The sequence below is a fragment of the Podarcis muralis genome, chromosome 3 (assembly GCF_964188315.1).
Source record: "Podarcis muralis chromosome 3, rPodMur119.hap1.1, whole genome shotgun sequence".
NCBI classification, from domain to species: domain Eukaryota; kingdom Metazoa; phylum Chordata; class Lepidosauria; order Squamata; family Lacertidae; genus Podarcis; species Podarcis muralis.
The window spans coordinates 91,570,950-92,126,881 of NC_135657.1; the positions used below are offsets into that span (position 1 = coordinate 91,570,950).

General features: G+C 43.5%; 10 protein-coding genes and 1 long non-coding RNA gene across 39 annotated transcripts; 5 read left to right on the forward strand and 6 right to left on the reverse strand.

Annotated features, from left to right (window-relative positions):
* Positions 1 to 613: 613 nt before the first annotated feature.
* Positions 614 to 94,918, reverse strand: LPIN1 (lipin 1). 3 transcript variants are annotated; one of them, XM_028722560.2, is made up of 22 exons: positions 94,710 to 94,918; positions 60,983 to 61,039; positions 37,120 to 37,320; positions 35,497 to 35,592; positions 33,964 to 34,289; positions 33,307 to 33,414; positions 31,749 to 31,856; positions 25,266 to 25,395; positions 23,808 to 24,132; positions 21,905 to 21,998; positions 19,948 to 20,138; positions 18,679 to 18,772; positions 17,715 to 17,784; positions 15,143 to 15,235; positions 12,747 to 12,802; positions 11,708 to 11,849; positions 11,004 to 11,152; positions 9,650 to 9,736; positions 8,570 to 8,722; positions 7,496 to 7,610; positions 6,936 to 7,039; positions 614 to 6,428 (listed from the first exon to the last, which is right to left on the reverse strand). In XM_028722560.2, exons 1-22 carry the CDS (start codon positions 94,767 to 94,769, stop codon positions 6,269 to 6,271), a joined length of 2,919 nt encoding a protein of 972 aa, XP_028578393.2. In that variant the 5' UTR covers positions 94,770 to 94,918; the 3' UTR covers positions 614 to 6,268. The 3 variants fall into 3 exon arrangements, with proteins under 3 accessions (XP_028578393.2, XP_028578394.2, XP_028578395.2); XM_028722561.2 differs by lacking the exon at positions 31,749 to 31,856 and having other exon boundaries at positions 94,710 to 94,916; XM_028722562.2 differs by lacking the exons at positions 60,983 to 61,039; positions 94,710 to 94,918 and adding an exon at positions 46,144 to 46,326.
* Positions 94,919 to 98,068: 3,150 nt separating this feature from the next.
* On the reverse strand, positions 98,069 to 187,775 carry GREB1 (growth regulating estrogen receptor binding 1). 15 transcript variants are annotated; one of them, XM_077926331.1, is made up of 35 exons: positions 187,656 to 187,751; positions 176,859 to 177,013; positions 175,428 to 175,553; positions 154,783 to 154,978; positions 150,269 to 150,397; positions 147,251 to 147,427; positions 135,689 to 135,871; positions 134,207 to 134,377; positions 133,357 to 133,470; positions 129,275 to 129,397; positions 128,849 to 129,001; positions 128,516 to 128,701; positions 126,826 to 127,176; positions 124,829 to 124,957; positions 124,308 to 124,433; positions 123,254 to 123,451; positions 122,984 to 123,164; positions 122,173 to 122,365; positions 120,850 to 120,986; positions 119,648 to 119,987; positions 117,768 to 117,883; positions 117,103 to 117,305; positions 116,767 to 116,856; positions 115,760 to 116,325; positions 115,442 to 115,544; positions 114,993 to 115,157; positions 113,215 to 113,357; positions 112,097 to 112,258; positions 110,127 to 110,331; positions 109,141 to 109,315; positions 108,837 to 109,055; positions 107,178 to 107,313; positions 104,822 to 105,022; positions 103,804 to 103,942; positions 98,069 to 101,666 (listed from the first exon to the last, which is right to left on the reverse strand). In XM_077926331.1, the coding sequence occupies exons 4-35, from the start codon at positions 154,937 to 154,939 to the stop codon at positions 101,503 to 101,505; spliced, it is 5,835 nt and encodes a 1,944-aa protein (XP_077782457.1). In that variant the 5' UTR covers positions 154,940 to 154,978; positions 175,428 to 175,553; positions 176,859 to 177,013; positions 187,656 to 187,751; the 3' UTR covers positions 98,069 to 101,502. The 15 variants fall into 15 exon arrangements, with proteins under 15 accessions (XP_077782457.1, XP_077782456.1, XP_077782464.1 ...); XM_077926330.1 differs by having other exon boundaries at positions 176,853 to 177,013; XM_077926338.1 differs by lacking the exon at positions 176,859 to 177,013 and having other exon boundaries at positions 150,269 to 150,394; positions 187,656 to 187,775.
* A 9,293-nt stretch (positions 187,776 to 197,068) lies between these two features.
* Positions 197,069 to 202,840, forward strand: E2F6 (E2F transcription factor 6). The gene is made up of 7 exons (XM_028722558.2): positions 197,069 to 197,233; positions 198,597 to 198,678; positions 199,664 to 199,880; positions 200,613 to 200,771; positions 200,903 to 201,017; positions 201,793 to 201,940; positions 202,483 to 202,840. Exons 1-7 carry the CDS (start codon positions 197,156 to 197,158, stop codon positions 202,512 to 202,514), a joined length of 831 nt encoding a protein of 276 aa, XP_028578391.2. The 5' UTR covers positions 197,069 to 197,155; the 3' UTR covers positions 202,515 to 202,840.
* Positions 202,841 to 219,747: 16,907 nt separating this feature from the next.
* Positions 219,748 to 291,778, forward strand: ROCK2 (Rho associated coiled-coil containing protein kinase 2). 7 transcript variants are annotated; one of them, XM_028722538.2, is made up of 35 exons: positions 219,748 to 220,873; positions 240,307 to 240,388; positions 241,825 to 241,925; positions 247,111 to 247,248; positions 249,352 to 249,612; positions 255,864 to 256,008; positions 257,156 to 257,294; positions 261,404 to 261,495; positions 262,361 to 262,520; positions 262,996 to 263,083; positions 263,416 to 263,427; positions 264,318 to 264,406; positions 265,427 to 265,475; positions 266,771 to 266,906; positions 267,026 to 267,117; positions 267,303 to 267,549; positions 267,821 to 267,927; positions 268,723 to 268,882; positions 270,460 to 270,620; positions 271,902 to 272,086; positions 274,231 to 274,300; positions 274,877 to 274,980; positions 275,097 to 275,283; positions 276,659 to 276,752; positions 276,854 to 276,948; positions 277,348 to 277,527; positions 277,938 to 278,088; positions 278,375 to 278,551; positions 281,525 to 281,595; positions 283,563 to 283,651; positions 284,578 to 284,656; positions 285,388 to 285,649; positions 286,527 to 286,764; positions 287,687 to 287,830; positions 289,486 to 291,778. In XM_028722538.2, the coding sequence occupies exons 1-35, from the start codon at positions 220,730 to 220,732 to the stop codon at positions 289,487 to 289,489; spliced, it is 4,533 nt and encodes a 1,510-aa protein (XP_028578371.2). In that variant the 5' UTR covers positions 219,748 to 220,729; the 3' UTR covers positions 289,490 to 291,778. The 7 variants fall into 7 exon arrangements, with proteins under 7 accessions (XP_028578371.2, XP_077782474.1, XP_077782469.1 ...); XM_077926343.1 differs by lacking the exon at positions 219,748 to 220,873 and adding an exon at positions 224,529 to 224,550; XM_077926345.1 differs by lacking the exons at positions 219,748 to 220,873; positions 287,687 to 287,830 and adding exons at positions 224,529 to 224,550; positions 288,290 to 288,361.
* A 2,287-nt stretch (positions 291,779 to 294,065) lies between these two features.
* SLC66A3 (solute carrier family 66 member 3) lies at positions 294,066 to 302,256 on the reverse strand. 2 transcript variants are annotated; one of them, XM_028722534.2, is made up of 7 exons: positions 302,018 to 302,256; positions 300,726 to 300,808; positions 300,571 to 300,640; positions 299,666 to 299,723; positions 297,584 to 297,704; positions 296,628 to 296,669; positions 294,066 to 295,311 (listed from the first exon to the last, which is right to left on the reverse strand). In XM_028722534.2, exons 1-7 carry the CDS (start codon positions 302,164 to 302,166, stop codon positions 295,220 to 295,222), a joined length of 615 nt encoding a protein of 204 aa, XP_028578367.1. In that variant the 5' UTR covers positions 302,167 to 302,256; the 3' UTR covers positions 294,066 to 295,219. The 2 variants fall into 2 exon arrangements, with proteins under 2 accessions (XP_028578367.1, XP_028578368.1); XM_028722535.2 differs by lacking the exons at positions 294,066 to 295,311; positions 296,628 to 296,669; positions 297,584 to 297,704 and having other exon boundaries at positions 299,717 to 299,855; positions 302,018 to 302,191.
* Positions 302,257 to 302,267: 11 nt separating this feature from the next.
* Positions 302,268 to 454,663, forward strand: PDIA6 (protein disulfide isomerase family A member 6). Of its 2 annotated transcripts, XM_077926349.1 has the most exons (15): positions 302,268 to 302,352; positions 303,212 to 303,298; positions 425,164 to 425,295; positions 439,101 to 439,242; positions 440,764 to 440,821; positions 442,284 to 442,410; positions 443,068 to 443,174; positions 448,413 to 448,549; positions 449,535 to 449,649; positions 449,956 to 450,096; positions 450,341 to 450,425; positions 450,541 to 450,613; positions 451,156 to 451,314; positions 451,738 to 451,834; positions 454,161 to 454,663. In XM_077926349.1, exons 1-15 carry the CDS (start codon positions 302,283 to 302,285, stop codon positions 454,233 to 454,235), a joined length of 1,605 nt encoding a protein of 534 aa, XP_077782475.1. In that variant the 5' UTR covers positions 302,268 to 302,282; the 3' UTR covers positions 454,236 to 454,663. The 2 variants fall into 2 exon arrangements, with proteins under 2 accessions (XP_077782475.1, XP_028578361.2); XM_028722528.2 differs by lacking the exons at positions 302,268 to 302,352; positions 303,212 to 303,298; positions 425,164 to 425,295 and adding an exon at positions 436,006 to 436,175.
* Positions 308,197 to 319,782, reverse strand: CIMIP5 (ciliary microtubule inner protein 5). Of its 3 annotated transcripts, none has more exons than XR_003705786.2 (4): positions 315,423 to 316,202; positions 312,496 to 312,535; positions 309,619 to 311,376; positions 308,197 to 308,311 (listed from the first exon to the last, which is right to left on the reverse strand). XR_003705786.2 is itself a non-coding variant. In XM_028722537.2 (4 exons), exons 1-4 carry the CDS (start codon positions 319,651 to 319,653, stop codon positions 311,185 to 311,187), a joined length of 459 nt encoding a protein of 152 aa, XP_028578370.2. In that variant the 5' UTR covers positions 319,654 to 319,782; the 3' UTR covers positions 308,197 to 311,184. The 3 variants fall into 3 exon arrangements, 2 of the variants coding, with proteins under 2 accessions (XP_028578370.2, XP_028578369.2); XM_028722537.2 differs by adding an exon at positions 319,592 to 319,782 and having other exon boundaries at positions 308,197 to 311,376; positions 315,423 to 315,587; XM_028722536.2 differs by having other exon boundaries at positions 308,197 to 311,376.
* KCNF1 (potassium voltage-gated channel modifier subfamily F member 1) lies at positions 397,389 to 400,583 on the reverse strand. Its single transcript, XM_028722533.2, has one exon. The coding sequence runs from the start codon at positions 399,722 to 399,724 to the stop codon at positions 398,261 to 398,263; it is 1,464 nt and encodes a 487-aa protein (XP_028578366.2). The 5' UTR covers positions 399,725 to 400,583; the 3' UTR covers positions 397,389 to 398,260.
* Positions 454,664 to 455,418: 755 nt separating the features above from the next.
* ATP6V1C2 (ATPase H+ transporting V1 subunit C2) lies at positions 455,419 to 478,477 on the reverse strand. Of its 3 annotated transcripts, XM_028722531.2 has the most exons (15): positions 477,864 to 478,477; positions 476,095 to 476,233; positions 475,782 to 475,954; positions 474,182 to 474,249; positions 470,610 to 470,695; positions 468,607 to 468,636; positions 465,392 to 465,486; positions 464,640 to 464,731; positions 463,070 to 463,168; positions 461,808 to 461,876; positions 460,324 to 460,416; positions 458,397 to 458,490; positions 457,061 to 457,158; positions 456,344 to 456,473; positions 455,419 to 456,149 (listed from the first exon to the last, which is right to left on the reverse strand). In XM_028722531.2, exons 3-15 carry the CDS (start codon positions 475,908 to 475,910, stop codon positions 456,054 to 456,056), a joined length of 1,179 nt encoding a protein of 392 aa, XP_028578364.2. In that variant the 5' UTR covers positions 475,911 to 475,954; positions 476,095 to 476,233; positions 477,864 to 478,477; the 3' UTR covers positions 455,419 to 456,053. The 3 variants fall into 3 exon arrangements, with proteins under 3 accessions (XP_028578364.2, XP_028578363.2, XP_028578365.2); XM_028722530.2 differs by lacking the exon at positions 476,095 to 476,233; XM_028722532.2 differs by lacking the exons at positions 468,607 to 468,636; positions 476,095 to 476,233 and having other exon boundaries at positions 477,864 to 478,474.
* Positions 478,478 to 482,891: 4,414 nt separating this feature from the next.
* Positions 482,892 to 524,759, forward strand: NOL10 (nucleolar protein 10). The gene is made up of 21 exons (XM_028722527.2): positions 482,892 to 483,018; positions 485,282 to 485,327; positions 485,898 to 485,996; positions 488,148 to 488,225; positions 489,733 to 489,770; positions 490,568 to 490,704; positions 491,639 to 491,704; positions 492,281 to 492,341; positions 493,794 to 493,879; positions 494,053 to 494,131; positions 495,915 to 496,064; positions 500,419 to 500,485; positions 502,869 to 502,921; positions 512,899 to 513,025; positions 513,691 to 513,770; positions 513,857 to 513,955; positions 514,874 to 514,960; positions 517,353 to 517,526; positions 519,179 to 519,426; positions 523,137 to 523,239; positions 524,395 to 524,759. Exons 1-21 carry the CDS (start codon positions 482,953 to 482,955, stop codon positions 524,512 to 524,514), a joined length of 2,064 nt encoding a protein of 687 aa, XP_028578360.2. The 5' UTR covers positions 482,892 to 482,952; the 3' UTR covers positions 524,515 to 524,759.
* A 6,374-nt stretch (positions 524,760 to 531,133) lies between these two features.
* Positions 531,134 to 534,381, forward strand: LOC144327301 (uncharacterized). The gene is made up of 2 exons (XR_013392354.1): positions 531,134 to 532,941; positions 533,193 to 534,381. It is a non-coding gene; the product is annotated as an uncharacterized LOC144327301 (long non-coding RNA).
* The last annotated feature ends 21,551 nt before the right edge of the window (positions 534,382 to 555,932 follow it).

Genomic DNA, 555,932 nt, shown 5'->3' on the forward strand with positions numbered 1-555,932 from the left:
CAGAGGCAAAAATGGGCAAAGCACCAAATGTGACATTTACCTCTGTAGACTAATTTCTACACACACTCGGGGCTTATCCACCTTACCTTTCCTCCACACTTTCCAGGCACGGGCAACAACTTTAAAGATCTGTGCCTGACCACTTTCTCTCTCTCACTCTTCTTATTTCTTTGGCTCCAGAGGTTTCCCTGCAAAAACCTGCTCTTTAAAGCTGAATCGGAACAAACAACAATCCATGGAAAACCCGAATGGGGCACTTCAGCTTTAAAAAGCAGAGTTGTGGGAGGAACACTGCGGAGCAAAGATATCATTATCTGAGCTCAATGACACATTCCAATCACACACAAATATTCAAGGAGGGTGCAACGCATGGCTGGTGAGATGTGGCCAATGTAGGGGAGTCTCAAAGGTCAGGCAGAAGGTTGCATTTGACACACACCACGGGCCTGAGGAAAGATGCTGAGGACCACAGAGTTTACTTTCTGACAATTTCAAGGGGTTTAAGTATTTGCCTAAAATCTTCCCTGCTGAACTCAAGACTGTGAAGTGATTAACTTGGGCTGAATCCTGTCTGGTATGCATTAAAAAAAAAAAGCAACTTGCACCCAGCAGCTGGATTTTCAAAACATTTTAATTGGATTGCATTTATTACAATATATATATACTTTGCATTCAGTTCATCACCAAAATGAGATGTTACCTTATTTTCTATAATTTATTGCACTGATGCATACATATACAGAGGAAATAGTTTCCAGAAACATTAAGTCCTAAAATATATATTTTTAAAAAATAAAATAAAAAATCATTCCTCTGACCCTCAAATTACATCAAGCATTGTTGTAATTTTCAACACACTGATATTCTTCATTGCATGTAGCACTTGTGGAGCTAAATGGCCATTTAAATGTATGAAAATAAACAAGGATACACTTCTGGCATATTCTAGTTTAGAAGGTGGGGAAACATACAAACAGAGCATATACTGGATTTGCATTTTTGCATTTAGAGTGCATTAGAAAAGGTACGCTTTTCTGTAACAGAAAACCACCAGTACACTGAAAGCAAAGTGAACAGTTTTCTTTTTCTTTCACAGAAAGAATATGAAGTAATTCAGCTATTCCAGGTTTATTTTGTTCTTTGGGAATTGAACAACGCAGTTTGAAATGTGTGCATAAGAACAGCTCAGCCAAAGTGAAACTATTTAGAAACTGTGTACCTGTTGCTGTTTTTGTCTTTAAATTAGAACAAAGCTTTTAAAAAAGTCTTACATCTATTATTCCCAATGACCATCAAAAATAGTTGAGGGAAATGTCCTTGCAATTGCATTCAACAAGGTATATGCAGAGTGATCTTCAAATATGCTTTAAAAAGGAACTTGAAACAAAATGTGTAACAGGGCTTAGTAACAGCTTTATTCTCTGCAAATAGTTTCACATGAACCTGGAGAAAACCCACAGCTTCAATTAGGTGACAACCCCAATGCTGTTAGAGGAGATAATTTATTATCACTTACAACCATGGCAGACCCAAGCAGCTCCAGGTCAGCTGGAAGGCAACTGGGGTCCTCAAAAAATGAACGTTTTGTGGCATGTGAGAGTGTCTATAAATAAGGTCAAGGGTTAAGTGACTACAAAACTCAAAATCTCCTCCTTAAATAGCTAGGATATACACACACACACAGTGTCCACGTTAAGTGCTGCTGAGCTGAACTCATCTGTGATAGTCAAGAAACTCGCCCGTTAAAGGCAATGTGGTACAGAATTGCTCAACTCTGGTTGGGTTACACACCCAGTTTGTTCTAAACCACTGGGAAAACAAATATTGGCAAGTCCATTTTTACAGTTCAGCATGTAATGGGTCCATCTGCAACAGGAGAAATGTCTCTCTAAAGCTGATACCTCTTATCCTTGCAGATGGTCTCTCTATGGCTTTTTTGGTTCCCAAGCTGAAGTTTTCTGCTTATGAAACATCGCCGGAGATTTGGAAGCTAAAAATTGTATACCGTGTTGCTTAATTGGTAAATTTGACAGTCTAAATTTCCACTATTTATCAGATCAATGCCTGGACTTCTCTATGCAGCACTGCCAAGCTTTTGTCGCCGTGCACATGCACCCAATTATTCTCCAAATTCACTTCTGTGGGAATCAGTGCATCTTCACGAATGACGGAGAAAACGCTTGAGCCAGTTCCCACAGCTCGGGGAAAGATGCACAAAGTAGCAGGCTTGCGTGCATGTACCTCACCATTAAAGGGAGGGGACCCCATGTGCAAACAAGGCCTGTGTATGCACAACCCCTCTTCAGCTTGGACTCCAGTGACAAGAGTATTTTATTTTCTCATGCTACAGTTCTGCTGGTTTGGAAAGGTGTCCTAGCCAGCCCCACTTCTCCTTCCCAGTCAAACAGCCGATCAGTGGGATTTTGTGGCTGTTTTAGCTCAGAGTGTTGTGCCCCTTTGGCTCATGGAGGACCAGTAAACTTAATAAAGGCAAGCACACTCCTTTGGAAGCACTTAGCATCCTGCCCCAACAAAGGAAGACTCTGTGTCTACTTTAAGTCCAGTCTTGTAAGCAGAGACCAGACTCTGTAAATACAGGTGGATACCATTTTGCATTTGTCCAATTGACACAGGACTGCCAGCACATGGGTCCTTTTGGACCAAGAAGAGGGGAGAACAGGGGCAAGGCGAACTTACGGGTGCTTCGCCAACACAGACAGTGGCCAGGAACAGAACTTTCATGCAAAATGGTCACCATCTGTATATATACATACAACTGCATACACCTTAATCATAGGGCTATTCTAAAACTAGATGTGGGCTACATGCCTTACAGAATTAAGGCTACAACCCTATACACTTACTTTGCGGGGGTGGTGGTACTGGAGCTTACTTCGGATAAGACATGTATAGAACTGCACTGCAGCCTGCAATCTGATACAGACACCTGGAAGTAAGCCTCATTGAACACAGTGGGACTTACGTCCAAGTAAATATGCATAAGGTTGTGCTGTAAACATAGAAGGATAATTGTTTGGCAGGACCTGGGACCACTGAAGCCAAAGTGAAGTCACTCCACTGAGTTTCTAGTGGGAATTGTGAAAGAGCAGTTTCACAGTGCTAATTTCTCTCTGGTGCCAATGTCATTTTCACTATCAATGGCAAAAGTACCGCTGATATGAAGAAGAGAGACTAGGGCCGCAATCCAGTACAGAGTAAGGCATATTTATTTATATATACAGTCATACCTCAGGTTACAGACGCTTCAGGTTGCGTTTTTTCAGGTTATGGACCGCCGAAACCCGCAAGTACCAGAACGGGTTACTTCCAGATTTCGGCGGTCGTGCATGCACAGAAGCACTAAATCGTGCTTTGCGCATGCACAGAAACGCCGAATCGCAACCCGCGCAGACGTGACGCTGCAGGTTGCGGATGCTGCAGGTTGCGAACGTGCATCCCGCACGGATCACGTTCACAACCCGAGCGTCCACTGTATTTATATGTATTTAACTGTGTGCTGGATTGCAGCATTTGGAGCCAATTCCAGCTAAAGTCAGCTGGAACAAACAGCACAACCATATACAAATCTACACAGAAGTAAGCCCCACAGGCTTCAGGGAACCTATTCCCAGGGTAGAGGGTACAGAATTGCAGCCTAAGTCACTGAATCCAGCAGAACAGGTTACCCATCCTGGTGAACTTAAGTTCCATTGAAAGTTGGCATTTGACTGCCTCGAGAGGGAGACCATGGTGTGCCTCTCCAGGGGTGAAGTCAAATTGTTACATTAGCAGCACCAAAGTGACTTCTAAGCCTGGGCAGTGAGTAAGGAGGTCCTGGGCTGCCAGGACCCCCCCCCCCTTTCTACCTCACTGGTGTGGTCCAAAGGAAAGCAGAGCAATCTTAGGGACTCCACTCCAGATTTGTGTAGGGTATATTCCTTAGCCTGTATTCACAAGCAGGGGAAGCCCCAAACTCACCAGTGGTACTACTGGTACCATACCCCCCTATAACGCAGGACACATAAAAAGGGCACATGCTAAAGGAAGAAAGTAATGTGACTTAATCATTATGACTCAACGGAAACCATTTTCTTTACTGTTGACCTATTAAAACTGTAATCATGAAATACATTTTTTTTTTTAAAACGGCAGAATACAGATATGACAATTTTAGGCTCTTTGTACATATTATTGCCTTACAACCTGTCCGAATGAATGGAGAACCTGCTGAATTAAAAAGAAACTGCGGGTGGGGTGCATCTGAAGGTGGGTTCCAAAATGGCTCCTTCCCAGTTGCTTTTCTCCTGGTGGCGGCAGTAGGTTACAGTACATCTGCTCTCCAAGAACAGGAGAAGAAAAATGGCTGGGGGAAACCAGCTTCAGAGGGGAAGCACGATTGGGGGAAGAATTCAGCAATGCTCTTTTGCCCACAATTTCATTTTAAATCGCCCCCCAAACCCTGAATTTAAAGAGATCTGAGAGCAACCCACAGATCTGGCATCATCACGCCTGGCCTATCAGATAATACCCCCTAAGGACGCAAGAAGAGCCCGCTGAATCAGGCCAATGACCTGATTAAATAAATATCATTTAAAACAATGCAACTGTAAAAAAAAACATTCTTTTTTGTTGTTTTGCTTTAGTATTATTTGGCATATGGCAAGTGGAAGCCTGTGTTTTTAACGAAGGCTGGCAACTTATAAAAAGCAGCGTCTCTGAAAAATAAAATATAAATTACCTGGAACATTCACTTGTAATGCATACCATTAAATCTCAAGGCAGTCAAATGCCATCAGCTACGCCCCCCCAAAAAATTAGGACCAACCAAGACCTACTGCAATCATGCAGAGAAGAAAAAAACATAAGATGAAACATAAAAAGAAAACTCCCGGTGACAGCTGGTAATATTATATGGCACTCAAATTATATTAAAGTTGTGGGGAGAGAACCATAGCAAGAGAAATCCTTCTCCTTCCCCATTCAACAAAGGAGTGCACATCAATCACAGCTACAGATAGTGCAAATGGGGGGGGGGGGAAGTGTTGGCCCAGCAACACAGCTCCCTTGAAGTTTATAAAGCAAATAAAGGCCACTTCTGAAAATGTTTTTTTCTTTTTCGCAGTTATGGACGGAAACCAATGTACCGTGTACCTGCCGAGAATGGTACATATGCATTTCAATGGAACCCGTTTTCGTGGCGAACACACACAGAAGGAGCAACCTGGAAAGACCTCCGTATATTTTGCTGGGAAACACACTGATTGGCAAACAGCAAAGTCATGACTAACCTCTAAGACCATTGATTTCAATGGGTCTACTCTCGGTTTTACAGGCACGTATGTCATGCCCAGCTGGCTCAAGGGTGCATAAGGTATCTGAGCAATTGTATCGTATGAAATGGCCTGAAGGGTATTGTGATGCAAAAGAACCAGCATGTCCAATTACTCCTTAATTCAGGCACAATTTGATGTGAAATAAGAACAGCAGCTCCAGTCCCAAACCTTTTCTTACTTTAAATTATAGCCTTGATCCAGATTAGTCAACATGCACACACGTCAGGCAGCACTCAGTGCTGCTTAACCCCCTTCTTTTGTTCATTTTAAGGGAGCTGCACCGCAATGTTTCTTATGCAAACACACAAGACCTTTTTTAAAAACAAAAAGCAACAACCCTCAAGTTTAAAATCCAGTTTGGCATTATAGAACTGGGAGCCACACACTCAGCCAGTTCAAGCTAGTACAGCAATAGTGACAATAGCTGTGTGCTATATAGACTAGCTGTAGACCAATTGACTTTAGTTCAATAAATCGAATCATACTTTGTGGATCAAAAGGTGGCGGTTCTAGTAAAAGCAGGCATTTCCGCTCAGAGGTTTCAAGTTCTGTCTTCCTTCTCTACCTGAAAACTAGGGGCCGGAAGACCCCAAGTGATGCCTCAGACTGGAACCACACCCCACAAAAAAAGCAGGCATGGGGAAAATGAAGACACATCTAGAAATCCCATCATTATCATCAAGGCACTCAGAAATGCCCTTCTGTAATAAGACTATATGGCATGTATCTTGAGCCTGCTGTTGCAGGAGATCTGGGAGCGTGACATTCAGAAATGTTACTTTACAGGACAAAAAGAAAAAAAGAAATTTCTGAACTGCACATTTAAACAAAATGTTCACTACATCCCAAACTCCAGGTGAACTGCAAATGGCAAAATCCAGGTGCATCACCGAAGAGTGTTCAAACTGCTGCCGAGAAGGTTCAGAAGCCGATTATTATGGCACATGAGGATGCATCTCCTGGTTTTCAAAAGGTGGCAGCGGATCCCTCCAATATGTGAACTGACTGTAGGTGTCAGAACAGGGGAAGTCTGAAGAATGGCTTCTTTTCAACAGGGGAAATACGTGATCTACCACTTCGCAGAGCCTCACGTACCTGGACAAAAAGAAAAAGTTTATTATTACCACTGCCTAATAAATTGGATATGGTGATATCACGGGCTGCATTAATACAGCTATTTTATCCACATTTTAAGACAGACTAATTAAGGAAATTACAACAGACCCACAGAGTCATATATCCCGTTTCTGAATCTGATGTGTGACAGTACGATTTGCTGAAGCGCTGCTGAGCTAACATAGGATTGCCTTGGAGCTTAAATGCAACGGCACAGCTGCAAATGTGCTGAAAAACAAGCTTTTTTGTTCAAATAAAGAAAACTGGGAATTTCTCATTTTTAACTACTGAATCACAGAGTGATTACCTAGCACGTAACTGAAATAAATCTTGATAATATCACAACCTGAACTAGATGACCCTCTTAACTCTGCCATTCTGTGATTTCAAGGCGGTCCAGTTAATTTCTACTGTAACGCCCAGCATCAAAGGGCTTAGAGAAAGAGAACTCCACCCCACATTAGGAGCAAGTGGACTGATACTCACGATGAGATGTTGGTCTTTGCATGCTCTTGAATTAGCTCCCCTTTAGGATTAACAGTGAATATTCTGTTTAGTGAAACTCCCACTTGCTTGTATGAATATACATCCTAGGGGGGAAAACAACAAACACAAAAGGTAGGTTTCCCCTCAGTATAAATGGAAAACAGTTTACCTTTCTAAAATGCTTATGTGTTTTACTTCACAGGGTTGTTGTGGGGATGAAACAGAAAAGGGTCAAGTCATGGGCTTGCTAAATCCCCATGTGCATGAATGTGATGCGAATTGGTGGGAGTATCAATTTGATGACTGAGGATAACCTGGAAAGTCAAGACCCACCAAACTGCAAGACATTTCTGCCAATCCCATAAGACGTTTGTGCAGGTCTCCACGTTCCTCTCCACTTGACCAATTGATATGGATTGAAGAAATGTTTCACAAAACCACAGAGAAGTAACATGCTGTTGCAAGTAGCTTGAAACTACAGCATGAACCCCAAACATTATCTACAGAAGCTCCTCTTTGGACGAGTCCTCATAAAATAATAGTATCACAAAGGTACTTACAGCGGGCCTATTGCCAAAAGCAGCATAAAACGGTTCTGTGTTGGGATGAAACAAGTTTTTGATGTCCGTTAGGCACTGAACTTTAAACTTCTCTGGCTTCTTCTCTATTACTTCCCTGAAATAAACCATCACACACAAAAACAGAAGTGTTTTAGAAGTGCTTTATCAATGCAACACGGTCATTTTTCTTAGGCTAAACACAACATTTTAAATGACTGAACTTCAGATTCCCCCAAAAAGAATTGTAAAGATACTCATGGTTCCTTGTTTTAAAAAATGGAAGCTTCCAAACCTAAGTGGCATGGTTAAAGATGAGGCACAAATAATATGTTCACCTCTTTAGTCTGATTGATTTAACTTTAAAAGAGTTAGGGAAAGGTAAAGGGACCCCTGACCATTAGGTCCAGTCATGATCGACTCTGGAGTTGCGGCGCTCATCTCGCTTTATTGGCCAAGGGAGCCAGCGTACAGCTTCCAGGTCATGTGGCCAGCATGACTAAGCCGCTTCTGGCGAACCAGAGCAGCACACGGAAACACCGTTTACCTTCCCGCCGGACCGGTACCTATTTATCTACTTGTACTTTGATGGGCTTTCGAACTGCTAGGTTGGCAGGAGCAGGGACCGAACAACAGGAGCTCATCCCATCGTGGGGATTCGAACCACTAACCTTCTGATCAGCAAGTCCTAGGCTCTGTGGTTTAACCCACAGCGCCACCTAATTTACCCACTAACATTAAGGGATTTAATTGTACTCTGTTGGACTGTGATCGAGGACCAAAAATAAACTAATGTCACATGTGTAAACCACTTTTGTGCATTTTATGCAAGCCTCTGCATTCTAACGAAATAGCATCACTGATGCAACCACAAAATCCATTTTGAGCACACCCTTATAAATAACTAGCAGATATGGTTTGGCCCACTCAAGTCTCATTTTGCAATAAAGATGTGGGATCCTTACAGCTGAAGCTCAGAAAATATTTCGGACAAATAAGCAACCCCAACAACTAGCAAGCCAGGCAACCCTCAACCCAGTGAAATTTCTAGCATGGCAAGTTTCCGTGTTCTCTTACCTGTGGAAAGCTGAGAACAAGCTGCTGGGACTCAGTAATACAGGCCCTTGAGGGAGCACCGTTCCTCGTTCGTTAACCCAGTGCAAGTATCCTCGGGTCATATCTGCCATTCCTATCGCACGTGCAGAACAGTATAGGAACTTATACCCATTTCTGTTTCAAAAAGAGAGAATAGTTGCCATCATCAGAAATACACTATCCAAAATCAGCTTTAAGCATGTAAGCTGATATTGCCTTTTAATATCTCCCATGTATTTGATAAATCGTATTATGGAATATAGCATTTCCTTCCATTACACCGGTCCAGCCATAAGATATAAGCATTCAGAGCCACTAAGGCTGCAGTTCCATGTTCCAATATGAAGGTGTTTAGCACAACTGATTTCCATAAAAACTCTGCATGGAACAAGGGGACAGAGATGGCTCTGTCATTGGGCCGGGTGAACAACTGCCTCAAGCAGCAGGTTTTAGGGGTCCGTTCATTGGCAGCAAATTGCCTTGTGAGGAGGTGCAGATACAGGGGGAGGATAGGGCACGGGAAGCCAAAGCAAGGCTCAATGCATGTCATGTGTCTGAGGGAGAAAATGACTCTGAAAGTCAAAGGATGACAGGATGTTGCCGCAGACTAGACCTACGAACCAACACCGAAGAGGGAACTGACAGAAAGTCAAGTGAGGAATTGACTGATCTGATAAGCAGAGTGAAAATCAGCTCCCTGAATACAAGAACAGAAAAGGGAGGGATTCTGTAAGGGGCAGATGAACACCCCCGCCCCTCGCATACACACTCACACTGTTTCATTTTAGACACCTACTGAAAACCTTTATGTTTCAGCAAGCCTTTCCAGACACATGATTCAGTCACCTATATTTGTTCTTTAAAGTTTTATAGATGTTATCTTCGGTTTTAATTATGATGGCTTTATGCACGGCTATTTTCATTTCATTTATGGTTTTTAGCAGTGTTTTCTATTCATACTCTGCTTTGGGCAGCTTTTTGATGATGCTGTTTATATAAATTCTAGATTTAAAAAACCGCAATGTGAAGCAAGGTATGACTGTACAACCCAATAATACTCACTGGCTCACTTTATGGTACAATTTGGCAATCCCTTGATGTGTCCAATCTTTGCCAAGAGTGGGCAAAATATGACCTAAAGTATCTGACCTGGAAAAAGAGAGGATTGATTGATTTAATAGACTAGAAGAAATTATTATCTGTTACTTATTAACACTGTTTCAGCCTTGCCTTTGGCGTAAATTCTTCTGTGAACTTTTTCAAAGAACTCTTAAAAGAGAAAACCATTTTATCCCTCTTTGACTTTAGAGTAGCATTGGAATCAACACAAACACTTTATTAATTATTATTATTATTATCATCATCATTATTTCATTTCTGTTCCATGTTTACTCCAAGGAGCTCCATGTAGGATATATACATCTCCCCCTCCCCCATTTTATTGTCACAACAATCTTGTGAGACAGATTAGGCTCAGAAACAGTCGCTAGCCCAAGGTCACCCAGTGAGCTTCATGGATGAATGGGGATTTGCACCCTCATCTCCCAGGTCCAACTAATCCAACACACTAACCACTATACTGAAATGGCTCTCCTATGGATCAGCTTGCATCACCAGCATTATTACTGATTCTTGGCTACAGAAATCTGTGTGTCTTAAAATCAGATGAGATGGACATAAGATTAACTTGATAAGAAAACAAAAGCAGAACATTCTTAAATGAATGTTAAACAGTTAAAAACAAGCAAAGCAAAATGAGAGAATGGAGAAGCAATAAGCAACAAAGGAAACTGCTACCTAGGGCTCACTGCAATGTGCAGTCTATACAAGTCTCCATATCTCCCATGGTTCACAAACGCCAACCAGAAACACAAGAAAGCATAAAGGTTTATGCCTCTCTATCGGATTGGCATTATGACTTTTGAGTGTTGCTGTTGCGTCATGTGATGGAAGCAGATAGGAGATTGGTCCAGTCATCAGCTTGGCTTGGCATATCAGCTTGGACTGGGCCACCAAGAATGGGCAAGAGTCCTGGAATTGGAAGGGACCCTGAGAGTCATTGCTTAGTCCCACCCTAAGCAATGCAGGAATCTCAACTAAAGCATCCATGATAGATGGCCATCCAACCTCTGCTTATAAACCTCCAACCAAAGAGAGTCTGCTGCTCTCCAGGGGAGTTAGTTCCACTGTCGAGCAGCTCTTATTGCCAGAAAGTTCTTTCTCCTGTTTAGCTGAACTCTCCTTTCGGGCAACTTGAATTCAACAGTTTTAAAAAATGGCCCCAGTGCATAGAGAGGATTGCAAGTGTCTCCCATTATTTTCCACGCTGCTATTTCGAACTTTCTGATGAAGCAGGCAAAACAGTTTTCCCTGAAGGGGAACTCTTGGCATACTGTGTGCCTTGCAAAGCGCTTACCTCGTAATTGTGCCATCAATGTCAGAAATAATGACCTTGTCATCCCAGTTCCACAAGTAGATGGTGCCTTCACAGCGGCACGTCCCTTGGTACTGTGTTGTAACACTGAAAATCACATCGTTGGGGCCATTCTTAAGATTCAGGCTTTTCTGTCGAAAAAAAGCACAAACAAAACCAAAACCCGGATTTCAAGATTTGCGCGTCGACAAACCAGATGGCTCGGAATATTATTAAAGCACAGTTCTTAAAGGTCTGGCAGTAAATCGCTTTAGTCACACACATTTAAGTCCCTTCTCTTGCATTACTGAGCAAGGAAGCAGAATTACAGTCAGGGTAATAAGGAATTCTGCTGTATAGCCAATGGCCTGGAATGTGCAAAGCAGGTAAAACAAGAAAATAAAAAACCAGGCTCAACAACAGCAAGCTGCTATGTAAACCACTTAGAGGTTTTCACAATTAAGCAGTATGAAAATTTTGTTTTTTAAAAAATAAAAATACCAATCTTCTTATTAATTTTAAACATCAGTCAATATACTGGTTGGGTTACACCTTCCTGGGCTTTTATGGTACCCCTTGTTCTCTTATATCAACCACTTCATTAAGGGAAACTTTCTTTAACAACACTCAAAAACAGATTCATTGTCCTTCACCCAGTGTCTTAATTTCTATAGGTGGGGTGAAAAGTTGATGTGAACGTAACTTACAAGCTGTTCTGAACTGAGTCGAAGGGTCTTTTTGTAACCCACTCCAGACAATAATGGAAGATGACCAGGGTTTGCTGATGATGCAAAGGGTTGACTTGAAGCTCTAGGGTCTTCATCACTTGAAGAAGACTCATCTTTGATTCTGAAACATCATACACAGGGACATTATTTGTGTGTGTGTGTGTGTGTGTGTGTGTGTGTGTATAAACATTTATTACTTTTTATTTTGTTTATTACAATTGTACACCTCCCTCCCTCCAAAGAGTTCAGGGCAACATTCAGGGTTATTATTCTCCTCCTCTCTGTTTTATCTTCACAACAACCCTGTGGGGTAGACTAGGCAGAGAGCGAGAGAGAAAGAGAGGGAGAGGGAGAGGCCTGAGGCCCCCCAGTGTTGAGCAGGGATTTAAAATCAGGTCTCTCCAGTCACCCTACCCCAGTGGCACGCCATCATATTCATAATATTGACTTGAGGAGGGTTCCTTAAATAAAAGAATTGTCACACATCCTGCCAATCATGCACACAAATAAACACACACACACAGTTGTACCTACACATTCAGAATAACAGTGTGATATGTTGGAAGCTAATGTCTCTCCCATGAAGAAAAACTCCAAAGAAAGAAAGAAAGAAAGAAAGAAAGAAAGAAAGAAAGAAAGAAAGAAAGCACACTGGGGTCAGAAATTCTAGCCCTGACCCCTCTTCCTGGTGCAATTTTCCTTCACATTCACACCTGCAATCTGAAGTGGTACAGTTAAAACAGAAGTAAGGTATCATGTTTATTATTATTATTCGGAATCTGCACATCAGCTCTTATTGGTCATTTCTCACACACACACACAAACATGGGAGAACTAGACCCACATCCCAACTCAGCTTCGAAATTCATAAGGCCTAACTTACCTCACAGGACTGTCTGAGCAAATGCATATAGGCCATATAAATGTAGTAAGTTGCTGCTGTTAATGAGAAGGCAAATGAAGCAAAACTTCTAAAGCACTACATAAGTTGAAAAGCAGGACAGAAATGATTTGATACCTGTCTTGAATGTTCAACTCTTCTTTTCCACTCAGACCTGGCACAGGCTTCGTTTCCTGTAGGCGAAACGTTAAGAAGGTGAAGAACAGAGCCGGCTCTGAAAATTACACACGCAGTTACGGTAGAACCACCCAGGTGCATGGAAGAGGGGAAACTGCAGCTCACCACCTCCCTGACTTCCAAGCAGATGGGAGGAACATCAAGGGTGAGCCAACAGCAAGGCCTACTCTTATCGCTGAGCCTGCTCTGTTCTATCTATCCTGCTGATCTCAGTGAATTGCATGTTTGCGGTACTCAAAACGCAGGAGCAGACAGCATGGCGGGTTGGGTCGTGGCATTGCTCCCTGACAGCAGCAGCATCACCACTGCTTACCAAGATGAGGCAGGAACAAGGTTGGAGGTGCAGAGGCACACCAGCAGGGCCAATCCAGCGCCACAAGAGTTTGGCTGTGCAGTCCCAACCTCACTCTGCCCTGTCCTGGTAAGTGCGCAAAACAACAACAAATCTCTGGTGACGTGAAACATATTCAATAAACACACAAGACGTAACCGGCTGTACATTTGAAAAAATAATATATACTATTCATTGTATTGAATTGTAGATTTCAACAGAAGTAGCTCATAAAGTTCAACGAAAAAGGTAGAAGACCTTTCCCAGTGGATCAGTTCATTCTCTAATCAGTTTATGCATAAGGTCCATATATGTGAAAGTGTCTAATTCCACCTGTGTGTTCGTAGACTAAGACAGCTACTACTATGCTATAAGAGGCAGCTACTACTACTAAAGGGGGCGCGGGTGGCGCTGTGGGTAAAACCTCAGTGCCTAGGACTTGCCGATCGTATGGTCAGCGGTTCGAATCCCCGCGGCGGGGTGAGCTCCCGTCTTTCGGTCCCAGCTCCTGCCCACCTAGCAGTTCGAAAGCACCCTTAAGTGCAAGTAGATAAATAGGTACCGCTTTATAGCGGGAAGGTAAACAGTGTTTCCGTGTGCTGCGCTGGTGCCAGCTCGCCAGAGCAGCTTCGTCACGCTGGCCACGTGACCCGGAAGTGTCTCCGGACAGCGCTGACCCCCGGCCTCTTAAGTGAGATGGGCGCACAACCCTAGAGTCGGACATGACTGGCCCGTACGGGCAGGGGTACCTTTACCTTTACTACTACTAAGGCAGCTACTACTGTGCTATAAGATCCACTGTCCTGTGATATCATATATGTTTGTACTACTGATGAAGCCCAGGACAGCGAAACAAGGCTAATATTCAGGAAATCTTTGTCTTAGACTCTGTGAAAGGATTCTGTGGAACTGTAACAACCTTTCGTGTGGATTGTTGGACTCTATGAACAGACAGGTGGAATAGACACTTTCACATATATGGACCTTATGCATAAATCGATTAGAGAATGAACTGATCCACTGGGTCTTCTACTTTTTTTGTTGAACTTCATGAACTACTTCTGTTGAAATCTACAATTCAATACAATGAAGTGTATATATTATTTTTTCAAACGTACAGCTGGTTACATCTTGTGTGTTTACAAGTGGCAACACCACCACCGTTGGGAGGGCGGCAGCTGGCTGCTCCTGCTCCTAGAGGAAGCACCAGTTGTTATGGTTAATAGCTACAGGCAGACCACAGCTCTTAGACACTTGATGGAGGATAGGTCCACCCATGGTCATCAGATAAGGCGGGCAAATGTTCAAGTAGCAATCGTGTTCAATCTGCCATATAGGGTAGGTACGAAGAAGGGGTGCCCATCACCAGCATGGCTTGCCTGAAAGCTTCCTGACAGAATCAGGCTGAACACTCTCAGAGACATAATGCTCAGCTCCATGGGCCTTTCCCCCCAAACAGCAGGGCAATCCTTAGGTTCTTAGATAGTGGCTTGAGAACACTACTTGAGCGCATATATATGCAGGGCTGTGCGCATGCTGTGCTGATGCGGGGGGGGGGGACCACCAAGTGTAATATCGGGCGCAGAATTCAGCATCCTGAAAACCTCCACTTTTGTTTTTAAAACAAGTTTCGAGCCCTTATTGTTGCAAGAATGTAATTAAACATCTGCAGGCAACATCGGATGAAATGCCCTCAGCTATGTCTGAAGGTTTCAATGTTTAAGGTCTCAGTGCTCTGCATCGTTACTTAACCCCTCCTCATATGAGCAGCAAAATAAATTAAGCAAAATGTCAAAAAGGGTTAGATAATTTTATCGAAAACGCCCCACAAATTCTTCACGAAGTTTGCAGGTTACAGAATTCAACTCTTCTTTCTGCTAAATTTGGGTTGCTTAGGAACAAAGTCAAAAATACAAACTTTTGGTTATCAGCCATTACACACAGCTCCATATATATGGTTTTCTAACCTGGGGGGAAATTCGGTCCATCTAGTTTCCGAACTTACCTCTTTGATAGAGCTATTCCTCCCTCGCCATGAAAACCACCATCTTCCACCTTTTTTTGGCATCTTATCCCTCATTATAGAATCCACAGTGGCCTGTGATAAATGGATGGTAACATAAATAATGGAACAGAACAAAAAGTAATCTAACTCATGCAAACGAAAATATATATTTTATATAGAAAAAAACGACAAACCACACGCAATTTAAAACTCAAGCAAAGAGAGTAAAAGGAAACATACTATCTGTGGACCACAAATCTTGTCAAAGCAAAACCTAATGGTATCCAGAACTGTACGGAAGTAACTTAAACAAGAACACTTACAAAATTTAAAAAAAGAAGAAGAGAAAATGGGAACGAAACAAAACGAAACAAAACCATAATAAGCCGTTAGTATAATGTTTAGGAGAGTGGGGAGAAAGAAGTCTCTACTTCACAGCTGTTTAGTAAAAATCATAAAGGGTTTCTACTGGTAAGAAACACGGATAGGCAAGATGGTTAGCTGTCCCCAGTAAATAATAATGAAACTAAGCAGGATGGTTGGTTTAGTGTCTCTTGAAAGCTATTCAGGAGAGTACAGGCTAAGAGGTATAATATAATAAAACATTCAGCACCAAAATAGCCACTAGTTGCTTCTTGATGAGGGTGAGGAAGTTTATTTCTTTAACATGTTGGACAGCAAAAAAATTCCTAATTTGTTTTATCCTACAAACAAATATGCAAGTTCAGTGCATATTCTCTCCATGTGGCCTTATGTCAGGATTGACAGCAATTAAAGCAAGCCCAACCTATTCAAATTCACTTGGGTAAATTCTGAAAAAAAGAATATCTGTGCTGATCCACACAGGAGCATTTGCTACCTGGTGATTGCAACCATAAACAATGATATGCATGCACAACTGGGCCATTACAGATAAAGCAAGCGGCGGTGGGGAGAACTTTCAGGTTCCCTTAAAGGTAAAGGGACCCCTGACCATTAGGTCCAGTCGTGGCTGACTCTGGGGTTGCAGCACTCATCTCGCTTTATTGGCCGAGGGAGCCGGTGTACAGCTTCCGGGTCATGTGGCCAGCATGACTAAGCCACTTCTGGCAAACCAGAGCAGCTCATGGAAACGCCGTTTACCTTCCCGCAGGAGCGGTACCTATTTATCTACTTGCACTTTGATGTGCTTTCGAACTGCTAGGTGGGCAGGAGCAGGGACCGAGCAATAGGAGCTCACCCCGTCGCGGGGATTCGAACTGCCGACCTTCTGACCTTCTGCCACCCGCATCCCCTTACATTGCCTCAAATGCTAATGCCTTCCAAGAGAGTATTTTCATATTCTGATGCCAAAGTTGATGCCAAAAATGCCGCAAAGTTGGGTTATTTACATGCATGTGTGAACTGGACCTGTGTGAGCAATGGCGCAGGAGAGAATGTGGCAAAAAGAATGCTCCAAAAAGAATGCTCCAAAATGTGATTCAGACATGGTTCCAAATAATCCTAAATCAGCACTGGTGACAGCAGGTAGCTATATATAGTTCCAGCCAATGGTCTCTGATTTCTTTAAGACCTGTTTTGGCTACAGCACTGTGGCACCCTGAACCCTTTGCTAGAATTGATCGATTTGAATTTTATTGCTCTATCTGCGGATATCTCTAAAAAGTGTGTCTCTGTCATCCCTCGAGAGGCAAGAGAGATGTGTGTCACTGAGTCCCATCAGTTCATCAAATGCTAAACAGATCAAGAGTTGTTTGGGCCTAGCTGCAGGTTAATATCAAACTGCAACAGCGCTGGTTCGGCTGTCAACAAGCAGAGAGGTCCGTAGCCGAATATAAATGTATCCAGCATTGCACTTTCAAGTTGGAGTTACTCTTTAATAGCTATTTTACACGAGAGATGCTATACTCTAATCTTTCTGTCCTCCAGCAGAGGACACTGGGATCAAAGGAAGGCTTACAGCCCAACTCTCAAAGTTCAGCCTTAGCACACAGTTCTCAAGAGCCACTGAAATCAATACAACAAATGAGCATTAATCAAGCTTGCCTGCTTGCAAAAAGCAGTTCAATTGTTGAGATGAACTGTTCGTTCCTAAAGGTTTGCAGTTTGAATACAAGTCAGATTCATGAAGTCACAAGCGCATCCTCAGCCAAAGTCTAGAAAATGTTGGTTCGTAGCCCCAAAAGTGACCAAGGCAATATAACCACTGATATGCATGAAGCTGAGGACCATTTTAGACCACATGAGCTGGGGGGAGTTGGCACACATCACTGAAATTACAACTCTCTTTGCAAGGGTTCTTAATTGTTGACCTGGCCAGTGTCTCAAGCAGAACATACACAGCTTAGGACAGAAACTCTTCTCCCATCCCAGTCCCAGGAGTAGGAAGACTAGGGGAAAAAGAAAGAAGCAAGGCCATATGCCCCAAAGTGTGTTGAGGCTTGGGAAGCACAGAAACGTAAAAGCATGATTCATGGATGGTAGCCAGCACTGCTCAAGTGCCTATGGGCTCCTCCCTCTGATTTTTTGCTCTATCCTTGGGCATAGTGGCCTGTATTTCTTTCCCCCAAAAGGCTTCCAGGGTCAATCTCACCTTTGGCAAAGGTTTCTGGAATGCTTGCATCGCCAGCAGAAGAGGAGCTGCTGTAGTCCAGTTGTAGTACCTAGGTCAAAAACAATTTGATACACCATTATTGAAACTATCTGCCAAATATCAACACATGTGAAATATACTCGGAGTCAAGAGTGGATTTCATGCTCTTTATTCAGCTCATAGTAGTGAGGAGGAATGGAAGTTCCCCCAGAATGTCTGCTTTATATACATTATTTACACAATGGGCCCCATGTGATTGGCTAATTCCGGGATTTACCTGTAGGCCAATCAGGTTGCGGATTCACTTCCACCTGGAGCTGGATTGGGTGGCTCCTGTGGACCAATCAGACTGCTGCATTCTGGACCCTATTGTTCTAGGACCAATCAGACTGCTGCCTTCCAGATCCTATTCAACTCAGTACATAACAACATGCCTCAAGGCACAACTTCTCAGATGTCAAGGAGCTAAGTAACTATACAGCTTTTAGAATACGTCTGAAGGCAGCCCTTTACAGGGAAGTTTTTTTCATAATGTTGAATGTTTTATTGTGTTATTATATATGTTAGAAGCCACCCAGAGTGGCTGGGGAAACCCAGTCAGATAAGTAGGGTACAAACATCATCATCACCATCATGCCATCAGGTTAGTGCAGTGGCACTGAGTTACATCTGCACTGGGACTGATCTGTAAGAGCATGAGAGCAAGATGGGTAATGTACTGATTCACTGCTCTGGAGAAGCTCCTGTATGGCTACAGCTCAGTTGGGTAGAACATGACACTGATAACGCCAAGGTTGCAGGTTCAATCCCCCTATGGGACAGCTGCAATACAGGGGGCTGGATCAGGTGATCCTTGGGATCCCTTCCAAAACTCTACGATTTTATGAGCTATGGAAATAGCTTCAAATACTCTCATCTGTTGTTTTAATTCGTTATTTCTATAACTCTGCTGAGTTATACTTACTTGCTTCCAATCTTCACCACAAGGTTAGGGTCGTCGATAATAGCAGGATTGTCCACAAACTGCTGATAACTTACTTCTTGTTCTAAGAACTTTTCTGTCAGGAGAGGAGGGAGGGGGAGGAAAGAATTCATGAGACGCGGGTAGTGATGGGATATATGGCAGAGCTGGCCCCGTCACTACTGCTTGAATAGCAGGCAATAAGGGGACCAAAGAAGGATAACTGCACCCCTTAAGACAGGTCCACCCAACCAGCAACATCCAGCACTGAGGGACTTCTGGCGATTCCCTCACGGCGAGAAGCAAAGCTACAGGGAACCAGGCAGAGGGCCTTCTCGGTAGTGGCACCCGCCCTGTGGAACGCCCTCCCATCAGATAAGGACTGCTGCCATTTAGGTAAAAGGTAAAGGGACCCGTGATCATTAGGTCCAGTTGTGACCGACTCTAGGGTTGCGGCGCTCATCTCGCTTTATTGGCCGAGGGAGCAGGCGTAGAGCTTCCGGGTCATGTGGCCAGCATGACTAAGCCACTTCTGGCGAACCAGAGCAGCGCACGGAAACACTGTTTACCTTCCCGCCTATTTATCTACTTGCACTTTGACATGCTTTTGAACTGCTAGGTTGGCAGGAGAAGGGACCGAGCAACGGGAGCTTACCCCATCATGGGGATTCGAACCGACGACCTTCTGATCGGCAAGTCCTAGGCTCTGTGGTTTAACCCACAGCGCCACCCGCGTCCCTGCACCACCCGCATCCCTTTAGGGTAGACCAGCTTTTCCCAAACTTGGGTCTCCAGCCGCTTTTTTGGACTACAGTTCCCATCATCCATGACCACTGGTCATACTAGCTAGGGATGATGGGAGTTGTAGTCCAAAAACAGCTGGAGACCCAAGTTTGGAAAACGCTGATGTAGACAATGGCCTGACTCAGCGCAAGGCAAGTTTCTGTGTTCCTAACTGCGGAACAAATATTCATTGTGATGTGGTGGCTGTGTACACCTTCAAAGAGCATCCTTTCCCTCAAAGAATTCTGGGCATTGTAGTTTGCTAAGGGTTTCTGGGAACAGTGTGAGGGTCAAACAACAATGCCCAGAATTCTTTGAAGGGGGGGATCTGTGTTGATTTGAAGTTCAGTGGGTTCGCAGCCAAAAGTTCCATCATGCCTTGCTGTACGACACCCACAAGAGGTCACTGTTTAGTTTTCCAGAAGAGGAGCCGAGTACTAAAACGAAGAGGTAGTATAAAAAATAGAAGCACAGATGCTCTCTGCATACCTTTAGATATTTCTTTGTTCTCACTAAGTCCGCCGCAAAGTGAGATAGCAATGGACGGCAGGTCCCTTATTCCATCTGAGGTGCTCTCAATGCCGCTATCGATACCTGAGCTTCCGACTGTCTGAGGGGACTGGTTCGCTGAGCGGGGTGCATTTTCACTCGCAACCTTCGACTGGGCGGCAGGTTCATCACTGAGAAGAGAAGACTGGCTTAGCTGTCTCCAGCACCCATACAAGCTCTTACATGCCCAATCTTGAATTGTACTCCCTTGGTGCTGGCACTGCATCGGCCTGTGCACTAAGTTATCTCTCACAGCCAGGATGGGACACCTGTGGCCTGAAGACATTTGTTGGTCTGCAGCTTCCCTAAGCCACAGACAGCATGGCCTAATGGTCAGGGAGTAATGGGAGCTGGAGCCCAACAGGCTCCCCAAACTCGCCGGATGCTTAAAGCTTCCGAGCACAGGAACTTCATAAAAATGTACTTGACTGACAGAATTGTGGTTGGTTTTTTTTTACATTGCTTCCAGGCTTGTTCTCACTTATCAGGACTCAGACACGAGCTGTCTCCTGCACCCCTGAGACTCTTACTGTGGACCATCAGCTATCAGCACTCTTTAAAAAAAAACACAACCAAACTACATTTCTAGCCTTGATGGCTGGAGAGGTTAATTTGAAGGTGTGATAAGTATGTTTATTTATGCACAGACAGCTGTCTTCATGATTACTACTTCTATTTATATTTCAGTTACTTCTGTTCGCTGTTTTTAAAAGGTATTAACAATTAAAAACAGAAACATGGGGCAGCTGGATATATATATATGTATCTACTCAGAAGTAAGTCCCATTGAGATAAATGGAGCTTTCTCTCCCAGATAAGAGGATTTAGGATTTTAAGCAAAGTTGGTATCAAGCGTACCAAACTCTGTGAAAGCTCTGCTCAAGCGCGGAATTTTGCATGCGGATATCCTGAAAACCTCAGCTTTCATTTTAAGTGTGTTGGCGGCAGAAGGCACCGGTTAGGCTTAAAGGTGTGTGGATAATTGCTTGGTGAAATCTCAAAAGGCTGAGGGTTTAGAAGAATTTGCAGTGGTCAGGGTAGGGACTCAGTGGCATGTGTAAATTCTTTCCACCCCTCAAGACTACCAAAATTCAAAACAAAGCAAACACAAAAGTTGCCCAAATTGAACGATTTATCTTTTTGCCTGTACAGTGTTCATGGGAATAAAGGTGCATCATCACATTCCATCATTTTAAGGAACGCCAAGGCCTTTTTTTAAAAAAATGCATGGCAGAATCCTCACTCCACCTTTTGCCACCACTACCCTTTGACCGTCCCCAAAGTTCTCACTCCTTCCTCATGAAGGTGAGAAGGCATGTTCAGGTCTGTCCTAATTGTGTCATCTGAACCCTAAACTGTGGGGAATCTTAGGTACGGTTAGTTTAAAACACACCAGCTTCATAAACTATGCCTTGAAGGCGGCTTGTTTCAACAAACTATAGTTTACCACATTTTGTCTAGCTTGGGCCATCATAATAAGCTGTGCTCAATCTAATATGAAAGCAAAAGCTTCTGAATTCCTCCACATCAGAGGAGGAGGGGAGAGCATGTGAGCCCAAGGCAGGGTTTAGTATGTTCTTTCTCAGCCTGGTGCCCTCCATACATTTAGTATTATAATTTCCATCTGCTTCAGAAAGAATGGCCAATGACCAGGGACAATGGAAGTCACAGTCCAATACTTCCAGTGGGCACAAATTATCCGGCAGAATCTGATTTCCTAAACAACCCCTGAAGAATACTGTGGGGAAAGTGAATGAATAATTCACCATTACTGGAGAATATAAGCTCCACTAACATTGCTGCAACCATTAGGAAACTGCTTCTTGATCCATGCACACCATTGTGGTCTGTTGAATCAGACGGATGCATTGTAAGTGCTAATTAATACCATGCGTACTTTTTAGGAAAATAGAGTGCAGCAACCTCTGGCTCCATATCTGTGATGTCATCTAAATAAACACCGTCAGCACCAAGATGTCGGCTACGCTTATCTGTGAAAGGCAAAAAAAAACCACGGTATTAATAGAAAGCACTCGATTTGAACACTCATTTCTCTCCTCCAGAGGAAGCCACAGATTCTGCTTGCCTGGTGTGTGTGTGTGTGTGTGTGTTTGTTTGTTTGTTTGTTTGAGGATGTACAGTCGGTCCACTGGCAAAATATCTAATTCTCATGGTAGCAACTAATGACCCTCATCTCCATCAAAGCTGCCTTGGCCATAGGGTTTTGTCTTGGTTTAGGAAGGAGCACGTGAGTTACCCCTTCCTGATAGAACATAATATAGAATGAGAGGGCAATGCTGCAGGGGAAAGACAACAAAAGCAGGTGCAAAATTTGTAATTTCAAACAAAGAGCACTAAACCCCAGCCTTTGCTTTGCATCCGCACCCATTTGGTCATTTGCACAGTCACAGCTTGGCTTGGATTGACATGCAAACTGGTTCAGAATGCTCTTAGAATTAACGTGAGGGCTGTTGTTCTCTGGTCCCATGTGAGGCCATCCCATAAGCACCTATGTTTGGCCACTGGAGAACAGGATGCCAGCCTTTGGTCTGATCCAGAAGGGCTCTTTATTATGTTCTTGAAGTCGGGGGGGGGATGCAGCTATGGAGTGGGGAAGTGTGCCCCATTGACATAAAAGCTAAATAGCTTCCAGTATTGGGGGGACCCACCCAGAACATTAGAGAGCAAGCAATCATAATTATTTCTGCTTGAAGAGAGAGGAGAACCCTAGAGAGAATAGGAAACCTCCCACTGATTTCCAGGGAGGCTGGGATTCTAGCTATCCCGCTTGCGAGCAGCACAAAAAACCCACAACCCAAATGCTTAAAAAGAGGAAACTTGTCTGTATCCTGTTGCATGCCTGTGAGAAGGAGAGATCTTTCGCTTTCAGTCAGCTGTAAACAAATGAACTTACGCAAGACACACAACTACGTAAGAGCCTGAGAAAGCTGTCTGGAAGGTGAAATGCTTCGAGTTCCCACAACAAGCTAAACAAGGGATCTCCAAGCATTTCTTCCGCCAAGATTTCTTCCGCTGAGTCTCTTCACTTCCCCCTTTTGAGGTACAGAGCCTGACTTTCCACCAACGGACTCCTCCTCTAGCACCTGATACTTAAGTGATGGAAACTTACTGGAACATTCCCGCAACCAAAGCTTGCCCTTCTTCCATTTTTGGAACTTCCGCTGAATTTCGCCCAAAGTGAAATTCAGAGGTCAGTTTTGGGAAGCAAGGTAGAAAGGGGCTGGTGACCCCAGGACCACCTTCAAACTGGCCTCCAACTCTGCTTGTCGGGGAGCAAGCCCTGGTAAATTTAACAAGGCTTGCTTCTGACTGACTGCACATAGTTAACAACTACTCTGGAACCTGTGACAAAACCTTTGACAAAATCTCCAAAGAAGCTCAAGGGAATATGACAGTTTCTCGGGACATTTTGTGCATCTTCCGCTGCAACAGCCAATTCAGCCAGTGTGTTTCGGGGCGCTGGGAGGAATTCAGAAAGAAGTTTTCCTCCCTTCCACCCCCCTCTCCTTGCTCCCTATCCCCTCTAGGCTTGCAAATTTGGATCCATCTAAGGAAGACATTTCCCTTTCTTCCTCGGTCTCTCAGTCAAACACCTCTTTGCAAATTAAGTTCCACTGCTGCTTATACAAAAGGCAAACTTCTTTCTTCCTTTCATTCCCACTATCTCGTTTTTTAAAAAAACAACAACCAGGCACAATTAGTTTTTCTCTTAAGAAACTGCTTAAACTTTTCCAGTGCCTGGGTTCAAAACCAGAAGCAATCGTACAAGCAGCTTTTACCTTTTTTCCTGGAGGGAGAATCGGTTTTGCCGCTTATTGGCTGTGCCAAACAAGCCATAGCCTGCTTGACGTCTTCATTTGCAGGGAGTGGAGGTGCAGCTGCCCCTAACATGTCTACATTTGGCTCATTTATCTCAGGTATTCCTTCTTGAAGCTCAGGTTCTTCCAGAGTCAGCACAACATCCGCCTGTTCAACGGCAGGTAAGGGAGTACTACTCTGAAGATCCTCCAGAACGTCGTTTTGAATGACTCGAAAGTGAGTGCTTTCAGAAGGATTCACATTCACCGCAGAGCTGGATTCTTTTAGCCTGAGTGGAATAGCAGACTGAAAAGAGGATACACACCTGTTTAACAACGCTTCCTTGATTAAGAAGAAACAAGATGCTGCGAAATGCAAGCACTGCATTCACACCAAAACCTAAGTAATTGTCCTGCCATGTAATAATAAATACCAGCAGCAACCCTGGGTTTGCAGCCGAGCACATGCTCAAAAAAAGGAGAAGCAGCCAATCTTTACTTTCTGATCAGGGTACCAGTCTGAAAGTTGTGTCTATGGAAACCACTTTCCCAGGGCACAGTCACAAAGTCACAGAACTGTAGAGTTAGAAAGGACCGCGAGGGTCATCTAGGCCAACCCTCTGCAATGCAGGAGTCTTTTTTTGCCCTGTGTGAGGTTCGAACCCATGAACCCTGAGATAAAGAATCTCATGCTCTACGAACTGAGCTATCCCATACAGTCGGAGGGCACATGATGCAGCCATCTTGCTGAAGCTAAGATGGCATGAACCTGGGCAGTGCCTGGATGGAAGACCACCTGGGAGTTCCACACACACACACACACACACACACACACACACACACACATCCCATAGAACACCTTGGTTGGTTGGCTGTCCCTTGAGTTGGAGAGACTTTTCTCACAACAAGAAACCAAGCCCATGGAATGAGCTGTTCAGCAGGCACCTTCTGTTTTAACATTTAAACGCCTGTTTAAATGTTAAAACAAACCTATGCCAAGAAGCACCTGCTGGCCATTAAGAGATTATCCTTCTGTAAAAGTTAGATGATCTCCAATTTTAAACTTAAACATGGTTTTTAATGTGTGGTTTTATATATTATTGCTGTGATCCGCTCTGATGTCTGGTTTTTTTTAATGAACAGCGGTACATTTTTTATTTTTGCAAATGAATAAAATATAAATCGGATGCAATGACAAACTAAAGTTAGTTTAAAACTTTTTGAAGCCACACCAGAGGAGAACAGGGAATCATCCTATCTCAATGATTGTGCACATAGCAATAAGTTTTGTTTTGGTGTTATGACTTCACCCTCCTTTAAAATATATTTGTTAGTTAGTTCTCTGTTACCTTAAGACAGTCAGCTCCAAAAACAGAAGAAGATTGAAGCTATTTTATCATAGGCATTTGAAAATATTCCGGAGGATGTTTCCCCTCATACCTTTGTGGCTTGAGGTAGTTCGCCCCAGTCCCAATGCATTTGTGGATTATTCTTCTGGACGCCCCTTTCCAAAGATTTATTGACTAACTCGGAATCACTTTTAGGCGTTGGGGGCCGTGAACCTGAAGGACTGCAGAAAGAAGTGGGGAGGAAATGAGAGAAGACATGCATTAAACAACAATAAACGTAAGCACAACCTCAGGGCAATTTGAGATCCTTTATTGTTAGTGGCAATCTGAACTGAAACATGCTGAATGCATTTCAGACTTAAAATGCAGTATGAGCCCAGTTCAATAAGCAGCCGAAAGCACAAGGTTTTAAAGTTACATGCAAAGTAATTTGTGAGACTCAAAACCCTAGCAATATAAAAGCTGCTTGCAAAGTACTTAGTGGGTCTATGAATGCAAAATAAATATTCAAGCAACCCTAAGCACATTTATTGCAGGGGGAAGGGGTTGAATCCCACTAGCTTCCAATGGGATGTATACTCCCAAGAAAGTTTATTTAGGGTTTAAAGCTTAGTAACATAAATCAGTAGTTTGCCAGCACACAAATACACTCCCATAGCTTTCTTTTGCAGAGAAAAGTCAATAAATGTTAATCTATGTTAGTATTCTGAAACCCCAGGAAAGCCACGTTTTGTGAACAGGTAATGTGCAAATGTGGCTGGCCATACACAAGGGTTCCGATACCATGAAAAAAAGGCAACAGGAGATGTTGGTGGTGGTGATGATGATGATGATGATTGGCAGATGAAGGTGATTGACTACATGGGCCTAGCAGAGATGACGAGCAGAATCCGAAACCAGGGAAGAGAAGCAGCGGAAGAAGAATGGAAAAAATTTAAGGACTATTTAAAGAAATATTGCAAAATTACTGAAGGTTAAAATGATGTTGGATTAGTGAAATAAATGGTTGCTAGCGGTAATGGTTAAGATAAGGAGAATAAATAAGATTAAACTAAATTAAAATATGAGAAGATTTGCTGAATAATGGATTAGAAATTGGAATGCAGAAAGGGGAAGCATGAGGAAGTCGGGAAAGTAAGGTATAAGAAAATAAGATTGGAAATTATACTCGTTATTTTATGTTTGTTTGTTATGTTTACTGTATTGTTATGCTTTGTTTTTGTTGTTATAAGAAAAAACCTTTAATAAAAATTTTATATATATATAAAAAAAAAAGATGATGATGATGATGATGACAATGGTTGACAACCCACCCTTGACCCTAAGGTCCCCAGGGTGGGATACACAACATTAAAACACAATATTAAAAAGAGTTTAGAGCAACTTATAATGCCAAAAACAAGGTGATTCCTAGAATTCTAGACCTCAGGTGTCCAAAGTAAAAGGGTACCCAAGGATATCCTGGGACAGAATGAGTTAGCCCCTATAGCATGAATTCACTCAGTGCATTCTCTTCCATGGGGAGACACAGAATAGCCCTGCGACATGGAAATGCCTGAATCAGCCCTAAATGGACAGGTCACATGAACCACTAATCTGATTGTGGACAAAACGGTTGCCTTGGAAAACAAAGGATGGAATAAAAATCCATTTATGCAAGTAACGTTTTAATGCATAGCGGCAGCACTGACAAACTGATGGGAAGGAAGGAAGGGGGAAGGAACTGGTGCATTGATTCAGTTCTCCCTCAAGCACACATTCACACACACACACACACACACACACACACACCAGGTATGCAGTGTCAAATCTGTGTAGGCTGTTACACAGGCAGCCTTTGACCCATGGCCCCACCTCCCTGCACAAACATTTTTGTGCAAACATGTCCTGATCCAGAAAAATAGTATGCTGATCCCAAAGGATCAGGATGTAAATATTTGAAACTTGAATCTATGGATGTGCTTACACAAAACAAGAGGAACGATCTGTTTTCTTACTTAATGGGGGGAGGGGGATACAATAGCTCAGCTAGTGAAGAACTTTAGGATACAACAAACTAGTTTGTCCAAACAACTACATATATAAAAATGATACATGAGGCTGAAAAAATCCCAGGTTCTTGGTCCCCCTGGTACCCAAAAGCATTCTGATGTTGCCCAATTCTGACTTAATGCACCCACCTAATATTGAGCAAACTAAACTTGAGTTCACACCACCAACACACTAAATGTAAGACGTGCGTCATAAGTCATCAAGAAGACATGAATAATTCGGTTCTGGGACTATTAAGGAGAAGTTCTACAAAACTGCCTTTTTAAGCTAGGAAACTGCAACCCTTTTTGGTCTTGTGGACACATTTGCAATCTGGAGCAACCGGTGGGCACCACACACAGAGATACAAATGCCACAACCTATTCTGTTCATTGCAGCAGAATGCTCCTTCCAGCCTAATTTTGGGAAATAGTGGGGGGGGGGGGAGGTCCCCGTGGGCATCTGGAAAGCCTACTGCAGGTGGGTCTGGACTACGTTGCCAATCCCTTTCTAAAGCCAAAGCCCAGATGAACTGTTATCGTGTTAAAAGAGAAATGGCATCTCTTGGATTACTAGAACAGGAACTATTTTTAAAAAAATAATTAATAGCCTTAAGCGTTTAACTGAGCACTTAACTCTCTGTACTAATACACTTCTACATTATGGACAGGGTGAAAAAGAAAATGCATTATGCCAGGTGAAAACGCATTAGATCATAATTTGTGCTGTACTGTATTAGCAATCCCCTAGAAAAACATCATACCTTTCTTAAAAGTTGTCCTGCAACGAATAACGCTTCAAAGAGCTTACAATTTGAGTTTGACAGAAAGCAGGTTCCCCAGGCGGGAAAAAACCAAACACATTTAGACTGTGTGGAGAAGGACAGCACCAGGACTCCCACTAGTTCTGTGTGATCTTAGATTACGTTTTCATTGGAACTGCAGAAATCTGGAAGCATCGGGGTGTGGAGGGCTTATGAGCCAGCAAACTGGATGCTGGCAGTCTGTTCTTCTCTAATGTATTTTGGCATCCAGCTGAGCAGACCCAAAATAAGCCTTAAAGGCTGGAACTGTTCCTCAAACTAAGCTCCTCGACACACCTTGACAATGCACCTCCCGGCTCACCACACCCATTCCAGCTTCAGGATTCAATTCACAATGACTCTGGTATTCCCAAGTAAATGTGTGTGAAATGCACAGGAGTAGTAGTTCAGGCCGTGGTGACTTCAAGACTGGGTTACTGCAATGCACTCCATGTGGAGCTTCCCTTGCTCTTAGTATGGAAACTACGGTTAGTGCTGAATGCTGTTTCATGGATGCTGACAGGAGTGAAACCCTGTCAGCATATGTCTGCTCAGAAACCTGCACTGGTTATGCATTAACTACTGCGTCAAGTTCAAGGTATCACTATTAATATAAAGCTCCTAATAGCTTGGAACCTGTTTATTTGAGGGATCGATTTACCCCAAATACACCCACTCAACTTCAGACAGGAACTTTCACTGCGCTCTTCTTGGTTCCTGCTAAGTTCAGGCAAGGTTATCCAGGAATGTAGCAGCCATTGTGTGTTTTAATCTCTTTTTAGCTTATTATAAATTTTATTATTTTTTCAAAAAATATTTCACTGACAATTTTAATGTCTCTGTTTTGCTTGTAGAGGTTGCAATTACAAGCAAGCAACATGTATGTACATATTGTTAAATAAAAACATCTTTAGACGATGGTAAATGATAGACAGATGATAGATAGATAGATGATAGAGATAGATAGGGAAAATTTATATCCAGAATGTATACATTGCCAACAGGCACTGCTTAAATGTCACCTTCTCTAAAAGGGTGGCTGTATTTTCTGCAGACTTTCTGGCAAATTTAAAGGATCTCAGGCTACGCCTGGCAATTTTGCAACATCACATAAACAGGAAATACAGTGTTATCTTCTAAACAAGAGACAGTGAAAAAGGAAAAACAAGCAAAACAGACTGTCCAGATAGGACATTATGAACCTATAAATGCTAAAGGACCCACCAAGTCAAAGGGGAAGCCCAATAATTAATGGAATTTCATTCAGAGTTGACTATAGATTTCCCTCAGTTCAAAAAGCATATAGGTCAGTTGCTAGCAATATGTGAGGACAACTTTCAAGAGGGAATGAAAGATGGAGGGGCAAGCCTTGCTCCCCCCCCACTGCCCCCCCCAAAGTAGACTGCCAGCAACGAAGTGGAGAGAAGCATTTTCTTCTGCTTCATTTGTCCATATCCACAAAAATCTTATTACAGAGGTTCATCAGGAACGACAAACATGGATGCCAGCTGAAAACGCTGTGCCGTGAATAATAATAATAATAATTTATTATTTACACCCCGCCCATCTGGCTGGGTTTCCCCAGCCACTCTGGGCGGCTTCCAACAAAACACTAAAATACAATAACCTATTAAACGTTAAAAGCTTCCCTAAACAGGGCTGCCTTCAGATGTCTTCTAAAAGTTATTTGTCTCTTTGACATCTGGTAGGAGGGCATGGCAAGCTTTGTTTACTGAATGCGAGTCAAATAAACATGCAAAATTAGATCGACTCACTAGGGGATCAGAACATTTGTCAATGCAAATCACCCTGTGCAACTCACCCTAATTCAAAACCTTCCCAAAAACCCACGTCACCTGGTTGCCAGCAAGTCCTGTTGCCTGTTGTAACCACACCCTCTGCATACATCTCTTGCTTCAAAAGATTACTGAGGAAACAGGGCTGGCATTGCTCAAGAGCCTCTAGTTCGGGGGAGGGGGCTGGGGAAGCTGTGTGCCCCCGGATGTTGTTGAAATTCAGCTCCCATCAGTCCCAGACACCAAGGATGATGGGAGGTCTAATCCTCAATATCTGGAGGGCCGCACGTTCCCTCACTCCTGTCCTAGTTGCTAATTCCTAGCATATATAGAAACATGGGTCCTGCACCCAGTCATACGTCCTGTTCTTCTCCTTTACTTAGAAAGTACTAGAAGATGCTAAATGCTGCTGATTTTCCCTCAGTACATGAAAGCATGGTAAAAATATATATGCAGGCGCTTCCTCCGCTAGCACTGTGAAAGGAAGAGTGACCAGCGGGTTGCCATCATCACTGTGTCTTCCACCAACATAATTCTCCCCTTGTTTGTTTCTTTTAAACTATAACAACATTTTGTATCGCAGTGCATCCTTTGGGGATTTCGCTTCAGTCTTCCCCAGCGCAAACACGAACCACTTTGAAACACAACTTGCTTTGAAAAGAAAGCACAGTTGTTCTATAACTCAAGAGCCTGCTCTCTCTTTTTTCAGCAAACGATATATTTATTCACCGCAATTTGTCTGTGGGAACAAATATATATTTCAACATATTAACTTTCGACAGGAAGTACGAACGTGGATTTTTTAAACAAACAAGCAAACCATCGGGCTATTTTAAAATGCCCAAACTCCCTGCTGTTTAAGAGAGATTTGAAATTAGGTGTCCCTAAAAACGTCTTTAATAGATTTGAAATTAGGTGTCCCTAAAAATGTAGGGATGCAGGTGGCGCTGTGGGTTAAACCACAGAGCCTAGGACTTGCCGATCAGAAGGTCAGCGGTTTGAATCCCCGCGACGGGGTGAGCTCCCGTTGTTCGGTCCCTGCTCCTGCCAACCTAGCAGCTCGAAAGAACGTCAAAGTGCAAGTAGATAAATAGGTACCGCTCCAGCGGGAAGGTAAACGGCGTTTCCGTGCGCTGCTCTGGTTCGCCAGAAGCGGCTTAGTCATGCTGGCCACATGACCCGGAAGCTGTACGCCGGCTCCCTTGGCCAATAAAGCAAGATGAGCGCCACAACCCCAGAGTCAGTCACGACTGGACCTAATGGTCAAGGGTCCCTTTACCTATAAACATCTATCTCATATTCTGGTTCTTGCAACTTTCTTGCCCTGATCGAGAGGACAACATGTGCTTAGTCGGCAATGGATGGTTCTGTGCTCATATCACCTGCATATGTGGAGCTTTCCCCTCTCACTGAAGTAATGAGGAAGCTCTTGTGGTCAAGGGAGCTCCAAAGGTGCATCAGAGCCCCTGTGCCTACAAAAGAGCATTGGCAATGTACACCTGTGTTGTACCATGAGGAAACTACCTGCCTTCGAGCTGGGTTGACCAAAGGGGACCTAGTGTTGGATAAGACAGTAGCCTAAGGGCTTGGCAGTGAAGGACCCTGAGGAAATGCAGGCAGCTCAACAAAAATAAGGGAAAAGGAAGTGGAAGAGGAGGAGAAATGTACAGGAGCTGGAGAAATAACAAAGGACTGAACTGCAGATGATAACCAGCCCAATTTTTGGCCAGAGGTCTGCAGTTTCTGCGTCATTAATACAGTGGCAACATAAAGTGAAACGAAAACCCTAATTGCTAACCCCAGTTTCCTGCCAAGCAACTGTGTTAGTAATAAGGAGTAGTTTGGTAAGTCTGAGGAAGGCTGCAAAACTGTTTAAAAGGGTTAAAAGGGTTAATCAGCATTCCAACAAACCAAAGGAGAGCTTTGCGGAGAGTTGCTGTTCTACCTGTCTGTAGCAGGATAGTGAGAAGACTGCTGAGGGCAAGAACTAGATAAGCCTCCATCTGCTGGAACAGTAAGATGAGAGGACTTCCCTGGGCAAGTTCTGGGCTTACTGGACAGTGTGAAGTGTAGTAAAAGGAAGGGAAAAAACAGGCATCGTTATTCCACAATACGCTGCAATCAACACATGCTGATGGGACACACAGTGACATCCCCGCCCGCTTGAAAACAAGGAACTCAGCTTAAAGAGACCTGAGTTTCTAAGCGACAAGATCCGGAATCACTATAAGCAAATGTACAGTAAGTCAGTGTACCGTTCAGAGAGACACCAGACTACAGCACACAAAAGGTTGCAATCATTTGCAAATATGACAGCCACCATTATAATAACATATGCAAAACAGTGATCCACCCTGGCCTCTTCTGGTGCAACAAGTGCGAATTTGAGGGAGAAGAGTACAAACTGATCTCATCAGAGGAAACAGGCAGAAATGTTATCTAAAATATGTGTGTTGCACAGACATACTCCACTGCCGTTTAACCTTTCTCTAGCAACTGGATTAAGCATGAGATCACTAAAAGGTGTTTTTAGTTATAAGAACATTATTTTGAAATGGACAAAGAAAGTATAATACCTTTCCATGCTTTTTAAAAAACAACCCTACATCTGTATGATTTTGCCCCCAAATCAGAGTGGTCCGCAAGAAACACGACCTAACTATCCCCGTAAAAGGATCCTATATTATGACTAAGGACCCTTCCACATATAATGCGATCAAAAATCAGAAGTATCACATGTACCCGGTGCTTATGGAAGGCAGACCTCTGTAATCATGTGAGGTTCTTTACTCTTCCATTACCAGCAACAGAGATGTTCCACTTGCATTCATGTAGCTGCCTCATTGAATCGTAAAACCAGTATGTAGGAGTTAAACTAATTTTGTTCCCATCAACATGATCCTATCAGGACTACTGCTGTGCCGCAGAATGTTCAGTCGCAACTAATAATGGATAATTAAGATCAACAAGTTTTCCGAAGGTTCAGCCTCACACTAAACATCACATACCCTGAAACTCTACTCCAAATCTACTCCTCTTCCTGTGCTTTGAAATGAAGAAGTGGTTTACACACACTCACGTGTAACAGGTAGCTGAGCACTCAATGAGTTGGCTTGCACATAGTACCAAGCTCAACTCTGGCTAAAGGCAGTTCAAGATGACATACCAAGCCAAACCAAGGATGAATGAAGTTACGGCAGCAGGAGGACCAGGAAAGGAAGACAGTGTTCTCTCTAGGAACCCTCACATTCATGCTAAGCCATGGTTTGGCTTAGTGTTATGGGCACAAACCAGCTCAACGTCTGGATGAAACCTGGAATGCTTGATTATCCTAATTATGGGTGTGCATATGCGGAGCCCAGAAATATACAATCATTTCATGAATGTTACAAGTGTGGGAGGAGCTCAACTCCCTTCAACTGCTGCACAGTGTCTGAACTTGCTGGACGAAGGCACTTAGCACAGAAGACTACCTGAGGTACTCCAGTTAACATATACCGTACCTTGGTGAAGGGGACCATTCTCCATCCGAATGGTGGTGAGGGAGCACACTGATTGAAGTTGTATTTATCTCAAGCACTTCATCTCTACAAAGATCAGAGGCAGATGTTCTGAGTATAAACGAACAAAGAGAGGAAAAGAGGTTTAGTTTTGTTTTTGTGTGTGTGTGTGTTTTTTTAAAAAAAACCAACAACCTCTCGTTCAGAGCTAGAATAGCATTGCAACACTGGCAAGGAGAAAACTACTTCCCTTCTCTAAGAACTGTTATGCTCAAACGTCATCTCAAAATGACTGGAAATCCAGATGCTTCTGATAAGAAGCGCAAGTTGGAAAACAAAACAAAAAACACAACTCTAGCGGTCAGAAATTAGCGGTTCCTTAAATTTCCTTAACCCCCTGGGCCAGGAACTCATGATGAAAACTTTTTCTACTTCCTAAAGTGAATTCAGTTCTCTTTTAAATCCGCTGACTCTTTGGAGCAAGTATGCATATAGGAACTTTGTGCAATATGAGAAAACTTTGTCCAGAATAAAATCCATATGTATCCAATCATTCTCATGCTGCAGGAAATCCACACGACGTCTTTTCATAGGTATTTGCCTAAAGAACATTAATGCCTCTGAATAAATCGCTTCTCCGAGTTTAAGCAGGATCAATACCTTGTATTGTCTAAAAGCTCATTTTCTTCGTCGGAACTGATTTCTATAGGGAACATGTTTTCATCTTCAGTGGTATCGTCATTTTCATCTCTTTTTGAAGTGTCTATTTTGTGGGCAGATCTCCTTCTACGTTTCCTCCTTTTCTTCACAGAACAACTAGAAGTGGGCTCAACAGCGGATGAAGAAACAGAGTTTGGTAGCTGTGAACTGCTTCCAGTGTCCATGTTTCTTATCCTGTCCACAGAGTTTCTCTTCAGCTGTAACTCCATGAGGGCTGTTCCCTCCGTAAGAATGGGAGATGTAGCCAAGTGGTACGGAATTGCTTCCTAGAAAAAAGAGGGAGGAGACAAAACAGCGTCTTATTCCCCTTGATATTCTTTATTTCATTTCCATTGACATTTGTGAAGATTAATCTATCCCTTCATCACACACACACATATGCCCCAAAATGTACCTCAAGCTTCACATAAGTTAAGCTTTTGTAAATACCTTGCAGCTCTTTCAAATTTTACAAAGCATAAGGCTTCATTTAGGCTATTTGGGTGGATCTACATGTAGGGGGTGGGAAACGCTATAAAAAAGTTAGAAATTAAATTGTTGTAACAAAAGGGGGGGAAACCTATGTAAAAACACTATTGAAAAGTTTTGTGCTCTCTGGTGCCAACTGGTGCTGCATTTTTATAACACATTCAAATCATTGGGTTTTTTTGTTCGTTTTTTTCTAATGTAGCTGAATCCTTTCTCACAATGCTTTTATGGAAGTGCTTCCCTTTGGACTAAATAAGTATATATAAGATAGCAACATCAATCATGAAATCAATGCAAGATACGTGCTATGGAACTGTCAAGAGCTGTCCCACGTGCCAGAATGGGCTCCCCTTCCTGGAACTGGTTCCTTCCTCTGTGCAGAGGGACTAAGCTATATACTCTTGCACTGACTAGTTCTGCAGCAGGAACATGGAAGCCCTGCTTGATTTTTTATTTTATTTTTTCCTTTTGGGGAAAGCATGCTCAGAGGCACAGATCAGGAAAGTAATGGAAATCCAATCACCTTGGCTTTAGGCAAATCAGCTAAGCCAATGAATGCCTTGCTACCAAAAACAGCCAGTTCACACAAACAGGTAACCATCAATTATACAGCCAGCAGTCTCACAATATCCAAGTTTTCCTCTGCCAATGAATACTGCCAGCAGGTGAGGAAGAAACAATCAGATGGGGAAACGTTCCATTTAATGACAGCTACATGCAAACAGCAACAAATGGAATCACTACAGAAATAATGGGGTCATGTGAAGTGGCCTTTAGGTTTTGCCATCCACCCTCTTCCTCCATCTGTCACTGTGTGTAAATCAAGTCTTGAAAGGTGCAAGAAATAGAGATCTGCAAATGAAATCAGGTCTAGCAGCCTTCTCCCTATAATGGATCTCTTAAAGGCATAGCAGTCTTGGGGTCTGACGATCCACTACAGATGTTGCGCTGTAACCATAATTTATCAGAAACGAAAGATGTTTGGGAAGTGGAGCTTCATCTTACCTGGTCATCACCAGTTTCCTCTACAAAAAATGCTTCTCCGTTGTCCCCTAATTTCATATGCAAATCCACAGATTCTCCATTGATTTCTATGTCAACCTAGGGAGGGCAAAAGACTTTTGAACAAACGTATAATTTCACTGCAGAGCACTGAAGAGTTAGCGTGTGAATGAACATTCTCTTATATCTGTGAAAAGGGCTAATTCACATCATCCTAGTTAACATTTATATAAGGTTTTTCAAGTGATGAAAGTACTTCACATTATCTCGCAACCCTTTACAGCAGCCCTGTAAGGGACATCAGTACTATTATCCCCATATTTCATGGTTTTTGGGGGGGGCAGGTGCTGAGAGGGAGAAAATAGAGGTTTGTCAAAGGACATCTATCTAGCAAGTTCATAGCTAGGGTACAATTTGAAGCAGGGAACTTCTCAGGTGATCTTCATATGCAACACCTCACAGTGGCGTGTGCCTGATCTAACGAAAGTTAAGCATCAACCAGCTTCCTGGTCCCAGGAGCCACTGAACTCCGAATAAGCAATTTTAAGTGACATTTTCAACAGCGAAAGAGATAAGCTTAAGCCCACCGAATCCCTATTAAAAATATAAAAGTGCTTAAGGTGATATGTTGTCCATTGATAGGCTCAGTATTGTAAATAAACAGTGGCCTTACCAGTGATAAAACAAAAAACAAAAACCCAATCTGTGAGCAAACAATCCATCTGACACACAATAATTACCACCTCCCTGGGTTTTGTTGTTTGGTGAAAGTGCTGAGGACACAAAATTCTAGTTCCCATAGTTCTTTTCTGGGGAGTCCAGAACATGCATCACAGATCTGCCCAGAGGGCCAAAGCAGATGATACATTAACTTGCACAATGACATTTGCCTGTGCTTTCCTTTTTACCATGGCAGCTGGGGGTGGAAATTTGAGACTGGGACTGCAGTGTGAGGAAGATTGGGGAGGAGGATCTAACACTTCTTGATGGAAATGTCCCCCACCCCGGTCAAAGCGACCATTTGCCCAGAAAGGAAGCTGCTATCCCAGTCTGGAACAGGGACCCCACAGCTACAGATATATGCACTGCACTGTCTCTGCACCTACATCTTAGTGTCTCCATGAGAAGGACTCAAACTCAGATGACTCACAAGTCACCATACTGAGCACCACCTTCTACATTACCCCAGCCTAAGGGCATGGCTCTTCCATCATGCCTCAACTCTGGTGGTGACTCTCCTACAGCTTCTCCTGATCCACAGTCCTGCAGGAGTATGTTATATGTGCCCTTGAAGGGCTTCAGCCAACCCTCCTGGTGGGCTGGGGGAAGCCACTGGAAGAGAAGACCTTGACTGGCCTTCTTAAGTTTTCAAATGACTCTGGGCCTTTGCTGAGACAACATCTTCCAGCGCTCAGCCAGCAAGGCCCACTGGGAGCTGTCATGGGGCCTGAGCTGAAGTGGTTCTAGTAACCACTAACACACATCACTGTGCATGCAATGTATCATCAGGTGTGGTCCTGAAAGTGCATAGGATGAAAACATCCCTGCCCCCAGCACAATATATTGTGTGAAGAAGGAGCTACTGACAAAACAAAAAGGATGTCAAGACATCTTCTGTCCCCCTACCACTTTTTCCTTCGAACGCAGAACTCCCATCTTTCCAAAGCGCACGTGGAAAGGCGAACAGTGGAGGTTCCCATCAGGCTGGCGGACAACGATGACATCTATGCACCCAGACAGCGTGGCGGGATTTAATCCTTTATAGAGCTCCTTCACAGTCACAAAGACTTGGCCTGCTAACTGCCCAACGTAATTCATGGTTTGTGCCTGGAGAGGAAAACAGGACAGAGGGAAGCATCAGAATCTGGATGGACACATTAAGACCATTTGGCAACTGCAGAAAATAAGAGACCAAAAATATTCTATAAAACAACCTAAGGTGACTCTGGAAGGCTCTTGGGCCAAATCCTACACACACACACCCCCATGAGGAGTACTGGTTAGCTTACTGGCTTCCCACAGGAGTGTGGAGTTTCCCTGCCCAAAGTTTTCTGGTGAGCCACTGGATTTCTCACAAGATCTCTTGGAGAATGGCATCAGAGATAAAGGCTTACGGTTTCATCTCTCACCCCCAGATCTGCCCCAATGGACAGAGGAAGAAAACCCAATTGCCACAGATGACACTTCTTTGGCACTCCTCCTCTCTTGTCTCTGCGCTGGTTGAAAGCGCTGACTTCTGTGGCAATCAGATTTCCTCCTGTTTTCCTGAGCCACACCTCTCACCACCCTAGGCCTCACACCCTCCTTTAATTAATTTTATAATGAATGTTTTTAGAATGTCGGATTATTTTGATTGTTGTTAGCCGCCCTGAGCCCAGCTTCGGCTGGGGAGGGCGGGATATAAATAAAATTTATTATTATTATTATTATTATTATTATTATTATTATTATTATTAAGTGTTTTCGCATGCCTCGAATGTGTCCTGAAACTCCAGTCATGCCTCTTGTTTGCAGGCTAGAGTGTGTTGGGTGGAACTAGCCTACAAACAGGTAAGATTCAGTACTTGCTCTGTTCGCTTTCGTCGGTAACCTCACCTGCTCCTGGTCAGGTGGCCCCTAAAAAGTTGACCAGAAAATAATGTGGCCCTTGGGTTGTAGTCTACAACGTAACTTACTCCTAGGGAAGTGTGTACAGGATTTCAGCTTAAGACGGGCTCACAGCTGATAGCACTGCTCTTAAAATCAATCCAAGTCTACTGAACGGCCTTGACATTTCAGCATGTTAAGATATTTGGCAACGTAATAAGCAATGGAAAGTTAAAAAGACAACATCCACATTCCTCAAGAGCTGCCCAGAAATGCCCCAGCATAGCATGAAGCTTCAAGCAGAGGAACGTGAGCCAGTTAGTCCCAGATTCACATCTCACCACAACCATTAACTCACTTAGGTCTCTGGTTGAAACATTTAGGTAGCTCTAAGTAAATCCATGAGATTAGAGCGCAAGTCTTGAGAGACCTGGATCCAAATTTCTGCTCAGTTACAAAGATCGCTGCAAGATCTCTGAGCAGTCTTTAAATCCTAAAATAATCTACCTCACAGTGATGTTGTGAGGGAAACAAATATGAATACCGTCCAGTGTACAGGGCTCCTTTCTGGAAGAAAGGACCGCTCAGCCTTTCGCCTCCCCATCTGCAGAGTGAGGGTCACTGTAGTGGCCCACCTGTTAGGTTGAGATGATTTTGTTATTAACTAAAAATATTTCTAACCCAAGCTTCATCGCAGTGCGATACCAGGGTAGGATAGAACACAATATAAATTGAAACCAACAAACGTCATCATAAAACAGAATAGAAGGGAGCACATGAAAAAACAATGGAAACAGCAGTCATGATAATTATCAAAATCTGGCTGGGAACCCTACCCCCACCACACAAACACACAAAAAGCACAGCTCTGCCAATACACACAACACAGCAGGTTGGAATAGCAGAAATGTTTTGCTATTTGCTTTTAAAAAGAGAGAGACTAACAAGAGTCATTTACAAAATTAGCTTTCTCCTAATGGTTATAATAGATCCACGAGAATCCCAGCCAAAGCTTAATTCTGTATCTTTGTTTCACATACCAGAGTGGCATACAACAAATATGAATAAAATCAACAAAAGTATCCATGAAAACTTCATAAGAAACATCAATAAAACACCAGTGAAATATTGATTGGTTAAAGAGAGAATGTTCATAAATCGAAGGCCTGTTGAAACAACCTAAGTTTTCAAAAGTTGCCTCAAAGAAGGGAGGAGCGGTTCCTGCCAAACCTCTACTGGCAAGGAGTTCCACAGAGCACACAAAGGCTGCCACACTAAAGGCTCAATCCATGGTAAATGCCAATCAAGCGTCAGGGGTGCTGGGAACAGAGAATGTGAGTGCTAAAACTGCATTTGCAACTTGCTGAAGTAAGCATTAGCTCTCGGTGAAATATTCAAGTCCCCAGGAACGTTCCCCAATTCCTAAGGAGACTGTATGTGGTCTACATGACACATTTTGTTCTGTTTGATCCTAGAAAGCCTGCCTGCTGGTACCTCAAGAGCAGGAGTGCTAATAATAAACCAAACCAACTCAGTAAAATATAGTGCTACTTGCATTCTGTCAGCCTGCAACCTACATTTCTATCTAGGGTTTCTCTTTAAATTTCCAATTGAAAGAAAGTACTTCTTCACACAATGCGTAAGCTACGGAATTTGCTCTGTAAAATCAGGGAGGGATGTTTCGGCCATCACCTGAAAGAAGTTGTGCATGGAAAAGCTTCTTGCAACTTGAGGACTTTCCTCACACGTGGTCGTTTGCCACGAAAACAGCACTCAACAAGAAGCCACAAGCAGTTCAGGCTCCCAAATGAATGTTTGCAAAGACAAGTTGGTCCCTGTTTCTCGTTCACATTTTTTCATATTTCATATTTTCAGTACTTGGGGAGAGGGGATGAGAATCAGTCCTTAACAGTAGCATCTTCTCCCTGTATTCCAATGAGCCAGTGACCTGTAATACATTCCTAGGATCCCTTCCACACACCTGTGAACATATATGTTTTTGAACAAAGTGCATGGGGAGATTATACCTCCTTGGTTGTTTATTGAACATTCATTCTCTGGTTTGTTTGCAGGGAAGTTGTATGGTATTGTTGCACCAAGCAATTGGTTTCCAGCTCATTTTCCGGTCACTTTCCTTACTACAGAAATGGGGTGGAGGGGAAGGGGGTTTGTTGTGAAAGGATGCCAACTCTGCTTCAGTTGTGCAACCTGAATAGCAACGGTCTGGAAGTGACATACCGTATTTTCACATGTACAGGATGCCCCCAATTTTTTTTCACCCAAAATTAAGAAATTAAGTTGTTTAGCTTTGGGGGGGGGGGAGGTCACTTCCGCCAATTGCTCACCCGCCTGCCCGCCACTGCCGATCGCTTGCCACAGCCACTGCCGATCACACACCTTGCCGCAGCCGCCAATTGTCTGCCCAATTGCCGCAGCCACAGCCAATCGCCAGCAGGCCTTGTCGCAGTCACCAATCACCCACCCAATCACCGCAGCCAATCTCCTGCTTGCTGCTGCCATTAATTGCACGTCCCCCCTCTGCATTCACTATCTGTGTATAAGACGACACCCAGTTTTTGCCTTTCTTTTTTTCTTTTCTTTTTTTTTTTAGCAAAAGGCATCGTCTTATACATGGAAAAATACGGTAGATTAGCCTGTCCTTATCTCTTGCACTGAAAAGGCGTCGTGGCACAATAGATCATCACATGCTTTCTTTCTATGCAGATTGAAGCCCTGGGCTCCATCCCCAGGAGCAAGAGCAAGAAAGACCACTGGTCTGATTTAGTTATAAAAACAGCTTCACACTTTAGCAGATAAAATGTGAAAGTTCTAATGTGTTACAGAAGGCCAGCAATAAGTCTGTGCACCTTCAGCATAAAAATGGATACTCAGAAATTCTGTAGAATAAGTTTATTTGAGAATGTTTATAGAATCAAATGCGACCCACAAACCATGTATTGCAACCAGGGAGCAGCTGGAAAACCCTAATTCCGCAGCCACTGTTTGGTAAATTATGGAGCTTATAAAAACTCGTGGTGGCCTGCCGTATATTGCTTGGCAGATCACAACAGAGCTTTTGTGGGGAGAGGAATATTATTATTTTGTTAATAAGAACAGCAAGCAAGAGCAGACATGAGGGAGAAGGGCTATAGTTCAAAATAAGATGTTTAAAAAACAGATACAACATGGGACAAAAACTAATCAGGAAGGAAAGAGTTCTCCAGTCATTAATATGTGGATCACAAGTTGTGCAGACCTCCTCTCAAAGGACCTGCCAACCCACTTTTGCTTGGTACTTTTGACAGCATGCCTACAACCTTGGCTCCCTTAACAGTCTCCCTTTCACTGTGTGGCTGAGGCACACAGAATTCTCCTAAATGTAAGGGCAGTCACATCAATGGTTACAGCTGCCCCAACATACATAGCAAAACCCAGTCAGAATGAAAGAGCAAGATAATAATATCCTTAACTCTGTGCTAGTCTGTGACCACCACTCTCTCTTTCTTGGGTTTTCTTTCCACAAAATCAATGTTGCTTGCATTATTAAACACAAACTCCTCTACAAGTCTTCTGAATTGTGTTTATCCTATATGCTTTTCTTTGCCAATAAAGCTGATTAAGCATAAATCTATCCACAATTCAGAAAGCCATGCAGAAGGGAAGGAAATGTTTCATTCTGAACATTCCCTGGGTGAGTATTTTCAAAATTATGATTAAATGCTGCATGCCTTGACAGTATCCACCATAATAGCTGCTTCGTTCAAACTCACAGCGTTCACAAAGTATGTTTAGAAAAGGTTTAGACCCGAAATACAACAATGTAAATTTGTGAGCATTGTTATCAAAAGTGATGAACAAGATAATGCACATAGCTTGATACATTTTAGAGCAGCGGTCTCCAGTGAAAAAATGGGACCCCACTGAAAGAACCATACTGTTCTCTTCCTCTTTTTGTAATTTATAAAATGACACAATATGGTTTTTGAGATCTTCTCAATGGTTTGTTCTGCCCTCTTCACTCAGGCTTTAGGATAAAAATCACCAGATAACAAGACCGACCTACAGAAATTAACTGACATTGTTTTACTTACTATTTACAAGATCATTTGGGGTCTGCCTTTTAGCCTCCCCAAAACAGCTTAAATCATCAGCCTAAAACATCATAACTAAAACTACAAGATGAACAACGAACTAAAAAAAATATCTCGAGCCACCTAAAATACAGTTCCACAAAGGGGACCAGAAAAGCTTTAGAGAATCCAAAACAGGAACTTTGCAAAGCAGAAAAATATTTACCAGACGCCGAAAAGCCAAAAAGGAGGGGGCCAACCAGGCTTCCTGGGTAAAGGAGTTCTGTAATCTGGGTGCCACAACCAAAAAGATTCTGTCATGCATTATCATCCAGTTGAACCTCTGATGGCAGTGGGAAACAGATCAAGGCTTTTGAGGAATAGTGCAGTGGGCGGGCAAGCTCATGTCATGAGAAGGCAGTCCTTCGAAGACGTCATCCAATGATCTTCTATACTATGCTGGCTGGTTACATGGGACATGGGGAACTGCATTACGTCTGGCCAGGCTATTTGTCCATGTTTTCTGACTGGAACTGGCTCTCCAGAGCTTCAGGCAGCTGTCTTTCCCACTATTTGCTAACCTGATCCTTTTAACTGGAGATGGCAGGAATAAAATCTGGCACTTTCTGCATCCGAAATATGTGCTCTGTGACTGAGATACATGCCTCCCCCTAAATACACACACAACATGACAGTGCTGTGTAAAGCATCTTTCCACACCATTACATGGTAAGAAAACTGATTTTATTACATGGGTTCGGTTCAGGTGGAGAGCTGAACCATGGTTTGTCGATAAGCCACAGCCACTCTTCTCACACATTCTGATTTAAATTAGTCCTGTTTGGTACAAACCATAGTTTGCCATTACAAATGATCCAGGAAACCATGGTTTGCAGCCCTGGCTTGGCTAGTAAATTTACAAGCCAGATTCAGATGTCAGAATAAACACAATTTGTGTGAAAGATGAAGCAACTAATTGAAGCATAGCATGGAAGTGCTTTTACTATTCCGACATGCAGAAATACCGAGGACAGGCAGAAAAGCAGAAGATCTGGGAATCGTTTTCCTAAAGCTGCTTTTGTTTCCTAAAGCAAACTGGATGCTCTTCAATTTACAAGAAAGGGTAAGAAATCTTGAAATTGCCACTGTCTCCTCACTTTGAATAAACAGTTTCCGTTTTCAGAGAGAGCTGACAGCTCCATGGGGGAACAATAGCACTTCTTAAAAGAAAGATATTTTTTTTCAATGAGACATTATTAGTCTGTTTATTTTCCAGCGGTTAAATAAGGGGTGTGTCTGGAATTTAGAAATACAATCATAGATAATGTGACAGATAAAAAGCACTTTGCTTTCAGTCGCCCTTTCCATAGAACAAAACAGAATAGAAAGAGCATACCTAAACAAGTGGAGAACTTGAATAATTCATAGGACCCACCAGTATGCAGGACCCCACCCCTCATAGCCTGGCCCCATTTTCCTGCCCAATTCATCCTCACAAATGGCATACACTTTCTTAACTGTGGGAGGGAGTGTTTCATTCTGATGGCTTAAGAAGAGAGAGACAAAAGTCAATGCCAAAGGAAAAAGATACTTTTCCAGCAAAGGATGTTCCCCAGGAGGAAAGCTCAGGACCCGCAATCACAAATTATTCACGCCTGAAATTAATTTCTATCTTATTTCTAAGCATGCCTTTGCCCTGTTTATGATGATGTGCCACAAGCCTTAACACTGCTGATAAAGGAAGACCAGTTATGCACCTGAAAGAACTTTGTAAAGATCCCAGATGACTTCTGCACAGTTCCATTTCTAACGCCAAAACATGTATCAAGCAAGAATGCCGTTGTCCAAATATTTGCCTTTGTTTACCAATGTGATAAAACAACCTTTAAAGCATGTATGGGCATGGTTGAAATTACTAACATTTTCAAAATCCCCTAACGGTCCCAAGTGCTTCCAAAAGAGCTCTTTGTGCGTTGTTTAGTCATATTTGAGTGCACAAAGAAGGCCACTCCAAACCCACAAAAAAATGGTTAAATAAATACATTTGGAATGGAAAACAGGAGCACAGTCCATCAAAGACAGTTCCCCAATTCTTTTCTTTAAATGGCTTTTGTAGTAGTGATTCTTTCTGAATTCTGCCCTGCTGGATCTCCCATGAGAAACTCTATTTACGGTAAAAATCAAAGCACGAGATTCAAAAACCAGAGTTCACGGCATTCCAGATTGACCAATAGAATTCTTCTGATGTCAACAACTCTCTCAGCTGTGTCAGTTTGCAGGACAGGACAGTACTGTAACTAACAATCCAGTAAACTTTGAACCTTATCTCCCCCAGTCTAACCACAGACTCTCAACAGGATATGACAGTTGCCATTAACTTGCCCCATTGGTTCCAGTGGAACTTGTCTCTAAAATACAGAAAAAGCATCCCTATTTCAATTTTCATTATGAAAAAGGGGGCCAGTCTAATGATGATAATTTATTATATATGTACCATCCAATTAATGTGGTTTAATTTATTTCAATATAAACAAATGAATTAAAACATAGAATCTGAAAAGGGTATCTTATCCCTGTTTTTCTTTTTCCTCAGTGAGAAGCAAATGATTTATTCAGGAAACGGTAATGTTTTTCAAATTAAATTATCTCCAAGTTCTACATGAATTTTCCCAAAAGGAAAAAAGGGGATTTCCAATCAAAGGTAAGCACTTAAAAACAAAAAGTTCCACTGATTTCAACAGTTAAATTAAGTGTGTTCCAAATGAAGTCAATGGGACAACTTTAGGGGGACCATGCCGAAATATTTTAGTTGACTTTATACTAGAACTGTTGGCAACAATCCCTCACCTAAGGGCTAAAGAGGCTTTGATTACGTACATCCCTTTTTATAATACTGATAAACAAGTATGTGCATGTATGTGTATGTGTGTGAAACACGAAGTCTCTCTTGTTTGAAGCCAAACAAAAGGTATTTAAAAGCAGTGCTTTTTTTCTAAAAAAAAAAACTGTTTAGGGGTACTCTCATTTTCCTACTCATTTTGAAATACTGCCCCTCAATGAGGCCAAACTTAGAGTCACAAAATGTTTCTGGGTATGCGTACCCCAGGACAAAAAGCACTGTTTAAAAGTAAATGGGAGTGAATATATAGCTCGGAGGTTCAAAACCCACAAATAACATTGGGTTTAGCAACACTGTCTAAGCACATCTGTATCAGACAATTGTGCAATAAAACAGAATATGCACTAGCAAAGATAAAGAGGAGACAAAAAAAAGTGGCAGTACAACACATTCTTTTAGCCGGGTTTCACAGATCAACAACAACTGCTACAAAACCTGATTTTAAACTTCAAAATGGTCACACAACTCTCCATTCCCGAGGCCAAAAGAGCCTGTCTTTTTACACAAGACAGCAATTTAGCAAACAGGAAGACAAGAGACAGAGTGTCTGAATTCACATTTAACCCTTTTCTTCTCGCCAACGAGGCTCCAGAGAGGCCTAAAATCTATGCCAGGCCTTGCAATTTTTTTTGCCACTTGCCACCATAGGCATGCTCAAAAGGATACTCACATCTTTCTTCCCACCCCCCACTGCCTTGCATCAGAGCCTTTGCCGCCACATACCCCTCAATAAGTCATTGTAAGTCATCAACCCAGAGAACCAGGGGAAAGGCCACTTCACCCACTGCGGCTATTTTAGGACGCGAGCTCTTGCTAAAATGCAGATTAATATCCAATACATATGTGGCGGAGAGATTTGGTGGACAAACGTGTACTTTTCCAGAAGGACTCAGTTTAGGCAAAAAACAAGACAGCATGAGACAAAGGGGCGCTTGTCCCCAAGCTTAAACATTGCAACTATCTTAAGCAAAACATTGTGCAGGTAAAAATCCAGCGGCCTACAGAATTGCCACAATAGTACTATTTCCCCCAATACTTAACCCATCTCCTTAACTTGCCCCCGCCTGCCCCCCAAATCCTTCATCGGCTTTATACCTGTCCTTGCACCGTCTGTCAACCGTGAGAAACATCAGCAACTTTCCCCAAGGGAGGCAGAGAGATAGCTGCCTTGCCACTGCTCTTCTCCTCCGCAGCAATGAAGGGCTTCGGATGAGGCTAGCTAGGCAGTGGCAGGTCAAGCACCGGCCAGAGCCTTGCTTTGTATGCAAACAGGCTGCTGCAGCAATGTCAATTCATCCCACATAGGCAGCCTGGTAACCGCCTTGTGGGAGGGACCTCGAGAAGGGAGGCAGGAAGGGGGACCAAGGAGGAATCAGGACATCCATCGCAACAGCTATGGTTATGGTGACCCAAGGCTAGATCTACCGGAAGCATCTTCCTATATTTGCCCCACTTCTGACCCCACTCCAGCCAAATCTTGCAGGTGTAGATAGGAGTTTGCTGCAAGCCATAGACCACAATAGGCAGGCCCAAACTAGCACGGTAAATTCATGGGGATTTTTGAGAGGCAAGCATTGAAAACAGTGGCAAAACCGTCTGTCGCTTGCGAAATCGCACCAAAATGCAGGTGGGTTGTTACCCTAATAAAATAGACACAGAAAGCTTTGCAAGAGTTAAAATCAGAGGTTCTGGGTTGCAATCTGAAAGAGCAAGCAGGGTTTTGGTCATTAAACGAAATGGCGAGTGTGTTACGTCTGTCACGGCGGTTTCGGATCCTGTAAGAGCGGTCGTTTGCGGATTTTTTTATTTTTATTTTTCAATTCGTACAAACTGAAATAGAGCCGAGAGAGAGAGAGAGAGAGAGAGAGAGAGAGAGAGAGAGAGAGAGAGAGAGATGGGTCTCATCCACATAAGGATCACTATGTCTCAAGTTGCCTTTCTCAGGGTTAAATCTTCCGGCTTAAATTGCCGGAAGCACTCTTGTGAATTTGACACTTGCAGTTTGCCATGTGTCAGATTCACAAAATACAGTTCAGCGTGCACAAATGTTAAGGGGCATGTCATCTTCAACTCTTTAAAATGCTTGGGCGCTTTTTTAAAAAGCACATTTGGTCAGCAGACTGGAGAGAAGGGGAAGAGCAGTTCTTACGGGAAATTACCAGCAGACGGTCCAATTAGAACTCTTCCATGTTGTCTCTAGTCTACAGTCCTAATTAGATGGCACCAGTATAGAAAAGAAAAGAAGGCCATTCTAACTGAATGCCACCATCCAAAAAAATGGAGGATTCAGGGGTTGGGGAGGGGTGAGAATTCAGGGCCTTTGAAAGATGGGCCCGGGCAGAAAAAGGATGTATGCAGTACAAAGTTTTATTGAGATGTGACTTCGAGAAATTGATTGGCTTGCCTTCTGTGAAGTGGGTTAGAACAGAACACTGTGGGTTCAGACAAAGTGGCATTTTTACTGCCTTTTACTAAGGCAGACATTACTGTTTTGACCTCTTGTTGTGGTCGTATATACTGTGAGTGTTCTGGCAACGGCAGCCATTTTTTTACTATCTATGCACACACACCCCGCAACGTGCCAGCCATTTTGTGATGGCACCCACATATCACTTTCCTAAAGTTCTAAAATTAATATCCATGTGTGAAATTTAGAGGCATAAAATTATTTGCATACTGCTTCTGATAACAATTTTTATTTAAAGGATTGTATGGGGGGGGAGAGCTTATTACCTGGTTTCTGCTCCTCAGGGTTTCAGACAGGGAGTTAATGACCTAGGAATTTTATTTTTTTTACTCTGTGTGTGTGCACACATGCACACAAGCATTGGCCCTTTCCTGTAGCTATTTGTGAAAATTTAAAGCAACAAGGGATCCAGTCCTAATTTCCACCATCTTATTTAGTGAGGCCCTTTCATCATGGATGGGTATCTTGTGACTACAACTCCCATCATCCTTCACCATTAGCCATGCTGATGGGAGTTGGAGTCTTGAGTCCAGCAGGATCATAGAGAACCACATGTTCACCACACATATTTTACATTGGTGGCTTGGGCTGGATCGATTATTATGACTTGGGTATCTGATGACTTGCTGGCAGCCTTGAAACTCCCTAATAACCGGGAAACTGTTTCTAAAGCATCAGAAGTGAACGAGGGAGGGTATCAGTTTCTGATTCCATCGCACCTAGGCCTAGGAGTATGGAGGGCATCCCTACAGACGTGTCTGGCAAATAGCAATTTCTTGGTCACATTTCCTTGACCTGTAAAATGGGAATAACATCAGAGGGCTGGTATGAGAGCATGTACATAAGATGAAGGAATTTAAAAGTCCTTCGTGCCAGAAACTAATCTGTTGTGGCCAGTAATAACATGTTTGGGATGATCATCAGAGAATATATGGCGGATGACTGGACTGATCAGGTTCTTGGCATATGAAAACACTGTTGTAATTTGTTTAAGAGCCTGGGCCTACGTGCAAATAGTCCTCATGATGGACACTGCTGGAAATGTGGGTGTCCAGAACCCAGAGTAGCTTAAATGTTTGATGTGCAAGTACGTATCTCTTTAAGAAAGCACTCTAGCTATCACAAGGGGGGGTGTTTTGTTTTAGATCTTCATTTGAGTATAATATGTCAACACACCTGAACATATATAACATATACTTGTCATGTTTTCAGTTCACTTCAGTCACCTCATGATTAAGCAGACTGTTGCTTAATGCAACAATAAACCAATGTAGCATTTACAAGTGACACAAATAACAGGGCTGGCTTCCGCATCTTGCATCTTTAGGTAGCTATCGGGTTATCAACTGAAGTGCTAAATTTACCTTCCCAACCACCTCTTTTTTTCCTCTTATATTGGACTCTGAACAGCATCAGACTGGCTAAATCTAGTCGTTCGTAATTTCCCACAATGCCCCCAAACTTGTGTCACTCGGGGACATTGTGCAAATTTTAAATCTTTTCCCAGGCCTTTGGCTAATCTACAGCCTTTTAAATTTTGGAGGGAGGGTTACTGTTATTGTTTTGTTTAGTATAGCATGTATTTTTGTGGTTTTATATTGTAAAGCACCCTGTGATTCTCGGATGAAGGGCGGTATACACATTAATAATAATAATAATAATAATAATAAAAAAAAATAAACCCAACCGCCCACACTGCCATCACAGCCAAGTAATATTGCATGACTCACTGCCAAGTAATTTCCCCAGAGCCTTCTCTAGTCTGGTGCCAGCCCTAAATAACAATATGTTTTAGTCCAGAATAGAGGTAGCCACCATGGTGCCCTCCAGATGTTGTTGACTACAACTCCCATCATGCATAACCATTGCTCTTTCTGGCTGGAGATGACGGGAGTTGTCGTCCAAAACACTGGTGGGCTCTATATTAAGTAGCCTTGATATAGAATGTGTGATTAATGAATGTGGTTGATGAGATGAGATATTTTGAAATCAAATATACATTATTAGTTATTGCCATTCATATATTCAAATTACAGATGCAAGGACAGCATAGATGCAATTAAAAGTAAGCACCATTTGCGCATAGATTGCATATCACAAGGGATGCAATCCAGTTTAAATAGTGCTGCTCCTTCACTTTGGTTTATACTTACTTAATTGTATTTCTCTTCTCGTTTGTTATATGTCAATCTCCCATGTTTTATATTGTGATGACTTCCGGGTTATAAGCAATAAAACTGCATCACTTATGAAAATGGTTTTATGACCAAGGTGACAGCATTTTTTGACTTGTTTAAACAAGTGATTTGTTTAAACAAAAATTGCTCCGTAATCCAGAATATCAAAGCATTGCCTATATATATATATATATATACTGTATATATATATATATATATATATATTCCTGATTTCAGAATATCACCCCACTGGGAGTAAAGCTATACATTAATCCTATTTACTGGGTTGTTTTTCTTCTACCTAAACATAACATATTTTTCCCCACAAGAGCATTTACAGTACAGTAAAATATTTTAATTTCAAAATGGAGTCGCTTTCCTGGAATCACCTGCACATCCCAGAAGCCACAGAGAACTGCAAATTTCTGGAGTCGTTTCATGTCTAAAACCTTCCTGATAAGCTACACCTGCCAAAATCCTCTCCTATGCACATCAGTCAAAACCCTACCCTCCTTTGCACAGTCTCACACAACCCATACTCCGGGTGTGTACAGTCTTGCAACTGCTACTCGAAGAAGTGAAGAAGACGTACTCTGCACATGCTCAGATCGAAGTTCTAGCAGTTTCCCAAACTTGGGTTTCCAGCTGTTTTTTTTAGGACTACAAATCCCATCATCCCTGACCACAGGTCCTGCTAGCTAGGGATGATGGGAGTTATAGTCCCAAACAACTGTTCTAAGGAGACACAGCCCTAACAAAAAAGACCAAGTAAAAAAAGGGGTGTTATGGATTTGTGCTTGGGCTAGCCGTGGCGAGCTTATCGTCGGACTGCTCCTTCAGCCTATCAAGGCGAAATATGATGAATGGTTGCTGGACGTCTGTCTGACTGCAGTTGGCTGTCGGGATCTCCCCTTGGCAGGGCCCTTCCCGTAGAACCTTGAGCGCCTTTTTGCTTGGCTGCTGTGCTGTGACTCAGCGCGGGGAGGAGGGGATCTGAGGCGATTCCCGCGGCCTATCGGGGAGCGGCGTGTCCTCAGCCGAACGCGGATGCCGGGGGGGGGGGGGGGAGAGGGAGGCGGATCCGTGCGCTGCTGGCAGAACGCAAGGGGGCGGGGCCTCGGAATGTTGTTTGCATGAGTTTCCCAGGCACGTGTCGCGTAAACACCATTGTCCCCAGGCTGGTATTAAATTCGAAAGGGGAATTTAACCAATCTGAAGCATGGGCGTAGCCAGGATTTTTTTTTGGGGGGGGGGCTTTTGTTAGGGGAGCAGAATCTCAGATTGCTATGTATTTTTATTGGCTTTTAGTTATTGGGGGGGGGGGGAGCCGCCTCTCCTCTTCGCTACGCCCATGATCTGGAAACGGAATAGTTCTCAGGGTACATACCCAAAACAGGGATATTTATTTCAAAAGGATGGGTTTTGAATGGGGCTTGGCTTATAAGGAAGATGGTGGCTTTCTCACGTTCATATTTATCCCTTAACCTGCCCCCCCCCAAAAAAACCCAGTGGGGGGGGGGAGGAAGAGACTTATGAGCACTTTGCGTTTCTGCAACTGACATCTCTTCAAAGTGCTCAGAAGTCCGTTGAGGTTTTTTTAACCTTGACACGTGAAAGCACGGTCGTGGGTATACGATCCTGTTTGCGTTTCTGCAACTGACGCCTCTTCCAACAGGATCGTACGTATACCTACGATCGTGCTTTCACGTGTCTGGGTGAAAAGAAAAGGCGGAGAGACGAGGAGTCGCGATCAATGGCAAATTCATTATAATAAATGAGAGTTCCGGAAGCTTGACAGCCGACCCTTTAAAGCATTTCCCTGCAGCTTCCGTTGCTGTGAGTGTCTCCCTTTCACGTGCTGGCTTCGCGTTTGAGCAATCGCTTCTCCCTTGCCTGGTGTAAAAGGGAAGCAAAAACAAGGCCCGGGCGGTATGAGAGGCGATGCACGTTCCTAGCTACCGCAGCCAATCTTGGAAGGAAAGGAGAGGAGGGATGTCCTCTCATCCAAGCTCACAGGAATGTGTGTGGGCAGGGGCGCTTGTTTAAAGCAGAGGAACAAAAGGCAGGGAGGAGCTGCATGCACGCATCGAAAAAATAAAAATAACAAAACAAGGATGGGACAGCACAGTGTTTTTTAAAACAACAACAATATCCGTGCAGTAATCAGCAATGCAACTTTTCCGTGCCAACTTTTGAGGGCAGAAGTTGAAGACAACTTTTGTCAAGAAGGAGGCAAGCAAGCTTCCATAAATTTTGTCCCTAGGTAAATAATCAACTTTAATAAATCACATTTATGGTTCAGGAGAGGGCCACATAGCTCAATGGTACAGCATTATGTTTGGCAAGCAGTAGAGTCTACCTAGTATCAAGGTCTGGCATCAGCGGTCAAAAATAGACCAGACAGGCAAGATTCTCTGCCTGAGACCCTGGATAACTGCTGCCGGCCAGAGTAGTAGACAAAACTGAGCTAAATAGACAGCTTCCTGTACTTCTAATTCTTTTTTGTTTTGTTTTAGTTTGCCTATTTTATAGAGATGTCCTTTGCAATGTGCTCAGGCACATTCAGGTAAAAGGTCTTGCAACACTTCACAACAGGAAAAGCTTTAATGAACCAGTAGAAACCAGATTATGTACCAAGAACCAGCCTGTTTTTATACCCGCATCTTCCAGGGTAGGTAATGCCTGTGTTATTCATGATAATTGGTTGCAATCTATTTAAGGACAACTATGACAAATGTTGGACAGAAGTAAAGAAAGATCTAGAAATATGGTCAAGATTGAGACTTTCCTTGTTAGGCCGAATTGCTGTCATTAAGATGAATGTATTGCCTAGAATGCTGTTTTTATTTCAGACACTCGAGATCTTGGATAAGATGGACTGCTTCAAGAAGTGGCAGAAAGACATATCCAAATTTGTCTGGCAGGGCAAAAAGCCCAGAATAAAATTTAAGATTTTAACTGACGCAAAAGATAGAGGGGGGTTTGCCCTGCCGGACTTGAGACTCTACTATGAATCGGCAGCTTTCTGCTGGCTGAAACAATGGCTACTTCTTGAGAATACAGACATTTTGGATCTGGAAGGGTACGATAATAGATTTGGTTGGCATGCATATATATGGTATGACAAGGTAAAATCGCATAAAGGCTTTAAAAACCATATTGTTAGGAAAGCATTATACAATGTTTGGATAAGATACAAAGACCTATTGGAAAGTAAAACTCCCAGGTGGTTATCACCAATGGAAGCTAAAGAGACTAAAAAACTTAATATGGAGTCTAAATGGCCAAAATACTGTGAAATATTAGAACAAGATGGTGAAAGAGTCTAAATTACAGAGTTATGAGAAATTAAAGTCTAAGGTAAGAGATTGGTTGCATTACCTTCAGATAAACGAGGTATTTAAACAGGACAGGAAAATAGGTTTCCAGATGGAGAGGTCAAAATTAGAAACAGAACTGTTAGAACCCAATACTAAGAACTTGTCAAGAATGTATAATTTGCTGTTGAAATGGAATACACAGGATGAAACGGTGAAATCAGCTATGATTAAATGGGCACAAGACATTGGGCATAACATTATGTTTGCTGACTGGGAACAGTTATGGAATACTGGTCTTAAGTTTACGGCATGCAATGCTTTAAGAGAAAACATTATGAAAATGATTTACAGGTGGTATATGACCCCAGTCAAGCTTGCAAAAATTTACCATTTGCCCAATAACAAATGCTGGAAATGTAATGAGACTGAAGGTACCTTTTACCACCTTTGGTGGACCTGCCCGAAGATTAAAGCCTTTTGGGAAATGATCTATAATGAAATTAAGAAGGTTCTTAAATGGACCTTCCCTAAAAAACCTGAGGCTTTTCTCCTGGGCATGGTTGGCCAATTGGTGACAAAGAAGGATAGGACGTTTTTTATGTATGCTACTACAGCAGCAAGAATTCTTCTGGCAAAGTATTGGAAGACACAAGAGCTACCCACTCTGGAAGAATGGCAAGCGAAGGTGATTGACTACATGGGACTGGCAGAGATGACCGGCAGAATCCGTGACCAGGGGAAAGAGACAGTGGAAGAAGACTGGAAGAAATTTAAAATTTACCTTAAAAATTGTTGTAAAATTGAAGTGTAATGAGATGTTAAGGTGTTAAGAAATAGAGAATTGCAGCTGTAAACAATAAGTTAAGGAAATTAGAATGAAAGTGAATTAATTAATCAGTTGGAGGGTTGCTGAAGAAAGGCAAAAACAAGGATGCAGAAAAGGGGAGGTATGGGGAAGTCCGGGAAGCAAGGTGTAGGAAGATAAGATTACGAAAGTATACATGTTTATATGTTTGTATGTTTTGTTTGTTTTGTTTGATTGTTTGTTTTTATTATATGCTTGGAAAATTAATAAAAATTATTTTTTTTAAAAAAAAAGATAATTGGTTGCAATCCTGCACCACTCAAATGAATGGGAGATTTGCTATTAACTTTGACAGGAGCAAAATTGCTGGCCTGTTTCTTTAAAAACTAGGGGAGACGCACCTTATACAAAGTGACATCGTGGCATTATTTTTAAATTAGCTTCCATAAAGCAGGTGAATTGCTGAATTCGGTTCTGGTAAGATTTGTAAGGGAACAAAATATGATTCTGTAATTCAGCAAGTAATCTTTTTTTTTTTTTTAGGACTTCTTTTTTAGGGGTGGGTGTAGAGCTGCCATTTCAGATGGATGGGAAGAAGAATGAACACAGGAAGGTTTTATGGCCCAGTAAATTGAAAATTAGTGTGCTTTAAGAGCATTTGTTGCAATAATTTTCTCTTCATATCTTACTTTAGCTGACTACTATGGCAATATTATCAACGCAGGGCAGCCTGGATTTGTTCATAACAACTGGGGTGAGCCAAAAAGGTTAGGAGTATATCTACGGTAGCTAGAAACCTTAAGCCCCGTAATAACAATAGCTTTGGAACAATAAAGTGGGAAAATTAGATTGATGAGATACTGAATGAAGATGGAACCTTGGTCTGATCCAGCAAGGCATTTGTTCTATTCTTACATTATGGTTTTTATGATCTGAAATTCAGGAAGGGTCCCTGCCCCCACTGTCCTGCTCCCCCCTCCCCAAATATAAAGATACTGGTGGAGCAAAATTCCTCTGTTATCAAATAAAACGCTCAGACTGTATGGAATGATGCTTTCTGGGACAGCTAGAATCCCAGGAATTGTGTCTGTATCCCCACAGAGCAACGCTTCAAGATTCTTTTTGCTGACTCTTTATCATTTTCCTAGCAATCATTCATACACAAGGATATTCATTTACAGAGGGAAGGCAAAGGTTTGTATTCATCAGACATTTCTGGCAATAGGTTCAGCCTCACAAGCCAAAAGCCTCTTTTTGACAGACAAGTTTTCTCTAGCTGAATTTCTGATCAATAACTGCCGGCGTTCTCTGTTCTAAAAACCCTGCCATTTCCACAATGACCGAGTATTTCCATGTAACACTGCTTTTACAAAGTCACGATTTCCCCTGTCTAGCCCACTGATGTCTGTTTTGACTGGTGGCCAAGTCTCCAAGGCTGTTTCTCAGTTCTGCCGAGATATCTTTTAGCTGGAGATGTCGGGGAGTGCAGCTTTGAACTTCTGCTTCCTGCACATGTACTTTTCCCATACTTTCCCTTTCATTCACTAATCAGCTCCATAGCTTAAGAGTTGCCTCTAATAGGCCCTGTACACAAAACTCACAAATCGGAGTAATTGCTGTAGGATCTCACCAACATTGACATACTCACCATAATGTCTAAATGGTGTGTAAATTTTGCCATGCATCTGAATGCACACATGGTAAGCACACAATTTAGGCATCATTCTAAACATATGGAAGCAGGTGGAGCTGGGAGCTTACAATTAGCTCCATGCCCAACCTGCCTAAAGTGTGCTAAATTTTCTACATACGTGCAGTAGACCTTCTGAAAAATTGACTGCCACACATTAGAATTTCGCTCCAACCAAGTGAGATTTACTTCTCAGCTAACATAACCCAGCAGCGCTGGCCCAGATGCATAGATAACTCAAGCATAAGCAGACAGGTCAAATAAATTCTGCATTTGCCCTCAACCACACTTTCTGCATTTCTGCTGTTGTGCTAGGTCAGCCATGGAGGTTACAATATGATTTCTTGAACTGGTTAGTCTAGTTGCTCAAAGACAACCTCGGTACAGGAAACAGGGTGAGAGGCACAGACACCTAGTGCCAGAATGAAATCTGGACAGATGGACAGAAGCGGTAAACAAGTGGGAAGAAGGAAGATCATCAGAAACAAATATTGGTGTCACAAGGAGACCTTGAGGTTCTCAAGCATTTGCTTTTAGGAACCTGTTAGCAATTCTAGTTCTCTATGGCATGCAAAAGAACATACTGCATTTATACGGTGGTTTTTTTCCCAACCTTCACATGTATAACACATATCTAACAAAGGTTGTTCTGCTCTGGACATACCTAAATACATGCAGAAAAAGAGGGGAAGAACTCCAGGTACTAGAAATGGGCTTTATTCCACACCTGACACATTTTCAGGGGGAAATCCTTCATTGGAAGGAGGGGCATTTTTTTAGCAGAAATTCTCAAATGCAAGCAACACCAGAGCAGGAGGTGACTATATTTACTTCTGTGCCCTTTCAGAATGTGTCTGTCGTCCAAATTTGCACTTCACTTTTGTTTCACATTACCAAGAACGAGGGTTGGGTTCCCCATCACCCCAAAAGAAACTGGCAAACCTGATTGTCTTAAAAGCAACAAAAGAAATATATGTATCTCATTTTATACCATTTCAAACAGTATTCTCACCTTGGTCTAGTTCATCAGATCTGCCTGTAATTGATAATGACTGGGAGACTTGACATGCTGGATGGACTTGTCTGTACCTGGATTCTTGAGGGTGGAGAACTGGGGGTGTCTTAAGTTCTTTGGGGCTCTCCATTTGAATTAGCCTAGTGTAGGCTTCCCAATTTGTGTGGTGGCCATCTTTTCTTTTCCAGGCTCTTATTCTTTCTCCATCCTTCCACCACGCCCCCTTTTCCCCTTAAATCCTTCAAGCCTGGCCTCCACCCTTCCCAAGCTGCCCCTGTCTTAGGAAAACCTCTATTGTTAAAAGCTTTCATTGTGGCATCATCCACAGGAAGACAATGATGTTTTCAGAAGTACTTCAAATGAGAGTGATGAGAGGAAAGGAAGATATGGAAGGAAAATGAGAGAATCAATGGGATTTTAACTCCTGGTCCAGTTAAAGATTGCAGGTAAAGGTAAAGGGACCCCTGACCATTAGGTCCAGTCGAACTGCTAGGTTGGCAGGAGCAGGGACCGAGCAACGGGAGCTCACCCCGTCACGGGGATTCGAACTGGTGACCTTCTGATCGGCAAATCCTAGGCTCTGTGGTTTAACCCACAGCGCCACCCGTGGATTACAAGTACGTCCTGCTAAATTAGCATTAGCTGTGGTAGCAGAATAAGATTCTTAATTATGTTCTCCTTTGTAATATGTTACTTTCCTTTTATACAACCCACTCCCAGTTTATTTTTCCTAACAGACATTTATATACATTATTTCTATACCGACTTCGATGTATTATGTTAGTTTTCTTTTGAACAAGACCTCACTGAAGACTTAATAGAGACATTTAGCATTCGCTTTATCAACAAATATAGAAGCTGGAGACAGGAAACCTGTCTGTCACAGCGCAGCACACCTCAGGCTGCTGCTGCATCCCGGTTTTAGCTGGCTCCACCTAAAACTCTTCAGTCTCTCCACCTCTCCCAATTCAAACTGCAAAACTGGTTCCAGCCCACAGTGCTTCTCTGCCTTTCCCTTTAGCCCAAAGGCAGGGGTAAGATTCCAAACCGTCAAGCAACACTCTTGCATTGGCACACTCCTTAGACCTGTTGGAATACGGTAATTTATACTGCAGCATGTCCTCTCAAAAGTAAGTGGGGCTCACTCCCAGCTAAGTGTATATAGATTTTGCAGCCCTTGTCTGATAAAAGAGAGTAGTGAGCCAGAAATGGAGGACCTGTGGCACTCCAGAAGATGCTGAACTCCCATCAGCTTCAGCCAGCATAGACAGTGATTCGGTATGATGCGAGTAGTAGTCAAACCACATCTGGGGTACCATAGGCCCCACATCTCTGGTACAGGCAGTAGTTGCAGTTGACACCCTTCAGATACCTCGCACGTATACACCAAGAAGATCGTTCCCTGACTTGCGACTCCACTACAGCTTGCCACCACAACTTCTTAAGGTTGAGAACGCATGCGCCTTTCTGTAGCCCAGTCTAGAAAACTGAAAAAAAGAACCACTGACATCCAGCAGTAAGAAAACACATCAACACTAGCACCAGCGTTGCTATGCAACAGCTCAGCACTTCCTTTTCCTGTTGGAACTCTGCCCTGATTGGCCGCCATCTTTGGCAGCTGCGATAATGAGGATTCCAAGAAATCCCACCTGCATGCAGTGGAGATGGGAGAATAAGCAATGTTTGCTGGAAATAAGACTAAGGGATATCTGTGTGCTTATGACACATGCCATGACCAAAGTGAGGAGCCATTGGAACTTCATGTTCCAGGTCTCCCGTTAAAAAACAAAAACACAAAAAAACTAGGAGGGTTGGCTAAGGGGACCAGGATATCTAAAACAAAATGGGACCAGGATACCAAAAAGATTGCCTCACCAACTGCTTACTGGGTTCTGCAAGAGAGATATTCCTGCAGATACCATCTCATAGTAATAGTAATAATAATAATAATAATAATAATAATAATAATAATAATAATATATTATTTGTACCCCGCCCATTCTGGCTGGGCTTCCCCAGCCACTCTGGGCAGCTTCCAAAAAAAATATTAAAATACTAATCAGCAGGTCTGTTCTGCACAGAGCGCAAATTGGGATTTTTAGTGTGGCAGTAGCTATGCTTTGGAGCTCTGTCTCATTACATATCAGGCAGGCGCTATCTCTATTTAAGTGGTGATGATGGTTTTAAAAATCCCTGATCCTCTGGAGAAGCTGGTGCCTCTGTTGATTAGATATCCCACTTCCAGTGACCTGACCCTAGTTACACCCACCCAAAAGTGGGGAAAGTAACAATACTCAACATGTATGTGGGAGCTGAAATGCTAACCCGTGTTTCAGAACCGTGCATAAAACAGAAGCACTGTTGAAAGCTCTAACACTGAGGGATTGAGGGGTTAGGGTGGCTTCCTTCCACTTCAGACAAGTGCCATCAGTCTATTATTTGCACGGCACTCCCAAGCCTGCACTTTTTGTTTTAAATAAAATACTTTCTGACAACATCAAAGAGGGGGTGAAGAAACTAGGAGACCTTGAGTGCATTCCAGACAAAGACTTCTTCGTGCATTTTAAAGCAAAGCCTTTGTTTTCCCAGGGAATATTTTCCCATGGCAAGGATAAGAAAATATTTCCTGATGCTGCTAATCCTGCTTAAGAGCACCAAAGCTATTACTTAGATATCAGAGTACCATAGAACAACCACAAAAGAAATATACAGTGCCTGTTTACTCAGAAGTTTTCCACGGTCTCTAGCATGGCTGACTCCCAAATAAAGGGTGCCTAAGATTCCAAGCCAAAACTTGCACTATCCCACAAGCTAAGAATACCACCCTTTTCCACATGGACTTGGACAGAGAGTGGCTGTGTGTGCCAAATATAATATTTTCCTGCATCTGATGAAGTAGACTGCAGTCCACAAAAGCTTACACCGTAATAAATGTGCATGTTTTTAAAGTCCCACAGAACCCTTTGTTGCAACAGACTAAGGGCTTATCCACACTTATATTTGCTCTGTTCTGTCCAGGCAGAGATCCATGCCTTAACGCTCTGTGTCAGAGTGTTGTTGTTTTTTGCCCCAAGCTTTTTTTTGTGAAAATCCGCTCTTTAAAGCTGAATCGGAGCCAACGTCAATTTGGGTTTCCCCCCGCAGATTGACATTTGCTCTGATTGAGCTTTGAAGAGCAGGTTTTCATGGGGAGAGCTCTGGAACAAAACACACAAGGGGGATCGGACAGAGCTTTAAATTGTGGACTGTGCTCAGAAAGAGTGCAGGAAAGGTAATTGTGGACCTAACACAGGTCTCACCCAGGCTTCCTTTTGTGCCACATTTCCAGGCCCAGGTCTGTGCTTTAAAATGCTGTGTCCAATCACTTTCTTTTTGCTCCGGTGATTTACCTCCGAAAACCTGTTCTTTACTGCTGAATCAGAGCCAATGGTTATCCACAGAAAACCCAAATTGCCATTTGTTCTGAGCCAGTGTTAAAGAGCAAGTTTTCCTGGGGAAAGTAGAGGGACAAAAACAGTGGAGTAGTGGGGGGGGGGCCAAAAGGGTGGTTCTTTATTTCTCTCTTTTTCTACTCCTTTCTCCCATCTTTATTTCTTTATGTTTTTATTATACTGTACAGTGAACCCTCCAGATACGAATTAAATTCATTCCGGGGGTCCGTCCACAACCCAAAAAGTCTGTAGGCAGAGGCGCTGCTTCTGTGCACACGCACAGAGCGCTTCTGCACATGCGCGCAGGGCGAAACCCAGAAGTATACACTTCCAGGTTTGCCACGTTCACAACCCGAAAGTTACGTATCCAGAGCAGTATTTAACTAGAGGGTCCACTGTGGTTAGATCAAGGACTTGGTTCAAATAAAAAGGGGGAAAGATATTTGATATTAAGCTTCCTATTTTTCTCTATAAACCCTAATAAAACTTATTTAAAAGAAAAAGAGAAACAGGAAACTGAAAGAAACTGAAACTGACTTATAATCAACCTTCGAAGCAGGTCCATATTTGCTGATATGTAGTAGCAGCTTTTCCCCTCCCAGTGTATGTGGCTTTTTTCCAGCTGTGCTTTATAACCTGAGAACATCTGTTTCTACTGTTTCTTCTCTGATAGGCTTCCCTCCTGGCATGTGACACAGTGGCTGTGGTTGGCTATAAGTTAATCAGCCCATACAAAGAACCATATGAGGTGGCACAGATGACTCATTTTGAAAACAACTTAAGTATGGAGGGTTGCAATAAGTTTAGCTTGCGGCTTTCTCATGCCTGTTTTGCAGATTCTAATCTCTGTTGTTTGTGAATGTGAGTTGATTGCCACTGAGGGGAAAACCCCATAATGTTTTATGTGGAATCTAATAATTCTTGATCTGCTGAGCATGGTACAACTCACCTGCTTAACCACAGAACCCAACGCTTACAAATCTTAGATCAGCCAATGAAATCAATGCAAATAGAATAAAAATAACTCACATTCAGGTTGCAAGTCCAGACATTTCGGATCCAGCCAGGATCTTTCATCAGAGGAATCTGAAACCAAAAAAGAAAGAGTCATTCAGCTAAGTGTAATCCATTGTTAGTACACCCATCTGCAAACCCCTTGTAGTGATTTCTGGCTCTTCTTACTCAGAAGTACTTTTTCTACGACATTTGTTGTAAATCTTTGCTGCAAAGTGGTTGCTCAGGTGTTCACTGCAGCTGTAAAAGCCCTGTTGGCCACATATGTTTGAAAACACTGGGTTCCTTGTGTGCCGGAGTGGTCTTGGGTTAGCAGAAGGTACGGTAGTTCTGCACTGTGGACCCCTCCCCCAAGCTGCCCCCTCCCAGCTGCACCTGAAGATTGAGGAACCCTCCAGAACAGTATAGAATATGGCACAAAAAGTGGCAGTTGTTGCAGGGAATGGGCAGAAATAGACATGCCACCTTGCCCCATGACAGTGGGTGTCGAGGGCATGCACGTGTCACATCGGCAAGTGCGCATGCACATCACATTGGCACACCCTGTGGGGTGCAGATGTCACTCACACACATCACAGGGGCATATCCTCCTTTACCTCACACCCTATACCATATTGTTCAGGCAGGTCCTTTGACCTCAATATAGGCTTTATTGAAGTTGCTTCAGGGGAGTTGGAGACAAGGGAACTTTCCTTGCATAAATGTTAAGTCCACTTAGGATCCAAGTCAGTGTCTGCAAAGGGCCTCTCCATTCTCTATATATGTTGAGAACATAATACAGCGGTACCTCGAGTTACAAACGCTTTGGGTTACAAACGCTTCAGGTTACAGACTCCTCTAACCCGGAAGTAGTACCTCAGGTTAAGAACTTTACCTCATGATGAGAACAGAAATCGCTCAGCAGCAGCAGGAGGCCCCATTAGCTAAAGTGGTACCTCAGGTTAAGAACAGTTTCAGGTTAAGAACGGACCTCCGGAATGAATTAAGTTCTTAACCAGAGGTACCACTGTAACTTCCCAGGTGAATTGGACTGTAAAGGTCTGTCTGTTTCAAACAGCGGCAGCTGATTGCCTCTCAGAAGTTTACAAGCAGGGCTTGTCTGTCTCACATCTGGTTCTCAGCTAATGAACAAAGATGTCTAATCCTGTTTTGTTTCTTTCAAGAGCACTCGGCAATGTGCTAAATACTTTTCAGGCACAGCCTTCGATTGCAATCTAATTTCAGAGTGCATCGGCAAACAAATACTGGAACAATCACACTGAAATTAGATTGTGGGTAACAAAAAGCAGGGCTTTGTGGAGGCCACATAGCTAAGGGAGATAAGTAGGGTAATTAGACAGGTTCTGACATTAACTGCGGAGAACGTGGGTTGCTGCATCCAGATGCAGTCATAATTGGAGCAAATACAGTGGTACCTCTAGATACGAATGGGATTCGTTCCGGAGCCCCGTTCGCATCTAGAGGTAAACGTATCTAGCGATGGCACGTCTGCGCATGCGCGCATCACTTTTCGCCGCTTCTGCACATGCACGTGATTTTGAGCGTATGCACATGCGCAAGCGGCAAAACCCGGAAGTAACGTGCTCCGTTACTTCCGGGTTGCCACGGAGCGCAACTCGAACGTGCTCAACTTGAAGCAAATTTAACCCGAGGTATGACTGTACATTGATTTAATCTAGAACCAACCTATTAGGTGTTCTGGGGCAAGGATAGATAACCTGCAGCCTTACAGATGTTGGGGACACCACCTCCCATCATCCTGGCCATTGGCTTGCTAGGGCTGATGGGAGTTGGGAGGAAAATAGAGACTTTTTTCAGTCTCCTCGACTGACCCTCTTCAACCCCCCATTTTTTGGTCACCTCCCAACAAAGCATTTCCTGTCAGAAGATGGGCAAGTGCTACCACTGCTCCACCAACGGGACAGAGCACACACGCCCTCCATCATCCTGAGGAAACCCCTTAATCCCAGTTTGATTTGATTTGACTCTTTGGTAGATCTACAAAAAGGAAAACACATACCAATAAATAAATTTTAGAAAGGGGCAAGATTAAACATGGGCACACAAAGCATTAAAAAAACACCAAAAGACTCCTTGCAACCCACTCTGCTCCCACTTTCTTCCCTGCCCTCTAACTGCCCCTCAGAGTTGACACATCACACAGGGTTGAACTTTGATGGCGGCAGCCTCTCCAGCAGCCACAAAGAGCTGCCCGAGGGAGGAAGAGGCTGTTGGCCATGGAGAGCCAACAGGAGGCTCCCTCGTTACCACCACTGCTTGAGAAAAGTGCCAGCTCATCTTCCACCCTGAGCTTCATGGTGGCAGCACTGGCAGGGGAAATAGGGACGTTCCAGAATCAAATCAGAAGAGCCGGGATGGCTTTTCTAATTCTGGGACTGTCCCCAGAAAATAGGGACACCTGGAGGGTTATACCTAGGTTACCTCTTTCTGCTGTTGTGTCTCAACCTGCCAAGTAGCCTTTCGATGGGTCACTGAAGCCTAGTAAAGGATCATTTGCCATCAGCCAATCACAACACAAATTTCTGCAGAGGTGTACAACTGCAGATGCTGTTCTTTAAATAAATAAAAAAATCAGTGTAATGAGCTTTACAACACTTGGCCAGAGGTGGCCATTGACCTTGTATTGCAGCTAAGGAGACTGAGGAAACTATGATATTAAATAGCTTGCTCAATATTGTAAAGAAAATAATTAGACCCGAGCGCCTTCCAATTAACAGCCCTCTGCTTTCATCATGTGTTTATACAAAGTCATCATACTGCCTTGAGGTAGCAGTGGAACCACCGGGCGGAAGTACTAATACTGACTCTGATGAAACAATTTCAAGTTATCATTTGGTTGCTTTGCTAACAACTTGCGGAGGCTGAAATGCCAATGGGTCAATAGATGGTCTGAGTAAAATCCAGGCAAACTGAGAGCTTCTCAGTCCCATTGATTTCAAGAGGAGAGGTTAAATGCTTGTGCATAATTCTCTCCTGATTAATGGGGCTTAAAAGTGCTTAATTTTAGGGTGGGATAATGCCCGTTATTTAGTTGAAACAAAAGTAAAACGTAAAGTTGTCAGTTAGAGTATGATAATGCCAAGGTTGCAGGTTCGATCCCCGTATAGGATAACTGTGTATTCCTGCATTGCAGGGGGGTTGGACTAGATGACCCTCCGACTGTACGATTCTATGATGTGAGATTGACCAGGCTAGGCAGAAGAGTAAACGTGTTGCATTTGTATGCACACCAGCACTGAAATCAGTATGGCCTTATTTCTGCATGTGAGTTGTGCTTTATTCAAAATATTTATAGAAAATCTCTATAATGTCTCTCGCACATACACTAATTTTATCTTGTGGGCTTCCCACAGGCTTCTGGTTGGCTACTGTAAGAACAGGATGTTTGACAAGATGGCAATTGGCCTAATCCAGTCTTCTTCCTGAATAACTTTCTTAACACTGGTAGTGGGATAGGAGAGTTGTGGGGGGGGGGGAGTCACATCTGGCAACCAATGTGCCCCTTTGGTTTGGGTAAACGAGTCTAAAAAGCCTGGGACACAAATTTTCACGGCCCTCTAGCGGCTATGGTGGCTCATTTACCAAAAGTAATGTATTTAGTGTTAACTCTGGAAGTGAAAACTCGATTCTGACCACACTAAGTCCCTTAGAGCAAAATATACACCAGGAAAGCAGTATTCTCATGGCAGTTCGTTCGTTTCCCCTCAACATTTCCATAACTGTTCATTTTGGTTCATTATATTTGAACTTTCACACAATATAAAATGGACTCCTAGAAATATACTGGGATCTAGCACAAGTTTAGTGCTTAAAAGGTAAAGGTACCCCTGCCCATACGGGCCAGTCTTGACAGACTCTGGGGTTGTGCGCCCATCTCACTTAAGAGGCCAGGGGCCAGCGCTGTCCGGAGACACTTCCGGGTCACGTGGCCAGTGTGACAAGCTGCATCTGGCGAGCCAGCGCAGCACACGGAAACGCCGTTTACCTTCCCGCTAGTAAGCGGTCCCTATTTATCTACTTGCACCTGGGGGTGCTTTCGAACTGTTAGGTTGGCAGGCGCTGGGACCGAGCAACGGGAGCGCACCCCGCCGCGGGGATTCGAACCACCGACCTTTCGATCGGCAAGCCCTAGGCACTGAGGCTTTTAGAAGAAGAAGAAGAGTTTGGATTTGATATCCCGCCTTTCACTCCCTTTAAGGAGTCTCAAAGCGGCTAACATTCTCCTTTCCCTTCCTCCCCCACAACAAACACTCTGTGAGGTGAGTGGGGCTGAGAGACTTCAGAGAAGTGTGACTGGCCCAAGGTCACCCAGCAGCTGCAAGTGGAGGAGCGGAGACGCGAACCCGGTTCCCCAGATTAGCAGACTACCGCTCTTAACCACTACACCACACTGGCTTTTACCCACAGCGCCACCCGCGGTTCATTATATTTGAACTTTCACACAATATAAAATGGACTCCTAGAAATATACTGGGATCTAGCACAAGTTTAGTGCTTATTTCCATGTTATTTGCTTCCAGGGAGGGAGGGAATTAGTTTGCAATATACATGGAAATGACTGCTGAATATTCAGAGGTAAGCTCCATTCCAGTTGGCGTACTTTTTCAGGAACTGGGAATAAGGTCGGTTTGCGTTGAAAGGGGAAGTGAACCACATTGCTCTTCCATCAATATGCTGGGCCTGTGCGCATCCATTCAAATGTACTTCTCAAGCTCAGGCGCTGGGCCTAGGAGTCTGTTTGGGTCTGGCAGCTGAGCAGCGTGTCACAATACGTGACGCAATCGCGCAGCCTTTGGAAGCAGACTGACGATGGCAATTCTTTGAAAACAACACTGTATGCTCAGTCTCAAAAACAACTTTCTTCATGTAGTGATATAACCAGCCCGTGACAAGCTGGGCACCTTGCCAAGGGCACTGTTGAACGCCACTTGACACTCCTCTGCAATGCAAAGTTATAAATAACATCCAGATAGCACAACACTCAGATACCACACAGTCGCATTTGAATCCGGAATGTTGCAGAGAACACAGGATTTCAGGTTGTGACCAAGTACCAATTCTCATTTATTTTTTTAAAAATGAGTTATTTTATGTCTCACAAACACTGGTGCAAACACATCCGTGTTCAGTAGATATAATTACAGGATCTAAGAAAATAGATTCAAAGGCAACATCAGACCCTCCAAGAGTCCCTGTTTTACCAGGGACAGTCCCGGATTTACAGAAGCTGTTCTGTTTTTTTATTTGATCCCGGAATGTCCGGTTTTCCATTAGGACATCCCTATTTTCATTGGAGAAATTTTGGAGGGTATGGAGTTATACGACTTTCGAGCCAAGGAGATAAGTAACTATACAACCGTTAGAAGACATCCTAAGGCAGCCCTGTATAGTTTTATTATGTTTTTATATATGCTGCAAGCCTCCCAGAGTGTCCGGGGCAACCCAGTCAGATGGGTGGGGTATAAATAAAATGATGATGATGGAATAGAATGCCCCTATTTTCATCGGAGAAACGTTGGAGGGTATGCAACATGGAACACCTGTCTGCAGCAATGGGCAACACAAAGTAACCCAAGCAATCAAAAGTTTGACTAGGAAAGAACTGAAAGGGAATGAGAATCAGAAACTGCAAAGGGAGCCTTGTGTCTCCAAGAGAGACCTGGGTACAAGGGCAGAGCTCAGCATCTTGTTGCTACACGACAGATCCATATGCGGATGTGGCCCAACCTGCTTTGTAAACTGAAGAGCAGCTTGTCTCCTGGACAGTAGTCACATGTTGCTTGTGTGTATTGGCACTCGTGGGATGACGCAGCAACGGGAGTAGGGCTGCACTCCTGGCCCCACTCCTGACATCACATCCCAGGGCTAGCCCCACCCCCCTGAAATCCATGACGATAATCACAACACACAGGCATTCATGGCTGGGTTTGGTCCAGGGATGCAACATGGGGGTGGGGCTGACACAGACGCCCCCCCCCCCACTCTTGCTTCAACACAAATGCCTTCTCCAAGAATAGCACATGGATAGTACTAGTAGCAGACCTGAGTAGAGGGACATCTCTGCCCAATTCACACACACACACACATGCCAGCCCAGCACAAAGAAGGTTTAGATTTCAGCCCAGGAAAGGGGAGAGAGTGAGACGCAGAGGGCCAAAGCACAGAGACTTGATGGCATAATAATTCTTTGAATTATTGATTTCTGACGCAGCTGTTTTATTTGAGCATGAGGTAGGGACCACATGATGTCATATAGCCATTGAGAAATCCATTTGTTTTGTTACAGCGGTTGCGTTATGAGGAAACTGATCTCTCCCAGTTTATTAAAAACATTCCTTTGCCAAATTCTACTGTCAAACCTTGCCAGCTATAAAGTTAAATATTCCTCTGAAGATGTTTCATTGAATATCCTCTCCTTGCGTAGGCCAGTAAGTGAATAAATATTGGCATAGTAGTTATCTAACATTTTATTAGTTTATCAGAAAACAATTAATGAAACTCCAGCTGAATCAGTTTAGATGCAGAATGATATGAATTATATTAATGATACTGGCTATTAGTGTTAATGTTTCATTCTGAGAGGAACAAAAGTAAAACATTCCTAGAGTTTCAGAAATGTCCCAGAGTGAGTGAGGTAACTGATCTGATTATCAGGCTGACAATAATTTACTTATACAGTATTGTTGTGAATTTTGTTAGCAATATGTTTTTGAAGCATGTGGATAATGGGGGGGCGGGGGCGGATCCAACAAAGTAGGCATGGATTAATAGTCCTTTTAAAAAACCAGAAAAAAACAAGGTTGAATGATGTACTGAAGTACAGAGTTAAGATCCATAAAGCTTTTAGGATGAGCAATAAACTAAACAGAAAATTGCTTCTCTAATACAATATATAGCTCCATTAAATAGAAGTTATGGATCCTTTGGGGTGCTGTTATTGAAATTAAAAGATGATGAAGACTCATTTAATTATCAGGTAGTAATATCTATTAGGGACGTGGGTGGCGCTGTGGGTTAAACCACAGAGCCTAGGACTTGCCAATCAGAAGGTTGGCGGTTCAAATCCCCGCGACGGGGTGAGCTCCCATTGCTCGGTCCCTGCTCCTGCCAACCTAGCAGTTCGAAAGCACGTCAAAGTGCAAGTAGATAAATAGGTACTGCTCTGGCGGGAAGGTAAACAGCATTTCCGTGAGCTGCTCTGGTTTGCCAGAAGTGGCTTAGTCATGCTGGCCACATGACTCGGAAGCTGTATGTCGGCTCCCTTGGCCAATAAAGCGAGATGAGCGCCGCAACCCCAGAGATGGTCACGACTAGACCTAATGATCAGGGGTCACCTTTACCTTTAATATCTATAAGTGCACTAAACATTGAAAACCTCAGAATGCCAGACTATTTTGTTTCTTGATGTGGTTAAAATAAACAAACATGGGTTCATGGTTTCTAGAATCACTGAGTCTAGTCTTATCCAGATGTTCAAACGGCATACAGAGAGCACACATATGAGAAGGGTGGGGAAGCAGTGGCAACATCCTCAAATGTCCTGCCTTTAGTGTATTCTCTGCCCAGAGCCTGTGAATATACAAAATGTATAGCCTTGGTTTCTTTGGCTGCAACAGACTAACATGGCTACCCCACAAGAAAATGTATTCATGTAAACATGCACATGCTCAGCGACTCTGCTTTGGGGGCATACTTTGGTAGAGGGGAAATATGGGTGGGCAACTGTCATGAGCCCCTTGGCAGCCCCAGATGGACCAGGAGGAAGAGGAGGAAAAAGGGAGTGGAAGAGATAAGGGGCTGGAAGACTGATCCTCCCCTTGTGACCCTAGATGTCAAAGAGGGGAAAGTAGTTCTGATGGCTTTCTCCACTGCCCTCCAGTGGAGCACACAGCCTCACCAGGGAGAGAAGCGGACCGAGACCAGCCAGAGGGAAGGACAGAACAAGAGAAGATGGCAGCAGAAGATGTCATGAAGAACAAGGCACTGCCTTCATAAGTGGTATCAGACACATCAGACCAAATGGAGCGTGCATGTGTGCACGCAGCAAACTCTTGGGTCAGCTCACCCTGCCTCATCTTTAACAGCTTGGCAGGAGGGCAGTGTGAAATGTTGGGACAGCTTCGTATCTTCTGTTACGTTATGAACCTCTTGCTTAGGTCATGTTCCTTGGAATCTTCTGGAACTTGCGCTCGCTGTGAAACTTTCATCACTATCAGCCTGAATGGAAATCTCTTCCTTGCTTTCAAGTGAGAGTCCTTGTTGTGTTTTGGAATGGGAACCTGGCAGCATCCACCCCAATACACAAGCCAGTGGTGGTCAGGACCAATAGCAAAAGGGGTTGTAAATTCCACTTTTGTATAGTAGTCTAGTTTTTTCTACATCCTACACATTCCTCCCACGCTACTCTTTATCCTCCATTCATGCAAGCAAGAAGCATGATCAGGGTTCAAGGACACATTCCAGCCAGGCAAAAACCCTTGGAATGCAAAACAGGACCAGAGAGGGGTGTGGCCTGGGTAAGGGGTGTGGCCTAGAGGACCACATTCAGCTTGTGGGCCTGAGGTTCCCAACCCCTCACCTATGCTTTGATATAGATGGACTGCAGGATCTTTCTTCCTGTTTCACATGCTTTTACTCAGGCTAAACCTGTTCCTATCTCTTTTTAAGATTCCACACTAAGAGGAACATGTATCATCCGACTTTGGCACATACATTGTGGCCAGGCAAGCCTGACAGCTGAGCTCACCTCAGGTCAATGCTCATGTTTACAAGCTCTGAAGAATGGGTTTGAGATGTGAAAACACAGTCACCGGATCTCAGGGCAACGCACCAAGGAGAACGCGAAACAAAAAGCATTCATCACTCAAATGTCAATACTCAGCTTGTACTGTTCTTGGAACAAGCACAGTGAGCCGTTTGTTTCTGCCCATGTGCACTTGATAGTAAATATGGCCATGAGCAGAGCACGAAAGCCTTGCGGAAGCTTATGGCTGGGAGAGATGTTTGTCTAGATCAGGCATGTCCAAAGTCTGCCTCTGGGGCCTAATCCGGCCCATCGGATGGTTTAATCCACCCCTGTGGCAGTATATTTACTGGGGTAAGATCCTAAATAAACCTCAACAACTTCAGTCCTAAAAAAAGCTCAATAACTTAGGTTGGCCCTTTGGTTGGCCCTCAGGGCCCTTCACTTCATCAAATCTGGCCCTCTTTGAAAAAAGTTTGGACACCACTGGTCCAGTTTTCTTGTAAACGTTTCTTTGCGATTGTCTCAGGCAAAGAATGCATCATGGAAATAAACTGGCAAGGAAGAAAAGCAGGGTGGGAGAGGAAGGTGGATCTGAGGCTGAAAACCTGAACAAGTCTTCAGACCGTAACAGTATTTTCTTCAATGCCTCTCAGCCCCTATTAAAACATTTGTAAAACATCACAGAAGTAAGAGCATTGCCCCACCCATTGCTTGAGCTCTGGACAGATGGAGATGGCCATCCTCTAGGCAAATTGTCTGAGCACAACTTAGCCTTAAGTTACTTGACAGTGACTCTCAAAGGTCCAGTAAAGGACCACAAGAGCAGTGCTAGAGTCCCCTGTGGATGATGAGTTGGTTACAGCCATCAGATCTATTGCAGCTGAGGGAGGACTGAAGCACCAGAGACAAAGGGAACCTAGGCTCAGTTCCCAGGTGTGGGGAACTATTGGCCCCTCCAGATATGCTCCACACTTACTGGGGTGTGAGGAACTATTGGGAGGAGCACAGAGAAGGTTCACCACACTTACCCTGAAGGGGTAAAGCTGCAAATTATAGTTTTAGTATTTTGAACCTGAGATCACATTGTGTGAATTTGGAGTTCCCCTTACCAGCCTAAACCAGTTTTTTGAGTCTGGTCACCACCTTCAGCAGCTTGCATAACTTGCTAGCAAACTTTGACCCTACCACTCCCACCAATAGAGATTAAATGTCGTTTTCTTATAATCTGTGGATGACTCTCTTGACTGGTCCATGATGCCTTTGACATATTTTCTCTCTCTTGCACCCAGCATTTCATCATCATAGATGCAATATTAGTTCCGCCTATAGTTCCTGTACAGAGTTACTTTCGTGTTGGAGTGCTATCCTATGAAATTGTTTTGAGGTTTTAGCCGCCTTTTCTGGGTATTTGAGGAAATGAGTTAAATCTCAGAATAAAGAGCTAGAACCAAAGATGGAAAGTTCTTTTCCACTAAGGCCCATCTCACTTTCTTCTATGTTCTGTGTCTAAACCAGTCTCTCTCTTTTTTTCAGTCATATTCTTCTAATCATTTACTCTATTAGCAACAATAATTTGGATGTTAAGTGCTGAGAAATGTGATTTCCACAAAACTGAAGCTTTTTTGCGAGCAAGACATTGGGGTCCTCTGGAAAAAATACTTCGTGTTCTGTTTATTTCATATTAAGATATTTATTATCATTTCAACACCAAATATTACATCCATAACATTCAATTCACACATTTAAATAAATTAAAACCAAATCTCTCTCACTCTCTCGTACACACACAGTGTCTCTCTCGATCTATGTAATTTGCTAAGATGATCATTTGAAAAGGCAGGTTTCCAGTGAAATCTCCTATTCAGGTACCATGGGTCTTAAATACAACTTTGAATTTCTTCCCCCAGATAGAACGCAGTGCATTGGATTGCCATATATCTGCCAAATTATGCACAAAAGTCATCCAAGCCTCTTATGCTCCCTTTTGGACCACCCAAGCCCTTCACTTCTCTCATAGACCTTCCAAGGAACTCTGACAATCTTGTTCCCACAAGAGCGTCATCAAGCCTCAAACTCAATGACCTAAGTCTGGCTTTACTTTCATCAGAGTCTCTGACAGAGACAGACATGCACGCACCTATATTACACATAGGAAATGTAACCTACAGTATTGCCTAGCGTATTGCAAAATCCTTTTATGTCTAAGGAAACAGTCGGGAGAACCTGAAGGAAAGGACAAATATAGTTACTCAGCTGAGAAGCTGCCCAAGGAGCCAAATGTCACAACTTTTGATGCATCTCAAGTAATGAAGACCTTGGATTTATGAGTCATTGAAAAGATGGTGTCTGTGGCCTGCAGCAGCGCTACAGAACTGCCAGTGCAATAAAGCCCAGGTGGAAAAATTGTTGAATGACTCAGCCCTTTTGCCAGCCCTTTCTTAGATGCCTCATATTGATCCTTGACTTGCAGTAGATGCATTGTGACAGAAATATGACTTCAGGGCAAGGAAACCCTGGAGAGCTGCTTCCAGATGGCACAGAATACACAATGGTGAGCAGATGGGCTAGTGATATAAGGCAGCTTTCTGAAACTGGGAGAACAGGAAGTAGGAGCAGAAATAAAGAGTCAATGGTGTATTGGATATCTGCAATTGATCTTCCTTGCTGCCTGTTATGTACTGAGTTGAATAGGATCCAAAATGCAGCAGTCTGATTGGTCCTAGGACAATAGGATCCAAAATGCAGCAGTCTGATTGGTCCTAGAACAATAGGATTCAGAATGCAGCTGTCTGATTGGTCCTAGAGCAATGCAGCAGTATGATTGGTCTGCAGGCGCCACCCAATCCAGCTCCAGATGGAAGTGAATCCACAACCTGATTGGCCTACAGGAGAATTCTGGAATTAGCCAATCACGTGCAGCCCATTGTGTAAATAATGTATATAAAGCAGATACTTTGGGGGAACATTCATTCCTCCTCACCACTATGAGCTGAATAAAGAGCATGAAATCCACTCTCGACTCCAAGTATATTTCACTGCCCTTTTTGCATCTAAGGGTTCGTCCACACTTCCCCTTGTCCCGTGCCTAAAAAGAATGGGTTTGAGCAGTTTTGCATTTGCTCAGCAGCTTTCCCTGGAAAACATGTTGTTTCATTGGTGCTTTTCACGCAACAACTCTCAATTCCATAGAAGGAATGCATAGATTAGAATTGCATTGAACTGACCAAACGAGCCAATCCGTGGCAGCCCTGGTGGGGGCACGGCCATTTACTTAGCCCAGCCAACCACTCTGCACAGCATCCAGTCGGCCGAGAGCATCACCCACCCTTCCCCTCCTTTCATTGATTACTGCTCTAACCGTTTCTTTTCAGCTAGCCGGGCTTTGCTGTGGTCTTCTGACAGTTGCCGTATTCGGAGCCGGGAAGGGATTTCCCCCTCTCTGCAGGTTTTGTCTTCCCATAGCACTAGTCACAACTTTGGCGACTTAGGCCTTAGACAGAATCCTATCGTTTTTCATCCCTGCAGCGGTGTTAACAGGGTACCCTGTCAGAGGAGTCTGGAGGGAAGTCTCTGTCCAAAGAGCCAAGTCTGGAGGGAAGTCTCTGTCCAAAGAGCCTCAGCGTTTGGGGGCCAACCGCGTAAACCTGCGTTTTGCGATGGATCCACCACCAAATAGACCCTGTCATGGCTCAGTCCTCCTGCAGGGTGCCTGAGAGGAATACCCAACCAATGCCTATGCCAAAGCTTCCTACATCTGAAAGCTGTGGCTGTTTAAATCCCAGACAGTTGTTATGTCCATTCATTTTTACCACTCAGCAGTTAGACACACCAGGAGTGGGGCGGGACTCTGCGGCTGGGCACTCTATCAGCATCACCTGAAATCACCCTTAGCTTTTCTTCTTCCTCAACCCTCTGTGCAATTAGCTTGCAGCTGTTAATCAATATCCCGGGGGGGGGGGCATTCATTTATTGCATTCGTTTAGCATAGTTATTATCCACACTTCACCAAAGGCCCAGCGCAGTGTGAGTTGCAACGCGCCAAGAAGCAATAAGACAGAATAGACAGTAAACGGTTAAAATAGCAACCAACTGATAAATTCGTATGCAGAAAGTAAACAAGCTTTGCACATTCCTCCAAGGCCTGGATTAAAAGAGACACCATGAAAATGAGCTGCAGTGGTGATGAAAAGAAAAGAAAAGGGTTTATTTAATAGCGTTTGAAACTACAGCGGGTGCAATCCTACTGCGGAAGTTGACAAAAAACAACTCATTGAATTAAAAGAAGCAGTGCTGCAGTCAAAGAAAAGGGCTTTGTAGTTGTATCACACAAGTGTTTGTGTGTGTGTTTGCCAGGTTTTAAGATGTGAAAGGAATCTTAGGCACTTTGTCCTTTAGCTATTGATTCCTCAAGCAGAAAGAGAATTCCAAGTTTACGACCAAGTACATCCTGCATTTCTTTCCACGTATCTACAGTCTGTTCCGAACGGCTTCTGAGAAGTGGGAGGTGGCTCATCCGAGCCAATCAAAGCACACCACAACTTTGCTGGCTTGTTTAAAACAAAATAACACAACCCACTGAGTGGCCTCTGCCAACTGCAGTTACATACTTCATTCTTCCATGTCCCCTTACACAGATATGCTGACTGGCTGCCTTGCCTCTCTGGTGTAAATAGGTTTTCAAAACCACTTCAGGCCAGGAGAAAGTTAATACATAACAATCCAAGCAGAGAGGCAAACTGTGTTAAGGAAAGCAAACATCAGAAGGCAAGATAAAGGAACTTTTCAGGCTGCACCCCTGTTGAACTCAGTTCCACTGAACTCAGTGGGTTCCACTGAACTCGGCAGGCCTTTTTCTCCTGGTCAGCACATAGAATAGAAAAATAGAATTGTTGAGTTCGAAGGGACCATAAGGGTCATCAAGTCCAGCCCCCTGCAATGCAGGAATCACAACTAAAGCATCCTTGGCAGAGGGCTGTCCAACCTCTGCTTTAAAATCTCCAAGGAAGGAGAGTCCACCACCTTACGAGGGAGCCCATTCCACTGTCAAACCTTACCATCAGAAAGTTCTTCCTCACGTTAAGTTGAAATCTCCTTTCTTGTAATCTGAAGCCATTGGTTCGGGCTTCAGAGAAGGAGAAAACATTGGTTTGGGCTTCAGAGGAGGAGAAAACAAGCTTGCTTCATCTTCCTTGTACAAGGTGGACGTCAGTCATCTTTTGTAATATCGTGCCCCCCAAATGAGTCTTCTAAATTATGGGTCTTCTCAATTTTACACCCCCTAGACTCGGTGCCCTATGGAGGGGAACAACCCACACCACCCTAAATCTGCCGCTGCCCTGTGTCAACCCTTTAGATATTTGAAGGTGGCTATCGTATTTCCTCTCAGTCTCCTCTTTTCCATAAAGATGGCCCTGAATTTCCCTGGCAAACCACTCAGTCATCTATAATTGCTCCATAGCTAATATGTTCACATTTCTTGTTGGAAGATGTAGTCCGGATATTATGTTGTCATTGACAGGGGCCCCACTCAAGCACCTTCAAACTTACATGACATGCATGGTTCTCTTCCTGCTTTTAATTGTCTGGGTTTGATCCTGTTTTTATAGTTTGGTTTTGAAACGTGTATCTCAGGGCACATGGACTTTTTGTGTGTGTGTGTGTGTGAGAGAGAGAGAGAGAGAGAGAGAGAGAGAGAGAGAGAGAGAATTTCAGTCAGAACTTGAATAGAACATTACTGAACACTGTTCCAGACAAAATACTGAAAGAGCAGCACCTAGTGACAGAACGTGGGGTTTACAAATGGGAGCATTGGCCTTCTGAAGTGAGAAAGACTGACAACAACTACTGGACCACCACCCCTCCTAAGACTATAGCTGACATCCCAAGCCAGGAGTGGGGAACCTGCGGCCCACCAAATGTTGAATTCCAACTCTCATCTGCCCCAGCCAGCATGGTCCATGATCAGAGCAGAAAGGAGATGGGTATGTTTAGCCTGGGAAAGAGTCAACACATATTGACAGTCTCAACCTCCTTCTAAATTGCCAAGTCAACACATATTGCCAACCTCAACTCATTCTAAATTGCCATCAACCCACACCTATTCTTACTCAATGAGATCCAGAGGGAGGGGGAGGGGATGGTCATCTGCCATCATGTTACAACTAACAACTAACAACAAAAGTAGCAAGTGTCAACAAAAGTAGCAAAGGGATATCACGTCAGGAGTGAGCTTCCTGGCTGCACTCAACTCATTCTTCAGATTAAAGATACAGTGGTACCTCGGGTTACATACGCTTCAGGTTACAGACTCTGCTAACCCAGAAATAGTACCTCTTAAGAACTTTGCTTCAGGATGAGAACAGAAATTGTGCTCTGGCGGCCTGGCGGCAGTGGGAGGCCCCATTAGCTAAAGTGGTGCTTCAGGTTAAGAACAGTTTCAGGTTAAGAACGGACCTCCAGAACGAATTAAGTACTTAACCCGAGGTACCACTGTAACTGCAAGATCTACATCAGAAGGCTTAGTTTGGTCAGAAGTGAATACACATTTCTTGAGTTAATACAAAATACAGTGGTACCTCGGGTTGCATACGCTTCAGGCTACGCTGCGGTGCGGCAGCAGCGGGAGGTCCCATTAGCTAAAGTGGTACCTCAGGTTAAGAACAGTTTCAGGTTAAGAACAGACCTCCGGAACTAATTAAGTACTTAACCCGAGGTACCACTGTACATTACTTCTGGTAGATGAGCCTGCCATAGTTGCTAGATGTTCGTGATCATTTGCTTCCCAGGCTTTTTAGACTCGTCTACGTATGTACTATCTGGAACCAAAGGGGTGCGTTGGTTGCCAGATGTGAAATAAACGTATTGGCATTGTTTTCAACAAGGCCAAGGGGGAATCTGCCCTTAAGAGAGCCGCTTTAAGATTGGGAAATCTTAATCAGCAGTTTTACTAGCCAACTGCAGAGCTCTCTAAGGCACGAAGGGGAGTCATCCATGCATGTAACATGACACCTGAGAGTCGTAAAGCAATTACACTGAGAAGTCCACTTGATCCTGAGCGATAATGCCTTAAATGTACAGTTAGTCCCCTTGCAATGAGTCAGAGAAGCAGTCAGGTGACATACTGGCATCGGGTAGGTCTGGTTACAAGGAGAGTGAACTAATTTTTTTTTCTTTCCTAAGGTCAAATCCTTTTTTTAAAAAGCACTCGGGTGTTATCAAGCATTTACAATTGTTTTTGCTCAGTAGCTAAAAATAGACAAAATCTCTTCAGGGAGACAAAATGACCCACTGATGCGTCAACATTTATCAGAAGAAACAGGGCCAGCCCAGCCTAATAGGCAGCTCTGGTGGTTGTCTGAGGCGTCAGAATTTAAGAGCTGCTGATTTTTCTGGGGGAAACATGAACGGAGGGTGTGCCCACACACTGCTCCAGAATCTTGGGACAAAAGGGGAAGGATTGTCTACACACATATACATACATATATACACATACACAATTCCCAACTAGAGCCACCTTCCATGATCTAGACACTTACAAAGCAAAGGCTGCACTCAATAACATCTTTAGTGAGGTGCATATTTAGCATATCTTTGCATATTTGGGTTTGTGAGTATACTATGTTCCCTCACTAAAGCTGTTCCTGACTGCAACACCTTTAGTGAGGGGACACAGTACACTCACAACCCCGTACAAAGTACGAAGAGAGCAGCAAAATACATTTTCACCATATATTTTGAGCCAGGGATTCCCAACACCATGCCTGTGGACCCACATGAATCCACAGAGGCCTTCCCTGGCAACCAGGGTAGTGCCCTGCTGAAATTAGGCTTTTTGTCAATAAAAGAAATTGCAGGATGTGTGTGGTGCCAACAACAGTTTATTTCATTTTCAAATGTGCCCACAGGCCAAAAGAGGTTGGGAACCCCTGAGGTAACCCTGAACAGAAGTCCTCTTAAGTCAGGCCTACACAAGTTATGACCCACACTGGCTTGATGCCTGTATTGGGCCAGATGTGATCTTGGCAACCTCTTTGTTTTTTGAAGTCCAACTCAGGCAACGAAAACAAGCAAGTTTGTCAATGGTGGATTTCCACAGACAGCTGGCACTGGGTTGCTTTCAGTTGGGTGGAGCATGCATGATGCAGGCCCCTCTTAAGTGAATTTCAGTTCACCAGTCTTCCATTAGCAACATATTATCTGAGCCTGGAAGATAAAATTAGACTTCCCAGTGGTAAATACTTGGGACCAGGCACAAGCCCAATTTTGGCAAGGGCAGGTGGCACTCACCACGGGGCCTGCAGCACGCCCAAGCCACGCATCTCTGGCACCCACAGGCTCGGAGAGCCAGTATGGTGTAGTGGTTAAGAGCGGTAGTCTCGTTATCTGGGGAACCGGGTTCGCGTCTCCGCTCCTCCACATGCAGCTGCTGGGTGACCTTGGGCCAGTCACACTTCTCTGAAGTCTCTCAGCCCCACTCACCTCACAGAGTGTTTGTTGTGGGGGAGGAAGGGAAAGGAGAATGTTAGCCGCTTTGAGACTCCTTAAAGGGAGTGAAAGGCGGGATATCAAATCCAAACTCTTCTTCTTCTTCTTCTTCTTCTCCCCGCTGTAGGGCGGCTGAGGCCCCATGGCGTGTCCCGTCCCTATGGGCGCCATGCGCCCTGTCCCATCCCTATGGATGCCACGCACCCTGTCCCATCCCTCCCTATGGGCACCATGCGCTCCATCCCTATGGGCACCACACACCCATGCTGTCCCTATGGGCGCCGTGCACCCTGTCCCTGTGGACACACCGCATGGGTGGTTCGCCCTGCCCCTATGGGTGGTTCACCCCAGGTGCCCGAGAAGCTTCCTCCACCGCTGGGCAAGGGGCATATGTGAAGCATTATGGGTGCATTCCCTCCTGGGTGGTTCCTGAGAGCAAAGCCTTTAAAGCAGTGATGGCCAAACTTGGCCCTCCAACTGTTTTGGGACTACAATTCCCATCATCCCTGACCATTGGTCCTGTTAGCTAGGGGTGATGGGAGTTGTAGTCTCCAAACAGCTGGAGGGCCAAGTTTGGCCACCACTGCTTTAAAGGAACCATAAGAACCAACTAAAGAATGAAATTAGTGGTGTTAATGCACATGACCATTAACTCCTGCAGGGACAGCACTGGAGACATCCATGCATACTTCTTAGGGCTTTGACTTCGGTGCCAACATTTTGTATACTCTACACAAAAGATTAAGAGAATGATCATGTGCACCTTTACTTGGAAATGAGTTCCACTGGACTCCATGGGACTTACTTCTGAATAGACATGCATAGGATTGCACTATAATATTACAGTTTTGTGCACCTTTACCCAGGGTGCACAATCAAGGGGGATTAAACCTCATGTTCTATTACTAACACTCTTACCTATGTGCCTCCACCTTAGATTTTTCCTGATGAGCTCACTCATTTCCACCTATTACTGATTTCTCGTTGATCTTCCCGTTTTCTTGGAATTAAGGCACACTGAACTCAGTGAGAATTACTTCTGAGTAAACATGCATAGAATAGGGCTGCAAGACTATTATTTTGCTTGGAATTGTTGAGTGATGTGAAATATCTAAGATAAATAGTTCACCCCACACCCCACCCCTTCTGACCTATTACCCATTGAGCATGCATCATTGGTGTCAGGGTTGCTTCAAGATCCTAGCTCACAGAGGATCACGCTAGCCAACGGTCATTAAGTAAAAGTCTTTATTGAGTTACAGTTTCCATTCTCAAGCTGCTGCGTGCAACCCTACGTCTAGTAGCTAGATCGGCGAAGCTCCGTCTGAATCTCCGCCCCTCGTACACCAACTTAATATCCTAGCCCTGCTCCACCTTTTCCGCCTGACTGTTCTTCTCTGGGTCCCTCTGCCCCCCTGGGTCTCTTCCTTCCGGGATTCTTCGGACGCTGACCCCCCGGACTCTCCTGTCTCCTTGCGCCGGGCTTTAGGACCCGGCTCTCTTTCCGGGCTGCCTACTGCGCCTCCTTCCTGTGCATTTGAACTTGGCGCGCGCGCCCAACCTTCCACCTTCCGTCTAACCGTTTCTTCGCTCCCAGATGGAGGTGTGGCCACCCCTGACTCGTGCCCTCCCTCCTGCTGTGAGCTGCCAGCGCTTGCCCCCTGGCTCCTTTCCTCTTCCCTGCTCTCTGGCGGTGACGCTGGACCCGATCTCCAACTGCTCTCCTCTGATTCCCCTCTGGCTCTATCTCCCTGGGGTGCCCCCCTAAACTCCCCCCTTGCCTTGGCCACTGGTGCTCCTTTCTGTGAATCCTCCGACTCACTGGAGAGACTCGGAGATCTCGGGTCGTCGTCATCGCTCATCCTTTCTTCTGCCTCCTCCCCTTCGCTCTCTGTTTCCTCCCTTGCCCTTGCCTCTGCTCCTGAACCCCTGACATCCATCCCCCCCTCGAAGCCCCCCACTCCCCCTTCCCCTCCTTCCGGTGCTGGAGCTGGGTGCTGCTGCGTCAAGGAGACGAATGTCGGGTACCGTTCGGTTCCCGTAGCGGGCCTCCCTCCGAAGTCTTCCGGTTCTTCCTCCCTTCTCTCGTCGACGACGGTCACCTCTGCTTCCATCTCTGTGCCGCCGTGCTCGAAACCTGGATCGTCCCCGAAAATGTCCATGTCCGTCTCTCCCTCGCTTCCTCCAGGCGGCGTTGCTCGGCCTGGACCTTCTTGCCACTTCCTGCGCCACTGTTCCTCTGGTTTGTCGTCCCACCAATACGAGGGTTCTGAGGCAGATCCCGAGGGCGACCCCTCCGGGGAACGGACGTCTCGTATCGGGTCCTCGTCAGAGTCGAACCCCCGGAACGTGCTGCCCGAAAGCGTGGGTGTGAAAAGCCAGTCGTCGAAAAAGTCTGCTGGCATCGGTCTATGTGGGAAGAGGGCATGAAACTCGTCTTTGAGCAGAGGTTCGTCCAAGGCGTAGTCCGGCACCCAACTGTTCGCACTGGCCGGGGTGCCCTCCCTGGCGAGAAGGTATTCTACCCCTTCTTCCCCCCATCTGGAATCCAAAATCTCTGTGACTTCGTTGATGCGCTCCTTCTGTGCCACTCCTGCGTGCCCTGTTCTGTCTCTGGCCGGACTCTGCGCCGTTCCGGGTTCCTGAAACCTGTGCGGTGCCTTGTAGGGCGTGAGCACCGATCTGTGGAATACCGGATGCATTCTGGAACCCTCCGGAAGCGCCAGCCTGAAGGCCACCGGGTTGACCTGCTCTTCGACTTGATAGGGCCCCAGTTGCTTATGCCCTAGTTTCTTCTTGGCCAACGACCTGGCCGGCACTGCGTGGGCTGCTAACCAGACCCAGTCCCCCACGTGTAGCTCTTCGCCAACCCTTCTGCGTTTGTCCGCTTGTACCTTGTATGCGTGCTTGGCCAGCTCCAGGTGGCGCCTCAGCTGATCGTGGACTTCCTGCAGTTCCGACGCGAACGCATCTGCCGTCTGCGGCTCCCCTTCCCCCAGCCTTTCCAGTCCCGGGAAGGTTCTGGGGTGCCTCCCGTTGTTGGCGAAGAACGGTGTGACCCCCGTGGACACGTGCTTCGTGTTGTTGTAAGCGAACTCGGCGAGCGGCAGGTAATCCACCCACGTCGCAGGCTGTTGATTTGCATAGCACCTCAAGTACTGCTGCATGATGGCATTGACCCGTTCTGCTTGCCCGTTGGTTTGCGGGTGTCTCGCCGACGCCAGGTTGATCTTGACGTTCAGGAAGCCCATCAGCCGCTGCCAGAAATTTGATATGAACTGCCGCCCCCGGTCGGACAGAATAGACCGTGGCAGACCGTGAACCTTGAACACGTGGTCTATGAACAGTTTGGCGGTTTGTTCCGCCGTGGCCACCTTCGCACACGGAATGAAATGTGCCATCTTGGAGAACAAGTCCACCACCACCAGCACTGCCGTCTTGCCCCTCGAGCTGGGCAGATCCGTGACAAAGTCCAGGGCCACCCTCTCCCAAGGTTCGGCCGGAGTTTGCAGCGGTTCCAACAGTCCGGCCGGCGGTCTAAGCACTGGCTTCGCCCTCTGGCAGGTGTCACACCTCGCCACGTAGTCCGCGACCTCCCTTCTCATTCCAGGCCACCAGAAATCCCTGGCTACTAGTTCCACCGTCTTCTCCTTGCCGAAGTGCCCTGCAGTGGGCGCGTCGTGCAGCTGCTGCAGCACCTTGGCGCGAAGTTCGTCTCCCGGCACATAGATGGCCCCTTTACGGATGAGCAATCCATCTCTTAGCTGGAAACCGTCGGCCGCTGCTTTGCCCCTTTGCACCTCTGAGATCTTTGCTTGCGCGAAGGAGTCCCCTTGCAACGCTCGTCGCACCGCCTCCAGATCCACGGTTGCCGCGGCGCACGCCCACACTGTTGGTGCGAAGATGTGCATGGCGGCCGCTGGCGTTGCTTCCTCCAGATACTGTGGCTTGCGGGAGAGAGCGTCCGCCATGATGTTGGTGTCCCCCGGGACATACTCTATTCGGAAGTCGAAGTTCGCAAAGAACTCAGCCCAACGTATCTGCCTCTGGTTCAGGAACTGTGCCGTGCGCCAGTGCTCTAGGTTCTTGTGGTCCGTGCAAACCTGCACCGTGTGCTTGGCGCCGATCAGAAAGTGCCTCCACGCCTTGAACGCTGCATGAATGGCCAGCAACTCCCTGTCCCATATGGTGTAGTTCTGCTCGGACTTGCTGAGCTTCCTGGAGTAAAACGCTCCCGGTCGCCACACCCCCTGCGGGTCTTTCTGCAGCAGGACCGCCCCCACGGCTCTGTCCGAGGCGTCAGTCTCCACCCTCATCGGCTTGCTGGGGTTGACATGAAGCAGCTGCTCTTCCGACGCGAAGAGACGCTTGAGTGCCTGAAAGGACTGTTCCGCCTGCTCTGTCCAAATGAACTTCTTTTTCTTGGAGCTAAGCGTGTCAGTGATGGCCGCCGTCTGCATAGCGAAGCCCTTGATAAACTTGCGATAGAAGTTCGCAAAGCCGACAAACCGTTGGACCTCCTTCCGGTTGCGCGGGCTCTTCCAATCCAACACCGCTCGAACCTTGGCGCTGTCCATGGCGAGCCCCTTGTCAGACAGCTTGTAGCCCAGAAAATCCACCTCCGTCACGTCAAATTGGCACTTCTCCAGCTTGGCGTAGAGCCTATGGTGCTTCAGCCTGTTCAGTACTTCCTTGACGTGTTTGTCATGCTCCTGTTGCGACTCCGAAAAGATCAGGATGTCATCTAAGAAACAGACGCACGTCTTGTAGAGAAGTCCCGCCAACACGTGATGCATGAATGCTTGAAAAACGTGGGAGCCATTTTGCAATCCAAAAGGCATAACTCTATATTCGTAGGTCCCCAGTGGCGTGAACATGGCTGTTTTCCACTCGTCTCCCTCCCGCATGCGAATGAGGTTGTACGCACCTCGCAGATCCAATTTGGTGAACACTCTGCCCTTCCGCACCTTTGCGAGGAGGTCGTCAATTCGGGGCATGGGGAAGTCCGACGGCTTAGTCACACTGTTCAAGGTCCTGTAATCCACTACGAGCCTCTTTTGGGGCGTATCCCGCTTCTTAACGAAGAACACCGGGCTGCCTCCCACCGCCTTGGACTCTCGGATGAAACCGCGCTCCAAATTATGATCTATGAACTCCTTGAGTTCTTGCAGCTCGTCCTCTGACATGGAATACAGTCTCCCCTTAGGCAGCGCCGCCCCTGGCAGCAGGTCAATCTTGCAGTCATATGGCCTGTGAGGGGGTAGCCTGTCTGCCTCCTTCTCGCAGAAAACTTCCAAAAATTCTGCGTACTTGTGGGGAATCGCTTGCAGCGTGCCTAGCAGTAGCTGTGACTCTTCTTCCTCTCCTTCCTGCCTGGGCACGATGCAGTGTTCAGCACAAAAGGAAGAGCCGAAGGTCAGCTGCCTCTGGTACCAAGCCAGCGTTGGGCTGTGTTTGTCCAGCCAACTCATGCCCAACACAATGGGCGTGTCCGACAATTGAGTGACGTTGAAGCTGATGACTTCTTGGTGATTCCCAAGTCGCATCACCATCGGTGGCGTCTGCTGCACCACTTGCCCTCCTAGCAGCTCCCTGCCATCCACCGTGACCACCTGCAGGGGCAGTGTGGCCGGCAGCAACTGTATAGCATGCTGGTTGACGAAGTCCTGCCCCATAAAGTCCGCATTGCTGCCTGAGTCAATGGTGATTGGCACGTCCATGGTGATGCCATTGGGCAGCTGGAGCGACGCGGTGAGCCTCACCACTGGTTTGGGCGGGAGGGGGTTCACGGGCTGTAAAATCTCTGGGGACTGCATCATTAATACGTCTGGCTGGGCCCCAGTGCCTCTTCCTCCAGCCAGACAGCGTCGTTTCCCTGCTGTGGTTCTCCTTGCTGCGTTGCTGCAGTCGCCATTGCTGAGGCTGCAGTGAGCTTGTGGAGCCTCTGGGGACACTCTTTCGCCATATGCCCTGGCTCCTCACAGACGTAACACTTCCTGTTCCCTCTAGGAGGCTTCGCTTTCACTGCTGCTGGTGCTAGGGCTCTGGTTGCTGACTGAGCCCTGGCACCTCCAACCTCCATCGGTTCAGCTCCTCCCCCTGGCGGAGGCGTGGATTGCGTACGTGCTGCTTCTCTGGGAAAGAAGGAGGAGCCCCTGGCTGGTTCGCGCCCTCCACGCCCTTCGTCCCTGCTCCACGGACGTCCTTCCAGCCGTACCCCCACTGCCAGCGCCCTCTGCACGACCTCCTGGGTGGTCCGGGGTCTCTCCCCCCTCGCAATCTCATCTTTTACAGAGCTGTTTAGTCCCTCCCAGAAAAGGTCTCTTACAGGGGTCGCATCTCTGTCCCATTCTAGGGCACTGGCCAAGGCGAAAAAGCGGGCATGGTACTGCCGTACGCTGGCCCTTCCCTGCTTCAGTCCATGAATCTGTTGCCGAGCAAGATCCACGTCAATGCTTGATAAAAAACACGCATCCATCGCTTTAATAAAGGCATTCGCATTTTGGAGCGCCGGATCGTTATCCCTCCATAAATTGCGCAGCCATGCTCTGGCATCCCCATGCAAATAAGACATGATGAACCCCACTTTCTCTTGCTCATCTCTAAAATCTTTACTCAGCAGTTGCAGTGCACACAGTACGTCTGCTTTAAAATTGGGATACTGTTGCAGGTTCCCATCGAAGTGAGAGACCAGACCGCCTGTGCGTCTCCCCAACCCAATCCCCTCTGGTTTGGGTGTCTGTTGCCCTTGCTTCGTAAGCACTTCCAACCTGACCTGGAGATCCCTGTAGGCGGCAGCTGCGTCCTCCTCTCTCTTCCTGGATGCGAGAGCCTCGGCATTCAGCTGTGACACTGCTTCTCTGAGTTCCGCTATCTGCTGTTCAGCCGTCATGTCGGCTGCCGTTCGTGAGCTCACTAGTAGGCACCTGCTTCTCTCCTCTCCTCGAGGCTGTAGATGCCCACAATACAGCAGACGGAGCTTACTGTCAGGGTTGCTTCAAGATCCTAGCTCACAGAGGATCACGCTAGCCAACGGTCATTAAGTAAAAGTCTTTATTGAGTTACAGTTTCCATTCTCAAGCTGCTGCGTGCAACCCTACGTCTAGTAGCTAGATCGGCGAAGCTCCGTCTGAATCTCCGCCCCTCGTACACCAACTTAATATCCTAGCCCTGCTCCACCTTTTCCGCCTGACTGTTCTTCTCTGGGTCCCTCTGCCCCCCTGGGTCTCTTCCTTCCGGGATTCTTCGGACGCTGACCCCCCGGACTCTCCTGTCTCCTTGCGCCGGGCTTTAGGACCCGGCTCTCTTTCCGGGCTGCCTACTGCGCCTCCTTCCTGTGCATTTGAACTTGGCGCGCGCGCCCAACCTTCCACCTTCCGTCTAACCGTTTCTTCGCTCCCAGATGGAGGTGTGGCCACCCCTGACTCGTGCCCTCCCTCCTGCTGTGAGCTGCCAGCGCTTGCCCCCTGGCTCCTTTCCTCTTCCCTGCTCTCTGGCGGTGACGCTGGACCCGATCTCCAACTGCTCTCCTCTGATTCCCCTCTGGCTCTATCTCCCTGGGGTGCCCCCCTAAACTCCCCCCTTGCCTTGGCCACTGGTGCTCCTTTCTGTGAATCCTCCGACTCACTGGAGAGACTCGGAGATCTCGGGTCGTCGTCATCGCTCATCCTTTCTTCTGCCTCCTCCCCTTCGCTCTCTGTTTCCTCCCTTGCCCTTGCCTCTGCTCCTGAACCCCTGACAATTGGAATTGAACAAGAAACTTGATCCGGCATCGCTTCTGCAGCCTCATGAAATATTGGTACAGCATGTCTGCCAAACATCTATTAATAAACAGCTTTTTTGCCTCTTCCACGGGGCAACGCCACAGCCATTCTCACTTCCATTCAAGCCCTCCTACCGCCTCCTTTGATACTTGGTGGAATTTCAGGGAATTGATCACAGCGATATACCTGGTGATTTATGAAACGTATGGCGTTATGGATGGCCCCTGGTTCAGGTTCTGGCCTTATTTGCACCTACTTTGAAATGCATACTATGGGGATCAATGGAACTTAGGACAACATGACTCTCAATCTGTGGCTTTGCGTATATGCAGAGGGCCCCAGTATCCATGCAGCTGTGAGGTTGCTTTTCAGTGGCGCATTGCCTTAAGTATATAGCCAGCATTAACATCCCTCCATGGACTGCAAGAAGATCAAACGTATCCATTCTTAAGGAAATCAGCCCTGAGTGCTCACTGGAAGGACAGATCGTGAAGCTGAGGCTCCAATACTTTGACCACCTCATGAGAAGAGAAGACTCCCTGGAAAAGACCCTGATGTTGGGAAAGATTGAGGGCACAAGAAGAAGGGGACGACAGAGGACGAGATGGTTGGACAGCATTCTTGAAGCTACAAACATGAGTCTGACCAAACTGCGGGAGGCAGTGGAAGACAGAAGTGCCTGGCGTGCTCTGGTCTATGGGGTCACGAAGAGCTGGACACGACTAAACAACAACAACATCCCTCCAATGTGCATGGTGAGAAGTACCATCTATTTTAAAGAAAAAAAATCTTGCAAGCTTTGGTGGTGCTTCTCACCATGCAGATTGGAGGGCTGGCTTGGGTGTCCAAATGGCACTCTTCACTGTAAGTTTTCTGATACACTCCTTCTCACTGAAGCTGCACAAGTTTGCTTCGATGCATCAGTGTGGTGGCAGTTTCCCACCCTTTCCTAAAGGATAGGTGCAAGCAGGGCTTTCCCTGCCCCCAGCCAGAACTCCGTTCCAGAACCTCTCAGGTGGGCGTCATTGCCATTCTAAGAGAACAAGGGAGAGGTGTTCATGGTGAGTTCTGGCACCTCTTTGTTTTTTAGGAAAATAGCAAGTGTTGATCCAACCCAACCATCCTTATTTTCCTGCATCTCTATAAAGAGTACAACAATTCGCTGAAGCCTTGGACCAAGTATCTGCAATCTCAATAAATGGCTTAGCATTCCACCCACACTCAGCACAGCAATATTCTGAGAGAGAAATAATTTATGATTTGAATCTAAATCAGGTCACAACAAGCCAGCTTACCGGCATTTTTTTTTGAGAAACAGAGATCACTGGAGAATGCCTCGTGGTGCCATCTCAGAGTCTGAAGAGATCAGGCTGTTCTCTTCTAAGATGGTTGGGTGCCTTCTAGGCAGAACAAACCAAACTAAAGCTCCATCTTAAGGTGTCTGAGATGTCCCCCTTCAAAGCCTTAGCCCAGATTATTCCAATGCCCATTGTCTCACCGAAGCTTCCAACCACAGCTTCAAACACAAAATGAACTCCAGGGCAATTACACTTGCAAACAAACAGGACACCACGTGGCTCGCATGAAATGTGGACTGCTTGCAGACATGGCATAAAAAGCATATCTTCAGGCTTTGTAACATCAAAGCTGGACTTCAGCCACAACACAAGCTGAGAATCCCTGGAAGCCCTATGAGGGAAAGGATGAGAGCTTTCAAAACTAGTTAACCCTCCTCTCTCTCATCCAGTGTCCTTTCGCTCATTTATTTTTGCTTGCAGTGTTTTGTTCTGTTCTGTGGACCGGAGCTTGTGTCTGTATCGGCCTTTCGACCTATACCATTTCTGTTTGTGTTAGGCACTTTGGGCACAACAAAAGAAAGAGGCAATGAATGGATTAAAATTACAAGAAAGGAGATTCCAACTAAACATCAGGAAGAGCTGTTTGACAATGGAACGGGCTCCCTCAGGAGATGGTACACTCTCATTTCCTTGGAGTTTTGAAAGCAGAGGTTGGCTGGCCATCTGTCACGTATGATCTTGTTGAGATTCCTGCATCGCAGGTGGTTGGGCTAGACAACCCTCGGGGTCTTTCCAACCCTACATCCAATTCAACATGCATAAACATTACTAAATCATAAAACATTACTAGATAGTTTGGACAGCTGTAAACATTCAGACTCCTGTGTGTGTGTTGTAATCATCTGCAGTTGTTGTGATACCACATAGCCCGGTCAAGTGTGGCAAAGGCAGCATGGACCATTCATGGGAGGATGTCATGATCTTCTCAGCCTACTTCAGGATGCATTGTAGTTTGTGACTGAGATTCTAAGGAGCATACACAAACACACCTTGTTCACTCGACTGCTTACCTCACAGTCCCACCACAAATGCTTTCACCATGTTTGTGTCTGCAAGACTTACTTTCAAAGGCTTTAGAGTCTGAGTGCTTGAGTATCTTGGGCTGTCTCCTCCAACATTAATCTCCCAGTATGCTGAGATTAACACCCAAGGTTCTTCTTCAGGTATCGCCAGCATTTGGGCGGGGGGGGGGGGGAGAGGATGGCTAAAGTGATGGCTTTTGCAGCTATGGCACCTCAGCTATGGAGTGCTCTCCCTAGAGAGATTTGTCTGTACTCACTTTGATGTCATGTTCATGCCAAATATGGGTGAGGAAATTCATGCATTTTGGTTTCTCTCAGTTTTGTATTTTCCAAGTGTTAGGCTCATTTCTCTACATGTCCACATCAGTTTGTGATTCCTTTCATGCGCGCCCCTTCCCCCAAAAAAGTCCTCAAGAAAATCCATCAGGACTTTGGTGCAAATTTCTCCTAATACACACATTTTTGCATGCAATTTCCCCTAATATACACCCTTTTGCAAAGTAGGTTTCCCTAATATAAAGAATTTTTCCATGTCTTTTTCAGCGATCTATGCATTTATATGGACAATCGAGCCAAGTGTATGCATTTTTGTACAAATTCCCTGACTGGGGAACTGCATTGCAAAATTCAGAGAAGTGCAAATTTCAAAGGATTCAGTTCTCTTCTTGTTTTGGAAAGGGCTAATCAGGAAAGTTGATTTATAAATGCTTCACAATACCACTACATACTGTTATGACCTGTGCTCTAGGGCACTGTGGGAAATTTAAAAGAATAGGTGGCATCCCAGACCCCACTGCTCCTATCAGATAAACCCATGGGCAGTGTCAGTGCCAGGCCCTGCTAAGGCTTCGCAGTCCTAGCCATTGCCTGCAGTTTCAAGATGTTGACAACAGCTCTCCATTGTAGGATATCTGCTAACATTCTGACCAACAAATCAAGGCAGACACAGACAAGAGGCTGGATTCGTAAGGAAGCATTTCTGCTACGTAACACCCTGTGTAAAACTAGTATGTCCACGAAAACAGCGGATTCTGCACAGCCAAATACAGAACGAAACGCAACTACAGATTCACTTGAAGCAGATTGGAGAATATGGCAAAGTGAGCTATGTCATCAGTGTGGTGTAGTGGTTAAGAGCAGTAGACTTGTAATCTGGTGAACATGGGTTCGCGTCTCCGCTCCTCCACATGCAGCTGCTGAGTGACTTTGGGCTTCTTTGAAGTCTCTCAGCCCCACACACATACTTCTTTGAAGTCTCTCAGCCCCACTCACCTCACAGGGTGTTTGTTGTGGGGGAGGAAGGGAAGAAAAATGCAACACAGAAGACAATGCATCAACAAGCAAGGTATGTGGGAAGTGGCTTCCTAAACCTAACCTCTAGCAATCTCAAAGCCTTTAGCTCACCTAATGTCAGTCTCTAAAAATACAAGTTCTCTGTAGGTAGTGATAAATCATGACGGAAAAAATAAGTCGGGAAGGACAGCTGTATGCCCTCCCACTTTTCCTCTTCTTCCATTTGGTATTTATATTCTTAGGATCATATTCAACTTCTCACATTTTTTCCCCCTACAGTTGCCGTAGGTAGCAAAGCAAATCTGGGAGTGGAGGGAATTCTATCCTAACCAGCATGCTTTAGGGAGACCCATGTGCAGAGAAGAGCGGTCTGTGTTTCAGGCCACATATAATTATTCCTGAAGAAATCTGATAGTCAGGTCCATTCACTGAATGGCTATTGTTGAACAATTTGGAAAATTCTCACTGATCAAATGCAAATCATTCAGAGATCTACCAGTGGATTCCCAATCTGCCTTCTACCAGATCTAGAACGTCTGTGTGTGTGTGGTATTTTCAGTTCAGAGAAATGGGTTTTCTCTTCCACTTTTATACAATGACTGCTCTGCCTTTAAATATGTCTCTCCCCCCCCCCCCCCCCCGATTTACAATGCTGTGGGTAAATAAGAGAACCTGCTACCACAAATTCCTAGTAGAGGATTTACTGATCCATCAGAACAGTTACGTTTGTCACAGTTGAAGCAACAGGACCTCAATACCGCATCACCTGTTATGGAGTCAACTGATGGGACCTATGCTGAAGACTCTCAAGCAATTGCTTGGTTCCTGGAGGAGCAAGTTAAATTTCGAAAGCATGTCATCATGTTAACAAAAGAAGAACATATCTCTTCCAGAAGACAGAACATGATATTTTAGCTGGGTTGGTTTACTGTACTCTTCAGTGCCAACTTCCCGAATTGTGTCTTATAGAAGCACTTTTTACCCTTATCCGTAAACTGCAAATGTTGTTGTTTTCTTTTATGCAATCATTTTTCAAAAATGTGGGATTAGATCCAAACTTAGCTGTGAGCAGAAGAGCTCCTTCGGACCACAGAAGGCTTTTGATCCAGTGGAGTGATACAACTGTCAAAATGGGGAAGAGGTTATTTTCACTGGATCTCCCTAACACTGTAGCCCCCTCCCTGCCCTGTTTTGGAGGTTTCCTCTATTCTCCAGAGCAGATTTTCAGAAGGGGGGAAAGGAATCCATAAATATCACCTGTCCAGCACCCCCACCCCAACTTCTGTTGGAGGTAGCATGGTCTAGAGATCTAAGCCATGGAAAATCAAATCTTACAATGACAATGATTTGAGAATGTGTCAGCCATGCAAAAATTCACACTGAAATAAGGCTGAGGCCGACAGGTGTCACAGTGATCACTACTCCTAAGTGTGGGGGCAGTCATTTACAACAAACAGTGAACAGAAGCCCATACTTCCTACTGTGTGGGTTGGATCAGCACAACGGATCTATTATAAATAACCTTTCCGCTCTCAGCTGTCCTATTCCCAAGAACTGCAAAGGCTATCTTTTGGAATGAAGAACTCTTTGCCATAGTTTAGGGTTGCCATATTTCAAGAACTGAAAATCCAGACCAAAAAAAATTGTTGGGTGGTTTTTTTGTTCGCATTTTTTGCAAAATCTAAAAAAAAAATATATGAAGTTTTTGAGCTACTTTTAAGGAAATTTGCCAAAATCTACACTTCTAACATGGATTGCCATACGTCCAGATTTTCCCGGACATTCAGCGATTTCCACCTGGACACTGTTTCCGACAGCCTAATCCCTGTTATGTCAGGGAAATTCCGGGTGTATGTCAACCCTCCCGTAGCTCCAATGTAGGGAAGTCTGTTCCGTGGCAGAGGCAGAGTTAGGGGAGCACCAATGGTTCAGCCACACTGGGGGCAAAGCCTCAGGGGCACCTCAGAGGATGCCACAACTATTATTTAGAATGGAGCAGGAGAGGCAGCGGGGCGCCGAATTTTGGTGTCGCGCAGGATGCCACTGAAATTTCAGTCCCCAACGTTCATCACTGGTCACAGGTTACAATTAAAGGGCAGCAAGTGCATAGAGCATCTGCTCTGCAGTCTGAAAGTCCCAGGTTCATTTCTATGCATCTCAAGGTAGAGCGGGGAATGGCCTCAGCCCCAAACCCTGGAGTCAGTATGGGCAATGCTGAGCTAGATAGACCAGTGGTCTGACTTGGTTCCCAACTGCTCTGTTACATCTAAAGCAGTATCATACGACTTCCGTAACAGCCATAGCTTCCCACAAAGAATCCTGTCAACTGTTAAGGGTGCTGAGCATTGTTAGGAGACCCTTGTTCCCCTCATGAAACCACGCTGGGAACTGTGAGGAGAGCAGAGGTCGCCTAACAATGCTCAGCACCCTTAACAAACTGTGGCCCCCAGATACTTTGGGGGGAAGCCATGAATGTTTAAAGTGGTAAAGGGACCCCTGACCATTGGGTCCAGTCATGACCGACTCTGGGGTTGCGGCGCTCATCTCGCTTTATTGGCCGAGGGAGCCGGCGCACAGCTTCCGGGTCATGTGGCCAGCATAACTAAGTCACTTCTGGCAAACCAGAGTAGTGCACGGAAACGCTGTTTACCTTCCTGCCAGAGCAGTACCTATTTATCTACTTGCACTTTGACATGCTTTTGAACTGCTAGGTTGGCAGGAGCAGGGACCGAGCAACGGGAGCTCACCCCATCACAGGGATTCGAACCGCCGACCTTCCGATCGGCAAGTCCTAGGCTCTGTGGTTTAACCCACAGCACCACCCGCATCCCTGTTTAAAGTGGTACAATAGTGCTTAAATGCAAAGTCTAGATGGGGCCTTGGTTTAAAAGCTTGTGTTCTGTTGTTGTTGTTGTTGTTGTTATATTTTTAGAAATAGTGGAAATGTCAGTTGGATTTTATCTCACACACACCCTTCACCCCACTGCCACTACATTCACTAAAATGGGTCATCTCTAATCGGGATTCAGTATTTCTGTGTTATGCAGAGCAGCCTTCCCCAGGCTGGTGCCCTCCAGATGTTGTTCAGACTCCAACTCCCATTTGCCCCAGCCAGCACAACCAACAGTCAGGGGGGGGGGATAATCCAACAACAGCTGGAGGGTGCAGGGTTGGCAAAGACTGATACAGAGGGACAGAGGACCGGGTCTCTGTGTGTGAATTCTGTTAGGGTGGAGGAGAGAGAGAGAGGGAGGGAGAGGGGGAGGGAGAGGAGAGAGCGCATGTTTTAGGGTCTAAAGACATGTTAAACCTAGAACATGAATCAGCCCAAGTCCACGGTGCCCTTTAACTGAACCTTGATATTATATGACCAACCCAAATGCCTTTGCTGTTTTCCTGAGCCAGAATGGAAATGAAGAAACCAAGTGAGAGGCACAGGTGCTTAAACTGAGCTATGTTATTGTACATCGGTCATTCCAAAGAAAAGCCCCATAGAAGTGAGATTAGTAAGCCAAACGCACAAGCTTCTGACTCCGCTGCTATTCTTTTCAGTTTCGCCATAAGCATCTGTACAATTGGACGTCACAGCTGTGCTTAAAAAGCTGGGCATGTCACTTTGTCATATGGGTGAAAATCCACTTGAATTGTTGGTGTGTTGCTAAATATGACAGAACAGTCAAAGTGTGGTCATACGCAACCTGCTATTCAAGTTTCTGGTGTGTAAATCGTTCTATTTATATATCTCTAATAGGGAAAAGATTATTTGTTTAAATACCATCACAAATCAAGCAGTTCTTCCCTAGGTGCACTATAAATCCAAACAATATAAAAAAAATGTCATTTTAAAATCTCCTTCTTTCCCTAAACTTAGACAAGTTTGGACAGGTGGTGTTTTGTTTTGTTTTTTAAGGGGTGTAAAACTGCGAAATGTAATTCAGTATCAGAGCTGAGCTCAGGAGCTCATTACCAAAGTAGTTAAGTTCCTAAAGGATCAGAACACAAGGAGTCCAACCACAGGTAAAAGAGGACTATAGCTCTGGGCAAAGTCAAACTTCTGAGTCTGGTATTTCTGGGGATCTCTCAAAAAAGGTGAGGCAATTCAACAGATTGAACTTAATTCATTCCCAAATCCTAAACACTAATTTTTCTGTTAACTTGACCCTTAAGTAGCCCGTTATGTAAGCTAACACACTGTCTGCACAGAGGAGGAATGATCAGGGACGTTGCTGCCTTCCCCTTCTCCTTCCCCTGACCTGACCTTTATATCCCCTCCACCTGTGAGTGGCAGGGAGTCTGGTTTGGTGCTATGCGCCTCCCTCTCCGAAATGAAATGTGGCTTTCCCACCTAAGAAAGAAGGCTGGCTGCAGGACTGTATACATTCCTTTGACTGTTTTATAAATGGTACGTAGATAGAGAGGATCACACTTCTCTGAGATGGAGAACGTCAACACATATGATTACCTAGGAGCAGTCCTTTCTTCTTCATCATCATCATTTATATGTCGCCCATCAGGTTGGGTTGCCCCAGCCACTCTGGGTGGCTTCCAACAAATTATAAAACCACAGTAAAACATCAAACGTTTAAAAACTTTCAATGCACAACCAACCACTCTCCGAAGAGTTCTTCTGTGTGAATGGTTCACATCTTCTATGAGCAAAGAGAGCTGCAATGTTAACTTCCCAAATTAAGAGTACAAATATCACGAGGAAAGGCCTTGCTAACCTTTAAATTTGTGATTCGGTCTAAAGCCTAATCAATGCAGCATGTCTCTTACAGCGATGTCCTACTACAATCTACCCCACATAAAATTTGGGGAAGGGCCATTTCAACAGCTGGGCTTGCCCCGAAGAATGGCATCACAAACAAAACCAAGAGGAAACCTTAAAAAACAAAACAACTATACCCAACTATATTAGCCTATCTTTACTCAGGGGGGGGGGGGGAGACAACCAAGTAAACAATCAGATTTTTTAAAAAAAAAACTGGCTGAGGGGAATCGAACTTTCTCCCACTTCAGCATGCTATTCCTGAAACTCTAGATTAAAGACCTTACCCAAGACCAAGGTGACTCAGTGTCTTCAGACGGCATCTTGAGATGGTCTCTTTCTTCCATTACCAGAGAAATATTCTGCCCAGGGGCTGTTAAAGCTTCTGTTGGAATTAAAAAATGCTGCCTTTAAGTAATGCGTTGTTGACAACAAAGATCCAGAGAAAGTAATTTCCCTGTGATCATGTTTGCTTGCGAATTTAGCCTGCTCAAGTTCTTGGAACCTCAGCCAGAACAAGAAACATGAGCTCCGTAAGCTGGTGCACACTCACTTCGCAACTGACGCCTCAAGTAGCCTTGTTAAGTCATAAGCCTCCCTGAAAAACGGAGGTGTTTATCTTCTTCTTCTTTCTACATGCAGGGGGAAGAGCTTCCAGTAAGATGCGCCTCAGTTAGACTGTTCAGATAGTGACACTTCAACTAGGGGTGAGGAAGGGGTGCAAGCTTGCATCATCCAGTTGGTGGCTTCTGTGGAGTGGCAGAAAACACTTCTGCTAGCATCAGGCAATGCATCTGGGTTCCCACACACAAAAATCCAGATCCCGCTGCCCACACTGCATCCTTCAGCACTGTGTCCCAAACTGTCCTGGAGTCTCCATACTCAGGAGCAGCTTTTTAGGGACTGCACTGGGTAGGGTTAGCAAAAAATAAAAAATCGGCTGACCACCTTTCACAAACAGAAATGCTTTCAGTTAGCCTAGATTCACATACCAATGGGCCATGAGGTCCATTCAGGTGGTCTGTAGAAAGATTGACCCTTCACTTTATTATTATTATTATTATTATTATTATTATTATTATTCTAACAGAGATCAAGACCGTTTTAGCCAGGGCCAGATGATCATGCAGGCTAACAGAGCTCTGATATGGAGCCCATGATTTTCATAATACAGCATTTTGGCAGCCTTCTCATTCCCCCTTTTTTGCTTCTCAGCAGGCTGATTTAGGGCCCATGATTTTCATAATTCCTTTTGACAGGAATATTAGGGATAGTGAAGAAATTATTATTATTATTTGCTACTGGGAAGAAATTGATAATTTGGGTCTCCATAATTCTCAGGTGGTAGGGCACTTGTATCCAGATCATTTTCATTTGCTAGAAGAATCACATTTCTCTCCAGGCAGCCAAGTTCCTGTGAGATATTTTTTCCCTAAGCACATCTGGATATTTTTAGGCATAATCAGCATGATCTTGTAAGTTAAGCACTTCTCAAGCCTCCTGGTTTCATTGGTGTACACTGTGAAGCAGCCCTAACCCTACTTTTGTCCCTTTCTGTTGAGCTTTCCCCTTCCATTTTTTGCTGAAATGATGTAAGCAGGATTAGCAAAAGGATTCACAGGGACTCAGTTTTCTGTTGAACCTGTTTCGGAACAACTTTCCCCTCACAACTCCCAACACACACAATGGTGCCCAAAAACACGAAATAACATCCCATCATGTTCTGAAGCTGATCCTGCCTGCATGTCTCCCTTCTTACCAGGAACAACACAGAAAAAAATAAGAAGTCCCCCCTAAAAAAAAAAAGGAAAAAAAGATAATGATGGCGTACACACCCAGCACCAATATGGCAGATGAACCTGAGGCAAAGGGCCTTAGGTCTCTGACGGGCCTGTTCACAGGTGCATAAATCCCTCAAAATCCCATTTGCTCCAATTCCTCCCACAGGCCCACAGTAATTGTAGAGATAACTAAACACCATAAATAGTTGTCTAAATGCCTGTGGCAGTTTATAAATGTCAATTATCCAGGCACAATCCTGTAAACTATGAGAGGGGGGCAGTGCCACTCATAATATTAATGTGTGCTGTTAGCTAGGGTTGCCATATTCCCAAAAGTGAAAATCTGGACCAAGTTGTTGAGCTTTTGTTGGGGAACATCTCTCCCCTTGCCTCAGCAAAAAAATAATAATAATAGTCCTACTTGTCTGGGCTTTCCCCAGACATTTTGCCAATTCAGCAAAAATCAGCCCAGACGCCATTTTGCTGCTCAATTCCCAGACGTGTTCACTGAACTGAGAGGATGCACACCCTCCATATTCAAGTCTCCAGTGCTCTAAGTTGTAAGGTGGAAGCTTCCCTCAAATTTTTTAATTATTATTCTTCATTAACACAAAATCAAAAATAAAAATGAGCAATAAAAACAGAAACCCCATAATCAAAGTTACAAAACATAGGAGCAATACAGACCGTGCCTATTTTTCAAATGAAGAAAGCAGATAATGTAGAAAAATAAAAGTGGTGAAATGTATCATGAAAGACAGACAGACAGACACACACACACACACACACACACACACACACACACACACACACACACACTTTAGAATCCAGGCTGATAAGAAGCAAGCAATGGGTCCTTCAGCTTAGCTACTAATTTCAGGAAGCCAAAGGCTGACCCTGTGAGATACACTCTGCTACTAGAGTTCCCTTGGAGCTCAAGGGCAGCATGTATGCAGACACTGCATTGGCCTCTCTTGGTTTGGGAGAAGGCAGGAGCTCGTTCCAACCTCTCAATTTTTTCAAGAAGAGCCTAGCATGTGCAGAATACTTCACTAACAGAGTGAATAATGTCACAATTGATTTGAGATCTGCCTTTGGAAGTATGCTTTGCATCCTTAAAAACTGCAATGATTTCTCGCTGGGTCAAAGCTCTCGCTGCTGAAATGCCCACATTGTGATTCTGTTTTGCACCAATTCTGGTTAAATGTCCCAGTCCGTTCTGTCCTGATGCATCTCTTAAGTCAATCAAGTCAGCTCCATAATTATAACTCATGGAAACGAAATGCAGACTGGTGCACTAATCTTTATTGATACATCTGTTGTTCCATGTGTAAAGGATGTGAAATCTTTCCACCAGGTTATATAACTACTGTTACTATTTATAGTGAGCTGTTACAAGCTGATTCCCAGAGTCAGTGCTGAATAAATAATGGTGACTGTATACATTTTGTGGAGTTCAGTATTTGACCACAATGCCCAAACAAGTTCAGCTTGATTTTGCTTTAAAAAAACAACAACCATGTTATCCTAATTTGGCAATTACTCCACTAGTGGTGCAATCAAATTGGTTAGGGGTGAGTGGGAGAAATATTCAGAAGTACCTATTTTTGTGTGCACAGAGACTTAACATTATTGACTTCAAATTCAAGAGTAATCAAGATTTGGGAGTAGAGATGGGAAGACCTGGAAAAAACCCAGAAAAAATGGGGGGGGGGGCGACCAGGTTTTTTTCCTTTTTTTCCCAAAGCCTTTGGGGGGAAATGGGAGGAAACCTGGGGTTTCCCCCCAATTTTTCTGGTTTCTTTTGAAAGGCTTCCCATCACTATTTGCGAGTCAAGGTTAAAGAAGCATTCAACTTCAAAAGCCAAAACTGAAAATATTTATTAACTGAGTAACCAAACCAGACAAAAGACAAATCACATTACATAAGCTGATCAGGATGGGATCGAAAACAGCTTGCTGGATAGAGTAGCTACCACATGGACATAGTTTTGGTCCTTCCTCCCATGAGTTGGTGCATTGTGAGGTATGCCCTGTTACCCCAGGGTATTCCTACTTCCATCTGCGGCACGGTGGCAGGCTCATTGTTCCAAGTCTAAGCCTCAAATGAAAGCAAGTCATTAGACTTCCACATGACCATTTTTATAAGGTGGAAGAGTCACCACCCATAACATTTCACCCGAGCAGGCAAAACCTAAAGCTGTCAATGTTCACTGACTTATAGTGAGCTTTGGGGGAGACCCTTCATTTCCCCCCTTGGGCTAGATGCTGCCAAGTAAGAAACTCCAATTTTGTTGGACCAAGCCTACTGCACCAGCTCTGAGAATTTACAACATGAAATAGGTGTCAGAACCATGCAATGACTGTGAAGGCTCTTTCATATGTGACAATAGGATCAATGGTACTTGTCTAGATGGTCCTAACCACCCCCAGCACCCTTAATAAATACATTAGGAAGGAACAGGGATTTCTTTTCTTTATTGTTACGCCAATATCCTGAACCATGTAAGAGCAGTAAGAGCAGATCTGAAACATGGGATCTGAGATGGGGAGTTACATTACTCCTTTGGGGGGGGAGTTCCTACAGAAAAGATTTGACCATGTAGGAAAAACCCAAACTTTGGCTATAATCTATAACAACAGTGGCTGCCAGGGTGGCGAAGAGACACACAGTCAAACTGAAAGAGCATTTTAAAAATATCTACAGGTTTATGTAAAATCAAGGCATGTTGCCTCAGCCCTCTTCCTCCTCTCAGGAACCAAAGGAGGATGCAAAAGTTGAGGATCCAAGTCACTGCAATGATGGAAAGCCCTCTACAAGTGGAACAGATATTTGGACAATGTTGGACAGCCATAAACAGTGCAGGAGTTTCAATACAGAGGTTAAGCAGCAGGTGCATGTCTTTTGACCTACAGAGGATCCTACTTACAATTTCACAATTGCAATTTGTGTGCTTTAAGGCCAGCCCAAAATTAAAAAGGTAAAGGTAAAGGGACCCCTGACCATTAGGTCCAGTTGTGGCCAACTCTGGGGTTGCAGCACTCATCTCGCTTTATTGGCCAAGGGAGCCGGCGTACAGCTTCTGGGTCATGTGGCCAGCATGACTAAGCCACTTCTGGTGAACCAGAGCAGCGCACGGAAATGCCATTTACCTTCCCGCTGGAGTGGTACCTATTTATCTACTTGCACTTTGACATGCTTTCGAACTGCTAGGTTGGCAGGAGCGGGGACCAAGCAACGGGAGCTCACCCCGTTGCGGGGATTCGAAATTAGCCCAAAATTAGTTTCCCGCTAATTTCCCTCTTACTTGTGCTCTTTGCCTTACAAAGGATCTGCACAATTATGGCACATGTGGTAGAGTGGAACTGCCCTCCCAATACTGGCATTGCTGCTGCTTAACTAAGGTGGTGAGGGGGGCATGTTCAGGAATGCCCCTACTGCTGCACTCACATGCCCCCAACCGTGCCACCTTCCAACCCCTCCCCAACCAGGTAAGCAGTGACAGTACCAGTGTCAAGAAGGTGGTTCTGCAGCTCTGCCCCACTGCATGGTCCCTTACTGGCTCTATGTGTTCCACTCAGTGAAAGAGGCAGATCTGAACCACTGCTAACTTCTACAATTTCAGGGATGGGACAGCCATTGCCTCTTTGTCTCAGTACCTCTTGGTTCAATCTGCAACCCGTTTTGCATCCAGCACTATCTAATCAAATCAAGGCTGCTTTTCTTTTTATGGGGCATGGTATCATGATCAAAACACCTTTCCCCTGTTTGCTTCCCCTCCCCACAAGCTCAGAAACTCCCCCCCTTTTTTTTTAGTATAGTGAAAAGATAGCAGATGCAGTAGGTTTGGGGCTGGTATAGATAGCTCCAGCCATTTCCTTCTCTATGGCCCTTCTATCCTCTTGAAGAATCAACTTTCATCGTTCCGTTTCCAATAGCATTTTTTCTAATCCATTTCTTTTCTAAAGTTGGGGAGGGAATCATGACCAGGAGTCAAGTGAGTGGGGAGATGGTATTTAACCCTTAGGGCTTCCTCCCTCCCAAATCCCTCCTCCCAATTTTGGGGAAGGCGAAAAGGGGACAACCCACTTGTTTTGTTTAACATCCAGCTGAAAAAAGCTCTGAGATACTTGAAAGCTTGAGAAATATTTTGTGATGCTTTGGTTGGTCATACTCAAAATTAAGGTATTACCTCACTATTATTTTTGAAAAGTTTTACTGATGGACTGATTTCTATGTATTCCTACAAAAGAAACCTCAAACCCCAAACAAGAAACCACTTAATGAGGGGCGCTGTTAAATATCAGAGAACTATTAAATGCACCCTAGGTGTTGTTTTTATTTGCACAGCAAACCTGAGATGTCTTAGGATGGGCAGTGCAACAAACCATCTGTTTTTAAAAAACAATTTGATATTAACACTTCCTTTAACTAATCACCAGTTCATTCAGACGCCTTCCTACCTACTAAAACATTCAGACTTTTAAAAGCAACTCCAACCGTCCGCTTTCAATATTCTCAATAAATCAGAAAAGGTCACTATAATACATTTCTACATATTACAAAAAGTCTGCCTCTTAAAAATTATGCAAAGCAGCCAGCAGTCCTGAGGTTAGGATGGAAAGCAAGCTTTCATTATAATAAGTATATAAGGCACTCTCCACTGGGATGTTCTCCTATGTATACCTGTCACGAAATGAATGCTCTTGAGCACATTCCATTCATTTCCATGGGGTATGCACTGGGGAACATCCCAGTTAATTTTGCCTTTAGCACTCTACATAGAGCAGATCAGCAATGCTATATTTGCTAATCAGTAGCAATTTTCTAAGAATGAAACTTCCTCTCTTTTTTTACTACGCTGGCACCCTAGGTTTACAAAAACACAGAGGAGAGAATCTACATCTACATCTCACAATTTTGAAGCTGTGCCACAAGTGTCTGGTACCGAAACAGTTTGTAAAATATATACAGCAAAAACAAAAAAGGGGGAAACAACAGAAATATTACGCAGTAGCTCCATCCTCAATATAACGGGAGTCACTTTCTCAAGTTCATTAAATTACAAAAAGGTTACGAACAAAATTTTGGAATTATAAACATAAATTGGTCAAATAAAATATAACTTTAATACAAATATTTCAAAATCGCCTAACTTTTGTTCCTACGAAGCAGCTTCTTTTGCAAACATCGTGTAAACAGCTCAGTTCTCCTTCCCCCCTCCCTCTTTTCTTTCATGCAACTCATTTTATTTGGTCAGAGAAAAGCCAGCTTCTTATGCCGCGTGATCATTTCCCATCAAATGTGCCGTCCCGTCAGAAAGAAGAGGGGCTTGTCTTCTTTGGCGTTGGCTGTCTGGAACTCGTCTCTCAGTCGGAATTGCCATTCGTCTTCGAGTTCCAGTCGGACGACTGTTTGGCGCAGCGAGTTCCTGTCTTGGCATATGACACATAAAGTGGCACCTGTGGAAATTATCATTATTATAGGTTGTTGGTTGTTGTTGTTTTTGTCATGTGTGCATCACTTTCTATATTTCCTGCTTTAAAAAAAACTGGCTGCAAAGGCCTCCTGGAATGGCGTTTTATTGCAGGTATATTCTGCAAGAGTTAATAGCACATCAACAGTGGATTTATTCTGCTTTATTAGTCCTGTGATGCTTCCCCAGGGCTACCACATTACTGCAACCAAAGTGAGACAAAAGAAAAACCCAGAACACGGTGAACAGCATGGATATGCACTGCACACAGGATATGCACTGACTAGAAATGAGCGGTATAACCGCTCCCAAACGTTTTCAGGCACAAATAGTAATGAAAATGAGATCTTGTTTTTGGCCTCCCTGATAGCATCATGGGCACAAATACCGTATTTTTCGCTCTAGGAGACACACTTTTTCCCTCCTAAAAAGTAAGGGGAAATGTGTGTGTGTCTTATGGAGTGAATGCAGGCTGTGCGGCTAAGCCAGAAGCCAGAACAGCAAGAGGGATTGCTGCGCAGCGCTCCCTCTCGCTGTTCTAGCTTCTGGCTTAGCCGTGCGTAGCCTCTTCATGGGAGTGGGGAGCCTTCATCCCGCTGCCCTGAAGAGGCTGCACGGCTATCCCAGAAGCCAGAAGGTGCGCACCGATCCCTCTTGCTCTTCTGGCTTCAGTGAAAGCAACGCAAAGCCTCTTGAGCGCAGCAGGAGCACTCCTGCCTCTTTGCTCAAGAGGCTTTGTGTTGCTTTCTTGTTTTCCTCCTCTAAAAACTAGGTGCGTCTTATGGTTGGGCGCGTCTTATAGAGCAAAAAATACGGTAATCATGAGTGGGTGATGAAAATGACATTTGGAGAGGCCCCAAGTGGCTTACAATCATAGAGCGCATAACTGCAAATAAAATTGAGTTGCAGCCAGGATAGCTGAGTTGGTGAGAGCGTGGTGCTGATAACACCAAGGTTGCAGGTTCAATCCCCTTATGGGACACAGTTGCCTATTCCTGCATTGCAGGGGGGTTGGACTAGATGATCCTCAGGGTCCTTTCCAACTCTACAATTCTATGCTTCCATGCAACAATAAGGTCAGTATAGATAGCAACATAGGCCTATAATCTAATCTCTCAATTAAATAACAATTTAAAACAACAAGTGCCATTCAAAGGGGGAAAGCAGTCTTAAAGGGGATAGACTGCCCAGGGTTTTTTGCTTACAACTTCCAGGGGTTCCACTGGAAACTGGCTAATGTGCCCCTCCTTCTGCCCACATCTGGCATAGGATTGGAATCACACTTTCCCCCATTTGCAAAGTAATTACTCCTATTAAATCTTCCTCCCTTTGTTGAGCAAGGCATTATGAAATTATCTTTGGAGCACTCAGAGCTCTTGCTGACAACTGGAGTGAATACTTGGCCTTGTGCCATGCCCTGGCTCCTGCTAAGCATTTTCCTTCTCCCCAGGCAATATCTATCCCAGCACTTTTCCCAGCCCCTTTTCCCAGGAGCTCCTCTTTCTCATAAGCGTTATGTTATTATGCACAGAGGATGCAAATCTGAATTCCTAATGTTTGCTGGATTTTGAATGCCAGAAAAATGTTTATGTTCAGTCACTGGTATTTCCACTTCAAAAGGTGGGGAGGTAGGTGATGGGAAAGACTTTGGCTTCAGACCTTGGAAAACAGCTGCTAGAATAGGCATTGGGCTAGATCAGGGTTTCCCAAACTTGGGTCTCCAGCTGTTTTTGGATTACAGCTCCCATCATCCCTAGCTAGCAGGAGCAGTGGTCACGGATGATGGCAATTGTAGTCCAAAACCAGCTGGAGACCCAAAGATTGGGGAACCTTGGGCTAGATAGTTTGACCTGGTAGAAGACAGCTTTTTTATGGATCACACATACAAGTCTTCCCAACCGCAGCAAGATTGTGAATGGGAGCGATGGTGGCACCAAATTCTGACCTGTTCATTTTATGACATCAAAATATTTTAAATAACTAAAACAAAAACAAAACTGGCATCAATATATCTACAAATGTTAGTTAGGCTTGGATCAGAATGTCCCCTCCGCCCTCTTTCTCACAGCAAAGATGTCAGAAACAAGTCATAGCTTGGTGTGTCGGCAATACTTGGTTCTTACCTTTCAGAAAGTGGAATTTCTTCAAGAAGCTTGCTACCACAAAGGAATCACAGAGGTACAGCAGTAGTCCACTGAATATCATATCAGAGCAAGTCACATTCAGAGAATGAGGTCGGGAGCTGACATAGCAAACTGCAATCTGATTGTAAGGGGAACAAAGACAGGTATTATGGTCCCCTTAGTCTAAAGCACAGCTAATTTTAGCATGATCAAACTACTGCACCCAAAGAAACATCTGCAACCATTCAGAATAAGAACATTTTGAAACACTGTGTGACTCTTTCGTAGCAAATGTATGCCATTTGGGGGTTGTCGTGGTGAATAAAATTTGTTTTATTTTTTTTAAATCATTTATGTATTTTTACGACATATACACTGGGAAAACCCAGCCAGATGGGTGGGGTATAAGTAATAAATCATCATCATCATCATCATCATTCAATATCCATATATTATCCCTTTTCCTAGGACTTCCCAGTCCATCTCTCCATGGCATTCTAAGAGTGGCTGGGGAAACTCAGCCAGATGGGTGGGGTATAAATAATAAATTATTATTATATAAATCTGGGAACCAAAGGGGGTATTGGGTTGCTCCCAACTTTGGTTTCTTCTGGGTTTTTCTTTTTGGTTGGGCAGGGGGTTCTGAACATCTGCTGGTGGGGGGAAGAGGAAGGGAGTATGGCAGAAAAAAATAAAATTTGTTTTGCGCCATCACAACTGTAAGTGATGGCCTTTCCCAATGCCACATGGCACTGAAGCTGCAGCTCACAGCATGTGCATGAGGTTCCTCAGAGCAGCATGAAGGAACAGCTCATCCTCCTTGCACCTGCGCTGGAACCTGATCACTTTGACACATGTGCTTTTCCACTTAAATATGTGTTGGCAGGAGAACGTCCTACAGGCGAGAGTTTTAACTGCTGAAGCACATGCTTTCACTTGGACCACTTAAGAATCATGCACAGGGAGACAAAGAAAGCTGTTTATCATACTCAACAAACAAACAAGCAAAATGCATTACCTGGGGTCCCAAATTAAGGTAGCAATCCACAGATAGCACCGGATGGCTGTAGTTCTTCAGTGAGAGAGGAAAGAAGCGATGGCTGTGATACTGGAGGTATTTTTCAAGCAGCAGCTGAGCAGGAGCAGCCAAGAAGGTGTGCTTGCTGTCGGGAGCGCATATGTACTGAGCTGGGGCGATCGAAACGGGGTTATCCGACACCTAAAATGGACGCGCGATACAGGGGGAGTGTGACATTTAGATTAAAAACGCAAGGGAAAGCTCCCTACAGGTTAATACAATTAACACCAGTGACAACACTGGCCACATATGGGCGGACAGCTTATTGACCACAGACATTCTTTGGATAAATACAATGATATTTGGAGTGAGTTTACACAGAATTTATTAGGCTGCTGACAATTATATGTGGATTAGGATAATGATGATATACACATCTGTATATTCATGTATGATAATGTAACAGTATTCCCCCCCCCCTTCATTCTCATTCTTTCTTTCTTTTCTCACTCTATATCTTTTTTATAAATGAAATTCTTCTAATAAAAAACAACCAAATATATGGTCCTGTTCAGGTCTTCAAGAAGAAGAAGAAGAAGAAGAAGAAGAAGAAGAAGAAGAAGAAGAAGAGTAGGAGGAGTTTGGATTTGATATCCTGCTTTATCACTACCCAAAGGAGTCTCAAAGCGGCTAACAATCTCCTTTCCCTTCCTCCCCCACAACAAACACTCTGTGAGGTGAGTGGGGCTGAGAGACTTCAGAGAAGCGTGACTAGCCCAAGGTCACCCAGCAGCTGCATGTGGAGGAGCGGAGACGCGAACCCGGTTCACCAGATTACGAGTCTACCACTCTTAACCACTACACCACACTGGCTCAAGACCTCTTTCGATTAGTATAGCAAAGAGGGGAGAGCGAAGAAGACATGACTAGCTGGCCTATAGAATCATAGAACTGCAGAGCTAGAAGGTACACCATGGGTTATCTAGTCCAACCCCCTGCTAAATCATCCATGCCCTCCACCACTTCCCTGCCACCTGGCCACAATGCTCTCCATGTATTAAGGGTGTGGGGTGTGGTGAAGCTATGCAGTGGGGAGCCTCCACTCAGGGACAGCTTTCCCCACGTGACTTAGAACCTCATACGATCTGGCTTCCCATCATTTGGACGCATGTGCCCTTCTAATTAAGCATGTGTCAGCAGGAGAACGTCCTACCGATGAGAGTTTTGACTTCAACAGCACAGGCCCTTACTTGTGTCACTACCACTTATGAGCCATTCATAGGGAGACACAGGAAGCGGACTTGTTCTGAGTCAGACCGTGCATCTGTCCAGCTCAGTACTGTCCACACTCACGGGCTGGAGCTCTCCAGGATTTCAGACTGGGCCTACCTGGAGGTGCTGAGGACTGAACCTGGCAGCTTCTGCAAGCAGTGCTGGTGCACTAGCATGAAGCTACCAGCCTCCCCTCTAAGAATCACTCAGGCTTTCTTTTTTTTGGGGGGGGGGGGGGAACCAGCCTCTTCCTGGAATGGTACAGTGGTACCTCGGGTTACATACGCTTCAGGTTACAGACTCCGCTAGCACAGAAATAATGCTTCAGGTTAAGAACTTTGCTTCAGGATAAAAACAGAAATCGGGCTCTGGCGGCGCAGCAGCAGCAGGAGGGCCCATCAGCTAAAGTGGTGCTTCAGGTTAAGAACAGTTTCAGGTTAAGAACGGACCTCCGAAATGAATTAAGTACTTAACCCAAGGTACCACTGTATACACTTACAAAAACAAGAACAACTTCTCAAATAATAAGCTTCTTATCAATTGCTACAGAGCATGCAACAAAGAAAAACAACGATAAAATAATGCTTATCATTCTTCTTCTTGGCTGTGACCTACATAATCTGGATTCTAAATAAATACAAAGGCTCTCCCCACAGCAGACTATCATCCTCTAAAACAGCAGTTCTCAACCTGTGGGTCCCCAGATGTTGTTGGACTACAACTCCCATCATCCCTGAGCTCTGGCCTTGCTAGCTAGAGGTGATGGGAGTTGTAGTTCAACAACATCTGGGGACCCACAGGTTGAGAAAGGCTGCTCTGAAACATAGAGGGCAGCATGGCAGGTGAGGAGGATGAAACAGAGCAGATAAGAGTTTGCATTCTTCCCTCATCAGGGGAGGTTTGGAAAGGCTGAACAGGATCTGTCTCACATATTCCCAATGAAAATTGAAAACAAGCCTATATGCACATTTGAGTAACTTTGCCCGTCGCACCAATGTCTTTCCTCCCCCCCCCCAACCGCCCCACTGTATTATAAGAATGAAACAAAAAGTGGGAGATTTCGCAGAAGTTTCCGAATTCTGACCTTTGACTTAATATGAAAGGACCTTTGCCCGCCAACGGCAATTTGCTTCTTCATGACGCTGAATCGGTTGAACCGACAGATCAGGAGGCCAGCGCTGTGTGCACGCAGGTTGAAGTCCACATCGTCACACACAAACCTGTCAGGCGGAGGGGACGCAGAATGCAAGAAGCAATTGGCCTTCATTAGCTGAAGTGTTTCAAATTGCACAGAAATCACAATGGTGGATACAGTTTTAAAAGGAAGAGTGTAAACCAAGACATCAAGGAAACTGGTTCAAGCATGACATTTGACAGAAAAGGGGAATCAGTGCTCTGGCGGGCAGTGCCGCTGTGAGATTAAGGACCAAGCCCCACATAGATAAGCTGTTTATATATATATATTCTAAATTAACTAAGCCAGGTGTGATATGGAAAACTTTTGCACATGATGCCAGTGAGGGATTAAAGAAGCTATTTTCATCAGGACTACAGCAGGAGAGGAAAAGTAAAAACTTCCTCCTCGCCACCTGCCAAGATCCTGGTAATTGTCACCTCCCCTAAGAACTGCCATTTGCATTTGTTTTAACATGCAAGTTAAATGCAAAGACACATTAATCATCACATCTAGTTTGTTTATTTCATTTCATTAGTTATGTGTCTCCGTTGCATCGTGCAACAAGCCTGTAGGCGATGTGCAAAGGAAGAATTGACGGCACATCAAAAGAAGAATTAGCAATATGTCAAAATACAAACTTACGATATCAATCAAGCGAAGCAACAGAAATAAATGAATATTGACACCAACACAATCATATAAAAATTAAAAGACACCCCCCCACACACACACCAGTTAAAACTGTTCACTGTCAACTGAATACAGACTAAAAGCAAGATATTGAGAAGATGTCAGAAGCCCCCGAAGGACAGGTGATTATGTACCTGGTGCTGAAAAGACATTAATGGTAGGTGCTAGACAGGCATCTCTAGGGAAAACATTCCACAAATGTGGGGTATCATTGCAAATACCTTCTCTCTACTTCACAATGAGGGAGCACATACAGAAGGGCCTCTGTAGATGATCTGGGGTATGTGTGGGTACTTCTAAGACATTCCATTAAGTACTGGGGTCCCAAGCCATTTAGGGCTTGGGGGTCAAAACCATCACGTTTGACCTACAAACAGGGCCTAGAAAAGCATTAGAAGTCAGTGAAACTCTAAAACAACAGAGGGAGGTTATAGCTCCTTAAGGTAAAGGTAAAGGGACCCCTGACCATTAGGTCCAGTCGTGACCGACTCTGGGGTTGCGGCGCTCATCTCGCTTCATTAGCCGAGGGAGCCGGCGTCCAACTTCCGGGTCATGTGGCCAGCATGACTAAGCCACTTCTGGCAAACTAGAACAGGGCACGGAAACGCCGTTTACCTTCCTGTTGGAGCAGTACCTATTTATCTACTTGCACTTTGACGTGCTTTCGAAATGCTAGGTTGGCAAGAGCAGGGACCGAGCAACGGGAGCTCACCCAGTCGCGGGGATTCAAACCACCGACCTTCTGATCGGCAAGTCCTAGGCTCTGTGGTTTAACCCACAGCGCCACCCGCATCCCTATAGCTCCTTAGGGACTATCAAATATAGTGTGGCTTATGCTATCAGAGACAAAAATCTACTTCATCAGCCTTGCCTCACCTGTTCTGGTTATACTGAACGTTCTGCGTTAGGTCCACGTTCAGCATGATAAAATCGTGAACATGGCAGCAAGAGAACGGCTCCTTGATCTCTCTGCTCTTGGTTTTACTTGACCACTTCCTCATCCCAATCAAGGCATAGTGGGTGACATCCGGAGTTGATTCAATATGCTGAAGAATTTGCTTCAAGGAAATGTTCCTTTCAGTCCATGTGTATTCACTGCAAGTGGCCAGAGAAACAGTTCAAAATCTGATCGTTCGAGGAAGCCCAGTCAATATGCCATCCCAAAGAAACTGCGCTTTACCTTTTTCTGTCACCTGAGCAATCCATTTCTACAGCATTCCACATGACACAGGAGTCGTCAGAGATGATGATGAAAGGCCAGACGTCTTGGGGCTTAATGCCTAGCTCCTCCTGCCGATTTCGCTCAAGCTCCAGATTGTGGTAGGACAGTTCCTTTATTAGGAAGTGAGCAGCGCCTAAAACCAATCGCCAGAAAAGAGAGAAGCAAACCACACACTGTAACGTGAGAACTGAAATCAACATTTTATCTAGAAATCTTTTGCTGTATCTCTCACCCACACACTCGACTTTGCTTTATTCTAAGGCTGACAGCAAATTCAAGTATTTTTAGACTGAAACCTGGAAGTAAGTCCTACTAAATGTAATGGGCTTACTTCTGAGTAGCCATGTAAATGATGGCATTGCTTAGTGATTAAGCACCTGCCTTTTAGTTGATTCATTACTTGATTAAATTTGAATATGTGTATGTCATTTTGACATATTGAAGGGCGAGGTTAGATTATCTTCCTCTCTGTTTTGTGCTTTGCTGGCATCTGAATAAATTTTTATTTAAATAAGCTTTTGATTCTGATGTTGCTGGTTTTAATCTATTGCGTGTTACTTTCGACTCTTTGCGTTCCTGCACTTTGATGCTGTTTTAGCCTGGTGATTGTGTTTCAGTGGTGGACTATTGTTTTATCCATGCTTGTTTTGATATTTCACAATCCACTTTGATACCCTGTTTGAAAATTTCGCATAGGCAGCTGGTTAGCCACTGTGAGAACAGAATACTGAACTAGGTGAGCCACTGGTCTGATCCAGCAGCCAGTCTCTTAATTCGTTCTTACGTTCCCCTCCAAAAAGGTGCCAGGAAGCTATTGTTTTGGTTCCATCCCACCAGGCAAGCCACTCCTATAACCAACCAAGGCTTTATTTAATTATGCAAAAAATTATTGCCATTTAGACCTCACTGCATTCACGCAGCCAAGAATTTCACCATATACATACCCACTCCAGCACTGTTGAAAATACTTGGCAGAACAAGCATGATGTGATTGGGCCAGTATTTTTTATATATTGCCATTTCGTACTCTTTGACGACTAGGATGTGCAAATGGCTGGCCCCATCCATTGCATGGTAAAGGTTAAAAAGTCCATGTTCGTGACGTCCAGTTGTGGGAGTAAAAGTAGGGGTCTTTATATAATCTTGGCTCTACAAAGTTAGGAATCTGTGTTATTATGGTGGTTAATATAAGCAACAACAACAAAAAAGCTAGAGAGAGAGAGGAGGGTCAACAACTATATATACTGACATTGTTTCATTGTAATCAACAGGTTTCCACCAATTTACACATAGCTGAACAGCTTACCTGCTAGCCAAAAATGTCAATACGTTCATGAGAAACCAAATGAAATGAAATGAAATACAGTGGTACTTCTGGATGCGAACGGGATCCATTCTGGAGCCCCGTTCGCATCCAGAAGCGAACGCAACCCGTGTCCGCACGTCTGTGCGTGCGCGGGTCGCGATTTGCCGCTTCCACGCATGCGGGAGCAGCGAAACCCGGAAGTAACACACTCCGTTACTTCCGGGTCGCCGCGGAGCACAACTCAAAAATATTCATCCCAAAGCTACTTAAACCCGAGGTATGACTATAAATGCCTGGATCACTTCACTTATTGCATTCATTGTTGGATGAGCATTTCAGGAATTTTGTACTGAACACCCCACTTTTGTGTCATGGAAGCCTCTGCTGGATCGAAGAGGCGCAATTTGATACAACCCCAGGTTGAGACAAATGAACTGAGGTCTCAGAGCCCTCTGAAGAGCATTTGGTTCCCCAGCTGCCAACCCAAAGGCCAGAGAGGTGTGTGAAGGAAGCAGGGGTGGTTTGCCTTAAAGCATTCCTTGGGAGAACTGAGTGTGGCAATGGTTCCACCATCCTCTATCCTCCTTCAAGAGATAGGGACTGTACAGTTAACTATGTCATGACACCGAGCAGAGTGAAGTAATAAATTCTGAAGTGCTCTTCATAACGAAGCCCTTAAACCCTTTTAGAATTATACAACGAAACTGAACTTTGACCAATCCAGACACTATTGCTTCAATACCAAACTTCCCCCCCCCCCCCGTCTCCTGAACTCCCGCTTTGCTTAATTTTCAGCCTGATGAAATATTATGGTAGACTCAAAAGTTTCCTGTTTTCAGTGACATTGCAGGTGGTCATAATAAACGGTCTTCATAATTTCCCCCCAAAAGAAGTGGTGGTACAATGCTTAGCCATGCATGTTAATGTAATATTCCATATGCTTAGCTTATGGATGGGTGTCTCTCCAATAAAAAGCCTATTTATTTGGCAGGCAGAGGACTGGCAAACTGTACCTGAGGAGGAGGAAGTCGTCATCCCTGCTGTGAAATAAGGGGTGCCACTTTGTCCCTGCCCATCACTCCTTCTCTCCTCTACTACACCATTGCCTTCAAGGTAGATATCTCATAGAAGGGACCCTGGAGGGTCATCCTAGTCCAACCCCCTGCAATGCAGGAATATGCAGCTGTCCCATACGGAGATCAAACCTGCAACCTTGGCGTTGTCAGCACCATGCTGTAACCAACCGAGCTATCCAGCTAAAGTCAGTATAAAAAAAGAGCTTCTCTTCTTAAGACCATTGGCAAGCAGTTCTCCTGGCAGTAACATTTTACAACTTTGCATATTTTAATGATGCACATCTGAAAATATATGGGGAGCTTTGTCTCTTTGGTGATCCTAAGACGTGCTCCAAAGAGCTCTGCAGCTCTGCTAAAGGCCTATTTCAATACTGGACAGTTTGCATGCTGTCTTCCTGCGCAGCAGAGATATTATACAGAAAGAAAAGCAGGGTATTTTTACCATTATCCAGAAGCAGAGCCAACCCAGGGAAGGCAATTTATATCATGGCCCCGTACAAATGCAAAATGGCTCACACTGATATTTACCTACCTCATCAGTGACAAGAGGCAATCTCATACTCTCCAGCTGTCTTCCCGGATGACTAAAGACAAAATGGTGCTCCTTGGACTTAGGGATGATGAAGTGAAGCTGAATTTCCTCTCCAAGCATGGAATAGGAAAAGGCAAAAGCGTGCAGGGTAGATTCATAAAGCTGAGGAGGGAGAAGGACAGAAGCATAATTCACCTCGCCAGCTATGGCACTGGTGCACATGTAGTAGCAAATTAAATCTTAACAGGGTCAGGGAGTGCCATTTATGTAGAGATCAGTGGCCATTTATGATGATGTATTTGGAATGCAGACTCTGAAGGAATAGCGTCTGGCATTTGTGTACTAGATACTTTTGGGTTTTACTAATTCTACCACAGTTCTACTGCATCCTTTAAAAAATTACTAGATTATATACACAGATGCTCTAGCTCGAGGGTCAAAGGTTGGACTTTGGTTAGTTTGTCATGGTGATGAAGACAATCTATGTTTCTAACATGTTGTTGTAGTTGTTTAGTCGTTTAGTCGTGTCCGACTCTTCGTGACCCCGTGGACCAGAGCACGCCAGGCACTCCTGTCTTCCACTGCCTCCCGCAGTTTGGTCAAAGTTTCTAACATATATCAGGTTAAAAGATATAGTACTTATATAAACTAAGGACAGGAACAAACGAACATACAACTAAATTAACAAAATCTCTTTAGGGGTCTTTGCAGCAGACAAGAAAAATCTAGCAGCTCTTTCCGTTAATATTTTGTTCAGGTTAGCCAATAAGCAGTCAGCCAAATGCCATTCAATTGTCCTTCCTGCATATCTTAAGAAGATGGGAGTAAAATAAGGCACTTTGATCATCTTACAGAGTTATATTCCAAAAAAAGTTAATGTTTCTATTGCTCCATTCCCACAATGGCAGAGCCATTCGTTATAGGGAGTAGCTTAAAAGCATCCGTCAAGTACAGCAGAAATTAAATCTAGCCCTAAAACAGGGCAGCCAATATTTGAGATCATCCAAATAGTTGGCCTGACCCTTAGAAAAATCAGAAGACAAACCAAGATGAATGGGAGAGCAGTTGACAGAGAATAATGTACAAAAACAAAACTAAAAGGGCTCTGTCAGTCTTACCTGGTACCTGGGGTTAAAGCCCATATACTGATGACACTGCTCACAGTGATGGTAAGTGTTGTAAGCAGCGTATTTGGATAATCTCATCCGTGTTGTCTGACGACGCATATACAAGTCCTCTTGTTTTCTGCTTGCTGTACTATCTGTACAAATATATTTTAATGGTGTCAGTTAAGTGAACACTGGCCAGCACAAAGGAATTGCCCCATCCTTGAGTATCTTCTGAATGCAAAATTATACTGGTTGCAATCAAAAAGGAATCTTAAAAAAAAGTTGCTATTCTCATGGGAGTGTTGACGTGTTTACTGTAAACATTGTTCTCAATCTATCCGTCTGTCTATATGTAAATAATTTCTGTAGCCACCAACATCTTTGAAAAACATTTCTCATGCTGTTTGACATAAACCACTGCCATATGTCACTGTAACTGACATATTTGTTTCCATTTCAGTTCAGCTTTAAAGTTAACAAACGAGGAAGTAAACGTAATGTGCTCTGAATGCTCTACGGTGCTACGTGTGCTAAGATTATTATAAATATTAATATTATTTGGAAATCACAAATTTTCCTGTAGGGCAGGCATAGGCAAACTCGGCCCTCCAGATGTCTTGGGACTACAACTCCCATGATCCCTAGCTAACAGGACCAGTGGTCAGGGATGGTGGGAATTGTAGTCCCAAAACGTCTGGAGGTCCAAGTTTGCTTATGCCCACTGTAGGGGGTTGAACTAGATTTCCCTTCCAATTCTATGATACTATGAACTTGTTCACTAGCACCCTCTAGTGGCATTGCTAAGTCCTCCTCAGAGTGTGCTTCTTACTGCTTTATGCTGTAACCTCCCTATCAACTTCAGATGAAAGGATGCATATAAATAGAATAAATATGTGCATGATATATGCATTTGTGTGTGTGTGTGTGTGTGTGTGTGTGTGTGTGTGTGTGTGTGTACAAACACACAGACACACACAAAATAAGTCACAGCATTGTTGTAGTTTTAGCAAGATTATGGTCACATCCTGCCCCACACATTTAAAGTGCTCTTATACCAATGTAACAGACATGGCTCCCCCCACAAAGACTCCTGGGAAACATAGGGTGATGATGAAAGTTGTAAGGAGACCCTTAACAAACTACATTTCCCGTGAAACCTTTGGGAGAATCCATGACTCTAATAGAGCGCTTTACATTGATGGCAACACCAGTGCCCGAATTACAGCACATCCGTCTCAACAGTTCACCAACCATACTTTGTGACAGTTTAAGAAAGAGACTTCCCATTGCTCCCTTCTTCTTCTTCTTTTCAATTTCTGCCATATGCTGGGGGCTTGAGGAATCAAAAGGCAAATACTGGGAAAAGGTGGCTGTGGCCAGGGTGTACCCCTTTACACCCCTCCAGACATTATTAGACTCCAGCTCCCAATCTTTGCTGGCCATGGGTCATGCTGGTTGGGGCTGATGGGAGTTGAAATCCAAAAAATGGCTGGAGGGACTCAGCTTCCCCATCCCTGTCGTATGAGTTTTAGGACTACAGCAATCAAGGCCAGATTAGAAAGCAGAACTAGCTAGAGATTAGTAGTCTCACTGAAGTCCATAATTACTTAATTCAGAATTGTACTGAATGCCCATAATCCAAACTGAGTGCCATTCCCCACACTTCTCATCAATGGAATGCAAAAAAAAACAACCAGATTCTGATCAATACATTCTAACTGGACCGTTTTATGGCATGAAAGATCGTTACCAAACAGGTGTCTGGTCAGAATAACTGAATAACTAACCCTGACCTTCGCTGCTTGTTTTCTGGACCCTTGAACAGATGAGACTTGCATCTTCATATTTTGGATCATGGATCGTGTAGTCGAAAGGCATTTTCTTGAAAGTTTCCAGATCGGGCCACGCATCCCCTGACTGGTGATAGCACGGCTCTGATTCTTCTTTAAGATCTACAATCACAGGAAAACAAACTCATGCTATGCACACTGTTATACCCTTTTCATCATTCAAAAATGCAAACTCAAAAATAATTAACTATTCAATATTGAAGGAAGGAAGGGCGATTCTTATTGTCTTTGCCTGACTGCCAGCCTTTGGTAATGGCTGCGTTAACTGAAGACTGAAATAAATGAACATTGGGGGAGGGGAGAGATTAAGAGCACAGCAATAAAACACTCAACTTCTCATTAACAATTACAAATTATTCATCCAAGGTTTGACATGTAGGACATACCAGCATTGATCTCCTCTTCGTCATAAACGTCTACTTCCGTCAACCGAATCAGCATTCTAGATAAAATACTGAGGAATTGCAGATAGGCACCTGTCTTTCCTATCTGTGAAGATATACATCAGAAACTTATAGAAGTAGCTTATGAAATCTAAGCACATTAAATTATCATATTTCAGGTGCCTGAAAAGTCAGGTGACCAGTGCAGCTTGATTCAAAGCCCAGGTATGATGACATTCCTCCTACATGAAACGGAGAGGCAAAATTCACAATGATATAATAATAATAATAATAAACGGTGTCCCTGTTCTTGTTACCTACCTGTGGTGGTCCACTCAGTAGCAGCCTCCTTGGATGAAAGGTATCCATCCTGCCTTCATTCCTGTTGTTATAGTCCATATGGATCGGTTTGGGGACGGTCCACTGGCGATAATATAGAGACTGCTCGGTGCAGGTCATCATCTTGCTCATGAGCGGGCGAAAAGAACTGGCCCACATGACCGAATGGTAAGGCAAGAGGGACGATGACTTGGGAAGTCCTGTGCTGTCTGCAGAAGTAACCATGTCATGCACCAGTTTGGGCAAGTAAACGATGGGGGGCTGCTGGGATGCTTTGGTCATGGAGCACTGAGAGGCCTGCAGGACGAAAGAGCTGTGGGCAGGTGCTGAAGAGGCGGAGGGAGATGAGAAAGGGGGTGGAGGCGACGAAGCGATGGAGGCCTGAGCAGCTTTGGCTTCCAGCTTTGAGTCTCTGTCTGCTTTCAGTCTCTGCTTTTCGGAGTTATTCACGCTCTCTTCGGTGCTGCTGCTGAGTACCGGATGGGGAGACTTTCCCACCTCCCCTGCGGTTACCAAAGGAGGAGATGTTTCGCTGCAGAAAGCTGTGCCTATGGACAAAATCCATAACTTAATAAGAGTGCTCTGTTAAATCATTAGTGGCAACTGAAGGCTGCGATATCCCCCTGACCCAATATATAACCCCAGAGATAATTATTTATCAGTGATAAATACAAGTGGAAAGGTAGACTGTATAGTGCACCGCTCCACTTGAGCCCAGAGAGTGGCTTTTCCCTTATTGAATCACAGTGAGTCTTCCTTCAGTACACAAAAGCTAAGGCGCAATTCACACAACCATGTCAAATGCAGTGAAGTGGAGATTTCTCAGGGAGAGGTGAGCGTTGCCTTTATCATGTCTGTCTGCCTGGCCCCTATTTTTTGTATTAGTGATGGCAAAAGCCAAGCATCCACAGCATTAGCAACACGGGTTAAATCATTAGGATTTCGGTCCCCAATGTACATATTGTAAAGGAGTCATGCTGATGTCTTACTTGATGCTTTAGAAGAGACAGAGGAAGCTGCAGAATCGTGTGAGCCAGACCTTTCTCTTTTGATGGGGCTTCTCTTTTCCGAAGAGGAGCCTAGTCCACAATTGTGAAGAAATGGAAGTTGTGTTTACATTTGCTGGACATGATCCATCTAACTTAAAAATGCAAAAGACTAGAGAAGCAGAGTAGGGGCGAATAGCCTATATCCTCCTCCAGATGTTGCTGGACTCCCAGCTCCCATCAGTCTTGGCCAGCATGGCTAACAGTCAGGGGTGATGGAAGCTCACAAATGTCTCCCGCCCCCTTTTCAAGTCAATGGTCCTATGGATATCCCTTTACCTTCTGTTACTGTTTCTTCATCTTCGTTATCAGTACTGCTTAGCTTCTCTGGGTCACTCTCCAGGACATCATTTGTGCCTACTGCTTTTTCCACGGGGACTTCAGAACTTACAAAATAGGCTGCCAAGCCCAGTTCTTGCTCCAGGGCTGTTCTCACCAAGCAGGAGGAATTTATCAGACGTAGGTCACAGTACCTCAAGGACCTTGGTGGGACAGACAGGAAGAGAGACAGACTGAAAGACCAGGTGAATTCTACAATATTACTGAGATAATAACTGAAAGTGCTTATCTGTTGTCATTTCCTGTCCATCTGGGACGTTTAGATAAAGCAGCGTGACAAAATCCTGTTGCATATCAATAACACCTTGACTGCTTCAATTTAGGGCTCATCCACACTTTATTTTGAACCCTATTTTATGTGTACTGCTTAATTCCCCTGGGTCCAAGAGATTTCCTTGTTCCATGGTTGTTTCTTGCAAAAATCCAGTCTTTTCCACTGAATCTGATCTTATCTGGAAATCTTAACCAAGCTTCAATTCAGTGGGCAAGGATGGAATTTTGCAAGGCACAGCTGTGGAACAAGAAGAAAGCCCTCTCCTGAGGGACATGTGTATATTTCATATAACTATTTTTCAGTTCATACGTGTGTGAGAGAGAGAGATTACCTTGGGAGTGACTCTCCTTGGGGATCCATTCCACTAAAAATCAATATGCAAGGCAGTCCCTCCAGTTCCAAATAAGTCTGAGGCCTCCATTCGGCATCTTCAATCTTCTGCCAAATCTGCCAAAACATTTGAAACACACTGTTTTATAGTTCACTCTAGAGAAAGAGCTGCTGTACATGTGAGCTGCCATAATGTGGAGTCGTGATTAAAAACTGTGAACCATCAAGTCCCTGGTTCAAACCTCAGCTGAGCCAAGAACAAGCTGAGTGGCCCTTCATTTACTCTCCACTCCCATTCAAGAGTACGGTTAAGAGAGTAACATTTATTTATTTTTCTCTTTATTGACGGTACTTATAATCCATCTTTTGACAAAGTCCTCCACAAAGCGGCTTACATGTTTAAAATGCAAATCCGCAGATAACCTTAAAAAATATACAGTCAACAATAATAACAAGATTCCCATGGAAGAGCATGCAGCGGGAGGAGAGGCGGAGCGAGTTGTTACATTTGGCAAACTGAAAAGCTTGTGCTGCTGGAACAATCAGAAGACAGCGATGTTGAAATCCTCCTATAGAATTTACTTCCAAGTAAACAGGAGAGATAATGAAGAGTCAGAAGGCAACAAGCCAGCCGCTGGAGTACATCCCTTCTTGGATGCTGATATCAGAATATGTATCAGAAATTGTGGGTTGCCATCTGATTGATTCTGATATTAATCTGATTTTAAACTGTATTTCAGTCGATTGCTGGATTTTATGTTTTAATGTATTCTAGATTTTGATGTTAGCCGCCCTGAGCCCGGTTTGGCTGGGGAGGGTGGGATATAAATAAATTATTATTGTTACTACTACTACTACTACTACTACTACTACTACTACTACTATTAGAGGCACTGGGCAACCCTAGACATGTCTACTCTGAAATAAGCCCCATCGAATGACTTTTATTTTCTCTGGTGTGGAACACATTTTGTCAATGGACATTGCTAACCAGCAGCTGTCATGGAGTGGTTGGATGCAGAGGAATGGTGGAAGGAGCCAGCTGGGGAACCACCAAGGGAAGAAGGTCAGAATCCAGGGAGTGGTGGTAGGACAACAATGAGTGGTCAGAGGGAAAAGATGGGGGAAACTGGGAGGAGAAGGTGTCAGAAGCTGAAGAGGTAACGGGGCTTAGTGAGCTGGGAGAATCTGTGGCAGAGAGAAGTCCAGAATCAGAGGCAGAAGCTAAAGCAGATGAGTGGAAGGAGGGAGGCCAAGAGGCAAAGATGTGTCAGGCTGGTGAAGAGTCATGCATGTCTCCCCCTCTTGCTGTGACAAGTTCCCCTCCTCCCTTGTCTCCCAGAACTAGAAGAGGCATGAAAAGAGCAGAGGAGACGTTGGCTGTACACAGCGTAGTCTCCTATTGCTTGAGGAAAGCCCTGGCAAGAAGGGGACTTAGATGGCTTTGAGGAGGCAGGGACTTTCAGTTTCGGCAACTGGTTTTCATGACCACTGGGAATGACCTGCTTTGCTCATTAGGCCTGACACTCAACCAAGTCTGTGGAGATCATATTTTTGCTAATGAAGAGTTAGCTCCAACTTTGAGCTGTGTTGTTAATGACCTGCAGGCTCCTGTGACAGCAGCAGTGGTGGCTAGTCCATTAGAGAAAATGGAACATGGACACACCAGCCTCAATCTGCCCTCAGCCAGCCCACACCCGCCTGCCTTCTGACTTGCCACTGGTCCACGATGTGACCCTGCCTGCACTGGCTCTGGCTCCGCCTACTGCTGGTCTCCTTGCCTTCCACTCCACCAGTCCCAATGGGCACCAGCCACCACGGGCATAATCTGCACAGCTGAGGTTGGAACTCCAGTTTGAGCAGAGCTGTTCTGTTTATTACCTTCAGCTGCTCTACGAAGTGCTTTCCTATGGTGATCCCAGAGTTGGGATTGCCCAGGATGATTTCGAAATGGTCTTCGAGGGCTAGCCTTTCCCTCACGTGGTTGAGGCGCTCATAAGCGACTGCTGCCAAAGGTATGCACGGAATCCTTAGGACTACCATCAGCCCGTGTCCGTTGGGGCACTGGCGCGAAGAATTGATGAGGTTCTGAGCGATCTCTAGAGTTTCCACGGTGGTGTAGTTTTTCATCTGGGACAAGCCGCACACCGCCATCATGGCAGCGGAGTAGTGCTGAACAAGCACAAAGGTCCTTATCACGGCGCTGTGCAGCCTAGGAAACCTGAAACAAAACAGAAAGCAGTGAGAGCCTGTGTGGATGCTTTGCTTGCAAAAAGTGATGGACCCATTGAGCAGCATTGTGGTGTGCATAAAGGTAAAGGTAAAGGGACCCCTGACAGTTAAGTCCAGTCGCAAATGACTCTAGGGTTGCGGTGCTCATCTTGCTTTGCAGGCTGAGGGAGCCGGCGCTTGTCTGCTCCACAGTTTTTCTGGGTCATGTGGCCAGCATGACTAAGCCGCTTCTGGCACAACGGAACACTGACACCAGAGCAGCACACGTAAACATTGTTTACCTTCCCGCCAGAGCATTATCTATTAATCTACTTGCACTTTTGGCGTGCTTTCGAACTGCTAGGTGGGCAACAGGAGCTCACCCTGTCACGGGGATTCGAACCACCGACCTTTTGATCGGCAAGCCCAAGGCTGATCATAGGACACTGTTATTCCCTCTGGTGGCAAACTTGAATGACTGAATGCTTATTGGTTGGGAAGTGAAATGGATCCACCCAAAAAGAAGGCTGTGGCTTCTATATACTTGGGGGACCCCCTCCATATGCAGAAATATGGGGGAATGCTCAAGAAAACAAGAGCACTCAGCCAAGGAGCTTTAAAGGGCAGGCCATGCCTGGAGAGCATGGAAAAAAGGTAAGTGTGAATAGGCCCTAAATTACTTTTTGATAATCTGCCTGACACAATCCAGCCACTTAGCAGAACTGTGATGGCAATGCATGTATATATCAATATATATCAGGGGCATATCTAAAGGAACAAAGAATGCCATCAGCCATTCAAACCTACAGTCTACCTACCAAACTATATTGCTTTTTTAAAATTTTAACCACACTGCAAGGCAAACACGGTACCTTTTCCCCAAAGCCATGACCATTGCTTCAAAAGAGCTGTCGTAACGAAGCAAGGGAAGGCTGTGTCCGGAAAGAGTGGATTCGATAAACTCAGACAATCCGTAGTACTTCTTGTTTTCATGGTACAAGTCCACACCCTTGAAAGAAATGACAGTGACTATTAACAGGGTGGTCCGTGATGATGATTTAAGAGTTCACCAATCCGGTTATTGCAAATATACACAGGGCTATGAATAAGACCTTGTCCCTTCTCTGTGGCCAATCCTACTTACCTCCTCCACCATGATCCTCACCAGTACCCACTCAGGGACGGATCAACTGTGCAAGCAGTTTAGGCAGCACAATGCACAGAGTGCCGGCTGTGCCAGACACGGCGGGGATGTTGGGGTGGAATTCAACACTGCACTATTACAATTGTTCCATCAGTGCAAGTGTTTCTGTTTGCCAGGCAGAACGATCTCCCCTCTCCTCCCACCTGGAAGTTGTTCTGACCCCCAACCAGCCAATTCGGGGGGGGGGGGGCTGGGATGGAGAAGAGGGTGGAGAAGCTAGAGAAACTGTTTAATTGAATCCTGACCCAAGCTTTTCTGCCTTTTGCTCCTAATGCAATCAGCATCCTCACTTACTAGAGCAGAGCTTTCCAAACTTTTCATATCAGCGACACACTTTTTAGACATGTTATCATTTTGTAACACAGTAATTCATTTTTACTAGCAAACCAGAGATTAAACTGACCCCCCTTTCCAGGCTTGGGAGGAGCGCGGGTTCATTCACGCGACACACCTACACACTGCAGCCGACACACTAACGTGTTGCGACACAAGCTCTGCACTACAGAATCTGTTCTGGGATACCTCAGTCAGCAGAGCATGAAACTCTTAACCTCAGTGTTGTGGGTTTGAGTTCCACATTTGGGGGCGGGGGGAAATACTGCATTGCAGGGCGTTGGACTAGATTACCCCCATGGTCCCTTCTAACTCTGCAATTCTGTTAACCTTTATACCCCAGCATTTTGGGGGCGCTGCAGATGTACTAGAGCACAGATAATATTACGTGTTGTTTTGAATCAACAGATCCCAAATCGCGCCTTCAATAAGGTTCTGTTTTGGTAGGAATAAAAGTAGAGGGGAGAGAATCAGGGGGTAAAGGAAATTCAGAAGAGCCAAGAGAAGTGACCGGAGATCAGCAAACACGGATGGGAGCCCCATCATTTTGCATAACAGCTTTGCTTTGGAACATAATGCCGTGGTCGTTAACAGCCAGACCAGGCATTAAAGGGAAAAAAGAAAAAGCTCCCATAGATCCTAAGAGTTAACTTCTTACATTGTTGTATAATGACGGCCAGTGGATTTCATTATAAGGGCTGATGCGTGTGTGTTGCGTCTGCAGGGCATAGGGGAAAGAAGTCACGTGAAGCGTCACGATATTTGGAGCGTCTTTCACCTCTCTGCAGTTGAGCAGCCTGTCCACGAGCCCCATGGCTGGATCAGACTGAGGATAAAGGCTGTGAACTGCACTGTAGAAAACAAGCAAATGAGAGTGCACAATGTTACTATATGACCAGTGCTCTTTTTCTAGAAAAGGAGGTGCCGGAACTCACCATGAACGCCTCCCTCTTTCTCTTAGAATGGCAACGGAACCCACTTGAGAGAGGCCAGAACTGAGTTCTGGCGAGTTCCCCCTGGGGAAAAAGCCCTGTAAATGGCAACCCCAACCTTCTCTGACCATTGGCCATGCTGGCTGGAGGTGATGGGAGACAGAATTCAACCTCTGGAGGGCCACAGGTTCCCCATCCCTGACACAGGGTAAAATTGATACATATGCATCAATTAAAAACAACAACTATCAAAAGAGTGATCTTTGGGTCACCTTTAATGAAATTATTATTATTATTATTATTAAAAAAGCACTTTACTACTCAGACACCGAGGATGCATTTTTGACAATGACTGTAATATAAAGAACTGAAGTTGTATTAAGGAAAATTATTTATAATGTAGCTGTGGCATCACACAGCCAGTGTCAAAAGAAGCAGGTTTGTCTTTGGAAATGATTGTACAGTGCAATATAATTGTCTATTGCAACCGGTGTCTCACTGCTAACATCATAATCTGGGAAGTGAACTCTTTCTTACCTTACAAGGTCCCAGTGAGCGTGGTCATGGATCAGCACAAAGAGCGTGTGCGGATTCTGCATCGAGTTTTGTAAGAAGGCTTTAAACTTAGTCTGGGCTTCTGCATCGAGTTTGACCACATATTGCTCCACCCTCTGCTTGGTAAGGTGCTCCTTCTCCAAACCAAGTTCCAACAAGACACCTAAAGGAAGACAACGAATGACTATCGGACAGTCGAAAAGCAAGCGCTGCCAACTGTGATTTTTGTACGCGTTTTTCGGCAACCAGTACCTGAATGCCAGAGGTGGAAGAGCGTCTGCTGATAAGTCACTTCCGAAGGAGGGACGCAGATCAGAAAATCGACTTTCTCAAAGGAACCCAAGTCAAGGTTTTGAGTGCTGGAGTCTGCGATGGAGCAAACATGGGAAAGCAATTTCTGAGCCACTGCAAGCTGGAAGGGGCGGATTTGATGGTGCTCAAGGTTATAACCTAGAGGGGGAGAGAGAAAAGAATGGTGAAAGAGAAAGAGAGTCAGACCTTAACTTTATTTATAGCATGAATGTTATAGATAGCCATGTGAGATAATGGAGCAGCACACTTAAGTTTGCTTCAGCTCTCTGCTCTAGAACATCATGATCTGATCACGTGACTCCACAAGGGGAGATATGCATGGAGGATCTTGCCTTGGAGCAAGGAGCTGGGGACGCATGGAGGGTTGTCAAAGAGCTGTAAGGTATGTCCAAGAAAAATAAAAGACCCAGTTACATAGGGGAAAGCATGGGTCCTCTATTCGCCATGCATTTTGCAGTCTGCCCTTTTGTCAGAGTTGCTTCATTCTTGCCTTTTTCTAAAGAAGGCCTGTTGGCAGAATTCTCTCTGAATATTCCCTACCATTTTGTGTGTGTGTAGCGGCCCCTGTTTCCCCTGTCCAAAGCTCCAGAATAACACCAGATTTGTGACATTGTGGAAGATCCAAAATAGTGGGCAGGGCGTAAACATGGTTGTTGTTGCCACTGCCACTTCCATCACCATTAGTTGAATAAATCTTTTACGGGGAAAAGCTGTGCTCTCGCCACAACTAATGGCAGGCCCTTCTTCCAAGAAACTCTTGGCGACCCGCTCCCCACCACCAAGAGGTTTGGTGAAATGACCCCAATTTCTCCGCCCACTGCTTCCCAAACAAAGGGTGGGAGCACCCTGGACGTGGAGCAAATGTGAGTGTGCACACAGACAGGGTCTTTGCGAGGCGAACGTTCCACTCCAAATGCCTTGGAGGAAAGGAGTGAGAGGGACACAATTCTGAAAAGGCAAACGTCCTCATATGTTACATGCACAAACCACTTACTCGCGCAAACAGCTGTTCCAGCTGCATCCCCCGCTGCTGGTTTGTTCACTAAACCAGAGAGCGACGATGAAATGTGGGACCTGTTTTCTTGATGAAATTTGTCCAGCAACACATCGACATCACCATCTGGAGGAATGAAAGGGGGAAGAAACGGCCCCCATTTTTTGTGTTATGGAAACCATTTAAATCTTAGCATCTCCCAAGCCGTGTAACCTGTGCAAAGCAGCATGACAGCCAACAAAAAGGCTAGGTCCCTGTTCCTTACACAGAAAGGGAAATATTTAAAGACTGTGGACGGGCTCTGGCATGAAATCCTGCAAGTACAGGATGTGAAACCCGGGGTGAATATTCTAACGTGGCACTTGGTCGGATTTTTGATAACTGAATCCTGAGTCTGTGCAAGCTGCGGCAACTGCTTAACGACTGGATTTTAAAACCTTGTCTATACATAAACACATATGGTCTAAGTTCTCAGAAAGTCTTTCAGACAAATGCCTCTTTATAGATGTCCCATTATGTACCTGGGCAGAGAGTACTGAAGAAGGCCCCCAGAGCCTCTACTTTCCCCGTAGCGAGTTCATAACTAACTTCTTTCTGGTATTCCGCTGGACTGAGCATGCTTTCAGATAGTATTCTTGCTTGGTACTTCCCTAAGAGACATAAAAAAGGGGGGAAGATGTTCACATGCAACTGAGACACTTATACATCTAAACCAGAGTTTTCAATCAGTGTGCTGGGGCAGCCTGGGGTGCCTTCAATGATGGTAAGGGGTGCTACAGGCAACATTGGCCTCTGTCCCTTCTTCCTTCCCTCCCTTCCTCTGATGCTCTCTCATGTCTCTGCCTTCCAAAGGCTTACATGGCTGTTTATTGCAGCAGCCCTGGCTATAAGCTCCACAGATGAATGGTGCCTTTGGGGTGGCTGCGGGGGCAGCTCAGAGACGAGGGGAGGCAGCAGTAGCTGCCCGGAGGACTCCCAAGGAGAGGGGAGAGGAGAGGAGGCTGAGGGAACACTCCACAAGGGAAAGTGTTCAAAAAAGTGTGAGAAACTGCCAGCTCTGTAGTCAAAGTGTGACATAACTGGGCTCCTGAGCCCCACAGGGGTACCGCAGATAGAATGTAGTTGGTCAAAGGAGCCGTGGCCTCAGAAAGGTTGAAAACCTCTGATCTAAACACCTAAAGGCACATGATACAGTTATCTTCCTGGAGCTAGGCCAATCTGGGTCTGGTTGGTTTCTGGATGGGAGATTATATCAGCTACCAAGTTCCTTGGAAGAAAGGTGGGGAGGGTGAAATTTTCTCACTAACATCTGCAATATCATATACTACGGCCACACAGATTTTGTAAGAGACTCAAAGAAAATTAAGGAAAGCAATGGCCAAACACAATCTTTAGGATCACAATTTAATTTAGGTACACAATTAGGTCCCCCCCCCCCCACAAATGTGTCATCCAGCCAAGCTAAAGTTGGATGAAGGGGGTAGTAAAGGCAGTCTATGGTGTAGTGGTTAGAGAGCTGGACTAGGACTTAGGAGATCAGGGTTCAAATCCCTACTCAGTCATGAAGCTCACTGGGTGACCTGGGGCCAGTTACTGTATTACTGCTGAACAGGGTTGCTATGAGAATAAAACCGACAGAGGGAGAACCATATACACCACCCACAGAGGAAAAGTGATATATAAATGTAAAATTAAGGGCTCATCCAGATTTCCTTTACCACTGAATCAGAGCAAATAGCAATCCTCTGAAAAGCCGAATTGACCTTTGTTCCGATTCAGTGATAAAGAGTGGGTTTTTCCTAGGGAAAGCGGCAGGGCAATAAAAAAAAGTGCCCAGGCGTGTAGTTTTAGAGTGCAGACCTATGCGTGGCACAAAAAGAAGCCTGGATGAGCCCTTTGTCGAATGCAAACCTAAAGAAAAGACTGAAGACCCAAATATGCGTGCAGTGCAAAGACAGAATATGCTTGCTATATAAAATCATTGGATCCAACTGCCTGTTTTCCAAGGACAGTCCCAGATTTACAGAAGCTAGCCCGGTTTCTGATTTGATCCTGGAATGTCCCGCTTTTCCTTCGGATGTCCCTATTTTCATTGAAAATTGAAGGAGATAAGTAACCTCATACAAAGAGATAAGTAACCTGTACAAACTTTGGTAGGCATCTGAAGGCAGCCCTATATAAGGAAGTTGTTTTTTAATGTCCAATTTTTCATTATGTTTTATATATTCTGTAAGCCACCCAGAGTGGCAGGGGGAACTCAGTCAGATGTGTGGGGTATAAATTAAAAAATATATGATGATGGTGGTGGTGGTGGTGATTGAATAGGACACCCCTATTTTCATCAGAGAAATGTTGGAAGGTATGCAAATGTGCTCTCGTACATCACCAGGTAAATGAAATTCTACTTTGTACATGCCAACAGTTAAAGCCTTTTGCCCATTAGCCTGCTAACAGCTGGGGCAAAAGCCACTCTATAACAAGAATGCTAGAAGGTCCACATATTGCTTTAGCAGCTCACCTGTTACAGCAATGCAAGAGTCAATAGTTCTGTTTCTACAAGCGCATATGATCACCACATAGTTGGTCTTCACTAGCTTTCCCTCAACGAGCATCTTAAACATTTCTGAGAGCCCCTCCGCTAAAGAATAGTTGCACTCAATGATGTGGACACTGTCATTACATGAGCTGGCTGCCAGTCCCGCCAGCCAGGGAAGCTGAGCTGATGTCACTGGGGCAATTGGGCCAGGAACCTGAGGGAAAGCTTGTGGGATGGCCTGTTGGTATTGACGAATTTCAGAAAGATGAGACTCCCGCCATGAACGCATGAAGATCTGTTCCAAGTCCTCAATCAAAGGCACCTGGTCTGAAGCTATGGAAACATCAACATGGCATCAAAAGCAGGCAAATGTTAGGACTTAAATCTACTACCAAAACTAGGTCTCCCCTTGCCGTGCTCTGAGCATAATTAAAGGACTAATGGTTTTGGGTTCACGCATGTCATGCCACAGACTTTCCTAAACTACGGCAAAAATGATCTGTTGCTTTTGCACCAGCCAAGACAAATTCTGCAGCATGAGAAAACCACCCGCAGATCTTGTGCTCTCTATGTCCTTTGTAAGCACAATATGCAATCCCCAGGTAACTCAAATTGAACTCCACAGTGTTCAATTTGCATCTTATTGTAAGTGATAATTCTAGTCCACATGGCAATGGATAATATCAGGAGATCATAATGCTTGGTAAAATATGGAGATACATTTAGAAATTATTATTATTATTGCTTCGAGAAAGTTTGCATCTTTCTCATTAGAGGTTCCACTATTACTATTTCTAATTTCAATGCAGTTACTACCAGAATTTTGACAGATACAATCAGACTTGTTCATATTGCCCTCATTTTTAAATCTGCACTGGTGCCAAGACATATTTAAGTTGCTGGTGCTTATCTATAAGTTTCAAGATACAAATACCTGAAGAAGTGCCTATTAGGTGAGTCAACTCTGGCTTGGGTGGTGGTAAGGCACTGGGTGAACCCAGATCTTTGGTGGAGAGGAGGTTTGGGATCCTGTTAAAAGGATCCAGGAGGAGTGGCTCTGTCTGATGCCCAGGCTAGGGCATACCATTCCCTGCGGGGGGGTACCCCTAATTGATGTACCAGTAAGTCATAGGGCTCCACCCCTGGTTTTGGTTTACCCTTAGACGCACTCCCAGCAGACAGGCTGGAGTGGAATAGGAACTGCTTACCCAATGCCTACACCAAACCAATCTCTACTGTAACCAATAAAGCTGTGGCCATATTCAAGCCAAAAACCAAAAATGCTGTTGTCCTGAGTGTGGTTATTCATCCCTCTAGGGAACTGTGGGATCACGGGGTCTTGGCACGCAAATGCCTATTCGCTAAGGGACTTTAACTTAGTGCAACACTGAATTTCAAGTAGTGGGCAGGATCCACTGTTGACAGAAGCCTTGTGCAAGGACTTGTGCAACAGGGTGATCCCCTCTCCTGGGAACTGGCTCAGGGAGGGTTCAGGAGAATCCCCAGAAAAGCACATGTTTGGGAGGAAAAGGGGATTGTTCCATTTCGCAAGCTTGCACATCTGAAAGGACTCTACTTTGAGTGCCCCCCTCAATGTCTTTTTCAATTACCATTTGTAGATCTGCCTATTCATATCAAAATATTTGCTCTCGTTTGATGGAAGAAAACTCACCAAGTTGAACGAGGTAATAGACTGTGAGTAAGAGCTGCATCTCCTCTGAAATTGGCTGCATTGTGGAGGCACCGTATTGTTCATAAGCCCTAGAGAGAGACTGCGCGTTCTTGTAACACGTATACAAAAGAGGACTCACTACGACATCACTAAGGTTCCCGCAAAGGTAAGGAAAATTTCCATGCCCTGTGAAACAAAGGACAACTTATTAGATGCCAGGTATCCAAGGCAAGATAACTGAATGTCTTAATAGTTTAGGGTTTTTTAAAAAAGAAAAAAAGTAGGCCACACTTGTTTTGAAGTGCTTATCGTATACAGTATGTGACATGTTACCTTTAAATATGACGGGCTTTGCTTTAAATATTTTAAGCAAGTTATCAGGAACTGAAACTGGCTCTCCAGAGGCCACCATTGGAGAAGAGACTGGTCCTGCCACGGCAGTGTGAGGTAAGCAGGACAGCCCTCCACCTCCTCCTCCTCCTCCATCTATGAATCAATTTAGAGAGTTTAACCAGAAATAAATGACTGCAGCATAGATACTTGTTAAAATGTGCTGGATGAAGGGGGAAGGACAACAACCCACTTCCACTTTCAAACCTGGTCACAGCACCGATTGCTCCTGTCAATGCTATCCTTCCCAACCCAACAACTTAATATATCAGCTGTCAGAGCTCTTAGGTCTGCTAATTTACAAGCAGGCATGCGCCCAGAGGCATTTAAATCATCATCTCCATCATCATCATCCTCATCCTCACTTACCATTTTTGCTTCTACTTGTGAGTGGTGGATTGGGCTGCAAATTCCAGGCTTCATTGGATGATGGAGACTCAGGTGACCATCCTTTGTGGCGTTTTTTAGGAGGCCCTGGGTTTGCTAAAGTGCCTAAATAACATAAACAATCCAGAAACTACTATTTTAAAAGGACCCACATCTTTCAGGGAAAGCACATGCCTGAACACAGAAATAGTTTCTCTCTCTCTCTCTCTCTCTCTCTATATATATATATATATATTGCTCTGCCTCTGCACAGGCCCAAGGCAGTATGCAAAAACTAAACACATACAAAAAATAAAACCCCAGCCAATATCAATAGTACTCAATCTATGTTCGTTCAACAAACCAGGAAGCAGATTTTCAAAAGTTAGAAATGGCACATTGCATCACCAGCAAATAACAGCAGAGAAGAGCATAGGTCCACAGCAACTCCTAGAGAAGTACTAGAAGATACAAACTAATAGAGGATGGAGATGCTTACCTGACCTCCCAACAGGTGAGTCCCTGCTGCTTATTGGGAGGGAGGAGGAGAGGAAGGCGGCGGCAGGGTGGTTAGCTTGGTGCAAACTCATCAGCCAAGACAATCTGTTGCTCCTGCCAGTGCATTTTCACCACACCACCCTCCCTGCCACCTCACTCCTCTTCTTCCCAGGAAAACAGCAGCAACTCCCCTGCCAGGAGGTCAGGTAAACACCTCCCCCCCCTCCACACTGCCTGCTACTGGTTACAAAGAATGCACAACGATATTAAACAGTATCATAGACAATATGAAGGAGAACAAGACCTGGATCTACCATTTTCACTGGCAGACCTCCATTGTTTATACTGTCCGTTTCTGCCTTCAAAGTGAGGACAGTAGCATTTGAAAAAGAAACACAGTACACCAAATGCTGCACCAGATAGCAACACCATTATTTTAAGATCAGGTGTCTGCTGCACACTCATATGACCTGCCTTACCTCTTGGACAAGGGAATGGCTTACATTGTGAATATTCAACCTTATTTGATGGCTATTTGAGTAAAGCATGGCTTAGGTCCAAGCTGTCTGAAAGACCATATTCCCTCATACAAATCTGCCTGGGTTTTGAGATCTTTGAAGGAGGCCCCTTTCTCACCAACCTCACACACATTTGATGGGGAAGTGGAAGAGGGCCTTCTCGGTGGCTGCTCCCAGACTCTGGAACTCCCTCCCTAGAGAAGCTAAAGTGGCTCCCTCCTGGTAGTCCTTCCACTGACAGGCAAAGACAGTCCTGTTTCAACAGGCCTTTGGGAACTGGCTGCTTTTAATTAAAGGGCTGGCACCGTGCTGTTTCTATTATAATTATTGGAATATATTAAGCATATATATGTATAAATGTTTAATGTTTAATTGCATTTTAATGACTGACTTACTATGTTTTAGCAGTTCTTATCTGTAAGATGCCTTGAGTCCCCTCAGAGAAAAAGGTGAAATGTAAATAAATATATCATAATAATTATGATATACCAGAATACTTTCTGAAATAACTCCTCCTTCAGCCGCCACAACAGCATGATGCTACTTTTTTGCAAATAAAGTATAATGTGCTATCACTGGGTATTGAGTTTCCCTGTTCCCATTGCATTGCAGGTAACTGTTATGTCCTCCCCGGACTATCCTCAAGGCAGGGGACTACAGTGGTGCCTCGGATTAAGAACTTAATTCGTTCTGGAGGTCCGTTCTTAACCTGAAACTGTTCTTAACCTGAGGTACCACTTTAGCTAATGGGGTCTCCTGCTGCTGCCACGCCACCGCCACATGATTTCTGTTCTCATCCTGAAGCAAAGTTCTTAACCCGAGGTACTATTTCTGGGTTAGCGGAGTCTGTAACCTGAAGCGTCTGTAACCTGAGGTACCGCTGTATTTAGATTGCAGAAGTGGTGAAACACCTGTTCTCCAATCTTCAAAGAAGTCACATGGAGCTGTTAAAACTCCAGCAAAACCAAAAAATCTTCCATGACTAGTTTGGCCTTTAACGAATGCAGGTTTAGAACCTTATGCTAAACTTTTTTGGGGGCGGCTCTTTTATTTATATTAAAATTCTACCACACGATGGCAGCACGAACACTTTCAGCCATTCATTTATCTTTCTCTAGCAAACCCACGGGGAAAAACCCCAGGGTCAATCAAACACGAGTACTGTAAATCCCCTGTCAGGGTCTCTAGTTGATGTATGTAAGCAAATTTGATAGCTATCTTCTTTTTAAAAAGGACTGAAATCAATTACCCAAATGAGCAAGTGATTTGGTTCTGTCCACAAAGCAAAGTTAACCCCTGGCTAAGCAGATGAAGAAATGAAGCAGCTTGCCAGAGCTGTCTAGAAAAGATTGCACTAATGTTTATTGTCCTGTACTTGTTCTATGAATAGGAGACTTTGATTCCTGGCACTGTGTACTATGTTCATGGAACAGTTACAGCACAAGAAGTGTTGCTCTTCACCGAAAGTGGTAGATTTAATTCCGGCAGCCCAGAACATTAAATTGTGTCCTTGTTAAGTTTGTTCAGAACTGGCACATGTACTGATTTAAAATAATTCTCAGTGCAGGGAGGGCAATCCATTTCAGAAAGATTCAGCTGACCTTAAAGCCATCTATTTAGAAATTAAGTCTCATCTGTTTCAATGGGGCTGCCGTACAAATAATGGTTGCAAAATATACCTATTATTTCAGGAGGCATTATAACAGTAGGGACAGTGGCTGAAATCCCCACTGTGATATTTCTTGCTGAATTAATGCACATCATGAAATCAAAGAACTGCATTTTATTTTTAAGGACTCATACACCACCCTTCAGCAGTATTTCCAGAGCATGTCACAATAAAAGAGCAAAACTTTCTTATTGCTAGAGCTGGGTTTCCCAAACTTGGACTCCAGGTGGTGTTTGTTTGTTTGTTTGTTTGTTACTACAACTCCCATAATCCCTCGCTAGCACGACCAGTGATCAAGGATGATGGGAATTGTAGTCCAAAAACAGCTGGAGAACCAAGTTTGGGAAACCCTGTGCTAGAGGTTCAATGAACACCCACCAACCAAATAAGCTAGAAATACTTAGGAAAAACTGAATGTAACGGCAATGTTAAAGAATAGAGAACAATATGAAGAAGGTAAATGAAGTTTATTAACCAGCTATGTAATGAAGAAATTAGGAATATCTGGTGGCCAAGTGGCATAGTTGCTTTTCCTGATGCCTAGAAGAAATTGTACATTATTTTTAAAATAAGTTTCGTATACACTTAGTCCTCGAATCAACTGATAGTGAGAGAATGTCTATCTTCGTGCGCTTTCTAAGACTTTTACAACAAAACAAACAATAAAAGAGGAAAATATGCAATAAAAGTACAAAATACATCAAACAATAAAATGATAGCTGCAAGTGAAAGGTGCTGAAAAGGCATCAAAATAGGGGCTAAGCAAGTCTCCCAAAGGCCAGCTTTCCAACAGAGGGGAATATCCATTGCTCTGGTCTCTGGTCCCACCCAGAGAATATGGCCCCTGAAGATTGCCCAGAAAGAAATTTGGCCCTTAGGAATGTGCCACACCACAAATGCCATGGGGCCGGGCAGTAGTCTTCAAGAAGCACCTTCTGGAATCAGTTCTCCAAGTTAACACTGCCCAACCACAAACTATATCCCTGCATATATTACAAAGAGGTTCAAGACCAAGCTCAGATGAGGCTCATATGTGCAGTGTAAAAGGCCACCCATAGCGCCATAGGCATAGGCCATGCAGGTGTTTTACCTGCTGTTAAGGTACAAAGCAATTCTATGGACAAATCAGTACCAGGGACAGGGCCGTTGCAGTGTTGCCGTGTTTCTCCCTTGAGAACAAACACCACCTTGCCTTTAAGTAGTTCCCAAAGATTCGTTTTACACCACCAAGTTTTGAAATTGATCTTATCTATTGTTGGGCCCTGTATGTGTTTTAAATCTCACATTTTATTATATTTATTCAACCATTTTGTTTTTAACATGTTTATTGTTAAACTGCCTTGTGAGGGCTTGCCCTAAAGGGTGGGATGGGAATATATTAAATGCATAAGCAAAGGTACCTAATACTGTTGGTCTCGTCATGGAAGAGACATTGCTTTTCATCGAGTGTTGCTGGGGAGAGTCTTTGCCATTGTAAACTGGGAGGCTTGCTGTTGTTGGCAGGTGGTCAGGCGCTAGGTCAATGAGAAAGAGTGATTTTAGAGGGGCTTTCTTCATCCGGGTAAAAATGCATGGCTTTCAATAATCCAACAGAGCAAGCCCTTACTTGCCTTAACAGTTCTGTGCTGGAAAAGAATGCCGAGGACTGAACACTGACAAGCATCCTGCAATCTTGCATTTGTCTACTCAGAAGTAAATCCCGTTGGATTCAAGTGATTTGCTCCCAAGTAATCATGCACAGGAATGCCGTCTTGAAATGCTAATTCGGTTTTTAAAAAACCTAATGGATATTATCCAGAAAAGGTCTTCATGCTCTCGTCAACAGAAATGGCTCCAGCGACAAGAGGAACTTCAGTTGCTTTCTAACATAGCCAAAAAGGCAGTCGCAAGCCACCAGCCTGTCCTGCATCATCTCAGAGTGAGTATATTTTAGGGCTTGCCCACACAGAAAGAGTCTTTCTCAAGGGCTGCATATGTACCACATATAACTGAACTCCACCATGCTGCTTATGCTCACACATAGAATGGCAGCTGATTGCAATCCACAAAGACATCTTGTTGTATCTCTACCAGCAGCTATCCAAGCCAGTCTTCCCCAAACTGGTGCCCACCAGATGTTCTGGGCTACAACTCCCTTCAGCCTTCTAAAATATCTGGAGGGCACCAAGCTGGGACCGACCAATCCAACTGGTTCTTGCATGCATGGAAAGAAAATGGGAGACTGCGACATGCTAGAGAAGATTCAGTTACCCATCTGTTGCATCCCTGCTTGAACTATGGGATGTGCGGCTATAAGTGGCTCATTCATGACAAGTGCTGAGGAGCCTGTATTCTCTGGAGGTTGGAACAACAGGTTGGAAAAAGTGCTGGATGAGGGCTGCCGGCTTCTGAACTCTATCAAAGCAAAAAACAAACAAGATGCTGCTTATTCAGTGAGAACTGCTCACTTTAAATCTGCAAACCTTCTACAAAAGTTGAACTTCTGTTGTTTTAGCACAAGGCAGATTCACATATATTAGTTCAAAGTGGGGGGGGGCAATTTTTGTTCATGTCTCATAATTGGTATTTACATCAATCTGGTCGTTTGTAAGTATTTCACTTTTGCCCAAAGAGTTCAAAGCAACATTTTAGCTCCATGACAATTCAGTGAGGTAGGTTAGATGAAGGAAAGTTAGGCTTTGCCTAAGACTAGCCAACAAAGGTCAATTCATATTTCTTACGTATAAACATCTGGGTTGTATCTAACAAGGTTTTACTCAGAATGAACCCACTAAAATAAATGGATCTAAGTTTGTCATGCCCGTTAATTTTAATAGGCTAACGCCGAGTAGAACAATTGTTGGATACTGCTTGCAGTTGTAAACTCTATGAAGCATAAAATAAGTATGCACATCTAGAAATTGACAGCAGGTGTGTACCATGGTGCCATAGCTGCCCCTTGATGTGCTTGTACAACATGTCCCTATGGGTTGCCGCACATGCATCTCTGTCTCATTCCCTGCAATGTTTGCCAATGTAAGCATGAATCTACAGCATATTTCAAGAAGTTGTTTGTTCACTCTGCCTTTGGACATCTGTTAATATTCTAACCAAATGCTGCACAATAGTTCTTAAGGTCAGGGAGCAGACTTTTTCGTTTATGCTTGGATAAAATTGAACACCATTTTGAATCAAGATGGCAGACTGCACCTTTCGAAACTAGACTGAATTTTCAGTTTCTTAGAATTCCTGAGCAATGCCAGGCACAAGGCAGCTAGTAAATATACAAACAGCAGATTTGCTCACCCCAAAAAGTGCAAATTGGGACATGAGATTTGCAGCAGCACAAACACTGGAACCTGCACTGCCAACATCAAAATCCAACCACAGTGACCTGATTTAGGCATTTACCTAAGTGCCTACGTGAGTGGACTTGTCAGTCTGATTTGCCCAATCCTTCCTTCTCAAAAATAAAAGGAAGGAAGATTGAAAAACTCATGCGTGTATATGGACACATTCCACTGCAGGCATACGGAAGCACAATTGCTTCCACTCCCTGCCCCATCTACCAAGAGTTAGGTTTATCAGGCTAGTTGGTTCAGAGTAAATGCATACATTTCTTTTAAGTATTTTTATTGGGATTTTAAAGAATTTTCATTGATTCCCTCAATTTCAGATTTATTTCCAAGGAGTCGCATATCTAAACCTCTGGAGGAATTCCAGAGCTCCAACGGGACAGGTTCATTATCTCACCTGCCCCCTTCCAGCAGATTGCAGATCCTTTGGTAAGAGTTCCCTGTGCATTCCTCACCAGATAATACTTTAAGTGTTTCTGTTTCTTGGGCTGAGTGGTCAGCTTAAGATTGATGTGAATGGAAAACTCAGTAAAGTAGCAGAAGCCTTTCTTGCCGCAGCCGATACAATTGCCAGAGAAACCTGATGAAATAAACATACACAAAGATGGGAGAGAGATAAGCGACATAGTACAGATAATGCACTTCCAAGTTGTTTGGCGTGGCTGTTGGGAATTTATTTATTTTTTCCTCGCGCGTGCACACACACAAAATGACACATAAATGTTGCACGGGTGTCAACTGTTTCTAAATAAATGCCTGCATTTAATAACTCCCCCATCTCTTTAATTTGTAGTTTTAATGACATCTTGGAGAGGGATGGAAATCCCATTTCTCTTTGTTAAGAATGCCAGACAGACCAATCAATAGAGTGGTGGAAATGGGAAAGAATGACAAATTGATGTCATGGGATGGCTAAAAAACTTGGTTACACATTTTAGTTTTTAACAGTAGTGACCAGAACAATTAAAGACCTATTCACAGGACCCTTTTAGCATGTGAGTAACTTGGGGAAAATTTGTTCTTACGTTGATTTCTAGCCGCTTCAACTTTCAGGGTGCTTGCCCTGTGCTTCCACTAGGATTAGGCTTTGGACACACCAGTAAATATTGCTTTTCAGACATCTGCAGCCATATTTCAAATTCCAAACATTGCCTCTGTTTTGTAGGCATCTTATTCAGGACTGAGTCAAAGTCAGGTAGGGAAGCACATTTCATGAAAAACATCACCCTAATGAAACACACATACCCTCCTTAGTTTGGCAATTGTCTGGGGAGGCCTGCATTCAAAGTAAGAGCAGGAAACACAACATAGAATTTGATTGGGTTTTGTGACATCACCCTATAGCCAAATCTGATTGACTACATAGTATAGTCAGGAAACCTATTCGGAGTGAGCGTCATGCTTTCTCTCCTCACTCGGATTTGGCATAATGTGATGTCATTGTGTTGCTGACTATCAATGGCTATCAATCATGATAGCAATTTAATGTTGTGAATTTTATGTTGTGAGCCTGAGATCTATGGATGAAGAGTGGTATATACGTATAATAATAATAATAATAATAATAATAATAATAATAATAATAATAATAGGATTGTCTGACGTAGAAACCTCTGGTTTTCAAATAAACTAGCACTGAATCTGTATATCAGGGGGTAACAAGCAGTGAACAGTATGTGAAAGCAGGGGGTTGTGGAACACACCCTTTCACCTTCAAATATTTTCATGGGTGAGTTTGGGGCAGCCTTACTATACTATGATATTACAGCAAGCACAGGGGTCAAAACACAACACTAATCTTACCAGCAACTCAATAAATGGGATGCTCATTGTACGTAATGCCTCGGTTATACACAAACATCTGGACCTAGCACATAATAGGAGAGGGCTGCTCATTCTGTAAGCAAGCTAAATAAAGCAGATTTTTCCATATACATTGTAGATATGGCAAAGGTCAGGAGAGCTGAGCTATCCAGTATGTGTTCCAATTTATCTATGTCACAAGGCTGAGCCTGCAAGATGGCTAGAGATCAATATTTGTAGTCTGACAGATAAAGCCCTTTCACCTCTAGGTCATCAGTTCAAAACCAGCCTGCATCAAGAGTGACCGAAGGCTGTTACAATCTGATGAGTGTTCAGTGGTCTATGTTAATTACATTTGGCTGACTCCACCAGACCTCATCTGAGAGACTAGCGTCCCTCTTGGGTGCTGTGACATTTGGAGGAGGGAGGCCAAGGGCAGGTGGGGGCAGGGAGAACTACGGAGAGGGAGAACAACTGAGATCTCTATATTACATCTGGTCCCTCTGTGTCAGCTTCCAATGTTCCATTTCCCTGTTCAGGCTCTACAAACGTCTGAAGATATAATGCCAGAATGTGGTAATGACCATCAACCTACACAACAACAAGACAAATTCGTGGAGGATAAGACTATCAATGCCTACCAGTCACAATGGCTATATGTTGGCACCAGGATCAGACAGAGCATGTACTAGTTGCTGGGAAATAACAGCAGGAGAGGGCAGTTGCCCTCATCTCCTACTTATAGGATTTTTAAAGGTAAAGGGACCCCTGACCATTAGGTCCAGTCGTGGCCGACTCTGGGGTTGCGGCGCTCATCTCGCTTTATTGGCCGAGGGAACCGGCGTTCAGCTTCCGGGTCATGTGGCCAGCATGACTAAGCCGCTGCTGGCGAACCAGAGCAGTGCATGGAAACGCCGTTTACCTTCCCGCTAGAGCGGTACCTATTTATCTACTTGCATTTTGATGTGCTTTCAAACTGCTAGGTTGGCAGGAGCAGGGACTGAGCAACGGGAGCTCACCCCGTCGCGGGGAATCGAACCGCCGACCTACTGATCGGCAAGTCCTAGGCTCTGTGGTTTAACCCACAGCGCCACCCGCGAACCCACAGCACCACCCGCGAATAGGGGCATCTGTTTTTAGTCACTATGGGGCGAAATACCGCTGGACTCTATAGGCCTTTGGTTTGATCTAGCAGGGTTCCTCTTATATTCTTAATGGCCATACACATTCAAAATGGAAGGACCACATTTCATAGTTGACCCTGACTTCTGGACATTACAAAGATGTGTGTGATTTTAGCCGTTTTCTGGATATTGAATCTTAACATGGCAGACCCTCCAAGTGTCCCTATTTTCCAGGGACAGTCCCGGATTTACAGAAGCCTTCCCGGTTTCTGATTTGATCCTAGAATGCCCCTAGAATGCCCTTTTCCTTAGGATGTGCCTATTTTCATCAGAGAAGTGCTGGGGGTGGGTATGGAGTTATGGGACCCCCGTGCCAAGGAGATAAGTAAATTACAACTTTTAGAAGACATCTGAAGGCAGCCTTGTACAGTATAGGGAAGTTTTAAAATGTTTAATGTTTTATTGTGCTTTTATATATATTGGAAGCTGCTCGGAATAGCTGTGGCAACCTAGTTAGGTGGACGGTGTATTATTATTATTATTTATTACATATATAATATATATAATATATAATATATAATATAATATATATAATATATATAATATGGGATGGTCATTCCAGTTGCTGTACCTGTAATGGGGATTTGATCTGTAGCCCCTGGAGCAAAGAAGACAAACAGAACAGCCTTGCAGATGCCGCCCCCCCTCTCTTGAGTTCAATCAAGAAGCAGGGTAGGGAAAATTGAGGATTCTCTTTTCCCGCCAAAAGAGTGTTATAAGTTTTCAGCCTGCCGGGCAGAAACAAGTACTATCCCATATTCCCTAGGGATGGGGAAGATGAAGAGCGACACCATGCATCGCCAAGTTTCAGCAAGAGGGGGGTTCTTCTGGCAGCTACAGAAGTGGTGAGGTGGCAGGGGGCAGAAGAGGGGGAGGCACATTCCTGTTTCTCCTCAGATGGCGTGTTGGGGCACCCTTGGAATAATAGGATAGTGCTTGGTTCTGCATGGCAGGCAAAAAGCCTCTAATGATCTTCTAGCAGGAAAAGAGAATGAATCCTTGATATTTTCCCACCCTGGTTCTTCATTTCCCCCCGGAGAATTTTACCAAGCCTTCCTACAAGTGAGCATGGAGATAAACCGTGCAAACGCAGCTCTCTGGCAAAAGGGAGGAAGATGATAAGAGACAAGAACTGCGCTGTTTATACATCAGGACTTTCCTCAAGAGAGTAGAAGTAAAAAAAAGGGGGGGGAAATAAGGAGGCCTTCTGGGGGAGAAGGGCAGGGAAACAATGGCAGGAGGAGGGTGCCCGGTTTATAGAGCGCCGTCCCTGGAGAAACAACAAGAAGCAGTCTTATGGCACCTTAAAGACGAAGAAGTTTACTACAGCATAAACCTTTGTGAATGGGCGCTCACTTCATCAGATACATAAAATGTAATCCTCAGGTGGCAGCTATGATCTTTAAATTGCCACAGGACGCTGCAACCGACTCCACAGAATATCCTCTCAGCAAGATAGGGATGTACCCACTAGGTTAAAAAACCACTGTTTTCATCAAGACTTTTCATTATTCTAATACAGAGTGGCAAACCCATGATCCTCCGGGATGCCGTTGGACTACAACTCCCACCATCCCTGACCATTGGTGGAATCCTGGATGGAAGGTGGAATCCAACAACATCTGGAGGGCCACAGGTTACCCATCCCTGTTTTAATTTCTAATTTTGATCAGCCATTACTGAAAAATATTATCCCTTGTTGACCCTCGCCTTTCTTTCATTCTAAAGAACTGTATTAATAGGTTTGCAAGATTTAGAAGTTTGTGAATGTTATTGTTGCAAAAAGCTTGGGAGGCTGTTATGTGGAGGCAACAAAACAAACAGGAAAGGGGTCTCAGCGCCCCATGCAGAGAGCGGCAATATTTTCTGTCTTAATGTATGGCACTGATTTAGAGCAGTGTTTCCCAACCTTGTGCCTCCAGCTGTTTTTGAACTACAACTCCCATCATCCCTGACTAGCAAGACCAGTGGCAAGGGATGATGGGAATTGTAGTCCAAAAACAGCTGGAGGCACAAGGTTGGGAAACACTGATTTAGAGATACATAGGACGTGTGTTTCCTAAAAGTACCGTGAAAAGCTTCGGAGAGGAAGTTCTCTCACATTGATGAACAAAGATTACTTAATAGCTAGAATACTTGCACCTCGCAGGGAGGGGGTGCCAATATTTTGCATAAGAAGGCTAGACAGAATGGCGTTTTTTAAAAGAAGAAGAAGAAGAAACCTCCAATATGACCAACTCAAGTAAGTCATGGAGGCAAGCAAGCTGGAACCACCAAAGCAACCTTCTAAACAAAATCAATAAACGGACTTGATTTATGCCCCACAGGCATTTCACTAGCTTGTCATGAATATGAAACAGAAGTCAAAGAGGCTACTCAGGAAATTACTAAATGCACAGATATGTTTCCTTCCGAGCCTATATATGCCCTGTGGGCATCTCCACAGACAGTGGTGGAGCCAGCTCAGAAATGCTCAGGAAACCATTTAAGACACTTTTGGATGGGGTGCCTTTTGTGAACAGTTTCCTTCAAGGTTATCAAACGAGATTAAGGAAGAAACAGGGTCCCCTTCTTTATGAAAACAAATGGATGGAGAGAGAGAGAGAGAGAGAGAGGAAGAGAGCCATACCAAAGTAGATAAATAAAATTTGATTCCATCAATTTAAAAATATTGAGCTTATTTGCAGGCAGGGCTTGATCTGAAGCCAAGCTTACCAAGCCTATTCCAGCTGGAGGATGTCTTAAAGAAAATCCTGATAACTTCTGAGTTGGCTCAGCAGTACCTGTCAGGGTCTATATAGGAGTCAATGAGCTCAGTTGTTCCACTGCAAGAACTCTGCCCTGAGATTTATAAATGGTTGTGTGTGTTTTTAAGAGCATCTCTGAATATCTGCAGAACTTATTTCCTCACCCATTTATTGATTTGATTACATTTATCTCCCACTTCACTGAATTCCAGGGGGTCACAACTAGATGACCCTTTGGGTCCCTTCCAGCTCTACGGTTCTATGGTTCTATTATCTATGACTATCACCAAAGCGCAGGGGTGGAATGACTGGACATTCAAGTCGGGTCTGATACTTGTCATTTCCTCCTTTCAAAAATGATGGCTAGGAAGTATCAGATGTTTTGGCTTCCACAAGAAAATGCTTTTCACTTAGAATTTGAATTTTTGAAATCTCCATTCCAATTCCAAATCATTCCTGGATTGGGCAGAATTCATTGTCTCTCGGTCTCAATTATGTAAAATGGGGATATAATGACGGTCTTCCTCAAAGAGGTGGCCGTGAGAACAAAGGATGTATGCAACAGTTTGCCACCTACCATCTTCCTTCAGGTGCCTCAAATACAGGTGCATCTATGCAAAATTCAGCAGCATTTTTTATTGTTATCAGTACTCTGGGTGCTTCCAGGTAGATGTTTATTGTGGGATCAGTGCTGCTCTTGCATGCAAGTTTCTTTGCAGAGTCTGCACAATGTCCTCGGCATTAAAATGTCACTATCCCCACCCCGATTTAATCAAGATTTAACCTCCCTAAATAAAAATCAATAAGTTAATAACTCTATCTGTTTGCAGTAGCTAAAAAAACTATTTTCAATATGAAGCACCCATCTGGAAGCATATTATAGTCTGCCCTAATCTATAGGCCAGGATTGGGAAAATTCTGGTCTGAGGGCGTAATCAGGCCTGGGATAAGTCCCAATATGACCCGTGAGGCCAGATCCCCCAAGCTACAAACACCTGGTGTCATCTGTAACATCAGGTGGCAGACAGGTAAAGACGCAGCTACCAATGCACAATAGGGGGCCTTGAAGGGCACTCTCGACTATGTATTGACAAGGGAGGCTCGCTGTCACTGCCAATCAGCTAACTGGTAGTGAGGCAAGCCAGCTGGGATTGGCTATGCTATGGAGTTTCGCCCGGGGTACTCCACAGCACAGGCAATCCCAACCCCACCTGGCTGAGATTGGATTCTTCTTTTTAGTGCAGCTTGTGGTGCTACAAAGGGGAAACGGGTCATCTGCCATCGTAGTGATGTCAGGCAATTGAGAGGTGGGCAGACCAAAGCCCACCAGTCAAAATGGCCGAATGAGAGTAGGGAAACAAGGATCCCACCCAACAACCAGATTCTGTTCCTCTACTCTACTCTAAAGCAGCATGGCCCAGTTTATTAATCCACTTTCACTTATTCCACACTGCTTTAGCAGGCTAGATGGACTGTGAAATGAATTCCTACCATCCAGATCAAAGGCGGATCTAGGGGAGTGCAACCAATTCAGTTGCACTGGGCGTGGGGCTTCTGGGGTGCTGCAGAAGGTGCCAAAACCATGACATCCAACGGAAGGCAAAATTCACCACTGGATTATGGCATCACACAGGGCGCCACTGAAATCTGAGACGCCAAGGTCCGCCACTGTCCAGATTCCCGAGCAACACAATCAGAGAGTGACAGAGACCAAAGCACACCATGCTATGAATCACCGATTTCAATAATACGGACATTTCTTGTTGTGCAAGCAATTTGAGATGTGGGTCAGTTCACACACACAAGCATACATCCCTCGAGGCAGGCATTATTATATCCCATGTGACCATCCTTGTGTAGTGCATGTCACTGTGGTCTGCAGCAACAAGAGGAAGCAAGAGAAATTAGGAATCCTTGAAGCTGTTGAGCTTTGAAAATTCAGTCACAAGTTGCTGAGATCTAAACTCCCCAGAAAGATATGTGGGCTGAAACTTCGTCATCCGCCAGCTTTTGCTCTCCCTAAATTTTTCAATAAGGTTATTAGATCAAATACAGTGGTGCCTCGCAAGACGAAATTAATTCGTTCCGCAAGTTTTTTCTTCTTGCGAGTTTTTCGTCTTGCGATGCACGGTTTCCCATAGGAATGCATTGAAAATCAATTAATGCGTTCCTAGGGAAACCGACTTCAGACCAGGTCCGGGGACAGTCTGTCCCCCGACCTCTTCTGAAGGCTGGGGGGGGGACAAGGGCTTTTCTTCCCACCCCCAGCATTTTAAAAAAAACCCGGGACAGCGGAGGGCTTCTCCGCTGTCTGGGGCGATCTTAAAATGCTGGCGGGCGGCATTTTAAAATCGCCCCGGGACAGCGGAGGACTTCTCCGCTGTCCGGGGCGATTTAAAAGCCCCTGGGAAGGCAGGCAGGGGGGACAAAGACTTTTGCCCCCCGCCAGCCTTCAGAAGAGGTCCTGGACCTCTTCTGAAGGCTGGCGGGGGGGGGCGAAAGTCTTTGTCCCCCCTGCCTGCCTTTAAAAGCCCTCCCGGGAGAGCGGAGAAACGCAGCGCGTTTCTCCGCTCTCCCGGGAAGGCAGGCAGGGGGGACAAAGACATTTGCCCCCCGCCCTCCTTCAGAAGAGGTCCAGGACCTCTTCTGAAGGCTGGCGGGGGCGAAAGTCTTTGCTCCCCCCCCCCCGCCTGCCTTCAAAAGCTGTCCGGCCAAGGCTTCGCGGACCTCTCCGCAAGCAGCGGCAGCGCTGCCGCTGCTCGCGGAGAGTTGCCGGCATGCCGAAGCCTGCGCGCGCTCAGATCAGCGCGCCCAGGCTTCGCGGACCTCTCCTGCCTTCAAAAGCCGTCCGTGATAGCGGGAAGCGCTTCCCTGCTATCCCGGACTGCTTTTAAAATGCTGGCGGTGGGGAGCAAAGCCTTTCGGCCCCCGCCAGCCTTCCTGGACCTCTTCTGAAGGCCAGAGGGGGGGGAAAGGCTTTGCTCCCCACCGCTAGCATTTAAAAGAGGTCCCCGGAGATTTCCCTATGGGCTTTCGTCTTGCGAAGCAAGCCCATAGGGAAATTCGTTTTGCAAAGCGCCTCCAAAACGGAAAACCCTTTCGTCTAGCGGGTTTTCCGTCTTGCGAGGCGTTCGTCTTGCGGGGTACCACTGTACATGAAAATTCTTCCAGAAATCAAATATTTTGGGGGGACATACAGGAATTGGAGGTGTAAATGCGAATTTTCATTGTGATTACTTTTAATTGCATGTTAATGCAGAAATAAGATGGAACAGAGTTATGGATGAGCACATGTGAAAATGTCACAGATGGAAATAGACTGACTGTTCCATCCCTGCTGCTATGCATCTGATATGGTATTGTTCTCTTGTGTGCGGTCAGACTGCCACAAGGAAATGCTTGTGTCATCATAACATCATTGCTTGGTCCCCTAAGGACAACTGAAATATCCTAGCCACAAATATTACAACTGCACCTTGATGAAGAAGGTACGCATTATCAAGGAAACATGTAAAGATGCAGCTTCAGATGTTTTATACAGAACTGACTTTGAAGATTTGCTACTAGACAGAATCATGCATTTTAAAAGCAGAAAGCAAAGCACAAGAAACTTGCCACCAGAAATTCTGCCAGCACAAGGGGAACCTCTGCTTCAGTTGGTGCTGAAACATAATTTTAAATGTTTAGAAATGAACACAGAAATAACTTGAAGGGCAATAATCCAACGTGTTAGCTGCACACAAAAGCATTGCAAATAACTGCTAAACCTGATCCTTTTGTGTATTGACCTAGAAGACACACCACTGCGTTCAACGGAGCTTACTCCCAAGTGAGTGTGCACAGGATTGTAGCCTTAGCGTTATTATTACCAAATGTTTCTTACTACTTTTTCCCCCTCTTCTGGTTTAGCGTGCAATTAACACATATACTACTTCCTCTGTGTTAACAGCCTTAGGAACCTTAGGCTGTTAATAGCGCTAGCCATGAATGGGCTGAGTGGTTCAACATTACTGCTTGTATCTTTAAAATGACAACGCACCACAAATTTACAGCCCTTTTAATTCCTTTACGGTCGCAGGCCAATTGTACTGTGACCCATCAAAGTCAGCAAGATCTCATGGCAAGACACATTATTGCCAGATGAAGTTATATACTCCACCGCTTCTCACAAAGCTGGTTGTAAACTCAGATCCCAAATTTATTTATACTGGGCTCACATTGCATCCTTTTGATTTTTATTGGCATCGCTTTGTAGCTCCTTGTTGCCTGGCAATATTGTTAGGAGCAACCCTAACAGCAAATGCATTTACCCTCAAATACATAAGAATTCAATATGGTGCGGAACACCATATGTGAAGCTTTCAAGAACTGTGTGTGACAGAGCACCAAGTAATTAGAGTTTCTTCAAAGTTAAACACCAGGCCTAACTAGTAGCTCGGGAAAATGTTATTTAATTGCCTTGTTTAGTGCTCATCACACTTTTTTTCCTCCCTAGAGTTTGTTTTGTACCAAGATCCTAACCCACTCACACTAATTCTAGCACAGTAGACAATCATCTTTCCATCCATCACATGTGTATCTCACTTTTCCTTCCAGTTGCTTAGAGCAGCCTATGTAAGATTAACACTGTCTCTTCTCCTCACAGATCAGTAAAGTACGCTGGGTAAAAGAGAGTGAGAGGCTGACCCAAAGTCACCCTTCACAACTAGTTCAAGTCCAAGAGCAAGGCTGCATACACACCACACATTTTAAGGCATATATTCTGCCCCCAAAGAAGGCTGGAAACTGTAGCTTATGCCTCAGAGAGCTACGATTTCCAGCACACTTAACAAACCAGTTCCCATAACTCTTTCTCTTGTGAGGGGATGTGCTTTAAATTTAGGGCATGCACACAGCCCTAGATTCAATCTACGCCACAAAGGCCCTAAACAGGTCTGCCATATTTCCAAGGTACTATAATTAGAATTGCAGTTATGGGGCATGAGTGTTGGTGCAGCTAGGACTGGACCTCAGGGAGCCACAGCTCAGAGGCTCGCTCCCAGTAGAACTACTCAGGGAGAGGGTGAGTGGGAATTTGAACCCGAGTTTCCCTGGTCCTAACCCATACTGTAACCACTACATCCCGCCAGATAGGGGTTTCAGATAAACCACAGAGCCTAGGACTTGCCGATCAGAAGGTTAGCGGTTCGAATCCCCGGAACGGGGTGAGCTCCCGTTGCTCAGTCCCTCCTCCTGCCAACCTAGCAGTTCGAAAGCATGTCAAAGTGCAAGTAGATAAATAGGTACTGCTCTGGCAGGAAGGTAAACGGCGTTTCCGTGCACTGCTCTGGTTCGCCAGAAGCTGGCCACATGACCCGGAAGCTGTACGCTGGCTCCCTTGGCCAATAAAGCGAGATGAGCGCCGCAACCCGAGTCGGCCACGACTGGACCTAATGGTCAGGGGTCCCCTTTACCTATATATATATATCTCATAAAGAAGGTGATGAGACTGAGAAAGCAGTAGGGAGTAGTGTTGCTATATGTCCAGAATTTCCCAGGCATATCCTGGATTTGTCCGTGAAAAACAGTGTCCGGACAGAATTTCCAAGGATCGGTTAAAATGTTCAGGGAAACCTAGGCATATGGAAACCCATGTCAGAAAAAAAAAAAATTGTGTCCAGATTTTCACTTTTAGAAATATGACAACCCTAGGGAGCCTCTGTTTCTGTGCAGCCAGCTTCACTAATGGGTTGCTATCACAAACCACATCTCAAAAGAGAAGAGGAACAGGTTGTATATCAACACAAGATGAGATCAAAGACAGCTGGCATTGGAAATGTCCATAAATGGCCTAGTAATTCAAGGTGTCGCCTGAGCAACTGTAAATGCAAACTGATCTGACAATTAGTGTAACCTTGGACTGGATTAAAGGTAACGCAGCATCTGCAAAATAGAGGTTCACTCCGTACCTTTCCTTAAGCTCAGCCACCTGCACAGAAGGTTAAATCGTTCCAAAACAAGGACGAATACCAGGAATCAAAATGAGATGGGGATAATCTTGTCATTTCTCCCTGACAACAGAAACTGGAAACCTTGGCCCTCCATAAATGGTTTATCTCCAACTCCCATCAGTTCCAGTCAACATGGCAGTAGTCAAGGATGATGGCAGTCAATAATCCCACAAAATCTTAGAGGGCCACAGGGTCCTTGACTTACAGCAATGCTGTGATCACAGCCGCCACTTACCTAGCAAGGCATTGCGCCCCTGGTCATCAGGCAGAAATCTCTTATCTACGGCACACACTAAAAGGTGATCCGGTAAGCTTGGTGACTTGGCGCCAACCAGTAGAAACCCTGAAGGCACTTCAATTGGGTCGTTTGAAACCGATGCTAATCTCAAATCTTTACCAGCCTGGCAGAAACCTGGAGGAGGAAAAACAACAGCACTATTTTAATCAAATCATATACCGTAGGTTATGTATGAACTGGTGGAATAAATTATACTCTTAAGAAAAGACAAGACAAGACAAGACAAGACAAGACAAGACAAGACAAGACAAGACAAGACAAGACAAGACAAGACAATAGCCAAGGTGTTTTAAAGAAATAAATTCCTCTCGGAACTGTGGGTCCAGGATAAAATTAATAAATCCCCACTGAATATGCACGGTTGCATCTACATATCTCTCATTACAGTCATACCTCGGGTTGAAGTAGCTTCGGGATGAATATTTTCAGGTTGCGCTCTGTGGCGACCCAGAAGTAACAGAGAGCATTACTTCTGGGTTTCGCCGCTCACACATGCGCAGACGCTCAAAATGACGTCACAAGCATGCGCGGAAACAGCGAAACACGACCCGCATACGCGCAGTCGCATCTTACATTCACTTCAGGATGCGAACGGGGCTCCGGAACGGATCCCGTTCGCATCCAGAGGTACCACTGTATTTTGATTCAAATGTGTAAAGGGGTGAGGGATTGATGCAGAAGTACGGGCAGCAAAACTGCCTAAGCTGTACAAGTTCAGAAACAATCCCATTCTTTCCTTACAATGTAACACAGCGGAATAAATTAACAAACGAGAGGGGAATATTTGCATATGCATTTTTAAAGGAAAATGGCTCCAATAATGAAGTGTGTGTGATGTGGGAATAGAAACCCAGACAGATGGGTGGGGTATTATTATTATTATTATTATTATTATTATTATTATTATTATTATTATTGACTCTGGTCACCCAGAGAGACGGGTGGACAGTCGCTACGAGGGAAATTCTGGATCATATTGTCTGAAGATTTGTGCATCACCTTTTGCAAAACAGTAAGCAGGAAGTGGTAATCCGGTTAATATAAGCAAATTCAGCATTCCAAAGCGGGTAAAAAGCTGCAGTGGTGAAAGCACATGGGAAGGACAATGGCAAGGATGAGGGACACACTGAGCGGCATTTGTCCAAACATATGCAAGGGCCATCACAGGAAAGTTAGTACCCAGTTAATGAGGTCCTAAATTTCACACAGAGAAACCAGGAAATGGAGCAACAACCGAGAGACAATAATTGGCGAGACATTGGAATGAGGCAGAGGCCAAACCAACGGCATGTGCTCTTTTCGGCGCCAGATTGCACAAAAAAGGAGCTGCTACAGACATGCCCTGAAGCACATCCTTTTTAAAAAAAAAAAAAGAAAAGAAATTAGTACACATGGATACTAGATTTCTCAATAAATAGCAAAGTGCAAGTGACAACATAAACATGGGACTTCAGTAGGGTAGCCAGTCTCAGGACTCAGTCTAAGGTGGCAATGTATCCTATTTTACAGTCCTCTTAGCTGAAGAGCTGTCAGGTCTAATTCCAGTTTAAAGATGAAGAACCATAAGAAGAGAGAACCAGGAATTGCCCATCAAAAGGGAGCCCCTGGGCAGCAAACCAATCAGGCACATAGATTACCTGCTCAGTCTTCTTCACTGTGGTGAGATGTATTGTATTTCTATTTAAATTGTTTAAAGTAATTATTTCTAAATTTGCATCTGTGCGTATAAATTAACATGTGCAATTTTATATGCAACTCAGGGCTTCTACTTTTTGCAGTGTACATGTGGCATCCCGTCCAGAAGGAGCCAAGTAATTTTCAAGTCAAAAAGGTGGACACTGAATTAATTGAAAATAAAGACTACTCTTTTACTTTATAGAAAACAACTCTGGTATGCAAATACTCATTAAAAACGAATATCTGAGCTTACCATTCAAGATACCCTAAATTTCTCTGTACATCATCCATAGATGTTCTGGAATGTGCCATTCTGAGTCATGTTTTGCTAACAATTATACAATAGTATCTCCATTCTCAAACTGTAAAAATCTCTGTTCGGATGAATACTTTCTTTAGAAGTTGTAATAATACCAAACGTTTTAAAACAAGCTGACCCAAACAGATTAAAAGCAATCCACAATTATTATCATTTCCCCCAAAATCTTATTATCCTAAAGGTAATTTTTCATGCAAAATTCAATCTGCAAAGTTCATTGTGACAGCCTATTTTTCACTGAGGAATTCTGAGCAGGACCATTTCAGACTTCAGGTGGGGGCTAACATAATGAAATGTTCCTTCATAAATAAAACTCTAAGTGCTACTCTGTTAAGTGAAAATCAGGGTGTAAATAGAAGACAAATGTGATAATCTCGGGGAGAAGATTAGACTAGAACCACTCTCTCTGACTTTGCTATGTGGAGAAATAAATGCACAGCAAGACATTCAATCATGGGGGCTTCCACTTGCAGTCCCAAATAGCACAGCCTAAACATCAACTAGGCCTCAGAATTAAGCATGGATCCCAGTGAAAGCAGCAGAAATGACGCAGTCCTGATTAGTTTAAGTCCACGACTGAATGTAGCCATGCCTAAGGCTTGCTGGATTGAACTCTCGGGTTTCATTCTGTGTGAAAGGATCAACTCTTAGTCAGGCGTGCCAACTCTGTGGGGCTGAAGCCTCTACAGCCCTCCGCCATGTCCACTGGAAGAGGGGCTCAGCATCCCCAATCTTGAGGGAGCAGAGAAGGCCTGAGGGAATGTCACCCGGATGTGGTGTGGCCTGGCGGGATGTCGGCCCGGGCGCAACCTGGCTGGCCTCTCCTGATGCAACAGTCGTCATGTGCACACGCAATGCTGGGTGCAACTCGGCGCATGTGCTCTCAGTCATCGGTGTGAAGAAGCCGCTTCATCTGCGTGCACCTCTAAACGTGCCACCCGGCTGTATGAATTTCTTACCGTCAGTAGTGCAACCACCTTCAGGAGGCGGCTTCATCTGATAAGTGATAGGGGGGCTGCTTGATTCTGAACTTTCCTCCTCTTCCTCTTCTTCCTCCTCATCTTCCTCATTATCCACTCTGTTGCCTGCTAAAAGGTATCGTGAGCACAGTCACCAGAGGTCAGGTAAATGGTGCATTCAGATGAGAGGAAATAACGTTTCTCCCCCTTTATCAGCGAGAGCTGTTTCGCAATTTCAGCCGCAGGTACCAAGCTTCAAATACGGCAGCGAGGACTGCGCTGAGTTAATGAGCTAAACAGTAGCTTCCGACTTTACAGAAAAGCAGGTAAATAAAGGGAACAGGTGTGAATTTGGTGTAAGAGAAGAAAAGCACCCACAGCACTTTCCGGAATAATAAGTCACTCAACTCACAACAAATAACATGTGAACTGCCTCCATCAAGAGACACAGCATGTTCAGGTGACATGAAAGTGGCCTGTGACTTTTGAACCATGATGACTGTCTCACAGACACAAGGAATCAAGTCAAGCTGCAGTTGTGGAGTGACAAACGTGCTTGTGTGAACTCACAAGCATCCCAAGGGGGGGGGGATATAGGTCCACTATATCTTGTCCTATACGATTTACCTGATCTAGTGGAGCAGGACTAAGAAACACAGAGTCCAACAGAACCCTGCTTCCCTCATCCCCACACCAGTGCAAGATCATAGGTACATGCGCGGGCAGAATGAGGGGGTGCCAAAAGGAATGGGAGATCTTGGGCGTGTTTCCCATATCCTCTTCCAGCCCTGTCCTCCATTTGCCACGCAAGTTGCTTGTGCAATAATTCCATGCCACTAAGAGAGGAGGACTGTCTGGGGATATTATTTTATTATTTATTTCATAAAAGTGACACACAACCTTCTAGCGGTTTAGGGGGGAAAGCTAAAACAAGAAACTCAAGAAAAATTTACAACAGTCCTTTAAAACATGCAAAAGTTAAAATGCTAAATCAGATTAAAAAACATCTCAACTTCCCAAGCATGCTAGTTAAAGTAAAGGTAAAGGGACCCCTGACCATTAGGGCCGGTCGTGACCGACTCTGGGGTTGCGGCGCTCATCTCGCTTTATTGGCCAAGGGAGCTGGCGTACAGCTTCTGGGTCATGTGGCCAGCATGACTAAGCCGCTTCTGGCGAACCAGAGCAGCGTACAGAAATGCCGTTTACCTTCCCGCCGGAGCGGTACCTATTTATCTACTTGCACTCTGATAAGCTTTCAAACTGCTAGGTTGGCAGGAGCAGGGACCAAGCAATGGGAGCTCACCCCATCGCGGGGATTCCAACTGCCGACCTTCTGATCGGCAAGTCCTAGGCTCTGTGGTTTAACCCACAGCGCCACCTGCGTCCCTTTAAGCATGCTAGTTAGGCTTGTCTAAACTTTAATGTTTTTAGCAGGCACTGATAAGAGTGCAGTGAAGGTGCCTGCTTGATATCAATAGGCAGGGAGTTCCAAAAGTCTAGGTGCTGCAACATTAAATGATTGTGAAGTTCCCATTCACTATAATGAACGCTTGCACTGCTTACACTCACATTGGGGGATATGAGGGATGAGGACAATTGCACGGCACTGGATCAAGGCCCTCAAATACTCAATATGTATGCAAACTATGATTTTGAGATGCCTTTGGTGTGTTCATAGTGCCAGCTTAAACCAATATTTGTAGATCAGCTCTTCAAAACTTCAATATACATACACAACCCTTTAAAAGGCAGTCATTATAAAAGCATGATTATTTTTGTCCAGAGCTGCATTAAGCTCTACATGCTTTGAGGCACTGAGCAAACTGGACCAGATTCAGATGACAAATAAAACCTTGCTTAATATATTCAGTTAGGTTACAGCTATTGATGTGTTAAGTGTTTGAATTAAACATAGGGCATACATTGAGCATGAATAAAGCACAGGTTCGATATAAGCCACAGAGAATTTAGTTAACTTGGTACGAAGCAGTCACATAAATTTTGATTACATGCCGAAAGGAAAATGGCAGGAAAATCTATGAAAACAACACAGCTGTCCAGCAAAGACATCTCTGAACATCAGTTGTTTTGCTGAGCAGCGTAAAGCAAAAGAAAGACATTGCCTGCGGTCTGAAGTCTGGGAGTGCCCTTTTGTTCCAACGGTTTTGCCTGAAAAGGCTCAGAAGCAGACTTCATGGCAAACAACGATGACAAGCACTAGTCTATTTTATTATTGTACTTTCAGCCTGCGATCATATAAATAAAAGAGGCAGACTACAGAGGAAATTGTTGGGAGAATATAAACAAATACTGCCTCTCCGTTAACTGCGCAATTTTTAATTTATTGTGTCTGTTTTCAAGAGGGCAAGAACACATCCCCTCTCGGCCAATGAAATAAATGGTTAGCTAATGAGAATAAAATCGGTCCAGAAATTGATTTTTGTGTTAGGCTGCGTATACAGGCACACCAAAAATCACCTGGCTACAGCGTGGACCTCTCAAAAGCACCAGAATCCAACAGTAGAGTTGGAAGGGACCTTGAGGATCATCTAGTCCAACCCCCTGGGCTATGGAGCTGTTCCCTATGGGGACTGAACCTGCAACCTTGGCGTTATCGGCACCATGCTCTAACCAACTGAGCTATCACACCCAGCTATCTGCTTTTTAAAAATGTTGGATATGCCCAAACTCCGTTCGTGAAACTCTTCTGTGATTGCCCCTAGACTCTGCCCATCTACCAGAAGTTTTCATTTCAAGAATTGGCAGTATTTTAAGTCCAACTGATTTCAATAAGAATTAAACATGTGCTTAAATCCTTTCCAATGAAATCAATGGTTTTCTAAATTACTTTTATGGCTGGGTTGTTCTCATTATTATTTTTGCTCAACGTTGAGCACTCCTAGCTACAAACGTTAACTGTCTTCTGGCCCTTTAATAACGAGAAGATGATAAGGTGGGACTAGGAAGACCACTACGCTATTCCGCATAGCGGTGCCCTGGCATTTTGTGGACATTTTATTTTATAATTTTAAAAACTATTTGTGAAGTATGAACACTTCCTTCCCCCCTCTCATGGAAGGGCACATTTTGCAACCCCCTTGTTATTTTTGTAAAAGATATGGCAAACAGCCTACCCCTTGGAAGCAAGGCTATTCCCATATTGCACCTCAATAGGCTATCGTTCTCCAGCCACACAATAGCAATTAGGCAGTATTAAAGCCAATGGGCAATTTATACACATTTTAAATGAAATAATTAAATATTTTTTCTGCCCTGTCGGCGTGCATGCTTTTTAAAATAATAAAATAGTAGTAGTAATCATCATCATCATCATCATCTGGATAAACGCACTTAGTTCTTGCTAATTATATATATATATATAAACACACACACACACAAAGAACACCAGGATTAGGACCCCGTGATTTGTTAAATCCATTAACAAGTGTGAAAAGAGTTCTTTTGTTTTAAAACAAAGACCATGTTCTGGCAGCATCTTCTCCCAGTTGATGTCATAACCCACTTTTGTGACATCAGACTTTGTTGAAATCTAAGGTTCATGAAATCTAAGGTTTTCCGTGTGGGGAGCAAGCAGTGGGAGCAGATGGACACTTAAAGAATGGTGATGTTTTTTTTTTCATGCAAATGAAAAAGTCCTTGTTCAGCTTGGAAGAAAGGAAGGAGAGAGGGAAATATGTGTGCAATGGCCACAGATTTGTTCCTAAATAGGATTTTTCCATAGGTGGTGAGTAGCTATATCGTTCAAAACTATTTGAGTAATATTTCAATTATGTTTCAATCCAATTGCCTAAAGACCCCGCCATATTGCATTGATAATGATTCTTTCCACGCCGTAATTAGACTGCTTTGAAAGGAAGTGTGCTCATGAAAAGAAGATACAAAGGAAATGCCCTTCAAGCCAATAAAGAGAGACCAGCAATTAACAGGAGGAAATAGTTGCACCAGAAGAATAATGATGCCTGCATACTGTCAGATCCACAGAGGTTCCTGAAGTTTAGCAGTAAAACAAGTTGGCTTGGTGGGTGGTGAAGTGATTCCAGTGACTTTGCTTGGGGGATCGGAATATCATGTTTGAACACTTATTTATTCATCATTTAATCAACTTTCTGTTCCACCCTTCCTCCCAAAGCAGCCAAGGACAGCAAACAATAAAACAGCAACCACCGCAACAAATAATAATTAAAAAAATTACAAACCATCAAATATCATTTCAAGGTTGCCAGAAACAGTTATTTTCCAGCCATCAAATGCCTAGGTGAACAGGAATGTTTTTTATTTAAAATTCCAGTGTTAATAACGAGGGAGAAAGATGCCCCTAACCAAGGAGGACATACCATAAATGGGAAGCCACCCCCAACGAGGCTCTGTTGCAGGTCAACACCAACCAGGCAGTGTTGGTTGTGGACTGAATATTCAGGATGATCTCTTGATCATTAAAAACAAAACAGGCTCAATTTCTACTTGAATAAAAATGTCAAATCAACATTTCTTACCTTCTAGAGAGGAAAGGTGCTGTTCGGCTTCTAAATACAGCTGTGAAAAAACCGGCCTAGGAACTAAATTATTGGACCGGAGAGAAGCCTCGATGGAATTATGCAGCACTTCTTCAAAGCGTGTGGTCTTGAGCTGCCCAGCATAAGAATTCCCCATCTTCTTTGCAGTTTGAGGAGGGCTTGTTTTATTTATTTACTATTCCACATGAAACAAGAAAGAGAAAGAGAAGAGAGGAAAATCAAGTTTTGTCCTCACAAACTAAGGAAACCACTCAGAATGCCAAAGAGGCATCTATCCATCAGTTTGACATTGTTCTTGACAGGGCAAAGATGATGGGCAGTTGGCAGCACTCACTGAGCAGATCCTGCAGGTAAATGACAGGAAGTTACATAACTTATAGCTTACATAAAAATAAGAAGCACAACATCATTAAAAAAAAATACTAATGGAAGATGTAAATGTAATTACTCTGACAGGCTCAATCTGAAACAGATTTGTAAAAGGACTTTTGTCTGGTGCCAAAAAGATATCAACGCATGCACCGGACCAGGTAAATTTCCCTAGGAAAGCAATGCCAAAGAAAGGAGGCTACCACAAATAATGCCCTCTCTCTGATCACCTCCTGCCTTACCTCAGAGGGTGAGAGTACCCGTAGAAGTATCTCAGAAAAAAATGCAGGCTGATGTCGGAGTCAGCTCCACTGAATTCAGCGGGTATTTAATTCTGGGTGAATCCAGATGCCAGATTTAACCTCCCGTTGCTTAAAGCTGTGTTTCCCAAACTTGGGTCTCCAGCTGCTTTTGGACGACATCATCCCTAGCTAGCAGGACCAGTGGTCAGGGATGATGGGAGCTGCAGTTTGGAAACAGCTGGAGATCCAAGTTGGGGAAACACTGGCTTAAAGTCAGACTTCAGCGGAGTTCCCATGTGCAGAGGCATCATTTAATTGTGTCCAGTTTCTTTGTGGACTATATATCCCACCTCTCTCAAGGCATCGTCTGATGACAGCCATATATCAAGGGATGACTCACATCTCTGAAGGAGCCATTCCAATATTGAACCCCACAGGCAAGACTTGTCATGCTGCCTCACATCAGCTCAAAACATAAGGCTTGCCAATGAAACTGGCCCACCCATTCATACACAGAGTTCACAGGTGATGAATGATTGAGCGATGAGCAATTGGCTGGCGTGCACATATGTTTGTGCAGAGCACCCTGAGACAGATTAGTGCCTGCTGGCTTTAATTTCCTGTTGCACTTTCTTCAGGCTTAGGGGGTTCCTAACAATAAAAACAAAATATAGTACACCCAAGCATCTGATTATCTGACATATTATTTTGCTGTTTGGAAAATTGAGCAGGGCACTGGCACAGCAAAATAAAAAACAAAAAAAATCCCTATTTCTAACCATACGAGATGGTTGCTTGCATTTATACTGTGGAAGCTAAGGTCTCGAAAGCCCTTGCAAATCTCTTGTCACCAGTATTGGGTGACAGCTACAAGCTGGTGACCCTGAATGTGCTAAGCGAGTAATAAAATGGCCAACAGGAAGCTTGACGTGCTGGGCCTCGTTTTCTTGTGCTATTGAACTCGTCTAGATCTGCTGCTGCGCAGACTGATGCCTTTCAGTCGCTTACAAACACAAGGGGGTGGCACAGGTTTCAAATGTCTGTGAAATTCCAAACAATGATCAGAAAAAATACTGGCAGGCTCTGTTCAAGAGGCTCCATGTTAACAGGAAGTGGAGAAGGGAGGGTGGTCAGCTCTGCAACCCAACGTCTGATGACAGAACCCTATCATGATGCTATTTGCTGCATTTTTTAAAAAAGAATTCTACAAAGGGAAGTAAGAGAGAGCTTGAAGAGCAATTTAATTTGATTCCTGCATTGCATGAGGTTGGGCTAGATGACCCTTGGGTTCCCTTCCAGTTCTACAATTCTATGACTTAGTGAAGGGGATAGGAAACGAAAACCGCCCTGGAGCTCATCAGCAACTCAAAGAATAAATCTACCCTTCAAAAAAGCAGTTTAGGATAATACACCAGAGATCACACAATATTATTTTGCAGGCATGAAAGTAACTGGCAGAGTAAGTGAAGAACGAGATTTTGCAAGGCGAAGAAAGGGGTTTTGAACTGAAGTTCAAATCAGATTTTGAACGGAAGTCTCTATGCTGTTCCTAGCAGGCATGGAAGCCAAATTCAAGTTCATTCATCACCAAGTTTGGTCACCCCCTTATCCACATTCTTAAAGGCAAATTGGATTGCCGCTTTGGGCCGCCTCCTCAAGCAATGACTTTCCCCGAAGAACCCTGGGAACTGTAGTTTATTAAGGGCGCTGTGAATTGTAGGTCTGTGGTGGATTAACTACAGTTCCCTGGATTCTTTGGTGGAAATCACATCCTTTCAGTGTATGGCATATTTGCAGCCTTACAGTGCAGTTGTAACATACGTAATGCTAAAAGCCAGAGTTCACAGATTAGAATCTCAGACTGAAGGAACATTCTGGTCATATGTAATGTCCTTAATTAGGGGACACGTCTCCTTGCGTTTCTGATAAATGTCCCTTGAAATACAAAGTATGTTTTGTCAAATTATACCAGGAAGCCTAAATAACAGAAAATACCTCCTCTTATGCACACAAACACACACCAAAATAGCAGCAATGCTTCAAAAGCACCCAGCATCAGACACCGTGAATTTTCAAAGTGGAAGCGTTACTAATGCAGAGTGAGCCATCTTTTGCCTTGAAGTGAGGACTGTCAGTTCCCAGACACCCAGCCATTGTGTTTACTCTTTATTTTGTCCCTTGAGTCGTGGAGAACAGCTCCCTAATCAATTGGCTGCAAGTCTGGAACAGAAACAACACTGCAGGCTAATGCCTAATATATGATATGGCAATAAATACATTAGGCAACCGAGCTGCATCCTGTAAGTGTCTTTTTCTTCCTCTCCTACAGGAAACACTGTATTCTAATGCAGATTTCTTCTGCTTCTTAACAGGATCTCATAAACGCTGCAGGTGTTACTTTGGAAATGAAATAACTCTGTTAAGTGTCTCTAGCTTGCAGTTCTCCAGGCAGTGTCTTTTAATGCCTAGCTCAGATCCCAGAGTTTGGCTGCCATGCTGGAGCTTGTTTCTGCCGCCCCGCCCCCCGCCCCCAATCCCCTTGCTTTGTCTGCATATTTTGGAAGAACTTTGTGCCTCTGAGTTAACAGACCACAATCAAGTTGCGTTTGAAGGAATGGCAAACTTTAAATAAGTGGAGTTTGTTAGGCAGGAGGGGAAAGCGAAGGAGGCGGTGTTAGCAAATAAAAATAAGGAGGGAATCACTGCAGTTATAGTCCCGAGGAGAAGAGGACTCACTTCCTCAGGGATCTCCTGTGTATACTAGCTTTGGGACTCCAATTTCCCAGAGCTTGGGTCCGAGGCAGTTTTCCTAAATTGGTTTTGGCATTCCCCGCATCTGCGAGGTGAATGTAAAATGAGCATTAGCTGGAAAACGTGTGCTCAGGTTAATATCTCTCCCCCACACACACACACTATTTATAACCTCCAGTTGCACACTATCAAGCTTGATTGCAAGGTGTGGGTTTTATTACACCACTTGCAAAAATGCCCCATCGGCACTGGAGAACATGGGTCACACTCCGTGGGCAGGGTGACATTTTCACATCCCACAGGTTTTAACCGTGCATTGAACCCAACTGGATTTAAGTGTGATTGGCTCTGGGCGAATGGTGACCACTAGCTCTTTATATTTAACTTTCACTGTCACGGTGCCTCTTCATGACCTTAAGACTATATAATGCTAAAATGGACTAGTAAGCCTGGACTCAATACGGTACAACTTACTACTAATTAAACGTACTTTGGATCCCGCTACGTCTTGATATTGTGATGCTGAGGATCTTTAACTCCAGTGTTACCTATCCAAGGAGCCTGTTATTTTTCCAACCCACACAAAGGCACAGTTCCTCTGCCTCTGGAAACAGCATCCCAGGTTCCTGGGTGTTACGCTTCTTCACTGGGCAGTTGGTATAGCAACTTCAGTGCAGAGTGTTTGCTTATGCAGGCTTAAAACATAAGGTCAAATTTCATCTAGGCTTTAACAGTGGCTTCTGGAAAGTCGCCCTCGGTCTAGACGCCTTTAAAAAAGGACGAGGGAATAACGATGACCTGCCTCAGAGCACGAAGCCCCACAGAGATGTGATCCACACTGAGATAAAACACAGGCTCAAGAGGCAGTGGGAAAGTGAGCTGGGAAGTCCCATTGAACTCAGCAGGGCTTACTTCTGAGTAGAAAGCTATACAGGGTTGCATTCTCAGTCAACTACAAGGTAGCAACTGGGAATGCATGAGTTTGGGGGGGGACCTGAAATATTAATCATGTGTTTATAAGCTCTTAAGGCACATAATAATAACTTTAGACCTTTCCTCTAGCAGTGTAGACTAGACTTTTAATAAAGGTCTGGAGGCAGGAGGAGAGAGAGACTCTGAAAATTAGCATTGTGGCAGGCAGGTCTTTATGGGGTGGGGGGGGGGAAACAGAGCATAATCTACACCTGTTAAAAACAAATACATCTTCCTTAAGGAGCACTGAATTGTCTGCCTTTCTGCCTTCCTTCTGTTCTTAGTTTTCTATTAATAACTTGCATACAAATTCAAGATGAGGACCATGCTGATACTAGCTCGATTTAAACACATCACTCCCATAATTTCTAGCACTTACCTTATGACTGCGTATGCTTTTAGCGGCAGCCGGTGTACTGAAATCCAAGTAATCCTACTTCTAAGCAAAGCAAAGGTGACCTTGAGGTATTAGTTCCTCCGACAAGCACCTTCCACATCCACAAGGTACATTGATACTGTAAGGATTCCTGTTTGAAACTGATTTAGCCATTTCAAACTCCACCCCTATACACACCTCCAATAATCCTGGGAACTGTTTCACTGAGAGAGTGTAGAGATTTCTAGGCTAAGAGGTCCCCAACCCCCTGACAAGACTCCCATTGGCAGGGATGGGAAACAGCAACTAAAGTAGTTTGCTTCTGCAGTTTAGACATAGAATCATAGAATTATAGAATCACAGAATTGTAGAATTGGGAGGGCCATCTTCTCAAAGTATCAGGACCAAGAAGTAGATGGTCACACCTTCCCTAAAAATAAAGTTTTTAAAGCAGCAAAAAATACCCAGGTTTTTGAAACTGGGAAAACATTCCTTTTATAGAGCCAATTGCTCTTGGAAACCCGAAACCAAAATTGTACAAGGACAAAGTTGGGGCTTAGAAACAATTTCCTCTATGTCAGCTTTCATCTCGTCTCATACAAATCTAACTCTAGAAAATTGTTGGTGCAAAAGGAGGGAGCTTATAAAAAGTAAATAAAATCCAATCAAGGCATTACTTTCTGAACATGTGTATCGTGAAATGAATATTCCCCTCATGCATTCTGTCCTTTGAAAAGCCTGTGTTTCTTTCCTATGACATGAAGCAGAGCTAGAAAGCAAGTAATAATTCTGCGAGCAATGGTTAAAGAGATGTTATAGGAAAGCATATTTGAAACAATGTTTCTTATGCCATTATAACAAGGCAGAAGCGTGAGAATAATCGTAATTCTGGGGGGGAAAGATGATGGCATTATGAACTTCAATAGCCCATGTAATTAAGTTAAGGATGGGCAGAGGTATCCGCAGGTAGACTATAGGACATTTCCTCAGTAGGCTACCTAAAGCTTGCTGGTAGCTGGGATTCCTGAAAATAATGTAGAACTACATAGTCCTTGGTTTAAGTGACAAGCACTTATATTCTCAAGAGTGCCCATTCAGGACCACTTAAAATAAAGCAGTTATGTTCAACCACTGAGAAATACCAATTAGGCACTCTCTTACTTTGTGATTTTAGAACACACTGTTGGACCACAGGGATCCAAGTAAAGGGAAAAAGAGAGGCCATAGAAGATTGGAAGTCAGCCCACACCAGGGCTAGATAACGTAGCTCTTCACAATAAATCTCACCTGAGGGGGAAAAATCTCAGTGACACAAGAGGAAGAAATAAGCAAATGTTCCCAACATAACAAAAAAAACAACACACACTATACCTTACACAGCTGAGGTGTTCAGGCTCCCAAAATTATGTCCCTAAGTCAGCCTCGTGATTTGAATCATCGTGAACTGAGCACTGCCAGAGCACTTGCAAAGGTGGCTGATAGCTGCCAACTCCAGCTCTGCTGGAGTTTGCCTCCCTTTGATTCAGAAGAGAGAGCCTGTCAGCCTGACTGAGTAACCCTCTGGAAACAGTGCAGTGTGTGTGCAACTGAACACTTGGTCAGGTCATCATGACACGAACATTCTTCTGTGACAGCAGAACAGAGGAAGGATTCAAAGCTATCTCTGTTATGTTCTGTGGCCACGGCGGAAACAAAATAAGGGCTACACCATAACCCAGCAAGCTGTTCCAGAATCTTGTGGGTCCGATGGGCTAGATGATAAATGGAAGCATCCAACCCCCCTAATGTCTTATTAACACTGAAGTGTTTTGCTAGGTCATGTTGCTCCCAGTCAAGTACTTACCAGTCTGTCAGTCTGAGGTACTATTAACGTCAACAGCTCCCCCCCCCCCACACTGCCCTCCCCAACACAGCCGCTATTCCCTTTTGGAAGGCAGAGGGCTGGACTTTGCACTGTACGGTTTCAAAAAGCTAAAACTTCATTGATGCGAGTGTTTGTTTAAAGTGCTCTCTTCTTATAACATGGAAGGAAAGGGCTCTCGAGCCAGCTGACGTGTGGATCTGATATATGAACCCAAGGTGAGTATCTGGTGTGACAGAACCTAGGAAGCTTTCTTACACCAAATCAGACCTCTATGTTTTCTCAGCCTTACCTGGGAATGTGCACATGGAAGAACCAGACCTGACACTCACATAAAAGAAAAACCTAATTTGCTTTATTAAATTTGTGTACCACCCTTCATCCGAGGATCACAGGGCGGTTTCCAGTATAAAAAGCACAAAAATGCACAGCGTGCAAAACAAACAAAATAGTAAGACAAAAACACACACAGAGACACACACCCCAGTTTAAAAGGCCAGTTTGATTTACCAAAGGCCTGGGAGAAGAGGGGTGTTTTTACCTGGCACCCAAAGGTATGCAATGAAGGTGCCAGGCGAGCCTCCCTGGGGAGAGCATTCCACACACAGGGAGCCACCACAGAAAAGGCTTGTTCTCGTGTTGCCACCCTCCTGGCCTCTTGTGGAGGGGCAAACACAAAGAAGGGCCTCAGATGATGATAGCAGGCTCCAGGTCAGTTCATATGAGGAGAGGTCTCCTTGAGGGATTGCGGTCCTGAGCCGTTTATGGCTTTACAGATCAAAACCAGGCCTTTGAATTGGGCCCAGAAACTAATTAGCAGCCAGTGCAGCTGGGCCAGGTTTGGTGTTATGTGCTCAAACATCTTGTCCCATTGAACAAGCAGGCTGCTGATTTCTGCACCAGCTACAGTTTTCAAATCATCTTCAGAGGCAGCCCCACATATAACATTTTGCAGTAATCTAACCTAGAGGTTACCAAGGAAACCGTTACTCCCTACAGAAATGTCATAACTTTTCATACCACAAATGCTTTCTGTAACTGCTCTCTTCCTGAACTAAGCTGAGCTCATAGTCTGAGTGAAGCGGCCAACCCACACACGAGAATGTTCCTAGAGGCGGCTACACCTTCTGTTCGTAATTACAGGGATTTTAATGAACTGGATATTAAGCACTGTAAGGAAAAGTATATTTTAAACACTATGAAGGGACTTTGTCGCTCTGCTGTTCCAATGGATTTTATTTTTGCTACCAATTTTATTGTTTTAATTATTATTTGCATTCTTTGTTGCTTTTGTAAGCCACCTGGGGTAAGCATTTATAAAGGCTGTATATCAATGTGTTGCTTAAACAAATAAAATAATCTTAGTTACTGATTTGGAATTTTGATTGGTAATTATAAGCATTTTTCATAACGGTAGTAGTAGTAGTAATGAATTGTTTTAAAAAATAGTGTACCCCCCCCCCCCTGTAACGGATGTGGCTGGTAGTTTGGGACAAAATTCAACTCCAGGTGCACCTTTCATTGCAGAATTTACACACAAGTTGAACTATTAACATAGTCCTTCTGGGACATTGCCACCTGTGCAATAATAAACAATGTCCTCCAATTTCAGCCACTTTTTATTTATCGTTTTCTTTCTATCATATAAGCGAAACTGCTTGGACACAAAATATCCCAAAATTTTTGCTACTGAAGTGCTTTTTTGTCACAACCAATGGAAAGTATTGAGGTAAAAAAAAAAGTCTGATGGAGTTTTTCAAACAAAACTAATCCAAAGAGACAGTTTTAGAGTCCTTCTGACATCACATGCATGAATTTGCTTTGGGATATTTTACTACTCTGACATACATTGGAATTTGGCTTGGGGTAGTCTATTGTCTAAAAATATATATGCAAGTTTCTTCGTGCTGTTTCTAGTTATGTAGGTTTTCCAGAAAATATTCTTATGCAAATTACAGTACTTTGCAGCCTTAACAGGATTGAAATGTTGTGTTATTTAGACATTTTTACTGGGCTACTTGTAGAAAATTAAAGACGATGTTGTTGTTGCTGCTGCTGCTGCTGCTGCTGCTGCTGCTGTTATTGTTATTTAAATTTGTATACCACCCTCCATCCGTAGATCTCAGGGCAGTTCACAACACAAAAATCAAAAGATAAAAAACACGCAAAATACACAAATTTCAACTTTGAGACTGTCAGGTTTGCCTAATATTGTATATGCAATTGGCATCCATTCATTGCTAGTCATAAGATTGTCCAATGGTTAGGGATTAAAATGCATACATTAACTAGGCAAATTTTACAACAACCCTGTAAAGTAAGCCAGTAGTTCCCAATTAGCTACTGCGAACCCCGTTTTTCAATAGCCAAACCATGGAACACATACTTTTGAAAATGTTGCAATTGGGAACCACTGTGGTAGACCTATATCATCCCACTATAGAGGACTGGGGAGGGGGAGGGGAATGAGAAATAATGGGTTACTTAAGGTTGCCATACTGTACACATTTACCTGGGAGTAAGTCCCAGGTGTTTGTTTCTTAATAGAACATGTACAGGATTTCACTGGAGTTGGTAGGAGTTGGAATCCAGAAACATCTGCAGGGCCACAGGTTCCTGCCTCCTGCTCTAAGAGTGACACGGGTAAAAGTAAAGGGACCCATGACCATTAGGTCCAGTCATGGACGACTCTGGCTTTATCTGACTCATCTCGCTTTATTGGCCGAGGGAGCCGGCGTACAGCTTCCGGGTCATGTGACCAGCATGACTAAGCCGCTTCTCGTGAGCCAGAGCAGTGCATGGAAACGGTGTTTACCTTCCCGCTGGAGCGGTACTTATTTATCTACTTGCACTTTGACATGCTTTCGAACTGCTAGGTTGGCAGGAGCAGGGACCGAGCAACAGGAGCTCACCCCATCGCAAGGATTCAAACCGCCGACCTTCTGATCGGCAAGCCGTAGGCTCTGTGGTTTAATCCACAGCGCCACCCGCGTCCCATGTAAGAGTGACATAAATGCTAATAATTATTACTATGAATCGTAGCCCCCACTTTGCACCCCACTCATAAATGATGGGAAATTTCAGTGAGCAATCAAAATGTGAGTTGGACTTGCAATTGCGTCACCTATCAAACTTAGTTGTACAAAAATTTCTGTTCTGGCACCATGGCAAACAGAAATGTGGAAGAAAACAAGACAGGCCATTAGTGCCTCCAGCAAATGAATTAGGTGTGTCTCTGTTGCTAAACTTATTTTCAAAACCCTAAAGCAAAGCATACAAGCACTGAAAAAAACCTATAAAAATAAGGTCGTTTTGACCGGGGAAGCAAGAAAAAAACCCTTATAATTATTGTAACAGACGGTGATGAATCATGCCTAAGCAAATCCTCCCATTCCTTTTCAATAGAATGCATTATTAAACAGACAGATTATTTTACAAATGATGCAGCCTTTGCCAAGAAAGTAGAGCTTGTTTTCATATTGAGACATATGATTGGCATCTGGTGAACTAGAGTATAGCAGGAAAAGCCTATACCCATACAATTTGCATGCTCTGCTCAGAAGTTCTAATGACCACAGGAAGTTGGGAGTGAGGCTAGTGGATAATAATAATAATAATAATAATAATAATAATAATAATAATACCCCACCCATTTGGCTGGGTTGCCCCATGCATTCTTTTACAAACCACATCAACTGATTTGGGACTGGAAACTTTCCAAAGAGCATCAATAACGCTGTCTAATACACAAGTAATTTTAAACCATCACTAGCATTAGGATGATCACCTTCCACCAAGTCACATGTACCAAGTATTGAGCAAAGTCTTTCTGAGCAATGAAAAATGCCTGATTAATTAACACAGCCCATAATATGGTTACAGCCTGGATTAGCTCTGCTGAGAAAGATTCCAGATTCATTTCACCCTTTCTACCCAGTTCCAAACCCTCTCCTTGTGCTAGCAACTGCTGGGAGCTGCCTAGAACCTGAGTCCAGCATCACTTCTGGTGGTGGACATGGAGCTGACAGGTGGGTTCTGGCAACTTCAGGACGGCCAGGATTTTTCTAGGTTTTGGTTTTCTCCTGGGATGGCGAACTGCCTTAATGCTGTTTTGGGATCAGTCCAGGTTTTGAAGCTTCTACCTTTCCCAGCCCCACAGTTAGGAGAAGAATAATCAGCATCAGTACTAGAGGACCTGCTTCATAGAAGGTCCCATGTCCTGCCTCTGATATCACAAGATAAAAAGATATCGTAGCTAGGGTGGGAAAGGAAGAAAGAAAGAAAGAAAAATATCCTCAAAGCAGCTTTTGGTTAAGATGGTTCTTTATGCTTCTCCAGAAAATATGAAGACCCAGTGTGAAGTAGATTTGCATAAAAATGCATCTGCTGATTTCTACATATGTGGACAAAACAGTGCCATAATTTAAATAGAAATACAATGCACTCTAATGGGGGAAGATTGTGATCAGGGGCCATGTCTTCCTGCTCAGTTTGCTGCCCATGTACTTAACAATAGATAGGCAGCTTCAAGGTCCCTTGAATGTATGCTTGCCCCTCCCCACATTCAAATAAGTGATGATGAATAAATTATATAGCTTGGATAATTCAACAAAATTTGGCTGATTGGTTCATACATACAGCACAGAATTCTGTGCGAAATCACAACCCTAACCCCAAAGTGGGAAAAGAAGTATATTCAAAACTACTTTTATTTGCAATTCAAGCAAACACTGAATCATAACTATGTAGTCATGAAGTTGTGGACCTTGTACTGACAAGCTTTTCCATGGTTGCTGGCACTGTGATCTGCTGTATTAATATATTAAGGCTGCATGCTAGCACATTTATGGGAAGCCAACAGAAATTAGTTCCAAATGAATGTCTAGGGTCAGGTCAGAATAAATTTTGATCAGGCACATAATGTTAAGCTACAGCATGTTATCAGCATGTTATCAAGTATCAAATATAACAAGCCACTTTATTTGTCTCCAGTCTGTTGTTTCAAACCAAAGGTCTTCCGGGCAATTGAATGTTTGTTTATTGTTCAAATGTGCCAAGTGCACTGTTTTATGGGGCTGGGTGGGATGCAATCAGAAACAGCGACAAAAACAACTTTGGAACACTTGTACAAGAACTCCAATTTCCCTTGGACAATTTTCAGGCAACAAAGAAGGAAACATATGATGCAGTGCCCTGCTGACTTTTTGTCAGGTTCAACTCTGGAAATACTGCATAAACGCCTTACATTTAAAGCATATTCCCTGCTCCCATAGAATCCTGGGAACTGTAGTTTTCTAAGAGTATGGGAAATTGTAGCTCCATGGGGGGTGAAGCACAGTTCCCAGGATTCTTGGGAGCAGGGTGCTTTAAATGTATGAGTTTGCAGTCCTGAGGGTTACCATGTCAGAGGAGCACAAATGTTCCAGAAATATACTATTTGTACTGCGGGTTAAAAAGGGACGCGGGTGGCGCTGTGGGTAAAACCTCAGCGACTAGGACTTGCCGATCGCATGGTCGGCGGTTCGAATCCCCGCGGCGGGGTGCGCTCCCGTTGCTCGGTCCCAGCGCCTGCCAACCTAGCAGTTTGAAAGCACCCCCAGGTGCAAGTAGATAAATAGGGACCGCTTACTAGCAGGAAGGTAAACGGCGTTTCCGTGTGCTGCGCTGGCTCGCCAGAGCAGCTTCATCACACTGGCCACGTGACCCGGAAGTGTCTTCGGACAGCGCTGGCTCCCGGCCTCTAGAGTGAGATGAGCGCACAACCCTAGAGTCTGTCAAGACTGGCCCGTACCGGCAGGGGTACCTTTACCTTTTTACTGCGGGTTAAACCACAGAGCCTCGGACTTGCTGATTAGAAGGTTGGCGGTTCGAATCCCCGTGACAGGGTGAGCTCCCGTTTCCTGGTCCCTGCTCCTGCCAACTTAGCAGTTCGAAAGCACGTCAAAGTGCAAGTAGATAAATAGGTACCGCTCCGGCGGGAAGGTAAACGGCGTTTCCGTGCACTGCTCTAGTTCGCCAGAAGCGGCTTAGTCATGCTGGCCACATGACCTGGAAGCTGTACGCCTTCTCCCTCGGCCAATAAAGCGAGATGAGCGTCGCAACCCCAGAGTCAGTCACGACCGGATCTAATGGTCAGGGGTCCCTTTACGTTTAACATATGCATTATCAATTAAATATCTGGCATGTGGCCCCTTTAAGAGAAATGCCACCCATAGAAATGCCAAAGATAAAAAAGACTTAGAAGAGCAGGTGTACATGCTATTGAAAGACCTCAACGCAATCACAAACTGGAAGAAACTAGGCACAAAACAGAGAGAGGCAGGATATTGTCTGCCTTAAAGAAACCATAAGTGTGGGGTGGTCTACTGTATTTCTGGAATGATAAGATAGAGCTAACAGTAGAAAATGGTCTGATTCTGAAAGGGGAAAGGATTGTGACCTCAAAGGCAATGTGTCCAGAGATACGGGAACATGAAGAAGACCTTGAGATGGTATTGTGAAAATGAAGGCCAAGGCACACCTTCTACTGACCTAATGTACAAAGGGAGGAGATGGTTGGAACCTGTAACACTTGTGCAAAACATCAAAAACACAAAAAAGAACACATGATAACTAGGGAGGTACCCAGCAGAGCCTGGCAGCAACTGGTTACAGATTTATTTGAACTGGAAGGAAAACGTAACGAACTTAAAGTCAATTTGAAGTAACAGAATTTAAAAACACCTCATCCGGAGCTATAATAACCCACCCAAAGATAGTACTGTCAAGGCATGGCATTTGTGATGAATTAATATCTGACAATGGATCCCAATATACATCTGAATAAGCCCGTAAATTTGCAAAAAGGTGGGATGTAGCTCCCATTACCCACCAATCAATAGTCTAACATATTTCAGTGGACATACATTCCAATTATCTGACACATTCATTTTTTCCATACCCAACACCTGTGCAAAAGGGTGCAAAAAAAATTAAAATGCAAATTTTCTCTACCACGGACCTATGCCCTTCCCTGTTTACAATGACTAACAAATTGCCCTCGGGGCCAAAGGAAACATGACGTTAATTGCATGACTGTAATTAATGTGTGTGTGTGGTTTACCCCCAGGGAAGCCTGAGCATCTAGAAGACTGGCTGGGGAATTTGTGCTCTCCTTGCCATACAGTGGTACCTCGGGTTAAGTACTTAATTCGTTCCAGAGGTCCGTTCTTAACCTGAAACTGTTCTTAACCTGAAGACCACTTTAGCTAATGGGGCCTCCTGCTGCGCCGCCGCCGCTACACGATTTCTGTTCTCATCCTGAAGCAAAGTTCTTAACCCGAGGTACTATTTCTGGGTTAGCGGAGTCTGTAACCTGAATCATATGTAACCTGAAGCGTATGTAACCCGAGGTACCACTGTATTCCCCTTCCAAACCTGTGAAGCTGCTGTTTGCATTTCAAGGGAAACCCTCATTGGTGACTGATCCAGTCTGGGCCTTAGTTACTTCTGTTCCTTCCCTAGTTTTTCCCTGCTTCCCCACCCCCACCCCCTGCAACACACACATTTCTTTTTCTTTGTCAATGTATGAGGGGAGGTTAGATGACACTGCACTGAAGCAAGAATTACCCCACACTTTACAATGCATTTTCCCCATTGCTTTTAAAAAAAATCACTAAAAGTTAAGCCTTTAGTGTCATAATTTCAAATCAACACAACACCATAAGAAGGTAAAAGTCTGCTGGGTCAATCCGGCATTCCGTTCTCACAGTGGGCAGTGAGGAAGTTGAATTTTATCTCACAACTTTAGCCAGTTGGCCATGGGAAGCCCACATGCGGGACATGAGTCCAATAGCACCGACAATTCCCAACCGTGTAGGAAGAACACAACCACTGATAGACTTATCCTTCGTGAATCTGTTTAATTCTCTTATAAGAAGAACCACCAAGCAAGCAGGCCCAACGCTCAGTCGTTTTGCTTTCCAAGCGTGACACATAGTGCATCGGCTTAAATGCCGGCTTCTCTGATGTACATAACGTACAAGCAAGTTTGGTATCTGTTGTAGCTAGTGGCCCTGGACCCCAACTGTGGAACAAGATGGGACTAGACGTTCATTTCTCCAGAACTACACCCTTCCGTAGTCATGAGAGGTCGCTGAGATTCTCTCCCTCTCTGGGTTGGGATGTGTGTGTGTGTGTGTGGCTTTGTGGTAGAAAGTTAGCACTTGCGTGGCATTCTTGGTCATGCCACAACAGGATACAGGGGGAGAGACCATCTTCTAGGGAGGTAGGGCATAAACAGCTAGAGCTGTAGAGCCTAGCGCCCCAGGATACTACATAAAGCCCAAGTGGTTGAGAGGCCTCGTGATTCATTCTCCACCCTGAATCATCCCCCTCCCCCCCCCAAAAAAAAAGAACAGAAAGAAATAAGATTTAAATTTGGGGTGGGGAGGGAGAAAACACCAACCAACAACCCCACAGGATAAATATATTTTTGTAAAAATGGTAAAGGACATACCGTTCTGTTTGTGGAAAGGACTTCTTGACCTGTAATGGCTTAGAAAACTGGCTGTGGGTTTTGAGGTATGCCTGAGGTTGCCAACCTATTTATTAAAACTTCTGATGAATACGCACACAAAAATCATCCAAGGCATAAAAACCAAAACTGTTAACTCACAAAATGCCTCATCCCTAAATAATACCCTGGGGTGGGACATAAAAGTTCTATATCAATGCTGTGTTTCACCTAGATAGCAATCTTTATAACGACCCTGGAAAATTAGCTTGACTCTTGCCACAAGGGTAAATTGTGTGATAGTTAGGCAGAGCGGGAAGCTGCAGGTTACTGGCTAGCCTAAGGCCACCCACCAAGTGTGAGACTGAGCTAAGGGCAAATTTAGACATGACAGCAGCTGATCTGCCCAAATCACATATAAAGCACAGTGGGGTTTTTTTCCAGCCGGAACACACCAGAAAGTTCTGGCACCTCTTAGGTGGGCACCATTGCCATTATAAGAGAACAAGGGAGGTGTTCATGGTGAGATCCAAACACCTCTTTTTATAGAAAAATAGCACTGGGTATAACCTAATTTTAGAGCCAAAAGGGCACACAGATGGGGTTCACTAAATCTCCCCCTGCCTGTGGCTACCCTACTTGCAGTCTGCTCTCACTGAGTCCCTTTTCTCCTCAGAAGTAAGACTGGCTGCAGAGAATAACTTGAGGGGAGAGGTTAAGAGGGTAGTTTAGGAAGGACTGGACTCTCTCACCAGCATGTGCCAAAGGCTCTAAAAGTGAGACCACAGCCCTTATTTTATGCATGATCATGGCAGACCGTACTGCATGTTATTCTGCCCCTGTACTTGGAACCAACGTTCCCAAACTCCCCCCACCTCCACAAAGACCACTTCAAAATAATTTATTTTATTTATTAGATTTATATGCCTACCTTCATCGTAAGATCTCTGGGCAGTTCACAGACTAAAATACAGGTGGGTGGGGTTGCAAAAAAAATTAAGAGCTTTTGGGAACTTATACACAATGAATTAAAAAAAACCTGTTCAAAATAAAGTTTAATAAAAAAAACCTGAAGCCTTCCTATTAGGTATAATGGCATCAAACATCCCAAGGGAGAAAAGAAGGATCTTTTTGTATGCAACAACAGCAGCGAGGATGCTGATTGCCAGGGGATGGAAAGGAGATAAAACTCCACCAAAAGAGGAATGGCAAGGGAAAATGCTTGAATACATGGAACTAGCATATATGATGGAAAAGATCACAGATCGTTCAACCCAAAAGTTCAAAAGGGAATGGGAAAGCTATAGAAAATATTTAAAAGAACAGTGTCCCCATATAAAAACTTTAGAATGCTTCGAATAACTCTCGGAACTGATTAAGGTATAATGAAGTCAAACAAGATTGAATAAGGATAAAGTTTATTGAAAAAGAGAGGCAAGTAATTAAGAAAACAAAGAACCCATATCAAGGAAGTCGGAAGTTGATGGAACATTTTTGTAAATTTGTGATGTATTGTTCTATTGGGTTTTTTTGTTTGTAAGAGATGTATTGTGTTTCTTTGGTTTCTTTTCTTTTTTTCTTTTTTCAAGCTTTTGTTGTGTAAGTTTCGATTTTAAAGCAATAAATTAATTTTTTTAAAAAAAAAAGTAAATAAGTAGACACATTTAAAAGGCATTGAACAAACGGGGGGCCACCACAGAGAAGGCTCATGCACGTGTTGGCACCCTCTGGGCTTCACAAGGAGGGGACACATGAAGCAGGGCCTCAGATGATTACAGCACTGGATAGCTCAGTTGGTTAGATCATGTTGCTGAGAACACCAAGGCTGCAGGTTCAATCCCCATATGGGACAGCTGCATATTCCTGCATTGCAGGGGGTCGATGATCCTCAGGGTCCCTTGCAACTCTATGCTTCTATGATGAACGCAGAGTATGGGATGGTTTACACCGGCGAAGGCAGGTATTGTGGTCTTGAGCTGTTTAAGGCTTTATATGTCAAAACCAGCACTTTGAATTGGGTCCGGAAGCTAATTGACAGAGGGTCTTGATGGACCCCCTTAATGACTTTCCTGCCTGTTGCAGCAATTATAATTCCACAGAATCCAACTGGCAGAACACAACATAAGAAAGAAAAGAAGCAGCAAGAATAGAATTAACAATAGGTACAATATTTAATGTGACCAGTGTGCCATCTCTCACCTTCAGCGTCAAATCCACAGACATGTTGTGGATCACATAAATGAAGCTTACACACTACTGGTGGTCGATGGACAACTGTTTGGGAACCCCTGTAATAGGATATGCAGTTTCTTAACTAAGGCTGAAAGAGAATCTGCAATTTGCCCAAAGCCAGAAAGCAGCCCAAGACTGAGATTTGATACCAATTCTCCTGCATCCAAGGCTCCTATATCTCTCCACTGGACAAAACCACCCCCCACTCCAACAGGCACTCCTAGCAATTACATTCAATGTGAATATTAAGGTTTTGAAGCTGCAGCAGCAGGCAGCAACATGCTAATTTTAATTAATTGAAGCGCCAACATGTCCATTTTAATTTATGTGCAGCATCTCTTCTAAACAAAACAGAGATGGAAATTTTACAGCACAATTGTATGTGTGCTTACTCAGAAGTAGGTCCCACTGCATTCAGTGGATCTTACTCCTAGGTAAGTGCATGTTGGATTATAGCCTTAGCATTTATCTTTTCAAAAGGAAAGGATGGCTTGCTTGTGTTGTGAAAGCAAAAGAAAGCATGATGTTTTCTTCTGAGCTATTGTTTTCACTCACAAACACAATTGGCTAATTTAATTAGATCCACATGGTTAATGAATTGAGACAGTGGCGGGAAACCCAGGGCCTTGCAGATGTTGCTGGACTGTAATTCCCATTGTCCCTGACAACCATCCTTGCTGGATGAGGCTGATGGGAGTTGGAGTGCATAGTTCTCTCGCCAGTCACCAGTGAACCAGAAGTACTTCAGCTGGGTGACAGCCCTGCTTTAAAGGTCTGAGGTGACTGTGATGGTTTAACATGCCACATGTACCGCTAAGAGGTTAGCCAGCTTTTGTATAGCGTGGCAGCCATGGGTGAAAATGTGTGAACAGCACAGCGCGTTGAATGAATTACGCGCAGTCTGGCAAGGGACTGAGACTAACTACTTGAATTGTACGCTCCCAGCCGACTGGATGCTGGGCTCAGAAGCCGGCTAGGCTAAAAAGATGGAGGGAGGGCCTGCTGCCCTCAGGTCGGCTTGTCATGCCTCCCCCTCCCCCCCCCCCCGGCCGCCATGGATTGGCCAATTTGAATGGATGGGTTGGCGAGGGGGGCCGAGGGGGATGGGGAACAAGCAAAGATGGCACAGCACATCCGGGAGGGAAAGGAGGCACCTCATGGGGCCAGACTGCCACTCACCAGGAAGGACGGTAAGCAGCCATTGTGTTCCCTGAGCCCTAAGCAACATGCTGGAGGTTGCTTTTTCTTTTTGTTCTGCCTACCAAAGGTGCCTATTGTCTTCGGCCACATATGATCATAGAGCTGGAAAGGACCCCAAGGGTCACCTAGTCCAACCCCCTGCAACGCAGGAATCTCAGCTAAAGCAACCATGGCAGATGGCCATCCAACCTCTGCTTAAAAACCTGCAAGGAAGGAGAGTCCACAACCTCCTGAGGCAGACTGTTCCACTGTCAAAGAGCTCTTACTGTCAGAAAGTTTTTCCTGATATTTAGTCAGAATCTCCTTTCTCGTAACTTGAAGCCTATGGTTCAAGTCTTATCCTCGAGAGCAGGAGAAAACATCCACACCATGCATTTTAAGCACTGATACTACTTTAAACGCGGGTGGCGCTGTGGGTAAAAGCCTCAGCGCCTAGGGCTTGCCGATCAAAAGGTCGGCGGTTCGAATCCCTGTGGCTGGGTGCGCTCCCGTTTTTCGGTCCCAGCGCCTGCCAACCTAGCAGTTCGAAAGCACTCTCGGGTGCAAGTAGATAAATAGGGACCGCTTACTAGCGGGAAGGTAAACAGCGTTTCCGTGTGCGGCTCTGGCTCGCCAGAGCAGCGATGTCACGCTGGCCACGTGACCCGGAAGTGTCTCCGGACAGCGCTGGCCCCCAGCCTCTTAAGTGAGATGGGCGCACAACCCTAGAGTCTGTCAAGACTGGCCCGTACGGGCAGGGGTACCTTTACCTTTACCTTTTTACTACTTTAAACAGTCATGACTTTCTCCCCAAAGAATTATGGGAGCTGCAGTAGTAGTAGTAATAGTAATAGTAGTAGTAATAGTAATAGTAATAGTAATAGTAATAGTAATAGTGATAACACAGTGGTACCTCGGGTTAAGAACTTAATTCGTTCCGGAGGTCTGTTCTTAACCTGAAACTGTTCTTAACCTGAAGCACCACTTTAGCTAATGGGGCCTCCTTCTGCCGCCACACCGCCGGAGCACAATTTCTGTTCTCATCCTGAAGCAAAGTTCTTAACCTGAAGCACTATTTCTGGGTTAGCGGAGTCCGTAACCTGAAGCGTATGTAACCTGAAGCGTATGTAACCTGAGGTACCACTGTAATAATAATACTAATACTTTTATTATTTATGCCCTACTCATCTGGCTGGGTTTCCGCAGCTACTCTGGGTGGCTTACAGCATATATAAAAAATTGTAAAACATCCGACATTAAAAATTTCCCGATACAGGAATGCCACTATGGGTGCTGAGAGTTGTTAGGAGACACACACCCCCTCCATTCCCCTCATACAGCTCCCATTCCCAAAGTTCCCTGTGATAAGGGATTTCTAAATCACTCTGAGAATTGTAGTTCTAGGAGGGGAATAGGGGTTTCCAGAATGTTCTGGGGGAAGCTGTGACTTTTGAAAGTGGTGCCATAGTGATTAAAATGCATGGTGTTAAATGTAACCTTAGTTACGTTCTTGGGTTCTGAAAATAACCAGAGGCCCCAAGGCCAGAACCTCTCTTCATTAATTAAGCAAAAAATCCACTATAAGTGCTCCAAATTCACTGCTGCTTCCTAGGGAAGCCTTTTTAGCAACCGAGAGACATGTTAGGGAAGAACAGCCTCATGGGTATAAGAAATGAGCTTTAAACTGGGGAAGAGAGAGAGAGAGAATGAAAGAGAGAGGACAAAAATTACATAAACAGAGGAAAGAACGAAACAGCATTCTGGAGAGACAGCATGTACAGCACAACTTGTTGCCTCACAGACCACAGCTCAGCACCTTGTGTTGTCCATTAGCAGCAGAACTGGCCAGAGAGTTCTAGTACCAAACACAGCAAGAAAATACAGTCTGAAGGGGGTGATTACAGAGCAGGCGCCAAAAGAAAATCATTCCATGAATCAGTGCCGACCTGCTATAGTTTGAGCCTGCGTTAAAGATTAAGTGCCTTACGTTTATCTTTAATGATTAACTATTCATTCATGGTGAATGAACTGCAGTTTTACACTGCCGGTTTTTTGTGCCAAGTACAATATTTCAAGTCCATCACATATAATGAAAGGCAACAAAGATGAAATCATCATCAGAATACCAAAGTTAGCAAGTTTTCATACCTGAACATGGAATTGAGGCACAGTTCCTTATAGATCCTCATTTTTACAAGGGACTCCATCAAATCCACCACAAAATCATCTGTCCACAGATATGTTCTGCAATTTGTTGATGCTTTTGTTGTTATCCTATGTAAAAAAACAAAAAAAAACCATGAGGATCTATGAGGATCTGTACCTTGGGTTAATGCTTTCATGGTGCTGGCAAGTACCAGATCCACTGTGCAGTCTATCAATGTAAGCTTGAATTAGATGGTGGTTTGGGGAGACCCAATAGCAAAATCAATAGGATGAATTAATTTTGCTGGATCTGACTTTTACTCACTTCCCACAGAAAAGAAGAGCATGCAGGTGTTTGTGTGTGTACTGGCATGTGTGCACATGCTGTGAATCTTTCTATCTGCCTTGCAGAGTGTGGATGAGGTCAGGGTGTCCCAGGGGAGGGAAGCTGGGGTGGTGCTCATGGCTCTCTTTCAAGTTCCTGAATGTGCCTATGGGCCCCCCAAAGCTTGGCAACACCTGGGGCAATACCTCACAAAGCTGAGAGATGAGCCATCTCTTGGACAGAAGATGGTGAAACACACACACACACCCCATCATTTTTACACTACTGACAACACTAGCATAACATTGCGTTTTTGCAGTGCCATGCTGCCAGCAAACAGTGCAACTCATGATAATCACATTGCCAAAAGTAACTGTGCTTGAGGCAACAACTTGAAAGATCTATCAGAGGATTCCCAGGCCAAAACCAACTTTAATATCACTGGATCAGAGCAGCACCATCTGTATCTGTGACCTGAAAGAGGCATTTTTGGCCTCAGGGAAGGGAGTAGAGTATGAGGAAATGCAGCTTGCAATAGCTGTTAGCTCTTGAGCGAGAGCCAAACTACCTTCAGATCAGTCCCGTAATTCCTGACTAGTTTAAAATAAATACATATTTGAAATGCAAAGTGTGGGGTGGTGTGGGATATAGCTGTGTGGTGCCTTCTCAGCATACCACCTTCGCTGGAGTGGTGCAGACCTCTGCTAAACCATTTACAAATGGAGAACCTTTGCTTTTTCTGAAAACTCTGGTCACTGAATGCCACAAAAGCTATACGCTGTTCCCCCAGCTCCTATTTTCACAAATGCAGAGGTAGTTTTGCTGGCTGATACAAATGTTCTTTATCTGTTCTTTCTCCAGCACACAATACTTTCACAGCCTTCCCCACCATTGTTTCTTCTCCCACCACCCCCACCCTGGCCAATTACATGGCGGGGGGGCGGCAAAGGATGGAGCTAGATAACAGCGTTTCCCCGTTGCTTTGATGTCCACAGGCATCATCCTCAGCGACTGACCAATGAAAACAAAAGAGGACTCTCTGGGCTGCTGCAACTCCCAGCTATTCTTCTCAGCACCTTTTGATATCCCAAAGGGTCCCGTACCCTGACCTTTGCTCTCCCTCACAAAGATCTCATTGGAAGAGCTGTCAGCCGTGTCAAAAATTCTTTCCAAATTCAGCTATTCAGCAAATGGTTTCTTTACTTTTCCCATCATGCCATTCTCTTTTAATGTACTCCTCAAGACTCAAAATGCACCTTCCTTCCTACAAGGGAGAGAACCTGTTTTGGACACGCAGTAAACCATTATGGGATGCTTGATTTAAGAGTTTCTAATTTATGCAGGATTTCTTTCTCACTGACACATGCATTCATTACGTCTTTCTTCTCTGCGAGAGACCACCATCGCCATACTCACATTATGCATTCTTAACTTCCTGGGATACATTTCTCAATTGCTCCATACATCTGCTTTAATTCACCCGTGGGGGGGTCCTCAAAGATGAGAATAATATCTGCAGCTGTTGTGTAATCCCCAGAGGATAAATTACCAGAGCGATAGCCTTGGGGAGGAAGGCATGCTGACCCATGAGGTGGGGGCTGAAAGGAGTTCCAGTCATTTGTCCCGAAAACATTGTTGCGGTTTCCCATCTGTGACAACTGACCACTCCTCTTTATAAATCTGAGGTTGGGGTGGGGGCCACAGCTAGTCTGGAGAAGAGACTTAGGTGACGAGGAACTGGACTATGGCTCTTCAAGACACTCCCTGAAGGATGTCTTGGGGAGACAAAAGGAGAGGAAGATCCAATTAAACTTGACTCTGAGAGGCAGTGTGGTATGCTGGGGCGTGTGTTTGAACTTGGAGCAGAGAGACCTGAGTTCAAATCTCCCCTTGGCTCCTCTGCTGACCTTGGACTAGGCGCTAAAATGCAGCCTGAGCTATTTCACATGGTTGTTGCATAGTTAAAAAGGTATCAGCTCATGCAAGCTGCTTTGAGCTTCTTGTCGAAATCAGGGATGTTGCTAGACTACAGCTCTCATCATTCCTGGCAATGCTGGCTGGGGGTGATGGGAGTTGCGAGTCCAGCAACATCCGGAAGGCTGCAGATTCCCTGGCCCTGCTATAAAAAAAACAAAAAAACAGTCTGCCATCCCTTCCACCCAAGTTACCAGAATCTGGAGAGACTGAGATTCAAGAAAACAGCAGCTGCGGTCTAGGGAGAGATGCTCAGTAAGGAAAATAGCACATATGGAAATGGTTAGCCAATAAAATAGTCCTGATCTGAATCCTGATCTTGTAGTTGGTATACATATTTTTTTCAAAAAACAAAAACATGAGATCCTGTTCATTGGTCTAATATGGTTTTAGGGGACAATAAGGACAAGAGTTACTCAATTCCTCGTTTATTCCATTTTATGGCTTTATGCTTTAACTCTGCAGTTCAGAAAGTTTGCATCTCCAAAGTTCTTCTTTTTTTTTAAAGTGTTAAATACCAGCAACTCGTAGCAGGCTGCCTTCTCCCGTGCAGACTAAGATGAGTTTCAATAAATTCCAAGGAAGCCCTGCTGGTGGTTTATCAACCAGTGACTTGTAGCTTAGTTACAACAGGGAAGAAGCCTTTTTCAGTGATAACACCCACCTCCTGGAATGCCCTCCCTTCCTAGGGTAATGTGTAAGGCAGAGACAGTAATGACCTCTAAAAGCCTCTTAGAAATGCATATATTTGCCCAAGTTTTCTTGGATTCTTAATTTTACATTTCTTTTGGTTTTGTATACTGGTGAGTTTTATTTGTGACACACAATTGTTTGGTTGTTAATTTGTTATATTTGGGGGGAGGGTTATGTAAACTGTGTGGAGATTTTTTTATTATACTGTAGCATTTTTAATAAATAAATAAATCCCCACATACACACACTTTAGATTTCAGCATGGTAAAGTCATCACAATTGAATCTCTTCTCCTGGTTCAGTGATAATTTAATCAAATGCACCCCCATGTGGTAACATCTGAGATTTATTATTATTATTATCATTATTAATTAAACTTCTATACCGCCCTTCATCTGAAGGTCTACGGGTGGCTTACAATATAAACAGTACACAAAAATAAATGACATAATAACAAACAAAAACAAGTCTGGAGTTCTAAAATACTGGGAGATGTTCTGCTTATTTTAGCAAAGGACATGAAGTAACTGTAAGAAACAGAATGGTTTTGATAAATTACAACAGGCTGGTCCATTTCCATTCCTAGAACTAGATTAAGGAGTTGTGGGTAATATAGCAATTCTGAAACATTTTCCATAGAGATTAAAGACCCCGGAAAGAAAGTCAAGGTCATGAGTTTATAACAGCTCTCCAGTGGTTCAAGTAGAAGTCTCTCTAAGCTCTACTACTTGAAATTTTTTAACTGGAGAGAGTGGGTTGACCAGTGTGGTGTAGTGGTTAAGAGTGGTAGACTCGTAATTTGGTGAACTGGGTTCGGGTCTTCACTCTTCCACATGCAGCTGCTGGGTGACCTTGGGCTAGTCACACTTCTCTGAAGTCTCTCAGCCCCACTCACTTCACAGAGTGTTTGTTGTGGGGGAGGAAGGGAAAGGAGAATGTTAGCCGCTTTGAGACTCCTTCAGGTAGTGATAAAGCAGGATATCAAATCCAAACTCCTCTTGGATTACTATGCATGGAAAGCAGATAAGCTACCATTGAGTCATTCCTATAATTTCTCACTGGGCCACCTGAAGTCTGCTGGGCTCAGCAATACCTCTCACCCTGGGCTTTTTTCTCACCCAAGTATCCGATTTTTATAAAATATTAAAAACTGGACCTCTGCTGCAGAATCTGCAATCTGCAGCGCATGGATCAGACCCTCTCTAACCACCTCCCCACAACTTGGTGCTCCACCAGATGCCTTTCTGGCAGCCCTGGGGAACACCCAAGTTGTGTCCTTTAGATATCATCATCATCATTACCACCACCGAGACACCTAAAATACAAAGGTTTGCATTCAACAATGTGCTTAAGAGATTGTTCCATCAGCACAAGCATTTGTGTTTGCCCAACAGAACGATCTCCTCTCTCTGCCTGTGTGCTGTTCTGGGAGTTATCCTGACCTACTGGCACAGATCTGAGGAGGGCGCTAGCGGAAATTTTTGTGCTGCCTCCCACTAGTACAATGAGTTCGTTGAATACAGCCCAAAATCAACAGAAACACAGAAACTTTGTTAAACAGACAAAGCAAAAAAAGTATATGCTATTTTGATATTGGGATCTTATTTCAGTTTACATTTCAATAATACCGAACTCTTAATAATTTATATTGTTGATTTCATCCTGTACCTTGTTGTTCCAATACAAAATGATGACTGAACACTTTTCAATAAAGCTTTTGTTCTCCTTCTCTGATTCTAATATTTGTGAGTTTTAGCATGTATGCTACAGCTGCATCTCAAATCTTTATCATCAAATCCCTCAATGATGGAGGAACCTTCTATTTCCATTTTTGGTTAACCACCATTCTGGCCACTTTTAGCAGGTGGATAATTATTCCCCTCTCTCTCTTCAAACACTCTGGTCTAGACGTTGCCAAATAAAATAACTATACTGTCCAACTAAGGTAAAAGTAAGGTAAAGATCCAGTCAAAGGTGACTATGGGGTGCGGTGCTCATCTCGCTTTTCACGCCAAGGGAGCCAGTGTTTGTCCACAGACAGCTTTCCAGGTCATGTGGTCAGCATGACTAAATATGGTGCAATGGGACACCATGACGAGTGCCAGAGCACATGGAAACGCCATTTACCTTCCCACCGCAGTGGTACCTATTTATCTACTTGCGCTGGTATGCTTTTGAACTGTTAGGTTGACAGGAGCTGTGACAGAGCAACATGAGCTCACCACCATTGCGTGGATTTGAACTACCGACCTACTGATCAGCAAGCCCAAGAGACTCAGTGGTTTAGACCACAGCACCACCCACATCCCTACTGTCAAACTATATTCAACTAAATGGTACTGTCCAGCTATATCCTGCCATCTCCCAATAGGCTTTAATATTCACACAAACCCTCTCAAATATCTGCTCTTGCAGCTCCACACTCCTAACACGTCTTCTACTTTTGGATATACTGTATGTGACTTAATCCCTGAGGTCTTTAAAGGTAAAGGTACCCCTGCCCGTACGGGCTAGTCTTGCCAGACTCTAGGGTTGTGCGCTCATCTCACTCTAGAGGCCGGGAGCCAGCGCTGTCCGCAGACACTTCCGCGTCACGTGGCCAGCGTGACATCACTGCTCTGGCGAGCCAGAGCCGCACACGGAAACGCCGTTTACCTTCCCGCTAGTAAGCGGTCCCTATTTATCTACTTGCACCCGGGGGTGCTTTCGAACTGCTAGGTTGGCAGGCGCTGGGACCGAGCAACGGGAGCGCACCCCGCTGCGGGGATTCGAACCGCCGACCTTTCGATCGGCAAGCCCTAGGTGCTGAGGCTTTTACCCACAGCGCCACCCGCGTCCCACTGAGGTCTTTAATACCAGCTAAATTTAGGCTTATCAAAACTGTTTTTAAAATATAAGCATTTTCCCCACAAGGAACTGCCTCCCTACATCCAGTTCCAAGAAGCTTCTGGCCTCTCACCATCTAAACTCCCTCTCCCGTTGTTTATTTATATGCCTGTGAAAATGACAGTGTGAAGTAGCAATCCCATCCTGATATCCTGCCCTGCAGGCAGTGGTTATAACACTCCAGAGCTTATAGGGGATTGTGCAAACAAAACAAAACTGCAGTTGGGGGAGCTCTTTGTAGGGCTGTGTGGACAAGCCATTACACTACGTCTGCAAATTCAGGACTTCATTCTCGTTCAAAGCAGTGCTACAATCTGTGAACTTTTCTCCAGATTCCCAGATCTTGGAACCATGCAGACTAGATTTCCCCCTAGTCAGTTTTAAACTGGCTGCATTGCTTCCCATGAGTTTAACTTAAATCACCTTCTGTCTTAGCAAGTGGGCAATTTTGAGTTTGCGTACACATAAATAAAGTTAGAATACGCAATCACCAATGGTCATAAGGTATTGCCGCCATTCAGCCATTTTCTGGCATTGAGAATAGACAGCCACTCTGTGCAGATGGTTACTTCATTCCTGGGTATTCCTCCAATGATCTGGCATTACTTTAAGCTGACTATTTACTGAATGCCAGCCTGTACAAATAATACTGGCCAACCACAGTCCTGTGCTTGAAAGAATGCTCTTCCAGGTCAAAAGGAAAGGGGGCATATTTTAGAGCTTCTCTGTGGTTTAGAAGCCTTCGGACTAAATCACTTCACATCTTTGGGCTGACAAAGATTTAGAGTTTCTTGAAGACAATGGCTTCAATCCATTGCAAAGTTATGCACCCTTAAGCCCCAAGGATTAAGTACATATTACTGAGCCCTGGGTTCCTGCCTGTTTCCTTCCCAAGCTATGAAGACAGCTCTTTTAACCCCTTTGTTGTAGCCCCAATCACTGTTTTTGCTCATCTCACCAACACTGCTTGTTGGGAAGTATTTCTGTACTTTGGGTACACTAAATTCTTGAAGAGCAATCACTTTAATCCGCTGCAGCAAACCCAACAAATAAAGGCTTGTGGCATCTTGAAGACAAATGCGCATATGAAGAAACAAGTCATCAGAGGGGTTCCACTGTTGCAGAACGAAAGAAGCAAAGAATCTTGTGGCACCTTCAGAACAAAGAAAATTACTGTGGCATAAGCTTTTGCGACCTCATAGTCCAGTTCAACCAATGCAACAGGCCCTTTCGCTTAAAAAAAAAAAAAGGCTTGCTACAATAAATATGCTAGTCTTTAAAGTGTCACAAGTCTCCTGATTTGTTGGGTTGTAACACCACCACACTTTTTTTTTTAAAGGAACCTTGTGTAAGATAAGGACCAGGGGATGAAATTCTAAACACAATGACCTGGAAGGAAGCCCCACTGAAACCAGTAGGCTTTATGTCAGGGGTAGGCAACCTAAGGCCCGTGGGCCGGATGCGGCCCAATCGCCTTCTCAATCCAGCCCACGGACGGTCCGGGAATCAGCGTGTTTTTACATGAGTAGAATGTGTGCTTTTATTTAAAATGTATCTCTGGGTTATTTGTGGAGCATAGGACTTCGTTCATTTCCCCCCCAAAATATAGTCCTGCTCACCACATGGTCTGAGGGACGGTGGACCGGCCCACGGCTAAAAAAGGTTGCTGACCCCTGCTTTACGTCTTAGCAACACACTGTTAATATGTTTCATTTTGCTCCGATTGCACTTTGACTGTTTATTGTGTTGTGTTTGAGTGTTTTGCTTTCTTTTATACGACGCTGATAGTGGATACTGAATATCAACTACCAGACTATAGCAGGCTCACTCCAGTGGTGGAGGAACACTGGTGAAATTACAAGTCATTTCACTTTATTAGTTGTTCGGCAATGCTTCCACAAAGTTACCTCATTATTGCCATCTAGAGGGGCACTCCTGCACCATAGTGCAGTAAAAGAAGGACCAAAAAACAAACCAGAACATTTGTGGTATAAAAGGTTATAGGATTTCAGTAGGAAGTTACAGGGCATGTACTAAATAATAATAATATTTTTTACATTTATATCCCGCCCATCTGGCTGAGTTTTCCCATCCACTCTGGGTGGCTTACAACATATAAAACACAACAAAACATCGAACATTAAAAAAACAAGATATCTCATACAAGCAACAAATAAACCAATAAATCAATAAAAACCAGTAACAATAACAACAATAATTGGGCAGTTATGCCCAAATTAAAGTAACCTTCAACCCCAACTAAAGATTTAGCCAGCACCAATCCAACAAAAATGAAACAGAGTGACCAAAATTAGAACATTTTAAAAACACTATAAGTCCACTCCAAAAATCTGGAGGCACAAAGCGTTTTGAAAAGATCATAAAACCATGAGCACAAATAATCATAAATGCCCAATAGAAAGGATGTCTGAAGGGGCCTGTAATCTCAAGGAAGAAACTAGGAACACACTAGTGGGAAAGGGCATACAATTAATTCTACACTACCATTCAAAAAGCATGTTTTCAAAATAATGTTCCTTAATGAAAAGATGGAATAGCCAATCATATGCTAAGGAGAAAACTGATCAGCTGATCAAAAATGAAGGGAAAGATCCACTCAGAGTTTCTCTTATGCAAGCCCTACTGAAATGGACTGAAGAATAACACCTTGTGTAGGTTTCATTCACACTATGGGGATTGCACAGAGAAACGTCCTGGTGAATTGGGCTCCCAGATTCAAAGGTATTTTGTCTGTTTTAGAAGCACAACTTTTGAAATGTAACAATACTGGACATTAATTTTCCTTGCCTCTTGAAGCCATTGACTGGATAACAGCATGGCAGCAAGTGGTTTCTTAGTTTAGGAATAATGAAAACCATCAGAATTTCCAAGTTCTCTCAATAAGTCAAGTGGTTTGAGAAATCAGTTTAAAATGGGTGACATGGGCCATATCATTCCACATCTGAGCCTTGTGTACTTTCTGGCTGTTAGCCTGTGAGCCTAATTCAAGGTGACGGTTAATATCTTTTATGGTGTAGTCATCTGCTACTAAGTTCCACTGACTTAAAAGGACACACCTGCAGATAAGTGTGCACAGAATTGCAGTATAGCCCCTGCAGGGCCGGCCCATAACATTTTGGCACCTGAGGTGAACCACAAAATGGCGTCTCCTCTCCAACCAGGGAGGTAGGTGTGAGTGAAGACCTACACCAGGAACAAGAGAGAAATAAAGATCTACATCAGGATCTGCTGCCCCGTGCATCCTGCCGCCTGAGGCAGTAGCCTCACCTTGCCTCACAAGTGAGCCGGCCCTAAACCCCTACATAACACAGAAAGGTCTTAAGTCATGTGAATACAACCTTGCTCTATGCACCCCTTTTTTAGTGAGCCGGCCCTAAGCCCCTACATAACATAGAAAGGTCTTAAGATATGTGAATACAACCTTGCTCTATGCACCCCTTTTTATTTATGTATATTAGATTAGGGTGCAGTGCAGATTCAGATGGGTGGACCTGTCCATTTTGTTTTTCTCTGTTTCTCATTTTCTAATCTTAGATTCAGTTCTCCACATTTCTACATCAATCTGCAACTTCTTTTAAGGTCCTCATGAAAATTCATCAGTATTTTGCTGTGAATTTCTCCTAATATCTGGATGTTTGACTAATATACACATTTTTGCAAAGCATTTCCCTCCAATATAACGCAACTTTGTATGCTATTTTCACTAGTATATGCCAATTTATGTACATTTTATCCTGGCATGTACCTTACTTAGCTAGAGAACTGCATTGCAAAATTCAGAGATTTGCAAATTTCAAAGGATGGCTATGTTTCACACGTGTTGCTTCAGAAAGTGCAAATTAGGTAGACTCACCTTTAATTGCGAAATGAATCAAATGTCACCCCATCCCTAGATACAAAGTAGGACATTTCCTTCTGCTACACCTACATTATAGAAGCCATGACTAGGGAAATGTTTCTCTGCTAGCTCTTCTTTCCATCAGGAGAATATATTTTCCCTTCAGAGAGTTTTTAATCACTAAAAAGTGGCTCAGTCAGGTTCTATTCTTGTTTGCTTTTATAATTTTAGATGGTATTTTTTCTTAAAGTGCATCTGTCTTCATTTTAGAACAAGGTACTGCTGTTTGAATGCCACTTAATGCATAATTGCACAAAAGCAAAGAACATGTAGTATCACAAACACTAATAGGGTAGAAATGGTCCTTATTGTAAAAAATATAATAAGGAAAAGTATTTTAAAGTATCAAGTGGACTGCAGATGCTTTATTTTTAAGCCTGTATGTCTAAATACAGAATCACATAATAAAACAAAAATAAGAGCTTATAGGAAACCAACAACAGTGAATTGTGCCCATCTGATGCAAGAATGCTAGACTCAAATGTGAATACAGCCTTAAGTTGGAGTGTTTGGATTTAAACAATAGTGATAAAATGTCCAATCTAAATGCACTTCCAATGTGAGCCAAAGTAGTTTACTATCAGTTTTGGGCTGGACATATCTAAATCTAAATCTCTGTTTAGTCATAATACTCAGCTTCAATCTGTCAGCATCTCTTAGCCCAAGTTCCCTTATAAAACAAGGCTTATACCATCACGTGTAATAAATAATTACAAGCAGGCACCTTGAAACAATAGGGCAATGGCAATAAGACTGAGGATTCAGCCTTCATTAATGGAGCTCCCTTTATAGCTGACCTGACTGCAAGGCAGTATTACAACTGAACGACTGTACAAACCAGGTTACTCTCAATGTGAGCTTTTTCTGTGTCTGTGTTCATGGAACACTCTGTATGAAAGCAGAAAAGTAACAGAAAACCGCATTGTTAACTGTTGAAGAATATCTTAAATTATTCCATTCTCTGTTTCTCACTCTGTTTTATTATTAAAACAATATGCATGATTCTAAGTAAAGCAAGTTAGAATGGGAGTCAGCAAAATAAATCAGGATTCTGAGAATGCCCTTGAATTTCTTGCACTGATTACAAAGCTCAAGCCAGGGGAGGGTGTCAGAGAAACTCCCACACACACACACACACACACCTCTATTAACTCTGAGTAAACAAAGAGTAAGAGTGCCTTGCCTTAGTTGTAAGATAGAGGATTTGCTCTTGCCCCACATGCATTCAAAACTCCCATTGGTTTCAGCAAAATGAGGGGGGCGCAAAAGTCCAAAGGGGTAGTGCAGTTACACACTGCAGTTAATATTAATGCAATCAAGAAATGTAAAAGTCTGGGTGTGTGAGTGTGGACTTGTCACAAATTAAGTGGTTTCCCTATTCTAGGAATGTTCAGATGAATGGAAAGGAGTGACAGTGAAATAGACCAACATCCAATCTGACACTAATTACACACACGCATTAACAGCAGTTGCTGTGGATTTCCTTCTCCTTTATAACAAAAAAACACAAAAGTGGGGGGTGGAGTGGAAAGAATCAGCCCCTTTATCTACACCCAGAGCTACTCAGCGCAGGGTCTCCAGCAATCTGCTCCCTAAAACTCAGCAGCCGTTTACCACTTTACTGCGCTCAATTACCTTGGAAGGTTTGATTTCCCCACCATTTCCTTAAAGTTTTGTTTCAGGAGGGGGATGGGGGCAGGTTGGAATCTGGGCTGAGAGAGGAGAACTCAGTTCATTCAAAGAAAAAGAAAAACACTACAAAAGGGAACATAGCTTTATGTTCCAGGTTCCCAAGATTACGCACTTCAATTTCATCAATAAAACTGCAAGGACCACTTTGTAAGACAAGAAAGGTTCATCTAGTTCATTTTACAATCTCTCCCCCCACCCCTTATTCTTTCTACGTTGCAGAGTATAAGATCTACACACACACACAAACACACACACACAATAAATGTGCACAGGCATCCAGAAACACTGGCTCTCTGCCCCAAAGAGCTTACACTGAATATATGGCAACACAACATGAGCAAACAAAACCCATTGTAAAAGTCAAGGTTCTACCATACAGCTAAGATACTCATTTTCCTTCTGTGGGTCCGAAATCACTGGATAGCAATAGTCTTTTCTTTCTCTCTCTGGAGCAGTGCTTCAGATGCTAACCCTACCCTCTTTTGATGCTGGTTTCTGACCTGGACGCCCCCCTCCCTTCTTACATGGCTTCTGCTCATGTCTCTATCTCCCTCCCCCTGCCCAACCACCCCCAGTTCTGTTCAAGGGACTGGAATTCATCCTTCTCTCCTTCCTGGGTATTCTGAGTGGTTCCTACCTTCCACTTAGTGACTCTTGCTTTTCCTTTCCTTCCTTAAGATTCGCAAAGTGGGAAAGAATTCTGAAAGGGGAGAAGGTGGGAGGGGAGAAAAAGAAATCTTACCTCTGAGGCTCCCTTTGTTGCTTGGAAGCAGGCAGGAATGACAATTAGGGAAGCATTCACCTCCTTTTACTGCTAGCAGCGTGCTCTAAAGAAAAGGATAGGGATGCTGCTCTGTGTCTCCTCCCTCTCCTCCCTGTCCCACCCTCCTCCTCCTCCTCCTCCTCCTCCTCCTCTCATGCTCCCTCCCATCCATAGCCTGAAAGACAGCTCTCGTTGACCTCCTGCTTCAAGTCACTTTTCACCATTGACCTCCTGCATCAAAGTCTCCTTCCCTCTCCTCTCTTGCCTGTTGAAGTTGCAGCTCCTAGCTCGCTCACTTTCTTTCTCCCTATATTATACAGCACAGGACAAGAGGCAGATCTGGAGCTACTGGGAGATTTCTGTGCGAGGCGCAGTAGACAGGCACAGTTTCTTACTCTCAATAATTAGGCTACTGGGAAATAGAGCAAGAGGAGGGGGACAGAAGTGGATTTTGTGTGCAGAAGCCCTTGTGATACCTGGTTCTGATACTGATCAGAAATTCCTGGGTGCAGCATGTGCTCAGAGGCACCCTGTTCCTTCATTCTTAGCGTATTATCTCCCCAGCAGCGCTGCTATCTTGCAGCTGGCTCTGGTTGGCAAACCTAGTAAAATAACAAAGTAGTTTTAATAAAAAATAACAAAGTAGATCCCACAAGCCTAAAGCCTGCCCACGCCTCTTCTGCACCACCACTGGAAGGGCAACGCACACCACAATCTAAGCATGCCTATCCTGGGTTGTTTATTCACATAACCACTTTTAGATCTTACACCAGTGTGTGCAATCCTTTATTGACTGATGGATTCTTTTCTAACCCACCACTCACCTTGTGCAAACTGACTGCTCCTGTTCCAATACAGCCATGGGCATTCACCACCAGATACATGCGCCATGAGATGAAACTCATTCTGTTCATTCAGCGGACACCAGCTGGATCTCACTCCATTTGCCTATACAATCCATATGGATAAAGTCAGCTTGGCTTGAAACAGATGAACAGCTTGGTTCTGTGAATCTATTCCATTCCCCAGTAGGTTCATGTCTTGTTTTCTGGCTACGGCTCCAACTTAACTGTCAGAGACTGGCTGGACACTGGGGAGTAGTGGTTAGATTCCGAAGAGTGGGCACTGGGAGAAGAGGAGAGGGATGGAGACTGACTTGAAGGGATCTGTGCTCTGGGGGAGCCTGTAACAGGTAGGAGATGAGTGTCAGAGGCAGGAGGAGCTGAAGGATAAGAGAATGAAGAACAGGTACAGGAGGACAGAGAGGTAAGTCAGACTGGCGTAGAGTCAAGGGCTTCCACACCTCCTCCTGCTCCTACCTCTCCTGCTCCACTCTCTCCCAGGACCAAAAGAGGATTGGAGGGGAGGAGCTGAAGCAAGCTACACACAGATGCAGTCTTTGCCTGCTCAGGTGGGGGAGATACATAAGCTAAGGGCGGGGACAAACCTTCTCTGTCGAGGCAACTGTCTCATCGGATACACACCTAGCAGTAGCTGAGAGACACAGGACTGATGGACGTGCCTTTCCCTAACTTGGAAGTGAACTTTTGACAATATAGATTTAATTCCTCACACTGGACATTCCTTGCCTGACAGCACCATGGCACAAACTAGTTTGTGTGGCTGAATCAACTGAGAGCTCATCCAGACAACTGAGAGCTCATCCTATTTGTGGACCAACAGGGGATTGGGCTGAGAAGATAAGAGCTCTGTTCTGGATGGGGTTGCATTCCCCGCCCCTTCCCCCAGACTTCCTTAAGGATCAGGTTTGCAGTATGGTACTCACTTTGGACCATGCAAATGGTATCGGTGGTATAAACCATTTCTCATTAGCTTAGGCTGGTACACCAACTGCAACCCCTCCTGAACAGAAATGAATGCCCTAGTAACATAACAGAGGCACTACCCTGGAAGACTTCTTAGAAATATCAAGTGGGCTTTTGGAAACTTGGGTTATATGGATGATATCTCACTGATGTTGAAATAGTTCCACTGGCTTCCCATGTGTTTCCAAGTACCATTTCAGGCGCCATTGAGCTACAAAAATCCTATATAGTTGGGGACCAGTATACCTCAAGGAACATCTAACTCAACAGAAACCTGCATGGGCTTCAAGCTCTGTTCATGGTGACATGAGAGGAATGGATCTGTTCTGGAGTGGCTTTTTTGTCCCTGGAATGCCTTCCTGGCTTCAGCACATCCAGTAACTACATTGCTGAATTTCTGGCACTAGGTAAAAACACTTGCTTGTTTACCCAGGTTATGAGTTGGACTGCTGCTGATCTTGACATTTGCCTTCAGCTGAAATCGTAGTTGGTTTTAATCTGCTGGACTCTTACATACTGCAGGGTTGTTTTAAAGCTATATTTTAAAATATGTTATTCTATCTGCTGCAGTACTGCTGTTAGCTAGTTCAGTTTCTTGGATTTTTATTTCACAATCCCCATGCAGTGCTTGGGAAGTTCATTTTAAAACTGAACTAATTATAGTTCAAGACACCCTGTCCAAAAAGGATCTAGCTCCAGTTCCAGTTTGTCATCTTACAAAATAAAGTAGTCCAGCTCACATTCATCCAAATGAACATTTTAGTTCATAAAAAGTTCATCCACACATTTGCTGTGCAACACCGCTTTCAGTATTGTGTTACTGAATTTAGCCTGCTTCAATACTGTGTTGTGACTTGGAACTATCTGCACCTTATGGAGTACAGTGGTTATGTACTTAATTCGTTCCGGAGGTCCGTTCTTAACCTGAAACTGTTCTTAACCTGAAGCACCACTTTAGCTAATGGGGCCTCCCGCTGCTGCCCTGCCGCCGGAGCACGATTTCTGTTCTCATCCTGAAGCAAAGTTCTTAACCCGAGGTACTATTTCTGGGTTAGCGGAGTCTGTAACCTGAAGCATATGTAACCTGAAGCGTATGTAACCCGAGGTACCACTGTATATGAATATATGAACCCGCCTTACATTGCAGATTGGTCATCCTAGCATAAATGCTGTCTATACCAAATGGCAGCAGTGCTCCCAACAGTTGAAGAAGAGGTATTTCTTGGCCTTAGGAGCATAGGAAGCTGCCTTATACAGAATCAGGCCATCAGGATCAGTATCGTTCAAATTGACCTCCAACCGGCCTTCAGGGTTTGAGACTGGAGACATTCTCAGTCCTAAATGGAGATGCAAGGGATTGGACCAGGGACTTCCTGCTAAGACCCTTTCAATGTCAATGGGTGGCGCAGATATTATAATTTACTGTTTATTTAAAGTACTAATGAATTGCCTTTGCCTGCAATGTTATGTATAGTAATATGCAATAATTAAAAACAACACACACATACACAAAGTAGAAACATCATTACAGCAGAGCAAGAGAGTGGAATTCACAATTTCACAAAGCCAAACAAAACAGCTTTTGCAGCCTGTCCAAAACTAGGCAAAGATGGGGGTCAACCTTTAGTTCCCTAGGAGGAAAATATACCACTCCCACTACCCCTAGCCAACATGGCTAGTAGTGAAGGGTGAGCAGTGGATGGTTAGGGTGGGGTAGTGGTCTCACCTGACCTCCAGTCAGTTGCATCACTGCTGCTAACTTAGAGGGGGAAGGGTGAGGTGGTGGTGAGGTTGGGGTAGTGAAAGTTTACCAGTGGGAGCTCTGGAATGGCTCCACCAGGGCATTTGCTATGCAGTGACTGCAGCCGTGCCTCCTCTATCTCCTAGTAAGCACCAGGCAGAAGGTCAGCTGAGTGCCACCACTCCATCTGCTACTGGATGGGAGTTGCAATCCAGCAATATATAGAGTGCCCCGCATTTGCTATCCTTGCAATAGGAGTTGCACCATATATTTAAAGCTAGTAGTAGCAGTAGTAGTAGTAGTAATTTCCTGCCCTAAGGTCCCAGGGCAAGTTACAACCACTAAAACACATTGTTCTGAAGAGCTTCAAACAAATAAGGTGGGGCCTAAAAATTATACATCTCAGGTGTCAAAAACCAGGGTAAAGAGGTGTATCTTCTTCTGCATTCACTGAAAGCTGTCTAATGCAGATGCCAGACATGCCTCTGTGGTCATGTCTACATCACATATTTAAAGCACCTCCAAAGCCAAAGAATCCTGGGAACTGTGGTTTAACCCTTGCAGGGTTATAATTCTCAGCACCTTTAACAAACTACTCAAGATACACAAACTCAGGATTGGATGAATCTTAAGGGGAAGAGAATTCTGAGGATCAATACATACGTCTTGTTGTAAATGGCATCAAAAGGAAGGATAACAGATACACGAAAGAAAGAAAATAAGAAAGAAAGAAAGAAAGAAAGAAAGAAAGAAAGAAAGAAAGAAAGAAAGAAAGAAAGAAAGAAACCGCTCCTGTGAGAAGTTATTTTTCACCTACCAAGCTTCCATGCCAGATGCCTTTCTAAGAGCTGTTTTACATCCTGACAACTCTGTTTAAAAGGATTCCACCAGCCCCCACCAGGTTGCAGCACGTGGTTACTCTCCTCAGAAACATTGTGCAGGGAGATGAATTATATGAATTTCTCCACAAGCATGACAAGAGGTTGGAAATTAAGATAGTGAAATCAGATGCACACATCTGTTAATGAACTTTTCTTTTTTATCACTGGAGTGTAACTGTCCTTAAGGCGGCTCTCATTCCAATCAGTCTGTGTGTACATGAATGTACATCTAGAGCAGGCGTCAGCAACCTTTTTCAGTCGTGGGCTGGTCCACCTTCCCTCAGACCATGTGGTGGGCTGGACTATATTTTGAAAACAAATAAATAAACAAATTCCTATGCCCCACAAATAACCCAGAAATGTGTTTTAAATAAAAGCACACATTCAACTCATGTAAAAATACCAGGCAGGCCCCACAAATAACCCAGAGATGCGTTTTAAATAAAAGGACACATTCTACTCATGTAAAAACACGCTGATTCATGGACCGTCCGCGGGCCAGACTGAGAAGGCGATTGGGCCCCATCCAGCCCCCGGGCCTTAGGTTGCCTACCCCGATCTAGAGTGATTAAAAAAGGAACTTGTGTGTGTATTTGTATGGCTTTTAATCGGCAAATCCTGAAACTTAGACATTGCCATGGATTCTCTAGTATTCGCCTGGGCTCCCTGAGCTTTACATACAGTCTCTCAGAAATTACTTCCAAGAACCGTGTAAGGTCAGCCAGGACTATTTCTCCATCTTACAGGCAGGCAGGGCTGAGTGCCAGGAGCTTGCTGATAGTCTCTCAGCAAATCTGTAGCAGCCGCAACATTTTAATCATCAGGAACTTTCTGAATCACAGTTCAGTCTATGCAACATCTGCTTTCAAACTGCTATGGTTTTCTATTTCGGGGATGGGGTGAGTATTTTGCTCAGTTCCTTTATCATCTGACATGGTGCAATAAGAAATACTGTATTCTTTACCCATTCCTAAATCAATATTTATTTTGCATTATTGATGGTAAGCAGTCGGCCCTGAAGCCTTTTGTGTGCTTTCCAATTCATAGATAATTGCCACAAATATCTAACAGTTTGCAATAACTCAGAAAGCAAATTGTGTGTCGTTTTAACGTGGCAGAAGAAATGTTAGCAATCATGTGTTTCTGCAGAATGTATGGCTTATTTATCTATCATGTTTATATTCCACTTTCCCATCCAGTGCTAGAAACACACTGGGTTAGAGTGAAACATTTAAAAAATCACAAATGGTTGGTCAGATGCAATGAAGCATTGCAGAAAGCTGTATAACAAGTAATAGAGAGTGATTATAGTTAAGCGCTTAGGAAAAGTAACCATTAAGCAACTGGGAAGGATCAAGTTGCCAGCTATTCACCCAGTCTTGAAATGCGTGTCAGTATGCTATAAGCCCTTTTCATATGTAATCCTGTCAAGGGATAAAAGGAACATCATAAGCAGGCCTTTTCTCAGGGGGAACTCACAGGGACTATTGCTCAGTGGGCACCATTGCCATTCTGAGAAAACAAGGGAGGTGTTCATTCTGGCACCTCTTTTTCTAGAAAAATAGCACTGGTTGTAAGTTTTGGTTGAGCAAAATTGAGGAGGGGGAAAAGCTTCTAATGGACAATCCCACTTCAAAATAAAGGGGTGGCGGGGCATATGCTTCTTCCTGGAAATGCATCTATGAATGTGTCCCCAACCAAAAATATCACTACGCATAGAAAACTAGCATTGGGAAGAGTTCAGCTTTAAAGGTGAAATAAACTCATGGAATGTGAATCAAAATTCTTAAAACAGAAATAGTAGCTATTACATATTAGGATTTTTATTTTAGCAAATTGAGTTTTTCATAAATTCACTATTGGCAAATTATTATTTTTATAGGGAGTATGTATTTTAATTATCTTTCTTTTCCTTAAACTCTTTGTTAACTGCCTTGAGTTAACACCTCTCACACACCCACACATACCTTCTAAATAACATGTGTTTTTCCTAAACATAGGATGTGAAAGCACACGTTCCAGCAAGGCCCTATGCCAGTGGTTTTCAACCAGTGTGCCATGGCACCCTGGGGTGCCTTGAATGATAGTCAGGGGTGTGGCGGGCAACACTGGCCTCTGCCCCTCTTTCCTTCCCTCCCTCCTATGATGCTCTCGTGTGTCTCTGCCTCCCAAAGGCTTACACAGCTGTTTGTTGCAACAGCTCTGGCTACAAGCTCCCCGGGTGAATGGTGCCTCTGAGGCTGGCCCGAGGGTGCTTCCCAGGCCCCTGTGGGACAGTGTGAGGAGGCATCTCTCTTTGAGGAGGGGGAGGGGGCAGCTCAGACCAGGGACAGTAGCTGCAGCTGCCCAAGGAGAGGGGGCTGAGGGAACACTCCACAAGTGAGTGTGTTCGCAAAGGGGTGAGGGGTTGCCAGTTCTGCAGGCAAGGGGTGACATAACTGGGCTCCTGAGCCCCACAGGGGTGCCACAGAAATAATGTAGTTGGTCAAGGGAGCCGTGGACCCAAAAAAGTTGAAAACCTCCTGTGAACACAGTCCCACTGAACTACCAGCGCAGCACACGGAACACCGTTTACCTTCCCGCTAGTAAGTGGTCCCTATTTATCTACTTGCACCCAGAGGTGCTTTCGAACTGCTAGGTTGGCAGGCGCTGGGACCGAACGACGGGAGCGCACCCCATCGCGAGGATTCGAACCACCGACCATGCGATCGGCAAGTCCTAGGCGCTGAGGTTTCACCCACAGCGCCACCCGCATCCCAAATGGGATATACTTCTGAATAAGTATACATAGTATAGGGATACATTTGTGTTTGGAAGTGTACTAAAGCTGCAGTTCTATATAGGCTTACTTGGAGCAAGACCCATTAAGTTCAGACTTACATCTGAGTAAACACACAAAGATTGTACTGGGAATGGGGTTCATGACTGGGGTAGCCAAAGAAGAATAAAATGCACAGTATTTTTCAGGAGTGAAATTACCGCCATCTGGTGGAAAAGGAAGCAAATTATTTGAACTAAAGTGACGTGACCCATCGTTTGATGCAGGATGACCTGCTCCATTATGTATTTTGTATTTTTTGTGTGCTGTGGACCACTCTGCAAATCTAATTTATTAAAACCAAATCTAATTTATTAAAACCAAAGCATGCTATTTGCTGGTTCTAGGCCCATTGCTAGGAATAGTCTCCTGTCTTTTAAGATGAGTCATACTGAATCAGACTAAAGGAACAGCTATCTCAGCATCCTGCTCTCAGGTTCGCTTCCCGCTTTTGATTTCCAGCACTGGCTATTCAGAGGAATACTACTTCTGACACTAGTTGTCATTGGAAGTCCTGTCATGAATTTTCCTGATCCTCTTTTCAAGCCACTCTAGCTAGCTGCCATTACATCTTGTGGGTACATATTCCTTAGCAATTGTGTGCTGTGTGAAGAACTACTTTATTTGCCTGAAGTGACAAAGGCTTCATACTGCTGTTTAGATGGGCAGGTGGGTATCAGAGAATTCTAATTTATAGAAACAGAATCTGTTGGGGAAGTGGCCCCATCCCCCTCTGCTGGCACCAATACCATACAGAGGCTGTTATACTGCTTTAATGTCAAAAGTAGCACTTGGGAGAAGAGGGCAAACTACACGGAAAATAATCCAGTTGGAAAATCAACATTCATGTGCGATTGGTGGTTATAAGCGGCGTTTCTAAAATATGCCATGAGGTGCATGGGGTACATGATGATATGGGGGGGGGGGGAGTGCTTGGAGGGTTTGTTTGTTTTCACAATCAAGCGGTATATGGAATCGTAGAAACTGTAGAGCTGGAAGGGATCTCCAAGGGTCATCAGGCCAACCCCCTTGTAATGCAGGAAACACCCTGAAAGATGACCATCCAATCTCTGCTTTTTAAAACTTCCAAGGAAGGAGAGTCCACCACCCAGTTCCGATGTTGAACAACTCTTAACTGTCAGCTATACAGTCATTTATACAGCTATACAGGGACGCGGGTGGCGCTGTGGGTAAAAGCCTCAGCGCCTAGGACTTGCCGATCGAAAGGTCGGCGGTTCGAATCCCCGCGGCGGAGTGCGCTCCCGTTGTTCGGTCCCAGCGCCTGCCAACCTAGCAGTTCGAAAGCACCCCCAGGTGCAAGTAGATAAATAAGGACCGCTTACTAGCGGGAAGGTAAACAGCGTTTCCGTGTGCTGCGCTGGCTCGCCAGATGCAGCTTGTCCCGCTGGCCACGTGACCCGGAAGTGTCTCCGGACAGCGCTGGCCCCCGGCCTCTAGAGTGAGATGGGCGCACAACCCCAGAGTCTGTCAAGACTGGCCCGTACGGGCAGGGGTACCTTTACCTTTACCTTTTATACAGCCATTTTAAGCGTGTTTTAAGTGCTATATACACCAGAGGGCGATGGTGAGCCTTATGGGAAATTCAATGTACAATACTGTACAGTATTTTTTTAATTGAAAAATACTTTTTTAAAAAGGACTGTGTGTGTGTGTGTAGATTCCACCTCAGAAACTTCCCCCTGAACGTTTATTCGGAAACCTCCTTTCTCGTCACTTGAAGCCATGGGTTCGAGTCCTGCACCTCCAGACCGGGGGGTGGGGTGGGGACAAGCAAGCGCCGCTCCCTGCATTTTGGCGGCGAACCTCTTCTCTGGTACGCACCTTGTCCTATTAAGTGGGCCAATTCTTGCCATCCCTTTCAATGTATCCTCTTACGACCGGGGGTGGGGGGTGGATATAAGGATAACAGTTCGTGAGGCACCGGTGAATGGAAACGGCCATTGTGGGCTTTAATGGGGCGGCGCAACCCCACAAGGGTGGCTCTTTTAGGGGAGGGTTTGGGGGGGTCGCCTTTCCCAGGGAGCGGCCCCCGTGAGGCGGTCGGGAGGCTGTGAGGGCGGGCCTGTTCGGCAGAGGCGCCGGGGAAAGGCCGGCCCTTCCGCTTTCCTCACCGCAAGGCCGCCCGGCGGTTTCTCCCTCCGCCCCTCAGGCCCCGCCGGAGACTCCGCCTCTGGGGAGAGAGGGCGCCCAAGATGGCCGCTCCCGCTGTGGGGCACAGCCCCGAGCAGCCGTCGGTGCTGCTCCCGCAGCTCTCCATGGACCTGCTGCAAGTGAGTGAAGGCGGGGGAGCGGAGCGGGCGGCTTCGGGCGCCGCTTTCTCCAGGCCCGGCTCCGTCGGCTGCTTGCCAGCTCGGGAAACGGGGCTCTCGGGTCCTTGCGGCGGGGGAAGGCGAGAGAAGGGGGTCCTGAGGCCGGAGGAGCCCCGGCGGGTAATCCTCGTCGTCGTCCCCTCACCTCAGCTCGGGGCAGCGATCGCGGGCTGACGTTGGGACTCCAGGTCGGGGAGCGGGCGGGTTGGCCTGTGCTGCGAAGGGGCCTGGGGTCGCTGTTTTTGTGGGGAAGGGGACGGGATGGGATTGTGTGAAAGAACAAGTTCGAGAGAAAGAAAGAAAAAAGGAATAGGTTTAGGACCTTTCATGGAGTAGAATGGTGGACGTGTTTCCCTCGCTCACATTTACACAAACACACGCATACACGTGTCTTCTTCCCTCAAGTTAAAACCATGCTGCTGCTGCTGCTGCTGCTGCTGCTGCTGCTGCTACTTTACTACTTGGTCTGTGGCTGCATCTTGAACCCCAGCCGTACCATTACTAAGCCGAACCTTTTTCGGTCCTCTTTTTTTCCTTTTTGTGATTTTTCAAGATAATGTTGGGTGTCTCGCGCATTCTTCTGTGTTGAGGCGTGCACGTTTTTTGCTTCGGTTGCTTGTTTCGTGGGTCATTCGTGTCCACGCGTTTTTGTATTTTGAACCGCCGTGTGGTCCTTGGGTGAAGGGTGGAACGCAAAGTTAATAAATATGTAAAATATATAAAAATAGTGTTTCGTGAGATGGTGCTGAATGAAGCATTTGCCCATTGCGCCATTTCTCATATCCCTATGCAAATTGTGTTTTTTATATTTAATGATAAAGTAATAATAATAATATTTATTGAATTTCTGTTCTGCCATTCATCCAAGGATCACAGGGCAATCTTTCTTTCTTTCTATACCTCCCTATACCTGAAGGTCTTAGGGCAGTTCACATAAAATATCAAATACATAAATTCAAAACAAAAACAACAGCCCAATTTTAAAAACCCAAAAAAGAGCTTACAATATAAAAACTCATAAATGCATAACATAGTGACAAACAAAAACAATGCAGCAACATTCCCCTTCACCTGTGAATTACAAAGAAGATGGGTAATGGCTGAACAAGTAAGTGTGTTTAAGGAAATATTGACCATCATTACTTGTAAGATACTGAGAAACCTTGAAGCTTCTTTCAGTACGCTTTGGAGACTGTATTTTCAGCAGCATATAACTTGGTTGTATAGCTGACACCAAATACCTATGATGAAAGTTTGTTTATTATGTGAACTGGTCATGTCCCTAAGAAGAAATAATATTTAATTACCTACATATTTCTTATAGGCACACATTAAAGTTGAAAATGAAGATGATGTACACTTCGTGTCTTTTAATCGCAAAGAAACACCCTTTGTGAAAGTTAAAAGTAAGTTCTTTCATTTTTCCCATTAACACCTGATGGAATTTCTTACAACAGAAACTCATTTGGTATACTGCAATCTACATCTAAGTATGTTTGTGATTAAAATTCGGAGAATCTTGAGTAGGAAGCTGCTGCCCTGCAACTTTCTGTTCTAAAGTTTAGGCCATGTGAAAGTAATGATAAGTTTATACAAATGGCACAGTTAGGTATTGTTGTGAAAATTTGCCTATTCATTTTTAACTGAGCTATACTGTGGGGTAAGGGACTGGCGTAAAGGCAACCACCATACTCAATGATGACCATATTCTGTCATCACTGAATGGGAAAAGGAAAACCCACTACTCTGAAAAACACAGAATGGAACACCACCACCAGTGCCCACCAGTCATGGGTCATGCCAGGCAAAAGCAATTCATTGATTATAATTGCGTCCAAACCAGGTTATTACTGGGTTTTGTTTAACAATCCACCATTCCTCAGGTTTGGCACCACAGGGAAATGTTGTTCGTTTAACAGTAGACGTGTTATCTTTGTAACCACGCAGGATATGGGGAGCAAATTAACCCAGGGCTCATGCAGGCTCATTCATGTGACAGGAAAGAATGGTTCCCCATTACATATGAATTGGCACAGCGAAAAGGGCCTGAGCAAATTTATGGCTGTGCATAAAAGCCAAATGTATATTGGCTGATAATTGTGAACGTTTATAACTGCTTTGAGGGTGTTTTTTTTACAAACAAGTGGTAAAGAAATTTTATTGAATGAATGAATGAAATGAAATACAGTATCCATTTAATTTTCTTTTTTATAACAATTAGGCCCCTCCTGTAAAGATCTGGCAATCTGAAGGCAACCAAATTCCAACTTGCTTCATTGTTGAAGTGACTGATCTCAGGCAGGATGGTTTGATTCATCACCGTGTTGATCAGCACTTGATGATACATGTGAGAACTCTTAGGCTAACAAACCACTGTTTAAACCTGTACAGAGTCTATAAACAGCAGAAAGCCCCGCTATGATGGATCATTGGTTCATTTGACCAGGAGATTCATGGACCTTGTCAAAGTCTCACCAGAAGGTGTTCTTGATTTAAATGAGGTTTCTCGGACACTAGGAGTGCGGAAGCGAAGAGTGTATGATATCACAAATGTGCTGGATGGAATACATCTTATTCAGAAAAGGTCCAAGAACCTTATCCAGTGGGTGTAAGTTGATTTTCCTTTATGGCTTTAAAACAAGAACTGAGATCTTGTGTTAATTAAGCTCAGCGTTACTCTGTCTGTACTTTTTATGGATTGGACACGTACTAGAGCAGTGCCTACCCTTCTGAACTCCCTCCTGCTGCATATCAGACTAGTGGCATCACTATTATCTTTTTGGTGCCTATCAAAGACCTTCCTTTCCCAATAAGCCCAAGTAAAGATTTTTATCCCAGTCTGATTATGTACTGGATTTCAAATTGTTTGTTTTTATACATGTTTCATTGTTTCTGTTTTTATAGCTGAATCACTTTGGGATGTTTTATGAGAAGCAATTCAGAAATGATATAAATAATTTTAATTGAGTAAAATGGCACTTGTTTGTACATGGGTATTTGATTGTAGCCTTAATTGCACTACCTTATGCAACTCACAAATGCAGATTCAGTATATAATACACAAATATAACATATAACACACAAATACATAGTCTGATACTTTGCAGATGTTCATGAGCTTAAGTGTGCCAAACTCCGCAGAGAACTAGGCTATTAGTAAGTATTCTCTAGGGCTTGGCTTCATTTTATGAAACATGTAGCTGCCAATTGATAAATGTTCACTTCCAATAGTTGACCATGTTCTTCCCAAAAGCTCATCTAGATATTGGTATGTAATGCAATGCTGCTTCTTTCTTTAGAGGGTGTGTGAAAGTCTAAAAAACTTCATATTCTATTATAGTGGATCAGATATCAAGCATATTACTATCAGGACACCAGAGCATCAAAAGTTAAGAGATGAACTTTATGACTTAACAGAAATGGAAGAAGCATTAGATGAATTAATCAAGGACAGTGCTCACCAATTGTATGATTTAACAGATGACAAAGAAAAGGCAAGATATCCTTTTTCTGAAGCATTTGTAAGAGTTTTGACTTGCTGGCGTTGAGCATCTGCAATTAAAATAGTGCTAGTACTTCATATGAAAACATACATTCTACTGCTGTTGAAATTCCTTGACAATCACGTACACTAGCTTATGTAACCTACCAAGATATCCGTAGCATTCAGACTTTTCAAGAACAGATTGTTATTGCAATCAAGGCTCCAGAAGAAACCAAAATGGAGGTACCAGCTCCTAAACAAGTAAGTGCATCCTAGCAGGTTTTAAATCACCTGGGTGGGGTTGGATGGCAGTTTAGCAGACCTAGCTACACATGTTTTAAGCTCAGACTTAAGGTAGGGGGCAGGTACTTGAACCAGATCTCCTCCCTGAGTGGTATCATGTTCCTCTCCCACCCCGCCCACCAACCTGTCAGCCTCAGAAGTAAAGTAAGGTTATAGATGAGCAGCATCTATAGCAAATGGGATTTGGGACCCTTCTCAAACTTTTTGTGTGAAAAAAACAATTTACTGTCCAGGACCTTAATTTTTTATTTTCTTTTTCAAATATGTCAAGGCCTTGAGTTTTACAACATCTCTACCTCTACCTTTTATGGGAGGGATGCGGGTGGCGCTGGTGGTTAAACCACAGAGCCTAGGACATGCCAATCAGAAGGTTGGCGCTTCGAATCCCCACGATGGGGTGAGCTCCCATTGCTCGGTCCCTGCTCCTGCCAACCTAGCAGTTCAAAAGCACGTCAAAGTGCAAGTAGATAAATAGGTACCACTCCAGCAGGAAGGTAAACGGAGTTTCCGTGCGCTGCTCTGGTTCGCCAGAAGCGGCTTAGTCATGCTGGCCACATGACCCGGAAGCTGTACACCAGCTCCCTCGGCCAATAAACCGAGATGAGCGCCGCAACCCCAGAGTCAGCCACGACTAGACCTAGTGGTCAGGGGTTCCTTTACCTTTACCTTTTATGGGAATGTTTACTACAACATGGGTCCAACCCTGCTCTCAGCCAATGTTGTTGTCTTGCAGGACTGCATAGAAGTACGCATCAAAAGCACAAAGGGACCCATTGATGTTTATTTATGTGAAGTGCCGTTGGACGATCCAAATGCTGATGTTTTGAAAAATATGGATAACATTTCGCACGAAAGTAGACAGGCAGTGGATGATTATGGAGGTAAATATGGTAATGGAATAGATGCTTATAAAAATGACATGCAGCAATACAAATTTCCTGCTCCTTGGAAACTTGGTTAAAACCTGTATCGGCATAAATGCATGTTGTCTGCTAATCTACAGACACACCTAATCTCAGGTGTGTGATAAGGAATCTTACTGTTTTATTTTAATTATTTCAGTATAATTAATAAAATGATTAAGGAGTTTAGGGTAGGTGACAGTTCAACATCTGGGAATAAAATAGAAGCTCAGTATTGACTAGGAAAAAACCTCAGTGGGCAGACAGAAGCTGGGTTAGAAAGAGCCACCCCTGATCTAAAGTTTTAGTCTTAAACATTGCGAAACGCTTAGGTTACATTAATATCTGTTACGTTTGTGAGTTTTTACTGCTCAAGTACACCCCACTGGTTTCAATGTGATTTAAAGCACAAGTTGTTTTGGGATTTTACCCCCGTACCAAAATATGTTCAGCAGATTACCTGAATGTGGTTTGCTATTCCTTTTCTTCAAATGGTTTGTCTTTTGTGTTCACCTCTACAGTGAGCAATATCAGAGATACGAAGAACTGCTAGACTACTGAGGCATTTGATTACTGAACTTCCACTTCATGGACTTCCCTGGATGTGCTTCATGGAGGGCCAGTGCAAGCACCACAAATTTCTGTCTCAACTACAGTTAAGAGAACAAGAGCAGGCACTGGATTTGCGGACTCTCTGCCTTGAGCTAATATTTCCCCTCTAACCTTTCCTTTGGCACAGAGGTTGAGGGTAAAGTCACATCTTGCCTTCCCCTTTTCATGCTGGTTTTGCTCTGGAATAATGTGTTCACAACTAAATGACGAAGTTATACTGTGCTGTCATGCTAAAAAAAATCCTTAAATTAAAAATCTGAAAACGTGGATTAGGGTTGTCATTTTATACAGGTCTTGTGTGCCGCATATTATAGCCACCCTAAACTATTTAATGTGTCATCTTCATACATGGAAGTGGCAATGAACATGGAGTTGTAATTAACTGCTTAATAAAAAAATATTAGCTCTTCAGAACTGACTGACCCTGGAACAAAACATGCTCAGTAAGGGACCATTTTTGAAGAAATGCACTTTAGTTCTGAAGCTGCACTATTGCCCAGTGGAATTGTTAAACCATTATTCCACTGTAAAGATTTGGAAAAGGAAATGTTTCACACAAGAACAAGACTACAGAAAACAAGGTGATTTTTATTTTCATTTCATGGATGTTGTTCATGTGATATGCCTTGAACTCTGTATGAAACTGGCTTGAAGTCCTCAAGAAGCTGAAATTGCTTGGTTCATGTGTATATATGTATATCATGTTTAAATGGTTATCAGTGGAAATTTGGGCTGCCTCTGTACAGTAAAATTCAAATAAACACTAACTGATAAATACTACACATACAAAGTATTTGTCATTTTTGTTTGACTTGATTTACAGTTCCATTGATTTACAGTTCCATTGATTTACAGTTGCTTCAAACCTTTCATGTATGAATTTATAGTTTGTGAACTATAAATTGCAGGAGCAGTTGGAAGGTAGATTGAGGTCTATCAGATGAGTTTTGGGTGACTCTTCCCCCAGCCCTGCCTAATTAGGCTGCAGAAATGAAGGAAATGGGGAGGGGAAAAGGAGAGACCTGGAATGGTTTTACTTGAAAGCACCATCTTCATTCCCAAATTCAAAGCATCCACTACTATTCTGCACTTGGCAGCAGCTCATGGATCTTGAGTTTCTAGGAAAAATAACATGGATCCTATACACTTGAAATCTGCCCTCTCCTAAACTAAAACATACATTACAACAGGGATGTTTCTTTTCATAAATGAAGCAAAGTCTTATACATGTTTACTACTACTACTACTAATAATAATAATAATTTTATTATTTGTACCCCGCCTTTCTGGCTGGGTTTCCCTAGCAACTCTGGGTGGCTTAAAAAAGGTAAAGGTACCCCTGCCCGTACGGGCCAGTCTTGCCAGACTCTAGGGTTGTGCGCCCATCTCACTCTATAGGCCGGGGGCCAGCGCTGTCCGCAGACACTTCCGGGTCACGTGGCCAGCGTGACAAGCTGCATCTGGCGAGCCAGCACAGCACACGGAACGCCGTTTACCTTCCCGCTGGTAAGCGGTCCCTATTTATCTACTTGCACCCGGGGGTGCTTTCGAACTGCTAGGTTGGCAGGCGCTGGGACCGAGCAACGGGAGCGCACCCCGCCGCGGGGATTCGAACTGCCGACCTTTCGATCGGCAAGTCCTAGGCGCTGAGGCTTTAACCCACAGCGCCACCCGCGTCCCTCTGGGTGGCTTACAGCATATCTAAAAACATAATAAAAACATCAAGCATTAAAAACCTCCCGACACAGGGCTGCATTCTGATGTCTTCTGAAAGTTGTGTCATTCTTTATCTCCTTGACATCTGAAGGGAGGGCGTTCCACAGGGAGGGCACCACTGCCAAGAAGGCCCTCTGCCTGGTTCCCTGTAACTTCACTTCTTGCAGTGAGGGAACCACCAGAAGACCCTTGGAGGTGGACCTCAGTGTCCAGGCTGAGCGATGGGGGTAGAGACCCTTCTTCAGGTATATTGGGCTGAAGCCGTTTAGGGCTTTAAAGGTCAGCACTGGGAGCCAGTGAAGATCCTTTAGGACCGGTGTTCTATGGTCCTGGTGGCCATTCCCAGTCACCGGTCTAGCTACTTGGAAGCAAGATTCACTGCATTCAAGGGAGTTAAGTGTACATGGGATTGCGGTTTCTCCTTTTGCATGCAGTATCAAAACATAATTTCTTTACAACAGTGTTTTGTTTTTCTAACTTGGTGCATAATTAACATATTTTATCTTGTCTCAAATTTCAGAAATGTAGGAGTACTACAAATTGGGTAACTGAGCAGTCTAATCCCAGTTTGCCCTGGGCTGGAAAAGAGGGTTTGGGTTGCGTGGAGGCATATCCATTCACTGACGTGGCGCTCTCCCATCAGTCCGTCAAATGTGTGGGTGAGTGGAAGTGCCTGCCATCAGCAGACGTGCCAAAATGGGAGGCAAGGCTGAGCTAGCTTCGGCTCTGTTAGATTCTGAGATGGCTCCATTGTCACTGCTGGTGGCATTGGTCCTGATCGTTCTAGTTCCAAGAAAAGTCAACAAGCAGGGCCAAAGAACACATGGACTGCACTACCTTATAGTTTCATAACTAGTAATAAAAATTCTCTGGGTTGTAGCCCAGTAATTCCTTCCATAAATAAGGTTAATAGAAGTACAGATTATGGACTATGCCATGATAGAGTGTTTGTTGTGGGGGAGGAAGGGAAAGAAGTATGTTAGCCGCTTTGAGACTCCTTTGGGTAGTGATAAAGCAGGATATCAAATCCAAACTACTACTACTACTACTACTACTACTACTACTTCTTCAGAAATAATGGTTGGAATTCACCCTCCTTACTCAGCTCTCCTATGCAGACAAACTGGAGCAATCAAGTTTCCTGGGGCTGCATTTTCATAGGTTGGTTGTATGTAGAACAGGACTTCCACAGCCTGTGTTTCCGTTTGGGAGAATCCTGGACTTAACACTCAGGAGTTCATTTGAGAACAAGGGACAAGATCTAAGAGAAATCCTGGAATGTCGCCCTGTGAGAAACTCGGGGCTGTTGTGGCCATGTCTTTCTGAAGAGTGCAAAACTTGCCTTGGCAGCCAATGTGGCTCATTGACTGACTCTGCTATATAAATCATTGTACAAAATCACAGTTGTCATGTAACAAACTGCTTTCTTACTCCAGGTGGCAGTCTTGTGCTTTTGAGAGAAATCAGACTCTCCCTTTCTATGCATTATGATGATTCCGGCAGTGCTTCTGTGGTGTCGAGATAGCCAAATGTTTGTTTTCAGCGCGAACGGATTATTTTGATGACACATTGATAAATCTGTGTAGTCAAGTGGTTATTACTTCCTATTTTAAAAGGCAAAACGGGTACAACTTCTACCGGAGACAGTAAAAAAGCTGCGCTTTGCATAAGGGTGAAGCTCATTCCGTGCCCCTGGTATTGGTGATCTCAACCATCTTCCCATATGCAGCCCTAGGGATGTGAACGTTGGTTTAACTGTCACTAGGGGACCTTAATTAACAGCTAAGCAGAGGCTGAAGTATGCAGAAGAACAGAAGAATACGCACATTCTGGTTGACTGCTTGGCAGGGGGTTGGACTCGATGGCCCTTGTGGTCTCTTCCAACTCTATGATTCTATGATTCTATGATTCTATGACTGCTGCAGGTTTAGGATTTTAAGCAATCGACTGGCACTAAACTAGGGGAGCCAGAAGAAGTGAATATGACTGGGTGCTAGTCAGCCATGATCAGTCAGGCTTGGCTAGTGTTTGGTGACACCTAGAATAAGAAGAGGATCAAGGGAGAAGAGACTTGAAAGGAAGGCTGAGGAGTTTGGTGGCCCAAGGCTTGCTGGTGGCCAAAGGCTAGCTGAAGAGGGCAAAACATATTTACAGAGGGGTCAATCTTGTTTACAGAGCTGAGAGGGGAGAAGTAGTGAGCGAGTCAGTCTGTAAATCTAGGCTCTGGTAGGAAAGCTAGAGGTACTGTAGATTCCATGATGGGACAGCAAAAACAGATCTGCGCTTCAGTAGGTTGGTGGTAGTGGTTGAAACAGAGGCTTCAACAAAATATCCTAGTAATTATATAGTGTTGGTGAGGCTAAAGTGGGGTGGAGGAAATGCAAGTGCAAATGGGAAAGGTGCTTTAATAAGGTTCCTCAAAACTGTCTTGTTTTAGTAGTGGTGTAAAATAAAGCTTTGGTATTTAAAGTGACAGTAGCAAGTTGACCCACTTAAAGAGACAGTGCTATATTAAAGTAACCACATAAGCTTGTGCCCTACCTAATCTTGTAATAAATAAGCACTGATATATTTGTTGACTATAGTAATTATATCTTACGAGCTTTGTACCATGCCTATATTCCACAGTTACTCTAGGATTAATTGCAGGATAAGCGTGCAATGGGTATAAGTGATTTTAAATGGTGGCAGCAATACGGTTTGAAGAACCACTGGAGGGGAAGTTTTGGGGGTTTTTAAATAGGAATACCCTTCTTCCTTCACCGCAGTGCCAAGCCATTTAGGGATTTAAAGGTAAACGCCAGAACTTTGAACTGAGCCCAGAAACAAATAGTCATCCCATAAAGTCTCTCTAAACAAGTGAGATAATTCAAAACTGGAGCACTAACCCAAAGTCTACCTGCCACACTTCACACAAGCTGAAGCTTCTGAACAATTCTGAAAGACAACCCCATGCATAATGTGTTGCAGTAGTCCAAAAGAGCATGGATAACCATGGCTGGACAATGGATGCTGCTAATGTACCACTCAAAACCGGTGAAAGACACTCCATGCTCCAAGGACACTTGCAGCTCCATACATGACACTGGGCCTCTGATCTATCAGGATAAAGCCTCAGTTTGTTGACCCCCTTCAGGTCTATTACCAAACCCAGGCACTGATTCAGCCCTTCCACAACATCAGCTGACTTGAATGACAAGGAGAAATATATCAACAAGCATTTGCTACGGCTTTAGTTCCAAAGAGCTCTGGGACTCCATTACTCATGCAGATCAGACATTGTTTATATCTGAAGTCACAGTCATCTAAAATAACTGGGTAGAACCACCTCAACCTAACATTTGGGGTAAAAGAACTAGACAGCAGCAGCAACGCCCCGTCCCAAAGAGAGGTGAATGGAAGCATCTTTAATCTTTATTTAGAGAGCAAACTGCAACCAAACCAGTGTTGGTGTGTATTTTTCTAGATTGTCCTTTATCATGAGAATTGAGATATTAGGAATTTCTTCGCATATTGAGCATCTCTGTCACATGTTTTCTCTGAGTTTTTTGTCACAAGTACTCGGATCCGCAGAACAATAATTCCTAAATACCCTGGGCACAAAGATGGGATGTGCCTAAGTCCCGCTGAAATGTGAGGGATTTGTCAGTCACGATGACCAGTGTCATGTTCAGATAGTTTGTCATAAACTGTGTCTGGGCTATACCAATTCAGACAGCAGGTGGGGGAATCTCATGAATGGCTGCCCTGACCATTTAAAAACTTGTGCATAGAAAACTAGACGATCAGTAAGGCGAAAGATAGGCTGGAAATCGTCTCCCTAACAGGCTACTTTCTCGCTGTAGAGAAGTTCCCTTGTCCTGTATCTGTAGTCTGAACTGGTACATTCCAAGAGCAAGTTTATGATGCAATGAGCTGTGTGCTTGGACTAGGACCAAATTAAGATGCATATAACTTTCTCCCTTCCTTTCTCTCTTCATTTGCTCAATGAAACTGCTTAGTTCTATATCTAAGCCACACTTTAATAATTAATTTCATACAAATCTATAATGCAAGCAAGATACTGTACTGTATTTTGGGCCTCTGTATTTTGTACTGACCAAACTGCGGGAGGCAGTGAAAGACAGAAGTGCCTGGCGTGCTCTGGTCCATGGGGTCACGAAGAGTCAGACTAAACGACTAAACAACAACAATTTTGTACTGCAATTCTTAGGTTGTATAATATTTATGCTAAAGTTTTCGTTGCACTGTATAATATATGTGAATATCCTCTCTAAGGAAAGAGATTTTGTTTTAGCTAAGGACAACCACAGTGAATAAATTTTAGCAGCAGTCCTCTGAACATTTGGCAGGCTGATGATGTGTGGACTGCAATTCAAGTGCATGTTCAAGAAAATGCTACTGAGACTGGGCAGCTATATAACTACCATTTCCTCTGTTTGTAATAGCTGGGGGCAGTGAGGGAGACAATAAAAAGTTTAAGCCTTCAAAAGGGTCCTTTGGTGTGAATGAAAGATTTAAGGGCCTAAAATTCAACCTCCTGTTTGTAGGTTACATTTTTACAACACAGTTTTGGTTTAAGATTTCAGCTATGGTGTCTCAGATTGTAAGAATGCAGCTGGAAGGCAACACGGAGATGTCCAAATGTTCTCTGAATTCTAAATATATCAAACTTTCTGGAAATGTAGTTGCTTGGAAATCAACAAATGACAACACAAACTGCTTGCCTATAGCTCAGCTGAAAGTATGCGTTTTGCTTTTTGTTTTGTTCCCTCTACTGTCTCTACAGCAGCAATGAGTAGTTCATTCTCTCAAAAGTATAAATCAAGCTGGAGTGATGTGAGCTAAGATGGGATTTTTGTATTCATCTGAAAAATTAACAGTGCAGTTTTCAGCCAAGCACACACACACACACACACACAGAGAGAGAGAGAGAGAGAGAGAGAGAGAGAGAGAGAGAGAGAGAGCATAGTAGAATCCATATATATATATATGACAAGCAAGTGGATAAGGGTGATCCAGCACACTGTGTACTTGGCCTTTTGAAAGGCTTTTGACAAAATTCCTCACCCAAGGCTCCCGTGTAAATTTAGCAGTCATGTGATAAGAGAAGAGGTATTCGTATGGATTGGCAACTGGTTAAAAAACAGGAAGCTGAAGGGAGGAATACAGAGACAGCTCTCACAATGGAGGGAGGTAAGCAGCAGGTATCTATTCTGCAGTGGCGTAACGTGGGGGGTGCAGGGGGGGCCGGCCGCACCGGGCGCAACATCTGGGGTTAGGGCAAATCCACAGGTTAGGGGGCGCAAATTACTTGCCTTGCCCCGGGTGCTGACAACCCACGCTACGCCACTGCTATTCTGTGGGAAGGTACCGGGCCTATGCTTTTTAACTTGTTCACAAATGGCCTGGAGAGATGGGTAAGCCAAAGCTACAGATAAGCCCACATTATGCAGGGGTATGAAAAACAAAATGGGATTGTGAGGCGCCCCTAAAGTATTTCTCCAAACCAAGTCAATGGGTATGAACATGCCTAATGCTATTAAGTGTAAAATGAGAGGGGGGCAATAAATCCTACCACATATAGATATGCTGATGGGATCTGCGCTGGCAGTAATTGTTCAGGAAAAGGCTGAGGACAGCAACTGTCCTATTAGTGACCTTTTGCAAGCTGCTATGCAAATTTTTTGGCTAAAGAACTGGGTAAAAATGCTGTAAATAAATAAATCTTGGCGTCGTGGTGGATAGCTCCATGAAAACATCAACAACGCAGTGTGTGGCTGTGTATAAGGCAAATTTCATGCCAGCGATAACCAGGAAAGGGATTTAAAATAAAAATGCTGACATTGTAATAATCCCTTTACACAAATCTTTGGTGCTTGGAATACTGTATCTCTTGTTCTGTTTGCTGCACCTCAAAAGGGATACTCTAGAACTGGCAAAGATGCCACCCAAATGACCAGGGGCCAAATGATCTCCCTCCTACTGCAGCCCCATAACTCATTGTTCAGGTTATGAACTTAATTCGTTCTGGAGGTCCATTCATAACCCGAAACCGTTATTAACCTGAGGTGCGCTTTCGCTCATGGGGCCTCCCGCTGCTGCCGTGTTGCCGGCACACGATTTCTGTTCTCATCCTGGGGCAAACAATGGTTCTGATCAAAAGATCCATGCAATTGTCCCTTATTTACATGTTCTTTGCAGGGAATCAGTTACCACCTGATTTGCTCAAGGTCACACAGGACAGCCAGTAGACTATAATTCCATTCCAGATAAACATTTGAAAAACAAACCTTGTAACCCAAGGTACTACTTCCGGGTTAGCGGAGTTTGTAACCCAAAGCATTTGTAACCCGAGGTACCACTGTATAGTTTCTGTATATATAGTTTAACATTGTTCTTCTTTGGGGTAGTTTGTCCACCTTTGGTCTGTACCTGGCACTTGGCTCTCATCTTTGACTCCTAGAATCTGTCGGCATGCGGCAGCGGCCACACCCTGGGAACATCTTCAACTGGCCAGATCAACCAGGTGAGGGTAGCCACAATGAGTGGACGAGACCAATAGTGGGCCCAAGAGTCAAGAAGGTGGTTTGTGCATGAGCTGTAGAGGGATGTGAGGGGCAGCTGGGGCTCATCAACCTGGGAAGGTAGCCCATCTAGAGAAGGAAAACTGATGCTAAACCTCTGCTGCCTTGCAGGATATCTGCAGGAGAAGAAAAGGCTCGGGAGCAAACCCTACACAAATCCCAAGTGGAGTGCCTAAGACACTTGGATGGTGCCTTTTATGCCTCCTTCCAGCAACTCCTGCAGCCAAACTGTTGCCGCGCATATTGCTATGCTTTCTTTTGGACCACATCAACAAGGCTGGGAGGATGGCTGTTGTCTGGGCAGCCCAGGACCTCCATGCACACTGCCCAGGCCTGGAGAGGTCACTTTGGTGCTGCTAACATACTGGTTTGATTTCACCCTTGGAGGCGCACTCCATTGTCTCTCGAGACAAACGGATGCCGACAACTGACTGCTTCTGAACTTTCAGCATGTGCCCACATATTTCCCAAAATATATCTGCAACTGCAAGTGCTCTGCTGTACTGTTCTTTTTCACTGAAAGTCAGTAGCATGCCTGCAGCTTATATGTATTTCTGAGGAATCACGGAATAGACACAACTATGTGTTTGATGTTCTTATGCTCCTGCAGAGTTCTCCTCTTGGCTTTTGGTGGCTCGGACTGAGCAAGGGGATCAGGGTTCCAGGAGCCATAGTAAAGAGCTAGGCTGAAGGCTGAGTTCCAGAGAAAACAACTATATGAAGCAAGTCACTAGGAGCCTTAGCATCAAGTTGCTCAGACTTACACACCAAGCAAACCTGAAGTAACATTTATATAGGGTCTGCCAAGCCGCTACTCAAGTCTTCTGGTGCAGCTGGGCTGCAGCATAGCAAAGATTAGGCCAGTAACTCAGTGGTTTAGGAAATTAGGTGCAATGGGCTCTGCTGCTAAGAATGCCCTGGTGGTGTAGTGCTTGCAGAAATGGATGCAAGGTTCTTAAGTTCTGCACCTGCGTGGGGCAACTTTTCTTTTAGATATGCTTTAGCACCAGAGGCATGGAGAAGTTGGTGTGCAGATACACCCAAAAACTTAGGAAAAGAACCCTTCAGGGATAGCAGGAAAGCATTCTTAACACTCTGGCCTGGGGATATTTTTGTCCCTGCAAGTGTGATGGACGCAGCTTAATGTTGGCAGCTTTCAAGGCAAATTATTTGGCTTGGGTACTAGTTTGATTGCTTTTTCTAGCTTTACTGCCAAGGTTTGTTTTTTAAATGTTTATCTGGAACAGAATTATAGTCTACTGGCTGTCCTGTGTGACCTTGAGCAAATCAGGTGGTAACTGATTCCCTGCAAAGAACATGTAAATTAGGGACAATTGCATGAATCTTTTGATCAGAACCATTGTGAGGCCTACTAATTAAATTTCCATCTGCTTCTCAGTTCTGCAGTTTAACTCATTAGAAAAGTGGCAAATTAATTAATCTGTAATTGTGCTAGACCAGACTCCATTCACAAAGCAAACACATTACTGTGTATTTGCCAGGCTCCCCAAACTATCCGAGTTAATGCAAAACTTGTCAGCGACTGCATCGTTCCAAAAGTGGGCTTCAATCCAGATCTTTTCAAGTTTATATATATATTATAAGACATGATTTCATCCTATTCCCTGGCATTCAACTAATAATGCAGTATGCCAGTCAGTAACTGCTTACAATTTACATCCAGAAACAGTAACTATTGCTTACAAAATCTTCCTTACGTAACTATCTGTGTAACAAGAAAGACGTATTAAGGAAGCAGGCAGTGAGGAACTGCCATCTCCCCTCACGGCTACTTTCAACATTTGGGATAGGCCCCTCTTCTGGAGACAGTTATTACCAACTGCCTTGTGAGGAAGAACCCCATTTGCTTTGGGTTTGATGGTATCAATTTGGGCCACATTAGCCTACCTGCCACAACAAAGTGGCAGATTCTGCCTAGGTCTCAGACATGCCCTGTAAGTGCAACAACAACTGGCTGTATTACAGCAGTTCCAGGAGCTATGACACCATGATTTTTTTCTCAGAGGCTGCTAAGGCCTATTTGTGCATGTGTTTAAAAAAAAAATGCGATCAGCCTATTTCCATCCAAGGTGGTCCTTATAAATTCATTATAAATTAGAATGTTGTGCCTAAGTTTTATTGTTTTCCTTTTCCTTCCCCATTCTTATTTTCTTGCATGTCCTTTTGATTGTAAACCTGAAGATAGGGACTATGTTATTTTTATTGGTTTGTGAGTTGCTGTGGGAACTTTTCTAACTGAAGACCAGGGTATAAATGCTTTAAATAAGTAATTTTAAAAAGTAAACAATAAAATTAACTGCCAAGCTAAACTCATACAATACTAGGAGAGGTAAATTCAGGGTTGTGGGTTAGAGCCTCGTGTTGGGCAAAAGATTCCTGCATTGCAAGGGGATGGACTTAGATGACCCTCGCGGTCCCTTCCATCTCTACAGTTCTATGATTCTACTACTAAGTGACAACGAATGCTGTTGGCATCCGTCTGTCTTGAGAGACAATGGAATGCACCTCCAGGGATGAACTCAAACCGTGTGTTAGCAGTACTGAAATGACCTCTCCAGGGTCACATTACAAACTGTGAAGTTACTGTGATTGCTACAAAGCACAACTAGATTGCATGATTGCTTGAAAAGAAGATTAATGCTCAGGGGTTCAAATTATGGGCCAAGGAACCCTGAAACATAGGGGAGAAATGATTCACTGCTGTGAGAACATAAAAAGGCACTGGGGATATTCTTTGTGGCCAGCAACAACTATGTAAAGAAATCAACTATTTAATGTCTGCCCTTCATGTCAATACCTTTTTAATATTTAATCATCTTAAAACGGAAGATTCTTGCATGTAGCAGTCGACTGCATCACACATTATGTGAGAATCTCCACACAATGACATGAGATCCGAGTATGTACACACGGATGTACATATGCCTCAAACCATTTTGGCAAGTTTTCTACTCAGTACACAGGGTGGAATGAAACAAACAAAAAAATAACTCTAACATTGTACATATGTAATTCAAAGTCAGAAGTGGATTCTGCTGTGCAAAGGTGGAGAGAATGAGATTGTTTGAGCCTCCATTTAGGGCAGCAATAATAAGAACTTTGCTCATGCTCTCATGTACAAGCAATCATTTTCCCACAATTTATTGTATTCTGGAGATGAGGATTACAAATTGAAGGAACACATAACAGGAGGTTTAAAATCTCCCCTTGTGGCACTGTATTGGAATGTTTCAGGAAAGAAGGGGAGAAAAAACAACCCCAAGAAATTCAACAGATACAGCTTCTTCATCCACCTGATGCTTGGAAAAAGCTTATTTTTTGCATTTCTGTATTTCATGCATGTGTTTGAGGCATAGAAACCAAAAATAGGAGGCAGTCACCACAGTAGAGAAATTGCAACTTAAAAACTTTATTAGGGCCAAAATTCACAATGTGGTATGTAGTTACAAAGAACCTTTCCTAGGGTTGCCATATTTTGAACTAGGGGCCTTGTAGTTATAACTCTTAACAGTAGTTTGATCTCCAGTAATGAGTACATGATCATGTTTAAATCCATGCAAATAACGTACCGGTATTTCACAGGTACATCTCCACAGGCTGGTCCTTTTTGAAAGGCACAAAAGGAGGCCAAGATATGGTCAGTTGGCAACCCTGACTCTTTTTCAAACTACAATTTCTGCTGACTCTCTGAAGATGTTGAGATATGAATATACAATGACTCAACAGAACCCACCTATGGCATCATCATCTACTCAGCCAATCACCTTTCTTCTCTCTATCCCCTTATGATTTGAAGCTTGCTCAACAGATGACAACCGGCAGTTGACTACTGGTGCTTGAGGGTACCAGTATCAACGTTATAAAAATGATTGTCGCCTTCTTTATTTGTATCTTTTCTATGCTGATAGCCCTCTTGGAGGTAAGTGATAAATAAAAGGAAGTACCTCCAAATATAAGCTGCACTGTTTTCCAGTTTCAGACCCTGAAAAGTTAAAGTGTGGCTTATATTCGCGACATTTTACCATATGCTGCCGAAAGCGGCTGGGGAGTGTGGGCTGCCAACCAGTTTGGAGGCTAGGGAGCTGCGTGCCCATCTCCCAGCTGGTTGGCCGTGTGTGCAGCTCTCTACAATCATTTCAATATACCGGTAACTAAAACCCTAAACCTAAAGTACCGTATTTTTCACCCTATAGGACACACTTTTCCCCCTCCAAAAATGAAGGGGAAATGTGTGCGCGTCCTATGGGGCGAATGCAGGCTTCAGGAAGCTATCCGCAAGCCTTGGGAGCCCAGCGGGAGTTCCCACGGGGCTCCCAAGGCTTGTGGACAGCAGCCTGCAGCCCGAAACCCGGGGAGCGCAGCGGAGCGCACTCCGGGCTTCGGGCAACTCTCCGCAAGCTTGCGGAGCCCGGCAGGAGTTCCCGCCAGGCTCCGCAGGCTTGCGCACAGCTGCCTGCAGCCCGAAGCCTGGGGAGTGCGACGCTGTGCACCCCGGGCTTCGGGCAGCTCTCCGCAAGCCTTGGGAGCCCGGTGGGAGCTGAGGCGGCCAGTCAGTCTCTTCTCCCTCCTCGTAGAAAAGCCCGCAGGAGCCGCACGCTCCTTAAAGGGTGTGCGGCTCCTGTGGGCTTTTGCGGGAGGTGGGGGAATTGCCATCGCCGTGCACAGCCCCTCCGGCCGGGAGAGGCTGCGCGCGGCTTTGGCACAAGCCAAGACAGCCAGCGGGATGGATCCTGCTCGCTGTCTTGACTTCTTTGCTCTTTGGGGCTGGGGGGGACCCGGGCTTCCCTTGGCAGCCCCGAGAAGCTCTGGGAGAAGCAGACAGGCGTTTTTTCTTGATTTCCCCCTCTAAAACTAGGTGCGCCTTATGGAGCGAAAAATACGGTAACTAATAAGCAGATAAAACAGATCCTTAGCCAATAGTGTTGCAGGCAAAAATGCCTTAGCTCAGGCTTCTTCAACCTCGGCCCTCCAGATGTTTTTGGCCTACAACTCCCATGATCCCTAGCTAGCAGGACCAGGGGTCAGGGATGATGGGAATTGTAGTTTCAAAACATCTGGAGGGCTGAGGTTGATGAAGCCTGCTTTAACGCCTAGGTCTCGCCAATAAAAAAATCTCAAGTTGTCATCTGTTGAGCAAGTTTCAAATCATAACCGGAGAGAAAGGTGACTGGCTGAGTAGATGATGTCATAGGTGGATTGTGTTGAGGCATTGTATATTGCCGGTGGCTGGGGAAGCTGTGTGCCCGCCTCCCAGCTGGTTGGACATGTGCCACCCCACTCCCACTGCCAAGCAGCTAGGGAGCTCACGCCGCCAACCAGCTGGGAAATGGGCGTGCTGTTCCCCCAGCCACCCCCAATATATAATGACTTAACAGAACCCACCTATGATATCATCATCTACTCAGCCAATCACCTTTCTTCTCTCTATCCCCTTATGATTTGAAGCTTGCTCAACAGATGACAACCGGCAGTTGACTACTGGTGCTTGAGGGTACCAGTATCAACGTTATAAAAATGATTGTTGCCTTCTTTATTTGTATCTTTTCTATGCTGATAGCCCTCTTGGAGGTAAGTGATAAATAAAAGGAAGTACCTCCAAATATAAGCTGCACTGTTTTCCAGTTTCAGACCCTGAAAAGTTAAAGTGCGGCTTATATTCGCGACATTTTACCATATACTGCTGAAAGTGGCTGGGGAGTGCAGGCTACCAACCAGTTTGGAGGCTAGGGAGCTGCGCGCCCATCTCCCAGCTGGTTGGCCGTGTGTGCAGCTCTCTACAATCATTTCAATATACCGGTAACTAAAACCCTTAACCTAAACTAACTAGAATTAATTACCGTATTTTTCGCTCCATAAGACGCACCTTTTCCCTCCTAAAAAGTAAGGGGAAATGTGTGTGCGTCTTATGGAGCGAAACGGGGAGGCAAGCAGGAAAAGCCCCCAAGAGCCGCACACAAGCTCCGCGTGGCTATTGCGGGCTTTTCCCCAGGTGGGAGAAGGGACTGAGGCAGCAAGTCAGTCCCTTCTCCCTCCTCGTAGAAAAGTCCGCAGGAGCCGCAGGAGTACCATATACTGCTGAAAGCGGCTGAAGAGCGGGCCACCAACTAGCTGGGAGGCAAGCGTGCAGCTCCCCCAGCCACTGCCAAGCATATACTGTGCAAATTGGTTTTGTGGAAGTGGGAAAAAAGAATTTTGATCTAAAATAACTATTTTTCTAAGCTGCAGCACCAGTTTCCAGTTGTACCTGAGCTGAGTAGTGACACAGTGTTTTTGATGACAGTGAAGATGATAAAGGGGATGCTGAAACCTTTCCAGTCTTGGCGGTGGCAGGGGGAGCTGCACATTCACCTCCCAGCTGGTTGGCGGCCCGTGCTCCCCAGCCGCTTTCAGCAGCATATGGTAAAAGATAGGCTTCCCATCAACGGAGCAAGCCAGTTGGTCCCAAGACTCAGTTATTAGAAATATCAGAAATTCTATCTATATACTCATAGCTGTCTTTTTCATTGTGTGTGACATATCTTCATCCAGGGATTGATAAAGAAATTCCAGGGCAAAGGTAAGTAGATGAAAGCATATCTCTGAAGACTTTTTTTTTTTTGGTTTCCTCAGAAAATAAAGAAGAATGCTACATGTTCTATCCAGAGATGCCTTGCTCCTCTGCAGAATTACAAGCTCTGGAAGAACTGGGTAAGCTTTTAACTTAGTAATGCAAATACATGCACACCAGGTATAGGAATGATCCAGAGATATCAAAGATATTCTCAGCTCTTGTCCTGTTGTTCATTGCCCCCACCCCCGACCTCTTCTTCGGGCACTTGAGGCAACTAGATGTGCTGAGAGGGTGCATGTGAGGCTTTGAGCAGAGTTGGGATTCTGGAGATGCTGTGATAGCTGCAGGAGAAAGTAGAAGAATAACCTAATAAACACAAATACGTCACAGTGAGTTTATTAACTTCACATGGACTTACTTGAAAGTAAGTGTGCTCAGGATTATATCGGAACATTTCTGCCTATGTATATAAAGTAACATTAGAAGTTGTCAAAACAAAAAAAATTCCTTCCAGTAGCACCTTAAAGACCAACTAAGTTAGTTCTTGGTATGAGCTTTCGTGTGCATGCACACTTCTTCAGATATCTTGGTATCTGAAGAAGTGTGCATGCACACGAAAGCTCATACCAAGAACTAACTTAGTTGGTCTTTAAGGTGCTACTGGAAGGAATTTTTTTTGTTTTGACTATGGCAGACCAACACGGCTACCCATCTGTAATTAGAAGTTGTGTTCACTAGAGGTAAGCTTGCCCACAGAATCTGCTATAATAAAAATATTAATAAATGAAATAATGGAAGAAACTTATGCTTAAACAGCAATATCATTTTGGTGCTACATGGGTAGTGGAATAGTAATTAGTGGGTCTGGGTGCTCAATGGGAAACCAATGCAACCTATTAGAGATTTAGGAATTAGCAAGCTATCTCTTAGTACCCTTTGCCAATTTAGTCCTACAGTTCCTACACATCATCATCATTATTGAACCTACTTTAATGCAACTAGGAATTCTTTTAAGACCCCATTTGTTGAGCTTTCCTATGGGCAAGTCTGAATCTGTGCCAGAGCTGAGCGGAATTTTCCTTCCAATACCAGAGCTGAGTCCTAAAAGACAACCCTAATGAGGGTCCACAGTGGAGCGGCATTGTGGATTTACCACTGCATCCCAAGCTCTAATCGCTTGTACTGGCCAGTGTAGAAATTGGGTGGGGACATTCATTATTTCCTTTTTTTACTGTGTGATGAGGCCCCTTGAGAGAGATGCAGGGCTTTGAACCCAGCAGATCCAAACCCGTCAGCACCTTGCCCTGTCTTTGAGATCTAACGCTTGCGATCACCGGAGGTAGCTTGATTTATTTACGACTTCTTATCTGCCCACCGCTGTATTTATTTAATAAATTTAAGTACCTCCAGGTTGTCATAAAACCTCTGAGCAGAAGTATTGAAATTATAAATTGTATTTATTATTATTATTTATTGGATTTAAGACCGTAGCCCTAGGCCTCACCCCGCAATCTGAGGCTTGGTGACCCTCCTTCCCCCACCCTCAAATCAAGGTGCCTAGTCTGACCCCAAGTTATTTTGGCACCTGCTGATGCATAAAAACCCCACCAGAACCACCTTCTAGGAACGAAACCGAATAGCCGCTTGCCGCCCTCTCACGACACTCCAGACCAGCCTCGTCTGAGGAGAGCCGCCTCGCTTTAACCTGGCAGCATAAGTTTCGCTTGGCCGTTGGGCAAAGCGGGGCAAACCGTTGGCGGGCGCGAGAGCGGCCGGCGGATTTAATTTCTGCCCCCTCCCTCCTCGCCCTCGGGAGCTTTATATGGTCTTGCGTGCCGCCGTCGCGCGAGGGGCCGCCTCCCGGAGGCTCACCGCTCTTGCGCTACCCCCGCTATCGCGTTTTGCGTGTACAGTTGCGCGTTCCGTCCCGTTGCGCGCGTGTGTGTCCTCTCGCTCCCACACCGGGCAGTGAGTTGGGGAGCGGAGGTGGTTTTGCTGAGTTGATTGAGTCAGGCAGGCAGGCAAGGGAGTCACCCTGCTATTTCGGATCGCCTGAGGGCACGTTTGCTGCTTCCTCCCGCCCCCCCCCCCCGCCCATGCCTGCGCCTCAGCCGGGCGCGCATCCCCCGCCCGCTTTGCGCGGCGGGGGCAAGATGCGCGTCAGCAGACCCTCAGATTTCTCCCGCCCCCTCCCTCGCCGCCAACCGACCCCCCCACCCCCACCCCATTTCCCCGCCTGAGGTAAAAAGTCCATAGTTAGAGCCGGTGACTGGCTGCCCAGCTATGCGAAGGGCGAGGGAGGAGGAGGAGGGTGGGTGGGAAACCCCTCCTGGCCTTTTCCTCGCCTCCCTCGTTCGCTCGCCTGCCTGCCTGCCTGCGAGCGGGGCTCGGGCGAGGAGCGGAGGCTTGTGGGTAACGAGGAGGCCATAGCCGGAGCAGCTATAGGAATAAGTTCCCTGAGGCGGGAGCGGGGAAAGGAGGGAAATGGTGGCGCGGTGGCTCCAGTGAAGGGGCAGGAACTTGGAAAGGGAGTGTGTGGGGGACCCCTTGAGTGACAGAAGCGGAGAGAAAGAGAGGAGCCCGATCCCAGCGAGGCGGGCCTAGCCCTCCCTCCCTCCCACGGAGGAGGAGGGGGGAGGAAGCCGGGCTCCTCCGCTGCTGGCTTCCCTCTTTCCCTCCTACCCTCCCTCCCCTCGCCTTCTCCCCGTCGGGTATTGACCTGGTGCAAAATGGCCGAGGCGGCGTGGGGGGCCCGGCCGTGACTGGTTTTCCCGCCTAGTCGGGGGGCGAGGGAGGCGGCGGCAGTTTCCCGCGGGAACCGGCCCTCCCCTCCCCTCCGCCGCCCACCTTCCCCCCTCTGCGGGCCGTTCATGCCTGGGAAGCGGAGGTGGCGGCGGGGGACGCCAAGCGGGCGGGTGGAGCAGCGGCGGCAGCGCCCGCCCCAATCGGGGGACGACGAGGAGGCGGCGGCGGTGCTGGTGGAGGAGGAGGGCGAGGGTGGCCGCGGGCGCCCCGCTCTCTGTTGCTCCTGAGGCAGGCAGGCCTGGCCGGAGCGGGCCGGGACTGAGCGGCCCCGCCGGGTCCCCTTGGGCCGCTCCTTAGGCCCCGAAGCAGATACCTACCGGCGGCGCTGGCGGCGGAAGGCGCTCCTCGCTTGCTGCTGCTGCTGCCGCCGCCCTCTCGTCCCGCTGCCGGACAGCCGTCGCCGGGCTTCCCTAGGCGCCCGGGGAGGGAGAGGAGAAAGAAGGCGGCGGCAAAGAGGGACCCTCGGGGAGCGGGAGAATGAACCACCAGCAGCAAGCGGTGAAAATGTCCGCTTCGCCGCCGCCGCCGCCCCAATCCGGAGGAGGGATCTCGGGGCGCCAGAGGAAGCTGGAGTCCATGATCCGGGACCCCAGGTCTCCAGTCAATGTGGAAAGTTTGTTGGTGAGTTCGCCGGCGGGAGAAAGAGATGCGAGGTTTTGGAGGGGTAGCTTCATATTGGAGGGAAGGGCAGGGATGGGAGAGAAACTTGTGGGTTGGGTTGTTGTTGTTTGGGGGGTGGGGAAAGGAGAGGATTTTATTTGGTGGGGGTGTCTTGAGTTCGACCCCCGCGTTTTAAGTGACTGAAGAAAGAGGCTGGCCGCCTTGGGTGTATGGGAGCCTGGATCCCACTTTTGCTTTGGAAGGGAAGAGTTGGGTGGGGGAGAGGGGATGTAAAGAGGCACAGCTTTTTCGCTACGGGCTGGTCTGGGAAAGGGTCCTGTTTAGATAAAGCAAGGGTTAATAATCGCTGTCTCTGTCCTCTTCCTCCCGCCCCTCTCCACACACCCCAAAATCTAGCGGCAGTGAGGGATTTTTGGTTGAGATACTTGATTGGATGGACGGTGCAGTTCTAATGAACATTCTTTTCTTCTTCAGGGAGGAGTGAAGGCGGGGAAGGGTGCTGGCAGTCGCGTTCAGTTTGGCCTGATGAAAGCTCTTTCCCCCCCACCTTAGAAAGCTGGGAAGGGGGATGGGTGGGAGAGAAGTAAAGAAGAAACATGCCATTGAGGGTGCAGGCAAGGGTTGTGGGGAGAGAAACATTTATGTGTCGCAGAGTAACTTTTTGTTTACTCAGTCTGGTGTGGTTAGGAATGATTCTCACATCATTCCTGAATGTATTTATTTGGAGGGTGAAGTCGCAGCTGAGCTTGCTTCTCAGTGTTGGTTAGGGATGCAGGGGTTCACTTTGATCCTAAACTTTCATGTTGGATGTTTCATTCAATGATTTGCAAATAGTTTGGTGTAAATCTGCCTGTGTTGAGATGTTAGTCCATGTTTCATGTCAGTGTCATCTTTGATCCCTTTGTCTTTGGCTTTCCAATAAACTTTGTTAATGGGAAACCAGTGTTGACATTCTGCTTCCAAGCACTGTGCAGAGTACTCAAAAAATTATGGACGTACTTTGGGAATATCTATTTTGGGAAGGTTGTTTAGTAGGAGCTATTAACTTCATTAGCTACATAAACATAAGCATTTCTCTTTAGCCTTATGTTTTTGCAAAAAACAAAACCCTTTCCTTTCCATTGGAAAGCCCATTAAGGAAGAAATATAGGTCTGAGATTTTTCCATTTCTAAACATGTGGTGTGAGCGGTACAATAAGCAAGTTCCCTATATAAGAAAATAGCTTTTGGGATATCACATACTTTATCCCTCCTCTTGGAGAAAGAGGAATGGGATTTTTGTTTCTGTTCCAAGAGTTTCTCTCTGCAGGCATTTTTTTTGGGGGGGGGGGCAGGGAGAAGCAGCTGGAGTCATTTGCAAAAATGACTCAGTCCTGCTTGGCCAAAGTACAGGAACTGACTAAACTGTGTGTGTGTCTGTCTATGCCGGAGGCAGTAGGGATCTATGCTTGTTACAGACCACTTCAGGGTGTACTGATGGTATTCATGACACTTGAAAAGTATTGCAGAATGTTTCAGTAGGCTATGCTTGTGTTCAGCAAAGAATGCTGCTTCTCAGCATCCAGTCTCCATGTGCTTATTTTCCTCTTCATTTAGTGAGCCTTCTGGCTACAGAAGCAGAAGCAGTTATGAGAGTAGATAACATAAATTTCAAATAAATACTTAATTTGGGGATGACTCTTCCTTCCCTCCTCAGCAATTCAATCTTTTACAGTTGTTAACTGTTGGATTGTTATATGAGTAGGACCTTACATAATCAAAGTAAGTCATTTCAAGTAAACTTTCTTCATACATGTACATTTATAAATGGCCATTTGTTTGTACATGTATAGCTGCTTTTCATCTGCACCTGTGTCAGTTTTCATCTAGTAACTCTAGTAGTAGAAAGGATGGTTGTGTGTTTCTTTTTATTATATGTAATTTGTCAGTATAGCCTTTTTCTGTGTATGGCATTGTTTGTTGATATCTATGGTCGAGACTTTGACGTATTTAGCAAATGAATAAACGCCCAACTGTGCTATTTGTGTGGAGAGGTTGCATTTTCAAGGTGTATTAATTCTCAATATAAACTGTAATACTCAGGAAAAGCAAAGACTTGTACAAGAGTTGTAACTCCCTTTTATAGGAATTTTTATAGCCAGTGCCACACAAGATGTTACGGTATACCGCCCTCTTGATCCTAACGAAGTTCATACCTTTCTAAGTTTTTTATTGCACTTTGGCTAAGTATAAGGGGAAAGAAGTCTTGTTCTAGTTGCCATGGGCAGTCTAGGCACCTTTTTTGCAGTGACGTTTATCGCCATTATTGTTATCGATTTCATTACTATACTCTTATATTTTAAAGGAAAAAACTCAAAGCGGTTTACAACACATTAAAACATCTAAGAAAACAATCCAGAAGAAAACAAATTCAAGCTTCAAGGAAAATATTTCAGATCCTTCTCTAATATTCATTTAATATAGCTACCCCATAGCAGAAGTATTCTAGGAAGCCAGTGTAGTGTAGTGTAGTGGTTAAAGTGTCTGACTAAGACCTGGGAAATCAGGGTTCAAATCCCCACTCAGTCACGAAGCTCACTGGGAGACCTTGAGTCAGTCACATCTTCTTAACCTACCTTACAGGGTTGTTGTAGGGGTTAATTGAGGAGGGGGATTAATCATGTACTCCTTGGAGGAAAAGGTGGGATATAAATGCAATAAATAAGCTCTTCTGCTTTCCTGCTTTAAAAAGCTGGAGGGGCTAGCCAGGTGGAAATGTCAGTCACCAACCTGGCATTTGGAGATCTCCACGGGGCCACAGTTAGACCTGCGCCAGTCACAAAATGCTCCTGGTGCCAGGGGTATTTAATGCAAGGTCTGACCTGCTGCACAATGCCTCCTCTTGACGATAGGGTTTGATCTAAAGGCATTATTTGTGTTGGAGATGGGGAAATGCACTCCCAAACTGATACTCAACAAATACTATTCTGGATCTGATTATTTTTTTTAATAGAAAAAAGTTATCTCTTTATGAAAGATAATAGGAATCCCTACTCCTATTGTGCAGACAGGCCAAGGGTGAGAGAGTAACATGCCCAAGAGCATGGTGTCTATGAAATAAGAGCGCAAGCTTAAGTCCACTCTGTGAATTTCTATATGCCTTCCATGTACTTCCTGTTGAGAAGATTGAAGAACCCAGCTCATAAAACTTGGCACTCAAACAAAACTCACAGAAATCGTGATTGGTAACTTCCTGACATATTTTTATATTACTTGGGAATCTACAAATATTTACATTTAATATCAGTGGTATGCAAGGCCTTAGTTTGGGGTTCAGAAAGCCCCTTGGTGCTTATGAGAATGGAATGCAGCTGCATTGAGAGGTGGGAATTCTTCCTTTCCCTCTCATGGCCGGAGCAGAGGTAACTTGTTAAATAAAATATAAGGAGAACATGGGCTAATGCCAATGATGGTAATAGTAAGAATGTATTAAAGAAATTGAGGGTGTTGCCAATAGAGTGGGAAATCTGCATAGCGTGTGCCACAGAAATTAGGTGAGGTTTAGTAACACAAAGTTTTTTCGTATGCGGATTGGAGCTAATAAGTGCATTTACCTTTTGTTGAAGGTTCATCCGTATGGATTTGAGAGTAAAGGGCCTATAGTCCCGTCACAATCTCTTGAGCTGACGGAGAGTAAGGCAAGTAGACATTTTCATAACAAGCCACTCTGAATAGAATTGATTTGATTAAGGATTAGCTAAGAACAAATGCGACAATAGTGTACAACAGAGGTTTTCAACCTTTTTGAGTCCACGGCTCCCTTGACCAACTACATTATTTCTGGGACTCCCCTGTGGGGAAACATGCTCTAAGCCTCAGAAGCCAAGCTATGTCACCCCTTGCCTGCAGAGCCGGCAGCCCCGCACCCCTTTTTGAACACCCTCCCTAGTGGAGTGTGTCCTCAGCCTCCTCTCCTCTCCCCTGGTCACCACTGCCCTGGTCTCTTGAGCTGCCTCCTCCCTCACCAGCCCCAGAGGCACCATTCGCCTGGGTAGCTTGTAGCTAGGGCTGCTGCAACAAACAGCCACACAAGCCTTCGGGAGGCAGAAATATGAGAGGGCATCAGAGGAGGGAGAGAAGGAAAGAGGGACAGAGGCCAGTGTTGCCCACAGCACCCCTGCCCATTTAAGGCACCCCAGGATGACACGGCACACTGGTTGAAAACCACTGGTGTACAAGCTTGTCTAATAATCCATAGGCAAGCGATCCATATCTATCCATTGCTTTGATAAACCTTCATTTTCTCCTCACTATGAGCTTTTAAAGCTAGAATGCACAAGCATTTTTTCTCTTCTTATCACTCTCCACTGACTAGCCACGATCCTTTAATGCCAGGCAAGAAAGACAGCAACACTCAGTGCAACACCGAGTTTATTGCTAATAGGGACTCTGGGGGCTGAATCTCTCATACTGCTGTATGGGAGACAGGTTGAAGGATGACTGCTCACTCTTCCCCTTCTACTACATATCCTGGCTATAGAAAAAATGGAAATCTGATATGCTGCTGGTTGAGAAGAGAACATCACAGGTGAAGTGCATCCAGGTGGCTTTTCTCTGAAGCTGAGGCAAAGAGTGGTAGTAAATTAATTGGCCCTATGTCTTACTCTTCTCCCATCCTCATGTGTTCCACCTAAGACTTGCCCAGGCCACCCAAATACTGTCTGTGCTACAAAGCCGTCCTGATAATCACAGTGCTGCTCAGAATTCCACAGTATCCAAACTTCAGTCTGGACAGGCAGCAGTCGTGGATGAGGCTGTTGTTGGCATGGGTCCTCCAGTGTAGCTTCCACTTTCTGCGACAGGATTATTAGCTGTTTAATGCTGCAGGAGAGAGTGCTCTGTGTACAGCCTTCCAGTGCAAAATACGGAGTTGCAATGTGGTGATTGCAAATGTTGCAATCTGCTGTATGGAGAAATGCCGCATATTCGACTTTAAGAGTTTGTGTCTGTTGTAAATACAGCATAAGATGGAGGAAGCAATACACATGGTTCTCTTCCTGAAACTTGGGCAAATACCATTTCTCATTTGGATATTTGCTTGGAGACGGTTGCTCCCTGAGGTGAGAGCTGGTGACTATATATAGAAAGACTGAATTAGAGAATTCTGGCTTTTCAATGTATTGTTGCCCAGAAGCTACACATCTAGCGTCAGGTGTGTCACTATAACAGAAGTCCTACTTGGCTGTTATATTTACATGTAGTCTACATGCTATTTGGGTGTTCTGCTCATGTGTAAATTTACATGGAAGCATGGATGGGTGTGTTAAGCTCTGCTTCCCCCAGGCCATCTCTGTCTCCTTCCAGTGCATGTAGAGCAAGAGTCTGAAACAGGGAGCCTCCGTGAGTAAAGGAGGCTTCAAAATCATACCTTTAACCTCCATAAGTCAAGGGCCTTAAGTGGGCTTGCCATCATTCTTCCTAGTTGTGTGTAGGTTTGCAGCTGAGCAGATTGCCCAAATAGGGCCAGAATGAAAGGCATTTCTGTCATCCAGATTTTGTTTTGTACAAAGCTGTATTCAGATTTTTATCAAGAGGTGAGAAGGCTTAAAAAGTGCTCTCCCACCACAAGGCCCAAGTATCCTTGTTTGCACAGGCTCCTCTTCAGAACTTAACATGTTTGTCTTATCTGGGCTCCTGATTATGGGATGTTTTCTAAGCATGTTAACTGAATGCCATAGAAACCTTCAGATCTTCATGCTAAACACAAAGTTCTGAAAGGAAACCTACACACCTGGGGAAGTTGAGGTGAGATTTCCACTACACATTTAACAACAACAACAATAATTTATACCCTGCCCATCTGGCTGGGTTTCCCCAGCCACTCTGGGCGGCTTCCAACAAAATATTAAAAATACAATAGTCTGTTAAACATTAAATGCTTCCCTAAACAGGGCTGCCTTCAGATTTAAACCCTCACATATCCAGACAAATGCTTTAATTGGTCTCAAAGTGTCTTTGGCCTTGTAATTTAAAAATTGTGGAGCTGTCATTCATTCAACAGCACCTATGGGTTGTATCCAATGTTAGTCATAGAGTACAACCATTTAAATGAATAGACATGATGTAACATAGATCTATTAATTTCACTGGATCTGTTTTGAGTAAAACTTAGTTGCATACAAAACAGCCACACCACCACCCTGAAAACAAGTAGCAAATTTGGAAGAAACTACAGTAGCTGGTTATTTCTCTCTGATACTTAGTTTTCAACATGTAGGGAAGTTTATTTTTTGTGGGAAAGAGTTGAAAGATTCCTTATCTGTAGTGTGGAGTACAACTTTTCCACTAGATTCTGATGAAGATATAACTTGTGATAAGTTGAGATTCAGTTGCATTCTATGCTGCCAAAGGAGGATGATCTTGCCTTGAGCTAGGAATACAGTATGATAATAACCTCTATTAATTCACCTGTCTCCTTGTAGTTAGTGTGTTATTAAGGAACCATCTTCTCTAGTGATTAAAAGCAGTATGCAAACAAATGCTTCCATAAATATCCTTGTGCTGTGCAAACCAATAAAACCCCCACAAAAAAGTTGTGAAGCAATCAAGCAGATAACATACATATAAAATGCATAATTGACTGCTTGCAGGTGGTTCCTTTGTGTTTATCTGGTTGATTTACACTTCACATTTCTCTGTCTCTGTGCAAAAATACAGCTTACATCCTTCAGCAGATGCACACAAAATAAATCCTTGATGCAAAATCACATTTTTAAACAGCTTTTCGGACAGCAACTTTGCCCTCTTCAATGTGTTCCTCTCTGCCAACCTGTTAGGGTCTTGAGCTACCCCTGCCACTTGCTGTTCTCTTCTGCCAAACCCAATTTGCCCAGTATTGCTTTCTTAATGTTGTGCTTTTTTGTAAGTACTAGGTAAGAGACTATTTGGTCGTGTTTTGATTTAAGGGAAAGTGTTATTGGGCACCGATTCTAAAACAGAGTTAACTTGATGGTTCACTGTTGCAGTCAATTGTTATCTGACTTTGGCGATCACTTGTAGCCGGGTAAGATTGTCTTCCTTGAATATGGTCTTAACGGTGAGTCTGTAAGTGACTGGAGGCCAATTCTGAATTCACACATCCTTCCACAGTGGGGACATAGGTTTCTGGGTGAGAGTTGATCACGGTGAGGGTTTGCCAAATGTGCCTTCCTCTTAGCTTGTTTCTACTTTTTGCCGAGTTTGTGCTTCTTCAAAGTCCAGGATGCCTTTGGTAAAGGCTGTTCTCCAGTTGGAGCACTCACAGGCCAGTGTTTCCCAGTTATCTGTTTTTATACTACATTTTTAAAGATATGCATTGAGAGAGCCTTTAATCTTCCTTTGTTGTCCATCAATATTTCACTTTCCATTCCATAGAATACAATCAGGTATCTGAACAACATGACAGTCCAACAGAGTTGATGTTGAAGAATCATTGCTTCGAAACTGGTGATCTTTGCTTCTTCCAGTACACTGACTTAGTTAACTAAGGCAATGTTATAGTATAGTTTGCTCACACATCAACAAGATTTGTAATTTATTGACTCTTTCTCTCCTACTGTTTGTGCAATGGGTGAATGAAAATGACATATATTCTCCTGTGAAAGCAGAGAGGTGCTGACAGTTTGTTCTTGTATCATCTTGATGTGGTTATTTAAATAGCTCATGCTGCTTCTTTTCTCCTGGGAACTATGGGTGATTATGAAACATAAAGTTTGAGTTATACCCTCAGCAGTGTTCCGTACACACGAAAACACACCATACTTGTAGGGAGTCACAAGGAACATGGTTACTCACTTTCTTGAACACTGGCACTTTGACAGCTCACACATTAAAATTAATATATAGTTAAATGTCATAAATGCCACCTTCTGTAGGAAGTGTTAATGTGCAGGGCCTTAATTTTGAAGTGTTCTGTCAATTTTTCACTTTTCATTAACCAGTTTAATTGTGGCTACAGTTTTATTGTGTTTGGATGCTTTTATTTATGTTTTTAAAAAAGCACTGCAAAAAGTTAATTTTTCTAAAGAAGCCATAGGTTGTTGAGAGGAGTCTATGATTAACAGCTGTTCCACTTTTGAAGGGATTTATCCTTATTTTAATGGAAGATGTTGCTGCACAACTTAGCAAATAGCTCTTGTCTCAGAATACAAACTGAGAACTCACATATTCAGAAACTCTTGGTCCACCTTTGTTTTGCAGTTCTTGACTGAATTACCTAGTCAAACTGTTTATTGTATATTTGTCTTAAAAGTTTACTGTCAACTTCAAGCAGTATTGGTTAAATCAGTTCTCATACTCTCTTTCTCCCCACACAAGTGGTCTCTACTGCCTTAAGAATACATTTTGTTGTCAATGTAAGGTGTAAATCAATCATGAATATAACTGGCAAGAATTTCAATGAGTGTTGTGGTAGTTTGAAAAAGTGCTGCTATGATTGCAGAAATCACTGCTGTTAACTCTGATTAGCAGATTCACATGTAATAGTTGTCTGTGCAAGCAATGTGGAATGACTGTTTTACATGTACAGTACTGCAAAATGTCTTGTGTGATGCAGTCCTTAGCATTAGGTAAATTAGATGTTTCTTTTAAGTTAAATACAGAGTATTGATTCCTCCCCAATAAAAAATGTATAAATTAAGCATCTGCTTATTCCAGTTAACTCTGGCTGTGTTGTGTGGGAAAGGATATTGGCTTTAAGATTATGTGCAAACTATGGGACTGTTTCCAGTTGTGATCTGAGGAAGTCTGAGAGGACCAGAAAGCCTTATTTGTTCATTTTGCATCAGGATGTGACTCCCCACCCTTTCTCTCTCCCTTGTGCTTGTTCCTGATTCTTATGGCAGGAAAATACAAAAATAAACTTCTTGCAGTCTGTTTCCCCATGGAAAAAAAATAACCCTTGAATTTATGTAAACTCAACTATTGATATGTGATGGTGATGCTGTATGAATTCTTTTTAAGCAACTCAGCAAATTATGCTACATTTATATGAGACAATAATACCACTTCTAGTGATACTAGATTGTTACTTGATATGTGTACTGAAAATATGTGACAGTTTTAGTGAAAATAATTTTCAGTTCTGGGCTATTTAAAATATGCAGTTCATTTAAAAGCAGTATCAAATGTGTGTTGCAGTTTGTACTATAAATTGAGATTCCAAGTTAGGGGTATACATTTGTTCTTGTCTAAAGGCCAGTTCTCAGACTCCCCTCCCCCAGCCCTGCATGCAGTTACCCTAGAGAAGCATTGTGTGAACTGGAGTAATGTGGGCAGGTTGGCTGCCATGATCACGCTGTTGAGTTCTTCTGTGCAGTTGCATTCTTCTGTGTGCATTTGGGGGGGGGAAATATGGGCTCAAAGTCTAATTAGTTTGTTAGTTTGCACTATGAGTTAGAAATGTTTGTTCAAATAAACAGAAAGCAGAACTGGTTCAGAGGGCTATTTATCCTAGGTAGTTGGGACCAGTTATTGAATAGTAATGGACACTCCCATAAAGCACCAGGTTTTGCCAAACTTAACATGGAGTGTGAATATGTTGCAAGGTTCAGAGTTTAAAAAGAAAATAGTTTACAACTTTACTGTGTTTAGGGAGACTGTTTAATTTTATGAATGAACATTGTGGAAATACAGAGATACATTTTAGTTCCTTTTCTAAGCTACTCCATTTCCTCTAGTTCTGTCTCCACAGTAGGCTGGGCTACATAAAAGCAAGGAATCTTCTGGCTATTGCTCACTCTTGCTTTTGCACCTGCAGTGTGTCTCCTTCACAGTGTATATGAGTTTGACATTGCCCCCTTTACTTCTGTATTTGGCAGAAGTGTTGGCCAGTGATTAAGGGGAATGTTTATATGGAACACAAACTATAGGTAAATTGAGTCATTTTTCTATAGTAGATGTATTAACATCTGCTTTCATGATAATATTGAATGAGTGGAGAGTAAAAAGGCTGTCTTAATGTATAACAGTTCTGGGGAATTGTGGTCCTGTGTTCAGTCCATGCTTCTGACATCCGGTGCCTGAAGATACTTCCCATAGCACTTTTCATGGAGGTACTTAATGCTTTTGACACACATCTTGATGGCTGGACCTCCCTGACTATTTAATTTAGAAGCTGGATAAAATGGGCCTGCTCATTTTAATAGCAAACTTATAGCTTTGTTAAGTTAGCAATGGCCACAAAACATCAGTTAGTATTCTTTGGCTTGGAAATAGGAGATAGTACTGATATTGTCAGCATTCCCATAGTGAAATGACTAGCATTTTATTGACATACACAGGCTGCAAGACAGGGATCAAATTCTTGTGTTGTGAGATTTCAACAGTGCTTTGCGTGTTCTGTTAATAGGTAGCTAAAGAGGTTCCTGGGTTGCATGTAAATTTTTGCTGAGTGGATGACACAGACAGCAAGCCAGTTGAAAAGCAATACAATGTTTATGTAACCCTTTTCAGTTTGAGCCTAGTCAGGAAATGCAATACTATGCCGTGAAGGACTTTTGTGCAAACTAATTACACAGCTCAGCACTGTAGAATATTTTGTAGAGAATCCCCCCCCCTTTCATTTGTATTTGTTGCAAGGAATTTTATCTCAAGTTGGTAGACTAATATCAGTGTAGATAAAATCTTTTAGGAGTTGCTTTTTAAAAAGTTAAATATTGTATTCAACTAAATAACCGCGCATATGGAACAACTTCCAGGAACATAGCAGACCCCCCCCCCCATGCCCTGTCTCCAAATTCTCCTCTAGGGGGTTGGGGTAACTCCTAGATTTGAAGGGGTTAGGGGAGGAGAGTTGTGATTATCGGGGAGGGCACCAGGCTGGAGAAGGCAGCTCTAGAACAAGAAAAAGGTATGGGTTTATTGTGTATATATGCTGTAAGGAAGCTTAAATGCTGTTATAAACATATATCCTTGATAGAAAGAGCCATTGGAGTCATTGAGGCAGAATTCAGAGAAGGATTTGAATGTTGGCTTTTGAAGACTTAGCATGAAAGCTTAGAGAGTTTATTTTCACAACCACAAATGTAACTGTAAAAACAACAAGATGGAAAAGGATTAGTTTGCCTCTTAAAAAAAACAAAACTATTAACTTGTGTCAAAAGTGTTGGTATGACAAACTTCCTTTTTGGAATTTGGAGCATGAGTTCACTTTGTTCAGTGTCTAATTCAAAAAATATTTTCCATTACATCTATTACTGAAAAGCAGAGAACTTCATACTTGATTCCCACTAAAGTACTTTTTTTTGGGGGGGGGGAGGTGGGGGAATGCATCGTTGCCTTGACTTTGAAAACAGTTGGTAGTTTAGTTCTTTAAAGGCGCTCCATATATGATTCCATTTCTGAAAGTGGATATTAAAAGCTTTATTCAGAAAAATATTTATTCTGAAGATTCTGAAAATGTTCATCTGCTGTCACATTGCTGATAGATGCTACATTTTATCTTAAGAATGTGCTATAAAGACTCCAGAGTGGATCCTAATTTGTTTTGGTCCTAGAGAGATTCGGAGCAAAGAGCCTTTCTTGTGAGATGAATTTCAAAGCTGGTTTAACAGATAAACCCTCATAGTCCCCCTCTCTGTGCTTCCACACCATATTTTTGTAAATTTTAAAGCCTCTTAAGACATGGATCTTGAGTTCAAGTTCGCTCCATAGATGGAGGTGTTGTCTAGACTTTAAAAATAATATCTTAAGCCGCTTCTTAAAATATTCATTCCAGGGGTCATATTTTTGCACAGAGGTAAGCAGTATGATATCAAGCCTGACTGCTGCCATTTGAATTCAGCAGTTAACTGAAAATGAATACTAATAATACAGTGGTGTGGGTAGGTGGTTTTTGGGCTGAGGAATTGGCATTTGGTCTGTTTTGGATGTGGCTGCTCTTCCTTCCCCTGAAAAAGCAGGTGGGCACGTAGAATAGTCTTAGATCCAGCTTTGTTTCTAGAGGCCCACCTGCCCTTGTTGGCACAAAGCACCAGCTGATTTACTAGTTGTGGTCATTTCTGGACAGGGACAGTTCGACTACAGTGATTAAAGCTCTGGTGCGTTTTATGTGGGACTGCTCCTGAAGGTGATTTGGAAGCAACCAGAATCTTAACTGGTATAGCTGGATTTATGTATATCTTGCTAATTTTAAAATAACTTCCAGAAGGAAGTTAAGCTGCTGGTATTTAACTTTGAAGCTCTAAATGGCTTGGGAACCAAATACCTGAGGGATCTCCTCTTGTCATACCTATGTGCCCAGAGCACCCCTTCCTTTGCAACAAGTTTAAAATCCATCAAGTTAAAAGCCAAGAAAATAAATCTGGGGCTTTATGATCCAGTTGTCTCTTTTTTCAGAGGTGTATTACTAAATAAGAAAGGGCAAAAAAGGGGAGGGTTTCCTTGCAATGGAAATTTGGTTATGGAATGCCCTCCCTAAAGTGGATCACCTCACTTCAAAATTGCAGTCTTTATTGGAACTAGGCAAAAGTGGTCTTTTTCATTTTAGCTTGTAATTTTAGTTGTGTTAAAGATTTTTATCTATTCTGTCTTTGTATTTGCACTGTGAAAGTATTGATTGTACACTGCCCTGAAATACTAAACAGGATGAAGGGTGGTAAAATGTTTTGAATAAATAAAACATTGATATTCCTATCACTACCGCCTTCAGCACACTCAAGGCTAGAGCTCCACCCTCTTCCATTATGTTGACGATTATGTGCTTTTAATTCTGCTGTTCGTTGCTGAATGTTTTAGGAATTTGTATTTAATTTTTGCACTGTGTATTAGTTTTATACGCTGCCTCAAGTTTTAAGTATGTACAGAAAGGAGGGATATACATTAACAAATAAATAAAACAGTGATATCACTTACTATGTCTAAAATAAAGAAAACATTTACTGATGAAAGCAATAATCACCATGCTATCTCCTCCCAGGGAAAAGACCTTCAGTTCAGAAAAGTTTTCAGTGATTATTTGCAACTATGTCAGTTGACCTCCCCTAGACTTTTTTTTGAAGACTAGGTTCTGAGAGCTGATGCAGATGTTCAGTAGGGCACATGCTATTCTTGATAGCATTGTAAAACACCAGAGATTCACATGCAGGGTTACATGTTTGAGTTTTTTAAATGTTAAGATCTCACTGTATGTGAGATTCTTGCATCAGACGTTTTTACTTGGCATGCTAACGGTTCATTCCTGAGCAAGTATATACCAGTAGGCTTGCTTTTGAATATTTTTTTTTTGCAAAGTGACCCTTCCCCACGCTATCAATGGCTAGTAATCGTGATTGCTATATGTTACCTCCATTATCAGAGGCAGCATTTCCCTAAATTCCAGTTGCTGGGGAATAACAGCAGGAGAGTGAGTTTCGCAAAGGGCATCTGATTTGCCACTGGAGAAAAGAGGATTCTGAACTAAATCAACCTTTGCTGGTCAGATCCAGCATAGCTTTTCTTTGGTTCTGTGATTTCACCTCTTACTGCAGCTCTCAGTTTTTCATCCCACATAGTCCAGTGGCTTCATCAAGGAATCTTTTGCCCAACGTTGGGCTTGAACCCACTTCCCTGAGATTAAGAGTCTCATGCTCTACCAATTGATCGAGCTATGATGACAATAGACCCATTGCAAGAGCAAACTTCTTCTCACACACCGCAGGATCTAATTTGTAGATTCCCAAGATGCTGTAATAATCACTTCAAATTAGCATGTAACCACATGCATACACACTCTTGTTTTATTATTTGCTCATAAGGAAAAGTGCTAAAAAGTAAACTCCATTGCTTTGCCATAAGCAGCAATATGTTCAGCATAGGGCTCCTTTTTGGGGTCCTTGTCCAGTCCCGGGTATCCATTCTGCATTTGTCTTCCTTCTCTAGGAATATTATAGAACTTTAGCTTTTTACAATCCAGAACCCACCTTTAGCTCAAGCATGCATTTTGAGGATCTACTTCTTAATCTTTTACTACGTGTTTGTATGATGTTACTGTTGCTGTTGCAACCAGCCTTATGTCAGACAGCAGTCCAGTAATGGGTCCTGAACTTAATCTACCAACTGAAGACCCGTTTTGTAGAACTCTAGCCAGAAAGTTGGTGTTTATAAACTCCTTTAAGAAGAGACATGGAGAAAATCTGTAATCAAAACAATTAAAAAGGAGAGAGAGAGAGACAGAGACATGGAGCATATGTGCATGTATCAAGGGGTGTGTCAAGTGTTGTCTCATTTAGTTCTGTATATACACTTCCATAAAGCCTCAGGTCTGTGCAACTTTTTTATGACACTGTCTGCTTTAATGTGCAAGCTCATGACAACCTATTCATTATTATTCATAATGGCCTCTCTAGCATAAGGTCTGGCAGGCATTATTGTGAGTTTTGTGCTTTGTGGTATAATGTCCCATTCTTTGTATAAGGTTGCCTTGTGTCCAGACCTGGATTTTCTTCATTAGGTGGTTTTTAATGTTTACCTTACCAGTGGTGTTTTCTCTGCCACCAAATCCCCAGGAGGTCAGAATGCATGACTTGCATACTTTGAAAGAGTGATGGGGCAAGCAGCTGTCTACCCAGATAGGACAGCAATCTTGTGGAAGGATAGCATCATATTTGTGTGCTGTTCTTGTGTGTTGCTATTCAGACTTTCACAACAGAAAATTACTTGCCCCGTGGGGATTCTCCTTTCTCTCATCTCCCTTCACTCCCCTGCACAACCCCATCACCTGCTCTTGAGGATACTTCAGTCTTCTGGTATCCATGAAAACTCAGAGTCTGGGGCACCTGCCCAGGGGCACCACTGGAAGCCTTCATGGGTACTATGGCACCCAGGGACGCCAGTTTGGGGACCTCTGCATTACTTGTTCTTTAGAATTGATTGGAGCATTTATATGGTAGAATATAGCAATATTTGTTCTTCAAAATAACTCCATAAGAATATATAACAAGTACATTGCTTATTATTGGCAAATTTGGTGGAACTCCTTCTGATATTATAATTGCCTTATATATTTTGATAGCTGGAGATATGGGAGGTTTATGTGTTAAATATATTCTGCTCTTTATGCTTCATCAGAATCAAAGTCTTCAACCATGAGCAACTGTGATAGAGATGGATATGTGCACACAAAGCAGCGTGGGTTGTATTTTCAGATCATGAGTCAATTCAAAGAAAGATTAATATTTCTAGAAATCCTATTTAAGTATCCAGTGAAAGGATTTCCAGTTAGGTCAAACATGCAGGATTGAATATGTACTTAGCTGGAAGTAATGCAGCTATATATGCTGTGACCTCTTAAGCATCAAGGTATGCTGCAAGGTACCAGCTCTTATATTTTTAGCTAATGATGAGTACATTAACTTTATATATAGTAGTAAACTCTATTTTAATTCTGCAAGCATAGATATGTTTCTGGCTGACAATGCAGATGCCTTCATCCTCGTGCCCAGAATGCTTAAAGTATACAATGATGCCGCTTCCACAACCTTTCAAATGAACTGTAGCCATGTTCTCATACACAAGCTCTCTCTGTGTTCCTTCATTTCTTGAATTATTTACTTTCCTTAAAATAAAGTGACAACTGAGTGAGAAAAGCATAGTGGAGATATTGTTGGACTTCTCTGACTCCTTTTCTCTCTCTCTCCAACTCTAAATCCCATTGGATTCCTGGCCCACAGTTCCCAGCAGTCATATTCTATCTCCATTTGCTTCCTTGAGTTCCTGCTTTTCAGCCCATTACCTTTTTCCTTTGCCTTAGTGTCTCCTTACCTGAAGCAAGAGGACTTTGTAATAATATCCCTGTTCTTCTCCTACCTCCCAATGACTGCCTTATGGGTCCCTGCTTGAATTGATATTTTAAAATTAGGACTACGTCAAGCCATTTATAAAATTGGTGATTAGTCATAGTATTTAAGTTGGCAGCACTGTCATTTTCTATTCTATTTAGGGGTGTGCATTAGATATTTTAGCGTCTACTGTACTATTATATAGCTCATTTTCTGGCTCCTAACTCTTCTTGTAGTTCATCACCAACAACTATGAAAGCCTGTGAGTAACTTGTCTCACTATTCAATACGGGTCTGGGGAACTTGTGGGTCCTCAGATATTGTAGGACTGCATTTCCCATCTTGGTAAGGTGTGAGGAAAATGATGCAGTCATGCAGTCCTCTCAGAGGTATCATGCGCTCTGCTATTCCTCTCCAAATGTTTCATAAATACATAACCTCTTCAAAGCATATTCAGTCTTCTTCATGTTTATTTTGTGTTCCTTATTGATAGTAATGGAAGGTTACAAGTTATGAAGCAAGTTATGAAGCAGCAATTCTAGTTTTTTAAAGAAGTACCTTTCCCGGTATTGACCTACTGATAGGAATGGGAATAAGCTTCAAATGTTGAGGGAAACCTTGAAGCTAAAATTAACAAAGTGCTTTTAGATGTGTTCTCAGAAAATGAAAGGGAATGAATGAACCTGTGGGAATTCAGTTCAGCTCAAAAGCAGGGTTGTAAAATCACTTTAGCACATCTCCTATAGAGAGGATATGATGATACAGAGTATACATGGGATTTTCTCCCAAACATCTCTACTCCTTCACCTAACGGTAGGCAGAAAACAGTCAATATTGGGTTGGTTTCACATTTCCCCCTTATTCCAGGGTCTTAACCACTTGGTCCATCTTGCTTTATTGAAGTAGGGAGTGCAAACATGGTCTACACAGGACTTTCTTTACTGTCTAGTAAGATAGAGCTCCAGAGTACCAGGAAATACATCCTTGTGGAGATGTGCCTTGACAGTGGGGGGAGTAGAGTGATGTTTGTGTTATCTCTTGAGACTTAATAAATATCTGGGAGCCCAAACTCTCCATAAACAGCATAATGAATTTCTATTATCTATGTTGTTGAATTTACCGAATTCTTAACTTCAGGATACTGGTGGTGGTTTTCTTTTGGGATTTATTCCTTTCCTCAATTTCTGACTTGTAAGCTAACTCAAAACTAAAACCAGCTGAAGAATCCATAAGTGAATATTGGCATCTGCTCAGAACATATTACATTAGATAATTGAGTCTTCGTGACTACAGTACCACAACAGAAATAGAAGATTTTGTGATACGCTCCTTGACTGTGAGAAGAAAAAAGCAGCAGATGAACTGTGTGGGAAGTGACAAATGAAGAAAAATGAAAAGTTGGAAACTATTTCTGCTTACATGCAAAGTTTGAGTCTTCATTAGTAACTTAGTTCTTTTATAAGAATCTGATTTTTAAAAAAGAACTTGACTAGAGTTCAATTTGCTATAAACAAAAATATTAAAATATGGTTTAAAACTTCTAGCTTTTCTGTCTCTAAGAGATCAGGTTCTGAAATGATTATTCTCTAAATGAAATATTTGGATATTAACATTTTTAATTGACAATGATTGAGATTTCAGATCTCTTGTCACATCCCATTTAACCCAAAATTCACATTTTTCATAAACTTACTAATTAATAGCATATTTGTAAAATTCACAACATGCCAGAGATCAGTAATGCTTCCATATTATTATTCTTTACTTACATCCTGAGAGAGCTTGCTAGAAAGCCGGTTCAAGACTTCTGGCTGACTTCTAGCTGAGCTTTCTGAGTAACTTGATGGACTTTTGCTGAGGATGCCTTGATGGCTATGCTAGGTCATCCACCTGTTTTGTTATGTCAGTAGTGAAGACAATTAAATTGGTGCAACTGGCTTCCATTAATGTATCAGCCTGGAAAATGTCCCTTCCAAATCCAGAGGTACAGCCGTAGTAAGAAGTAGTACACTCTAGTTCAGAAATTGTTGAAAAAAATAAAACTATTATGAATGCACATTCGTACATATAATTGTGCTGCACTTGCTTTTGCCTTGGGTGTGTTTTGTTAGATAATGTTATTTTTAGTTTGGTTGACTTCAAACTTTGACAAAAAGGGAAGACCGGAAGTGAACAGTGAAATCACTATAATAACATACTTCCTGTTTGAAGTGTTTTTTTTATCTATGAGGCCTAGACAGAGGATATGTCATTTCCTGGATTACTTATCTTTAGTATAGATGGCCTGCTGTACTACATCATCTCTTGACCCCCCCCCCCAAACATTCATCAGGGTTTATATCTATAGTACAGAAGCAGGGAGTAATCTTAAAAACCTTTGCTTGCTAATTGCCTGCTTAAATCTGTGACCTTTAAATAAACACGTTTAGGATTGAGATGTGGGTGTGTTTAGTTGGAGATTCCTCAGCAACCATTATAAGGCTAAAGCCATGCTCCTCAAATGTTTTGAAATGAGGCCAATATACCGTATATATTTACTCAAAACTTTTGGGACCTACATCTGAAATAATTCATTTTTTCAAGCCCTGATTTCCCCCTGTACAACAGAAGACAAGAATATCACATCATTAGTTAACATTGGATTTTTAAAAAATTAATGTTAACACATGTGTGCAATATTTATGGCAGTATGTATTTAAATAGAATTTAAGTATGACATAATAGAGAGAACAAGCAAATGTGTGGGACCCCAGAGAGGAGCTTATAGTCACTTTACTGTTCCTCTGTCTTTTTTATTCCCATGTCGTGTTCCCAGTAACTTTTACTCAGAACCATGTTGCTCCTTTTATGCAAATGCTCCGTTTAATCACCTCATGTTAACTGTGTGTGTTACATGATGAATTGCATTGTGAGACCTGAATCAACCATATATCAGATTTTTCAGTTGTTGTCTATGTGTTGGCAGCTTCACATCTAGGCTTCTACACTGGGTTGCAGGCAGGGCTGCCTTTTATTGACAGCTGCACCTAATACAGAATTCTGCAATTTCTCTATGGTCAGAAGTAGGGGGTAAAGAGTTTATTACTCCAATTCAGCTCATCTATAGGGACTTTTTGATACCTACCTTGTAAAGATAAATATTTATCGTATTCAAATATAAAGATCAGCCATCTCTCCCAATTCAGAGGTCATCAGTTAGCAATACTGAAAAACAAAAGAACATGCCATCCTTGTTTCAATTTTGCCAGAGTGGTTCTTCCACTTAGATGGTGTTTCAGTATATGCTTAATCTGGTGTAGTCCTGTTAGGAATATTACAAATTGATCCAAATATTATTTAATTTTATGTTCACTTTTCCATTCTCTGTCTTGCTTTGCAGTTTTGTTTTTAAATGATTTGTAAAATTAGGAGTTATTATTACATATATCTATCCTGGTCTGCTTTTGAAAAGTGTGAGATGTCTTTGCCCCAAGGAGGATATATTTGCAATGTAGATGATGCAAGAATTTATGTATAATTTATTCAGGTCTATTTGTAGTATGTACTTGACATTCCATGATGCTATATCTGTTCAAGTAATTGTGGAGTGGAAAAGGATAACTACTCTAAAATATAATTACAATTAACCTTATATATGTGTATGTTTGTGTTTTTTTATAGGATAGTTTGAATTCCTTAGTTCTTGATTTGGATTACCCAGCATTGAGGAAGAACAAGAACATAGACAACTTCTTAAACAGATGTAAGTTTCCCTTATATACAATACTTGTCATTGTTTTTTAGGTGAAACTGTTTTTTATTCACCTCTCTGCCCAAGCTATATTAAAATTTTGAAACAGGAGTTGTGCTGTTAAACATATTTGACAATACAATCTGCCAACTTCAATTTACCAAATTATAGTTTAGTATAACCCACACAAACATGAATGAGGTGCACTGAGTCTTAGATTCACTGTACTCTCCCTCTCCTCTTCCCGCACATCTAGGAGCAGGACCTTTGAAGCTTTTGAAAGCCTTGAGAAAGGTGTGCCCTTCAGTTGATAGGGTGGGAGCATGCCATCAAATGCCCCCACCTCATGTTTCTCATTCAGGAAGTGCTCAGAAGTGTTGAAAACTTTCTCTCTGCTTTGTTCCTCTCCCCAGCCCAACTCTGCCACCATTGCCACTTCTGAAAATGGCATCACTGGTGGCAGCAACAGCAGGGGAGATTCCAGCCAAACTGCTCTCTGAAATGGTGCCTGCCCCACCCACCTTAACATCACTCCAGCGATGCTTAAAGAGGGGTAGATGCTGGTTCAGAGAGCGGTTGTGCTTTGCAAGTCTTCCACCCCACCGCTCTCTTGCTGGCTGCACTGCCCACTGCCAAACTCTTGCCAGTCATTGTGGCCTCTGCCAGCCTCTCCAGTGCTGACCTCTGTTACCTGGCCACCTGCTCTCTCCCTTATTGGCCTCTGCTGCCCAGTCGGCCACCCAATAAATATCTAGTACCACTAGTTTATTGCCACCCAATAAATTTCTAGTACCACCAGTCTGTGGCCACACAACCTGCAGTGTCGTGACATTCTTAACAGTTTTATATTTTAGGTAGATATCATCTAGGTTGTATCCAACACTGAGCAATTGGATTGCCACTTGCTCAATTGGACTTCCCTTCCCTTTCCTCCCCTGTGTGCCCTCCATCTGCTCTAGAGTGCTTTCCAACCTTCTGGAGCAAATTTTGAGGGCATGCAAGAGGCTGCAGGTGGCAGAGGAGAAGGAAGAACTCTGTTGGGCATACAGAAGTATGTTGTGCAAATGAGACTGCGGCACTGGATACAACCCATGCAGATACTTCCTATTTCATGTAGACAGAGGGGAGGAGAGAGAGGATGATATCCACTTGGTTATCTGGTGGACAGTGTCTGTTTGTGGATGGGGGGTGGCTGATTGCCATTGTCCCTGGCAGCCCCCAGTGCTCTCTGAAAATTGTTCTGGAGGTTAATAACTATGATTAACTTAGGTTCATCAATTTCAGTGGGTCTGCTCTAAGTAAAAGTTAGCTGACTAGAATCCTGTAATTATTCTGTACAAAAGGCTTAAAATGGACAGAACCTTTTGTCAACTTTTTCAAAACACATGACTGATTGTATTTGTATAAACTGTTTGTGTGCACTGTAATGCCTTCTTTAAAATTGTTAGATGAGAAAGTTGTGGAAAATATCCGTGGTCTTCAAATGAAAGCAGAAGATTACGATGTTGTTAAAGTGATTGGAAGAGGTGCATTTGGTGAAGTACAGCTGGTAAGAATTTACAGTCCTTATAAGACCTTTGAATTTGCGTTCAAGTTTAACTTGTTTGAAATACCTGGTATAGTTAGGCTCAATCTCCTTTATATTTATTGAACACACCATTTAAGAACATGTTTTGTTCAACTACAGTTGTCATAGAGTATACAATATGATTTTTTGTGTGCAGATTCTGGCTTCCTGATATTCCCCCCCCCCCCCTTATCTTCTGTTTGCATGGTGAGTGGATTTCCAGTGATCAAACGACAGGGCTTTTGCATCCTGTTTATTGGTAGCTCAAAGTCCTATCCCCCCTGCCCAACTGTATGGACATGATGAGGGAGTTGAATAATTAACTGCTTTATTTTATTTTATTTGAATTATTTATTTCAATATCATATACGTTACCAGGAATTAATATTAAAAAGATATTCAGCAAAAATTTCCACAATTTACTCACTAATAATTTCACTGGACAGCAAGAGTAAAAGCGCTTCTATTTCACTCAGTTTCCTTCTATCCAAGGGCAACCAAGGTGTATCCAATAGAAAGTTTAGGGGTGTATGCTGTCAACTTGAACAACTATTGCTTGTTCATATGTCTCAATGGCCCTTCAAGTCATGTGCATTTAACTTGTGCACATTCAACTTTATGTGTGTGGCAATAAATAAATACAAATTAGAAAGGCGGTGGGGTTCTAGGGAAAATGACGTTGGCAGTCCCATCCGCCATTGAACCTAGTGAATTTTGAGTATGTGTTTTTGGTTCTAGGCATGATCCATGGAACATAACCACAAAGTAAGTTATGGGCTTACAGTATAAAAACATTGCAATTATGCATCCCTTTCTTTAGCCTGAGGAGTCAGGTCCCCCAAGCTCTCTCTCTCTTACAAATTGGTTCATTATCATTGCATCATGGAAATGTTGCTGTCCTTCATATTCTCTTGCATTTTATCCAGTTTGGGTTGGTGGGTTGCCTGGACAACTGGATTTTTCTTAAATGTTGGTCGTCTTTGATATGAAACCATGATATTTGGATACATATATATAATTCCCCAAGGAAGTGGAGAATGTTCTTTTCAAAAGCATGAAGTGGGATACACACCCACACCCACACCCACCTACCCAAGACCAGACAATCTAATCCAATCCCAGATATTAGTTAAATGATATGTCATTGTCTCTTGATAGTAGGGGGTAAACCCCCACCCATTCTTGGGCATTTACTTAGTTGTAATAGCTTGTTTGTTTTAACTTCATGGAGAATAATAATAAACTAAGAGCTTCCCACAGTCTCAGTCAGTCTAACTAATCATCTGAAAGTTGTAGCCTTAATAATATAAACAGTATTAAGTGACCCTGTGTATACATGGTGTGTCACCATTACTCTTGAGTCCTACTTAAAATTTTGACTTACATTAAGACATAACAAATGTACATCTGCAAGATGTCTTTCCCCAGATCACCCTCTCAATCCAGCAGTGCTTCCAAATCAGCAAATGTATGCTGGCACCTTCACAAGTTGGCTACATGAGTACCTTTTCCTTGTATACAGGGTTGTTGCAGCCAAGAGCATGTTAGGCAAAGTAGCATTTTCAAAAGGAGGCTAGGAAATGAACTCCTGCATATAGGCACCAGCTAGTGTGGGACAATTATTGAACAGTCTCCAATGATGCACAAGCATGGGAATGTCCCATTTAACTCAGTGAGGCTTACTTCTCAGTAGGCATGCACAGGATTGCCCTGTACATGGCAAAAGCTGCTCACTGATACCCATGCAATTTTGTGATTCTCCCCACATTTTGTTTCACCGATTGTTCCATTAGTGTAGTAGGAAAATCTAAAAAAAGCCCTTTTAACTGGTTCAAAAAAAATAGCATTTTTATTTTACTATTGTCTGGGCATGCCTCTCTGTTGAATATTCAAAGTTAACATCCAACTAGTCATGTCAGGGGAAAGACAAACATTTTCTTGAAAACCATGCAGTGAAGGTCCTTTGTATAATCTCAAAAGTGTTTACTAAGAAACAAGTTAATTGAAATTGAAACAGTTTAAAGAAGTGAACATGTGTGTTACTCTTGCATATTCCTCCTCCTCGCTAAGAACTGCCAATATATTTGTTGCAAGTACTTCCACTGCCCTGCTAGCAGACCACTGACCATGCAAGACTGTGCCTCTGTTCTTCTTTTTACTTGATAACCTTTCCAAAATAACCCAAAGTCTTCAAAAACTTGGTGACTGCTGCTTAATGTAAATTGTGCCAGTTTGCCCAGTTACTCACACATCAACTTCTGTAGTGCAGATCTTTTCTCCTTCTTCTGTGCAGTGTACATGGTTATAATACCTTGTTTATACAGTTGTACAATGCTGTAGCTGAGCAATGCCTCTCTGCAGGTAAACAAATGAGGAAATACGCCTTCAGGAGAAGGTTAAACAAACAAATTGCAAAGGTATTGGTCCTTTCCTGGGTAGGTTACAATATACTTTAATCCATATATGTCTAATGTTGAAAAACTTAAAACAATCTCTTATCTATAGTATATTTCTCAGTGTATGTCTTTTGTAAGATATTTAACAGTTTGTCTTTTCCAATATACAAGGCTGCTTAAGCTGCGACTGAGGAACAATTCTTAGTTGCCACCCATCTAGAATATTTATTCTGAATGTGTCCACAATAACAATTCTCTACAATAATTAGAATTTACTAGTCACTAGTAATGGGACAAGCAAAGCCCCTTGCTCAGTGCTACAATTCACAAGTGCCTGGTAACTAGTTGGCTGTCAGATGCTTGGGACTTTGACAGTTGGGTGGAACAACCAGCCATTCATCATGTGACATAATAATGAGATCAGGTAATTAACAGGTGGGTTGTCCTTCTCACCTGTCAAGAGTTGGCCAATAGGGTGGGGACAGATAACTATTTCATCCACTGGAGCAACAAGCTTCCCCATTCTTGTACTAGTGTCATCAAACACCAAATTGGTTTAATTGCAATCGGAGGGGGGTGGGAAATAAATGAAAAACATTGAAAACTGATTATCCCCTATGAGAATAGTTATTTTCATATCCTGCCTTCTTCCAAACAGGTGCAAAGTGGCATTTTTAGCACAATCACCCACTTAGGTAGATTTAGCTGAAAGACAGGGGCTTGCTTAATGCCAACCAGTTAAGCAATTAATCTAATTTCTTGACACTTTGCAACAATATTAATATAGTTGTTACTGTGAATATTCCAGGAGTGATAGTGGAGATGTGGAGATGATCTGTAGGGCTCTTATAGGGCTCTTGTGGCTCTTATAGCATCTTCATAGCATTGTGCAACTTTGAAGTTTTGTCAGTCTGTATTACTTGTTTGTATGTGTGGGGTAGGAATCAGTAAGCAATTAACCATTATTTCTATTTGAGGTGACTTTGTAATTAATTTTATAGGAGTGATCTGGCATGGAACAGGATGGGTTGTTGGAAGGGGAGAACAAGCTTTTAAAAAAGCTGGTGGAAGAACTTTAAAGAGTTCTTTTATCCCATTTGAGCAAGAGCTTCTAACTTGTTTAAGTACAATACTTAATGGTACAGCAGAATAGGCACTCTAGAACCAGTTAACATCTCAAATGTGCTTTGTAAAAAATTTGCCCTTTCACTTAAAAATGAAGTGTTGTTTTAACATGTTGCATGAATTGAAAATTCCATTAATAGTGCATAAAGCACTTGTGGATATTAACAGCACAATCCTGTTTGTTTTCAATGGGACTTCCTCCCAGTATAAGTTTGCTTCTTAGGAGAGTTTAATAAATCATAATTATCATCACCAGATAGCGGCATTTCAGTTGTTCAAAGCACTTAACAAACATTATTCACACTCTTGGCCGCTTGCCTTGTAATACCTTAAAAAATGCTATCACAGTCAACTAGGCTGCTTTCATGAAATGAATTAATGTCATTTCCTTTTTGTGTAGAGTGTTATTGATGAATCAATCAACTACTTAATCAAGCGACTGAATATTGGATGATGCATGTGAATGGAAACTACTTCAGGGTTTTTATTTAATCAGTTCATCTCAAGGGACCAGTTCTGATTTTCCAGAAAGGTTTAATTCAGACTTCAACAGTGCAAAAGAGAGCTTCACCTAGTATCTATGTTGGTTCTACATGATTAGATTGCAGTCCCATACAATTCTCAGCAAAATGTCCCTGCGAACTTTCTTTGTAATGTATTTCATGTATATCATGCATGAGAAAAGATGTGGAAAAGTCCAAAAGGGTCTTAAAAACAAGGAGGCTGTAAAAGGCAAGAAAAAAACCCCTTTAAAAGGAACATTTTTGCTGAAATTAATAAACGAATAAAAAGTCTTTAACAAACATAAAGCCTACAGCAAGCCAAGCAAAGAGGAGTATGAAGAACTAATTGATAAACTAATACCCCTTACATCATTTTTCACTAGCAGAAAAGGTTGGAGAGAGAGAGAGCTGTACCTCAGCCATTAATTTTTGGGCAGTGAGTTTGAGGTCTTTTTCAAAACTTCCTCTTACTACCTGCCTTTGTCAAAAGGAGGTGGCAAGTCACCAGGGCAAGGGGAAGGACCATAGCTCAGTGACAGAGCATCTGCTTTCCATGCAGAAAATCCCCCACATCTCCAAGTAAGGCTGGGAATGACCCCTGTCTCAAGTCTTAATGCAACTTACAACTTAAAACCAGTGCCTTAGCAAAGGATTGTAAGGCAGAGACCTCTACGTTTAAAAAAGCAGCCATGGTAAATCAGAAAATTGCAGTCCTATATAATATGAGCTGCCATGGTTACAGTGCAAAGAGATGAGTTTTAGCATTTTAAAATAAATATAATGGATTTGATCTTTGCAGAAAGCTTCTGACTCCCTTCATCCTGTGTGGCTCACTGTGGCTCTTTCCTGCTTGAGCACATTATGGTAACCAGGGTGCAAATGCAGCCAGAATATATTGCTAATAGTTGTTTTTAAAATTTTTGTATGCTGCTTAGTGAAATGTTTCTATTAGGCAACTCATATATGAAATAAGTGGTCAAAGAAGTAGGAATAGCTATACTCTGATTTTTATTATTGATCGAAGTGGATTCAGATTTCCACTTATCATGGATACCAAGTCACACAGACAAAAATACAAAGGATTTCATTTAAATCCTGTAAGGTCTTGATAAAGTAAGTAACTTCTTTTTCTTTGATCAACAGGTTCGCCATAAAGTAACTCAGAAGGCTTATGCAATGAAACTTCTTAGTAAATTTGAAATGCTCAAAAGATCAGATTCAGCCTTTTTCTGGGAGGAGAGAGATATAATGGCCTTTGCCAACAGTCCATGGGTAGTTCAGGTAAGGTTTTTTTGTGATTAAAATTATGTGGTAGTTTGAGGTGACGTTTAAATAAGCATTGAGGTTTTAAATTGGTAGTGTTGTGTCCTTTATGTTGATTTCACATTTTGGATTTGTAGTTTAGAATCTTAAGAACTTTATTCTTTTCTCCATCTTAAAAATTAACTGCTAATGCGAGACTCTTTCAGATTTAATTACAGTGGTACCTCGGGTTACAGACGCTTCAAGTTACGCGTTTTCAGGTTGCGTACCGTGCTGAACCCAGAAGTACCGGAACGGGTTACTTCCGGGTTTTGGCGCTCGTGCATGTGCAGAAGCACCAAATTGCGACCCACACGTGCACAGACGCTGTGGGTTGCGAATGCTGCAGGTTGTGAATGTTTGTGAACAGATCACATTTGCAACCTGAGGTTCCACTGTACTTGATTTTGATTTTAAACATACCTGCTACTATCAGTGTTCAATGTGATGTTCAAACAAATTATGTTGCGTTGAAAATGGTTCACCCTCCCATCAGAAAGTTTAATTCTGTCATATGTGCAGCACAGTGTAAAATTGCTTATATGTGTTTTTGTTGTGTAGAAGCTGACAGGAATATATGAAATTGGCTTGTAGTTACAGATGTGAAGTTGTTAGAAGGTATAAATTTAATCTGGAAGGGGCAATTTTTGTTACAACAGTGTATATACCATTGACCTTCAGTGGGTGTGCAGGAAGAGTACCATTTAACAGTTTTCTCTGGGGAAGTAAAGCACCCATTGGTATCAACAGGCTACTACACAGAAAAGTTGTGGTTTCAGGAATATAATTCAATTACTGGCATTAGCAACTTTTTGCTGGTCAAAAGGAGGCTCTGCCCAGGTGCTTGAGCCTCAGTGCTCTTGCTACTTCCATGGAAATGGGTTCTGCTTTCTCTTCACTTGAGGCTAACTAAATGGTATACAGTCGTACCTTGGCTCCCGAATGCCTTGCGAGTTGAACGCTTTGGCTCCCAAATGCCGCAAATCCGGAAGTGAGTGTTCCAGTTTGTGAATGTTCTTTGGAACCCGAACGTCCGACGCTGCTTCCGCGGCTTCCAATTGGTTGCAGGAGCTTCCTGCAGCCAATCGGAAGCTGCACCTTGGTTTCCGAACGTTTTGGAAGTTGAACGGACTTCTGGAATGGATTCCATTTGACTTCCAAGGTACCACTGTATATTATTAGGAAGTGTAATTTTAAAAAATCAAGCCTTTGTAATGAGTCATAGTACAACCGGCAGGCTATCATATGAAGCTTCTCTTGTTTATTGTCAAAACAAAGCATGTAGACTACAATCAAGGCTCAGTGATGTTACAGTTTTGCTTATTATAAGGATTGAAGTGTCTTTGTGATTTTAATCACCACTTGCCATATAAGTTGCGTGGAGAGCTTGCAAAGCTTCCTACACTCTCCAATACTTTGCACATCTTTTACTGTAGGGTTTTATCAGCAGGTAGTGTACCCAAAGGCCACAACTCCCTAAATTACCTCTGATTGTTTTTGGAGTTAGAGAAACATATTTGTCCAATCATACGTTTTGTATTATTACACTATTGGATGCAGTCAGAAGGTAAACTTGAGGGGATACTATTGCTTGCATTCTCCCTCCTGCTGTATGGATTTGCTGTTGTATCTACCAACATAGTGGAGGCAGTGGGAAATGGAAGTGAAGGAGGAGGAGGATGGGAATTGGGCTTGTGGAAAAGAAAATCTTGTATGTAAACCAAAGAGTTGCAAGTATGGTGCTGGCCCTTTCCTAATGTGCCTGTGAATAGATGTCAGTTCTGATGCTGCCTTGTCAGAGGAAGGAGACTTACTTGTTTCTCAACGGTACAGTACTTGACTTTCTCTTGAAATGTTTGGTGAGCCATAAGAGATGTGTTTCATCAGTGACATGATGTGTAAACTGAATTATTCTGGAACTCCTTAAAGATCTGCTACAATTACTGTATCATACCAAAACTATTCTTAAAAGGCAGGGGGGAAAGCTGCTCTAGTTGCCATAAATTCACTGGAATTCAACAGATTGTGGCACATTGCCCGGTTTTGTGAAGTCTTTATATCTGTCCATCTTTCTGGGTGCAGCTTTTTAGTGCCTTTCAAGATGACCGATACCTTTACATGGTCATGGAATACATGCCAGGTGGAGATCTTGTCAACCTCATGAGCAATTACGATGTGCCTGAGAAGTGGGCCAAATTTTACACTGCTGAAGTCGTCCTTGCTCTTGATGCAATTCATTCCATGGGCTTGATACATAGAGACGTGAAACCTGACAACATGCTTTTGGATAAATATGGACACCTGAAGCTTGCAGATTTTGGTACTTGTATGAAAATGGATGAAGTAAGTATGTGGTTCATTATGTGTGCTTCTAAAATAATATGCACTATATCGAGGTAATTTTAACTGTGCCATAGACACAGACACAGCATGGTGCTGTGGCTAAGATAATTTGTGCCGAGTCTCCTGTTTAGTTCTTAACCTTTGCTGTCAACTCACAAGGTAACCTCAGCCAAGCTACTATCTCTCAGTAGTATCTACCTTGAAGATTGAGAAAGAAGGCATGTTGGTGTGCACGTTCAGAATATGGTTTTATTTTTCAGGTTTGAACTCCAGGTCTAAACCTCCATCTCTTTTTAAGAAAGGCAAGAAAATTATAAATGACTCTTTGTGAGGAAAGACCTCTTGCTTTACCATTTGCTGATAGTTTTCATAATACCTTAGGGAACATTAATTACAAAATAGAAGGCTGTCTGATGACAGGCCCAGAGACTGGCTTAGGGAAAGTAAGGGGTTATGTGGATGTGGCACCTATCTTTCTAACAGGTTGTCTTACATAGGTCATGGCTTTTCAGAAGTGGCTTGTCAGGTGGGAAGAGAGACTGTCGTGAGGTGTGGAAGAAGCCTCCCAAGCCCCACTGTGCTGTCGTTTCAATCATGGCACATATTCATTATTGGATCAACTTCTGTTTAGCACTGTGAACAAATTAAAATGTTTCAGTTGATTATTTGAACAACCAATTGTATTCACATACACTGTTAATTTTAACAGAGTTTATCTCTGGTATCTCTTTTGTAATCTCATTGGGCACTTTTTAGAAACAATGGTGTTAAGTGGTATATAAAATTCTCAGTAATTGTGCATTAGAAACTCTCACAATGTGCAGCTCTTTACCATCACAGTTATGGTACAAACTACACACAGGGAATTCTTCCTTCTATGTGTGAGTTGTATAGAAAGGAGAATGGGATGCTTTTTCATAATAGGCACTCCTTTTTCCCACCCACCCCGTTTTAGAAGCAGCAATCTCTTGTTTTGCTTGCCTGCCCTCTTTGCAAACAATTGCTGCTTCAGCTTTTCTTTTTCTCTTTCCCTGGCTGCTTTGCTAATCTTTGTGAGTTGGTGGTTTTTAAATGTATGAACAAGACATCTCCTTAATAGAACATAGTTAGGGGTAGCCACCTGGAGAGGCTTCAATGAAGCATATTTATTTGACTACATCACAGGGGGTGCACATAAATAAAGAAAACAGACTTATAATAAAAATTATACCAAATTAAAATTACAACAGCAGCAACATCCTAACACCACAGTAAAGCAGGGGAGATTAATCAAAACCCACCCCATCTACATCCAAAAAGTTGGCAGAAGAGGTGGTTCTTTAGCTGTCATCTAAAAGAATGGAATGAAATGACAGGATGCACCTCAGTGGGAGGAGAGTTGCAAATATGTGGAGCCACCGTTCAGTAGGTTCTTCCCAAGGCACTCCTTGTGTATCAACCAGTGCTGGAACCATTAGGAGGGACTAATTTTCTGATCTTATTAGATGAACAGGTCAGTGCAGGAAAAAGCACTCTTTCAAGTTCTACAGCACCACATAGAATGGAGTAGAAAGTAGTGATCTTGTGCCTCTCTACAGTTTGCTCTACTTCATGGGTTACAGGTTCAGTAATGCTTACAATTAAAGGCCTGCTAACTACTTTGAAATAAATTTTCATTCATTAACTATTAGTGCTTTAATAGTGACCATGAATGGATTATAACTGTTGCTGGTAAAAGAAAAGGAAAACGTTTCAGCAGAGTGATCTGTTTATCTAGTGAAATGGAAAATATTTTATTATTCTTGCTGTATGGAGTCAGGTTACAATTGAATTTTAAGTGCTTGATTTGGAAATGAGCTTTTTTATAGTGGAACCTAACTTCTAAATAAGTGTGCCTATTAGGGTGGGTGTGAACTCAATATCAAACATGTACAAAACTGAGCAACCGAGATAGCACCTGAGTTCCGTGTCTATCTCTTGTGTTAATGTTTGCTTCCTAATGAGCACAATAACTTGCATGTATTTACTGCTTAATAATCAAACCCATAGCATCCTCTAGTGGTCTTCAGATGACTTACTTTAAAATTTAAGATCAAATAAATCGAGCATACTTATTTGAAATAAAACATTTTCACCATTTAATTTGTAAGCACTTACACGCTTATTCCAGTGTATTCCCATTGATTCTAATTTGGAATAAATTTCAAAATATATTCTACTTATTTCATGCTATTCAGCTGTGTCCTTAATCAGACATTAGCATGCATCAACAAAAGGCTAGTAGGGGAGAAAAATATGACAAAACGGCATTTGCAAAATTTGAGCCAGTTCTAAAAATGTGGATGTGGGCTAGGGCAATGCTTTTATGACTAATGCACCAAATAAATATTTTTAAAGTATGGATAAAGCTAATAGACATAACAGATTTCTTAACATGCAAACAAGATATTTTTTACTTACTAATGCACTTTAGCAGTCCACACGCAGTCCACAAAGTTCTGTGAAAATTCCTTATGTCTATCTAAAATACAGTTGACATTTTGGCTTATTGTGGGATGAGGTACTGGTGCAGATGGAAAATCAAACAATCACTGTCTACTTGGATCTGTGGATTAGGCCAGTACCAGTATTTGTGATGCTGAGTGGGTCTTGCACCCACCCTACTCCCACCCCTGTAATTTTTGAGTTTTACTACTGTTCTTGCTATGTGGAAAGTTATAGAATCACAGAACTGTAGCGTTGGAAGGGACCCCAAGGGTCATCTAGTCCAACCATTTGCTATGCAGGAAACTCATCTAAAGCATCCAAAACAGATGGGCATCCAGCCTCTGCTTAATTAGACCTATGCCTTGTTCTTCTGTAGAATTGCTCAGAGTGGTTTATATATGTTTTTCAGGCAGCCTCCTATTGAATCAGTTTCCTGAGCCACCCCTGCTCAGCACTAGCAATATAACTGTGTCATGTGGCATATTCTGGGCTTTTCTGAGAACCATAACTACATGATGGTTCCTTTATTCCATTGTTTCAGTGTAATAATTCAAGCCTCATATCTCTTTAATGACATTATAGCAATAAATGTCAATAATATATGCATAAAATGGTTGCTTTGGTAAATCTTGATGATAATCAATATGATACTTAAATAAAAGAACTATTTACCAACTATCTTGGTAAAATTAGGCTAAACATTAGATGGCCTGTGCCTCCAGGCATCGTTTTTCTTCTAACAGTGCAAAAATAGCTTACTTCGCATTTCTTATGGTACAAAATCTGTGAACAATCTGTTAACTGGGTAGACTCACAACCTTGACGGAGACACACCAAACCCTTTGTCTGCACTACAGCATCACACCTCTTTCTCTGAATCTGTGTCTGGAGTGTTCAAATTTTGTTTTGCTTGGGTTAAAAATGGAAAAGAAACTTAATTACACATAGTTAACTGTGGCATGCCAATTTTGTAATCCCATTATTGATGACTTCTAAAGATGCAATTGATGTAGCAATTCAGCCTATTCAATTACTTTATTTTGCATAGAATTGGACACCCTGCTTAGTAAGAATCTGGAGCACCTCCAGATCATGTGTAGTTTTCTTGAACAACAGGGAACCATCACAGCTGTGTAAATACAATACTTTTGATGGGATGTTCCTCATAAAGCATTCTTTTTAGTGTCTATTATTTTTGTAACTACATGTTACTTATTAGTATGCCTTTATCACTGACATCTTAAATACATTTATTTTCTTGCCCAAAATGATCCGTCTGCTAAAAGAATAAAAAACAGCATCTCTAGTGGTTACTGCAGTTCAAAAACAAATTTTGACTACTGCATATTTGCTCTTACATTGTGTTATTGGTCAGCAAACCTTTGAAACCCTTGATTTCACTCATACACCCTTACATTGAGCCTGCTTCATAGTTGCAGCCTCACAAGTAGATGGCCATTCCTAATGTTTTGTAAGTCACCCTGTGATCCTCGGATGAAGGGCAGTATAGAAATTTAATAAATAAATAAGTGTAACCATATCAGTGGAGTGCAACATGATAATCCATTTTGTGAGAACAACTTACTTGAGTTACACAACGCCAACATAGCACCCTTTATTTGGGGGGTTGCATAATTAAGGGAATATCTTACTGAACCACCTGGTGAGTATTTGTTTTAGGTTTCAGTACATGGAGCTACTTGCTGGGTTGCCCTATAAGTATTTGTCCCAGTGTAGCTGCTTAACCATCTTGTAATAAGTCGTCCTATATAGTGCAACATGAAACCTGGCTGACTCTAGTAAAGAATTCTAGAACCAGGAGGTGTCTAACTTTACATGCTTAGGTGTAGGGAGTTCAGATTAACTGAGGAACTGGGAGGAAAAATAAGTAAAGAATTAGAACCTTAAATTAAATGCTTTACTCTCTCTACAAAGTGTGGTACTAAAAAATAAGGAGCTAAGGCTGTTGAAAGGTGGATTTCCCCATTTTTCTTCAGATTGGAATCACACTTTTGACCCTTCAGACATTGCTGGGCTTCAACAAAATCAATTCCAGCCAACTTTGCCAGTGGTTAGGGATGATGGAAATTACAGTCCAGCAGCATTCGCAGAATGACAAGTTCCCTACCCATGTCTTAAGATAGCACTGTTTGTATGACCCACATCTCCTCAAACGCTAAACAGTAAAGAACTTCATTATTTGCTACCCCTGGGGCAATGAAGTGAGCTTTCGCTGTGTATTAGTATTAGCAATTATGAACAGAACAGCATTTCATAAAATTAGTATGAGCACAATCCACTTGCATTGCTCAGAAGATCCTGCTTCCTCATTTTCTTCACCTGTTCCTCACTCTCTCCACTTGTGGGTATATACAGGCAGCATGATGATACCTGCATGTGGGAGTATGGTGTGTGCGAACCTCCTGTGTTCCCATGAATCCTTTCTTCCCTATGCTTTGCAAATTACTTAATGCTGCTTCTACTTGCTGTGGTTAATTGAAAACAGAAGCAAAAGCTTCCACTCTCCTCTTGCAAATATACTGGAGGATAAGAGAAGGTGTTAGCACAGGAGCCTGAAGCTTGCACAAATTTGTGCCCATAATGATGAAGCATTGTTTGCCTTCTTTTGCCTGTTGTTTTTGTTTGGGATGTGTGTGTCTTTGCTTGTGTTTGGGGGTTGTTTTTTGGGTATGTGTGAGTTTTGTTGCCTGTTTTTAGAAGCGTGTTGAATGTTTGTTTTGCTTATCTTTCATTTTGGGGTGCGAGGGTGAGTGTTGCCTGTAGTTTGGGAGTGGGGGTATTTTGGAGCATTGCAAGTTTTTCTGCCGTGAAATTGGTATTTTGAGGAGGCCAGTGCAGTCTCTATGACATTCACCTCCAAAAAAGATTGGAGATTCCTGGTTTGGTGCTGCATCTGAACTAGGCCAATATAGGGGGTAAAGAGCATAAGGAGACTGGAAGCGGGGAAGATCCATGAAGTTTAACTTTGATGAATATGCAAATACTTCGTAGTGCTGTTAATTAGAATTTATATCACAGTTCCAAAACACTTCGTATCTAGTATTTGAAGATATTATCATTATCAGAAAATATTAGAAAAATCTTTCCAAGGTTTGCTAGTAATTAAAAAAACAACCCCCTTGCATATGTGGGGCTGAAGCTGAGAGATGCTGAGTTGATGGCAGAGGTAAGAACTAAACCCAGGATTTCTGGTTCACAACTGAAGCTCTTAGCCACTACATAACAGTAGCATTGAACAGAAATATTACTGAAGTATTGAATCATGTAGAAAGACATGCTTGCTTTCAAGTTCTATATTTGCTGCATAGTTTATCTTGCGAACTTCTAAGACCTGCTTTGCTGGAGCACAGAAAAAGCAATAAAAACTGGACTATGTTATTCAGTCTAAACAGAGGTGTGCCTATATATTGTCTTCTGCTGATTTAGGACCAGCTCCAAATATCTCTTGCAATTTATTGCAGAGACTTCCAGTAGATTCTGTGCCCATGAATCGGACATAACATACATTCCCAGCTTTTGCTTACTTTGCCTGGCTCCAAGATTAACTCCTTCAGCTCCCTCAACAAGCTTTCTTTATACTTGTGGCATGAATTTCATAAGAGAACTTATAAATGGGTAATGACAGTGTTGTAGAGTAAGTGCAGTTAGCAGCCTTAAATTCATAGCTGCTTAAGAACTATATTTTAAAAATAGATTAAGTTAGCATTCTTGCCTAAATCTAGCGGCTGTTCTGTTTAATTGTTGCATTTTATCTGGTTATATAGACAGGGATGGTGCGCTGTGATACAGCTGTCGGAACACCAGACTACATATCACCTGAAGTATTAAAATCACAAGGTGGTGATGGTTATTATGGAAGAGAATGCGACTGGTGGTCTGTAGGAGTTTTTCTCTATGAAATGCTAGTTGGTAAGTAGTGATTTCCTCTTGTATTCCCTCTAATACCTTGATTTCAAAAGTTTGTGCATCACCACGTAGGTTATTGATTCAATAAGAGCTCGGTGGCCCCTGAGTGAATCTAGTTCTGGTTACACTTCTCATATCAGAGCCTGAGTTCCCACAACATGAGGTGGGCCTCCCATGGAAGACATGGAGAGTTGCTATGGAGACTACCTGGCGTCCAACTTTCCAGTTTTGTAACTGCTATTGCAATGGAAAGTGATGCTGCTCCCCAAATCAGTTGTGGTAACATGGTCAGCCATTTACCATCCCGGTTGTTACGTTTCTTGAGGGATATTGAATGATGGTACCTTGGGAATATTCATAGCTATGCCCCACATATATTCTTTCCTTGGGTTAAGAAGCATAATTACAGTGAAGGACATGCTCTGGAGCCATTTTCTGTATAGCAGGCCCACCTCTAACAAAAATCCCATGTTTCTGAGAACAAAAATTAAGTTCTATGTGCAATTGAAGAAAGACCCATTGAATACTTGATATAATTTTTTATGTGTTGGGTGTGTTGAGTTCGTATTTAGATTTTGTATGTATAGAAAGCTGTAGAACCAGGAGATATATTTTGTGCTTATCAAGAATATATAAGAACATTCCTTTGCACAAAACACTAAATTATGGTTTAGCATTATATGCGAAAGCATTGCATGAACCTTGAACTTACTCTTCTCCCTCCCCTCCCCTTCTTTTCTGCAGCTGTGAGAACGAAAATAGAATCACATTTTCTGCTTTTACATTAATCAGGGTTCCTTCTTGTGCCCAAACTTAGGGAAGTTGTGGTTGGTGAACAAGCCAGTATCATATGTCATAGGTTGAGTTTGGCTTGTTTGAACTAACAAAAGAGTATACAGAGTTGTTCTGATTTCAGACTTTAACAGGGAACTCTGCTTCATTTAAAAGCAAAAGCAGTCTCCTCTTGTGTGGGAGGGTTGGAGCACATGAGCCTATAATTCTAAACCATAGTTTAGTGTTGCTGTAGGTGTTTGTTTTGAACCTTTGTACACAGGAGTCTCTGTTTTTGTCTCAAGTTATTTTTATTTAACTGTTTTTGCCTTTAGTAATCAACTTGCATTAGCTAATATTTATGCATATTTAATTTCAGGAGATACTCCATTTTATGCTGATTCATTGGTGGGAACATATAGTAAAATAATGGATCACAAGAATTCATTACATTTCCCAGAAGATGTTGAAATCTCAAAGCAAGCAAAGGACCTTATTTGTGCCTTTTTAACAGACAGGTATGTAAACATAGATTTTTCTTGCCATAAAATCCTTTCCCTAAATTACTGTAACAGAATATGTTTTCAGAAGAATTTTCTTGAGGTCCAGGACAGTGAGTGCAACCAATCTGATTTCATGCCTTACCCAAAGTCAGACTAAAATGTTAAAAACAAAAATTTCTGAAGTTCAAGCAGCACTTACTATATTCAACTTCCATAGCCAAATTTTGAGTGAGGAGATAATCATAAATCATATACATACATATTCCCGTGGCAGGGATGTAAACAACGTTTTCATGCTCTCATCTTCTGTCACAGTGTCCTGTTGCACCAGAAGCAGTTTAGTCATGCTGGCTACTGACCTGGAAAAGCTGTCTGCAAACAAATGCCGGCTCCTTCAGCATGAAAGCGGAGATGAGTGCCACACCCCATAGTCAAAGTCGACTGGGCTTAACTGTCCAGGGGTCCATTACCCTTTACCATATACATAGAGCATTAAATGAATCATAAACATAAAGCTGCTCTTCAATAGAGGGCCTTCCTGTCTGAAAGACCTGCATGGGATTCAGATAGTTTAAAGACAGATGGGTTGCAAGTGCTTCCCCTGCTTTTTTGATTCTTACAGGGCTAGAATGTTCCTTCCTTTTCAGGACTGTTCTCCTTCCACCCTCAGCATTGACCACTGATGTATAGCAGATAGAGCTCATTACTTTTCTTGGTCAGTTATATTGAAGGTTTCTCTGTCCCTCAGTGTTAGAAACAGAGATATGAAAACTAGGAGCTAAATGGCACCTTAAACCTAGGTTATGGGTGCAACAACAGAATGTCTAGGCACACTTTTTTATAACAAGAATACAAAGCCGAAAATGAATGAACTGCAGCTTGAATATTATGTTCATTTTTCACATGGTCTAGTCCTTCCCCTGCCCACCGCCCTAATATTCCTAGGAGCGTTTCTTCTCCAGTCTTAAGAAAGCAGCTGGAAGTGGGGAGGCAGAAAAAGGTCCTCTTTCCTTCCACTGCAGTTTTTAACTGAAATCTTAGATGCAGTACTGTGCCCAGAGCTCAGAAACTGCTCGCACTAATGAAATTCCCTGTCACAAGATGCACCTAGAACAATGGGCGTTTCGAACGCTGCTGCCCCTTGAAGAGAAGAAATCTTTGGCATTTTGTGAAGTGTGGGAGCATGTTCTGTATCCTTGACTTTAGCAAGTCACCTATTGCCTAGCATACACATACAAGCTCTGAGAAATTATATTGGGGTTACTGAGCATCGTACAGTGGTACCTCGCAAGACGAATGCCTCGCAAGACAAAAAACTCACTAGACGAAAGGGTTTTTTGTTTTTTGAGCTGCTTCGTAAGACGATTTTCCCTATGGGCTTGCTTTGCAAGACGGAAACGTCTTGCAAGTTTGTTTCCTTTTTCTTAACACCGTTAATACAGTTGCGACTTGACTTCGAGGAGCAACTCATAGAACGCGGTGTGGTAGCCTTTTTTGAGGTTTTTAAAGACTTTGGTGATTTTTGAAGCTTTTCCAAAACTTTCCCGACACTGTGCTTCGCAAGACGAAAAAAATTGCAAGACGACAAAACTCGCGGAACGAATTAATTTCGTCTTGCGAGGCACCACTGTACATCTCCCCTACACCCCATGATCATAATTCTCTTGCCCCCCTTCCTTTTGAAAGGGACAGATCAGTGGAATCCACACATCCCTTCCCCATATCTCTCAAGGGCTGGGGAGAGGGAGGAATATCTGTTCTTCCCTCTTTCATTTGCTCATTTAAAGAAATGGGTGGCATAGTGTTGGGAGTAAAGTCCTTAAACTAGGTTTGGTAGCAGCATTCAGGTGAGTATAGTCAGCTACCCTCCACTTTCTAACAGAAAACAAATTTGTGCCATAATCTCTGCCGTGCTCCATCACATTGCCTGGCTTTTGCAGGGGGTTGGAGAAGGCGATAGCTTGGCTTGGGTTTGTTTTCGGTTGCTCCCAGGGATTAGGACCAAAGACATGGGGTGCAAATCTATAAGAAAAAGGATTTAGACTCAACATTATGAAGAATTTCTTGATTGTATGAGGTATTATTCTGTCCCACTGTTTATCTCAGAAGGTGGTGGACTGTACTACATGTGAGATTTTTAAGCAGAGGCTGGCTGGCTAGGAAAGCTGTAGTCATAAATTTCCTGAATCGGCAGGGAGTTGGACTAGGTGACCTTTGGCTTCTCTTATTACTCTGATTCTACAGTTCCCTAAGCATTATTTGCGGAAGGCTTATCAGATCAGCCCACCATACCTTGGCCACAGCTGCTTTCTGTGGCCTGTAAAATTAGGGGAGGGTCAGGAGGAGATCACTGTGGCTGTTCTTTATGGCTTTCTTTCCCCTGTTGGGAAAGTTAGTTTTCCTTTCCCCTTCTGGCCAACCAGTTTGCATTATTAGGCATTCAGACCAAGATGCAAAATTTGAAAACCAAACAAACTCACTTCTGGACTATTCTTGACAGTCAAGTCAATATTAAATTTAATTATTTGCACCTTGTAATTCGCTTAAATCATAAGAGATGTAAAAAACAAAACACAAAAAACACAAAATGAAATAGAAGTGAAATAAATATCTGTCTATTGGCCTCAGCAGTGTTCCAAAAAGGATTCCATCTACTGAGTAATCATGCAGGCAGCTCAAGAGGATTTGGGTGGGGGGGTACATTAGTCCCCCCCCTGTTTTAAATGCAAGGAAAAGCCAAAGATTGGGAAAGGATATACAGTATTTTTCGCCCCATAGGGCGCACCGGCCCATAGGGTGCGCCTAGTTTTTTTGGGGGGGAAATCAAGGGGGGGAATTATTCCCCCCCCCAGCCGCGGGGCTGGGGCAGGGGAAGCCCGAGCTTTAAAAAACGCACCTACCGTAGTTTTTAGAGGAGAAAAAAAGCACCCCGCTGCCCTGCAGAGGCTTTGCGCAGCCATCCCCAAGCTAGAAGAGGGAGGCGGAGCGCTCCGTCTCCCTCTTCTGCCTTCAGGGACAGCCTCCCTAGCCTCCGTGGGGCAGCGGTTTGCCCCGCTGTCCCCCGAGCTTGTGGGGCTGCCCGATATCTGCATGAAGCCCAGGGCACGCTGTGCAGCGCACCCCATGCTTCAGGATGCAGGCTGCTATCCGCAAGCCTGGGGAGCCTGACGGGAACTCCTGCGGAGCTCCCAAGGCTTGCGGATAGCTTCCTGAAGCCTGGAGAGCGAGAGGGGTCCATGCGCACTGACCCCTCTCGCTCTCCAGGCTTCAGCGAAAGCCTGCATTCGCCCCATAGGACACACACACATTTCCCCTTCATTTTTGGAGGGGAAAAAGTGTGTCCTATAGGGCGAAAAAGACGGTATATAAGAAGAGCTTTTGGATTATTTAAGAATACTCTGGCTTTCTTTTCTCCTCCACCCCAATTTTTGTGTGTGCTTTCCTGTTCATATTAAACATGGTGCTCAGTGTATTTATTTAAAACAGAGCATCTTATTATATATACAATTGCCACTGAAGCAATTAAAGTGACAAGGGGCAAGTATCTATCCTGTGCCTTATTAGTTCTCGTACGAAAGTATGTTCTTACGTGAGCCTTTAACAACACAAAAATTGTTTTGAAAAGAAATGAGTTTGCTTTGTATATAGTGGCTTCATTATACATTTTAGGGAAAAATGTGCATATGTGTACGGGTGTTTTTAAATTGGAGGCAAAGGATACAGTTTTTGAAATATTCATTTCAGTAGGGTTTGAATAACTGTTCTGTGTTTGGAAACCAGGTCTTCCGTCATTTACGTCCAAATGTTTGTACAGTGGTTTGGCAAACTTCGTAGGTTTGCTTTTTTTTAAAAAAAGAACTTTTTCCTGCATTCCTTTTCTACACAGTCCAGTTGGAAATATGTTTTATTCCACACATGGCAGGCTGAGATTTCTAACCATTTCATTCTGCATATGTTGAGAGTGCTGAGAAACCTAACAGCTTACAAAATGGGAGGATTCAAATTGCATTTAATTATAATGGGAGGAAATGCCAAGAATGTTTAGGTATCTTTGGCACTTAATGTATTTTTTAGCTTGTAATTATCGATGATAATACAAGAATTGATTTAATTGCTATGTTTAGGGAGGTACGTCTTGGAAGGAGTGGAGTAGAGGAAATTAAATCTCATCCGTTCTTTAAACATGACCAATGGGATTGGGATAATATTCGAGACAGTAAGTATCATTTTTAAAATATGAAAAATATGTTCTTTCTTACTTAAAAAAACTTACTTTGGGTTAGTGTCGAATTTAAAATGCAGGGGTTCTAAAATGTTTTCTATGGGCATTTATATTTGTAAGTTACATTTTTCTGTAAGTGTCTAGGCTTTTACAATAGTTAATTTTTTTTCAACTGCACTACTTTATTGAGTGCGAATGGGTAAAAATTTCATTCTGTTTTGCTAACACCCACCACATCATGCTTGTTTAGTCAAACAACTACTCTAAATATGTAGCCTGAATTATGTTTTGGTTCAATAGAAATGTATAAATAATGGCTCTGGTTCTGCTTCCATCTGAGAAAAATGTTTCTGTGGTTGGGAAAATATTCTTGAAAATTCTTATTTGGGGTATTACTTATTTATAAACAACCAGCTTATTAAAAAACATCAGTGCAACTGTTCATTGTGGTCCACCAAACTCCCTAGCTTGGGTCCTAAGTACGGGGAGCAGAATGAAGCTCACAAAAGAGAATCTCTTTCTCTGCCCTTTCAAGCAGTCCCCTGCGCTTCCTGAAAAGCCTTCCTGCAGCTCTGCTTTTGCAAGCTACTTCTCATCTTTGGGTAATGCCCCAGCTCATGCTGTTCAGGAGCATCCCCCAGCCTTCCAGAGAAGCTTTAGCAAAGAGGCACTTCCCTTTCATTTGCAGTTCTCAGAAGCTAAGCTTCTGTGTTTTTGTTTCTCAAGACTTGTAAAACAGGGCTTTTCAAGACCCTGGCTCATTGCAGAAGATAGCTAGCAAATTATACCATGCAAATTGCTTTAGTGGAAGTGGGAAAAAAGAATTTTGATTTAAATAACTATTTTCCATTTTTTTTAGCTGCAGCACCAGTTGTACCTGAGCTGAGTAGTGACATAGACAGCAGCAATTTTGACGATATTGAAGACGACAAAGGGGATGTTGAAACCTTTCCAGTCCCCAAAGCCTTTGTTGGAAACCAGTTGCCTTTCATAGGATTTACTTACTTTAGAGAGAACCTGTATGTAATATACTTTTAATGATATAGATAACAATAATGCTTGCTTCTTTTCATAATAGAATTGTTTAATTCGTTTTCAAAGTTAAGCATTGTACTGTGCATTTTCTAGTATCCATCAATACTGTATTCAGCACAGGCTCTTTGCAGGGTGGGTAGGGAGCAAACAGTACATGCAGAATCTGAATAATCTTAGGGTATTGCAATAAGTTTTTGCATACCAATATATTACTGCACATAAATACATTTAACTTGCATAGGTACTTGAAAAATTAGAACACTTGTATGGGTTTGAGAAAAGCACCCCATCTTTTCCGCCTTTGAGTCAATTAAAATGAAAAGGAAGAGAAGTGGTGCTGAATAAAGCTGCCTTCATTCTGAGAGCAGTCTAGTGGGGATTAAGACTTGAGAGAATTGATTAAAATGAGTTGATTGGCATAGTTGTGGAGTTTTTGAAAACTTGAGTTGTTTTCAACAGGTTGCTAAGTGACTTTTCTGAGCTCTGTAGGGAAGTTGAACCCTGCAAGAACAATGGGGCCAGGAAAAAAGAGGCAAAGAAAAATGAGGCAAGTACTCTTCTTTTTAATAAGGGCTAAACATATGTAAAGTGTTTGTTATGCATGATAAATAATACTTGCGATGTAGACTTGCTTTTCAGTAGTTAGCGTTAATTGCACACATCTGAAACTACTTGTGAGTAGTCTTGCTTTTGTGAAAAGAGCTGTTGACTAAAATACATGGTTTATGTTTTAAAGCAAGAGTTGTTAAAAAGAAAATTAAAGTAACTATTTAAAATCAAGATAGTGAAGCTTTAGAGACTGTTGGAAAATACAGACGGGAGAGGCTTGTTTTTTTAAAAAAAAATTATATTGGATTTTTTTTTGTTTTATTTTTACAGGACAGTGAAGAGGTAAGTACATTATTTTAAACTGTTTTTCTTTCAATAGGTAATATTTCAAAAAAAAAGTTAGTTTTTTTTTAGGCAGTAGCTATCATTGATTGAATGTGTGATTAATTATCCAGTTAGTTGGCTACAGATGAGAATAAATTTATTTTATATGTCCATGGTGAAGGGAGACCCATTAGATAAGAAATGTTCTGTGAATGGCCAGTCATTTCTATTTGGGTTTTTTTAAATGTGAGTGCATGAAAATAACTGTGATAGATGGTTATTTTCCCTTGCCATGGGTGTCCTGGGTGCCACTTAGTAGCCTTTGTTTGTAGACTTAAGACTATAGAGAATATGTTTACACTTACAGGGCACTTCGCAAACTTGGAGGGTGTCTACCCCCACTTCCCAGTAAGTTGGGCAGTCCAGAACTTTAACTGCAGAGAAAATCCTAAAAGTGTGGACTATGATGAGCTAATTTGAATTTGCACAGTTTACCTATGGGCTGCAGTTTTTACATCTAGAATATGAAACTTCACATGTTGGAAATTGTTATGGCAACTTACAATATTTGTGAAATTTGCAATTGTTGAAGTTGGATTTTGGAATGTGCAGTGTAAGATAGGAGGGTGTGTTAAGATCACGATTATGAGGTTTCTGTAGATTTTGTTTTATTAAATGCATCACAGATAGTTGAATTTACTTTTCCCATAATGAAGAGCGACTCTCTAGATATTTCCACGAACTACTGAGTATCTTCATAAACACAGTTTAGTTCCAGCTGTGGGTATGTCATAGTAAATAAATAACTGATGTCCAATCAAATGGCTGATGGTGCTTTCAATATTTACTTATGTGAGCTATTTTTTCAAGTTGTGTACATTTAAAGACCAGGTTTTTTTCCCTTTCAGTTTGCACAATTTCAGGAAAAAGTAAGCAAATTGGAAGATCAAATTCGTAATGAAATACAAGCCAAAGATGAACTTGAGCAGAAATACAGGTAGAATCCCACCCCGTTTTATGCAGAAATATGGTCTTCAAAAATGTTAATGGGAAATCAGTTTGAAGAGTATTATTTGTATAAAGAACCATAATATCAAAAAGCAGTCTGTATCTAACACATTTAATTTATCCTGGTACTTTGGTATTTCTGAGGGCTCAGTTCGCTTGCAGGGTGCAGGAATCCCATAGGGCCCAGCAGATCCCTGTTTGCGGGGGCAGGGTGAGGGCTGTGGTTGCCTTCCATATCAACAGCTAGCCATCCCTCTTGTTTCTACAAACCACCCTAATCCTTTCAATTTAACAAAAAAACTAACAAAATGAATCACACCATGCATTGGTTCTTTTTGGTCTTTCCCCCACTTTGTTTTATAACGCATGTTCATTTATATAGTTCTGGCTGAATGGCTGTATAAACGTATACCAAAAAGCAGCTGTTATTTTGTAGGCCTCTTGCTACCTGACCTTGCTTGGTTAGTTTTTGCATGACTACCATGTCCCATAGTTTATTAATCTAGTGGCATCATTCACATATAATACTATGCCATGGTTTGTTTTAACAAATGAAATGTTCCACAGTCTACCTACTTATGCCTTTGTCTTTGGCAAAAGACTGGAATAGGATGGTCAAACAAACCATGGTTAAGGAAAGATTTGCATGTAGCACCTAGGCATAGTTAAAAGAAACCAAGATACATAAGCTAATAAGAAGCAAAAACTTCAGTATGATTTGTTATCAATAAGCAAACTATAGTTAAACCACTGGCCAGGGCTCAGGCAATAAAACCATGGTTTAATAAATCATGGCTTAACCTTGTAAATGAAGCAGGTCAATATGAAATTTTGGAGGCACCAGGAGAATATATAATTTTGACTTTGCTGGTTGCTGTTAAGTTACATACAATCTCACTGGTGGAATACCTTTCCTATATAGAAGATTTACAGTAGCAAATGGGAAATTATTGTTTCTTGTCAATTATTCTGTGCTTTCCACTTAATATTTATTTTAACACTTTCCCAGAGCTATTACTAATCGTGTAGAGAAGATAATGAAGGAATTGGATGAGGAGGTAAAGTATTGTCTATTTTATATTTTTCCATTGTGTCTCTGAATGTTTTAGCCAATCTTTTATGTTAGGTGATGAAGGTATTCCATTGGACAAATTAGTGGAATTGTGCTATAGAGGTGGCAGTTGCTACCCCAACAGTATTTAGTAGATAAAAAAGGAGATAACATTTCTCATACCCATATGCTATATTAATAAGCGGTTTAATATGTAATCAGTTTTTGTATTACATTGCAAATAGTTTCCAGAGGATATGAATAGAGTTGTGCTTTTTGTGTTCACTATATTTATATCTTACACATCCTCTAAGGAACTTAGTGCAGCTTACATGGGGTTTTCATGCGTTACCTTTGAGGTTACTTATACTGAAAGAAGAGTGTTTTCCCTAAGGCCTTTTACGGAGCTTCATGGCTGAGTGGGAGCTTGAACTCACGTTTCCAACATATGAACCCAACAGCCTTGCCAGTACAACACACAAGTCCATTTTGGTGCTTCTCAGAGTCTGATACGCATTTTGGGGAGGTCTGAAATCACAATTCATTTGGAGTGGATGTGCATTCAACCAGTATAAATATTGTCTCCAGTCTCAGAGGAGTATCCATTTATTCCTGGAGGATGTGTATTTCCATCAGCTTGCAGAAATCTATGCTTAATGTGTGGACATTGGGGAATGGGGGTAGTGAAGAAGTAATGTGACCCGCAGTGTAGCTCTTAATTTTTGGTAATCAGTTATATCTAATTCATGTATAAAGGGGCCTATACCAAACCTTAATTTGTATCCATGAGACTTGGGAATTTTGTTGCTGGTTTCAATATGATATGAATTGCATTTTAAATTTGGACTCCTTAGGGCCAGATATATAGACTTTGTACTAGAGTTTTGAAGCATGGAGTTGTAACAGTAGAGTTGGGCTTTCCCAGTCCCTTTCCCCCATTTTAGCTCACTGTGCCACCTGAAGAACTATCCATGAAATGGTATGGATGTAGAGGCTACATCCATCCACAGTAGAGGCTACTGTGGATAGTTCCCTTCTGATTGCCTGAGGGGCCTTTGGATCCACACTGTAGATCCAAAACTGCATGACTGTTTTGCTGTTTGGAAATTTTGTGGTTGTTAGTGAATTTGTGTGCACATCTGCTGAACATTATGTAGCATATTTACTGTAGCCAAATGAGAAACATTTTGAGTTGTTAGAGCATTAATTAGATTTGATAGGCTCTGTGTTGTAACTTCAGAAAAGTGCCTTCATCCTTCAGCCAATTTCTTAAAAGAGAAATATTCCATCTATTCTTACCAGGTAACCTCAAGAAAAAACCTAGAATCTGCCTTAAGACAGTTGGAAAGAGAGAGAGCTCTTCTCCAACACAAGAATGCAGAATATCAGCGGAAAGCAGAACATGAGGCAGATAAAAAACGTAATCTAGAAAACGATGGTATGTGAACCAGAATTTTGAAGAGCCATTGCTGAACAATGTTGAACAACATTGTGTTATTGGTGCTTGGAATTTGTAAAAGGCTTTTGTGTTTAACTTACTTACTGTCTTTATTACAGTTAACAGTTTAAAGGATCAACTTGAAGATTTGAAAAAGAGGAATCAGAACTCTCAAATATCCAATGAAAAAATCATTCAACTACAAAGACAGGTAAATTACATTTCTATTTGTAAATTAAGCCCAAAATCTGAGGGATTAAGTTAGAATTGTCATATTTATTTATTTTTAAATTGATGATGAAATGCTTTGCTGCAGTAATACTATCTTGAACATCCTTAAAAGCTGACCGTTTATGGTTGGTGAGTTAACTCTGAAATTTCTTCATGGTTCAATAGCTGGATGAAGCCAATGCTTTGCTACGCACGGAGTCTGACACAGCAGCCAGGCTGAGAAAAAACCAGACCGAAAGTACAAAGCAGATTCAGCAGCTGGAAGCTAATAACAGAGATTTGCAGGATAAGAACTGTGTGCTGGAGAATACTAAACTGAGACTTGAGAAGGACTTCCTCAATCTCCAGTCAGCTCTAGAATCTGAAAGAAGAGACCGAACACATGGCTCGGAGATTATCAGTGATCTACAGGGTATGAGAACCAGTGTGCTAGAAATATTCAGTGTTGCATAACTGCCCTTGTTTTAATTCGGGTTTCATTGACATGCTCAGTAAAAATTACTATTGTCCCTCCATTTAATTGACCAAGAAGTGGTAACATTTTCTTGCTAATTATTCTGACACCATCAAAGCATCTGGAAGATAGATTTTCTTGTTTAAATCACAGTTCATAAAACCTTGCATTTTAATGCCACGCATGGCTAACGGTCTTTTTCTTGTTCACCTCTTCCAACATTTTTTAGGCCGAGTATCTAGTTTGGAGGAAGAAGTAAAAAATGGAAAGACTATATTAACTAAAATGGAGACAGAGAAAAGACAATTACAAGACAGATTCACAGATCTGGAAAAGGTAAACAACTCAGATATTTGAATGTTGTTTATTGATTTAATGCAGCAAATATAGTACTTGTGGCATTCTGATCTTCATAATTCCTTTTTTAGCAGCAGCAATAGTAATAGTAATAATAGTAATAATTCATTATTTATAACCTGCCCATCTGGCTGGGTTTCCCCAGTGAGAGTTTGGCAGTGTTTTTCTGTGAATGTATCATGCCCTGTTTTCACCATATCCTGTTTAGTTTGTGACCTCTATGCTGGCTTTAAGTCTGAAGCAATTGCTAAGGACCTCTCTTGCAGCTTTTGTCTTCTAGTGGTAATAGTTGATGATAACTTTAGGTTAGGGCAGCTGTGATATATCTTATGTAAATAATTATTTCATGAAAGCTGAGAAATGGAGGGAATGGGGAATATGGAGTTTGGGATGTGTGAAGAGTGTTGAGATTGTCATGTTGCTTCTGTTCCAAGAATGTCAGCTAATCTTGCTAGCCAATTAGCAATGCTGAAGAATCAGAAAGTTTTTATCTCAGAAGATCTTACTCATGCTGCAACACTAGTTTCTATTGGTCTGTGATGGGGGTGGGTGATGTACAGCACTTCTAATAAACATCCTGTTTCCAAATGAATGTGTGCCTTAAGGTTAGTCTTTTATTGGGCGAAGACCAAGACAAAGTCAGAAATGTGAATCGAAGCTTATATTTTTCTTGTAATGACTGAACAGGCATTCCAATCAGATTGCATATTTTTGGTTTATGGCACTAGTGGGATTATAGTCAAGCAATTACATTTGTGTGTGTTTACTTAACAGGAGAAGAGCAACATGGAGATAGATATGACGTACAAGCTTAAGGTCATGCAGCAGAACTTGGAGCAGGAAGAAAATGAACATAAGGCAACTAAAGCCCGACTAGCAGACAAAAATAATAGCTATAAGTCCATTGAGGAAGCCAAATCTGAAGCCATGAAAGGTAAGCATTTAATGTCACACGCTCATAACTTCATTTATTTATTATATTCATATCACATCCTTTCTTCAAGGAAATCACAGCAGCATTTTCGCCTCACAGTAATTCTGTACTGTGGCTTAGACTGAGAGATAATTACCCAGCCAGCTTCATACTTGAGTGGAGATGGAACTGGATTTTTCCCATATAAGTCCAATTCTCTAGCCACCACCCACAATGGCTAATCTGAATTTAAAACTTTATTAGCACAAGGTAGTTGTGTTGGCATAGTATAAACCAAGACGGTTTAGCTTCAGAACTCTATTTGGTGATGGGGGTTTGGTCAGAGGCAGGGACAACATGGGCACTGTGGCTGTCATATTTACAGTGGAACTTCAGGTTACCGTCCTTCTTACGAACGCTTCGGGTAGTGAGCTCTGCTAACCCGGAAGTAGGTGCTCCTGGTTGCAAACTTTGCCCCGGGATGTGAGCGGAAGTCGCACGCCTGCAGCACGGCAGCAGCAGGAGGTCCCATTAGCGAAAGTGTGCCTCAGGTTAACAACAGTTCCGGGTTAAGAACGGACCTCCGGAACGAATTAAGTTCATAACCGGAGGTACCACTGTACATATGTTCAGCAATCCATACATCTTAGTGTGCAGTTCTGTGATCACATCTCTGAGAGTAGCCTCCATTGAACCCAATGGGTTGTATCCCATGAAATCATTGTGTGAGTGGAACAACTAACGCCTGCACAATGGAACTTCCTCTCTGGATTCCTCTAACCCTCTGGGGCAGATAGGTAGGTGTGGGTGGAGAAGCGGGAGGGAAGTTCTGTGGCACAAGCAGAAGTAATTTGCTCATGCAGTGACTTGGTCGGATTCGACCCAATGGGACTTAAGTTCTGAACAGGCAATCACAGAATTTGCTGTTAAGGGTCTTGCAAATTGCATAATGGTGCCTCTGAATGTGTCTGATGTTTTATGCTTTGTCAACAACAACAACAAAAGGATGAGCAAGGATGGCATTAAAAATGGTTTTGACAGAATTGAGGTCAGTCGTACCCAGATAATTTAGGTCATCTTGCCACTTTTAAGACAGGCATTGAATAGCTTGGGAAAGAAAGGAAAAACTTTTTTGCATGTAAATTTTGCTAGAAATAAATCTCATGCTCTTAACAATGCTAATGAATTTAGTTGATGTTTTACTGGAATGTACAGAAGTTTCCAGAACTGTCTAGTCAAAGATAAAAGATAGATAAAACTGGCGGGCAGTCATGCATCAAAAAGTCTATCTCACTTTCACAAAAGTGAATATGGGTAGACAGTAAATGAACGTGTCTTTGAGTAGGAAGCAGAAATTTGACAGTAAATTGAAGCTGAGGAGATCTGCTTATGTAACTTAAATTTCTCATTCAAGCTGGCTGGGTAGAACTGAAAAGTGTTTGACAAATAGGCTCTTCAGAGTATTTTTTTTGGTCTAATTTAAGAGGATTCCAGTTATGCTGGTCCTTCACTGTCAGCTGTATTTTCAATGTCAAGCTGTATTTTAACTTTCTTACATTACATGGCGGTGATGCGTTTGTTTCTCTTTTGCTTCACAGAAATGGAAAAGAAGCTTTCGGAAGAAAGAGTTTTAAAATTAAAAGTGGAAAACTGCTTATTAGAAGTAGAGAAGCGGTGCTCCATGTTGGATTGTGACTTGAAGCAGTCGCAACAGAAAATAAATGAGTTGCTAAAGGAAAAGGATAGATTAAGTGAGAACGTAAGTATTAAAGAGGAAATTTGCCATATATTTAAGTGTTGTTCCTGGTTAGGTCTACATAAGGCTCCCCCACCCATCAGTGGTATTTTGTACCAAGTTTCTGTTTAGCTTCTTTACCTTAGTTCTTTATCACAAACAAGTGTGAGATGAGGTATAGTAACCAAATAGCTTGCTTAAACTCAAATAATTAACATGCACCATTATATGCCCTCACTTTGGCTCTCCTGCCCAATGAAACATTGTGCCCTGAGAAGCCATTCCTGAGGCTCAGGGAACTCCATGGAAAAGCTGGGGTAGGTGTTGTGCTGTATTGGGAGAAGACTAAAAATCAGGGCTGTGGGCAGGCTTACACCTCAGTGTATGTTTAGAAGTTCCTTATCCAGTGCTTTTTTCTGGGGGGACACGGGTACGCATACCCCTAAACATTTTTTTGAATCTTTATACTTTTGTTCATTTACTGTATTTATTTTTCCCAATTTGAACTATAAAATGGTGATTTTCTTGAGTCAAAATGAGAGTACCCCTAAACATTTTTTTTTGGGGGGGGGAAGCACTGGCCTTATCCAAACCAAGTACTGTACTGAATCTACACCTTAATCCCCTGTGTAGGTTACTTGAAATATATTTGGGGCATTTATTGCAGTCTCATTTACCCCATGTAAAGATGTGTTGGTATAAACAGTGACACAAGTAAGAGTGTTCATTGCAAGTCACATTCACCTGTAGAATTTACTGCTGTGTGATTGTGATTAAAATTGTAGTCTTACAGCCCCAATTGTATGCATGTTTAATCATCAATAAGTACCACTGTGTCTAGTTGAGCTTATTTCTAGCTATGTGTGCGTAGGATAGCAACCTTTTAATGATTTTTAATAATACAAGTAAGGGCTGTACAAGATGTTTTGAAAACTTTTAAGTGTGGTTGATTTTCCCAAAACTAATTTCCTTTGGTTGTGGAGAGAGTGTTAGAGGTGATACCTTCCTTCTCCGGACGTTATTACTCTGAAAAAGTTTTGAGCTATATATATTTTCTTTTTCTTCAATCTTTCGGTGTTCAATCAATCTTAAAAAGTGATTTCCATGGTGGATGCAGAAATAACTGCTAGTGACATGTAATGAATGTTTACCTGCTCTTCAAAGTCGTTTTGGCAAGACAGACTTTGTCCCCATTTTACCTTCAAACACACACTTAAACAAAGTGAGCACAGTGGTATTGTTACTTTTATGAATATTTGTACATAAAACATATTTATGTATAAAAGGAATCCATTTGTTTTGTAGGTTGAAAACCTGACACTAAAAATAGAACAGGAAACACAAAAGCGTTCTCTGACACAAAATGACTTGAAGATGCAAACACAGAATGTCAATGCACTGAAAATGTCGGAAAAACAACTAAAGCAGGAAAACAATCATCTGTTGGAAATCAAACTCAGCCTGGAGAAGCAAAATAATGAGCTTAGAAAGTAAGCAAATTCTACAACTGGAATGTTTATTCTTACCACTTTAGATAGATAGATAGATAGATAGATAGATAGATAGATAGATAGACAGACAGACAGACAGATATTTACTTAATGCTATTTATAAGAGTATTTCTATACTAATATATGAAATATCAGGGTGGTTTAAATGCCATTAAAAAAAGAAGAAGAATTAAGCTGGTTCATAGGCCTGGTGGCTTAAAAATGCATTCAGGAGATGCCTGAACTGCAGAAGCAACGATGGCTGCCAACTTCTAGTTGAGACCAGTCAGACCTCTGAAACACGGGAGGCAGCTAACAGTCATCCTCTTGATGATCTTAGTGATCTGTTCCATTGTAGTTGCTGAGGATTCACAACTTTCATGAACATGGCTAAACTGGAGAGTTTGGGGCCACACATAACACGATCAAATGTGTAACAAAGACTTGATTCTAAACTGACAAAGGGCTGGTAAAGAATTGAGGATACAATGAGGCAGGTAATCTTGTTGTTCTTCAGGGCACCCTGAAAGATTAAGAAGTACCAGAACATGCATTAGTATTCAGATTTTCCCCATTTCATTTATTCTCCATTTTGAATGTACATGCAGCAGCTTAGTTGCTGCAGAAGCCACTTTAGTATGGAGATCTTACCTTGTCAAAGCAGTTGTCAGTAGTGGCCACACTGCTGTGGGTGCATAATCTCCCTGATATATTGTTTACGAAATAGAGCAAGGTCCTTGTGGGAGAGTATTTATAATAATAAAACTCAACTCCCACTCCAGTGGTACTTCTAAACCTGCTGCGCTGCGCCATTCAGTCTTGCATACAGTCATACCTCGGGTTAAAGACGCTTCAGGTTAAATCTTTTCAGGTTGCGTCCCGCAGCAACCAGGAAGTAACGGAACGGGTTACTTCCGGGTTTCGCTGCTTGCGCATGTACAGACGCTCAAAATGATGTCACATACACGCACAGAATGGTGAATCGCGACCTCACGTGCAGATGCGGGTTGTGTTCTGCTCAGGTTGTGAACGGGGCTCTGGAACGGATCCCATTCGCATCCAGAGGTACCACTTTATCTCTCCCCTTTAATTTAATCACCTGGTTACTGTGGGGTAAAGGTGTAGTACAAAGCCACCTCAGATACAGATATTTAATAAAGGTATTTAAGTTTATTACAATATCATTAAAGGCACAGGCTTATCAGATTACTTTAAAATAGTACTGTATCTTTAAATGAGTACATGTTCTATTAACTTGTTATTGTTACTTTAAATACTAACAATTTATATTCTGCTGATCTGCCAACAAGAGGATGGCCACAAGCAAATAAGGCACTGAATCCTTCCTTCTCTTGTGACAATGGCAGGGCCTTCCAAGAGGCAGAAATGCATCTCGCTTGTGTTTGAGAGTTGTACTCCCAATGTACAGCTCAGAATTTGCTAGCCTTCAGTGTACAAGAATTCTAATAAGCTAATTCTGTACATAGTCTTCCATTAAAATCTCCCTGTTAACAGTTTTAGGAAGTTATGTTGGGGGAGTAAATATATGGACACCTTGCCTTAAACATTTTGTCCATTCTAAAGGAAAATTAATTTATTTTTAATTATAAATTTTCTAATGTTCTGGAAAAGATGAAAGGCTTCAAAAAGAAATGATGGTAGGCCTGATTACCATAGTGACAGGTGAGCTGCTGTGAACTCTTCACCTTTTCATAGTGAGCTCATTCTTGAGAGAAGGATATTTGCTACAGGGTTTGTGCTCTAGTCCCTCCTGCTTCTCCCTGCCAGCTTCTTCCTGCTTCTAGGTATTTTTATTAGCGAGTGAGATAATTGTAGAAAAGCGCTGCTAGGCAAATTTAGGATGGCCTCCAACCTGAGGTAGAGTGTGCACTAGTGCCAGGGAATTTTGATGCCCTTTGGAGCAATTTTGGATACACTGTATCCAAGGTACACACAAGCTTTCTACTGGCTTGTACAGTGGTGCCCCGCAAGACGAATGCCTCGCAAGACGAAAAACCCGCTAGACGAAAGGGTTTTCCGTTTTTGAGTTGCTTCGTAAGAAAATCCAATTTAATCATGTGTGTGAGCACCGTTAATCAGAAGAACCATATTATTTTAAAAATAAGTACATGTTATTCTAACAGGGAACGTCAGGATGCGGATGCACAGATGAAAGAGCTTCAGGATCAACTTGAAGCAGAGCAATATTTTTCGGTATGTCCTGCATTGCCATTGTTATTATTCCATTCATTAAGTGTAGCATAGGCATTTTTCTAGGGGTTTGTAGCCATCTCACTGAGGTGTAAATATCATATTTCCCCAATGGAAATTAGTAGGTTTGCAGTCATGAGGGTAGTTTTCTTATAACTTAACATGGTTTTGCATTTTAAATATGCTTCATAGTAGCATATTAACACTATGCAATTTCTGTGGAATCAAAGTAAATTGCCTTATCTTTGTACCCTGAGTGAACTGCAGAGATAGCACATTGTGAGTTGCTACCTTGGGGTGACAAGGCAATTATGTGAGAGAGATATGACCTACAATATTTGTTGGTTACATTTAGAGCTCTAGTTTGAGTAGGGCATTTTCGTAGCCCTCACTCCTGATAATGCCAGCAACTGATTAGTGTCTGTTCATTGTGAACACTTGCTCCTGTTCTTGCAAGATTCCACATCTTGAATACTGTAGATGTTAAGGCAAAATGAACCTTCTAACGGGACTTTTTCCGTTCAGGCGACTGAACCCATCCCACAGTATTTACATCAGTTTCCCTTTTTAAAATTTCAGACTCTCTATAAAACACAAGTTCGGGAATTAAAAGAAGAGTGTGAGGAGAAGGCCAAACTTGGTAAAGATATACAACAAAAAATGCAAGAGTTGCAGGATGAAAGGTGCGAATTTGGCTGTTTGATTCTTGGCCATGCGCGATAGAATACCACTATTTGGAATTCAGAAATGATAGAAATAATTTCTTCAACCACAATAATAGTTTATCACTTCTTTGTAGGGACTCTTTGGCCGCACAACTGGAGATCACATTAACAAAAGCTGACTCAGAACAGTTGGCTCGCTCCATCGCCGAAGAGCAATACTCCGATTTAGAGAAGGAGAAGATCATGAAAGAGTTAGAGATTAAAGAGATGATGGCAAGGCACAAGCAAGAACTTGCCGAGAAAGATGCCACAATAGGATCAGTAAGTAGTTTGATGTTTCCGCAAGAGTTCTTGATTTTGGACACAAACTCATTCAGCATGATGATTTAGTCCCTGCAAACCGAAGCCATATTGAGTTGATGCAGAAAACATCAGTAAGTAACTTGGAAATTTCTTGGGCAATATGTGTTCCACAATGAAGATAACAAATGTTTACTGCTCAGAGAAAAAGTTTCTCAGAATATGATTTTCCACCTGGGTGGAAAAGTGCAGTTACCACAGTTCGTTTCAGCCTCCTGAGAAGTAAATCTATTCAGACAGTACCCACTAATTACACAGAGTATAATTTTGTCATGTTGCAATCATGGATACTTCAGTACTGAATATTTTGAAGGTGTAATTTGACTAGTCAGTAGCTGGGGTCCTTGATTTCTCTCTCCAGGAGTATTGGTTGCTGCTATAAAAGATAGTAAAATGAGCTGCAATAAGCAGTCCTGAACCTTGTTACATAAGATCCAGTTTGCTTGTAACGCTAAAGCAAAACATGACTTAGGGCAAACGTGCAGTTGATTTGTTCTTCCTTTGGCCCTGTGGCTGTGCTTGGCAATCAGCTGAACAGTTTGTGCCTGCAAAACAGTTGCTCCCTTTTGGCTGAGCCAGATTTTTATTTGCACCACAACTGGCCATATTAGCTTTGCCGAAGCAGCCTTGCAGGCCGTATGGTGAGGCATAAGGTTCCCCACCCCTGGTTTAGCATGCCGTCCAAACCCAGGCATGTGGTTCTTCCCACTGTAAGCCCATAGAACAAACATTGATTACAGCTTGTGGTTAATCAAGAGTGTGGAAAGGATAAGCTCAGGTTTGGACAAAACACCAAGTCCATCTCAGCAGCAAGATGAGAGGGAGAGCAAATTTTCCCTTTCAGAAGCCCATGTGTTTGTACAATGTTTTGGCTTAAATTCATAAAAACTGAACCAAACAACTCACATTGGTTTTCAGTTCTTCTGTAGCCCAATACATAATTGTAGCTACATTGTATAGGAATTAAAGATTTAAAGATTCTTCTGGTCTAATACTCTTCCTCTTCTGGCTCATGAATGGTGACCAGTATTCAACTACTGCAAATTGTGTTCATCTGTGAACCCAACCTATTATTTGTCTTGCTTTTGAACCTTGCCTTGATTGTTTTTAAACTTTCTGCAGCTTTTTGGCCTTTTTTTCCTGTAGTGTAAAGCTCCCTTTACTATATTTTTTCACTATTTTGTTCTTAAACCTATTTGTCTCCTTCTACGCAACTTCCTTCATGTGCTCTTTTATTAGCTACAAACTCCTAATCCCAGCAGTATCAACTCATAATTGAACAGGTTGCTGGTTTATTTTTCAAGCCAAAGAGTAACAAATTTCTACTTCATTTTAGCTTGAAGAGGCAAATAGGACTCTAACAAGTGATGTCGCAAATCTTGCTAATGAAAAAGAAGAGCTGAATAACAAGCTCAAAGAAGTCCTAGAACGTGAGTGTTGTGGTTTTTTTTTTTTTTAAGTAACTTCTTTTATATCAGAGTCTATTATTTTTTCACTTTGCAAATATTAGTGAGTCTGTTTTCATTTGCAGGAATGTCCCAAATGAACGCAGAGGAAAATGATATAGGGGTGCTTAAGAGTCAATATGAGAAACAGCTAGCTTATGAACGAACAATGAAAACACAGGTAAAGTATGAAAACTGTGGGAGAAGGAGTTTTGTTATCACTGTACATTATATATGAGAAAAATACTACAGGTAATGCAAATAAAATAAGCCCTGTAAATGTTTATAGCACTAGACTCCAATATAATATCATTTCTCTGATCGCTTCCTTGTTCAAACTATTCAAAACTTTATTGGTGAACTATAGTTTATTTGGCTTCGTGGAACAAAACTTAGGACAAGCATTTTTAAAATCTTTGAACCTTTTGGTAATGACAGCTGCCAAGCTCAGGGTAGAATATATTATATTTTGATCAAGTAGAAAACTCAAACAAAATGCTGTAATTGTGGGTTGCAGAAACATCTGATTCTGTAATCCTAAGGTAACTGTTTATTCTTCTTGTGCATCTCCCTCCACCAGGCTGTAAATAAGTTAGCTGAAGTGATGAACCGTAAGAATCCTATCCAGCGAGGAGCAGACACTGATGTTAGAAGAAAAGAAAAGGAGAACAGGAAACTGCACATGGAGCTGAAGTCTGAACGTGAAAATTTATCCCAGATGATGATCAAATATCAGAAGGAGATCAATGAGATGCAAGCGGTAAGTACCTGTACACAGATGTATCTGGCAACAATAAATTGCTTAATGGATTAATAAATTGCTGAAAGAGAATTTGATTTGAAAGAATGTTTCAAAAGTTGACAGACCTTGTAGAGTTTGTAAATATTTCCAATTGTTGAATCTACCTTTTTATTCCTAAAACCTTTGCAGCAGTCCTACTGCCCTTAGTCTCTTGTTCCTCTTCTCATTGCATGAGCTTTTGTAGCCCAAATGTGCTATTTCATAAGGTTACATATTCTCCCCCTGCCATCATCCAGGGGGATGAAAATTAAAAGAATGCTCTTCCAATAAGCATGCCAAGAAAATCCTGTAAGCCAGATTATATAAAGTGGGAAATATTTAATAATAAGATGAGGTTTGATTTGTGCTCCTTGAATCTCCTTTTATAGCAAATAGCGGAAGAGAGCCAGATACGAATAGAATTGCAGATGGCTCTGGACAGCAAAGATAGTGACATTGAACAGCTTCGCTCACAGCTGCAGTCAATACGCATTGACAGTACCAGTATGCCATGTGGCTCAGGGGAAGCAGATGCTGATGGTAAGATTCATTCTTCATTAGCACACTTATCTTTTGCCACAAAAATCCAGTGTTTAAACTGATTCCTTTCCATAGCTTCCAAAAGTCGCTAGCAATGTAATTTTCTCACCTACCTTCTTGCCACTAACATTTTGACCTTTTAGCACCTTCTGAAATGTGAAGAATATAGTTATTATTACCCCCCTAAAGCTATTCCGTTCCATTATAACTGAAGAAGTAAATGTTTTTAAAGCTCTTTTGTCATTAACTTTTTGTGCACTTTATCCCTATCATGCTGGGTTCTCAGTTCATATTACTCAATCCCACACTATGGAGTCAATGTCTTTTACCTACGAACGCTCTTCTACCTCTGTCAGTATTGCCACTAAGCCTTCCAGTTCTCGTGTGTTTATCAACTCTGATTCTGACTCAGAGGAGGAATCGGCGTCTTCTGTAGAAGTCCCTTCAGAACCTGACAGTCCAGGTGACATTCCTACAAACCATTTAGTGATGGAATGCTGCTGCTCCTCTGAACTTTCATTACTAACATTGCAAGCAGTTGAAATCAAATATAGTTGTGTTGCATGAAGAATGAAGTTGCTAAGTGAAGAATGAAGTGGCCCTTTTAATCTAAAGTAGCCACTGATTGTATATACTCTAGAGGCATATGCATGCAGTATGCATCTTTCCCCTTAGCAACAGCCCCTTCCACCCTTCTCCAAGTTGCTGCTAAGAAAATTAGGGCTTGCTGTGGTGATCACACAGGGCCCCCAGACGTTTCATGGTCTATTGACCATGTGCCACCACTGCGGTTAGCTTTCTTCGCTGCCACCACCCTGCTGTTCACGGGGACACACGGAGTCCAGACAGTTGTGAACATAAATAATCAAGTTTATTTTTAAATGCAGGAACAAGCGTATGGTTACAGTTTATTTTTCTCTTGTCAGTTTCCTAATCTTAGTTCTTAACAACTTCAAAGTGAATTATTCCCAACTATCTATCTGACTCAACCTAACAATTCCTCTCACCCTCTCACAATACAACTCTGCCAACCCACACCTAAGCCTCCCTCTTCCTTCTCCAACACCCAAACCTCAACTCCCAACTCCCAAACCTCAACTGACTTTCAAAACCTCCCACTCTATCTTTTACTCCCCCCTTGCATTCTCACTGGCCAATCACATCACACCCATTTTAACCCTTTCCTTGACCCATCCTAGGAGGCAAAAGCCACACTTGCAAACTTAAGTTGATTCATTGACAGGAATTGTTAGTTAAAAGTGGAAGTTGAGTGACATTCTTTTCATTTGTGGATTTTGTTTCTCAAATGAAAATTGTGGCTTCTGTTTATCAAATTGCACATATATTCCTCCCTTCAGTAAGCTAAAAAAAGAAGATGCTTACATTGAGAAATTGACTGTTATCAATTATATTTAATTATTATCTATTAAAAGACAAATGATGACTCAATCCTGAATTAATCACTCTAGTGAAAGTGCACTGGATTATTTTTTTTAATTTAGGAAGAAAAATGATATGGAAGATCTTAAAAGGGTGTGTGCTTCCAGATCATCTGCAATGCCAAATCTAGGTATCTTAAGTTACACATTCAAAAGGGCTCATCAGCCAGTGAAATAACTAGGTGACTTTCAGAAATCAGTGCCCCAACCTTTGGCTTGCTGTTGCTCTAAATTCACGTACTGACTGTGCAGGTATGTGAGCATACATCCACAGTCTCACTGCCAACTCTCTACACAAAAGACACTTTAAGCTGAGTACTTGCTGCTGCTTTGGCACTGCTTCTCTCACTCAGTTTTGGTAGCCTGCTTTCTTCTATGATATGTTAGGCAAGGGCTTCCTATCTCCCATGTAATGGTACAATAAATCAGAAAGGTAATCAACTAGAGGTGATGGAACAATACATTCTCTAACATTATGAGAGCAAAGTAATAGGTACCTTTGGGTTGGTCCATCCTCTTGTCACAACTGCCTTACACGTTGAACATCTGAAAACTCTGATCTGAAACATGACATTTAGAGACTAGGTTTTGTTTTTTTGTAAAACTTTCCTTAGGCATATATCTTCTATGGGAAGAGCAGGGACTACTGGTAACACAAAGCTGAGAAAGCTGTACTAAATATATTTAAATGGCAATCAGGTGTGTGGACTGGAAGAATTCAGAAGTATTCAGATCCCACAGATTACAGTGCTTAAGAATAATTAACTGACTTTTGCTGAAACAATGAAAAGCTATTAGGATAAGAAGTTTATAGAGGGGAAAATGGCATTTGTTCTTGTCATTGTATCATTTTCTTATTAGGGAAATAGGGACATACAATGTAGCATACATCTTCCCTCCATTCCTTTCCCCTAAAATCTAAAAGAGTTGAAGTTGGTTGAATCATTGGTGACTCGGTGCTGCTAATATATTTTCAGTGCTAGTAGGAAAGACAATAGAGAAACTGCTGCAGTGCTGTGTTCAATTAATCAGGGTGTGTTTGTGTGTGCGCACACATATGCATGTGTGCAGAGTGTATCAGGATATTGACAGTGGAAGCACATTAGATTTTATAGGAAGGGGAACTGAAAATGAGGGGGAACCTTCTATATTTTTCAAAGGACTTTCCACCAAAAGTTAAACGAAGCATGTCTCAATGTAAAGACTACAATACAAAACATATTTTGTTAATCTTTGTTTTCCCTATGCATCAATATACTTCAAACTTTGTTCTTGCTAGAAGTTTTGCAAACATTCGCATTCTATTTTGTGAAATCTAGTGGGTTGGATACTGACTTGCCTCCCTCATCTCTTTTGCCTAAGCCATGTGATTCGGCTACCTCCACCTTCAAGCCACTCTGCCTCCCTTTCAGGTCATTTCTTCTTCCACAGTCCTCTTCATCTGCTGTCTCCCTAACAAACACATTGCAACATACACTACGATATAAAAAAAAGAATGCATTACATAATACTCATGAAAACACAGTCTAAAGCAACAGAATTTCTTTACACAAGGGAAGCTGTTTAAGGCAGTACAGAGGGTCCAAATTCTGCACCGAGAGCAGGAACCCTTGAGTACATTGTACAACTTCTGTGTTTAATACTCTGGAGGTTTAGAAATAGGAGAATTTGCTGTGTGTGCTTTGTTAACATTTTCCAAAAGGAATCAGAATGGATGGCACAGACATTTCCTTAAATAGTAATAAATGCTTTAGATATGTTTCTGCTGTGGAACATAAAACATTTACTAATAGGAATGTGTGGTGACACAATTTTATGACTAGAGCTTTGCTCGTGTTTGCTTCTAAATTTCAGCTGTTTTGAAATATGGTATTTGCTTGTAGATGAACACAGCTTTCAAGAAAACATTTTTCTTAACTTGACATGACTTTAAAAAGTAGCACAATACCTATTCAATATTAATTGTTTTGATGTTTGCTCACTTTAATACTTTTCAGAGTCACGGCTAGAGGGCTGGCTATCATTGCCTGCCCGAAACAATACCAAAAAATACGGATGGGTTAGAAAGGTAAGAAATGCATGCAATTCTTAGAGCTATTACTTGGGGCGTGATATGCAGTTATTTTAATGCTCTGTTCAGCACGTGAAAACAGAGCGCTACAGTTTTTGATACATTGCTGCTTTTCTAGAGATTGATTATGAGCCTGTCTGGGATGCAAGAGCACTTTCTTTTGAGGATTTTGAAGGCTTTTCTACCAACAGGAAGAGAAAGCTGAGTGGGATAGGAATCACACACACAGTGGAAGATGGGTCATTGGCTGCTTATCATCCCATATCTCCTCCTTAGTGGATAGTTTTCTTTTAAGTGTTAGAAGTAGGAGCAGCAGGGGAAATGGGAATTTGCCAGATCCAGGTGGAAGACATTCCCAGAGTGACCCCAGAGTGAAGGGTCCCTTCAAGTCTTTAGCCTCTTCACCAGGGAGAGGAGTCCTCCCTCTTTCAGTCTCCTCAGTTGAGTCTGTGTGTTCCCTCCCCAGTGTCTCCCCACCCCCAGTCTCTCCCTGCCTTTTCTTGAATTCACAGTGGAGGAGTGGGGGCTTTTTGTTTGGGGGCCTTGGTGACTGCTAGAGCTCCAGGCACATCCTACAAAGAGCCTTATAAATGCAATCACCTTTTAATCTTGAGCACAGCCATTGCTGTGGCTTGTCCAGCTTCCTTTGATGGCAGGGTGTGTGTGCAAGAAGCATCCAGTGGGACCTGTCTGCATTGCTCCCCACCCTTCGTGTTGCTTTCTTGTAGCCCATGTGAGGGCTTGAGCATGCAGCCCCAGCTTCATTGGTGTGGGTAGACCCCTCCTGCCTCTTCAAACAGCCTTTGGGCTTTGGTGCACAACTTTGGCTGCCCCTCTCTTTTGTTGGGCCTGTGAGGAGAGGCTGACTTAATAGTGGCCTGTCCTCTGTCTGTGCCTCCATGCCATGGTGGTTGCTCTGTGGACATCTGTCTGACTCTAGTTCCTCCATGGCTGACTGGTTCCCTATAGTTGTGGTTGCATCTGTTGAGGTGAGTACCTCTTCATCTAGCCTCCCGCCCCCCGCCCCCCGCCGATTGCTTCCTTTCCCATCTTCAGACATCACCTGTCACTTTGGGGCGGGGGGAGGTGTAGTTCTGTATTTTCTTCTGTCAGTTTAGTTTTATGTTCTCTTCGTTTCGGTTGCCCATGTTCTTCCTGTGAGTTGAGTGGCCCAATATTTGATTTGGTCTCGAGGGGTTATCCCGCTCCTGGTGTTGTAGCAATAAAGCTGCAAGCACATTTGCAGAGCTAAGCAGGGTCCGGTATGGTTTCAAATTGGATGGGGGAACACCTGTTGAGATCCCTGCATTGCAGGGGGTGGACTGGATGACCTTCTGCCCCCCCCCCCCCCGGAAAAGAGGCAAAAGGCTTGAGAGGACCCTGCCTTATCCCTCCAGTAGGAAGTGTCACCCCACTCCAGAACGTCTTCCACCTGGATCCTCAAACAGAAATTCACAAAAAGACAAATTTCCACTGTGTACTAGGCATACACTAGAAGTAGAGGCCACTACAGATTTGGGTGTGGGTTGAGAGAGGAAGGGTTGTGTATGCACATTTTGGCTATCCATCAGCATGAAATCCAATTACAGTCCTAAAGCTAATGAAGGACTTGACGCTTTAGTACATTGGGATTTTGTTTTTGTAACTTAGTTGAGCTTTTATCATGCTTGCTGCATCATATCTTAAAGAGTTTGTTCTTTTGCTTATTTGGTTTTGATGATGTTTTGCCCATTGTTTTTGATGTGACTACCGCACCATAAATCGTAACAATGCATTTACTGGGTTAGATGACTTTGTTGGGCAAGTAGCTGTAGTTATCAAACTTTTTAAGCAATTTGTTTTGTGATGTGGTTTAATCCTATGAAAGTATTGTCATGGAAGAAAAATGGCATGTATATATCAAAGTTAAAATTTGTTGCCCAACCTGTGTGTTTACTTACATTTTTTTTAAATTTAAAAAACAGTATATAATTGTGAGCAGCAAGAAAATACTGTTCTATCACAATGAACAAGAGAAAGAACAATCAAATCCTTACATGGTGTTGGACATAGAGTAAGTATTGTTTTGTGACATTATCTTTTTGCTTCTATTTTACATGATCTTTCCTATGGGTTATTGCATAGCTTTTGCTGTGTTTTTAAAATTCTTTCCCCCCTGATTTTTTTGTAATGTTTTATAGCCATGAGCCTAATTAGACCCCAAGGGTCCCAATTTGGCCTATGAGATCATTTCTCCCAAATATTGTCCCTTAAAGTGCCCTCCTAGATGTTGATTGACAAGGGAGGCTTCCTGTAGCTGCTGGTCAAGTGATTGGCAATAGAGCAGGCCTACAAGGGTTGGCTGGTTTACAGAGGTCCTTGGCTGCATCTACCATGGGGAAGTCCATGGCACAACTGACCCCTGCCCAAAGCAGGGCTTGGACACTGCCTATCAGCTGATGGGCAGAAAATTCAAGCCCTGCCTGATTTGCTTTTTGCTTTGTATTGCAATTTGAATAACTACAAAGGAAAAATGGGTCACCTGAGATCATTTTACTGTCAGGTGATAGAAAGGTGGGCCAGACCAGACTTTTTAATAATTATAATGAAGAAATAATTAATAAAATTCTGTCCTCATGCCATCTAATCACAGAGGTTTATTATGTAAATTTGCAATGGTCAAGACTTAACCGATCCTTTGTTCTAATTAAAGAGGGCATACATACAGTATGACATCCATTTCTTCTTATTTTGACTTGATTGCTGTTTGTTTAAAGAATACATAGGCAATGTACTGATTGTAGAATTTGTACTACTAAGTCTTTAAAATACTGTATTATTAACACAGGTGCACCTTAATTTTAAATTATTATTTCATGTCCAAACTGAACTCTACTGAAGGGAGAACTTCCATAGACTTTCATAGATTAGTATTGTTTACATTTCTGTTTCCTATCTCACTTACATTTCCGCTGACTTTCTGCATGTGTGCTTCTACAGCAAATTGTTCCATGTTCGGCCTGTCACACAAACAGATGTATACAGAGCAGATGCCAAAGATATCCCTAGGATATTCCAGGTATGCCTTTTAAAAATTATGAACAACAAAGGGGGGAGAGGGTAGTAGAAGATATCATGCATTCCTTAAATAGTCTGAATACACCTGACATGGTATGGTTTCACTTGAAATATATTCTGAAGTATAACCAAATAAAGGGATTGGGAGTTGCTATTTTTCTTCAACTGTGGAGTTGGATGGCAGAAAAGTTAAGTCTTGTATTACTAAATGGGTAGAGATCAGAGTGCCCCACAAGAGGCTCCTTTCTGTAATTTCATTCCCGTTTATGTATCTCTGGGCTGGTTCAGGTGAGCTCCCAAGTTGGAAAGGGGAGTATGTCTACCTCAACAGGATGCTTTCATGGAAGAGAGGATCAGGGAGGTGATTTTCACCCAGTCGTCCTTGTTCCCTGCCCCCCTTGAAATGCTTCTCTGGAGGGTTTGGGACCTTCCAGAACACAACATGCCTCCCTCCAGTGAGAGCTTCTGCTGGATCTCAGTCCCTTCTTCTTGTAGAGGCAGCCTTCCTGTTTGCGGAAGGAACACTCTGCATTCAGCCCATCACATCCACCATGTGGATAATAGACTGGATGCTTCAAACTGTGTTGCCCATCTGACATCATTTCACTTTCTTTTTCATTGTTTTTTGCTGTCTTTGTTTGTGCTGCAGTGCAACCAATTTTTCCCCTTTGTAAAACATGGCTCATGTGTACCAAGTATTACTGATACAGTTCTTTCCATTTTTGATTCCAGATCCTGTATGATAATGAAGGAGAAAGCAAAAAGGAGCAAGAATTTCCTGTGGATTCCGCAGGGGAGAAGTCAAACTATATTTGCCACAAAGGCCATGAATTTATACCAACACTCTATCATTTCCCAACAAATTGTGAGGCATGCATGAAGCCATTATGGCACATGTTCAAGCCTCCTGCTGCTTTGGAATGCCGCCGCTGCCACATTAAATGTCATAAGGATCACATGGATAAAAAGGAAGAGATTATTGCACCTTGCAAAGGTACCTAGCAAGACTATAGTATAAAATGGATTGGTCTGTTAGAAGAGTCAGATGCAACTCTTCTGTCTTGTGAAATGCTAACAAGGTTGCGTATAAAAGTGAGTTTAGTCAGCTTTATGCATTTGGGATGTGTGGATGGTTTGTGACCTGGTTCACATACAACTCTAAGCTATGGTCTGTTTAACAAATCACAGATGAGCATACAAACCATGGCTTGTTTCTTCAAAGTTCAGTTTGTTTTCTAGTTGTTCTTGTCTCGTGTCTTTTGCAACCAGGAAGACCAAAAAACCATGGTTTAAAGAAGAGTGCTAGGTTTTCACCTAACACTGAAACCATAGTTAAAACAAATCAAGGTTTGTAAATGAACAACAAACCATGAGCTCAGGTTATGATTTGTTGATACTAAACAAATCATAGTAAGTGGCTAGGGAGGGTTCATAAGATCAAAGGAATCATGGTTATTCTTATTCTTATAAAATTATCTTACTAAACTGGCTTAGCATTGTGTATAAACCAAGTTTCTCTGTAATTTTTAACTGTTTGTGTCTTTCACAACTCAAAGCCTTTTGCTTCTGAAATATAATTGAGAGAAAAGGATGTGTTGTGATGTTCTGAATACATGGATAAATGCTAACATGACTTCTGTGCCCCTTGGCTTTAAAACTTTGTCCTCAAGGAATCAAGCAAGGTCCCCTATGTGTTTGGACTTGTTCTAGACAGAACTTTAGCTCTGTCCGCTCATTTGACCACTGCTCAACAAAGCTTTTCATCTTTTTAGAGTTAAGCCAAAGTTGAGTCTCCTGATTTCAGCAGGGGAGTTGAGGATCTTAAGTACATATGTATGTATTCTGATTTTGCTGATTTTAATGTGTTTCAGTAAATTATGATATTTCAACTGCAAAGAATCTACTACTGTTAGCCAGTTCCACAGTGGAACAGAAGAAATGGGTGAGCCGCCTGGGGAAAAAGATTCCCAAAAAGGCTCCAGCACCAGATCCGTTTGCACGATCATCACCAAGAACTTCCATGAAAATACAGCCAAACCAATCATTAAGACGGCCAATTAAACCAATCCAGCTCTCCCCTCCGAGCGAAAAGAAAGATTTTCCTACCAGGTAAAAAGTGGCATGTGGGAAATTGTTAATATCCTTGGTTTTCCCTTCTTGCTTTTTAGATTACTACACTGGACATTTCACATAAGACAATTTTAGTTTTTTCTTTGACGGTCTCTAAAGCCCAACATCCTGGCAGCATTTTACTACTTCGCCCACAATTTATTTAGCTTCTTGTGGAGTATGGGAAATAAATTGATGTAAGCAATAACAGGCACTTCCTTAACATTTAAATGATTTTGTATTGGTTTACACTGCTATTTTATCTTTTATTCCATATTTCATTACAGCATTGATTTGCAGAAAAATAAAAAGTCATTTAATGATAAATAAATATTGTTTTGTTAGAATGGCATGAAATGCAGTGTTTGTGCATTTCATGCTCAGCTTTGTTTGTCAGCTGTGCCCTATATAAAATAACATTTCAGTTTTATGGTGAATATTCATGTCAAAAAGGCTATTGAAATGCCAAATATAAAATGTACAAGAGCTGCTGTAATCCAGTCTAGATAAAGTTAGCTACTATCCGTGCAGCTCATAAATCCATTGTGTGTGTGTTTTAAGTCTGGCTTTCTTGACCAGGGCCCATAGTTTTTACTTAAAGCCCAGGTTTTAGGGTGAATATTGTTCACCCAATTGTTACGTTGTGTCAGAATACTACTAATCCACTCTTAGGAGGGGAAAGCACCACATGACATACTCCAGGATGTGTGTGCAATTCTTGAGATCAAAGCTATGCTTTGTTAGTTGCATATTCTTTATTGATGAGACAGGGCTAAGAAAGCACACAGGAATGGTGTATATGGATTCTAGACTGCAGCCAATATGTCACCATTACTGCATCAGGAGAAAGTTGCACTTATTGCCTATTAAGAATTGTTTTTAGTGGACTGTGGCTCATAAACTTTAAAACCTCATTTTACAGATTAATTGATGTGGCATGTAGAGACTGGGATTGGTCATTTGATGATATTGATTTTGATATTGATTTTAATATTGATGATGCTGGGAACGATAACGATCTTGATGATAGCGATGATGATGATAACGATGTGTTTGTTCTGAAGAGGTAAATGGGTGACTATCTGTAGGAGAATGGATTGGCTTTCTTAAAACAAAGCATGCTGTTTGGATTTCTCTCAGCAGTCAAAGTGTGCCAGCTTAAAAACTCCCAAAAGCAATTTTACGACAAATGCAAAAATATTCAACGATGCATGCATCTAACTTCTGAAGTATTTTGAAAATGTAGTTCTCAAAACCCACATGGCCATCTGTGTTGTAAGATGCTCTTCAACTGTGTATTACTAACTTTCTGCAAAAAACGTTTTTTATTTAAAAAAAATGTATGTTTAAGTTTTTTATATGTTGCTCCAGGCTCAAATGTGGGCAGCAACATATATATGTTTTGAAGTGTGGTGCAGCTTTTATTTTAGCTGATGACTTGCATACATATTGCATTCTTTGGTAGTGCCGTGAGAACTTGATATGCTTTTTTTGCATCGGTGTGCCATTTTTATTTTTATAACAGCTCATTCGTGATAGAAGGGACCAAACCTCGGTACAAGAAGCTAGCATAGAGCAAGCCCCAGCGTGAGTTAAGGTAGCGTAAAGTGCTGGCCAAGCTGCCCCAAGCCTTGCAGAGGGAAAACAAGCCTTTAAAATACTGTTTGGGTTGCATCACCCTTTTTGCTGGCCAAACCTATGCTGGCTTCTAAGATCATGTGACCAAGCTGGAGAGTTTTATGATCTAGCCAAAGTACCCCCTCTCTGGTCCTGCTGCTATATGCCCGTGAGACAACACCCCCCCCCCCCCAATTTCAGGGTTTACACCTGTTTTCCGGTCAACCAGACTTGGCTTAGCTGGCTGGGTCCCAGCTGAGCCAAGAAGAGAGACATATGCTAACTTATTTCTGACCAAGACGCATATGAAGAAGTTAAGCTGGCATGGCTTCATCCAGAACCTCCTGGCTCAGTTGGATACCCACACTCATCCCAGCAGATCTCGCTATAGGATTGCTCTCTAAGTTGCTTTGCATTGGAGCACCCATGTTGGAAACTGTTTCCCCAAAGCAAATATGGCCATCCCTGAGGAGGATGTTGGAACATTCCTCCACCCTGGTCAGCCAAGAAATGCTAAGACTTTCAACCCAGAGTTTCTTTTTGGTGAAATACCTGTATTTTTCTTTACTTTAGTAGTTTTTTAAATACGAAAATAGGAACTGCTAAAAGCAAAAAAGACACACCCTCCCCACAACTCAGCAGCTGCATTCACATTGGAAGCAAAATGGGGCTCAAAACTAAGAGATACAGAAGTCTCGTCTTGAACCCTTTAAGGGGGTAATGGTGGTCAAAATCAGCTTAAAACCAGAAAGAGGAGGGCTGTGTATGCCTGCTGCCCTTGAGCTGTTTGGAAAACTTATTTTGCCTGGTGCCCACTGCTGTTGGTTTAAAGGGAAGAAGGAAACAAAGAGTCTTCATCCTTCTTCTAAGACAGGAAGGGAACAGGAGATCAAACAGATGTCCTATCAAACGATTTCAAAGCAGGTTGGAAGACACCCTTGACTTGTTAGGCTGTCCCAGGCTGGTGGGAGGTCCAGCAATTTCCCAATGCTGCTTTTGGCTTGGATCTTGTTTGGGAGCCTGCAGGCCATAGAGTTAATTTCACTGTTTTCAAATATGTTTTCTAGATTTTACTGACCAGATCCATTTTTTATTCTTTTTCAGCTAACTGCCTCCTATGAATACTATCACTAGTGGAGTCGATAAGACTGAACCATCATATTCCTGGGGTTACGAATATATATATATAGGTGTTTCTGAAAGACAGTTCAAGTATAAATAGATAAGAAGTTTACAGAGGTGTGTGTGTGTTTTGCTGCAATACAACATACTAATAATTCCTGTGTTGTTTTTTAATGTAATCCCTCTGGATGACTGAGCAAGTTAGGAATGGTTGGTGAATAGTACAAGGAGACTCTCAGATTCTGTTCTACAAATTCTTTCTGGGAAAGACTCGCACTACATGTCACAAGAGGAATAAAAGGAGTGGGGAAACGTGATGAACCCATCTCTTGGTCAGTTTTTTTTATAGAGAAATGCAACCAGCAATTTTGCCAGAAAAAAGGGCGATAAAGGAGGGTCTGACACACTGATGAAGACGGCATCTTAAAGAAGTGACCATTATACTGTGTGTGTATGTGTTTTGGTGTGTAAATATGTATATTGTACTGTAATGCTGCAAGAGGGTTAAAAAAAAACTTTCCACTTTATTTTTTATACATATTATTCATATACCATTACCTGCAGTTGCAACTATGCACGTGTATAAAGCCATACTGTTGAATTTTGCCATTCATTATCTGTATATCAAAGGCTGCATGTCTGTGTTCAGCAGCGACATATAATAATAACTTCCAAGTATATATCCAGTTACTACTTAATGGGCAGTCCTCTTTTACCAGTCTTGAATGCCTTAAATTAATGTCATTTCCTTAAATCTGTGCCCATTCTAGATATTTAAGAGAGATAAAGGATGCAGAGGTTTGCCAGCTCTTAGGATGCAATTTTGCTTTGTGGCAGAACAATATAGTGCACTATGTTTACAATATAATAGTTTATATCAATGTCAGTCTATTCTGAATGTATATCGAAATAGGGAGGGGAGGGGAGGGAGGGGTCAGTTGAGTAATGGTTTCAAAAACAATGATCTGGTAGTATTAGAACTAATATATAGCTTTCATGCTTAGGCATAACTTCCCATCCACCCTTTGTACAAACCTCAGTATTAGTCATTGGTTTTATATTACCCTTACTAAGTGCTGCAAAACATCGTTCTGCCTTTGTTTGTTTTTTGCATACTATCTATTTTTACATTTTCACCACACAATATCTAAGGACTGTCACCAATCCTTAACGATTGAAACATACTGTAGATGTATTTTAAACTTCTTGAATCCTGTTCTCTTAGCACATAGCATTTGGAATAGGAAAATAATTTCAGTTGTGTGTTTTCGAGAACATATGTGAGGAAAGGGCCTTAAAGGCACTTAATCAGATTTTTTTTAATAAAAAAATTTGATTTTGTACAAAATATAATTTATGTGAGATTTTTAATGCCGTGTCCATAATTTATCCAGAAAAATGCATGTTTTATACAACTACAGTATGCTATAATGTTAAAACATGATGGCAGTAAAAAAAAGGAAAAGAAAAAAGAACTATTGTAGCCTCCTCCTTGGTCTCTCTCTCTTTTTTTTCATATGTTTACATATATTTGCATATATATGTTGTGTGCTAGTGCTAATGAAATACAGAATTAACATTTGAATGAAGGAAATGAGACATTTCATTAGGTTGTTTTCCTTAGTAGATATTTGAAAGGAGAGAACCAAGATTTATTTAACATCTCAACCAAAAAAATTGGATTTCCACCCAATAGACACCCATAAGGTACAATTCACCAAACAGGACCCCACTCCCCTTTAGTTTTCAGTTGCTTCAGGAGGGCTTGTGCAGTAGAATGCAGTAAGTTTGAGCTCACTACAAACAGGGATCTTCTCTCATTCAAACCCCCTTGAAATAAGTAAGAATTTGTTTTACTGAGTCACGCATGGAAAGAAGATCCACTGGCATGGGCCTATAAGTACATCTTTCCACTAAACCACTGTGACTCACCAACCATATATTCAGTTATACTGTTTATACACACACTAGGTATGAGAAGCTGTGCATCCCATAATTTAAAATATACCTTTATCATTTCAGTTATCTTTAACCCCAATGGCACAGCAGGAGTTTATCATTTTACCTGCTTGTTTTGAATAGTGAGAGTATAGCATATTTTTAAAAATGCATATTTTGCATACAAAACTTATTTTTAAAACATGTATACAATAAAAATTGTTTCCATTCACTGAAGGCATACATATTTTATATAAAATTGTTATTTGTGGGAAGTTCTGAATTGGAAGAAATATATATATATTTTTAAATAAACTATTTGAGTAAGACTAAATAATTCCTGATGTTGGTAAGTTGATTTTTATAAATTGAAGTATGCAAATGGAACATCTTGCATAGAAATGTTATGTTAGAATTCTGAAGGACAAAATGTTGCTTACATACATTTATAGGGAAATGCATTTTTAACAGTTCTTGGAATCAGCTAACCAATGCTGGACAAAATGTTCCCTGTGTTTAAAAGTAGCTTTGTGTAACACCTTTTGAAAGATCAGATGATGTTCTGTGCCTGATTAAAAGGAGAGAGAAGCATTAATTCACGTCCTTTCCAGAGAATAGCATAAGCACTGAAGCTTGGCAGAAGAATAGCAGGTACATTCAGGACTTGTGTTTGTATGAGCCAATCTGTCAGAAGATAATGGGACATCCAAAGGTTGAAGGGACGGCTATCAAATTTGACCACTGAGGAAAGGGTGGTGAGAAGGGGAGGCCACGTCCTATTTCCTCATGAGCAAGAGTTCAAATCAGTTCCCTAAAACAGCATTGGACAACAATTCTGTTGCGTATTTTGTTGGAAGTAAACCCCATTGAGCACAATGGAGCTTTGGTCTTAGTAAACATTGGCAGGATTGTTCTGTTTGTCTCTTGCCTATGTAGACCATCCTTTGCCACCATCATGTTTTGGATCTGATTAATTCACAGGGACTCACTCTTAGGTAAGGAAAATGGGTGGGCCCAGGACCAGCTCCCTCTTGGCAGAAGATGGTAGTTGGACATCAGTCTCAGACTCTAGCACTGGGAACCATATTCTTAAATCTAATTTCCCAAAGCTGCCTATGGTACCGGAGTCCCCTGAATGGATGCATTTTTTAAAAGAAAGACCATTGGATTTTCCAAATTTTTAAAGACTTCATTGGTTAAGGTGAGGCCACCCAGGCCAGAGATTTCCCATTCCTGGTTTACAGATGCAGTATCTGTCCGATAGTTCTGGAGAAAAAGCCACAAATTGAGCAAGTCATTGGGAATTTCCCCGCAAGTTTGGCAGAAATAGATTGATGTTCATATAGGAAGGTACCTGACAATACCTTAAGAGCCCCTGCTACCCAAGGCCCATCATCCAGTAGCCACAGGAAGTCTGCCAACTCATCTGTCTACCTTCGTCATAAAATGCATTATTTCATATGCCACTTGTGTCTCCCTCTGCTTGCTTTTCTCCAAACTAAAAGGTAGTTTGTCATGCAGTTGATAACACTGCCATATATGCTCCTAGCTTGTAGTTTTCTGAATCCCACTGTTCTGAGAACAGGCTGCTGCTTAAGACGCAACTTCCACAATGTACCTGATTTAAGGGAGTAAACATTGGCACTGCTAGGTTTTGCACTTGAACTAGCTGGAAATGCGGCATGAGGTACTGAACTATCTTCAGAACAAGAATGACCAGCTCCAGATATTGCTGGACTCCCAACTCGTATCATCCCCATTGGCCATGCTAGCTAGGACTGATGAGAGTTGGGAATTCTCTTAATATCCAGAGTGTGGCTTGTTTGCTACACCAATCCAGGAGGATTCCCTGCCTGTATAATTGGGAAAACCCTTTGAGGCAAATTGACAAGTCATTGATAATGTATGCACTTTGGACTGAATCTTGCAAGCATGCATTGGTTTTATGATTGCTTCGGTTCTTTAATTTGCACTACTTGGCAACAGCCCCCATCCACACACCAGCTTGTAGTAAGTCTTCTCTCTTCACGTTAAACACTGTAAAGCTTTCTACACAATGGGAATTCCTAGGTAGCATTTACCCCATAACGCAGTGCAGGGCACTTTGCCAAGGAATGACACCTTGAAATACTGTCTTCTACCTTGGTGCTAAGGTACCTTGGTGCTAAGGTGGTCTAAACCACAGAGCCTAGGGCTTGCCGATTGGAAGGTCGGCAGTTCAAATCCCCACGACGGGGTGAGCTCCCATTGTTCGGTCCCAGCTCCTGCCCACCAAGCAGTTTGAAAGCATGTCAAAGTGCAAGTAGATAAATAGGTACCACTCCAGTGGGAAGGTAAACGGTGTTTCCGTGCGCTGCTCTGGTTCGCCAGAAGTGGCTTAGTCATACTGGCCACATGACCCGTAAGCTGTCTGTGGACAAACGCCAGCTCCCTCAGCCTATAGAGTGAGATGAGCGCACAACCCCAGAGTCGTCTGTGACTGGACCTAACTATCTGGTACCTTTACCTTTGTGCTAAGACTAAATTGATGTTACTCATTCCTCCGTAATGTACAACTGCTACAGGAGATAAAGCCACAGAAGGTTTATTTTCCCCAAGCACAGATTTAAACCATGTAAGAAGCATTGTGTTTAATATAAAGCTTTTATTGACTTAAAATAGGTTCAAATCATACAAAGTTTTCATGGCCTGGCTTGCTCAAAAACGTGTATAGATTTGCATTGTACAGATTCAGCTCAAACACCATTTTGGCCTTTTCCTTGCTGCACAGGGAAGTAGAGAATGGCTGCTTGCTTTCACATATTTGGAAGCATTTCCGAAAGTGCTTTTCAAAATAAAGGATTGTATATTTATGCTTTCTGAACTGTGACGAAGCATTGCTGCTCTTTTCCAACTGTCACTCAAAAATGCCACTGAATCCTAGGTAGCCAGCCTAAGCAGCTGTTTTTCCCAGCTCCGGCAAGTTTATAATGGGGGTTTATATTCCTAGAGTTTAATGTGTATTTCAACCAAAACAAACCCATTCTTGCAGTTATTTTGGAAATGCTTACAGCATTTATGTAGGCTGTTGTTTCTTTTACAGGCACCCATTAGATATTGAGAACCAATAGGAAGTTGGATGTGTAAAAGAATAAGACCCCAATCCAAAGAAACTAAGCTATTCTAAACTATTATTGCAGGCCATGAAACTTGAGAACCAACTTACTATGCAGCAGGCAGGACCAATAGGTTTACTGAGCAAGTAGAGGAGTTAAAACTCCAGTTGTGTGCAAGAAAGAGCACACTGTAACCTCAAAAACATAAGCTTCGGCTATGAAATTAAGTTTTATGGTAAGGGGCTGATAAAAGAGCAACTTATACAGTTAAGGGTGCTACAACCTCATACCCTGGAACAACGCTTGTATCATACGGAACTAGAATTTGACAAAAAGGGACACCACAGCTGCATTTAAGTTGGGCAACAGATATTTGATGGGAGAGTGAGAGGCATAAGTAGTTGCTTTAGTATTTCAATAATTGTATATGGGCACACATTCGGCAATCCATTAAAATTTTCTTATAAAATACATCAAAGTGTAGGCATGCCAACAAATATCAAAACTTTTATTGAATTCATAGTGGCAACTTCCTTTAGTGTGTGAAATACCAGCAGTTTCCCATTAAATGGATTGCTGATTTACTGAAGCTTGGTGATAACTTTGGTCCTAATTTACCGTCTCATATATTGGTTTCATTCTTCCTTTTGGTCCAGACCACTTAAAATAGACAGAACATCATCTTAATCACTCTTCTTTGCTGGCTTCCTGTAGTGCAGTATAGTTGCTGTGACCCATATATTCAGAGCCATCATGACTATGAAACGGACCAGAACTGTGGGAGGGGGGAAGTGTTTAGTTAAAAACTGCTTTGTTTTCCTCCATTTTACTGTATGTATGGTAACTTAATTTACTCTATTTCTAGTTAGTCTCTCATAGGATACACACTCTTGATGCAGGTTATGATCGATCAATAGAAGACAACATTAACATTCTATGATTTAAAGCAGTAAAAACTGTCAGTATAACAGTTCTGAAAACAACACCACCACCGCACACAATATTTTTTAAAGCCCCAAAGCAATTTCTTAAAGGTCTGTGCCACACAATTTTCCCTGTAGAGGCCATTCCAGAAATAAAGAGCCACCATGGAGAAGGCCCTGTCCTTGATGCTAACCTAACCACTTTTACTTGCGGACCAGAGCGCAAGGCTTTGAATGCTAATTCTTCAATCCTGGGAAATGGTAGTCTTTCATATAGCCTGGCCCCAAAGCATTTAAGGGCAGGTGTGGCTAATACATGGCCTTCCGGAAGCTGCTGAATTACAACTCCCATCACCCTGACCAAGGGCCATACAGGCTGCGACTGATGCGGGTTTTAATTCAGCAGCATAGGTCTGCAGGTTAACCACCCTTGCTTTAAGGTTTTAAAAGGCCAATATTTGAGCCCAGAAGCTAAGAGAAACTTCCAGGTATAATCACAGCTATGCCAAGCTGACCTCACAGTAGCTACTGAAATACCTGACAACTGTGTTAATTTGCATGCATCCCACAAGGCAAAATTCACACACGGAAGGCGACTTCTGTCTACAGATCCCCTTAACTGCAACATAATGCGCAGTGCCGGTTGTGAGATGCACTGCTAGATGCAAAGCACACGGTTGCCATCCAGGCCTGCAAAGTGGCAGATTGATTGGAATGTACATTTCCACCTGCCTTGTCAATATCAATATTGAAAGTACAATATTAATATAAATCACTTGAATTGCAGAATTTATATGCAGAGGACTTTAAGTCAAATTCCCACAGTAGATGCTTCTAATCCTTTCATTTAAAATGCAAAGAACAGGTCTGAAGAGACTGGCTTGTCGAAAACAATTCAAGCATTTCCCCCTAAAGAGATACAGCATAAACCAGATATTTGCAAGAGTCTGTGTCTCCCCCCCCCCCCAAAAAAAATGTCTTTGCTGAATTATACGCCAGTGAAACAAAAATTATGTAACCAGGTAGCATAAAACCATCTGCACTACCGCTATTGATGGAAATGTGTCAGTGTATTTGCTGACCAGTTAAGGACCCCTTATTTTATTGTTCTCCGCGAAACAAATTTTAAATTGACACACACACAAATCACCCGGCATTACAATATTACCTGTAACATCCTTTGTTGTCATTACTGTTGTAAATATTCTGGCTGCAATTGAAAGAGAGCATATTAGCACACTTTAAACAGGCAAAAGGGGAGAGTCGTCAAGCAAATATACTGGCCTTTTGAAACCTGTGGTTTCCCCAAGATAAGTGAAATGGCTCAGTTTAGAACCACTTTTACCCCCTACGCAAGATGTTTCGCTGATAATTCTGCATTCCTCTGATGTTTCTCCTTCCATGTGCCATTCAAAATTTTGTTTCAGATTAAAACTGCAAGCAAATCCAGCCCGTTTAAGTAAACTTCGTTCACTGGGTGTAGTTTCTACACCACTCCCAGCAGAATTTCCAGTGCAGGTGAAAGACAGACGGCACTCACAGTACAGATGGCACCCACAATTTCCATTCATTTTCTCTCTGTAAAAGGATATAGGGAACCATCTCCAAAATGTTATTAGGCCGAAAAACTTTTAATCCCTTTGAGCAGGAAACTCAGAAGTATGCATTACACAATTTTTGGAGGCAATTCTGTTTCAGGCATGAGCTGCTCCCATCAAAACAAGGATGTGTGTTTTCGGGGGTGGGGGGCAGGGACTAAAGTGGGAGTTTGCACAGGGTAATTTGCATAACTGCGGGAGGTAGTGGAGGACAGAGGTGCCTGGCGTGCTCTGGTCCATGGGGTCATGAAGAGTCGGACACGACTAAACAACAAATTTGCATTAGAAAATGTTCTGATGCTGGCTGCTCTAGAGAGCCATCCAATTAATAATAATAAATAATAATAATAATAATAATAATAATAATAATAATAATAATAATAATAATTTATTTATGCCCTGCCCATCTGGCTGGGTTTCCCCAGCCACTCTGGGCGGCTTCCAACAAAACACTAAAATACAATTTAAGCATGCTTGTTTTATTTGTATTTAGTAAACAAAGCTAAAAGTTTGAGAAGCTGCTTACTTGCACAGGTATATGTGGCTAGACTCCAAGTCGTGGCACTCACTTGCCCAGAATCTCTCGTCCGCCAAAGATATCGAAGCTGCACAAGTTTACTTGCAGCGCTGATTACAGTGCTTAAGTTCTGCAGGGAAGAAAAAGGGATAGAGTGGGAAGTAGTGGGTGTGGTGGAAAACTGCCCCAATTCAGGATAAATCAGCTGCTTTGGAGAGTTTTAAGCTGAGATTTAAATCTACTCTGAACTTCTTCTGAAGACTTAACAGCTCAATCGCAACCACGTCTACTCAGAAGTAAGTTGTACTGAATTCAGTGGTGCTAACTCCTAGGTAAATGGGGCTAGAATTGCAAACCTAGGAGTGAATATTTTGCTTAATCCCAAACATTTAAAATACAAACATAGTCAATCTCAGCCCCTCTCCAATCTTGTGAAGTCTACCTATAACTTTGTAGTAGTACAGATTCAGCTCTCTTTATTTAAAATCAAAACTTGTAATTTAGGAAAGCCAGCTGCAATCTGAATGGCTCTTTCAACACTCATAGAGGCAAGAAATGGAATAAAGAATTTGTTAAAATGGCTTGGCTCAGCAAAGGTTTCACTTGTCATAGATAGCTTAAGCTCCTCGTTTTCCATAAGCAGCAGGAGAATGAGCCTATGAGTGATTTTCAGGAGTAAGAAACGCTGCAGCAATGCCCAGCAATTGGGGAGAAGTATCTGACGAGGGGGCCGCTGCGGCTTAGACCACAGAGCCTAGGACTTGCCGATCAGAAGGTCGGCGATTCGAATCCCCGCGACAGGGTGAGCTCCTGTTGCTCGGTCCCAGCTCCTGCCAACCTAGCAGTTCGAAAGCACGTCAAAGTGCAAGTAGATAAATAGGTACCGCTCCGGTGGGAAGGTAAACGGCGTTTCCATGCGCTTCTCTGGTTCGCCAGAAGCGGCTTAGTCATGCTGGCCATATGACCCGGAAGCTGTACGCCGGCTCCCTCGGCCAATAAAGCGAGTTGAGCGCCGCAACCCCAGTCGTCCGCAACTGGACCTAACAGTCAGGGGTCCCTTTACCTTTCTGACTCATGGGAGGCCCATTCTCTAGTAAGCACACACACTTTTAATTCCACACTCCTTGGGGCTCAGTTTAAAACACTAGTCCTCAGGTGACCACAGGAAGAGTAGTTAATTTTAACAAGAAATATGCATAAATGTTTTATAATATACCATATTTTCCCATGTATAAGACTAGGTTTTCCCCCTAAAAAATAATGTCAAAAATTAAGGGACATCTTATATATGGATATTGCTGAGGGTGGACTGTGTATTTTTGAGTCCCCCAAAATAGGGGGCATCTTATACATGGGGAAGTCTTATAGACTGAAAAATACGGTATATCTTAATCCAGGTGAAGGGGGGGGGAGGGAGAGAGAAGATAATGGTGCGTTCAACAGCCAGGTCACTAGGTTCTGGCTTTCCAGTCCACCACCTTCCCACAGTACACATGAAAACTTTACACCAAGAACTGGAACCATTCAACAATTGTTTCCCAAATTTGCGGTCTGTTTTCAGACTACAATTCCCATCATCCCTGACCACTGGTCTTGCTAGCTAGGGATGATGGGAGTTGTAGTCCAAAAACAGCTGGAGACCCAAGTTTGGGAAACACTGCATTAAACAAAAGAGACTTTGCTGAGCATGATGTGCATGCCAAGCTTATGACTCAACTGGCCCATGAGAAGCTTGTGGGCTGGCAGCAAGAAATTCAAATCTACTTTGCCCCTCCCTGTTCTTTTTACTTCCTGCCACACTGAGCTATGCCATGCTTTGGCTTAGTGTGTCATCCGAACCTGGGCTTATGTTCCAGCTCTTTCCTTGCTAACCATGAACTGTAGCCACTGTCTATTATTCAGCGTGTGGTTAACAAGGAAAGAGCTTAACCAACCTGGGTTAGCTCAGTGTGGTGCAGAATTTTAAAAAGTCAAAAGTGGCTGTAAGCTTTCCTCTGGAAGCCTGCGCGTTCACGCAATCTGGGTGAGCCAAAGTTTGGCTTACCGTGCTGTGCAAACCAGGCAATAGGCGCGTTCCTTCCAACTACTTACCATAGCCAGGTCCACTATCCATTTCTGCAGGGTTAGCATGTACCATCCTGCCACAAATCTAATCTTGAGGTTAAGTTGCATAAGGATGATGGCAATCAGGTGGACATTGGGTTAAATGCATTGTAATCATTGGGTTAAATGCATTTACACCCTGTCTTTCCAGGTCAAGAAATGTAGCTTCTCAAGGTAGCTTAAGGAATGAATTAAAAGCCAATTAAGGAATTACTAAATTGCAAAGGTAGCTAGTAAAAATCACCACATAGGGTTTCTAACCCCAAGGCTGTAAATTGTGTGATTGGATACACCACTCAGGCAGCCATCTTGTGAGCTACGCCTCCCAGGCAGCCATTTTGCTCTGGTCCCCAAAACACACTCAAAATTCCAAATGTACCCATAGGCCCAAAAAGGATGAAGATCATGCTGTAAAAGATAGGCAATGCCTCATCATGCCAGAACCCAGAATGGAATTTGGACAGGGTGCTCATTTGAGGGGATGGGGTTAAATTACCCCTTGTCCCTGACAATAAGCAAAATAAGCAAATTATGAAAATATTCTTATGTGCAATTTATACAGGTTGCTCTACCCTGGTACAGAGTTTTGATTTTAATTATAAGCACAGCACATAAGCTAAAAATAAAAGAATCCCAGGAGTTAAAAGAAAGGCTGTTCATGCTGGACCTGAACTTTTCCCACAAAGTCCTTATATTCCATTACAGTGAATCAATTGCAAATGCCACACCTTAATCCACCAGAAAACACCTGAATAAGAACCTGGAAAATGTGCACATCACATCAGGAATGTGTGCTGGAAAACAGTTGCTTCATTCAAGAAGATGGAATACAAAAAGAACCGGCAGAAATGCTATATAAATGGAAATGAGCAAACAGATAGTTAAAAGGATACATGGCTGTGTAAGGCAAAGCATGCTTCATTTTGCCACCGTAATGCAGAACAAATAGCAAAAGAATGACATCTGAAACACAACAAACGAAAACGTTGATCGTGAGCGAGAGAAACAAATGATGCTGCAATATTGGTGGGTAGGAGCAATGTATTACCTTGCACAATGATGATAGGATATTCTATATACGTCGGCAGAGGATAATTGTAGTAACTCATATACCGCAGGCATACGAGGAAGCTGAAAGGGAAAGGTACAATTTCACTTTGCACCTTAACCGCTCGTGATCTCCTAAATCCACCTCTGATAGGGGTCAGTTACAGAGGGCAAGACATGACTTAGCCCTTAATAACACAGGGCATGAATAAACCTAGTAATATCTGTGGGTTACGAAGCACAACTGCACTGGAGCACAGAAGGGCTGCGTGGTACAAGCTATACCTTTAAAGCACATTCGTTCCCTCAAAGAATTCTGGGCACTGTAGTCCAACCTTCAGCGTTCTATTTCCCAGCAATCCTGAAACTACAGCGCCCAGAATTCTTTGAGAGGAAGAATGTTTCGCTTGTGGTTAATAGGTACAGTGTGTACACACACACAGCTAATGATTTATTATTGCTGTTTTTGCTTTCTGTGTTTTATTAGCAGGGCTGTGGTTGTAAAGTCCACAACACTGGAATAAGGCGACTATTCTGTGCAAAACAACCTTAGAAGTACCCACCCAACCTTAAAAGAAGAGATTTATTAAAACAGACCATATATTTTAAATTCTGTACATAAAATACATACATTGGGCCTTGTGGGAAAACCACACCTTCTGCTCCAGAGAGCTCAATCCATACTGTATAGAAGAGGCTACCTGGAGCCAGTCTGCGATACAGGGAATGAAATCTGCATATGCTCAACGATACTACTTGTTACTTCATTTATTTATTTTTTCAAAGTTGCCCAAAGAAGGGAAAAGAAAAGAAAAGCCGTTTCATCATGCAATTTAAAGCTATGTTTACGTCTCTTGAAAACAGGAGCCAGGGCTCACATTTCTCTTCCGTTTTCAAAAACGGGCTCAGCCCTGGAACTTTTGAATCATCTGGTAGGAGGCAGGCCACACATGATACAGCAATCATAGAATTGTGGAGTTGGAAGGGTACCCCAACGGTCATCTAGTCTGACCCCATGAAATGCAAGAATGCAGTTGAGTAATCCTGAGAGGACACAGCGCTTGAAGACGAGACCCGCCCGGGAACCCGACCTGTGCCAACTTGAGTTGAAAGCTTCTCAGGAAATGAAAACATAACCGGGAGTGCCTTGCCTCTGGGCGTGTTCAGAGTGCTTTCCCCCTCCCCTCGCGTGCTTTAGCGCCAGGAAACTCTCAAGAAGGAAACGGGAGTTCTCCCTCCTCCGAAACCCAAGAGAAAACGAAGCCCAGAACTTAAAAAGATCCCTTTACTTGCCCACTCAGTTCCAGCACCAAACTCTCCAGGCTGACTCCCCGGGCTGACTTGGCAGCCAGCAAGGCGGCTCCCTGCGGCACTTTGAGCACCCCGCAAACCAGGATCGTGCTCCAGTTGGCCACGTCCAGCAGCAGCGACTCCGACCCCATGGCGATGCCCCCTTTCCTCCGCCCCCGAAAGATGCTGCTGATGCAGCAGCCCCCGCCGCCTGCTCGTCTTCCGCCGCCCTGGAGCGAGGGAAGGAAAACGCCCAGTGGGAGGAGAGATGGGGGGAAAGGCGGCGCGCCCTGGGCGACTGTTTCTCCGCTTGAATGGCGCGCGCGGATTGCAAAAAGGTATTACTGTATTGTTATTCCTCACACACACACACACACACACACACACACACACACACCCCTTTACCCCTCACTATTATTACTAGTGATAGTAGTGCAGTAGTAGTGTATCTACCCCTCCCCCCGAGAGCTGTTCCTAGTTTTTGTTTTTAATGAATTCTGGCGAGGGCGCAGATGCAAACGAAAAATCCTATTCCGAGATTCAAAGGCCGCGCCCACAATAGGAGGAGGGGAGGAAGCCTCACGAGTTAACTCCTTCGCATCGCCCTGCCGCAAAAAAAGCAGGCTGTTTTGTTACTCAGTCGGCAAAACCCGGTGATTTTTTTTTTTAAGTCCATTTGTTGCTGTTGTTTTAATGAGGTGCCCGTGCTTGATCAAAGCGCCGTGCGTGGCGGCGCAAAATGGTTGCAAAAGAAAAGGTTCGTTATTAGTACCGTTATAAAGAAAAGCACTGGGAACAACTGTTGTCAACATCACCTGATGCAAAGCAGGGCTTACCCTCTTTCAGTTGCATTACAGTGGTACCTCGGGTTAAGTACTTAATTCGTTCCGGAGGTCCGTTCTTAACCTGAAACTGTTCTTAACCTGAAGCACCACTTTAGCTAATGGGGCCTCCCACTGCCGCCGTGCCGCCGGAGCACAATTTCTGTTCTCATCCTGAAGCAAAGTTCTTAACCTGAAGCACTATTTCTGGGTTAGCGGAGTCTGTAACCTGAAGCATATGTAACCTGAGATACCACTGTACTCCTTCCCCCACCTCACAGGTTCTTATGTGTTTCACGGCAAAACAAATATCCAACCGGCTATGTTTTTCCAATTGTCCTGTTAAGCTGCACCTGTTGAATTTCTTTTTCGCCAGTCAGCAGAGGAGTTCTAGAGGGGGAAAAAGAAGGCAACTTTGGAAGTTACGCACAACTTGCAGAATTATTCGTATGTTTATGCAGAGGTAAGTCCCAGTGTGATCTTACTGCTTTGGAAAGTGTGTATGGGGCTGCAGACTTGGGTTGCAAGCCTATTATGTGCATTATTTATTATTATTATTATTATTATTATTATTATTCATAATAATAATTCATAATAATTCATATTATTATTATTCATAATAATAATAATTTCATTTCTATACCACTTTATATTTTAAAGAAACAATCTCAAAGTGGTTTACAAAACATTAAAACTTCAAATAAAACAACCCAGAATAAAACAAACTCAAGTCAAGCTTCAAGGAAAATATTTCAGATCCTTCTCTTAAGTGACATTTTGCTTTTCTCGCATTTATTTACCTACTTAATTTATATAGCTGCCCATAGCAGAAGTGCTCTAAGAGGACAGTGTGGTGTAGTGGTTAGAGCCGGACTAGGACCTGGGAGTTCAGGGTTCAAATCCCCAAATGAGCATGCTGTTGCATAGGATCAGACAACTCAAGTCTGAGGAGAAACACGTGAGTACTCAGCTAGTCACTGTAAGCTCAAGCGTTTTAACAACAGCTTGATGAGTATATGCTAGCTTGCAGTGTTGTATATTTCTGCACTGTAAAGGGCTTCCACCTAACGCTGTCTGTCAAATAGCCAGTGGGGTGGCCCCCCATATATTGTTGGACTCCAGCCACCATCATTGCCAGCCAGCTTAGCTAATGGTCAGGAATTATGGGGGTTATAGGCCAAAAAAATGATACAGAGAGTGCCACATTGGCTGTCTCTGATTTGTTTCCCAGGTAATCCTGTGGTTCTTCAGAAGTTGGTGGACTACAACTCCCATCAGCCCCACTCAGCACAGCCCGTGGTCAAGGATGGTAGGAATCATAGACTAGCACATCTGAAAGGTCACAGGTTCTTCCTGCTTGCTGTTGGAGATGGGAATATACTGGGCTTGTATTTTCACCTTGTTATTTGGCAACCCTAGAGTACAGTCCAGACACATTTCCATTTGCAGTGACACACCATAGCTTTATTGGGACTCAAGTATGTCTGGAATCCTCACTGTCTGGTTTGGAACATTCAGGAAAACAAGGGGAGGCTGGTTGAGAGAACCGTAGTCTTCACATGCTTAGAAGCCCAGCCTTATTTGCGCGTGCTAGGACTGGAATTCAAAACCTCAGGATTGTGTGACTCTGCACTGCCCCCACTTAAGCCCTGCACTTTCCCCAAATCTGACTGTAGATCCTAACCCTGCTTGATCTGTAAGTAAGCTCCATTGAATTTAGTGGACCTCTGAGCACTCACGGTTATGATGTTCCCATAGTTTCAATTACCCCATCTCGTTTTCCTTGGCTTGAAACATAAGATTTGGCTTTAGATTACATATGTTTGCTAAAGCAGCTAGTGGGACATGGATGTGTTTATTGAAATGGAAGGGCAGCCTGATGCCACCTTTGATTGCAAATGGCTGTCTGTTGCAGCCAGGCTTCTAATGTAATGTGCTAGTTCAGCAAAGATTACCAGTGTCGAAGCAATGATTCTTCAACATCAACTTTATTGGGCAGGTCATGCTGTTTAGATGCCTGATTATTATCTTCCAAAGGTGCTCTTAAGGCAAATCTTTAAAAATGTAGTATAAATACCGACAACTGGGAAACATTGGCCTGCAAGCGCTCCAATTGGAGAATAGGTAAAGGGACCCCTGACCATTAGGTCCAATCGTGACCGACTCTGGGGTTGCGGCACTCATCTTGCTATATTGGACAAGGGAGCCGGTGTACAGCTTCCAGGTCATGTGGCCAACATAACTAAGCCGCTTCTGGCGAACCAGAGCAGCGCACAGAAATGCCGTTTACCTTCCCGCCGGAGCGGTACCTATTTATCTACTTGCACTTTGATGTGCTTTCGAACTGCTAGGTTGGCAGGAGCAGGGACTGAGCAACGGGAGCTCACCCCATCGCAGGGATTCGAACCGCCGACCTTCTGATTGGCAAGCTCTAGGCTTTGTGGTTTAACGTACAGCGCCACCCGCGTCCCAATTGGAGAATAGCCTCTACCAAAAGGTGCTGTGGACTTTGAAGAAGCACGAACTCAGGACGAAAAGGAGAAATGAGCTAAGAGGAAGGCACGTTTGGCAAACCCTCACCGTGATCTGCTCCTGCCTGGAAACTTATGTCCCCACTGTGGAAGGATGAACGGATCCAGAATTGGCCTCCACAGTCACTTACGGACTCACTGTTTAAGACCATATTCATGGAAGACAATCTGACAGTGACCGCCAAAGAAGACGACGCAGCAGCTTGCAACTCACAAGCCATGTGAGGTCCAGAGCCCCAGCTTGCCTGGCCAAATAGCAATTGAGGAAAACAATACACAGATTGTTGCCTTTACTATACATGCACAGTGGTGGTGCTCTCTGCTTTTTCCCCTCCCTTGCTGATCTTTAGCCAGCAGTACTTAAAAGCACATTAGTCACAGAGCTGGATTACTGCTAACATTATATGTAATTTAAAAGCTAGAGCAGCGAAAGCTTTTCCTTAGCATCATTTAATCTTCACTTCCTGCTGCTGTTGATTCCCCCACGCAATACTTTACAGCTAAGAGCTATATACTTTGAACGAAAAGATCTTCATTCAGATTAGTCTGTTCTTTCTCCACAAGCTTTATATTGCCTGCTTGCGTGAGCATGTCTGTAGTATACTTAAAATCAAATTATTCTCTTTTTTAAAAAATGACTAAACCAATAACTGATGGAATAGTTTGGTACACTTACATTTGTCTTCGGAAGATTACCAAGAACAGTCCTCAGCCTGTGTAGCACAGTAATTATAACCAACATGTCACATTTATTTTCCTAAATAAATTAACAACTGCGTATTCCATAGCTTATTTTGTATCTGAACAGGCTAGCAAAATCCACCTGTGGCTGACTTGTTATGTACTGAAGTTCTCTCCCTGGGCCAGCAGGGGGATACTGTAGATAGTTTTCACTCAGGTCCACATATGCAAATAAGGGATTGAAAGTGACGTTCAGTGATTGGATAGTTACAGAAAATGGTTACTGTTGCGTTCTAGTGGAGCTCTATATAAGCAGGCTGGCTGAACCCTTCAGTTCAGTTCTGTTCTGGCCTGTGAATAAACAAGAGCTGTTTGAAGAATCGCTGTGTCGTCTGATATGTTCACCCACAACTTAACATGACTCTTGGTTTGTTGGTTGTTTGGATGGTTTGTTTGGGAGTTATTGTTTTGAATTTTAAGGGGTCAGGGACTGCTAATCCATAACAAGGAAATAAAAAACCTTCCCCAGTTTATAACAGAAAAGGGAAACCCAAAGGCTGAACTGTTTTCCTTATGAGGGAGAGTTGGAAGCCCCGTTTTTTGCAGTTTGGGAAAAAGATGACTAAGGAGAAAAAGATGACTAACATGAAAAAGTTATTATAGTGGTGGGAGACCCTGTGGACCCTGTGACCCATCAGCCCTAGCTAGCATGGCCCAAGCGCCATGGTGGGGGGGGGGGAGTTGTTGCCTGACATAATAAATTGATATTGAAATGAATTGATGGGCTTTTGGACATATAGTGAAAAATGCAAAATTATCAAACAAATAACAACTTGAACTTAAATTATGATAGCACAGAAGCATATTGGAAAACCAGTCAAGGAAGTTCACTGTGTAAGAAACAGGCAATACAGGTTCATGCTGTTATTTATTTGATGGTTCTGTATTTTGTCAGAAAACCTATCAATTAATTTCAACTACAGTCTTGAGCTCATGGTCCTTGTTACTGGTTGTGCTTTACCCACTGGGGTGCAGAGGTGCGAATTCAACCGCAGATTAACAAAAAAACGACTCTATAAATGTGCCTAAGGGTGCAGTCCTGTGCCTGTCTACCTGGGAGTAAACCCCATTCAATGGGACTTATTTCTGAGAAGTCACGTATAGGATTGCTCTTTAAACTGTTTTGGGGGTGGGGAGAAGAACCAAAAGGTACTTAGAAGAATGTTCTGAATAATTTTGTTTGATGCTTCCTGGCACCTGTTCACTGAACAGAAATCGTAAGTAGTGTTGTTATCAAAGGTGAGTAGGTTCAAAGACCTATCATCACAATTGATTTCCTCCGGACCATAAGATGAAAACAGAAATAAAATCCTGAACACTTTCTATATTGCTACCTATGTGTTGCATGGAAGGGAGAGGCAGGATCAAGATTTGGAGATATGCTTCAAGGTCCAGACTATGGGAAGTCCCGAAAAATTAATAATTTGGATGATAATTTGGTCTTTTTTATTTTAGTTTTTTTATTTTAATTGGATTATGATTTGATATGTTAACTGGATGTTTTTTGTTGGAAAATTAATAAAAACGATTTAACATAGAAAATCTCTACATTTTTAAATAAGTCAGCCTTGAGTGCCATCTGCAGGTCGCTAAGTACCGGTATTTTGTGTTGTAGTCTCTGCACATTTAGTAGCAACATCACTGAATTCTGTGTGATTATCTTAAGTGGTTTTAGGATTGTGAACAAAGTGTTATTTATTCTGTATTCAATTAGTCAGGAAGAAAACATCACCATTACGTATCCTCCAAAGTGTTTTGTTCTTCTTCACAGAGTCTCGCCAAGCCTTCGAGTCCAATATAAAACTATTTTCAGGATTTTCTGAGATCCTGGCTGGCAGAAAAGGATGAAGCCATTACAAGAGACACAGAGCTTCAGTCATGGGTTCAACCGCTGTCATATCCCTTACAAGGACCCCAGGTAATAGGGGTTATCAGGGCTGCGGAAGGCATTTTCCCCAAGATCTTGGAGAGCTACCCTTAGTCAGGTAGGCAGTACTTGGCTTCCCAGGCCAATGGTGTGATCAACACGGGTGCAACTGGAAAGTGGTTTGCACCCCACAGTAAAGTGATAAAGAGAAGGCAGAGCCAGTTGATGCTGGAAAAATTTATTTCAAGGCTCCTTTCCAGGATTCCCAACACATTGCAAATGTAGATGTTCCTCATCACAGGAAATCGTTTGATGTATTCATTGAGACGTCAATACACTGGTTAACAAAACGAAACACAAAACAAAACACCAACTTACTTATGCTAGAGTAAATACCTTAGTTCATCTGCTCTGGGTTTTCATTCAGGTTTACTGTTACATGGGAAACACACTGGAAAACGCCCTTGTAAATAACAATGGTGACTTTCCTTCAGTGCTAACTTAGTACAGTGCTACCTCAGGTTACATACGCTTCAGGTTACATACGCTTCAGGTTACAAACTCCGTTAACCCAGAAATAGTACCTCGGGTTAAGAACTTAGCTTCAGGATGAGAACAGAAATCGTGCTCCGGCGGCATGGCGGCAGCAGGAGTCCCCATTAGCTAAATTGGTGCTTCAGGTTAAGAACAGCTTCAGGTTAAGAATGGACCTCCGGAATGAATTAAGTACTTAACCCAAGGTACCACTGTACTGGGGACGCGGGTGGCGCTGTGGGTTAAAGCCTCAGCGCCTAGGACTTGCCGATCGAAAGGTCAGCGGTTCGAATCCCCGCGGCGGGGTGCGCTCCCGTCGCTCGGTCCCAGCGCCTGCCAACCTAGCAGTTCGAAAGCACCCTCAGGTGCAAGTAGATAAATAGGGACCGCTTACTAGCAGGAAGGTAAATGGCGTTTCCGTGTGCTGCGCTGGCTCCCCAGATGCAGCTTGTCACGCTGGCCACGTGACCCGGAAGTGTCTCCGGACAGCGCTGGCTCCCGGCCTATAGAGTGAGATGAGCGCACAACCCTAGAGTCTGTCAAGACTGGCCCGTACGGGCAGGGGTACCTTTACCTTTACCTTACCACTGTACTGTGTACTTTGAGCCTAACCTACAAAGGTGGATGTAGAAGGAGACTGGTTCCCCCAGCCTAACAGTTCAGTGATTTCTCTAGCTGCAATATGGTAGGATCCAGCTTGAATTGAATGAGTCACTCTCGTACTATTACTCTTTTGACAAGTATGGTCCGTCACATGCTGAATTCTATCAGCTGTAGTCTACATGACCAGTTGTAAATGAGTGCTTTTGAAAAGCATTTTAAATAAGGGACAATTGGTTCCCACAAAAGGGCTTCAGCAACAGGAAGCCAGTGGCAATTCTTTCCTAGTGGGTCCAATCAATTCAGTCAGCTGGGATTGGGAGGACGTAAAACCTCTGCCAAATGATCCCTTAGGACTCTCTATTTTCCTCTGCTTTCCAGTAGTTTCCTAGGCAATAATTTGTGTAGTTTACCAGCAATTAGATGCTGGGGGTGGGGGGTTCTTTTTCATGTGTGTGAACAGAAGTGGATGAATGAGAATGGAATTCAAAACCCGCAGTTGGGCGTTACCTTTATTGGGACCAACCAAAATTCCATAACATAGCGGCAAGCCTTCAAGTTCTCCTGAACTCTTCATCTGTCAAGACATTACACAAAGTGCCGGGCAGGGATGAGAAGAAATAAAAAAGTACAAGAAGCTACACCATTTTCAAGATGGTGTATTATTCCCCTACCCACTTCATAGACCAACACAGCTTCCTTTAAGTTGCTTAGGGCAGAGTTCTTAAGCTCCTTAATTTGACATCATCGATTCCAGGATCTTCACTTTCTGTCCTTATCTCGACAACACGTCAGTTTCTTCTGCCATTGCGCATCAGGCCTTCAGCTCAGTCTTAAACACCCACTTCCAGCACTGGACACAACAGGGACTATCCTAGTCTTTGATTCGGTATGGCCATCCACAGACCTGTCCTGAAACTTTTTCTCAGTGAGAGGGATTGCCTTTGTACACTCAAAGCACCCCCTGTTTGGCACCACCAGATCTTTGCTATGTAATGTTCTGGACCACTTTGCGTAAGAAAGATGGTGAACTGGTGATAGTTCATAAAGGAGCTATAACTGTAGGGTAAAGAGAAGTTGTAGTCAATAGGTGCTGAAGGCTGCAGATACGTAGAAGCAATCCATGCAGTCTTCATTTGAGAGAAACTCACCCTTCATTGTACAGCCAATCTTCCATGACTCTTATTTCCCAGTCAGACTCCCATCCAGGCATTGGGCTGATCCAGATCCGCTTACCTTCAGCAAAGTGGTGGCCTCATGGGCCTTCAAATAATGTCCTAGGACTCTAGATCAGGGTCCCCTCCAAATGATGTTTGACTCCAGCTCCCATTATTCTTGCTGCCTGGGGCTGATGAGATTTGCGGTCCAGCAAACATCGGGAAAGCACAGCTTTGGTTCTCCCTGCTCTGAAGATCTTGTACAAAATCGTTGCAAATTGCTTTCTTAACAATCTGCTCAGAAGCTGCCAGCCAGCCTTCTGGCCAGCACTGTCTGCTAGGAGGTCACGACTGCTTTCTGTTCCCCACAAAAACTTAGGCAGAATGCAAGGTCAAATTTGGAACAAACTGTAACCTTGAATGAAATCATTTCTCATTTGCATAGCTGTTAAATTTCATGTCCTTTCACAGGTCACTATATCACTGTGAAAGTTGTTTTGGTTCTCTTTGATGCAATGAATATAATATAATGATGGCAACTGCCTGTGGGCAGATAATGTAGACGGCTCTTAGTTTTTCATAGAGCAAATATAAGCTGCCAAAATATGACAGATTTGGTAAAGATAGACCTCCTGGTTCTCTAACATAACTCAGCACAGATTAAGCTTTTGGAATGTGATTCAGCTGCATAAACTTCTTAAAATGTTGAAACTAAAAATATTAAATATGATCCGTATGTTCTCAGGTGTCCACTTTGAAATCACTAAATGCCTTACTTGGATAGAATTTCAACTAGCCTTTGGAAATATGGCATATATATATAGAGAGAAAGTATGTTATTGTTTTTGGTTGTAGGTGGTTGTAGTTAGAGCAGTAGTTCCTCTTCTAAAAGAGGGGAGTAGAATTCTTTTTTCTGATTCTAGGAAGCCTGGAGTTCCTGTCCAAGTTTATTTTTTCTTCTTCCATAGTTGAGGAAGTAATCCATTTTTACTAGTGTTTTGCCGAGATCTGTGTTCATTCTGCTGCCAATAACATGTCCGCTGGTGTTGGGAATTTTGTCTGAGAAAACTGACATGTATTCAGGAAGCTGCTCAGGTTCTTTTATCCTGCCCTGGGTAAAAGAAACGTCAAGTTATGTGAGCTTGCCTCAAACAAACAGAAAATGCTTCTGTAAATACTGCATTTACTTCCTTTATTTCCAAGTATTTACAGACCGGTTTTCAACATATGAACTAAAATTGGATAACTGCTAACGTGGCGTCTATATCTTATAGTACCTCAGTTCCCAGAAATCTCTGTAAGGCAGGGGTGGGCAGCTGAATTCAGCTAGTGGGCCAGATATAGAATTCTCTTCCTTAGGCCCCCACCATCCTGCAGGCCACATGAACAGGTGTGAGTGGGGCTCCTCACCTATCAATCACCTGGTGTCACCATGCTGCAAAGGAGACAATTGGTAGCACCCTCTTAAGCGTGACCACAATTCTCCCTTTGCAGTCATATCTTTTTTGTGCTTGGAAGAAGGGTGGAGAAATCTCATCAGCCTCATCTTAGAAAGCAGTGAGATTTTGATGTTCTTCTGACAGCAAGGCACCTTGCATAGAATTTGAATAATATTTAAAATGAGTATGAATTAAGAAACCTAGACAAACAGGACTAAAACAAACTCTTTTTAAGAGAAAGGAGAATTGCTCAGTGATAGGGACTTGTAGGCAGTTTTTCCCTGCTGAAGCTAAGTAGGTCTGTCATTTTATAAAGCAGCCTCCTATCTTCCTTGGATGGGAGACTGGGAACTATAAGCTAACAAAACATCTGGGTGATTCCTCCAGCCATGATCCAAGCATGGAGAAGGGCAAGAAAATCTCTGAGACCTTGTGCTCAGCATGCAATCCCTGCATGTTTCTGGGAAGTAGGCATTGCTGTTGCACTCTGCCAGCACTTAGGCAGAGCATCTCCCAAGCTTAGCATGAGAACATATCACTCCCCAACCTTTTGCAGGAAAGAGCATTGGTGTGCAAAGGTTTGCCTGGCTACCAACAACTTCCAAAGTTTGTGGACCCCTGCTAGGGTCCATTGTTGCATGTGTGTGTGTGTGTGTGTGTGTGTGTGTGTGTATGTGTGGCGGGGGCAGAAGACAGAAATGAACAAGCATAATTAAGGCAAGAATATCTTAATTATACCACCCTGAAGTTCCTCATCCCTTTTGTAACAGGGGTGTTCGCCTTTGACTTACCAATGGATCGTAGTCCTTTAAGAAACTCCAGTTCCGGTACCTTTGGAATAATAAAGAGAGAGTGCTTTAGTTTTGTTAGCCAAGCAAAGCGATGCCAGATGTTCCGAAATTAAAGATGGCATTAAAAGGACTAGAATAAAGATATGGTTATAGGGCTGGCTCCAACCAATGGCTTCTTTTTTTAACGTATTTTTTTTAGTAAAGATTTGTTGGTTTACAAAAGTGTGTTCAATGTCTCTTTTTCCAAGTTAAATTTTCTACAGATCAGTTTCATTTGTTGAGACATTAGTGTTACATTAGGAAGAAAAGGGGGGAAGAGGTGGAGGGGGGCATGATGAGTGGGGGTGGAACTGGGTGGCGATGTTTCTATATTACTTAAAGTCTGTGTGGGGTTTTGTGTCAGCGTTGCTTGTGCAGGTTCACTTTACTATTTGCTTGTGTTCCTTTGGTGGTGAGAGAGGTTGGGGTTGGCCTAGGGTGTGGTGGTTTGTTTGTGATTGGCTGTGGTGAACTTTGTTTTCATGTGTGAGTGGGGTGTGTGTGTGTTCTTGAATCAGGTTAGCCATATTGATTCGTGTGCTGTTTGGATTCTTGTTGTTGTCTTGTTGGGCTGTGTATGTGATAAAGGGGAACCATACCGGGGTGAAGGCGTCTTCTTCCATTTGTCCCCATGTCAGTTTCAGCTTATAGATTAGTTTTTTCTAATAAGGCTGTTTCCCATACTATTTGGTACCATTGGTCCATGCTTACTCCTGACAGGTCTCTCCAGTGTCTGACCATGATGTTTCTGGCTGCTGAGAGTAGGCCAACCATTGGCTTCTTGAATTGAAAACTGCTCATCTCAGCCCCTATGTGTTCTAAACCTGCACACACCTAGGATGGGCAGATGCAAAAGAAGACAGAACTCCTGCTGCTTTAATGGTTGCGTAGAAGATGGAATTTCAGCAGGTCTCATGCAAGCTGCACCTGCTGGAATTCCCTCTTCTATACGTATATTAAAGGTGCTGGAGCCCTGCCATCTTTTGCACCTGCTCTCCTTAATTCTACGATAGGCACGGTTAGAAGGCATGCCTATGTGATATGCTTTTTTTTTTTACTACTACCCCAAGGTCTACTAACCAGAACCAGGTGCAAAATGGTGGTTCGTGGGGCAGAGCCGGTTGCCTGCTGTACCTCATGGACCATGCATTGGAATGGCCTGCTATACAAGTACACATTTACATCTGATGCAAATTGGGTAGCCATACAGTCCAATTTGGTTGTGTCCTTTTGCTGCTGCACTTGGTTAAAAAAAGAAGCTAGGAAGTCAGAAATGCTTGGTGAGCTAATGCAAAACCATCCATCCATCGCCTAATGGATCCCAATCTTCTTTCCACCCTCTCCTGCCTTAGAATACACCCAATGTCCTTCTTCATATTGCATGAACATGTGTGTAATTGTGGTCACACTGTCTTTCAGGGATAAACCTTTCAATTAGAGCAGAGTTTGAAGAGGGGTGGGTGGGGAAACCACTGGCCCAGATGCCTATGTTCTATTAAACTATTACCATGCTATTATTACTGATGCTGTTACTGCTTTTTTTTTTTTAAGGCAGCACAGCATTGGCGTAATGCTTGAGTGGCTGGAGCAATCGGTAACCCCAGTTCTTAAAAGCCTGCAAAAACAAGAGAGGTTTTTTCTCTCAGAGAGCTTTCATTTGCCATGAAATGGAATAAGCATTGAATTTACCATTGTGTGAGAAGCTCTAGAATCTTGCTGGCCCTGGTGCAAACATACCGTTGGAAAAAGAAACTCCTTGCCTCCTCTACCAGAGTGCTCATGATATATATGAAAGGGGTCTTTCCAATGCTGCATTTCCCCCAAACACTAAATATTCTTCACATGAGGCAAAGTGCATACAACCATTCGGCCCCTGTCTTTGCTTTTTCCCCCTTACAGAGATATGTCGCAAATATGTTTTGTACAAAGCAGCAGCCCTAAGGAACAAGACAATAGGCAAATGCACCGAGACGGAGATTATAACAGTGGCACCCACAATGAGTAATATAAAAGGTAAAGGTAAAGGGACCCCTGACCATTAGGTCCAGTCGTGGCCGATTCTGGGGTTGCGGTGCTCATCTTACTTTACTGGCTGAGGGAGCCGGCGTACAGCTTCTGGGTCATGTGACCAGCATGACTAAGCCGCTTCTGGCGAACCAGAGCAGCGCATGGAAACGCCGGAGCGGAACCTATTAATCTACTTGCACTTTGATGTGCTTTTGAACTGCTAGGTTGGCAGGAGCAGGGACCAAGCAACGGGAGCTCACCCCGTCACAGGGATTTGAACCGCCAACCTTCTGATCGGCAAGTCCTAGGCTTTGTGGTTTAACCCACAGTGCCACCCTCGTCCCAATGAGTAATATAGGACAGTACAGCTGGGCAGTGGGAGGCTGTGACAAAACAGCTGCGCCACCACTACATCTGCAGACACGCTGGCCAGCGGATAGGCTGGACTGGGCAAAGAGGCACCTCTGCCCAATCCAACCCCCGCCCCCCCCCCCCCGGCCTGGCACAAAGGGGGGTTGGACTGCAGCCTCATGACCTATCCGCACTTCTGCTTGTCCTGTGCCTAGAAACATGAGTCCTAGACATTTCCCAATTATCCCATGCTTTCTGAGTGTGTTTTTCCTTGTCCCTACTACTTTCCCCTGGGGAAAACCCACTGTTTACTGCTGAATCAGAACAAACATTAATCTGCAGAAAAACCAATTGATGTTTCGTTCTGATTGAGTGGCAAATGGTGCGTTTTCCCCAGGGGAAAGCTGTGGGGTGAGCCGAAGCCTGGACGAACTCCCCATCTACTGTGTCAGTCCAGGATGCCCACCCGAGGTCAAACATGAGTTGGGAGTACAGTTCTGTCAGGGGAAGAATGATATTGGGTTACTCACCAATATTTCGTTGCTCTTCTTTCGGCCTCCACAAACTCTCTCCAGACTGTGTCTTGCCGGACCTGGTCTGCTTTCAGGGCTTCTTGCTCCTCTCCACCACGGCTTTTGCTTGATTGTTTCACCGAGCTCTGTGTGGTAGCCAGTAGAGCCCTTGCAGATTGGCTGCTGCTGAGCGAAGGAGACGAGGATGAGGCTAAATTCACATCTGCAGGGCTGGTAGCCGGTGACCGGAAGCCTGCCGATGTTGTCCTCCTGAGTCCATTTGCTCTGCTCCCCATCCTATATGAGCTTTTCTCTGCCAAGCAATACTGGGTCACCAGCCCCCAAGAAGCTTGAGCAAGTGCTAGCAAGTCCCTAAGCATTCACAGTTTTCCTTATCCAGCATTTTCCCTTAGGCATTTGATTAGGTAAGCGAAACAAATCGAAACCCTGGTGTCCAGCACGCAACATGTCTGAAGAGTTTCTGCAGGTTTCCTGTTTGGGTTTGTGCACACTTACTGGATGACCTAACAGTGTTGTGTTGTGAAGCTGGATCTGTGCACTGCATGGAGGCAAGATTCCGCACGGTAATATTTTTCTAAGCTAAAGATGCTGCTGTTGGAAGCTCTGAGTTATCAGTGGTCCGTAGCAAGCTTTTGTTCCTGGAACTCAAGCCACACTGATGTGCCCTTTCTAACACCCTCATTGCTTCAGGAATCCCCAGAATGCCCACTGATTGTGTAAGGAGAGCCTGTTGTTGTAGCTTAGTACTACGGTAGCTTTTGTTCTGGTGGTGCAGCTGAAACCAAACACCCCAAGAGCCTTGGGTTTTCCCAGTGTGTTTACTGTCTCCATTGGAAACCAGACTGGCTTTGTCATGAATATTCATCACAGACAAAAGGGCATGTACCTTTTGTCTGCTCAAGGGCTTGGCTAGACATTTGATTGTGGGTTAGGAATTTCCCTTTTAGCTGTAGTGTAGTGGCATTCAATCCTCTGCTTCTGTTATCTGTTTGTTTTGCAAAGGTATTTTAAGACTTGGCTGGAAACAAAAATATCAGTCCTGGGGTCACACATGTGCACAAACTATCTTCTGCTTTGGGCAGGTGAGATTTGTATATTTGCTGCTTTTTGGACAAGGTGATGAGCAACTGCTAAATGCTTTGTCTAAAGCAACGTTGGGGAACTTGTGACCCTGCAGGTGTGTTGGACTCCCAACTTCCCATTATCCCTGAACATTGGCCTTGCTGACTGGAGAAGTTAGGAACTGGAGACCAATGACATCTGGGTCACAGGTTCCCCCACCTCTAGTATAAAAGATGTACTAGGTAGAAAGATCAAACTAAGAAACAAAACATAGCAAATCCCCCTTCCCTTTGATACTTCCCTCTCTCTTCCCTTGGAGGCGAATAGCAAAGCTAATGCAGAGCAAAGGTGTTTACTTTTTGACCAATATCAGATCTTCTTGAACAAGAGTGAGTTTTACTTGTGTTTGTGCTCTTCCTAGGGAGTCCTGCACGTTCCTAACCTTGCCATCATTTTGGTGTCTGCCAAAGGTGTTCCTGCCCCCTGCCCCCGCAGGGACATTTGGACAGCAATATGATATTGTGCTGCAAAGTCTATTTTTTAATAATGCTTACACAGGTTTTTATTGTATGTTTTACTTTGGGTGTAATTTGCTGCGGGAGATTTTTAGTGGGAAGCAATGTATAAATTAAATAAACCCAACGTAAACCTCCAGCCCATTTTTATTGGCCCAGCTCCTATGCACAGCAGTTAAGCAGGTCAGACCTTTCCTATCACTGCCTTCATGCCTGGAGATGTTTCACCTGGCCAGATTTCTGCGTGGTCAGATGGTGCTGAAGGCATAGGGACAATGCATCTGAAAATATGGCTCCTCCAACACTTCTGCAGGGGAGTACCCAGGGGTTAGCTAGGTTGACCCTGCAAGCTGGGGGGGGCACAAAAATAGTGCCTCTCCACTGTGGCTCGGAGTGGCTAGGAGCTCGCCCACCCACCCCAGACCACTCCTGTACTGCTTTGAGCAGCCAACATCTCATTGCCAAGGGTGCAAGGGACCGGATAGGAGCACCAATTCAACTCCTTGCTTCTTTCTTTACATTCCTTTTAAATCTGAAGTGTCCGTATATGGCTGTTGTTTGAAGCTACCAGGGATTTCATATAAGAAGAATAAGAAGAGTTTGTATTTGATATCCCGCTTTATCACTACCCGAAGGAGTCTCAAAGCGGCTAACATTCTCCTTCCCTTCCTCCCCCACAACAAACACTCTGTGAGGTGAGTGGGGTTAAGAGACTTCAGAGAAGTGTGACTAGCCCAAGGTCACCCAGCAGCTGCATGTGGAGGAGAGGGGAAGCGAACCCGGTTCCCCAGATTACGAGTCTACCGCTCTTAACCACTACACCACACTGGCATGAGTTCTGGTGCAGCAAAGGTGGTTCAGCAAAGGGCTGGTGACGGATCGGTTCTATAGGAAAGAACATCATGGCTTCGATATTTGTTTTCAGTGATTTATGTAAAGGTAAAGGTACCCCTGCCCGTACGGGCCAGTCGTGTCCAACTCTAGGGCTGCGTGCTCATCTGGCTCTAGAGGCCGTGAGCCGGCGCCGTCCGAAGACACTTCTGGGTCACGTGGTCAGCATGACGAAGCTGCAGCTGGCGAGCCAGCACCAGTGCAGCACACGGAAACGCCGTTTACCTTCCCGCCATAAAGCGGTACCTATTTATCTACTTGTACTTAAGAGTGCTTTCGAATTGCTAGGTGGGCAGGAGCTGGGACCGAACGATGGGAGCTCACCCCTCCGCGGGGATTCGAACCGCCGACCATACGATCGGCAAGTCCTAGGCACTGAGGTTTTACCCACAGCGCCACCCTGCTTAAAACCTTTTTGGTTAACCACTAAACGGAACGGAACTAATTTATGAGTGGAAGCATGAATGCACATAGCATGTTGCGTTTGCAGTGCACCTCGGTTCCTCAGAAGGTCAGTGAAGACCAATACCAAAAGCAGAATGGAAATTCGCATGGTTTCCTGTTATTTTACTGAGGCAGGAGGGGATGTATCTGACAAAACAAATATAAACCACAAGAGGGTGTTATAGGGCAAAGTATACAATGGGAAAAAGCTGCCGCCGCCACCACACTGATTTGATTTCTCTTTCTTATCCATGGCAAATTGAAACTGAACAAAACAAAACATTGGCAAGCATATATAAATCAATTTTTTAAACTAAAAAAGAAAGAAAAAGCTTTCTTCTCTTCAAAACACAAATTATGAGTCAAACCTGTCTAAATGGGGAAATTATTCTCACACTTTTACTTTGGCAACCAGTCAGCAAAACTTTGCGCAAGAGAAATTTGTCCTGCCTTCTTTGGGGACTGTTCTACCAGTTGTTTTACCTGTTCTGTTGCTGTTAATACAACACTGAGCACTTCCTTTACAGCAGCAGCCCCATTGAATTTGGCAGGAATAGCTCTATAGCAAGTAGTAGCTAACTTGTGGCTCTCCCAAGCCTTGCTGGGCTTCTCTCCCTTCATCCCTGACCTCTTACTAAATCATCTGATGGGAACTGGGGGATCCGGCAATGTCTGTGGCCTTCATGTAGAAAACACATTTAGTGCAACTCGGAAGACAGCCCTAATATGCCATTCATTTCTCCACTTCCAAATAGACCAGGAATATCTGAAGTGGAACCTGCTCACTTAATCCTCTTCAAGAGAAAATTCCGTTAGCTTGCTGTAGCCAGAATCCTCTTCGTGTTGCTGCGCTGTCATAAGTTTTTATTCCAAGTGGATCCATAGGTTAGCCTTACTTGGGGCACTATTCTGCGTGGAAACAGCGAGCTGGAACCTAAAGTGCACATACAGCGTGGGACAACGCTGGAGACTCCAAAGCCCTGCCAGTAGCCACCAGGAATATCCATGTGGGCATGGTTATTCTCCATGAGATGGCAGAAATAAATTCTATGAACTACATTTGAGGAATAGAGAAACACGCCCTCAAGAGGTGATGGTTTTGACAGCTTCACTGTGAGAACCATCCACACCAGAACTGGAAGGTTAATGATGGAAGATCTAGGCTCCATCTTGCTTCTTTGAACATCACCTCACAGTGTGTTTTTTTAGCAGCGTCACCAACAACATTTCTGCACAATCCGCTGTTCTACTTACCTCCTTGGTTGAAACTGACGTTCCAAACCCGTTTTCTTAGAAAAAGGACTTTGAAGAGCCATAGTGAATCGCAGAGTTGGAAAGGACCCTGAGGGTAATCTAGTTCAGCCCCCTGCAATGCCGGTAACTCAGGCCAAGTTACTTTGCTTGTCTGATTTCAACTTTGTGAGTGACAGTATACACATGGACATTGCTAGCGTAAGCCAACTGGCCTGTTGGCAAAAGAGCGCACCATGGCAACTTTGGCTTCAATTTACAGTTCAAATAAATTCCCATTGGCTGAAGAACTTGCAGAAGGTTTGCAAGTGGCTTTTCTGATTGCTTTGGCAACAGATGGGTTGTGATTAGGGCTATGCCTCTTTCTCAACAAGCCTTCTCTCTTTTCACAGCAGAGCTTTGCCATCTGCAGGGCAACATCCTTCAAGTTCGCGATTGCATGTCAAACATTTATTTGTGCTTGTATATTTTCCTTCATAGGGCAGGTAACAACTTGCGTGCTTGCGAATTAAAACTGGAAAAATCTTCGTGGAAGGGAGGGTGAGGACCCCACTCTCAGGGCCAAAACCTCAGTTGTCTTCCCTGCCACACACAGAGAGGGCGTACTTTAACATGGGAATGAGGGAGCCTGTGGTGGCCCTCCAGGTGTACAAAAAAACAAGTAACTGACTCCTCTTCATAGACATAGCTCTGTTTTTCCTTTATCTGCTGAAGTGCCCTGTCCCTCCAGAAGGGAACTTGTTCTTTGTTGGCATGGTGAACTCTCTTTCCCCTGTGATGCATCGAAACACACTTTGCCTCCAGACGCTGATCATCCATGCTCCTGTTTGCTCTGCATCCATTGGGATTTTACTACTGGTTTGGAAAGCGTTGTGTCTTTAGCCACAAACTGTACCTATCCTGTTGTTTCTGATGGAATGCTGCATGTTGATCTGTTTTACCCACAAATCAGCGTTCATAGAATCATAGATCACAGAATTGTAGAGTTGGAAACGGCCATGGGGGTCCCCAAGTCCAGACCCCCTGCAATGCAGGAATTCAGCTAAAACATCTCTGACAGATGTCCATCCAATGTCTGCTTAAAAACCTCCCAGGGGAGTCCTTTCCACTGTTGAACAGCTCTTACTGTCAGAAAGTCCCCCCCCCCAATGTTTAGATAGAATCTCCTTTCCTGTAACTTGAAGCCATCTGTTCGAGTCCTACCCTCCAGAGCTGGAGAAATCAAGCTTGTTTCCTCTTCCATGTGACATCACATTATATCTCCTCTTTTCCAGCTCCTTCAACCATTCCTCATAAGGCTTGGTTTGAGCCGAATCGAGAAAAAGAATAACCCAGCTGCCTTTTAAGCTGGTAATGTGCACACAGTCTGTGATTTAGGTCTGCTGTGATGGACATGTCACAAGGAAACATACTTTTCTGAGAGTAAGCAGGTTGAAGCAAACAGATCAGTGACCTTCGCAGCCTTGGGAAACGAGACTGGGCTATCCATCATAAGGTCTTCCGCTTTGGATCTGATCCGAAATAGCTATTTGGACTGCCACAGAGTGAAAGGAAGCTCTGGCCTGGATTATCTGTCTGGCAGTGATCTCATGGGTACTATAACTCTCAGTGGGGTGGCACATATCCATCGCCACTACTAAGCTCTTCAAAGGCAGCAAACTAAGCTGTTGGACAGGTGAAATTCTGCTGCTGCTTTGCCAAAAGAAGCTGGCAGCTCAGCTCTTCCTATGAAAGGCCTTCCTCGTAATCTATAGTGCTCAGGATCCAGCTGCTCACTATTATTACTATTGACAGGATAGTTAGGAAATTAGCAGTGTTTCAAAGGGAGGGGGGGAAATGCTGAGCATAATCATAAAAAAACCTTTTAAAAAATGTTCCTTCAGAGGGTGAACCTCACTTCAAAAACTATTTGAAAGTTGTTGCTTCTTTTAATCAACCCTTCAAAGTTAATGTAGTTGTCAGTAGAGGGCACCCTAAAGCAATGAAGGTTTGAATCTATGTTCAAATTAAACTCATCGCCTTTACTAAAACACCCCCCTTTTTTCCTTCTGCGCTGTTATGTTTGCCCAGTGAACGAAGAAACATCAACAAGCAATTTTATAATTATTTTTAGCTGTTGGCGTCCTCTGTTTAGCAATGTGCACAGGTGCTTTGCATGTACTTCCAAGAGACACATCTATGCCCCAACCAACCTGAGATCCTCAGATGTGAATGGAGATGTTCAGTTTTCATCTCAGACTGCTAGACATATGTGACAAAGCAGAAGAAGAGTTGGATCAGGGCCTCAGCTCCCCTGCAAATTTTTTTTAAAAACTGAGCAAACAGGAATTCTTATTCCAAGGATCTTATTGTTAGAAACAAGAGGAGCAGTGAGAGGAGTCTATAGTTTTTTAAGGCAGGAATATCAGTGAATCAGACTAAACAGACATCGCTTTATTGGCTGAGGGAGCCGGCGTACAGCTTCCGAGTCATGTGGCCAGCATGACTAAGCCGCTTCTGGCGAACCAGAGCAGCACACGGAAACGGCATTTACCTTCCCGCCGGAGCGGTACCTATTTATCTACTTGCACTTTGACGTGCTTTCGAACTGCTAGGTTGGCAGGAGCAGGGATCGAGCAATGGGAGCTCACCCCGTTGCGGGGATTCGAATCACAGACCTTCAGATCAGCAAGTCCTAGGCTCTGTGGTTTAACCCACAGCGCCACCCGCATCCCTGTTGTACCATCTCACTAATCCCCCATCTTTCAAGGGATTGGAATAGCAAACTGGACTTGTTTGGATTTGGGAGAAAAAGCATGGGGGGTATCACATGTGTCTGTCGTGTATGTCAAATGTGCTATATCAGCTTGAACCAGTTTCTTGGAAGCACCCTGAGCCTGGACTCTTAGGAACTATGCTATGCACCCCATAACAGAAGTTACTCCATGGTAGCTTGACTGAAGCTCTCACAGCATGGTGGCGCCTCGCAATGTGTTTTTCATCTAAGTTCAATAGCTTCTCAAAAGGAGTAAGCGTTCACTTCCCACATCAGTTTGCATCTGTACATCTAATTTTGTACAGACTCATGTGGAGGAATTCAACATCGCACTGTTGCATTAGCTCAAGGATTTACATTTTGCACAACAGGACTTCCCCTTCCTCTCCTCTCCCCAGGCATGCCCATGCTCCAGTGGCGTAGCGTGGGGGGTGCAGGGGGGGCCGGCCGCACCGGGCGCAACATCGGGGGGGGCGCTCGCACTCGCAGCTCTCTGCCCCTGCTAAAATCCACGGGTTAGGGGGCGCAAATTACTTGCCTTGCCCCGGGTGCTGACAACCCACGCTACGCCACTGCCATGCTCTCCTCAGATCTGCTCCAGAGGGATGGGGGTAAACCCAGAGCAGATTTTGGGGGGGGGGGCACAAGGGGGCACACTCTTGAAATCAACAGGAGTTTTTGCCCTTGATTTCAGTGTGCTGTCACTTTTATTCATGAAAGGTGGAGAGATGAGCAAGGAGTAGGGTTCTTTGGATTTTTTTCTGCTTCTGACGAAAAACTTATTTGTCTCACTATCTGCCATGGGGGAAATTTACATTTATTTATTTTTTTGCAATGTAACAAGCTTTATTAATAGTCTTACAATACATTACATATATATAGTACATCTCGTAAAGTAAATTGTGATTTCACTCATATACACGCACACTCACACACAAAAAATATATTCTTGTCTTTTCTTACATAGTTATAAACCTTAAGCTTCAGCTGTGTTTATCCTGCTTTTTATGCAATTTTTAACAAAGATTATTAACAAAAAATATCAGAAAAACTTTGGACTTCCTGTCAATTCCCGTTGTATGCTTTTATTCTAATAGTGAATGTACCTACCATTATTCATCTGTTCTTTATATATTCTCTAATACATTCTTACAACAATTTGTACCGTTGATCTTACTTCTCCTATATTTCTTTATCCAAGGTTATTCAAATGCTGCCATAGATGAAAAACCATTGGTATATTTTTGTACATATCTCTTGTATTTATCCAATTTTTGTGCAAATTCTTGTCTTGAACTGCCCCTTAGGCTGTGGGTCAGTTGTGTCATTGGCGGAATTTACATAATTAATTACGTCACATTGGGTTGATTTCAATGCTAAGCAAAGCAAAGCAAAGCAAAGGGGTGAAGGGCATACAATCAATTACGTCTTGTTTGTAGACTGAAAACAGCAGCAGCAAATACTGATTGCATTCACTGGATTGAAGTCCATTCTGAACATGGGACTTACAAGGAAATATCAACAATTCCTTCTTCTGTTTCCTTCTGATTTCTGTGGCATCCCTGTTTCCTGCTGAGTGTTTACCCAGACCAGCCAGTCATGGTTCCCTGGCAAATGTAGCTGTATGATACCCATGCGTCCAAACACCGTTTTCAGATGCATCTTAAGGTGTACTCCAGTAGGCCTGTATGCCCTTTAAATTTGTGTTTCCATCACTGACATGGTGGCTGACCAGTAGCTGAATCACTGCCTCTGGCATTCTAGCTGCAGTCTCAGATGTTATCATGACATCTTGCTTGAAGTGACTCATTTTGTCAGGAGTCCTTGAGTTATCCCAGCCTCTGCCCTCTCGGGCAAAGACGAGGAAGTAAATTACATTTCCCAGCCATATCAATATCAGGTTAAAAGACAGCTAATTATTGATTTCATGCCCCCAACTTGATGGCTCGGGAGTTCAAATGTTTACAAAGCATCTACTCTCACAGCAATTCCATTATGGCATGTAAGTGGTGTGCAATTTATAGCAACTATAAATTAATGAGACGAAGGATCCGGCATACTCGCACAAATTAAACAGTCAGTAAGATTGTTCCAGGCACGCTGGCATGATTAAAATTAACAATCAAATCCGGTTTTCTATATACCAGTTGAGTTGTTCCATCTATTTCTAGGCATTGCCATACAAGGAGAGATGTTTCACATTTCATTTATTTTGTTAATTACATTCCTGTTAGTTACTGAATTGTAGGCAGATTTAATTTCTGGCAAGCGAAAGTTCAGCACAAAAGGAAAAGGGTGGGGTGGGGAAAACCACACAGTTATCATTGCTTCTCCTGCACTGCAATGTATTGAGTCGCTGCATATTTCATGATTTAACAGAAAAGAAGTAGAGAACTGGGTATTCAGCATCAATTCATTAAATACAACAACAAAGTTCTAGACCTCATGCATGTAGCTGTTGTTGTTGTTACCTTTGAAATATTTAAAAATTTTCATGGGCAAAACCACAAGAGAGCCAGTGAGGTGTAGTGGTTAAGAGCGCTGGATTTATAATCTGGTGAACCGGGTTCGCTTCCCCGCTCCTCCACATGCAGCTGCTGGGTGACCTTGGGCTAGTCGCACTTCTCTGAAGTCTCTCAGCCTCACTCACCTCACAGAGTGTTTGTTGTGGGGGAGGAAGGGAAAAGGAGATTGTTAGCCGCTTTGAGACTCCTTAGGGTAGTGATAAAGCGGGATATCAAATCCAAATCCAAATCCAAACAAGACAGGTGGTATGGGTGGCATAACTACTCACAAAATGTTGGGTGCGCCCCCCAACTCTTTATTGTGTTAGTCAAGCTAGATAAATGCACAAACGCCCAGACAACACACACATAGAGACGGGCAGACAAAACACAACACAGAGCATTCTCTGTCATTCTGCTCTGCCCTCCCTGAGTAATGCGCTAGGTCACTGATGCCCTCTCCAACCTCACCCCACCAGATTACTAGTCAACTCCTAGATTACCAGCCATGTTACAGCAGATCCTCTCGCCTGAAGAATGTAATATGCAGGCAGGGAGGCTCATGTTCTCTTCAGTGGAATCCAGAGAAGTGTCGTGTGACATCACACCCTGTTTAATGTTTGTTTGTTTGTTTGTTTGTTTGTTTGTTTGTTTTGCTGCCAGGAATGGTTCTGTCCTGTGGTGCAGGACCAGACTTAGAGGTTTCCCTCCAGCTTCCTTAAGGTTCACTCTCACATTCCCTGCCCCTTGCTTTGGAATGAGGGAATTCCAAGACTCATGGGTTAATTCCTTAGGCCCATCCTTTTAAGGTAAAGGACTCCTGGACGGTTACGTCCAGTCAAAAGCGACTATGGGGTTGCGGCGCTCATCTCGCTTTCAGGCCGAGGGAGCTGGCATTTATCCACAGACAGCTTTCTGGGTCATGTGGCCAGCATGACTAAACCGTTTCTGGCGCAATGGGACGCTGTGATGGAAGCCAGAGTGCACGGAAACGCCATTTACCTTCCCGCCCGAGTGCTACGTATTTATCTACTTGCACTGGCATGCTTTTGAACTGCTGGATTGGCAGGAGGTGGGACAGAGCAACGGGAGCTCACTCCATCGCGGGGATTTGAACCGCCGACCTTCCGATCAGCAAGCCCAAGAGGCTCAGTGGTTTAGACCACAGCGCCACCCTGTGCCTGTCCCATAGCACTTCCCTGTCCCATGACACCACTGAGGCAGAATCCAAGATGCTGTCTCTCTTAAAGCAAAGGTAAAGGGACCCCTGACCATTAGGTCCAGTCGTGACCGACTCTGGGGTTGCAGCGCTCATCTCGCTTTATTGGCTGAGGGAGCCGGCGTACAGCGTCCGGGTCATGTGGCCAGCATGACTAAGCCGCTTCTGGCGAACCAGAGCAGCGCACTTCCCGCCAGAGCGGTACCTATTTATCTACTTGCACTTTGATGTGCTTTTGAACTGCTAGGTTGGCAGGAGCAGAGACCGAGCAACGGGAGCTCACCCTGTCGCGGGGATTTGAACCACCGACCTTCTGATTGGCAAGTCCTAGGCTCTGTGGTTTAACTCTTACCCTTCCCTTAACATAGGGATATATTTCGGGGAGGCTAGTTCCTTAGGATGTCAGAACGTGCAGCCATGTCCCAGAATGTAATCTGACATTTTTATTCAGGCGAATTTATTTTCTGACATTAATATCCCTCCTTTCTTTCATCATGGAATTCAAGGCACATGGTTCCCCAGCAGTCAACGCGCCAAGCACTGACGAGACCCAGACTCGATTAGCTTCATGAGCTATCATACTGGAAAACAGTTAAGGTAAACAAAGAAACAAAATTTACTCTCTGGGTTTAGCCTCCCTGCTTGCCCTCTTCACTGATCATCCGCTAATCCTACTTGGATCAAGGCCTGCATGTTGGAGGCCGTCTGGAACGATGCCTAAATTGGCCCAAATCCTTATGATCCTTCAGTTTTGAGCTTCCATCCTTTTGGCTTTTGTTTCGTTGCTAGGAGTTTGTGCATTTTGAGCAAAGCCTTGAGGTTTCCTTGTTGTCTTTTATCCAAGACAGGCTGTTAATTAACCTATCACGTTAGACAAGACATCAAAACCTCACTAGGGCTGCTCGCTTTGGCAGTGAAGTTGGCAGCATGGCACAGCTTGACATTGTAATACTGATATTTTGTAGGCTCTGTGGGTAGACTTTCTGGAATAGGTGGCTTGTGTTTAGATAGCTTCATTAAAATAGCAGCCAGCAGCCAGTTGGTTTCGTAGTGGCTCTTTGAGACCAACACTATAGTCCTGTGTCTAAACATTTTATGAATTGTTTTATGCCAAAGTAAAAGATCACCAGATCAGACCATTCTCTGGTGGCACCATAACTAGTTGTGATTCCAATGCGGTATGTTTGTGTGTGATTGTTCAAACCAAGTGGAACACTATCAGTATCTCTGTGCAAACACTCTTTTGTTTCTCCGGCTTGCTTTCAAAAATGCTCGCTTCTGCAAGAGAGGAACGAAGAACAGAACTCTACCACTAAAAATCAGCAATCTAAACAGCTGATGCACCAGTTGTAGGAGGCATTTCAGCCAGGCAACAACTCTGTGTATGGAGCACTGTCTCTTCACACCAAGAAGCCAGTGCATGTTAGCTGTATTATCTCGCACAGCAAAACAAAAGGCCCCCCTCCCCAAATCTGAGCTATGTGTATAGTATTCCCAATCTGTGCCCCTTATACACTAGAGGATGTGGAAAGTTTATTGGCCTGAGCGGAGTCAAGGAAGCAGGACTCTCAGTGGCGTAGCTAGCTGCTTGGGTGCCCCGGGGCAGGGCGTGCTGCGCAGAGCCGGGGCCTGCATGCAGTCCGCTATGCCTCTGCCTCAATTGCAGGCACCGTACCACCTGAAAAGGCAGTGTGGGGCTCGCATCGGTCCCCTGCCTCCCCCTCAGCCACCCTCCAGCTGAGGGGGAGGTGGTGGCCGGACATGAGCTCCACGTTGCCTTTTCAGGCAGTGTGGTGCCTGCAGGTGCCCAAGCCATCGCGTCACTCCCAGGAGAGACATGTGGCTCAGACGCACAACAGGCACCACTGTAAGTAAGGGGCCACCCAGTGCGTGCACCCCCCCTCCAAGCTACACTAGTGAGGTCTCTTCAAATAGCGTGACGAGAGAATGTAGGACGTTATAAAAGAACAGAAATTTGAGACTAGCAAAGGAGAGGAAATGAGACACCTAGAAGAATCATTAACAACAAATGATAATGTCAAATGGTAATGATAATTGCAATCAAACTTTGCCCCTATTTTCATTGGGATGATTTTGGGTCACAGTTAACTTTCTATCGCCAGCAAAGCATGAGGAGATCATATGCAAATGAATGCAGAAGTGATTCAGACAGTGCAATTATGGCTTTATTTGGCTGTGGTTAGGATCACAAGTTTGCAACTCTAATCTTAACACTCACATGTCAAGTGGAGATTAGGTTCTGACCTGTGTGTGATTAGACGGTCCCTTTTTTGATCACATAACATTGTTAAATCAAAATGGCAATTACGGTTGCCAAGCTTTTAAAAGACAACCTAAGCAAACATGGGAGTTCTATGCATATAAATTAATTACAATGTTAGTCATAAGAGGCAGCTGTTTGTAGGCAAGGAGTCATGGGGTTTATATCAGAGTGAGGCTACTTCTGGGTCCAACGTCAGTGATTCCAATGCAAAGATGAATTATGATATGGAGGAATTATCCAATCTGTGTACCGCAGCAGAACATATACTTGCTCATCAAGGCCCTGAGCTCCCCCGTTTGTTGCATAATAAAACACATGGACACCAGTATTTTAGGTTAATGGGTGAATTAAGGCCACAACTTTATTGGTTACAGAATGTGAGTGGTATTGACTTAGGCACTGGAATTGAACCAACTATATCTGACTCCTGCCCGCCATGCAGGAAGTCCAGTAAGGGTCAACCACCAGTAGGGGGAGCCCTGCTGATGTACATCAACTGAGAGCTCCCCCAGGGTCCCTGATGGGCCATGGCATGGCCCTTACTCCATACCTAGGCTTTGAACGAGATCCACAGCCCTGGTTCCCTTTAACGGAATACCCTTAAAGAGGAGGGGCAGGAACCAAGAGAGGCATGACGCAGCCAGGAATCCCCTCTGACACGGGGGCATTGCTACGCCCCCGGTGTGCACGGGGAGAGCCCAGGGCCAGCGCACAAGCCGTTCCGCATCATTCTGACATTACAAAATACAAATTTGTGAGCATGGGTTGCCATGTTACACAGAAACACTGGCAATGGATGTGCAGAGTATGACTTATACATCTCGTTTTTGATTTTGCTGATGCAATAAGAGAAAGGGGTGTTTGCATGTCCATCTGTAATTATCTTCGACAATAATCCCAGCATTGAGTGCCCACAGACAACCCGCTGGAACTCAAGGAAACTCTTTCCCCCCCTGTAAATATACTGTAAAGCACATGCTGAAAGTTTCTAAAGCTGCTGTTAGTTTTAAAAAAATAATTTGGACATGTTTGTGCTCTTTTTGTTGCATTATGGGAAATTGTTTTATTATTAATGCAATCAGTAGACTGCATGAATTAACACCCTTAATGATATTCAGACATTAAAGAGGGGAATTTTTAATATCGTGTAAATGTAGGGTCGTATTATTAACAGCTCATAAAAACTAAATGGACAATCTGCTCTGACGCTTCTTAACCTGACCGTCGAGGTAACAGTTTTTGCTTCTTCAAAATGGACAATACTTTGAAATAGTTTTATGTATTTATATGTGAAGCTTCTCATTCAGTTGTTCTGACTAGGTTGTTCTGACTTCAGCTTTAATATCACAATAAAATCTGGTGGTTTATTTAACCAGCTGCGATTATAGTGATGGGTGTCTTGTCATTGACCTCAGTTGCACACAACTAAAACCATATCAGCTGTTCTGACACACGGCATTAGATACTTCTGCAAGTATATTATTTCTGTACTGCTCACAATCATTTTGAGGACAGGACACAATAATGTTGTTTACCCCCAAGAGATTCACATTCAGCAAAGTTATATTAGGATATTACTGATTCCAATGAAGCCAAGTTGTGTCTACACTTTGTTGGTTGACTGACTTACCACCCATCCACCGTGTAAGGAGAAAATTCCATACAGCCAAGCTGTTGCACTTCAGTTAATATTATGTTGTGATAAGCATGGAAACATTAAAAAGGGTTCTGTTAAAGAGTGGAGTCCAGTCCCTGCCCAATTTTTAAAACAGAAAAGAGCACAGAATGGCTGACCGAAAAGGAACTTGAGCGGCAAATTGGTGTTAATATTAAAAATAACAATTAAAGTGTTTTTCAAATATATCTGAAGCAAAAAGCTACCCAGGGAGAATTTCACAACGGCTACAAAATGATTACTCCACACAGGACAATTTAAGCACTTTTTTTTTTTTTTGCATCTGTTCAACTTCAACCCAATTTGAGCCCCAAAGAAATTGGGGGGCAGAGTTGTTAAAAGGGGGCAGAGTTGTTAAAGCTGTGGATGGAAACTTGGTTGCATTTGATTGAAACCTAACATGCATTTTTAACTGACCTGATTCCATGTGGCAAAAAAACCAGGTGTTTCTAGGTTGTCTTTAACTGCAGCTTCCTACTTCATCTGAATTTGTGAAATTGTGGATTATGCAAACAACAGCTGGTTAACCAGCAAGGACATCCAACCAGGAGGCACGTGATGTAGGAATCCCCGTGGCTCATGCTTGTAACCGTGCTGTGTTTTGAGCAATGGGTTCTTGATGAGTAGTATAATTTTAATGTAGTTCTAAAAAATAGTTTTTGCAGTCGCCTGAAAGCTAAGAGAAGCCATGATATCCACATACAGTGGTGCCTCGCAAGACGAAATTAATTCGTTCTGCAAGTCTCTTCGCCTTGCGAGTTTTTCGTCTTGCGATGCACGGTTTCCCATAGGAATGCATTGAAAATCAATTAATGCATTCCTAGGGAAACCGCCTTCAGACCAGGTCCGGGGACAGTCTGTCCCCCGACCTCTTCTGAAGGCTGGGGGGGGGGGGGAACAAGGGCTTTTCTTCCCACCCCCAGCATTTTAAAAAACCCCGGGACAGCGGAGGGCTTCTCCGCTGTCCGGGGCGATCTTAAAATGCTGGCGGGCGGCGATTTAAAAGCCCCTGGGAAGGCAGGCAGGGGGGACAAAGACTTTTGCCCCCTGCCGGCCTTCAGAAGGTGTTCCCTCCCCGCCGCCCAGCTTCGGAGCATCGTTCCGAAGCCGGGCGGTGCGGGGAGGCGTTCCCGCCCCGCCGCCCGGCTTCGGAGGAGCCTTCCGAAGCCCGGCGGCGCGGGGAGGCATTCCCGCCCCGCCGCCCGGCTTCGGAGGAGCCTTCCGAAGCCCGCGGTGGCAGGAGGAGGTGTTCCCGCCCCGCCGCCGCCGCCGGGGAGGTCCAAGGACAGTGGGGAAGACGCGCTGCGCTTCCCCGCTGTCCCGGAGATTTCCCTATGGGCTGTCGTCTTGCGAAGCAAGCCCATAGGGAAATTCGTTTTGCGAAGCGCCTCCAAAACGGAAAACCCTTTCGTCTAGCGGGTTTTCCGTCTTGCAAGGCGTTCGTCTTGCGGGGTACCACTGTATAGTGTTTTACTTCATGTGCTGTTGTGATGTTAATATGTGAGATGGGTAGCTTGGGGGAGGGACTAGCAAGTGAGCCATGTGCTCTCTATCCTTCCCCTAAAGGTAAAGAGGCCCCTGACCATTAGGTCCAATCACGGACGACTCTAGGGTTGTGGCACTCATCTCGCTTTACTGGCCAAGGAAGCCGGCGTACAGCTTCCGGGTCACGTGGCCAGCATGACTAAGCCACTTCTGGCGAACCAGAGCAGCGCATGGAAATGCTGTTTACCTTCCTGCCAGAGCAGTACCTATTTTTCTACTTGCACCTTGACGTGCTTTCGAACTGCTAGGTTGGCAGGAGCAGGGACCGAACAACGGGAGCTCACCCCGTTGCGGGGATTCGAACCACCGACCTTCTGATCGGCAGGCCCTAGGCTCAGTGGTTTAACCCACAGTGCCATCCACGTCCCTACATCCCTGCCCCTACGTGATCTTAATCTCTTTAATTGCATGGAGACCAGCTGCATGGAAGGGGCTTGCAGTCTATTTTCAGCAAGCTTGTAGATTTCACATTTGTACTTTTCTCTGGAAAAGACTCTAAAAGGGGACTCGGAAGCATGGGCGTCTACAGGACGTGTGTTCAAAGTGAAACACTGAAAAGGTGAAGCCAGCTAGTTTCTTACAAAAAGTGAGAAGCATAATGCCTGTGCATTTTGTCTCGTGTCTCAGGTTCTACAAGCACCGCAAACTGTGTCTTTTCTTTTCTTTTTTTAAAAAGCCGGGAATCAAGGGATCATGGTTCACCCTTGACACCCATGATAGTAATTCTAATTTTAATGTCTCCCTAGGGATTTCACATTTGCATTCTTGCTTGGGGAAGGCTGTGAAATTATAGGGCTGTATAAATTTCTAGTAAGGTACCACAACCTTCCCCACCAAAATTCTTACACTGCATAAAAGGGGATGGAGTCCTTCAATTCATGCCTTTTAGTGGCTATTATGTAAACACACCTCCATGAATATATGCAGGCTTATTACATTTTATTTTTGTATTTTTTAAAAAATCCTGCTTCAGATAAATCCAGTGGTGGATGAGGTACCTCTCCACTGAATCTGGATGTCATTGAAGTTGTTCTTAAAGTTGCTTGCAACCTTGGAACCTTATTTCCTCTTTTCTGAAATATTTGGTCAAACAACAACAACAGTTATTAATAATTGACTATGACTATTACCTGCTCTTAATAGGAGTCTTCTCTTCACTATCAATTTTCTGTTGCTAAGGAAACCATCCCCCCCCCAAGGCAATGACTATGCAAGAGATAACTGTGTGTTGTAATGGCACAATGAGAAATAACAGGCAATGTTGATAAATCACGCCTTGTGATCTGCTATTTCACTAGTGAGTTACTGCAAACATGCACAATTAAATGTGAAATAATGACACATGTATCTCACCAGCTTTCACAATGAAATTAGGAGGGAATAATAATAATAATAATAGTTGTTGTTGTTGTTATTGTTGTTGTTGTTGTTGTTGTTGTTATTATTATTATTATTATTATTAATAATAATAATAATATCGCACCCTCCCCAGCCAAAGCCGGGTTCAGAGCAGCTAACAACAATAAAAGTAACACAATTGGGGGACTCCTGCCCCATTTCCTGTGGCCCCTTCCCTGTCTCTTCCTGCTCTGACCCTTCCCCTCCTTCCAGTTCTTCTGATGCCTAGCAGAAGGCACAAAACCTCATAAATCACTGTCCCCTTCTCCTGCATCAGCCGCTGGCCCTGTGCCCTCAGCCCACCCACTCCTCGGTGGCCTCCCAGTCCCTAACACCCAGTCCAATACCATCTGCGAATGGTGTTTCTTAATGGCAGGGGACAAGTTGGATCACGCAACACAAACAGCAGCAGTCCAAAGTCAAGTGATGTTCTATGCAGTAGTGAGTCAGGGGGAAATCTCCTGGTCCCTACCTCTTCTGATCCTCTGTGGCTACTGAAAGTATTAATACCAGTGTGCCAGTCATGCAGTTTGTCATGTGCATAGGGTCTTAATTTAGGCTTGTTTATTTATTTTTATATACAATTATTTATACAATTGCATGTCCGCCATTGATGCTGAAGGTGCTCTTGGGCCAATTTAGGTAGATGAAGCAAAACTCATCAGGTGCTGGACTGGACTGGTGACGGGTTCCTCAGGGATCTCAGTGGAGAGAGTTGGTGATGTGTTAATGCGTATTTCCAGAAAACCCATGGTGATGGTACTCCAACATTCAATTATCATGCGGTACTGTAAATCTGAACCATGGCATGCAAACAGGACTGTTATGTTGTGTGGGATGATAGCTCTGAGGCTGCTTGAGTTCGTCTGGGGCCTAAAGCAGGAATGCCCAGTTGCAAAAAAAAAATACTGAGGCATTTCTGTTAAAGAGAGATTAGCAAATATCCAGAGAGTCGATTTTGACAACATCTCCAGCTGGTTAATTAAGGCCAAGACCTCCATTTTTGTGAAATGAAACGAATAAAGCGAGGGAGGGAGAACCATTTAAAATATTTTAAAACTGGCGAGAAAATGAGGGTTCTCTTTAGGTGCTACCATCTCAATTAACCCTGATAAATGTGTTCACAGGCTCATCATGACTGATTTGAAGTGCCAATACCCCCCCCCTTTTAAAAAGCTGCACAGTGCCTAAGCAGAATCCCGTTGCTGTAAATAACAATCTCCCCCCCCCTTTTTTTTTCTTTTCTTTTTAATAAGTTGAGAGAGAAGCTCAAGGATATTTGGTAAGATAATTGAGACTCCCCCCCCCCCTTTTATTTGTAAGGAAACATCTCTGCGTTCCAGAGGCATGAAAGTTTTTCATGAATTAAATTATGTTCTGCAAGTATAGAGCAAAAAAAAAAAAGAGAGAGAGATAAAACTGTTAGCAGTGCTTTGGGGGATGACTTGGTGTTTGTAGATAAAAGCCTAATCTGAAGGAAATCTGCCTTGTGTTTGGTGCTGATAGGGAATGAAAAGCCAGGCAGCAGCAGAACTTCTGAATATCTTTGAAAAGCAGGCAGCACGTTTGCAGCAAAGTTATGCTACTCAACTAGCTGCTAGGTCTTCCTTCATATCCAAGCCTACTGAGGGTGGGCAAGAGTAGGTCCTAGGTCCTTTCCAAGACGGTGACCTGGCGCTGACTCAAGGGTGCAACTGCGAAATCACTCCCATCATCACTGCTTCACTGTTGCTTCCTGTGCAATTAACAGGGAACTACAGTGGTACCTCGCAAGACGAATGCCTTGCAAGACGGAAAACTCGCAAGACGAAATGGTTTTTTGAGTTGCTTCACAAGACGATTTTCCCTATGGGCTTGCTTCGCAAGACGAAAACGTCTTGCAAGTTTGTTTCCTTTTTCTTAAAACCGTTAATACAGTTGCGACTTGACTTCGAGGAGCAACTCATAGCACGCGGTGTGGTAGCCTTTTTTGAGGTTTTTGAAGACTTTGGTGATTTTTGAAGCTTTTCCAAAACTTTTCCGAAACCGTGCTTCGCAAGACGAAAAAATCGCAAGACGACAAAACTCGTGGAACGAATTAATTTCGTCTTGCGAGGCACCACGGTACAAGAACGGGGTATTTGGAGACAACATGGCCTTCTAGAGCAGTGTTTCCCAACCGGTGTTCCGCGGCACACCAGTGTGCCGTGAGACCTTGCCTGGTGTGCCGTGGGAGGGAAGGCGGGAGAGGCGGGGCGGCGGCGGCATCTCCTGCTGGATGCAAATCCAAACATGGCGGGCGCCTCCCTCGCTCCTTTGTAGGCGGACCATCGAGAGAGAAAGAAAAGGAGGCGAAAGAGCGAGAGAAGGCGCCTGCGCGGAAAGAGGAGCGAGCAGTGCGCCTGCGCGCCGCGGCGCCCGAGATCGCTTCTCCCCACCGCCCCTTGCTTCAAAAGAGGTCCGGGGACAGCGGGAAGCGCTTCGAGCTGCCCCCGGACCTCTTTTGAAGCAAGGGTTTGCGGGGAGAAGCGATCTCCCCGCAGCCCCTTGCTGCAAAAGAGGTCCGGGGGCAGCGGGAAGCACAGCGCTTCTTCCCCGCTGCCCCCGGACCTCTTTTGAAGCAAGGGGCTGCGGGGAGATCGCTTCTCCCGGTGCTCCGAAGCGGGGCGGGGGGGCGGGAACACCTGCCCCAGCCGCCCCGCTTCGGAACGCTGCTCCAAAGCGGGGCGGGGGGGCGGGAACCTGCAGCGCGGGGCGCCCTTTGGAGGACGCCCCGTGCTTCGCGCAGCTGTCCGCAAGCCTTGGGCGCCTGGGGGAACTCCCCCCCGGCGCGCAAGGCTTGCGGGCGGCAGCCTGCAGCGCGGAGCGCGGGGCGCCCTTTGGAGGACGCCCCGTGCTTCGCGCAGCTGTCCGCAAGCCTTGGGCGCCTGGGGGAACTCCCCCCCCCGGCGCGCAAGGCTTGCGGGCGGCAGCCTGCAGCGCGGGGCGCCCTTTGGAGGACGCCCCGTGCTTCGCGCAGCTGTCCGCAAGCCTTGGACGCCTGGGGGAACTCCCCCCCCCGGCGCGCAAGGCTTGCGGGCGGCAGCCTGCAGCGCGGGGCGTCCTTCGGAGGACACCCCGTTCTTCGCGCAGCTGTCCGCAAGCCTTGCGCACCCAGGGGAACTCCCCCCCCCACGTGCACGGCTTGCGGGCGGCAGCCAGCAGCGCGGAGCACGGGGCGCCCTCCGTAGGAGGCTGCGGAGGGTGGCGCGGAGCTGCCCGCGCTCCAGGGCTTCTTGCAGCTCCGCGCCACCCCCGGATCCCGGCGCGAAGCTGCGCGGGGCTGCGGAGGGTGGCACGGAGCTGCCTGCGCTCCAGGGCTTCTTGCAGCTCCGCGCCACCCCCGGATCCCGGCGCGAAGCCGCGCGGGGCTGCGGAGGGTGGCACGGAGCTGCCTGCGCTCCAGGGCTTCTTGCAGCTCCGCGCCACGCCCCGGATCCCGGCGCGAAGCCGCGCGGGGCTGCGGAGGGTGGTGCGGAGCTGCCTGCGCTCCAGGGCTTCTTGCAGCTCCGCGCCACCCCCCGGATCCCGGCGCGAAGCCGCGCGGGGCTCCGGAGGGTGGCGCGGAGCTACCTGGGCTCCAGGGCTTCCTGCAGCTCTGCACCACCCTCTGGATCCTGGCGCGAAGCCGCGCGGGGCTCCGGAGGGTGGTGCGGAGCTGCCTGCGCTCCAGGGCTTCTTGCAGCTCCGCGCCACCCCCCGGATCCCAGCGCGAAGCCGCACGGGGCTCTGGAGGGTAGCGCAGAGCTGCCTGCATCCCGAAGCCTGGTGCGCGCTGAAGAGCGCCCCTGGGCTTCACGCACCTCTCCGCAAGCCTGGGGAGACCAGTGTGGCTCCCTAGGCTTGCGGATATCAGGCTGTTCTGGGGGCTGGGGTCGGGGGAAGCTTGGGCTTCCCCCGCGCCTGCCCCGTGCCTGGGGAGGGGAAAAATTTTTTTTCTTTATTCTCCCCCCAAAAAATTAGGTGCGTCTTATGGGGCGGTGCGTCCTATGGGGCGAAAAATACGGTAGTCAATATAGGCACAGAGTTAAATTTTTTAACATTTTCTAATGGTGGTGTGCCTCGAGATTTTTTTCATGAAACAAGTGTGCCTTTGCCCAAAAAAGGTTGGGAAACACTGGAGGCCTTTTGCACTGTTATCCTGAAATGAAATCCTCCATTTACCGTATTTTTGCTCTATAAGACGCACCAAGCCTTAAGACGCACCTAGTTTTTGGAAGAGGAAAACAGGGGGGGGGGGGATTCTGAATTCCAGAAGCCAAGACAGGAAGTGGAATCGCTGTGCAGTGATCCCGCTGGCTGTCCTGGCTTATGGGATAGCCGTGCGCAGCCTCTCCCAGGCAAGGGGAGCCTTCATCCCCTACCCGGGAGAGGCTGCGCGTGGCTAAGGCTCCCCCAAGAGCCGAGCTCCCTTTAAAGAGCCGCACACACGCTCCACGCCGCTCTCTAAAGGGAGCGCTGAGCAGAGCCTCCCACCTGCATTCGCTCCATAAGACGCACACACTTTCCCCCTTACTTTTTAGGAGGGGAAAAGTGCGCCTTATAGAGTGAAAAATATGGTACAGTGGTGCCTCGCAAGACGAAATTAATCCGTTCCGCGAGTCTCTTCGTCTTGCGGTTTTTTCGTCTTGCGAAGCACGGCTATTAGAGGCTTAGCGGCTTAGAGGCTATAAGCGGCTTAGCAGCTATTAACGGCTTAGCGGCTTTAAGAAAAAGGAAACAAACTCGCAAGAACTCGCAAGACGTTTCGTCTTGCGAAGCAAGCCCATAGGGAAATTCGTCTTGCGGAACGACTAAAAAAATGGAAAACCCTTTCGTCTAGCGAGTTTTTCGTCTTGCGAGGCATTCATCTTGCGGGGCACCACTGTATACAGCAAGGCTGTACCATGCAACAAGGTGAACAAGGTTGTGAGGCCAAGATGAAGGCAAGAATAGGTGCTTCACTGATGCAACAAACTACTTCAAATCTTGGGACTGGCTTGGAGGGATGTGGGGGGACATTTGGTGCTCCCACTTCAGGCAGCGAAATGGCTTGGGACGTCACGGACAGTAGTACCTTGCCTGTCATAGAATTGTAGAGTTGGAAGGGATCCTGTGGGTCATCTAGTCCAACCCCGCTGCATTGCAGGAATCTCAACTAAAGCATGCATGATTTCACAGTAGCCCTTTAGCTGTGGCAGCCAATGTTTATACAGTGGTACCTCAGGTTACATATGCTTCAGGTTACATACACTTCAGGTTACAGACTCCACTAACCCAGAAATAGTACCTCAGGTTAAGAACTTTGCTTCAGGATGAGAACAGAAATTGTGTTCCGGCGGCACGGTAGCAGCGGGAGGCCCCATTAGCTAAAGTGGTACCTCAGGTTAAGAATAATTTCAGGTTAAGAACGGACCTTCAGAACAAATTAAGTTCTTAACCTGAGATACCACTGTACCAGCAAAGCTCCATGACATTAGTTGCCTGGCAGCACAACTGAAATAATATGGTTTTAAAAATATTAAACTGTTAATGTATTTCTCTGTCTGAGGGAATTTATACGTTCGTTAAAACTGACAGTTGTTGTCTGGGTTTTTTTTAATTTTGTAAACAGGCACCACTTTCACATAACGTCTCAGGAAGCAACTAGGAGGGTGCCAACCAGAAGCACTATGCTGGTGTGAGTCATCTTTTAAATTAAAATTATTCTCTTTCCTTTCCTGGGCATACCTTCCGAGATCTGTGGTCAAATCCAGTGCTGATTTTCCAGAAAAAGAGGTGCTGGAACTCACCATGAACGCCTCCCTTGTTCTCTTATAATGGCAATGGTACTCACCTGAGAGGTGCCGGAATTGAGCTCCGGTGAGTTGCGGCTTGGGGGCGGGGGGAAAAGCCCTTGTCATATCCCACTAAGTTCACCCCAAATTAGACCCAAATTTGGTCCCTGGGCCTGTAATTCCTCACCCCTGCTAAAGAGAAACTGCCCGCCATAAATCTGAATGAATGTGAAGGGGTTTGATGTGGGAGCCATGGGGCTTGCCATCAGTAGTTCCCCATTGTCTGCTTGAACCCCGAACTTAAGAGAGAAATGTTCCCTTTCCTGCTCTGGTTGTACTCCTAACTGCCTCGCGGGGTGGACTGGACTTTCCAGTTGAGGGGAGAGGTAAAATTATGTCCTCATAACTCACTGATATCAAGGAGAGCCATAGTAATCCTAATCACACTACCTTATATTAGGAACCTATAAAGAAGGCAGATGCATTTGATTTAGCCCAAGGAACTCTGCAAAGGATAAAGTCATTATTTAATAATGTTTTCAATTATCCATAAGCTCTATCTGCATTACCCGAGGCTAAGGCAAAGTGTGGTGAAACTAGCTCAAGTGCTTTCCCCCCTTTTTGTGGAGGGAATGAGTGGAGGAAATCTTGCTTTTTTTCTTCCATTCCATCTCATTCCGTCCAGCCGTATCGTCCACATGTGCTACCCATCTGGATCTCTTCCAAGAAGAGGAAATTAGAACTGCGGGAAATGGATTAGCTGTAAATGTCAGCTAAGAAATGTTGAGCCATAATGTTTGGGTTTTTACAGAAGGATTTATTGCCTTGCGGCTCCCCAAGGAATCACCCTTTCAGGGGGCACTTCTGTCTTCTTCAAGGCACCGTAGTTGAATAGTTTCCATTTCTTGGAGTTCTTCTCATTCCAGGCATGTTTTCTGCAAATGACGGCACACTAGAAGCCCTGTTCAGACATCCCGGTTTGTACAATGAATGCACACATGGCAGGAGGAGGTGGCCACAGGTGTCTTCAGTTGCTTGTTCAAATGTGATTCGGAACATTGTGCTGCCACTATTGCCTTTATGGGGTTTCTGTAGCATCTCCCATCATGTGTAAAACTTTTAAAACTAGTGTATATAGTTTTATTCTTAGTTTACTAGGCCCTGGTCACAATAGGTGTCTTCCATGGAAATCTCCATGGAAATAGTTCTCGTTCCCCAAGACTAAAGAATTTCACCTGGAAGGGATTCTTACAATGGCGACCACAAGAGTTTGGGTTGGTTGTTCCTTGTGTGGGTGGGAGAGAAATTTTGATTCAGTTCTCATTTAAAGGCAGACTTCTCTGAATTTTGCAATGCAGTTCTCCAGCCAAGTACTGTATAGTGGAACCTCAGTTCCCAAAAGCCTCCGTTGTCGTACATTTCGGTTCCCGAACGCTGAAAACCCAGAAGTAAATGCTTCCGTTTTCAAACATTTTTGGAACCCGAATGTGTGATGCAACATCCACTAAGTACAAGAAGCTCTTGCAACCAATGGGAAGCCGCGCCTCAGTTTTTGAATGTTTTGGAAGTCAAACGCGCTTCCAGAACAGATTTTGTTCGAGAACCGAGGTACCACTGTAATGTGTTCAAAAATGCATATACAAGGGAAACAAGCATGCATTATGTCAGGGAAAATTGGTATGCAAAAATGTGTGTACCAGGAGAAATTTGCTCTGAAATGCTGATGAATTTTCATGGGAAACCCTCCCCCCCCCAAAAAAAAAAATTTAATTCCACCAAGTGTTGTGGAAATGTGGAGAAGTGAACAGAAGACTGGAAAAAATAGAAATTGAGAAAAACTGAGGTTGTCTGACTCTCCCATGCCTAGTTACATGCATCTTCTAATTCATTAAATGTATGGTTGCTTATTCTCATTCAGTGACTGAGCAGAAAAAAATATCTTCCCATTATTTAATATTTCTCTCAGCATGTGTTCCAAGCCAGAGAATTTACTGTTTGGGTTGCTTCTTTTTTATTAAAAAAAGACATGATCCGTTTATTTGGAATGGATGAGGGAGAAACTATTGTTAGTCTGTCAGTAGCTGAGAAAAAGAGCATACAAATTACCAATATGTTGGTAAAGAATGGACGTTTTCTGAATCTTATCATGCCTTCACAAATGTTTGGCCGTAATTGGTGTTTGCCAAGCTGCCCTTCAAACTGTCATTCCTGTTAAGTTAAGGGATATTCAAATTAAGCACATCTGTGCTCCCTGCTTGCATTTTCTTGATGGCGTATAAAAACAACTTTTGAAACACTTAGCAAATATTATCTTTACGCTCCCATTCTAGCCTATAAAAGAAAGGATAATTTCACATGATACGCAGATGCAAACCTGGATTTCCCACCAAGTATATACTTAAAAATGGAGATGTGAGTAATCAAGACTCTCTTGCCCTGTTTACATGTTACTTGTGTGTAGGGCAGGTGGGTTTAGCCTTAGGCCCCTGGAGTTGTGTCTTTTTCTTTCAACAAAGGATAAGTTGTGTGCTGTTGTTTGTAAGGAAAGCTCAACCTGTGAGCTCTTGCTCGTGCGTATGGGCTCCTGGTCATCAAAACACCTGATATGGAAGGTGTCCAGATTGTTCAGGGCCTTACTCATGAGCAGGAGCTTACACACTCAACTTTCTTTGCACACAAGAATGTGCGATATATGGTTATCGGAAAACATGCGACATAGGAGGCAGAACTAAACCAAAAGCGGGCTATTCTACATATGCCTTACAACATGCAGGTCTACTGTGAAGAATACAGTAGAATAAGGTCTACTGTAACAGTTTTCCTCATTTGCAGTTTGCACTTCTAGGTAAACGCTTAACCAAAAGAGTATACATGTAATACTGCAATTTGGTTTTGGCATCCGCCTTGTCTTGGGAGACAGTGGAATAGTGTGCCTTTGGGGGTGAAGTCAAACTGTTGGAGGTACGGCACCTGCTGTGACCATGTAGACCAATATGCATGTGGGAGGCGTTGAGGCATTGTTCCTGGTGGTTGTAAGTTGCCCACAACTCCCTTCCACAAAGCAGTGTTCTCAGCATGCAAGCCTGGTAGGCTTCCATCTTGGTATTGATTGTTAGCATCACATTTTCCCATACTCTTTGGGAGAGGTGAGCCATTGCTGTAGCTGCCTTGCCAGTTGTGCCTGTCCAGCTCAGCATCAATGGAGAGGTTGAACGTTAACAGTGGAACCCAGGTTGACAAAATCATCTACCACCTCAAGTGTGTGGAGTGCTGCTGACATCCCTGACCCAGGACGTTGGTCTTTGTCAGGCTGACGGTCAGGCCAAACTCCCTGCAAGCTTGGGCAAAACAGTTGAGGAGCCTCTGTAGAGCAGCACAAAGGCAGATAACGTATAAGCAGAAAACAATGGACCTTTAACCAATCCCTTTAGCTTTTCCAAAACAGTTAAGTTACTTCCATGTTGGAAGCCTTTAGCACTGCAGACAGACATCCCCCCCTCCCCCAAACTGGAAGCAGAATCAAAACAGGATGTTTCCACACAGCAATCATCTGTGGTTGACTAGCATTCCCCTTCCCCGTGGCTAAGATCTGCTCAGTCTACTCAAAAGTCACAGCCACACTATACATTTAAAATGCAATTAAAGCACACGGTTCCCTCAGATAGTCTTGGGCACTGTATCTCTGTGAGGAGGAAACTACAGTTTTCTTTGCAGGAAGGCATGAGCTATAAATGTATGGTGTGAATGTAGTTATGTTCAGCAAAGATCCCTAGCAGTTACCAATAAAAGGGTGTTGCTTTTGGCTTTATTGCTTCCTATTGATCCTAGCTGAGGTTTGAGGAAATATTTTAACACCGAGTAGCCTATCTGTGAATTGGCCCGTGACATTTTCTTTTGCAGTGTGAGCAAGTTTTTTGTTGCTGGTTTTATTTTATTTTTTCATATAGTGACGTAGCACCATTACTAGTTGTCTTTGAACACCATCCAGGACAAAGCTTCTCTTTTATCAGGTTGTAAAGTATTTCCACTAGTTTCTTATGCCACTTGTTTTTAACAGCAGAGTGCTATGTGTCTGCCGTCCCCGCCCCCCACCTCCCTAGTTTGTTTGAAATGTCAAAATCCATTTATGAACTCTCAGAAGTGCTCTTGAATTACTTTTTTTTTTATTTAAAAAAAGCAGCTTTGAGTAAAATTTGGGAAAGTGAGTGGGTGGCTGCAATTGACTGATTTCCATCTCTACATGCTGCCCACATGGGCAGACATTAGGACTTCTTGCAAGGAAAGAAATAACTTTCCATCTTAATATTCCTCCTTCCTTTGCTTCCTTCACTTCCACAAGGGATTAGCAAAGCCAACACCTACAATGCTATATCATGAACAGGCACCCAGACTGCAGATGTTTCATACTCAAGTTCCTCTTGAAACACTGCCGCGTACAGCAGGACACAGGGACTTGGTGAATCGAGGTGGCTGTCCATGCTGTAATAGCCAGAACCACTCTGAAGAAATATTGTTTTTCAGTTTATATTGGGATGGGGGGGGGGAGAGAGTATGTTTAGTTTCCCCCAAAGAATCTTGCTAATGGTAGTTTAGTGAGGGTGTTGAAAATTCTGTTAAGAGACAGGCCGGAAGTATCCTAGGGCAGTGTGCATGCAGAACGTTTCTCTTTCATCAGAGAGCAATCTTAATGCCCCCTAGCTCCAAATCTAGAACGAGAGACTGGTTCGTACAATATCAGGGGGAGGGAGGTGGAAACGGACCACTTCCTTCTGGTAAGACCCATCCTGATTCAGCAATGCTTGCAAGGAAAGTGGGGGGCAGATGCGCCTCTCCTTTCAGGAATGTGTGCACACGCATGCATATGCATCTTCGCTGTGGCTCTTCTGTTCACATACATACCGTAGGCCCTCCTGGTTTGCAACCAGGCTCGGGAGCTGCCCGAGCCAGTTCTCAGCACCAGTGGCTGGTGTGTTGCATTGGGAACACTGGTTTTGTCCCATTTTCCCTACCTGTTGAGTTCTAAAAGGGGCAACACTGAGGTTAAGGAGGAGGAAGGTGACAGGCAGTTCATCCCATCCCGGGCTGGTTGTAAGAAAAGAAAAAAAAGGGAGGTGGTTTAAGGAGAGTGCAGAATGAGGTTGGTGGAGCAGTGCTACTTTTGCCCAAACAGAGCTGCCTCCATTAGCTCTCACATACCTCCCATGGCTGGACCAATGTATTTCACCTCTTCAGATGTCTCTCATACTTAGCACAATAAACCTGGCTATGGCAGACCGCTTTCAGATTTCTGCACCACGTTGCTCCTTCCTTCCACGGTGCACTAAAAACTGTGCAAAGCAGCACAACCGCGGGCGCAGGAGCACAGCCAGCCCTCCCCTCAAGGACTTTGGGAAGCCAGCAATTATGACATAAAAGCCTTTCTATTTCAGCTGGCATTGTGCGGAATGGCAGGAGCCTCAATTAAGGTTGACATTGATTGTATCAGTGTATTCAGAAAGTAGAAGGGAAAGGGATAGACACAAAAGGCTGAACTCGCTCCCGCCTCCCCCATAGAACATTGCACTGCCGACTTGAACCCCCATGTCCATTTTGTTTGTTCAGTTTCGCTAGTATAAAACTCTGAACAAAACACCTAAGTCATCAAGGTTGTTTTAGAAATGGATGATATGTTCCAGTGATGGAAATGGGTTTGGTGTTTTCTGCTTCAACATTCTTTTCTGGGACATGGATTTCATTTTTCGTAGGAAATGTTATAGCAGATCAAAGTAAAAACAACAACAACACACCAGTTGATGTTTCATTCAAGCACTAATGCTTTTCTGGAACATCATTCCTGTCTCTTCCTCCCCTCTAATGCAACTTCAAGCATTACAGTTCTTTAAGTTCTGTTAGTTAGTCTGTTGTAGCAAAAACAAGAACCTGGTGGCACCTTAAATACATTTATTGTGGCATGAGCTTTCAAAGGTCAGTCCATGCAAGTTTACACTATAACCAGGGATGGACAATATATTGATATACAAACACCTCGGGTTACAGACTCCGCTAACCCGGAAGTAGTACCTCAGGTTGAGAACTTTACCTCAGGATGAGAACAGAAATCGTGTGGCGGCAGTGGGAGGCCCTATTATCTGAAGTGGTACCTCAGGTTAAGAACAGTTTCAGGTTAAGAACAGACCTCTGGAATGAATTAAGTTCATAACCAGAGGTACCACTGTATATCGTCCAAAACCTGTTTGAAGTCTATATCGCGATATCAATTTCATTGTTTTTGACCTGGCAATATCTTGCAGCGAATCATGATGTGTGTGTGTGTGTGTGTGTGTGTGTGCTATGCAAAAATCAATCTGCAGGGAAAACTGTGAAGCCAGCTAAGGCCTCTACATAGTTTCATCCTTATTTCTGACATTGTGATATATCAGTATATTGCAATGTTTAGCTGGGTTGCCATATTTCAGAAAGTAAAATTCCTGACACCTGCAAAGTTGTTGAGTTTTTTTGGGAGGAGAGGGTAAAACCTAACCCCAAAATAGTGATTGTAAACTTGTTGAGCTGTTTCTGCTGCTTTTTCTATCGCATTGCCGTACATCTGGGTTTCCACTAACATTTCGCCGATTCAACAAAATTCCTGACACCATTTTTAACACTCAAAAACCAGGACGTGTCAGGAACTTTCCTGATGTATGGTAAGCCTATGATATATCACAAAGTTGAAAACCAGCCCTACTGTTTGCCTCTACATACTTCCATCCTTATTTCAGACATTGTGAGATATATCTCAGTATATATCGGTATATCACCCAGTCCTAATAACAACTTTGTTGGTCTTTTAAACCACTAGTCTTGGTTACATTTTTAAGATGTATTCCTAAGGTATTTTTTGTGCACTACGAACATAACAGATACTGTACTGAAGATGGGTACAGGCATGTGGTAATGTGGGCCCGAAGCTCTACCTGATGCTAACAGCATCAGAGGGAAGCAGGCAGGCAGCTAGTAAGTAGCAGGAGCAAGGGCCACTGAGGGCTCGTCCACACTTATGCTTGTATCGTCCCTAGAAAGCATGGGTCCAAGTGGTTTTGCCTTTGCTCTGCTGCTTCCTCTCCCAATCCTTCCTGCTCTTTAGCTCTAAATCGGAACAAATGGAGATCCGACTGCTGTTTGTTCCGATTCAACACTAAACCATGAGATTCCCCAGGGGGAAAGTGGTGGAGCAAATGGAAGTGTGGCTGAGCCCTGAGAGAAGATTCATTGGTGCCGCTGAACAGACCCTCTAAGGGCAACTCCCCCAGGGCCACCCGCAGCTTGGAGCTGCTCTGGACCGAATGTTCTGCACTGTGCTCAGATGCCCTTTTCGTTACTTGCTCACGCATAGCGTGCCATTAGCAAACTGCGAAAGGTGCGCCTTTGCAGGAGGTGCCTTGAGGCAAAGAAGAATCAAAGTAGCCAAGGAACACAATGCAATGTAAAGAAATATGCAGAACAGCTGGAGTTTGAGGAAAATGACAAGGTCAGTAACCTCAAAATGCTCTGTAATACAGTGGTACCTCAGGTTAAGAACTTAATTCGTTCTGGAGGTCCGTTCTTAACCTGAAACTGTTCTTAACCTGAGGTACCGCTTTAGCTAATGGGGCCTCCCACTGCCATGGCGCGATTTCTGTTCTCATCCTGAAGCAAAGTTCTTAACCCAAGGTACTATTTCTGGGTTAGCAGAGTCTGTAACCTGAAGCGTCTGTAACCTGAGGTACCACTGTATAGTGCCATGAATGCAACAAAGCAGAATGGAATACAGAGAGGGGTAGTCTTTGTGGGTGCATGCAGGTGAAGCTGCACCTTGTTCAGGACAGATGGGCAGGGGGAAATGTTTTGGTTTCTCCTCATCACAGAAGGGTTACATGTGTGCATTCTATTATTATTTTTACAAACTGGCTTAGAGCTTGGTACCGGGCATAGAATCATAGAGTTGGAATAGACCACAAGGGCCATCGAGTCCAACCCCCTGCCAAGCAGGAAACACCATCAGAGCACTCCTGACATATGGTTGTCAAGCCTCTGCTTAAGGACCTCCAAAGAAGGAGACTCCACCACACTCCTTGGCAGCAAATTCCACTGTCGAACAGCTCTTACTGTCAGGAAGTTCTTCCTAATGAATTCATTTGCAACCTGAATCTGCTTTCTGTTTTTTGAAGCCATGCCTCCTTTGCCAATTACCTGCATCAAATTCCTTCTATTAGGCCAGGAGAAGTCAGTCCGATGGGGCAGTGCCGCAGAACCACCATCCCCACACCGACATTGCTGCAGGGGCAAGGCAAGGTAGTGGCAAGGTTGAGTCTGCAGAGGCTCACTAGCAGGGTAAGCACAGCCCAGGTATGTGGCAGTGGAGGGTGGTTCTGTGGTGCACACACACACACACACCCATCACACTGGCTACTCCAGTGCCAGGCTACTGTTAAAAACAAGGCTGCACTAGGGTTAGAGGAAAACAGTGGCCTTAAGCAGACTTAATTCTGTGTTGAGCCAAAACCAAAGTGTGTAGACGGAAACTTCACTCTTCTTCTTACAACTTCCTGTCAGATTTTCCATTCTGTTCTTCTGTTTCTTTGAATTTTACTTCATCGTTGCGCTGTTTTGGTTTTAACTGAGGTTCTGTATATTTCATAGGTTTATTTTATCTGAGTTTTACGCTACAGAAATGAATAATAACAATAACAACAGCAACAACAGCAATAATAAGAAGTCAGTGGACGTGAACAGTATTCTGTGTCCTCCTCATTAGCATCCCCACACTTTCCCAAAGTACCAAAGAGAGAATTGCTTTGAGTAGTAATGGTTACGGAGTAATTAATTATTCCTTTACGCCTCCTGTTCTCCTAAGAAAAAAGAAAAGCTCCCTCAAATGAATTCCTTTGTTTTGACTAAACCTTACTTTGCAATTATTATTGTTCAAGTTCCCAGGATGAGTTCACTAAAGCCTTAAATGGAAGAGACATAGCTGGCAGTATTGGCAGAGCTTCTGCCGACTGGCTCAACCAGGCATTTGGTGCAGCAGGAATACCATAGTCTCTCCTCAGAGGTACTGGCAGCTCATCGGCACCTTACAGCTACCAGTTCTTGCTAGGCAGATGGTATATATAATATATCTCTGTTTCCCCTGGGTTTTTTAATCAATAAGCAGTCAGCATGGTGTATGTAAAGGTAAAGGTAAAGGTAAAGGGACCCCTGACCATTAGGTCCAGTCGTGACTGACTCTGGGGTTGCGGCGCTCATCTCGCTTTATTGGCCGAGGGAGCCGGCATACAGCTTCTGGGTCATGTGGCCAGCATGACTAAGCCGCTTCTGGCGAACCAGAGCAGCGCACGGAAACACCGTTTACCTTCCCGCCAGAGCAGTACCTGTTTATCTACTTGTACTTTGATGTGCTTTCAAACTGCTAGGTTGGCAGGAGCAATAAAATAAAAATAACGGCAATGCACAAAATACCACAATGCCTACAAAACCACGTAAAAGGATCAAACTGAGAAACAAAGACATATAAAGCTATTCTCCCCCATCCCCCGCACAAACTCATTTTCTCCCTTCCCAGCTGCTTCTGCTCTTCTTAAAGTCATGGCCAGTACAGTATACTGGGGAAAGTTTTTGTTTTTGTTTTAATGATCAAAGGAGTGATGCTGCTAATAAGTCAAAGTGCTTGTATCAGATTCTGCTCTCTGCAGTAAAACAGGACTGGTAATTGCGGAGCTGCTCAAGGATCAGACTTGCTGAATCTTCCAGTGTTGAACTGCACATCAGCTGTGCCTCAATCCAACACTAATAATGTAGCGGAACCCGAACAGCAGCAGAATGGAAAGAGCGCTGATTGCGATGAATACAGGTTGGAACAGAAACCTCTGCCTTCTTACATCCCTTCTCTTGAGACATGGTAGGTTTTCCGCCTTTGGTGGCCCTCCTACCAATGCACTGGGAACCTATGCAACATTGCAATGGGAGGCAATTGCTAGAGCGTTCCAGCCAATAAGATGTGTAGCCTTAACAGAATATTGGCACTGGTTAGCAACTGAACGAGCTATTTATACTTCGTGCCTCGTTTTGCCCAGACGTCTGCAATAGCTTCTCTTCTAGTGAAAGCTTTTAGCTTTTCTCCTTGTCACTAGGCTGAGCCATGGTGCCCGTCACAGAACTAACATACAAATAATTCCTTCTTGCAAGTCTGCAGCGCTGTCAGTCTTCCGTGGTAAAACGTCTATAAGTGCCAACTTATTTTCTCTGTACTAAAAGAATGCCTCCATCACATCAATTTCGATATTATGCAATATGACTGATTCAGATGCCCATGGCGGCTTGTTACAAAGTCCTTTGGCACAGAGTGAAATTGGATTTCCTGAGAGATGCATATTGGAAGATCGTCCTTTTAAAAGTTGGTTCCACTCCACCCCACCCTCCGAAAATAACCAGACCCTCTTGATATTATGTGAACTAAAAAAATGAAGCTGGGAATTGTAATTAATTCAGGCTGGAAAATTCAGGGATGGCAAAGCATTTGATACTGGTGGGAATCCTACCAAACAGTAAGAACATAGGTGGAATGCAGATATGCAAGCTGTTACTTACGGAAGTGAGAGCTGGACCATAAAGAAGGCTGATCACCGAAGAATTGATGCTTTTGAATGATGGTGTTGGAGGAGACTCTTGAGAGTCCCATGGACTGCAAGAAGATCAAACCTCTCCATTCTTAAGGAAATCAGCCCTGAGTGCTCACTGGAAGGACAGATCCTGAAGCTGAGGCTCCAATACTTTGGCCACCTCATGAGAAGAGAAGACTCCCTGGAAAAGACCCTGATGTTGGGAAAGATTGAGGGCACAAGGAGAAGGGGACGACAGAGGACGAGATGGTTGGACAGTGTTCTCGAAGCTACCAGCATGAGTTTGACTAAACTGCAGGAGGCAGTGGAAGACAGGAGTGCCTGGCGTGCTCTGGTCCATGGGGTCACAAAGAGTCAGACACGACTAAACGACTAAACAAACAACTTACCTCTCTATGCCCACATTCACATTGATCCTAAAAACATAGGAGGCAGCTTTATACTTAGCCAGTGTTTCCCAAAGTGAGCAATAACACCCCCTGGGTGGCGCTGGAACGATTCGGAGTGCAGTGCAGTAGTGGCCTCAGGTGCAATTTGGGGGGCGGAGGGCGGTGCGAGCATGAAGAAGGAAGAAAAGAAAATTTTGGAAAAACCATTTGTACAGGTTGCATCTGTTGTGTAATGACACTTACCGCCAGGTTGGGTGCTGTTGCAAGATGGCAACAACAACCTCCCCTGGATATGGCAGTCGTGAAGGGTTTTCCCAGGCTTGGGTGGAACGCTTTTTGGCTTCACCCAGGCCCGGAAAGTGGACCGCAGCTTGCCTTCCTATTTGGCCAGTCGCAAGCGGGCTGCGATGCCAGCCCCTCCCCTTTGGTTAAAGAAGATAGATTCCCAGGGGTGCGCTGAGTATATTTTTTTTTCTGAAAAGGGGGCAGTAGGCCAAATAGGTTTGGGAACCTCTGACTTAAATCAAACCATTAGCCTGTCTAGCTCAGTAAGGTCTACACTGACTTGCAGTGGTTGTCCAGGGTTTCAGACAGGGTTCTCAGCCCACTGAGCCTCTTGGGCTTGCTGATCGGAAGGTTGGTGGTTCGAAACCCCATGACAGGGTGAGCTCCCGTTGCTCTGTCCCAGCTCCTGCCAACCTAGCAGTTCGAAAGCACACCTGTGCAAGTAGATAAATAGGTACCGCTATGGCAGGAAGGTAAATAGCATTTCCATGCGCTCTGGTTTTCGTCACGGTGTTCCGTTGTGCCAGAAGCCATTTAGTCATGCTGGCCAAATGACCTGGAAAGCTGTCTGTGGACAAATGCCAGCTCCCACAGCCTGAAAGCGAGATGAGCGTGGCAACCCTACAGTCGCCTTTGACTGGACTTTGGTGGATTCCAAGCCTACATGACTGTTAGGGAAACACGCAAGCATTGGAACACATAGCCAGGATGCTGGTGCAATTCTACCTGTGGAAGAGCCCCCAATAGAGCAGCATTGGGGGACAATGCGTTATTTGCCATTTTGCAGTAGAATGGTGATGCTGATGTAAATCTGAAGGTATTTGCTGTTTTCATTAGAACAGCTCAGGTTTATTTTCTCTCTCTCTTTTATTATCCTAGCTTAGTGGTTATGTGACAAGCTTCATCAGACTGCCTGTTGAAATCGACAAAAAGTCAAAGAAATGTTAAAAAATAAAGGCTGCCAAGAGCAGGCAGTTGCCAATGAGAACATTGTTGTGCAGCCTACAAATTCCCTTTTTGGTGCAGAATTGTGCTCATGTGTGATTTAGAAGGGGAAAGGATAAGAGAAGGAAGTCTGGGGCCAGTAAGAAACAGGACATCTTTCAAAAATGTAATAAGAGCCCAAGTTGGGTCAGAAAGTGACGCAGGGGCGGAGGGACTTACCGTACTTTTCCGTGTATAAGACTAGGGTTTTTCCTTTAAAAATTATGTTAAAAAGTGTTTCTCGTCTTATACAGGGATAGTGCATAGGGTGGACATTTGATTGGTTGCTGCCATGGCTGTCAGAGGCTATTGGGCGCGTTATTGGTCACTGCGTGAATGGCTGGCAAGGGGACAGACGAGAAGCGGATTTTTGAATGCGTGCTGGTGAGCGATTTCTGGCAACCCCCCATAAAAAAAGCTCAACAACCCTGGGTAATCCTCCGCAAAAAAGCTCAACAACTCTGTGTCAGCTCCCCTCCATTTTCTTAAATTTGAGTCCCCCAAAAGGGGGCGTCTTATACATGGGGGAGTCTTATAGACGGAAAAGTACGGTATTTTTATTTGTTTGTAGCCATAATTATCCTTGCACAAAGTCACATTTGATTAATAGGGTGAATATAGCAATTCAGAGTAAGTGTCATAAAAGAGTGTAATTTATTAAATGCTGCTGGCAGGGTTGGCCCAAGACACTTTGGCACCTGAGGCAAACCACAAAATGGCGTCCCACCTCTCCACCAGGGAAGAAGGGGTAAGTGGAGATCTACATCAAGAATGGCAGTGGGGTGGGGTGGGATAAAGATCTATATCAGGATCTGCTTCCCCTGTGGATCTTGCCACCTGAGGAGGCCACCTCATCTTGCCTCATGAGTGGGCTGGCTCTGGCTGCTTGGTTTCACAAAGGGTTATTTAATGACCGACCTTAATATCTTTCTGTTTCCAAATGCCTTTTTCCCCCAAGGCAACTTCTCTGTACCACAGTTGGTTTTCTTTAATGCGGCAATGTTAACATTCTAATGGTCTTGCTTTGTTCTGCCTTCTTTCTTTCCAAAAATCAGGGAATAATATGCTTTAAAACAAACAGCTTGTAGTTACTTCAAATGCCTTTTCAAATTACCCATAGAAATTTCAGATTAGATTGCAAATTAACGAGCCAGAAATAACTACCCTGGAGGCTGTACCAAACACTAATAAAAGCATGTGTAACGCTTTCTATCCCAGGTTTTAAAAGGCATGTTACAAACATTAATTAGTTATTATCTCATCCGTGACTTTGTACACCCACAAAGCAGAACAAAAGAAAATAAAATTATAAATATGGAAAGGAAGAAGATAATGCATGAAAGGAGACTTAAAATGGCCTTATTTCTTACTGCTGTGTTCGTACAGTCACATCACAAGATATACAGCAGGTAGAAAGAAATCTTCTGACAGCTTTAATATATATCTAAAAGCATGCTGATATTGTTCAGCACTGAACAAAACACATTTTCTCAGTGGTACCTGCACAGTAGTAAAAAATCATAGCTCTGATCTTGTTGCCATCAATAGAGCTTACAGGTAAAAGTGTGCGTTGAACACCACTAATTGGAGTTCTCCCAAGAGGGGCCTTCTATATTCAGACAAACCTCCTACATTCTCCTCTCTGTTGAAATATAATTTGAACATCACAAAGTAACAGGGGGCTCCTGTACATGGCTATTGTGATAACAGCAGTTTGTTCCAGTGTCAGGAATTTCAGTTTCATGCTTACAGTTCCCCTGCCCTCAACAACTTTCCCATTCATTTCAGTGGAACAGCTGTGCAGATGAAATCGGCACAGTGTAAGGAAATTAGTGTGAGATAACTAGCCTCATTTAGGCAACATGCTGAAGTCTAATAAATACATGAAGGGGTTAATACAGTGGTACCTCGGGTTACAGACTCTTCAGGTTACAGACACTTCAGGTTACAGACTCCACTAACACAGAAATAGTGCTTCAGATCAAGAACTTTGCTTCAGGATGAGAACAGAAATTGCACGGTGGCAGTGGGAGGCCCCATTAGCTAAAGTGGTACCTCAGGTTAAGAACAGTTTCAGGTTAAGAACGGACCTCCAGAATGAATTAAGTTCCCGAGGTACCACTCCATAGAGTAAGTTGTCCTGCTGGGCTGAGCTATGTCACTTCCCTTATCTTGGGAGGAAATAGGTAGTCAAGCGTATTGTTGTACCCAGTCTACCTGAGCAGCTCAGCATGTGAAGATGTTTGAGCTGGTTGATCCAGCTCAACCGCATGGCTCTCACCAACCACTCATGAGTTCCTAAACCAATAATCTAGGAACTTTTACTACTTTGTAACTAAGCTTCATTTCACTCTAAGGGTTGTTGGCAGGCCTGATGGAGCTTTCTCAGGCTGTCCACAACAATGTCCAATTCAGCACTGCTCAATGCCCAAATCCAGGCTGCATGTTATGTTAGCAAAAGGCTCTTTTCCACAATAAATATTATGAGATATTTTGCCTCTCTCTCTCTCTCTCTCTGACACCTACCTTCAAGGAAAAAACAATAATTTAGTGAGATGGTTGGACAAGCCCTGAGACTTCAACTTTGTCCTTTTAAATCCCATTAGCTTTTTTTTTTATTAAAGACTACACAGAAATGCATACAGCGAAGGAGAGGTGCGCTTGAGTTTCAAAAAACAGGTGTCAGCAGACAAAACCAGATGTCTGATAAAACATTTAAGAAGAGGTATTTTTAGTTGAGTTTCTATTTATGTGAAAATGATGGCTTGTAGATTATGCTTTGAAGACAAAAAGAGAATGCCAGAGGAATAATTTGCTCTCGTTTAAAAGATGACGGCAAATTAAGGGAAAGTATCACCAGTTTGTCCTCCTTTTCTCACTCAAGCAATCAGATCAATGCAATCACTTCAAAGCAGCTGGGCTCTCCGAAGCTATCGCTGTTTTCAAGAGGGGTTCAATCTCATACCAGGTTTCTCAACAAACCTGGTTCCCCAAAAGAACACTTTTTTGCCATAAAGTGAAGGGAGAATGCACTGTAAAATGTGGGATAATGCTTGCTTTGATACAGCATCCTCTAACCTCCCTGAAAACAAATAAGAACGAATCTACAATTAACATGTCATCTGGACGTGCCCCTAGAGCTCTAACTTACTGAAAAGCCAAGAGGCCACTGATAGAAAGCATTTTCATGCCATCGTAACAGATTGCATTTTATAATTTGCATTTATCCTCTGCCTTTCTTCCATGGAGCTGAAAGTGGAGGACACAGGGCTCCCAGGCCATCGCTCACCTAAGCACTGATCAGACACACACCTATGGCATCAGCAAGATCATTCTGTTTTACGTGGCTTCAGACCTCGCCCTGCGCCTTTAGTGTCAAGGAACACAGCATACATTACAAAATATTACCTGGAGTCCATATCAGAAATTATAGTTAGGTATAAGAGAATCAGCTTCTGAAAAATACGGTACATGGAGTATTTCATTTAAAATGAACTTGTCTCTGTATCCAAATTTGCCAGCACAGTATGTTGGTGTGAGCACCAAGCAAGCCATAACCCAATGGCAAATAGTTGCTCCTTTGGTTAGGTAACTTTTCAATCAATTGGTTTTTATTATATATATATATATATATAATGCGCATACACACATTTTTCTCTCTCATAACAGTACTGTTTCCTTATTGGTTGGCATGTGATATGGATTAAAGCTTTCTGGACAAATGTATTTAAGGAACTAAGCCTAATAACATCACTAGACATACAAAGTACTCCTCGGCTTGTTTTATTAATAATCTTCCTTAGAGAACAAAATAATCTTCCTCACAAGGAGCTGATAACTTTTCTTTTGGCAATTAATAGCTTGACACTAGAAAACCACAGACAATTTGCAGGCGCATAAGTGGAGGCAAAAAGTATGGACAGTTGCTCTAATGGAGAAACTTTCCAAACAAGTAACGGCATCGAAAACTAGATTTCAATATTCGTTTGATCAAGATTAGTGACAGTATGATATACATTCTGTATACAGTGATTTTAAAAAATATACACCGCATACCATTTAAGAACAGAAGGGATTTTGAAATGGGCGCACCATATAAAAGAGACACATTAGAAGAGTGTGACAGCATAAGCAGATTCTCTGGTACTCTACTGAAATAAGAAATGGCGCCCCTGGATTTATTCAGGTTTTTTTCCTTCTCTCCTTCAATGTGTTTTAAATCTGGGTGCCTTGGGCTTTCTATACATTATTAGATGTGATACCCCCACTGCTTAATAATGATTTTCAATGCATTCTAATCGAATGATACTAAAGCCACACAGTCAACTAGACTAAAGAATACAAATGAATATAATTTCTCTTGCACCATTATAATGCAACGATTTATCCCTTACTCTCACTGCGTAAGTCATTTTGCATCCTTCATTTTGAACAGCTGTTGGTTTAAAAAGTAGACACTACACATTGTATATAAAAAAGTAGACAGGGCAAATCCATTTCAGATGCTTGCTTGAGATACAGCGGCTTAATATTCAAATATGGCTTATCTAACTAAATGCTCACGAGAAGGGAAAAGTACCCCCTAGACAGCTTAGATAAACTTGGGTGCCAGCCGCAGTTCCTCTGAAACCTCCTGCTTTCCATTTACAAGTCTAAAGAGCTGGCAATCTTATCTTCTGAAACGGTAATTACTTGGGAAGGCTGGGCTTGAGGGAAGCAGCCCAACAGAACTGTAAGGATTGGCTGTTTTGTAAAGCCGTGTGTGTGTGTGTGTGTGTGTGTGTGGCTGCTAAAAATTTTCACAAGTAAAGAAAAGGCCTGGTTCATTTGGAAAAGTATCATTCCCCAGCTAGCATAAGGATGTTACCTGCTTCTGATGACAATGGCTGGCGGGGTGGGGGGGATGATCTATTGATGAAAATGGTTACAGTTCAGTCCTAACAATATCTGCTCTAAACTTTAAATTTAGGGCAGGATTCACCCAACAGCCCTGTCGGTACAAGCCTTGTGTGAGGTCTTCTGCTTGCGCAACAGGGATTTCCCTCTCTCCTGCTCCACCCATAGCACTCTCCAAAGCTCTCCAAACAGCACAAAGGAAGAAGAAAAGGAGAAGTGTTCCGTCTGACAAACCGCAGTGTTTGTGCTGATGGGACGTTCACCATAGTAAGCAAAACCTGGTGCTGGCTTAAGGAATTTTGCTGCCAGAAGCAAAGTCTGCCCCCTTGCAAAGTCAAGATGCATGCTCAGGACTAGCCAAGTTATTCCAGCACCTGAGACAGAAAATCCCACAAGATCTGCCCTCTTTTCCTGGCAGTTAAACATACAATAGTAATGAATTAAGCAACTAATAATTTGCCCTTTCATGATACCCAAGTTCAGCTCCCTGAGGCGGACATCTCGCTTTGCCTAACGTTAGGGCCGGCCTTCCATATAATTCAGAGTCTGTAAGTCTGCATAAGATTGTAGCCTTCATGGGAGCAGGCTGTAAGTCAAGTAAAGCAGACCAGTGTTTCCCTAAGGAATTCATTTGGTTTTCTGAAAACTATAGGTCATGATAAAACAACACAATTTAATATTAAAGCTTGCTTTAACAAATGCCCCTCAACAGTATCTGGGGTGCTCTCACCCAAGTAAATAGATTATCACAGATCAAGCACCTCAGAGCTCCTAGAAATATAATTTGAGGGCAAAATACAATAAAATGACATGAGAGGAAAAGAGAGATATGATTTAGTTTATGTAAGGAAAGTAATCCCTCAACATCTGTTTATTTGCATACCACTTTCCCACAAAATTGTGCTCAAAGTGACTCACAATGTATACAAGTGAACAATAACAATTCCAAACAACAAAAGAAACTCATCCTAACGCTTGCTATCTATGGGAGCAAATATCTGTAGTTCTGTCAGCATGAGAGCAGGCGTGATTTATAAGAATCACCTGTGTGTACCATTTTTATTCTTTGACACACACTGTTATCGGTCATAGAGATCTTGCACTACATGACTGGCTGTTGTGCTAATCAGACAACATCTAAATTGCAGCATTAAAAAAAGCCTGACAGGCTGATTTGAAAGAAAACACATTTATCTAGAACTATTATCCGGCAAGGAAAGCGTAACAATATGATTGAAGCAATACCTCCAAGAGGGGAAAGTGAGTGGATTCCGATTTCATTATTATTTTGCTCTCTTTTCTGTGAGGCTGAGTGTATAAAAGAAGGAAAGCTTTGAAGAGGAACTGCACAACACATCTTCATTCTTTATCTGGTTCACTTCAAAAGGTGCATTTTTTTCCATTTCTGAAAACTCAGGCCCCTATATGTGAATTTTAATCATTTGATAAAGTTGAAAATTTCACTTTCCTAGAAACCTGATTCCTGCCTTCCAGTGAAAGCTTGCAAATCCCTGCCTTTAGGGCAAGTGAAGGCAGCCATGTAATTCACAAAGTTTATTCCCGAATATTTTCTATTTGCATGCCCAGCCACAGAGTCCCCCCTCTGGGCACGCCTAACTGCTGAGTGGTAAAATGAATGGACACAACAATTGGGCAATTTGGTCTAAACTGTGATTGATGAAGGGAAACTCACAAATTATTAGTGAAGTTCTAGGGTTGGTGCCTTAGAACAACCAATTCAAAACAAAGCGAATAAGGCCGAAATCTCGTTTCAGATTGAAATCTAGGGTGCCAACATTTGTTTTGGCCTCAGGGCAGCTGCAGCTGCAATACGAGGTTCTCCCTCAAATCAGCCACCAATCAGAAATAGCAGCTTAACTTTTTCTTCCTGAAAGGGTAGAAGCAGAGATATAGATCTCGTAAGGATTCAAGTGAGATGGCAAAAACTAAATTAATTATAGTTTTCAATTAAAATGAGATCCTGGGCCACGATAAATATTCAGCGGCTATGCTTTCAACTAAACATTTTCATCAGACTTCTCTCTTGTGAAATGATACACATTCTGAACACCAGCAGTGCTTCTCTTATTTTTCTTAGTAAAGGTAAAGGTACCCCTGCCCATACGGGCCAGTCTTGCCAGACTCTAGGGTTGTGCACTCATCTCACTCTATAGGCCAGGAGCCAGCACTGTCTGCAGACACTTCCGGGTTACGTGGCCAGCGTGACAAGCTGCATCTGGCGAGTCAGCGCAGCACACGGAAATGCCGTTTACCTTCCCGCTAGTGAGCGGTCCCTATTTATCTACTTGCACCCGGGGGTGCTTTCGAACTGCTAGGTTGGCAAGCACTGGGACTGAGCAACGGGAGCGCACCCCGCCGCGGGGATTCGAACCGCCGACCTGACGATCGGCAAGTCCTAGGCGCTGAGGTTTTACCCACAACGCCACCCGCGTCCCTCTGATTTTTCTTACTCTTACCTTAAAAAAGAAAAGAAAAAAGCTGAAGGATGTATAATCAAGACAGTGAGACTGGCAAGCCAGAATATCACAGAGGAGTGCATTAAGAAACTAGGAATAACAACATCATTGTGGACATGTCAATGCTGCTAACCAGCATATTCTCAGAGACCACAGCTGCTTGCTAAGTGCAAATGGTGCAGAGTTGACAAGGAGCAGAGTACGAACCCTTCTTGTTTCTCAAATTTTAAGTGCACTCATGGCAGTATCAGTGACGGTGTAACTTAGCAGTAGGACTATCTCTTAACCTGATAGACCAAGGACATATTTGAATGCAATATACTTGATGGTACTAAATATAATATTATACATATGATTATACTTGGATGGCAATATGCTACTTGTATATGTCAGACTTGCGTTCGACCGAGCTACTCCTCCGGTCGAGTCCTCCGACATGATTAATGACCTGAGCCTTTGATGAGGCTCCAGGCACGTTCCCTCATTACACAGAGTATACAGCAGCAGGGAAGGGCGAGAAATATGAGGTACATGCTAAGAGTTTTATTTCTAACTACGCAGACAGAAATAAAACATACATCCTCTCTCTGTGAAAGCAGAGAGGCAACTTGAACAAAGGAACAGGAAACCAGTAATATCAACATCCATCTCCCGTGAGACTTCCAACAGTCCGGAAACTCTGGAATGTAAACAGAGTCTTGTAACTCCAAGCACTGCGCAGTGGCAATAAACAGAAACCTAACAGTATAATCAGAGGCAGTTTGTTTACAGAACTGCATGCGCTGCAGAACAGAGGGTGAGGGACATTGCACTGATGTCTGCTTGTGGGTTTCCCAAGAGGCATTTGGGTGGACCACTGTGAGAACAGAATGCTGGTCTGGATGAGCTTTTCCTCTGACCCAGCAAGGCTCTTCTTATGTCCATATACAGTGTGCAGAGGCGGTTTTGGGGAGCGCAACCGGTTCGGCCATACTGGGCATCACGTTGCAGGGAGCAGCACAACAATGCTGCACGATGCAGTGTGAGAGGTGTGATACTGCCAAATGTTAGCAAGAGCACAGGGCACCACTGGAATTTGAGAGCCCAGAGGAGCCACCACTGCAGGATGTGGGTGAATAATAATAATATTAATAATAATTTATTTATACCCCGCCCATCTGGCTGAGTTTCCCCAGCCACTCTGGGCGGCTCCCAATCGAGTGTTAAAAACAATACAGCATTAAATATTAAAAACTTCCCTAAACAGGGCTGCCTTCAGATGTCTTTTAAAGATAGGATAGCTGCTTATTTCCTTCACATCTGAAGGGAGGGTGTTCCACAGGGCGGGCGCCACTACCGAGAGAGCCCTCTGTCTGCTTCCCTGTAACCTCACTTCTCGCAATGAGGGAACCACCAGAAGGCCCTCGTCGCTGGATCTCAGTGGCGGAGAGGGGAGAATATAAACCGCATAAATGCGTTTTTGCACCAGGGACTGATTTCCCCGTAAAGGTAAAGGTAAAGGGACCCCTTATCATTAGGTTCAGTCGTGACCGACTCTGGGGTTGCGGCGCTCATCTTGCTTTATTGGCCGAGGGAGCCGGCGTACAGCTTCCGGGTCATGTGGCCAGCACGACTAAGCCGCTTCTGGCGAACCAGAGCAGTGCACGGAAACGCCGTTTACCTTCCCGCCAGAGCGGTACCTATTTATCTACTTGCACTTTGACGTGTTTTCGAACTGCTAGGTTGGCAGGAGCTGGGACTTAGCAACGGGAGCTCACCCCGTTGCGGGGATTCAAACCGCTGACCTTCTCCTCTGCATGTCCTAGGCTCTGTGGTTTAACCCACAGCGCCACCCGCGTCCCTGATTTCCCCATACTTGCTGCTTATTTAGAACGTTTTATTGCAGGGTGACCTATAATAAAAAACCTGTAAGTAAAAGATACAGGGCGGTACTCAACTATGTTTGACTCAGAACAGACACACTGAAATTAATAAATACGACTAGGCAATGCCCATTACTTTCAATGGGTATGAGTAACACTAAGTTCATGGCTAGGCAAACTAAGGCCCGGGGCCGGATCCGGCCCAATCGCCTTCTAAATCTGGCCGGCAGACGGTCCATGAATCAGCGTGTTTTTACATGAGTAGAATGTGTCCTTTTATTTAAAATGCATCTCTGGGTTGTTTGTGGGGCATAGGAATTCACTCATTTTTTTCCTTCAAAATATAGTCTGGCCCTCCCACAAGATCTGAGAGACAGTGGACCGGCCCCCTGCTGAAAAAGTCTGCTGACCCCTGGTTAGTTGAATACTACCCGAAATATTGATAGGCCACCTTGCAACGAAGTTCTCGGGGTAGATATTCACAAAGCAGCATGAGAATCTGGCTTTTACGGTGGTTTGGGTATGAGCAAATCTGGGAGTGTGCCCCACAACCCTTGGAAAGGTTGCTGCAAAGGATTCTGGGGCTCCGTTTCAGTTTGCATGCTAGTAGGGCCCTAATGCCATTTTATGGGATTTGATTATTTCAGATGATTAGGCTCAGTGATGCAGCAGCTTCCTTCTAATGGTAGTACAGTATGTAGTATACAGCTGGAAAACATTATTTGGTTTGCCTCTTCATACTGAGAACAGAATCCGTTTAACAGAGGGAGAAAATTACTTTTTGATTTATGCAATATATGAAAGAGGGCTTGGTAGCACTGGAGTTGTTTTTCTCTCTCTCCCAGAGATTGCTCTCAGGTAAGTCATTTAAATTCTGTGTGTCCTTTTCACCTTTATAAATAATTTTCTGTTTTCCATGTCTGTCGCCTGTTTCAAAAATAATCCTCTCTGGCCCCTTAAGCTATTTATTCCTAATTTACTTTAAAGACTGCAATCCTACATTGTACACTGACATTCATCCAGAAAACATTTTTAATCTAATTCAAAATGTATGAATTGATTTGGAAAACCAATCTTAAACGAAAAATGTACATGGGATAATTACTTTGGTACAAAGTACATTTAGGATTTTCTCAAAAATTATTACCTACTGGGGGTTTTTAAATGCAGAACAATGCCAGCTGTTAATATCTGTCTACCTGCTTTAATTAATCTGAATTCTTCCCCCCAAAGTGTAGCGCATTTGGTGTTTGGACAATATCCTCAAGGAAGCGGGCTAAAAATATGATGGTGTTACCTAGAGTATGTCTTTTAATTATACTGAACAAATAAGTTTAATCATCTGTTTGCTTTTGTTCCTGACTGTTAATATGAGAGAAATCATTTGCGTAACAGGCATTAACATGCCTGCAGATAAGTCTCCACTCAGATGCTAGACCCTTTTTAAAATAATGGTTTTAAAACCAGCCCACGAGCAAAACAAGGTGTCTTCATCACCGTGCCCTAATTTTCTTCTCACTCTATCTTTTTCTCATAAGCGTGTACCATGAGCAAGTCTTGAAATGCTGCGTATACACAAAATGTGTGCAGAAACTTAACATGCAGCTTTTTGTAGCATGGAGAGGCAAGGATGGGGAGCCACACTTAGTTCACTTCTACCCGACATGAGGTTAGGAAGCCATCTATACCAAGTCACATCAATGTTAGTCTACATTGACTGGCACTGACCAGAATCTCAGACAGGGGTCTCTACCAGCCATACCAGGAAATCTAGGAATTGTATAAAAAATTTTATTAAAGTTTCAAAAGTTTTTTATAACAACAGAAACAAAACATAACAATACAATAAAAATAACAAACAAAAAAAGATATAAAAACAAGTATAATTTCAACCCTTATTTTCTTGTAACTTACTTCCCCGACTTCCTCTTACCTCCCCTTTCTGTATTCCAATTTCTAAATTACTCTTCAGCAAATCCTTCCCTTATTTTTCACTTAATTTTAACCTTTCTTTTTCTTTTTAACTTATCCATTACCGCTTATAACCACATATTTTCTAATCCAGCATCATTCTAACATTCATTAATTTTGCAGTATTTCTTTAAATAGTCCTTAAATTTTTTCCAATCTTCTTCCGCTGTTTCTCTTCCCTGGTTTCGGATTCTGCTCGTCATCTCTGCCAGTCCCATGTAGTCTATCACCTTCATCTGCCATTCTTCCAAGGTGGGTAGGTCTTGTGTCTTCCAGTACTTTGCGATGAGTATTCTTGCTGCTGTTGTAGCATACATAAAAAATGTTCTGTCCTTCTTTGACACCACTTGGCCGACAATACCCAAGAGAAAGGCCTCTGGTTTCTTCAGGAAGGTATATTTAAATACCTTTTTCAATTCATTATAAATCATTTCCCAGAAAGCCTTAATCTTTGGGCACGTCCACCAAAGGTGAAAGAATGTACCTTCATTTTCTTTACATTTCCAACATTTATTATCAGGCAAGTGATAAATTTTTGCAAGCTTGACTGGGGTCATGTACCACCTATAAATCATTTTCATAATATTTTCTCTTAGGGCATTACATGCCGTAAATTTCATCCAGGAAATCTAGGAATTGAACCCAAGATTGTCTTCCTACAAAGCATGTCTTCTACCACTGAGCTACGGCCCTTCCTTTTTCTTAAAAGAACAGGTCTATTAAAAGCAGCAAACCTAGAATCCACGGGCCAAAAATGTCTTAAGTGTTATTCCACTCAATGGTACCTCTTACTGGCATTACTCCCAGACTGCATTCTCTCTTTGGCTATTAGTCCTTTTCTTTGGCAATATCTGGGCTGCTTTACTCATTTTTAAGTTCTTCCAGCCCGTTCCCCACCCCCTCCCGCTTTATGTCAGGGCCAAATTGGTTTTAAAGACCTACGATAAATATTCAAATGTAATCTTACACTTCCCAGTGACAAGATCATCCTAGGAAAAAATGTGAATGTAAGCACTTTTGGATGGAGGCATAGGTTTTATTTGTGCAGCCAAGAGGAGGAGAATGGAAATTTTTGCTTCTATTTTCAGCTAACTGGGGAATCTCATTAGGTATGTACTAGAACAAATGGTGATTAGCGTTAACTATAGATTATTGAAATGACCCAGCTTCAGTGGGATTGTGGCTTGTTTCAGTAAACCATGGTTAATACGAACTGGTTCATTGGTTCTGGTTCATTCATCATGAGAAACCGCAATTAGCTGAAAATGGAAGCAGAGGATCCTCGTCTCCTCCTGGTGACTACACTAAAAGGAGAAGGAAAGGTGAATTTATATGCCTGAGGCTTGTACGTGTAGCTCTTAACTGTGGCTTAATAATATGAAAGAACCAGGCCATAAGGTTGGCTCCTAAGATGATGTAAGTGGAACTCTACCTACTGGTGGAAGACGGAGGAAGCAATTTTCACTTACATCTCCTCTCCTTACACCCTCCCCAATCTGCTTCAGAACGTTGGGGGAGTGGCACAGAGGCTGTCGTGGGCAAAATGAATAATCAACATCACTTCCACATCTTCTAATGGGAACCATTGCTGGAACAAAGGCCATTCTGTGGAATTGAAGGAGCTTGTTTGCAGAAAGGTAACTCTGGATTCAAGGCACAATTATTGGGGAAGTTGAAGTTTCCCTTCCCATGTTACATATACACATTTCCTTTGCCGCACTGTTGTACAAGCTTATGAAATTCCACAACTACCTGCAAATCCTCTTTGGCCAGAGGCAACATCGCAATGAAGGTAAACACTAAGAGCAGTGGTCCCTCTTTCAAGCTACTTTCAAGACTGGGGGGGGGGGGGAAGGGGTGAGATGGGGAAGGACCCTACTGTTTGCCTTCAGTAAGGAAAATGACATTACAGTGGTACCTCGGGTTACATACGCTTCAGGTTACAGACTCTGCTAACCCAGAAATAGTGCTTCAGGTTAAGAACTTCGCTTCAGGATGAGAACAGAAATCGTGCTCCGGCAGCGTGGCGGCAGCAGGAGGCCCCATTAGCTAAAGTGGTGCTTCAGGTTAAGAACAGTTTCAGGTTAAGAACGGACCTCCGGAACGAATTAAGTACTTAACCTGAGGTACCACTGTATTTTACTGGTGCCAGGTGGTAAACATCCAAGTATGTTAACAGTTCCATTAAAACAACTTTGCAAAAGCAGCCCGTTTCTTTTTAGGCTACCCTCACAGCTCCCAGTTTGGATTTCCATTGGCTCCATCAAGCAGGGGAAGACAAGTTCTGTTCCAAACAGTTGCCATGAAACCATTGCTCCAAGCTGTAAGCAAAAAAAAGGGAGAGCGTTTGTATGTGGACTTTCAGATAAATGTGGTTAGTTCCATGTTTCATGTCTCTCTACGCAAAGGCTACAGTAAATACTTTATTTGGTATAGACAACTGGCTCATGTGAATTATAAATGTTGGTGTTTTCTTTCTGCTGCTCCCCGGTAACCTTTTAAAGAGACACCATTTCTCAGGCTGGTCATAAGCCAAAAAGTAAAACTGGCAATATAAAAGACAGATGTGAGGACTATTGTTTCAAGTAGCACAGAGATGCAAAAATAAGCAGTGTCTGGTCCATGCAACCATCTAGAGCAGGCATCCCCAAACTTGGCCCTCCAGCTGTTTTGGGACTACAACTCCCATCACCCCTAGCTAACAGGAGCAGTGGTCAGGGATGATGGGAATTGTAGTCCCAAGACAGTGGGTGGGTCACTCCATTCTAGCTAGGACAGTGGTTCTCAAACTTTTTTCTCTGGGCCACACTTTCAGAATAATTGCGTAACCCCAATTTTTTAATATATAAGAAATACATTGGAAAACAAAAAGAAACAACTCCTAGCAGGGCCACTGGTTGTGCTAGGTGGGGGCTGATAGGAACTGGGGGTCCAACAGTATCTGCAGGGCCACAGATTCCTCAGTCCTTCTTTAGAGAGGTCAAAGAAAATGTTCCGAACTGCTCTAGCTAACAGATGAGTCTGAGACAGCAGCTGGTTGCTGATGTAGCCGTGTGAGATGCATCACACATCTCTCTGCATTTCTGCTCTTAAATGTTTCACCTTAAACGACTTGGCTGTGGGCATTCAGGAGATCAGCGAAGCAAATAACCTTCCATAAAAGGGACAACAGCAAGTCATTTTACATTTCCAATCCAATAAAACTCATTTCAGTGTCCTGTCTTGTTCCGTGTCATTTCCTGCAGTATTACTAACCTCATAACTTCCCCTCCACCTTCTTTTGATGCTTCCCCCTCTATTCCTTTGGAGGCCCAATGCATGCATAGCTAATGCCAGAGGGGAAGTGTTTAGTTTTAGAGCGAAACTGACTCTTAAATACAAGTTAGGGCTTCTATGAAATTTGCTGCAGAGGGGGCAGGATTGTCCACAGATGTGTACAGGTGGGAAGTTATGGTTGGTAGCATACTCCCAGGTCATGCGCAGTGGGTACAAGCTCAGATATAGGAGTGATGTAGGGTAATAGGGATGGAGGGGGTGTAAGCCTTAATTGGGAGCACCGCCATTTCTAAAGGAGATATGTTCTTTGTCTCTCACTGTGATTATTAAAGAATCTAACTAGTAAGATGTTCCTTTCATTTGATCTTATTTACTGCTACGGGGAGGAAGCTGATTCCTGAAGCCTGACAATTCATCTGTTTCTCCATGCATGTACACTGTAATTTACAAGCATGATGTGTGAAGCAACTCTTAGAGGGGCTGATTCTGGAGTAAGGAGAGCAGAGCCAGGATTGGAGGGGGATGACATCTTTTACAATTATAAGATTGTGTTCAACTGGAAACATGGACAGCTCTCTTGTGGACATGTCCATGTGGCTATTATTGCAGGATGGATCGCATATATGATGATGCTTGCGTGTGTATCTGTGGAATAACACTCCATGCATCCACCAAAGTCAACTTTTGCCCTTGAACGCTTACGCTCAATAAATCTCTTTGGGGTTTTTTTAAGGAATCACAAGCCTCATTGTTAAGTTTACATTAAAAAAATATTTTACAGAATAAGGGATTGATTCTACTCAAGAGTAAACCCTACTGGAAATAATGGAAATGATCATCCTTGATAGCTCAGTTGTTTACAGCATGATGCTGATAATGCTAAGGATGCAGGATCAATCCCTGTACTGTTCTGGAAGTCCGTTCCAAAACCAAAGCATTCCAAAACCAAAGCGCACTTTCCCATAGAAAGTAATGGAAAATGGATTAATCTGTTTCAGACTTTTAATAACAATCCCCAAAACAGCAATTTAACATGAATTTTACTATCTAACGAGACCATTGCTCCATAAAATGAAAGCAATAAACAATGTACTGCAGTCACACAATCAATCAGTAGCTGAACTGGGTTCCACACAGTAACACACACAAAATGGAACACGTTTGAATTCTGAAGAAAGTTCGCAAACCGGAACACTTACTTCCGGGTTTGCAGTGTTTGGGTTCCAAGTTGTTTGAGAACCAAGGTACTACTGTATGGTACAACTGCATATTCTTGCATTGCAAGGGGTTGGACTAGATGATCCACAGGATCCCTTCCAACTCTACAATCTACAATTTCCTTGAATAATATACCCACTCTGGGTGATTTAGACTGATGTGGTCCAAACACTTAGAGGGGCTGCGCCACATCAAGCATCCATTCGATCACTGCTTCAGGCTTAAAAAGACAGGGAGAGTACCCAATGATATTATGAATTTGTTATGAACAGAATGAAAGAGCCAAGTTTCATTAATCTTGGAAATGCCTTAGTCTTGTTAGCTCAGTCAGCAGCCGGATAGAAGACTGAGGATGAAGATGGTTCACTTATTTCACATCAACCAAACAAACTCATCATTCTCAAGAGCACAGCAGAATAGTTTTTCATATTTTATATATCTATCTACATCCAGAACAGAGAGAAAAGTGCTTGCTGCATTCTCACTTTTGTGGAAGCAAAATAAACCAGACAAAATAAAGTGGTTTTCATAAAGCAACATCTGCTTGTACCCTCTGACTGCATCAGCACAACCTCAGCAGCGAACATATATACAGTAAACAGTATTGAAGGCTAAGTAGAATGGCACTGTGGGTTAAACCACAGAGCCTAAGACTTGCCAATCAGAAGGTCGGCGGTTCGAATCCCCTGATGGGGTGAGCTCCCGTTGCTCAGTCCCAGCTCCTGCCAACCTAGCAGTTCGAAAGCACGTCAAAGTGCAAGTAGATAAATAGGTACCACTCTGGCGGGAAGGTAAACGGTATTTCCGTGCGCTGCTGGTTCGCCAGAAGCAGCTTAGTCATGCTGGCCACATGACCTGGAAGCTGTACGCCGGCTCCCTCGGCCAATAAAGCGAGATGAACATCGCAACCCCAGAGTCGGCCACAACTGGACCTAATGATCAGGGGTCCCTTTACCCTTTACCTTTACCTTTAGAATCATGGAATTGTAGAGATGGAAGGGAGCACAAGAGACATCTAGCCCCACAAGGGAATCTTTCACCCTGCATTGGGCTCGAACCCACATCTCTGAGATTAAGAGTCTCATGCTCTACTGACTGAGCTATGTTCAATGGAATTGGCTTTCTCAAAACAGAGATGTTTCTGAAGTTCCACATGTTTAAGTGCTGCCTGTGGGTTACCCAGAAAGAAATGCACTCTGCGTACGCTCAGGCAGGTTCTTTTTGTTCTTACTCAACTCACATGTTCCAGCGCTCATCACCTGTGTACAGTGTCGGAGCTGAGCTTCAGTTCAAACATGTTTGCTTTCATCCAGAAATAAACGAAAAATTAAGAAGTGGCAGGCATTCTTTATCTAGCTAATACTGTGAATCAAATTTAAAATTATAGAGCAATGGAAGATGTAAGAACCACTTGCAGTTCCCAAAAACCTAATAAACATGGCACCTGTAACCATTCCAATCAACGTGAACGATTTGATCGCTTCATTTCCTGGCTAATTTTGTTTTATCCATCAGCACTAGGAGAGAGAGTGTTCCTTAATGATGCTAGGAAGGTTTGTACAGATGGCTAATTAGTCTTATTTACAGACTGGCCAAATTACCTCACCAAAGGAATGTGAATCTGATTTTTATAATAGCCAGTTTTATGGACCTTTAAAAATATATATTATTTCTTGTATGGATGTTTCTGAAATCTACCTAGCAGTAAATATGTGGCTTCATTTATATTTTCCTATTCCAAAGCCTCTGGTAACTTTTTTCACATCAGAAATGTCATCCTATGCCATGACAGGAGCGGACAATCTTTCTGGTGCCTCGGATTCTGATTGGCTGATTCTGAACTTCATACAGCTCTCCAAATTGAAGCCCAGCTGGCTGCCCTAGCTCATATGTCTGGTCACACAGGCATGGATTTTCCTTGATTTGGATTTGGAAACAATTCGCAATCTGTGGGAGACATGATACTAGGACATGTGTGGAGAGAGCAAACTGGGGTGTCCCCATGTAAAAATATTAATCCTCAGATTTCAAGAATTTAGGGCTGACAGGTTATAAGAAAAAACACAAGGAAAGCCATAAAAAGAATAGAGGTAGCAACTTGCTGCAGAAATGCTTCTGCAACTAATCATGCACTTTTGAACACAATAGGTAATTGGTGCTTTGAACAGGGAATTAATGATGAGGAATAGCCAGCCAGGTAAGTGTCTTCAGGGGGGAATTTGAGCAATGGCCCTGCACGAAGTGCATTCAGTAGCCAGCTGGTGCTTTGGGAAACCAAGAGCAAAAACTAAAACCGCCTGTCTGCAAAGATTGCCCCAGACATGCAGTGCTAATATCTGGGAAGGCAAAAATATATGCAGAAAAGAAGTTGGAAGGTTTTGCACATGTGATGTCAGGGAAGCCATTATTATGAACATGGTTTCACATCCTTCAGGTGGCATGCAGGCTTGTTTCCACAGTTAAATGAGCTTTTGTAAATGGTGGAAGTGTATTTCTGTAAGGAAAAAAAGTAAGGGATGTGGCAGAACAGAGAATGGTTTTAGAAAGAAGGACTAAAGCCTTGGAAGTTGAAGCATAACACAACAGGGAAATGTCAAGTATACAGATATATAATGGTGACCTATATTACAGAGGCCCAACTCATATTATTCCTCTTTACATAGTTTCAAAGTACAGTCGTACCTTAGCTCCCAAACGCCTTGGGAGTAGAATGTTTCAGCTCCCAAATGATCGAAAACCGGATGTGAGTGTTTTGGTTTTTGACGTTCTTTTAAAAGCCGAATGTCCGATGGGGCTTCCGTGGCTTCCGATTGGCTGCAGGAACTTCCTGCAGCCAATCAGAAGCTGCACTTTGGAAGTCGAACGTTTCAGAAGTTGAACGGACTTCCGGAACGGATTCTTCCGAGGTACAACTGTAGACAGGAAATAAAATAAATGGATAGGATGAAAAAAGTGGTATATTTTTCAGTGCACCTGAAAAGAAGTGAAATCGCCATCCCACTACACTTTGAGCACTCAATCTGAGGTGAATGTCTGGAGATGGAAGCGATAGCAAGAGAGAAAGCCAGCCAGCCAGCTAGAATTTCAAGGGAAGGGTTTTAGCGGTAGGCACAAAAAGCAAAGGCAGATTATATACAGCAGTTCTGAAATAAAATAACTCTTATGTAAGATAGCTATTCTTATAAAAAATGCAAAGGATTTGGCAGTTTTAATAATGCCTTATTAAAGAAAGCATCAGCTTTATATATTCAGCTTTATATTTTAGCCACTGTTTCGTGTATCATATCATCTGCGTGCCTTGAAGACAATGGGGGAAAAGCAGGCAAATGAGTTATTAAAAGTATAGCCGCTTTTGTGGTGGATTGTACGTACATTTCAATCTTAAAGGCAGAAAATGAGATATGCTATTTTTTATTTGTTCATTAGGGGTGACATATTAGAAAGGCATAACTAGGATTCCTTATTCATTAAAATAAATTGTGTTCTGGGAAAGGTTTCTCCGGCTGTTAGTGAGCCTTGAGCATATTTCGAAAATTACGTGTAATTTGAGATGGCAGTCTCTTGTTTACTTTTTCTTTAGTGAAATCCTTCAAGGCAGATGAGTCGCTTTATTAGATTCATCCAAAGGGAATATGATTTCCATAAACTAATTCCACATGTTAAAATGGAAGTACATTTATGGAAACATAATAAAACTGATACCTATGACCAAACTGACTGTACTGTCCTAGGACACTGTCTCCCTGAGATCACAAGCATAGATGTACACTTTGCCAGGTGAGCGGGTTGCAGAGGTACACTTCTGTTTGTGTGTCAGAAAGGTGGACCACTATGTAGTAATTTCCAGATAAATAGAAGGCATTAACAGGACAGGCAAACAGAAAGTCCAGTAAACGAGAATGGTGCTAAATAACAAAATTGGTCAAAAGCAGCAGCATCTCATCTTCCTCTCTTCCCAGCAGTACAAAATGCATTGATCACACAAGATGTCGCTGCATTTGCAGTTTAAGCGACCACATGCTCCACTTGGAGTGGTACTTTGCAGCAGGATGACGACACCTGTCATGAGTGTTTTCATTCAGGAAAATACAGTGGTACCTCTGGTTACGTATTTAATTCATTCCAGAGGTCCGTTCTTAACCCGTAACCTGAGGTACCCGTTTAGCTAATGGGGCCTCCCGCTGCTACCGCGCCACCGGAGCACGATTTCTGTTCTCATCCTGAAGCAAAGTTCTTAACCCGAGGTACTATTTCTGGGTTAGCGGAGTCTGTAACCTGAAGCGTATGTAACCCGAGGTACCACTGTACAGACATACAACATAATGCAACTTTAAAATACTCACAATTTTGTATTGAAGGATGGTCCCAGGGAGAGTAACGTACCCTTGGTAAAGGTAAAGGGACTCCTGACCGTTAAGTCCAGTCGCGGACGACTCTGGAGTTGTGGCGCTCATCTCGCTTTACAGGCCGAGGGAGCCGGCGGTTGTTCGCAGACAGCTTCCGGCGTATGTGGCCAGCATGACTAATCTGCTTCTGGCGAACCAGAGCAGCGCACAGAAACACTGTTTACCTTCCCGCCAGAGTGGTACCGATTTATCTACTTGCACTTTGACATGCTTTTAAACTGCTAGGTCGGCAGGAGCAGGGACTGAGCAACGGGAGCTCACCCCGTCATGGGGATTCGAACTGGCGACCTTCTGATCAGCAAGCCCTAGGCTCTGTGGTTTAGACCACAGTGCCACCCGCGTCCCATGTACTCTTTGTATGTCAGTACAAAGATCATTTATACAAGAGTCTGGAAAATGGTGGGAGATACTAGAAATCGCCATAAAATTCTCTATATTGCATATTTTGTGGCTGTTTTCTTTGCCAACCAATCCCATTTGCCGTAAGATAATGCTTACACCATCAAATGATTCTTCGCAAACAAATTCCCCCCAAGTACTTGCTTCTTTCAGTGTGTATTTCCAGAACTAGATGTGTTGTTTTTCTGGCTCTGTGATGAAATCCATCTGATGCAAGGCTCCAGTGAAATAATGATAATCAGGTCTATTTACTCCCATTCTGCTCAAAGCAAACAGTTCTCTTTTTAAAGGGAAGTGTTAGATTCCCTTTGGCAGAGGCAGCTAAAATGTGCGAACTGTCGACGTATTTAGCATTTCTTTCAAGTCTGGGAAGCTGGAAATAAGCTTCTATGAAAATCAGGCTAGACAACTGGTGTAAAACACATTTCCCTCCCAGACAATGCTGCTAATTCTGAGGCTATCTGTTTTTTGTTCGTTCATTAGTTAAAAGACCAAAAGGCTAAAAATTACATGTACAGAATACAACACTGTGTATATCTCTTGCTTATGGTGCCATTCTGCACTTCACACCACTGTAAAGTGAAATGAAAGTGCGAGCATCTTAGGTTGTTTTTCTTTATCATGCAACTCTGCAGCAGACAACATTGCAATTCTGAGGTAAGAGGGTGCTGCTTTAAAGGTCATTTATTCTTTCTTTTATTCAAGTTCTGTAATTCTATGATAACTTCATGCATGAATACCAGCACTGGCGCACTGATAGATTGTTGTTGTTTAGTCGTTTAGTTGTGTCCGACTCTTCGTGACCCCATGGACGCCAGGCACTTCTGTCTTCCACTGCCTCCCGCAGTTTGGTCAGACTCATGTTGTAGCTTCGAGAACACTGTCCAACCAACTCGTCCTCTATTGTCCCCTTCTCCTTGTGCCCTCCATCTTTCCCAACATCAGGGTCTTTTCCAGGGAGTCTTCTCTTCTCATGAGGTGGCCAAAGTATTGGAGCCTCAGCTTCACGATCTGTCCTTCCAGTGAGCACTCAGGGCTGATTTCCTAGATAGTGCAGATTAAAGGAGAGAGGGGCTTCTCTATTAACTTCCATGGAGTGAAAAACACTGGCTTCCCAGAACTAGCTGGAGGTGGGGAAATCTGCCCCACCCCATAACTATGTGGTTATCCCAAGGGTCCCTGGCTTATTGCTCAAGAGAGCATTGGCTTAAATGAGGTTTACCTTTGAGCAAAGTATGCACTGGGGCACTACCTCCAAGTTAGTGTCTTTCTGCTTGCACCTTGTTGGAAGTAATGAAAAGGCAAACAAGATATTGTCAGAAGTTCCTGCCTCTGACTTGTTGGATTTAGGCTGTGGACCCAGTTTCCTGGGAGTAAGCCCCATTGAACTTGGTGGGAATTACTTTTGACTAGACATTTATAGGATTGTGATGCTAAACACCCAGTTTAAGAGTCATTTGTGATTACTGAATTACATCATGGGGTTTTTTTCTGGCAATGGGAGGGCTGAACAGGCACATCTCCTTACCAAGGGCACAAGGGGGGCTAAGTACACTCCTGGCTTTGGCACATAGAATTTGTAGTCCAGCGGGTGGTGCTGTGGTCTAAACCACAGAGCCTAGGGCTTGCTGATCAGAAGGTCGGCGGTTTGAATCCCTGCGATGGGATGAGCTCCCATTTCTCGGTTCCTTCTCCTGCCAACCTAGCAGTTCAAAAGCATGTCAAAGTGCAAATAGATAAATAGGTACCACTCCGGCGGGAAAGTAAACGGCGTTTCCGTGCGCTGCTCTGGTTCGCCAGAAGTGGCTTAGTCATGCTGGCCACATAACCCAGAAACTGTCTGCAGACAAATGCCGGCTCCCTTGGCCAGTAAAGTGAAATGAGTGCTGCAACTCCAGAGTCATCCGTGACTGGACTTAATTGTCAGGGGTCCCTTTACCTTTACCTTTGCATCCAGAAGGAGCCATGATCAGCACTCCTCTTGCAGACAGTACTGCTCTAAATGGACCCAGGGCATAAGGAAGTCTTCTCTATTCCTAAAAGCAATATTTGGAACAAGATACAGTGGTGTTAGCAATTCCTTTTTCATGACAAATTGCAAATATGCTTAAGATGGCACTGTTTGCAATTAGCTAATGTGGTATAACTTGTAGGCAAATGTGGCAAGGTGTAACAAACAGTCAAGACAAACTGCTCAAGTAGCTAATATAAAATTAATTCATAATTATTTCTATCCTGCCTTTCCCCCTGAAAACAGCTAAAAACATATTTTTTTAACAAGGAGTCATTTAAAAAACCATACACAATTAAACATGCACAGGATTTCACCATAAAACACTATTTTAGACATTTCTCTTTTATTTTTTTTAGACAAAGAATCTAATCATTTGTTAAAGGTGCTGGAAATTGTAGCTCTGGGAGTTTGGAAGTCTGCAATTTCAAACAGCCCCTATGGATCACAGATCAATCATCCAGTAGCCAACATGGCGTTGTTTTGTGGAATGGTATGGTTGCTTTCTCCTTTTTAAAAATCTTTCTTCTACACCTTCATCAGCAGCCTAAACACAGGATATGTAGCAGGGGATGTTTTACTCACTTCTTGTCTCCATGCTAGCAAAAGCATCATTTGCTGCTTTCTGCTATTAAAAGAAAAGGAGGCAGCATTTCTTGGGACTCATATAATGCTTCTCCTAAAGTGTTTCTGTTGTCTTTGTCCATGGAGTTTTCTTGGCAAGGTTACTGGAGTGGCTTGCCGGTTCCTCCTCCAGGTGGATCACGTTTGGTCAAAACTCTCCACTATGACCTGTTCATTTTGTGTGCCCTGCTCAGCGTAGTTCATAGCTTCTCTGAGTTCTTCAAGCCCCTTCGCCACGGCAAGGCAGTGATCCATGAAGGGGAGTTAAAGCCATGGTTTTCCCAGTAGTGATGTATGGAAGTGAGAGCTGAACCATAAAGAAGGCTGATCGCCGAAGAATTGATTCTTTTGAATTATGGTGCTGGAGGAGACTCTTGAGAGTCCCATGGACTGCAAGAAGATCAAACGCATCCATTCTTAAGGAAATCAGCCCTGAGTGCTCACTGGAAGGACAGATCGTGAAGCTGAGGCTCCAGTACTTTGGCCACCTCATGAGAAGAGAAGACTCCCTGGAGAAGACACTGATGCTGGGAAAGATGGAGGGCACAAGGAGAAGGGGGCGACAGAGGACGAGATGGTTGGATAGTGTTTTCGAGGTTACCAGCATGAGTTTGACCAAACTGCAGGAGGTAGTGGAGGACAGAGGTGCCTGGCGTGCTCTGGTCCATGGGGTCACGAAGAGTCGGACACGACTAAATGACTAAACAACAACAAAAAAGTGTTTCTTTCATTATCAGTTGTGGCCCTTGTGGTTTTCCCACTAAGACAGTACAGTGGACACTCGGGTTGCAAACGTGATCCATGTGGGATGCGTGTTCGCAACCCACAGCGTTCGCAACCCATGTCTGCACATCTGCGTGATTTAGCACTTCTGCGCATGCGCAACCGCCGAAACCCAGAAGTAACCTGTTCCGGCACTTCCATGTTTTGGCGGTCCATAACCAAAAAAAAGGTAACCTGAAGTGTCTGTAACCCGAGGTATGACTGTATTCGGCAGCTGCTGCGTCCGCTCCTTGTGTTATTGTTGTTGCATTCAGCAGGTAGTGCGATCCTGAGTCCACATATCTTGCATGAGTCTTGGGCAGCCAGCAACATGTCGAGTAAGCTGTACCCAGGCCCCATGTCCCCCATCCTGGCTATGTTTGTGCCATAATCTTCTGGAGCTTATTAAAGGAAAGAGAACTCCATTGTAATCTTGCTGTAAAGTAAAACAGTCAGTTCACACAACTTAAAAACATTAAAACTGACCAGTACACTTTCAGACAATGGAGGCTGCTGCATAAGGGCAAACAGGACATTGCCCTGCCACCCTCACTGTGCCCCCAGCTAGCTCCCACCTGCCTGCCTCCTTGCTCACAACCAGTCCAGGAAGTGGCACTGCTCAGTGGCAGATTTTGGCTTTCAAATTTCAGCAGCGCCCTGTGTGATACCAAAATTTGGTGCCCCCTCCCCCGGCCTTTCTTTCTGTTCTAAGTTATTGTTGTGGCTCAACCTGTGACATCCTCTCGGCTCAGGGCCCAGTGTGGGCAAACTGTCCATGAAGTGGCAGAGGGCCGCCCCGGGTGCCAGTCTAGACGTGACATCGCCGCAGGAGGCGCTGCCCCATTGGGACGCTCGCATATGCGATGTGCCACACCCCCGTCACCCCGGGTACCAAAGCCCCTTCCTCCGCAACTGTGTCCGTGCTCCCCTAAATCCGTCTCTGCACTGCTTAACAGCTTTCTCCTCCAATGCTGGAATTAGTTAGCTCTGCCTGTCCACTTATTGTTGAGCTCATTGCTTTCCGCCCTACCATCAAAGTACCTACCGCAGTGCCTCACCACACAGAACAGCAGCACTGAGAGCCAGTGTGGTGTAGTGGTTAAGAGCGGTGAACTCGTAATCTGGTGAACCGGGTTCGCTTTCCCGCTCCTCCACATGCAGCTGCTGGGTGACCTTGGGCCAGTCACACTTCTCTGAAGTCTCTCATCCCCACTCACCTCACAGAGTGTTTGTTGTGGGGGAGGAAGGGAAAGGAGAATGTTAGCCGCTTTGAGACTCCTTCGGGTAGTGATAAAGCGGGATATCAAATCCAAACTCTTCTTCTCTCCACTTAGCATTAAAGGAATGCCCACAGCAGTCTATATAATTCACTGTGCCACAGCCATTCATACATCTGTGCAATTCAAGATGGTTTGAGCACTGAACAGTCTGTTGAAAATGTTTACTCATCAGCTCATGGAAGATGGAGCAGAAATGTCCCCAGCCTTCCCCCCCCCCCCCCGCCAGTGAATTGCTGGGTCCAACATCACAGAAATACAGCAGAGACCATTTCGTGCAGAGGTTTTGTTCCTGCCCCCCGGGCGCATCAGCAGAGCACATATAAGCATGCCCCACCCCATTCCACCCTATGCTCCTCTCACTTCCAGGTCCAAAAAGACCCATGCACCGGTGATCAGGTGTCAATTGGATGCACCTAAAATGGTCGCTGCCTGTAGTAATTTAAACTCTGTGGAGTCAGGCTTAAAACGAGTCCTCAGAGCATTTAAAAGACACGGAAAACATGCATAATTATATGAAAGCAAAAATAAGCAGTAAAAATTTATGCAGAAGCATACCAGATCAACCAACCATAAAAAATAATAATATATAGTAATGATTGGGTGGTGAATACATATGGGTAAACACCACCCAAAAGTGATTCATGCGTTGTCTGACTGCAAGCTGCTCCTGTTGGCAGAGAGCACATCTCTTCAGCAGGGAAGATGAAAGAAATGCCTCACATCCCTTCCTTCTGACTGCTTAGCAACAGTGATTAAGTGACTAAGCATCTTTAGCAACAGCAACTCCTCCTTAGCTGCATAATAAGTCTTAGAATGTTGCCTCAACATTTTGCTTTCTAATTCTCTTGCGAGATATCAGATTGATGTTCTTTTAAAACATGAAAGTTAGGAGCCTAGGTCTTCCACTAGAGTCAGGGCTGGAAGAAGGAAATACAGTGGTACCTTTGGTTACAAACTTAATTTGTTCTGGAGGTCCGTTCTTAACCTGAAACCGTTCTTAACCTGAGGTGCCACTTTAGCTAATGGGGCCTCTCGCTGCTGCCGCGTGATTTCTGTTCTCATCCTGAGGTAAAGTTCTTAAGCTGAGGTACTATTTCCGGGTTAGCGGAGTCTGTAACTCGAAGCGTTTGTAACCCAAAGCGTTTGTAACCCGAGGTACCACTGTAGTTATAGGTAAGCACCCACCTGCACATAGAATATCAACATGGTGTGACTAGCAGACAGATGCAATGCTGACCCTTTCCTCATCAGGAGCTGCATGTCCTCTGGACCATTTTTTTTTTTTTTTTTGTCATGCTAATATGTGCCAACAAGGCTCTGGGTTTTTTTTTAAGCCAAGAACAGAAGCAAGTGAGTTTTCCACACATCAGAACACTTAGAAAGCTGTTTCCAGGTTTAATTATGGAGCTCAAATGGAATTCTTGTTTCCTGCTGACATTTTTCTAGTGAAATCTGTCAGATGCTATACTAGGCTCAGCAGCATATATTGTAATTAGGGTTGCCACCTTCTTCTCTTCCTTAAAAGAGATTGCCTGCCTTTAGCAGCTTCATGGCAACAAGCAGAAAATAAACGGGGAAGGTTTTTCCGTTGCTGCATCTCCATACAGGGAAAGGCTTCAACTGCTGAAATTCTGTTTTGCCTTCTCCCCACCCCTTCCTTGAAGCTATTCAAGACACAGGAATCCTGCAGTCCCAGAGAGAGACTGAAAGCACCCTCTTGTTGGCTGACAAGATTATGACACCATCACTCAACTCTTGCAGCTGTTAATGAAAATATCTACACCTACTTAGCCCCATTGTCACTCAGAGCCCATCTGTGCCATAAGTTTCAAGCACTATTATACCACTTTAACAGAGTTGTTAGGAGACTCCCATTTTCCCCAAAAGCTAAAATTCCCAGAGGGATTAACAACCAAGGAACTCCGGGAATTGTAGCCCCATGAGGGGAATGGAATTCTAACAACTCTCAGCATCCTTAACGAACTACGACTCCCAGGATTCTTTAGGAGAATCCATGACTGCTATAATAGTGCTTTAAATATGCGGTGCAGATGTGGCTTCAGTCTAAATAGCCTGGAGACTGATCAGCATTAGAGTAATGGAGTAACTGAGCAGTGGTGTCATAAAAATGTCAGCAAATGAAGGGTGTTTTCAATCTAATGCCTGCAGCACCAATTCTTGTTTCTCACCCCTTGGAGGTTGTTGTTTATGCAGTTATAATAGGAGAAATCCCCGAGGCCTTTAGTCTATGAACACTCAAGCCAACAATAAACCAGTTAGTCTTTTTAAAATGCCAGAAGGCTTCCCCGGCCGGGCACTTTCCTGATGTTATTGGACTGCAGCTTCCATAGTTCCTGACCATTGGCCTTGTTGTATCAGCCTGATGGGAGTTATAGTCTAAAAGTCACCAAGTTGGAGAAGGGCAGATTAACATAACTACCTCTTGGGAATTAACCTTAACTGTTGTGTGAGGCTATTGAGGATAGAACAGAAATCCTGTATTAAATATTAACTGCCTTGTATCCTTCTAAAGCACATTTGAAGCACATTTCCCCCCTCAAAGAATTCTGGGTACTGTCGTTTACCCATCACAGAGTTACAGCAACCTGGATTTTTTTCACCTGGAACTCACCAAAACTCAGTTCCAGCCCCTCTCAGGTAGATACCATTGCCATTATAAGAGAAAAGGAGAGGCGTTCACGGTAAGTTCTGGCACCTCTTTCCCTAGAAAAATAGCACTGCCAGCAACCCCAAACAAACTACAGTACCCACAATTCTCTGAGGGAAAGAATGTGCCTTAAAAGTATAGTGCAGTGGTGGCAAAACTTGGTGCTCCAGATGTTTTGGAACTACAGCTCCCATCATCCCTGACCACTGGTCGTGTTACCTAGGGATGATGGGAATTGTAGTTCCCAAACATCTGGAGTGCCAAGGTTCACCATCATTGGTATAGTGTGTGTACACAGCCTAAGATAAGAGCCTGGTCCCATCCAGCTATGGAAGAATATACAGTTTTCTTGAAGCTCTTATAAAAGGCTCCTTCCAACCTCTCTGAATGTGGATAGCTATCACAGGGAATTCATACTTTTGAAGACTCTGTAGAATTCTGGGGGGAAAGAAGTAATCTTGGTTTTCATTTCCAAAATGTGGATAAGAAAAAGGAAGGGGAATGGATTTTGAAGAGCTCTGCCTGGTGATTAAAAGTGTTTTACAGTAAATAACAAATTAGACCACCCTTTAATATCTGTTTTACTGTTGACAATTTATTCCAGGCTCCCAATTTGGATTTAAAAACGCCTTTTGGTTGTTTTAGATTAATTAGGGCCAAACTACGTGTTTGTCAAAAAAAAGAAGTAACAGTAGTACAATGTTTTGTTGGAAGGGCCACTTTTGGTAGAAGCTGATGGTGGAGGGAACCTGATTTTCACCTTTTCCCCACCAACTATTTCCCCATTTTAATTCCTCCCCATTCCCCTGTGGCTTTCGCTCTCACTTTTTAAAAATAAAAATAATACACACTTTTTAAATGTCATGGTGAAAAGCTATTGAGAGGTGACTTGGGAAATGATAGGTACAGAAAGGGTTAAGCACTTCTCTGTTTCCGATTGTCCCCTGCTGGAAAAAGAAGCTTTTTCTCCCTCCAGAACAGGCCATCAGGTTATTATTACACGTATTTATGTGTAGCATGTCATTTGAGCTTTAGGCTCTAGAGAATAAATTGCTAGTTTGAAATCGCTCGAAAGTATTTTTACATCAGAATCAAGATTATGCTATCTACTTTTCTGAGAAGAAAAACCACACATTTTAAAAATAAGCGTTGCTGACAAATTGTCCTCTGCTTTTCTGGGAATAGTCAAATATGTTCATAAAGTAACTTTTCCCCAGCTGCAACCCCATATCAACTTTTGGTGCCATGGAGGGGATTGCTCAGGGAAAGAACTCCTGGATCCAGGGCTCAGTTGGCTTACCTGTTCTGGCGGTTCCCTCACTGCGAAAAGTGAGGTCTCAGGGAACCAGGCAGAGGGGCCTTCTCGGTAGTGGCACCCACCCTGTGGAACACCCTCCCATCAGATGTCAAGGAAATAAACAACTCTCTGACTTTTAGAAGACATCTGAAGGCAGCCCTGTATAGTGAAGCTCTTAATGTTTGATGTTGTACTGGGCTTGATGTTTTAATTTGTTGAAAGCGTTCCAGAGTGGCTGGGGCAACCCAGTCAGATGGTGTCATGAACTGGCAGGACAACACGGGGAAGAGGATCCCAGTGAGGGGTGTGGCCAGAACTGGGACACGCTGGGGCAAGCTGGGAAATAAGGTATGACAGGGGATGGGGAGGGGAGGGGGGTCAGAGCAGCAGGACCCATCACCAGAACCATAGGGGCCCCTTTCTCCCCAAATACGATGGGCTCTGAAGCGTAGGAAGCTTGCTAGCTCTGGGAGGAGGTGTGTGATTCCTCAGCTGGAGTAGGCTTGGAACAGGTGAGGGTCACCTGCCTCATCAAGCCCAGGTGCTGCAATCAGCATGCAAAGTACAAAAGGGAAGCAGAGCTGAGGGGCTGTGTTTGCTCAACTGTCCACGTTAATGGACCTTGGATTGGATGTCTATAGGCCTGTGCTTTGGGTTCGATTCTGGACTGAAACCTGACTCAGCTTACTTGGATTGACCCAGGATTGTGTTTCCCGACCTTTGGACTTTGCTTGCATTGACTGACCCCTGGTCTTTGGACTTTGGACTTGACATACTGACCTGCTGCCAAGTAAGCCACGGCAGATGGGTGGTATATACATAATGTTGTTGTTGGTTGTTATCAACTTCAATGGGACCCAAGTTCAGCTAACTTATCTGTCTGCAGCCAACTCCTAATTTGCAGTCTAGCTCAAGAGCACTGTAATCATTGATTTCTGGCTACAGAAAGGTAGGCAACACTTTGCGACTTATGAATGTGATGTTTCTATGGAAGAGAGTAAATATTTATTTGCAGGAGGTCTCTTGCTGCAGACATTTTCCTTCACCCTTTGTCTCCGGGGAAGCTTGTAGAGGACTGCAAGCTCACTCCCTGAAGTCCATCAACACGGGACAATTCATTTGCTAGAAAGTGATTTCTCTTTTTGATGTGAGTGCCATGGAAATGTCTTGGCAGGGCTGGTCAGAGGGAAAGGAATAATGGGGGAGGAGGGGCTTGGGAGGCAATTATCTAGAGGCTTGGGAAAGTTCAAACAGGTTGTCGGAGGAGAGGACTGTCCCAGGGACATTGGAAACTCTAACCAATACAGTAGAGCCTCATGACTTGCCACTACCTCCTGTCAGTGAAGTGCTCCCCTCCTTTGGTGCGGCATCTGAGGCTAGAACAGACAGTGATGCAGCCATGTCAACTCTGCACCCATTGCTAAGGATGTGGTGTTAGCTGTTCCAGAATGAGCAGACACAGCAGACTGGGCCTGTACATGCTTGCCTAGTCCGGTGGCTCAGGAAAACAACTGTGTGAATGACTGTGCTGGCTCCATTCTTCAAACAGTTGTACACAGTGCTATTTTTCTTGAAAAAGAAGCACCAGAGCTCACCATGAACTCCTCCCTTGTTCTGTTATAATGGCAGTGGCGCTCACCTGAGGGATGCAGAAACTCAGTTCCAGCAAGTTCCAGCTGAAAAAAAAGCCCTGGTTGTACACAAGTTTTTTCTCCCTTCAGATCTAATGTCATGAATAATGCTAGCCTGACCATAACTTTTGTGAGGCAAATTGCTTGGTAATGAATGGCCTAGGGTGTTAAGAGAAAGCATTTGAATAGTATGGTGGTGTTAATTATTAGAGCAGCTGCTGGCTAATTGCTCTGGCATGTTCTGAATGGAGAGAGCCATGGCTTTGGAAAAGGTGAAGGGAAGGTCTGTGTGTGGAGCATGAAATTAGCTTTGAGTCAGAGAAAAACTGAGGGGGACAGCAAGCTGACAGCTGGAGAACGGCCAGTGTGTCTCTTTGGAGATCTCGTGTGGGTAGCCAATCTCTCCCCCCACCCCACCCCGAAGCACGGAAGCTGTTTGCTTCCACATATGAGCTACTTGCAAAAATAAATGTTTTGAAATACTCCAATGATTCCTTCTTCAGAAGGAAGCTAAATCTGGATGAGCGTGTGTAGCATTGTTATGAATTCATGGAGATGGGACACACACGGTCAAGCTCCTCACACTCCCGTGCATCCATACAACATTTGTGAATAGGACTCTTGAGAGCTTCTGTCATGGGGTAATCGTCAGCCCAAATAATACAACTCCACCCACTAACCAAAGGGCATGATCACTGTATACCACTCTGGGCCCTTTTCCAAGACAACATACCTATATAGATAGGTGTAGAACCATAGAATTATAGAGTAGGAAGGGACCCCGAGGGTCATCTAGTCCAACCCCCTGTGATGCAGGAATCTCAACTAAATCATACAGGATGGCAAACAAATGACTGAATCCATAGCTCTTCTTCTAATGATGTTTACCATTAAAACGACCACATAGAACAGTAGGCACTGGGGAGGGGTGTTGTCGTGTAAGACCTAGGCCTGAGACCTTGGGGGGGGCACTGCTGGTTAGAGTAGACCATAAGGGTGGGGTCATTCCCAAGTTCAATTCTTGGCATCTTCAAGTTGATTCATCAGATATTGAGATGAGATAGCTTGAGATGAGAAGGAACTCTGTCTGGGACACCCCTGGAGCAAACCTCTGAGTTCATTGAGCCTCTGGTGAGCTTTTAAAGTTGTCGTCGACCCCAACCCAAATTCTTGTGAATGTAGCTGAAATTAAAGTCGGGAAATATAAACTTGTAATCAATGGTTACTGATCATCAGTCAACATTACTTGGAATAATGAAGTGTAAAAATACTCATATTGTGGAATCACCTACAGAGGTTTCTTGCTGGCAATGGGCGGGAAGGGGTGTGTTGAATCTGTGCATTTCTGAGGCTCATATTTTGTCATTATTTTTTGCACAATACCTAGTAAACTTGGTTTTCCCCCTGTAGGCCCTTTTCAACCCCATGGTCTTTAATTCACCCCATGCCACAGTCCCATCGACCCCAGGAGGTCAATATCAACCACTTAGCAAAATTGTGTTCTGGAGAGTTTGATTTTAAGGTTTCTAATTTAGGCTTCGTTAAAAGTAGTTGCGAACCACTGCAGATGTGTTTGTGGTCCCAATCCTAAAAGGATGGATGATTGAGTGATGGGAGAATATACATGTGAGAAAGAAATAAAAAGTTTGAACTATGCACAGTAGCAGACTCATTTTCAACAATACAAATAACACGGTTAGCAAAATATTTTTATTTGAGTTCAGTTGATACAAATTGAACATCTTGTTTATCAATTAACGTGTTGCGGTTTCAAAAAGTTGTTATGATGACATCTGGCTGGTTGTGACTGTATCAGCGTGACAGTCTAGTTGAGAGGTTTTTCTTCTCATGCATTTCTCATGAGGACAGAATGGAGTCAGTGCTATCTCAGAAGTATGTGTTCATCCTCCACCCTATGAATTATTTGTGCCGCTGCCTGCAATTTATTTTGCTTTCAATTTCTTTTTCTCTACGTGCTGAAGAGCATCATCCATATGGATTTGAGCAGCCAAGTGTTTGTTCAGATGAAGGCTATTTAACACCAAAAATGTTTTCCTCGAGTTTTGACTCATCCATACAGCTTTTATGAATCCATCAGGAAAAAGAAAACAAAAACAGTCAGTACATCTTCCATATGAACAAACTTTGTGGGCTCTGCTGATAAACATGTCTATCACAGGAGACATCTTTGCAGTTTGTGGCAACCGCAGAACAAATCCTGCAGGAGGTCTCCCCCAACCTGGTGCCTTTGTTTTTGGACTACAACTCCCATCAGCCACATACGTTGGGCACCACGTTGGGGAAGGCTGTACTAGAGAATAGGGATCTTCCATGTGTCCTTTTTAGTGTTCGTTCATGATTATCATTTTATTAATTATATTATACAAGGCATTTATACGTTGCTTAATCACAAACATTTCTCTGATGCCACGGGGGCAGGGCGGTCACATGCAATCCTTTTAATACGGTTTGTGCTAGCCAAAGTTTTGGGTCCAGTCATACTGTTTCATTTCCTGTCAGAGTGTGTGTGTGTGTATAATTATAATAATAAATTTTTATTTATATCCTGCCCTCCCCGGCCAAAGGCCGGGGCAGTGCGGCTAACAACAAGTAAAAATAGCACAGTGTACATAAAATCACACAGTCAATTAATTAAAATACATTCTAAAATCAATTCAGAATCAAATTAATGGCAACCATTGGGCTAAAGTTCTATGAGGATTGCAGAAGGAGAGAGGGGGTCAGACTGTGCCTTGGCCAAAGGCCTGGTGGAACAGCTCCATCTTGCAGGCCCTGCGAAAAAATGTCAAATTACACACACACACACACACACACACACACACACACACACACACACACTGTAACTTCCAGATACAGCCCTTTTCATACCACAGGTGTCCAGTTTCTTCCTTGTTGTTTTCAAATTATTTTTATTAAAGATTTTCTTGGGTAACAAAAGTACATTCAATGCCTCTGCTTTCAGACCTTTCTACCGATCAGTTACATTTGATGTGAGACAATAATGTCATGGAACAGTGTGAGGGGTGGAAGAGAGAAGGGGGGGGTAGTAAACTTTCATTCTTTTACACAGTGCTTTCACAAGGTTTTTGTTTCAGCATCATGTGGGCAGGTTCTTTTTCTATTCATTTTTTAGTTTTTGCTGGCAGTGAGAGAGATTTGGTGGGGGGGGGAGACATGATGGGTTGTCTTCAGTTGACTGCAGTGAGTTGTGTTTGTGTGAGGGGGTTGTTGGGTCAACCATATTGATTCATATGCTACCAGAGGGTTTCTGTTGTTGTCTTGTTGGGCTGTGCATGTCCTGTTGCGCTGTAGCCTCTCAGCACAGCAGTTGTGTGGGGAAGCATATCGGAACACCCAATAGAACAACAGGGAAAAAAACATGTGGCCATTCCTGTACAAATCCACCAGGAATTCACTATTATTGCACCATTTAAATGTTGCAGAATATACCTGCAAAAGGAGCACCCGTCCAGAGGGACTCCTTGTCTTCCCCTTCACTGGCTAGAGCAGGCTTCCTCAAACTCAGCCCTCCAGATGTTTTTGGCCTACAACTCCCATGATCCCTAGCTAGCAGGACCAGTGGTCAGGGATGATGGGAATTGTAGTCTCCAGATGAGGGCCGAGTCTGAGGAAGCCAGGGCTAGAGAGAGAGGTAATTAGGAAAATTGTCCAGAGGTCCTCACTATCAGAGGGACATCTAAAGCTAGAGCCTCCAGAAGCGGGTGGGTGGATAATCTTGTTATGTCCTATCACTACTAAATGTTATTTCCATTATCCCAAATCTGCAACATCTATGGCCAAGATTTTATGCCAAGGTGAGGACCTCTCTCTTTTTTCTCCTGCTGAAGGCCGCATTTTGTTTTGGGCACCACATGCCAGCTGTGGGTGTGAGGCAGAAGTAGGTGATATGTGTAACATCTCTGCCTGTGTCTGTCCACGTACCTGTGTGTGTGTGTGTGTGTGTGTGTGTGTGTGTCACTCCATCATTTTGTAAGGATCAGCTTTTAAAGGAAATGACTTAGAACTAGGCAGAATACAAGCAGGCACAATTGACATAAGTAGATGCTAATCTCTGGCAGCAGTGGAAAGTTTAGAGGAGGGCGTTGAGGGAAGTAAATAATGATTAGTAGACCTGATTTGTGACCTGCAGAGATCATAGGAATAAAACAGCATTATGTAGCTCTGCCGCAGGTCTCAGGAACACAAATGTCAAACATGAGCATTGAGGTGCGGAGTGGTCTGCCAGCTGGGAGGAGTGAAAGAAAGTGATTAAAACATTGTAAATTAGCCTTGGTGCCTAGCGTTGGAACAAAATCAAGCAAGGCCTGCTGTGTTCCTAAACAGAACAGGGTTGTCTGAGGTGGGCCATAAGATAAGTGTCAAGCATTTTCTCTCTCTTGTGTATGGGCGTATTGAAAAACAAGCCACCTGATCACAAATTTCCACCTGGTGCTTCTGAAATGAGGGGCAGATGTTTCACCTGCAGCTTCTCTGACGTGCAGAGCTGCCCACATTCAGGATAAAAATAAGTGAAATTCTGGATGTATCCATCATAGTGAAGGCGAAGCAAAAATAATATAACTTTTTTGAGTTCAGTATGTTCTGGGCCTTTGGATATGGAGCTGCTTTCAAGCAACATTTCCCACTGTTTGGTGTTTACGCTGAGAGATGAAAACAACACGTCTTCTCTCACCACCAGCTAAACAATATGACTGATGACTTGTTTCTGAGCGCTTGGCAGATTGTTGCAGAAGCCTTTGTTGTACACGCCTTCGCAAGGAACATGGAAAGCTGCCTTATACCAAGTCAGACCATTGGTCTATCTCGTTCAACATTGTCTACACTGATTGGGCAGTGCCACCCAGGGTTTCAGACTGGAGATGTTCCCATTCCTAGCTGGATTCCAAGGGTGGAACATGGGACCTTCTGCATGCAAACCAATAAGCTACAGTTCTTCCCTCAAACATGTCACCAACATAGTGTGGGAAATTCTGCTCTAGGTGGAAGATCCCACCTTTGACTTTTGTTCTCCTTCATATTGCATTTGCTGTTACGCAGTAGATCTCCTGCTCTGCCCCTGCATCCCTCGCTGTAAATTTGTCCACGCTGCAACAGCTGAGGCTTAAGTTCAAGTTGCCTCCTGAGCTCTGGACTTCACCATATAGTTGAGCTAGTAGCTCTGGGATAAAACCCAAGTGGAAAAGTGAGCTTGGTGCTCAATAGGCTTCAAACGAAAATAAGCCACCTTCATAAAGAAGGCAGCACGAAAGGTCCCAAGATGAAAGAGCTGGACAGCTCCTCATAAAAAAAGATAATAAACTCATTTTTTTTAAAAAAAAATAGCACCTGCTGGGTTATCCTCATGAGATCAAGCTATCAAAACCATAACTCCCTTTGAAAAGCCAAGTTAAATAGGCTGTTGTTGTTTAAACAGTTTATGGCCTTAAGGCATCATAATTATTTAGTGCTTTCAGGCTTTGGAAAACAAGTACAGATAGCGACAGCAGGGAGGAAACATAGTTTTATCTCATCTCCAAAAGAGAAGCAGTAAATGTCTGTAGTACACTTCCTTCTCTGGCCTCCTGAATACTATCAGTGGGCATGTACACACCATATATTTAAAGCACATGCGTGCGCACAAACACCAAATAATCATAGGAGTCGTAGTTTGTTTAAATGTCCTGGGAATTGTAGCTTTGTGTTGGGGGGGGGTAACCTACAGTTTCCAGGGTTTGGGGGGGCAGGGAATGTATGGTGTGGTTGTGGCACAGGGCAAAATACTTTGTACTCTTCATGCTCCCCTGCTCTGCAGGTGGCGGCAGCAGTGGGATCTTGGGAATGGGGCAAGCTGTGATGAGAGAGGGAGTTTGGGGGGACACATATTCCAGGAGCTTTGGAATATGTGTCCACAGCCTTGTCCATGCTGTTCTTCTCACTCTCACCTCAGTCAACTTGGGGGGGGGGGGTTAGAGAGAGGAGGCTTACTGCTTTTGCAGTGCTTGGAGGAGATTTAAAGACCTGGAAGCGGACTGCTTTCTTCCTGGATGCCTGCCACTGTCCTTAGCGCATGCTGCCTTTTTTGGACATTAGCTGAACACAATTTACAGGACTGTCCTGATTTGTATTTCTTTTGCTGAAGGGGTATAGAAGGAAGCAGGAATAGATGGCATGCTGGGAGGGATTAATTTGCTCTTGAGGGTAAACACTCCATCTCCACAGCTGCCAGTGGGTTTGTGTGTGTTTTCCCCATCCCCACCCCCACCCCCACTCCTGGACAGCATTTCTATTCCCTGTACAAATGGCTAATTGGCACAACGCTCGAATCTGAAAGGCCATTTGCCAGTTAGTTTATATTTGCCCCTCAAAAGAGATGTCTAGGAACTGCGTTTCGTTCTGATTTATTATACTTGACGAGAAACAGTAGAAACAAAAAGCTCTGTTGGCAAGGGGTGTTGGTGCTTTGTTCCTGAGCAAATGTGCTTGTGGTATTTGACTGGAGAGAGTAGCCGTTCCAATACCCTCTGTGGTAGCTTGCCTGTGGAACGCAGCAGTGCCACGATGAGACCATAGATAGCTACACAGCCCTCGCATGTACTCTCATGTGTAGCTGCAGTATACAGAGCCAAACCATCGGTACATCTCGTGTAGCACTATGTATTGCAACTGGCAGCAGCTCTCCAGGGCCTCGAGCAGATATTTCCCCCCAACTCTGTTACCCAAGACTGTTTTAAATGGGAGAAGCCAGAGATTAAAATTTGGGACTTCATGCGTTCTAAGTACATGCTCTGCTACTGAGCTGCAGCACCATCTGCAGGTGTTGCTATGGGAAGTTTCTGCATGACACGAACGACCCACATGGTTTTCACACGTTTACATTTCCACCATGATCTGGTAGCCGTGTGGCGGCGGCCACAGACCCTTGGGCCTATATGATGTGATAACAAACAGTTCAACTAGGTCTATGTGACCAGTATCTAGATTTTGTGGGTAAAAGGCTAGGATGTTGCACCCCCCCCATGCTTTGAAGTGGGGAGTGGGCTGCTGCCAATCTGCCTGCCAACTAGGCGCTCTACCATCCATGCATCTCCAGTATGTGGGAGAAGCAGCTCTGTGCATGTGACATGTGTCAGGAGCTTGGCCAACACTCAAGTAGGACCCTGGCAGAGACAAATGCCCAACTGGCATGTACTCTCCCACCTGGTCTTTCGTTCGGGAGCTTCAAAAGCTTTCTTCAGCCCGAACATCACAGTGACCGATGCCAACCAACACCGGCACACTTAGGGATCCGCAGAGTATGCGCATCATGCATAACAGACCTCAGCAACTTAGCATTTTGGCTAATCTGCTTTATTTACATATAAACGCACACGGAGCACTCCAACATGGCTCCCTCTCTCTCTAGAGTCAGACAGCAAACGGAACACAGTAACACAAACATCCTGTCTCCGTCACTTCCCACTTTGTGGAGTCAAAACATATACCATCATGTGATAGGCAACAATCCCATGACTGCAATCATGGAGCAGGAATTCTAACATCATGTATGTAGAACAACTCCATATTGGTTTGGGGAGGGGTAGATACTGGACCAATCTGAACCTCCAACCTGGAATGGAGTGATTCCACACACAGCATGCACAGAGCTCCTTCTCAAATACAGCAAAAACAAGCATGGTGTGAGGCATAGCCTCAAGGTGTTAGGAGTGGGGCTCTCCTACATGGTCATGCATCCCTCTTGAAAGGAGGGTTACCTGGACAATGCCCAGAGATTCTGTCAAGGATGAGGATCCTGCCATGCAGAGGTAAGACACACGAACATGGAATGAGCTCCAGCTAGTATGTTTTGCATGCAAGGCTGAATCAGAGCAATATGAACCTCAGAGCAATGAATGCTACAGCTGGATAGCACAGTTGGCTAGAGTGTGGTGCTGATAACACCAAGGTTGCAGGTTCAATGCCTGTAAGAGTCAGCTGTTTATTCCTGCGTTGTAGGGGGGTTGGACTAGATGATCCTCAGGGTCTCTTCCAACTCTATGATGATTCTGTGAAAGGACACAGAAGCTTATGGACCGATACCTTGTGGATCAATAGTGGATTCCCTCACAGTGTGTCAGAATTAAATAATGGTATGCCCTTATCACCTAACCCCTTATTCTCAGTAAGAAAACATAATGGCTCGTGTATGGTCATTGCACTGAACTTCTGAAAAGTGGTTGAAAGTCAACATTCATTTTGTCCATACTGTTACTCTCCTTTTTTCCAGTATAGAAGGGATTGAGCTGTTTCTAAGATGTTATCAGATAGTAGAGCATGTCGCTGGAGAAGCTTTAAGGTGTTTTATAAAGTGCATTGAAAAGACCATGCACCATGTATGGCAGAACTGCTGCCAAGGACTGAGAGAGAACCTTTTCCTGATTACATGCTGAATGTATAAACTTAAGATCGCCACACTTGCTAACTGGATGCCATGAAAATAAAAGCAAATGCGAGTGTCTTTCTCCATTGGGGGGGGGGGGGGACTCCAATGCTAATACTGGTAGGGTAGACTTATTTTGCTTTCTTTTATAAAATTAAGTCCCAACTTTTTACATGAATATTGCAAAGTCTAAAACAAAACAAAGGAAGTAAGCAGTAAAACTACAAAGAATAAAATGATAATGATTTATTCTGCAGAGTGCAGGTTTGTAGTAGCCCTACCACTCTCACCATCAGCCATGGAGATGGTGAGGTGGGGGGTGTCAACCTGGGTGGTCTGAAGCTCCCAGGGCAGCTGGATAAAAGGGAATAGATGTGTTAACTGAGTGTGTCCATCACATCCATATAGCCTGAATTGGTCCCTAAGACAGTGTTGGTGATCCAATACATGCTTACCTTGGAGTACGTTCCATGGAAGTTGATAGAATGTAGCCATCGGGCATGTTTATAGGATTGGGCTATACGGCTGTCATTTGATGCATGCTTTCCTGGGAGTAAGCATCCTTGAAGATGAGGGATGAGTAAAAATGCAAAGGATTGTGCTGCACATTCTCATTTTTCTTCATTTTGCAGGCTGATTGTTCCTCCGTGATTTAAGTACCACTTTTCTCTCCCACAGATTCTGAACCCATCTGTTTTTAATCTCATTCCCATAAGAATATTGTGCTGGTTGCTTAAAATACAATGTAAGGCACTGTTGTTGTTGTTATGTGCTTGAATGAAAGACTACAGATCACCCGAGGGGCTAGAGCACGCTTTGCTCACAGTGAGAATGACTATAGTAATCAATACAGCTTGATGGAACAGCATCATTCTAAGAAAGATTGCGAGTCTCCTTCCTTAAGTAGGGTACTTCCGTAATTGGTTCCCTGCACCTGAAGCCGAATTCTTCAGAGGTCTGCTGCTCTTGCACAGCACCGTTGCAGGCAATGGGCTGATTTGGTTCCACTCAAAGTTTGCAGTGTTTTGAGCCCTGTTCAAATGAGTGCAAGGAAGAGGGGAAGCCAGGGTGAAGGACAAGAATCGGACATGTCTTCTATTGTCAGTCTCCAATCTCTGTGCGTTCAGCTCATCTGTGCAGAACCTACACATGTTGAACGTGTACCTGTGTAGCCTCTGCACAGAAGACCTGATGCACATGCGGAGGTTTGGTCATGGGGACAGTGAGCATGATCCTATCTCCTTCCTTCCATGTGCAACTTGGCTATACAGTATAAACAGAGCTTGGTGTGTATGTGTGTGTGTGTGCGCGCACGCATGTGCGTTTTCATAAGTTGTCTCCCATAGGGTACAGACAGACTCTGGCTGAAATTCTAGCTCCACTTACCTGAGAGTAAATCCCATTGACTTCAGTAGGATCCTGCCAACCTAGCAGTTTGAAAGCATGTCAAAGTGCAAGTAGATAAATAGGTACCGCTCCGGTGGGAAGCTAAACAGTGTTTCCGTGAGCTGCTCTGGTTCGCCAGAAGCGGCTTAGTCATGCTGGCCACATGACCCGGAAGCTGTATGCCGGCTCCCTCGGCCAATAAAGCGAGATGAGCACCGCAACCCCAGAGTCGGCCACGACTGGACCTAATGGTCAGGGGTCCCTTTACCTTTACCTAAAACTAGGCATTAATTGTTGCATGGCATAAAGACGCATTCACAGCCTTTCTCTTGGCTGGGATTGGCTCCTGCTCAAAGTCTTACTGATCCCTGTGTCTGGAGTTGGCAAGGAGTTTTTGCCTTAGGTCAGATTGGCCAGTAACCCTCAGTGGGGTTATTTTTTGCCTTCCCCTGCAGCAAAGTGAAATGACTTCTGCTTGCAGATGTCAATTTGAGCTATTTGCTCCGTTATTGCCCTTCTGTCACTGCACCTGCCTTTTGCTTGTGGTCTAAATTTGTAGCAGAGAGAGTAGAGATGGAATGCAAGGATAACTGGGGAAACTTGCCTGCACTGTTATGAATTTGAACCACTTGCCTCTTTCAATTGTAGGGATCTAGTGGGAGGGAGGCTTTAAGGGCACAGAGGAGGTGTGATCATACGACCCTTCGATTCCCAGGTCTGCATTTTAAGACAAAACAGTGTTTCAAACAGTATGCTGAAGAGGAAGGTGTTATGTACTGAAGTTCTCACCCTGGGCCAGCAGGGGGATACTGTAGATAGTTATGCAAATAAGGGATCGAAAGTGACATTCAGTGATTGGATAGTTTTAGAAAATTGTTACAGTTACGTTGTACTGGAGCTCTATATAAGCAGGCTGACTGAACCCTTCAGTTCAGTTCTGTTCTGGCCTCTGAATAAACAAGAGCTGTTTGAAGAATTGCTGTGTCGTCTGATAGGTTCACCCACAACTTAACAGAAGGGAAAGTAGATTAAAATACTGCTCACACCCACAGCATTTGTTTGAAGCACTGTTATATCACTTTTAACTGTCATGGAACCCCTCAAAGAAGCCTGGGAATTGTAGCTTGTAAAAGCTGCTGAGGATTTAAGGAGAACCTTAACAAACTGCAGATCCAAGGATTAACAGGGGGAAACCATGACAATATGAGTGCTTTAAAGGTAGGCTGTGAATGTGACCATAGTTTCGTACATCCTCACCCTGTACTTGCATCACATCACAACTGCTACACCTAGCTTCCTTTGTTATTCCATCCATCATGTATTTGACTTACCTTTGGGGGTTTTTCCCTCCAGGCAGCCACCATTCGTGTTAACCTGTAATTTTGCATTGTTCCAGAACATTCTGAGGGGGAAATAGTGGCCAGCGCACACAAAAAAATGTTGCCTGCCATCACCCACAGAATGCCCCAGAACAATGCAACATGGAGGTCATTCTTGGAGGGAAATGAAAACTATCAATGGGGGTTGCTTTTTTGTGTGTGGTGGCCGCCATTTTCTCTCAGAAAATTGTTTAGAATTATTCTTTCAGTTTAGATATGACAGGGCAAACATATTTCTCTCAGAATGTTTTGGAATAATGCCGCATCTGTTGTATTCCAAGAAGAGAAAATGGTGGGTACCACAAGACAATTGCCAGAGTCAGTTCCACTGCTGCCACCAAACCAGGCTATGGCAAAAAAAAAAAAAAAGGAGTGGTAGAAGAAGTTAAGATAAAGACACTTTTTAAAAGTGGGTAGTGAAAACGAATGTACTGAAAAGAAATGCACAGTGAAACAAATGTGATTATAACAAATGAATAGCAAAGCAAAACAAAAAAACATTGTATTCCTTTAAGATCTGAAGAGCCAATAATCAATGTGAAAAAAAGAGCACAAACCAGTATTCTTTCCTCAAGGAAACCAATCCTCCGTTGGGAGAGCCTGTGACTCTTAATCTGAGAGTTGTGGGTTTGAGCTTCACATTGGGCAAAAAGATTCCTGCATTGCAGGGGGTTAGACTAGATTACCCTTGTGGTCCCTTCCAACTTTGCAATTCTGTGTTTCCATTATCGGTTTTGCATACAGCATCCCTTGAGACTTTCATAGAATTGTAGAGTTAGAAAAGGATCCTGAGGATTCATCTAGTCCAACCCCCCGCAATGCAGTAATAGGCAGCTGTCCCATACAGGGATCGAACCTGCAGCCTTGGTGTTATCAGCGCCACGCTCTAACCAACTCAGCTATCCAGACTTTGCTCCATCTTTTTGTCCTGTCCTGGACCCAGACCCCCTGCAGGGTGGGGAAAAGGATGGCTTTCAAAGACTCTGGAGCTACTACTATCTCTGTTTCTAGAGAAGCAGTGTGCCTCTGAGCTACCTGCCTTCCTAATCTCTTTCCAAAGTGGCATAATTTACACATCCCTTCTTGCTCCAGGCTGTGTCTAACTAAAGAAATAATTACCATTAATAAAATGAGTCATTGCCATGTGGGATGTCATGTTTAATAAGAACTGTTGGGCCTAGAGACTGTAGCAGTGAGCATTTGACAGTTTTATTTAGCATCTCCCCACCACCTTTATATACTGTAATAAAGTTGGTCATAATTATTTGTCCCTATATGTGGCAGCCACACACTATGTGGAGCAGTGGTTAGATTGCTGTAAAGGTAAAGGGACCCCTGACCATTAGGTCCAGTCATGGCCGACTCTCGGGTTGCAGCACTCATCTTGCTTTATTGGCTGAGGGAGCTGACGTACAGCTTCCAGGTCATGTGGCCAGCATGACTAATCCGCTTCTGGCGAACCAGAGCAGCACACGGAAACGCCGTTTACCTTCCCGCTGGAGCGGTACCTATTTATCTACTTGCACTTTGGCGTGCTTTTGAACTGCTAGGTTGGCAGGAGCAGGGACCGAGCAACGGGAGCTCTCCCCATTGCAGGGATTCGAACCGCCGACCTTCTGATCGGCAAGTCCTAGGCTCTGTGGTTTAACCCACAGCACCGCCCATGTTCCTTGCTGTACTAGGGCTGAAATCCCCACTCAACCATGCAGCTCAAGGGTTGGGGGACGGCGGACCTTGGGTTTGCCATTCCAAAGGGGGGAACACTCATCTATGCCACCCTAAAATCTTTGGCGAAAGTGTGGGATAAAAACGTAATTAAAAACAGCCAAAATAAAACAATGGGTTTAAATATTACATCATGATTTGGGCATTTGTCCCTCTAATCGTTGCTTGTTTTATGCTGTGATAGTGAGGCCTAGTGTACAAATACAGGAGAACAGAAAATGATTGTTATGATAACAATTTTAATGAGATAACTTAGTTTGGTAGTGCAAGAGACTGTTAAACTCAGGGTCGTGGGTTTGAGGCTCATGTTGGGCATTGCAGGGGTTGGACTAGATGACCCTTGTGGTCCCTTCCAACTCTACAATTCTATGAATTCCAACTCTTTGGTCGCCATCACAGTGCCCAGCCTATGCGTAGTCTCCAGCTGTCATGATCCATTGGGGGGGGGATTCTGCTTGTGCAATGGAACTTTCCCCTTGAGGCTTGCCTCTCCCCCTCCAAAAAAATATCTTTCCCCAGCTCTCCAGAGCAGATTTAGGGAAGGTTTGGGTGCATGCAGGGCGAAGAGGAGGAGGAGGAGAAATTCCACTGCGCAAGCGAAAATCCCTCCACTGGTGGGATGCGTTAGTTGAAAACTGCCCCATAAATATGTAATTATATACAATAGAATAAACATATGGCCAGCGGGGGAGGGGGGCAGAGGAGTCACGGGTCTGCCAGTATGACTACAGTCTCCACTTTGTGCTCCAGAGGAAACATCCTGTTTCATCCCAAATAAATTTGTGCTCTGGGTTTTCTTTCAGAAACACTAAGGCAGAAACACTGAGGGCATAAGAGGCAAAAATTCTTAGTCTTACATACTCTGAAACTAAGCACTCTCAGGTACCCTCCAACACACTCGGGCGAAAAACGGGGATACAGTGGTACCTCAGGTTACATACGCTTCAGGTTACAGACTCCGCTAACCCAGAAATAGTGCTTCAGGTTAAGAACTTTGCTTCAGGATGAGAACAGAAATCGTGCTCTGGCGGTGCAGCAGCAGGAGGAGGCCCCATTAGCTAAACTGGTGCTTCAGGTTAAGAACAGTTTCAGGTTAAGAACGGACCTCCGGAACAAATTAAGTACTTAACCCGAGGTACCACTGTACCGTCTTCTGGGGCCATACTCCTGTGTGAATCATGTGACCCACGCAAGATCGTGGCACCGAAGGATGCACTTTTTTCAGGGTGAGATCACGGCACCCAACATGGCCGCGTGCTCTTGCACACAGAAAATAGGATGTCCCAGTTTTATCTGGACAGTAGAGGGCTATGGTTTCAGGCACAAGGCTGAAATGTGCCTCCTGTTCTAATTCAAAAACAAAGGTGTGCCTCAGCTCTCAGAAGTTTGGGAGATGTTGGTCTAGATCAGGGGTCAGCAACCTTTTTCTGCAGGGGGGCGGTCCACTGTCCCTCAGACCTTGTTGGGGGCTGGAATATTTGGGGGGGAATCCCCCCCCCATGACTCTCCCCTCCCTTCTCCACAGCACTGGATGAGCTCCGGTGGCTGCTTACCTGTGCCTTGTGAGCAGCAGGGGCTGGTGGCGGCGGTGGTGGGATGATGAGCAGCATGAAAGGGCTGGCTCTGGAGAGGGGCTGCTTAAAATGGCGCTCAGCCAACCGCGGCTCAACAAAGCCCAAACCCCTTCCTTCTCTAGGCAGGGCAGGGAGAAGCCAGGAGGAGGGAGGGAGGAGGTGCCGCCGCAGTGTGTGGGAGGGAGGGGGGGAATGGTGCAGCCCAAACGATCAGCATCCACAGGCCGGATCCAGAAGGTAATTGGACCGGATCCGGTCTCCGGGCCTTAGTTTGCCGACCAGTGGTCTAGATCCTCAGAAAGACTAACATGGCTACTTTGTGGGGGGAAAGTTCCAAGGAAATGTGAATGAGGTTATTCAAATAAGTGCTTTCAAACCCCCAGTTCCAAACAATTACATTGAAACCACAGAGACATTCTTCAGGTGAACACAATGCCATAACATGTTAAAGTGTGGTGGGAAGTGGTGCGCACATACATTTGCTGCCTTCTTTCTTATGCATGTGTTTTAAGGGCACCCAGTGCCCAATCCACTCCCACAATGATGAAAATGTTGATTAGGGTTGCTATATTTTCAAAAAGTGAAAGTCCGGACACAAAACTAGTTGAGCGTTTTTTTGGCCAAAGTTGTTGAGCTATTTTTATGGAAATTCAAGGCTGAATCCCAGCTATGTCCAGGAAATTCCAGACGTATGGCAACACACACATAATTTGGCATGGGTTTCTCCCCACCCATTTGGATTGGCAGGCTTTTATGCTTTTTGCCCCCTTGATGGTCCCCCACACACACATAGGGGGAAAGCCAACCAGTTGCATTTTGTACAGCAATTGCACCACTGCATTTGAGCCAGGAAGTTCTAAGCATCATAAAGCCATTCCAACGTAAAGCAGGGATAGCCTGGGCAGTTTAAAATCCTGTTGGTTTTCCAAGATGCTTTACTTAGCTGTCCAAATACATCACATCATAAATTGCCCAGTGATATACAGTGCTGTGCCGATGAAACACAGGACATCAGGCACACAAAATTCCTTTCCTCATCTTGAAAAAACATGTGCTGTGTTGCTGTACTAATAGTTGATCATTATAAGCAGAATATACATTGCAGTTACTTAATATTTATTTTGAAAGATTTAGAATGCTCACAGGTTTTGGTAAGTGTTCAGCTTTGGGATATATATATATAGTATGCAACTTCCCTGTGAAGAACTGAAGGAAGTTACTTAAAGAAAATCATGCCCACTGCATTTTAATCAAGACTTTTTTATTTGCTGTTATATTTCTATCATTAACACATTGGCTCTGCATCCTTTTCTCTTTCAAAAAATCTGGCTAGAGCGATAAACATTTTTCTCTATTAAAAACGAAGGTGGAATTCTCCAAACATTAAGGTTCAGAGGCTTCTTTACATTTGCTTTATCTCCCAGAGCACCATATCTCTCTAGTAGCATTTTGCTAGGCAGAACACGTGCTTTAAAGTGACAGTTCAGTTTAATTTTTCTTTCAAGCAGCACTTCCCAACTAGAGAAACATTTGACAGAACTTGCTCTTTCAGCATTGTTCTCTTCCCACCCCCCTTTATTATTATACACACATTTTTTTCTGACTCTGTAAGAATTTACATCCAAGTCGTGTTATATATACTGACTGGTATGCTTTTTTGACCCCTCTGAAATGTTTACAAAGGGATCTGAGTCAGGATGCAGTTCTTATATCTGGCCATACATTCATTGTGTTCTTCTGTTTTATAAACAATGGCTTACTAAGCTGAGATGGAGTTGTTGAGGTGTGTGTGTGTACACACACACACACACACATACATATATGTCTGCCTATGTATAAATATATGCACATGAAAAAGAGCGGCTGAGTCCCTTTTATTCTTATTTCAAGACGAGATTGTCACTTGTATTCCAGATTTCCACCGAATGGAGGCAAACTCACAGGCTACTTACAGCTCTGAAGTCTGGTTCGGTGGTGGTTATCTGACAGGAGGTGAATGACGGTGTCACTGTTGGAGAATCTGAGATGGCTGCTCCACCGGGGATCTTCCTGTTCTTTCTCCAGAAGAGATGCAGCTTCACATCTGGGGCTTCCACCTTTCTTGTTATCGCCTGCATTTAGCTCCATCAGTTCCAGTTCGTGCTTGGCAGCTGTCTCCAACACTCTCTGCTTGTTATAGTATCTGACAAAGTTATTAATGATCGGGTGGATCGGTAGTGCAATGGCTATGACCCCGCAAAGGAAACTGATGGCGGCGTTGAGCTTGCCCAATGTGGTCTTTGGGTAAATGTCCCCGTAACCCACCGTGGTCATGGTTATGATGGCCCACCAAAAGGACTGGGGGATGCTCTTAAACATCGTCTCGGGGTGGCTTTGCTCTACCGTATAACCGAGGGCAGAAAACACAAATATCCCAACAGCCAAATACATCAGGAGGAGCCCCAGCTCCTTAAAGCTTCTTTTAAGAGCGTAGGTCAAAGTCTGTAGACCCGAGGAGTGCCGTGCCAGCTTGAAAATCCTTGCGATCCTCATGATCCGAAGCGCTTGGATGGCTTGCTGCACGTTCGTTAGCTCCATCAGTTTGGCACCTAAGTGGGTCAATATCAGGCTGACATAGAAGGGAAGTATTGCGAATATGTCGACAGTGTTCATGAAAGAAAGAGCAAAGTGCAATTTGTTAGGGGATGAGATGAGTCTGAGGACGTACTCGAGAGTAAACCAGACTATGCAAGCTGTCTCAATCTTATCCAGCACTGGGTGCTCAACAGATTTTCCTTCAGAGTCCTCCACCTGCAGTTCTGGGATGGTCCCCACACACATCACTACCGATGAGGTTAGGATGAGTAGAAAAGACACAACTGCTATTACTCTAGCTGGGTACGAAGATTCTGGTTTTTCCATGAATTTCCAAATGTACTTTTGGCATTTTTTCCAGCTGTTTTCGGAGGTGTCCAGTCCCAAGTCGTCCAAAATCAGCTGGACCCTGCGGGCAATCTCTTCTAGCTCTTCCTTTTTTTCACTGAGATGAGTTTTGCAGCAGTCATCCAGGAATTTGAGATCCACTTTCCAAAATTCCATTTCGTTCTTAAAACAAATGGGACATATCCCTTTCTTCATGTGAACCTCCCCGAAATAATACAGATCAATTATGCATTTAAAAGCATCCGGATCTCTGTCGAAGTAAAATTCTCTCTTCCCAGGATCATAGTCATCGCAAAGTGAGAAAATGGTGTCATATCCCCCTGATAAACAGTTCACAAGCTCTGCTAGTCTCGTGTTTGGATACTGATTGAGATGGTCTCCATACAGCACCTGCCTCACCCCGCCGACATTGACGACAATCTCTGTTTCTTCGCTGTTCTCTGACCCGTCACTTTCCAGCTCTTGAAAACTAATGTCATCTGCCATTTTAACGTTATTGCCTTGTTTCCAACAGCCTTCTCCTCCCACAGGTTATTACGGGAGAAGCTTTGCGATAAATCAAGTCAGCTGTTCATTAGCAAAACCTTAAGTGGCAACGACTTTGAGCAGGACTAGGGGGAAAAATAGACTGCAAAAGGAAAACCTGCAGGCTGCGAAACCTTGCGAAGTCTGCAACAAGCTGCAGTGGGGAGGCAAGTCATCTGTCTGCTTGCGAGTGAGAGAGCGCGGTTGTTTGACTAGCAGCGATTGCTCCAATAGATTTCAACGAGGAGTGGGGGAGAGAGAGAGAGACAGACAGGGAGACAGAGGAACACTTAAGGAAACTCACCTATTGCTGTTTTCAGCTTTTCTTTATTTCCTGAAATGGCATTGATTTGCCATCGGAGATTCTGGTTCCTACAGTAAGTCCCTTATGCCTAAATAACAAAAAAGTGAACGAAACAGTTCGGAGAGAGAAAGAGAGGGGAAAAAGAGACAAGTCCCACCAGACGCTTTTGTGATGTCTTGGCTTCAGAGAGGCTCACAGAGGGAATTCTGTTGTGTGTCTTTTGGTACAAAGGTATTCTGGAGTTTTTCAGCAGCTCCCTCACACAAGGGCTTGAAGTGTGCGAGGGATAAAGTTGTGCTTGTTATCCCCCTTGCTGTTTACAAGCACAATAGGACTTCCAGGCTGCCGTCAAGTGCTTTCCAAACTCTACCCTCTTCTGGTGAAATGCAGTAAAAACAGGAGCAGTACTGCAAGGTGGGGATTAAATACCATTGATGGGTGTCTAGGGATGTACAGTGCGGTTTCCTTTTTTGCATGTTTATTATTGGGTCAGGGGTACATATTCTTGAACATTCAAGGAAAGAAGCATTTATATGTAATGTGTTTAAGGACCATAGAATATATCTGGGGGAGAAAAGTTGGTAATGCATTAAGGACAGACTTTTTTCTTTCTTTTGAAGAGGCATTTACATCATGGGATGCCAAAATGTTGTTGCTTCCTCCTTTTTACCGGCACCAGTCCTTTCTCTCTGAAGAAGAAACTACGTCCGGCTCAAGCCAACTAGGTGGAGGAACAGATTCATTTCAGTGCAAGAGTAGAAGTTATGAGGCATTCTGTTCTTAGCTACAGTGAGAATTTGGCAGTGGGCAAGTTTTCAGGTGACAGCAGCCACGAAATTAAAAGACGCCTGCTTCTTGGGAGAAGGGCAATGACAGGCCTAGACAGCATCTTGAGAAGTAGAGACGTCACCTTGCCAACAAAGGTCCGTATAGTTAAAGCCATGGTTTTCCCAGTAGTGATGTATGGAAGTGAGAGCTGGACCATAAAGAAGGCTGATCGCTGAAGAATTGATGCTTTTGAATTATGGTGCTGGAGAAGACTCTTGAGAGTCCCATGGACTGCAAGAAGATCAAACGCATCCATTCTTAAGGAAATCAGCCCTGAGTGCTCACTGGAAGGACAGATCGTGAAGCTGAGGCTCCAGTACTTTGGCCACCTCATGAGAAGAGAAGACTCCCTGGAGAAGACACTGATGCTGGGAAAGATGGAGGGCACAAGGAGAAGGGGGCGACAGAGGACGAGATGGTTGGATAGTGTTTTCGAGGTTACCAGCATGAGTTTGACCAAACTGCGGGAGGTAGTGGAGGACAGAGGTGCCTGGCGTGCTCTGGTCCATGGGGTCACGAAGAGTCGGACACGACTAAACGACTAAACAACAACAACAAGTTTTCAGAACAACCTTCCACCATGTGAGCGCAGTTGAGTTTCCGCCTTTGGGTTGTTGCGACCCTTGCAGAGATCAGTTACACTAATGGTTAATTTTTTTCTATATCAAACTGAATTCATATTTTGCTGTCTCTTACAATACCTCAACCAAGTGGGCAATTTTACCAGTCCTTGACAGGGATCTTGCTTTGAGGTTTTTGGTTTGGTTTGGTTCTTTGTTTTTACACAATCAAGCTATGTATAAGTTTTATGAAATAAATAAAATGAATGAATGTATGTCACAACAGAACTTGGGCGCCGATAGCTGGTCCAAGACACACCGAGCAAAAATTCAGCTGCAGAAGTTTTCATGCTTTCACGGGAAACAGCACTTCCTCTGTTTGTTGTGCTCTCCAAGTTATTTCACGCAGGGTACATGAAAGGCTCATAATAACACAGTGGGTTTTAATCATTCCCTTTGTGATGTTAAATGAGCCTGTTTTGCTAAATTCTGGGGCTTGTTTTCAATGACCAGTCAAGAGAGCCACACAAATAAATTGCTTGCAGTTGGTGGTTAAAACAACAACATCCTCTGCTCCAGGCCAGTGTGCTTTCAACCCGCTAGGTAAACAAACAAAAAAGAAGCCAAAGCAACCACATTTTTCAGGCATGTTGGCCCTATAGTTTGGGCATCCTTAATAGCATGGTATAATTTGGTTGCTCATTTTTATTATGCCATTACGCACCCCAAATTCAAATGGCAGTTGCAGAGGGAATCCAGGACCACAGTCGGACAAAGGGTTATATCCCACCTTCCCTCCCTGCCATGGGCCTGATCTGGTCTGGAGGCCTCTGCTCCTGCTATTCACTATTTAAAAAATCAAAAATCTGGCCATTCCTAATTGTGTGAAGGATGTGATGCCTAGTTTGCTCTGAGTCAGTCCCAGAGATGCACCAGGGCCAACTTGCCCTAAAAAAAAGGTGGCTCACATGGTTGATCTACTCAAGTGTAGCTTGGAGACTGCTAACTCACACAAGCCTGTGGCAATCTCTCTTGAAGGCCTCCCATTTCTGTGCTCCACATGTGAATGAGGCAGGCATGTTTTATCTCATCTGGTTTTGCCCCCAGTTTGATGCAGTGCTTCTGCTTGGAAATAAGAAGGTGTTTGCACTGTGGGCCGGAGAAGTGTTAGCAGCAGGGCATGCCAGGCTGCGGAGACCCCAGAAGCAGTCCAGGGGTGGTCCATGCTGATGCTGGACTGACCTGCCTTCCTGCCAACCTAGCAGTTCAAAATATTGGCGTGAGTAGATAAATAAGTACCGCTGTGGCGGGAAAGTAAACAGTGTTTCCGTGCGCTCTGGCTTCCATCACGGTGTCCCGTTGTGCCAGAAGCGGTTTGGCCATGCTGGCCACATGACCCGGAAAGCTGTCTGCTGACAAACGCCAGCTCCCTCAGCTTGAAAGCGAGATGAGTGCCACACCCCATAGTCAAATTTGACTGAACTTAACTGTCCAGGGATGCGGGTGGTGCTGTGGGTTAAACCACAGAGCCTAGGACTTGCCGATCAGAAGGTCCGCGGTTCGACTCCCCGTGACGAGGTGAGCTCCTGTTGCTTGGTCCCTGCTCCTGCCAACCTAGCAGTTCGAAAGCACGTCAAAGTGCAAGTAGATAAATAGGTACCGCTCCGGCGGGAAGGTAAATGGCGTTTCCGTGTGCTGCTCTGGTTCGCCAGAAGCGGCTTAGTCATGCTGGCCACATGACCCGGAAGCTGTCTGTGGACAAAATGCTGGCTCCCTCGGCCTATAGAGTGAGATGAGCGCGCAACCCCAGAGTCTGTCACGACTGGACCTAATGGTCAGGGGTCCCTTTACCTTTACCTAACTGTCCAGGGGTCCTTTACTCCCTCTGCAATGGCCTTCCCTCCCCACTGTAAATGTCTTCCCTTTTTAAAAAGCCCATGGCCTACAGAAAGCTCTTCTGATTCCTATCTGACATGTTAATGATAGATGGTTCTAAAATAACCACGCAAAAGGTTTTGCTGGGCTAATTTAAGCATATAAGCTCATTCGAAGGAATGCTGAATGCATGACAGATGTAACACGTTTGCAAAGTCCAGTGGATGTTGAGGAGCTGCACTTGATAAGCCAAGAAGCGATATTTGCAAAGTCAACATTCTAAGTGTGACCAGTTAAAATCAACACATTGTAAATTCTTCACACCAATGCAAAGTCTCCCTTGCCATTTGTGCAATGAGCATGCAGTGTCCCACTAGCAAACTTGCTTTCAAACTTCTTTTAAAGCACATGGCTTCCCCCAAAGAATCTTGGGAACTGTAGTGTTTTCCCCCCAAGGGTGGTGAGAATTGTTGCTCTGTGGGGGTAAAATACAGTCCCTGGGATTCTTTGTGGGGAAGCTGTTTGCTATAAATGCATGGCATGGATGTGACCTGAATTAGGAGTTAATTATCACATAACACAAGCCAAGTTCAATACAGTTTGTATTTTCTGTGTCACTTATTCATTTATTTATTCATTCCCCTGCCTTCAATTTCTCTGCAAAGTCTCTGAGGACATTGGCATAACAAGGTACCAAAACAAAAAACTAAAGCAATGCTGTGCCCACGCACACATAATTTTCCTTGCACAGGAGAGATCCAACCCCCCTTTCCTCTTTTTTTATATCAAATTTACCAGTGTGGGGGACTGAAAAAATGTAAAAGAAAAAGCTAGACTGCTGGATAATTACTGTCACTTGTGGGATGCTCTGAACAAAATAATTAATTATGGCATGGTCCTATAAATAATTCCATAAATCAAGCAAAAAGCAAGGCATGAAACATATGGTGCATACTTCCTAAAACATTTCTGCATCTTACTCATACCATTAAATGTACAATTTCATCTGGAAGTACCAGTTATTTGCAAAGATACATAGCTATAGGTAGAAATAGATGTATAAAGAAAATGTGCTGTAATTATGGATTTTTTAAAAAAAGGTTCTTTTTTCTTCCCCAGGGCAAATTAATCTTCTTCTTGGCAGATATATATTATTCTGTCTGTCAATCTAATAATTTTCCTCACTTTTCATCCAGAGCATTCATACATGGTCCCTCTCACTTTATCCTCACAAGATCCCTGTGGGGTAAATAAGGTTGAGACAAACAGGCAAGGTTGCCCAGTAAGCTTTGTGTCAATCAGGGATCTTATTTCCTCCTTTGACTTCCACCCAAGAATTCTGGGTAAACTAGTTTGCCCCTCAGAGTTACAATCCCCAGTACCCTTAAACTACCATTCCCAGAATTCTTTGAGGTATGTCATGTGCTTTAAATATGTGGTGTGTATACAGCCAGAATGCACATAATGTACAGTCATACCTCTTGTTACGTTCCCTTCATGTTGCGGATTTTCGGGTTGCAAACGCGGCATACCCGGATGTGTATACTTCCGGGTTTTGCTGCACGCGCAGAGGCATTCAGCGCACTTCGCACATGCACAGAAGCTCTCTATCGCGCTCCGCGCTTGCACAGAAGTCCCGCTCTAGTTGCAGACTTTTCGGGGTGCGAATAGCACCCCGGAACAGATCGTGTCCGCAACTAGAGGTACCACTGTATATTACAGTGGTACCTTGGGTTAAGAACTTAATTCATTCCGGAGGTCCGTTCTTAACCTGAAACTGTTCTTAACCTGAGGTACCACTTTAGCTAATGGGGCCTCCCGCTGCCACCGCACCGCCAGAGCACGATTTCTGTTCTCATCCTGAAGCAAAGTTCTTAACCCGAGGTACTATTTCTGGGTTAGCGGACTCTGTAACCTGAAGCGTCTGTAACCTGAAGCGTCTGAAACCTGAGGTACCACTGTATTGTGTGCAGAAGGCCTGCCGCTATATATTGTTCCTATGTTTTTAATTGTTAGTTGGTTATATATATATATATTCATTACATTATATGTATTTATTCACATACATTTCTAGAAAGAATTTTAAGTCGGTTGCTGCATTTCTCACATAGGCTGAATTTCCTCCAGCTTCAGGGTTAGTTTCCTCATAACACTTTAAATCCAAAGTACTGGACCAAAAATATCACACATTAGCAGGCAGCACAAGTTCCTTTATGTATGCGCCTTAAGGTTTCTCTGATTTCATGGCATTTCATATGCAATTGGCCATGGCTAGTGGAGGGAATAATTATAATCCCAGAATAGACAAACCTGAAGCACTTTGTAGAGCACAACTAGCATTTTAAAACCAAAGCTTTAGAATTACTGATTCAGTGTTTGCTAGCCAAATGAGAATTGACATCCAATCCTGAGCTGTCAGTATCATTCTTCAGGAAATAAACAAAATTAAAATGGACTCACTGTCTTGAGACTGGGTTTTGTAACAAAGGCAGGTGCTGGTTGATAATTTGCCACCCAGGGTAGTTATCAGAATTGTAGAGTTGGAAGGGGTCTTGAGGGTCATCTAGTCCAACCCCATGCAATGCAGGAATCTTTCACCCAACGTGGGGTTCGAACCCCCAACCCTGGAGTTAAACAGTGGGCAAAACCAGATAGAGACAGAGAGCTGCAGTCAGATATCCTGACATTTATGTTCTTCTTTAAAAATTACTGGGGAAAGGGATTGGAATCAGGGTAGTGGAATTGGGGGAGGGGATGTGCTTGGGGGGCGCTATTAGGGACAGGGCTTGTGTGAGTGACCCCACCCCTCTACAACCCTTTTACCCTCATGAGACACTGGGGAAGTTACCGGTAAGTTGATTACAAAAAAAAAGTACTATCAACCAGAAAGTTCCAGTTCATCCCTCCCCAGCAAACTTGACGTAGCTGACGTTTCTGAATTTTTGTTTGGCCTGAGCTGCGTGCCTTGAGATTTCAGTTTCTGAGGTTTGTAACCCCCAACTTTGTACTTGTTAACAATCTACTTCCATTTTGCTGGGTTTGCTGTTGTCCCTCCGATAACAAAACAGCACTCCATGATGGTCGTGGTGAAATGGAATTTCATTTCGAAAGGACTGAATGCAATCAGGGCAGCAAACGACCCAACCTCGCATCCTCACCAATGTGGTGGCTTGGTCTTGTCATTGCCACGTGGTGGGCGAGGCTTTTGCAATAGCAACCTGGCAGTTGCTGCTTACATCTGCAGAGGCAGTTTCAGTGTGGCTCCACAGGACGCCGCAATGCACGGGGTGCCAAAACAATACTGTAGAACGAAGCGTGAGAGGCGGCAAAGGAGGCACCGAATTTTAGCGTCGCCCAGGCACCACTGAAATTTGAGAGCCTGAATGCCACCACTGAGGTCTGTAGAAGTTTTACTACAAAGCTCAGATTTCACATGTTAAGGTTCTTCATGGGCCGTGAAAAATATAGGCAGGCGTTCGAAGCAAAATCTTGTTTTATTATAACAACTTTAGAGCAAACAAGTATTTAGAGGGAGACCCAGCCTGTGGAAACAAGTTGTCAGCAGATCCTGAGACAGAACTACTTCAGCTATTGATATGGTGAAACTAATAGGGAACCTGGACTGTATTTCTAAACATGACACGTGTAAACTTAACTGGGGAGCATGAACTGAAGAGCACTTTGATGCCCGTGTTCCTACCTGTCAACCTCTCATAGAATCATAGAGTTGGAATAGACCACAAGGGCCATCGAGTCCAACCCCCTGCCAAGCAGGAAACACCATCAGAGCACTCCTGACATATGGTTGTCAAGCCTCTGCTTAAAGACCTCCAAAGAAGGAGACTCCACCACACTCCTTGGCAGCAAATTCCACTGTCGAACAGCTCTTACTGTCAGGAAGTTCTTCCTAATGTTTAGGTGGAATCTTCTTTCTTGTAGTTTGGATCCATTGCTCCGTGTCCGCTTCTCTGGAGCAGCAGAAAACAACCTTTCTCCCTCCTCTATATGACATCCTTTTATATATTTGAACATGGCTATCATATCACCCCTTAACCTCCTCTTCTCCAGGCTAAACATGCCCAGCTCCCTTAGCCGTTCCTCATAAGGCATCGTTTCCAGGCCTTTGACCATTTTGGTTGCCCTCCTCTGGACACTTCTCAAGAAGCATCTGGTGGGCTACGTACTATGGAACAGGATGTTGGACTAGATAGGCTCTGATCCATCAGGGCTCTCCTTTTGTCCTTTTTACTGCTGAATAATGTACACCATTCACATGTCAGTTGCAGCCACGTGATATTATTGAGGATTTTGGTGGTGGATACCCCTGACAATTTATAGCAGCTGATGGAAAGTGTCATGATGAGCCCAAAGACCTACTGACTTGGGCTGATGCGAATTAAATTTCAGAACATCTGGAGGGCACAAGTTTGGCAAAGGCTACTTTGCTACTAATTGGACCACCTGCAGTTTTATTTTTGCCTTTTAACGTTCCCTTTGCTGCCGCCTTTCTCTCCATTAACATTTTGCCCCATCAAGCGGATATCCTATCTACAGGCCGGCAATTTCTGCTAATGAATACATAGTGTTTGATGATTTTCCTCTGTTTTACCATGAAGCAATTACGAATGTCATCATTAGAAGATTAATTCAACAAACAAAAGCATCTCTAGCCGTGCCCTAGGCAGATGCTGGAAATTTACTCTCTTGGGAAACGTAAAGTTGATGTTCTGTGTGACGTGATGGTTGATACGAAAGAGCTGTCTATCTTCAGATAAGTATCTAATTAGGCAGAGCTGTTATTTGCCGACATCTCCCCCGAGGCCATGTTCGCAACCATGCAGCAAGGAGATAGTGCTACTGACCGAAGGCTGGTTTGCGAGAATGTCCACGTGGACCCATGCTAGATGGTTGCACTTGAGTGCTGTAACATTTATGTTTGCTCCAAGAGGCCTTTTCAAGCCCAGCCATACCTTATGGGATGACTTGTAGGCGCTGCCATATTTGGCTTCCTTGTTTGCCTGGATGGGAGGATGCAGAGATGTATGTGTGTGTCTATGTAGAAATGCTTGACATTTGTGGTGCTGGAACACAGTCTTCAGTACAAAGGTAAACATCACATCCATTGCTCCACCCACTTTCGTTTCTGGCCCCGCCCACTGCTCCTAGCATGCAGTCCCTAGAAGATTCTCCAAGGAGGGAATGTGGGTCTCAGAAGTGCTATTTTTTTCTAGAAAAAAGAGGTGCCAGAACTCACCGAGAACGCCTCCCTTGTTCCCTTATAATGGCAGTGGCATCCACCTGAGAGGTGCCAGAACTGAGTTTCAGCGAGTTCTGACTGGGGGGGGGGGGGGAGCCCTGGTTGGTGAAGAAAATTCCCACTCCCTTTATTAGAGTATGACTCTGCTGCTGCTCAGAGTCCTTCAAAGGTAAAAAAAAAAAGTGGATATTAAGGGAATTATTGTAATATTTTGAAATGCAGTTTGATGATAAGGATTCATTCGATCTGGAAGCATGAGAAGTTAGCTAAAAAACAATAATAATTGATAATTAGGCACAACATTTGATTATTGGATAATTTGTATAATTTGGAATATATCATTAGGTTTGATTGGAAATTTTTAATATTTTCTTTTTAAAAAAAAGAGAGAGAGAGTGGATATAGGAAACAGCTCTTTACATTACCTTGCAAACAACCCTCTTCAAAAAAGAGAGAGCGAGAGAGAGCAGGGTGCTTACTTCTCCATAGGGTGATTTCCCATTTCTCTCAAAAAGGACTGAAAGCAGTATGTGACTCTCACATACTATCAGCCAAGTCAGGGATAGTCTCAGGCCTGACTAAACATGACACCAATAACATTTTTTAAAACTTAAATTACCAGGTGTTGCAGGGGTAGTCAAAAGCACTGTGGCACATAGGGCAGGAAGGGTTGAGCTGTGATCTTTGTAAAAAAAAAAATCATTGCCACCATGCCACAGATAGCATGGAGGAGACTGCTGTGCCAGGACAGGGGGAATTTATAGTGGTACCTCTGGTTAAGTACTTAATTTATTCTGGAGGTCCGTTCTTAACCTGAAACTGTTCTTAACCTGAAGCACCATTTTAGCTAATGGGGCCTCCTGCTGCTGCTGTGCCACCAGAGCATGATTTCTGTTCTCATCCTGAAGCAAAGTTCTTAACCCAAGGTACTATTTCTGGGTTAGTGGAGTCTGTAACCTGAAGCGTATGTAACCCAGGGTACCACTGTACTGATATCACAGTTAGGAAGGATAGCTTAGACCTTCCTGCTGAATATGCCACTGTGCCAATGACTATTCGACCCCCACATCTGATAGTTAATTTAAAGAACACCCCCCCCCATGTGGTTGCTAGTCAGGTCCAGTGCTTGAAACGAACTAGTTCATTTGAATGAAGTTCAAAAATCTCTGAACTACACCTGAAAATATTCTCCATAATTGCTGGGTGAGCTAAACGCAAAAAAAGTTCATTTGGGCGGCAGAATGTAGAATGGTTTCTAGTTTTCTAGTTCATTTTCAGGTTCATTCCCAACCCCCTTCCCCAAAGCAGGAGCCAGCTGCTGCCCCTCTCTTCAGGAAAAAGAAAGGTCACAGCCCAGGGGAGCCTCTTGCAAATCCTTCTAAGCCTTCTATCCCTTTGCAAAGATAATTTAACATTTTGAATGAGCATCCAGATTGAGTTACACCAGCCTGCCTAGTTTCTCCAGTCATCATTGCATGGTACATCCACTGGCTTCAGAGCTTGAGGCTTTTTGCCCAGGCACCAGCAACAGCTGATTCATTTACGGCCGGCCAACATCACACCCCAACAATGTGACCTTGCTATAAAAGCAGAGGAGTGTTTGAATTCCACCTCAAAGTCGCTGTCATTCCAGGCTAGATTTATATAGCACAGACGACAGAGTCGGAAGGTCCTTCATACTAGGCGAAATTAGCTGTTTAGATATTGACTTCTTCATTGTTTTGTCAGATGCATTACTGCATTCTCCACGTTTAGACACTCATAGAAACAGCAACTGCTTTTTGTCAAGCATTTATATGAGTAAATGCCTTAGGCATTATTAGTAATAACTGCTGTGGTATTTGGGTAAGCTTGGATCAACAAACATAAGCAGTTAGTTCTTTCAAGTGTGCTCAGTCCTGTACCATGAAGCTCTTGAGTTGGACATTCAGCCTGCACAGCAACTGCTTCATCTTACACAGTATTCAGTTCAGTTCTTCACATTTCCACTTAATGTTTACATTTTTTTAAAAAAAAAAATCCCCATGAAAATTCAACAGCATATTTTGGTGTGAATTTCTCCTTACATACACATTTTCAAATGCACTTTTGTCCACTATAAATGCATCTTTGCAGAGCAATTCCCCCATGTATAATGCTTTTCTATATGTTGTTTTCACTTAATAAATGCATTTTTATGCACACTTTGTCAAGGAGCTGTCAGGTGAGTACAGGTCATCCATAGGGCAGGAAGGAACTTGAGACACTGAATGCAATTAAGCTTTTATTCATAGAAAGTAAACAACACAGCAGAGGTCCTCTTGCTCATCTTACCTCACTGAAGACGTTGCTGGAACTGACCACTGGCCCCGCTTCCCCCCTCTAGCCTCTCACTCTGGATCCCTCCCAAGTAAACATAGACTGTGGCAAGGGGCTGAACTTCTCCTCTGGGTCTGTTGCTCAGTAACATGCAGGACTCTCCTCGAGTGGGGTGTCAGGAGAGGAAGAGACCCAGCAGGAATAGGACTATCCAGCTGCCAGGCAGCGGGGGCAACCTCTTGACTCCTCTCTGCCTAAGTCCACACTCACACTGAGACTCTCAGCACCCAGTCCTGTTCTGGAAGGCCCTCCTTCTCCTGACCCCACTTGATCACTCAAACTACCTGCTTCTAGCACCTCCCAGCTCTTCCCTTCTGCAGACTAGTCCCCAGTGTCCCACCACCACTATCCAGGGTCTAAGTCATTATCATCTGTGTCACCCCTGGGGGGCTCTTGGGTGGGACCACTCTTCCTCATCCAGCTCGTCCCTGACACCCTTGTATATGCATTTTTGGTACACGTTACTTGACTGGACCCAACTACATTGCAAAATTCAGCAAAGTGTAAATTTTGAAAGATGGCTGTGTTTCAGAAAGTGTGGATTTGGTAAGTTCTCCTTGATTTTTTTAATGTATTTTTATTAAAGATTTTCTTGGTTTACAAAAGTATGTGCAATCTCTCTCTCTCTCCCCCCCCCCCCCGCCCCAGTAACATTTTTTTACAGATCAGTTTCATTTGTTGAGACATTAGGAAGAAAAGCAGGAAAGAGGTGGAGGGAGGGAAAGGTGAGTGGAGGTGGGATCGGGTGGTGATGTTTCTATTTAATATATTTGGGGGTTTGTGTCGGCGTCGCTTGTGCAGGTTCTCTGCTATTCACCTGTGTTCCTTTGGTGGTGAGAGAGGTTGGGGTTAGCAAGTAAGTTCTCCTTTCAATGTGAAGTGAATCACATTGCTCCCCATCCCTAAGGGTTGCCAGTTCAATTTTGATCCCATAGGAAAACCTTCTCCCACGCAGAAAATTAGTGTGGCAGGGAGAAGGAAAATACGTGAGCCCACCACCACAAGTTGAGGTGGTACAGTCCAGCAAGAACTACACCTAGGGATGGACTAAACATACAAGTAGCCAGGCAAGTCTATTCCATGCATATATATTTTTCAGAAGGGTCCTTAAAATTCTGCACACTTTAAGGAGATTTAAGCTGATTTGAAGAACTTACAAAGTGGCCTGTGAGCCACCAGGGATGGTACAGGGGGAAAGAAAGATAGTGGCTCCTGTCAGATATTGGGAGCAGACCTCCTTTGCTCTGTACAGTTACCCAGGAAGGGGTGGCATTTTGTTATGTACTGAAGTTCTCACCCTGGGCCAGCAGGGGGATACTGTAGATAGTTATGCAAATGAAGGATCGAAAAGTGACGTTCAGTGATTGGATAGTTTTAGAATGTTACAACAGTTACAATTGTTCTGTAGCTCTATATAAGCAGGCTGACTGAGCTCCTCAGTTAGTTCTGTTCCAGCTTACAAAATAAAGAGCTGCTTTGGAGAAATCGCTGTGTCGTCTGCTATGTCAACCCACTACTTAACACATTTCATAACACACTGCTGCTTCCAGGTGCTTTGGAGTCACTTTCCAGTTGCTGCAAGCCAAGCCTCCGTTGTTTAAAGGAAAGAAGGAATCTGGGAAGCCTTTGGACCCCCTCACGTAAATGTAAATCGTGACAAACTATGCTCCAATCTAATCCACATGTCTATATTCCTATCTGAGCATGATCCAGCAGGTGCCAAATGGGGAGGGTTGCTCCAAATTGCATGGCGAACCAGAATCCTACCTTATTTCCAACTAAACCATGTAATCCTGCTGATCATGTAGCTTAAAAAATAAGCATAATCAATGGCACTTTTAAATAAATGCTTTCAGAATAAAAGGCAACAGACATTTAAAATCTTCTTCCCATTCGTTAGCAAGGGTATAATTATTACAGAGGCAGCATCTGTTAGGCCATGAAAACAAGTACTGAAGACTGTATTGCTGAAAACTTGAGAAATAAAACACTATAATCAGCGACCTTGAAACACGTTGCTCTCCCTTTCATTTTGAAGGGGGTTGTTTCAAATACTGTTCAGTTTCATTAGGACATGGCATAGGTAAGAGAAAACGATCAACAGCGGTTGTGCGTTAGCGATGCTTCCAAACTAAGTTTAGCAGTGGAATGCTTTTCTAGCTTCTCCTCTTTCTTCTTTTAATATCTTAGGGAAACGCCGCCTCATAAATGAAACAATGTTTTAGTGTTATAAAATCCCATCTGGTCATTGCTGCTTCAGCAACATTAGGGTGTTCCACCTAATTGAACACTTCTAATCCAATCTTCAGTATTAGCAAAATGCTGCTTAAACCGAAGTGTTACAGTGCTATCACACTATAATGCTAATTTTAAAAAAAGATATGAGAAAACACCTTTCCAGTCACTGCCATTCTAGGACTCTTGTCACTCCCCCTAATTAAACACTTCCAGTCTACATCCTGATCCAATACAGATGTTAAGCATTTTACTTATGTCAAAGGCATTATGACATGGGTGACATAGGTGTGCGATCATGCTTAAACAAATATGTGCTTAGTACTTAATAAATCTTTTTCTTTTAAAGGGTTACTCATACATTCCCCACCCCAATGGCTGCTCAGGTGGATTGAACACGTTCCTCACTCACGTCTGCCCTCCATTGTAGGCTCAGATTATATATGTGTGTGTGTAAATAAACAATATACCATAAAGATATATGTGCCTCATTCCAAAAGGAAACACAAACTCTGGGTAAACGTCTGGAACCCCTGGAATCTCGCACCACTTGGAGATTGGGGTGGCATTCAACAATATGTTGTGAATGGCCTAGGTGACTTTGCCCCTGCCACTCCCTCTAAACCTGGAAAAACAGATTAGCTGATAATCCCTGTGTGTGTAGATACTGTCCTTAAACTCCCTTGTGGTATGGTGAGTTATAAATATGAGCAAGTCAGGACATACTGTATTGATGAAGTCACTTTTAAGATGGATCCAACTTATATTGCAAATGATTAATAGTGGTGTAATTTAATACTGAAGAGGAAATGCCCATTTTCAGCAGCTGCAAGTTTCTTGGATCTGTTCCAGCTTGTAAACCAAAGCTTTCGGGGAAGAACAGAATTGTTGGCAAGGAGGATGCAAATATTTCAAGTTCGTATAGTGTTCAAGTGCTGTTTCCATATCTGTGGAGGCCAATATCATTTCATTTTAGTGGGCATTCCAGCTGCCATGCCCAAGCCAGATATGTGTAGCAGAAAATAAGGAGTAGCACCTCCTACACTGCTGAAGTTTTTGCCTCCCACAAACTTTAACAATTTAAGGGGGAATTCTACACAGCCCTTTTTTGGGCTGCAGTGGAAGTAGACAACCGTCCGTGTATCTATTATATTCTAGATTAGTTCCACTGATGCTAAACAACAGTAATTACTTCGAATATTACAGCCTAAGGCACAAACATCATTTAGTTCAGCGTGGCTTGTGCTGTGAGAACGCTATGAAGTAATCTGTCATGGAAACAGTGTCATTTCAGTTCAGTTCCGAATGGAACGGTGCAACTCTGGAGAGAAAGACTAAAAGTAAGTTTCTTTTAAAAAAAACATTTAGCAAAAGCTCATTTCAGTGGAGGCATGCCCAATCAACATTTATGTTATGAGGAATGTTCCGTGTAATAAAGAGCATCCATTACATATTATGCGGCAGTGCTGGTGTGTAAATGACAGGCAGATGTTTGAAATAAGGGGTGGAAGCTAAAATTGAAGAAAGTGGAACATCATGACCATTGTTCTGCAATGCTTCCGCACTGTTCCTGCATTATTGCATCCATACTTTTACGCCACCTGTTCTGCTTTCTGTGCTTTCGTCATCCCAAATCCGCCCTCCCCTCCCCAAGTGTAAGGTTAGTTGCATGATGATGCCATGCTGCCATGCTTTACATTTTGCACCTCTAAAATGTTTATGCTCAGGCTGGGGTTCCTGTGCTATCCTGTTGCTTATTTCCACACGCAAAACTTAAAAGAAATGCATGTGTCATCAGGAAGACCGTGGAAGTGATTACATCACAAAGAACCAGGTAACAATGGGGGGGGGATGTTACACACCTACGAACATATTGGCAATGCTGGAGGACAGACTGCTTCTGGTGTGATCCCTTGGGGCACATTTCCCTGCAAGCCAGAAGGTGCCCGCTGAACTGCCAATGCTTCTGCCATGTAGATGTTTTTTTTCTGTCACCGTTAAAAAACAGTAGAAAATGCAAAACCCAGAGAGTACCCAAACTGAACTCCAAAACAAAAGAGGATATGTCTCAATATGCTGGAAAAAATGGCTTTTATTTTCTAAACAGCCCAACACATGTTGAGCAAATTATTGTTTAAAGGCCTTCTTCAGGGGATAGACTGGGGGGAAAACAGCCTTCAGAGATCTCTATAGGATTTATCCCTCGTTCTCATTAATTGGTAACTGGTCAAAACACCTTGGACCATTTTGAAAATAAAATCTATGACTTTGCTGCACTAATGTGTACATACATAGCATTGGTGGAAACAGCTGTTTGTGTTCCAGTCCTTACTTTTCATTAGGCAAAAGCTCCTCAGTTTATTTTAAAAGAAGATTCGTAGTTTTAAATATCCTCTGTGGGTTGATATTGGGAATCTAACAACAGGTGGGATGGGGAGCAACCATCATGAAATGGAATGTGTGGACAATTTTATAATAGAGCTGATAGTAAGCTTTTCATACATAAACCTGGGACAAATCTAATGTTGGTTCCCTGCAAACCCTGGTTTGCAGATTGTGAGCCAACCTTGGAAGTGTTTGTTCTCTCTCCCTCTCTCCATCCTTGCTGTGCATTATGGTTTCATATTACAAATGTACTGCCGTAACCCATGGTTAGTGCAAACCATGATTTTCTCATAAATCCGATTCGAAACCATGGTTTAATCTGAATTTGCAAACCATGATTCAAAGGGAATCTCATCTCCATGAACCATAGTTTTGCTGCTGCACATGTACTGTGAAATCATGGCAAGTAGTGAGAAGAGAAACAATGGGAAATTGCTCTGGAGAAAAGGGGAAAGCGGAATAAGAAGTTATTCCAGTAAGTGATTCCTGATGTGCAAGTCTGCAGGGAGCCAGTGTGATGCCTGCAATCTACTGTGTATTAGATTTTGATTTTTTTTTCTCTCAAAAGGACCTTATAATACCTTTATTTTGCCATCCCCAGAATTCTCATGTCTTTATAGGTTGCTAGGCTCCTGCTATGCCATCATATTTATATAGCTAATGGAGGTTAAAAGAGCCAGCTGGATACATTAATTTGACAGTAATTACTGATAACCTTGCGATCAGTTCACAGGAGAGCCGTATGAATCAGCCAGGAAAAAACATAACATTGTCCTAAATAGCAAGATTATATTTTTCAGAGGAAAAGTGTTTCAGATATGGTTGTCTTCCCTCGTCTCCTACAAAATAAAATAAATAAAATAATTCCTTCCAGTAGCACCTTAGAGACCAACTAAGTTAGTTATTGGTATGAGCTTTCGTGTGCATGCACACTTCTCCTGCCTCAGTCTAACAACTTTCTTTGACTCTTGAGCCAGAAAAAAGCCCAGCATGTGGCCAGTCTATGATGTTTATGTACATGTAAACATCAGAAATATGGAATATTTCTCAGGTACAGTTACTAGTGAGGTCCTCAATAACTATTCTTATTTACATCTCTTGGGCAGGAAAATGTTGCCCAACTTACGGAACTCACTGCCACAAAATGTGTTGGTGGCTTCTGTTTGTTGGCTTTAAAAGGGGGGGGGGGATCAAAGAAATTTAGAGAGGTTAGTTCTATCAGCAGCTATTAGACACCAGAGTTAAATACAACTTCAGTTTCCAGAAGCAGTATACCTTAAAAGGCCAGGTATTGAGGATAGGGGGTAGGGTGCTGTACACATAGAGGCCTGTAGCTTAGTGGTGCAGGACATTGTGCATGTAAAAGATTCAGGTAGGGTTTGGAGAGGCCCCCTGTGTGAAACCCTAGAGGGTCCTGTCTATTCCGTTTAGAGACAATACTGAGCTTGATGGATTAAATACTGTATTGTATGTAATGTGCATAGGTGGGTGGGATCAGAACCATAAGGTGCAAGCAGGGTGAATTTAGCCCTTTCTCCCTTGCTGTGGTCCGGGTGAAGATTACTGCACTCCCAAAGGAATTTGCCTATGGAGGGAAACTCCTGGTTGGGGCTCCCATGGGACAATGGACTAAAAAGCACATTTGATATAATTATGCATTATGTCTGGGTTGGTCCCAAGGAAGGTGATGGTACAAACTCAGAATTCCACAGTTGCATTCCATTAAGATAGTTGGGTATCAGTCAACAGTTGAGGACCACAAGCCTACATGCTCCCTTGGGATCTAGGATGTTCTGAATCCAGCTGACATTTAGGGTTAAGTCCCTTTTTATTTAAATGCCATACCTTACAAGCTGAATTTAATCATGCAGTCAAAGTCAGGAGGCAAGCTATTATGAAAGCATCCGCCGAATAAAAATATAGAGATAGGCTTTCGTTAGACGTGTTTTTATAACGAAGGATTCTACTTGAGCAATCGACTCACATTACAACCGGGAGATTATGCCATTGTAATGCCAGTGGAACATATTGTATTCAATATGGAGCCTTCAGCGACCTGTGGGCTGATGGGAGTTGTAGTCCAAAAACTTTGGGGGCACCAGGTTGATGAAAGCTGCTATATGTGTTCGATTCATGAGGGGAGGAGGAAACACACAATGTAGATAATCAGAAAATGGGGGGGGGGGGAATGACAGGCAGTTGTAATGTCAAAGAGTTTTGAAACAGACTTGTTTTTTCTTACCTGTAACCAGCTGGCTTTTATTTTTAGAAAGTGGGGAAATAAATGTCTCTCATTTTCTTGGTGTAATTTCCAGAGGTTGAGGGAAGGCAACCTTCCTGTTAAAGTGCATCGCACTCTTCTGAAATTATCCTCCCTCTGGCTTACGAGAGGAACAGAGTGTAGCCTTTGATTCACCAAGGGAGGGTCAAACAAGCCATTAGCTGCTTCTAACCCTGCTGAACTGCAGATGTCCCTCAGAGCTGTTACAGTGATGAACAGAATCAGCTCCCCTCATCAGGAGGGCAGCTTGATATCAGGAGAAAACAGACCCAGCAATTGCACCATTGTCAATTCTGCCAATGTTATCCAAAGCCTGTTTATACGAAAGGCCTTTCTCCCCAGGCGGTGAATAACACAAGGTTCATTTCAAGCAATTCATTTCACTTTCTTGGTGATTGCAGAGATTTATTTTTCATAACAAAAATATGAGATAAATGTGTCTTGGCACTTAAAATCAAAAGATAATGATCCTTGTTGATTTTAGGCTATAGCACTTGCACAACATTAATTTAACAGTTCTCTTTCCAAGTTTTTGGGGTTTTTTTAGACCTGATTGTGGTGACTTTTTTGCGGGTGGGGATAAAATTTAGTTTCAGCCTTTCTGATGCGGACATGCAAGTTCCTATTAAGGATTTTTAGGACTGAGGGCTCCCATGCCTTTTAAACTTTATTTGAAGGTTCAGCTAGTGATCAATTCCCCCTTGAATAGCCAATCTTTGAATTGCCCCATGTCAGTTTCTTTTTCTGGCATATGTGTGTGTGTGTGTGTGTGTGTGTGTGTGTGTGTGTGTGTTATTATCACACATTTCTGTTGTAATAAATTTCTTCTCATGGAATTTTTATTTTCTTTCTAAATTGCAAAATGGAGCAATCCTCCCCAATAAAAGACAAGGAAATTAGAAGGAAAAGAGACAATGTTTTAGAGTATAAAAACAGTAGAAGAGCCCTGCTGTATGAGCTGAGAGCAAAGGCTTATCTAGTCCAGTACAGTGGTACCTCGGGTTAAGTACTTAATTCGTTCCGGAGGTCCGTTCTTAACCTGAAACTGTTCTTAACCTGAAGCACCACTTTAGCTAATGGGACCTCCTGCTGCTGCCGCACTGCCGGAGCACGATTTCTGTTCTCATCCTGAAGCAAAGTTCTTAACCCGAGGTACTATTTCTGGGTTAGCGGAGTCTGTAACCTGAAGCATATGTAACCTGAAGTGTATGTATCCTCTTATCACAGTGGCCAACCAGATGCCCATGGGAAGCCTGTAAGTGAAAAAGAAGTTGTTGAGCTTTTTTTAAGGGAAATCGCCCAAAACGACACTGCCGACATGTGTTGCCATACATCCAGATTTTCCTGGACATTTTAGCTCAGGCATAGGCAAACTCGGCCCTCCAGAGGTTTTGAGACTACAACTCCCATCATCCCTGACCACTGGTCCTTTTAGCTAGAGATGATGGGCATTGTAGTTCCAAAACATCTGGAGGGCCAGAGTTTGCCTATGCCTGTTTTAGCTATTTCCACCTGGACACTGTTTCCGATGGCTATGTCAGGGAAATTCTGGACATGGGGCAACCCTACAGGCAAGACCTAAGTGCAACAACTCTACTCAGCAGCTATTCCCAGCAGCTAGTATTCAGTGATATGCAATGTAGGTAGAATATTTAATGTAGATTACTCTGGTGTTTTTGTGTTTTTTTTAAATATATATCTATATCTATACCTGGAAGCAATGGTTCCCCTCTCTTGCATGCTAGGGGTTATTTAAGAATTCCACAGTAGCAACTGCAGTTTATCTTTGCTAATGGTTTTATAATCTCTAGGAGCTGCTTGGCTTGGCCTCTGGTTATAGATTTCATGGGAGCTGCATAACATAGTTAGCCTGTCATCTCCCTAGAACTGGACAGTTTACAAGAGAATGGATTGAGCAATCATTTTGAGTGTGCAAAAGATTCCCATCGGTCACCAGAAAAATCTTGCGTCTCTTCAGATCACTCTGGATTTGTCTGGGGTTTTGTTTTTCCTTTTTAAAAAAAATATGAAATAGAAATGAATCAACTCTGGAGGAATAAAACCATCTCTCCTCAGAGCAGTTAAAAGCCAGGCAACATAAGAATTATAGCTTTGCTGTATCCTGCAGTTCCTTGTCTGATGGATCTTTCAAGGCCACTGTTGGTAACGCCAAGTAACCGGTAATCCGTTTCTTTTTCTGGTTTGTTATGAAGACATAACTTGAATATACAGTACTCTGTGAGTGTTTTTCCCCCCTCTCTCTTTATGTTGGGAAAGTGGGAGAGAGGAGCAACCAGAGCGGATGGTGCCCACAGCATTACTCCAGGGCTTTTTGGGAAATCAAAATGGCTGTGTTCCTTTTTTAAAGGAAAAGGTCCACCTATGTGTGCACCTTGGGACGCTTCGTTGAGGAAATGTTTAGAGCAGAAGTTGGCCCTGGTGGGTCACCATACATGGCTGGTTTGGTTAGAATTATTAAATTTACACTCTCCATTATCATTTTCCACCCAAAAAAGTTCTGAAGTGATCAACAGAGGCAAAGAGAGAGAGCATGTACTGTGGCGGATTGTAAACTTTCTAAACCCGCTGTGCATATTTTACTAGAGATAGCTTCTTAAATTTGGTAGCTTTTTACCAGAGACAACTATGTTGACGACTAGGATCACGGTCTACTCTGTACCATCCAACCCCTTATATTCATATAAAGGCAAGCTATTACAAACGTACTTGGTGATTTAAAAAATAAACAAGAAGGATGACATATTCTGCATGACTCAGTGGGTACCAGGCAATCAAACTATTTATAGTATTATATAAATTAACATATTTATATCCTTTAAAAAAAAAAAGCCAGGCATACAACAATTCCCAACAACCCTGTGAATTAATTAATTCATTATATTTATTTATAAGGTTTCTAGGCCCCTTTATAGGACAGTGTCCTAACAGCACAGTCCAATCTCTTGTCTCCAATGAGCGGTGCAGGAGATTCCAGGGTCTTGGCATTTAACCCGGGTTTGTGTTTCCTTCAGGAATGAGGCATAACAGAGACTATAGTGTCTTTATGATGTATGGTTTATTTGAACATATATACAACCTGAGCCTACTTATGGAGGGGCTCACAGCAGCAGCACCCCAGAAGATGCCAGCTGATTATCATCTGCCCATTCCTACTCAGAGCAATATTTTTCTGGAGAGCAATAGTGTCTAGAGAAACTTCATCCTAAAACAGTGTTTTCAGACTTTCTGCCTTCCTTCAGGGAATCCTTTTCACATCTATGACGCTGACAAGAGTACCACTTCAGCTCTATAAGGGAGCTGCTCCATGATGCAGAGAACTCTGGACATGTTTAGGCCATAAACCCTTTCCTGTATTGCAGAGGTTTTTTTTCCAATTTTGGGTCAGTCGTATCATCCCTGACCATTGGCTAAGCTGTCTGGTGATGAGGGGGTTTGTCATCTAATGATATCTGAGGTCCCAGAGTGGAAGAATGCTGACATTTGTAGGATATATTAGGGAGGGAGAAGGACAGCATACCAAAGACAGCCAACTCCAAAGTTAGTCAGGGTAATGATACCAATAGCACATTGTTCTTGGGGAGGCTTTTGCAAAAAAAGAGAAAAAAGCAGTTAAAATAACCACATTGCACACAATCAGGAATATGTCAGGAAAGAACCATTAAATGCCTTTTCATTTTCTATCCTCTGACGTACAGCTGGCCTAAGTTCTGTATTTCTGAATTGCATGCTGCTATTTAATTTTTATTTTTATTTTAAGTTGAAGGACTGTGCGTATTACAGTGGTACCTCAGGTTAAGTACTTAATTCGTTCCGGAGGTCCGTTCTTAACCTGAAACTGTTCTTAACTTGAAGCACCACTTTAGCTAATGGGGCCTCCTGCTGCCGCCGTGCCGCCGGAACACTATTTCTGTTCTTATCCTGAAGCAAAGTTCTTGACCTGAAGCACTATTTCTGGGTTAGCGGAGTCTGTAACCTGAAGTGTATGTAACCTGAAGTGTATGTAACCTGAGGTACCACTGTAGTAACAAATAGGTCAGATTTGAGATCGAGCTCACTTACTTTCAAACTCAAACAAGACAGGCTCAAAATGAGGGCCACTTTATGCATTACAGTGGTACCTCGGGTTAAGTATTTAATTTGTTCTGGAGGTCTGTTCTTAACCTGAAAGTGTTCTTAACCTGAAGCACCACTTTAGCTAATGGGGCCTCCTGCTGCCACTGCGCCGCCGCTGCACAATTTCTGTTCTCATCCTGAAGCAAAGTTCTTAATCCGAGGTAATATTTCTTGGTTAGCAGAGTCTGTAACCTGAAGCATATGTAACCTGAAGCGTATGTAACCCGAGGTACCACTGTATCTGTTTGGCACAATGTACACGCCGAGGACTTTCCCTTTCAGATCTTTAAAAACAAAACATCACCTAAACCATTCCTGATATCTCAGCTGATTTCACATTTGCTATATGTATTTCCTTTTCTACTTCAGATTTTGTTGCGGAGGAACATGTCACTGTGCGATACCTAGAGAATTTTTACAGGCACCTAACTTGTTGGTAATAGTTAAATAAATGGGATTTAAAAGTATGCATTACTGTACTTTGAAATATTGCTAGCCTGGCTTTCCACTAATGGGTCTTGAAAGGTGGTTAATGAAATAATTATTACGGCGGAACTTTAGAAAATACGTCAGACACCCCTGCCACCCAAAGACGTTGCTCAAAAATGAGCTGAGGGCTATGTCAGGCAACTGCCAAAGGAGAGTTAAGTGTTTATTGGAAAGAAATGAGATGGTGACATCCCTTTCACAGTTTCCTCTGTTGCAAATAGGGCTCATATGTTGTTTGCTATCTGAGCAGATTGCACTGTATTGGAAGCATATAGGAGTTTTGATTCCTGTCCTTTACAGTTCAATACAGCGTATCTATTTTCGCTTCACTTAATGGGTTTGAATGAGGTTCACCATTTCTCAGGGGGGAAGTAGGAGGTTTTCTTCTTCTTCAGCAAACGCTACATGATTCGAGAACATATAAGCAGAATAATTTGTTGCAAAATAAGAAGGTCTTAGGTCTCAAGGCAAAGATCAGTTCAGCATATCCAACACAAGTCAGTCTTTTTGCAGAGTGGTAGATGTACTCTGGGCTTTTCCATGGTATTTTTAAAGCATGAAGAGTATCTTTGGAAAAATACAGCACCATTTGCACACACAAAAACAGTACACTGCCAAGGAGAGGGGTAAGCTAGAATCCATCTCCCTGATGTGCTAGTTTTCTATATGCAAGGATTCCTTTTTATTTTTTGGTATGGAAGGTGTATGCAGTCAGGTGTAATCCAAACCCATTTATGCTGCCTCAGTGAGAGCTAGGCCTCAGTTGGAGAGCATTTCTTTCAATACTGAATGTGCTAAAATAAAAATCAGTTCAGTTCCTGTGCGTTTGTGTTGGCCTTAAGCCATGACAAAACTCAAGAATACAAAAATATATTCAACTACCTCAGCTGCAAGGTATATGGAATTGCAAAATCACGCAAGTTTCGGAAGGTGCAGAAGTGCCTTTAAATGTGAACTGAATCGTATTTCTTATACTTCCCTGGTAACGGCTTGAACAGGGGGAAGAGGGTGACTGCTATGGTCAGGGTGAGGTGTAATAACACAAAGTGTGATCCAGTTGAGGCAACTTTGTGATTACAAAACCCAGATATTAATTCATAAACATGAGGACAAAGCTATAAGGCCCATAACAAATAGGGTGTGCTAACTAGTTTGCCCCAGTAGTACCAGTGCCTCTCCTTGGAATCTATAATACGATAAGTAATTTTCCCAGTTAGCCTTCAGATGATTTGAATAACGTCTAATAATGGATTCCCCACCCACCCACCCAAGTGCTGAAGATGTTCCCCTTGGAGACAGACTGCTAATTAGCCCCCTATTTTTACTCTGGCTGAAAGTTAAAAATGGCTTTGCCCTTTCCGTTAGCATTTTATCTTATCTTCTTTTCTCTTCTTTTTACTTTTCACACTCTGCTTTTCCAGCTTTCTGGATCCAGAACTATAGCTTCCTTCAGTTGCAAATGAATAACAGCAGATCCTCCTTCACAGTGGAGCAGTTTAATTGACGTCAACACTTTGGTCAAATCCACATCATATATTTAAAGCACTTTTGTGTTACACCACTTTGACAATCATGACTCCCCCACCAAAAAATAAATAAATCCTGGGAATTGTAGTTTGTTGAGGTTGCTGGAAACTATAGCTCTGTGAGGGGGTCTCCTAACAACTCCTGGCAGCCTTCACAAACAGTTCCCAGGATTCTTTGGGGGAAGCCAGGATTGTAAACGTGGCATTGGAGTGCTTTGAATTTATGGTATGAATATGACCACAGTGTTCATGACTAAAGACACAGTCTATTTCCTCTCCTATGCAAATAATTCCTCACTAAAATGGCTGGGATTTGCACTTGCAGACCTTAGGAGGGACATAATCATAGATCTGTAGAGTTGGAAAGGACCACTAGGGTCCAAGCCCTTGCAGGTCTCAGGCTCTGCCAACTGAGCTATCCCAGAAGTCTGCAGAATGTCAGGAGGTTTATCCATAATATGTTTCTCCATACATTTGTCAGGGCTGGTATAGTCCTCACATGGTGGAGAAGTGGCCTTGGTACCCTCTTCCCATCAGCCATGTAGCAAATGTCTACTAGGAATTGACTATTCCACCATGAGCAGCTAGTTGCATGGTAGAGTTGGCAGAAATCTGGTCCTCAAAAAAAGGGGGGGGGGAGTGGAAAGATTGCACAAATGGAATGGTAACAGCGATGTCCAGCTCTCATTTTGGTAGCTGAGTTTTATTATCTAGGGGCAACCAACATGGTGCCCTCCATTTATTGTTGGGCTCCAATTTAAGGTTGCCAGATTTTTTTCAATGCATCTCTAGAGACACTTTTCAACTTCAGTAGAAATGATAGGATTTTGTGAGGGGACTGATTTGTAAATCTGGGGACTGTCCCCCGGAAACGGGGATGTCTGGTAACCTTACTCCAATTCCCATAAATCTCACTCAGAGCAGATCTCCCCCAGGGAGCATATTCCCCAAAGGCCTGGGGAGACCGGAGGGACATCGCTATGCCTGACAACAAATCCTAATTATTGGATTCTTTTGCCCCATCTTTTTGTGCCTGCCAAACAGCCGTGTCATGCTTATAATATTTTATTCTCCTGTTAATTATGCTGTTTTAAATGTGCATTTTATATTTAGCAATGTTTTCTTTTGAAATGTTTAAGATTTTGTTTTTATTTTTTGTTAACTGCAGCCCATTGGATGCCGCAGAAGCCATGTCAGACGTTTGGGTGCCAAAGAACATTTGCAAACCGTAACACTCACTTCCGGGCTTGTGGCATTCAGGAGCCAAAACGTTCGACTTGCAAGACGTTCGGGATCCAAGGTACGACTGTATCATACTGATGGCTGTATCAAGGGCAAGGGCTGTGGTTCAGTGGTAGAGCATCTGGTTTGCATCCATGAAATATACTCGGAGTGGCGAGTGGATTTCATGCACTTTATTCAGCTCATAGTGGTGAGGAGAAATGGAAGTTCCCCCAGAATGTCTGCTTTATATACATTATTTACACAATGGGCCCCACGTGCGGATTCCCTTCCACCTGGAGCTGGATTGGGCAGCTCCTGAGGACCAATCAGACTGCTGCATTCTGGATCCTATTGTTCTAGGACCAATCAGACTACTGCATTCTGAATCCTATTGTTCTAGGACCAATCAGATGACTGCATTTTGGATCCTATTCAACTCAGTACATAACAATGCAGAAGATGCCAGGTTCAACCCCTGACATTTCTGGGAAGGTACGGGAATATTCCTTCTTGGAAAACCTGGAAAGCTGCTGCCAATCAATGTAGACAATACTCAGCTAGGTGGACCCAATGGTGTGACCCTGATACAAGGCAGCTTTCTATGTTACCAAACAGACCAGGAATTAGGGTTGAAGAGATAAGCCCATGAGCACGGCTGTATTCCGAAACTTCACTCCTGAGACCTGGCCATAATTTACCAAAACGTTGACTAAATTGTACGTTTGCAGTGTGGGTGGAGCTTTGTAGTGCCGTAAATGCCCTCAACAAGACTGAAGTGAGGCTGGTTCCTGCAAAAAGAATGCTCTGGGAAATTCAGACTCAAAGCATTTGTTTAGAGGTCGTCTGAGGGGATTTCTGCCCTCTTACAAGTCCCAAAGGTACAATTTAGTGCCATTTGCAAGACTCTGTTCTTGGCACCTTTCCGCCTAAGGGAATTGCGAGAACTTCACAGTCTATGTGGAAGCAATTGTTTCTCAGGTGGCTAGAGAAAGGTTAGAATTCGTTTAAAGCCACATCAGAGGATGGCATTTTAGCCAAGGAGAAAAGGACAGACCGTCCCTCTAAACTAAGCATCAAGAGACCTTAACGGTTCACGAAAGCAGCTTTCGTTCACAACCTACTGCAGTTTTTAAAGAGAAATGAACAAGTCTGGATCTGGGATATTGTTGTAATAAGGATTTGTTAAATACAGTCATTACAACTATGCAGAACAGCTCATTCAAAGTAAGTTATATAATACTTATCCAGAATTATTCACAAAGGCGCATTTACTGAGCTTTTGGTAATATGTACTTTAAAAATAATAATAATCTAATCAATCATTTAAGTGGAAGCCATTAAAAGCCATGTGGTTGATCAACCACCCTGTCCTAATCTTAATTCTACTGCTTTGCAAAACACTTCGCCAAAATACTCTCAACAGCAACTTGCCGTATTAAGTTTTAAGAAGTGCAATCCTTATACCCACTTACCAATGAGTAAGCCCTGTGAAATTTATTGGGATTTACTTCTGAGTAGACGTGTCAGGGATGCGGGTGGCACTGTGGGTTAAACCACAGAGCCTAGGACTTACCAATCAGTGGTTCAAATCCCCACAACAGGGTGAGCTCCCGTTGCTCGGTCCCTGCTCCTGCCAACCTAGCAGTTCAAAAACACGTCAAAGTGCAAGTAGATAAATAGGTACCGCTCTGGCGGGAAGGTAAACAGTGTTTCCGTGCGCTGCTCTGGATCGCCAGAAGCGGCTTCGTCATGCTGGCCACATGACCCGGAAGCTGTACGCCGGCTCCCTCGGCCAATAAAGCGAGATGAGCGCCGCAACCCCAGAGTCGGCTATGACTGGACCCTTTACCTTAGACATGTCTACGATTGTACTGTATAGCTTCCTTTTCATTCCCGTGGATAACTAACTAATGAAACAAGACTTGTCCCTTTTTTGTGTTTTGTATTTCTTCCTACTGTTCTGAGACTTAAGCCCGGTTTGATAGTGCTTTGTTTTGAGGCTTACTTTCTTGGACTGGGATGGGAAAGGTGTGGGCTGGGAAAGGTGGCTGCTTACTTCTGCTATATTGTCTGAGCCCCCCATGAGCTCAGAAATCAGTATGGATCTTATAGAACTTCTCATTTTGACCCGAACATAGCTGAATTCTACAAATATATCAAGTGTGAATAATGATGGTTCTACGGAGCCTAAAGAAACTTGGATGTAGTTCAGACCTATGAAATCCAGCTGGGTATTGTCCCCTTTTGGGGCAGATTGTTCCACACTGTTGGATGTCAGCACATGGCTTGGTAAGTTTGCGTGTCAGGTTTTTGACAGACACAGTGCTAATATTACAACACGTATCTGTTATTTTCTGCGTAGGCTAAGGCTTTTAGCATAGTGGAATGCTTTTGAAATCAGATAGGCACCTATAATTTTTATATTTGGTCGCCTGCTTATGTTCCTGTTTCGTCATTTTGAGAATTAATTTTATTGTTGTTATTGGTCTCTGGTTCTGCATTTTTGTGGCATTACAATTTTGAATGATTTTATTGGACACTACCGTTATTACTATTATTATTTTCAGTCAGTTGGTGGGTTATAAATAAATAAATAATGGCATGGGGTTATTACACTACATTATCTAAAACATTAAATAGTAGGACTGAACTGATCTTGTTGGTTGATTTATTTATTATTTTTCTTGACCATTCAAGGGGGAAGAAATAAATTGCCTCCCCAAAATGGTAAGGGGATGAGAGAGAAACTCAGTGAAATTTTCTGAGGTGGGTGTGGTTGCAAAGAGGTTGACTTTTTTTGCTTTGGTGCTAATAACATTATGAGATGGTCATGCAGTGCTCTTGCTTTTAACTTTTAAAATTCCACAGGTCTCTGGTGATTCCACAGCTTCCTGCGCTTCCTGGAATGCTTGAATTGTGATGTCTTCCAATGGGCACTTTAGGAAATGTGGCTGGCAGGGGGGCAGATTTCCAGAAAACACTCTTCATCAGTAACATATGAATTATTCCTTCCTGTAATATTCATCGTCAACATCTGTGTGCCCTATGCATTGCCGAATCAAAGCAAACAGCACCACCTGCTGGCGTTGTGACCCCTTGCGCTGAGCCTCTGGAAATGGCAACAAAACACACACACACACACACACACACACACACACACACACACACACACACACAAACACGTGTGTGTGTGTGTGTGTGTGTGTGTGTGTGTGTGTGTCCTTTTTGCTATGGAAAATGGCTGTGTTTTCACAATAGTTGCTCTCTAACATTACTGGGTGTGTTAGCGAAAAAGTGTGTGTATAAGTGTAAAAGACTTTTGGCATCCTCTCCATCATATGGCAAGATGCAACTGTGCACCGCTTTTCATTTATTTTTTATTGCATTTATACCCCCACCTTTCCTCCAAGAAGCTCAAGGTACATGGTCACAACAACCCTGTGAGGTAGGTTAGGTTGAGAGATGGGTTGAGTAGTAGTAGTAGTAGTAGTAGTAGTAGTAGTAATAATAATAATAATAATAATAATAATAATAATAATAATAATAATAATAATAATAATTTATTTATACTCCCCCTCATCTGGCTGGGTTTCCCCAGCCACTCTGGGAGGCTTCCAACAAAAGATTAAAAATACATTAAAACACCAGTCATTAAAAGCTTCCCTAAACAGAGCTGCCTTCAGATGTCTTCTAAACGTCAGATAGTTGTTTATTTCTTTGACATCTGGTGGGTGTTCCACAGGGCAGACACCACTACAGAGAAGGCCCTCTGCCTGGTTCCCTGTAACCTCACTTCTCGCAGTGAGGGAACAGCCAGAAGGCCCTCGCGTTGGACCTCAGTGTCTGGGTTGAACGATGGGGGTGGAGACGCTTCTTCAGGTATGCTGGGTCAAGGCTGTTTAGGGCTTTAAAGGTCAGCACCAACACTTTAAATTGTGCTCAGATCAAGTATTGATTGATGTGTAGAGATCTTTCCTATTCTAATTAATTCAAGAGAGTTCTGAAAGCTGCTCTGTGTGAAAGAAGCAAGCAGAAGATTACTGATGTTTGGGTTATTCCTTCTGAGAAGCGGAGTACAGCTGGTTCTGTTCTCTCTTTCTGTCAAGGTCATGCTGACTATCATAGTGAGGTCAGAAGGAGCCTGGGTTTCATTCTCTCTCTCTCTCTCTTCCTAACTCTTTTCCTTCTGGTGTGGTGTTCTGTACATAGTATGCTTAGTGCTAAGGTTTAGACTTATAATTATAAGTTATTGTAACTATAAGTTAAGAAATCCAGTTGCAGCATACTTATGGACAGTGTCAATCCTGAATGTATTGGATTTGTGACCATTAAGCTCATTTGCCTTCAGTAGCAGTAAAGAACTGCTGGATGAAATATAATTGCCTATGGTCTATTTTGGGGGAATCTTGTACAGTGGTACCTTGGGTTAAGAACTTAATTCATTCTGGAGGTCCGTTCTTAACCTGAAACTGTTCTTAACCTGAGGTACCACTTTAGCTAATGGTGCCTCCTGCTGTTGCCGCCATGCGATTTCTGTTCTCATCCTGAAGCAAAGTTCTTGACTTGAGGTACTATTTCTGGGTTAGGGGAGTCTGTAACCTGAAGTGTCTGTAAACCAAGGTAATATGTAATATGTTTAAGTTTTTGCTCTGCTAACTATACATTGGAATCTACTCTGGATCAATACTGAGTAGAATTCCATGGCTGCCGCTGCCACAATATTAGCGTTGAAATTAATTGCAGAGCTGAGTTACTTCATTCTTGAAGCGTTTAGCCATCCAATTACAGGCAGACGCCGTGTGCTCCAGAGCTCCACACCCCTGGTAAGGAATGACCATTCTTAGGATGACAGGGAGCCAACCTTCTTGGTGGTTTCTTGTAATGGGCGCTAAACCCACAGCCTTGTGGTAGGCCTGTTTACAAGCCTGAACATGTGCTCAGTTGGCTCTGGAGCAAGATCAATACCACTTCTGCTGCAGCCCTCAATTGGTCATTTTCATCAACCTCAGCTCCTCAGTATACCAAGGAGTAAAGTGGGATCTATGGCACCAGCAGCAATCGTGTCAATGACCCTACAAGCCTCGCAATTCCATAGTGAAACCACAACCTCAACCAGCTCTATCCACTGGGGGGTAAAACCCCAGAGCAGTCAGAAATCTATCAGATTCTATCAGTTTCTGGGAGAGGATCAACCTAACTGATCTCCCAGCCCTGCAGGGGAAAATTGATGCTGCAAGTCCAAACCTGTCTCCGGAGCTGTCCCTGGAAGCAGAGAAATGGAAGATCACAAACAAATGCAATATTTTGCTTGAATCAGATGTACAGGTTTATGAATGAATAAAACTGCAGGCTCCTCTTGCATCAAAGCCAGGCCTGTGTTGTGTGTTTACTACAGAGATGTGGAGCCAGAAAACAAGTCATTGGGACCTACTTGGTGCATGGAATTGGAAATGGAAAGAAATAGTACCTTGGGGTCTTAAAAATTCCAATCTTCTGAAAGAACAGCTTTATCACAACCAAAAAAATGTATTTCATGCTGGTGTGCTTTCATATTAGTAACTAACGGCACAGTCCCAGCTGCTGGGTGAAGATAAACCATGCTGGTTCATGGTCCAAATATCGCCCAAATGGGGGTTTAAAAAAACCAAACTTCTTACAGGTTAATGCTGAGCCAGTAGTTGTGACCTTAAACCTATTTGGATGTTCCACAATGTTACCTGTGATGAAATATTGCTGGCTTGCACCGGGACAACCTTAATACATCTTAGGATATGTGCCAATTTGTGTCATTTGGCTTTTGTGAGTTAGCAATTAAAACGTGAAGAGCTGGCTGTCGGCAATTGGTACGGCGCTTTACGAGAGTGTCCAATAAGGATGGAAAGAGGTTCATTCCACCTCATCAAAAGGATACCAGATACCTGCTTTTAAAGAAATGCCAACATGATAAATTTAAAAAAATCTTTCAAAAAAAATGATTGTAGCAATGACAGTGATGAGAAAAACAATGATTTTTTTTTAATCTGGAGAGCACAGAAGTCTAATGACTGTTAATAACTTACATTCTGCTGTAGATGAAAAATGAGACGAGCCTACAGCACTTGGTCAACAACCAATTTTTTCCCTGAATGCCTGCTTGAGGTTTTACGTTCTTACGTTCCTACAGAATTGTTCTCCGTGTAACGGTTTGCTGATAGGTCCTATGACTACAGGTACTGCCCCCTCCACACACCTTTCTTCAGCTGGATTGTTGGACAACAGCGTCCATCAGCCCCAGTCGGCCTGACCAATGGTCAGGTATGGAAAGAACTGTAGTCTCGCAACATATGGATGGCCACAGGTTCCCCACACCTGCTCAACCGAATCAAGAATGAACAAGAATACAATTCTGTATTGGTGCAAATTAAATGAAACGGCTGACTCAAGGAGTTCTGAAGAAACGCTTCTATGGAAAAATAAGATCAGGGCAATCGGCACAGATCTGTCAAGATAAAATAAAGCAGTATTCAAATCTGGGAGTGTATGGGACGCGGGTGGCGCTGTGGGTAAAAGCCTCAGCGCCTAGGGCTTGCCGATCGAAAGGTCGGCGGTTCGAATCCCCGCAGCGGGGTGCACTCCCGTTGTTCGGTCCCAGCGCCTGCCAACCTAGCAGTTCGAAAGCACCCCTAAGTGCAAGTAGATAAATAGGGACCGCTTACCAGTGGGAAGGTAAACGGCGTTTCCGTGTGCGGCTCTGGCTTGCCAGAGCAGCGATGTCAGGCTGGCCACGTGACCCGGAAGTGTCTCCGGACAGCGCTGGCCCCCGGCCTCTTGAGTGAGATGGGCGCACAACCCTAGAGTCTGTCAAGACTGGCCCGAATGGGCAGGGGTACCTTAAAAAAAAAATATCTGGGAGTGTATGTAGCTGTTCACCGTCTTCAGACTAGAGACTATGTGAGCAGATTCCCAACTTCCATACAGTTGCAGGTAGGAAAGCAAATTATCAGCATAATATTCTTCTTAGTGGTGTGCTACCAATAAAAAGATCATCAAGTCAGAAGGTACCCATGGAACATTATTTTCTCACAGCTGAACTTAAGATTTCATTATTTTCTCACAGCTGAACTTAAGATTTCAGCAGATTACCACTACCTCTTTAGAATGTATGCATACTGCCGTGACATAGAGATAATGCATCTGTGGAACTGGCTTCATTTATGTAAATTATTTACTGTTTTCTCTACTTTGTGCCTATGCTACAATTAAACTGTCATTTCACCATGTGTCCCAATGCACTGGTCTACACAAGATATAATGGTTTGTCTACTCCCAGATGAATCTGAACACAGATCTTGCCAAATCGCCCTGTTTCAACTTCCCCAAAGAAAACTCATACAGGTTTCTTGAATAATGTGGCAGTGAACTGCATTTGTATCCTCCACCCTTAACAAGTAAGACATTGTCAACCAGGAGTTACCTTTGTCATGGTTTGTGTGCTGTTAATTGAAAACTTAATTGCATATATATATATATATATATATATATATATATATAGCCATGTGGAAAAGAGACTATTTTAAACCATTCCACATGCCCACTGCCACCAGTAATGGATTGTTCTTGAGCAGCACTTCCTCATTTTTTCTCCATTTCAAGACACGTACCGTATTTTTCGCCCTATAGGACGCACTTTCTCCCCTCCAAAAATGAAGGGGAAATGTGTGTGCGTCCTATGAGGCAAATGCAGGCTTCAGGAAGCTATCTCTACAGCCCAGCAAGCTCCCAGAGTGATGCCGAAGCTGCGCTCTGGGATCCATTCTGGGGGCTGGAGCGGGGAAAGCTCGGGCTCCCCCCGCCCCAGCACCGTGCCTGGGGGGGGGGGGGAATAATTTTTTTCCCCTTTATTCCCCCCCCCCCCAATCTAGGTGCGTCCTATGGGCCGGTGTGTCCTATAGGGTGAAAAATACGGTTTTTTCTTCTTTTCTTAAGTGGGATTTGTGGGTTGCAAAGCTCATGCAGCTGTTTCTGGTGGCCACAATGTGTTAATTGCTTTGATGGCAATAGAAGGCTCATAGCTCAGTGGCAGAGCACATATCTTGCATTCATAAGGCTGAAAGTTCAGCCCCCAGCCCCTCCAGCTAGGGAGATGGGAGGTCTGAGAAAGTTCACGCATGACACCAAACCACAGTTTATTAAACTTAGGTTTGTTGAACTATAACATAGCATTCCACATGCCCACATGTGAACCCAGTCCAGCAGCTTAACTATGGTTTATTAAATATGGTTAATGGTCACTTGTTGACCAAGAATCACAGTTGGTTTACAAACCTTAGTTAACGTTAGCCATAGCTTAGTGTTATGTGAAAACCTGAAGCTCCTCCTTAACTACGGTTAAGGAACCATCATCACTCAATAACTATAGATCCACAAGTGGAGAAGAGCAAAAAAACTTACAAACTGCTCTTAAGATTCATCTGCTGTCACTGGTACTTTTAACTATTCTGTGATGTAATAAACCAAGTGATCGTCTGACAACTTAGGTTTAACTATGGTTAATCTTAACCCTGGTTTAGCATTATGTGCCATCCAAGCCATGGTCAGAGCAGACAAGCTTAATGGAACAAATGTTTGACTTGATCGTTTCATGTGGTTCAAATGCTTTAGAATAGTATTTATGGGAATCGAGACTGCCACCTGTTGTTTATAAATTGTTAAGATTTGATCTAACCTCTCAATCACCTTCAATTCTGGCAGTTTTACAGGAGAAATGCGAAGAACCAGTTCCTACTCTTTTGGTGTTCTCTGTTTGCTGCTCCAGGGCTGCAGCTTTTGAACTGAACCCACCGCTTGCAACCAATGAGCAATTACCTTTTCCCTCTAGTACAGAAGCAAATCTGTTAAGGATGACGTGTCAATTCAGGCAAAATACACATTTCTGCTGCAGAGCACACTGAATGCTGGGATGCATTTAGCTTTTGCAATTGCATACATTAAAAACAAATAATTAGGTTTATCCACCCCATGGTTTTTGTTTTATTTTTTGTTTAGTGCTGTTAACACTTTGCAACTAAAAATAAAGTAAGGCTCATTGTACAGTTGCAAAATTAAAGCCCAGTTCAGTGCCATTTCAATGCTAGGCTTGGAAACCACCCATTGATTAAGTTTATCTATTGCTTTCCCATAGAAACTGTGTTCAAACAACATACAGAGAAAACAGAATTAAAAGAAAACTGGGAAAAAAAAACCCTAAAATGTAAACATAAAACATGTTTAATAGATCTGAAGAAAAAACTAGGAATCCATCAAGATGCCATCAGGTAACGAATGCCTCTGTAAGAAGTATATAGGATTACGATGGAACATGGGCATAGCCGGGGGGGCAGCTGCCCCCTGATCAAGTAAAACGATAGAAATACTTAACTGACCAATCACATCGATTCTGCCCCCTAACAAAAGTTATTTCCCCCCCAACAAAATGCTGCCCCCTCTAACAAAAATCCTGGTTACGCCCATGCGATGGAAGGCATATAAGGAAGCAATATTTGCGGAGTGCCCTAGAAAGTAAGTTCAAGACAGAAGGAGCCACCACTGAAAAGGCTTTGGTGTGTATTGCTTGAGAACTGGGCTGAGCAAACAGAACCACAAGCAGAGAGCCCCACTGGAACGTCATAAGGTGTTAAAAGATAAACAAGGTGTTCGAAAAGGAACTATACACCTACCATATGTAGTACATTTTCCAAAGGTGTAATACTTACTTTTCGAACACCCTGTACAGTACAGTGGTACCTCGGGATACATACGCTTCAGGTTACAGACTTCGCTAACCCAGAAATAATACCTCGGGTTAAGAACTTTGCTTCAGGATGAGAACAGAAATCGTGCTCCGGCGACGCGGCGGCAGCAGGAGGCCCCATTAGCTAAAGTGGTACCTCAGATTAAGAATAGTTTCAGGTTATGAACGGACCTCTGGAACGAATTAAGTACTTAACCCAAGGTACCACTGTATATGTATTAAGGCACCTAAGGTATATAAGACCCAGGGCCATCTCACACTTTGAAAGTTCCCATGCTTCTTTGAGGCGAGGAAGCCAGTATCTGGTGCAAATGTGACAAGTACTGTGAAAATGCACCACTGCCACCCGATGCTCAAAACGTAAGGCGCCTTCCTAAGGGGAGTGTGACCTCATCTAGAAAAGGAGATTTCCACTATAATGGAAACAAAATTTAAAAAATCCTTCCAGTAGCACCTTAGAGACCAACTAAGTTTGTTATTGGTATGAGCTTTCATGTGCATGCGCACTTCTTCAGATACGTGTGCAAGCACACAAAAGCTCATACCAATAACAAACTTAGTTGGTCTCTAAGGTCCTACTGGAAGGAATCTTTTCATTTTGTTTTGACTACGGCAGACCAACACGGCTACCTACCTTTAACTACCCCTATAATGGGATTTAGCCTCATGATTAAGAGATCTTACAGCTGCACTTGAAGCCGACCCCAAACAAAAAGAGACCAAGGAGGCGTCCTTAACATACTGATGCCAGCAGTGATGTAGATAGGGGCTGTCGCGGGATCCAGAAACCCACAGCGTAGGGGGGACCCCACCACCACCATTGAAAAGAACCCTGCGCTTGCAGGTGGCGACGGGCGCCTGCCTCCTTCCCTTATCTCTATGGCTTGGAGGAAGCGGATCTTCGCGCCGGCTCCTCCCCCTCGCGGCTCTTCTTTTCTTTCTTTCTGCCGAACGGAGTTAGCTCCTCCCTGCCGAACCTTCTCTCGGCGGCGTTGATCCGTCCGATTCCCATTGGCTATGCAAAAGAGGGAACGTCGGGAGCGCCAATGAGCGGCGGCCACGGCTGGAATCGGGGATGCTTTGGGTGCCCTTAACCGGAGGGGAAGTCGCAGGAGCGTGGAGAGAGAGCGCAGGAGCTTGTTAAGAGTGCAACATGGGCGCGTTCGGCATGAGGCGGTTTCTGCTTGGTAAGGGGCGCGCGTGGGTGGTGGGGGAGGAGGAGAGGAAAGAGGAGCCGGGGCTTTAATTAATAGCAAGGTCGGGGAGGGTGGGGGTATTTGCAAGCTTATTAATAGGATATGGGGGAAGCCCAGGCCTGTTGGGCGGCTGTGGTTTGGGTGGGTGGAAGAAGCCAGCTCTATTGTCCAGGCTGAAAACGGGTCGTGGTTTCTATACCGTGCCCAGAATCATTATTTTGGATCATGGGAGTGATCAATATTTTGGATCGTGGGAGTGATCAATATTTTGGATCGTGGGAGTGATCAATATTTTGGATCATGGGAGTCATCAATATCTTAGATCATGGAAGTGATCAATATTTTATATCATGCGAGTCATCAATATTTTGGATCATGGGAGTGGGTGCGCCAAATTGCTTTCTTTTGAACTACGTTTTGAAACAAAGCTCAAGCATCCTTTTAGAAGAAGAGAGACGTTGCATCTTTCTCAATTTTTGCTGCTGGTTGGGGGTTTCCTTAGAGCAGGAACCTAGGAAGCTGCCTAATACAGAGTCAAACCAATGGTCCGTCTAGCGCAGGCATCCTCAAACTCAGCCCTCCAGGTGTTTTGGGACTACAACTCCCATCATCCCTAGCTAACAGGACCAGTGGTCAGGGGTGGTGGGAATTGTAGTCCCAAAACACCTGGAGGGCGGAGTTTGGGGATGCCTGATTTAGGGCTTTGCTGCGAAAGATCATGAGTGTACTGTATTATATGCATTTTTTTGTCCCACCCTTCCTCCCAGGAGCTCTCAGGGTTGCGTACATGATTTCTCCCCATACGTGTTCATTCTTGCAACAACCCTGTGAGGTAGCTTTGGCTGGTGGGTGGTCTAGCAAGCTTCATGGCTGAACAGGGTTTTCAACCTTGGCCTCCCTAGGTCACGGTCAATACTCCAGCCCAGCCTTTCTCAACCTTGGATCCCCAGATGTTGGACTACAACTCCCATCATTGCTAGCTAGCGGGGGGGGGGGGGTCAGGGATGATGGGAACTGTAGTCCAACAACATCCGGGGACCCAGATGGTTGAGAAAGGGTGCTCTAGCCAGTAGACAAGACTCACACCACATAATTGTTGCTTTGGTCCTGCTTGCACTTTCTTATTTTGATATAAGTCCTCTCAACCCCTGTGACATTCTTCAGCAGCAACCTTTCTCAGCTGTGGGCCAGTCCACTGTCCCTCAGACCATGTGGTGGGCCGGACTATATATTATTTTGGGGGGGGGGGATGTACGAATTCCTATGCCCCACAATTAAAGCAGAGATGCATTTTAAATAAAAGGACAAATTCTACTCATGTCAAAACACATTGATTCCTGGACCGTCCGTGGGCCGGATCCGGCCCCTGAGCCTTAGGTTGCCTACCTCTGCTCTTGAGTATACATTCATAGTTAGCACAGTGCAAGTAGTCTTCCTACTCCTAAGCAAACATAAAGGTTATGAGGTGGAAGGTGTGTCATCTCAAGTCGTCAGCCTATCCAGTTTGGTCATCCCTCTTAGTTATGCCAAGCTAGGCAAATACTCCTAAAATGCAACGCATAGAACAGACATTCCAATTTTCTGTGATGAGATCTTGTTAAAAGGGGGGGGGGTGAGGTGGAAATGGCTTGATGCTACCTGCTTTTGCAAAGGCATCTCCTTTCACATGTTAAAACAGACCCTTTGCTAGTTAAGAATAGAGAGAACAAGGATGGTCAGTCTGCTTTGCTGTGGATAACAGCTACATGTTTAAACACACCCCACTCTTTTCTTCTGGACTCAGGTTTTGGAAGAGATTAATGCTAGCAGGCAAAGTTCTTTTAGGTCTTCATAAAATAACCTGTTGGTTGGCATATGTTGGAATGATTCATCCATGTAGCTCACTCATGTGAAACCCATTAACTGTTTTATCCTGGAATCGTGCTCATGGGGCCAACTACAACTGCTGATAAGCAGGATTATTGGGCTGCAAACAATTAGCCTGGGCTCTAATAATACATACCTGCTAAAGACTGGATTTTTCAAAAGGGATGTGGTGCTGAACATAGAATTGTAGAGTTGGAAGGGACCCCCAAGGGATGATTCCTTGCCATGCAGGAATCTCAACACATGGTTCCCCATCCAATTTGAAACCCCATCCAATTTAAGACCCTGCTTAGCTTTGCAAAAGGGCTAGCAGTTTTATTGCTTAAGTCAGAGGTAGTTTTATTGCTGTCCTTTTAAAAAAAGAAAAGAAAGAAAGACAGGAAGGCATGTTGGGCATATTATTCTAGTAATGAACTACAGTTGAATTAACAGCCATATTTATTGGAATAAAGCCACTGCAAATGCATACTGGTGAAATGATATGTGGTGTGATAAATTGTGCCGGTTGGTGCAGTCAAGACTGGAAGCAGAAGTTCTTAGTGCCTTGAGTTTCGAGAAGCTTGAGATACAACACACATCTGTGCATGTCTGTGGTGTCTTAAGAGGATTGCAGCCTGAGCTGGAGTGAATCCAGTCTTTACAGAACCCTGACTTAGACTCCATGAAAGAATAAGCCACCAGGAGAATTATCTCTGTACAGCACCAACTATAGAATGATGTGTTGTCAGGAAGCGTACAAGACCTGCTAACCTGTAAAAGGGCACACAATGTACATGACACAAACCAGTTGGAAGCCCCCCTTGTGCTTTTAGCTCTGGTGACTGTGGTTGTGTGAAGAGAGAGGCAGCACCAAATTAATGGCAATGGGGGGGCATGGGTGTGTCACTTAGCCTAATAACAATTCTTCTCCTGTTGGGATTGGTGGTGCTCTCTGGCGTCACTTCCCCCCCCTGCTTTAACACGCATGAGTTCTCTTTGCCATAAAAGCAGCAACGGTGATGCTTGTCTCTCTGAAAGGATATTGACTTTTCTTCAAATTTTGCATTTTAGGAATGGTAAGCTGCTCGTTCTTCCTTGCTGTCAACGGCTTATATTCTCCCAGCGACGATGTTATAGAGCTGACACCTGCAAACTTCCACAGAGAGGTCATCAACAGCGACAGTTTGTGGCTCGTAGAGTTCTATGCACCATGGTGAGTAACGATCGAGCCACATCTTCTGGCGAATAATTACTGTTGGGGTGTGTTCTGTCTGCACCAACATTCACCAGCTTGGTGCGCTTGAAATGTTTTGGACCACAACTCCCATCAGCCTCAGACAGCCGATGGGAGTTGTAGTCCAAAATGTCTGAAGGACATCAAGCTCCTATGTGTGAGTGAGGAGCAGGGCTGCAACTTTCAGTCTCCATTTTCTTGCTGCCCATGTTCCTTCAGTGGCCAGTTGCACACCAGTAACAAGTGAGAGTTGGTGTATGGGGACCATGTCTGTTTAGAGTTCTTAGTTGCATACAGCCAGTGCATCATATTTGCAGGGTGTGGCCAGTGGTGTTATCATTTTTCCTCCACAAATGTTGAGCATATGTGTAGGTCAACAGTTGGTTTCCCCTCCTCTGAGAATGACAGCTACAATCACCCTTAGCCACTCCTCTGGAGGCTGCATATTCGCAATGGGTGGGGCACCCCATGAATACATGACATCACCCACACATAAAGCACAGAGCACCCCCTTCCTCAGCTGATCCCTGCATTGCCTCTTCCTCACTCACCTGATGAGCCAGGAGGGTTTGATCTGCATTCTCCATCATGGCAGGGAGGGTTCTGGTCATTCTAGACCAGGCACGTCCAACTCCCAAGAGACTGCGATCTACTCCCAGTATAAAATAATTGGCAGTGATCTACCCATTGTCATTGGAGGGAGGAGAGTGTATTTTTAGGCAGGGGCATTGGCCAGAGTTGGGGGGCAAGACTTGTTGAGCTTTTTTTAGGGGGCCTGACCTGAGATGTTGAGCATTTTATGGGGGGGGGAGAATAAAAACACTGACTATCACACGCAGCGCTACAGCAAACTTGTTTCCGCATTCCACAACGTTCTCTGTGTGAAAGAAGCAAGCAGAAGGTTACTGAAGTTTGGGTTATTCCTTCTGAGAAGCTGAGTACAGCTGGTTTAAACTGGTTCTGTTGTCTCTTTCTGTCAAGGTCATGCTGACTAGAATAGTGAGGCCAGACGGAGCCTGGGTTTCATTCTCTCTCTTTCTATCTCTGTTTCTGTAGCCATCAAGCCTCATCATTCTTACCCCTCCTTACTATCTGTCTTGGCATCCCCTTCAACTGGCTGCTTTTCATAGAGCTGGCCCTGCTGCCATTTCTCCTCTGCTGCCGTCTCTCCTCATCCCAGCTGCCTCTGTTGTTTTGTTTGCTCTCCCCCCCCCCTTTTATCAACACTAAAGACAGACACAAAAACCATCCTATCAGCTCCTGCTGCACCCACGCTCCGTGTCTCCACTTGCCACGGACGCACTGATACCAAACTATAAAACAAATGGAAACCCGTGGTGTTGCTTGAAATTCAATGAATGTTCTTTGCGTTCCCTATTCCTGCAAAATATTCTAAGTGGCTGGATTCCTGTGCACCTTTGGTTCAAAAGAGTTCTTAAATCTCTGTGTGTGTGTGTGTGTGTGTGTGTGTGTGTGTGTGTTTTCTTCTTCCCCTTTAAGGTGTGGCCACTGCAAAAGACTGACACCTGAATGGAAGAAAGCTGCAACAGCACTGAAAGTGAGTAACCGCAACAGGACATTTCTAGCTCAGCCTTCTGTAACCTGGTGGCATTGTCCCTGATTCCATTGGCCATCCTAGCATGGGATAATGGAGGCCAGTCTGTGTTGACTGGCAGCTACAATCCAGGGTTTTGGACAGGAGTGTTTGCAGCCCTGCCAGGGCGTGGACCTGGCAAAGCACATGCCCTACGGCGCTGCTGTGGCCTTTTTCTCTCTTGGTCTTTGGAAGGTGGCTGTTGTTGGCTGCCTTTTGTAACACACGTTTCTTATTTGCTTTGAACAAGCGTATTGTTTTGCAATCTTCATTTTAAACACTCTGGAGCCTTAACTTGACAGTTTTGCGATTGCAAAAGTGGCGTGTGCGATGTCCCGTTTCACACAGGAGAGCTCCCTGGTTTGTAAGGGAGCATTCAAACCACAGTTTCCCGAGTCAGATGCAGCTCAGCAAAACTAGGAAGTCCCCTTTGCTGCTGGGTGTGCAAGGAGAAGCGAAGGGAGTGCTTTAGCTTGTTGCTTGTTCTTGCTACAATAAACCATAATTCCTTAGAGTTGTTACATTGTCTGAAGCGGGCACCCCCAAGACTGTAGGCTACTAAGCAGTACAGTCATGCCTCATGTTACGTCCTCTTCATGCTACGTTCTTTCAGGTTACGTCCCGCGGTGACCCGGAAGTACCGGAAAGGGTTACTTCTGGGTTTTGCTGCTCGTGCATGTGCAGAAGCGCAAAATGACATCATGTGCAGAAGCAGCAAATCGCAACCCATGCGTGCACAGACGCAACACTGCAGGTTGCGCTCTTTTCATGTTGCGAACGGGCCTCCGGAACGGATCCCGTTCGCAACCAGAGGTACCACTGTACTTTTATTTCATCTTAAATTCTTCTTACCTTAACTGCATCATTGTAGCAATACCTATATAATTCTAGATGAGGCTTCCTCAAACTCGGCCTCCAGATGTTTTTAGCTTACAACTCCCATGTTCCCTAGCTAGCAGGACCAGTGGTCAGGGATGATGGGAATTGTAGTCTCAAAATATCTGGAGGGCCGAGTTTGAGGAAGCCTGTTCTAGATCTTCTCCATCATGTTATCCTGTGATCAGGATGGTTAACACCTACTAAAATTCAAGACTGACCCCATCAATTCATCATTCCTCTTATTACATTTAAATGGAGAATAAGTTTCATACAGCTCTAATTCTCATTTTTGGAACTTGGTAAAAGTTACTCTCTTATGAACTAGAAATAGTTTATTGAAATCAGCTTTATTAATGTTCAAGCCAAGCACATACTGTGTGTTCATGAGCAGATTCCTTGACTTACCACATTCATCTGGGCAAAATTTAATGTGTGACATCCTACATAGAACCCTACTAACCCCTCTCAACCCCATTTTAAAGGTGGTGCTTAGTTTTCATTCTCAAATGGATCAATCCTACCTCATCTGAAAGTCTCTTTTTTGCAGGGTATTGTGAAGGTTGGGGCGGTGGATGCAGATAAACATAATTCCCTAGGTGGTCAGTATGGTGTCAGAGGATTCCCCACTATCAAGATATTTGGTGCCAACAAGAACAGACCAGAAGATTACCAAGGTACTTCTGTAAAAGTGGTGGTTTTTACTAGGATTGTTGAGTCTTATACACTTAACTCGGTGTTTCCCAAACTTGGCCCTCCAGCTGTTTTTGGACTACAACTCCCATCACCCCAGTTAGCAGGGCCAGTGGTCAGGGATGATGGGAATTGTAGTCCAAAAAAAAACAAAACAACCCCAGCTGGAGACCCAAGTTTGGGAAACACTGATTCACTGATGAGCATATTAAATGAAACTTCTTCTAGCCCCCTCTTGTTTCCTAACTAATCAGGCCATGTATTGTAAAGGTAATCATCACACCTTCTCATTTTCTTGTACTAAAATCGCCAGAAGTGGGCGTGGTGGTTAGGGAGTCACAGCTGAGAGAGGAAGGGGTAGCTGTTCCCTCCCCAGCTGTGTTCTTTTGACCCTCCTTTATTGTAACTGGGCTTGAGAGAAGGCTGTTTTCAAGCCTACTTGCAAGGAGGCAGGATGTTCCACTGCATCTCATCTGTGACTCATTCCTTCTGGCATCTGTGCTTTCTCCCAGTGCAGCACTGCAGTTTTACTGCCTTCTTGGTGACTGTTGGAAGGCTCCATCGCATCACAAGACAGTGCTGACAGAATCTGACATGGAGCCAGTCTAAACATTCCTGCCGTCTTTCTCTTACATTCTTAGGGGGCAGGACAAGCGACGCTATCGTTGATGCTGCTTTAAGTGCCATCCGGTCAATGGTGAAAGAACGTCTTAGTGGCAGAGGAGGTGGCCATAGCTACGGAAAACAGGTACGTCCAGGCAGAAAGAAGCAACAGATTGTTTCCTTTCGTGAATGTGTTTTCTAGGCACATCCCTCAAGATATAATTGGAGAGTGGTTTGGTGGGGATTGGTCTGCATTAAAAAAAAATGCTTAGTGTATAAGGATTTTAAAGAACTTTTTAAAAAAATAAGTCTGGGAAGGTAAGCTGTTGTAAAGTGCAAAGCAGTGCAGTGTGTTTGCCCATTTAAAACTAGAACATAATCACACGTGGCAAACTTAATGCACGTTGAGGAGTAACTAGCAGGATTGGTCTTTTCCTATGAAGTATTTGTGGCACATTGTGTAAGTATCAAAGTATCAAAATACATTTAGGTGGGGAGTAGCGACGGCAGAAGGTTAAGTGGGGGAAATAAAAGTGTGTTTTGGGATCGATGGCTGGCAAAGAATGAAATAGCAGACGGGGGGGGGGGGGGCAGGGATGGAATTGAAATGCTTCTGGATCTTAGTGGCATCGCCCATTCAAGGCTTGCAAGGTAAAAAGTCCCATCAGTTGTCATCTTTATGGACTTTCCAAAACTAGTTATTCACCTGGGCCAGGTGGCCAAAATCGTACCCACCAGATGTTGGTGGACCACAGCTCCCCATCACCCCTGACCATCGGCCACTCTGGCTGGGGCTGGTTGGTGTTGGGAGTCCCAACAACATGGCCGGGAGGGGGGGGGTGGAGTGGCACCACATTGGCTACCACTAACCTATGCTTTTCAAATAACTCACATGTTTTGCGATCTAGGCTTATCGTTTATGTTGTTTTTGTTTTATTTTGCATCCATTTATTTTTATTTTTTTCTATCAAAAAGAACCATTTTGTGCCGCTTTCTTCAATTCTGATACTGCTGTTTTTGTCTTAAGTGAGCCGCCTAGAGAATACGTTCTGTTGGGTGGCCATATAAACCTAGTTAAAATACACAGGAACGAAAGCAGGTTTGTAAATCAATTAAATAGTAAAGATGCCATAGGGCAGGCATGTCCAAGTAGGCTGCGATCTACTAACCCAGTATAAAAAACCGGCAGTGATCTACCACACTCTCCCATTGTCATTCCTCAACTTAAACACATAATATTTGGCTGAGCGGTGGCGCTGTGGGTTAAACCACTGAGCCTAGGACTTGCCGATCAGAAGGTCGTCTGTTCGAATCCCCGTGACGGGGTGAGCTCCCGTTGCTTGGTCTCTCCTCCTGCCAACCAAGCAGTTCGAAAGCACGTCAAAGTGCAAGTAGATAAATAGGTACCGCTCCGGCGGGAAGGTAAATGGCGTTTCCGTGCGCTGCTCTGGTTCACCAGAAGCGGCTTAGTCATGCTGGCCACATGACCAGGAAGCTGTACGCCAGCTCCCTCGGCCATTAAAGCAAGATGAGCGCAGCAACCCCAGAGTCGTCTGCTACTGGACCTAATGGTCAGGGGTCCCTTTACCTTTACCTATGATAGAGAAATAATAAGAAATGATAGTAGCTTCCATGAAACCTGAAACATTCATTATACTATAAATCAATATATTTTTTTAAACACCTGCTTGCCTCCGTCGTTAGTATGACACCTGGCCTGGGTCTGCATTTTGTTAACCATCTATTAGATATCATGTGAGTCCTGAGTGAGAGCCAGCTTCAGAGAATCCTTAAGGTGTTTATCTGTCATGTTGGAACGTTGCTTACTCTTCATCATTTTTAGATATGAAAATGCAGATTCATGCAAATAAGTTGAACCAAAACATGAGTGTAGAATTTCACTGCATCTTCTCAAATTAGAAAATTTTTGTCTAGGCACAAACCTCCAAAATCATTTTTCTCTTGCACGGGCCTTCAGAAAAATGTCATTTTTCAGACTTAGTATCTCATTTCCAAGAGCTAGTTTGCGCAATGAGTAATTTTTACTGATAGTGACTGCAGTTTCTTTTAATGTCCAAATCGGATTTGAATGGAAATGACATGTATTCTACAATTGATTCAATTTTTTGGAAGTCACCAAATCTCTTTTTGAACTCCTGAATAACAGAACCAATTTTGGTCACATACTTCTCTGTTTGAAAAACAAAGGCAGGATTTTCCCCCCAGATGGTCTTGCATGTTAGGAAAAGTGACCAGAGGTATTGATTGTAAGGTCAGCCATCATTAGTTTAAATTTGGTTCTGTAGGATGAAACTATGCTCATCAACTCTCCAATGCATTTATCTTTAGTTTCTAGGTTCATATTACTAAGTTTACCTGTGAAAACTGCAAGGAAAGCCACATCAAACAACCACTCTTCGTCTTCTAACTGAGCGTACTCATCTCCCCTCTCCTTCAAAAAGGATATTATTTCTTTCAACAAGCTGTGAAATCTTAGCAAAAATTTGTGCCTACTGAGCCACCTGTGTGTAAAATTACTTCTGGTTGCCCTTCCTCAAGAAAGAGATTGAAAAGCTGCCTTTGAAGTGATTTTCCACGAATTGAATTTAAAATTTAAAAGCTATGTCCATGACATTCTTTGCGATCAGTCTCTTGCTTGCCAGAACTTGCTGGTGAATGATACAGTGATATGCAAGGAAGTCAGGGAAATCGCCATGCTGTCGACAAAAGGCAATAAATCCATTAACCTGACCTGTCATGGCTTTTACTCCATCAGCAGTGATGGCAGCAAGGATGGAGGAATAGAAAGAATTCAATATTTCCTGACCTGTAGTTCTTTCTCTTAAAGAAACCATCCCAAGTAGTTCTTCTTTGGTGCCGAAATCTTCAAAAATCATATGAATAAAAACTAGCATCTGAGCCGTGTCGCTGATGTCTGTAGATTCATCCACTTGGCGTAAAGAAAGCAACACAATTGGACACATCTTTCAACAGCTGTTCATTTATATTTTTACACATTTTTTTTTCCATTCACCGCACAACCGTGTTTCTCGATGATCTTGGATAGCAGCTGTGATCTCCTTTTTTATATTTAAAACCTTCAAAATGATGATCAGCTATTGCAAGAAAACACTTATTTCACAAACACTCCCTTCGGTGAAAGGTTTGCCATTTTTAGCAATCAGGTTGCTCACCTTGAAGGATGAAATTGGTTGCATTGTTAGAATGTGAGCTGGATTTAGCTAGTCATTGTTGCTGAGCAGCTAATTTTGATTTAAGTGCTTTGAGCTTAAGTTTACGTATTTCACTTTTGAGTGGAAAATCAACAGCCAATTTACTACAGCGGAGAGCATTATAGTGGCGTTCCAACTTACCCTTTTTTGGTAAGGACACTGAGGCGTTACAAATTAAACAACAACACTTGTCTTTCACCATCACAAAGGAATACTCAATTTCCCATTCGTCGTGAAAATGATAACTTTTGGACTTCTTTTGGGCACTTATTTTTTCTTACAATAGGGCCTAGGCCTTCTGAAATAATTGATTTAAAAACAATGACTGTGCAAAGACGGTAACAAGAAACTATGCCTCACATTTAAAGCGCAAGGAATCACATCTTCCCTTTCCAGGTTTCGGAAATGAGAATGGCATGTATTGGTTCCCAAGCCAAGCAATTGCTGTTTATGGTTTTTCATCTCTCGTAAATTTCTTAAGAGACCTGTTTGCAGTCAGCAACTAGCAAATCATTATTAATAGTAATACTGGTGATGATAATATAATAATGGTGTATATAGCTTTATCGTCTTAACTCAGCGAGACAGAATGCTACCTGCTTTGGAAAGTGTGACAGCCTTTGAGCTACCAGATACCCAGACAAGAAGGAAAACCAATTCAGCTTTTCCATCCTTCACTCGCTTCTGCGGGATCTTCTTTTTTCGCTTGTGCTTAAATTCATTCCCCTCAATTTGAGAATGGAACAGTCCACTGCTCCCACTGCCTAGAACCCCCTTATCTGTGAATGGTACAATCCAGTTCCTTGCCAAATCCAGACAGTGATTAACGCTGCAGAATTTGATTGGCTGGCAGAGTGTTAACTGTACTCCAGTGCCATTGGTCGATGCCTCTCTCGACTCCTTCCGTGGCCGATCTGCTATTGGGCATTAGACTTCAGGAAGCGTTCCCTTCTCTCGCCCCTCCGAGGTCATTCAAGTTAAATAAATAAATAAATAAATAAATAAATAAATAAGCGTAGAAAAGGAAGGGGTGGAGGCCTCGCAACCTAACCTGCTAGGCGGCTAGAAGAGGCTCATTTTCAGCCAATCATTGGCAGTGCTTGGTCACCCTGGCAGTCAGCCCGCAGAAATAAAATGCAAGTTATTAAAGCAGGTCAGCCTTAACCATACATATATTCTCCAGTGATAAGCATCAGTGACGCTTGATCGACAGACATCGAAGACCAATACGCCGGGAACAAAGCCGATTTGCTTTCCTTTGGGGCCGGAGCTCCACCAATGGCGATGGCAGCAAATTAAAGGCAGGCTGCATGGCTGTAGACGCAAGGCTCTTCTGGGAGTGGCACAGCTGCCAACTAATGGGGAATATGAGCGGGAATGGCAGTGCCGTGACTAAGAGCCAATGAGAGACTTTAAGGTTTGGGGGGGAGGGGAGGGAGGCAAAAGTTCTCTTTCTGAGGAGGAAAGAGGACACACACAAAAAATACCACCGTAGTGCGATCGACCAAAATCCATCTCACTATCAACGCGTTGGACTGCCATAGAGTACAGTGGTACCTCAGGTTACATACGCTTCAGGTTACAGACTCCGCTAACCCAGAAATAGGGCTTCAGGTTAAGAACTTTGCTTCAGGATGAGAACAGAAATCGTGCTCCAGCGGCGCAGCAGCAGCAGGAGGCCCCATTAGCTAAACTGGTGCTTCAGGTTAAGAAGAGTTTCAGGTTAAGAACGGACCTCCAGAACAAATTAAGTACTTAACCCGAGGTACCACTGTACCGTCTTCTGGGGCCATACTCCTGTGTGAATCATGTGACCCACGCAAGATCGTGGCACCGAAGGATGTACTTAACCTGAGGTACCACTGTATAGACCAAGGATAGCGAACATGGTGCCTGCCAGAAGATGTGAAGATTACAGTTCCCATCAGCCCCAGCCAGCATGACCAGTGGCCAAGGATGATGGGAGCTGTAGTTCAGCAACACTTGGAAGGCCCCACATTGGCTGCCCTGGCATAGATACATGCAGAGAACGCTCCACAGACTTGTAGCTTACAATTGCAACTCCCATGTGCCCATGTGGAGTGACTACTGCTAGACTGCGGCAAAGGCGTTCAAACTAAATTTGAGGCCTTTTGTGTTTTGAACTACAGAGCAGCCGGGAAAGCGGTGGCTCGGGCAAAAAGGATGTGATTGACCTGACGGACGACACCTTCGATAAGAATGTCTTGAACAGCGAAGATGTCTGGCTGGTAGAGTTTTATGCTCCTTGGTGCGGGCATTGCAAAAAGTAAGTGGATTGAAGGCACCGTTTACTTGCTACAGGTGCAAAGTACGAGTCAAAATTTCTCGGCGGGTGTCTGAAATGTTTATTCAGTACTCCGGTGTAAGGGCAATCCTATGTATCATATCTGCTCAGAAGTGAACCCCACTGCAGTGGAACTGAACGCATGGACAGTGTAAAGGATTGCAGCCTAAATTGCTCTTCAGCTTGTGACAGCTGAAAATGATGAACATCTTCTGCTTCCCTTATGCTGGGGTTTTCTCTCTTGATTTCAGTGCAGTCCCCTTGGTGCCAGTTACCCTCATGTTCTCCACAAACAAGTCTGGAAAGCTCATAGCTTACAGAGCAGGGGTGGGGAACCTGTGGCCCTAGACATTTAGGAACTATAACTCTTCCTCATTCCTGACCATTGGCCATGCCGGCTGGGACTCGTGGTAGAGGTGGAGTCTGACAACCTCCTGAGGGGACCCCCTTTGCTTTTACCCCTGGTTTAGTCTCACTCTTATTTCAGTTGTGACAAAAGGTGCTTTAAAATATTAAGATTTTGGATGCCGCTGCTAATTAGTAAAGGTAAAGGGACCCTTGACCATTAGGTCCAGTCGTAGCCGACTCTGGGGTTGCAGCGCTCATCTCGCTTTATTGGCCGAGGGAGCCAGAGTACAGCTTCCGGGTCATGTGGCCAACATGACTAAGCCGCTTCTGGCGAACCAGAGCAGCGCACGGAAACACCGTTTACCTTCCCACCAGAGCGGTACCTATTTATATACTTGCACTTTGACGTGCTTTTGAACTGCTAGGTTGGCAGGAGCAGGGGCCGAGCAACGGGAGCTCACCCCGTCGCGGGGATTTGAACCGCCAACCTTCTGATTGGCAAGTCCTAGGCTCTGTGGTTTAACCCACAGTGCCACCCGCGTCCCTTCGCTAATTAGTAGTGATTTTGTTTTATATTAAAAAAGGAACAAACACGCAAAAAAAACCTTTCTTCCCACAGTTTAGAGCCAGAATGGGCAGCAGCTGCAACAGAAGTGAAGGAGCAGACAAAGGGAAAAGTGAAATTGGCTGCTGTAGATGCTACAGTGAACCAGATGTTAGCAAGCCGATATGGGGTGAGTTGAGCAGAGCGCTGTTCTTTTCCTCAAAATACATGAGGGTTTAAAAGATACTTTATTGATAAGCACTTTGCTTCAGCGAGTTAATGTACTGCGTTTTAAAACAAGCAGCGAGAGCACAGCCAGTTTCTTACATCCCATGCCAGGAATTAGTAGTATTTTTTAAATGCAGGTATATGTGCTCGGACGTCGCTCCTGCTATGCAGGAAAGCAGATTTATGTAGAAAGTGTGTAGCCTCCCAGTGGCTATCGCTGCTTTGTCAGGTTTGTGGCTCTGATTTCTTACCATTTGAAACCTCCCAGATCCGTGGGTTCCCGACAATAAAGGTCTTCCAGAAGGGAGAAGAGCCCGTCGATTATGAAGGTGGAAGGACGAAATCGGATATTGTTGCTCGCGCTCTAGACCTGTTCTCAGATAATGCTCCACCACCTGAACTCCTAGAGGTATTCTTGTCCTGATAATCTGATGAAATGAAGCAAACAGGCCATGTAGGAAGAGATCTCATCTGCATGGCCAACTCATTGTAGAATGGGATGGGACAAGGGAGCATGTCTTGGGGAGAGTGATGGAGCTAGATGAAGAAGTGTGCTTGGCCAGATTAGGCCTGTGACACAGGTTTCCCCACGCCTGCTTTAACCATTAGTAATTTCATGGGTGATGAGGCATGTGTGTGTTTCTCTCTCTCAGATTATCAATGAAGATGTTCTGAAACAAACTTGCGATGCTCACCAGCTGTGCATCATTTCCGTCTTGCCCCATATTCTTGACACAGGTAAATAAAAGCGAGAAAAAGCTTGTTGTCTCTCTCTCCCCACCCACCCCACCCCAAATCGTGTTTGTAATAAGTGCCTCAAACACTTTTGCCCTTCCCCGTCTTGTCATAACAGGAGCCGCAGGTAGAAATTCCTACCTGGAAGTCATGCTGAAATTGGCAGATAAATACAAAAAGAAGATGTGGGGGTAAGTCACATCAAAACGCATAGAAGGGAAGAAATGCTGCCAGACCCGTTACTTTTTTAGTGGGCGGGTCATTTGTATTCTGCAAAAGAACGTGCCCGATTCAGACATGCAAAGGCAGCTATTATTATGAACGTAACATGTGGGAAAGGCAATAACTCAGTGATAGTGTATTTGCCTTGCATGTGGAAGGTCTTAGTTCAATCCCTGGCCTCTCCAGTTAGAGCCAGGAAAGTTCCCTGCCTGAAACCCAGCAGAACCTGTTGCTAGTCAGTACACTGCAAGATAGAGCAATGCTCTGACTCAGGATTATGCAGCTTCCTATGTTCAGGGGATCAGGGATTAGGATTGGATGGTATGACTGCACACTCCAGCCAGCTTTCTCTCTCTCCCTCCCTCGCCCTTGTCCTGCTTTGGTGTTCCATTTCACGAGCATTAACCAAGGTGTCAAAGCAAAGAAAGGAAAAACTAGTTTTTTTAAGGCATACAGATGTGAACTGACTTTCACATACAATGGCGGTGATGTGTGGTTTTTTGCCCCCCAGGTGGTTGTGGACGGAAGCTGGAGCTCAGTCTGATCTTGAAAACTCCTTTGGAATTGGAGGGTTTGGCTACCCAGCCATGGCAGCCGTGAACGCTCGGAAGATGAAATTTGCACTACTGAAAGGATCTTTCAGCGAGCAAGGAATTAACGAGTTCCTAAGGTACAGAAATATCTGTGTACGTTTTGCTCCATTTGATGGTATCCAAACGGCAAGAACCATATGCCTTTTCCCCTCAAGGTTTGGACACAAGTTGTTGTTTTGCATTGGTAGAAGAATTCTACTGGACTTGAAAATCATTCTTAAGAGTTGCTTTTTATTTTCCCATTATATCGGAGCTAATTTTTACATGAACCCTTTATGTGTGCTTTAACCTTTTATGGGTCCTTGGTTTTGCGTAAACCTTCTGAGCGTGTTAGGTAACTGTTTTTTAGGTGCAGTAAATGAAACAAGGAGACCATATATTGCCCACTGGGTGGTGGAAAACAATTATGCCAAATCAGACTTGCTAATGGTTTGGTATTTTTTCACCCACTCAAAAAAACAAAAGCAAATTCTAAACATGACGGAACCTTCTCCTTTTAGGGAACTCTCCGTTGGTCGAGGGTCCACAGCACCTGTAGGTGGAGGGGCTTTTCCAAAAGTTAACACAGTAGAGCCATGGGACGGCAAAGATGGCGAGGTAAGAAGTGCTTTCTTGAACTGTGCGCATCAGAGCATTTTGTTTTAGTGCTTGTTTGGGGATAAATGGTGCTCTTTTGCAATCCACTCCATAGGTTGTGGTTTTGGATGGGGCATTCTGGGTGTCTTCCCCCAGGCTGCCGTTACCAGATCAGATTTAATAGCATTGTAAATATCTGTTCTGTCTTCACGTAGACTATGGATAGCCAGCCTGGTGCCCCCCTTTTGTTGCCGGACTACAACTCGAGCCATCTGTCACTATTGACCATGCTTTCTTCAGCTGATGGCAGTTGTTGTCTGAAGGAGTACTACATTGTCTGTCATAGACTGCTAAAATCCCAATTCTCATTGTTCGTCTATAGCAGGCACATCCAACTGCCAAGAGACTGCAATCTACTCCCAGTATAAAAAAAACAACTGGCTGTTATCTGCCCATTGTCATTGCCAGGAATTGTTGAGCTTTTTTAGGGGAGGGATGCCCTTTTTGAGGATCGGTGAGGACCACACAGGCGATCACTCTAGCAATCGACCTGTTGGACATGCCTGGTCTATAGTATTGCCATGTCTCTCCTGCTGTTTAGCTCATCAGAAAACCTCTTTTTTCCACTTGTAGTCAGTCTCTCTCATATTTCTTTGATTGCAGTTCTCTTTTAAAACTTTCCGCCCGTTTTTTGGTCTTATAAACTGCTATAGATGGTTTTGGCAACTTCCCTGCGTGTGATGCTCTATTAACAAAACTCTTGCAACAAACCACTGTGCTAAATAAAAGAGTACTCTCTCAATATATACCTGGTAACTTCAGTTTATAAATGTCTCTGGTTAGCGTTTTCTACTTGCTGGTGGCATTGAGAGTGAAGCAAGTTCACAGGAAAACTGAACCACCTTCCAATATCAAAGTTTTAATGAGCTGCATACATCTTTGTGTATGAGTAAGAGCTGTCTGTTCAAGGGCTGCCAACGTGGTGCAGTTCAGCTGTTTAGGACTACAGCTCCCATCAGCCTCAGGCAGTATAGCCAATGGCAAGTGGATGGTTGGAGTTGTAGCCCACAATGCCATAAAGGCACCACTTTGGCTCTTCTTGCTCTAGTTAAATTGCAAAAGTTTATCCTCTAATTTGAGGACACATTTAATAAGGGTGTTGGTCGAGGTGCACAAACTGAAAGGTAGCTAAACCTTTGTTTTAAAGCAAAGAAATCTCCTGCAACAATGGCGTGCATAGATAAGAGTCTTACAGTGGTGCCTCACAAAACGAAAAACTCGCAAGACGAAAGAGTTTTCCGTTTTTGAGTCGTTCCGCAAGACGAATTTCCCTATGGGCTTGCTTCGCAAGACGAAAGCCCATAGGGAAATCTCCGGGGACCTCTTTTAAATGCTGGCGGTGGGGAGCAAAGCCTTTCGCCCCCCTCTGGCATTCAGAAGAGGTCCAGGAAGGCCGGCGGGGGCCGAAAGGCTTTGCTCCCCACCGCCAGCATTTTAAAAGCGGTCCGGGATAGCAGGGAATTGCGCTGCGCTATCCCGGACCGCTTTTAAAATGCTGGCCGTCGGGAGCAAAGACTTTTGCCCACCGCCAGCCTTCAGAAGAGGTCCTGGACCTCTTTTGAAGGCTGGCGGGGGGCAAAAGTCTTTGCTCCCCCCCCCCCCCCGCCTGCCTTCCCGGGACAGCGGAGACTTCTCCGCTGTCCTGGGCGATCTTAAAACGCTGGCGGGCAGCAGCGAAGCCTTCACTGCCGCCCGCCAGCATTTTAAAATCGCCCCGGGACAGCGGAGGCTTCGCTGCCGCCTGCCAGCATTTTAAGATCGCCCCGGGACAGCGGAGAAGTCTCCGCTGTCCCGGGGGCTTTTAAAATGCTGGCGGTCAGCAGCAAAGCCCTCCTGTCCCCGGAGCTTGCGGGGCGGGAGGTGGGGAGAAGGGCTTTTCTTCCCACCGCCAGCCTTCAGAACAGCCTTCTGAAGGCTGGCGGTGGGAAGAAAAGCCCTTGTCTCCCCCACCCCCCCAGCCTTCAGAAGAGGTCGGGGGACAGACTGTCCCCGGACCTGGTCTGAAGGCGGTTTCCATAGGAACGCATTGGTTGATTTTCAAAGCATTCCTATGGGAAACCGTGCTTCGCAAGACGAAAAACTCGCAAGAAGAAAAAACTTGCGGAACGAATTAATTTCGTCTTGCGAGGCACCACTGTATTTGTGTGTTGGCCATGTGCGTTTGAGCTTCCTGTCATGGTTCGAGCACACGGTTTCTGAATTCGTTCAAAGAAGCACATGGAGACACCAGTTGATGCATCTGGATACCTGTAAACTTGATTCACACTCTTGCTTGGTTGCCTTACAGCTGCCAGTCGAAGAGGATATCGATCTCAGTGATGTAGATCTCGATGACTGGGATACCCAGAAGGACGAATTGTGAGAGCAGGAAGACACTTTGTTCCTTGAGAGACTTTGAGCAGTAGTTTGATGGAACATCTCTTTGCATCCCACGGATACTCCAGTGGCCTTTTTGCCGAGAGACGCCCCCTCGGCCAGCTGCCGTAAGCACTGTTGCAAGTGAACTGTGTGCCTCTCAAGAAAGCCCATCTTTAAAATTCTGTGAATTTTTTTTTGTATCGAGTAAAATTGATTGTATCCTGTGCAACAGATTTTTGCGGGGGGCGACGCTGATCTTTCATTGAAATACTCCTGTTTTAGCTTTTCTCCAGCTGGTATGTGGTTGACCGTGACTCAAGACTTTGTTTAACTAGTTTTAAAACGTGATCTAATTCTCTCCCCCTCCCCCTCAAAAATGTAGGTTATGCCAGCCTTCATTTCAATGAAAGAATAAAACAAATATTTTTGACACACAGTGTCAGTGTTGTACATTGTATGCAGCACTATCTTCTGATAAACAGCACAGTGTTTCTGGTGTCATTACGTGGTAAGCGCTTAACAGCACCAGAGGAGCTATTTTACTTTGGATACTTCAGTTTCATCTCACCTTTTTGGAGCCTTAACAGGTTTACAGAAGCACCATATTGCTTGAAGGTGTCCTGGGGGGAATGTCTGTTGCAGGCATAACTCTTAATGGATGTTACTTGGAGTTGGAATCTTCTAGGAGTAATGTTGCATTGATGCTGGTGATACGGAAAAGGAGCTGATCTGCAGTGACTGCTTAACAGTTATTTCACAGGAAGAAAAGGTTTCCTAATACAGCATTCCTATTGTCTGATACAGAACCAGGTAATCCAGGTTGATTTGATGTACAGTGTTTGGCTTTTTTTTTCCCCTCAGAGGGGTTGTGCAAAGGAATCTAGTTTCCAGTATTAAACAAATGTTTCCTTCTGCAAGAAGTACAGAACTTCCCGGTAAGAAATACTTGACAGCCTTTCTATAGAGAGCTATCTCTTTTGTGTATCATTTCTGCCAATTACCCTTTGAGAAGTTTATTAACGTCAATATTGCCACTCTTAAATTATGTACAGACTTAATTGTTACCTATAGTTTGTGTTACAAATTTACTTCGACTTAGGGATTAATCTTGAACTTGTTTGTAAGAGGGAACACATATACTCTGCCCTTGTCAGAGAAACTACTTCCACCAAACTTGTCAAAATGGATTAGATTTTCCAGGACTGTATTTTATTAATCTATTGCCAGCCAAGTTTCTCCTTTTCACCACACATTAGATTAGTGGAGGGATTAAGTATCTTATTTATTGCAAGTCCTACATTGAAACAGCTCACCCATCCCCAAAATTAAGAATCTGATCTACTGATTAACTTTCATGCAAGAGTTTGTACCTTTGACTGATTCCAAATGTTACAGATTTAAGGAGTGCTTTTATCATCTTTAACCATCAGATACCGCTTGATTTTTATTTAAAATCCTGGTTCAGAACTTTAATTTACAAAAAAAGAAGAATAAATACAACTGTAACACAACTGCCTTGTGAAGCATGTTTTCTAACATGATCAGAAGAGGCTCCAGAATCTTAATACTTTCAAAATGGAAGAGGGCAAAATTACTGTATCTGTAAAAGCAGGCAAAGCCTGGGAACTACAAATGAATACTTGCTTACAGTTATTTAATCCTCCTGCATGAAAAAAGGCGCCAATCGCACGGTCCCCTCAGAACTTGGGTTCTTAAAAAAGCAGCTTGGAGTGGAGGTGCTTGCCACATCAGTTTCATTGTTCGTGAACCACCAAATCCTAAAATGCTAGAGGACAAATGATGCTCCCAAGTCAGGCAATTATTAGCTGCACTCAAGAATACTGAGGTCAATCTTGAAATAGACATAAGGATAGTAGTCTTGATTGCCTAGTTGCAAGCCAGGAATGTCCATAGAAGTCTGGGGAGAAAGATTCAACAATGTAACTAGTGCCAAACTGCCCAGGTAAGGTACATTAGGGGTTAGGTGAGAATAAGATTATACTGCAAGTTGGAAGGGATCCTAAGGGTCATCTAGTCCACCCCCCACCCCACCCCGTTTTTGTGATTCGCTCACAGAGCAGAAATGGCACTTTTCATTCAGTAGACACTTACATCCATTATGCTGGCTGCTGCTACTTCATCCAGATGTTTGAAGACTGCATTAAGCACGTCTCTCAGTCTCTTTGTGGACTTCTTGTTGGGCTGAATTAGCATTGCTTGGAAATTCACTGGTAGGCCATACCTTTATAAATGGAAAGAAATGTGGTAAACTGTCAAGCAGATAACTTGATGCAACTATTTTAAAAAGTGGGGGGTGGTAGTTAACTGCAAATCATGCAGTGATCCACCGGTAGATCAGTAAGGGTTTATGGTTATCAGTTGTGGTGTATCAGTAATAAATGGGGGACGGGACCCTTTCCAAATTAAAAGCCTGGGGGAAAACGAGGAGTTAATATTTCCATAAAAGGACTGAGTGTTCAATTCCCTCTCTGGTCCTTAAGTCTGTCTTGGCTCCCCAGAGCCACTGGCTTTCACTTGGCTTCAGCCAATGGCATCTGAAGGCTTTAATAATAAATAATAATAATAATAATAATAATAATAATGAGATGCCACAAACCTGGTCTACTTCCGCTATTTCTGTTGATAGTTCTCTTACTGGCTGGAGCAGCCCAGCCAGATGGGCAGGGTATAAATAAAAATAATATTATTACTGATTATGGAACAAGCTACCTGTTTCTAGTTTTGTATGCGTGGTCCTTTTTGTGTTATGGGTGGAGTCCCTGAGAGTGCTACCTGTTTCAATGCAGAAAGTTTTGAAGTGCAACCTACCTGAGGACAGATTCTGAGAAAACTCTAAGAGCCTTTATGTGAATCCAGGCCACAAATGATTCACTGAAGTTCACCTTTAACCAACGTAGTAGTGGACCCTTTGAGAGGAAAAACAAAAGCGGCACACCATACTTTGATTTGTTTAGAGACACACTGTAAGATTTTTAAGACACCCACCAAACTCTGCTATGGGGATCTGTATGGCTTAAGTCACCACATTACTGTCCATAGAAATTGTAGTTCTTTATGCAATATATTGATATACCTAATAGGGGACAGTCCTCTTGTCCCTGCAAATGCTCTTGTTCTATAACTAGGTCAGGTAAAATGGAAGAATGTGAAATACCATTAAATGGTAGCAATTTGTCATGAATTTAGTTTATCATGATTCGGGGGGGGGGGGGGCGGGGTATGGATTTACTTCCTAAAACGTGTGGGGAGGCTGTGGCCTTTAGGTGTTGAACTAGAAGCTCCCATCATTCCTGTCCACTGGCATGAGAGTTGGCATCTTAACAACTGCAGGGCCACAAATTTCTTAGGGCCCTGGCCTAAGGCCTAAACATATATTGGACGGCTTCTGAATGCTAGCAACCTTCTCCATGTATTGTTGCAAGAGCAGGGCTTCACTTGGAGGTATTTGTTCCACTTCTGCCTTGAATCAATTGAATATAATGATGGAGGCGCTGTCTTGCTCCTGCTTTAAATTAAACAAGTGCTCCTATGCTTGAATGTTAGGAAGCCTTTCAGCAACAACCAAAGGGAAAGAAATGGCCTCTCAATATTATTCAGCCTATTTGTGAACAGAGGGAAGAATCATTTCACCAAATTTCTCCTGAGGAAATATCTGCCCAGGATTAGCAGTAGCATAGGTTCTCATTTTACCCTAAATTTCACATTTTCACAACAACAACAAAAAACTGAGAAATTTTAGCTCAGCTCCAGCATAGGGTGGGAGGAACTGTGTCATCTATCACCAGTGAATTCACAGGAACTACCAACAAGTAGGTGTGATGCTTGTGGAACCAACATCACACACAGTGCTTAAGACAGTAACTGATGAACTAGTGAAGGAAAAGGAGGGAACCAGAACACAGCTCAGAGAGTTGTGGGAAATGTGCTGTCAAAATCATTATATTGTGGAAAGACACCCAGTTAACTGCACAGTTGTTTCACTGAAAATACCACCACCATACACTTAGGGTATTCAATTGGCATGAGAGTTGTCATCCTTGGGTAATATAGGAAGGTCTCTTCAATCATTGTATCTCTAACCTACGACCTAGAAACCAATACTTAAGAGAAAAGACAGGGGTATGAACTTAATTTGTGTACTCACATACTGTTGCTTCTTATCAGAAGCCAACTTCCTCATTTCTTCCTTTTCGCATTTCAGCTCTTTCTCATCGTAGTAAAATTCCCGCACCATGAACCTTGAAGCAAATAGCAAATGAGAATAGATTGAGATTCAGAAGGCTCTGTCTTATTGAAACCTCTGCATTCTGTTTGCCTGCCTTGCCTGCGTTCTTAAGCTGTGCAACATGTCAAATATTACGAATTAAAAAGCTATGCCAAGCCATGTTGGCGCAGCAGGTCCTCTTAAGCAGGCAAGTCACGTCAGACCTATCACAAAAGCTTTCCAGGAGCTCTTGCAATTAGCATGCATTTCTTTCTCTGCTCTAATGGGTCTGTACACCCACAAGGATGCATCAGAAGAGGGGAAACTGACTCCTTCAGAAAACTCAGCATGGCTTTAACTTCACAACAGCTCTGTGAGGTTTGTTGAGAGATAGTGGTCACACTCTACTAAATTCCTGACCATGTGTACTCAGAAATAACTTGCCTTGAATTCAGTGGGGCTTACAGCCAGGTACGTGGGGTTCTAATTGCACCCTTTAGGTACAATTCTATAACACACCTCACTAGAGAGCACACTCCACTGAACACAGTGGGACTTAATTCTGAGTAGGCACACATAGGATTGCATTATAACTAGAACTGAAATGAATAAATGTAATACACAGTGGCCTCTGCCATCAGGGGGACCAAAGGCAACTGACCCCTGCTTTCAGGAAGGACAGCATGATAAGGGTGGAGACCACCCTAGTTCTAACCAAAGGAGGAGCAACCTGCCTCCTCCCTGCCTTTCCAAGTGATTTTCCTTTAGTGGCTTGTTTTTTTAGATGGGGAATGTGTTCTAATTAATTGTAGCACGCTCTGGAAGCCATTTTTGGCTCAAAAGAGTGGGGCGAAAAGTACTTTTAACAAAACAAGACCCTGGATAGGTGCAACTGATTTTTTTCCATTGGTTCCTTAGAACTTAGAATGGAGTCACTGATTGTACAGTCTCATACAAAATTTGGCTGGTAAATTGCCATAGGACACATTGATTCTACAGTACTTGGAAGTGACATAGAAACAGTTTTACTCCATGATTTCTTGCCTTTCCAGAATTCCGTAAATCTGTGTAAATGCTGAAAATTTTTTGATCAACATCTTTACCCCCTTGCAGAGCTACAGCTCCTAATGTTCCTTGATTGCGAGCTATAGCATTTTAATACACTCTCATGTGTTAGCCTAAACACATTTGTTACAAACTTCCTATTTATGCAATACAAATATACTTGGTTAGAATGAGTTAGGTTTTTCTCCTTTCTACCCCCAACCATTATTTGTACCTACATACTGTTGTTATTATTTGTACCTACATACAATTAATAATATCATTTATGAAAAAGCAATTAAACAGATTTGAAACTAGTTAAGCAAAGAATTCAGAAGGACTCATGTACCGTATTTTTCGTCCTATAGGGCGCACCGGCCCATAGGATGCACCTCATTTTGGGGGGGGGGGAGATGAATAAAAAAAATTTATCCCCCCCCCCCCCAGCCGCAGCTGCCGCCCCAAGCTCTGTGCACACCTGCCCGAAGCACGGGGCGCCCTCCGGAGGGCTCCCCGTGCTTCGGGCTGCAGGCTGCCGCCCCAAGCCTCGCGCGCCCGGCGGGACCTCTCGCCGGATGCGCGAGGCTTGTGGACACCCACCCGAAGCACGGTGCGCACCGATGCCTCTCGCTCTCCAGGCTTCAGCGAAAGCCTGCATTCGCCCCATAGGACGCACATTTCCCCTTCATTTTTGGAGGGGAAACAAAAGTGCGTCCTATGGGGCGAAAAATACGGTAATTATTAAGCATGCATGTTCCTAGCTTCTGTCCAATAAGGCTAAGCATTCTGACTTATGGCATTACGAATGAAAAGTTGTCAGTACTTGTTCTCTCTTGCTTTGGCTTTAAAGTCATCAATCACTTTTCGGAACAGTGTTACTGTGAAGAGTCCTCCCTCTGCATCTTCAGTAATCATCCTGTGCGAAAAAGAAAACGTTCATTTCTTTGTTGAAAAAATTATTCTGCCATTTTACACTCGGCACCCAGAAGAGCCAATAACAACAAAAATATCTTATTATGAGCAGAGCTGGCTCTTAATTAGGGCACACTACAGGCATTTTATGTTCTTTATATGTCTATTTCAACTTTCATTCTTCTTGAGATCAGGAGCATACTAAACAGACATGTATCACATTAAGCAAAGCATCACTACAGCAAGGGACACTAAGAAGAGAAAAACAAGCAGCTGTCAAAGGCCTTGGAGGAGGCGATAGCACAATGCCCTGTTGCCACCTAATTCCAGTCTTATCTTCACGAGTGAACTGAGGGTGCCTCCAGTCCGTGTATTTTGCAGGGGGATTAGAGTATACCAGAACTTTAGGTTTGGCTATTTAAAGTGGATTAAAGAAAACTGCCACCCTAGCGCAACAAACCCACTTCAAAAAACAACAAGCAAGTAAGCAAGCACCAGCAGACTTTTGTGGCTTGGAAAGTGATGCAGAAATGCATTGAACCAAGTGGGAGGAGTGAATTAATTTGATTAATGAGAAGGTGTGAAAACACAGCACAAGCAAATCAGGATTAAAAAAACAAGTAGGGGACGGGCGCCTACTGACTGGTTTCCTAGAGCCTATAGGAGAAGGGATAAAAAGGTAAAGGGAACCCTGACCATTAGGTCCAGTCGTGGCCGACTCTGGGGTTGCGGCGCTCATCTCGCTTTATTGGCCGAGGGAGCCGGCGTACAGCTTCTGGGTCATGTGGCCAGCATGACTAAGCCGCCTATGGCAAACCAGAGCAGCGCACAGAAACGCCGTTTACCTTCCCGCCAGAGCGGTACCTATTTATCTACTTGCACTTTGATGTGCTTTCGAACTGCTAGGTTGGCAGGAGCAGGGATCGAGGAACGGGAGCTCACCCCGTTGCGGGGATTCGAACAGCCAACCTTCCAAATGGCAATCCCTAGGCTCTGTGGTTGAACCCACAGCGCAACCCGCGTCTCACAGGAGAAGGGATACGTACAAGAAATAACACACCCACCAGAAAAATCCAAAGACAGTCACTCATCTACAAACCCCTCACTATTTTTCTTTTGTTTGTGCCAAGGAAGTACCCTCCCAAGACCAGAGTGTGCTCTGCTCCGTGCCGGGAGGAAGCTGCCCAGCAAAACCAGCTTAGCATCGCTTCCTCCCAGCGCAGAGCCCATCGCCCACTGCCGTTGCCCAGCGAACCCATACTCGGCATATAAGACGACCCCTGACTTTTTAGATTTTCCGGGGTTAAAAAGTCGTCTTATACGTCAGAATCTATAGTATGAGGAGAAGGCTTAAGATAAAGCTGACCAGAGAAATGAGCCAGAAATCTCACTTACTTCGTAGAGCGAGGAACCACCATATCAGAGAGAGATTCATACGTTTTTTGCCATTGTACATAGCTTGATCTGAAACGAGAAAGATTAAATTTTATACGGTAGCATCTGTATGAACGAAAAAGTGACTTTTAGTACAAAATTGTATGACAGGCTGCCTTGTTCATAGTAACAACATTGGAACCTCAAGCCTTACGTATCTTACCTAGTATTATATATTGGGTCCAAATTCAAGACAGGGTCCTTATGGTTAGCATGCTTGGAATTCATTGAGTGTTAACACTTTCATGCAAGACTGATGAATGGGAAACCAGCTACCATCTGGGGTTAGACCCGGAGTCAACACGCTGGCCTGGCTTACATCTTCAAAACCAGGGAGGATCAGGATAGTGAGGTCTAGCTCTTGCCATAAGCAGGAAAGAGCAGGAAGGGAGGGTTGCCACAGTCCATCACAATTCCGTCTCCTTTTCCAGGGTCCAGAGGTTGTATCATTTTGTATAGGGATTCTGCAGGTGTGCTGTCCACCCCACTGCCTAAACAGTATCTCTGCCTAAGCTGACAGGAGTTGGTCTCAAGAGCTGTTAGAAACCCCAACATTTATTGTCTTAGGAGATGGGGCATCACCATTCGCACAAGTGCCCTTTTAGCCTGAGCGATACCAAATTTAATAGACCTTGTGACATCCATGGGCTTTTCCCAATTGATATCTGCCCACCCATCACCCACTGCTTTTCAACACCTACATGAAACCGTTGAGTAAAGGTGTTTGGAAATACGGGCTGATATACTGACAACACCCAGTTCTATTTCTCATTTTTTAGCAACACCTTCACCGTTTTACACGCATGTGGGAGCACTGTATGTTTGCTGCTTTGAGTTTAAATTCTACAACCACCTTTTATCTTCAAGAATTAAAACATAGAAACAAACAAACCCTGGTTTCCATCTGCTCAGGGTCTCTCTCTCTCACTGCATTCACATTTTACATCCAAAATGCTTACGTGAATTAGTTCAGGGCAGTGGCTATGAGACTGAGCAGTGAACCATACAACCCTGGTTCAAACATGTCTTTGTCATGAACTCTCCAGGTGGCTAGTTTCTATTTTCTCTCAACTTAATATCTGCAAAATGAGGATGGCAGTCATAGTGGCCTTCCTTGCGGGGGTTGCTGAGATAATGCAGTATCGTATGTACTTTAATTTCTCTATAAACATGCTGAGTGTTAAGACACTGAGCCTGCTGCGAATGGACTTAATTTATCTTACTTGGGAACTACAACAAGGAGAGTGATGAGATACTCTGAATTCAACACAAAGTCTTCTTTGTTCACGATATCCGTTAGCGTACGTGTTAAAAGATTTCCCCTAAGAGAAAATACAAAAGCCAAAAATGATGAGATTCGTGCATTTACTACTCATTCTTTACAAATGTTTACTAGTGACAGTGGAGTATGTTGTATCAGAACTAGAAAAGGAGCCACTGCTTTGAGTTTTGGGGAAGGAAATGTTTTCCTGACTTCAGAACACACTGTGCCCCCATGCCTCCCCACAACTTAAGATCAAATTATGGTTGCTCTGTGGGTTTGGGAAAAATTGGGCTCCCTTCAACTTCCCCAAAGCTTGCATTTACTCTTGCTGTTCACCATTCCTTGAAATGTATTTAACCTGAATCTAGATGGTTTTGTATTATCTATCCAATTTGTATCCTGCTTTCCCACTGTGGCGTTTGCCCTCTAGGTGTGTGACATCATACTGGGTTCATAAGAAAAGGGTTAGTAAAGGTAAAGGTACCCCTGCCCGTACGGGCCAGTCTTGCCAGACTCTAGGGTTGTGCGCTCATCTCACTCTATAGGCCGGGAGCCAGCGCTGTCCGGAGACACTTCTGGGTCACGTGGCCAGCGTGACAAAGCTGCATCTGACGAGCCAGCGCAGCACACGGAACGCCGTTTACCTTCCCGCTGGTAAGCGGTCCCTATTTATCTACTTGCACCCGGGGGTGCTTTCGAACTGCTAGGTTGGCAGGCGCTGGGACCGAACGGCGGGAGCGCACCCCGCCGCGGGGATTCGAACCGCCGACCATGCGATCGGCAAGTCCTAGGCACTGAGGTTTTACCCACAGCGCCACCCGCGTCCCTTTAAGAAAAGGGTTAACTAATTGTAAAATGACTAACCAATGGGAACCCAGGGGGCAGAATTAACTGTATATAAGGTTTAAGCACAGAGGTTTTTTGGAGAGAGAGTTAGAGTTAGGGTGGTTGAGAAGACAGTCTGGAGTTAGAAGAGACAGATAAGTCAAGTCTGTGGGTTGGGCTAGTCTGGTGTGAGAGAGTGAGAGAATTTGTTAAGAGGAGTCAGTCAAACAGTTGAGATAATCAGTCAGAAGGTATTAGGAAGGTATAGGCCGGTAAAGAAATTAAAGTTAAGGTACTGACAGGAATATTATCGGAGAAACCATAAACTTGTTAATGTTTGTAAAATAAACTTGGGGGTTTTTTGGTTCACTTTTAACAACTGTCTGGACTCAGTGTTTTACCAAGAGAGTAACTGGTTGGTGGCAGCGGGGAAACGAGCACAGTGGCGGCACAGGGATCAATAGACCGTTAAACGTCTGGGGACCCTGTGTGATCTCCACATCCACTGTCAGAGCCACACCTGTCTGTAAGGCTATGTTCTAGTACAGCTAAATCCACTGACATGTTGGGGCATCATCATGGCAAGTAAATATTGCCCAGTACATATTTAGATGCAGTGCACGCATGCATGCATGCATGCATACACACGCACACACACACACTATACATATGCATAAGTATATATATGTAAATGCTATACATACACAGTTTTCCTTTCCAGATTCTGAAGGTTTCCTTTGATGTTGTTGTACACAGCTGCTCGGGTTTTCATGTCTGTTTCTATTTGTGTAATTTGCTAAATATAAAAGGAGGGGGAGAAATCCAACTGAGCAAAACTGACTCTGCATATGTTAACAGTTTTACATATCACAAATGCAAAATACTACAACAAAATGTGGATTTTATTGCTAAATTCACCAATATGGCTAGATTCCACCATCAAGCTTTCAGCACACACAGCACCTTGGCAAGTGTGTTTCAAACAGTATTTCAGTCATTCTCAAAACTTTATGGAGCAGATAATTATTAATTATTAATTTTACAAATGACAGAATAAAACAGCTATTTGTTTAAAACTACCACCTAGACCCAAGATGTACTCATGATTTTATGAGATTTCTTAGGTCCAAATGTATATCTTAAGAAGGAAGTATCCCTCTCTCCTCTCAGGAAGAAAACATATGCAGGGAAAAGATTCTTTGATTCCTGCAATTTGCCAGTGTGAAAAAGCCATTGCTTTGGCTTTTGGCTTTTGTGCTGTATATAGTATGATAACCTGCTTTAATACCAAACTCATAGCCCATATATATATATATATATATATGTTGCCCAGATTTGTTTCTGCAGAAATAATCCACAAAACTCTCACTGCTTCCAATAAGAAAATAATCATATCTATTGTAAGTCCTGAAAACTAGCTTTTGTGAGGGTGCTTTTCCAAAAGAGATCATATTACCTTTGCTAATGCTTCTGAAATGTTCTTCAGTGGCTGTTTTATAGGATACTTAGCCATGTCCCACTCAAACCTCGTCAGATAACTGATCAAGTCAACTGAAAAGATATGAGTAACTCCAATGAGTTGAAAAGAATAAGAACCACCAGGATGCATTGTTCTCCATTCAGGGGCTGATCTAATATTAACAGTTTCCATCTGACACCTGGCTTTTGCTATCATTTCCATATTTTCCATGCTATTAGGCACCATATAAAAGTGGACGGTTTTAAAATCCATTTTCAACTCACTTGATCATTTTCAGACACGGTGTGTAGATTAGCTATTCAAATAAAAGTTCTGCATGAATTAAAAAAGCAATGCTCAGAATAACTATCCTGTAACACCTGCCTCAGCTGCTAAAGGCAGTGTTCTCATCACAGATGGTTTCCAATCCAAGGGAACTTAAGTCTTTAAACCTTAACTATATAGGAGTTTTGCTGCTGACTTTGTGATGGCATGGATTGTATCCTAAACGGGTACCATCGGCAAAGGCTTGAAGTAGGGACTTTTCAGTTGTGGCACCTAGAGTTTTGGAACTCCCTCCCGAAAGAGACTTGCCTACAGGCCAAACTAAAAGTGACCACCATTCAGGCAATTGACAAGTGTGTGAATGGTCTTTTGTTTCAAACCTTACTTGGTTTGAAAAGTAAAATATGTGGATATTGAGGGGTGTTTTCCCTCCCCCCAGCAAAATATAACAACTCCTCTGTTCATTAATCCTTTGAAACTTTGCTTTGAGATTAAGTCCTCGAAACATAATCTGTCAAGCAATTTTCTATTTTTTGTGTGCAATTGTGGGGTTTTTTTGACAGGGGAGAGTACACTGGAAAGCAGGTTTTGATCATCTAACTGCACTAATAATGTGTGATGGGAAACCTCTCCGATGCTTTATTTTTACTGCTTTTTTTACGCTCCTGTTTGCTGTCAAAATGTTCAGCCTTCACCCAAAAACAATCTAGACTGCATCTGAAAAAAAATGGGCATGTGATGGGGCTCTGGTGTGAAAAACTTCCAATGGTCACCTATTGGTTGTGACTTATACTTAGAGGTTGGGGATGGGGAATAGTCTATTGCTGATCACCTTTTTTATTTTTATCTGACTCGCTTGAATGCCTACCGGTAATACTCTCTTCATCTTCCCTGCCCCCCGTCCCATACACCCAACTCAACATGAATGTGGGTCAGACTTTAAACTGGATATCCTGCACTGATGCTGAGCTTGGCTTGCGTGTTTACTAAAATTTGCACCTTAGTGAAGTAACGCAAAACTGATATAAAGCCTGCTGATCTTAGGAGAGGATGTTTTTAAAAAGCACATCTTTAACGGAAGTCTAGTTTTTTGGCTGTGCCTCTGCAAGAATGCCGTTTCTTTCTAACAGACAGAGCCGGCACTTTTCAGCAGCTTCCTCTTTCATGACGTGAAACTTGTTCCCCTCGGAGTATCTGAATTTCCTTCCCTAGAGTTTCTCTCATCTTCGAAAGAGTCACCTTACAGTTTTAGGTTTCATGGGTATGGAAAGTATAGCATGCACACAGAAAGAGCATGCAGAATGTCCTGGAGTCACAGCAGGTGCCATCTTTATCACAGTTCCATAAAGTATATATGAGACGGCCAATACAAGCATAGGAGAACAAGCAGCAGCCCATACAAAAGAAGTAGGGTTTGTTAGGCTCTGTAAGTGCACTCATGATGCTCACCAGAGATGCTCACCCTGCACAGTGCTGATTGGCTGGCACCTATAATATAGCACACAACCTTGGCCATTTTTGCAGGCAATGAATGAATTTGATGCACAGGGGAGTTTGTTTGTGTTTTTTTTTTTTATGCAAAAGGAATACAAGAGGCAATTCAATGGTGGAGAGAACCTGAACTCACACCCTGAGAGCAAAGTTGTGGTATAGCCCTTTAAAGTCAACAGCAAAACTCCTACCAGGTAAGTTCCTATCTGGATTTTATTGCCACAAATGCAGGGCCAAACTAGGCATGATGTTAAATGTGTAGCTGCCATCAAAAACAACACCTGCGCATTTCATTCCTCTTCCCCTTGTAATACCAGGTTGAACTTACCCCAGGTCACATGACAATGGCCCACATTGCCTGCCCTGGGCCAATGGTAGCCAATAAAAGGAAAAGACACAAAATTTTGTGACATCTACTCTGTAGGCTACCCAGGGCGGGGATAAGGCGCACAAACACACCCACACACCACAGCCATTTCTTGCAGCCACTGCCATGCCTAGTTTGGCCCCCAGTTAGTGGTGACTGCCTAATTAACTAGTCTATTGAGCGGAAAAAATCAGGCTAAGACAAAATAGTCTTGGGAGGATAAACATTTGAAGTCTTAAGCACAGGACCAACGAGTACAAACAGAGGCGTTGCTAGGAATCTAAAAGACTTGGAGCACAGGCCTATGGCATAAATTTGCATATGCTAATTTTCATGCAGCAATGCAAATTTATCCCACTTCCAGGTGGGGCAGGAAACCCAACTCTGACTCTTCCTGACAATGCTTAATTTGCCTCTGGGGCAATTAAGATGGTGGCAGCTAGAGTCTCATTTGCCCCTTGCTTTGCATCACACCCACTTTGTAAGCGAAGCAAGGGGGTGGGGACAGGAACAGGAAAGGCTAGGAATTGGGTCTTCAGCTGGTGAGTTGGGATCCACTACCAGGCTGTGGCGTGATCTAAGGTGGGTCCCAACAGCGTCACTGCCACCATACAAATAGATGGTTAAAAAGTTGGGAGGGGGTTCCCTGAAACGTATTGTTTGAGTAAAAGGCGGGTCCCAGATTTGCAAAAGTTGAAGACTAATGGGCTAGAAGATCCAGGTCCTGGGGCTCAAGCCCCACCCTAACAACGCCCCTGAAAACAGACATGCATAAGAAGTTTTCACACAATCCAATAGTCCCTACATCCTCTTGTTTTACATGCAGCGAGTGGATAGAAGGAAAGAAAGAAAAATATATCCAGGAAAAGTGTGAAAAGATAGGGGAGGTTGTCAAACCTGCTGTTATCTGAGTCATAGGGAGATGGTGATCGAGCTACGAGGTTGTTACTAGAGAAATCCATCGTAACCTGATCACTGTACCCCTACAACCAGATGTGGAGGCAACTCTTTCATTAAACACACCAGCGCATGCTTGCAAGAACACAACAATCACCCATGCTCAACATACTCTTTAGTAATTGCAGTTTAGCCTTCGCTCCTGAAATATAGTAATTGTGATTATTAAACGTGAAAAAGACAGGTTAGATTTAAAATTAAGTCTATTGCATACAACAAGATGGATGTCAAAAGAGTGGGATTATGTTCTAGTCTTTAAAAGCTGAAATCCCACTTGGGGGCAACTCTAGGTCTCAGCTGGCCCTGAACAAACTGGTCCCTGGCAGGCTCACCTGGTTATGGTAGTCATGCTATAAGCAAAACCAGGCAACCAGGTCTAGCCACTCTCTTAATTTCCCCTACTGTGATGTGGGAAGGCAAGTGGGTGTTAGGTCAGGGTAGTCAAGGAAAATTAAAAGGTGCTTTTGAGCCAACCATCTAGTCTGTTTTAGGGTGCCAGGCCATGGGGGGAAATTAAGGGGGGACAAGACAGCAGTGTGACCAAGAATGCCAGGTGCCAACACCAGTCCTGATCCCTAGAAACAGCTTTTGTTTGGGATGGGGGAAAGTGTTTTGGAATTAGTACTACTTCTGTTCCCACCAAATAACTGGTTAGCCAGTGGGGAAAGGAAGCTACAGAAGACAGATCTGGTTGCTCCATCCATAGTCTATTAACAGACTAAAGATCTTGGCTTGGATCTAAATTCCCATCATGCTGAGAGTAGATCCATTAAAACCAATGCAACCAGGGCTTCTTTTTCAGCCGAAACTCAGTTCCGGCACCTCTCAGCTGGGCACCATTGCCATTCTAAGAGAACAAGGGGGAGGTGTTCACGGTGAGTTCCGGTGCCTCTTTTTCTATAAAAATGGCGCTGAATGCGACTAAAGTTTGTCACCACTATTTCAGGAGGTCTGCTTTAAGCATTATTAAGCCTAGATAATTCAACCCTGTTTCCTTTTTTTTTCTTAACTTAGCACCTTTTAATGTTTTAAGCGGGGGAAAATGGAAACTGAATAGATTAGGCATCAAAGGCTTCCGCTCACAAGCACCAACCAAAATTGCATTAGATGCAATTAACTTCTTGTTATAAGTCTTGCAGATCTTCTACCTGATTGCATGGCTCTCAATACTGCATCTTCGGGGTTTATTGCACACCCAGGCCGATTTTCCTCATCAAGCCTCAAATGCTGCCAGTTGCCAGATACAATCTAATATAATACAGACCAATAAAAGCACATTGGTTCCCCACCCCTGCTCTACTGGGCTACATAGACCAGATCCTTCCCAGGATTGGTCTCACGGGCCAAATCTGAAGAGTGGGCAATCACCTGACAGCGCAATTATGTCAGGAGATCTGTCACTTCGAAGTTCTGAAGTGGGGGTAAAAACATTCAACCCAAACCCCTTTCTGATGAGTAAGGGATTAGCAATGGATTCTGTCAAACTGAGCAGGATTTAACCCTGAACTCGTGAGCTGTGGGTTAAATCCTGCTGCACTGGCTGCATGTGCCCCTTTCCCTGCAGGGCACTGGCATGTGCAGCCAACACACAAATGAGCCCACAGGCCAACAGCTCGTCACCCACCCATCAATGTGATGTCAGCTGATTGACGAGTGGCTGTGATTTTGAGAGAGAAAATGGCCTCATGGACCAAAATGGGACCCGTGGTAGGCCTTGGCTGGCCTGTGGATTAGAGGTTTCCCCCCACTTCTGATGGCATATTTCTCCACGCTATTAGCAAGAAGTAGATGATGGGAGGAAGTGAGTAATAGCCACCTCTGAAAATCCGAACTCATGATGGAATAGTCACAAGATCCCTTTGTCAAGAAACCAGAGGAGGAAGAAAACCAAACCACGCCACCTACATCTCACCAAAGAGCAAAAATGATGTTCCCTGATGCCGGCAGAAACAGAGGCTGCTGACTATCTGAAAGGGTTCTTTTCTAAAACTGGAGTAGCAACCCAACTCGTAGGCATATGGATGTATTAAGTCCAGCTTTTCCCATTGGAAACTGGATGAAAACCGGCAGCAATTAAACAAAAAAACCCACATCTATATACTTTGCAGGACCTACCTCCATTTGCCAACAGGTTTTCCTGAACTTTGTCTTTTGAGTCTTCCATAACCTCTCCAATATACTGGGCAATTTTCTTTATTACACTAAAGGCAAGGAGAGAAGCCTTTAAGATAAGTCAAATAAGTTATAAAAAAATTCATACACTATTTTAAAAAAAACTTACAGCAGGATGCTCAAAGCGAATGTTTTTACAGTCACCAGGTCCATATCCTCAGATGGCTCCAAGCAGCCAATTCTTCAGCTCCTTTTCATAGTAGGTAGAGTTGCACACAGAACTATACAAGGCCTGACTTGTCCCATCAGTGCAGGATCATGATAAGGAAAGCACAGCTGGGGCTTGAGTTTGAGTTACAGTGGTACCTCGGGTTACATACGCTTCAGGTTACAGACTCCGCTAACCCAGAAACAGTACCTCGGGTTAACAACTTTGCTTCAGGATGAGAGCAGAAATCGTGCTCTGGTGGTGCAGCAGCTGCGGGAGGCCCCATTAGCTAAAGTGGTGCTTCAGGTTAAGAACGGATCTCTGGAATGAAGTACGTAACCAGGTACCACTGTATTTGTAACCTGTGCTCTATCAGAGGTCCTAGGTGGCACTTTATACTGCAAACAGGTCGTAAAGATTTAGATTTTTCCCTGCTGTTTGGCATGTTGGCTCCCACACATTCCTGTTCCTGTCCCCACCCCACCCCAGTTATGAATATTCACTACTTGCCATCCACACCAGTGAGTGCTGTGTGACAGATTGTACCTCTCAGGCTTCGGAGAATCCGATCCCTCCCACAGTGGCGGCCAAGAAGCAGATAAACAATAAAAGTTCTTATCAAGTAATTTATTCCATATTCACAGAGAGAGATGAAGGATTGCGGTCTCTCCTAGATAATGGCGTTGCTCCAAGTCCCATCCCGCCAGGTCTCTCCTATTCTATGTCACCCCTGCGTCGGCTAATCTGAACTTTCTGCCTCTGAGCTTTCTGTTCTACTACGCTCAATGCTCTCCTGGTCCTGGGAGGGGGGGGGGGGTCAGGAATGCTTTCCAAAGACACTGAGTCTGTCCGCTGTCTCTTCCCTGGTGCTTCTTCCTGCTACTCGTCTCCCAATATTTCCCAGCTTCTCCCCACTGCAGCATCTGAACTATGCCCTTCTGCAAACCACTGTTCTAAATCTATACTGTCCTCCTGTTCTAGGGAAGGTTCAGGAGAAGGGAGGGGATGGCCCCCATCATCATCACCTGAGCTGTATTTGTCCGTCCCTCGGCCATGGGCCTAGCCAGGGCTGCGGGGGGCAGCCCCCCCCAAATCAAGTAAATAAATAAAAATATTTAACTGACCAATCAAGTCACAGATAGCTCAGTTCTGCCCCTCTCCCCAACAAACGTCCTGCCCCCTCTAACACAAATCCTGGCTATGCCCATGGTCCCTCCCCTATCCTCTAGTACTTTTTTCTGTTCTGATGAAGACCACAGGTATTTCTGTGCATGAACATCTTGTTTGAAAAGGGAAAAAAATCCCACAAGTGCACAAGACCAAATATTCTTGCCAGCTTTAGTTATCATGTTTTTGTTTTTACAATGGGCAAAACGGGACTTTGGGCCAATCAGTACCCCTCAGAAAGGTCATTTTGAAGCTAGAATAAAATATACCGAGATCTCTGAATGAAAGACAGAATGTAATAAATAAATGGGTCTCCAATAAATAAACGGAACCCCAAGGTCAAGAGTTCATTTTAGCCTTCCTTCTGAAGATTTATGTTGATTGCCAGGTGCCCCATAACCCTTGGCTTTCGCCCACATCTTTCCCCAGCAATTTTTAAAATGGGTTTGCAAAAGGAACGTGCCACTTGATAAGAAAACAAATCAAGAATGACCAAGCAGAAAGGCATCTGAGTGCCAAATGCCGCTTTATAGTGACATGGAAAATTACCCAGTCTCCCTGTGTAAATAAGTAATAAAAGTACATGGAAACAATAGACCCTGAAAACTCTTGCCCCTTCTCTGCTGTCCTGGCCAGAAGCAGTGCTGACAGGTTTCTGCTGCCTAGCTAGGTTTACTTGCACTTCCCTCGGTGTGTTGATCCAATAACAACTCTGGCAGCAGGGTGTTTCAGCGGAGCAAAAAATGTAAACGCCTGGCCTGGCTCATTTGCATAGTTTCAGATCAACTGCCATCATGGGAGATGATAAAATCGTAAGGCAAGCAGGCCAAAGACCTGCTGGAATAATTGCCTTCAAAAAGGCATCTAAATGTCGTTGATTTGTAATCCAAATTTGGCACCTAACGGTATTAGGATCCCAGTCAGAAAATACGTTTTGCTACAGAGCCACAATGAGAAGGTGGCAGCTGTGGGTAAGGTGTCTCAGTTTTCTTTCTTTGTGGCTCCTCAAGGCTCCATGAGCACACCCAAGCCTCTTTTCTTCACTCTCTAGTGTGAAGGCTCTCCTTCCTCTCTGGGGGGGGGGAGAGAGAGAGAGAATTGGGGCTCGTTGCCTAGCAACAGGCTCCGAATGCTCCATTACTTCTTCAGGATAGCCTGAAAGCCTGGAGAAAAATGGCAGGCTATAGTATACTTTCCACTAAATAGGCTAACGAGGAGAGAAGAGGGAAGGGAAACAGTGACGCACAAAGGAGCAAGCAAGTAGAGTCAGGGTTTTCCATTCATTCATTCATCCTGCTTACTTGACTCCTCCTTTCACACTTTTCAACTGGAAACAGGAAAGGGGTCAGGCAGCACACATACTCTGCCAAAGAACTGGATCTGGCTAGTGGCTGCTCACTGGCAAAGCCAACCTTGGTATCTGGAATAGACAAATCCATCTCAGGCCTACTCATGCCACATTACCCGTCTCCAGCTCAGTGCTGTGCTTTAGTTCTGGCTAACTGAATTAGGCAACTGGCTGTTGCCAAAGTAGAAGACACCCGTTCATGCTACTGTGGTTCTGGGTTGACAAAATATTTCCGCCCCTCAGGGCCCGACAAGAAGTGGCAGCCCTACAGACATGTAGAGTCTGAATGTGAGGACATTTTCTGGGAGGTAAGACCTGCCAGTGGATACTGTCTTTAAACAAAATAGGAGGCGAAAGAAGAAGAGGATTATTGCTGTAACCACTGGGCTGTTTATATTGCAAAATGCAACAACAACAACAACAACAACTTTATTATTTATACCCCACCCATCTGGCTGGGTTTCCCTGCCCATGTGGCTGGAAAATGCTGTTTCCTTGCCCAGAGCCAGCCTGTGCAGAAGTGTCCCAGTTCCATGCCACTGCAAAGAACACAGAATATAGGAGGAAAAGTACCAAGTTTCACAGGGATTTGCCTACCTACTCCCAATGTGAAGTCCACCACCTGCACTAATCCCTGACGTTTCCTGTATAACTGTTGGACGAAGGAGAAAATGCAGGACCAAGCCTTATTTAGGGATAATCCTTTTCTAAAGAAAAGTCACACCTACTCACCCTGGCTGAATCCTAAGGCTAAGGTTAAAGATGCCTGTGTTAGGTTGACACAGGAACACTGTGTCTTGTAAAAACAACACCCATTTGCTCTTTGTGTGTAGTAAATAAGTTCTATTTTACCTTTCAGCAAAGCTATCAAGTTTCCCCAACTCATCTGAGAGGCCAACGAGAGCATCCAGGGTCCCCACCTGGAGAAGGGAGTACAAACACATTAAGCTTAAGCTAGCCAACCACAGGGCATATTTTACCAGACATTTAATTTTTCAAAGTGACCTTTCTTTAGCAAATGAGAACTTCTTGCTATCAAATAAGTATATTCATGGGAAATTCTAGGGAACGTTTTCCTCCAGTGGAAAACGGTTGCAATGGTTCAAAACCTACTTTTAAAGAAGTTTTTAAAAGCCTGTTCTAAGTCAGGAAAAGATTCTATGCTGTAGTCTCATGATCAAAAGCCACAGTGGAATTCTTCCCAGTTTTTAAGTTCCTTAAAACCTTCTTGCTCATCATGTAAAACACTGTCTCCCTGAGCCACTAAAGTCAGTACAAGTTTTGCCACTGACTTTACTGCCAAGTCTTATATATATCTACTCAGAAGAAAGTCCCACTAAATTCAATGGGACTTGCTTCAAGGTGAGAGAGTATGTATAGCATTGCAGTCAGAATTCTCATCCTTAGAGATGAATGATCCTTACTTGTGGGGGAGCAATTCTTTCAATTAAATCGATGATTTCTATTCTTTTTTATATTAAAAATACCTGTTACAAACAGAACAGCTGTTTTTAAGATATGAACAAGCATTTCTGGCATAGTTGCATGCTTACATTATAGCCTTCTAATATGTCTACGTCTGCAAGGAAAGTGAAAATCGATGAATGCTCATCAAACGAAAGCAGCTTGCCAATTGACAGAAAAATCCACACATGAATTTGAGACCATTTAGACAGCAAGGTCATAGCTCATATTGAATGGTGAGATCAGACTTCTCTGTCAGGAACATAGCCAATTTTAACCACCAATAGATATTTGAATACTTCTACAAATTAGGCAATCCTCTTTCTAAAAGAGCAAATAGTTGAGCTCAAACATTTAGGAGATTCAAACTGGCTTCAGCTATATTAATGTAACAAAAGCTAAACAAGCTTAACTTAGAAGAAGCCCCCCATTGAATTAAATGGGACTTAATTCTCAACATGTATAGAAACCTTTTGCAACAGACCTTTTGCAAACCAATCTTACTGGAAGTAAGTTCAACTGAGTTTGGCGGCATTTACTGTTATGCAAGTGTTTGTGCTGCAACACTTACCTGGGAGTAAACGCTCATGGAAGTCAGTTTTGCAAACATATATGAGGGCTGCACATTGCTCATCTCAGGGCTTTGACCAGTCAAAAGTTGCCCATAAACTTTATTATTTACAAAAAGGATTTCAAGCCTTCCCAGAGATGACAGCTCTGATGGAAAGTTTAAAATCTTTTTCCCCCTATGAAGAATTAATCCATTGATTAGCTGTACAAAAATGGCTTCCTATTTTCATTCCTGATCTCAAGAAACCTCAAAAACAAAGTATATAATCTTTGCTTGACCCTTTATAGTCATTTTAATATTGCAGCACAGAGCCACCTCACGAAGAAAAATCTGCCCCATCCCTGCCCCTTTCTTCATGTTGTTGTTCTGAGTCTGTCCGTCCGTCTGTCCCCCCCCCCCCCATTCTCCCATCTTTACCTTGAGGTCAGGAATGATGAACTTGCTGTTGCAGGACAGGTTGGCTTTGGCAGTCACTGTGTTCATCCTGTCCCAGGCTATTAGGTTTGCCTTATCTCCAGGTGCCGAAATTAACCAGAATTCTGACATGGTGCAAGCAGTTCCCTTCACTCTTAAATCACTGTAGCCAAAAACTAAGGTAACCAGAAAAGGAAAAAGAAAATCACCCTGGAGCAAAAAAGCCCCCACAATAGATCAGGTCAGAGGAAATTATCTTCGATGTAGAGTAAGTTTTTCAAAAGCAGCAAGACGATTAGTATTTCTGCCTAGTCACCTTTCAATCCAGATCTTGACTAAATGTGACCTTTCCCTGAATGTTATCATAGGGCAGTACAGTGGTTCCTTTTTTTCCTGCTCTGGGTTGTTTCATCTGGTCCATGGGGAGGAGTCTGCAGTCACAAGGTCACCGATGCCTGAAGCAATCCACAACATTTGCAAAAGTAATAAAACCAAATTCTAAGTCCTGTCACATTGATTGGAGTACTGTACAACTATTCTAAAATAAACCTATCATGGACTGCAAGCTAAAGGGTTTTGATCAGAGTAAGAAAAAGGGGGGGAACCTTCTCAAAAATGGCACTGAAGATTGGAAAACCTTTTAGACTTTTATTCAAGTTAAAATACAAATCATATTTTAGGACATTTAAAACTTCACTGTGAGAAAATGTAAGTGTAAACCAATCTTTACTCTTGGGAAAAAAGATACCTGCTGCTAGGTCACTGACATTCTATTACTGTTCATCTCAGGCAAGAGGTTAGTGAAGGCTAGGCATTGGAAACTGAAAATGGCAAAAAATGTACATAATGTAACTAACAGATATCTTAAAGGGGGGGGATCTATTTAGTAATTAAAAACTAAATGAGCCCGCCCTTCTGTCCCAGATTTAGAACTCAGTGGCTAACTTCTCAATAATACAATAAGAATGAAAAATGAAACACAATAAAACAATACAGTAAAAATGAAAAGTAGTATGCTCTTGCCTCAATCTCCTTGTGTGCAAGTAAGACTTCCATACCTGTATCCCTAACTCTGGATCAGAAGCCCTGCTGCCTACTTGCCCAAACTGCAAAATGGGTATGATCGTAATCCATCTCACAGGGCTGGTGTGTGATTAAACAAGGTATTTTTTATTAGCAACATTTCTATCCCATCTTTTCACTAGAAGTGCCCAAGTCAGCCAAGAATAAAAATTAATTCCATCTTTAAAAGTTCGGGATAAATGGCAGGCAAATAATACATGAAGCTTGTCACCAAGCAGGCATGCCCAGCACTCATTTCTAAACCTGTTCCTGTTAACTGTAGCAAAATCAAGCTAACGACATGCACACACCACCACTAACGTACCATTAGGAAGGATAGAGAAGAGAGTTTCCTCCTTCCATCAGGTTTTAGCTCATTCATCAGGTGGTTTTTCATCAGGAACACACCTGTAGCCAACTTACTCGTTTGACACACCAAGTATTACATTAACAGACAAATTAGCTTCTGCTCTAGGAATACATATCAAAGGCACTAAAAAGGAGGGGGAAATGACTGAATTTTAATGGACATAAACATACTACTACAAATACTCTTTAAACAGTGTTGCTTTCAACAATTCAATATACAATTTATCCTGGTGAGGATTCCTGTTCTGAACCCCCTCCCCCAAGCACAAAGGACACCTTTGTATAGCCTTTGGATTTTGCATTTTGTTACCTAAACAAATGTTACCTATGTTTTTTATATTCTGCTGGAAGCGTCCCACAAGTGGTTGGGGAAACCTAGCCAGATGGGTGGGGTATAAATAATAATAAAACAATAATTTATTTATTTATTTATTATTTATTATTATTATTATTATTATTATTATTATTATTATTATTATTATTATTAAACCTTGACCCTTTTCATCTCCAGTTTGGCATTATAAACTGCACATTGCCTCTCAACTTCACCTTTTAGGAGCTCTGTGAACCCCACCCTCCCCTCCAAACCTTAAGACCCTACCTAATAACTTTTTCTATGGATGCTTGACTACCGTTTCATCAGCTGCAACTTACATTACATTTCGCTTTTCATTGTGGCTCTTCAAACTCGGAAAGGCTGGAGCTCAATTTGTCTCCCATCATCTCCACCTCGGCTGTTTTGAGGAAAAGAGCCAAAGAACGACCAAAGCCACACACAAGCGCCCAACGTCCGATAATTAGAGCATTCTATTCTCATTAAGCAGCTATCTTAAACACGAATATTTTGTTTTAACTTAATAGACGGAGGTGCAGGGCAGGGCGGGGGGGAGTCCACCCACGACGGCTCGCCCCCCTCGGAGCTTATCCAAAGCTGAGCCCACCGGAGCCTTTTCCCAATAGGATTCTTCAGCCGAGCGAAACGCAGAGGCTTTTGCGCAAAGGCGTCCAAACCACCTTAAAGGGCGGCGGCGGCGGCTAAGAGCCGCAGATAAAAGTTTTCTGCCGCCTTAGCCACCGAAGAAGACCTTCGGGTATTTGCACGGGCTGGCGGCTCCCCTTCCCGGCCAACGGCCGGCCCGCTGAGCCCCCCGCAGCGGGCGGAGCTCGGAGGCGCCTTCTCCTCCACCCCCTCGCGTGCAATAGTCGTCGGCGGGGCTTCTTTCTGCTCCGAGCTCTGCATGTCTTGAGCAGCCTCGGGGATTATTTTGCACCCAGGAGGTGCTACCTGGACGCCCCGCCCCCTTCCGCAGCTTTCCCGCCTCCCCATCCCCCTATATGGCGTACCAATTTAAGGGGCACTTGCCACGGGTTAACTCTACCCCCCCAAACTGTCCCATAGTCAGGTTTCAGATGTGTGGTGGGCACACACAAATGTGGATGGTGTCCAAACTTATTCAAGGAAGCAAAAATGCGGGTGACTCTAATGACAACAACAACAACAACAAATTATTCTTTACAGTGGTACCTCGGATTAAAAAGGGACGCAGGTGGCGCTGTGGGTTAAACCACAGAGCCTAGGACTTGCCGGTCAGAAGGTCGGCGGTTTGAATCCCTGCGACGAGATGAGCTCCCGTTGCTTGGTCCCAGCTCCTGCCAACCTAGCAGTTCAAAAGCACATCAAAGTGCAAGTAGATAAATACGTACCACTCCGGCGGGAAAGTAAATGGCGTTTCTGTGCGCTGCTCTGGTTCGCCAGAAGCAGTTTAGTCATGCTGGCCACATGACCCGGAAGCTGTACGCCGGCTCCCTCGGCCAATAAAGTGAGATGAGCGCCGCAACCCCAGAGTCAGCCACGACTGGACCTAATGGTCAGGGGTCCCTTTACCTTTACCTCGGGTTAAGTACAGTGGTACCTCGGATTAAGTACTTAATTTGTTCTGGAGGTCAGTTCTTAACCTGAAACTGTTCTTAACCTGAAGCACCACTTTAGCTAATGGGGCCTCCTGCTGCCACTGCTGCATGTTTTGTGTTTTCATCCTGAAGCAAAGTTCTTAACCCAAGGTACTATTTCTGGGTTAGCAGAGTCTGTAAACTGAAGCGTCTGTAACCTGAAGCGTCTGTAACCTGAGGCACCACTGTATATGCTGCCCATCTGACTGGGTTGCCCCAGTCACTCTGGGAGGCTCTCAACATAAAATAGCAAAAGCACAATAGGACATCACATAAACTAAAAACATTTCCTGAACTTAATACCAGGTATGCAAGTGTGGTTAGCTATACATGGCTATTTACAGGGATGCATTTTGGGCTCCACACAGGAAGGACCCCAAACGCCTAGTGCACTTGACACAACACTATATTTATTTATTGACGCCTCAATACCTTCCATGTGTGCCGTGTCAGGAAGATTTGGGGCATCACATGGCAGGACAGAGTCTCAAACAAAGATGTGCTCTCCCAAGCCCACTTTCCCAACATGTTTGCACTCCTGTCTCAGCGACGTCTGCACTGGCTTGGTCATGTCCAGAGAATGGAAGATGGCCGGATCCCCAAGGACGTGCTCTACGTGGAGCTGCCTTCAGGCACTAGGCCCATTGGAAGACCAACTCTGCACTACAAAGAAGTTTGCAAACGAGACATGAAGGCTGGCAACATTGACCTCCGCATGTGGGAATCCCTTGCAGACGACTGCAGCGCTTGGAGACAGACAGTCAGGCTGTGTATCCACAACAGTGACCAGAGAAGGAATGACCACTGGGAGGAGCGCAGAGAGAAAAAATGCAATGGTGCATCTGCAGCAGCACAACTGGACAGCTTCATCTGCCCCAGCTGCAATAAAACATATCTCTCCCATACCGGTCTCTACAGCCACAGCAGGCGCTGTAATTCTCCAATGGTTTGGCAACACTCCTGCAGGCACACTTTTCCATTGTCTCCCAAGACAGACAGATGCCAACCATTTATTACATTTATATCTGAGCTTTTCTTCCAAGCCTGCATGTTATCACTGCAAAATCCTGTGATGTAGGTTAGGCTGACACTGAGTGGCCCAAAGTCATGGTCAAAATGGGGACTAGAAGTCTGTACTTCCAGGTCCTAGCTTGTCACACTATCCACTGGCTGGAAACAGTACAGAGAGTAACAGTTAACAATATGGCGATTTCCAGTGGAGGTTAGTGTACTGCAGTGGAAAAAAACAAAGGACTTGTGGCACCTCAAAGATTAACCAGTTTATTACTGCACAAGCTTTTGTGGTCTACAGTCAATTAAGAGCACGGCTGGTTTTTGTTTTATGTAATCTGAGCACTTTAAGAGCCATTGTTTAGAAGGACACATATTTTTTACGTTAGAGGACCCAGCTTGCATCCCTGATTTCTCCAAACAGGGCTGGGACTGGGAGGGACCCTTGCCTGAAACTGTCAACCGCATTGGGCTTAATGGAACAATGGACTGATTTGGTAGAGATTTCCAATATGAATGGCTATGGAGTTGAGCTCCACTCTCAGACCCACCCAAAACCACAGGCCTCCACCACCCCAGACCCATCAAAACATCACTTGGCTATGTCCCCTGCCTCCACCATTGGAGTGTCAGCCCCAACTTCTGACCAATTCTTTAGAGGTTTATTTCAAGAAATCAGTAACTCCACTCAGCGGGCAAGAAAAGGCACCCCTTACATGCTCAGCAGTGCATTTGTTTATTATATAATGTTACCTCACACATAGGGACGCAGGTGGCGCTGTGGGTTAAAGCCTCAGCACCTAGGACTTGCCGATCGAAAGGTCGGCGGTTCGAATCCCTGCGGCGGGGTGCGCTCCTGTCGTTCGGTCCCAGCGCCTGCCAACCTAGCAGTTCGAAAGCAACTTCGGGTGCAAGTAGATAAATAGGGACCGCTTACTAGCGGGAAGGTAAACGGTGTTCCGTGTGCTGCGCTGGCTTGCCAGAGCAGCGATGTCACGCTGGCCACGTGACCCGGAAGTGTCTGCGGACAGCACTGGCTCCCGGCCTATAGAGTGAGATGAGCGCACAACCCTAGAGTCTGGCAAGACTGGCCCGTACGGGCAGGGGTACCTTTACCTTTACCTTACCTCACACATATTTATTTGAAAGAAGGCACTGCAAAGGAGGGGGAGTGCAAGGGAGGGAGCTAAAAATACGGCTTTGTGTGACTCCAAACATTTTCTTTATATGAACCCAGAGAAGCTCCCTTGATGAAAATCCTAATCCTGTGGTCATGTGGGGCTTAGGTGGGGAGATGCTATAGTGTCTGTCTCCATATATAAGGCAGGTCAGCAGGCCAATTAAATTATTATGCCTATAATGTAAAGGTAAAGGACTCCTGGACGGTTAAGTCCAGTCAAAGGTGACTATGGGGTTGTGGTGCTCATCTTGCTTTCAGGCTGAGGGAGCTTGCGTTTGTGCACAGACAGCTTTCCGGATCATGTGGCCAGCATGACTAAACCACTTCTGGTGCAACAGGACACAGTGACATAAGCCAAGGCGCATGGAAACAGAGTTTACCTTCCTGCCGCAGTAGTACCTATTTACCTACTTGCACTGGTGTGCTTTTGAACCGCTAGGTTGGCAGGAGCAATGGGAGTTCCGTCGCACCGATTCGAACTGCCAACCGATCGGCAAGCCTAAGAGGCTCAGTGGTTAGACCACAGCACCACCTGCTCCTATTTTTACCTTATTATGCCTATAGGACTGCCTCTCCCCATATGAACTGACCTTGACCCTGCAATCATCATCTGTTAACCAGAAGGCTGGTGGTTTGAGCTCCCCCCTCCTTCCAGGCACGGCTGTAGGCAGGGGGTTGGAAAAGGTGACCTTCAGGGTCCCTTCTAACTCTCTACAATTCTGATTCTGTATGAGATCCTTATTCACGTGCCTCCTCTGCAAGAAGTTCAGAGGGCCGCAAGACGTGTAAGGGGCCTTTTCTGTGGTAGCTCCCCGCTTGTGGAATGTTCTCCCTAGGGAGGCTTACCTAGTGCCTTCCTTATGTATCTTTAGGAGCCAGGCAAAAAGATTTCATCTTCCCTCAGGCCTTTGGCTAATTAAACGAATCTATGACCTTTTAAACAGTGTGGTGTTATTGTTTCGTTAGTATATTATGCATTTTTGTGTTTTTATACTGTAAACTGCCCTGTGATCCTCAGATGGATGAAATTTAATAATAATACAATTATAGTGATAGTGATAGCAGACCCACCAAGTGTCTGTATTTTCCAGAGACGTCCCTAATTTAGAGAAGGCGCCCCAGTTTCAGATTTGATCCTGGAATGTCCCATTTTTCCTTAGGATGTCCCTATATTCATTGCAGAAATGTTGGAGGGTATGGAGTTATCCGACCCCCAAGCTATCTGAAGGCAATAAATACAGTACAATGGACAAAAGTACAAAGATTCACAAAATGTTTAGGGGTATGCGTACCCCTGTGTACTCCCAGAAAAAAAGCACTGAGCGTAGAGATGGTCTTTAAAAATGTTTAATTTAATGTTTTTATATGTGTTGGAAGCTGCCCAGAGTGGCTGGTGCAGGGCCACCCAGTCAGATGCGTGGAGTATAAACAGTAAAATGACCATTATGGAAAGGAGTAAATATGTTGGAGGGAAGGACGGCCAGTGTGGAACTTCCTGCCTCTCTAGGATTTTTTCCTGCCTCTGAATTCTATGACCGGATGTGTTCCTCTCTGACCCCGGAAGCGAAGTCCTCTAGCCGCCGCTGAGGAGAAAAAAGAAGCATGCAGGTCTCCAGCCTCAACGAGGTGAAGATCTACAGCTTAAGCGCCGGACGGAGCCTGCCTGAGGTGAGAACACCGGAGCCCCGCCTGCCTGCCTCCCTCCCTCCCCGTCGGTAACCCCTCGCGCGCCTCCTTCCTCTACCCACGGGCGAGCTCCTTCCCACGCACCCCGTGTCTTCCCTTCTCTCTCCCTTCTCTTCCTCCGCCCCTCTTTCAGTTCCCGATGGAGGCGCAGAAAGTACATAGGTACCAACAGGGGTTTGTAAATGATCCCGAGCGACTGCTAAGCATCTCTTGCTTTCTGAACCCTTTGATTTTTTTTATATATAATTTTTCATTAGGTTTTTTTAACATATCATTTTCAACAATAATTAAACATACTTTTACATCTTATTCAAATTTTTGACTTCCATCAATCCTGTCTGAAAATTTTCCAATCTAATCTCTCAGTATGCATTTCTTATCTTCCCTATTACATTTCAAACTCATAACCAATATCTCTATCTTTTTCTACTTTGTAACACTTTGTATATTTCTTGTAGTCCTACTAGCCTAATTTGTTGATTACAGTTGCTCTTCAAATAATCCATATACTTCTTCCAATCTTCTGTAAATCTCTGGTCCCGCAGGTTTTGAATCCTTCCTGTCATTTTGTCCAATTCTGCTTTCTGCACCCTTTTAAAGAGGCACAAGTCACATCCATAACACCGAATTTTAAAGCACGAGGGTTCCCCAACCCCTTCCTCCTCGCGAAAAGAATCCTGGAAGCTTTTTTAATGCTGGACGGACAGTCATTTATTTTATTTTAAACAGCTCCTTCCTGCATTGGCTACCCAGTTTGCTGGGTATGCTGGCTGCAAAAAAAAACATATCTCAAATTTGCCTGGTGTGCGCAAGCTTCTCAGCTCGGAACAGCTGCTTGTTCGCTTGCTTTCATCTTTCTGAGCAAAACAGTTGCGGAGGGGGAGCTTAAAGTTTCGTGACCAATGGGGGTGTCTTTGTAGCTGGTTGCTATACATATTTATTCTAAAGTACTGTGGAATTTTAGTGGTGTGCCTGGGTGCCTAGGTCAGTGGCTGTTCAGCAGCACATCTGAATGCTCAATCTAAGACACATTTCACAGATCATCATCATCGTTTGATTGCATGCCGCCTTTCCGTATTCAAAATCATGTCCATGAAATGTGTCTTTTGGTCTCTGCTACAGCACAGTGATCTTTGTTGTAAACAAAATCTCTTCCCTTTTTCCCTTATGGGGTATCCAAGAGCCCATATAGGGTCCTTACGTAGGTTCCCTATTGGTAGGAGAAAATAACAGAGGCCAACTAGAGCATATTGAGAAGCAAAGCAGCTAGTAAGCCTGATCTTTATTGATCTGCTGCAACAGGGTGCTCCCCTCACACGCAGGAAAGGAGGAGGAACCCAGAACAATGGCGTGCAAGGCCTTTATGACTTTTGAAATTGCCACCCTGTAGAGCAAGACCACCCCCAGAAACATCATACATACATCACAGAAGGGGTGTAACCTCAGACCACCCCCCAGATATATCATACCTACATCACAGAAAAGGCGGTCTAAAACAGAAATTTGAATGTTTCTCCTGTTTGCCTTTCCTGATAGTCTGTCACCCATTAAAATGCTGATTACTCAGTTCCTGAGTCAATGGGAAGGCTCCCTGATCCCCCCCCCCCCCCTTGCAGGGAAAACATTTGGTCAGTTTGGGAATCAAAATGGTTTCAGGTCAGTCTTCCTGTGCTGATCTATATACGTGCTTGGTTGGTACGTTTATGAACATTACCATATATCTAAGACCTCAAAAGTCCTATCACATCTTCAAAGTGATTTTCTCTGTTTTATATTGATTTAATACTGGAACTTTTAACTACCCTGCGGCATAATTGTTTGTTTTCTTGCATTTATTGCATTTTGTTTTTAACCTCATATGGACTGCTCTGGGAGCTCTTTGGCTGAACTTCCTTAAATAAATGTGAAATAGGGCTTATAGAGCATAATAATTTGATTATCAATCTTATTTTGAAGGCTGTATAGCACCATCTCTGTTTTTAATAATATAGTAATAAATTTTATTTATACCCCGCCCTCCCCAGCCATAACCGGGCTCAGGGCGGCTAACATCAAAATATAAATACATGAAAACATAAAATTCAGCAATCAACTGAAATACAGCTTAAGATCGGATCAAAATCAAATAGGATTAGAAGGCAACCTGCAAATTATGACTATAGGGGCTGGGAACTCACCAGACTCAGCTATTTATATTTTTGCCCATTTAACACTAACCCTCTATGTTCTTTTCTTTTTCTTATAGTGGCTTTCTGATAGAAAGAAGAGAGCACTGCAAAAGAAAGATGTTGGTGAGTTACCCTCATTGTACAATGGAAAGGGCACTGCAAGATTAGCTTGGATGTCATTTCTGTTTTCAAAGAGTGATCTGATGGTGCTTAGCTGGAAGGGGGTTGCTTGGATCTCGCCTTAAAGCTGGAACAGTTTGTTTTCTGCTAAACTTTAAGCCAGGGATGGGAAACTAGTGACACGCTGAATGGTGCTGGACTACAGCTTCGATTCTCTCCAACTATTGCCTATTCTGGCATAAATCAGGACAAAGAAAACATGGCATCTCTTCTTGCCATCTTCTCGGACTGAAAAGCAAAAGCAGTACAGAGCGAAAGTTCCACTCACGCCAGCAATCTGTGCTGGAATGTAAACAGACATGTGACACGCAACAATCCCATGTCTGCAGCAAAAGGTGGAATGGAATCCCAACAGGAAGATGGGAGTCCAACAACATTGGGACACCCCTTTCCCCCATCCCTACGTTCAGCATTTCCCCCCTTAAGTACTTTTGGCAGTACTTTTGGAAGTGAAAACCTTTTATTGTGATGTATTGATTAGGCAATGTTTCATATAACTCTTTTATTTTAAAGGTATTTCTAGGAGAATTGAACTTATCCAAGATTTTGACATGCCTGCTGTTAGCTCCAAGATCAAGGTATCACGGGATGGGCAGTACGTGATGGCAGCTGGTGAGTATGCAAACGTTCAGGTTTTTCCAGTCTGCTGCTAGCTGTAACAGTGTGTCTGCACTGAATTGTAAAGCACTAGTAACTCTCACATTGGATATATTATGGTTGAGGAAGACTGGGCTCTGAGATTGAAACTTCTGTTGGACAGCAAAGCTAGTAGCTGGCAAAGGATAGCATGGCAGGAAGCATATCTTTGTTTGAAGGCTTAAAGTTTGCTTTTGTAGCATTAAAATGGGACTTTGGGGACCTGCAAACAATGAGTTAGATTCAGAAAAGTTATGTCTCAATCCAAGCTCACCCCTCCCAGTGATAAGGCTTTATGGTGTTACTGCAGCATCCACAGGCCCACTGTTCACAGCAGCAGAGGGTGTGGGGACAGGATGATCAGCCCCAAATTGGGCCTAGTGCCATCATGTAATGGTAGTGAGACTGCCCCAGGATCCAACCACATTTTGGGGTTTCTGCTGGCTCCTACTGACAGGGATCCCAGCAGTGGACTTCCTTTCAACATGTTTGGCAGCCGGCAGGGGGCAATCCCCTCCCAAACTCAGCATAAGGCTGAGAGCTATTGGATTGTTCAGTTAGTTGCACTTAGATCTCCTTCAGTTCAGTGGTACAAGTTAGTTATGACTCAAAGTGGATTGATTACAATTGGAACAAAGCACAACTAAGTCTGGACTCAGTATCATATCTCACTTGCCTTCTAGCCCTTTTTGCTCATTTACAACACTTCCTTGTTGCAATCACATCCCTCCAGAGTATCATCTCTGCATAGTTTAGAGCAGGGGTCAGCAAACTTTCAGCAGGGTCCCTCAGACCTTGTGGGGGGCTGGACTATATTTTTTTTGGGGGGGATGAACAAATTCCTATGCCCCACAAATAACCCAGAGATTCATTTTAAATAAAAGGACACATTCTACTCATGTAAAAACACCCTGATTCCTGGACCGTCTGCGGGCCAGATTTAGAAGGCGATTGGGCTAGATCCGGCCCCCGGGCCTTAGTTTGCCTACCCATGGTTTAGGCAGGGGTGCCCAAACTTTTTTCAAAGAGGGCCAGATTTGATGAAGTGAACATGCGTGAGGGCCAACCAAAGTTGTTGAGCTTTTTGGGGGATTTTACCCTAGGAAATAAACTGCTACAGGGGCTGAATTAAACCAACCGGCAGGCCAGATTAGGCCTCTGAAACAAACTTTAGACATGCCTGGTTTAGAGATTCTTCCATGAATCCGAGAGTGAAGATTTTCAGCGGGTAACCTCCTCTGCTTGTAGAGGCTCGCTGCGCGATAGAGGATCTCCCTGCTCATTCAGGATCCTAAAAATAACACACTGAAGGGAGCAGGGTTTGGCTGTGTGCTGCTCCTCCCAAACTGCTAAATGTTACCTCTGTTGCTCCAGCTGCTTGATCAGTCTGTTACACATGCCAGCATCCATCAACAATAGGTTTTCTCATTCAGCTAGCTAGCTAGCTAGCTAGGTATCTATATCTAAGATTGGTTCAATGTGCTTTTTTTGCCTTGATCTTTTGGGATATAATATGACTATATTTCCCCTCCCCCTTTTATTGGAAGGGTACCCCATAGCAACCTTGTCAGTGTGGCCCATTGTTGCATACTTGATTCCTATAATTTTCAAAAGAATGTAAGGGAATTTACCTGTCCGTTCTATAGAATTTCCAAAGAAATATAATACCAGTTCTGAAATAAGACTCTGCAAGGGTTAGTATTTGATTGCTGTTAATGTGCTATTTTGTCCAGTTAATAGGAATCTTGTTTTTTAATTGACTGGGTCATGTTAAAAATTAAGTTAGGTGAGATTCCTGTGAGTTCAGCAGCATAAGGCATTGTGAATTTGTGTATTTCTATATAAATCATTACAATTATTTATATACATTTTAATTGAATTAAGTGGCTTGTGCCACAATCCTAAAAATAAATTATATTGGTTGATTGGTGTTATTGTCACGAAGGAACAAAAAAACACACTTCTAGGGGCAGAGTTGCAGCTCTTTTTGAACAACCATTCATGTCCAGGTCAGAAACTTTTTCAAGACCCGAATCATATTTTCTCTGTGGGACAAATCAATTCAAGAGTATTAAAGCAAATTTTCTCACATGTCAAAAACACTATTTTATTTTGCGTTTTGAACAGGGACATACAAACCAAGGATTCGATGTTACGATACTTACCAGTTATCAATGAAATTTGAAAGATGCATAGACGCTGATGGTAAGTAAACCCTAATTATGATGGAAACTAATATATAAAACATATTAACAGGGCAGTAGAAAACAGTGCAATCCTATGCATCTTTATTAGGCGGGAAATCCCACTTCGTACAATGTTATAATATTTATTGAGCTAAGTTGCTTTGTGACTTTAAAAATATAAAAAGCAACCAACAGACATAACAAACGATAACTCAGTAGTAATACAGCTGGACTTATTCGCAGATAAGTGTGTGTAGAATTCTTCTACAACCTGATGCCCTCCAGATCTTTTTGATTACAGTTCCCAACATCTTTAGCCATTGACCATGCTTACTGAGACTGATGGGATCTGTAATCCAAAAGGGCTGGAAGGCACCAGGCGGGAGAAGACTGATGTACAGAATTGCTTGCTAAGTGACCAGATCCTGTGTTGCTGTGTGCCCCAATTGTGCTTTCTATGTAGACCCTGCCAACCTAGCAGTTCGAAAGCACATCAAAGTACAAGTAGATAAATAGGTACTACTCCGGCAGGAAGGTAAATGGCGTTTCCGTGCGCTGCTCTGGTTCACCAGAAGCGGCTTAGTCATGCTGGCCACATGACCTGGAAGCTGTACACCGGCTCCCTCAGCCAATAAAGCGAGATGAGTGCCGCAACCCCAGAGTCGGCCATGACTGAACCTAATGATCAGGGGTCCCTTTACCTATGTAGATCTGAGTGGGGTTTTTTTAGAGTAGAGCATGTGCCATTTGCCTTTCTTTGGAAAGTATGTTAGTATACACATGAATGCAAAAAGTTATACATTAGTATGTATAGTCTAAAGAAATTTGAGAGTGTATTGGGGGTTGTATTTTTGTGAAATCAAGATAATGATCAGTCCTTGGCAGGATATTGTGCTACTATATCAGCTTGTGTTTGTTGCTTACCTGGAGCAAGTAGCACGGATGGTGGTAAGCTATAGTGCCTGCCAAGAGTGTACTGTCACATGCTTAGTGTTGCTTGAAATGGGAGCCACCAGCAGCTGCCATCATGTTAATTTGTGCATGTGGCTCTGCTTCCTTCCTGGCTTTTAACAAGGATGGGGAATCTGTAGCCATTTAGATGTTTTTGGACTCCCATCAGCCCTGGCTAGCATGGTTGATTGCCAGGGATGCAACATCTGGAAGGTCATCCCTGATTTGTATGCTACTGATTCTGTAAGGCAAATAGAAGTTAGCCATGGAGGTTGCAATAGCTCGCCTACACTTCCCTTGGACCTTTGAACCCAAAATGTGTTACAGCGGAAAACCTTCCTCCCAGTGAGATGCTGGCATGGACAGAAACAGCACTAAGGTGGCTGTTCTCGCAGCAGACTGCAAACAGAGCATTGCTAATGGTTTTGCTTGTTTCATTACACACTCTGTCTTTGGTTTTAAGGGAAGAAGGGAGAGAGAGAGACAGGAGCATTGTGTGATGAAAATTGAGGTTGTGCGGTTTATTTAAGAGTTTCTTAGTGACTCCTATTTATCATTGTTTTTCATCTCCACAGTCATTACGTTTGATATTTTGTCAGATGATTACTCAAAGGTACGTCTCCTTTTAATGTTTATATCATGTAGGGAGCTTTAGAAGAATTTGCATTTCAAAATGTTTAAAAGGATCCATCTGCTGTAGTGTGCAATTACCCGCCGTTTCCTTGAGCAACAGAAACCTGAAGGAAAATTGCTCTTTATCCTCTGCTGACATTTTTTTGAATATCTTGTTTGTTTGTTGAAAAGCTGGAATTAGCTGTGTTTATTTAAAACAAAAAAATTATCCTCCATAGTGTGGTACATCTTTTTTTTTAATAAAAAGTACTCAAGTAGCACTAAAACATTCTTACCAATGTGTAAGTTATATCTCTTCTGATGTGTCATTGATCACATGACTTCACATAGTTGCTAAATTAGGTGTCATGGATGATCGATCTGCCATTATTTTGTTTACACCAGTCAAACCTATCCAAAGTTGCACTTCCATGGACTGAAAAAACTTCCCTAAACAGGGCTGCCTTCAGATATCTTCTAAAAGTCAGCTAGTAGTTTAATTCCTTGACATCTGAAGGGAGGGTGTTCCACAGGGAGGGTGCCACTACTGAGAAGTCTCTCTGCCTGGTGGAGGGAACTTTGGAGAAAATAGCCTCTCTTCTCACTTCTACCTCAGAAAGCATCTAGTTTGAGGAGTGGGAGCCTCCTCTAGATCGGACACATTTGCAGAACAGCAGTTCCGGATCTGAGCCCACTTGATTATGCCTCTAGAAAAATAATTATTCCTCACTTTTAAAGGTTAAGCAAGGTGGTAGTTACTTCCCTCCAAATCTCAATCCTGTTCTGTATATTTTTCAGATAGTCTTTCTGCTGTGTGACAGATACGTAGAATTTCATTCCCAACACGGCCGTTACTACAGGACAAGAATACCAAAGTTTGGTAGAGATTTCTCATATCATTATCCATCATGTGACTTATACTTCGTAGGAGCAAGGTATTTAAGATGCGCTGATTCCTTCCTTAACTGTGCATACATTTTTATTTAGTGTTTATGATGAATATCCTACAAAAGCAGATTTACTAAACATTCATAAATATATTGGGAGAGAACTCTGAATGAGTAGTTCACAAAACAAATGAGTTTTGTTGGAAATATTTTGTAGGAAGTGGTTAAGCTGACTTGTTGAGAAGCTCTGTTAAAAAGCAATTGAGTTCTGAAAAATATGTGGGCCATTTCAATTTTATTGTAATTTAGTGATGGTTTTAAGTTTATTTTAGGAATTTTAAGGCATTGAGAGCCAGTGTGGTGTAGTGGTTAAGAGCGGTAGTCTCGTAATCTGGGGAACCGGGTTCGCGTCTCCGCTCCTCCACATGCAGCTGCTGGGTGACCTTGGGCTAGTCACACTTCTCTGAAGTCTCTCAGCCCCACTCACCTCACAGAGTGTTTGTTGTGGGGGAGGAAGGGAAAGGAGAATGTTAGCCACTTTGAGACTCCTTAAAGGGAGTGAAAGGCGGGATATCAAATCCAAACTCTTCTTCTTCTATTTGAAAAGCATTTAATTGCGTGAAACCAAAAACCTGTTGAAAAAGCCTGCAAACACCTTGTTCTGCCCCACCCTTCTAGTAACGTTTCAATGATGTCTTTATGACGTTCCCAGGTCACTTCCAGGTTTGGCGCTTTACATGTATATGTGATCGCACACATATCATTTGTGCCTAAAATGGGTGTTGCCTGTACACTAAATGAAAATAGGGAGAAGGAGGGTTGGAATTGATTACTTGCTGCTGCAATGTAAGAAAAGAGTAGATTTATTTATGACTTGGGCATATTTAGACATACATACATTTATATGAATGTTAATATATACACTTATTGTCACTCTTATCGAAAGGGAAATGTGTAAGTGCAATTGTTGTTGTTGTTGCAGCTCTGAAATATACAGGCTAAATCTGGAACAAGGAAGGTACCTGAATTCCTTACAGACTGATGCTTCGTAAGTATCTTCAGTTTACTAGGTGCATCTTATTCCAGCAGGTGGAGCCACAGGATAGATTTTAAAAATAAATTGTCATAAGATCTGTAATCTGAGTGTCACAAATGCATTGTAGACTGCACTTATAAATTGGGGGTGTTTGCTCTGTTTATATTTTAATGTCTACTTTAATTACTCTACTTTAATAAGCAAAGGTTTTAATATTTCCATTCATTAAGTTGCTCAGTCGAGAAAATACCTCATTGGATATTTTGAAGTATCTTAGAAGAAGATGGCAAATAGTTTTAAATAGGTACAACCGATAAACCAATAGACCTGCTATCTGCGATGAATTGTTCCTTGTTTCAAATTTGCATAGCCGTTAGTTATGCTTTTAGTTATACTTCTTAACGGAACCAAAATATAGTGATTAAAATATAGCGATTGAACAAAGAAACATTGCACGTAAAATTGCATTTACTCTTCGTAGCCTTATAGGTTTGGGTTGATTTTAGAACATTTCACAGATGGTATGAGCTTGCTTATTTTAATATTTTATCTCCCGGTCAGTCATTAAATTTCTTTTTCCTTCTCTAGGGAGAATCACGTCTGTGACATAAATCCTGCACATGGTTTATTTGCCACTGGCACGGTTGAGGTAAATGTTTCACCTTACTAAGAAATGTAGGACCATTTTCTGTTTAAAAAACAAGATCATTGACACAGAACTGCAATATCCTATATACTAATAGCAAATTCATTCTCTGAGTGTGGCTCATTATGAAGCCAAAATAGCTCCTTCCCTGAAAAATGAGGCTTGGAAGAACCCAATCAACGTTGGAGTAGTTCAGAGAATATTTCAAGGCTGGGGACTCTAACAAGGGAGGAACTCCAAAATAGATGAACTTTTGGAGGGAAGAAAATGGAAAACCTTGTGGCAGGAACGGTAATGCAATGGAGTGTTAGTTGTAGAAAAGGCATGGCCGGCTGACAACAATCCTACATAGAAAGATCTCACACTGCAACATTTTGTTGTGCCAATTTATTACAGGAGGCATTAAAAAAAATATACACCAAAATGCAGCAGAATATATTTCCATCACATTTACTAAGGTTGCAGTTCTTTTCTCATTTGCTTGGGACTGACGTCTGAGCAGATATGCACAGATTTCTCTGTAAATTTAGGGAAACCAATCCTGCGTGCAAAGGACACAAGATGTGTTGGGCATCATGACGTCGGTTATGTCAACTGAAGAAGAGGAATAGCTCTTTGGGAGGTCAAAACATTGAGGCTGTGTTGAGGTGCTATATCACTAGGGTGCAGCGGAGTTGTTGTGACGATGGAGACAAAAGACAGGAGAATAAACCTTCTCTTGTTGAGTTGTGATGCAGTGGCATTGTGCACCATTGACAATGCTGCTACAGCAGGCTCAGGCATGCTTTTGAGGAATGGGCATGGCAGAATTGCAGGGTGGGACAATGGTTTCCTGCCAGTCTGTGTCCTTTGGTTTAACGTGGGCCCTGTTTAAAACGAGGCAATCGTTGCCATGCTAGCAATGTTTCTGCCATGGATATGTGCCATTCAAGGGCACTTTCACCCCATCTTCCCAAGGGTCAAAGTTTTCTTTTTCAAAGTGCTTATTTACATTGGGAGTGGGGCAGGGAGAGCCTTCTATTGGCGTCTTCTCTAAAGTGACAAAAAGGCAGAAAGCAAGTGGTTGGTTGTGGGGAGTTGCTGAGGCTGTGCTGGGAATCTATGTTTTCTATGAGTCCCCTATTTTGAACCTGGATGGAGCCCAGCAGCAGACTCTGCCAGCTCTGGTATGTAATAGAGCTGGTTCACATGCTGCAACATGTGTCATGCCTGTAGTCCCAGCTGTTGACTCACCCCAGCCCGCCCCAGCCCCGGGTTACATAAGGAATTGCTCATTGCAAGTATGTGAAGATCAGGTCGTTTTTAAATGCAGTAACAAAAACTGAAAGCATAGGCATCAATCTTTCGAGACTGAATGCTAAATAAGTGGCTTCAATGAACGGCAGATGAGTAAACTGATGAAAGCATGGTGAATTATTTGAAAGCACTAAATGGTATTTTCTTTGCTTTCCTCAGGGGAAGGTGGAATGCTGGGACCCTAGAACAAGAAACAGAGTCGGGGTGCTGGATTGCGCTTTAAGCAGTGTGACAGCTGATAAGGAGTATGGAAAATATATTTATCTTGCCTCTTAACTTAAGTAAATTTTCTTAAGTAACATTTTTTTACATGCTGCAACTTCTCAGAATTACGTACCATCCTTTGGTTGGTGCTGAGCCTTAAGAGTTAACGATTATGGCAATTAACTAGAATGAGGTTTTTCTCTCATTCTTTCAGGATAGATGGTCTGCCATCTATTTCGGCCCTGAAGTTTGATGGAACATTGAATATGGCTGTTGGAACATCCACGGGGCAGGTAGCTATGCTGTCAGCTTAGTTGCTATGGGCCTTGTGTTACATTTCTGTGCTGAGCTAGGGCCACATTCTCAGCTTCTTAAATGTCACATGTAAATAATAAATAATGGTTTACTCGGAACATGGTTGAGATCTTCTTTCTAGCAAGGGCCTTAGTGCTACATCCAAACAAAGTTTTGTGGTTTGTTTCACTCCAAACAAGCCACGAGGTTAAGCCAAAGTTTATCTGGGTGAAACAAACCACAAAATCTTGTTTGAACATAATGCTAAGCTGGGTATTGTGGTTTGTTGCTGCTGCTGGCTAGAGGGTAAAAGTAAAGCGAGAGCAGTTGAATGTGTTCATCGTAAACCATGAACTATGGTTTACCATTATGTGCAAACTGGGCTGGTGTGCAAGACTGTGTCCAGGTCTTCTATTGGCATATTAATTGTGGGCCATACGTTCTGTGGAATGTGTCAAATTGATCTTGAGCTGCATGTGCATGTGATCAAAGTGGGAGACACTGTGTGATGGGGGACCCTGTTGACGCTTTGCAGTTGAAATTGCCTCCTGCCTCAGCTTCCCAAGGAAGCCACAGTTCCAATGCAACTCGTGCTCATTTGTTTCATGCTGTGCTTTTCTTTAGGGCAGGTATAGGGAACCTGTGGCTCTCCAGAGATTGCCAAACTGCAACTTCCACTAGCTCTAGCAAGCATGGCCAATGAACAGGGATGATGGGACTTGTAGTTCAATAACATCTGTCTGGGGAGCAGTAGATTCCCCCACCATGGATTGCCCCAAAAAAGTTCAACAACTTTTCCTGCAAATTCCCCAAAAAGCTGAACAACTTTAAAATACTGTTTCCTTAATTTTGGGCTCCCAAAAGTAGGAGTCTTGCTATACATGGAAAACTACGGCAATTTGTTGCACGCCCAGTTTGGTGATGGTTTGCTGTCTATGTGCTTTTGTTACAAAGGTTCCCCATATGGGGAACTGATAGCAACATTGTCTTGATTTCTGTATTGCAAGTTGCTTTGAGGCTTTTTTGTGGAAATAATGGATCAGTGTTAATAATTGTAGTAGTAGTAGTAGTAGTAGTAGTAATTGCAGAGGAGGATGGATTTATTTCTTCAAATGTTTAAGAGTGAATGAAATATAAATGTTTTTTATATGGAGGCACATTAGTGCAAGGCCAGACTCATAACTGGATGATTCTAAGCTTAGCTTGTTACAACCTGACCAATTCCACACACACCTCTTCTTTTCAACCACCCGACATACAAATGGGGGATTTGTAAAGCATACAGTGGGATGAGAATTTGGCAGATCTGGGGGTTCAACAGCTTTTCTGCTGCCCTGCAGGCTGAAAAATGCGAGTTATGCTAAGTAAGTTCAAACATGAGTTATGCTTAAGAAAAGCTAAAAGTTGCGTTCTCACACAAGCCAAACTATGGCTTAGTGTGAATGTACTGGCTCCTGAAGAGGAGATCACACCCATTTTGCTCTGTCTTACCATGATGTGCAAACCAGGACAAAGCTTAACACTGCTTCTCTGCTCTGTTCATCTATAGAGATCTTTTCTTTTTATAGATCTCAGTGTTTGAAGGCTCATGCTTAATTCTTACAGAATAAACACATCTCATGATTCTATGACGCTGTTATTCGTTCCTCTTCAGAAATACTGTAGAAATCCTCTATATTTATCTGATAATTATTCACCTACTGAAAACTTAACATAAATTTTAGACCTCTAATATCTTTTGAATGTTGAACATGTAATCCAGTGACCTTTACTTGTTTCCAGGTTCTTTTTTATGACCTCCGATCAAACAGCCCATTAATAGTGAAGGATCACCAATATGGTCTGCCTATCAAATCAATCCAGTTCCACAATTCATTAGATTTAATTATTTCTGCTGATTCAAGAATCATAAAGCTATGGAACAAGGACACAGTAAGTCTTGCATTCCTTTTGTCTTTCCTTTGAGTTTCTCCTTTGATTTCCCATTCCATTATAATTTTTTCCAATATTTCCAGAGGTATCGCTCCAAAAAACTTGTGTCTCCCCTGGGAGAAGCCTTTGTGGGGCTGGGAGAAGGGTAGTCACTTTCCGCCAACCCCCTTCCATGTGACTCTAATCTGGATCCAACCCATAGACTGCAGCCCAGTGCATGTTTGTGAAGATGTGTTTAATTCTGTGTTGGAATGTGAACGTCATGCAGTCCTAGGCAACAAGAATAAATATATTTTGTCTCTCCAAATTGCACCTGCAAGAGTTCAAAGTGGCTTGTGGAGTGTCAAATGAGGAGATTTCTGGCTGCAAGGCAAATGCTGTTCTTCCTGGGAAGGTGATGTGTTCCCACTGGCCTCTCCTCCTCTGATGCTGGTTCCTTTAACTGTCTCTGGCTGGAAATCTGTGGCGAAAAGAGGAAGGGTGTGTGGCAGAGAGGACCTACAGAGACTTGCCTGCAGCGGGGGAGCATCCAGCTCTTTTGTTTTCCAAAAGCGCGGAGGTGGGGGAAGACCCTTCCTCCTGTTAATTACCGAGGCGGAAGGCAGCAGAAGTGGGTGGGGTGGCAGAAATTAAACAGGGAGGGAAAGGAAGCACCCAGGAGGGAGGTGAAGCTGTCAACCACACAAGGGGGAAAAAGGGAGGAGTGCAAAAGGAAACAAACTGCTTTGTACCCTTTTATCTGCTTAATTAGCTGAATCATTGAAGATTCAGCATTGAACAGGTTTAGGCCAGATCTCTCTCTTTCCCCTCCATATCAATGGCCACTTTAAGTCTGTACTTCCTTGCCTCTACAGCCTAGCTGCTCTGCCCACCCCTGACTTTTTATTTTCTTCAAAAAGTTTTATTGATTTTCACAAAATAAAAAAACACACTAACAAATAAACAGACAAACATAAATCATATCCTTATTAAAACTAATCTTCTTAACATTGTTAAGTGACTTCCTCGTATCCCCCTAGTTGAATTTCAATGGATATCATTTTAACGGTTTTCCAAATCAAAGTTCTTAAAATCTTAACTTAATCACTTAACATCAGTCTTTCTTCCCAGTTCAGCATTGTACATAATCATTCCTTATATTACTTATTTATACCCTAAGCCAAGCTTTTTCCAATTAATCTAACTTGATGTATTTAACTAAGTAGTCATTAAATTCCGTCCATTCTTCCTGATACTCCTCCTCATTCTGATCATGGACTCTTCTGGTCAGGTCGGCTAGCTCCGAAAAGTCCATCATCTTCATCTGCCATTCTTCCACAGTTGCTAGTTCTTGCGTTTTCCATTTCTTAGCTAGTAATATTTGAGCAGCAGTTGTGGCATACAAAAATAATTTAACATCTTTCTTGGGCAATTCCAAACCTGTTATTCCAAGGAGAAAGGCCTCTGGTTTCTTTATAAATGTATATTTCAACAATTTTTTTCAGTTCATTATAAATCTTTTCCCAGAAGTCTTTCACCTTGGGGCAAGTCCACCACATGTGATAAAAGGTTCCTTCTTTTTCTTTACATTTCCAACATAGGTTATCACAGTTATGATAAATCTTTGCTAGTTTGACCCCTGGACTTTGGTGTGGTTTTCCCTCTGCTCTAATGAGGCTCAGCATCAGCCTGATGTCATGTCTGAGCCAGCGATACGGGCCTTCCTGCTGCTGTCCCAGCATGTGCTACTTGCAGCAGGCAAGCAACAGCCATGATTCACCTACAGGGATGGAGAACCTACGGTCCTCCAGGTGTTGCTGCACTCCAAAATCCCATCATCCCTGGCCAATGGGAGTTGGGAGAACAACAGGATATCGAAGCCCACCAGTTCCCCAGCCATACTTTAGCATTCATTATTTTATTATTTACCAAGTTTTTTATTTACCCAAAGGAGTCTGTGGCAGCAAACAACAGGTGATAAAACAATAAAAAGGCCTTAAAAGGCAATCCCAGTGCATTTTGCTTGTACATGGGAGATAATTGCTGCGGACGGTGGAAGCGAGGTAAGGAGGAAACAAGAAGCAGAAGCCGTAATGCCTAGAAGTGAATGACTGGGTCAGGCGACATGATGCTCGCTTCAAAGCAGCCGCTCTCCTTCCTTCTTCTGCCCCCCTCCCCACTTGCGAATCAGGGCTGGTTGTGACCAAACTTCTTTTCCTTTCTACGTGAGTCTTTTGGAGTGATTTCCCCCCGGGATACATATGTGGAAAATGTTATAGTGGAATGGGAAATCCACACACTTCCCATGGAAGGGGGGAAAATCCATTACTTGTCCTTTCCCTAGCGGTCCAGCAAGGCTGTGTCCACACACGGCACGAAAAGCATGAGGCCGATTCCTATCGCAGCAGGCAGGAAGTTTGTCCCACCTCAGCTAAAGATTGCATGTTTGCGATTGGGGGGGGGGCTCCTCACTGGCACCTGTTAGAAGGAGGAGGCCACTGTATGAGCCTTGCAGTCATTTCTCTCACCATTACACACAAGTTTCTTAAATGTCCCAATTTGCAACTCCATTGCAAATCCAGCCACCTTATATGCACCATGTGGGCCTTGTTTCATTTCTCAGTGAAGGTCCTGATTTCCATTCTTTCTTTCACATATGCAAAGACATAATCAGCCGATTGCCTTCTTTTTAATATACAGGACCTGGCTGTCAGTGGAAGGCAGTTTTATGCCAATGGTGCAGTATGTATGTCTTGGATGTCTGTGCTTAAACACACACACAGAGCACAGCACAACACATACCCTGGTATTTTAAGAACTGCTTGCTTATAGGTCTCAGTTCTTGAATTACTTGCAACTGGATCATATTTATTGGGCCTCTTAAAGTGCAGGTATACTGCAGGTCATAAGCATTTATAATGTCTCACTTTATTTTTCATCAGTCTTCTTTTATATAACGAAGAGGCTGCATAGAACTTGGACGTTCAGCGTTTCTGCCCAAATGGCTATAGCGGGAAATTGCCTGAAGCGATTTGGGTGGCCTCGCCCAAGTTTATATAAAATAAAATGGAGCCTGTTGCAGAGCACTGGGCTAAAGAACTGCGTGTCTTAACATGCACTGTCGCCTTCTGAATGGAAAAGACTGTAGCCCACACCTTGAAAGTATTAGAGAGCAAATAAGGATGCTTAAGAGCATGTGAGGAACTGTGCTGGATCAGTCCAAAGCAGGCTTCCTCAAACTCGGCCCTCCATATGTTTTTGGCCTACAACTCCCATGATCCCTAGCTAGCAGGACCGGTGATCAGGGATGATGGGAATTGTAGTCTCAAAAAACATTTGGAGGGCCGTCTTTGAGGAAGCCTGGTTATTCAGCAGGCAGCAAACTGCCACTAAGGCAACTGGTGCAAAATGCAAGAAGGGCCTATCAAACCTGTTCTCTTCTGCTCCTTTCCTCCCCCAGGGCCTCCCAGCACAGACAGATGGATAGACACACACCTTCTCTTCTTTCCTCTTTTGTCCTCGTCTTCCTTCCTGTTCTACTTTTCTTTTTCTGGGACCCACTAATGACACCTTATTTGCAAAAGTTCTAACTATCCGGAGAAGAGCTTTCCAAACTTTTCATGTTGGCGACACACTTTTTAGACACGCATCGTTTCATGACACGGTAATTCAGTTTTACTAGCAAGCCAGAGGCTAAACTAACCTCTTTCCAGCCCCGGTGCATGGAGCATTTGTACAATGCACCTACACGGTGCAGCCATCACACTAACGTGTCGCGACACACAGTTTGGAAAGCTCTGGTCTGGAGAGTTCCTCTTCTGCAGTTCAGTCCTTACCATGCAGGAAATAAAACTTTTACATGAGCTGACCATTTTCACAGGCAGTGAATATTAGCAGGTGAAAATTATGTAAGATTCCTTTGAGAATGTCTTCAGTAAAGGCAGGCTAAAGTGAGAGGGATTCAGACTGTTTATATTTGCTTGGTTGTTGAAACCTTGTTTTTTAAAGGGGGTTGGTCCTGTGTATTTTTCAACTGGAGTAAGCTGCCTTCAGAATCTATTTGGATAGGCGAGACATGAAATATGTTAGGTCTACCACTTTTGATGGATGAATCAATCAGTTGATTAAAAATATTTTCTTCCAATTAATTAAGGTCACTCCAATTAATTGACATAGGAAAGCTGCCCAGTATTGTCAACACTGATTAGCAGCACCTCTCCAGTGTTATAGGCAGGAGTCCTTTCCAGCCCAAATGAAGATGGCAGGAGTCGAACCTGGAGCTTTTTGCATGCAATGGAGAGGTTATTACATTGCCTAACTGGTTGTTTTAAAAGAGCTGGGTTAATCCTTTATGTTTCATATTTTTCTGTTTCAGGGGAAGGTGTTCACTTCCTTGGAGCCTGAACATGATATTAATGATGTTTGCATATATCCTAATTCAGGTATGTGGAAAATTCTTCACCAGCTGATAGGTATCCATGCTGGTCCAAACATGATTGCATCTGGTAACTTTCCTACCTGGGTGTGGTTGATTTTGGTCCTCTGTTGGGTTGCAAATAATCAGAAGGGTAATATTGCAGTATGGAGGGCTTTTGTTCAGGATTCTTGAAATCATTCCGTTCCCCTTGTTTTCTGGCTCCCAGCCCCACCCCAAACAGTGTCTCCAGAGCCAGCACCAGACTTCATGTGCCACTGATGGCTCCCTCATTCCAACAGCCAGGGCAAGGCCCTGTCATTGCATAGTGTGCATGTGTGGCAACACTGCCTCTTCACATGCTGTGTTCCACCCTTACCAGTTAACGTCTGCAAACCTCGGGAGTTTCTCCAGGCCAGCTGACACTGCCCCATTGTGTTGGTTTGGCTACATAAGGACCAGCCCTCAAGAGACCTGAGAGTGCTATTAGTATGTATGGTTGCTCCTTGCAAGTTTTGAAATAAATGGCGACTTCAAAATTCCCAGCCAAATTTCCAAATGTGGAAAGTCATCCCATGTCTAGGCCCGTTTGTGGAATCCTATGCGAGACTAGGGGCTAGATTCAACTGAGCCAGCACGCTAGTGGAAGTCAGTACAAGGGCTCTTGCTAGTGCAATGTGGCTTCACATCCCACACCCCCAAATTGACTGACAGGTCTGGTGAACCCCCAAAACAGCATGGTGGGGGGGGGTGGAGAGGAGGGATCGTTCCATCTGGCAAGCAGAAATGCTTGTGATGGAACAAGCAGAATAGTGCCTGTCTAAAAAGGTTGTTCCTGTCGGAATAAATATCTATATCCAAGAAACAGCAAGCGGTCAGTTGTGTCTCCAGTGTTTTATCTTGCACACTTCAGCTCATTCCTACATTCCAAATCCTTCGTTTCTCATAAAAATCATATCCTTGTCAAAACTGGATGTTTCATTCTTTCATCCTCTGGCTTCATGAAACACCTACAAGATCTCATTCCTCAGCATAATTTCAGGTGTCAGTATTTTAGTAATGAGGAGGTTATTCAAACAAGTCTGAAATACTTCTTCATATAATCTGATTAGTCTGCTCTGTGGTTTAATAGGTGTGTCCCTCTTCCTGTAAACAGTGATCAGGATTAGCGTGTTTAAACAAAAGAGCTCTAGGAATCTCTTTAATTCAGATTTCTCCCTATCGTATATCTGCATCCAGCCACTGCCCCAAAGAGTGCACACCTTCAGTCTGTGGGAATATTGCTTCCATTAGGAAGTTGTTTTCCTTTTCTTGACAGAACTATTAGAAACCTTTGAAATAATTATTAAACTGAATCCTCCCTTTCACCTCCTCTTCACTGACTGCTGGGAAAAAATTATCATTCGTTCCTGTGAGTAGAAGATAAAAGAAAATGGCTTGATTTCAAAGGTGCTTTTCCACTCGTCGAAACCCTCTTCTGTTCACTCTTGTGACATAGCAGAAGGGTGAAAAAAGTAACCCCAACTGCAGAGTTTATTTGCTTACTATCACTTATTCAAACAACAGACCTCTTAATATGTTACAAAACACAATCTGAAGTGTTCATTAAAAATACCAATAAAAGCAAACATTAAAAACAAGTTACATTACGTTTAAAAAATTTTAAAACAAGTAGTTTTAAAACAATTATACTTAGTAAAATCACATACTGAAATCACATGCCTGGGTAGGTTTCCTGAAACAATTCAGATGGGCACATATGGGTTCTTACATAGGGTTGCCATATTTCAAAAAGTAAAAACCAGGACACCCCAAAAGTTATTGAGTTGTTTTAAAGAAAATCTGGGTGTATGGTAGCCTTTTCTTACATTTCTATTTTATTTTATTTATTTCATAAAATTTAGATGCCACTCAATTGTATACATTCTTGAACGAGCTTTTAAGAGCTGACTAGATTTCATATAAACCATCTGGAGCTACTAATAATTAACTCTGCAACAGAAAATTTGACCATTTTCATTCCTGCTCCCTTAAAATCCGTGGTCATTTTGCTACTGATTTCATGGGAGGACTGCATCTGTTGTTGCTTTCAAGGGAGAACAAAATTAACCCCCCATTTTTCAGATACTTGGATGGTATTGAGGATTGGTCTGGAAAGGTGACTTTCTGAATAAAATAAAATGGCATTTGACTGGGTGAGAGAAGAAGAGGAAACAGGAACAGCTCTGGGCACTCAAAAGAGTGGAGCTTTTACTGAGCCCAGAGCTGGTATGTCTATAGTGCTCTCCGATTTCTTTTTAGTAATAGCTTTGGAATTCATGTTCTCACCAAGTGTGTTCAGTTCAAATTTCTGAAAGTTAAAAATGGGAGGGGATGTCCTGTCTTTTACAAGATTCTCTTATAATCTTTAGGAATGCTGTTCACGGCCAATGAAGCCCCCAAAATGAGCATCTACTACATACCAGTAAGTAAAGGAAACATTTTCTCTGCTGTTATGATCTCTGGACACTGAGAAATAGCCCTGTGCTTTGTTTTCGATTCTAATACAGTTCTGTATTTCTACTGTACAGTACATTTTAACACGTATGTTTGAGTCTGTGGTGTAAACTTGCTACTGAAAAGTATATTCCAGAAATTTATCATGGATACATTTCATTCTCACCCTGTTGTAATAATGCAACTATATTGGTTTTAAAAGAGTAGAATTGCTTTGAACTAACCTTGACGCTTTTCTCTTTACTCATTACAATTTAGTTTTGAATTAGCAGAACTGGGGAAAACCACTGAGAGAGAAAGTATCAGTTTTCTGTTAAAATGAAGCACATCTAAAACCTGCATAAATATTACTTCTGGGATCAAGCGAGTTACTTTTTAATCATACAGCTCACAAATTAAAAACAAGAAAATGAAAATATCATTAAAACAATGATAATGCAACCAGCAGTATCATGAAAGATTAATTAATTAATGAGCCTTACAATAAAGGTCAATTTATTAATGAGTCTTACAATAAAGACTTTCTTTAAAAGCTTCAAATATCTGTGTTCAGATGACATGGTAAACCATGGATAACCCTTCTCCTCTGGTGTGGCCACAAGGCATTAAGAAGCTTAAATGTCCATATATAGTTGCAATTTGTTGCTTCCTCTGCAGCCATCAAACTCTGGTTAATCTTAATTATGATTTGTTAGAAACCAGCCAGCTTCAAATGATTGATTACGAAACTGGATTGTTTCAACAAACCATAATCAAGATTATAACCTCAGTTTAAGGTTTTAATATAAAACTAAGATGTAAGGGACACGGGTGGCGCTGTGGGTTAAACCACAGAGCCTAGGACTTGCTGATCAGAAGGTCGGCGGTTCGACTCCCCGCGACGAGGTGAGCTCCCGTTGATTGGTCCCTGCTCCTGCCAACCTAGCAGTTCGAAAGCATGAAGTGCAAGTAGATAAATAGGTACCACTCCAGCGGGAAGGTAAATGGCGTTTCCGTGTGCTGCTCTGGTTCGCCAGAAGTGGCTTAGTCATGCTGGCCACATGACCCGGAAGCTGTAGGCCGGCTCCCTCGGCCAATAAAGCGAGATGAGCGCCACAACCCCAGAGTCGGCCGCGACTGGACGTAATGGTCAGGGATCCCTTTACCTTTTTTTTAACCTAAGATGTATTTAATCAAAAACAGTCACAGACGCTTCCATTCTCCTCCCAGCCATGCCTGAGAGGGGACAGCAGGTGAGCCCAAGGTTCGCTATGGCTAACTCCCATCAAGATAAAATGGGCATAGTATGGTGTTCAAATGCAGCCAGTGCGAGCAGCAAGCATGACAAAATGGCCGTTTTTGGAAGGGAATTTCGGAATTTGAGCATCATATTCAAAAAGGCCTGTCTCAGATCCCCCACCTGCTGCATTTCATATGGGATGCAGGAGGTGGTTCTTGAGAAACACTAGTCCCAGAAGGCTTGAGGCAGCCTTCCCTCAACTTGGTGCCCTCTAGATGTTTTGAACTACAACTCCCATCATCCATTGCACTGCCCAGGCTGCAAGTTTTCCCATTCCACAATACCTGGCATAAATTGGGAGTCTTGTTTGAGAAGCAGAAAGCCAAAGCGTGGTTGAGGGCATGCAATTGTGGTCAGGAAATATTTTAAAACACAGGGTTTTTTTTGCCTTAATGAAATATGCCAGAGGAGAGGAGGAAAAATAAAATAAAGACCACGTTCAGTTTTGGTTTCACAGAGTAAGTGCAAATTGGCTTGTGCAGAAAGGGAAGAAGGTGCCGTTTTATTTCCAGTTCACATTAACGTAAATGGTTAATGACTTGGGTTGGGTGTTTTTTTTTTACTTTGCTGAACTTCGATAGAACTTGAAAGCATATCATAGAATTTAGTGCAGCCAATCACAGCCTCCCTTTAGGATTATGAGGAAGATGAGTGCTGTGAAATCCCCCAAATTCCACAAGATAGGTTTGCATTTATTTTGCCTGCAGCCGTACTTGCATTTCTTGGCTTTCCTAGGTTTGTAACTTAATCCAGTCTTCCACCTCCTACACTAGATACAAAACCCCCCCCAAAACTTTGATTTATGCACCCCGGCTAGAAAGTGCAAAAGTATAAAGGTGCTTACTGGTGGATTCAAGTTGCGGAAAGCTCCACATTAATTTGCATAGCTGAAAGGTTTTCCCTTGAATTGCGCAATTTCCGCCATAGCCATCTAGTGCCTTACAATAATTTAAGATCACAGTTATATAAATTAAAAGGGAGAAACCGCAGACAAACTAATACAAATTAGTTGCATGTTTTGTCAACTTGTTTCTTGGACTTCATGGCACAACATGGGGATGTAACGATCTGAAAATTAGAGAACAATTCTGGTTGGTGTTGTGTTATGTTGGCTGTGGAAACCTGAATTGTTTTCCATAAACAGGATGCTGGAAGATGGCTGAAATCAGCCTTCCAAACAGTGTGGCAGGGGTTGCCAACCTGTGGCCCTCGGGATGTTGTTGGACTCCCAGTATCCACCAGCTCTAGGCAGTATGGCTAATGGTCATGAATGATGGGAATTACAGCCCTGCAGCTTCTGGAAAGAATCTCTTGAGTATTGCAAGAGCACTGAACTGTCAAATTCCTTGAGTGAAGCTCATATTAAGGATGGGAAAAGGCCATGATAGGGCAGTGAAAGAGAATTGCAGGACATTACAGTGGTACCTCGGGTTACATACACTTCAGGTTACAGACTCTGCTAACCTAGAAATATTACCTCAGATTAAGAACTTTGCTTCAGGATGAGAACAGAAATCGTGCTCCGACAGCAGCGGGAGGCCCCATTAGCTGAAGTGCTGCTTCAGGTTAAGAACAGTTTCAGGTTAAGTACGGACCACTGGAACGAATTAAGTACTTAACCTGAGGTACCACTGTACCATTTTATTTTGTGCTTTTAAAAGATCTAAGCTGAGAAGGACCATGGTTGTTTCTAAAATAATTTGTTCAGGGGAAAAGTTGTTTCAGCCACTGATGGCTTTGTTAATAACTCTTCCTTCTTTCCACTTGATGGAAAGCTTGATAACAGTTATTGTTTGGTAGTACTTTTTCTATAGTGGTGAAGTACAAAACAGTCAATGTTTAAATTCTGTTTTCACAAGATGTCTCTCCCCCCCCCCCCCCCGTTTAAAACCCTAGTCTTTCCACCCAAACTTAGATGAATGCTTGCATAAAACTATTAAAGGAGGTACAGATGTGGGATTTAATGGACGCGCCATTTAATGGGTGTATCCTAAGGGCATTTTCATACAGATTTTAAAATATCACGAACGTTGTAAATTACGCTCATACAATGTTAGGTCTCTGTCTCTCTTCTGCATCTGTGTCTGCATAGAGTAATACTGTATGGCTTTCAAGTGAAAGGCTGTGTTTTTTCTGCTAGTATTTTTAAGTGTAACCTGTTGGACGATTGTTTTTCCTTCTCAAAACAGGAAGCATGGGTTTCCTATCTGTTTTCAGATAAATACTTTCAATCTCAAAAGTAGCACGTTGGGCTTATTCACAACAAAGGAAATCCTCCACTTCCCATCAAAACAGGTTGCCTCAAAGGAAATGCGCGCGTGTGGGCATAGGTGCGGAAACCATCCAATGTGTGACACTCGGGAAGTAATTTTGTGGGGGCCATCCGGTAGAATCTCTTAACACATTTGGATGCTCCGTTGGGAAGTGTCTGTGCGCCCGATAAGCGGATGTGAAGCGCAGATACTGCTGTTAGAAGTGAGGCACTGCATTAGTGAATAGGATCCAGCTCGTAAATGGCTGCTACAGTTTGGCTCAAGTAGAATAACTCTGCCCTAGACCACAGTAGAAAGCTCTACAGCAGGGATGAGGAACCTGTAGCCCTCCGTATGTTGTTGGACTCCATCAGCCCCAGCCAGCATGGACAGTAGTCAAGGATGATGGGAACCATAGTCCAGCATTTAATCCGGAGGACCACAGGTTCCCCATCCCTGCTCTAGAGTTTGGGAAGTAGAGGAAATGGGTTGCTTATGCCTGCAGAGTGTTAAAAACGCTACATTGCCTTACTTCCAAGGGATGCTAAGCAGCCTCATTCAGGGGCAGACCACATACTGCCCATGGGATTCATTTGTTCCACTTAAATGTTTTAAAGTGAAAGGTCTTGTGCTGTTTACAAAGGTATTGGAGACTTGAGATGCTTCCAAACTGGGCCTTTAAAGGTAAAGGGACCCCTGACCATTAGGTCCAGTTGTTACTGACTCTGGGGATATGGCACTCATCTCGCTTTACTGGGCGAGGGAGCCGGCGTATAGCTTCCAGGTCAAGTGGCCAGCATGACTTAGCCGCTTCTGGCAAACCAGAGCAGCGCACGGAAACACCGTTTACCTTCCCAACAGAGTGGTACCTACTTATCTACTTGCACTTTGACGTGCTTTCAAACTGCTAGGTTGGCAGGAGCTGGGACCGAGCAACGGGAGCTCACCCCGTCGCGGGGATTCAAACCGCCAACCTTCTGATCGGCAAGTCCTAGGCTCTGTGGTTTAACCCACCGCGCCACCCACGCCTTTACTGTGGAATAACTATACTTTTGTTCGCTCACCTTTTTTTATGGGACATCTGCATAAGATAATGAACAAAACATCCCTCTCTCATCTCCACACCCCCACACCCCAATTCCGGTTCTGCCCCCCACCCAAAGTCCAGCAAAACTGCCTTTTAAAAAAAAATATCCAGTGCCATTTCCCACATGTAAATGGCCTGTGGTCGGTAATGGCCTGTATAAGTTCTCTGGCAAGTTATTTATTCACAATGAATCCTATTATATTCTGAGTAAACATGTGATATTGCACTTCATGGATGTGAATAACTTAAGACCCAAATGAGCCAGTCTAGCATGCCTGTGAAATATTGAGGAGTTCTGGTGAGTCTGTTCGTGGAAGGTTTCACCCTTTAATCTTGGGCTGGGGGAGACAATGTCTGGCTTGTAGCCTACTTCAAGAGTTCCTACCAAGAGTTCCCGTTTTTACACACACACACACACACACACACACACACACAAACACACACACAAACTCCCCTCCGTGGTAGATGACTTGCAGGCAGGTTATCATGAAGAAGGGGAAGAAAGACCTTGGCAAGCTGGATTTGGGCCATATGTACTCTTTTGAAACCTTTATGTCTCAATGCCTATTAAGTGTTTGGACTGGGGGTGGGCAGGAATCTTGTAATGGGGACACTCAAGGGCTTCCAGAGATGGTTATTTAGGACAGCTGTAGAGAAGGGAAATAAAAGGTGCCCGGCAAGAAGGAAATGAGTGGAAATTGTCTATGGAAGACCTTTATGTGTTGTTTAGAGTTCTAAGGAGCAATTTACTTTGTCAGCTTCTGACAAATTGTTAATGCATCCTCTTCCTTGGAGCAGCTTGCTCAGTCGATGAGCAATACATCCATAATCCTTTAAAAGAGAAAAAAAAAGTTTGATCTCTAGATAATTAGCAGTGACTGGAAGAGGACAAAATACACACATGCAACCAAACTCAAAGAGATCTAAGGGTGACCCAGAAAGTATAAAGCTAGAATGGGCAGCTTTAATTGTGCTGGTTATCATATAAGGCTGAAAAATAAATTTAATAGAACTACAATATGCTTAGCTCGGGCACTTTCTCATAGCAGGATATTTGTGGGTGGGGTGGATTTAATGTCAAGGACGTTGTTATGGAAAGAATGAGGCGTAGGGGTTTTATGTGTAGTCAGTTAAGGATATTTAGCAAAGAAAAAAAGGGACAAAGGATGAAAGGTTTTTAGCAGGGGCAATTAAAATAAGATCTATTATTTGAGTATTGATGCAAACCTCCAAAATGTATTTTGCATAGTTAAGATTTTACCTCTATCTTCAGTACATTTATTTTATTTTATTTTATTGCTATGGCTAGTGGCAGAAGATTCTTCTGATTCTGAAAGGGACAAAGATATGTCTGAATCTTCCCATTTCATTATATGCGTAGCTCTCCATTGTGGCAGTTTTCTGCAACTCTGGTGCAAGTGCCCCCTGTTACCTTTTTCTTTTAAGATTGCACCAACGATGCACTAAAAAAATCCCATAAATTGTGGTCCACTGAGATACAACAGCTTGCTTCCCAAGAAATGTCAGCAGTTAAATTTAACAGACGTAGCATATTTGGATGAGTAGTTTTTAACTCAGCCTGTTGTATAAATGCAACTCATCTTTAGTCATTGGTAGTTCTCCCCCAAACATTGTGTGGATACACAAAATAAATAAATGTTAATGATGCCAAGGAAATATTTTTAAACAGCTTGGAATTGGAAAAGGTGTCCACTAGAACAGTGTTTCCCAACCTTTTTTGGGCAAAGGCACACTTGTTTCATGAAAAAAATCTCGAGGCACACCACCATTACAGCTTCGTGACGTCAGCGCGCAGCGTCACGCCGGGAGGGACATGAATTGCTAGCAAATTACATAATCACCTCCTTGAGGGCTGGCTCATCTTCTCCGAAGGCAGAACCCCATTAATTAACAGCACAGACTCACACCATAGCCAAGACGAGGGGGGAAAACCTCAGTCATGCACAGTCATGCACATGTGGGGGCTAAATGAGGACGAAGACCGGGCAGAGAGCAGGGTTCAAATCACCCCACCTGGCCAGGACAATCCCTGGGTGCTCCCTTGGGCCACTCGCCTGACCCACCTCGCAGGGCTGTTGTTGCGAGGATAACACGGGGAGAACCACGCGCGCCCCCGGGAGCTCCTTGGAGGAGAAAGCGGGCGATGAATGCAATGCACGAAATATATGAGAGGCGACCAGGTTTTGCAGGTGAGGGGCCCCCGCCAGCCTCCGCTTCCAACACCCGGCGCAACGACGCCGAAGTCTCCCCCCCGGGCTCGGCTCGGGGAGCAGCGCTGCTCCCCCCCGGCTCCCCTTCGCCCTCCCGGCTCTCTCTGCCGCCCACTGGGGACACCCCTCACCTGCCAAGTCCGGATCGCCGGTGGAAGTTGCATGCATGCATGCAGGGCGCCGCGTTGCCATTGCATTGCACTGCACTCCATGCAACGCCTGCATGCATGCATTGCCTTGCACGCCCGCCAAGGGGTCTCCCCGCGGTCCGATGCGTCCCCTCCGGCGCGGATGCAGCATTGCAAAAATAAAAAACCCCCGACGCAGCCCTACCTGGGGGGCAGCCTCCGCCTCCGCCGCTCCGCCTCCGAGGGGATCCCCGGGCTCCATCCTGCCGCCCGATCTCCGCGGGGGCGCAGGCAGGCTGCGCGGGGTCTGTGCGGAAGAGCCCCTGCCCGCCCGGCCGCCACCGCTGCGCTCATTCCATGGCCGGGAGAAGAGCGCTTCAAACAAAACGCCCGGCCCGCCAGGCCACGCTGGGAAACGTAGTTTGTGCACCCCGCGCGGGCGCGGAGCCCAAGGGCGAGGGGACTACGGATCCCGGCAGCCCCCGTGCCGAGGACGGAGGGGGAGAGGCCGGGTGCAGGGATGGAGGGACGGGTGGGCGAGCGAGTGAGTGGCAGCCGCCCAGCCTTGGCCGAGAGCCAGGAAGGGCCTCCCCGGAGGAGGAGGAGGGAGGCGCAGAGCGGGAGGGAGGGAGGGAACCCCAGGGGTCATCTAGTGACGGCGCCCCAATCGAAAATTTGACTTTAAAAAAAAAAAAACTTTCAATTTTTAAATTTTTCCCGCGGCACACCAGGCAACATCTCGCGGCACACTAGTGTGCCGCGGAACAGTGGTTGGGAAACACTGCACTAGAAACAGCTGACATTCAATATCCAGAAACCATGTTTGTTTTTAAAGTAATATTTTGTGATTACTGGATTTTCCACGTGTTATAATATTGACATTTTTGTTAATCCACACCCCTTCCCAATGTAGAACAGTTGTTCACATAGTATACAGTAGTTCAAGTGGACATTGCCTCAGACATTGTACTCAGAGCATATATGTACAGCACAGCAAAGATACATATACTTTTTTTGGTTAATCAAGTAGTGTATTTGGATAGTGACCATGACCTTTTAGAATTCCTTGTTTGTTTCCACTTAAATTATCACCACTGATAACAATTTTAAAAAGGAAGCAGACCTTCTAACGTTCCATTTTGTAGGTGCTTTGGATATTCCGAACTTGCCATTATTTCCTGTTTCCTTCCCTTGGAGAGAGGGCTTTTGATGTTTACCTTGATGCATTCTCCGGTTACTCAAATAATCTAGCTTCACTGGGTGTGACTGTGTGCGCATGAAGTGGGAGAGAGATTGATATCAACAGTGGAAAAGAGTTCAGTCGGTCTGAATTTTGGAGGAAATGGAAACCTAATTTTGAGATACATCAGTAGTGTGGCATCAGGGGGTCATAACTGACACCCCCCCCCCGGGCTATATGAGTCCATACAATGTTTTCATCCATATTCCATGCATTATTGTGGTATTCAACCTGTCCCCTGTGTTTAATTTGAGTATTTCGGCATATAATGTCATTAGCATCAGTCTCAAAAGTGGAGGAAAGGGGAATGAAACATTGCATTTCCAAAACATGGAGGATCAGCTTTAAGGTCAGCACAATGAAAATGCGCATTTAGTGCCACAATCATCACGTTTGCATGGTCAAATCTTTGCTTAATCAGTCAAGATATGCACAAGCCTCAGACAAGCCAGGAAATTGCAGTTAACATTGTAGCTTCCTTTTGCATCCAAACAGGGAAGCTATGAGTAATGGCTTCCAAGCAAGCCAGAATCTTGAACCCAAATTTAAAACCATGGCTTAATATATTCTGGATTGTTGAGAAGCCATTCATCACAGTTTCTCGGTTTGGGGCGTAACAGGAAGCTATGGTTACCTGCAGTTTCCTGGGTTTTTCATTTGCTTGCAGAAACTGGTTCGGTGTGGATGTCTGAAGCTGATGCATATCTGTTTATTAAGCAGTGCATTTGACCGGGTGAACGGGATCTTTATGTAAACTACTTTTATCTAGTATATCTATACACAACCTTCAGAAGATTTTACCAAAAAAGAGAGAGAGTTGCTGACCTGGATCCAGCAGGGCCTATGTTTGCATGTAGGCTTGACTGGGATCCTGAGAAAGTTGTATATGTATTGTGGGGTGGGTGGGCTTGCAATGGCAGGCTTTTTATGGAGGACCCCCTGACCTTTAAAATCAGGGAGCTGAAAACCTTCTGTGACCTCCCTACCTCCCCCTGCAACGGCTTGCACATACTGGAATCTATTCGATTCCAGCAAGGGGGGGGGGGAGTTTAAATCTGCAAACCCTTCATCACCATAAATGGTTTGGAGTGCTTCAATAAATATTGTGCTGATTGACATGGATTTACATGAGTCTAGTAGACGACTGAAAACAAACCAACAAATCAAATTTATTTTTAATTTAATTGTGTTGCCCTTTGACCAATATGTGGCAAACCTATTTGCATGAATTTGCCATGTCTGTGTGAATACCTTCATTAATGCACCTTGTCTTAAGAAATGGTATCTACGCACTTTGGTATCTGTTCAGGGTGCACTTAACAACTATCACAACTTCTCCAGCAAAGCTGTAGTTTTCCGTGATCCTTCATATGTTTAAATCTTGGAACAGCTTCGTTAGGTTCACTAATTACTTGGCAATCTCTCTGTTTCTTTTTAGGGGAGAAATTGGAACACCATTATATAGTGGGTGGACTGAATCCCCTGTATTTGTTTTTGAACCACAGTTCACCACACAATTACTATAGTTTAATGGCTTGACTGTACATCACTTACACTGTTCAGACTTGCATCTTAACAGGACTTGTATAGTCTTAACAGGCTTACTCATCTGGCTGTCCTCTTGTTTGCAACCTCAGTGTTCTGGTTAAAGTAGTGACAAATTATGTAATAACAGCTGTTGGAATGTCACAGAAACTGTGATTACGACTAACCTTGGTGCATTTACAGGTTTTAGGTCCTGCTCCAAAATGGTGCTCGTTTCTTGATAATTTGACAGAAGAGCTAGAGGAAAACCCAGAGACGACTGTTTATGATGACTACAAGTTCGTAACAAGAAAAGACCTTGACAATTTAGGTACAGTATTGCTGCCTTGAAAGATGCAAGAATTTCTTTATTCTTTCTTGTTCTTTTTCATTAATTATGCTCTCAGTTACTCATTTTGTGTACATGCTGCTATACAGTAGTTGCTGCCTCCTGCTGCTGAGAGGGGGAGCAGTGATGGTTTGCCTGTCCTAGCCCATCTCTTTTTGCCGTGATGGAGTTGTGGGTACAACACACAACTCCTTGTCTTTTTCCTTTTGTCTACAAAGCCTACATCAAGCTAGCGAGAAATTTTATGTGACAGTTTGCAGCTTTTCACCTGTCAACGTATATTAAGTTTACATTTTCTCCCTATTACCATGTTGGAAAAGCAACCCATTCAAAGGGGTCCTTTCACACATGGCACACTCCCAATAATGTTGTTGGAGAAATGGACGAACCTTTGTATGCAGCGAAGGTGTAAATACATTCCAATATGTCTGTCCAGTGTTCTGAACATCTCTGAAGGCTATAAAGTAGGAACTTTCAAAATTTTTGCAAATGGTTATGTACAACCACCCCCAAGAAAATTACAACCCCAATTTTATTTTACTTTTTTAAAAAAACCTTCTGTGATGTAGCCAAAATATTTCCTGATACATTAATATTTTCTGTCTGTGTCTCTTTCTCTCTCTTCCCCCCACCCCTCTCCACCTCAGGGCTGGCTCATCTGATTGGATCGCCACTTCTCCGAGCATATATGCATGGCTTTTTCATGGACATACGACTGTATCACAAGGTGAACTGGGCAAAATAAGGCTGCTTAGAAACAGGGCATCTTATGAGTTCTTTCCTTGTCTCCACTTAACTGTTTTGTGTTTGCAGGTAAAAATGATGGTGAATCCTTTTGCCTATGAGGAATACAGAAGAGAGAAAATTAGGCAGAAGATTGAAGAAACACGGGCACAAAGAGTGCAACTAAAGGTAAAGGTGCAGTTTTAACTGTTCAAGGAAGTTTCCATAAACAGGCCATTGTGGAGTGATGGGAGAAGCTACCCTACCAATCCTGGACATTTGTGATACCCTGAGACACACTGGGTGATATTTACTGTTCCACGGACCCCTTTCCTCTCCCTGCCATGCACATTCACATATCTCCTCTGGGAAGGGTCCCCGAACCCTCCAGAGCAGATTTGGAGGGGGAAGAAGAAGAAGAAACGAGGTTACTATTGCCCAAGCAGAAATCTTTCACCTTGGTGGGAGGATGCTGTTGGATGTCACAAGTGATCAACACCCTCTCAGATCTCGTCAGAATATGGAACTCCGGTTAAGTGAGGAGAAATAACCACAGTAAATACTTGCAAAGCATCTAAAGACAGCAAAGCATCTAATTTAAAAGAGGTTCGATTTCTGACAGCCATTACAACTAACAGGTGAAGCTGCCTAAGTGTGCATTAATAACATGCATTACTAAAATTCAAAGCCCCCGGCAGCACAGAGCGTAGGGGGAAACAGGTTGAAGGTGGTACCAACACTTACTAAACTCAAAAGTCTAAATACATGGTAAAAACAGATTGTAAATTGATGAAAGAATCAAGCTGCAAAGGAGTATGGGTGTTTCTTTCCTGGAGGAATGGAAGGGGAGAGTAGCTGTTTGACAATAGCCTTATAAGACTGCCAAGAAGGTTTCCACACCCTTGCTCCTTCAGCCAGCAACAAAAAGGGCAATGGGGACATGGAAGGCATTGCCAGCATTTGGGCACTGTAAAGTCTTAAGGGTAACGAGACAGCGGTGGAAGCGGAGCAAAGTATGCTGGAACAAACCATGGCTGCAGAATGTCCTTTGGCTTAAGTGCAGTTTGTTCAGTAGCCCATAGTTTTAACATTTCTTTCATTCGCTAGAAACTTCCCAAGGTTAATAAAGAACTTGCACTGAAGTTGATCGAGGAAGGAGAAGAGCCACAAAATGCAAGAAAGAAGAAGCAAAAGGTAAGAGGATACCCTTCCCTGTTTCTGCCATTGCTTTTGTACGGCAATAGTAAAATGGGAGGGGCCTTCAGATATTAAGACATGCCAAACTGAATCAGTGCTTCTATTTTCAGGGTAAGCATGTTTCTGTATGCAGTTGGCTGGGGAGCTGTAGAGCCATGACAGAGAATGTCCCTTGCAGTGATTTCCCCTGGTTCAAACTCTGGTTAAAGGGTCTCTGCTGGCAGGGCTAGGAAAGATACCGTATTTTTTGCCCTATAGGGTGCACCGGCCCATAGGGCGCACCTAGTTTTTTTTTGGGGGGGGGAATAAAGAAAAAAAATTATTTCCCCCCCAGGTGTGGGGCTGGGGCGGGGTAAGCCCGAGCTTCCCCCAACCCCAGCCCCCAGAACAGGCTGCTACCCGCAAGCCTAGGGAGCCCGGCGGGAACTCCCGCCGGGCTCCCAAGGCTTACAGATAGCTTCCTGAAGCCTGGAGAGCGAGAGGGGGCGGTGCGCACCGACCCCTCTCGCTCTCCAGGCTTCAGCAAAAGCCTGCATTCGCCCCATAGGACGCACACATATTTCCCCTTCATTTTTTGAGGGGGGAAAGTGCATCCTATAGGGCGAAAAATACTGTGTTTGCCCTAGCCCCAGCCATGGTAGACAGTACTGGAACTAATGAACCAGTAGTTTGAACAGGTACAAGTTCACTTCATATGCTTACTTGACCTGGCGGAACATAACGTGTTTGCAGTTAATCAGCACTTGAATAGTACTAATAGGTTACATTGCTCACAAGCCTCTGTGTCTACTATATTTCTAATCTGAGCCAGTTATTAAGCATATTACCATTGAGCTAAGGCAAAATTTTGTATAATTGAGGAAATTATCAAGAGTACCAAGAGCATCCCGCTATGCAGAAGTTGACGTGGAGTTAATATTGGGATAAAAGTTAACTCAAATTGTCATGCATGATAGCTTGAGTTTGCTTTCATCGCTATTAACTCCAACCCAACTTCTCTGCAGAGGAAAGTCAAAACCTAGGCAGCATGACTGTGATAGGCAGGCTGGGAGTGGGTGGGAGAAGCAACAGCTTTTATCACATAAGCATTACGTCCTTGGCTGGTCTGACATTTTAAACTTGGCCTTTACAGCTTTCTCACTTTAAATGTAAAATAAATTATGGCGTCAGCACCTGACTGTTTCCCCGATGGGCCATAAAGCAGCTGGCCTTAGTAATATTCCTCTTAGTTGTTCTTTCTGCATATTTTTAGACCTACCATTGCTGCTCAAAGAATTTTCCTTTCTGGGCAGCTGTACAAACATGCTGTTGGACCAGATCGATTCCCAGGTGTTAGTACTTTTCCAACGGCAGCAGTCAAATGGCATTTTCCTAACAAATAAAAAAATGAGCATTTGTTACTAGGCTACCCATTAAAGCGTCATAATCTTAATTAAAAATATAGTTCACTTTAAAGATAAAGCTGCCACGCTTGCTGAAGTTTGTAAGTGAGACATTCCAGCTGCCCAAGTTTTCCCATACTGGGCTTCCTTAATTTAATGGTGTCTGTGACTAAAAGATTTGGTTCCAAACTTTCCAGTAATGTCTATTTAATGGTTCATACAGACATGTTGCCAAGCACCAGGTGGGCATCGACTTCCATCCTTTTCATGTTCTTCAAAGAAGTCTGTGCAGGCTGCCAACACCATGTCTACCTGATATGTTCTACATAGCTATTCTTCTTCCTGCTGTAGATTTTTCAAATGTCATTTCCTTTTGAAATATTTAAGATGAGCTATGCAGAAATGCACATATGCAGAAACAGGCATGGATACATGTGTGTTTGACAGGTACATGAAGAGTTACAATAGATATCCTTTGTGGGGCGGATGTATTTTCCATTCCATGTGTTGGTTGCCATCCTATTTTAGTAGCTTGTGATCATATCATAAGCAAGTCTGGAAAATTTTGATTTCACATTTCTAGACAACAGCTTAAAATAGTTAGACATCCAAAATATTTCCTACCCTTCCCATGACTTGGCTCTGTGGTAGGTGAAAAGTATTTAGATGCTGTTGGTGAGTCATCCTTGGTCACATTTTGTGTCCATCCAATGTTTTTAAACTTTTTTTGGGATATTTTAACTTCAATAGTTATATCCAGTATATGAAACATATGCAATATGAAGTTCAGTGTGTGGTGTCCAGTGTTGCTCATTGAATGACAAAGGAATCTCTTGGCAGAATGACAATTTTGATTATTCCCCTTCCCCTTCTGGTGAAGAAAATAGAGCCTTTATTTCACAGAAGGCCTTCTTGCTTTGTGAAACCTGAAGAAAAACCAGGTTTGTTAGAACATTGTAAGTTTTATAACCAGCACTTGACTGTGTTTTTGTTTTGTTTCCTTCTAGAAAATGCCTAGCATTCTTAATGACGATCGCTTCAAAGTCATGTTTGAGAACCCAGATTTCCAGGTGGATGAGAAGAGTGAAGAGTTCAGACTGCTTAATCCACTTGTTTCCAAAATAAGTGAGAAAAGGAAACAGAAATTAAAGATCTTGGAGCACCAAGAAACCCTGGGAGAGGTAAATCTGTGAGGTTTTAGGATTTGCCTTCTGTTCTTTAACATACATTTGCAGGAATGTGAACACCATCCAATCACATTGTGGGCTCAGTGCCCTTATGCAGAGGATTCCCAATAGGACTCCGTATAGCCTTATTTTCTCCACCTAACCCTGCCTTACATCCAGGCAATCCAGCAAGGGGAGTATTTGCCTCCCTCACATAACATGTGATAACAGATAAAATGCAAGGCACAGATATGAGAGGCACTGCATTTGGGGTGCAAGTCAGCCATGCTTTAAAATGTCTATGAGCATTTATACATACTAAAAGCTCTGTGTTTCAATAAATTATGGATGATGAGCTTGAACTAGCTTGGATCACCCAAACCTGGGTGGATGAGTTAGGTGGAGTTGATCTTTCAGTTGTGTTCACCTGGATGCTCCATTCAGTACCAGGATAAGCTTAGGAGGTGGGGTTTCTGTCATGTATAAGAATCCCTTCTCCCTCCCCAGATTTCCTGTTGAGACGGGTCACAGTCTCCACTCTGTGTGTGGTGTGTTGGGCAATTGGGCCCGCCAAGAGATTCTGCCTTTCTCAGCCTGAACTGATAGAGGTTCTCTCTGATTTGATGTTTAGGACCACAGGGTGTTGGTCCTGAAAGACCTCAGCATTCATGCCAAGTCTACCTTGACAGAGGAGGCTGAGGACTGGAAGCTGGCCCAACATTTTGTTGACCTGATCCATGTAGCAGGACCAACTCTTGATTTGTTTTTCTCAATATGCATGAGAATGGTGGTCAAGCTGGGGATTTTACTCCAACTCTTTTTTCATGTTTGGTACTTCTATCTGGTCTTGTGTCTTTAAATGAATTCCAGCTTTTGAGGCCTGAGGATGTGGACAAGTATGCTTGACCAAGTGTTGCCCACTTTGTGGCTACCTGTCCTTCTTGGGCTCGTTGCAGTGAGCAGGGAGGGGTTGACCAGCTGGGTCCAGGAAGTGTTCAGTGTCTCCTTGAGTCAGGGAGCAGTTACATTTAATTTAAAAGAGGCAGTGGTTCAGTTGTTCCTGAAGAAGCCTACTCTGGACTCAGATCTTAATTATTACCAGCTGGTTGCCAGTGTCCCTTTCCTCTTATAAGCAGGCAAATAGGTAGTTGTGTAACTGTGAGCTAAGTGGTTTTGTAACCCAGTAGTAATGGTTGTTGTTGTGAGATGTTCAAATGGAGCCAGGCTAAATCACATGCTACGGGTGTGGGGGTGAGACTGGGGGTGGGATCAGTGAATATTAGACAAAAAGAGATTTTGTTGCTGTGTGTTCCTCTCTTCTATGAAGATTGCATCCAAATTATTAAATTTATTCTGCACCTTATCTTTCTGAGAGTTGTATATATCCGTTCTAGAACTGTTTATTTAATAACGTATCAACATCAATAGTTTTCTGAAGAACACTGTTGCAAATGCATTCTGTTTCCTTGTGTTCCATGCCATTTAACCACCCTGACCCCCACCGTTAAAATTATAGCCCTCTCCAAATAGTGCATCTGTAGAGTGTCACGTACTCTAATTGGATAAATTGTTCTTCTAAGGAACATTAACTAGTGTGTTGTGGGGAGGGGTGGCTTGTTGCTGTTTTTCTTCTTCTTTTTTTTTTAAGTAGTTATTTTTGTCTGCAGGAAGAAGAGGAAGAACCAGAAGGAAAACCAAGTGATGCAGAAAGTTCTGAGACTTCAGATGATGAAAAAGGTTGGGTTGAAGAGGTCAGGAAACAGCGCAGACTTCTACGCCAAGAGGAAAAATTAAAACACCAGAAGTGGTTCAAGGAGGATCAGCAAACAGTCCTGGAACCTAAGTTCTTTGAGATTAAAGCTGGAGAAGAGTTTAGAAGTTTCAAGGACACCGCCAAAAGGCAAAAGTTAATGAAGTAAGGCTAACACCTCTGTTTCATTCACCGGGCTTGCAGTTAATTCCACCCCCTCCCCCTGAATTGTGTTTGAGAGGCTCATTTGGATGTTGCACTGATTTCTTCTGGGGGTGGTTGTTTCTACAGCCAGACATGGTGCTGGGGAAGGATCAAAGGAGATGCCCCTCTTGGACACACACCAGTCCGCTGTCTAAAAATACAACATAGGGCTACACCCGGAGAGACTCAGCAGTGTGTGGTGTAATTGTGCATGGATTGCAGCCCCTTAAACCCTAATGTGCACTCATGCTGATTGGGCACAAGACCTGTTTCCAGCTAGCTGTCAGCCTGTCTGAACCAGTCTAAAGAACATCTCCAAACTTGGCTGCATCCCTTGCCTCATTAACCAACTTCATATTGTTCTGTTTATAATTGGCAATCAAATTTTTGCAACCCATATCCAAATTTTTGCTAGAACTGGTGGCTAATTTAATTTGTCTACACCAGAAGCTTACCAGTGTTGCCCCCCCCCCCCCCTCAGAAAACCCTTGGAGATTAGAATTGCTTTCACCTCATGGGCTTGGTAGTTTTTTTTCTTTGTTGTTAAGATAAGCACATTTTGAGACTCCCCATTTTCACTCTTGGTTTCGTCTACTGCAGGAACTTGCTATTAGCATTAAACAATAGTTCTTAGTGAAGTTTGTCCTGAAGAAAGTTCAGTAGATTTAATTATTTATATTGGAGTATAATCATTATTAATGGAGTTGTATTTGTGTGTGTGTGTGTGTGTGTGTGTCCCACAACTTATTATCTATGGTTGTAATATCTTACATTACTCTGTTTCATATCATCATAATACCACCTTTGATCAACCTAAGAGTTGTATCTTTTAAGTGAAAGGATTTTATTAGTATTCTTCAGGTCACCTGCATGTTTTGAGGGAAACAGGTTTAGGCTGTTCTAGAAAACAGCTTCTGAATATAGTTGCTTTAAATAGCAAAGATACAATAGGGAATATCGTGGTTACTGTAGTTATAGAATTAATTGCTGCAAGGTGTAATGGTGAGTATTAGCTTGGGGATTAGACAAATTCACGGCAAAACAGATGTCTCAGTGCCTGTTAGCCATGGCACTCAAGAACAGAACCACCATATACAGTTTTCCTCTAATTACAAACTCTGGGAGCAAACACGCCCTGCTTGGGAACATCCCAAGAGGCATCTAGCTGGTCACTGATGGTGACAGAATGCTGAACTTAGATGGGCCTTTCCTTCTCCCCCCCCCCCCCGGAAAAGTGATACTTATTCTAGCTAAATAATTACCTGAAAAACTAGATGATAATTAGTTGGTCTGCTGTCCATGAAACCTATCACACAGAAAGAAGAATTTCTGGTTACTCATAATTCCAGGATTCACAAGAGGGCTATACTTTTATTAGACCAACCGTAATGTCACAAAATAGTGAGAACGCTTTCAAGTTCTAGAACTCTTCATCAAATTGGCTATTAAGGGAAGTAGAAAAACTGGCTTGGTGTTAGAAACCATTTAAGCCTGCATTTTAGTATCAGTCTTAAGGCATTGCCACGAGCTGTGCAGGTTTCCAGTTACATCTAGGGATATTGGGATGAAGAAATACACAACGGCTGATTCCTCATTCTTAAAACATATAAAATCTAGAAAGTTCTCTATATCTGTCTCAAAAGTTAAGCAAAACACACAGGTTTCTTGTGGCTGAGAACCAGTAAGAAAGAGAAACATGGCAATTTTTATACAGTGGTACCTCAGGTTACATACGCTTCAGGTTACAGACTCCGCTAACCCAGAAATAGTGCTTCAGGTTAAGAATTTTGCTTCAGGATGAGAACAGAAACCGTGCTCCGGCGGCGCAGCAACAGCAGCAGGAGGCCCCATTAGCTAAAGTGGTGCTTCAGGTTAAGAACAGTTTCAGGTTAAGAATGGACCTCCGGAACGAATTTAGTACTTAACCTGAGGTACCACTGTATTGGCAAAACTGGAGATTAATTTCATGTGGTCTACTTAGGTTTTTTAAAAAGTCAGTGGAAGCCAAATGAGAACACCTTTACCTAGTGGCTGCATGGAATGTCCCTTCAGAGAGTAAAGTCCCATCTTCAGGTGTATAAAATCATGTTACTCCAGCTGAAGATGCCACTCTTGAATGGTAAAATGTGGTAATCTTCAAGATACATAGTAGATGCCAGATATATATCTCTCTTTATTTATTTTTTCTTTTCGTTAGAGCATATGTAACGTAACTTCCTCAATCTCTGAGAAGGGCCACCGTATTAGTTTGCTGTAGCAAAAATAACAAAAGTCCTGTAACTAATTTAATGTATTGTGGCATAAAGTTTCACATCTGATGAAGTAGACTCTGATCCAGAAAAGCTTATGACACAATTAATTTGTTAAGGTGCTAACAGGGCTCAGTCCCCACCCCACCCCAAATCTTGACTGTCTTAATGTCTCCCCAATCCACCTAATGGCTAGACATTTTGCTTTTTATTATGGCATTTTGAAGAGATTTATGACTCTTTTATATAAGACTGGGTGTTGCTTTATCATATTCCTGACTCAGTGTTGCTCCAAGCTTTTATTAATACTGTATTAAGTTCTCCCTTAACAACCGTAAAACACACACATACTGAACAGTAAACGGAGGGGGAGAAAACGAGGGGAAAGTGGCAATGGCAAAGTATCCAAGTATTCCAACAGTTTGCAAAACTATTGCCCTTACTGAGCAAAGTGCTCAAGAGGTTGGTGGTTAGCCAACTTCAGCTGCTCGTAGAGAAGACAGATTATCTACACACAGCCTGGCTTTAGGCCCCATTTTGAAACTGAATTCGCCTTGGTTGCCCAGGCAAATGGCTTCCTTCAGGAGCGAAATTGGGAGATGTGATCCTATCGAATCTCTTGGACTTCTCAGTACCTTTTGAGACCATCAGCCACAATATCTTACTGAATTGGCTCTGTGGGTGAAGAGTAAGGGTCACAGCGTTACTGTGGTTCCTCTGCTTTCAGATATCAGCATGGGGGTGTTCTTGGTGATTCTTGGATCTAGGTATTGTGTAGATGGCCAGCTCTTGATAGGGTTGCATTCATCTGGAGAAACAGGAATGTACATATTCTAGGGGTATTCCTAGATTAAACTTTGTCTCTGGATTTGGAAATGCAGGATTGCAGTGTCTTAGCTTCTTGTACCCTATAAATTACATGTGAGTGCCCCTGTTAAAAGATTTGTGCAAAAATTGCTTAGTGCTAATGTATCCTCTTATTTGAGGTACAAATGTTGGTATATAAACTACGCTTCAGGCTGCTTCACCTGCTTTTTTTGCTTTCACCTAAAATTTGCTTCCTGTTTTGTCCAAACAGAAAAGAGATTTATTTTATGTGGCATATAAAAGATTTGAAGTGTGGTTATGTAGAGCTCTGGGGTTTTAAAGCGTATTTTGTAGACTGTTTTGCATATAATAGTTCTGCTGGATCTTAAACATACAATGTGTGTGGAGCATACAAATCTCATGTTTGTATGTGTGTAATATTTGGGAAAATAAGAATGAAATTTTCAGAAAAAAATGTTTAGTGATCATACTTGGAATAGCAGGAAATAACTTGTGTGCGCACAGAGGTAACTATTTCCCCCCCCCTATGTACTTTTAATATGCTGACTAGAAATACTAAGAATCTGACTTTACCCCCTCTTGTATCTCCTGCAGAAAAACACTCGGAGATCGTTTGCAGCTTGAAGAGAGAGTTGGTGCACTTAGCGTACATGACACCACAGTAGGAAGTAAACAAGTTACCTTTAAATTAAAAAAGGTAAGCTTAAAGTCTTAATGGTGCACGTTAATGCGGTGTTAATTGCAATGCAATAGAAGGGCTAAGTCAGCCTTCTGCTACAACTTGGTTTGTTTCAAGGGCTGGGCTGTGTTTGTGTTGTGCAACTTCAGCAGATTTGCATACCTCTACTTGCTTTATATAATTTATTTCATTGCTTCTGGCTGTGGGTAGGAGCAATGAGCTAGGCAAGCTGCTGAATCTCTGTAAGCTGCTGGAGGACTCTCCTAGGAAGCTGGGAATTCTATTCAGTCATTTATATGGAATGGTGGCGGGGGGGGGGGTTAGTTTGAACCCAGCACAGCTCTAGCACAAACTGAAGGCACAAGTTGGGGGGGGGGCAGAGGAATGTTCCACCCAGCATCAAATATTTTTCTAGTGGTATCCCCAACCTACTGATGACTACACACTGGTGGTGAGAAGGAAATTGGGAACAAATGGAAACATGGGTGTCTTTAAACAAAGTGCCTTGCAGTATAATCTTGTACATGTCTACTCAGTTCTATAAGGCTTACTCCCAAATAAGGGGGCACAGGATTGCACCCTTAATTGAGCTTGTTCTGTCTGTCTGTCTGTCTGTCTATCTATCTATCTATCATCTATCTATCATCTATCTATCTCTATCTATCTATCTATCTATCTATCTATCTATCTATCTATCTATCTATCTATCTATCATCTATCTATCTATCTATCTATCTATCTATCTATCTATCTATCATCTCTATCTATCTATCTATCTATCTATCTATCTATCATCTATCATCTGTCTATCTATCTATCTATCTATGGTTGTTTTTATTAGATTTCCTCCCAAATGCACTTTCTTTCCTTCTTTCTTTCTTTCTTTCTTTCTTTCTTTCTTTCTTTCTTTCTTTCTTAAAAATCAGAACAAACAAGGGGTACATAGGATTAAATATAATTAAATGTGCTTGTACATGAAACTAGAAGATAAAGTTAATAGCTTGTTGATACACCCAAAACAACGCGGCAGTAATAATTCTTGGGTGACTACTTAGTAAATTGTGGTTTTTTGGATTTGACTAGAATAAAGTAATATTTTCTCCATCTCTCTTGGTACATCAGTATGGTTTGGAAGTGCAGTATTCACGTGGGTATTTTCTGCATTGTTTTCAGTCAGAGCAACAGAAAAAGCAGCAGGAAGCAGAGAAACACCATCATCAAGAAAGGCGAAAACTCAGACGTTCAGCTGGCCATCTCAAAAGTAAAAGAGGAAGAGGGCGGCCCTTCCATTAATAGGACAATTCTGCTTTTCATAGACGCAAATAAAAACTCTTCAAGTTTCATTTGACAGAGAAGAACTGTCCATGACACAACTGGGTGGCGAAGAAAGAACAAAACCAGGGAAAGCCGCTGATTTGGAATGGAGATACTTAAGTTTCTAAGCTGCTGATTGTATAACCTGGTGTTTGTTTCAGATACAACCATTCCTGTGCTCAGTAGACTTCACCTTTAAAAAAAAATAAATTTTAATAATAATGCTCTCTTTCAAAAGACTCTAGCTTTCAAGGACTGAAAAACTTTGATCTGCCAAGTCTTTTAACAAGATGATGAGGGGTGGGAATGGGAATTATATGACAAGAAATTCCGAAGTCGATAACAAAGATCATTAATTATCGTCAGCTTGGACAGTGTGAGAGCATGGTGCCGATAACGCCAAGGTTGCTGGTTCAATCCCCCTATGGGACAGCTGCATATTTCTGCATTGCAGGGGTGTTGGATGAATCATCAGGGTCCCCCTACAATTCTATGATTCTATGAAGAGAACTCAAATTCTCAAACTCTTGTCTTGTGACTCCTCCTTAAATCCTGCAATGGCTTCCTAGCTACTCCTGGATCCTGTACCAAGCTTATTGTCCTCAGAATCCTCCATGGCCTCGCAGTGCTTTCCCTCTCTGCATGTTCATTCTTGTCACGTACACTCTCATCCAGTTCACCCTAGGTGAAATACAGCAGTATTTCGTCTTTGAAAACTTCCACGCATATAGATGGCACTGTATTAAAAAATAAATTATTCTAATTAGCTCCCATCAGCCCCAACCAGGAGTCAGAGATGATGAGAGTTGCAGTCCCACCAACAGCTGGGAAAGCCATCAGCTCTCCATTCCCAGTGAAGGATAGCAAGCGATCCATGTGTATGTTAGACCCAGAGTCAGCAAACAGGAGGACTTCTTATAAAAAAAAGACAATTCCACAGGTCAGGAATGGTTTCCTGCATGCTTACGATGTGCCACCACCACCAAAGTATATCTGCAAAAAGTCTGAATGAAAAGAAGGTCTTTTAAGAGGTACGCTAAAGTAATCAAACGGGCTATAGCGATCTGTATCACGGTAAGTTTTCAGAGCAGTCCTTGGCACTGAACCAATTTCCTGCCCCACACACATGAGGAGAGAGGCCCACTTCACACATGAAGTTGCCTATGGCACCTTGAGCCAAGAGATGTTCTTTATTAAAAGTGCAAGGTATTATGCAATAGCTCCCTTAAAAATAGTGCATCGGTGTGGATTGTTGCTGATCAAGCAATGGGTGCTTTTCCTTCCATTTCGCTACTTTCCCCCTTTAGCTGAGACATTTATGAGAATTGTTTATTGGAATTTATTAGCGACACTTAGTACCAGAATGCTTTCAGAAGGCATTCCTGCCCCTGGGCAAGAGATTTCAAACTAAAAATCGGAACACGGAACATGTCATTTCAAAAATGTGTGTTCACCATTCTGTGTGTACATTACTTCTGTTATAAAAGAAGTAACGTCACTGGTTACATCTACAGAGCGATAAATTTTTCTTCATAAACCATTGAAATGAGAACTTGTGGGACAATGACGGTCTCAGTGTTGTTTTCGCCACTTAAAATGATGTGCTTTTTGTGTGTGTTCTACATTTATGGTAATAATAAAAAGGGTATAGTAACTATCTTAGCCACAGCTAACACAGATCTCGGTTCGCCCCTTCACTGCAATCAGAAACTTTTAATCAAATCTTTGCAAATAGAAAACCAGAGTTAGCATTATTTAGAGTGTAACTGTCTAACAGTAATCAGAAACCAGCAGGGAGAGCACAGCCGGCCCAGAACACTCGGATCACTGGCCTGAATCTGGTCATTCTCAAATCAAAAGAAATTCAAAGGTAGCCTCAAGTTGTAATTAAATGGTTTTGTACCAGTTGATAAGTTCAATTTTATCACCTCTGGGTTGAATTCTGCCAGTGGGTTTTTATCCCTCTGCTAGCGGGTGACTCAAATTAAATCACATCTTATTTAATTGATATGGTGAATGACCAGCGCCAAGCAAACAAAATAAGAAGCACATAAAATAAATCATCCAAATGTGTACAAGACAAAAAAATTGAATAAAAGAAGGTAAATAAAAAAGACATGGGGTGAAATAAAATGAGCATCAACAACTTAAAAAATGTAGTTGTGTCACGAACTCCAAAGAGGAAAACTACAAAGTGTCTGTGATCAGTTCTCATTGGGCTTTACTTGATGACCAGAGTTAATTACCGGTAACTTAACAAGCTAGGATGTTTGTGATATCATCAGTTACTAGCCTTGTGAATAGTCATAATGCTTATTTCTGCATGCATTTAAGAGTTTTAACATAGTTGTCATAGATTTGTATCAATGAATATAGCTTTTATTCTTGGCTGCCATGGGCAATCTGTGACTAACAGATTGATGTGGCTATGATTATATGTTTATGTGGGAAGAACTAATGGCCCATAGATCAGCTCCCCACAAAGGGGCATGAAGCCCCCTTTATGTGATGTGGGAGCAGTGTGATGTGGGAGATGGATTGTTAATGACTGGCGTTAAAACTATTTTCAGTTCCAGTTTGCAACGCTTCTGGGTGATGCTGTAAATAGCCCCAAGACTCTGGGTAGTGTTCCTTTTATAAATGAATTTGTTTCCGCCAGAGCATTAACCAACACCAACACTTGTGTCAAATCAGCGGTCATGATGCAGCTTTGCGGTTCTTGTGCATGTTGATGGGCAATTAGAGCTTTGTGCTTAAGATACTTCCCAAAAATTATAACCCTCACATTCTGTGTTTAACATCTTCATGCAAGTTGCTGCTTCACTTCTCCTTCCATGTTTCGCTTCTCTTTATCCCTCCTCTTTTCCTTTTCTAATGGTTTCCTCAGTGTGGATTATCACCCGTTATCTGTTTTAATTCCAAGTCATGATTAATTGGTCACAGTGATTCCGTAACCTAGAAAAGCACAGGGCTGGTTGACCGTGTGATGTTATAAGCACCCACGTGAGGCAGCTATCCAGTGGGAGCATCAGGCACCAGCCTGGCCCACTTAAGACACTATTTTGTCACCTTGCGCCATGATCTCTCCTTAGTGTGATGACTCTTGTAAGCTGCTTAGAGTGGCAGGCTAGGAAGGAGCTGTGCTCTTTTGTAGAAAGAGAGAGCTGCATCTTCCTTGAGGTTGTTGTAAATAAGAAGCCAAATTAGGCCCTAGGATCCCTTTGCAAATGGGAGCAGAATGGGTCTCCTGTGAATCACTACAGAAGGGGAAAGGGGTAGGTGCCTCCTTTATAAGCCCCACCCCCCACCTTTGGAGCTCAGTGCCATTCTGTTTTCATTTTTCCAGATATAGCCACAGATTTCACATATAATCCCGATACAAGCAAACAGAAGCACCAAGACAAGTGGAGCACCAACTCAGGAAGGGTGGGAATAACAGCCGCTCCCTGAAGTGGCTGCCACACTTTGCCTAATGGTAGGGCCAGAACTGTGGTGACGGTGACACCATTGTGGTTCAAACATGAGAAGCAAACAATAATAGACCGTTCCTACTATGTAGAGTCAATGTGAGGAGAAAATTCTCCACCCCTCTGCCCCACCCAAACGGCACCTTTATGTTACACACACCTGAAGATGTTGGATTAACCGGCAGCGGTTCTCAACCTGTGGGTCCCCAGATGTTGTTGGACTACAACTCCCATCATCACTGAGCTCTGGCCTTGCTAGCTGGGGGTGATGGGAGTTGTAGTTCAACAACATCTGGGGACCCACAGGTTGAGAAAGGCTGGATTAACGTGAGGGGATGAAATACTCCTTTCCAGCTGCCACTTAGCTCACAGTTTGTGCCAGATAATGCCTCCATGCTTCCATTTCCAGGGATTAGCCTTTGTTTGCACCAGAACAATACACACATCATAAGAACACACAGAGAGCCGGCAGGATCAGGCCAAAGGCCCACCTAGTCCAGCATCCTGTTCTCACACACATGGGAATTTCCATGGGAAGTTCAAAAGCAAGATCAGAGTGCAGTAGCACTTGCCCCACCAGCAATATCCAGCTCTGGCATTTTCTGTTCTCTTCCCCACCAACTTGTCAGACTTGCTAACTTTTAATGTCAGCCATTTGGAAATTTCCAGCATTAAATTGCATGTGAGAATCTATCTGAAGTTAAAGCCACATAATTGCAGATCACCACTCTTTGTAAAACGAGAAACCCGGCTTTTATGGCAGGGAAGGAAAGCACAAGTGTCACAACCACATCATATAGAAAAGCACTTTGGAGACTGGATGTGGTTCTTCAATAATTCAATGCATGGTGTTCCAGTGAAGTCACAAATTAACTTGTGGTAGTTTTCACTGTCCTTTGTAGAGGGTTAAGAGGACAACAGAAGAGGGTGAAGAGGCTGGGTGCTAGTTTGCAAATGAAGAGTCTGAGCAAGAATAGATGCTTTTATGCTCAGGGAGACTGCTCCCTCTTCTTCCTGCCCTTCCTTCTGTGATGATCAGTATGAAGAAAGCGTATCTCACTCCTATTTCAGTAGCTGTATCCCTGGACCATTAAAAAACAAGCAAACAAACAAAAACCAACCAACCAACCCATTGAGCAGTGGGGGCTGATCCTTTAGAGGAAAGGGGCACTGCCAGATCAAACTTTGCCCTCAGCAACCCCTACCTTCCTGCCTTCTTATTTACAATCAGTCATGGAGTGAGTCTGCCTTTCATTGGCTCTATCGCCCCTACTGTTGGTCTTCCTACCTTCTGGCCTACCAGTTTCAATGGGTACTAGCCACAATCACTTTTGAGAGGCGGCTCACTGGGCTCAGGGAATAACATAGTAAACACCTGCCTACCAAACATACCAAGTGGTGACCTCAGAAGTGGATAAGGAATTTAACAGTACTGGAAATGCAGAATATGTGAGTCAAACATGTGATCAATTTTTTTTGTTCATACCCCAGCCTGGAAATATGATTGCCCCTCAGCTTGAATTTCACTGATCTGGCCAGAATTTAATTAAACAAAACAAAACAAATTGATGGAGCTCCATTCAGAATTAAGTAGAGAGGTGAAAATAAAGATGGGATTGGGAAAAATGTTTTCATTTTTCTTTTTACATAACATGATCTTAGTTCCCCATTCCCTGTAATAAAGGTAAGAACTAGATAAGAGAGCAAAACAGTGGCAATTGAGGCACCAAAAGGCAGGCAATCCTATACACATTTACCTAGAAGTAATTCCTATTGAACTTAGCAGGACACACAGGACTGTGCTGCAAATAACCATGGGCCAATAATCATGTATATTTTAGGCTTTGTTCCAGCTTTTAACAGGCTTAACTGAAGTGCTGCAGGTACAGCGGACAAGAGCCTGTCCCAAGTTAAGCTTTTTCAGCACCATTAATTGCATTGGAAGTGTTAAGCACATGTGTCGCTTTCTCCAACTGAAAGCAGTGGGATATAAATGTGCTTAGCTTTGGCTAAATTATGCCCTGCTCATTTCTGGCATTTCACGTGCGACATTTCATCCATTTGATGCCTCCAGTTGTGGCCTAGCTTTCACAGAGAGGTAGCAAATATGTCTGGGTTGTACCAATTCAGGCTGCTTGCGGAGGCTCACTGGACTGTCCTTCATGCAACATTTTGCTGCACATAATAAACTAGATGTTCAGGAGGAAAGTTCCAGTGTGTAACCTTCTCTCAGACGTACCGTTTTTCTATGTGCAGGGTGCATGTGGGGCAAGGAAATGGTTGTGTATCTCTGATCTAGGCCACACCTTCAGTCTGAAGTGGCGCAGCCCTGAGACAGGCTTACTTCCTCAGCAAAAACTAGGTCAGCTCTTACTGATGTAAAAAAGGGGTTAGCTTTCTGGTCCAGGTAAATACTTGTTTCCTTTAATATACTGTAATGCCAAAAGTTTAATAGAGTGGGGAATTCAAGGAGACACATCTGCAGGATATACAAATCAGGGAAGAAACTTAAAATTTGGCAATCCTATCGGAAGGGGATGATGACGGTGTGATTGTGTGAGTGTGTGTGTATTTTAAAAATTAGGTAAAGGGAGCTGTTTATCAGTTCAGCTGGGATCACGCTTCCTTTCTCAAGATGTTTCCACATACCAAGTGTCCAGGGAAGATAACTGCATTCCGTATTGGAGGACGGGGATTTCCAACAAGAGGACATATGTTTCCTAAAACCATTGCAAGCATTTATTCATCTGAAACCGAATCAGCATACCTGCCTGTGGCAGCGTGAAAATAAAGAAAAATAAAGCAGATTATTATTGCTTTGTGTTCATTAAGTTACTGCCAGACGCTTTGTGAAGGCTCATCTTTACAAGTCAGATATAAATACAGTGGTACCTCAGGTTAAGTACTTAATTCATTCTGGACGTCTGTTCTTAACCTGAAACTGTTCTTAACCTGAAGCACCACTTTAGCTAATGGGGCCTCCTGCTGCCGCCACGCCGCCAGAGCACAATTTCTGTTCTCATCCTGAATCAAAGTTCTTAACCTGAGGTAATATTTCTGGGTTAGCGGAGTCTGTAACCTGAAGTGTATGTAACCTGAAGCGTATGTAATCCGAGGTACCACTGTATGCAAATAAAAGAGGGGCAACAACCGGGATCCCCTGAAAATCTGTGCATTGTGATGATTCCCAGATCCTCACTAGTATATTTTTCTGGAGGGGCATGTCAGGGAATGTGGGAGCTTGGGAGTCTGCAGATCCAAAGCTACTACTACTATTAATTTTATTATTCATACCCCGCCCATCTGGCTGCATTTCCCCAGCCACTCTGGGTGGCTTACAGTATATATAAAAACATAATAAAACATCAAACAAAAAAAACTTACTGGTACAGGGCCACCTTCAGATGTCTTCTAAAAGTCGTGTAGTTCTTTATCTCCTTGACATCTGAAGGGAGGGTGTTCCACAGGGTGGGTGCCACCACCGAGAAGGCCCTCTGGCTGGTTCCCTGTAACTTCGCTTCTTGCAGTGAGGGAACCAGCAGAAGACCCACGGAGGAGGACCTCAGCTACCTCCACCCCCATATTGCCCCATTCTGACCCCCACCAGTAACGGAACATTTCTGTCTACACCACAGGAGCTTTCTGCAGGTGTATCAGTGGATCTCCAATGGCATTGGGTCCATCTCATGGCAGATCAGGTCTTTCTCTATTTATGCTGCATCCTATGATCTCTCGGCTGAATCCAAAATATACATGGTCACTTATAACCTATTTATATGTTGTGGATTTGGGTGACATATAACCCACGGGCTGTGAATGCACTCGGATTATATTTTGGGTACGTGCTCACGTCGTATATTTTGCTTGTGTGTGTTCTAGGTATTTTTGCAATTTGTATTTTTAAAATCTGTGGCCACACTTCATGAACCTGAGTTAATGACCTTAAGGGGAGTATCCTGGGATTGTGTGGTGTGTGTTTTTTTTACTTTCTCCTGCAATCTCATTTTTCTAACGAGAGCTCATCTCATCCTTGACTTTTGTTTTTGTCAAAGATTTACTGACCCATTCAAGAAAAAAACAAAACCTATTATCTCACTGCACTTTTAAACATAGCAAGGGTTCATTTCCAGCTGGTGAATGAACTGTAGCTTCCTGCCGAAATCCTGTGGGGTTTTTTAATACCACAAACATTCCAGGTTGGGGGGTGGGAGGTATTGGCTTGCTTTTGTTGCACTATAGTGCAGGAGTGACCTTTCAGAAAGCAATAATGTAGTAACACTGGGGAAGCATCACAGAACAACTAATGAAGTAGAAAGATGTGTTGGCAGTCCAGCACAAATCCACCATTAGCGCACAATGTTACAGAATAAAGCACCAGTCTGGAGGGATTTTAGCATTTTTAAAACTTGTTTTAAAGGTACCGCTTTATAGCGGGAAGGTAAACGGCGTTTCCGTGTGCTGCTCTGGTGCCGGTCGCCGGAGCAGCTTCGTCACGCTGGCCACGTGACCCGGAAGTGTCTGAGGACAGCGCTGGCCCCCGGCCTCTAGAGTGAGATGAGCGCACAACCCTAGAGTCTGTCAAGACTGGCCCGTACGGGTAGGGGTACCTTTACCTTTAAACTTGTTTCTATGGAAGATAGCAGAAAAAGATTATTATAAAGAAAATAGTCAATACTATCAAGAGAAGGAGGAAAAGGAGAAGGAAGAGGAAGAGGGGTTTGACTTTCTTTGTGTGTTAGATAATTTAGTAAGGTCAATATTATTAGACTGAAGAGAATAAACTTCAGATCGGAGAGAAGAGCAATTTTTAAAGAAATTTAAAAACTTTGTAATATTTTTTATTGCAGTTTTATTGTTTTATTGTTGTAAATCACTTTGAAATATTTTCAGGACATTGCTGTACATAAATATTTTTATCAATCAATTAGAAAGTAGTAATGTTGAATAGTGGGTAGACATGGCAGACGACACAGCGATTTCTCCAAAGCAGCTCTTTATTTTGTAAGCTGGAACAGAACTGAACAGCAAACAGCTCAGCCGGCCTGCTTTTATAGGCAGCCGGCTGTCAACATTGTAGCAACAACAACCCAGGATTTCCCGCCTAAAATAACTGACGTGGACCTGAGTGAAAACTATCTACGGTATCCCCCTGCTGGCCCAGGGAGAGAACTTCAGTACATAACAAGTAAGATATCCAAGACAACAGGAATAAAATATATGCAAGGGGGGGAAATGAAGGAAAAGAAACACAGTGATAACTGGGTAGATAAAGTTTTAGGCTTAAAGATGGAAGTAAATTCACCTGGAAAGTGAGAGACCAATGAGTTAAAGAAACTAAAACCAAATGAATGATAGAAGACAAAGGGGAAGATAGAATGGGATCAAGCAACCAAGTTAACAAAATTGCAGAAAGAAGAGGGGAAGCTTCTGTGGACAATTATGGTGATCTCTCATAGCTGTTTCTGTGTTTTGTCTGTATATGATGAATGGCTCCCAGTACAGTGGTACCTCGGGTTACATACGCTTCAGGTTACAGACTCCGCTAACCCAGAAATAGTACCTCGGGTTAAGAACTTTGCTTCAGGATGAGAACAGTAATCGTGTGGTGGCGGCACGGCAGCACCGGGAGACCCCATTAGCTAAGGTGGTGCTTCAGGTTGAGAACAGTTTCAGGTTAAGAACAGACCTCCAGAATGAATTAAGTACTTAACCAGAGATACCACTGTATATCAAAGGAATAGCTGCCATCCCCCCCATGTGTCCTTCATTTTAAAATGAAATTGAAAATCTAAAGCTTCCTCATGTTCAGCAAATTAAGAAAGACCCTCCATGTGTCATGAGTTTGCCATCCATATTTTTTACCTCTTGCATGGTCTCAGTGTTAGTTGGTTGTTTTACATGTGCATACTTAAAAATAAAAGATAATTTACAAATGATTAATACTTAATCTGGCCTTTCAAGAAAAGTGGCAATTGCTTTATTGTGGAGGCATTCGGCGTGCAGTGTTGTGTTTAGAATCTGCTGGGTGTCAGAGACTGATTGGCTCTGAACTTTTAGCTGGACACCGCTATGGATTCATGGGTCTGCAAGTTTTGTCACCAAAGGGTATGTTGGAAATTGAACTGTTGGTCTAACGGGAACACATTAATTTTGCACTCTGACTTGCTTTGTAGACAGGTCCCATGCAGCTCGGTATATGGGTGTTAATTTTTTAGCCCAGTTACTTCCTTATGCAAGGACTTGAAGAGCCAATCAAATGTCAGATGTGAGCTTCAACCTACTGTACTTCATCGCCACTTTCCTGCAAGTGGCTTGATCAGCTGCTTTGTATTGTTTTGGTTATTCTTTTATATTAAACACTGTTATGCTTTGGGACAAAGATACAGTGGCGCCTCTTGTCTGACTGCCTTTATGCTACTAAAAACAGAACTACTTTGGGCCTTCCCTAAAATTCTGCTCCCGTAGAGGTCTTTTGAAAAATATAGAGAATTTGCTGTCTACTTCTGGTTAATGCTTGATTTACGCTGTTGTTACTGCACCCCATAAAAAGAGCTTTCTCTATCACAACATTTCTAGGTACATAAACAATCATGACTCACTTGTTTGAAAGTTCCTTGTGCTTGAGATCCAAAATACCCTTTAGCCCCTTTCGCTTTGATCTCATGCCTGAAAAAAGAAACCCTTTTCCTTGAAACGGGTGAAAGTTATTTCAGTTCTAATAATGCATCAAAGCTAATACATGTACAGTGTACAGAGTTGAGCCAAACCTCAGGATCTCTTTCTCCTTTTCAGTTTTAATTTACTGTTTTCTTTTCGGTGAATTTGGTGAGAGCCTTTTTATGCCTTTTGATGCTCATGAAAGCAAGAGATTAGGATTTCTTTACAGAAGCAATCTGCAACCATGGAAGCTTCTTTGCACTGGTCTGCTGGTGCTTGTCAGCCACTTCTTGGAGAACTTTTGGATCTCTCCTAAGTACTGATTTCGGAATGTTTCATGGGAAGCTTTTAGAGAGCTCCTTTAGTGTGGGGGATGAATTGAATATGTCAGTTTTGGTTCATTTTTCCAGTCTCGGGTTCATTCCTCCACATTTCCACATCAGTTTGCATTTTTTTAACAACGTCCTCATGAAAATTCATCAGCATTTTAGTACAAATCTCTCCTCATATAAACGGTTTTAAAATTCAAGTTTGCCTAATTAAAATACACAAGTTTGCAAAGCAAATTTCCCTGCTGAAACCAGCGCAAGATCAGGACGAACAGGGACTCAACCCCGCTTGAAAGTTGTTCCCATTGATTCTGAAACACTTCTGTCTAATCCAGATGCGGTGCTGCCGATTGTGTTTGTTCAAAGGTTTCGGAAAGGCACTATGCACTTGCTCATGTGCACTGTATTGTATTGCATCCAGATGTGTGTCTTAAGCTTGCATATATAACCTTAACATGGCATGCCTCACTTCATTGCGCAGAGTTAAAGGCAGAATTCATTTTGTGGGCTAAGTATAAACCATATCCTGGTATTATGCCATCAGTGATGACCAGAAAAACTAGAAGAACAACAGCAATAATGAAGGCTGTGTCTACCTTGACATTTTAAATTTATTTTATCAGATCTGCATGCCACTTTTCAATGGAGGATGGCTATGTTGAGAACACTATAAATTAGCAACTTAGGTATTTTATGAAGAGGTTCTCTCTCTACATCACTTAGGAAAACCTTGGGGCCCCTCCACATTCATTGCACATTAATGATTATTTGTGCTCTTGATGGTATTGTGGCGTTACACATGATCCCACTGTCAATACTGTTTGAGCCTGCAAAAGTTTTTGGGCTAGACGTGCTGCTTTGTTTCCATTAAGTGCATGCCCCATAGCTTCCAGATTTTTTTTTACCACAAATGTTCCTGGAGGTTGTTGCACTGTAGAGTGTTTGTTCAGATGGCAATAATATTGAGGAAGCACCACCGAATTAATAAATCAGAATGATGTATGCACTGTCTAGTATAAATCCACTATTATCACACTATTATTGCATCAATGACATGCTTGACAATACACTGGCAAAACAAACAAAGAAACCCTGCAGCCTGGAGGGGCTCTTAAAGAACCTAGAAATAGTGCTCATAAATATATCACTGACCCAGGGATGGTATTCATATTAAATGGAGAAAACTGAAGCAAAAATTGAAAAAAAAAGGAGGAGGGGATAGCAAGTGTTGATTGAGTTACAAGTTATGAGGTCCAGCTCTGAGGGCCTTCTGGCTGTTCCCTCACTGCGAGATGTGAGGTTACAGAGAACCAGGGAGAGGGCCTTCTCGGTGGTGGCGCCCGCCCTGTGGAACGCCCTCCCATCACATGTCAAGGAAATAAACAACTATCTGACTTTTAGAAGACACCTGAAGGCAGCCCTGTTTAGGGAAGTTTTTAGTGTCTGGTGTTTTAATCTGTTGGGAGCCACCCAGAGTGGCTGGGGAAACCCAGCCAGATGGGCGGGGTATAAATAATAAATATTGATGTTGGTGATGAAAACACACACACATAGCAAATTTCAGGAGCAATATTGTGCTTTAAAATCTTATTTGCTTGGGTTTTATAAATTAATGCTCTTTGGGGTGCTCTCCTGGGGTTTGTTGTGCCTGTTGAATAATCAGAAAGACGTTCTTTGAAGCAAAGAGATACTTAATGATGTGAGTAACTCTCAAGCCAAGCTGTGCTCCAATTGCTGACCTTGCCTTGTATTTTCTGAGGGTTAGTAACCCAACAAATGACCCTGATCTCTCCAAGCTGGCTCCTGTTCTAATCTCTGTGTGTGTGCAAATAGATTTATTGTAAGTGGCACAACAGACATACAGCGCTGGAGCTGCACTTTCTGTGGAAGCCGGCTAGATTTGGTGGGTGATGCAAAGAGCCAGTCAGCCAGTCAGCATCCAGCCGAAAGACTCAACAAACTCACATAATACATCTTGTGAGAGTGGAAAGCCATCACATCTAATGGTTTTCTCTTGCAGTATCTCTCAAAAGCAGATCTTACGTTCCACATTTGCTGCTTTCTTACTGGCAGCCAGCTTAATGCAGCAGTCCAGTGTTTTTCAGGGAATCTTTCTATACCCTACACGCCTGCCTTCTCTACGTCAGAGACACCCAAGGCTGACTGATTAGGCTGAAAGCTCATCTTCCTTCAGACATGAATGCTGCACTGCTAATAATAATAATAATAATAATAATAATAATAATAATAATATATTTATACCCCGCCCATCTGGCTGAGTTTCCCCAGCCACTCTGGGCAGCTCCCAATTGAGTGTTAAAAACAATACAGCATTAAACATTAAAAACTTCCCTAAACAGGGCTGCCTTCAGATGTCCTTTAAAAATAGGGTAGCTGCTTATTTCTTTGACATCTGATGGGAGGGCCTTCCACAGGGCAGGTGCCACTACCGAGAAGTTTCCTGTAACTTCACTTCTTGCAATGAGGGAACCGCCAGAAGGCCCTCTGTGCTGGATCTCAGTGTCCGGGCTAAACGATGGGGGTGGAGACGCTCCTTCAGGTATACAGGACCGAGGCCGTTTAGGGCTTTAAAGGTCAGCACCAACACTTTGAATTGTGCTCAGAAACGTACTGGGAGCCAATGCAGATCTCTCAGGACCGGTGTTATGTGGTCCCAGCGGCCACTCCCAGTCACCAGTCTAGCTATCGCATTCTGGATACACATGCTATACTATACACATGCCCATTCATTTACAAATGGCCCCTCTTTCACTTTCTCCTCCACATTGACGCTAGTCAGATGTTTGCCTAAGCAACACAAGAAATCCCAGGTGTGAAAGTAATCTTGAATAAAAAGCACCTCCATCACATGACTTGTGTGATAATTGTACACATGCTGATTTTGCTGCAATGCACATGTGTCAATATGGCGGTGCCTTAGTGCGCATCGTATCTCTTTCTCATCTGTAATAGGCAACCATAGATCTGTGAAGTTGAGCAATGGCCCTACACACTCCCTGTCTGCATCTGAATAACACTATACAGTATACACCCTGTACTCTTACTGTTATCTCTGTCACTCGCTAGTTTATGTATGCGTGAGAGAGATTAAAGCAGGCATGTATAAGCAGGAAAAGGAAAAGGCATGGGCTGTGTAAAAAGATGCCTTGCTCGTCCTCGTAACATGTTTTCCTGTTTTATACTTCCCTCCTTCTTGTACTGCCTGAAATAGACATTTCTGGAGGGGTGGTGTGGCAGGGCAGACACAAACTTCACAGGGCCTGATTTGGTCCGTGGGCTGCTAGTTGCTGACTCTCAAAACTCACTGGTGGTTTTGCCATTCAAGATTCCCTTGTTTAAAGACAGGAACAGGTACCACACAAGGGAGTCAGGAAAAACAAACAGGATCTCTAATAACAATGGTTTGGGGTAGCACATTTCTTTCTCTTCTAAACGAATCAGGTTGCATCACCAATTAACTCTTGTAGTGATGGCTGATTCATTTTATGCATGCAAAGCAGCAAGCTGTAAAATATTTAAACGTTATTAACATGGGTGAATCAGAACAGTTTCCTAAGTGGGTTTGTTCTCTGTGTTAGGCAACGAACTGAATACACTGACAATGTTGTCTACTTTAATAAGAAGGTGATTACTTATTTCAGGGAGGTTCTATGGCTGCAAGGGCCATAAATATAATGAAGATAAGAATCATGATCTGTGCTACTATTCCGTAGTATCATATGAGTATGTGTTTGGTACCAACCATGCCTAGACAGTAGACATGATGCTGCCAAGTTATACATTTTTAAAGCCCAATTAAATTTGGTGGAAGAGTTAAGTATCTGTTTAAATTCCTCCCATATAAAACCATGGGATTTAAAAGCACCTAACATTGGCTGAATCATATTCCGTATTTTTTAAAATGCAATGACTACATAATTGTTACTGAGATATTGTGCAGGATCCAGGCTTTCTGTAAGATAACATTTCTGCTTGAAGGGCATGGGGAGGAGAATCACATTTCCCCATAATTCCAGCTGCAGGGGAGAGGGGAGATTACATGCCCTCAAATACAGTGGTACCTTGGCTGTCGAACTTAACCCGTTCCAGGAGTCCATTCGATTACCAGAATCATTCAAAAACCAAGGTGCTGCTTATGATTGGCTGCAGGAGCTTCCTGTGCTCAGTCCGAAGCTGTGGAAGCCATGTTGGATGTTTGCCTTCCAAAGAACGTTCAAAAACCGGAACACTTACAGTATTTTTCGCTCTATAAGACGCACCAGACCACAAGACGCACCTAGTTTTTGGAGGAGGAAAACAATAAAAAAAATATTCTGAATCTCAGGAGCCAGAACAGCAAGAGGGATCGCTGCGCAGTGAAAGCAGCAATCCCTCTTGCTGTTCTGGCTTCTGTGATAGCTGCGCAGCCTGCATTCGCTCCATAAGACGCACACACATTTCCCCTTACTTTTTAGGAGGGAAAAAGTGAGTCTTATAGAGCAAAAAATACGGTATTTCAAAATGTACAAGTACCAAGGCGTTCAAGAACCAAGGTACGACTGTGTGCTGCATTATTGGGATTTGGTGAATCAGCCAATTGTCAGCACATGGAACTCTTAGGTTTCATTGTATTCGCGTATCATTGTGTATCGTTTCAACAGGAGTGGGTGCTTAATTTATCCTTACTATTCAGTCTAAGGACTTTTAGCTAGGGACTATTCAGAGCTCACCTGGAGAGCTGGTGAATTTCCAGCATCCATCCCGACAAGCGGCAGTGAAACCAATAGTATGTAAACACTTAAACAAAGTTAAGGACTTAAACAAAGGTAGGTTTCTATGGACTATGCCCATTGCTTGAGTGTGTCCGTACAACAGAGGATGGGTTTTCCCCTCATTTTGCATTTGATTCCAAAATAATGCCTGATCTTGAATGTAGTAATGCTGTGACATTATTTTTTTCTATTTTCTATTTTCATCATGTCTTAAAACTATGGATTTTGGAAGTCTTTTTCTTTCTTTCTTTCTTTCTTTCTTTCTTTCTTTCTTTCTTTCTTGGGAAGCTTTTGATCCCCCTTTTCTAATACAAATTATGGTACATCAAAGAGGTGCCTACAGTACACAGAAACCATCTTTTGTGATCCAAACTGTGAAGTTGTCCGCCAGAAAGACTGGCCAGCAAGCAGGGAGTGACAGCTTTTTTTGTTCTGTCAAATTCTGTTGTTACAATGATATTCCTGCCCACGATCAAGCCCTTTCCCCCCTGTTTTGTAGCTTTTATCTACCTTTGAGTATGTTCTATGTGATCAGTAAAACTGAACTTCTTTCAAGTGGGGGACTGCGGGAAGCTCCTTATTTCTAGGAACCATAGGCTGGGTTCTCTGTCATTCATTCTAAAGAAAGAACACTGTAGTAGTTTCTCTAGAATTCAATGTTAGATCCGGATTTGTGTCTGTGTGTATCTGTCTGTGCGTCAGAGCTTCAGCATTGTCTTCTGTGAACCCACCACAATCACCACTTCCTTCCAATAAAGCTGGATGTTGGAGAAGTACAATAAAAGAGCATAGCCCTCACTGGGAGAGGGTGGAATAGTGGTGACTGCCTCAGGCCCTTCTTTGGAAGAGGGGGGACGGGACGGGATATGCCTGACACCATGGTCAGCAGCTCTGTTTCCTAATCAGCCCTGCCATATCCCACAAATGCAAGTGAGACTTTCTATCTCCTCCTTTCCTTAGAGCAAAGCAGAGCGGAAGTGGCATGCATAAGGAAATATAAAGTAAGTTGTGTGGAGAATCCACAAAGCACAGCATTAATTAAGCCAAGGAGAGAGAGCACTGCTACTAAGGGCATGAAAGGGAGGAGTAGAGGCAGAGGCAAGGGGCATTTAAGGTAACAGATAGGGGATCTTTGCCCAGTTTAGCACTAGTGCAACAGGACATTACCTCCTTCTCATGCCCCCACAGAGGCCTCATGCCATGTCCAGAAGACATTGGGGTGGGGAGGGAGAGAGAAGGAAATAATGTTTTGTAGCACAAGTAGAAATCCTTGCACTGACAGAACATTCTCCTTGGCAATCCTGATCTCACAGTGGCCAACTAGATGCTCTATGGGAAGCCCGAAAGCAAGACCTGAGCACTTGGGAAATGCTGTTTGTGGGCTTCCTATGAAGGCCTCATCCAGCATGTCTTTATTTATGTATACCTCCCAAGTGCCTGAAAATATATGCCCCCAACTAAAGATGTGCTTCCCAGTTTTGGCTCTGGAAAAGTTGGAATATATGCTTATGTACTTACCAAGGCCCCATACATCTGCCTTCTCCCTATAGGCCCAATTTGGACCACTGCCTCGAAGGAGAGGGCAAAGCAAGTGGCGGCAGCTTCTACATGAGAACTTAAGAAGGGCCTGCAGGATCAGGACAAAGTCCCATATAGTCCAGCACTTTGTCCTCACAGTGGTTAAAAATGTTCATTCACTTCGCTCCTCTCATACTTTGAGAGGGCAGGTGGCAACAGCAAAAAAGAGAGCTCAGTCAGGTAGCAATGGACCCCTTGTTGGAGTTTGGGCCTCAGCAGGTACCCAGTGATGCCAACAGCAACCCTCTGTAACACCAGCCATGAGTAGATTTTACAAGAAGCACAGAGCTGCAGCCTCACTGTCTCCTTCTCCCACCCTAGTGTCAGGGTGCTGTCAGTGGCTCCCGGCCAGTTGCCCAGGAAAGTATAAAGACAGGGAAAAGTTTCTTACAATCCCTTTTTATTTCAAACTTTACAGAGAGAGGCTATAGTCCCCAGCCTCTTGGATAATGGCATTCTCCCAAGTGAATCTCCACCCCTCCTTCTCTCCCACTTCCTCATTCATCTTCATATGGGTGCTGCTAAATGCCATCTAGGGACGTGGGTAGCCCTGGGACTTGCCGATCAGAAGGTCGGCGGTTTGAATCCCCGCGACAGGGTGAGCTCTCGTTGCTCGGTCCCTGCTCCTGCCAACCTAGCAGTTCGAAAGCAGGTCAAAGTGCAAGTAGATAAATAGGTACCGCTCCGGCGGGAAAGTAAACGGCATTTCCGTGCACTGCTCTGCTTCGCCAGAAGCGGCTTAGTCACGCTGGCCACATGACCCGGAAGCTGTACGCCGGCTCCCTCAGCCAATAAAGCAAGATGAACGCCACAACCCCAGAGTCGGTCACGACTGGACCTAATGGTCAGGGGTCCCTTTACCTTTAAGTGCCCTCTGTCTTGAATTTCTTTGCTCTCCTACTTTCAAGGTTCACCAGGTTCTGGGAGATGGTGGGTCTGGAATGCTTTCTATTGACAACGTGTCAGCCAGCTGCTGCTCTGGCTCTGCCTGCTGCTCCTCTCCCATTATTTCCCAATTTCCCCCCTCTGAGTTGTGACCTCCCGCAAACCACTGTTGTAAATCTATACTTTCTTCCTCTACCTCCTCCCTGGAAGTGTCAGGATGGGGAGGCAAGTCTATACCACTCCTCTTCCTCCTCTGCCCAACCCCTGGCATCTAGTGACGTCTAGGAAAACTTTAGATGTGTCATCCTCACACTGTGTGCTGCTGTGCAATCCCTGCTGCCAACAGGGAGACACAAGAATGTGTTTGTGCGTACGGATATCACAGCACACACTGAGTTTACCTCAGTGAAGAGGAAAGGGAGAGGCACAGTGTGGTGACGTATCTGAGTATCTCTTCCAACCTGTAGTGAAGCCCTCAGAGATCTCACTAAATGAGAGGAGGAGGAGAAAAGCACAGCGGAGATCAGGGGGGTAATTTAATATAGCATAGCCTGCAACAGGAAAGCTGAGATAAGAAACACACACTTATACAGAAGCCAACATATGGCATCACAGTTGAAACCCAGCTGCATGAGGAATTGCAGCCAGTGTTATTGTGGTGCTTCATTCTTTCATGTGTTTATGGTTTTATTGTGCTGGCTGCAGTGTTATTGTATTGACTGAAGCGTTATTGTGTGTCTTTAATTGTGTTGCCTCATATATTGCTGTTAATTTTTGGTGACTTGCCTTGTAAGGAATTTTGGGGCTTTTTTGAAAGGCAGTTTACAAAACTACAAAGTAAAACAAGAAATCTGTGTGTACAAATGTATTCAGTAGGTACACTGTAAAAACAGATAGCTAAACTTCAGAAGAATGGATGAAATACAACTGCATGAATAGTGGACACAACGGATGATTAGGATAAAAGATGACTGGAAAACTTGATAGCAGCATTAGATCATGAGCCAGTTTCTGGAATCCATGACTAAACCAGTTTTCCTAGCATCTGAAAATGCCAATTTTACTTATAGTATCTGCCTCAGTGTTTAAGCAACCTTTGGAACTCCTAAAGGCAGTAAAGTAGCCAGCAGATGAAGGTCTTGTGGGGATCTCAGTGGCACCCACTGAATACACACTGACTGATTAGCAAGGTACAGTTTGTTGTGTAGAGTTACATAATGTGTGTTAGTAAGGAGTGTTGAGTCATACACCTGTAGTCAAAATTACTGGAGAGCTTGCAGTTGATTACAAAAGTTTAAAACTAGGACATTGATGATTCACTAAGCCTCACTCTTAAAAAAAAAAGACACAGCCACACACACCTGCCAGTATATTATTAGTCTGCATTTGCTTACGGTCTTCTTTCCGTCAAAGAGATCAGTCAAAGCCAATTCAGTTCCTTTTACCAGGTGCCAAAATGCTGTGCAACTTAACAACAAAGCATTTCCGTTTTAGCGGATGATGTGTTCAAGAAAATAAAGGTGGCTGTTGTGAGGCTTTTTGTTGGCCTTTTGTTTTTTATTTATTTATTTGTTTGTTTAAAACATTTCTACCCTGTTTTTCCTAGTGTCTCAAGATGTATTAAAAGAATGAGGAACAATACTAAAAACAAGCCCTTATAAAGCCTCAAATGACACACAACAGAAGCAATAAAACCATCCAGCATTACCTGCGCTCCCTTGAAATTATTCAGTGCCTGAAGGCTCTCCTAAATGACTATGGCCATCTAAAATCAGGAGTGCAGTATACGGTTCCAGTTCCTAAAGGAGGCGTATCCACAGTGCTGGGGCCATCTCCGAAAAGGCCCTGTTCCTCCCTGTTCCTATGTTCCCATGTCCTTAATGTGGAAATGTTCCAACTAGTTAGTGTTGAGTCAAAGATGCCGCCCCACTTTTGCAGCTCAGTTTCACAGGCCACAAAAATGGAGCAGCATTTTTAGCAATATTGCCAAGAAGAGGAGAAATTCTTTAAAAACTTCATTCTGTAGGATAGGGGTGTGGCTACAGTGGCTTTTTATCTGGATCATTTATTTAACCACAGCCACCTTGATGTCATCACCTCCAGCCAGGGAGCACGGTAGTCTGCAGGAAGCCTGCTCCCTTCCCAAAGGAAGGATCTTCTATGGCCAAACCCCTCACTTCTAACAAATTTGCCTGGCTAAGCTTGTACAAATGACTAGACCTCTTTAGCAATGCTTCCCTCTCAAAAGAGGATGGCAACATTACAGGTATTCTAAATATTGTACATTTATTTATTTTCTTTCTTCTGCCATGGGACTGGATCCTGTCCCAGGAGGTCTCTCATCCAAGCACTGACCAAGCTCAAACCTGCTTAACTTTTAGCAAAGTGATAGGCTCCTTTGCCTTCAGATAATACCTGGGGTCCACCTGTCATATCATATTATGTCAGACGTACGCTGGAGATGCATAAACCCAGAGATCTATCTCTTGTGCAGTTATTTCCACATTTGAGATGTTAGGAACTGGCCCTTAAGTATGCTAAGCTTGGTTCAGCTCATGGATATATGACAGCAATTTTCTGAACAGCGCCAGCCAATCATTTGAGGATGCTCTGCCCATTTAACCAGTGAAGGAGAAGAGTGCAAGATTTCTGCCAATGGAATGAATCCAGTTGTCGTCTAAATAATTTATAGCAACAGGTGATGTGGATGATCTTGCATGTCTCTGATCCTTCACAAGTCAATAATGAGTGGAAGTGATCGGGAAACATCATAACCACTTCCAATTTGGAATGCTCTTGGAGGTGGTGGTGGAAATCAGTGACTGCACATATAATGGAGATAGTAGGGGCAGTTATGCCATCCAAAGCTTTTTGAGTCCTCGGATATTTTTCATTTCCATAGCAGGCAACGGGGAAGGCCCTACCTGCGCATACATATGGATGCCTCGCTGGATTGCAGTCACATCTAGCAAATTAGCTCATGCAACTGTTATTCACGCTCTGCTTGTGAAATTTCCCAGGGGAATTGGGCTCCCACTGTTATATACAGGAGACTGCGCTAGACAGATTGTTGGGCTGATCTAGCGAAGCTCTTTTTTCATCCTTATGTCATTCAAGTATAGGTACTGCATGGACTGTGAAGTGAAACTAGGTATCTAAAGAAAAGAGAAACCTAATCTCCGTTGGCTCTTGACCTGAGCTCAGGTTTCACCAGTATCTCTGTCTTTTATTATTTATGAGTTCATTTGCATTTAATGACAGGCTTTTATATTTATAGTCTCTTTTTATTTTATGACCATTTGCTCGCATGAATTAATAGCCTGTTAATGTCTTCTATTTTCAAAAGTTATGGGCTCCATTAAATAAGTTAATAAGCTGTGTTTGACGCTCTTGGGTGTGTGTCATTCAGCAGGTCTATGCGTACCTTGGGTGTGTTAAGTTCTAGACGTACGCATGCTGAAGGGCACTTCTTGCTGACAAGGTATATTTTTCACCTTTCTGTGCCAGGTGAGATCTTTCTGTCTTGGGCGAAACCTGCCCTCATTTTGCTGTCCACATGGGATTTGGTATAGCACTGCCACAATTAAACCACCCTTCTCCCAACAGTAATGGCCTTGAACCTTTGTGCAATCTGTGCATGTGCGTCTTCATTCTCTTTCTTGGAAGGTGTAGCTCCCCTTGCATAGAATGTGCCCGCAAACATTTTACACGATTAAAAATTGGGGCATGTCTGTGGAAGTGTAGGAAGAGATTTAAAAAAGGAAAAAGAGTGGCTAAATGTAAGTTAACAAATTGGTGTAAGGAGGAAAAAGTGTGCATCTCTTTGAATGCAAACCTGAAGCACACAACTTGTGCGTTATGGGGAACAACTATATCATGGGTAGGCAAACTAAGGCCTGGGGCCGGATCTGGCCCAATCGCCTTCTAAATCCAGCTGGGAATCGGCGTGTTTTTACATGAGTCGAATGTGTGCTTTTATTTAAAATGCAGCTCTGGGTTATTTGTGGGGCATAGGAATTCGTTCTTAAAAAAAAAAAAATAGTCCAGCCCCCCACAAGGTCTGAGGGACAGTGGACCGGCCCCCTGCTGAAAAAGTTTGCTGACCCCTGAACTATATTAAGCACAAAGCTCCATATAGCTATCAAGATAACAGAAGACCAGAAACTGCAAAGTTGTATCATGACCACTGTTTGATGGGAGTACTGCTGATTAATGCTCTGGAAACAAAGTAGCTCAAAAGAAAAACCCACTGCCCCAGTTTTGGAGTTATTAAATTGCTATCTACTATCCACAAGAACCTCATTTTTAATGCACAAGCAACTAATCTTTACTTGAAAGTAATGGCTGCTCCAGGCAAAGGGCCTTCTCAGTAGTGGCGCCCTCCCTGTGAAACACCCTCTCTTCAGATGTCAAGGAAATAAACAACTACCAGATTTTAGAAGACATCTGAAGGCAGCCCCGTTTAGGGACATTTTTAAGGATTGGTGTTTTTATTATGTTTTTAGATATGTTGTAAGCTTCCCAGAGTGGCAGGGGAAACCCAGCCAGATGGGCAGGGTATAAATAATAAAATTGTTGTTGTTGTTGTTCCAGACTGTTGCTATTTTCGGGTGGGATTTATTCATATATGGGTAAAACTCAGGTTATGCAATAAAAATTGTTTTGGAGCCCTGGCAAAACTTCAGCAGTATGAGCTCGTTTCAAGATAAAAATAATAAATACCTAGTAATGGTGAATTCATGCCCAGATAATGTTGAAAGTGTGCCTACAGTCACAGACTACAAAATAAATAGGATTTGGGGTGATCCACTTGGAACAAAAATCACCCTTTACACAGGATCACCTGAAGTGAATCTAGCACACTGACTGTCCGGAAAACTCATTCCCTGATACTTGCACCACACACCTGTCTGTTTAGGGTGTGAATGGTGGACTTTTGGTAATGTGACAAACCTTTCCTTAGAAGCAAGTTATACTGAAACTAGTGATATTTGCTTTGACGTACATAGATATGTTCCGGAGAAGCCTGTTGTATAAGCAATAGCTTACCATGTGCTAACTTGCTCCTCCTTCCTTCTAATGTTCACCTCAGCTGCTCTCACTACTAAACCATTGACCTGCTTTTTAAAGTAAAAGTAATTTGATATGTCAGCACTGTTAAGGAAATTAAGAACAAACCTTGGGTGTTCCGGTGGATGAGATGTATACTCTCAAGGGCCTTGTGGCCACAATATTTACGCTTGTGCTCACGCCTTGTCCTACAGGAGTTTCAGATGTCAGCACAAATCTCTCTCTCTCTCTCTTTATGCCACGTTTTGTAGTGCAAAAATGCCTAAGATTTTCATTTAAAGAAATGGAAGTGAGAACACCCAAGACATCTGAGTATTGCCCAACTGTGGATTTTGCAATTATTCTCATGGGCCTAAAAACAACATTTGCTTTTTCTGTGAAGGAAGTTAGTCTGCTAGTGCGTAAGGCCTTTTTGTAGGCTTCATAGTGCTCTGAACTTGCAGTTGTATATATCAGCACCATAATTGATTCTCTTATTTTTTGTGTGGAGGGGTGGGGGAGTTAAATTGAATTATTGGGTGTAGGGAAAATTCTATTTAATAAGCAGCAACAAACTGGACACCGGTAAGGAAGTCCTGTGTGGAAAATACCACACTGACTGGAAATGTGATACACCCATTGCAAGAGAGCTGCGACGTTTTAACATCGATATTGCAGCGCTTCAAGAGACTTGAAGAGCAGGCGAGGGACAACTGAAGGAAGAAAAAGGAGGCTACACATTCTTCTGGAAAGGTCTATCTGAACAAGAACTTCGAATACATGGGGTAGGCTTCGCTATTGAAAACGGCCTTGTGAAGCTTCCAGAATTGGCCTCCACAGTCACTTATGGACTCACTGTTAAAACCGTGTTTATGGAAGACAATCTTACTCGGCTACGAGTAATCGCCAAAGAAGAAGACACCCATTGAGAAGAACTTACAGAAATCTGGTGGGAAAATCCTCTTTGGGGGAAAATATCGGGGCATTTCAGCCCCTTCCAATCAGGATGGAGCCTGAAGGCTCAAAGCCCTGTTCCATAACATTCTGAATCAAATCTAATTCTGATCCACATGCCCTTTTGGGGTTTCTAGACACAAGTTTACCTGTTGCTTGAGCTCTAGAATAATGCTGTACTTCATGATACAAGCAACACACAGTAATAATAATAATAATAATAATAATAATAATAATAATAATAATAATTTATTATTTATACCCCCGTCCAGCATTCAGTATGATTTCAGGACAGCTTGGGAGTCATATTTATTCTGTCCTAGATTTTCCCCCTCATCTATTTTGCTATACGAGAGTCTTCTACCATCTGATGCATGCCACCTCCTTATAACATCAGAACAAAACAAAACAAAAAATCAGTTGACAACAATTTCCTACATCACGAGACAAAGGTTCATCATATCGCAAGGCAGTTGCCATGGCAAAAGCTTTGTGCTATTGCGAACCCCCAGATGGTGATAACAGGAAATGATGTCAGCAACATACCTACCTAGAGCCCTTTATCAACAAGTATGTGCAGCTTGAGCTCCTTCAGGGCATCTTTCAAGCTTGCTTTAAAATGAAGAGAAAGAGCCTGCCTTACGACAGGACTACACATGTGAAATGTAAAGCGCTGAATCAATCTTGACAAATATAGGAGAGGGAAATGCAAAGCTATAGAAAGTACTGTATTTTTTGCTCTAAAAGACTCACTTTTTCCTTCCTAAAAAGTAAGGGGAAATGTGTGTGCGTCTTATGGAGCGAATGCAGGCTGCGCAGCTATCACAGAAGCCAGAACAGCAAGAGGGATTGCTGCTTTCACTGCACAGCGATCCCTCTTGCTGTTCTGGCTTCTGAGATTCAGAATATTTTTTTTCTTGTTTTCCTCCTCCAAAAACTAGGTGCGTCTTGTGGTCTGGTGCGTCTTATAGAGCGAAAAATACGGTAGCTTCAAACGTATCTCCTTAATAATCCCTGCTTATTCATCTTTGCAGAGGTGTTGAATCAATCAGAATTTTATAAAGTCCTCTGAACTACAATATTTTTTAATCAACTTAAAAAAAACACTTCCTACAATAGAAGACTATAAAGGTAAAGGGACCCCTGACAATTAAGTCCAGTCGCGAACGACTCTGGGGTTGTAGCGCTCATCTCGCTTTAAAGGCCAAGCCGGCGTTTGTCCGCAGACAGTTTTTCCGGGTCATGTGGCCAGCATGACTAAGCCGCTTCTAGCGAAACCAGAGCAGCACACAGAAACGCTGTTTAGCTTCCTGCCAGAGCGGTACCTATTTATCTACTTGCACTGTGTGCTTTTGAACAGCTAGGTTGGCAGGAGCTGGGACCGAACAACGGGAGCTCACCCTGTTGCAGGGATTCGAACCACGGCCTTTCGATCAGCAAGCCCAAGCAGCACAGTGGTTTAACCCACAGCGCCACCTGCATCCTAGAAGACTATAGAGATGCAAATATTCATTCATAGTTGTTAATCACCCAAGATCAGCTACTGGGTTTTGCTTCAAGGTGTGCTGTGCTGTAAATCACCAAATTAAGATGGGCTGGGAACCCTTGTTTTCCCACCCACAAAACCTCCACTGGTTTAAAACAAGATGAGTAAATAAGATGGGTAACTAAGTACATCTGTTCAAAACAACTCCAATCCAGTTAGGGGTAGGGGAGTTCTCACTGTGAAAATGTTTTTTGAAAAACAAACAAGCGAACATCTACATCCATGTCCCCATGACGCTGCATAAAATGTTGCATGTCATACTTCATAAAGCTGTCTATTACCTTTCTCCTCCTCCTCATCATCATACCAAGTCAAACCTGTGCATCTTTTCTCAGAAGATACAAGACATTTCCAGGTGACCTATTTATTGAGTAGCCATCCTGTTTCGTATGCTCAAAGTCTGGGGAGAGGTGAGGCAACTGTTTATCTTTATGCGCCCCCTTGCCCAGCTTGTCCGGAGTTTTGGGCTGGGCTGCCATCAGTATGCTGATGACACCCAACTCTATCTGTTGATGGATGGCCATCCTGACTCGGCCCCAGACACACTGATCAGATGCTTGGAAGCTGTGGCTGGATGGTTACGTGGGAGCCGGTTGAAGTTAAATCCTTCGAAGACAGAGGTCCTCTGGCTGGGACGGGACGATATGAGATTGAGGGGGCAACTCCCTTCTCTTGCGGGGGTGCAATTAGTGCCAGCACCGTCCGTTAAGAGTTTGGGTGTAATCTTCGATACCTCCCTCTCCATGGAGGCGCAGATTGCAGCTATAACAAAGGCGGCATTTTTTCATCTCCGCCAAGCTAAGCAGTTGGCTCCTTACCTCTCTCGCCCTGACCTAGCCACTGTGATCCACGCGACGGTCACCTCCAGACTGGATTATTGTAACTCGCTCTACGTGGGGCTGCCCTTGAGACTGACCCAGAAACTCCAGCGGGTGCAGAATGCCGCAGCGAGACTCCTTACGCGGTCTTCGCTGCGAGATCACATTCATCCGGTGCTATACCAGCTGCACTGGCTCCCGGTGGAGTACAGGATCAGGTTTAAGGTGCTGGTTTTAACCTTTAAAGCCCTATACGGCCTAGGACCCTCGTACCTACGGGACCGCCTCTCCTGGTATGCCCCACAGAGGAACTTACGGTCTTCAAATAAAAACATCTTGAAGGTCCCAGGCCACAGAGAGGTTAGGCTGGCCTCAACTAGAGCCAGAGCTTTTTCGGTTGCGGCTCCAACCTGGTGGAACGCTCTGTCGCAAGAGACAAGGGCCCTGCAGGACTTGACATCTTTCCGGAGGGCCTGCAAGACAGAGCTGTTCCACCAGGCCTTTGGTCAGGGCGCAGCCTGACTCCCTCCTTTGGCAATCTCTACAAAGCTTTAGTCTATGGTTGCCATCAATTTGTATTTTAATTAATTTTTAGAATGTATTTATAATGTTGTACTGTTTTAGTGTTGTTAGCCGCCCTGAGCCCGGCTTCGGCTGGGGAGGGCGGGATATAAATAAAATTTATTATTATTATTATTATTATTATTATCGAGCATCCATTCTGAAGTGTTTGCAAGGAGGTGATACTTGATATCCCAGGCTTTCTAGAGCATTTTCTTGAGACTTTCCTTATCACGAAACGTCTGATTTTGGGGAAAGGAGGTGTACCTTGTGCACCAAATCAACTTTAATTGTGTGACCTTAATTTGCCAGTATGTGGCTGTGTGCACACTACACAGCTTCAAAGCACATTTCCCCCTCAAAGAATTCTGATCACTGTAGTTTGTTAGCAGTTTATGGAAATTGGAGGAGTAAAGTACGGTGCCCAGGCGAGAATGTGCTTTGGAGGCGAGAATGTGCTTTGACATGTACTTTAAAGAGTGTGTATACAATCCGAAAACAGCAGCTCTCTGGAAGCTGTATATATTCCCCCCCTTGGGCAAAAGAAAGCTGGGAGGCAATTGTGACTGGAAACACAGCAAAAGGGGAAAGGTGAAGCAGCTGGGTTGCCCCCCCCCCCATCAATGAAAATTTCTGCTTTAGATTCAGTCACCTCTCTGTTATTTGATCTCTTACAGACTTCCAGTCACCCTCTGGCAGCTTTGACTTTCAGACACCCAAAATTGCATTTGTTTCAAAGGGAATGGAAAAAAACCCAACAACCAGGTTTCAAAACTTTATGGAAAGCACATGAGGTTAGTGGAATAAATATTTGTTTCTGGATGGATCTGAGCACTTTAAAACAGAAAGGGCAACCCCATACATGTTTAGTCAGAAGCAACTCCCACTATGTTTGATGGACACGCTTCCCCTAGGGAGTGTATTTAAAATGGCAGCTGCCTGACATTCCTCACTGCAATATGCACAGAGCCAGGTATTTCCTTTTCGAAAAAAGAGAAGTAACTAAATAGCAAACAATGGCAATTTGTTTGACACTCTTCTCATACTTTGTCCCAGCAACAACAATCTTGTGGAGCAGATTGGAATTACTGACTTATTGCAGATATGAGGGAGAGAACTCAGGCTGAGAGATCTTACCTGAGGACATTTTTGGCATCCGTCTTGTCTCGAGAGACAATGGAGTGCTCCTCCAGGGGTGAAGTCAAACCACTGCATTAGCAGTGCTCTCTTCCACCATGTGAATCTGACCAGAGAAGACATCTGGGCTAATCACTCCAAGCCCAGACTGTGTATTTAGAAACATGACTAACCTTTTTTGCCTGTGTTTTCTTGCTGCTGTATGAAAAAGCACATGAATGTGACCTTTGAAAGGTTTGAAAGTAAACCATTTTTTTTTAAACTTACCAAACTATTCTGTTTTTTCTATGCTAAAGTTGCTTTGAAAGAGACTTTAAAGAAGGTGGCTCAGTTGGGTAGAGCATGGTGCTGATAATGCCAAGGTCATTGGTTCGATCCCCATATGGGCCAGCTGCATATTCCTGCATTACAGAGGGTTGGACTAGATGACCCTCAAGGTCCCTTCCCACTCTACGATTCTATGATTCTAAAAACTGGATTTTTAAAGGTATTTGTTGTTGTTTAGTCGTGTCCGACTCTTCGTGACCCCATGGACCAGAGCACGCCAGGCACTCCTGCCTCCTGCAGTTTGGTCAAACTCATGTTAGTAGCAGACTATATTTCCACACTTTACTTCGCTGCATGTTTTGTGATTTTAAACTTCTGCTTGAGCTCTCTTATTGGAGAGTTCATGCCCCACGTCTGGATCCAGGGAATTCTTCTTCAAACCAATCATAACCAACAATAGCTGAGTGAGATTCGAAGCAGAGATATTCTTCATACTCCTAGTCCCTACACTACACCAACTCTGTACCTAACAGTTCCTGTGTGGTGCAGAGGTTAAAGCAAGAGTCAAGTTCAACCCCCCCCCCCCAGCCATGGCTGGGTAACCCTGGGCAAGTTGGTACAATTTCTCAGCCTAACCTACCACACAGAGTTGTGAGGATAAAGCAAGGCAGCGGCAGGGGGGTGGGGAGAGAGGATCAGTGTATGCTGCTGTGAGATCCTTGGAGGATGGATGGGATCAGATACAGATGGACTAAAGGAATAAATTGGTGAGAAAGTTCTTTACAAAAGTGTTACGTGACACACTGAATTCCTGTGCGGACTGCTCCACATGAGGAGGTTCGACACAACTTTTGCCAAAGGAACTGGGCCAGTAATATGTGTCTCACCTGCGTTGCCTCTCGTCTCGCCTAACAAAGAAGCAGCCTGTCCTCTGAAACTCCTCTGTAATGAAGGGGTGGATCAAGTAGCACTGGAAATGCACACAAAGGGCAACTGATAACCAGGACTCCATGCAACCTGCACCACTCTCCTGCTCAGACCCCCATTTTAATTCTACTTCTGGGAAATCCAGTCACTACAAATGGTAAAACGGGAATTAAACACACTGGGCCGCATTTGTGCATTTCGTGTTACTTAGACTACTTCTAAGAGCCAATTTTACAGGAAAGATAACTTCATCAAATTTGGATCTCCGTGCCAATTTTCTCATTAGCTGGACTTGCTTCTTGCCTCAAAGAGGATGTTTTGGTTCCAGTCCCAGAGTTCAAAAGGCTTGATTCAGGCTGCAAGTGGCCATCCTCTGTTGTCAGGATTGTAAAGCAAAATGGGTAGCAGGGCAGGTTCAGTCCACACTCACCCACCTTCCTGGGACTCATTCTCTTATCTTTTCCACCCACGCCAGTGGCGATTATTACTGATCACCCAGCCTCATGGGGAGAAAAATGGCTGACAAACATTGTTTCATGGGGGGCGAGCTCCGCAGTGGCTAGTGTCTTTGGGAGTGGTAGGGCGGAAAGGCAGGTAGACCAACAGTAGGCATGGGCCAGAGTGAATGACAGGTAGAGCCAATTCATTCAGGTTTTGTCTCAATCCTACCACTTGCTGAGTTCTACTAGGAGAACACGAACTGAACTCTACTAGGAGAACACAAACCCTAAGGACACTCGCCAGCTAATCGCAGTTCCTCTTGCTTCATGGGAATCACAGATAGATTAAATTGTGGCCTGCCATGGCACGTAAACCTAGATATATTTAAAGTAGGAAATGCTTATAGATCCTCACGCTTATAATAGGATGCTTCAAATGCATCATCCAGTCATCACTTGCATCCGTGCCCCCAGCCTGCCTGGTGAAAATAAGAGGCCCACTGTACTGTGGGTGCAAAAGCCCACATCTGATGTGTTCTATGATTAGAAACTGGATTTGTTTGGCTTGACTATAAAAACCACGAAACTCTGCGCCTCGGGTCTTAATTTTTGTTCCACCACTGTACCATGAAACACTGAATCTGATTTTCGCGGTGAAATCGTCTCCATCTACGTTTTCGTACGGTAGCAGCATCATGAAATGTTGGATCCATGCTTCATATATATATATATATATATATATATATATATATATATATATATGCCTTGAATTTCATGCGTATGCATGTGAGTCGTGGGTAGACAGCAGATCTGTATTGTCTGATCACATTGCCTCTGGAAAGTCGGTGGAGATACTGCAAGGCCCAATACCAAATTTCTGTCTAGTGCTTCAGATGCACTTTTATAGAGTGCTTTTTTCTTCTTCTTCTTTTAAAAGGTGCTTGTACTCACCATGAAGTTGTTACTGTAAGTGCCACACTTTTAGCATAGGCGGGGGGGAGGTGCCGTTACTGCATATCGTTGAGTGCCTCCAGAAAAAGTGCTGCTTTTGTAGAATCATTGAATTGTAGAACTGTAGAATTGGAAAGGACCCTGAGAAACATCTAGTCCAGCCCCCTGCAATGCAGGAATATGCAGCTGTCCCATACAGAGATCAAACCTGCAACCTTGGCGCTTAGACAAATAATATGTTAGCAGTCTTGTGAGCTTTCAAGTTACACAGAAGCCTTTTAAAATTTCCTGTCTGAAGAAATTATTATTTGTAGCTCTGTGGAATGTGACACCAATGTTTGCACAGAATGCTTTCTCTGGTACAATTTTTTTAAAAAAATTCTTAAAAAAGAATTCTATGCGACTTGCATTCTTAGAAATCAACCAGCAGCTTAGATGAGGACGATAAAACACAGTATATCGTCCACAATGATCTGGAGAATTTCTTGTTCAAAGCCTGACTTCAGGCCAAGGCTATATATACAGTAAGTAACTCTAAAAAAGACAGAGAGCGCAGATTCTTCAAAGTCCATCAACTCCTCCTCCTGCCAATTTTAGCTTGAAGTGGTTGGCTTTGCTTTAGGCCCAAACCAATGACCCTGTTTCCTGCATTTGGAGCATGACTAACCTTGTAGCTGAGGAAGCTGAAAGGAGGCTGTTGCATAAACACATTCAAAACTGTGTTGAAATACTATATTCTTCTTGGATTGTAGAAATGTAAAAGTCATAGGAAGGGCAACAGCAGGGGTCGACTTGTGTAATCTTTCGTAATATGGAATCCTGTGCGAGGGCAAAATTTTGCACCCCCAAATGGATCTTCAGAGTTATGGATCTTCTCAATTTTGCACCTGTCAGCTTGGTGACCTGTGCAGGGTTATGCCAACCTAGCAGTTCAAAAGCATACCAGCACGAGCAGATTACTAGGTACCATTGCGGTAGGAAGGTAAATGGCGTTTCCATGCGCTCTGGCACTCGTCACGGTCCTCCTTGCGCCAATAGCTATTTAGTCATGATGGTCAC

Bases quoted from the DNA above. Each gene is read 5' to 3' on its own strand.
- NOL10 (XM_028722527.2), top strand. From the start codon at position 482,953: ATGCAGGTCTCCAGCCTCAACGAGGTGAAGATCTACAGCTTAAGCGCC. The intron at 519,427-523,136 runs GTAAGGCTAACA...TATCTCCTGCAG, and splicing joins AAAAGGCAAAAGTTAATGAA to AAAAACACTCGGAGATCGTT. The intron at 523,240-524,394 runs GTAAGCTTAAAG...CATTGTTTTCAG, and splicing joins TTACCTTTAAATTAAAAAAG to TCAGAGCAACAGAAAAAGCA.
- SLC66A3 (XM_028722534.2), bottom strand. From the start codon at position 302,166: ATGGGGTCGGAGTCGCTGCTGCTGGACGTGGCCAACTGGAGCACGATC. The intron at 300,809-302,017 runs GCAAGTAAAGGG...TTTCCCTTTCAG, and splicing joins TTGGTGCTGGAACTGAGTGG to CTTCCTCGTATGCCTGCGGT. The intron at 299,724-300,570 runs GTATCCTTTTAA...CCTCAAGATTAG, and splicing joins GCTTTGCCTTACACAGCCAT to ATTTGTGGCAGGATGGTACA.
- E2F6 (XM_028722558.2), top strand. From the start codon at position 197,156: ATGGCCGCTCCCGCTGTGGGGCACAGCCCCGAGCAGCCGTCGGTGCTG. The intron at 197,234-198,596 runs GTGAGTGAAGGC...TATTTCTTATAG, and splicing joins TCTCCATGGACCTGCTGCAA to GCACACATTAAAGTTGAAAA. The intron at 198,679-199,663 runs GTAAGTTCTTTC...AAACCTGTACAG, and splicing joins ACCCTTTGTGAAAGTTAAAA to AGTCTATAAACAGCAGAAAG.
- KCNF1 (XM_028722533.2), bottom strand. From the start codon at position 399,724: ATGGCAGATGACATTAGTTTTCAAGAGCTGGAAAGTGACGGGTCAGAG.
- PDIA6 (XM_077926349.1), top strand. From the start codon at position 302,283: ATGGGGGGAAAGGCGGCGCGCCCTGGGCGACTGTTTCTCCGCTTGAAT. The intron at 425,296-439,100 runs GTACGACTGTAT...TTTGCATTTTAG, and splicing joins CAAGACGTTCGGGATCCAAG to GAATGGTAAGCTGCTCGTTC. The intron at 439,243-440,763 runs GTGAGTAACGAT...TTCCCCTTTAAG, and splicing joins GTAGAGTTCTATGCACCATG to GTGTGGCCACTGCAAAAGAC.
- ATP6V1C2 (XM_028722530.2), bottom strand. From the start codon at position 475,910: ATGTCAGAATTCTGGTTAATTTCGGCACCTGGAGATAAGGCAAACCTA. The intron at 474,250-475,781 runs GTAAAGATGGGA...TCCCTTCTCCAG, and splicing joins TCATCATTCCTGACCTCAAG to GTGGGGACCCTGGATGCTCT. The intron at 458,491-460,323 runs GTACTGACAACT...ATTTGCTTCAAG, and splicing joins GCCAAAGCAAGAGAGAACAA to GTTCATGGTGCGGGAATTTT.
- ROCK2 (XM_028722538.2), top strand. From the start codon at position 220,730: ATGAACCACCAGCAGCAAGCGGTGAAAATGTCCGCTTCGCCGCCGCCG. The intron at 277,528-277,937 runs GTAAGTACCTGT...CTCCTTTTATAG, and splicing joins AGATCAATGAGATGCAAGCG to CAAATAGCGGAAGAGAGCCA. The intron at 278,089-278,374 runs GTAAGATTCATT...CTGGGTTCTCAG, and splicing joins AGGGGAAGCAGATGCTGATG to TTCATATTACTCAATCCCAC.
- GREB1 (XM_077926329.1), bottom strand. From the start codon at position 154,939: ATGGGGAATTCTTATGCTGGGCAGCTCAAGACCACACGCTTTGAAGAA. The intron at 133,471-134,206 runs GTAACTGAATCT...TCATTGACCTAG, and splicing joins AGCAGGGATGCAACAGATGG to CGCCTGACCACCTGCCAACA. The intron at 117,884-119,647 runs GTAATAAACAGA...ATGTTTTGGCAG, and splicing joins ACTTCGTAGAGCAGCTGAAG to ATTTGGCAGAAGATTGAAGA.
- LPIN1 (XM_028722560.2), bottom strand. From the start codon at position 94,769: ATGGAAGAAAGAGACCATCTCAAGATGCCGTCTGAAGACACTGAGTCA. The intron at 21,999-23,807 runs GTAAAAGCTGCT...TGCCTTTCACAG, and splicing joins TTCTCCCTCCAGGAAAAAAG to ATAAGCGTAGCCGACATCTT. The intron at 11,153-11,707 runs GTAAGTTACGTT...TTTTTTCGACAG, and splicing joins GACTCAGTTCAGAACAGCTT to AAAAGCCTGAATCTTAAGAA.
- CIMIP5 (XM_028722536.2), bottom strand. From the start codon at position 315,784: ATGCTTAGGGACTTGCTAGCACTTGCTCAAGCTTCTTGGGGGCTGGTG. The intron at 312,536-315,422 runs GTGAGTAACCCA...ATTATTCCAAAG, and splicing joins AGAAGAGCAACGAAATATTG to GTACCGGAACTGGAGTTTCT. The intron at 311,377-312,495 runs GTAAGTCAAAGG...TCTTTTACCCAG, and splicing joins TAAAGGACTACGATCCATTG to GGCAGGATAAAAGAACCTGA.